The sequence below is a fragment of the Lemur catta genome, chromosome 1 (genome assembly GCF_020740605.2).
Source record: "Lemur catta isolate mLemCat1 chromosome 1, mLemCat1.pri, whole genome shotgun sequence".
NCBI classification, from domain to species: domain Eukaryota; kingdom Metazoa; phylum Chordata; class Mammalia; order Primates; family Lemuridae; genus Lemur; species Lemur catta.
This window is the reverse complement of record NC_059128.1, coordinates 144,778,229-145,335,929: the sequence shown is the minus strand read 5'-3', so window position 1 is coordinate 145,335,929 and position 557,701 is coordinate 144,778,229. Positions and strand designations below refer to the sequence as shown.

Here is a 557,701-nt window from a genome sequence, read left to right as displayed (position 1 = left end):
TAAATATATTGGAGGACGGAAGTTGAGTGAACAGGAGAGAAGGAAAGGTCTAGATTTCCCACTAATCTAGGCAGCTAGAGCTTGAGTTGACAAGCCAGAGACATCCCTATGGTAAGACAATGTGTGTTCTTCAGCTGGTGAAGCAGAATTTACTCTTTACCCAGTTCTTGAATTACATGATTGTATTGTTATATTTTATGGAAACAACTCTTGACTATGATTCAGAGGTGTGACCAGAGTATTCCTCCCACTCCCTTGTCCCTTGTGTAATCTTGAGCAGGTTGATCTTCTTTAAATTAGTATAATAATACCATACCTGTCTACCTCCAGGGTTGTTGTGAGGATTTTAAGAGATAATATATAAAACTATAATTTTTGTGAACTATCAAATGCTATACAAATGTAAGGCATCATTATTACTATAAGTGACTAAGTGATTTACATCATAAAGCCTCTTATTTTCCTTGATTCTATGTTAACAATAAATGTTTAATTAGTATATTACAAAGTTAGATAGTGAAGAAACAACTACAGGTTGGTCTGAGTGGTGTTTACAACTCATTGATCACAACCTGTTACAGATTCCTTTGTTCCTTCTCCACTCCCACTGCTTCACTTGACCAGCCTTAAAAAAAATTATTAAAAAAGAATAAACAACTATAAAGAAGTTTAATATTTAGTATGATTTTTCTGCATTCTCCTATGTTACATAGGAATTCCTGGGAATAAGAAATTTCTGGGAATAAGAAAATCTTATCCAGTTAATATATTATAGTTATATCCTCAAATACATTCTCATCAATTTAGCTGAAAAATAAGTTGCTATGTATTCCATACATAATGCCTATTATTTTATTTTATTTTATTTATTTATTTATTTTTGAGACAGAGTCTCACTCTGTTGCCCGGGCTAGAGTGCTGTGGCGTCAGCCTAGCTCACAGCAACCTCAAACTCCTGGGCTCAAGTGATCCACCTGCCTCAGCCTCCCGAGTAGCTGGGACTACAGGCATGTGCCACCATGCCTGGCTAGTTTTTCTATATATATTCTTAGCTGCCCATGTAATTTCTTCCTATTTTTAGTAGAGATGGGGTCTCGCTCTTGCTCAGGCTGATCTCGAACTCCTGAGCTCAAACAATCCACCCGCCTTGGCCTCCCAGAGAGCTAGGATTACAGACGTGAGCCACTGCGCCCGGCCCCATAATGCCTATTATTTTAGAATCTCAATTTCATAAATCAATATTTCTTCTGTTCAATAATATATCATCAATTGAGGGGTTAGAGCAGGGGTTGGCAAACTGTGGCCCACAGGACAAATCTGGGCACCACCTATTTTGTGTGGCCTACAAACTGAGAATCATTTTGCCATTTTTAAATGTTTTTTGAAAAAAATCAAAAGAATATTTTATGATACGTGAAAATCATGTGAAATTCCAATTTCAATGTCCATTCACTGGAACAACACCCATTCATTTATGTACTGTCTACGGCTACAACAGCAGTTTAGTAGTTGTGAGAGAGACCATGTGGTCCACAAAGACTAAAATATTTACTATCTGGCCCTTTACAGAAAAGTTTGCCTCTCCCTAGATGAGAAGATTCAAAGGGACAGAAATAAAAAAATCTTTCTAAGTTGCTAGCTGCCTGTTAATATAAATAAACCTGGGATATATGGACTCAAACGATGTACATGCAAAGAGAAAAACTCAGTGTTATGATTTTAACATGCAATGACTATTTTTAAGCCAATTAAGAGAAAGAGCCTGGCTCAGTGGAACACACCTGTAGCCCCAGCTACTAGGGAGACTGCGGCAGAAGGTATATTGCTTGAGCATAAGAGTTGAAGTCCAGTCCATTTTGTTCAATGATAGTGGCAGAAAAAAGAAAATTGGGAGTGTATTAATTCTCTGATTAATATACAACAGAGGAACCTGGTACAGTGGTGCAGGCCTATAGTTCCAGCTACTTGGGAGGCTGAGGCAGAAGGATCACTTGAGCCCAGGAGTTTGAGGCTGTAGTGTGCTATGATCATGCCTGTGAATAGCCATTGCACTCCAGCCTGGACAACATAGTGAGATCCTGTCTCTAAAAACAAACAAACCATACAATAGAAACCAACTCTGGCTAAGGGGAAAAGGGAGTTTATTGGAAAGAAGATCCTTAGGTAGTTCCAGAATTGAGGGAAGAGCTAGAGATCATGACCTTTAGAAGGACAGGAAACTCCAGGTCCTTAGCAGCGGGAAATCCTGAAGTCTATGAGACTTCAGGAGCCTTCTGTCCAGGTTTCAAATTTTGAGGAAAAACAAATTGATGGGCCCAGTTTATGGCCCTGTAGCCAAGGACCCTCCAAGGGGATGGAGTAATGTGATTTGCAGCCTCGCTGGAATCCCATGGTTGAAATAGAGAAGGAAAAAAGAAGAAATAAGAAGGGATATGGGATGCCAGGTAGATGAAAACCAACGGATGTGCTCACAGGGAGTTTGTCAGGAAACAGGAGGCTGTAATCCCAACTTCAGCACCAGATAGGTGAATGTGAAATCAGTCATTTCACTGGGCTTCAGTTAGAGGTACTTCCATTATATATTAGTGTAAAAGGAGGCACACAATTAGACCCATCTGTCATAAAATTATTCATTGGCCACAGAGAATAAAATTCTTATCCTTAGGATTTTTTTAAGTTAAAGAACAATATCTTCCAAGGATTAAACTGAAAGGTAATTGTGTGATCCTTACCACCACTTCCATTCAACATTGTACCAGAGGTTTCAGTCAGTGCAATAAGATAAGAAAGAGCCGGGCATGCTGGCTCAGGCCTACAATTTCAGCACTTTGGGAGGCTAAAGCAGGAGGATCCCTTGAGCCCAGGAGTTCAAGACCAGCCTGGGCAACATAGTGAGACCCTGTCTCCACAAAAAATAAAAAAAATAGCTAGACATAGTGGCGTGTGCCTGTAGTCTCAGCTTACTCAGAAGATTGAGGTGGGAGGATCACTGGAGCCCAGGAGCTCGAGGCTGCAGTGAGCTATGATGACGCCACTGCACTCTAGCCTGGGTGACAGAGTGAGACCCTGTCTCTAAAATTTTATTTTTTTAAATCGTGATAGACAATAGGGAGTGTCAAGGACTGTGGTAAAGTGAAGAGCTATCCTCACTCCCTATAGTCTATCACAAGCAACATAACCTGCCTGGCCTCTTTTTGTTTGTATTTGAATTTGTGATCCCAGGCCTAAACCCATTAAGGAAGATTGTGTTAAGCGTCTGGGAAGTAAACATTCTTCTCACTGAGGAAGAAACACCTGGCCAGCTGTACACGATGGCCAGAAGCGTGTTTTCGGTAGAAGCGATTTAAGTGGGTACTCTGGACACCATTTGACATAGCTGCCCATCACTCTTTTGTTTACTTTGTTCTGGAAATAGCCCCTGCTGCCATGTCTAGACCTCAAGGTTTTGCCTCTCTCAACGGCTGATTGCTCTTGGGTGGACTCCTTACCCCAGCCCACTTGTAGTGGATGCAGCTGGTGCTCTACCTGGAGCTCTTTGACTGGGCAGTACACCCTTTCCCAGCTGCTGTAATGCTGACTGCTAACAGCTCACAGCTGTCCCCTTCTATTGAATTGCCTTGCCCACAAATGCTTGAGAAATCATCCCCTCCCCCTGGAGGCAGCCTACAGCCAATGACCAATGGATATGGGGTTGCACCATTGCTCCAAAGTGAGATAACTGTAGTGCCATTCACTCTATGGATCCCACCATGGGATCAGACTGAGCCTAGCCTCGCTTAGCTCTGTCTTCTGCCCCATCCTGCTTCCCTCACTCCTGTGTAGGTTTCTCCTGAGAACACTTCCCTAACAAATCCTACTGGAATCCCTCTACTTCTAAGGAAACTGAGCTAAGTCATGGGGCTCATAAGATGCTCTTATCCCAAAGAGCCAGAGAGCCTAGGCACACTGAAAGAGAATCACAGCAATGGCAACACAATCATAAACTCCTGGTGCTCAGTTTCTTACCCAGCTGAGCTGTGGTTATTAGGCTTTCCTTTTAATTTCATTATTGCCTCCAGGAGCTTCCCAATAATCCCTCTTTTTAAGTCAGCCAAAGCCCATTTCTCTTCCCTGAAACCAACATAACCTTAACTAATGCGATGGCTAATCCAGGTCTGACCTAACATGGCTTTGGAAATATGACCCAATGCTTTATGGGATAACATCAGTTGGAATCTTGAGGGAAAAATTAATTGATTGGCTTTCCTATTCCCTTGGCATTTGTAACTAGAAGTGTTGCTGGAAACACTCCGCGTCTTTAATCCTCCAATGAATTTGCCTTGCTGGAAGCTAATTTGTTACCGTGGCTTTGTTTCCCTGAGACCTTGTGATTCCCTGGAGGCTGGGAGAGCTAAATTCCTTCCACTGGCCATCATCCTCTCACATCTTGCTTTGTTTCCAGTCCTGTCCAGGAAGGCTTTAGCATCTCTCTGAGCCATCTTGTCCCTAAAATGTGCTTTTCTTTACTCTCATATTTCTATATGTGTGCATGCACATGCAGTATATCCGCAAGCATGTTAGGAAAGTGGGAGGAGGCAGTGGGGAGAAGTCAGAGGAGGAGTGGTCAGATTTCAAACCACTGAACTATGGGTCGTAAAGAAAGGGTGACACAACACAAGCCTGATTAGTTCCACTCAGAATTGTTCACTGATTCATCAGAAAATTGATCCTTCTGATCCAGACTCTCCCTTCTTAGTAGTCAAAGGCAACTTTTGTTTGAGACAGTAATTGTGCCTCTATAGCACTTTTATATAGTTAGGCTCATGACAAGTTTCTACCCAAGCCAAATGTGGATTATGGTAGGATACTGTTAAAGATATTAACCTACATTCTCTTTTCGAGTGAGCATGTCCATTTCTTCCTTCCCTCCATTCAAGCAGCCATGTGGTCTCAGGGAAGACATGCTACAGGATGAGTGAGAAAGTGACCAGTCTTTCTGGCTTGTTTCTAATGACAGATGCCATAAACCACAGATGAGGTTTGTTTGGCCTACATAGTACTTTTTTAAAGCATGATTTGGGTCACATAAGGCTCAACTCTCTAGTTCACCACAGGCCCCAGTACTCCCTATTGTCTGTCACAATTAACATTACCTGCCTGGCTTCTTTCTGTGTGAACTTGAATCGGTGACCCTGGGCTTAAACCCATGAAAGAAGATTATGTTAGGTGCCTAGGAAGCAAACATTCTCCTGTTAGGAGGGAACAGGAAGGTTTACCTCAGAAGAGGGGAAACCCCAGGGTTACAGTCAATAATGATCCGGGGCCTCTTAGCACCATGGAGAGTGGGAGGAAGCAGATTCCATACTTCAATTCTGGACTCTCGGGGCCTGGACACTGCTTGGGTCCAAATGCCTGAGGAGATGGAGGAGTTCCAGAAGGAGCAGTATTCCCAAGACAGGAGCAAGGAAAAGAGGCACATGTGAGGGCCTAGAGTCATGGTGAGGAAATTCTTCCCTCCAAACATCCATTATGTCCCCTTCCCCTTTCCCACACAATTCATTCACTGAACAGATATTTAATAAGTGTTTGTTACATGTCAGGCATTGTTCTAGGGCTGGGGATACAGCAATGAAAAAACTCATGTGGACCCTTAATTATATAGTCTCTCTCTCTCCCTCTCTCTCTCCCTGCCTCCCCATCCTTTCCAGATTCTGAAATTTTTCCAAACAAGCACTGTGCTCTACCTCCTGTGGTACCCTGAATACTCTTTGCCTTGAATGAGATGTGGAAAATTGTTTTCCCTTCATTCGTATAACTTTAGAATGGTAGCTCTGAGAAAGCCATGAGAGCTGATGAAGGCCTCCTGCCTCCAAGAAAGAGAGTGGGAATGGAGACTCAGAGGGTTGGGCAACCTGCTCCCTGCCTCATACTCTGCTTCCCGTCTGATTCCCCACTAAAATGGAAGCTCCAGCAGGGCAGGGACTTGGTCTCTTTGGTTCACCACCATATCCCCAGTAGTGCCTTAAACAGTGCCTGGAACACAGTAGGTTCTCAGTATCTATCTGTTGATTGAATGACCAGCTAAGCAGTTAAGGACAGAGTTGGTCCCAGATGGCACATGTCCTGAATCTCTAACCAGCTTCTTTCCCAAAGTGGTTAGCAGAGGGAATGTCAGTGTTCTCCCTAATGGCTCTTAAAAAGAAACTAAGAGGGAGAAAAAAGCATAAGAGGAAATTCAATAATAGGGATAGTTTTCAGAAGCACATATGACCATGATGGAAGTCTAGAACAGCCTGACCTAGTGGAGCCAACCGTTAGCTACGAGATTCTTTGATCAAATTCTCCCAGAACCTCTTGAGCTAGTTGTTCTCACCTGTGAATAGGTGTATTCTGGAGCTAAGAGGTTCTCCAGGGAAAGCTTCCCACTTACCTAGAGCACTTCACCCTCTTGGTATCCTATTCCTCCACTCACTATGCAGCTGGTCACTCAGCCAATCACTAAGACCTATTACCTGGCCCATAGTGGGGCTCTGAGCAAATCTAAGGAATTAGGAGCCTCAGCTCTTGGCTCCCAGGAGTTTACTGACTGTGAGGGAAGGTAATATATGTGCTCTGAAACAAGCACAGTGATAGCTATGACAGTGATTTTGCCACACAAATTTTAAATAGCAACCCCAGACAAAGGAGGTAGGTGAGAGGCTGTCAATAGGAAAAACAGCAATGCAGGTCTAAGGCTTGAGAGAAGGAAGAGAAGTCTGTGGCCCTTATGTCTGGCCTGCTCAGGATCCCCTCTCCCTTCTTCTGTTTGCAGCATCCGATTATCCCTTGAGAAACTGCCCCCAACCAGTTGCATGCAGTCTTGGTGGGACTATCAGTTAAAGGGCTGTAGCCAATTGATATGTGTGGCCCAGTGACCTAAACTGGGCCATTCACACTCTCTCTTCTAGGTGTTTAAATTGGAGTACAGGAACATAGGATGGAAAATCTACCCTGGATCGAAGCTCCCTGAAGGGACCTCCCATGAATTCCTGCTACTTGGATTCCTCAGGTACCCTAACTGCTCTTCTTCCTGAGGCCTGTCAGTTTAGATTCTGTAAATTCTGTGAGTTTTCCCATATCATTTCCAACAAGGTGTTTTAAAGGTCAGCTTCTGTTGTTGGCAACCTGAGAATCCTGCTTGGTAAAAAAGGGTTCCTGGAAAATGCAGGACGTGAACCTATGTGAATGGCTGGCAAGGATGCAGAGCTTATTCCAGGTGACAACACGTCATCAGCAAGGCCTCTCCAGAGCTCTGCTTGACCTGGCTCAAGGGGAGACGTCCAGGGAGGAAGTGCAAGAAATCAGGTGGGAGAAGCGGAGTGGGGCCAGAGTGGAAAAGTCCTTTTCTACCTGCCTAGACTGTATGGACTTTCTCCCAGAGCAGAGGTTCTCACAATGTTGTTGGATACACGGCCAGGCCATAGTCAGTGAGAGCTGCAGACAGAGTTAGCGCTACCCAACAGAGAATTGGGCAGGACACTTTAAAAAGTGGGGATGGGACAAGCAAGTGTATTGTGCTGGCTAAATAGCATCTGTCTAGTGTGTTAAGGCAGCAAAGAGTTGGGAACCATTACTAAAAAAACAAGGGCTATGGAGAAGAGGAGTATATGAAGATGCAGTGATTATCAGAATGGACTCTTCAGTTGTTCTGCCTGGATTTCAATCCTGGCTGTATCACTGATTTTGTATGATTGATTTCCTTATCCTTAAATGGTCCCTACCTCAATTTAATATAGTGGCTGGCAAATAATAAGCACTCAATAAATTATGGCTATCATTATTTTCATCAATAAAATTTTATTATGTTAATCCAAATTGTTAAGTATTAGTTATTATCATTATTATAATTATTTCCAGTTAAACTTCAGATTCAAAGCCACAGACTATCCCTGCATATGCACCCACCCACACAGAAAACACACAATTATATTTCAGAAATACTCCTGGGGCCCAGCCTGAAATTACAGACTAATAAACCTGAGACAAAGCCAGTAAGTATAAAATCAAAGATCCAACAGACTTAAATTTCTACCATTATGTTAAACGGGAAATGCTGGTCTAAGACACAGAGCTATGGAGTCGACAGGGCCCCAAGTGATTGGCAGAGTTGGGACAGTAACCTGGGATTACTCCTGTTCTGCTAAGATCCTTGGAAACTGGATGCCATTGCAGCCCATGCTGCTTGAACAGGAGTGTGGTGGTCCATGAAGTGCTGGGCAGTGAGCCTAAGGAACTGGACCTGAAAACATAAGTGCATGATGAAAATAATTTCATTTATCACTCTTTGGGGAAGATGGAGTAATGGGGAAAATGTTGACCTAGGAGTTAGAAGTCCTGGAGCCCACAGAGGGGTTATTAGGAATTCTGGGACGTGGTTGATCTTCTCAAAGCTTGGGTTTCCCACATTAGTATCCCCTGACCATGGCATGCCATCCCTCCTCCACCTGTGTGAACATGACCCACTCTGTCTGGAAGACCCTAATTTCACTTCTTCCCCACCTCATCCAGATGGTCTCAGAATCTCTGAATGTTAAACACAAATGTGTCCTCCCCAGATCTGACATTTTACCACAAAGGCTGATTGGTAAACATGGACATAGCCTTTGTGTCATCATAAGCTAACAAGTGGTCTTTCCTTTGGGTCATTGAAGTATAAGGATTTAAGCTAAAAGGCCACACTTTCATCACACTCCTGCAAGACAGGAGAAACCAATATTAACCTCATTGTACAGGCAAGGAAACTGAATCTCAGGGAGGTGAGGTGACTTGCCAAGATCACTGGGTTGGCAAATGTTCAGTCAACTCCACATCCATCTTGTCTGCCTCAAATTCAGGGTGCTCTCCTTCATATTCAGCTACATGCTGGGCAGTCTTGTCATCTCCAGGTCGTATGGGCTCTGAGGGATCTTCTGGGCTAAGAGTCTGGGAAACAATCTCCTCCAAGTAGAGGAGAACCGTTGGAGAAAACCTCAGGATATGTCTGGAATTATCCCAAGAGATGTTTGGATTATATCAGTGAATAAGACACAAAGATCCCCATCTCTGTGAAATTTACATTCTCATGGGGGAGAGAGTCAATAAAAAATAAACATAAGAAATAGATAGACTATATAAGATGTTAAAAGTTTACAGGGGCTACAAAAAAAGAAAAAAAATGGAGTGGGAAATAGATATCAGAAGTGTCTGGATGGGAGGAAATGTTACAAAATAAAATTTTATTTTATTTTATTTTCTGAGACAGAGTCTCACTCTGTTGCCTGGGCTGGAGTGCCATGGCATCAGCCTACCTCACAGCAACCTCAAACTCCTGGGCTTAAGCGATCCTCCTGCCTCAGACTCCCGAATAGCGGGGACTACAGGTGCTCACCACAACGCCCAGCTAATTTTTGTTTTTAGTGGAGACAGAGTCTTGCTCTTGCTCAGGGTGGTCTTGAACTCCTGAGCTCAAGAAATCCTCCCACCTTGGCCTCCCAGAGTGCTAGGATTAACAGGTGTGAGCCACCACACCTGGCCAAATATTACAATTTTAAATGGGGCAGTCAGGGAAAGTCTCACTGAGATCATATTTGAGCAAAGACTTGAAGAATGTCAGGGACTAAACCATGGGATATCTGGACAAAGAAGATTCCAGGCAGACAGAAGAGCCAGTGCAAAGGCCCAGAGGCAGAAGCATCCCTCGTGTGTGCAGGAGACAGCAAGCAAGACAGGGTGGCTGCAGCACAGTGAACTAGCGAGTGGAGAGATAAAGGAAGCATATTGTGTAGGGTCCTGTGGACTGCTGTAAGAATGGTGGCTTTTACTGTGAATGAAATCGCAAGACATTGGAGGGTCCTGAGCAGAGAAGTGACATTAACTGACTCATGTTTTAAAAGAATAACTATGGCTGCTGTATTGGGAGTAGATTGTAGGGAGCAAGGGCAGAAACCCCTGGGCCCACCAACATAAACAAGTCAGGGAGAAGACAAGACACCAGCAAAGGAATGGACAGAGAGGTCAGAGAAAAACCAGAGTCCCTTTTCCTAGAAGCCAAGTGAAGAAAGTCTCTGAAAGAAGAGAGTGGGTCTATTTAGCCCCCTTCCAAGACTGCAACTGCAGTGAATGTTCCAAAAAAGCATATCAAGTCATACCATTAGGCTTAAAACCCTTAAAGGACTTCCTGCTGCTGTCAGAAAAAGTCCAAGGCAATTATCAGGAATTATCAAGCCTTTCATAAGTTGACTTCCCTGGTCTCATGCCAAGCCCATCCCTATCTGAAGCTTTTGCAGCTCTCCAAATGTGGGGGTGCTCTCTCCTAACACTGAACCTTTCCACAGTTCTTCCTTTGCATGGAAACTTCCTATTAATCCTTCATGTCTTGGCTGAGATGAAAACAGTTCCTTTCAGGTTTTCTCCTGCTTTGTGCTCACTGGGCATCTTGTGCTTATTCTTGTTGAAGCATTTGCCATGCTATTGAGATTGCCTATTTTTACCTTTCTGCCTCCTCTAATAGAGCATAAGTACATTGAAGGCAGAGAATATTTTTCCTTCACACATAACTTGAAAAAACTGTAGGCTGGGCATGGTGGCTCGCACCTGTAATCCTAGCACTCTGGGAGACCGAGGCAGGAGGACTGCTTGAGGCCAGGAGTTGGAGACCAGCCTGAGCAAGAGTGAGATCCTGTCTCTACTAAAAATAGAAAAATGAGCCAAGTTTGATGGTGTGCCTGCAGTCCTAGCTACGTGGGAGGCTGAAGTAGGGGGATCACTTGAGCCCAAGAGTTTGAGGTTGCAGTGAGCTATGATGACACCACTGTACTAGCTTGGGCAACAGAGTAAGACCGTGTCTCAAAACAATGACAACAACAACAACAATAAAACCTGTAACAAATATTTTTGAATGAATGAATGAAAAAGTACAGTTCAGTTAGGGACACAGAAGGCAGAAACATCTGGTAGAGCAGTGCTGTGCTGATAAAAGTTTATCAGCTAGCTTTCTTGAAGGGAAAGCCCTGATTTGTAGCATTTATTGAATTCCGTGGTGCAAACACTCCTACCTCAGCCAACTCCAAACTACCAAAGTGGCATTGCTAAATATAGAATTGGGAAGAGATGTGTACAATAGGCTCTGGCAAGCCAGTGTGAGCAGATTCCAGCACATCGCTGCCTGAGGCAGGTGGATTTAAGGGTACAAAGCTTAGGAGTGCGATATGGGCTGGAGAGATGGATTTGGTGGTCATCTGCAGAGTGATGGTCACTGGAAGCAGGGGAGCAGCCAGACAACTTTGGTTCAGGGTCAAAAGAAGGGAACAAAGATAAAATCTGAAGCAACACCAACATTTCATGTGGCATCTGGAAAAGCAGCCTCTTTGAAGGAGAAAGAGGCAGGAAGACCTGAATGAGGAAATCAGGAGAACCAGGTCAATACAGTGTCCAGGAAGCCAGGGAGTAGGAATTCTCAAGAAGAGTCCCATTGTTAAATAAAGCAGAGAGATTCAGTAACGTGAGGCCTGGAAAAGGCCTGTTGTGTTTCAAAGGAAACAGGTTATTGTTACTTACCCAGAGTGGTAAGGACAGTAGGCAGAGTACAGAGAAGAAAGTGAGGAGAGAATATATATGGCCAGGGAGGTTAACATTTTGGGTGTTGCATTAGTTACCTATTGCTGCAAAACAAATTACCCCAAAACTTAATGGCTAAAAACAACACTAAACATTATCTCATAGCTTCTGTGAGTCAGGAATTCAGGAGCAGCATAACTGAGGCTGCAGTTAAGATGTTGCCTGGGCCTGTGGTCGTCTGAAGGCTTGGATGGGGCTTAGAGGGCCTGTTTCCAAGATGACTCACTCACGTGGCTGGCAAGTCACTACTGGCAGTTGGCAGGAGTCCTCAGTTCTTCCCCGTATGGACCTCTCCATAGGACTGCTCGAGTGTCTTCACAATGTGGCAGGTGGTTTTCTCCAGATGGAATAATCCAAGAGAAAGCATAGCAGAAGCTGCCAGTGTCTTTTATGGCCTAGCCTCAGAAGACATACACCATCACTGTTATATATCCTATCAGTCACACAGGCTAGCTAGGATTCAGATTGGATAGGGACGATACACGAGCATAGATACCAGGAGGAAAGGATCACTGGGGGTCATCTTGGAGGCTGGCTATCACAGAAGGGGACCAGGCACGGTAGGGTTGTGGGCCTGGTAGAATGAACTGGCCTCGGGGTTGCAAATATAACTCTGATACTCATCTGCTTCACAGAATCACAGGTATACTTGGGTTCCCCAGTAGAGTTGTCAGTCAGGCTCTCAGTGCTGGGACATATTTCTGTAGACTTTGAGGCTGGTGAAAGAAGAGGCCTAGCAATGTGGATAATTTTTTCTGTGAAAACTATAAGCCAGCATAGGCTGAGGCCTAACATGCAGCCTCATTACTGAGGCTATTTCAAACACAGACTCCCTCTCTTGGAAGGCACACAATGGTTGGACCTGTGAAACCATATGGTCAGAAGGTAAGAAATGTATTTTCTCTAACTCAGGGTAAACCTCACTGATCAGAGTTTACCTCTTTCTACCTCTGAGATTCCATGTTTTCCAATAGTAAAGTATACAATTTGAGGGAAATGTTTTTGCTTTCTAAATTTTTCATGTTATTAATCTATAAAGACTTATAATGGTAGGCACAACACCTGTTATAATGCCTATCGATCTGAATCAAATTTATGGAAACAACTAGAATTTTCTGTTTAATCAACCATTAAAGAATTCTCTGCTGCTGCCATCTTGTGGCCACTTGGAGTAATAACAGTGAGAATATTGCCTTTGGCCTACAGAAAGATGTCGCAGTGAATCACCAGACAACGTAGGTGTTCCCTCTGGATTCTGGGTAAATACTTCCAATGGCAGGTTGCCAATTGCTTTGCAAGGCAGTCCCATTATTAGAAAGTTCTGGCCAGGCATGGTGGCTCACACCTGTAATGCTAGCACTCTGGGAGGCCAAGGTGGGAGTAGCATTTGAGGTCAGGGAGTTCAAGACCAGCCTGAGCAAGAGCGAGACCCTGTCTCTACTAAAAAGAGAAAAAATTAGCCAGGCGTGGTGGCACATGCCTGTAGTCCCAGCTACTTGGGAGGCTGAGGCAGGAGGATCGTTTAAGCCCAGGAGTTTGAGGTTGCAGTGAACTATGATGACACCCACTGCACTCTAGCCAGGGCAACAGAGTGAGACTCTGAAAAGAGAAAAGAGAGAAAGTTCTTTCTGATACTGAGCCAAATTCTACCTAGATTTAATTTTTATCCAATATGTCCTTTTTCTACTTTCTGATTTTTTCATATTTGAAGGCAGCTGTTTATCATATTTTCCCCAACTTTTTTTTCCTACACTAAACATTTCAGCTCTTTGATCTTTCTTTAAATGATATGACTTCCTCTTTATTCAGAGTCTGAGACAGTGATTCTGGTGCAAGTGATTGACAGGCGAAACCTGCGGGGAGTAAGAGAAGAGAGAGCAGCAGGCTAGAGAAGAGGGTAGAGCTAAGCAAAGATGTAGTCTCAGCAGGGAGCTCTGGAGCAGGAGCGGCACCACAGAGTTAGTCCCACCTTGAGGCAAGGAGTTAAGTCTTTTTTATTCTATGTCACTCAGTCATTGGCTCTGGAGGTGAGGGGAGTTAGAGGGAACCATCCTGAGTGAAGCCGTTCCCGTCTGGGCAAGGGAATTCTCAAGAACGAGTTAGCAGCCAACACTCACAGCATGTGGGCAGTGAGTGCCCAGGAAAGGGGATCTGTATGCCTTCTGCTAATATCCCACCTCGGTCATTATACTCAGACCAGGACCCAAATACCCCAGATGTGGTCTTAAGTGTAGAATTCAAGGGGACTATTAAATCTCATTCTCCTTAGCCTACAATTAATAATCTAGGCTTACATTCCAGTTGTGCTAGTCTGAACCCCAAGATATTTTTCACATAAAAATGCCCCCAAGCCAAGTGTCTTCCATTAGTGTTTATTGCATGATGATACCAAAAGCAAAAAAACTTTTATTCCTTTAAAATTTAATGTGGTCATTTTGATTTTACATTTGAGCCAGCTGAGTTCTCTTTGAATCTGAGCTCTGTTGTCTAATTCAGCACCTTCCACTTTGTCTTCAGAAGACTTGATGAGTAGATCTCTTTGGTAACTTTCAACTTCCTCATCTGTACTTTATGCCTGATGGCTAGTCATCTTTTAATATCTGGCTCTTACTGCCCTGCCTAATAATTTCCATTGTGCTGCTGCCTCTCTTTCAGCACCACAGAGAGAACTTTGGTTGAAAATGGCCAGGAGCAGGCCTGAGGCCAGGGCTCGAGCGAGTCAGCCAAGGTTTAACAGAAACATGATTCTGAGATAAGCAGACAGACTAGAACCCAGGCAGTTACACAGGCAATGTCAGGTGACCAACATAGAAAATTTGAGAATATCAGCATAGTAGCCCTAAGCTTTCTAGTAGTTTGATAGGAGATGAGGAGGTATCTGTAAATAATTTAGGGAATGTATTTAACCAATATTCAACTCATTTAAATAAGTCACAGTGTGGTATATGATTACCTTGAACTTTAGGATTTATAGAGAATTATCCATCCTCTAGGATAACATTTTCCCTATATCGAACTGCAGCATCACTTGCAGCATCATACCCAGAGGAGGCAGGCAGCATGGTGCTTTCCCCCTCCTCCCATCAGCGCCAGTGCTCTACAAATCATCCCTGGGGCAGGGAAAGTTACCTCTCCTCTGACCGTGATTGAGGTGTTGGGTACAGCCTTCTCTACCCAGGCTTCCATCAGCAGAAGGAGCCATCACTGTGAGCAGTCCTGCAAGCATGTTTCTCCCTGCCTGCCTTGTCCAGAACTGGCATACCCTTACCCCCAAAGGGCAATGGATGAAAAGGGTCACCACGAAAGGCAGATTATACTTAGGACAGACCAAGGACCACCTAAAATCACCTTATGCACTCCCCAAAATATGTGTCCCACCAACCTTTGGGAAACACCATTTGCAGCATATATTCTGGAGTAGAGAATCATCTAATTATTCTGTGGTAATTCCATTCCCCCACCCTCCCAGACCAAAGACCTAAAAACCTTGAGAGCAGTGAGACTGTACAGTGGAAACCACAGTAGATACCACCTCTGAACCAAGAGGTAGGCTTTTTCTTTCCTAATTAGAGCCATGAAGCTTTACATACGATATATACTCTCATTTGTTACCCTGTCCACCAAGTTCAATAGGTCTTTACATGATTGGGCTCTCCTTACAAATCAACTTAAACAAATTGCAGTTGTGACATCAAGCAGAGATTCCAGAGAAGAGGAACAACCTGGCATTGAATTTACTCCCTCAAATGCAGGCACAAGACAAATTCCATTGAGGGATGGTTCAACCTGGGTACTTGATTTTAGAGTCACTATGTCTGTCTGTATTTAAAGTAGGTAATTATCTTTTAACCAGGCCAAAGCACTCAAGTTATAAAAGGTCACAGTGAAAGTAAGTTTCCTTTTCACCTTTTCCTCTAGTTCCAATTCCTTTCCTCAGAGTTAAATGGTATTGCCAGTTTCTTATGCATCCTTAATCATGGGCATCCTTCAAAGTAGATGTCAGTTGTGCCATAATTATAATTATGAATACTATGTTCATAATTTCTTTGCAATAATGTTCTAGTGATATTTTAAGAAATCTTTTTTCCTTTTATGTCACCTGTCTTAGTTTGGGTTTCCTCAAAAGCAGAGCCTGAAGCAAGGACTTGGGTGCAAGCAGTTTATTAGGGAGCTGATCCAGGGAAAAGAAGTGAAAGAGTGAACAAGGAAGAGAGAAAAACTAAGATAAATAAGACAAGGAAGATAGAAAACTAAGACAAGAACATCAGCAATGAATGTATAATTAAGAATTCTATTTTGGGCTGGGCACAGTGGCTCATACCTATAATCCTAGTACTTCGGGAGGCCAAGGCAGGAGGATCACATCACGCCAGGAGTTCAAGACCAGCCTGGGCAACATAGTGAGACCCTGTCTCTACCAAAAAAAAAAAAAAAAAAGACAGAAAAGTTAACCAGACATAATGGTGCACACCTGTAGTCCCAGCTACCCTGGAGGCAGGGTTGGGAGGATCCCTTGAGCCCAGGAGTTTGAGGTTGCTGTGAACTATGATTGCACCACTGCACTCTAGCCTGGGAAACAGAACAAGACCCTGTCTCTAAAACAAAACAAATTAATTAATAGTTAAAAATAAATAAAGACTTCTATTTTGAATATATTAAGTTAGCAATTCCTTTTAAATATCTGATGAAGAAGTTAAGCAAGCAGTTGACAAAAAAGAGTCAAATTATTCACAATCAATAAAATGTAAATGATCACTGTTTGGTTTCACAGTAACAAGTTTCTCCTCTGGCCTAATATCTGCCCCTGCCCAGGCTTTCTTTCCCCTGATGACTGATGTTAGTTAACTGGAGAGTGAGCATTCTATCAAACTCCATTTAGAGTCCAGAAGATAAACAGCTAGCCTTTCCTGCTGGTGGCAGCTGTTTTCCAGATGCCAAAATCACCCGAGATCTTTTATTGCACTAAAAAAAAGGTACCAGATGCTGCTTTCCACAAACTTCATAGATGGTTTTTCAATATATTACTCCACAGAGTGGAAGCCATTATCACATTTATTTTTCATGAAGTGCTGTAATAGGAATCCTGGCTTCAGCAAGTGAAGCTGAAAGCCTTATTAATAATGTATGTTAAGTACAACTGATAGGCGCTCTTGTCATCTTAGCATCACTGAGAGTGTTAGAGCAAAGAGGCGTACATGTGGCAACATGATCACATACGGCGTCCCTTCTGCTGGGAAATTGGCAATGAAGGGACTGGAGGTGAATCTTCACTTTTCAGCTTAAATTAGTGGTTCTCCAGCATTAGTGAGCAGAAAAAGTATCTGAGGCCAATTCTGATTCAAAAGGTCTCCCTCCCTTCCTTTCGCCCAGTAAATATCTCTTAAGTTCCTGCCATGTATCAGACAATGCCTTAGGTCTCGGAATCGGCATATCAACAAACCCTCTAAATTAGAGGCACCAAGCAAAGAGACCATACGGCTAACTCTTAAGACCTGAACTCCCAGATGGCTTATAAGCAAGGATTTTTTTTTTCCTCCTACTTTTATTTTTATTTAGGTTCTCCTAGAACAAAATAAGCAAGGCTTTTTAAAGGTAGGGATACATTCCAAGAAAGCAGAATTTGTAGGCAAAATTATAAAGCGACACATGGAAGTTAAGCATCGGTTTGGCACCTGGATATGGCTCTCTCCAGGCCCCTCAGGAAGAAATTTAGAACAAAGAATGGTGGTCAGAGTTCAGTTTCCAGTTGCCCCTTACCTGAGGTCTGTGGCAAGTTTAATCCGGTGGGAGTTTCTGACAAATAACTCAAGAACATATGTTAAGTTGTTATCTTTTAGTTTCTATAGGGAATCAAAACACCTTGTGACTATGGCTTGCTTGGGAGACTATTATTACTATCTTCTTGTTTATCAGGTTGCTAGTTTACTTTTTAATGCCAGCTAGGTGCCTAAAACTTCCCTTGAAGGGACTCAAGATTTTTCCTGTATTTCCATGCTGTGCCCCAACCCTGACAGGACCCTAACAGGGATCTCCTGCTCTGTCTCAGTTCTGGAGCTACACTGTCAATATGATGGCCTCAGCCATATGTAGCTATTTAAATTTAAATTAATTAAAATTTTAAAGTTCAGTTCTTTCGTCACATGCCAAGGGCTCAGTGGCCACAGGGTAAATTCACAGGTAAATTCTTTAGCCATAGCACTCATACTAGCTCCAAACTCACCATCAGCTAAAAGTATTATATCTGGGGAGAAAACCAGTTGTGACTATTACCCATGGTATCTAAGCAGATATAAGCTGGGATGCAATGCTATCGGCAGAGTGGTTGGGCAATACTCCTTCCTTGCTGATCCACATTGGGAATTCAGAATCCCCTGTATTGCTCCTGAGAAGCACTTTTAATCCCTAACAATCCCCCTAGGGTTCAGACACATACTAACTATATAAGCATATCTGATGAGTGGGTTACTCCAGTGATGCCCAGATTGCAGGGGAGACAATGGAGGCTCAGAGAGTAGACTCTAAGAGAGAAAGGGACCTGGCACAAAGAGTAAGACCTAGAAAAAAACGTGCCTGGATATCAAAGAGGGCTGGTGACTCTGGACAGAACTTGGAGCTGCCTCTGGAACTATCTCATCCAGCCACTATATCTTATAAGAAAGAAGATGAAGGTATAAATTTTTATTAAGTGCTCCTCATGCTTCAATTAATATAATATATCTGTCTAATCATTGGTTACCTTTTCAAATGCACCAATTTTTTAAAAAGAAAAATTTTCTTAGAAACAGGTTCTCACTATGTTGCTCAGGCTGGTGTCAAACTCCTGGCTCAAGCGACCCTCATGTCTCAGCCTCCTGAGTAGCTGGGACTATGGCACCTGCCACTGTGCACAGCTTGACACCAGTTTTGTAATGCCATCTTCTATAAAAAGAATAGAAGATAATTCAGTCTCTCCTCTTGTTTTTTTTTTTTGTTTGTTTGTTTTTGTTTGTTTGTTTTGCAGAGCTCTCTCCTCTTGCATGGTTGATCAAAATTTGTTTATTATTATTGCTACTTTAGAAACATTTCTTTTTACTTCACAACTTGTTATGGGAAATGCCACATCTCTCTCTTCTTCCTCAGTTCCTTGATCAGAGGTTACTTCTTGTCAGGTGGAAAGTCCTCAGATAAAACAGCCTCATGATTTCAATCTCCAAGGCCTCTAAATAGCTGCTACCAGAGCAGCTGGTCCAGCGCAGGTCAAATCTTCACTGCCCTGTCCCATCACTGGTTGGGTTTAGAGGTGGCAGGAGGAGGGAGGAGTCATAGTTGCCCCTGAACAGGAAGCAGAGGAGCTTCTCATTCAGATTCTTCTCCTTGAGGTCAAAGATGGAATTCAGGGAGTGACTGACTTTCCCCCTCAGTGCACATCAGCCCAGTGTCCACTGCTGGCACCTGCAGTGTTGCCTGGGGGCTGTTCTCTGGTCACCGAAGCCCACTTTCCTCACCTGTGTGGCAAGCTGCAGATGTCCAGGAATTACTGCCCCTTTCCCTCAGTGGCTTTCAGCCAACGATTAGTGGAACTTAGTGTATAAATACTGAGAAAGGAAATAACTATCTGAGCTATGTGAGGTATGCCGAATTTATCAGGCCCGGAGAGACCTGAGTGTGGGACTTCCATTATGGCCCCCCCATTCCTAAAGACATTTTGTCCTGACTAGCTGCCTTAACCATTATCTTCATGTTCCTGGAATTTGTGCTACAAAGACAGTATATAGCCAATCTATAGCTCATGTTATTTTAATGTAAATTCTTGGTAAATAACTTAGAAACTGCCTCTTCCATTTTTCTCTAAAAACCCACTTGTGCAAAGATGTGGAATCAACCTAATTGCCCATTAATTCATGAGTGGATTAATAAAATGTGGTATATGTATACCATGGAGTACTACTCAGCCATAAGAATAAATGAATTAATGTCTTTTGCAGCAATTTGGATGGAAGTGGAGACTATTACCCTAAGCGAAGTATCTCGAGAATGGAAAAACAAACATGACATGCACTCTCTAATAGTTTGGAACTAATCGATGGGCACATATGTGCATAGAGAGAAATAAAAGTCATTGGAAATCAAGGGGAGGGGTAACAAGCTATCTAACAGGTACAATGAACACTATCTGGGTGATGGGCTCACTAATAGCCCTGACTTAAGCATTATGAAAGCTATCCATGTAACAAAAACATTTGGAACCCCTTAATATTTTGAAATAAGAAAACACAAAACAAGAAACAACAACAACAAAAAACCCCACTTATGGCACGGTAGCTCATGCCTGTAATCCCAACACTTTGGAAGGCCAAGGTGGGAGGATTGCTTGAGGCCACATGTTCAAGACCAGCCTGAGCAATATAGCAAGACTTCTACTCTATAAAAAATATAAAAATTAGCCGGGGTGGTGGCACATGCCTATAGTCCCAGCTACTTGGGAGGCTGAGACATCACTTGAGCCCAGGAGTTTGAGGGTTCATTGAGTTATGATGATGCCACTGCACTCTAGCCTAGGCAACAGAGTGAGACCACTGCCCCTTCGCCCGCACAAAAACCCACTTGTAGCTGCTGCTAATTAGAGTGTATATCCAAGGTAACTTGAATCTATACTTCTCGTGACCATCCTCAACCTTTGCCTTTGAATATACTCTTTTTAAACTAGATTCTGGCCAGGCCTGTATTCCAGGGCCTGTAATCCCAGCACTTTTGGAGGTTGAGGCAGGAGGATTGCTTGAGGTGAGGAGTCTGAGACCAGCCTGGACCACATAGTAAGACCTTATTTCTATCAAAAAAAAAAAAAAATTAGCCAGGCGTGGTGCCACATGCCTGTAGTCTCAGTTACTCAGGAGGCTGAGGCAGGAGGATCACTGATGCCCAGGAGTTCAAGGCTGCTGTGAGCTATAATCATGCCACTACACTCCAGCCTGGGCCACAGAGCAAGAACTTGTATCTTTTTTTTTTTTTTTTTTGAGACAGAGTGTTGCTTTGTTGCCCTGGCTAGAGTGAGTGCCGTGGCATCATCCTAGCTCACAGCAACCTCAAACTCCTGGGGTTAAGCGATCCTACTCCCTCAGCCTCCCGAGTAGCTGGGACTACAGGCACGCGCCACCATGCCTGGCTAATTTTTTCTATATATATTTTAGTTGTCCAGATAATTTCTTTCTATTTTTAGTAGAGATGGGATCTCGCTCTTGCTCAGACTGGTCTCGAACTCCTGACCTCGAGCGATCCACCCGCCTCGGCCTCCCAGAGTGCTAGGATTACAGGCGTGAGCCACCGTGCCCAGCCAAGAACTTGTATCTTAAAACAGAACAAAACAAACAGAAAACAAAAACTAGATTCTGACCTTCTGATTATTTTAGGTTGGCAATACCAAAGCTCTTCATGTTTTGGGTAGGATACCTGAGCACGTGAGTCTACACTGGCTCAAAGAGTTCTCATCGTGATTGAGCTACAGTTGTCCTCATGGTAATTGGCTTGATAATATCCATGCCTCCTTTATTTTGCTACCTTCTCCTCCTATGGTGTTTCTTCTCCTCCCAAATGAACTACTACTTGCACTTGATTCATGTCTCAGCATCAGCTTCTGGGGGTACCCAACTAAGGCACTGTATAAAGTCCACCAGAGGCAGTTGTCACTGGGGACTGGGTGATGTGGACATCATGCTGCCAGCCTGCTGCCTAGCCTAAGCCCTAGGACCATCACCAGGGCACAGAGACCAGGGTGGAATGCTGTACCTCCATGTCCTCTGAATGGTTAATTTAAGTCTGGATTGAAGATTGTTAACAAGGGTAGATTAACATACAAGTCATTCCCATATCATTCTTTCTTTTTAAAGTATTGATTGATTGATTGATTGATTGAGACAGAGTCTCACTCTGTTGCCAGGGTGAGTGCTGTGGCATCAGCCTAGCTCACAGCAACTTCAGACTCCTGGGCTCATGCAATCCTCCTGCCTCAGCCTCCTGAGTAGCTGGGATTACAGGCATGCACCACGATGCCTGGCTAATTTTTTCTATTTTATGTAGAGATGGGGTCTTGCTCTTGCTCAGGCTGGTCTTGAACTCCTGAATTCAAGCTATCCTCCCACCTCAGCCTCCCAGAGTGCTAGGACATTCTTATAAGTTATAAAGTTGACACTTTGTTCTCCTTTGTCTGACTCCTGTGTTTACCTCTCAATTGGTTCACAACTTGAAAGGAGAGTGGGAAGTCATTAGTTGAGCCTCCTAAAAGGCTCAACTTAATGTTAATATTAATATTAATAAGAAGCATGGTAGAAAGATAGGAATTCAGGATGAGCAAAATCCAGGGAGATGGGGCAGAAGGTGGCCAGATGCTGGCCACTGGCCTAATCTACAGTCTGTAAAGGAGGAGGCAGAACGAGGTAGTAGGCAGCATAGCAGCATAAGAATTTAAAAATAAAGAGACAAGGTTGAAGCCAAATATTCAGAACACATGGTGATGTTTTGTAATCCTGTTGATGAGATTAGAGCTCAATTATTAGAACTGGGTCACTGCAGCCAGAATGGAGTAACATCATCCATGCTGATGCATAGCTTGTGGGGCAAGAGCTAGTCAAATGCCTCCTTATCAGGCCATGATTGGGTCTGGGGGCAGGAGGATGGACTGCAGCTGGGGACTTAGTAAACCCAGCTGTGGAGAGAAACTGAGAAAACAGGCTGGTACTGATAGATTCTGCAATCAAATATTTGAAAGACTGGCACAATTCTATCCTTCTTGTTTGTAGAGGGGCAACAATGTGCTTTGTCAAGCTACAGAGAGGAAAATATCATTCATTAGTCCCTTTTCTCAGATTTTTCAGACATTAGCCTTAAAAGCCTAACTTGTCTCCTTCATCTTCTGTGTTAAGGTTCATGAATCAAAAAGGAACACAAGCTGCTTTAAATGACTTAAAATTTGTCCTGATCCAGACAAGTTGCATACCAGGTATACATGCCAGGACTCTGTCAGTTACAAGTGAGAAAAACCCAAGTAAAACCAGCTTAAGCAGAAAGAGAATTTTTGATTCAGATTACTGGGAAGGGTCTTGGGCTAGTTTAGAGGATGGGAAGAAGAGTCGAAGAATCTAAGGTCTCAGGGACTAGAACGGTGGACTCACTGCCAAGACTCTCTCTCCATCCAGTTCTCAACACAGTTTGTCACTACTTTTCTTTGCATATTAATTTTATTCTCTCCTATGGCAGACAGGCCTTTACAACAACTTTAATTCCCCCAGCAGCCCAAAAGTCACAAATTCCCTACCTTAACAATACCAGCAGGCCAGAGATCTATGTCACTTCCCTGGAAGGACATTGATACTGCTGCCTGAGTCTCATGCCTATTTCATGGCTCAGCACATAATAGACAATCAATAAACACTGCTGAATGAATGATAATAGCAGCCTGTGTGACAGATACAGCTCTCATTGTTGTAAATTAATAAATTTTGGTGTGTGTCTCTATCTGGAGATGCCGGTTCATGTGCACTTGCTTCTGAGAGATGTCTGTTTTCAGTGTTTTGAGGAAACAGTTTCTGAGCCTGTAAAACTCAGAGCTTTGGTAAATTCAGCAAGGTAATTAAATGCCACTTTTGGGGGTTTCCTGGATAATAGTCTACTTCCTCAGATGACCACCTAGCCTGTGTTGATGGAATATGCCTTTCCCTAGTTGAATCTCTACACTGAGAACTTATCTATGAAACATATATTTTTCAAACTTATCTTCACAATATCATTACAAAGTAATTATAGTGAGATAAGATCTTATTGTCTCCATTTAATAACTAGGGAGGTCCAGGCATAGGTTGGGTTAAGTCCGTGTTTTCCAAGGTATGTTTTCCAGAGCACCAGCCCCCTAGGTGACCCATAGAAAGGAGTTTTGTGGCTCAATTATGACTGGGAAGCCACTTAATGATTCAAAATACACTTTAGTATATTAAAGGTTCGGAAAGAAAGAGCAGTTAAGGAACCTATATGAACTGAAATCTGTTTAATATCAATCAAAAGGATTTTGCAAAATTATTGGACCCTAAGTCTCTTGCTTGAGTATATATCTTCTCGTGTTCCCTCCTGTTTTCATAGAGGACCTGTCTCTTTCCACCTAAGGCAATCCCTCCAACTATGCCTGGGACCCTATCCTCCCCTCCATTCTCAGGAATCTTCTATTTCTCAAATGTTCTCTCTACCTCCTTTTCCTAGGGGTGGTATCAACTCCCTGCTCTTGCTAATCTTTAAGTTGCCTCATCATTCCCTGTTTGGTTTTTTGGCTGTTCCAACACCTATATAACTAGTTTCCCATACCTGGTATGGGTTATGTTTTCCTGATTTGACCCTGTCTGATGATGATACATGAAGGTACTAGAAAACAGGGGATGGTGGGAAGAAGAATATTTGAGAAATAAGCAAATTCTATTTGACTTGATAGAATACCTTGAAGTCAAGGCACCTCAGGGAAAGGAGTGGAGACCAGGAGGCAATGGTAGTATATCCATGTCTATGAGTTCTTACCTTGCCATCACTGTAACAGCAGTTTCCTTTGAAAGCAAATGTTCTCTACACTATGGGGAATGGTAAAGTTTTATGAATGAAGAAAAGGGAAGGTTACAAAGGACAACTCATCTCCCTGCACATGAGTGATTTTCTCTGATTGCTGTCAGGAAGCCACAAATAAGTCAGTCCTGCCATCCAGTTGCACATGGTGGGGATTAGATGAATTGACCCTCAATAGAAACCTCTTCACCTGGGAACAGGTTGGACACAACTTCCTTTGGCTACATCCATAACCTGTCCTGGGTTGGGACAGCTGCTAGTTGTCACACTTGGTGGCTGGGGCCTATTGTTAAATGTCAATATTTTCACAGTCATCCTACACTGCTATGCTATGGCATTTGTCCCTTGGCCCTGGGACAAATTTTCATACATAACAGCATGTCTTTTTCTTTCAAAGAGTGTTCAAGCTAGTAGTAGGTCAGTGCACTCTGAACAATGCCCTTTCAAATGGAGAAAGAACAGAATTCTGGAACCACACACTTCAGGGACAATTAGAGATGCCAGTTTACTGAGCACGATTTTTGCAAGATGATTCTGTAAAGAAATGTAAGCCTCAAAGTCTCAAATTAGTAAAATGTATTTATTCAGAATATTGCATGAATATTTGTATATGTGTGTAAAATCTGTTACCCTTAAAGTATCCCATGATGAAGATAGGAGATGAGAATTATACCGTGCTTGAAGTATAGACAATACTGAGGCTGAGAGTGCTGGGCAGATGGGAAGTTTCATAAATAAGGACACCCATCAATTAGGGTGTCTCTTGATTTCTCTGGAGGTTGATCTGGAACTGCCAGTCTTTGGGTGTGCCCCACTTGGTAGCTAACTGGTATAAGAGCCATCTGAGTTAAGAACATTCTCCAGGAGAAGGAATGCCTCTCCTCCACCTTTCACAGGATGAAGAGGCAGCTTGGCTTGGGGCTGGGGTAGGTGGAGCTTTAGGCTGAGGCTAGAGGCCCGACCATCTGCTGAGTGTGAGGAGAGGGTGACCCAACCCTCTTCTGGCTGACAATAGGCAGCTATTGGGTAATTACCCCTGATAGAAGGAAGGTGTACATACTCATTCTCCTCTGAAGGCCTGTAAAGTGCAGCCATAAACATTCCAGACCCTTCCAAAGTAGAACAGTACTTGTCCTTTTGCACCTGGGTTGAAAAGTCAAGCTTGGTTAGGCACAGTGGCTGACGTCTATAATCCCAGCACTTTGGCAGGCCAAGGTGGGGGGATTGCTTGAGGCCAGGAGTTTGAGACCAGCCTGAGCAAGAGCAAAACCCCATCTCTACAAAAAATAAAAAGAAAAAAAGGGGGTGGGGGTGGGGAAAGAAAAAGAAAAATCAGCCAGGTGTGGTGGAGTGCACCTGTAGTTCCAGCTATCCGAAAGGCTGAGGCAGGAGGATTCCCTGAGCCCAGGAGTTTGATATTGCAGTGAGCTATGATAATACCACTGCACTCTAGCCCAGGAAATAGAGTCTCTGTTTCAAAAAAAAAGTCAAGCTTGATTTTTTTAATAATACCTCAATGCCTTGAACTTTCTCCATTTATTCCTATAGGAGCCTAGCACCCAGAAACCCTGATTAAGATAAAAATCCTTGGCTTATATGCTGCAAATAAATTTTCACAGTTAGGAAAATGTAACAAAAAGTCTTCATTTTTTTGGATTTAATTTTCTTAAATTATGACTGCAACACTGTAAAAATTATTGATGACAGAAAAAAAAAATATATTGTCTACAATTTCCACCCTTTCTCCTAAGGAGACAGCTCCTAGTAACCAGAGGATCTTTTGTTTGCTAAGTGCAGAATCTTCCCGGTAAGTTCCTTGTAACAATTGCCTCTCCTGCACAGGAGGACAGAGTTAAGTAATACACGTAGGAATGCACGATTGGAGAGGTGGGGCAGAGAAAGCTCTGCTTCAGGAAAGGAGAGACAGAGATAGCCAAAATCCCTGGGTTGGGTAGAGAAGGCTGAGCCAAATGGCCAAAGTGTGTATGGGGAGGATTAAGACAGCAACCCAGAGGGCAGTGGGCAGAATTATTTGGGGAGAAAAGATATCTTTAATAAGATTATTTGAAGTGAAATACTGTGCACTATACAATGCAAACTATGTCCTTTGTTCCCCATAGAAAATCTAGACTCTAGAAATTCTAGATTAAAGAGTAAAATATCGCCCTTTTGTTACTACAGCGGGGTCTGCTCATTGTCTGTGGCAAACATACTTTGCTCTTGTTCTGTAAATCTATCTTGTCCTTCCTCAATGAACTTCATTTTATGCTTGCCTTGCTTTTGGTGTGTCTGGTCATTCTTTGGCCAAGAGTGCACCAAGAATAAAGAACAAAACAGACAACTACTACCCTATTTAAAATTTTATTTTTAAAAAAGAGTAAAATATCCATTTTTCAATATTGTGTGGAAGAGTGCTTTCTTTTGGAGATTTGGTTAAAGTAGTATGTTGTTCTAAGATTGAGGCAGGAAGGCTACAGCTTTTATTTACCCTTGGGGGTCAGCTACATGCTGGCCATATAAAAGTATTATATTCTCATTCTAAAATTTCAAAACATACAGAAATACACAAAGTAAAAAGTGAAATTTTCATTCCTTCTGTTTTGATTGATTACACTGTTCAGATTTAACCTATCTGCAACTAATAGTTTGGTGTCTGTACATCAACATTTTCCCAAAGCATTTATAGACACATACACAATTGACCGATTATTTGACTCAAAAAAACATTCAAGGTTGAAAATAATTTTCCTTTAAAATATTGAAGAGGGCCAGGTGCAGTGACTCACACTGGCAATCCCAGCACTTTGGGAGGCTGAGGCAGGAGGAACACTGGAGGACAGGAGTTCAAGACTAGTTTTGGTCACATAGTGAGACCCTGTTTTATAAAGAAAAAAAATTAGCTGGGTGTGGTGGTGCATGCCTGTAGTCCCAGCTACTCAGAGGGGTGAGAGAGGAGGATTGCTTGAGTCCAGGAGTTTGAGGCTTAGTATGATTGTGCCACTGCACTTCAGCCTGGGTGACAGAGTGAGACCCTATCTCTAAAATACACACACACACATACACACACACACACACACACACACATATATAAAAGTTATTGGTCTATTTAACATGTTAAAATTAATGTTTGAATAGTTAATACACACTTGGAGAATGAATTCAAAAGGTAAGAAGGATATAAAAGTAAGTCTCTTCCCCACTGATCCTTCTAGCTATCTAGGTTCCTTCATTGGTGGTAACTACTGTTAATGGTTTACATTTCTTTCTTTCTTTCTTTTTTTTTTATTAGAAACAGGATCTCATTCTGTTACTCAGGCTAAAGTGGAATCATAGTTCCCTGCAGCCTCAAACTCCTGGGCTCAAGTGATGCTCCCACCATAGGTGGGCACCACCACACCTAGCTAATTTTTAAAGTTTGTTTGCAGAGACAGGGTCTTGCTATGTTGCCCAGGCTGGTCTCAAACTCCTGGCCTCAAGCAATCCTCCTATCTCTGCCTCTCAAAGTGTGGGATTATAGGCATGAGCCACCTTGTCCAGTCTACTGGGTTCTCATGTGTCTTTCTAGATACATTCTGTAATATTTATGTGTTTACCAATATACATGTATGTTGACCCACATGAAATTGTCATTTTCAAAGTTAATAAAACCAGAAATTTCATGAGATTCAACTCAACATATATATAAATATGTATATTTATGCATATAATTTTTAGTCATACTAACGGTAGCATACTATTTAATACATATACAATAGTGCCCTTTTGGACTTCTCACTTAACAATAAATCTTGAGATCTTCCCATATCCATATGCATAGAGGTGCCTCATTCTTTTTTTGTTTTTGGTGCCTATTTATTAATTTTCTTGGCAAACTATTATTACTTTAAAATTTACAGAGATTAAAAAAAATTTTTTTTTGAAACAGAGTCTCCCTCTGTTGCCCTGGCTACAGTGCATTGGTGTCATTATAGTTCACTGCAACCTCAAACTCCTGGGCTAAAGTGGTCCTCCTTCCTCAGCCTCCCAAGGATTTTGTGTTATACTTAGAAAGTCCTTTAGCACTCCAAGATTATAATATCCTCTTACATTTTCTTCAAGTACTTCAATAACTTCATTTTTTAGGAATGAAGAATGAACCCACTTAATTTTTTTCCCAAGATATCAACCTATTATCCAAACACTCATTTAATCCTTACAGGAGCTTTATGTTGGATATAATTACATGTCTTCATCTTAGAGATGAAGAAACAGAAACAGAGAGAAGTTAAGTAATTTTCCTCCATTGCAGGTAACATATGGAAAAGTCAGCAGGATCCAAACATAGTCGGTTGACTTTAATGTCAATGTGCTTTTTTTTTTTTTTTTGAGACAGAGTCTCACTCTGTTGCCTGGGCTAGAGTGAGTGCCGTAGCGTCAGCCTAGCTCACAGCAACCTCAAACTCCTGGGCTCAAGCGATCCTCCTGCCTCAGCCTCCCGAGTAGCTGGGACTACAGGCATGCGCCACCATGCCCGGCTAATTTTTCTCTCTCTCTATTTTTTAGCTCTCCACGTAATTTCTTTCTATTTTTAGTAGAGACGGGGTCTCGCTCTTGCTCAGGCTGGTCTTGAACTCCTGAGCTCAAATGATCCGTCCGCCTCGGCCTCCCAGAGTGCTAGGATTACAGGCGTGAGCCACCACGCCCGGCCTCAGTGCACTTTTTCATTACTCTGTTGGGCCTTTCTTTTCCTTTTCTTTCTTTTTCTCTCTTTTTTTTTTTGAGACAGAGTCTTGCTCCGTCACCTGGGCTAGAGTGCAATGGTGTCATCCTAGCTCACTGCAACCTTAAACTACGGACCTCAAGCGATCCTTCTGCCTCACATTCCCTAGTAGCTGGGACTACAGGCACACACCACCATGTATGTATAATTTTTCTAGTTTTTGTAGAGATGGGGTCTTGGTCAGGCTGGTGTCGAACTCTTGGCCTCAAGTGATCCTCCTACCTCAGACTTTCAGAGTGGTGGGATTACAGGGATGATCCACTGTGCCCACCATGTTCGGCCTTTCTACAGGAACCCACCACCCAATATCAATATGAGGCAAATGTTCTTTTTTTTCCTCCCTCTCCCTCCCTCCATCTCTCCCTGGCCTAGGCTGGGAGCTCCACACTCTGGGCTTTGTTTTAGTCACAAGTCAAACACAGTATCCAAATGTTTGCAAGAGCAAATTTGTTTACTTAGGAGTCTGATGAGCAAGTTGTTACTTAGTAAGAAGTAGGGAATTTGACACTTTCTCACCTCTATTTCATTAACAGTTCTCTTTGTTACCAAGAGACTTCATTCTTGAAATAAGATTTATTTCTCAGCCCAGTGTTGGGTTTTCCCTGCAACTGTTCTCATTAAATTAATTTCCCTGCAATTGTTCTCATTAAATTTTTGAATCATCAGCTGTATAAATATCTCTAGAACATGTCATGTAAACAAATACAAAACTGTTAAGAATTAAGTTGAACAGCTTTAAAAAATTAGAGTGTGATTCAGTGAAGAGAAGGAAGTGTTATATATATTATAGTTGGAGACTAGGATAAAGGGCAAGAAGGCCTGAGATCATTTTCCAGTTCTATGACTGACATCATATGACTTGACTCTGGGCAAGTCATTTTTTTTTTTTTTTCTCTTCTTTGTGCCTATTTTCAAACAGGGCCAATAACAATAGTAAAACAGTCCCTCACTTTCCCCTAGTTTACTTATTTTATACCTACAATGGAAATTAAATTAAACACAACACACACACACACACACACAAACAAAACACTAAACTTATACCAGGCTGAAAAGTTGGCTAAATTCCAGAGTCTGTTTAGATTCTGATGTGTAGACCTTTCTTCCATGGGAGATTTTCCAATTGTTTTATAACTATAATTTACATAGCCTTACAATGTTCTCTTGCAAAAGTAAATATTGAAAACATATTTTGAAGTGTTCTGATAAAATACATTAAAACACTGTAGTAATAAAGTATTTCAATCTCCAGGTCTTTGTTACTTATTACAATCAAATTATCTTTCTCCCCCCCCCTCCCTTTTTCTTTCTCTCCCCTCATGATTTCTATATACATATATCTTCCCTGATACAAGTGTTGGGAAATATGGTACATGAATAACAACACAATTGGGGTGCTCTCACACTTGAGAATAGTGTTCTGAGTGTACAACACACATTATATATATATATATATATATATATAGCAACCAAGAAAAAGTTTACAATGACAAGGAAACGAGTATAAATCAGTAAATCATTTTGGAGCAAAGAATTGGAGAACGCAGAGAAATCAATGTCAGTCAGAGTCTACGCCTCCACAGTAAAAGATCCAGAGGTGGTGCGGGTGGTGGCATGGCCATGGGCTTTAGAGCCATGAAAATTCTGTGTTCAAATGCTGCCTCTACCATGTCCAGGCTGTGTTACTTTAGTGAGATTCTTAACCTCTCTGAGCCTTCGGTCTTTAACTTTTATTTTAAAATTTTCACATAGCAAAATTCAGTGTTTGTGGCATATAGGTTTTGAGTTTTGACAAATACATAGTTGTGTATCTACCACTATAGCTATGGTATGAACTGTTTCATTACCCCAAAGATTTCTTCATGCTATTCTTTAGTAGTTAACCACACCCTCTTCCCACTCAACTCCTAGCCACCTGTTCTCCCTCCCTATAGTTTTGCCTTTTCAGAATGTCATATAAACGGAATCATACATGTATGGCTTCTTTTGGGTCTGATTTCTTTCGCTTAGCAAAACCTACTTGAGATCCATTCAGGTTGTTGCATGTATCAATAGTCCATTCTTTATACTGCAGAGTAGCATTCCATGGTATGGACACACAGGTTGAGAGAATGTTAATTTGCAGAGACCTGAGGCAGCATGAGGCCGTGGGGAGACTTAATGTTTCCACAACATTGTGTTGAACGTGATGAAGAGTTTCAAACCTGTCCTCCCTCTTCCTCTTTTTTGTCCTAGTAAGGTTATCCTTTTAATTTTTTTGGTAATATAATTAGCCCTCTTCTGATTTTTGTCTTTCTCTAGGTGATATCTTGGAACTCTACTTACTCATTTATTATTTATTATCGTTTGTTTTAGGGTCCACATATACATATATATACACACAAATATATACACATGTATAAATATAAAACTGGCAATCTTTGATGTGTAATTGTGAATGTTGGGGTGAGGATGCGTATTAGTCATCCAGAGCTGGGAGCAGCTGAAGGCCTATTGACCTTTAGTCTGTTGAGAGATAAGTATTACTGGGGAAAAAACCTCTTTTGGTAATTATTTAAGGTGTTCATTATGAGATACAAGAGAACTTAACAAGGTGGTAAGGCAGTGTTCCAAGCCCTCCTCTGGCTCTAATACATTTAGGGATCATAACATGGAATCTTTGCTCCTATTATCCCCAGTAAACAAAATTTGCTACAATGAGATCAGCATAAACTGTCAGGTTTTGATTCCTCAAGCAATGTAAGTAGTTTCAGATGATAAAAAGTATAGCATGCAGAAGTAGGTTGCTGAGGGGCCGGGCGTGGTAATCCTAGCACTTTGGGAGGCCGAGGCCGTTGGATCCCTTGTGGTCAGGAGTTCCAGACAGGCCTGAGCAAGAGGGAGATTCCCTCTCTACAAAAAAAAAAATAGAAAAAAGTTAGCCGGGTGTGGTGGTGGGCACCTGTAGTCCCAGCTACTCCGGAGGCTCAGGCAGGAGAATCGCTTGAACTCAGCCCAGCTGTTTGAGGTTGCAGTGAACTATGATGAGGCCACTGAACTCTAGCCAGGGCGACAGAGGCTCTGTCTCAAAAAAAAAAAGGACATTGCTGAGATGGAGTTGAGAATTCACAGGTGGTCAAAGTCCTCTAGGCTGATTGCAGGTGTTAGGAGTAAATCTGGACTCCAGGAGTCTGTGTCTTCCACAGGCTGTGATCTCTTATCATCTCCAGGGCTCCCGCACTTAGAATGATAAGGAAAGATTTTTGAACGAATACGTGAAAATACACGATTTCGGTGAAGTAAAGAATAAAAGCAGGTGTCCAACCGGTTAAGGTCTTACAATATCGTCCTGAAACATTTGGACCCTGGGCGCCTGGTATCAGGGACTTCCTGACCCCTGGAGGAGTCCAGGGAAGGGAAGAGGGCCCCCCTAGGGAGCAGTCAGGAATAGTAGGCACTAAAGATACAGAATCCTCACCACAGCTACTGAACAAAAGTCCACCATCCTTCCGGGCCCACGTCACGTTCCCTGGATCCTTCTTTCCCCCATCCTGGACGCTGAGCCCCGTTCCTAGCCGCGGGCCCGCCCTCACTGCCGCCCTCAGTAGGAGCAGCATTCTCCCCGCCTAACGTCGCAGCGCCAAAGACCAGGCGACAGTCAGCGCAGTGCGCAGACCAGCCCTCGCTACGGCTCTGAGCCGCCAGGGACACCTCCGCACGCAGCAAGTTTAGCCAATCCTGCGCCTTCCTCCAATGGCCCTGCGCCGGGGAGACGGCCCCAGAGCGCATGTGCCGGCGCCGAGGCGGCGCTGTTCCCTGCGGCGCTCCGTAGCGCTCTCTCCGTGAGCTCCACGTAGGCCGCGCAGGCGCCCTTGGCGCGCCGTTCACCTGCTGCCGTTGTCGCCGCCGCCGCCGCCGCCGCTGCCGGGGCTGGATGGGGGGCCGAGGGCAGCCAGGGGCACCCGGAAGAAAGAGACGCGGCGGCGGCGACGCCGACACCCGCAGGACGAGTGTCCACACTCGCCCGCAAGCGCAAGGAGGAGGCGGCGAGGCTGGGCCCCAGCTGTCCCTGGTGTAGAGAAGCCGCTGTCGCCGCCGCGGCCGGGACACCCCGGGCTCTTGCCCCTCAGGTCTCATTGATACTCAGGACCCCGCGCTGCGCCATGTTCAAGAAACTGAAGCAAAAGATCAGCGAGGAGCAGCAGCAGCTCCAGCAGGCGCTGGTGCCTACTCAGGTACGATGGCCGCCGCTCTCCTCCCCGAGTTCCCCACACCCCCGAAACCGGCCCGGGGGCTGGAGGAGCGCAGTTCTTCCGTGACCTTTGACCTCTAACTTGAGGACTCTTCCCAAACTCCAGACCAGGAATGAGCTCTGGGCGGCCAAGGTCCTCTGCGACTCCTGACCCAGATTCTCCTATTCCCTAACTCCATCCAGAAACGAGTTGATGGGGGTGGCTGAATCCATCGTGACATCTGATCTCTGTTAAGAGTTTTTCCCGGGTGTCCGCCCCGGACCTGAGTTTGGATGAACGTGAGGCTCCAAACTTGGGTGATTTCTGACCCATATAGGAGGTTCCCCCCACCCATCAGAGACTTCAAACGAGAGTGAGGGCGAGGTGGGAAAACCCAGGTCCCTTGTGATAGTTGACCTGTAATCGAGGTGTCCCTTCTCCCATGCCCAACCTGAAATTGAGTATGGAATGGCCAGGATCCGGCAGGACTGACTCCGGACGGAAGTCTCCTCAGTCCAAACCCTGGTTTAGGGGTGAGTGCTGGGGTCGAGCCATTCTGGGCCAGGCTACTTGCAGGCGCGGTGGGACTTGGAAGAGGTGGCTGCGTGGCTAGAGTCCAGCGCTCCGCGCCCAGCGCCCGAGGCTGTCACGAGTTGGGCACTTCGCATAACTTGGTTGATCCCGGACAGGCGGAGGGGCAGACACTGTGAAGCCCTACGAGCACTGTGCCTGTCCACATCCCTGCTTACGCGTTTTAAAAAGTCTTGCTGCTCTGAGAACACGGTTACGTTTGTTTTTCAGGAATGCTGTTGTTTCAGGAAAAGTTTCCAGGGAAAAAGGGGCGTGTTAATAGTGTTAAATTAAAGAAACAGTTTCCTGAGCGCTTACTGAATGTGTTCAAGTGCTGGCAGCACAAGGTCTAACTAAAACAGCGAAGGTGAGGGCTTCTGCAGAAATTCTTCCCAGCCTTTCCGACTCTCAACAGATTAAGCAAATAAATCTCTCTCTTAATTTTAGGGTTTCTGGTCTTTGCTTGTGGTTGCAAGAAAGGCTGAGTTTTGACTAATTATTATAGGAGGTGTTTCTAATTTTTTAATGTAACATTTATCTTGTAAATAACTATTGCATCGAGTTTATTCCAAAACTATAAATTGAAGCTATTATTTTTCAATTTAAAGCTCTTGTAGAGTAAAACATCGTGCTTGAGAAAAACATCAGAATGTGACACTGAAAGCTTGCCTGTTCCCTTGTGTAAAGTGTAAATGGTGATTGAAGTTTAAGTAGTAAAAATTGTACTTTTCATACCCTACTACAGTCTTTTTTACCTTTACAAAACACTCTTATTTAAGAAACAGAGAAACGTTAAAAGTGAGGCATAGGTGAGGAATGTGGGGAAATGGGCATGTTAGTGAATGTAAGGCACTTATGTTTGGGAATGTATAAAATATCATTGAGCCGAGATTCCACTTCTAGAAATTTATTCTAAGAAAATTTAGGATGTATTGAAGATTTAGCTACATGGATTTTCATTTCAGCATTGTTTTAATTGGTAAAAAATTAGCTAAAAGTTCAACAATAGAGAATTGGATAAATAAACTGTATCAGGCAGTTGGTTATTTTATGCAGCCATAAAAAAGGTTAACATCTTATATTAATTAGTTATTTTTGAGACAGGGTTTTGCTCTGTTGCCTGGGCTAGAGTGCAGTGGCATATCATAGCTCATTGCAACCTCCAACTTTTGGGTTCAAGTGATCCTCCTGCCTCAGCATCCCCAGTAGCTAGGACTATACCTGTGTGCCACTGCTCCCAGCCAAAAAGGTCACTATTTTTTGGGTCCTTACTATTTGCCAGGTATTTTGCTTAATACTTTACACAGATTATTTTATTTAATCCCATGTAAACCAGTGAGGTAGATACTACTGTGATTCTTCTCTTATAGATGAAGGAATGAATCTCAGAGAGGTTAAGAAACTTGCCTAATGTTACACAGCTAGTGTTAGAGCCCATAGAAAAGTATTATCACAGAAAGATATTTGTGTTAAAAGACAGATTAAAAGCAGCATGTAAAATGTGATCCCACTCTGGGAGGCCGAGATGGGTGGATCGTTTGAGCTCAGGAGCTCGAGACCAGCCTGAGCAAGAGCAAGACCCCATCTCTACTAAAAGTAAAAAGAAATTATATGGACAACTAAAAAATATATATAGAAAAAATTAGCTGGGCATGGTGGCACATGCCTGTAGTCCCAGCTACTCGGGAGGCTGAGGCAGGAGGATTGCTTGAGCCCAGGAGTTTGAGGTTGCTGTGAGCTAGGCTGATACCACGGCACTCTAGCCTGGGCAACAGAGCGAGACTCTGTCTCAAAAAAAAAAAATAAATAAAAAAATAAAAAAAAATGTGATACCAGTTTTGTGGGCAAGAATATGTATAAAGTATATTTATGCACACATATAGTGAAAATAGTTTAAGAAGGATGTACTCTAAGGTGCTGGTAAGTTATTGCGTGTGCTTTTTCTTATTTGTAATGTTTAGTTTATCTTGATGAAAATGAATTACTTTTGTGCATTAACAAAGAGGTTGTTGTTTTTAGTAATAATAAAGCTAGTTACAAACTAAGATATAAGAGCTTTCAGTTTCTATAGCTTAATGCTTCTGGTGAGACAGTGCATCTGGATCAAATAAAGTCACTTTGTGTACAAAAATTTAAAATAATCCTTTTGGGTAATATGTATATTTATCCAGAACTCAAAAGTAAGTTGTTAGTGATTACTGATAGAAACCTAATTCTCTTCTGGTTCCAGATCTTTAGCTATTCATAACCTTTTAGGAATGAAACGTTCTAGATTATTGTTTTCAGAGAATTAAGGATTTTTTTTATGCATGAATTAAAAAAATAAGAAAAGCTTTTTGATGACATTCCTTTTGCAACAAATTATACATATCCTTGTTTTCCTAAGGAAAAGATCTTAAATTTGTAATAATATCTTGATGACTCAGGATTATCACTTTTGAGTATAATTTTGTGAAGGCGGCATGCCCTCAAGGATTTAATGAGGTGTGAAAGGCAGTTAGCTTTTACCCACTTAAGAAAATTTGTTCATTTGTTCTTGGTCTACTTTTTGTAGTTGTTTCATAACCCTTCTTGCTATCTGCCGTATATCTTTCTTTTTCTTGCTTTTGAACAGTTGTGGGCTTAGAAACAAGATAGGTAAACTTCTAAAATTTTGTATAATGTAAGGGCAAGTACCTGAGGGATTCTTTAGTGCATTTTAGTGTATTAACACAAATTTTGAGACATTTATTTTGAGTTTTCAGAGGCCTTTGTGTGCACATTTCCTGGTTCTTAGCTTGCTTTCCATAAGTGAGATTGCCTGACAGGTTTGTTTCAACTAGAGTGAGTTGTCACATATAGATACTTATCAGATAAATCAAACATTTGTATCACAATATTTGCAAAACTTTCCAGCAATAGTAATAGTGATATTGTATAGAGTCCTTTAAGGTTTTAAAAGCATTTAACAAAAACAAGACAGCCTTCTAATAATCCCCCAATCATATCTTTTCTTTCTTTCTTTTTTTAGAGATGGGGTCTTTCTTGGTCACAGGGCTGGGGAGCAGTGGCACAGTCATGGCTCACTGCAGCCTTGAACCTCCTGGCCTCAAGTGATCCTTTACTCAGTCTCCTGAGTGGCTAGGATTTCACAATCACTTCTGTTTGGTTGATGCTAATATTCTTCCTTGATGGATATTATTATTACTTTAAATGTAATTAATTAATTAATTTTTTGAGACAGGGTCTTGTCGTGTTGCCCAGGCTAGATAGAGTGTAGTGGCATCATCATAGCTCACTGCAGCCTCAAATTCCTGAGCTGGGTTCAAACGTTCTTCCTGCCTTAGCCTCCCAAGTAGCTGGGACTAGAGGTGCATGCCACCCTGCCTGGCTGATTTTTCTATTTTTCATAGAGACAAGTTCTCACTATGTCACTCAGGCTGGTCTCAAATTCATGGCCTCAAGTGATCCTCTTGCCTCAGCCTCTCAAAGTGCTGAGATTACAGGTGTGAGCTACCATGCCTGGCCTAGGTGGATATTATTTTAAGTAATCATTTGCCCAACTTCAGTGATAAAGTAAAGCCTAGTAACTAATTAAAAATAGTTTAAAAAGTTTCAAATTAAGTTTCACTTAATATTATTTTTTAAGCAACAAATATCTGTTTTGGATTTTTAAACTTCTTACAGCACTAACTTGATAAAAGAAACATTAAGAAGTAATATAAGCATTGTAATTTCTTGGGATATCTGTAGTACATGAATAAAATATTTTAAAACAATTTTAGCCTTTTTCAAATATTTGTAAAACTTAAACTTTAAAACAGATACAAAAGGACATATATTATATGATTCCACTTAAATGAGGTACCTAGAGTATTCACATTCATAGAAACAGAAAATGGAATAGTGGTTGCCAAGGGCTGAAGGGAGAGAAGAATGGGGAGTTGTTTAGTCTGTACAGAGTTTCAGTTTGGGAAGATGAAAAACTTCAGGAGGCAGATGGTGGTGGTGGTTGTACAATAGTGTAAATGTACTTCATGCCACTCAACTATACACCTAAAAATATTTAAAATGGTAAAATGTATGTTATGTGTATTTTACCACAATGAGAAAAATTAAAGCAACATGTGGGCCCCATTTTAAGCCTGCAGAATCATCACTCTTGCAGAGTGGGGCTCCAAAATAATAGATTATGTGGTAGAAATTTACAAAACATAAGCAAACAGCAAAGAATTCCACAGATAGCAGAGTCCCTTTCTGAAGGGACATAGCCTTATTGTAAATTTATGTTTACTAAATAGTTAGTCTCAATCTTCTCCCTGGGATGGGGGCATTAGGAAGGGAGGGGAAAGGGGCAACAGAATGGAAAACAAAAAAGGGGCAAAGAAGCCAGTCACAGTCTTGAAACTGGGGAAAGCATAACTCCCAGAGAGAACATTTAAATCAGAAGGTACTTTATTAAAGACATGATGAAAAGTTCTAATAATTTTGATACCTAAAATATAAAGGTTTATGTAAAGAATTAACCCCAAGTTACTTTGACCATTCTTTCAGAGCTGGGATGTCAAATTGATTTGACAGTGACTTTCAGCAGTGCTGTGATGAGGATTCAATGGCTGTATCCCTGCCATCACTGATTATTCATAGGTGTGGGAGAGAAAAAGAGTGAATTGAACCAGATTATTTGTTATGCTTGTGCAAGAGTAACATCTTACTTATTTGGGACATAACTGAAAAACCAGGAAATATGTCAAAAGGCCTGTAAGCAGCCCAAAATGTTAATATCACCAACTTCACATTCTGTAGCTAATGTAAGTTATAAGAAAACTAAAAAATCTTTCATTTAGAGCTTTCTCATGCTTACTTTATCTGTGATTCTAATAATATAGTTATCTAGTTTCTAAACTAGTAATAGGCCAGAATGGAGCAGAAGACTTGCTATAAGTAGCATATGGACAGGAGTGACAACTGACCTAGAAAACATTAAATTATATTCAGTTTCCTTTTATCTTAGAAAACTGGAATTAGTTAATTGGTTTCAGAAAATTGTACATTTAAAATGGTTAAGCCTCATGATGGCTGAAGAACTTTGTAGATATATATCTATATATCTCTAGCAATTCCACTATTTTGAATGATTCTTTCCATGAAATTCCCAGATAATACATCTCCTAATGGAAGCAAATTAGAGTAACATAGTTTTGACTTTAATATGGAACTTCCCAGTATTATGAATATCCAAAATTGTGTTATCTTTAGATTGTAGTGTTCAACCTGGGATTTATGTTTTTTAATTTCTGTTTTTGTATAATTAAAATTCATTAAATATATTTGATGTATTCTAGATTTAAGAGTTACTAGACATGTTTATCAACATTGTTCTTTCAGATGTAACGTGGTATAGTGAAAGTAGTTCAAGTGGGTTGTAAAATCAGTGGATTGAGCAGCTTTTTTTTTAAGTGAAAAAATAAATTAGGTCAGGAAATACAGTATTTCATGTCATAAAAGTTGTTCTGTAAGACTTGTTTTAGAGGTGTCCCTAGGTAAATTGGGTGGTATTAATTATTTTTACTTTGAGTCAGGGAAAAAAGTTTGAGAAACAGTGATCTGAAGAATACTGGCGAATACTACTTTCAGGAATCATTTCTGTAGTTTATGACTGGTGAATTTTCTCTGAACTTGTAGGAACAAAAAAAAAAAAAAGAATAATGGAGAAATGGGTGAGGGCATCAGAAGACCTGTGTGCTAACCTGGATCCTGTAGTATGCAACTTGGGCAAGCCATGTGAGCATACTGAGCATCTTATATTCTCATCAGGAAATTGGGAATGATAATATCTGTCCTGCTTACCTTTCAGGTTGGTTGAGAGGATCAAAGGCGATAATGTATTTGAAAGCATTTGTAATTGTAGAGCATTTATTTATTTAACAGTGCCTCCAAGGTGCTATGCTGGATGCGGCATTTGCTGCATTTGCCTTAAAGGTAGTTACAGTCCCTGGACCGTGGGGTTCAGAGACAGGTACTTTCAGTGTGATGGTGGTGTGTACAGGGTGTTCTGACTGCATAGAGGAAGGCATTTCTGGAGAGGGTCAGGGTCTGAGTAGAGTCTTCATGGATGTTGAAAAGTCATGGTATAGGGACAAGGCATTCAAGGCTTATTCCTAAAGGTGACTGTATTAGTTTTATAATGTTGCATAACCAGTTACCACAACCTTAGTGCTTAATAACTCAGTTATTATTTTACACTTCTGTACCTCAGAAGTATGGCATGGTGTGACTGGGTTCTCTGCTCAGTGTCCGGCAAGGCTAAAATCAAGCTGTTGTCCAGGCTGCATTCTCGTCTGGAGCTCAGGTCCTCTTCCATGCTCATGTGCTTGTGGTAGAATTCAGTCCTTTCTGGTTATAGGACTGAGGTCCTCATTTTTTGCTGACTTTCGGCTCCTAGAGGCTGCCAGCATTCCTTGCCAAGTACCCCCTTAGGCATTTTGGTTTCTTTCAGGACAGCAAGAATGCATCTCTCTGCCCTCTGTCCTCTAGACCCATATTTGAAGAGCTTATGTAATTAGGTTAGATTCATCAAGGTAATCTTTTGATTAACTCAAGGCCAACTGATGAGCAACCTTAAACACGCCTTCAAAATCCCTTTTGCTATATAATATAATCACAGGAATGATATATTTACAGGGTGAGGGTCATTTGGGTTCATCTTAGAATTCTGCCTACCACAATGACTAAAATGGTATTTCTTATACTGAAATTGAGACCTGTGGTCAGTTAATAATCAGTATGTGGGCAATAAAATATTAATCGTGAGTCTGAATCTAGCCATCAGGTTTCTTGGCTAATAGCTTGGAAATCTGACTTCAGATTTTTTATGGCTTTGAGACTTAATCAGCCCATGCTTGGTTTGAAGGAACATAAATCCCTTTATATCCTTTTTTTTTTTTTTTTTTTTGAGACAGAGTCTCGCTCTGTTGCCCAGGCTAGAGTGAGTGCCGTGGCATCAGCCTAGCTCACAGCAACCTCCAACTCCTGGGCTTAAGTAATCCTATTGCCTCAGCTTCCCGAGTAGCTGGGACTACAGGCATACGCCACCATGCCCAGCTAATTTTTTCTATATATATTTTTAGTTGTCCATATAATTTCTTTCTATTTTTAGTAGAGACAGGGGGGTCTCGCTCTTGCTCAGGCTGATCTTGAACGCCTGAGCTCAAATGATCCACCCGCCTCGACTTCTCAGAGGGCTAGGATTACAGGCATGAGCCACCTCGCCTGGCCTATATCCTTTTTTTATTGAGGCAAGCTCTCGCTCTTGCCTGGGGCTGGAGTGCAGTGGCAGGATCATAGCTTCCTACAGTGTCAGACTCCTGGGCTCAAGTGATCCTCCTGCCTCAGCCTCCCAAGTAGCTGGGACTACAGGTGTGGGCCACTATGCCTGGCTAATTTTTAATTTTTTTTTGTAGAGATGGGGTCTTGCTATGTTGCTCAGGCTGGTCTTGAACCCCAGACCTCAAGCGATCCTCCCACCTTGGCCTCCCAAAGTGCCAGGATTACAGGTGTGATCTTAATATCTCGAAGTGAGGATAGCTCATTAAAGATCCAGGCACTTGGGACAAATGTTCAAGTACAGTTAGTTCTTTATGCAGTTTATACTTTACAGTCTCATTCTCTCATGTGATCCTTGCTCTTACAACTCCAGGGGAAGACCAACAAGCCATCAGCCAAGTTTTGCCAGATAGTACTATTTTTCTTGGGACAATGTATTTTAGAACCTCTTCTTTAACTTTGTAAACCCCATCATTCGATTTTTGTTAGTTTATCCAGAGCTGAAGAGGCTCTCAGTTACTAATTAGACTCACGTGAATCCAAGGTATAAGACATAGGGCCAATTTTTAAAACTTGCAGTGGAGTACACTTTTCAAGCAATTGGAAGGTCACTGTCTGGGTAACCTTTTCCTGGCATCTGAACATTTGGAAAGCTGAATTAATAACCCACAGATTTCTTAGACACCATGGAATTACAACAGAGAGTTGGTTGGTCAAGAGATATTTCTACTAGTCTAATAGTACTTTTCTAATTACTTTCCTCTAACTTTTTATCCCTTAGTGACCCTTTTATTAAAGGCGATCTTACATATAATCATTTGTTAGTACATAGATAGAAATGGAACTCCCCCTCCCCAATAGTGGCAGCCTTTGAAGCATCTACAGCCTTCAAAGCTGGCATGGTTTAAAATTATCGCTCTAGGTGTGGGAAGGGTTTATGGAATTTCCCTCAGCTTTAATGAAAGCTATTTTTGATGTTCTTTCAACATTTGTGATTTATTCACAGTCCTGGAATAAACACTGTCCAGTGACTGTGCTTTCTCTTCCCATTTTCTAAGCATAATGTCAACTTTTAGTCATATATTTTTCAGACATTTAAATCATTGATAAGACTTCAGCTTTATTTTATGTTCAACCATTTTCTTGTTTATATTTTTAAGTCCTTTACTCTTCCTGTTTTGTTGTTGTGGTGGTGGTTGTTTTGTTTTTTGAGACAGTCTCACTTTGTTATCCAGGATGGAGTACAGTGGCACAATCATAATGATCTGTAATCTCAAACTCCTGGGCTCAAGCAATCCTCCACCTCAGCCTCCCAAGTAGCTGGGACTACAGGCATGCACCACCATGCCCAGCTAATTTTTTAAAAAAAATTTTTGTAGAGATGGGGTCTCACCGTGTTACCCAGGCTGATTTCGGACTTCTGAGCTCAAGTGATCTTCCTACCTCAGCCTCTTAAAGTGCTGAGATTACAGGTATGAGCCACCACGTCTGTGAATTTCCTGTTTTGTCGTGGGTAGGAGAGGATGTCTTATCCCTTTAGGTGACTTCTCTGCATAGCCAATTTCATCTATCATGTGTTGATTTTTTTGGTTTATCTTTTAGAAGGAGTGTGTATATTGGATTTCTTAGTTGTAAGCAACAGAGCTTAGTGTAGCCAGGTAAGCAGAAAAGGAATTTATTAAAAAGATTCAGTGGCTTACAGAATTTCCTTGAGGGCCTAAAAGTCTGGGCAGATTGCTACATCCAGCTATACAGGGGAAACTACTCTAAAAATATTGGAGCTGCCTCAGCTTGGCACCAGCATTGCATCTTCCAGTGCACAGTTCATGTCTGCTTGGCTGCATGAAGTTACGTCTCCATGCTCGCCAAATGATGAACTTTAATTTTGCGTATTTTGTCACATTGCTCATTTATGACTGAAGTCTTATGTGGGTGTGTTTGATTGGTGGAGCTCAGTTTACCTGCCCCAGATAAAAAGAAGATTGACTGGGTTAGTAAGTTTTTTGAGTTTTAACTTATGGACTTAAAAGAGCTATTTATAGAAAAAAGGTTATTAAGCTTTTGTTGTATATTTAGGTGCTTTCCCTCTCCTCACAGTTAAACTGCTCCTTTTGATTTATGCTTTTTTTTTTTTTGAGACAGAGTCTCGCTCTGTTGCCCAGGCTAGAGTGCCGTGGCATCAGCCTAGCTCACAGCAACCTCAAACTCCTGGGCTCAAGCAATTCTTCTACCTCAGTCTCCCCAGTAGCTGGGACTACAAGCATGTGCCACCATGCCCAGCTAATTTTTTCTGTATATTTTTAGCTGTCCAGATAATTTCTTTCTATTTTTAGTAGAGACAAGATCTTGCTCTTGCTCAGGCTGGTCTCGAACTCCTGACCTTGAGCAATCCACCTGTCTTGGCCTCCCAGAGTGCTAGGATTACAGGCGTGAGCCACCGAGCCCAGCCTTTGATTTATGCTTTTGACATAAAAATCTTTCCTGTTCAGAGATTATTGAAATAGACTCTTTTATTTTCCTTTTGTATTTCAATTTAAAAAACCACTTAAATATTTAATATAGCTTAAATATGAAGTAAGGATCTGATTTGTGTCTCTCCTTCCATGTGAATGGCCGTTGTCCCAACACCATCTTTTGAACATCTGTCTTGATGTGAAATGTTATGTTTTTCGTAAACTAAATATGTATATATATGTGTGTGTATAGAGTGTGTATATATGTATATATATATACACTATTCCTCATGACCTGTCAGTTCTAGCCTAGCCACAGCAGTATGTGCACAGATTTGACAAACCGGAGTTCCATTTATTCATTCATTCACTCATTTATTTGACAAATATTTATTAAATGCCTTTTATGTAGAACTGTGTGACAACAAAAGGATAAGATACCAAGACTCATTCATTTCTATCTGTAGATGAGTTCAGATCTATTTTGCTATGGGTATAGGAGGGTCTTGAAGTTTAGGTTTTATACTTTTCAGGCTGTTTTTATAAAGTTCACTTAGAGTAGACCTCAGACTCGTAGTTTAAATCTGGGCTCTTTCTCCTGAGGGTTTTTGAACTGAGCATTACAGGAGTCAGACTATCCTTTACAGAGCTTAAAAGGACTAACATCTCAGTATCCAGCAATAGTGTTCAAGGTAGGCTCAAAGCAAGGCCCTTGATTAGAGAGGTAGGGAAGTCCTGGTTACCTGTGCACTTCATAGTAGTGAATGTTAGAGCTGGAAGGGAACTTAAAGGTTGCATTGACAGCTTTCCTTTTTAAAAAATGAACTTTTAATTTGGGAATAATTTTGATTTACAGAAAAGTTGCAAAGGTAGTACCAAGAGTTTTTATATACCCCTCACCTGGCTTCAGTTTCCCTTAATGTTATCATTGTAACATTACCATCACAGCCCTATTTTTATATATGAAGACACAGAGCCCTATAAAGTTAATTTAGCAAAGATCATAGTCCTACTTGGTGGCAGTCAGGCCAAGGACCCAGTAGGTAGGCTGGGTCTTCTAGTTGATTATATTTGTTATTCTTTTCTGCTTTTCGTGTGTTTGCTCTTTTCCTTTCTTTCACTGAATTCTTTGGGCATGGACTAAGAATGCCATAATTTTTTAAATCTAGGCTTCCTCCAATTCTTCAACACCAATAAGAACTAGGAGCAGGACATCTTCATTTACAGAGCAACTTGATGAAGGTACACCCAATAAAGAGGTAAGTTTGGAATTTCTTTTTCAATATACTCCTTATAAGAAACTAACTAAAATGTAATGCTGTTGATAACAAAGTAGGAAACTATTTTGACAGGTCCATTATTTAAGTTCTAGGTTTTGTTTTTATTATTAACATAATTGGTCTTTGTTTTTTTTGCAAATAGTAGTTATGGTTTTATAAAGTGTGTTTTTGTTGAGAACCTTAATTTGAGAGGATATATTCTATTTAATATTTGAAGTTTTCAAAATAACTTGATAACAATTTAAACTGTAACACAGCATCATTTTTTTCAAGCTAGTGAGTGGAAACTGAGAAGTAACTTAACTGATTCCATGTAACTAGCAGCTGGCACCACAACTCATTTTTTCCAACACTTTTTTTCCTGTGAAATGTAACACAAGTACAGAGAAGAGGGTAAAGCATAAATGTACAATTCAGTGAATTATCATGATGTGAGTCCCACCAGGTCAAGAAAAGGAACACTGCTAGCATTTTAGTGCTTCCTACCTGCCCCTGAAAGATTACCACTACTCTGAATTTTTGGTATTTGCTTCCTTCTTTTTCCTTATAGTTTTATCACTTAAGTATGCTTTCTAAATTAAACATTATAGTTAAACATTTGAGTTGTCTCTAATTTTTGGTTGTTGTGAATTATGCTGCAATGAACATTATTGTACGTTTCTTTTTGTACACCTGTACTTGCATTTCTGTTGGTATGTACTTTGGAGTAGAATTGCTGACTCAAAGTACATACCTAGTTTTAACACTTTAGAAGATAATGATGCTTGTTTTCCGGAGTGGTTTTAGAAATTTTCATTCCCTCCAGGAGTTTATGAAAGTTACAATTGCTCTACATCCTTGATAATCTTTTTAATTTCAGCCATTCTGGTTGGCGTGTAGTGGCCGTTTGTTAGGATTTTAATTTGTATTTGATGACTAAGATTGAGGATTTTTCTTTCATCGGTTTATTGGTCATTTGATATCTTCTTTTGTTGTTTTTTTTTTTTTTTTTGGAGACAGAGTGTCGCTTTGTTGCCCTGGCTAGAGTGAGTGCCGTGGCCTCAGCCTAGCTCACAGCAACCTCAAACTCCTGGGCTTCAGCGATCCTACTGCCTCAGCCTCCCGAGTAGCTGGGACTACAGGCATGCGCCACCATGCCCAGCTAATTTTTTCTATATATATTTTAGTTGGCCAGATAATTTCTATTTTTTTTAGTAGAGACGGGGTCTCGCTCTTGCTCAGGCTGGTCTCGAACTCCTGACCTCGAGCGATCCACCCGCCTCGGCCTCGCAGAGTGCTAGGATTACAGGCGTGAGCCACTGCGCCCGGCCTGATATCTTCTTTTGTGAAGTGTTTTGTTTAAATTTCTTGCCCATTTTTCTATTGGATTATCTTTTTCTTATTGATTTGCAGACTTTATATATTTATTTATTTATTTATCTATTTATGAATTTATGAATGACAGGGTCTTGCTCTATCTCCCTGGCTAGAGTGCTGTGGCATCATCATAGCTCACTCCAACCTCAAACTCCTGGACTTGAGCGATCCTCCTGCCTTAGTTTCTCAAGCAGTTGGGACTACAGGTACACACCACTATGTCCAGCTAATTTTTCTATTTTTTTAGAGATGAGGACTTGGTCTTGCTCAGTCTGGTATTGAACTCCTGGCCTTAAGTGATCCTCCCACCTCAGCCTCCCAAAGTGCTAGGGTTACAGGCGTGAGCCACTGTGCCTGGCCAGGAGTTATTTTTTTATATAAAATGGATAGGAGTTCTTTATTGGATATATATTTTTCTTTTTCCTTGCACTGGCAAGTATGTAGAGCAATGGATATATATCTTCTAAATATATTCTTCCACCCTGTGGCTTGCCTTTCATTCTTTTGTGTCCTTTGATGAACAGAAATTCTTAGTTTTAACATACTTTCTAATTTATTTATATTTTATTTTATGGCTATTGTTCTTTGTTTCTTGTTAAAGAATTCTTTTCTTACCCTGAGAGTATTTTCCTATGTTATCTTGTTTTGCTTTTCACATTTAGATTTATAGCCTATTCGAAAAGGATTTTTCAATATGATGTGAGATACAGATCAATTTTCATCCCTCACAGTGTGTCTATCCAGTTGTCTTATCTTTTCTACACTGTTTCACTATACTACCTCTTTTCAGACACTGTGTCCATATTTAAGTGGCTTTTTTCCTGAGCTCTCTATTCTTTTCCCTTGTTTTCTTTGATTTGATACTGCACTGTCTTAATGACTATAGTTTTATATTAATTCTTGCTCTCAGCAGAGCAAGTCCTCCCACCAGGTTCTTTTTGAATGTTTTGATTATTATTATTCCTTTCCGTATATTCCCTACAAATTTTAGAATTAGATATTTAAGTTCCACAAAAACAAACTCAAAACAAAATAAAGCACAAACAATGACAACAAAACAAACTTATAAGGATTGGGATTGTATTGAGTTTATAGGTTAATTTGGAGAAAGTCTCAATATTACAAATCAAATTTTATGATTTTTTTTTTTTTTTTTTCTTGAGACAGAGATTCTGTTGTTTGGGCCCATGCTGTGATGTCAGCCTAGCTCAGAGCAACCTCAAACTCCCGGGCTCAAGTGATCCTCCTATCTTAGCCTCCCAAGTAGCTGGGACTACAGGAATGCACCACCACACCTGGCCAATTTTTCTATTTTTTTAGTAGAGACGGGGGTCTTGCTCTTGCTCAAGGCTGGTCTCAACTCCTGAGCTCAAGTAGTCCTCCTGCTTTGGCCTCCCAGAATTTTAGGATTGCAGGCGTGAGCCACCATGCTGGGCCAGAAAGATACTTTCAAATTGCCCTGATGAGGTTTTTTTAAAACAAATACTTTACTTTAAAAAGACCTTTATTTAGATGTTGATAGCAAAATAAACAAAAATTTCGTAGTATAATTTTTGCATTCAAAGTTAATGGCATATATGCTCTATCCTTGGTGTGTATATTTAAATTAGCTGATAAAGTATGGAAGTATAGAATATATAAATACTTTCCTTGAGATCTTATATTTTTTGGGAGGTTTGTGAAGAATTGGTATTCTTTAAATGTTTGATAAAATTTACTAATGAAACCACATGTCCTGGGCTTTTCTTTGTGGGAGGTGTTTTGATTACTAATTCAGTCTCTACTTTTTATAGCTCTATTCAGAGTTTCTAACTTTTTGTAATTTGTGTCTTTCTAGGAATTTGTCCATTTTATCTAAGTTATCTAATTTGTTGGCATACCTATGTTAAATTAAACGAAATTTGGCCTGAGGCTGCCTCTGTACTTTGAGTCCCTACATAAGGAACTGCAGCCTAATTTAGTACATTAACAAACTGAAAGCCTAAATTAGGAATGTATTTTTTCGTAACAACTCCTGAGTCTTAGCCAATCACAACCATCAAGCTTTAGGTAATTTCGGGCTACAAACTGATCAGCCCATACCCAAATAGGCAAACACCTTTTCTTTTAACACATAGGATAGGCTGGGTGAGGTGGCTCACCTGAAATCCTAGCACTCTCAGAGGCCGAGGTGGGAGGATCCGTTGAGGTCAGGAGTTCAGACCAGCCTGAACAAGAGCGAGACCCCACCTCTACTTAAAAAAAAAAAAAGAAAAAAATAGGATGGCTTTATAATCCTTTTTATTTCTGCAAATTTGATAGTAATCTCTCATTCTTGATTTCAGTAATGACTCTTCTTTTTTTTTCTTCCATCAATCTAGCTAAAGTTTTGTCAATTTTGTTAATTTTTTTTGGAGAACCAACTTTTGGTTCCACTTTCATGTTGAGTATGCTGAGTATTCCCAGAATTGGAGTGGCAAGCTGATTTTTGCCGACTTATTTTGCCCAAGTCTAAAGTGTCATGGACTTAGCAAAACTTTCTTGAATCTGTATTACATCTTTTTTCCTGGTTTCCTGGGCTGATACATGCTTTTTCCCATCTTTATATACCATTGATCTTTTCAGTGATGATTAGGGCTAGGGAAAGTTAGATACTTTGTCCTTTTTTGCTATCTTTTTTTGTTTAAAGGCTTTATGTGTAGTAGGAATAGCTATATAGGCAAAATAGAGCCCTGACTTGTGGTCTTGAATTTGATCAAACTGACTTATCACAGTCTGTACTGCATATTTTCTCATTTGCTGCTGCAGTAGACCATTTTATTATCCTGTCTTCTGTAGAGTATATTATCACAGATACTTTTTAAGGTATACAGTGTTGGAAATAAGAAGTAGTGAGTTTAATTTAATCAAAATAGTAAATGTTGCTGCTAACAGTTGTATTTAACACATTGTCTGCCACACTAGAAAAAAATTTTTCCTTGGGACCACGGTTTTTTATTATAAAAATGGAATAAAAATTTCAAAAACAAAATGATCCTTTCTAATTTAATGAAAAACATGTTATTTTTTATTGTTTTCTGTGTGTGAGTTATATGCAACTTGAAAAATAGTTCTTGTGGCTCCCAAGGTAAAGAGACATGTGAGTTACATATGCTTCATGAGGCCCCTGGCTCAAAACTAGCATGAGTTAAATATAACTCATATGGCAGTTAATGTGTTAACAGTGTCTGGGAAGATAGAAACAGGACCACCTATCTTGGAGGAAGAAGGTTTTATACCCTTGCTAAGGTATTAAACTTCTTAGGTCCTTCTCCTCAGCATTATATATGAGAGATGACAATCAAGCTTTTGTTGCCTATTAGTAAAAAGAAATCTAAAAATTACTGAAAATAAGTGATAATACTTTCTCAAGGAATTTCAAAGAAGCTCTTTCACTGGGGAAAGGACTGCTGGATATTAGAAATAATCAATCACAATGGCATGTGCTAAATCCTCACCTGGAGAACCCTTAAGGCATCTTTATTGTTTCAAAAACACACTAGTAAATAAAACTTAAAAAAAGAGAATTGAGAGTTGTATCTGGGTTCACAAATAAGGTTAACATCTCCAGGGCTGAGAGGGACTGAAACTCTGGTTCTGGAGGGCTCAGGATTGGGACAAAGGCAGCCCTTTTCAATTGGGATTCTGTGAGAGAATTAAGCCCCATGGGAAAGGATTTGAATAACTGTTTTCTTAATTCTTCCAAGGATAGTATGAAACTAGTACCAGGCTAGCTACATAGGAGATACATTAATTCATTATATATAGTGGATGCCTTAGGGCTGGAAGTATTCTATGTGGGGGAGTTAGATCTTGTGGTACAAGCTAAGGGCTAATGTGGGATTCCTAGTGCTGGTGAAAGGAGGTTGAGAAAAGCTGTTGCTAACTGCTGCCTAGAGCTCTCTGTGGCCCATTATGGGAAACTTGCTGTCCTTAGGGAGGCCTTATGACCAAGAACTGAATCAAACCTCACATTGGCTTAATGACTGAGTTTGTCATAACCCCTGTCTTGCCACAGGGTAGGAAACCCAAACTGGGGTTCTAGGAGTCAGATTGGTGGAAAGGAGGGATTGGCACAGGAGGAGGGAGAAAGATAATACTTTTCTCAAAATGAACCTGTAAATCGAAATTTGGAAACAAATGCTGAGAAGGCAGCCAGTAAAATAGGAATTAGGATATAAATTTATTACAGATGAAATTAAAATAAGAGAGCAGTCTGGAACAGATTTTTTTTAGAGACGGGGTCACACTCTGTTGCCTATGCTAGAGTACTGTAGCACAGTCATAGCTTACTGTAGCCTTGAACTTCTGGACTCAAGTGATCCGCCTGCCTTAGTCTCCCAAGTAGCTGAGACTACAGGTGTGCACTGCCATGCCCAGCTAAGTTTTCTTATTTCTCACTATATTGTCCAGGCTGGTCTCGAACTCCTGGACTCAAGCGATTCTCCTGCCTCAGCCTCCTAAAATGCTGAGATTACAGGTGTGAGCTACTGTCTTGGAAAAGACTTTAAAACAACTTTCTTCAGTAAGACAAATGAAGTAATAATTCTTTCAAAACAGCAGAAAATTATGGGGGAAAAAGAAGCTAAAACAAAACTAGAATAGGTAGATATGAAAAAGAACTAATTAGAAATCCTAGAAATCTTGCGTGAGTCTGCTTAAGAAAAAAAAAAAAATCCTGGAAATGAAAACAAAAATACTGATATAAACATGTAAATTACAATAAAACTCTTTCTGGTTCCAGTTAAAGGGAAAACTAGGGAATTGAAAAAGAATACTAAGTAATCCCACCAAAAGCACAGACCCAGAGATTAAGGAAAACATAGGCCAGACACAGTGGTTTATGCCTGTAATCCTAGCACTTTGGGAAGCTGAGCGGGGAGGATCGCTTGAGGCCAGGAGTTTGAGACCAGCATGAGCAAGGGCAAGACTTGTCTCTACAAAAGAAAAATTAGCCAGGTGTGGTGGCGCATACCTGTAGTCTCAACACTTGGGAGGCAGAGGCCGGAGGATTACTTGAGCCCAGGAGTTTGAGGTTGCAGCAAGCTATGATGAGCCACTACACTCCAGCCTGGGTGACAGAATGAGACCCTGTCTCAAAAAAATATGTCTATTATACATATAAAATACATGTAGAGTCATGGGCTGCGTATTGAAGTTTTGGTCAACAGTTAACTGCATACATAACAGTGGTCCCATAAAATTATAATGGAGCTGAAAAATTCCTATTGCTTTGTAATGTAGCACAATGCATTACTTATGTGTTTGTGGTGATGCTGGTATAAACAAACCTACTGCTTGCTGCTACTGGTATAAAAGGATACACTAATGTCCTAGGCCTTCACATTCCCTCACCACTCACTCATCCAGAGCAACTTCCAGTCCTCGAAGTGTCCTGTACAGGTATACCATTTTTTATCTTTTATACTGTATTTTTACTGTATCTTTTTTGTGTTTAGATATATTTAGATAAATATTTATCATTGTGTTACAATTGCCTACAATATTCAGTACAGTAACATGCTATATAGGTTTGTAGTGTAGGAGCAATAGGCCATACCATATAGCCTAGGTAGTAGTGTATCCAGATTTGTGTAAGTACACTCTGTGATGTTCACAGAACAATGAAATCATTTATTAGAATGTATCCCCATTGTTAAGTGATGCATGACCGTATACATAAATATTAATATATATATGTGTATGTATATATATGAGAGTAAGAGACATGGAGGATAGATTGAAAGCCTTCAACACACAACTGATAGGAGTTGCCAACAGTCTTCATGAATGTTCAGACACATATAACTTCAGTCAGTGTTAGTTCAAATGATGGCTTCAGTGGGGGACCGCACAGAAGAGGTGAGTTAAGTCCTTAGAAGATTTGGATTAGAAATTGAACAGAGTTTGAGAGAGATTGATTTGAGATAAAATCTTAGTGACAATATTTGAGACCCAGTGCTTGTGAGACTTCTACAGGCATAAGAAGCAAATAACAAGGATAACAGTGGGAACAAAGACTTCTTAGGCTTTGAGGTGACTATCAAGAGACAGTAATTTTGATACACTTTGCTTTTGCTGGGGCTGGGGCCATAGTGTAGATTTTGGTTTGACAGCACCTTTTGAAATGGTGGTCATTTTTCTATACTGGACATCAGCTTTTGTGGTTTTCTTTTAAAATTTCAAATATGCTCCTGTGTGACAGGGGCATGGTAGCTCACATCTGTTAATCCTAGCACTTTGCGAGGCTGAGGTGGGAGGATCCCTTGAGGCCAGGAGTTTAAGACCAAATACACTCCTATGAAATTTTGAATTGTTTACAAGTTTGGACAAGAGTGACTTTATTTCAAAAATTAACTTTGGAAGCCTAGGAAGAATGAATTTTTATAGGATTTTACTTAAAATTAACATCCATTCTAAGGATGATCTTTCTGAGTTCCAGGAGAGTAAGATTTTCAGCAAGAGTAGAAACTTGGATGGCATGATTCCCTAGAGCCAAACAGGCATTTAGCATATTTTATGTTAGGCAGGAATCAAATCTGCCGTGGCAGATACAGGCCAGAAGGGCAGTTTCTAGGGGTGGAGAAGCTGGGGACCAATCAGGGGAAGGGCTGCAGGAAAACACAGAACACCCGATAGTCATGTATATCAACCATCTGGCAACATCCCACACTTCCCATAAGCCCTCCCCTGGACCAGGCCAATAAAAGGAAACGCCCTGGGAGTCCTTAACATCTTTCTCCACTCATGGAGACTGACCCGTTCCTCTCTCTGGAATGTATTTTCACTTTGTATAGCTTTCTTCTTTTTTCTTTCTTTTCTGCAATGAAAGCTGTGGTGTGGAATTGCTTCCTGTCTGTGTTCACTCCATCACACCAGCCCCTCTTGCAATTCTTCCAAACAAGGAGCCAAAGAACCAGGACCACATTTCTCTTTCAAAAACCCAACCCTGACATTTTAGTATACTGCTAAATTTAGAATTTAATATAAAGTCAATTCTTGAATCCTATCCAAGAAGTACCAGTTATTAATATAAGACAAAAGACTGAAAAGTATTTTTCCTATCCACAGTTATTAATGGTCTCTAAACTAGGACCAGAAAAAAAGTTAGTGAAGGCTCTAGTTAGTATCCATAACTCTACAGTACTGAGATGAAAGTGTGTGTTCTTAAGCTTTTGCAGACATTTTCAGATATTAGTTCTTTGTTATATATTACACAATATATATTATTTGTTTGTTTTTTGAAATGGAGTCTCGCTATGTTGCCCAGGCTCATCTTGAAACCTGGGCTCAAGTAATCCTCCTGTCTCAGCCTCTTCACATAGTATATTATGTAACTCTATATTACATAATGTATTAACTGCTAAGTTAATGTTGCAAAGATTCACTTTTACAAGTTTTTATTTTGAAATAATTATAGATTCATAGGAAGTTCTAAAAATTTTTGAGGAAGAGGTGTACCCTGTATACCCTCACCCATTTCCCCCGGTAGTAACATCTTGTATAATTATAGTACACTATCCAAACGAGGAAATTGACATTGGTAAACTGTGACATCCACAGAGCTTGTACACACTGTAGCAGTTTTACATGCAGTCATCCTGTTTGTATGTGTGTGTGTAGTTCTAAGCAGTTTTGTCACGTGTGGATTTATGTAACTTCTCCCATCAAAAAATTTATTTTAATTATAATTTCTTATACATCTAATTCATGATTATGTTAGTATTTTGGTCTTTAGTATACAGTTTCTGAAAGAAAACTAAAGCACAGAAGAGAATACATACCAAAAGGACTAGTGTAATAGAATTTATCTGTAAAACTTATAAATTTCTGTTTCAAAAGTTATTTCTGTATATATTTTGGAGAAAAATAATGTGTATAAGTACAAATAAATGATTATTTAAAGCTTTTTGTGTTTTATCATCGCTATACATTTTCATGCGATCTTTTTGAATATATAAAAATGAATGGCTCAATATTTATGATGCTATACTAAGGCTTTATGTTTTTTACCATGTATTTTTTTAACCCACTTTACTGAGGTGTGATTGACATGTAAAAAGCTGTACATATTTAAAGTATACAACTTCATGAGTTTGAGGAGAAGTATGTATCTGTGAAACCATCACCACCATCAAGGACCTGGGCATATCTGTTTCCTCCCATGCCCATTATTATTATTTTTTTCATCATTGTTATTATTGGTAAGAACACTTAGCATAAGGTCTACCCTCCTAGAAAATTTTAAGTATACAATACAGTATTGTTAGTTGTAGGCATTATGCTATATAGACGGTCTCTGGAATTTATTTATCTTGCATATCTGAAACTTTTACCCTCATATATTTTTTTTTATTGGTATGAATTTTTATGCCAAATTGCCAGACATGCTGTGTGCCATGGTTTCTGTTGCATATATCATTTGTATGCCAGTAAACAAGTTGTTTATAAGTTGGGCTTTGAAATCCCAAAGTTATCAACTCACTTCCATTCCTGACCTTTCTCTGCAGCTTATTATTTCTGTGGGTGGGATGGTGGTGGTGGTGGTGATGGTCATTATAGTGTTATGCATGCTGTGTGGTAAAAACACTTTACAACATGCCATTATGATTTGTTTTTCATCATTTGTTTTATTTTCATACCTCTGCTTATTACAATGAATGAGACAGCTACTAGCCGGGATGATAGCAGAGCCTGCTTTTCTCTCTGAGTATACTATCTTTGCTTTGGATTCCTCCATACAGCCTAAAACACAGAGTGACAGTGTGGTGAGTCCTTCCACCGCTTTTTGCATTCCCTTTGTGGGGAAGCAAAGTAATTTGACAATTGTAGAAGCAAATCTCGTGTTGCTCATCACTTACCATCTCTCAAAGCGTCTTCGGTGTCTTGTTGCTAACCTTGCTCTAAAATATCAGAGAGTAAATTGCTGAAATCTGATGGCTGGTGTGCTTCCTGGTGGCTTTTTAACAGCAACAAAATAACACTATTTTCACTAATGTGTACAGTGAAGGCAACCTTCACTTAGTCTAAACTCTTAAGTTTTCTCAGTAGGGAATGTTTGCTTGTTAACTAAAAAACGATATGCAATGCTAGAAATCTCTGTTCTACTGTTAGGAAGAGGCCAAGAATATTTTGAGATGTGCCTCACATTTTCTGGGGGAAAATTTATTGTTATGTAAATCCATACTTAAGCAACATTGAATAGGTAGGTGGATTCTACTGTAGCAAATAATAACATCTTATTTTGTAATTATCAGTTTTTTGTGTTAAACATCTGAAAAGAAATAATTGTCTCATTTGTTTTCAACTGATTGAATTCACAGTTTTGAATCTTATATGTAATTTCATTTGGGGAAAGTAGATATTTTTCTATTTAAAGTATCTGGTAAGTTCATAATTTAGCAAGTTAAAATTTAGAGATGTTTGCCCAGGAAGGCTAGCTTTTGATGTTAGATTGGACACTGACTGAACTGGGATTGAGGTTTTTCTAAATAATAAGAATTGATTTAACCTATTAGGTAGCTGGTGTTGAAAGAATATTTCTTAAACCATGTAGCCAGTAAAGACTTGGTATGTATATGGCCAGTAGCAATCTTTTTTCTTTTCACCCCACCTGTAGCAATCTTAAATTACATTCTAAACTTGGTTTTAGGAAAGTAAGCAACTAGGGTGAAAATGAGATTTCTAGTGATGCCTTAGCTTTATGCTTCATGTAGTAGTAATAGAAAATGTTTTTTTAAAAAAGAAAAACTTCTCCTAGGCCCACTTCTGTAAGTACATAAAAGTCATTTGTATTGAGTACCTATTTTGTTGTAGAAAATGCTATTACCATAAAAGCTGAGGTTTTAGAACTATTTAAAAATAATTTAAGAAGAGTAAAAAGTGTTCTTTAAATTTTGATTTTTTTTGTGATAAAAGCTATTTCTCCTCATCGAACAAAGGGAAACCCATATCAGAATAAAAAATTAGTGAGTGTTTCATTCCATTATGAGTTCACCAGGTGTTGACTTTTCCTTAATTCAGTTTTTTAAAAAATGCATCTCTTTACCCCAATTCTAAAAATTGCCTTTTCCTTAGTGCTCAGCAGGCAATAAAATTGTAGTTGAAAGATTGAAAAAAATGCAATTAAAGACAAATCTGGTAGGGAACTTGTGTGTGCTTTTAAGTTAAATATACTTTAAAAGGGTTTTCCTGTTTGTCTAAGAATTTCCTTCAATAGAAAATATTGGTGATGTTTGAGTATTAACATGTATTGAGCTAGTTCTTTAGGCTTGTCTCTGAGAGAAGGCCTTCAGAGGCTTATTCTGAGGGAAGTGACTGCACAAGGACTTTTGAAATGTTTGAAATGGCAGAGAACAGGAAGGTAAAAGTTAATTCATATAGGCAAAATGTTAGATTCTGGGGATCAAGATGAAAATGCAGGGTCCTGTCCTCTGAGAGTTTATCGTTTAATATACAGACAATGATGTCAACATACACTTACAGTACAAATGAATTAAGGTTTCGTAGAAGAAAATGCAGGCCTAGGGAATGTGCTAGCCCCCCAGGCAAGTCATATTTGAAAGTTGAAAGATGAACAAGAGTTTGATTGGCAGAAATGGAGAAGGCATTACAGATTGTGACAAAATCTCTAATTTTGCATCTAGAGATTCCTAATTTAAATTTACAGGGTAGATTGGGACAATACTTTCCTTAGTTGTCCAGCATTTATTTAGATACATGATGTAATACATAAACTGAAATATATATGTGGGGAGGGGAAGTTTTTAAATGTTGTTCTGTGTGTATTTCATAGGGTAATATTTCAAACACTGTAGAGTAGCTTTTTTGTATGGACTGCAGTCATGTGTCGAGTCATTTACTTATTAACAGAATATGGACTTTCTTGCCACTCTTCCTCTTTACCTAAATATTTTATGGAACTATTTTCTTTCTCCATAATTTAATTGTCTATTACTTTTCAATATACTGACTGGCCAAGAGAAGTGTTGATTTCTGTAAAGTATATTTTGTATTTTATAGTGTGAAGTGTAGTATATTTATGGAGCTAGAAAGCATTCATTGTGATGTTACACAGATATATGCCATGTGTATAATTTGAAATGGCAGAGAACAGGAAGGTAAAAGTTAATTCCTGTGTTCTTGCAATCTTTCTTCCCTATATAACTTTAAGGAAATAGACTGATAAAATTTGATAACTTTATTTTAGAGGGAAGAAAAGGCACTTAAATTTTATTTATTTATTTATTTATCGATTGATTGTAGAGTGGAGTCTCGCTCTTGCTCAGGCTGCTCTTGAACTCCTGACCTAAAACGATCCTCCAACCTTGGCCTTCCAGAGTGCTAGGATTACAGATGTGAGCCATTGTATGCAGCCAAAATTTATTTTTATTAGAGAAAAGTTCAAACATATTACCAAAGTGGAAATAGTTGTAGTAGTGGTATAAGAATCCCCTCCCCACCAATATCCATTACCCAATATCCATGATTAATAACTCATGGTTGTCTTGTTTTATTACCACCCTTCCCCCACATTTCCCTAACCACACCACTACTCTCCTCCCTATACACACAGCTCCTCCTGCCCTCCCCCATTAGGTATTTGAAGCAATTTCAGAAATCCTATTCCATCTGTAAACATTTTGGTATATGTCTCTAAAAGATAAAGACTAAAAATGTATAACCACAGTACAATTATCACACCTAAAAATTAGTAATCTCTTACTGTCAAATACCTAATCAGTGTTCAGAAATTTGAGAACACATTTGCAAAGCTGAGCTCCTCCACTTTATTTAAGAATTAGTGGCTCAAGCCGGGTGCAGCGCGGTGGCTCACGCCTATAATCCTAGCACTCTGGGAGGCCGAGGCGGGAGGATCGCTCAAAGTCAGGAGTTCGAGACCACCCTAAGCAAGAGCGAGACCCTGTCTCTACTAAAAATAGAAAGAAATTAGCTGGACAACTAAAAATATATAGAAAAAAATTAGCTGGGCCTGGTGGCGCATGCCTATAGTCCCAGCTACTCGGGAGGCTGAGGCAGAAGGATTGCTTGAACCCAGGAGTTTGAGGCTGCTGTGAGCTAGGCTGGTGCCACGGCACTCTAGCCAGGGTGACTGAGCGGGACTCTGCCTCAAAAAAACAAAAATAAATAAATAATTAAAATAAAAATACAAATAAAAATAAATTAGTGGCTCAGCCGAGGGCGGTGGCTCACAGCTGTGATCCTAGCACTCTAGGAGGCTGAGGCAGGTGGATCACTTGGGGTCAGGAGATTGAGACCAGTCTGAGCAGGAGCAATGCCCATCTCTACTAAAAATAGAAAAAAATAGCTGGCCGTGGTGGCGTGTGCCTGTAGTCCCAGCTACTTGGGAGGATGAGGCAGGAGGATCACTTGAGTCCAGGAATTTGAGTCTACAAGTGAGCTATGATGGTGCCACTGCACTCTAGCCAGGGTGATAGGGTGAAACTCTGTCTCAAAACAAAACAAAACAAAACAAAACAAAACAAAAAACAGAGTTAGTGGAGCATGCTGGTGGTGATCGAAGCACTTTGGGAGGCCAAGGTGGAAGGATCACTTCAGGCCAGGAGTTTGAGACCAGTCTGAGCAATATAGTGAGACCCTGTCTCTACAAAAAAAAGAAAAAATTAGCCAGTTGTGGTGATGGGTCCCTGTAGTCCCAGCTACTCAGGAGGCTGAGGTAAGAGGAGTGCTGGAGCCCAGGAGTTTGAGGTTGCAGTGAGCTATGATCACACTACTGTACTGTAGCCAGGGCAACAGAGCAAAACTCTGTCTCAAAAAAAAAGAGTTAGGTCAGATATTTGACCTTTTCTTGGTCAGCTCTATAGAGGTAGGGAGAAATGCATTATTTAACTACCAAGTTACTAAAACATAGTGGCTAGTATTTGGTAGAATGCTTTTGTTTAAAACATGGAGGTTATTTTATCATGAGCTATTTCTATAGCTCTAATTTTAGTTAGACATTTAGTATATCATAAATACAATATAGAATTCTAAATCTCAAAGAGTCTCATTCATTATCATGAAATCTATGCCAGTATGATGTAATCAGTAGAATGTTGCTTAACTTGGAGCTTTTGCCCTACCAACAGAACAAAACAAAAATCTTTCCCATGTGGAAGAAGAGATTTTTAATTATAAGTTTTTCTGAAAATTATCACAATTTCATTTAGATTGCTGGCTTCAAACGAATGAGGCATTTCCATTTCTTGTTATCAAGATAGTTTTCAGAGCTTAGCCCAAATAATTTTAATTTGAATATTATTTTATTGTGGGCAAAAATTGACATTATTTATTTTTCTGGATAGTTTTCTATTTGAATAAGATTTGCTAATTGAATCCCTGATGTTGATTTTTATCGTGGGAGAAAAAATCTAGGAACATAACGGGAAGAGGTATGTGATTAGCTTGAAATAGATTGTGCTACATACTAATATCTGCTATTTAGTTCTATATATTACCACAAAATGAATTTTCTAAAATACTTACCATACTACAGCAGTTTTGCCTTGCATGAAAACATTCTAATAAATGAACAATTACTAATTGTGTTTAATAGATAAATATATGTAATAGGTCTTAGTACTTAGAGTTTGTTCTTAATAGTTTTAAAGTTTTAGTTTTTTGTTCCTTTTCTTTACGATATATTTTTCTTTTTCATAGAATGCATCTACCCAGGCTACAAAATCTCCCGATAGTGTTAATGGAAGTGAACCAGCTACTCCTCAGGTCTGTTACTAATATTTTAAAAATTAAGTCATTTCAGATTGTTGGTTAGTCTATATTATTAGCATTTGACTTTACATTGAAACAATGATGGCTAAACATTTGATACAACATGTATGATAAATACAGGTTTGTTCATGGTTTCTTGGAAAAAATTTTAAATGAAAGCAAAATTTTATTTTCATTTAATACATTTATCCAGTGAAGTGAAAATATTTTGAAAAAATGAAATCTGACTTTATAGTTATAAAAGATTATACAGGTAGCCATATTGAGAAACATGTTTGAGTTATGTAATCTTGGAAGGGTAATATGAGGGAATGGGATTTCTTTTAAAGTTTGCTCTAATGCAGAATATTCTGCTACTAGAGAATTCAGAATTTTTTTTTTTTTTGAGACAGGTTCTTGCTCTGTAGCCTGGGCTAGAGTACAGTGATGTGATCGTAGCTCACTACAACCTCAAACTCCTGGGCTCAAGCGATCCTCCTGATTCTGCCTCCTGAGTAGCTGGGACTAAAGGTGTGCACCCCCACACCCAGCTAATTTTTCTATTTTTTGTAGAAACGGTATCTCACTCTTGCTCAGCCTGGTCTCAAACTCCTGTTCTCAAGTGATCCTCCTGCATCGGCCTCCCAAAGTATTAGGATTAAAGGTGTGAGCCACTGGGCCTGGCCAGAAATATCTTTTTTTTTTTTTTTGAGACAGAGTCTTGCTCTGTTGCCCCGGCTAGAGTGCCGTGGCATCAGCCTAGCTCACAGCAGCCTCAAATTCCTGGGCTCAAGCGATCCTACTGCCTCAGCCTCCTGAGTAGCTGGGACTACAGGCATGTGCCACCATGCCCGGCTCATTTTTTCTATATATATTTTTAGCTGTCCAGATCATTTCTTTCTATTTTTAGTAGAGACGAGGTCTAGCTCTTGCTCAGGCTGGTCTCGAACTCCTGAGCTCAAACGATCCTCCTGCCTTGGCCTCCCAAGTGCTAGGATTATAGGCGTGAGCCACCGCACCTGGCCTCAGAAATATCTTTGATTTAAAAAAGTTATTTGGAGGCTGGAGCTTGAGTGACATTCTTTTGAACACTTCCAAAAAAGAAAGAACAAAATCATAATGATATCAGTGTCTGAGAGGAACATCTCTTTGCTTTGCTTTTTGTAATGACTCTTATCATAATCATAGCAGTTCTCAGTAGTTTCCATTGTAGAACAGTAATGTTTCTAATTGTGTGAACCCAGGGCATGAATTTAGACAATTTGATTTGTAAGCTAAATGATTTGCAAACTAAATTACATAACATCCTGAAACATTGTCTAGCAAATGTATAAATTATAGCTTCTCAAACTCCGTGGATGAGTCACCTGCGAGCTTAGATCCTCATCTCTTTCAGTGGGGCCAGTTAGATTCTAGGGACAACCAGAGCCCCTGGGCTTGTTCTTTGGCCTTAGTAAATCCTATGACCTCTACAAATACATCATTTTCTATAAGTGCCTTGAGGTAGGGGTAAAATATTGAGAGGCACCAATCTAAACAGTACCATACTGCTGCAGTCCCCAACCCCTGGGCTGAGGACTGGTACTGGTCTGTGGCCTGTTAGGAACCAGGCTGCACAGCAGGAGGTGAGCAGTGGGCAAGCAAGCAAACGAAGCTTCTTTCCGTATTTACAGCTGCTCCCCATTGCTTGTATCACCACCTGAGCTCTGCCTCCTGTCAAATCAGTGGCAGTATTAGGTTCTGCATTATATAATGCAGAGTTATATAATTATGTCATTATATATTACAATGTAATAATAATAGAAATAAAGTGCACAATAAATGTAATGCCCCCAAATCATCCCCAAACCATCCCCACCCCCCCAATTCATGGAAACATTGTCTTCCTTGAAACTTGTCCCTGGTGCCAAAAAGGTTAGGGACTGTTGCTATACTGAATGTATTCAGTGATCTTTAAAGAGAATTATTGAAGAATATTATTTAAAATGCTTATTTTCTTCTCTTGTAGGATAGTATAAAAGTCTAAATATAGTTATGAATACAGAAACTAGAATGAATGATAATCAGCTTTATAACAAATTCAGGAGAGTTTTAATTAAGGTGAAGAATGAATGTGGGTGATATTCAGGAAGTAAGCTCACTAAGGCTTAAAAACAATTACAAATATTTTCTTAAAAAATAATAATGAGTAGCATTTAATGAGTGTTTACTGTGTGTTAGGCATTATGTTAAGTATTTTACATATATGATCTCAATTATTTTTATAACCAGGAGATACCTTTACTTAGAGTTTACTTTTATTTTAAACAACTTTCTGACAAGTTGTTTGTTGAGTTTAGCAAATTAGGAACCATGTATATACATGAAGTGGGTAGAATGCTTGCTGTGGTTGAGCATATTGATAGCAGCAGGAAATCATAGTTGATACCAAGGTAGAAGACATGGCAAAAAGCAAGCCCTAGACTTCATAAAACATAGCAGCTTGTGGACCCTCTTATTACTGGGGCAAAATACCCATACAGATGGAACATCCCTAATTTGAAAATCTGAAATTCTCCAAACTCTGAAACTTTTTGAGTGCTGACATGATGCCACAAGTAGAAAATTCCACATCTGACCTTATGTGATGTGTCTCAGTGCAAATGTACAGTTCATTCAGCATGTACAATGTACAGTTTAATTAGCATCCCCAAGGGAAAAAAGACTCTCCCAGGTCCCTTTGACTGCAGTATTACCTTTTTCATTAACACCCAGATTCCCCCACATAAGCATACCCACAAAGGGTAATAAAATTATAAAATTGAGTGTGTGCAGGCTGGCTGTGTCAATGGTAAGTTCCCCATGATGTCCCACATGGGGCTAAGACCTATGTGCATTACTCACTGTTTTTTTGCTTATTCTCTGCTCTGCGGTGTAATAATGTTGAAAATGTCGAAAGAGCCTGCAGGCACTCCTATGGGTAACAGTGATAAGAAAACAAGGAAGCATTTATGTTTTTCTATAGCACAGAAAATCAAACTGTTGGAGAAACTGGAAAAGCAGTGTCAGTATGAAACATCTTACTGAAGAGTATGGTGTTGGAGTGACCATCATGTATGACCTGAATAAACAGAAAGATAAACTGTTGAAGTTCTGTACTGAAAATGATAAACAGAAGTTAATTAGAATTGGAAAACACCACATAAATCTAAAAATGAGGATCTCAATCATGTATTGAAATTTGGATCTGTCAGTGTTGCAGTGAACACAGGCCACTTAAATATGGCATGAAATAAGCAAAGATCTGTCACAGTGAACTGAAAATTGAAGGGAACTGTGAATGTTCAACAGGCTGGTTGCAGAAATTCAAGAAAGACATGGCATTAAATTTTTAAAGATTTGTAGTGATAAAACATCTGCTGATCATGAAACAGTGGAGTTCATTGGCAAGTTTGCCAAGGTCATTGCTAGTCTGTAATGCTAATGAAACATCATTTTGGTGGCCTTATTGCTCTAGAGAAACACTGATTGAGGCTGATGAGACAGCCCCTCCAGGAATTTAGGATGCCAAGGACAGAATAACTATGCTGGAATGTGCTAATGCAGTAGTTACACATAAGTGAAAATTTGCTGTGATAGGCAAAAGCTTGCATTCTCACAGTTTTCAAGGAGTGAATTTCTTACCAATCCATTAGTATGCTAACAAAATGCATAAATCACCAGAGACATCTTTTCTGATTGGTTTCACAAACATTTTGTACCATTGGTTCATGCTTAATGCAGGGAAGCTGGACTGGATGACAACTGCAAGATTTTGTTATGCCTTGACAACTGTTCTGCTGTACCCCAGCTGAAATTCTCCTGAAAAATAATGTTTGTGCCGTGTATTTTCCTCCAAATGTGACTCCCTTAATTCAGCCATGCGACCCAAGGTATCCTTAGATCAATGTAGAGTAAATATAAAAACTTTCTTGAATACCATGCTAGTAGCAGTGAACAGAGGTGTAGGTGAAGAAGGCTTTCAAAGGGAATTTAGCATGAAGGATGCTGTTGTCAATATTTGGAACACAGTGACTAAAGACACAGTTGTGCATGTCTGGCACAACCTCTGACATGAGATTGTGTTTAGTGATGATAATGAACGAAGTAGTGACCAATGATTCCACATGTCAAGTGAGAAAAAAATGATGTCTGACCTTAACATTTGTTTAAAAAAAAAATACCTTCAGAGTCCCTCAGTAGGCTGGAAGAAGTAGATATTGAAGAAGTTTTTAACATCGATAATGAGGCTCCAGTTTTTCATTCACTGACCGACACTGAAGTAGCTGAAATGGTTCTGAATCAAGGTCATCATGATAATAGTGACAATGAAGATGACGTTGTTGTCACTGCAGAAAAAGTGCCTTTGGACGACATGGTGAAAATGTGTGATAGGCTTATTGAAGGACTAGATCAGTGTGCATTCATCATAGAACAAGAATTATGTCAGTTTATAAAATCGAGAGACTTCTAAGATAAAAACCATTGTTAGTGAGGCAGATGATTCTGGAGAAAACATTTAAAAAAGTCATTTAGCAGAATGCCTTCTCATCCCTAGAGAACCCATTTTCTGATCCCTTAGCTGCTTTTGATGCTTCTTCTCACCTACAAAAAGAAAATACAGTATACAATAACCTTTTAATCAAAACACAGCATTGTAGGTGGAGACTAAAACTTAGCATTGTTTGTTGTTGTTATTTAATAGCTGATACAGATATTCTGCTGATGCTACCGTGTTGTTTAGTTACCCTGAATACATTAGTTTTTCACTGTATTAATGGTATGCCATATCCTTTACTATTAAGTACTTATGTGTGAATTAGTGTAAGAAAATGATTGCTTATTGGTAGCATATTAGTTCAGAGTCAAACCAGAGATTGTCCACATGGGTAGCTGACATAGAGACACCTTTGCTTTCTGATGGTTCAGTGTATATAAACTTTGTTTCATGCACAAAATTATTACAAATATTATATAAAATTACCTTTAGGCTATCTGTATGAGCTGTATATGAAACACAAATGAATTTTGTGTTTATACTTAGGTCCCATCTCCAAGATATTATGTATGTGCAAATATTCCAAAATCTGAAAAAAAATCTGGAACCTGAAACATTTACGGTTCTAAGCTTTTCAGATAAGGGATATTTAACTTGTATAAATCAATTGATTTGGCACACAATATAGTAATTGCGGCAGTAGTGTCATTAGAAAAGTATTATTCATTGTCTTTTTTTTCTTTGTACCCCCAAGCTCCTATTATCTTTAAGAAGGCAAAAAGTGTATATGTATTTCAGAAAAATTAATGTTAAAAACAGTTAACTTTTAAAGTGTTGTTTACTGCAGTTCATAAAATTCAGCTGATCAAAATGATTCATTCATTTATTCATCTCCAAAGGAATGCTTTATTCCAAACAGACTTATAAAACCTCAGATATTTGAAAATAACTTGTATATGCACCTTATAATAGAGAAAAATACATTTTGCAAAACAGTTGATGTATTTGAGCATTCCTCTTTATCTGGTAATCTGTAAAATAATTTAATTGGATCATAGATTTAGTATTTAGGGGTTTAGGAGGAATCTAGGATTTCATAACACCCTTTTATTGTATAGATGAGAAATCAGGCATGAAATCTTAAATTATTTGGCCAAGTAGAAGTGACTAGTTATTGACAGTATTATGGAATTATCACAGGTAGACACAAAACACCACTCTATCCAGCTATAATTTTTTTGCCATATATTGCCTGCTTTGAGTTTATATGCTATTAAAATAAAATGAGAACTGAATTTTATTAAATAGAGTAAAATATAGGGATTTAAATGGTCTCTCATATGCTATTATATTTTTAATTATGGGGAAAATTCTTGTTTTGAATAATGTATGAGTTTTTTAATATAAGAAAGTATAGGAGTATTACAGTTGAATTTTTTGTTGCTATTTTCTGAATACTCCTTTTCTTTCTTTCTTCCTTTCCTTTTCGTTTTCCCTTTCCCTTTTCCTTCTCCTTTTTCCTTTCCTTTCCTTTTTTTCTTTTCTTTTCTTCCTTTTCCTTCCTTCCTTCCTTTTTTGTTTTTATTTTTGAGATAGGATCTCGCTCTGTCGCCTAGGTTGGAGTGCAGTGACCTCATTATAGCTCACTGCAACCTCCAACTCCTGGGCTCAAGTGACTCTCTTGCCTCAGCTTCCTGAGTAGCTGGGACTACAGGTGTGCTCCACCACACTGAGCTAATTTTTCTATTTTTTGTAGAGACCGAGTCTCACTCTTGCTCAGGCTGGTCTTGAACTCCTGGCCTCAAGTGATCCTTCTGCCTCTGCCTCCCAAAATGCTAGGATTATAAGCATTAACCACCATGCCCGGCCTCCTTTTTCTTTTGTTTTAAACAGTTTATTATGAAAAAATTTAAAAGTTACAGAAAAGTTAAAGAACTTTACAGTAGACATCTGTATACACACACCATCTATATTCTACCATTGATACTTTACTGTACTTCTTTATTAGAAATCTGTCCATCTAACCTTTCCTCTATCCATCCCTCTATCTGTCCCTCAATCCACCTTACTTTTCTGATGCATTTCTTTATAATGAAGGGGTAGGGGCTTGTGAGGAAGAGGGGTGTTCAGTTGCCTCAGTTTTTTGGTTGACACAGTCTCACTTTGTTGCTGTGGGTAGAGTGCAGTGGTGTCATTGTAGCTCACTGCAACCTCCAACTCCTGGGCTCTAAGCGGTCCTTCTGTCTCAGCCTCCCAGGTAGCTGGGGCTGCAGGTGTGGCTGCAACTCCGAGCTGGGTTTTTTTTTTCTTTCTTTTTGGTAGAGATGGGGGTCTCACTCTTACTCAGGCTAGTCTCAAACTCCTGAGCTCAAGCAATTCTCCTGCCTCTGCCTCCCAGAGTGCTAGGATTACAGGTGTGAGCCACCATGCCCAGTCTTTTTGATGCATTTCAAAGTGACTTGCACGCAACAGTGTACTTCCCCCTAATGTTTCAGCCTATATATCATTAACTGGAGGTCAGTATTTTATATTTTCTTTCTTGAGGTAAAATTTATATGCAATGAAACATACAAACCTTAAGTGTGCACTGACTGTGTTTTGACAAATGTATGTGCCAAACACATAAAGCAAACTCATGCAGAGATTATAGAATATTATCAGTATAGAATATTATCAGTACCCCAGGAAGTTCCTTCATGGTCCTCCGTCCCAAAGGCAACCACTGTTAATTTTTTCTGTCTTATCACAGATTAGTTTTGCTTATTGTAGAACTTTATATAAGTGACATCATAGAGCATGTACTCTTTTGTGGAGGATTTCTGTCATTCGGCATCATGTTTTTGAAATTTCATTCATGTTGTTGTAATTATCAGTAGTTTGTTCCTTTTTATTGCTTAGTAGTATTCCTTTGAATGACTGTTCTGCAGTTTGTTTACAACACTATTCACTTATTCATGGACACCTTGGCTGTTTTTGGCTATTATGAATCAAACTACCAGTTAAGCTGGACATGGTGGTGCACGCCTGTAGTCCCAGCTACTCAGGAGGCTGAGGCAGGAGGATCGCTTGAACACAGGAATTTGAGGCTACAGTGAGCTATGACTGTGCCACTGCACTCTAGCCTGGTTGACAGAGTGAGACCTCATCTCTAAAAAACAAAGCAAACCAAACCAAACTATTAGGTACGTTATTTTAGAAGTCGTCTTGTGGATGTAAGTTTTCATTTTTTCCCTTTTCAAGTGCTGTTGATATGTACTAATACTTTTTCATGATTTCTAGAATAACATGTGTTGTATATATACGATAATGTGTTTTGATACATATTTTGACCAAGTGTTGAGTCTTTCAATATCTCCCATTAGATCATTATTAACATATTGCCAGGTTAAGGTTCAACTGAACAAATGTGTACTAAGTATATAGTTTGTGGAAAGCACTGTTGCAAGGCTACAGAGATAAAGAGAATATGGATCCTGTTCTAAAAGAACATGAAGTCTAGTGAGTCAGAACATGAACTAAGGTGAGTCAGAGGGTGCATGTGTAGCAGATGTGATGATAGGACGACTTATTTAGTGCTTACACATAAAAGCACTATTCTAGGTATTTTAAATGTTTTCACTCATTTAATCCTCACAACAATCCTACTAGGGTAGTACAGTTTCTATTCCCAGTTTACAGATAAGGAAATTGAAACACAGAGGTCTTAAAGTTAGTTAAGTGGTAAAGCTGGGATTCAAATCAGGGAGTTTTGTCAGAGTGTGTTCTTAACCACTGTGCTTTATTATCTCTGTAATTATTCTAGGGTATAAAAAATTAAATTAGCTGTCACGCCAACATGTAAATAACTAATGGTGAGTCAGAATGCACTCAGTGCTATAGTAGTGGTCCTGGTAAAGTACTTAAGTCATAAAGAATGGTCATATCTGATGGAGGAGATCTCAAATTTCCTGAAAGAGCTGAAATTGGAGCTGAGTTATGAAAGATATCTGGATTTCCATATGCAGGGAAAATATGGGCCTAGGTACAGAGACGCACCACAATGCATTTGCTCAGGGAACTGGAAGTTGCCTGTTATGACTCAAGTTTTAGAGGGATAGATTTATAGGGAAATGAATCTTGGGAAGTAGAAACTTTGAATATAAGCTAAGGCTTTTGAACTTTATATTAAGTGGGAGTCCATGTGATATTTTTAAGAATTGGAATAAGACAACCTGAGTTATGTTTGAGGAAGACAGTCCTGGTGACAGTGTGGTGGGGCAGATTGATCGGTAAGACATTTGAGGCAAGGCAAGGGCACAGAAGGCTGCTGTGGATATCTATCTGGTAAAGATCAGAATCAGAGCAGTGTTGGGGAAATAAAAAGCAGGGGTTGAAAACAAGGTAGAATGGAGACACAGGAAGAAGTTAAAAATAACTTTGTGTTCATTTATTTTTATTTATACATTTCCCCTTCTCTAACCTCCCATCAGTTTTTAACAAAATGAATTCTAAATCAATCAGAGAATGTGTTTGGTACCAGAAACTTGACAATAGTGGGCACCAATGGGAGTTTAGTTGTTTTGCGTATCAGAAGGCCTGAAGATAATCGGGTAAACAGAGGGACGCTTTCCCTCTTAGCTTCTTGTCCCCTCACTCCCTTTACCTTCCCTATCCTTGTCCCTTGTCTTTCACCATCACAAATACAAGTTGTCCTCCAGGAATTGCATCTCCATTCTAGGCAGGAGGAAAGTATTTGACTAGTGCTGTGAACTTTCTATTTTATATTTTTTATTGATACATTTACATATTTCTATTGATACACACTTAGAAGTGAAAGTGCTGCTTCAGAGAGTGTGCCTGTGTTTAGCTTTAGTAAATACTGGCAAATAGTTCTTCAAAGTGGATTGCCTTACATGCAACACTTTGTATTTTCCATAGTTTTAAGTTTAGCCATGCTGGTGGATGTGAGGTGGTATCTTATTGTGGCTTTCATTTGTGTTTGGGGAGGTGAATGAATGTTTTTACCTGGGTGTATTGTTACCCTGAACAAGACTAGAGTGTGGTGGAAAGGAAGGAAGGAAGAAAGGCTGCTATACTGTGATAGCTGGTATTTTTTGAGTGTTTACCTCAAGCCAGGCATGCTTTTAAGTACTTCACATGTATTAATTTATTACTCCTCACAACCACCTCATGGAGGTGAGTGCTATTGTTATCCCCATTTTATTATACATAGAAAAAGGCACAGATAGGTTAAGCAACTTGCCCAAAGCCACATAGCTAGTATATATGGTAGAGCTAAGACTTGAGCCCATGAAGTTTGGCTTCCTAGCCTTTGCTCATAGCTCTTATAACCAGAAGAGCCTGCCACCTAAGCTTGTGATGATATTCTTATTTGTAAGTTTGTCTTTTGTTTGAGTCAGTGTCTTTTTTTAGTCCTGTCTCCAATAGTAATCATAATTGCTAATATTTATTGAGTGTTTACCACACTGTAAGTATTTTGTATTAGCTCCTTCAGTCCTTGAGGCAGCCATGCAAGGTAGGTGGTGTTAATATTTTTATCATCATGATTATTTTTATCATCCCCATTTTACAGAGGAGGAAACAGGACTAATGAGGTTAAGTAACTTGGTCAAGGTCATGTAGAACATAGTGGTGGTGCCAGTATTTGAACTTAGGCCGCCTGACTCAATAGCTCACAGGCTTAATCCCTGCACTCAGAAATGTTACTCTGATGTGGCAGTTAAATTTATCAGCATCTGCTAATATGTATCTTTGGCATTGTTCATTAACTTTTGGCTGACCCTAAAATACCAGCTATTTCTGGTGTTCTTCAAACTTGTATCACTTGTTTGTGCTAGGGCAGTTTACAAGAAGATTGTCTGCTGCGAACTAAAAAGCCTTTGCATATAGGTCAGAAGTGGCTGGTAATAGAGTACAAGTAATGTGGCTTTAAAAATTTTTGAGCATGAGGGTCTTTCCTCTCCCTTGAGGCCTTTTCCTGCCCACCCCCATCCCCATTTTGAAGGGAGAACTTGTACATTAGCAAAGACCCCAGAAAGTACAGAAAAATATAAAAATGAAAATAAGGCCAGGTATGGTGGCTCACACCTGTAATCCTAGCACTTTGGGAAGCTAAGGTGGGAGGATCATTTGAGGCCAGGAGTTCAAGAACAGCCTAGACAGCATAGCAAGACCCCATCTCTAAATAAAATAAGCTAGATGTGGTGGTATGCACCTGTAGTCCCAGCTATTTGGGAGGCTGAAGCAGGAGGATTGCTTGAACCCAGGGGTTTGAGGCTCCAATGAGCTATGATTGTGCCACTGCACTCCAGCCTGGGCAACAGAGGGAGACCCTGTCTCTTAAAACAAAAAGAAAGAAAGAAAAACCGCTCAAAATCCTACCACTCAGAGAGAACCACTGTTAATTTTTGGTGTCTGTCTTTCACAACTTGGTTCTAAGGGTGTACATATAAATATACATAAAAATTGAAAAGTATGTATAATTAAGTCAAAATGAGTTTACAATATACATATTGTTTTATAACTTGATTTTCCCCCCATTTAATAGTATGTCTTGAACTTCTTTTCATATACTATAATTTATATAATGTGTCCTCTAGTGGTGAACATTTGGGTTGTTTCCTGTTTTTACTATTATAAACAACCTGTGATAAATCTGTGTGTATAGAAGGGCATGGGGGATCTTATTCCCTCTTACTTGCTCCCACCTTGCCCAATACTATTATTAAATCTCTAAAATTCATGAATAAAACATCTCCATTGTGATTTTTTAAAACTGTGTAGTAAAGAGAATCTTTTTGTTTTCTTGTAAGTTTTGCCTACACATGACCTCAGTCTCCCCTGAGCATTTTACTCCTGGCATCTTTGAGACCTTGTAGGTGACCCTGTTGCACTAATGAGGATGAGTTTCTGGGAGACACCTGTTAAACACTGACTGCTGTTAACCTGAGCAAAATAATGGTACTTACAACAGTTGAATTATGTTGTGTTATTTTTCATTGTTATTATGCAAATTAATGTGGTGATATTCAAATTGATTAAGAGAACAGCTCTTGCTTATCACTATTTCTAGCATCTGTGCAGAGGGATTCTACCTCAGACATTTCAACTCTCCTCCAAGATGTGTTAATGCTTATTTTTATTCCCAGTAGACAGAATAGTAAGTAGAACAGAATTGGATGTCACTGGTCAACTCTGCCACACATTCCCTTATAAAACAAAGTGGGCTCATTATATATTACCTCCCTCCTGCCCCCATTCCTCTTTTTTGTTGAGAAGACGATCAAAAATCATCACCTACTTAAAGAGTCGCTAGATATAGGCCACTTGAGTTCAGTCATGCACTTCATGACTCTGAGTACAGACTGGTGGCACAGATGGTCACTGCCTTCAAGGATCTTACAGTTTAGTGGATGAATCCCCACAACACATCTGTGAGGTCAGCTGGGAAAATGTGGCTTCCTTCTTTTTTACAGATGTGCAAACTGAAGGCAAGTGACTTAGTGAAGGTTTTTTTGCCTCTAGCCGACAGACCTAGGACTTACACCCCAGTCCTCTGACTCTGGTGCTTTTTCAGAAATAACCAGGTGTCTTTTGTTTTTCAGGAAACAATATATTTTGTAAAATGTCAGGAATATAAATTGAATCTGTTAGAGCTTTTAATAGATTATTGCTGGTGAAAGGGGATAATGGAAATCTAAATGTGTGTTTTAACCCACGTACGCTGTTTGGTTTTGGTTGCAGTCAGGTGACACACAGTCTTTTGCACAGAAGATCCAGCTCCGGGTGCCCTCCATGGAGTCTTTGTTTCTAAGTCCGATAAAGGAGTCTCTATTCCGATCTTCTTCTAAAGAGTCTTTGGTACGAACGTCTTCCAGAGAGTCCCTGAATCGACTTGACCTAGACTTTTCTGCTGCCACCTTTGATCCACCCTCTGATATGGACAGCGAGGCCGAAGATTCCCAAGGGAACTCAGACGGTCTCAGTAAAGAACAGTTGATTCACCGGTTGCAAAGAATGGAACGAAGCTTAAGTAGCTACAGAAGGAAATATTCTGAGGTAGGAGCATGGTCTTTTTGCCCTTACAAAAATTTCTTCCCTTGTTCTCTCGTTCATATTACTGTATTACTTTTACTTCTGTGGTTGCCTAGTATTGATTCCCTAGATACCCTGGCTACTAATGGTAGGTAGTCTGTGAAAATATTTAGACTTTCAGTGGTACAGATGCCTTTGGCAAGACTCTTGGTACAATTTTGGAGGAGATTGTTGTCTGTAGTATTTTGGTTCTCACATTCTGGAGCTGTCTCCTCTCCTAGCCGCTCTCCAAGGTCACTTAGACACCCAGTGCAGAATTCATCCTCTTTGCTCCTCACATCCCTCCCTTATTCATCACTAAGTAATGTGCCTCTTCTGCCAACCAGATTCCTGTTATTACTGACTCCAGTTATGTTTCAGGTAGCCTGATTATCTGATAGATTTGGTTTATTCTCATTGTACCTACATTTAAACTTTTTGCCTCAAATGAATCTTTTAATTGCTAAACACCTTGAGAATGAACACTCCCTGTTTGGTCTAAGGGAGAAAGGAAGTAGTGCTGATGTATTGTTTATTTGTCTTAAACAATGTGTAATGTTTTATTACCTTAAGGTTTGTAAGTCACCGTTATAATTAATTAATGAATTATGAAGTTCAGAGTTGGTATATAAATTTAGCCATGACTTCTATTTCCAGTTATGACTATAGTAGGAATAGTTTTACCCTATGGCCAAAAACAAAACAAACAAAACCCTAGATGAAATATATAAAATATCTTCTTAAAACTATAAAGTGCTGACAAAATAAGAAGATATTATCAGGCTAAAATCTACAGGCTGGCTGGAACCCAGAGATGTAAACAGGGCATTAAAACCATTTATCTCATGAGGCACTTGTGGAATCTGGCAACTTTTTCTTTTTAAAATTTTTGCTTTTATTTTTTATTTCTACCAAAGTTAATAATGGTCTCGAATCTTATTGTTTGTTTATATTATTTCACTAATTTAGCCATGGCTTTTAAGTTTGAAACTGGGGCAGCAGTATAATTGATATTTAAGTATGCCAAACACAGTGCATTTTATATGTATAATGTCATTTAATTTTGTATCATCCTTGTGAGGTAGATATTAATTAGCCCTATTTTGTAGAAAAGGGATTGGAGACTCCTAGTAACTTGCTTAAGTTGCATGTTAACTTGCTTAAGGTCACACAGGCAGCAATTGGCAGAGTCTGGATTTGATTCTAGGTCCTTCTGGTGGTTTCTACTATTCTTTGCCACTTCAGATAGAGTCAAGAGGCTTATCTGGATGAAAAGAGCCCATAGTCTTGGACTCTACCTCTCCTCTGTGGGTACCTAGGATAAAATAGTGCTGTGACATCTGATTCTTCTGTTATGCTTCCACCCCACCATTTCGGGTACTATTTTCCTATTTGATCTTAAGGTAATAAGAAGGGGAGGATCCTGGTCTTAGGCAGAGATTTTTATTTGGTTGTTTTATTTTTTGAGACAGGTTTCTTTCACTCAGACTGGAGTGCAATGGCATGATGATAGCTCACTGCAGCCTTGACTTCCTGGGTTCAAGGGGTCTTCTCGCCTTAGCCTCCCCATTAGCTAGGACTGCAGGCATGTGCCACTATGCCTGGATAACTTTTCTTATTTTTTGTAGAGACAAGGTCTCACTGTGTTGCCCAGGCTGGTCTCAAACACTTGGCCTTAAATCATCCTCCTACCCCAGTCTCCCACGGTGCTGGGATTATAGGCGTAAGCCACTGTGCCTGGCCAGAATTTTGTTTTTTGTATTCTTATCTCTGTTGCTAGACTCACCTTCCGTTGCTGCCTGCCTCTTGACTCAAGACATCAGTAGTGGCATTTGGGGGCACACAGCAGCCTTCCAAGGTAAATGGCAATGCTCAGAATAGAGGGATGCTTCCTTTTAAAGCCGTGGTCTGTCTCTAGAGCAGCACTAGCACTTCTAAAGTAGGATCCAAATAATTCATTGAAGCCATGTGCTTAACCTTGAGATGAGTAATGTTATATATTAAGATAATTTATAGGTTTAAAAAGATTTGTTAATCCATTATTTCATCCAGTTTTGCTACAGTGTTTAGGTTCAATGGTTAAATATCTCTTTAGGACTTAAATTACCAGTTTTCATCTGTTAGTTATGAGTTTTTCCTCCGATTTTTGCAGAGCCATAATCACAGATCCTATGGCCAGAGGAACTTTCCAAGATCAATTACAAGGTCTATTATAGTCCAGAGCAAAAAAAATCACCTGCAGAGCTTGTTAAAATGCGGTCTCCCAACTCTCCACCCTCCCTCCCCCAAATCTAAGAATTCTTTCTTGTAGAAGGTGATGCTGTTGCTGGTTTAGTCTGTGACTACAGTCTGAGTAGCCTCTTATCTTTAGGCAAGGCTTTAATCCCCACCTATGAATTAAGTACTAACATTTAAAGAGGTATGTTTCATATAGAAACTTTGATATCTTCTAGTCAAGTTACATTTTATTTTTTAGACATATATATCCTATGTTATTTAGTATTGACTGTTACGCATCCAGGTAGGTTGAATTATCTATAAAGGACTCTTCTATTTTGTTTATTTTTTGACTTTCATAAAGAGATATTTTAGGAGAGGTTAGAATAATTAATTACATTTATTTAGGAATTACTGATGTTTTTTGTTTATTTGTTTGTTTGCCTGCTTCCTTTTCCTTCATAAGGAATGACTAATGTTGGTGACTTTATTTTAGCTTGTTACAGCTTATCAGACACTTCAGAGAGAGAAGAAAAAATTACAAGTAAGTGATTTATTGGCTGTACATAATTTTAAAATTAGAAAAGATCTTAATGTAAGATATTTCTAACCCACCCCTTTAAATAATTCTCCATATGATCAAAATATTTCACCTGTTTTACCTTTATTAGGGGTTTGGATAAAGAAAGAGTGAATTAGAGATCCTAGAAATTTTAGCTCTGTTAGGGATGAGCTTCCTTGAGTTATAGATTTCTGCAGTGTTTGAGAGGTTTGAATTTAAGGCATGTTTGCCTCTTTCAAGCATGTTTCCTAGTGTCTCAGTCTGTAGGATGTTTCCTTGTGTTACTAGTAAAGAGATGTTCAACCTTCTTTGCTTTCCTTCTACTTTTTAAATATATGCAGACATCTGTTTCTTATCATTATATCGGGGTCCAAATCCAAGCATCCTCTTCTAAAATAGCTATTTCCTGAGGCTGCTGCTTGTAAAGCTCTTGGTGAAGTATGTAGGGCTAAGAAGCTATGTATCTCTTCTCTGTGACCCACCTTGGCCCCACCATGTCATCCTGTCTGTGGCCAGAAATTTCCCTCCAGGTATCCTAGGTGATAATTCATACATCAGAGCTAAGGGGAAATATCTATTCCAGTTCAAATGGTGCCATCAATTTGCTGTTTTTTTCCATAAGATATAGTCTTATTTTTTAAAGTAAAAATTATTTCAAACCGTTTAGCATTTGTCCCATTTGAAGAAGCTAATTATATACATAACCAAAAATTTATTTATTTATTTATCTATCTATCTATTTATTTATTTATTATTTTTTTATTTTTTTGAGACAGAGTCTCGCTCTGTTGCCTGGGCTAGAGTGCCGTGGCATCAGCCTAGCTCACAGCAACCTCAAACTCCTGGGCTCAAGTGATCCTCCTGCCTCAGCCTCCCGAGTAGCTGGGACTATAGGCATGCGCCACCATGCCCGGCTAATTTTTCTCTATATATATTTTTAGTTGTCCAGATAATTTCTTTCTATTTTTAGTAGAGACGGGGTCTCGCTCTTGCTCAGGCTGGTCTTGAACTCCTGACCTCGAGCAATCCACCCGCCTTGGCCTCCCAGAGTGCTAGGATTACAGGCATGAGCTACCGTGCCCAGCCAAAAAGTTATTTTGTAAGTGAGTGTGATAAAATTAATTTCCTCATGTATATTATATTTAAATAATTAGTCTGCCATAAATATTAACTCCATTAAGTACAACATAAAGTTTCCTGGCTTTGGTCTGGAATATAATCAGTTCAGAGTTGTAACATCAGTTATTTATTGCTGAATAAGTGTTCTAACTGTTCATAATAAATAAAAAATTAGATGATTATAAATAGAATTTTTAGATTATTTGATAATATTTTCTGAAACATGAGATTCATTTAAGTGAGAAGTAGTTCTGATTTAACCCGTTGTCTTATTAGTATTCTGTAAGTTCATTCTCAAAAGGTTACCTTGTTCTTAAGTTCTGTGAGTACCTGGCTTGTCTTTCTTTGAATTGTCTGTGGATTTTCATTTCTAGATGTATGTTTATAATTCTAACATTAAGTGGCAGTAGAGAGTTATGGTTTCGTATTTTCAAATATCAAAGGTGTTAGAGATAAAATTCAATGATTTGTAGTCTTTTCTATGCATGCATACATGCCCATGTGTGCATGCCTAGAAACCTCTATTAAATAGACAAATATCCTTTCCATAGATCCAATGAAATTAGAATTATAAGTACTGCCGATACTATTACCAGTGCTATTTGTATTAGTTAACATTTATTGAGCCCTTACTAGTGTGCCAGGCATTTTGGTGTATTTAGTCTTTGCCCCTTTGTGGTGAAGAAACTGAGGGAGAGTGACTTGTTCATTGTTGCACAGCATATAAGAGGTAGGGAGGAGAGCTGAGATCCATTTCCTGGCAATTATACTCCAGAGCATGTGCTACAGTTTTTCATCATTCTCAGCATAGCATCTTCCTGTGTTTAAAAATTTGTATTTGAAACTGAACAAACAAAACCTGTGTTCATGCCTTTTGGGGGAAAAAAAGCCTTGGTTTGAGTTTCTTTTACTTACAAAGCTTCACAAATACAACCCATCTACACTCCTTGGTCATAAGCAGACCCTTTGCCTATCTGTGTCCCTATTTCATTGTTAACTCACACCAATCAGTGAAGCTCCAGATTAACCCATTTATCTACTTCTGTGTATTTATGTTGTATATGAATATATGGTTATTTTGTTTCCACAGACCATAACTTTCCAAGTTTAACTTCCTTTACTAGTGAAAAGAATCCCCATGTTTCCCTCCCCCACCCCCCAAGGGTGAGTCATTTCATCTTTTTTTTTTTTTGAGACAGAGTCTCACTCTTGCCCATGCTGGAGTGCAGTGGCCTCCTCATAGCTCACTGCCACCTCGAACTCCTGGGCTCAAGTGATCCTCCAACCTCAGCCTCCCAAGTAGCTGGGACTATAGGCGTGCGCCACCACACCTAGCTAATTTTTCTGTTTTTTGTGGAGATGAGGTCTTGCTCTTGCTCAGGCTGATCTCAAACTCTTGCCCTCAAGCGACCTTTCTGCTTTGGCCTCCCAATGTGCTAGGGTTGCAGTCATGAGCCACCGCACCCAGCCTCATTTCATCTTTCAATATGACTCTTTTAGCTTCTTGATTTTTTTTTTTTTTTTTTTGAGACAGAGTCTCGCTCTGTTGCCCGGGCTAGAATGCCATGGTATCAAGCTCACAGCAACCTCAAACTTCTAGGCTTAAGCAATCCTTCTCCCACAGCTTCCTGAGTAGCTAGGACTACAGGCACGCGCCACCATGCCTGGCTAATTTTTTTCTATATATATAATTTTAGCTGTCCATATAATTTCTTTCTATTTTTAGTAGAGATGGGGTCTCGCTCTTGCTCAGGCTGGTCTCGAACTCCTGACCTTGAGCGATCCTCCCGTCTCCGCCTTGATTTTTTTTTTTTTTTTAATGTATGGTTGCTAATTTAGCCATTTAATGTTCTCTTTGCAAGTTTCTCCTGGGCTTTTTTTTTTTTTTTTAAATATAGACAAGAGCTATTTTGTTTTTAAGTCATAAAAGCTTTTAGAACAGGCTGGTAATTGACATATCCCACACATTATAGGCTACAATGAAATAAGTTGCATTTGGAATTTGATTTAACTTTTACAGTTTTTTTATTTTTTAAATTAACCTACATTAAAGTGGACTTTTTGTTTGGTTTACATGTCTACGCATTTTAACAAATGTATAGAGTTATGTGACTACTACTATGGCCAGGATACAGAACAGTCCTATAGCATCATGATTGATTGATCTATATATATATAAATATATATATATAAAAATAGGGTCTCTGTCACCCATGTTTGGGTGCAGCGGCACAATCAGAGCTCACTATAACCCTGAACTCCTGGGCTCAAGCAATCCTCCTGCCTCAGCCTCTTGAGTAGCCAGGACTACCGGTGGGAGCCACAATACCTGGCTAGTTTTTTGGTTTTTTGTAAAGGCCATGTCTTGCAGTGTTGCCTAGGCTGGTCTTGAACTTCTGGCCTCAAGCGATCCTCCTGCCTCAGTCTTCCAAAATGCTGGGATTACAAGCATGAGCCACTGTGCCTTGCCTGATTTAACTTCTAAAAGATTTTCAACATGGTCACGTTGTTAACATTTTCAGTCTTGTCCTCCATCCTCAGGTTATTTTTGGATAAACAATTGTAATATTTTAAAAATAATTTTTTTTGCTTGCTTGCATTACTATGTCATGCTGTTGTTTAACTAGCTTTTTTTTAATTGAAGGGTATATTAAGTCAGAGTCAGGATAAAGCACTTCGGAGAATTGGAGAGTTAAGAGAGGTAAGATTTAATGATTAATGCTTTGAAAATAGTAATCAAATATCTTATTAAAACCATTGTATGTGCTCGGGTTGTTTCATATGCACTTCATTAGTTATTGTAATAACTAACCAACCTGTAAGACCAGGGATCAATTCTTACAGTTTTTATTTGTGTGGTCTTCCTAAGATACATGTTGTTGTTGGAATTAATGAAATAAGAATCTTACTGAGTAACACGGTATCATTTGCGTGAGTAGTCAGTAGCAACTTTAAAGGCTAAACCATTATCCTTCTGTTAAGTATTTTAGGCTTCTTTTTGTTTTTCCTAACCAATAATTTTTTTGGTGAAGTAAAGTAAAAATTATGTTTATTGTAATTTGGGGTGGTAGTTTTTCATAGGGTTCAGATTATTTGAGCTCCTTCATGTCTTACTGTGGGTCACGTATATCCATTTACTATCAGAGTAGGCAAGACCACTCACTCCTGGTTTGGCCCAGTGTTTTAAACTAGCTTGCTGCCTTTTACAGTGAGTATCTATTGACTTTTTGGGGTTCTTTTGTTCTCAGGTCCATCTGATACCTTGTTGTTTCCCTCTACTTTCTCCTATACAGATCCCAACAACATATGTGTTTCACTGCTATTGGTGCTTTCTCCCCACCCCTTTGTATTTTGGTGTTTGTAGGGGAATACTTTGTTTCCATTTGTTGTGAATGGGCTTCACGGGTTTTGGTTTGCTACTTTTTGTTACTTTATGACCAAAATGTTTGAAAGAGGTAGCTTTAGGGCAAAGTAAGTTTAATATTTTAGGTATTCTACCAGTGTGTGATTTATGGAATTTATCAGTTTAAGATGCATAGTATATTTTGAAAGTACAAATAGGTTTAAAAGGGATTAGATAAATTAATAATCTATAAATAGTTATTGAGAAAAACTAGTATAATTGTGGGAGGAGGCAAAGAAGAAGAAAAACAAAGGAGTAGAGATTCTCTCCCTTGGTTGGTTGATGTCATCAACACCAGCCATATTGTCCCATAGAATATTCTTTGTTATTGTTAATAACAGATGATTGCCCGAATTAACCATCAGAATTAATCATATAGGAATTTCTGATGTTACTAAAGTTTTATTCTTATTGATATCGTTTGATTTCTAGTTTCTTGCAACACTTTTTAAATTTATTATTTTTTTTATTTCAGCATATTATGGGGGTACAAATGTTTAGGTTATATATATTGCTCTTGCCTCGACCCCTGACCCCCCCCAACAGAGCTTCAAGCATGTCCATCCCCCAGATGGTGCGCGTTGCACTCATTATGTATGTATACACCCATCCCCTCCTCTCCGCTCCCATCTGCCCAACACCTGGTGAATGTTATTCCTTTATGTGCGCTTAGGTGTTGTTCAGGCAACGCTTTTTTTATATAGCCAAGTTCCTGATTTTTTGTGATGATACAAAAGAGAGATTATGTAATTTACCAGAATCCCCAAATAATGCTTTAAAATATTCCACACATGACTTTGAAAACCAGGGTAATTTATTTTTTTATGCTGACAAGACCAAGCATTGGCCTCAATGATGCAAATAATTACAGTTATCCTTCCTTAATGAAAATTGGTATAACTTCTTTTGGATTAACACCTTACAAGAATTTATAACCACTTTTGAAGTGATAGAGAAAAGGTAAAACCTTAACTCCTAGTCTGCCCAAACTCTACATTTCTGGTTTGTCTAAACTAAAAAATTACCTTCCAGTTCCTTCCGGGAGTGGAGGATGGGGAAATTGTCATAGGGCTGATAACTGTTATGTTTCTAAGTACAGATATCGAGAATAAGGATCCATATTCTTTTCTTGTCATTATTTCATGAAAGAGAAGTTATTTTGATACCAAAACATTAGGAAGGACATATTCCCAGGATTAAGTACAGTTGCTTCAATGAAAGAAATTTAAATGTAAGAAAATCTCTCTGTATTGGCTTTCTATTTCTCACTTTACTGTGGATTGGTAAAAACTTTCTTCTGGACATGAACAGCATTTGGAGAGTACTGCTATGGGATGTCAAGCCAGGAGAGGTTAGTGAGAGGAACTGTAAAGAATGTGCTAGAGATCTTGGGGCATTGTGGGTGTGGGGGAGAATAGAGAACATTTAGTTCCAGATAGTGTCTCAGTATTTTGAGAATTAATAAATTTGAAACAATGTAAGAAAAGGGAGTTGCTTATAAGTCCTGAAAATATTGTTTGAGGAAGATTATTCTAGCAAATGTGTGAGGGATGGATTAAATCAGAGGAAGACTTGAGGTAAGAAATCTCTCTAGAAGGCTGTTGAAGGAAATTAACCATCTAAAGTTTTAGAGTCCTGGGCTGTGGTTATAGTTGTGGGAAAGGGACATAAACATTATAGAGAATATAATAAAATAATTTGATCATATGCAGGGATCAACAAAGATAAGTAAAGTGGAACTTTGAATATTTCAAGTTTAGGTAATTGGTAAGGTAGGAATCCCAGAACAATTAAAGGGTTTTGATGGGCTAATATGTCTTAAATATTAATCTCTAGCATTCTAAGGGAGAAACACAGAGGACAGAAGACTAATCAATGAATGACAAAGAGGAAACAATAATTGACAGGAATATAGCCAGGAGCCCTGAAGCCATGGAAAGCAAGTACAGTCATGCATTGCTTAGCTGACAAGGCGAATTTGTCCTTGTGTGAGCATCATAAAGTGTATTTACACAAGCCTAGATGGTATAGCCTACTACACACCCAGGCTATACAGTGTAGTGTCTTGTTCCTCGGTTACAAGCCTGTACAGCACTGTACTGTACTAAATACTGTAGGCAGTTATAACACAATGGTAAGTATTTTGTATCTAAATCTATCTAAACATAGAAAAGGTACAGTAAATATACGGTATTATAATCTTATGGGACCACCATTGTATATGTGGTCCATTGTTGACCGGAATGTCTTTATGCAGTGCATGACTCTACCTCAGCTGGGATAGTAATTACTGGTGGCTGATATTGTAGAGAGATAAAGATCATTGGATTTAGTTAGGAAGGCTCATTAATGACCTAAAGAAAGCAGCATTTTAGATAATTTCAGGAACTAGAAATTTTATTGTTTGGTGATCAACTAGTTCATCCTCTTCATTTTACAGATGAGGAAAGCAATCAAACACTTTCATGTATTGGGAGGAGCAAGACTTTGCTGGCTATCTGTTTGGTATATAATAATTTAGTTTTAGATCAAGTGAATATAAGATAACACAAATAGTAGGATGTCTCAAAATAAAGTTTTACTTTTATCTTAATTTTTTATTTTCTCCATATTATTCTCAATTCAGCAGTAATTACAGCTCCAGAAAATTTACTTTTCTTCTTGGATCTTTATATTCATTAAGGAACAAAATTATTTGTTGGTGTGAATCTTTTAAATAATGTTAATATTTTAAATGGTGATTATTCTCTATTGTTGCTGATACCTTAAGAGAAATGCAAATCTGGGTTGATCATGTTTTTAAACTTGAAAACTTTGTTTTTTGTCTTACATTGAAAACTACCTATCAAATCCTTTTATGTTTTAGGAGCTCCAAATGGACCAGCAAGCAAAGAAACATCTCCAAGAGGAGTTTGATGCATCTTTAGAGGAGAAGGATCAGTATATCAGTGTTCTCCAAACTCAGGTAAAAGAGTAAAAGAAAAAGTGTGGAATTTTTGGATAAAGAAAAATAAAGGGGTTTTGATGGGATATCTAGACTGGGGGGGGAAGGCCTATTTTAAAAAGTCTTTGCCTTTCTTGAATTAATTTTAAGGATAATTTTTGATTTATTACATCTTTTGACTATGCATATTATTGATAATAACAAATATAAAAATCAGCTGCATTGGGAGTAAATTTTTATTTTGATTTTTTTTCCCACTCTATAGTAAAAAGAATGTCATTTAATCTATCCCCTCTCTGTTTCAAAGAAAGTACACTAAGCCATCCATATCCATGGGTTTTGCTTCTGTGAATTCAACCAACTGCAGATCAGAAATATTTATTTGGGGGAAAAAGTGCATCTGTACTGAATAAGTAACTTTTTTCCTTGTTATTACCTAAAAAATACAGTATAATAACTATTTACTTAGTATTTTCATTGTATGAGGTATTATATGTAATCTAGAGATGATTTAAAGTACATGGGGGATTTGTAGATTGTATGCAAATACTACGCCATGTTATATAAATGACTTGAACATCTATGGATTTGGTATCTGCAGGAAATCCTGTAACCAATCCCTCTCAGACACTGAGGGACAACTGTACTATTGCCATAGTTTCTCTTGATTTTTTTTCTAATGAAACGCATTTTTTTTTAGGTTTCTCTGCTGAAGCAACGATTACGAAATGGCCCTATGAATGTTGATATACCGAAACCACTTTCTCAGATGGAACCACAGGCTGAAAGCTTCACTAAAGAGGAGAATACAGAGAGTGATGTAGAGCCAGTAGGTAAGCTTTGTTTTGTCACAGGTTAATTTAAAAACTAGAGCGTGGTGGCTCACACCTGTAATCCTAGCACTTTGGGAGGTTGAGGTGGGGGGATTGCTTTAGGCCAGCCTGGGCAACATAGCGAGACTGCATCTCAACAAAAAATAAAAAATCAGCTGGGCATGGTGACATGTGCCTGTAGTCCAAGCTGCTCGGGAGGCTGAGGTGGGAGGATCACTTAAGCCTGGGAGGTTGAGGTTGCAGTGAATTTCATTAGTGCCATTGCACTGCAGCATGGACAACAGAAGGAGACCCCTCCTACCCTGTCTCTAAATAAATAAACAGAGGAGGATTTTGAGAGATTCGGGGTGTGAGCTGATATATCTGGATGGATGGATGGATAGATAAACAAACAAACAAACAAACTAGAGGGGGATTTTGAGAAATTCAGGGTGTGAGCTGATAGACCTGGGCTGAGAGAGAAGTATCTTTGATCCTAACATTTCCAGAAAGATGCAAGGGTTTTTGTTGTTTTTTGGTTCTTTCTTGTCATTTAGGAGAAAGTAATTATTTTAGAAGTGTCATAGTCTATGAGTAGTACCACTTGTTGTAATTGAAATTCATTGTTTTATTGATAGCAGTAGCTAGATTTCATATAAACAAATGAGTTTTGCTCAATGTTAATAAATATGCTATTTGTAATTGTTTGGATATTTTAGTTTTTAAATAATATTGCTTACATATTTCTGTATTCAAAGATACCTGTATTTACCCTATTCACTGCTTTTTAACTGAAAAAAGAAGATGTAGTTAAATTTTGTCTTAAAATTCAATTGCATCCCTCCCTATGCTTTGAGGTACATAATTATTAAAATTCTCATGTTTTATTTTCTGGCTTTTTGTCTCAAAGAGATTTATGATAAACTTGGAGTAAGTTGCTGAGCAGTTATCTATCTGAGCCAGCAACCTATAAATTGGGGGGGGGTGTCTCAAAATTCCCCTGGGATGTGAAAATTTCACCTATAAATGTAAAGAAATGGAGAAAGCTGTCCTTATCAGAACTCCACTCAGGAAAAGATTAGAATTTGGTTGGAAAGAATACTGTACTTTATTAATCTTTTGTGGATGGGTGCCTAAGACAGGAGGTAATTTTAAATAATAACAAAAGATGGTTATCAAACTGTCTTTTAAGGAGGGTGGATTCAGTTAATGTTAGCTAACTACTGCACCATGCCATTTGGGATGGGGTTGAATCACAAAATAGGTGAAAGCACTACTGAGTTTCTTCAGAAAAAGATCAAATAGTAACTAACTAAATGTTTGGAAGGGTGCCAAATTATTAGCTGACCAGGGTTATCTCTAAAAAACAATCTGGCTGCATCTGGCTCAGAGTATAGCAGAGTGTTGGTATAAGGATACACTCCTGTATACTAGCAGACTTTCTGTTCCGTATATTCCTTACTGCCTGTCCCTGCTTGTGCTGTTTTACTGTTAGTGGGAGATGGAGCTTCTGCTAAAACACTGGAAACGCTCCAGCAAAGAGTTAAGCGTCAAGAGAATCTACTTCAGCGTTGCAAGGAAACAATTCAGTCGCATAAGGAACAATGTACACTATTAATCAGCGAGAAAGAAGCTCTACAAGAACAACTAGATGAAAGACTTCAAGAACTAGAAAAGATGAAGGTAAAAGAGCGATGAGTTTTGTTCTAATTTAATCCTGTGAAGCTAGATCTGCAGGCTCCAGTGTGGCTTGTACCTCCTCTGGAAAGCCTTCCTCCATTGTCTTTAGAATGGATGGGGAGGGTGTCCTTGTCTGGGCACTTAAGTGCTGTGGGCTTCATAGTGCTTGCTGTGCCTTTGTGACTTCTTACGTACTTTTCTCCTACTAGATTGTAAGAAGTATCTAAATTAGATAATATGTTTAGATTTCTCATATGTAGAGAAGCTTTAGTAGAGATGGAAATGAATTTTTGAAATTGTTTTAGGACCTTCATATGGCTGAGAAGACTAAACTTATCACTCAGTTGCGTGATGCAAAGAACTTAATTGAACAGCTTGAACAAGATAAGGTAAAACAACAAAACTTATGATACTAACATTTGTCAGGGGACCCCAAACTTCACTTTTGACAGTAGTTGGAAGCAATTATACTTCTGCTTTCCAAAATTATTGCAGCTGCTCCCATGAAAAATCTTAAGTTCTAGATTTATATGACTATTAGCATTAGTTTTTTAATCATGTGATGCTGCAGATTCTCTGTAATTTCTTGATCCCAGTCAGCATTTTGATTTGTAGTTCAGAATAACTGTTGCAAAGGAAATGTGTTTATAGTACATAACTACTTCTCAAAGAAAAGTTAAATTATTTATAGTTAAGGCATTCTAAATGTGAATGATATCAGTATGTTCTTTCGAATATTATGAAAAGACATTAATCTCTTAGATAAGTTGCCTAAAAAGTAAAGAAGTGATTATGTATATATATTAGCATAAACAAAACTTTTCTACAAATGAATTTTAGAATGTGTAGGTGAGATTGGAGGACTGAGGAATGGATGTCTTACCCTTGGCAGTTTGGAGTTGGAACAGCAGCTATAGCTACGCAACAAAGACAACTGAAAAATTCATGGATAAACAGTTTTTACTTAAGACTTTCAACCCCAGGTTCTTGGGTCCCTTTTCTAAGTAGCTCCCAGTTTGTTCTATACCATCCACCATTTTCTTTAAATATGCTGGCTTATAGGTACAATGTTTTAAATGGCCATGTAATTAAGAACATGTCAGAGCTGTACTGCTATTGAAATGTATTAGCAATTTTTCATTCTTCCCATAATGTTTTGCTAGATTCTACTTTATAAACTTCATGAGGGCTAAGACTTTAAAAAAAATATTATGAAAAACTTAAAGCATTTACAAAAGAAGAAATATTAGTAAAAATTAATTTCTATGAACTCATCACCCAGCTTCAACAGTTGACATCTCCTGGCTAACCTTGTTTCATTTGTGCATTCCCAACCCCCATTGTCCTCCTCAACCCAGGATTGTTTTAGAGAAAATCCAAGAAATCTTATCATTTCTTCCATAAGTGTTTTAATATATCTTTTAAGTAAAAGACTTAGTTTTACAGAAATATAACCACATTATCACATCTAAAAATTTAATAATTCCTGAATATGATCTGCTATCTAGTTAGTTTCAGATTTTCCCTATTATCTCATACATTTTTTTCCTTTTTTATGAATAAGGATCCAAATAAAGTTCTTTCATCTCAATTGATTGATACGATTCTTAAGACATCTTTTATTATTTATTTATTTATTTATTTATTTTAGCAGACAAAGCTCATTTTATTCAAATGACCCAGGCCACTATGTACAGACAAGAGGGGGGAGTTTTACTTCTTGGTCTCTTCCTCTTTGGACAGAGTCTTGATGATCTCCTCCTTCTTGGCCTGGAGGCTCTCTTCACGGCGCTTGCGTGCTTCCTTGGTCTTAGATCTGCGGGCCTCAGCCTGGTCAGCCAGGAGCTTCTTGCGGGCCTTGAGCTTGTGGATGTGTTCCATGAGAATCCGCTTGTTTTTGAACACATTCCCCTTCACCTTCAGGTACAGGCTGTGATACATGTGGCGGTTAATCTTAGACTCACGGTATCTTCTCAGTAGCCGCCGTAGAATCCTCATCCTCTTCATCCAGGTTACCTTCTCAGGCATTCAGGCATTGGCTGTACCCTTTCGCTTACCTATGCCCATATGCCTGCCCTTCCGGCGGGCCAAGGTGTTTTTCTGGCATCTAGCTCGAGAATGGACAGTCACAGGCTTGCGGATGATCAGCCCATCTTTGATCAGCTTCCGGATCTGCTGACGAGAGTTGGCGTTGGCAATTTCATTAGTCTCATTGGGGTCCAACCAGACCTTGTTTTTGCCACAGCGGAGGACACTAGAGGCAAGCCTCTTCTGAAGCCTGAGCATCCTCATGGCTCCGGCCACACTCTTAAGACATCTTTTAATCAGTAGATTCAATTGTCTTCTTTTTCTCTTTTTATTCTGTTGCAATTTGGTTTTTGGAGAAACTGAAGGTCTGTGATCTTGTTTTGAAATTTCATATAACAATCCTCCACTTACTTGGTTGTTATTGTCCATTAATATTAGCCATCTGGAAGAGTCATCCTGCAAAGCTCAGGGGTCAGCAAACCCTGCAAGTAAGGCATTGATTTTCTTAAGACCATAAAATAGCTGTCACAAAGTCTGAACTGTTTTTCAAGAGACAAATTAAACCACCCCATTTTTTGTTAGTCCCAAATGACTGATTTAATATATAATAGTTGGTTATCTTTTTCCCTCTGCTGATCTTCATTTCTAGTGTAGGTCATCTAGAGAGTGAAGAGAAACAACTAGAAAATTAGAGGAATGGGGTTGTTTTACTGACAGTGGTAAGGAGTGGTGATGGGACCAGAGACAGTCACAGGAGGAACCAGGTAGATCTGTTCTGAAGTCTTGCTCCATCCTGCGTGGTAGCTGGCACCTTACACTCTCAGTCTTTGGGGTTACCCCCATGGTATAGCACAGATTAATAACTGTAGTTCGTTATAGCCCTGAGTCAAGTTCAAAAGGCAATATTTTGTTCATTATAAATTGTTTACTAAGACAGGGAAAATTATAGCACATTTATAGATAGGTTAAAAACCTTTTAACTAAAAGCTTTAATGCTTAAAGGATTAAGCTTGCTATTAAAATAATGTTTTATAACAAAGACACCCTGATTATCATGCCAGTTAACAGAGGCATAGAACAGAATATAGACTTCAGTTTCTGAAATACTGAAGTTAAGCATCCCTAATCTGAAATCCAAAATGCTCCAAAATCCAAAACTTTTTGAGCACTGACATGATGCCACAAGTAGAAAATTCCACATTTGACCTCATGTGACAAGTTGCAGTGAAAACATAATCAAAACTTTGTTTCATGCACAAAATTATTAAAAATATTGTATAAAATTACCTTCAAGCTATGTATATAAGGTGCTTATGAAGCATAAATGAATTTTATGTTTAGCCTTGGGTCCCATCCCCAAGATATCTCATTGTGCATATGCAGATATTACAAAATCTGAAAAAATCTGAAACACTACTGGTCCCAAGCATTTTGAATAAGGGATACTCAACCTGTACTGAAATAATTCTTATGCTGAACTTATTAGTAGTAAGAAATGTTATTTTTTCTGCCTTTTAAGTTGCATTTGATCTGTGTTATTGATCATGCAGTTTTGTTCTGCAAATGCTTTAGAGTTTGTACTTTTTTTCAGGGAATGGTAATAGCAGAGACAAAACGTCAGATGCATGAAACCTTGGAAATGAAAGAAGAAGAAATCGCTCAACTTCGTAGTCGCATCAAACAGATGACTACCCAGGGAGAAGAATTACGGGAACAGAAAGAAAAGTCTGAAAGAGCTGGTAAGAACTCAGAGGCTACTTGTTTTATGTTGGAATTCAAAATTCATCTAAAGTGCTTTGCCGACAATTTAAGAAATTAGTTAAGTATTAATAAAAATGCGTAACTTTAGAGGCTCTTTATGAGACACCAAACTGCTCATGAGAGGAGGCAGGGGTTGGCAAACTATGGCCTGTGGGTCAAATCCATCCCATGGCCTGTTTATGTATGGCCCTCAAGCTAAGAATGATTTTTTAAAATTTTAAATAATTGAAAAAAAGAAGAATATGTAACAGAGACCACATGTGGCCTGTAAAACCTAAAATATTTACCATCTAGCCCTTTAAAAAAAAGATTTGTTGACCATTGGCTTGGAGTATCAAAATTCAGGTTTAAAATTTTAGAACTTTGTAGTAGGCACCACATGGTACTTATTAAATAACTGCTGCTTACAGATGCTCTAGGGTAAACTAAAAGCTTTTAAAGGGAATAATGAGCAATTCAGTATTTTACATAATAACATTATGTTTTGACATAATAAGTGCTAAGCTGTAAAGTACAGAGACCAGCATAGTATTTGAAGTACAATACTGAGTAATGCTAGGAAAGGAGAGATGTTAGAAAGAGGAGAGAGCAGGATAAACTGTGCCTTCATGACAGTGAAGATGTGAGTTTTGAGTTGGGCCCCAATGACTAGAATGGGCCTAAATGGAAAGGTGTGGGCAACATACATTTCAGATGCTACAAAACCATAAACAAGCACAGTGACCATAGTGGGTGTGTGCATCAACTGAAAACCATTCTTGCCAAAGTACAAAAATGAAGTTGGATTGTGAAGGAACTGACTATTGAAATATTAAAAGATGAGTAGCTGAGTTTAGACTTTGGTATACAAGGCAGCAGGAAACCAGTAATAGGAAAGCATAATGTGATGGAAGCTAGTGTTTTATATAGAAAAGAAATGAAGTGGGAAGTCAAATTTAAAAGCAAAGACAGAAATCCAGATTTGAGGGCCTGTGTGAGCTTTGGCTACCTTGACTAGGATGGTGGTCTGGGAAGGGGAGAGGAAAGGTAGGTAGAATCTATATACTTTGGTGTCTGATCAACTTGGAGGGGCAGAAGAAAAGTAGGAATCTAAGATGACTGACTCCAAAGTTTTGAGCTAAAAAGACTGAATGAATAGTAGTGTGGAGTTAGAATAGGAAATCTAAATGGGGAGTTGAGGATTGGAGTGAGATGATGAGTTTGTTTAGTTACTTTGAATTTGAACCAATGATAAGCTTTTCAAATGGAATTGACTTATAGGAATTTGCAAATAAGAAGCTGGACCATCTTTCAGGAGTCATTAGCCTAGAGTTGAAGCTTGTGGTTAAATCTGTAAGAGAGGCGGATTTCTCCAAAAGACTAAGTTTTATAGTAGTTGTAATAGTAATGGTAGCAGTAGCAGCTGTTACTACTGACTGTTAATACTACTGCTAGGTAACACTTGGTTATTTTCGCAAGGCTCTTATGTAAGTGCTTTACTTGTATTTTATCCATACAATTCTGTGGTATAGTACTGTTATTATCCTCATTTTCCAAATAAGAAAACCTAAGAATATAGAAATATTACCTAAGAATATACTCTCTGTGCCTGTGTTTATGCACAGAGAGTAAGTATATGGTCAAGATTTTAATCCAGGCAGTGTGACTCCAAAGTCTGTGCTCTTAACCATAGAGTTCTTGAGTCTGGCGATGAGAAATAAATGAGAAAAAAGAAGTTACCTCAGGAAATCAATAGGAATTTTGGATGGTTATCCTCTTAGGGGAATATAAGAGGTGTTTTAAGAAGCAGGGAAGCAGGATGAAGACTTTGAAAAGGATTGTTAAAGATTTGATTCCCAGATGCAGTTTTGAGAAATGATTTTGGAAACCAGATTGTAAGGTGTTAAGGAGGGGAATGAGTCTGGAAGACAGTGAAATAGTTGGTGGACAACACATGTGCTCATAAATATCTCCTCATCTCCTTGTAGTTGTTTTATGGATAAAGTGGTTGAGGAATTTAGTTAATGAATTTGTTCCCATTAAACCTAAGAAAATTTTCCTTTAGAGAGAGTTAATAGAAAATCATCTTTCAGAATATCATCTCTGACAACCTACTTGAAGCATTTTGAGAATTGTGAGACACTATTAAATAGGATTGCTTTCAGTGAACAGAAAACCTAATTCATAGTCTCAGCTTCTCATATCAGGCCCTTTCATTTTTAGCATGCTTTTTGTTGACTATTGTAGCCAGTAAAGAGAAAATATTGGTAAAGGGATTACATTTCCTTTTAAAATTGGAACTTTTTGAGGAGGTAGAAACCGATGAATAGATATCAAGTTGAAAAGGGTAAATGATGAAAAGGTAGACAAAATATACAGTTAATTCACATGCAGGATAAAATTTTTCCAGATAACTGTTCCAGTTAAATCTTTATTAGTATAGCTTTACTTCTCTTGCTTCTCCAAAACACAGTTGTATTTTGTCTTTAAATGTGATTTTTATAAAACTATATTGTAAATATTTGATAGCCTAATAGTTGAGAAACTTTTCTGTTATAGTACTGTCAAAATATTAAAAATTTATAATACTAACAGAATTGAGATTTAAATTTTTTAATAGATACATTCAGTTTGGAAAGGTTTTAGGTATTATAGTTACAAGTGCTTTTATAGATATTTTTAAAAATTACATTTGTATTCATAATTATTGAAGGCTATGATAGAAAGTTGTAACAAATGAGTTCCACATTGAAGATGTTGCCTTTTAAATCTATAATGAAAACTAGTGTTGTACACTAACTGTGTTTCATTTTGATGGTCTTAGTTGAGTCTGAACAGAACTGTTCAAATAGAAAATGGTTCTTAGTTCAAATATAAAGGTCATATGCCACTTGGAAAATTCTAGTTAGATACTAAAACATAAGAAAAGGTCAATGTAAAGGAAGCAGGGTTTTCATAAATAGTCTGTGAACATCATCTGGCTCCTGGTGAATTCTATTGCTCTGTTAAATATTTTTCTTCCTGTTTCTCAGATTTAAAATTCAAAGGCTAAACACAGAAGAGCTGGCCTTGTAAAGGAAACATTAACATCATTATAGCCTGCTGTTAGGATTTTAGAAGTAGATAAGTCTACAAAAAACTGTTATCAAACAAAATATACTCTCCTAATGTGTTTTCAACTGTAAAAAATTTAACTCTGATATGGTTAGTAATTCTTGTCATGTGGATATTAGTGGAGAAATAACTAATTCCTTTGGCTTACTTATTCTGGATGTCAAAATCAGCTCAAGAACATTCCTCACTACTTTTCCTGGAAAACAATCTATTGCACTGCTCCTCATATTTTTTCTAGACAAACAGTGATGCCTCCCATGCGTTGGAGGACAGTGGAAATCTGAATGTCTATGATTTTAAAAATCACAGTATCACAGTATCACAAAATACTGAGACAGTGAATGTGGTGAGGTACCAACTTCAGGATGGTATATCCACCTGTAGTACTTAAATAGTCTCCTCTCTAGTGGAAATGTTAGGTCTATTTTTTAAGTATGATAGTATAGCATTCTTGTTATGTTAAAATTATTTCTTTTAGTGAATAAAGAGAACCAACAATGAATATATTTATTGCAGGCACTTACCTACTATTGATAGTATTCCTTTCTAGGTGTTACCTAAGAACAGATGGTCATATCTTCCAGTAACTAGATTTTAAACTTGGAAAAGTCTGGTGGTTCAGCTTAAGTGCATAATGCTGTATGTTAAGTCTTAGGTAATATTTCTAATTGTCTAGAAAATTATAGCCTCAGTGCAACACCAAAGTAGAATGTTCATGTTACTAAAGTTCACAGTAGTTCTTGGCTATTCTGTGTGTATATGTGTGTTGTGTTTGTGTGTTAACCAGGGTAGGAGGTAGGAGTATCTGGCTAATTATTAATGAACTATATCACCAAAAAATTGGAAAGTAGAGAAAATCAAGAAAATCACATCACTGTTGTTTCAGTACACTTCCATTTAGCCTTTTCTCTAATCTTTATTTTTATATTATTGTAATACTATTGTACATACAATTTTGTATGTTCTTCCCCCCCATTTAGCACTATATTGATACTTTGACGTGTTGCTAAAGTACTAACGTATTTTAATGGCTGTGTCAAAGTGCATGTTACATCATTTACTTGGTAACCATTTCTTTATTGATCAACACTTACATTATTTTGTATTTTTGCTATTAAGAATAATGTAACAGTTTTGTGATTAGCTTATTCCATATCTTTGAATTTTTTCTCAGAATGTATTCTTACCCATAAACTTTTAGTCTTTTTTGTTAGTTACCTTTAAGTGGTTTAAATATGTATTAGCCATTACAAAAAAAAACCCACTCCACAATTTTAATCCACCCTCCCATTAAAATGTCTTACCTATAATTATGCAAAATGAATGAAATATTTTCTTGAATTAGGAAAGTTTCCAGAGTACACTAATTTTTGTAAACCTCTTTTCCCTTTCATGTACCCTGTCTTTGCTGAAGTTGTGTGTTTTATATGATTGGGTGCACTTAAAAACTTGGATTGACAATAACATTCTTTGTTATTTTATTGTCATGTTGTGTTTATGCAGGAAATAAGTTTTTTATTCATTTGTATAGTATAGGCCTGATATGACAAAGACGTTAAGTAGGACTTATTTGATGTTTGAAGGACCCTTAAAATAGAGTTTATATATTTAAATAATATGTAAGATTTATGCATTTTTACATAACAAACCAAAATCACATTTGTACTTAAGTGCTTTGTTAGTTGCTGATAATTTATGTAATAAAATTTTCTTGGAGTCTTAAGTCTCACAAAACATCTTATTTTTGTGCATCCACACATGCCAATAAGTGAATCATGGTGCCTTTCCCAAGCCTTGTATGAACAGGACTGGGGTAAGGGCTATTTTTTTTCTTATCATGGGTACTTAGAATAAGCTTTACAAGGGAAATTCCATGTTTCTCAGGCAAAAAAAAAAAAAAAAAAGTATGAATTAAAATAGATTTTAAGTATGCCATGTTAGATAAGTAATATGTACATATATTGGCACTAAATGAATATCTGATGGAAAAATTTATTATTTTAAATGGATTTAAAAATGCATTTATTTATGTCTCCAGCAATGTCACTGTTACTGGAAAGCATCAGCAACTAGAAGAACGTATTTATTTCCTTGGTGCAGGATCATATTTCCAATTTAATTAAATTTACTTATTTTTAGCTTAATATTTTTCAAGATTGCCTGATGTTTTCAAGGTATTTGACAGATGAATTTGTATGTGAAGAGTACATGAAAATTTGGATAGATTTGTAAATTTTTTGAAGATTAAAGCATAGTCAATTTGTAGAATTAATCTTGTTATGTATTTTGGAGAGTGGCTTAAAAAGTAGATTTCCATTGCAAAGATCATATTAAATTTCTGAAGGCCTCAATTTCTATATAAGCATTTTATTATTTAATATATGCCACTAGGTGGTAGTATTTTATTTTCATATATGTAAGTGCTAGAAGAGTAGCTTTCAAACTTTTTGATTTCAGGGACCTCTTTACACTCTTAAAACTTTGTGGGGATTCCAGAGAGCTTTGTTTATGTGGGTTATATGTATTGATATTTATTGTATTAGTAATTACAAGTAAAAATTTAAAAAATATTTGATTCATTTAAAAATAACAATTATAAACCCATAGCATATTAGCATAAATATTTTTATGAAATATACCTGTATTTTCCAAAATAAAATTTAGTGTGAAGAATGGCCTTACTTTACATTTTTGTTTATTTCATAGTTTGGCTTAATAGAATGTAGCTGGATTTTTATGCCTGTTTCTGCATTCAGTCTGTTGTGATTTTGGTTGAAATATATGAAGAAAATCTACTGTCATACAGACATGTATTTGGAAAAGGGGGACCTCACATCTCTGAAAGGGTCTCGGGACCCCAAGATCTTTGGACTATACATTGAGAATTGCTGCTCTAGACTTTTGATTTTATTTACAAAAGAGGCATTGGGTGGGAATTCTAATAAACAAAATTCTTTTTGTTGCTTTTTCTGTTAATTTGCATTGCATTCATTTTGTAGTACTACCTTTTTTTTTTTTTTTTTTTAGCTTAATGCCACTTGCATTTTAGCAGCTTTTTTGCTGGGATAAAGACAGACAATGGGCTTATTTATTCTTTCCTGATGTCATTAACCAGCTTCTTAGGATCAACAGTTAATCTAGAGGTTGGCAGCCTTTCCACACTTCTGCATCTTTGTTTATTCCCTGCAGTGGGAATAGAAGTGGGTCTTGTTAACCTTATTGTAAAGTGTTCTCTGAAACAGTGCAAGAAAACAGTAATGCTATGTAGAACCTCAGAATTCTGGCATTTGTTATAATGATTGATTGGGATGGTCAGGATGAGGTGGGGAAAAGTAGTTTAGAAGCAAAAAACAATGCCACATTCTTCCTAGCTTTATCTAAGAATTAGTTCTTTTATTATCCTCCTCTCCCTACTACTTCAACTATCTTTTTGTAAAATATTTTCTTTGTCACTCAATACCTGGCATATGCTCTGCAGGTGGTAAACAGCCGATAAGTATTTGATGAATGAATGGGTGGATTATTGAGCTGTAGATTGCCAACCTCTCTCATTTAACTCTTATAGTATTTGTCCATTTGTATAATTCCCATGGATGTAAGTGAACTTCGTCTGAAGTGGAAAGTGAGGCACTAGCAATAGAAGGCCTGCCCTGCATTTTACTTAACTGACAGAGGATTATACTTAATGTCATTAAATTTCTGCCTAGAAGTATTTTCAAAGTGTTTTATTTTTTTTAAATAAAAATTGCCTGAGATACATTGAATTTTGCTTTGGAAGAACACATTGTGTTCTTGCAACATTTTGCAGCAGTTTGTGCTTCGCCTCCCTGTTGATGTGTGCTGTGACTGTGGTTTCCCCGCGCACTCTTGCATGTTGGCAGAAGACTTGTCAGCTGTGGCTGATGCACGCTTTATTTCTCCCTCCTCCCTTATCCTTTGTTGATAATTGAAAGATAAATTACTTAGATATTCAAAACATACTTCTTCAATACTTACATTAAAATCCTAATTTCACTTTGGAAAGAGTAGGGAATTTACTTTTAGAGTATTACGGGCTATTGCTATGGATGCCTATGTACTGTGTCTGCTGGTTGTGAGGTCGAAAGGTGAGATGTTTCTGGGTACTAAGTAAACTCTCAGTTTATCTTCCTTAAACACTGAAATGGGACTCAGTGTTGGAGGCAGACTTCCTGTGAGAAAGTAGCTTCATTTGTGTTATAGTGTAGACTTCATCATGGGCTAGAAATAGTTTTCTATATGTGGATATATATAATGTGTTTTATGCCTTTTTTGGTTTTTCTTTTTGGGTACTTAACACTTCTTGAAGCAGGGTGGAGGTGGAAAGCAGTGAGTTTTTGTATCTGTCAGGAGTATAACATGTTGGCTGATCCAAAGGTAGTGAGTTATCTCACTTGATTGTTCACAGTCAGTTACAGATTGAACTCTTGTTCTGCTACTTTTCCCCGTTATCACTACTGCGCTTGACTAGTCTTTAAATAAATAATATATAAATGAAGTATAACATGTTGCATTTTGTTGAGAGAAGCCATTAGTGATTGATTGGTTCAGAAATTCTGGTTTAGTAGCAATTATTGCTCAGCTAAGCTCGATCAATGTCAATCAATGTCAATATTATTAGTTTTTAAAAATATTGCAAGGTAAGGATTGTTTCTTTTTCTTTTTTCTTTTATTTTTATTTTTTATAGAGACGGGGTCTTGAGCTCCTGGCCCCAAGTGATCCTCCCGCCTGAGGGAGTGCAGAGATTACAGGCATGGGCCACCCAGGATCATTTCCTAAATCCAGTTTTAAAGTTCTACCATGAAGCCTATATATTCAAGTTGACTTATCACCTGAGAGAAAATCTGGATGCCTCAGTTACTGCATTTCAATGGGGATGTTGAATTAAAAGATTTCAAAGTTTTCTTTCTAGGTGTGAATTTATTTGGTTCTCTGGTACGGTGGTGGAAAGTAGGAGAGAAGAGTAAAATTAGGTGAAAAAAACTATGGAACCAAATCCATCCTGCTTTAATCATTATGTGGTAGATAATCAGGTGACTTAGGAAAACTATTTTAGTAGGAGAAACTCTAAAATTAGACTATATATAGGAGAATATTCTAAAATTTACTGAGTGTGGCTAGAAAACTTAATTATTAATAGTAGAAAATTATATTTAACTAGGAACTTGAGGGCATAGATTTTTTTATTTGGAAAGGTGAGAGCACTACATTTATTTTTATACTGTGCTGGATTCTGGAATTTTAAAAATGAAAACAAAATTCACTTGGTATTTATTATATAAAGTTTTGTTTTATTTTGCTTAATTGACAAAAGTTTTTTATTTAAACTCTGTTTTGCTGGAAGAGTGTCAAAACTATCTTCAGTTGCTCCAGAACCTGATTTAAGATATTTCTGTGTAGTACCTAAAAATGCTAAGATATAATTTTATATGCTGAATAGTAATAATAATGGTAAAGTATTGATGACATCCAAGCATTAAAAGATGTTGTCATTCCTGTTTTCATTTTTTTCTTTCCCAGATTTAAACTTTCAACGCAAACTAAGCAGTGAGCACTTTGTCCCAGAATCTCTTTCCCATAATTAGTGACTTTACTTGACTGATTTTTAAGTGAAGAAACTAATTTCGTGTTAGTAGCAAGAGTTTATTATTTCTCTGTGCTTGACACTAGAACTTGTAGTAAAAGACAATCTAAATAAAACAAAGATAACATTTTCCTTTAAATACTCTGTTTTCTCACACACTTATATTTAAGGATTATTATCTTGGTGCTTGCAGGCAAATACCAGTAAAGTTAGAATAGGAATCTTTATAAATGATTTCAGGTAATTCATATTCCTTTTAAGTTTAGACCTTATTTGAGCATCAGTTTTATACTTTGGACATATAAAATGAATAAATTGGATAGATATGTTTTTCATACCAAAGGTACTATGGTTGCCAGAGAAGTTGTTTTTTAAACTGTTGAGCAAAGTAAGTTGTGTTTATCAGTTGTTACCACATTCAACCTTCTCTTGCCTTTTTCTGTACCTAATGCAGTTCGCCATTAAGAAAGTGCTTTAGAATAGATGTTTGTCCAGGTATACAATTCCTGTGCCCAGACCACTGTGTTGAGCCAAGTTGTGGTTAATAAAAGGCCTTTCTTCTGTGATGCCAGAAGTTGAAGACCTGCATTTCTTATACCGCTGGAAGTGAAAAATACTATATATGTCAGTGAACTGTCTCCTTGGACATATGTTTCTTGATAGGATTAAAAACCATCTTGAAAACTGAATTTTGTTTATAGTCTATTTCTGTGATAAAGGGAAGTTTGGGGATTTCTATTCTGTGAAGACAAAAGGAAATAATCTAGGATGGCAATAGAAGTAGGATTATCAGTTTATCATTATGCTAAATGTATATGTGTATGCACGCATACATATACACGTAAACATAATACATACACATGCATATATAGATGCTCCTTGACTTACAATGGGGTTACATCCTGATAACTCCATTGTAAATTGAAAATATCGTAAGTTGAAACTTAACGATATTTTCAACTTGCAATGGGTTTATCCAGATGTAACCCCATTGGAAGTTGAGGACTGTACTGAATGCGTATTGCTTTTGCACCATTGTAAAGTTGAAGAATCTATGTCAAAAATTTTTAAGTTGTGGACTGTTTGTATTTACAACTATACGTAAACACACATATGTATTTTTGGTGCCCAGTTACCGAGCTGTTGCACATCAATCTGATTTTATTTGGTGATTAGTAAGCTGTTTGGCCTCCTTAAAGACCTTACTGCTCTAGCCAAGATGATTATTTTTGCAGGCCCTGAATTCTTCCTTATCTCACCCAAGAACTTTCTGCTCGTAGTGCCTTTCTATATATTGTTGAATCAGGTAAAGATTTCTTCCTAAGTCAACTGAAAACAGTCCTGGTTTGAAACTTATACAAGTAGTAGGTTTCATTCAAAATACATTGTTTAAATTTGTGATTCAGCCAACAAATGTTTTAAAAAAAGAAATAAAAGCTCCACTCTTTTGTCTTATGGTTAAAAAGTTTTTAAAAAATAAGATATGCCAAAGAATTTACATTTTTAAAAATGTCCTAGTTCTGAGTATACAATAGTATTACATAATTATTGATGATAGATAAGAACTATATATAGCAAACAGACAAGCAATTGAAATTATACAGTACAGAAGTAGGGACATGTCTTCATTTCTTTGAATTTGCTATCCATAAGGGCACTGGTAGGAGAATGGAGAACCTTTAGTAATTTAATTTTTTTTTTCAAACGTCTGAGCTCAGATTCATATAAACAGTCTTAATATCCTAATCCGGAACTCAACAACAAATTGGTGTTAGTGTAGTGACTGAATATTTCTTGTGGCTTTGTTAAAACTCAGAAATACCTCTTGGCTTAGAACAATGATGAGTTTTTTAACCTGTCCTGCTACTGCTGCTCTTAGTTCTCATAAATTGAATGTAAAACATTTTAGCTCATTAATAGTATTTCTTGAGATACTTGTTTTCTACTGTTTTCATTATAGCTTTTGAGGAACTTGAAAAAGCCTTGAGTACAGCCCAAAAAACAGAAGAAGCACGGAGAAAAATGAAGGCAGAGATGGATGAACAAATAAAAGCTATGGAAAAAACAAGTGAGGAGGAACGCATCAGTCTTCAACAGGAATTAACTCGGGTGAAACAGGAGGTTGTTGATATAATGAAAGTAAGAATAATTCTGGAATGAAATGAGTTACAGCATTTTTGAAATATAAGTCTATTTTTCCTATAATCTTTGGCAAAGAAAAGTTAATTTGTATTTTATTTTATTTTTTGAGACAGAGTCTCACTCTGTTGCCTTGGGTAGAGTGCAGTGGCGTCATCACCGCTTACTGTAACACCTCAAACTCCTGGGCTCAAGCGATCCACCTGCCTTAGCCCCCCAGGTCACTGGGACTACAGGCACAAGCTACCACATGCAGCTAAATTTTTCTATTTTTGGTGGAGATGGGAGTCTTGTTTCTACTCAGGTTGGTCTCTAACTCCTGACCTCAAGTGATCCTCCTGCCTTGGCCTCCCAGAGTGCTAGGATTACACGCCTGTGCCACTGTGCTTGTCCTAATTTGTATTTTAGATCTTGACCATTTCATGATGTTCAGAATATAGTAGAAAAGCACTTTGATAGAGAAATGAATTTAATACTTGGATAATTCTTTGGAACCTTTTAAGCTTTGCTTTCTCTCCAGTGGGCCCCATTGTAAACTGAGATGTGCCTGAACTATTTTATGGCTTTCTGACCTTAGGCTCCTTGAAGGTAGGTTGCTTAGCTGCTCTAGTAGCATCTCTTCCACAGAACTTGGCCAAGAAGGTACTTGCCTAGTATGTGTTTGAGGGAGGAAGTGACTGAGGGGCTAGAGATTGTTTAAATATTTTGGGTTTTTTTTCCCTTTTTTTTCTTTTTTGTGGAGACAGAGCCTCACTCTGTTGCCCTGGCAAGAGTGTAGTGGTGTCCTCAGAGCTCACTGCAACCTCCAGCTTCTGGGCTCAAGTGATCCTCCTGCCTCAGCCTCCCAAGTAACTGGGACTACAGGTGTGCACCACCATGGCTGGCTAATTTTTTTCTATTTTTAGTAGAGATGGGATCTCACTCTTGCTCAGGTTGGTCTTGAACTCTGGAGCATATGCGATCTTCCCGCCTCAGCCCCCCAGAATGTAAGGATTACAGACCTGAGCCACTGCCCCAGCCTTGTTTAAGTGTTTTAAAGGATCAGTATTACTTGCTATTCTGCTTACTTTTAACAATTATAGATAGACCTCATTTTTAAAATTTAATAGCTTTTTGAAATGATCTCTTTTAGAAATTAAAATTTTAAATCCTATAGATTTCCAGTTTTTCAGAAATGTGAACATATCATCATCATGACCTCTCCATGCCCCCAGCTCCTTTCCTCCCCTTTTTTCCTCTGCTTTGGTTTTTGCGTATTTTTCCTCGTGTCATATTTGCCTTTGTTGACTCTATGTTCATTTTTTTCCCCTATTCCTTTACTGGCTCATTTGTATTCTTGATTATGTCTACTAAAATTAAATGGCTCAAGATAAATTATAGATCTGAATAGGTGAGACTTGGATTTTAGTTGCAGTGTTTATTTTTACAATTCCTGGTAAGGTTTCTATGCTTTTACTTATTAGTGCATAACAGGTATTGAGGGGGGCAAATTATATTCTTTTCATGTATTTTCTTTCTCCTGCTGGACTATAGATAATTTGCGAAGTAGAAATTATTTGTGATCAATTATTGGATACACAAGGCCTTAACTGTAACTACCTGAGTATATTTTAATTTTTTAAATAATTAGTCATATGATGTGGTAAGTACTGTTACTGTGGAATCTAACAACCTGAAAATAATTAAGGAATTATTTTGAAAAGTAATAATATGGACATAATGGTATAAAAATTAAAAGATAAAATGTAGGCCGGGCAAGGTGGCTCACTTGTGTAATCCGAGCACTTTGGGAGGCAGAGGCAGGAAGATTGTTTGAGGCCAGGGATTTAAGACAAGTCTGGGCAACATAATGAGACCCTGTCTCTACCAAAAAAATAATATTAGCTGGCGTGGTAGTCTGCACCTGTAGTCCCAGCTACTCAGGAAGCTGAGGTGGGAGGATTGCTTGAGCCCAGGAGTTCAAGGCTGCAGTGAGCTGTTATTGTGCCACTGTACTCCAACCTGGGTGACAGAGTGAGACCCTGTTTCAAGAAAAACAAAACAGTTAAAAAGTATACAGTGAAAGGGTTCTCCTCCATTTTAGCCTCTTAGTTTTCCAAAGAAATCTATTTTCTTTTATTGAATATACTTCCCCCGAGATAGTCTCTGCATATGATTTCTCTTTTATGTTTTATAATCTCCTCTTTAATTTTTTTTTAACACAAAAGCGTGTTATGTATGTTTTTCTATATTTTGATTTTCCACTTAATCTGTCTGGGAGATTGTTATTTATCTATTGATAATATATAATTCATAGTGATGCCCCATTTGTTTTAAAGGGTGCTCAAGGCTTCATTGTATGAATGTCTCATAATTTAATCAGTCTCCTACTGGTGGATATTTAGATCGTTTTTACCTTTTGCTATTGCAAATTGTAGATATCCTAATACATACTTGCTCATGTACATATTTCTTTAGGATAGATTCCTAGAAGTAGAATATTACTCAGGGAAAAATCATATGTATTTTTAATTCTTACCTGATTGCTTTAAGCTCTATAGAGGATAATTTACATTCCCACAAGCAATGTATTTAATATTCGCATATGTTTTCCTTCCTCACAAAGATGTATCTAACTTTTTAATCTTTTCAAGGTTATAAGTAAAAAAGAAAAAATCATTTGTTGTTCTGATGTGCATAATTCTTACCAGTGTGATACACATATATTTATAAAGGAATTTGTAATTTTTCTCTTTGAGTTACCCAACCAAATCTTTGACCCATTTTTCTATTGGGCTGTTTGGTCTTTTATTGATTTGTGGAAGCTCTTTACTTATAGTGGGAATTAACTCTCTGAATATAAGGTACTTTTATTCAGACAGTTTTTTCAGTTTGTTATTTGTTGACTTTTGTTTTGTTTTGTTTTGTTTTGGGAACAGAGTCTCACTTTGTTGCCTGGGCTAGAGTGCTGTGGCATCAGCCTTGCTCACAGCAACCTCAAACTCCTGGGCTCAAGCAATCCTTCTGCCTCAGCCTCCCGAGTAGCTGGGACTATAGGCATGCACCACCGTGCCCGGCTAATTTTTTATATATATTTTTAGTTGTCCAGCTAATTTCTTTCTATTTTTTTTTTCAGTAGAGACGGGGTCTCACTCTTGCTCAGACTGGTCTCGAACTCCTGAGCTCAAATGATCCACCTGCCTCGGCCTCCCAGAGTGCTAGGATTACAGGCATGAGTCACCACTCTTGGCCTGTTGACTTTATTTATGAGTTGTTTTTGTTTCTTGGCTGTCTTTTTTTTTTTTTTTAGTCATGCAGAAATTTTTTTTTTCCTGGTAGTTGAATTTATTAGCCTTTTCCTTAAGTGCTCTCTGGATTTTTGTTCTACTTAAAAACACATGTTCAATTCTGAGATCATTAAAAGAAATCTACTTTTTCTTCTAGCACTTTTATGCTTTCATTTTTCTGTGATTGCATCTTTGATCCAACTGAAATTTATTTGGTACAAGGAGTGAGGTAGGGATCCAACTTAAATTTTTTCCAGGTGACTACCAAATAGTCTCCAAATCATTTATTTAATAATACACATTTTCCCCTTTGATATGCCATATTATCTTTATTACATACTAAAATTATGAAAGTATTAAATGTGGGTCTTTTTTCTGGATTCTCTTGCTTTGAGCATGTGCTGTTAATACACTATTGATTTACTCTAATTTTATAATATGTTATATTTCGTAGCCTCCCCTTATTACTCTTATTGTTTTGGAAGAGTATTGGCCATTCTTGCTTTTTTTTTGGTCCATTCTGTTTTTAGTTTATTTGATTATATTAACTTTTTAGATTTATATAGGAAGATTTGACATTTTTATGAGATTGAGTTTTCCTTTCCTAAAAAGAACAGGGCCAAGACCTCTTAATAAATAGTACATGCCTATAAAGCTAGACATAGTTAGATTGGTGCAGCCAGGACAGCTTGACCACAGCATAATGCCCTCTCTAAGAGCATCCTTATTCCCCCTGCTCTGCTTCCCTATCCTGACCGGTGGAGAATATCCCTGCAAGATATGGAGATGGAACTTCAGCCTCATCAGACTCTACCATAGCAGCAACACTTCTTGTCTTAAACTAAGAGAAAAACATTACTAGTTTTTCTTTTAACTATTGTGGCTTTGGTGACTTTCGATCTATGTAGGAAATTGTGTTCTGATTTTTCCTCTTAATAAGTTTTTAGTGGCTGGTTGCTGTGGCTCATGCTTGTAATCCTAGCACGTTGGGAGGCTGAGGAGGGAGGATTGCTTCAGTCCAGGAGTTAGAGACCAGCCTAGGCAATAGCGAGACCCTGTCTCTACAAAAAAATTTAAAAATTAGCCGGGTGTCATGGTGTGTACCTGTAGTCCCAGCTACTCAGAGACTGAAGCAGAAGGATCTCTTTAGCACAGGAGTTGGAGGTTGCAATGAGCTATGATGATGCACTCTAGCCCAGGCAACAGAGTGATATGCTGTCTCAAAAAAAAAAAGTTATTAGCTTGATTAAACTGTAGTAAAGTAGTATTTAGTTGTGGAGTTACGTGTTTTATTCTGGCTGTTTTAACTTTATTTGGCTGATTTTCAGAAATCCTCAGAAGAAAAAATTGCTAAACTACAGAAGCTTCATGAAAAGGAGCTGGCCAGCAAGGAGCAGGAACTGACCAAGAAGTTACAGACCCAAGAAAGGGAATTTCAGGAGCAAATGAAAATAGCTCTTGTAAGTACTTGTTTTGTTTCTGCTATAGGTAAACTTAGCAGAGTTATAAAGTTGTCATCCTCTCACCTCTGCATCCCAGCTCAAGGTCAGACTACTGGCAGCCTTGAACTTTGGTATGCAAAGAGGATAGAAAGTAGACAAGAAAGACTGTCAGAGCTTGTTAGCTTGGTATTGTGTGAAAATTAAATTTACTGATCTAACAAGCTTTCATCAATCAGTTAATTTGTTTATCTATCCCTCCTACCCTGGCAATAGGCTATAATTAGGGAAAAGAAAAGAAGATAGGTTAATTGAAGCAGTGGTAACTCAGGAAGAATGTCTAAAAAATTCACCAGACTGAATTTACCAAGAACTCAAGCCTCAGGAAATTTTGGCTGAATTGCATTTTAAAGAAGACAAAATAAAAATGACCAAGTAGTTTTCATTTTAAGTAGAATAATTTCAGTACTAATTTTTAGTCCCCATGATGTTTAAAAAAAAAAAGAGTTAAATTAAAAAACTGACAGAACTAACAAGATCAATAACCAGAAAAGCAGATTCAGATTTTTGGTGGAAGATTTGTTGAAATAGCATAATTGAAAGTTTAAAACAAAAAATATTTTTCTTAAATTGTGAAAGCCTTTTGTATAAGTTGTCATAAAAAGTGTTAGTGTCAAAAATGTAGTTTGTTTTTATATGAGGTTATATGAGGTTATTATCCACAATATAATAATGTGTAATTTGAAAATTCTTTCAGTGTAGAAGGTTGAGAAATAGTGTTTTAAGTTTTAATCTTCTTGTTTTCATACTTTTTTTTTTTTTTTTTTTTTTTTTTACTCTTGGTTGTATCTGGGGCTCTCAGATTTTCCAGTAGCAGTGATTCTTGAACTGAGTTAATAAACTCTAATCTGCTCTGTGGGGCAAATAGGCACATGGATTTATGGTGCAGTTGGCTGTCTGCTCGTAAAATTTACACATGTATGGGCACATATTTGTATTCTTTGTGGTACAGAAAAGAATTAAGGCAGTTTACAAGAATATTTAAACTATAACAGCATAATTTTTTTTTAAATTTCAGAATATTACAGGGGTACAAACATTTTGGTTACATGAGTTGCTTTTATTCAGTTTGAGTCAAAGTTATAAGTGTGTTCATCACCCAAATACTGTGCATTGTACCCATTTGGTGTGGATTTACCCATCTCCTCCTCCCCCCTCCCACCTGCCTGATTTCTGTTGAATTTTAGTACCATATGTGCACATGAGTGTTGAACTATAAGTTTCAACTTAGTAGGGAGTACATGTGGTTTTTGTTCTTCGATTCTTGTGATACTTCACTTAAAAGAATGGTCTCCAGTTCCATCCAGGTTGTTGCAAAAGGTATTAGTTCACCAATTTTTTTTATGGTTGAGTAATACTCCATGGTATACGTATACCACATTTTATTGATCCACTCATGTATTGATGGGCACTTGGGTTGCTTCCACATCTTTGTGAATTGTGCTGCTATAAACATTTGAATGCAAATGTCTTTTTTATAAATTGTCTTTTTTTCCTTTGGGTAAATACCCAGTAGTGGGATTACTGGATCAAATGGTAGGTCTGCTTCTCTCTGCATCCACGCCAGCATCTGTTGTTTTGCCATTCTCACTGGAGTTAGGTGATATCGCATTGTGGTTTTGATTTGCATTTCCCTGATGATTGGAGACGTTGAGCATTTTTTTATATGCTTATTGACCATTAGTCTATCTTCTTTTGAAAAGCTTCTGTTCATGTCTTATGTTCACTTTTTAATTGGGTTGTTTGGTGTTTTCTTGCTGATTTGCTTGAGTTCTTTGTACATTGTGGTTATTAGCCCTTTATCAGATATGTAGCATGCAAATATTTTCTCCCATTCTGTAGGTTGTCTATTTGCTCTATTGATTGTTTCCTTGGTTGTGGAAAAACTGTTTAATTTAATCAGGTCCCATTTATTTAGTTTTGTTGTTGCTGTCATTGCCTTTGGGGTCTTCTTCATAAATTCTTTGCCTAGGCTGATCTCTATAAGAGTTTTTCCAACCTCTTCTAGAGTTCTTATAGTATAGTGCCTTAGGTTTAAGTCTGTTATCCATCGTGAATTAATTCTTGTGAATGGTGAGAGGTGTGTATCCTGTTTTCAGTCTTCTACATGTGGCTATCTAATTTTCCCAGCACCATTTATTGAATAAGGATTCTTTTCCCCAGTGGTTTTTTTTGTCTGCTTTGTCAAAGATCAGACGGCAATATGATGATGGTTTTATATCTGGGTTCTCGATAACAACATAAGTTAAAATTAGGGGCTTGGTAATTATGGAACAAAGTAAGACATAAAGAAACCAGGAATAGCACTAAAAATGCCTGGCATAAAGACCTACTGTGGGTTTTCATTATGGGATCATTGCCTTTTGGGACACTGAGCCTTGAACATTGACCTTGTTAATACTGTGTTCTGGGATCTGATATATTCAGATACATTCCAAGTAGAAAGAGTAAGATACACGTGCATGTACCTGTGCTTGCCCTTTTCTTAATTCAACAGACTATTAAAATTTTGTCTTTCATTTTTATATACATATAGAGGTGCATTTATAATGTAGTTTACATTAAACAGTACAGTATATTTATTTATTTTAGAGATGGTCTCCTTCTGTCACCCAGGCTGGAATGCAGTGGCAACAATCATAGCTCACTGCAGCCTTGAACTCTTGGGCTCAAACGATCTGCCTACTTCAGCCTCCTGAGTAGCTGGGACTTCAGGCATGTACGACCACGTCCAGCTAATTAAAAAAAATTGTTTTGATGGGCACTTGGGTTGTTTCCACATCTTTGCGATTGTGAATTGTGGTGCTATAAACATTCGGGTACAGGTGTCTTTGTTATAGAATGACTTTTGTTCTTCTGGGTATATGCCCAATAATGGGATTGCTGGATTGAATGGTAGGTCTACTTGAATCTGTTTAAGATATCAATCCACGAATGGATTAGTAAACTGTGGTATATGTATACCATGGAGTATTACTCAGCTATAAGAAATAACGATGATACGACATCTCTTTGGTTCTCCTGGAGAGAGTTGGAACCCATTATATTAAGTGAAGTATCCAAAGAATGGAAAAACAAGCATCACATGTACTCACCAGAAAACTGGTTTCCCTGATCATCACCTAAATGCACATCGGGGAAGGATACCAATTGGATATCAGACTGGGATGGGGGGAGGAGGGGGATGGATGTATGCCTACATGATGAGTGTGTTGCTCACCGTCTGGGGAATGGGCATGCTTGAGGGTGCTGACTCGGGGAGGTGGGAGGGGAGGGGATGGAGGTATGACTACATGATGAGTGCCAGGCGCACTGTCTGGAGAGTGGACACGCCTGAGGCTCTGACTCGAGGGGATGGGCGGGACACGGACAGTGTATATAACCTGAGCCTTTGTACCCCCATGAAGAGCTGAAATAAAAAAAAAAAAAAAATTTTTTTTTTTTTTTTGTAGAGACAGAATCTTACCATGTTGCCCAGGCTGATCTCAAACTCCTAGGCTCAAGTGATCTTCCTGCCTTGGCCTAGCAAAGTGCTGGGAATATATAGTATCTTTAAAATAACATTTAAAAATTGATGTTATGGAAAGATTTTCTTATCAGTCTGCTCATAGTATCTTCTCTTAAAGCAGTGTGCTTCACCAGAGTATAGTGAACTGAAAATAATTCCCGTTGGCAGTATCTACCCTAAGCAATAGGTATAGTTAAGTACACTTTTCTTAATTGGAGTTTAATTAAGAAATTAACACTTAGTGTGTTAATTTACTGTTAAAAGTACTCTCTAGAGCTTTTCTTCTCAAAACAGTAAACACCTTTAATATGAATATTGGTATGCAATAAGGACATTCAGAGAAGCTTTTCAGGATTAATGGGGTGGTAGGGCCCAGATCATCTAAAAATAGTTATATAGGCTTTATTTTATAGATATTTCCTTGATCTTATCCATATATTCATAAGCAATCTGATTTTGATTTGGTTTTCCATATGGGTTCCCCTATTACAATGAAGTGTTTCTTGAAAATTGCATAAACTTAAAATCTAGTTTCTAGACCTAGAGTGGAAATACCAAAATCTGTTATAGAGAAGAGGTAGCAGCAATTGTGTGATCCTTCGCATTCAGCAGTGTTTTGGAAAACATTTTAAGTAGTGGGAAAATAGCAGACATAGTGGGAGGGTTACTGCAACAAAATTTTTCGTATTAATAGTAATTGGGCAGACCCCATTGGAAAAGCCACAGTGCCTTATTTCTGCAGACTAAAGCATGGGAGGAGACAGATGATGATAAGACTGAGAGCAGATCAAATGAAATGAATGATTCCTGTGGAAGTTCTTTGGGAATGCTGAAGATGTATGTGGGTCTAAGCGAGTATTGATTGTTTTGGCATAGGAAAAGAGTCAATCAGAATATTTGAAGATCGCCCAAGAAAAAGAACAGCAAGAATCTTTGGCCCTGGAAGAGTTAGAGTTGCAGAAAAAAGCAATCCTTACAGAGAGTGAAAATAAATTTCGGGACCTTCAGCAAGAAGCGGAGAGTTATAGAACTGTAAGTTTAAATAATATTCAGGTTCTAGAACTGTGAAATTATTTGCATATGAAAACTATTGTTATCCCTCTAGTCAATAAAGTTTCAAAGAAACTTTTGTTTTACTGGGTTAGAGTTAGGTATACATGTGCTTCATTTTTAGATAGTGAGAGGTATTCATGGGAGTGGATTTGGCTTTGGGCTCTGTGTTTGGTACATGGTACTCCTGCTTCTGTCTTTCGCTGGCTGTATTTCTGTCAGCCCCACTCACTCTGCTTCTTTTTACTCAGGCTCTGCAGCATCTCCACTCCCCTGCTTACTCACCCTTGATCTCTAGGAAGTAGCTTCACTTTGTAGGCAGCACTTGCCCTGACACCTTCCTATTTGTCCAGCTTTATCTTATGCCATGTACTGAACATAATCCATTCTCTGCTTATATGACCGTTAAGTTACATCAGTGCCCTTTTGCATTTTTTCCTGAATTTTTCCTTATTAAACATAGTCCTGTAATGAACATATTTGTATATATGTCTAAGTGTGTACATCTTTAAGGCTCTCTGGTCCGTCCCTTAGCAGTATTTGAAACGTATGACCTGGTTTGAAAACCAGCTGATGTTATTTAGACTTTTTTAGCCTTTTTGCTCTGATTTAAACAGTGAAATAGTCATACTTCTTACCCACAGTTCTAAACTGTGCTTTATTTTTTCATTACTTATACTTATAAAAGGTAATGACATGGTGGAGTGAAATGGGCACCTAGAGACCTAGGTTTTCTACTTGTTAGCTTTGTAAATTATTTATTTATTTTTGAGACAGAGTCTCTGTTGTCCCGGCTAGTGTGCTATGGTGTCAGCCTAGCTCACAGCAACCTCAAACTCCTGGGCTCAAGCGATCCTACAGCCTCAGCCTCCCGAGTAGCCGGGACTACAGGCATGTCCCACCATGCCCGGCTAATTTTTTCTCTATATATTTTTAGTTGTCCAGCTAGTTTCTTTCTTTTGTTCTGCTTTTTTTTTTTTTTTTTTTTTTTAGTAAAGACGGGGTCTTGCTCATGCTCAGGCTGATCTCAGTCTCCTGAGCTCAAATGATCTGCCTGCCTCGGCCTCCCAGAGTGCTAGGACTACAGGTGTGAGCCACCGCACCTGGCCAGCTTTGTAAATTAATTGTACCTTAATTTTCTCACTTGTCATATGAAGAGATTGGATCTAGTAATTCCTTAGGACCTTTCCAGCTCTGACATTCTATGGCTCTGCTTTTCTTAACTTTTTCCTTCAGAGTCAAGATTACATTTTCATGAGATAATAATTTTCTTTGGTAAAATTGGTATAGATTCCTTCTTTTTGAAAAAAAAAACCCTTTAAATAATTTAGGGGTAGAAAAATCAGATACATTCTTTTTCTTTCATAAGTAATAAAATACTATTGTAGTCCTTAAGTAAAAACAGGGAAAAATCCATCGTGTTACCAAAGTTACTATTGTCTATTTTATGATTTAATTTTTTTGATTCTCCAGTTACAATATTGTTGAAAATGTAGGTAGTTGAAAAGATTACGCAAATAAGTAAAAAGAATCTGGAATTATGAGCTGTATTAAAAATTAATCTTTTCATCTTTGTTACATGATCCCTTTAGTAATTGAGCACAAATTCTTTGTCCTTTCTAGCGTTTGGTATGATATATAAAGCTATTTATCTAAATTTTAATCTGTAGGTCAGTGGTAGACATCATGTCTGTATATCACTGCTAATAAATAAGTATGTACTTTAATAAAAATACATCCATTTTCATTAACAGAGAATTCTTGAACTGGAAAGTTCTTTGGAAAAAAGCGTAGAAGAAAGCAAAAATCAATCAAAAGATCTAGCTGTTCATTTGGAAGCTGAAAAAAATAAGCACAATGAAGAAATTACAATCATGGTTGAAAAACACAAGACAGAATTGGAAAGCCTGCAGCATCAGCAGGATAACCTTTGGACTGAAAAACTCCAAGTCTTAAAGCAACAGCATCAGACTGAAATGGAAAAACTTAGAGAAAAGTGTGAGCAAGAAAAAGAAACATTGTTGAAAGACAAAGAAATTCTCTTCCAGGCCCACATAGAAGAGATGAATGAAAAGACTTTAGAAAAGCTTGATGTGAAGCAAACAGAACTGGAATCATTATCTTCTGAACTGTCAGAGGTATTAAAGGCCCGTCAAAAGCTAGAAGAGGAACTTTCTGTTCTAAAGGATCAAGCAGATAAAATGAAACAGGAATTAGAGGCTAAGCTGGATGAACAGAAAAATCATCACCAGCAAGAAGTTGAAAGTATCATTAAAGAACATGAGATATCTATCCAGAGAACTGAGAAGGCATTGAAAGATCAAATTAATCAACTCGAGCTTCTCTTGAAGGAAAAGGACAACCATTTGGAACAGCGTCAGGCTCACGTAGAAAATTTAGAGGCAGATATTAAAAGGTCTGAAGGGGAACTCCAGAAGGCATCTGCTAAGCTAGATCTGTTTCAGTCATACCAGAGTACCACAGATGAGCAAACCAAAGCATATGAGAAACAGTTGGCCCAATTACAGCAGAAATTGTTGGATTTGGAAACAGAAAGAATTCTTCTTACCAAGCAGGTAGCTGAAATTGAAACACAAAAGAAAGACATTTATATTGAGTTAGATACTCACAAAATCCAGGTGCGGGACTTAATGCAGCAACTTGAAAACCAGAATAGTGAAATGGAGCAAAAAATAAAATCTTTAACCCAACTATATGAGTCCCAACTTAAAGATAATAACGAAGAGCAGGAACAGATAAAGCAAATATTGATGGAAAAGGAAAATATAATTTTACAAATGAGAGAAGGACAGAGCAAAGAAATTGAGATAATCACACAGAAATTGTCAGCCAAGGAGGACAGTATTCGTATTTTGCATGAGGAATATGAAAGCAAATTTAAAAATCAAGAAAAAAAGATGGAAAAAATTAAGCAGAAATCAAAGGAGATACAAGAAACCTTAAAGAAGAAATTATTGGATCAGGAAGCCAAACTTAAAAAAGAGCTTGAAAATACTGTTCTAGAGCTTAGTCAGAAAGAAAAACAGTTCAATGCCAAAGTGCTGGAGATGGCACAGGCTAACTCAGCTGGAATTAATGATGCGGTGTCAAGACTGGAAACAAACCAAAAGGAGCAAATAGAAAGTCTTACCGAGGTTCATCGGCGAGAACTCAATGATGTCATATCAGTTTGGGAAAAGAAACTTAATCAGCAAACTGAAGAACTTCAGGAAAAACATGAAATGCAATTACAGGAGAAAGAACAAGAAGTAGCAGAATTGAAGCAAAAGATCCTCATATTTGGGTGTGAAAAAGAAGAGATGAACAAGGAAATAACGTGGCTGAAGGAAGAGGGTGTTAAGCAGGATACAACATTAAATGAATTACAGGAACAATTAAAGCAGAAGTCTGTTCATATCGATACTCTCTCACAAAATGAAACTAAACTGAAAGCACAACTTGAAAAGCTGGAGGTTGACTTGAATCATTCTCTGAAGGAAAACGCTTTTCTTCAAGAGCAGTTAGTTGAGCTGAAGGTGCTGGCAGAAAAAGATAAGCTTAAGATTTCTGAGTTGACTGATAAGTTGAAAATCACAGATGAAGAACTCCAGAGTTTGAAATCATCACATGAAAGAAGTAACAAAAGCCTAGAGGACAAAAGCTTGGAATTCAAAAAACTGTCTGAGGAACTAGCAATTCAGCTAGATACTTGCTGTAAGAAAACTGAAGCCTTATTGGAAGCTAAAACAAATGAGCTAATCAACATTAGTAGTAGTAAAACAAATGCCATTCTCTCTAGGATTTCCCATTGTCAACACCACACAAGTAAAGTTAAAGAGGCACTATTAATGAAAACTTACAAAGTTTCTGAATTAGAAGCACAACTTAGACAATTAACAGAGGAGCAGAATATGCTAAATACTTCTTTTCAACAGGCCACCCATCAGTTGGAAGAAAAAGAAAATCAAATTAAGAGCATGAAGGCTGATATTGATGGTCTTGTAACAGAAAAAGAAGCCTTACAGAAGGAAGGAGGCAATCAGCAACAGGCTGCTTCTGAAAAGGAGTCTTGTATCACACAGTTGAAGAAAGAGTTATCTGAAAACATCAATGCTGTCACACTGATGAAAGAAGAGCTTAAAGAAAAAAAATCTGAGATTAGCAATCTTAATAAACAACTAACTGATTTGAACATTCAACTTCAAAATAGTATCAGCCTAACTGAAAAAGAAGCAGCCATTTCATCACTAAGTAAGCAGTATGATGAAGAAAAACGTGAATTGCTAGATCAGGTGCAGGATTTATCTTTGAAAGTTGATACACTGTGTAAAGAGAAAATTTCTGCTCTTGAACAGGTAGATCACTCGTCCAACAAATTCTCAGAATGGAAGAAGAAAGCGCAGTCAAAATTTACACAATATCAAAACACTATTAAAGAATTACAGATGCTACTTGAGTTAAAAACAAAGGAAGCACGTGAAAAGGATGAGCAGATAAATTCACTGAAGGAAGAGCTTGATCAGCAAAATAAAAGATTTGAATGTTTAAAGGGTGAAATGGAAGATAAGAAAAGCAAGATGGAGAAAAAGGAGTGTAATTTAGAGACCGAGTTAAAGACTCAAACAGCAAGAATTGTGGAATTAGAGGACCATATTACCCAGAAAACAAATGAAATTGAGTCCTTAAATGAAGTTCTTAAAAATTACAATCAACAAAAGGATATTGAGCACAAAGAATTGCTTCAGAAACTTCAGCGTTTTCAAGAGTTAGGAGAAGAAAAGGACAACAGAGTTAGAGAAGCTGAGGAAAAAGTTTTAAGCCTTGAAAAACAAGTGTCTTCCATGAAAGCTGAGCTTGAAACTAAGAAGAAAGAATTGGAACATGTGAATTCGAGTGTTAAAAGCAAAGATGAGGAGTTACAGGCACTGGAAAATAGACTTGAGTTAGAGAGTGCAGCAAAATTAGCAGAACTGAAGAAAAAAGCTGAACAAAAAATTGCTGCCATTAAGAAGCAGTTGTTATCTCAAATGGAAGAGAAAGAACAGCAATATAAAAAAGGTACAGAAAGCCATTTGAATGAGCTAAATACAAAATTGCAGGAAAGAGAGAGGGAAGTTCACATCTTGGAAGAAAAACTTAAATCGGTGGAAAGTTCACCACAATCAGAAGCATCAGTTGTACCCAGATCAGCAAAAAATGTGGAAGCATGTACTGAGCAAGAAGAAGCAGATTCCCAAGGCTGTGTGCAGAAGGCATATGAAGAAAAAATCAGTATTTTACAAAGAAATTTAACTGAAAAAGAACAGCTATTGCAGAGGCTAGAGCAGGAAAAAGAAGAGACAGTTTCTTCTCATTCTGAAATGCAATGCAAATACCAGGAGCTCTTGATAAAGTTGGAACATGCTGAAGCAAAGCAACATGAGGATCAAGTTATAATAGATCATCTTCAGGAAGAACTTGAGGAAAAAACCAAGAAATATTCCTTGATGGTATCCCAGCATGTAGAAGAAGAGGGAGGTAAAAATAACATAGGGGCAAAGCAAAATTTGGAAAATGTCCAGAAAACCCTCCAGGAGAAGGAACTAACCTGTCAGGTCCTGGAGCAAAAGATAAAAGAACTAGATGCCTGCTTAGTAAGAGAGAAGGAAGTACATAGAGTTGAAATGGAAGAGTTGACCTCAAAATATGAAAAATTACAGGCTTTACAACAACAGATGGAGGGAAAAAATAATCCCACCGAAGTTTTGGAAGAAAGTACTGAAGAAAAGTCCAAATCACATGTGGTCCAACCCGAATTGCTTAGTAACACAGAAGCCCAGCACAATGACCTGGAGTTTAAATTAGCAGATGCAGAGCGGGAGAAACAGAAACTGAGCAAGGAAATTGTGAGATTGCAAAAAGATCTCCGAATGTTAAGAAAGGAGCATCAGCAAGAATTGGATATACTAAAGAAAGAATGTGTACAAGAAATGGAAGAGAAAATCAAGTAAGTTTTATTTCAGCATGAATATTTTTGAAGCAGTCCTCCTTAATTAAGCCTCCTTTTTAGTGCCTAATGTAGTTATTTTACATATTTGGATAAGTTTCACCTACTCAAAATATTAAACATAAATCTGATAAGCTAAATATAATGAGAAATAAAAACAATTTGGGCAAGAGGCATTGTTATTCCATGTCCATTTAGGGAGGAAAAACCTTTTCTTGTATGTAGGATTGTGATTATTAAGGTATACATCCAAGTAATTATTTTCTTTTTGTTTTACTATTTTAATATTAGCATTATTATTATTATTATATAACATAGATGGTGTATGGTGAAAATTTAAAGTGAAAAGTAAAAATTATCCAGTCCCCAGGACAGCTCCCTAGAGGTAATCATAGATTACATATTCCTGCAGAAGTTTTCTGTCCTGGAATGCACAAGTGTGCATGTATGTGCTCTCTCTGTCTCTTAAAAATGTTTTTATGCCTGTGAGAGCATGCTGTATGTACTGTTTTGAAGATCAGGGAACTCTTTGCAGCTTGTTCTTTGTGTGGCAGCAGTTAACTCTACATTTTTGTTACTCAGACAGGAGCAGGAAGATCTTGAATTGAAGCACAATTCCACATTAAAACAGCTGATGAGAGAGTTTAATACACAGCTGGCACAAAAGGAACAGGAGCTGGAAATGACCATAAAAGAAACTATCAGTAAGTAAAACTTTAAATTCAGTAAGGAATGAATGAGCAGAGAGTATAATTTAAGCCCATTCTTTTTGCACTTGTAAGTGCTTTAAGTTATTAAACTGGAGAATAAATGATCCTTGCCCAAGAATGTTCTCTAACGGGAACTTTTGCTCAGGAAGAGGGTACATTTGATCACTTGTGGGCTGGATGTCTCATTAAGCATCTTGAAATGCTTATATAAAATTATATTTTATCAAAATTATTTTGGAGTGAGGGTTCTTACTGAAATTGGACTATAAATGTTAACTCTTGACTAATGTGTGTTCTTGTGTATATGTGTTCATTTTTATTTATTAGATAAGGCCCAGGAGGTGGAGGCTGAACTTTTGGAAAGCCATCAAGAAGAGACAAATCAGTTACATAAAAAAATTGCAGAGAAAGATGACGATCTAAAAAGAACAGCCAGAAGATATGAAGAAATCCTTGATGTACCTTATTTTCTCTCTCTCTTTCACTTTTGAAATTTAGCCATAATAGATTTCATGATAGTGCTGAAGATTTCCTATTTTTCTAATCTAAAGGGTTTCCTGGGGGCTCAATATTATATGATAATATATTAGTACTTTTATAGTATATGCAGATTTGTAAAGTCTGATTGATTTCTGCCAGGATTGTAGTTTCCTGATCAGATTCTGCTAACCAGGCACTACAGTGCACTTGCTGGTATTAAAGCAACAGTGAGTTACTAAGGGGAAGAATAGATTCTCTCTCCCATCTTCCTCATAGATTCATACTGAACTGTGAGAGAACCAGACAAGAATTGAGAGCTTGTGTTTGTGTGAAGTCTAGGTAATATGATAGTTAGTGTGTGTCTGAGTGTGGCTGCTTAACTTAGCTGGTATCTTTCTGGTTGGGCCAGTTAACTTTACTCCATCCTGCCGAATTTGTTGGGTTTTTATTGGTTTCAAGGGAGAAAAGAAATGGGGAACAAAATGGAATGCATCAACCAAATCTTTTATATTTAGTAGAAGATTAGTTCAAAGTACTTATTCTACTAATGCCACATTGTCCTTAGTATGATATGCTACTACCACATTGCCATTAGTAGAGTAGGATAAGCTATAAAAATATGCTGTGAAGATAAACGATGAATGCTAGTGCGTAGTTTGGATTCTAAGAACATTTTCAAAAGTAAAACAATGTAAATTATTCTTGGATTACAGATTCTTTAGTTACTCCAAGCCTTATTTCACTGTATGCCAAGAAACATTTGACGATCAAGAATGCATGAATCAGAGAATCATGCCTCAGTTGACTATGTTAGCAGTAGAAGTCTGAGCCAGGAACAGATTCTAATAAAAATTATTTTAAATGTAATTGAAATGGCTAAAAATTCCAAGATATGACACATACCTATAAATGCTACCTTTTGTAATTTTTGAGCTTTAAATCTCATTATGAAAAGATTTAAATAATTTTGGATTTTCTTATACTTCCACAGAGTATACGTGTGCTAAGTTTTAAAAATGCTATTACTTCTTGAATGCCTAGAGAATGTTGGAACTGACAGATACACGAAAGTCAGTTTAGTTCTATCTTCTGTTTTTTTTTTTTTTTTTTGACAGAATGAAAAGCAAGTTCAGCATAGTGAAGTGATGTCTCTAAAACTATATAGTGAGTGGTAGAGCAGTGATTCTTCATTATCTTCATATACTTTATTTAAAAAAAGACTTCTCCCTAAGAAAGGAACTTGGAGAAGGCAAGTTATTTATCATGGATAAGCAAGTCAGGGAGTTTCATTTTCAGGGCTGTGCCAGAGCTCTAGAGTTCTTTTTGGTAACCTACTTCTCTGTCTCTGGATGTGTAGGGCAGCAGCTAGTAGACTTTTCAAGGGTCATGACAAACTTCTGTAGGTGGAGGGGTGAGGGAAGACAGGTAACTGTAGGCCCTCTGGCATGGTTCTTCCTTCATAATCTACTGTGTATTAGGGAAACTAAGGATGTTGTCCACCAAGCTTCAGGCCTGGAGCAGTAGAGGAAGTGGAGGGTAAGCAAGGGAATGGCATGGACTCTTCACCAAGCCCCTTCTTATGCCTTGGACCAGCACTGTCTGTTAGAAATATTTTTTTTTCTTTTTGCTTATTTTACTTACCGGTTCATGGCCTGTTATGTCTGTTAGAAGTAGAATGCAAGCCACACATGTGAGCCACATTGTAATTTAAAGTTTTCTAGTAGCGCCATTGAAAATAAAAAGGAAACAGGTGAACTTTATTAGTAATAGATGTTAACTAACCCAATAAAACCAAGAGTATCATTTCTACATGTAGTCAATATAAAAATTTATGTATGTATATTCTTTGAAATTCGCTGTTTTTTTAAATATTTCATCTCAATTTGGACTAGCCACATTTCAAGTGCTCACTAGCCACAGTTTTATGGTGGCTAGTGGCTACTGTACTGGATAGTGTAGCCTTAGACTTTTAACTGCCAGGACTAGGGCTGATTTTGTACTTAAACAGGCAGTCCCCCTGTAAACACTCCAAATACATACTCTATCTTGAAAAACATTTTTTGAAAATACAAGTACTACTAAAAAGCATTATTAGCAATTCTCAGCAAATACCATATTGCTTTGATTCTGAGACTTATTTTCTACCATTCTTCCATTTAAAAATTTCTGGAATTAGAGTCTTATATGGGATTTTTATGTATTATGTAGTGGTGTTTTTTTTCCCCTTCTGAAAAGCTCTTATCAAGTTGATGATCTGTCTCAATGATGACATTGTAGAATGCTGTATGTTTGTCATCTATTAAGATAATTCTGTGATTCGTTAGTAGCAAATTTGAGCACAGAGACATTTCATTTTCCTGCATTTCCTATCTTAGATAATATTCTTACCATTCCTCTATTTGAAGAAGCTATAAACTATTGTCATCCTTGATTTTCATCTCCTATTTCCCTAAGCATCTCACACATATGTATCCACCTTCCTATTTGGACATGAAAGCTGCTTGTATACTCAGCACAATATCCAAGATATAGTGGGCTCTTACTGTGTGGTTTTTCATTTAATCCTATTGCCTATTCCTCTCCTTGCAAATCCACTGCTACTACCACAGTCTGGGCTGCCATCTGTCATCTTTCATCTGGTTGTATTAATGTCTCACCTGGTCCCTTTGCTGCAGTCTCTTCTGTAATATATTCGTCTGTCAGAGTTACTTTCTTTCTTGAAAAAAAAAGGGTGATATTTTACTTCTACTCTTAACTATGTGCAATGGCTTCCCATTGTCCCAGTGATACCTCCTCCAGTTCAGTCTGTGTTCCAGCCAAACTCAGCCTCAGCTTGTTCTTCACCATATTTTACCTTTGCCCATGCTTCTCTGTGTGCCTAAAATCACTTTCCCAAGCTTCATGAATTAATGTAGGCATTATTGTCTCTCTTTTGGCTTTTTTTTAAAAAAAAGTTTTATATTCAGGAAAAAAAATTATTTCTTATTTATGAATACTTAGTGTCTTGCTCTGTTGCCTGGGCTAGAGTGCAGTGGCATCATAATAGCTCACTATGGGCTCAAGCAGTCCTCCTACCTCAGCCTCCCAAGTAGCTAGGACTACAGGTACATGCCACCATGCCCAGCTAATTTTTAAAATTTTATAGAGACAGGGTCTTGTTATGTTGCTCAGGCTGGTCTTGAACTCCTGCAATCTTCCTGCTTTGGTCTCCCAAAGTGCTGGGATTACAGGCATGAGCCACCACGCCTGGTCTATATTTAGAGAAAAATTTTGAATCAAGTGTATTCACATGGCTTAAACATCAAAATAATATTTAAAAGTATACTTTGAGAATGGTATGCATGTATAATGAAAGTTATACCTATTTTGTGTTCTGCCTCCTCTCCCCCTAGTCCCTCCTCAGGAAACCATTAGTTTCTTGTGTAATATTCCAGTGTTTCCTTATGCAAGCAGAATAAAAAATGAAACATATTCTTATTTTTTCCCTTTCCTACTGAAAAGGTAGCTTTTTGAATATACTTTTCTACAGCATAGATTTTTCACCTATTTTTTTTTAAACTCCTTAAATGTAATTAATTACATCTATGTTCCTCATTTATGTTCCTTACTCATCTATATTTATTACTTGTAATATGTAATTTTTGTCATATAAACATAAGTGTGTAGGCATGTATTAATGAATCTGTAAGCATTTTGTGGGCAGAGATTTTGTTGTTCATCTCTAGTCTTGGGAACCTAGCCCCAGTACCTGGCACATACTAGACATTTGGTAAATTTGAAGATGACACATGGTAGCCAGGGAAGAATTCATTTGGGAAGAGAGCATGGTGACATCTCAAAAGGGGAGTTGGGCACTCATAAGGGAGCTTACCTAATAGCCTAGTGCCAGCCTCAGAGTAGTCTCATTGGAAGAGTAGCTCCTAAACTACATTAGATACAAAACTGGTTTATTTTTAACATTGACTGTATTTTAGTGATTTGGCTTTGGCATAATAACTGTCTTTAAAACATAATCTCCATGTGTGTGCATAAAGATTCAATTTAACTGGTTTTACTTCAAAGCAGCAATACTTTTTTAGAAAGAAGACTAGAAAGCTTTTACAAAGGATATTACAGAATTATTTCTTAAATTAGAAATAACACATCAGGGATTTTCTAATTCTTAGAGGACTTGATTTAGGTTGTTATATCCCATTGCTGTTACAGGAAATGTCAGATATAGCTAATTGTCATATTAAAATCTGGGCCTAACTAAATAAGTAGCCACAGAGGTGATCCCTTTGAACAAGGCTAAACCACATTGACACAGACAGCTACACAAGCAGTGCTATAATAGAATAAAAACAGACTGAGGGAGGGAATGTTTTTACAACAATTTCTGGTTGATGGTGTTTTAGGGGTAGAGGTCAGGTTAATGTATTCCTCAGTGGAGGGACATCTAAGGAGGCTAGTTACTGAGATCTCTGCTTATGTTGAGAGAAGGTTTTTTTTTTTATTTTTCAATTAGCCTTAAGAAAGTTTCATTACACGTAGTATTTAAAATTAGATTTTCCAAGTGTCCTCTGGTTCATTGCTTTATTTTGTGCTATGGGGCTTAATAGTCTGGTTTTATTTGTTTTTGAGAATGATGTTTCTTGTTTTTGGCAACTCAGTATCTGTTAAAATCAGATAGCTGTTTGATTGTTTTTCCTGTTAAGTATCTTACTCAGCAAACACTTGTCCTCATTACTCAAATCAGATCAATATTCCAAATGTTCTTTTAGCACAGAGGTTATTGCAAGATTTATAAGAAAGATGTCTGGATTGCTCTGTACAATAAATTGTAGTAATTACCAAGAGAAATGAAGGGATGTAAGAATGGACAACAGCCTTTTCCCAGAGTGGTCAAAACAGAAGAGAGGACAAAGTAGCATCATTGGACCAATAAGTTACATATTGCTTTTTCTAGTTCAGCCTTGTCTATTTTTTGCAAAGTTTGGGGCAAAGGGAGATTACATTGGTTACCAGCACATTGGACAGTAACTATTTTTTTCAAAAATAGATTTTAGTTGGACATATTACCCCAAAGAACTGCTGATGTGTTTGGGGGCAGATATACAGATGTACAGGTTTGCAGAACTAGGACAAAAGACTATCAGTTTATTTATGCAACCTATCCAAAGGGGTCAAAAAACCAAACTCCACAACATCTTGTGAAGAGTACGTTGCCAGAAAATATTAATGAATATTTTCTAGAAATCAAATTCCAATATAGAAAAGAAAAGGCTGAAGTCTTAAAACACAGGATTTGTATTGTAGTTTTGTCCTAGTTCTGTTATACACCTAATTGTTGCTTAAAGCTGGGAACCCTAGTTTAAGGGGAAAGAAACAGCTTGATGAACTTTTCGGGGTGAGGACAAAGGGAGTCAGGGTGGAAAAGAGGATATCCTAGGAATAATGCGCAGCATTGAAAAGGGCTTGGAGTTAAAAGTGGAGCATGAAGGAAAGTGTTTTGAGCTGAGTAATGAATTAAAATAAAAACAGTAGGGTGTGTCTCAAAAACTTAGTGTTTGTTTCTCCTACAGAGGTGGTTTTCTCTATGCCATGTTGCCTCTACAATGTTCTTTTGATATGTTTATTAACGTGTTATTATTTTATTCCAAAGGCTCGTGAAGAAGAAATGACTGCAAAAGTAATGGACCTGCAGACTGAACTTGAGGAGCTGCAGAAGAAATATCAGCAAAAGCTACAGCAGGAGGAGATTCCTGGCAATGATCATGTGAGAGGAATTTCAGTTTGCTACGTTTCTTAAAAACATTGTCGTTTCCATGATTTGACATGTTTGCTAACACACATATGTATTTATCTCATTTAATCCTAGCAAAAACCTTTTGAGAGAGATTCTTGCCTCCATTTTTTAGACAGTGAAACTAAGGTTCAAAGAGGTTAAATAAAATGTTCAGGCTAACAGAATAAATGTTACACTGGGAATATAAACCCAATCTACCAGACTTCAAAGCCTAGTGCTTCTTGGTCTTTTCCATACAAAGAAAAGCAGAGAAAATTGAAAAATACAGACCTGGGGCATAGCCAGAAATGGTGCATAGCAAGTATGATATTTTTAGATGTAAAAAATTTTGTGCTACAAAGTCATATAAATTTTGTATTTTACTCTGTAATGTATCCTTAATTGTAGTCACATAAAAATGATATTTTTAGTTATATACTTTTAAGAAAAACAATTTCCATCTTTCTCCTTGGTTAGTGGATCAGATGCAAATACAATGGGATGATTTTGGAAAATTGGGCTGAATTCAAACAGAATGGGCCCTGCATATCTTAGGCATTTTTAAAAAATAATTTCAATCTTTAAATAAATTAACACTGTGAAAGATAGACCGTGTTTACCGTGTGGCTTCTTGTCCCACTGTGCACCCTAACAAGTGCACACCCACAGGACACACGGGCCCCAGTTTGAGAAGGCTGATAGTGTACTGTTCCATTTCCTAAAACGTTCTCACCCATCCAGGATGGTCTTTTCATAGCGCAGTCATGAGGTAATGGGAAAGTGAATAGACACTGTTCATGACCTTATCCTTGAGAGGCTTCCTTACAGAATGTCAGTTACCAGATAACAATGTTTTAGACAACCAATTACAGGGATCACCTTGCCAAAGTGCAGAGAAGCAGCCTTTATAAAGAGGTTTGCTATGCTGTGCCATGTGGTAGGTATATCTCAGTTACAAGCACTGAGCAAGCTTAGCAGACCATTTCTCTGTTTCTTTAATAGCTCTTTTTTTCTTTTTTAAGAGACAGGGTCTCACTCCGTTGCCCAGACTGGAATACAGTGGGGTGATCATAGCTCACTGTAACCTCGAACTCCTGGGCTCAAGCGATCCTCCCACCTCAGCTTTCCAAAGTGCTGGGTTACAGGCATGAGCCACCATGCTCAGCCTTTAATAGCTATTAAGTTAGTTCTGTATGTAGGTATGTATTTATTTATTTACACTATTTGGTCATGACTTGAATATACTAGGTGCTATTAAATACTACTTGGTATGAGAAAATACACATATTTCACTGTCTGACATGAACTTTTCCTTAGTATCAAAGTAAGTATTAATGTTGCATACAGTGGCATTTTGAACAGTGTTGGGATGACATAGAGTACTGACACATTGTGAAATTAATATTCAGAAGGACTTCTGAGCCCTTTCCCTTGTGTCATAAGAAAGAGAAAATATCTTTAATTACTTCAACTCTAAAAAATATTTTTCCGTTGTATTTTTCATGAGTTTTTATCCTTTTCCTCTTGAGCATCTTTTGGTGCTTCTAGATATCGTAATTTACTTACCAGTGTGAGTTTCATGAAAAATAAGTTGTGATTACAGCTTAGAGTGGATTCCCAGAAATAGTGCTTTAGAAATTTCCTAAAGGGTTTATGTGCTTTAAATAGATGTTAATCTTTAATTATTTAAAATTATACCAATAATAGAACATATTCTTGTTGTAAAAGAAGTAATACAGAAGTATACAGAATAAAACCCTCCTTGGTGAGCACCTCCCTTCCAAAGTGGTAATTAATAATCATTGTTAGTTGTTTGGTGAGTGACCTTTAGTTTTTTTTTTTTCTGTGTTTACCTATGTTTGTGTGTATTTGTACTATAATATTTTGAATAACAAAATAGAACATTTGTTTAAAAGCAAATATTTAAAGTTGCCTTATCTCAAATCTGACCACTCCCTTTTATTTTCTTTTATTTTTATATTACTCTATTTTATTGTTTCTTTACTTAGAGATTTTATTGTATATACTCATTTTTTTTTCTTTTCCAATTTCAGATAACAATTATGGAGCTACAGGTAAGACTAATTCTTCTTTGAATTTCACTGAAGGTTGTGCATTTTAGGAGCATTCTGTTTTTTGGTTTTTTTTTAATTTCAGCATATTATAGGGGTACAAAAGTTTAGGTTACGTATATTGCCCTTGCCACCCCCCCACCCCTGAGGCAGAGCTTCAAGCGTGTCCATCCCCTAGACAGTGCACATTGCACTCATTATGTAAGGAGCATTCTGTTTTATAAGTTAAAACATAAAAGAGGCTGTTTTAACAAGGAAAAATTTCCAAGCAGTACAGAAATGTGTCCATGCAATAATGAAACCCATATACACTTCAGATCTTACTTTTTGTTTTTTCAGACACAATTAGCACAGAAGACGACTCTAATCAGTGATTCAAAATTGAAAGAGCAAGAGTTCAGAGAACAGGTACAGCCTAATTGGTGCCTTTTATTTTGAACTAAATTTATGTTATTATGTACTTGGATATTCTTGTGTCTTACATGAGAAATTTTATTTCTAAATCCAAAGGTGCTAGAGCCTATCTCCATAAATTCACGATCACATATATTTAAACAAGAATATTTTAATCACTTTATTTCCAGTGCTTAACATTTTGGATAACAATTTGTGTTTGTATAATTTGTAATAATTTAAATTCCAAAAAGAAGTTATTTTTATGAGGGGAAAAAATACATTGACATCAATCTTTGATAAGATTTTTCCAAGTGGTTAAATTGACCTAATTTAATATGATTTGTCCAGTTTTTGTCCATGGACAGTATATGTCCACAATTTAAATGGGACCATGTATGTACTTCTTCAAGGATGCACAAGTATGCACACACCAGTATATGTGGTACGTGATCTTTAGTAATGTCTTTTTCTAAACTCTGAAGACATAATGGCTCAAGTCAGCAGGCTAAGTTTGAAGGCTTCATCTCCAGGGATTTTCCAGTTCTTTTAAAATTCATACAGACAAAAATCTTGATATTGTTGAAACTGGGTGATAGGTGGGTATATAGGCATTAATTGTACTATACTTTCTTTGAATATGTTTGAAAATTTTCATAATATTTTTAAAAATTTATAAAAACAGGTACTAAGTCCCAATTTAACTTTTTTTCTATTTCCCCAGTGGTTCAGCTTTTTAAATCTATTCTCAAGATTACTGCTTTAAAATTCTTCTTTTAACATCCTCAAATCTTAAAAACTATCTTAGTGTAACAATTTTTGTATTAGTTATTTTTATTGTGGAGAAATACACATAAAAGTTACCATTTTAATCATTTTAATGTACACGGTCATTGACATTTAATTTAGTTCATTGACATTTAATTCATTTACAATGTTGGGAACCATTATCTAGTTCCAGAATGTTTCATCACCCCAAAAGGAAGCCCACATCCAGTGAGCAGTCACTTCCCAGTACCTCTTCCCCCGAACCCTTAGCAACCACTGATTTGCTTTCTCTCTCTGTGGATTTACCTGTTCTGGGTATTTCATATAAATGGAATCATACAACACATGACCATTTTATGTCTGGCTTTTTTCACTTAATGTTTTCAAGATTCATTTATGTTGTAGCATTTATCAATATTGACTTTATTGTTTTTTATGGCTGAATAAGATCTCATTTTATGGATATGCTACATTTTGTCCATTCATCAATTAATGGACATTTGGGTTGTTTCCACCTTTTAACTATAACAAACAGTGCTGCTAGGAAAATTTGTTTACAAGTTTTTGTTTGAACACCTGTTTCCAATAGTTTTGGGTGTATACCCAGGAGTGAAATTGCTGGATCATATGGTAATTCTTTCTATGTTTAGCCTTTTGAAGAACTGCCAAACTGTTTTCTATAGTAGCTGTACCATTTTACATTACCATCAGCAAAGTGTAAGGACCCCAGTGACTCCCCATCCTCACCAACAAGTTTTTTGATTATTGCCATCCTAGTCAGTATGTAGTATCTCATTGTGGTTTTAATTTGCAATTCTCTAACAACCAATGATGTTGAACATCTTTTATCTGCTTGTTGGCTGTTTGGAACAATGTCTGTTCAAGTCCTCTGCCCATTTTTTAGTTGAATTGTCTTTTTGCTGCTGAGATGTAAGTGCTGTTTATATATTCTAGATACAAATCCCTTATCAATATTTGATTGGCAAATATTTTCTCCCATTCTGTAGGTTGTCTTCACTTTCTTGATAATGTCATTTGATGCACAAAGGTTTCTAATTTTAGTAAATACAGTTTATGTATTTTTCCTTTTGTTTGTGTTTTTGGTGTTAATTTGTTTTAATTTTATTTGCCTATATTCTATCTTTTTTTAATTTTATTTATATATACATATTTTTTAGGCTAATCAAGTGAAGCAGTAGGAATGGAGAAGGAACAAAGGAATCTGTAACTGGTTGTGATCAATTAGTTGTATATATTCTGTCTTAACCATCAAAAAATCTAGTGGCTACAGCAATCCTTTTTTCTTACATATGGTTTCCATATGAATCTTATGGTTTGAATATTTGGTATTTTTAGATTCACAATTTAGAAGACCGTTTGAAGAAATACGAAAAGAATGTGTATGCGACAACTGTGGGGACACCTTACAAAGGTAAGAATGATTTCTCATATCATGTTATCTGTGGTTGTCTTTTATTGGTAGATTTATGGATGATTTTTATTTTGTCTTCGATGACCACATTTCAGATTACAATGGGTTTTAAAGATGAGCTTTAGTCTTTACGTAATGGTTCTCTTGAGATAATCATGATCTTTGAGTGATCTTATAACAATTATCCATTCTCTAAAGTTCACTTTCACTGCCTTACTGTATTAAGAATAGTTTTATTTTGCTAGATGTTTTGTAAACCTTTCTGTTTGCTCATGGGAATCACAAGGGTATCAATCAAAGCCATTTAGCAGTCTTTTGTGTTTTTGAAAGCTCTTACTCATTGCTATGAAATAACATAAGATACTATATAATTTTTAACTAAATTCAAGGGCTTGCTTTGGATTCTTTCCAAACTGGTGCTCCTCCAAGAGAAGTAAAAACGAAACTGGAAGTTTCCTACACTTACTACAGAGGAAATTCTTCCTGCAAAGATTATTTACCACAGCTAAGTCACTGTATGTGATTCTCAGCATAGAACTATAGGCTGGATCAGTGCTCAGCAGTGCTTAGAGAATTGTATTGATTCTTTGTGTTAATTTCAACTTAATTTCATACATAATTTTCTTTTTTTCTCAATTTTATGAATACACATATGAACAGTTTATTTAATATCTAATACATATGTAATACTAAGTGCTAGGCATAGGCATTATTATAAACAAATTTTGTGTATCAATTCATTTAAACCCAAGCAGTCTGGTGGAATATGCACATTAATCTCTTTACCATGCTGCCTCTTTAAAAAGTAAAAGTAGAATGAGCACCTACTGTGCAGGAAGAAATAAAAGATTAACCTTTTTTAGCAGCTCCTGTGTATGCCTCTATAATAATATCTTTGTCCCTCTTGTCATTCTAACTTGTTTTCTCTGACTTTATGTTAATTATTCTCTTGTTCTTCTCTATTGTTTACCACCATGTATATATTTTTGAGCAATATTTTGTTAAGATTTTGCTTGTTTTGTAACTGGATGTAGTGCAACACACTATAAGCATTTTTGTATGACCTATTTAGTTTTATTGCTTAATATAAGGTTTGATAGTCATCTGTGTTGTGTGTAGCTGTGGTTCACTCATTTCCATTATATTAATTTTTTTGTACATTCTTGTTCATGTTTCTTAGTATACACATATGAAAGACTTTTTTTAGAATATACAACTAGGAATAGACATGCTGGGTCATAGGATATGATCATTTTTGTGCATATCCTGTACTAGGTTAAGCCAAACTGTTTTCTTTATTTTTTTGTACTAATCTCCACTTCCATCAGTAAGGGGTGAGATATCTGTCTCACCACTCCACCTCCTCATCAGTGCTGGATATATTAAGGCTCTTCAATGTTTTGCTGATCTAAATTTGGTGTAATATCTCAATGATTTTCATTGCATTCCTCTTATTAGTAATAGATTCAGGATCTTTTTTGTTTGGTCATTTGTTCATTCATTCATTTTAGATATATGTATTTCTTCTTTTATGAAGTGCCTATCGATATCTACCATGTCTTAAAATTAGGTTGTTTGTCATTTTTTAATTGATTTATCTTATGTATGTTGCCAAGGTCTTGTACTAGCAGGTATCTTCTTTATCTGTTAATGTCGCTCTTTTAGATTGTTTATTACAGAATTTTTTAGATATATTGCAAGTAGTGAGTATAATATATAATGCACACTCATGTACACTTCACCCAACTTCAATAATTATCAAGACATAGCCAATCTTGTTTCATTTGTACTGTAAACTTTCCTATCTTTGGTCTATTGGATTATTTTAAAGGAAGTCCTAGATATCATAGCTTATCATTTTATATGTAAATATTTCAGTATGTATCTCTACAAAAGATTCTTTAAAAATAAACACAATACCATTATCGAACCTTAATTCCTTAATATTATCAAATAACCAGTCAGTATTCAAACTTACCTGTAGTCTCATAAATGTTTCCTTTTTTTTTTGTTTTTTTTTTTTTTTTTGAGACAAAGTCTTGCTCTGTCACTCATGCTAGAGTGCCATGGGCAGTCAGCAACCTCAAACTCCTGGGCTCAAGTGATCCTTCTGCCTCAGCCTCCTGAATAGCTGGGATTATAGGCACAAACCACTGCACCTGTCTCGTGTGTTTCATTGATCAATGTGTCTATGCCTGCTCTAATACCTCACTATCTTAATTACTATGACTTAATAATATGTCTTGATGTTTGGTTAGGGAATCCCTCCCATTTTTTCTTTAAGAATAGCTTAGGGCCGGGTGTGGTGGCTCACGCCTGTAATCCTAGTGCTCTGGGAGGCCGAGGCGGGTGGATCGCTCGAGGTCAGGAGTTCGAGACCAGCCTGAGCAACAGCGAGACCCTGTCTCTACTAAAAATAGAAAGAAATTATCTGGTCAACTAAAATATATATAGAAAAAATTAGCCGGGCATGGTGGCGCATGCCTGTAGTCCCAGCTACTCGGGAGGCTGAGGCAGTAGGATCGCTTAAGCCCAGGAGTTTGAGGTTGCTGTGAGCTAGGCTGACGCCACAGCACTCACTCTAGCCAGGGCAACAAAGCGACACTCTGTCTCAAAAAAAAAAATAAATAAATAAAATAAGAATAGCTTAGCTATTCTTAGCTCTTTGAATGTCCATATAAGTTTTAAAGTCAGCTTGTCATGTTATACATACACATACATACTTACCTACATCCCTAGGAAGATTGTGGTTGGACTTGCAAAGAATTTATAGAAAAATTAAAGAGAACTGGCATTTATGTGGTATTAAGTCTCTAACCCATAATCACAATGTATCTCAACATTTACCTAGGTCATCTTTAATTTTTGTCAGTAATGTTTATTGTTCTGAGTAGTAGTCTTGTACCTCTTCTGTTACATTTATTCTTAGGTGTGATTGTCAGTGTAAAATTTATTTTATTTTCTAACTAAATGCATTTTTAAAAGGCATTGTTAAGCATTTTTGAGGAAAATCTGAGTAAACCTACTTTCACTATACAGTTGTCTGTAACATCACTTAGTTGATTAAGATTATATTAAATGTAAGTGAATATTGCAGTTATACATTTTGGAATTGGACCCAGGTGAAATATGGTATTAAAAATGCTGAATAGTACCTAGATGAAGTTATAAGAGGTAATGAGTAGGCAATTTGGAAAACATCTTCATTTGAACGAAAACTAATTTCCACTCTTAATTGCTTAAAACACAAAGTAAGAGCTATAAGAAGAAGAAAGTCTTTTATTAATATATGACACCATTTGAGAGAAGGCAAGAAGAGGCACATGTATTGAAAAATAGTATTAGTAATTGCTTCTCCAGGAAAATAGCTATAAGTAATCTGCATGTTTAAAATAATAAAACGATTTATTTTCTGAAAAGTGAAAAACATTCTAAATTTTTGTATTTTGTATAGATCTAGAAGAATAAAACTCTTAAGTATGATGTATAGATGGATATATTCTGAAAAGGAAATAAATATTGTATTGTTAGTCTTGGAACTCTGCACATATATGATTTGAATGATCTGTGTCTTCTAAGAGTATACACTTTTAAAAATGGAATATTGCAAACATGCAAATACATGTAATGTAAATATAATGTATAAAGACTGTTAACACCTAAGAATCCACCATCCAGAACATTGCCATTACTTTTGAGGCTTCTTGTGCTGCTCTGTAATCCTTATATCTCTCTGTTCTTTTTCAAGGGTAACCACTGTTATTATGTTACAATTTAAGTAGTTCCCTTAAAAATTTTTGATTTTAATGTTTTATGGGTTTGGCTGTTTAGAATTGACATCATACTTCACATATCCTACATAGCTTACTGTTTTTTGGATTTTTTTTTTGTAAACAACATTCGATTTTGAGATTCTATCCAATGTGCGAAGTTACAATTTGACCATTTTCAATGCTGAGTTTAATGTTACATCTTTATACCACACTTTATTTATTCTCCTATTGGGGGACATTGAGTTGTTGCAATTTTGCTTTTATAAACAGTGTGACTGTAAACATTGATTCATAGTGTGTAGCATTTCTCTAGGTTATAGTGCTAGGAATTGAATTTCTGTCATGAAACAAGCTTGTCTACTACTTCACAAAGTTTTACAAACTAAGGCCAAATTGTCATCTGTTGTGCTTATATCAATTTCCTCTTCTGCCAGTAGTGCACAAAAGATTCCATTGTTTTATTAGATTGGTGCAAAAGTAATTGTGGTTTCAGACCCTGAATTTTAAATCATTATAACTAGGCTCAAACTCATTTTTATTAATCAAAATAGGAACCATTACAATCAATACATTGTTGCCAATGAGAAATAAGTTTGTTTATTCCTGTAGCATAAAAATCCATGTTTTGGGGTTCGACAAACTCTTTGAAAGCAGTTTCTGAATTCTGCTGCTTGTGGAAGTGTTTTCCCTGCAAAAAGTTGTCGAGATGCTTGAAAAAAAGTGGCAGTCAGTTAGTGAGAGGTCAGGTGAATATGGAGGATGAGGCAAAACTTCATAGCCCAATTTGTTCAACTTTTGATGTGTTGGTTGTGCAACGTGCAATTGGGCGTTGTGAAGAGGAGTTGGGCCCTTTCTATTAACCAGTGCTGGCTGCAGGTGTTGGAGTTTTCAGTTCATCTCGTCAATTTGCTGAGCATACTTCTTGGATGTAATGGTTTCACTGGGACTCAGAATGCTGTAGTGGATCAGACCGGCAGCAGACCACCAAACAGTGACCATGACCTTTTTTTGGTGCAAGGGCAGTGCTTTGAATCTTCTCAGTCCAGCCATTGAGCTGATCATCACTGGTTATATAAAATCTGCAAATCACAATCCAATGAAGAAATGGTTCATTGTTGTTGCATACAAGAAGAGAAGATGATACTTGAAAATGACAATTTTTTTTTGATTTTCAGTCAGCTCATGAGGCACCCACTTATCAAGCTTTTTCACCTTTCCAATTTCCTTCAGTTGCCAAATGACCGTAGAACGGTCGACCTTGAGTTCTTTGGCAACTTCTCGTGGTAGTTGTGAGAGGATCAGCTTTGATGATTGCTCTCAGTTGGTCATTGTCAACTTCCGCTGGCCAGCCACTGCGCTCCTCATCTTCAAGGTTCTCGTCTCCTTTGCAAAATTTCTTGAACCATCACTGCACTGTATGTTCAAGCAGTTCCTGGGCCAGTTGTGTTGTTGATGTTGCCAGTGGTCTCTGCTGCTTTATGTCCTATTTTGAACTCAAATAAGAAAATCGCTCAAATTTGCTTTTTGTCTAACATCATTTCCATAGTCTAAAATAAATATAAAATAAACAGCAAGTAATAAGTCATTAGCAAAAAAATATAAAGCAAGAAATGTGCATTAAAATGATGTATAACATAACCACATTTTTAAAGAATGTATTCATTATCAAATAGCAAATTTCAACAATGCTAAAACCGCAATTACTTTTGCACCAACCGAATGCATCCTCACCAATACTTGTTGTTATTTGACTTTTTAAAGATTTTTGCCAATTACGTGTATGTAAATGATACCTTATGCAGTTTTATTTGTTTTCACTGAACAAAAGGTGATTTAAATTCTATACCCAGCAGTGCATGGTGGCTCATACCTCTAATTGTAGCACTTTGGGAGGCCAAGGCTGGAGGATCACTTGAGCTCAGGAGTTTGAAGTTACAGTGAGCTTTGATTGCACCACTGCACTCCAGCCTGGGTGACAGAGCAAGACTCCATCTCTAAATAAATAAATTGAATGAATGAATGAATGAATTCTAAATCTAAAGTAATATAAAGCTACAATAAAAGGCCAGGAGGACGAGAACAAGATGTGAGATATAAAATTGTTATAATAATTTGTGTTTTCTCTTTCAAGAGTAAGATACCAATTGGAAAGTTTAGTGTGTATGTGTATAGAGTACAATATAATTAATATAAAAGCAATGTTTCTCTTTATTCCATTGATTTTTAGTTTGTCTGTTTTTCTAAGTAATAAGTATCTGGTTTTGTCTTTACAGTTTGATCTGTTTTTTGTTTGACAGGTGGCAGTTTGTACCATACTGATGTCTCACTCTTTGGAGAACCTACCGAGTTTGAGTATTTGCGAAAAGTGCTTTTTGAGTATATGATGGGTCGTGAGACTAAGGTATAAATCATGTCCGGTGATTTGGTATGTGGCTTAGTTTAAAAGGAAATATGTTCTGCTTCTAATACACATATTGATAGCATATGTTTACTATTAGCAGATCATGCATGCTAATAGTAGGCAATAGGTAATTATGTTATTGCTCTTAGTTTACAAAAGTGAATTGGCAGATCTTCTATTTGTTACATTTATAAAATATTAATTTTTAAAATGCTGTCAGATGACACTGAATACTAAAAAATTAAAACTTCATTAACTTAAGAATAATTTGTGAAGCATGTGGGCATTTTTCTTCTTGACTTCAGATCTCAAAGTTAGAATAGATTTCATTTTCAAGGAGACTTTAGGATATTGTGGATAGTATTGGAAATGGTCGTAATTAAGAATGGCTACTTAGGAGGATTTAGATGTATTTATTTCACTTTAGTCACTGTAAGAAAATCACTTCCTGCACATGTGGAATATCGATCATTTTAAAATTACCACACCATGTAAGTAATAGTGCTTGGCTAATGTGTTTTCTAGAATGACACATTTATTGTAAGGTCTTTGAGTGTAGAGACTTGTTTTATTCTGATTTGTATCCCTTGCAGTGTTTTTAAAGAGGCTTATATTAGAAATTTGGTAAATATGTCTTGAATTGAATTAAATGCTTTTAGGGAAATTCATGAGCTTTTCCTAAAACAAAATTTTTTATTTAAAGCAGTTTCTGTTTTTGACATTGTTGCAACTTTTTACTTTATGGAATTTTACATTTTGTATGTACCTTGGCTAAGAATATATTTGAATAATGAATTTCCTCTCCTTTGAAGCAATCAGTGTTTTAATGTATGGATGTGTAGAAGTTGCTGAGTCATAGCAGGCACTGATTTGGCAAATGTTTTTAAAACCTAAAAAGCATGCATAAGAAAATATCTTAAAAGAATATTATAAATTTATAGATTGGAGATTCAGCTAAACACCAGGAGTGGGCTAGAAGTCATTTTAATTCTTAATATCTATAGAAATCACATTTCATTGCATCAAATAGTTTTCAAATTAAATTAATACTTAGTATGTTTGTGAACATGTATCACAGAGGGGATATATTAATTCATAGTAATTGTGTCTTTTTTTCTTAAGGACTTTAAAGAAAAAAACCCTCAAGGATAGCTAAACCAAATTTTCTCCTTTTCTTTTTAAAACAAAGCTACTGAATTGTAGTTTTCATTATTATGTCCTTATTGTCCACCTCACATAGCAACTTATATTTGAGGTGGAGTAGATAGTTTAAAGTTACCTTGTTACTTCTTTGGGTGTGGGAAAAGAGACATATCTTTGAAAAATAAAAATCCTCTGAGAACTTTAGCTACCGTGGTTCATTAGTGAATCTGAAGCTTTGATGCAAGTGTTGCTAAATAAATTATTTAACCTTTTCTTGATCTGTAAAATGAAGAGACTAATGCCTCAGCCTGTTTCTTCTGGAGATGAGATTTACAGAGCTTGAGTCTTCCCAAAGAAAGACCTAGCATAAGCATAAGAAGTGTTGTGGGGCAATACCAGTTCAGCCAACTCTAAGCTTGTGCTTTCAGGCTCTGCAGTTAATCTTAGGGTGTGGCTTGGGAGATAGCTGAAAGGGATGTTGCACGGCACAAGCAGCCCCATTTAATGCCTGGCTGGGAATCCACGTTGTGGAAGAATACGCTCTCTCTTATATTCAGCATTCATTCTACTTTTCTAGCTACTAAAAATGAAGAATAGTCTACCATTATGCCATCACATTTTATAGGTAAATATTGAAAATTTGGTAGAAGGTATTCAGCTTAATTTACCACACATTTATTGAGTATTTAACCACAGTGACCCTTTATCACCATGATGGACAGATGAAATTTGACACCATCCCTAAATTTAAAGATTTCACCATATAGTAAGAAAGTGGAGCTGCACTCACTTAACCATAATGTGATGCAGAATGTAGTAAGTGCTATAGGAGAGGTACAGAGTCCTCATGTTTTCTTGTGGAAAGGCAAGGATGGGCATTGGGGAGAAGGTGGTATGCATACAGGGGTTTAAGGGCATATGTTAGATTTTGATAGATGAGCTCAGATGGGAGGGGTAGCCCAGATGGAAGACCCAAAGCAGGAAACTGAGTGTGGGTGTTTGGAATGATAAGTAGTCTCTTCCCCCTAAGACACTGGATCTATGAAGAAGAAATGATTCTACTTAAGGCTACAATAGAGGACAGAGAGCCTTGAATGTTAACAGCTTACCTGTAGGTATTGGGTAGTCCTGAAAAATTGTGATCAGCCATTGACAAGATCACAGCTATTTTCAGATACATCTTCTGCTGATTTGCCCAGTTTCTATACATTGACAAAGAATTTGAAATGGAGACCAGGTTGTGGTTTTAGAATAAGCCAGAGTATGTTGTAGCCTTTTTAATTTGATTACCATCTGCAGTTGTTTCTTGTCTAGCAGGATCTGTATGTCATCTCACCTGTGTTTCTTCATCTGCTTTTGCACAGTGTTCTTTATTTTATGAGGCAGATGACTTTTTAAAGAAGATCATATTATAGTATACACATCCTTGTAGTGTGGAGTTAAGTAAGCTCCGCTCTTTTCTTCTGTCCTTGCACTTTTTCTTGGGTTTTGATCCTCCATGCTATTATTGAATCTGAAATTCAGCCTGTTCTCCTTTTCAATGTAAAGTATTTCTCATCCTAAGATTTATTGAAAAAAACCTCTCCCTAAGGAAAACCTGGCAGGAGAGGCCACTTCTAAATCAGGTGGCTCATTTGAACTTTTCCTTACTTCCCAGGGCCTGAGGAGATTGTATATAGAGTAGACAGTCTGATTTCTTTCCCAAGGTGTGGCAGAGAGCCTGGGCTTCTTCATTAAAGTGTTTTCTGGCAAGCCAGGGACGAGCTTTAAGTCTTTACTGGGTAATAAGCTGCACATTCTGGATCGCTGATGAATTTAGAGGTGGGTTTACCATTTAATGTCATCTAGAAATGTGAAGAGACAACTAGCCACAGTTCATTTTTTTTTGTTTGTTTGTTTTTTTTTACAAACATGCTTGTGCATGCATGTATATGTGGTTTCATAGTGAATATAAATGGACTTTTTGGTATTCTGAACTTCATACAGTATTGAAATTATAGAAATGCTTTCTATGATTGTGAATCCCTAAATTTTAGATTTCTGATGCTTCGTAAAAATGATCTTCATAGGTAGTATACCAGAAGTTGCTTCTGGGTGTTATTAAAAAGAAAATACTGAAATATTTACTACTTCATATTTCTCTTGCTATTTCATGCCACATATATGTAGGCATACCTTGAAGATACTGTGGTTTCAGTTCCAGACCACTGCAATAAAATGAGTATCACAATAAAGCAAATCACACCAATTTTTTTGTTTCTCAGTGCATATAAAGGTTATGTTTACACTATACTGTAGTCTGTTAGATATGCAATAGCATTATATCTAAAAAACCAATCTATATACATTAATTTAAAAAATACATTATTGCTAAAAATGCTAATGATCATCTGAACCTTCAGTGAGTCATAATCTTTTTGCTGCTTAGAGGGTCTTGCCTCAGTGTTGATGGTTGCTGAGTGATCAGGGTAGTAGCTGCTGAAGGATGGGGTGGCTGTGGCAATTTCTTAAAAATGACAACAATGAAGTTGGCTGCATCAATTGACTCTTCCTTTTACAAAAGATTTCTCTGTAGCATGTGATGCTGTTTGACAGCATTTTACCCACAATAGAGTTTCTCTCAAAATTGGAGTCAATCTTCTCAAACCCTGCTACTGTCTTACCAATGGAGTTTATGGAATATTCTAAATCCTTTCTTGTCATTTCAACAAGGTTCACAGTATCTTGACCAGGAGTAGATTCCATCTTAAGAAACCACTTTCTTCGTTCATTCGTAAGAAATGACTACTCATCAGGTAAAGTTTTAGCATGAGATTGCAGCAATGCAGTCACATCTTCAGGCTCCACTTCTAATTGTAGTTCTCTTGCTATTTCTACCACATCTGCAGGTGCTTCTTCCACTGAGGTCTTGACCCCCCACAAAGGCATCTGTTGGGGTTGCAACAACTTATTCCAAATTCTGGTTAATGTCGATGTTTTGATCTTCTCCCTTGAATCATGAATGTTCTTCATGTCATCTAGAATGGAGAATCCTTTCCAGAAGGTTTTTAATTTACTTTGCCCAGATCCTTCAAAGGAATCACTGTCTGTGGCTGCTATAACCTTAAAAATGTATTCCTTAAATAATAAGGCTTGATAGTTGAAATTACTCCTTGATCTGCGGAATGGTTGTTGTGTTAGCAGACATGAAAACAACATTCATATCCTTGTACATATCCATCAGAGCTCTTGGGTGACCAGTGCATTGTTAATAAGCAGTAATATTTAGAAAGGAATCTTTTTTTCTGAGCAGTAGGTCTCAGTGGTAGGCTTACAATATTCAGTAAACCATGCTGTAAATAGATATACTGTCACCCAGGCTTTATTGTCCATTTCTAGAGCATAGGCAGAGTAGAGTTAGCATAATTCCAAAGGGCACTAGGATTTTTGGAGTGGTAAATGAGCATTGGCTTCAACTTAAAAAGGTCACCAGCTACATTAGTCCCTAACAAGAGAGTCAGCCTGTCTTTTGAAGCTTTGAAACCAGTTGTTAACTTCTCATCTCTAGCTTTGAAAATCCTAGGTGAAATCTTCCAATAAAAGGCTGTTTTGTTTACGTTGAACAGTCTAATGTGTTGTGTAGTGTAGACACCTTGATCAGTCATCTTAGCTAGATCTGGATAACTTGCTGCAGCTTTTCCATCAGCACTTGCCGCTTCACCTTGCCACTTGTATGTTTTGGAGATGGTTTCTTTCATTAAGCCTCATGAACCAATCTCTGCTAGCTTCACAGTTTTCTTTTGCAGTTACCTCACCTCTCTTAGCCTTCATATAATTGAAGTTAGGGCCTTGCTATGAATTATGTTTTGGCTTAAGGGAATGTTGTGGCTGATTTGATCTTCTATCCAGACCACTAAAATTATTTCCATTTCACCAATAAGGCTGTTTCATTTTCTTATCTTTCATGTGTTCACTGGAGTAGCACTTTTAATTTCCTTGAAGTAATTTTCCCCTGTATTTGTGAGTTGGCTAACTGTTTGGCATAAGAGGCCTAGCTTTCTGCCTATCTCAGCTTTCAACATGACTTCTTCACTAAGCTTAATCATTTGTAGCTCTTGATTTAAAGTGAGAGACATATGACTCTTCATTTGAACACTTAGAGGACTTGTTTCCATATTGTTGTGTCTGAGGGAATAGAGAGGCCCAAGGAAAGGAAGAGAGCTGGGAAAACAGTCAGTCAGTGGAGCAGTCAGAACACACACAACATTTATCAATTACGTTTGCCATTTTATATGGGTGTGGTTCTTGGTACCTCAAAACGATTACCATAGTAACATTAAAGATTACTAACCACAAATCATGGTAACAGATTCAATAATAATGAAAATGTTTGAAATATTGCAAATATTACCAAAATATGGCAGAGACACGAAGAGATCATGTACTTGAAAAATGATGCTGATAGACTTCCTAGACACAGAGTTGGTACAAAATTTCAATTTGTGAAAGAAACACAATTATCTGTGAAGCTCAGTAAAGTGCACTAAAATGAGGTACACCTGTACTTGTTTTCTAGCCTTCAGTTTAGTACACAAAATTCTGTGCTATCTAGGCAATACAATTTAAATGATGAGAGTTTTTGTAAAATGCCTTTGGAATTCCCCAAGAAGTAAGTTGTTTTAGGTGGCATTGTTTTTTGATCACCAAAATGGCAGAGGCAAAGATAAAAGGAAGAAGAGATCTGAAACTAAAATATTGCCATGTGTGGAGTTTGTGGTCGAGGAACAGTAGTAATTGATCTGTTAGTTGAAGTAAGTATTAGGAATATGTAAAGTGTCTTGCCTAGGCTTTAGTATATAATAGGATTTTTAAAAAATTAGTTCCTTTCCTTCCTGGAAATAATTATGATACTTTTTTTCACACTAATGATGTGTGTTTCCAAAATTTTTGGTTAACTATATTATCTTTTCCTTAGTGACCTTCCCCAGATCATCCCCCCCACCCCACTGGTCTGTGTAACTGAGAACGAAGAATATTAAGGGTCAGTTTCTTGGGCTACCTTCCTATCCACCATAGGAATCTTTAGGAGGGTACTACCTCCTGATTTTGTATGTAAATACTGAACTTGTTATCCTACTTATTTCATAAGTGGTATCTTCTTTCCTCTCTGTCTCCCTCAAAACATCTCATCTTGATACAAAATAGTGAGTTTCATCCTTTGAGGAGAATTTTCCAGGAGTGACTTACGGTATATTTATTCAGATCTGCACAATCTATGATCTTGTTTTGCAAGCCGCCATGTGTAATGTTTTGATTCATCATGTTTTCTATCAAATGAAACATCTTGTGTTTATTTAAAACGTAATTTGTATTTCTATTAGGCTGATGTGCTGCATGTCTTGAAAAATACCTACTAAGCATGTTCATGTTCATGCAGTAGCCGTGTTTATGAGATATATGATGTGATTTAGTTAAAGTTGAACATGGGGAACATTTAATTCTGATTATTTAGAGCATATATTTTGGCAATATATCATTTACTAGACAGACTTCTGCAAATAAAAAGCCTTTTAAAATGAATGAGTAATAAAATTTCAACTTAATAAACAAAGGGCCATGAGCGTTAGAACTTTATATAGCTTCATGCTATTGTAAATGCATCTTCTTAAAATAATTATAAACCCAGACATTGTGAGGAGTCCATTTAAATTGAAATTCTAGTGTTGGCTGTTATTTCCTTGACTAATACCTTCACATCATACTTCTTTGTTCGTGGCTTCCATTGAGAGCACTAAAGAATTCCACCAGCAGAACATGTCAGAATGGATTGGAACTTTATGTGTTTCACTCTCTATTAATGATCATCTCTCATTTTTCTTGTAGACCATGGCAAAAGTTATAACCACTGTACTGAAGTTCCCTGATGATCAGACTCAGAAAATTTTGGAAAGAGAAGATGCTCGGCTAATGGTAAGCTCTAGAAATAGGCTATAGATAGAAAATGACTTTATCTCATCTGTTTATATTCTGTCTCATTGATAAAGACTTTAAGTTGATAACAGAAACTTAAAAATTTTAAATCTTTATTGTACTGTAACCTGAAAAGTGAAAGTGAATTTACATTAAGAAAGTTTAACCAAGGGCAAATGTGAATGGATGCCCACAAGGAAAGAACAGTCTTATTTAATAGCATATAAGAGGTTGACACTAATATCCACTATATGGGATTTCCAGAACTTGGGCTGTTTATGGAAAGGATGAGAAAGGCATATGTTCTGGTATATCCAGTAATAAAGTTTTAAACCAAATTATATTATGGTGTTAGATGTTTTATAGATTATAGTTCTTTATTCGGTTTCAGTTGATTTCCAAATACATTAATTCTGGGTAAAAGAATGTAAGCGTTTTTTGAGCATTTGGCACCTTGCAAGGTTTAATGTAGAGAGACAACTGAATTATTAAAAAAATTTTTGTGAAGTTAGCTGTGATTGAAAAATGAGACAAACACACACTTCATCACTTCATAAATTATGCAAAATTTCTCATGCCTAACTTCTTTTGCCCTGGGCCAGTAATTCATTAAGAAGATCCTGTCTAGGCAGATTGTAAAACTTGAGAAGTTTGTGTCCTGCCCTTAGCTTTCTCTTTCTGCTCCTTTTCCTATCTTGATAGTAGCCTGCAAAGCCCTTGGTTACCCTCCCCCTAATCTCTTTACCTACTTCACAACCCAGTGCTGCTTTTCTCTTCTCTCTTCTCACTAAAGCAAACATCTCCTCCACAGTGGTGGGTTAGCATGTCTTGGAGCATTCTCAGTAAGTAGCACCAAGTCAGTAAGTTCCAAAGCATCTCATCATATCTTAATGGACTGTGTTTCTTACAAAAGTTCTTGCTGCTCCTCTTTTATAGCGCTCACCTATTTGTCCTAGTGTAAAAACCTTTTAAAGCACACAAAAAAGTTTCTTTAAAAAAAAAAAATGTAACTAAAACGAAATCTTTGAAAAACATTAGGCTCTTTCTTCCTGAGTACAGTGGTATTCATTCTAGACAGGGATGAAATGGTGACTGGCCTATTCTTTCTGAAATAATCCTCTTCTATCCTAGATGCTGACCTGTCCAGAAAGAATGTCCTACTTTTCTACCATTCTTTTAAGCAAAATCTCATCCATCATTATCTCTTGCTTAATGGATAAGTTCAGTCAACAATCATCTACTCTTCTAGTTGTTATAGGTAATATAGGAAAATTGAAGGTATGGAAGACATGGTTATTGACCTGTGGAACCTTTAATTTAGGGAGAGAAGAGGTAACATCCATCCATTCATACATGAATAAAAGATATACCTAAGTAATATAATTCAGATGATAAAAATAGATGCTTAGAGGCCAGTGTGGTGACTCATGACTTCAGTAATCTTAGCACTTCAGGAGGCTAAGGCGGGAGGATCACTTGAGTCCAGGAATTTGAGACTAGCCTGTGCAAAAGACCCCATCTATAGAAAAAATAGAAAAATCAGCTGGGCATGATGGTGCACGCCTGTAGTTGCAGCTACTCAGGAGGCCGAGGCAGGAGGATTGCTTCAGCCCAGGAGTTTGAGGTTGCAATAAGGTGTGATGACACCACTGCACTCTAGGCCAGGCAACAGAGCGAGACCCTGCCTCAAAAAAAATAAAAATAAAAAGACGTTTAGGAAATATGAAATAAGTTATGATGAGTATGAAGTGAAGAAGACCCCAAACTGTGAGATAACTTATAAATTAATCAATCTGAGTCACCTTTTGTCAGTCTAAGGAGATTCTTGATACTTAACAGAGTGACTAGTGATTGTTTCATGTATCTGATGGAAAGTTAAAATTACTGTTGATTGAGAAAGTTGAAGGAAGAATCACATTTGCCTTAAGATTGCTCTCATTAATAAGATGAGCAATAAGAATCACTGTCTTTGAACAAGTTTCTTGAAGAAATTTCAACTAAATTTATACCCCTGTCCAACATAGCTCACTGGAACAAAACACAGATATGAACAGGGACTTGTCTTTTTCTAGTAGAAAGTGGGCACAGTGAAATGTATAGAAAACAAAGCTTTAGGAATTTGTTAAATAATCCTTTAAAAATAGGCTGGGTGCTATGGCTCATGCCTGTAATCCTAGCACTCTAGGAGGCCAAGGTGGGAGGATCATTTGAGGCCAGGAGTTTGAGACCAGCCTGAACAACATAGTGAGACCACCTACAAAAAATAGAAAAATTAGCTAGGCATGATGGCGTGCACCTGTAGTCCTAGCTACTCAGGAGGCTGAGGCAGGAGGATTGCTTGAGCCTAGGAGTTGGAGGTTGCAATGAGCTATGATGATGCCACTGTACTCTACCCTGGGTGACAGAGGGAGACCCTGCCTCAAAAAAAAAAAAAAAAAAAGATTTGCTCGCATTAGCTTTAAGTGTTATGCTCCAAATGGATCTTTTCTATAATTTGTTGTAAATGTGCATCTATAGTTTCCCTTCTATTAAAATCAGCAAGCTTGAGTCTTTTATTATTTTAGCTTTGAGGGCTGAAAAGCTGGTATAAGAAAATCAAAATAAACCCAAACACATTCTGTAGCTGCCTCCCCTGTCAAATTTATATTTGAGATACTTGAAAGAGTGTGGATTGCACTTTGTGTTGACAATGTGCAGCTCATATTAGTGTTTGCATTATTTATCAGGTATTATAGGAGGAATACATTCTTAACACTTTGCTTTTTGACCCTGATGATTATACTTTTACTTTATGGCATTGATCAAAAGCTTTCCATGACTGCTGGTAAGATATTTTTCACCCTGTCCTGTCTTTACTGTACCTCCCTTCTCTTCAGTGAGTTTTATGCTCTTTATTTGAAAATGCAAGTGTTTTCAGAGTTTAACCTAATCTCAAGAGTATATTTTGTAGATAAGAAGCCATCGTCTGTCAAATAGGATTAAATTAAAGAGCATCATTAGAGCCTGGTTTATTTTACCTAGTCCTTCATTGACTTGTCTCAGAGCCTCTGTTTCTTCACAGTACTATCATGATCTTGTTAGGATTGTTGGAGAAGCAGAGCATAGTACCTGCACTGCGTTTCTCTGATAATGTGGAGGTGATGGTGATGATTATTTAGTGATGTGTAGAACTAGTCTTTCCTGGAAAATGAGACTGCAAAGATGAACTAATAATTAACATGTGTAAGATAAACCATTAAAGACCTCCCTAGGAGAGTCAAGTCATCGGAATGACACCAGTTCACCAAATGCCTCCATCCCAGTTTCAGCACCTTGGAGTGTCAGCCACATGCAGTATTGCTGTGGTGAAAGCCTAGATCTCAACAGCTGGACCTGCTATGTGACTTTGGGCAAACCTGTTTTATATTTCTAGCCCTTATTGGTAAAGTGAGGGTGTTGGATTATACTGTCTCTAAGGTTTCTTTCCCTGTAAAGTATAAAATTCACAGTTTTAGATTTGTTTTAAGTAGGGAAAAAATTGCCTTATAAACAGCAGGCAGAGGTTAAAACAAAAATAAATCTACCAGATGCACATATCTTTGTTTTCCCTAGAGCAGCCTTTTTCCTTCTCCCAATTTTTACTTTATTTTGTCTGCTGTTTCATTTTGTGATGGCTTAGGTAGCTTAGATGGCCAGAGTAGACAGAGTAGCATAGTAGGAACAAGAGTGAATAGAAATGTCCTTGGTTTATCTAATTATTTGTTTTTTACTAAATAAAACTGCCCTAGAAGTATACCCTCTGATTTTTTTAAAGGAAAATATTGCTTATTCTTTAAGATAATTTCATTACGAAAGTTTATTGTAATTGGGTGACAGATAATCTCTTGAAATTGAGAGATTCCATTGTTATATAGAAACCTACTCTTAAAAGTTTCCCTAGAAATACATTTTTCTCTTCTAAAGTACTAGCAAAACTTAATGACATAAACTTGTATCACTGTTTTCTTGATGACTCCATTAAGGAAAATTTCTCTTGTTTAATGAAAAAGGTTTGGCTTGTTTTCATTTTCCATCCATTCTAGTTGCTTTTTACAGTTGCCGTTCTGTTGACTTGGTTTCAGCTTCGCTTTCACACTGGTCCTTCATGTTGTGTCTAGTTCTTGATGAGTCATTGCCCTAGACCAGTCTGTATTATATTAAAGTGTCTCACTTTTCTCCCTTTGGTTGGAATTTTTTAAATCTTCCCTGAATTAATAAAAATCATAAGAACTTTTCAGCATTGTTAGGTACAAAAGTTTTCCATTTCAGTGTGAGGTTTACCCTTTCTCTTTGCACAGCCTCAGAAGATGCATGTAAGCTGGATTCAGGAGACAAATGCAAATAAAACTGACACATAGAAATGCTGCACATGTAAAACACATATTTCTTATCTTGAATGTGATTTTGTCTCTGATATTGTTAGAATACGTAATATGCGATCATTGCAAAACCCATTGCAGACTATTCAGAAACATGTATAGAAAGGGAGTTAATCCTTCATCATCTTCAACCTCTCAACTATTTCTACCATGCCAAGACTATCTCTGTTAATAGTGTGGTGAATATCCCCACATTCTCTAAGCCTTAATATACATTTATAATTATTACCTTATCACCTAATTATTTTATTGTATTAAAATGAGGGTATGCAACAGCTTGCTTTTTTCACTTAATATATTTTACATTATTCCACCTTATTACAAACTGCTCTACCTCATTCTTTTTAATGACTGACTGCATGATTCTATGGATGTCCTGTAATTTAGTTCATCAGTTTCCTATTCATTCTATTTGCTTAGGTTGTTTTCAGTTTTTCAGTATTTATAAGCACAGACACAGGGAATATCCGTATACATATATTTTGCATACTTATGCAAGTTTTCCAATAGGGTATTAACCTCATTGTGTTATGTTTGTTGAAAACATTTTCTAGTTTGTCTTGGATTTTGCTGCTTTTTACTAACTTCGTGTTAAATATAAAATATATATAAAATGATACATCTAAGTTGGTCATACTATCCAGGAATAGACTCAGATTTTATAAACAACATTTGTATTTGATGCTGCCATTTTAAAGCAGGCCATGAAGCTAATTAATGATTTTGGATTATGGCCATCTTAAAATGGGGCATAGAATGTATATAAGGTTTGCCAAAGTAAAAGCTATATTTAATTCTTTTGAATTGAAATTTCAGTTTGGATCACCATTCCTGATATATTGTTGAATGGCAATAGAGTTATTCAGTGTTAAAATTGATACATTTTAGGAGTGAAAATTCAACATATAGGCATATTACCTTTCAAATTAATCAACATTTTCTCAAAAACTTTTTAGGGTAAATTGAGATTATATAAATCAAATTTTAATGTGTACTTTATTGGAATTATGAAAGAAATCATTTTATAAAGCATATAATAACCGCCTCATTTATCTAGTGGATAAATATATACTTAAAATGTGAAGTATACCTTTCATTATGTTGCTTAAGTTTTTTAATGAAAGTTGCAAGTAAAACCTCAGCTCTATAATATTATATTTACTTAGGATGGAGAGGTGTTACAAATTCCTTATATTTTACTTTTCCCTTGATTTGGGAAGATTTGAGAAAAATTTAAGTACAATCTGTTTAATCCTATGAACTTCATATGCACATATAATCTATGTGTTACATTAAGTCTTAAAACTAACGCAATAAGCTTTTTTTCTTCCTGGCTTTGTAGTTTACTTCACCTCGCAGTGGTATCTTCTGAGTAAACCATCAATCTGTGCTTAGTTAGCATGTGGTGAGTGAAGAATAATATGTCTTGTGTCTTTTGTGCAAAAATCAAATGTATTGCATGATACTAACCATTTTGCTGGAATTCTTTTGCTCTTGTTTAATGTACATGATTGTACTAATGGTTAATATAAATATTTTCTGTTAATTCTGTTATATAGATTAATAATATATAATAATCACCACCACAAGAGTTATATAATTTCAAGAAATTTTATTTCTTTAAATGGTAGCTGAAAGTTGCTCCTTGAAATTTTGTTAAAGAATCCAAAAAAGTGCCTAAGTTTATATATCTTATGTTCCTTTTTGTTTTTAATTTTCCAAGAATGGTCTTTGAAATTAATAATTATTGTGACAAATGAAAAAATCATTTTCTAGATAAAAGTAATGTGATATATTTCACAAATCCAGAATTAAAAATACTATGAAGCCTAAGTAGAGTTAAGGCTAGTCTGAAATAATGAAAACTAGTTAGTAAGGTTCATTTAAAAATACACTTTTATTACTTCTTGGGATCATATAGTTTAACATAAAATAACACATTTGTCCTGAGAAGACCTTAGGTAGCCTGCTTTCATTGAATGTGGCTCTTTCTGATTAACATGCTATTACAGTGAAATGAAGGCATCCAAAATATTTCTGCACAGTTGATTGTCTTTACCTTTTTTTTTTTTTTTTTTGAGACAGAGTCTCACTCTGTTGCCCAGGCTAGAGTGAGTGCCGTGGCATCATCCTAGCTCACAGCAACCTCAAACTCCTGGACTCAAGCAATCCTCCTGCCTCAGCCTCCCAAGTAGCTGGGACTACAGGCATGTGCCACCATGCCCGGCTAATTTTTTCTTTTTTCTTTTTTCTTTTTTTCTTTTTTTTTTTATTTCAGCTCATCATGGGGGTACAAATATATTTTTAGCTGTCCATGTAATTTTTTTCTGTTTTTAGTAGATACGGGGTCTCGCTCTTGCTCAGGCTGGTCTCGAACTCCTGAGCTCAAACAATCCGCCCACCTCAGCCTCCCAGAGTGCTAGGATTACGGGCGTGAGCCACCGTGCCCAGCCGATTGTTTTTACCTTTTAAACCCTGTCCCCTCACCTCTACATGTTATTCATGCTATTAGGTTGATTTAGCACCACCTAAAAATTTAGGGTCTATCTTTACCTCAGACTTGTCAGAATTTTCACAAATAAGGTGGATCACAATTAATAGGGCTTAATTATAACTAAAATAAAGATTCTCTGTGATTGTTAATTCAGCCAGTATTCAGCTAATAGTATCAAGGTTTAAAATGCCAACATATATTTCTTTTATTAAGCTTTTAGCTTTAAAAATCCTTTGTGCATACAAGTTTCCTTTTGATTTTCATATATATCCTTTAATTTGTCTTAGTAATTATCTAGAACTATCTTGTTATTGTTCCTGTTTATACTACAATGGCTGGCAATGCAGTGTTTTTATATTAAATGTGAAAATTTTTTAAAATGCAAATTTCATATCTAACCCAGTAAGTCTTTTTTTTTTTTTTTTTTTTTTTGAGACAGAGTCTCTCTCTTTTACCTTGGCTAGAGTGTTATGGCATCAGCCTAGCTCACAGCAACCTCAAACTCCTGGGCTTAAGCAATCCTTCTGCCTCAGCCTCCCGGGTAGCTGGGACTACAGGCATGCGCCACCATGCCTGGCTAATTTTTTCTATATATTTTTAGTTGTCCAGATAATTTCTTTCTATTTTTTAGCAGAGATGGAGTCTCACTCTTGCTCAGGCTGGTCTCGAACTCCTGACCTCGAGCGATCCACCCGCCTCGGCCTCCCAGAGTGCTAGGATTACAGGCGTGAGCCATCTCGCCCGGCCCCAATAAGTCTTAATATTGGGTCATTAAATATGAAATGTCCAATTTCAAATAAAAAATGTAGTTGATTATATCTCAAACAAGAAGCAGGACAATTAATCAAAGTATGCGCCTAAACTATCCACACAGTTTTGCCATCTTAATGGTAGCTTGTTTATACCAGCCAGAAAAAGCCTGGAGAGCAAATGGTGATGAAATCGCCAAAGGTGTTTTCCACAGCTTGTTGAGAATTGAGTATTTTTCCTTTCAAGAAGTGGTCTAAAGGCTGAAAGAAGTGGTAGTCGGTTGGTGTAAGGTCTGGTGAATATGGTGGATGACAGAAAGTTTCCAAGTCCAGCCTCTGTAGTTTTAGCAGCATTGTTTGTGCGACATGTGGTCAAGCATTGTCTTGCAAGAGGATTGGCCTGTCTCTAGTGACCAACCTTGGCTGCTTAATCGCGAGCATCTTCATCATTTTGTCCAATAGGGTGCAGTAGATATCTGCTATAATGGACTGACCAGTTTTCATGAAGCTGTAGTGGAGAATACCAGCGCTGGACCACCAGACACCCTTAGCTTTTTTGAGCAAATATTCAGGTTTTGGACTGTGTTTCAGCACTTCATCTTCATCCAACCATTGTGCTGAATGCTTGCGACTGTCAAAAAGAATCCATTTTTCATCACACATCACAATGTGGTATCATGACAGCAAAGAAACGCAAGCTTTGAGCGGATATCTCTTCTGACACTTGTTTAACTCATGCGAAACCCATCTATCCAGTTTCTTTATCTTGCCCATTTGTTTCAAATGGTCCAATATTGTTGGAATAGTAAACATCAAACCTTGCTGCTAATTCACACATAGGTTGAGATGGATTCACTTCCACTACAGCTTTCAGCTCATCATTATCCACTGTGGTGTCAGGTCGCCCACGTGGCTCATTTTCAAAATGAAAATCACGGGAACGTAACTTCTCAAACCATTAATGTACTATGTGTTCATTAGCCACATCCTTCCCAAACACTTCGTTGATATTTCGAGCTATCTGTGCTGCATTGGTTCCACGATGGAACTCATATTCAAAAATAACATAAATGTTTGACTTATTTATGGTTTCATAAAAATTGCTCTTAAAAATTTGAAAGATAATCAAATGTGTGTTTGAAAGACTTGAGGATGTACCTTCACAATAAACATAAAACAAGAAGTGTCAGGCCGGGCGCGGTGGCTCACACCTGTAATCCTAGCACTCTGGGAGGCCGAGGTGGGTGGATCACTCGAGGTCAGGAGTTCGAGACCAGCCTCAGCAAGAGTGAGACCCCGTCTCTACTAAAAAAAAAATAGAAAGAAATTATCTGGGCAACTAAAATATATATATATAGAAAAAATTAGCCGGGCATGGTGGCACATGTATGTAGTCCCAGCTACTCGGGAGGCTGAGGCAGTAGGATTGCTTGAGCCCAGGAGTTTGAGGTTGCTATGAGCTGGGCTGACGCCACGGCACTCAATCTAGCCCGGGCAACAGAGCAAGACTCTGTCTCAAAAAAAAAAAGTGTCAAAGTGACATGTCAGAGATGATCAACTGTCAAATTTAGTACTTAAGGAAATCGGGCATTTCCTACTTAATAACCTAATAGTTTCCTTTTTAAAACAATATTATAAATACATCATTGCACTTGTTATTATATTACTACAGCTAAATACTATCATTTATCACTAGAAATGTATACTGTATAGCCTTTCTATTGATTGATTAATTGATTGTCTACTCAACTTTCAGTTTGAAACATTTCAGACATAAGATTTGCAAAAATAGTGCAGTGAACACCCAGACTTCCTTCACCTAGATTTACCAGTTATTGACGTTTTGCCAAATTCCCTCTCTCTCTCTCTCTCTCCATATATCTTTTCCCTTTTGTAACATTTAACAGTTACCTGCAAACATTGTGCTTGCAAGTATTTGACAGTTGTAGACATAAACTAAATACTTTAGCGTATATCTTTAAGAACACTGTATAATTGTTGTGTGTAGGAAAATGCCATACATACAATGTAGTTATCTCAGAAAGTTTAATGTTAACAATACTATTATCTAATATATAATAAATATTCAATTTTTTTCCAGTTTTCCAAATGTCTTCCATAATTTTTTAAAATCCAGAATTCATTTAAAGATTGCATATTACATGTAGCAGTCATGTTTTTCTAGTCTCTTTTAAACTGGAAAAATTCTCCCATTCTTTTTTGTCTTTTATGACATTGTCATTCTGCAGCATTGTTAAATCATTCTGGAATTTTGTTTCCCACAACAGCTCAAGCTAAGGTTTCAAAATAGTAACTTACAAATAAATTTAAATATAACCAAAGATCTTTTTTATATTTTCTTTAGATTCCTAGGACCAACATGATTGTTGAATTGGTTTTATAAATAATATACTATTAGGAGTACATCATGAGCAGTGGGCCATATTGTTCATTTACAAATTGAGAAGACATTAAAACTTCCCCTTTCCAGTGAATATGTATGGAAAGTTTATCTCTTTTACTTAATATTATTTGGTAATTTATTTTTATGGCATTTTAAACTCATACTTGATCTGACTACTGGCTTTTAGCATTTTAAGAAACATTATTAAGATTTTGGCCTTGTTTCTCATAGCATTTTTAATTTTTTAAGTTAAGTTTGTTGTCTTTTGCTGTTATACATATCATGCTCGGAGAATTGCAATATGTAGAACAATCAAAACATTGGGAAAGAGGGAGGAGCTCTTTCTCCTCATTAAATCTAAAATAAAGAGCTACATCTTTGTGAGATTCAGCTAAGTCAGCATGTTTACTCTCAGGTTTCTTTATGACCTGGTAGCATTCAATACATGATGAAAGGTTGCAGTTCCAAATTTCACTTACAAAAGCTATTTTCCAGAATTGCTGACTATAGGTTGGTTTGAATCATTCCAAGAACATTAATTTTTTTTAAGATTTAATATTTAGATTATTTCTACTTCTTTACTGTAATTCCCAGATCATAGAGTATAATTTTGGCTGGAAAAAACAAATCTCCCCAAAAGCTGACCTTAAAAGGTTTTTTTCTTGCTGTATCCTCTTTTCCTTTTTCTTTTCCAGTCATGGCTCAGATCTTCATCTTGAAGAAATGGGGAGAGTGACGATGGGTGACTGCTGCTTGGAAAACTGTCCACATTGCTACTCTTTGAGAATGAAGCCGTTGTTCAGGGTCGCTCACGTAGCAAAAAGACCAAGAAAAATCTGGCCCATAGATTTATCGCAGGCTGCCTTTAAAATAGATTTTATCAGTGGAGAAATGGTGATAGTTTTTTCTTTTTTCTTCAATTTTCTGTTGGAAAGAGTTTTATGTTTAAAAGATATTTTGAATAACTTAACCTGATTTATGGGCTTACTTAATGTTCCTTTATTCTTTTTATCCCTCTTTTTAAAGAACTGCTTGCCTTCCTATTTATTTTTAGAGTGATTTTTTTTTTAAAGACTTGTGCAATACATTTTGAGGTGAAACTTAGTGGATTTTTCTGATAAATTAGAGCATTTAATTGACTATTTTATTCAGATTGATTTGTTGACTATTTGCTAAAGACTATTTGCTAGTTCTTTAAGCTATGACATATGATTAAATCCCAAATGGCAGTACCTCATTGTTTACTTAGCTTTTGTACTTATATTTTTCAGAGAAAAAAATACTACTGTAAATTGTAAATAGTCAATACATAACTATTGTATGCAAATCTGTGACTGTTGGCAATGTCATCTCGGAGGAACAGATAAATAAAGTTTATTTACTATATAATATTTGCTTATTGTGTTTCTTCCTAAGTTGAAATCTATTTCAAAATGGTTAAGAATCCTTGCTCTATTTGGATGAATATAGTGAAGAACTATTTGTCAAGATAGCTAAATGCTGAGCATTTAGAAAGATTTTTTTGTGTGTTCAAAATTAATATTACCAAGTTAGAAAAGAGTATGGAAATAAGAAATACTTTATGGTATCTATTTTAGGATTCTGCCAACTTGGAAATGCTTCTTCTCCCTGGAGTAGACCATACTTTGATTGTTTTTAAACTTAGAAATTTCTGGACACTGAGAGATGGGAACTGTTCAGAGGGTTTCACGTACACTTCATATTCTAGGAAACACTGTCCTGAACATCTAGGTATTATCTCACCCCTGCCTCAAGGTAGAATCTCAGTTATTCAGCCAGCCTGGACCTTAGCTCTGCTGCTGTATCCTCCATTGTGATAGAGCAGGGAGCCCTGAGGGGTAGAAGACCAAGGGGGTCTGCCCACAACCCGCAGCTGACTCATTTACTATTCCAGTAAGGTAAGAGGGTTTTCCTGCCATTTTTATTTTGAAAAAAAAAAGAGCATAGTTTATTTAAATTGGCAAAATTTTGTCCCACTGAAGGATTTCTGGCAAGGATGATTTCTTATCCTTTTTATATCTTTTTCTAGGGTAGAAGTTCTGGACCTTCAGTGAAATCCATGTGTAACTTCCTATGGTTTCTCCTTTTATGAAGACAAGCATGTCAAAAACAGCAGAGGTTTGCAAACTTTTCTACAAAGGCCTAGATAGTAAATATTTTTGGCTTTATAGGCTATATAGTTTCTGTTGCAACCTCTCAATTCTTTAATTGTAGTGCAGAAGCAGCCATAGATACTACGTAAATGAGCACAGCTATGTTCCAATAAAACTTTATAAAAGCAGATAGTAGGCTGGATTAGGCTTGCAGGCTATAGTTTGCCAATCCCTGAGAAAGCAAACAAGCTGGATTTTAAACTTGGGGGGGTGACAATCAGTTAACATATGCAGGAGGTGCCCTGTTTTCCTCAGTGCAGGTATGCAGCCCCTCTTTCAGTAAAATGTGCAGCAAACTCACTTCACCTAGATTTAGTGGAACTGGAGGCCATTATTCTAAGTGAAGTAATCCAGGAACAAAAAACTACTGCATGTTCTCACTTATAAGTGGGAGCTAAGCAATGGGTACGCGTGGTCACACAGGATGATTGAATGGACATTGGACACTCAGAAGGGGGATAGTGGGGGGAGGTGCAGGATGAAAAATGACCCATTGGGTACAATGTACACTGTTCAGGTGGCAGGTACACTAAAAGCCTAGACTTCTCCACTATGCAATTCATCCATCTAACAAAAAACCACTTGTACCCCTAAATCTATTTAAATAAAAAAAACTGGTGAAAAAAACAGGGAATACAGAATTTCCTTTAAATTAGAAGTTCCATTAAAAAGATAAAAAAGTAAAGATTTTTTAATGCAATGTTCTGCAGTGTGTAAATAAAATTTAATTTGCAAAACAAAAAAAAAAAGGTGACATTCTCTCAGTGTTATTTGTTCCAGTGAGGAGGGTAAAGCATTACATTGTGTTCAGTGTCAGGGTGTTAGGCTCATCTGGGAATTTTTCTCAAAGATCCCCTGTAACTGTGATTGTGATTGATGCCTGGGAAAGGCTAGAGTTTTTCTAACAACAGTTAGAGGACATGTGTGCATTGTAGATTATGGTGTGCTGAGTACATTGTCTTACACTCTCTGATTGATACTTGGAGACAAAAAAACTAAGGCTACCACAGCCAAGGGTTGACCCAAGGGAGAGAAAGCTGTGATCCCAACACTTAAATCTCTGGGTCTCTGAACCCAAGGCTCTCTCCAAAAAGGTTGATGCAGTAAATACATGGCCAAGAAACAAGTGTTTCACTTTGAAAGGTGTTAGATGCTGTTAAGGTATTACTTTAGCAAACATTTTGGCAAAAATTTTACTTGTAGTTACTGGAATTTATAGCTTCTTTGTTCAGGTAAGGTGCCATGTGAATTTTGATAGGGAATGACCTTGTTGACTACTGTTGAAAATTGTTGAATTAGGCATTACTAAATTAAAGGACTGGAACATTATTTCTGATTTTCTAACACATAAGTGTTAACTTTTTTCTTTCAGAAATTTATTGACTGCAAAAACTCTGCCTGTAGAATAAGTAGCACACACAGGATGCAAGGATGCCTATGCTTTTTCCCTGCCGCAGGGCCCAAAAGATGGATGTGGCTCAGTCGTAGCTTCCTCATCCTCTGCAGCAAACTGGGGCCAGAAGGCTGTGGGCTGAAATACCGTGTTCAGATGGAATGTTTTCTTTATCCCTGAAAAAGGAAACAAGAAAGATCTTTCATTTTTGTTTTCTTTCTGATTCTGAAAGAAATTTAGGCTCATTTTAGATAACATTTCAACATTTGGAAATTTAGAAAATTTGGAAAATACATTTAAAAAAGAAAATCCTCCAGAATACCCTGCCAAGAAATCACTGTTACTACTTTGGTACATTCAATCATGGAGTATTTTTTTTAACATGTGAATGGATGGAAGAATAGGCTGTGTGTGTATATAGATCCATACATTTATATGTCTATTTTGAGAGTCATAAAAATTTCTTTGAAACTCTCCTTGACTGTGTAGTATTTTATCTTATGGATATACCATTGTTTAACTCATTTCTCTACTGTTGGACATTCAGGTTATATGTAGTCACTTTCATTAAGTCCTTCATCACGATCTTACTGTCCATAGTGTGAAAACACTTGAAAAAACAAGCAGGACCAACCTGCCTTTCCCTCAGCAGCCGTTGGTGCCGAACAAGTGGACACATTTGAGATTACTGTGTGCTAAGTTTGTCTGGCACCATTTCCCCTAACATTCCAAAGATGTGATGCACGGGTGAATGTTCTGAGTCTGTATACTCTGTGAACATCACTTTTCAAAACTGGACTTCACCCGAATTTGAAGTGTCAAAGGTGACTTGAAGTAGCAATGCCTAAAGCAAACTTTCCACGGCAGGGGCAGGTGAGGGTGCGTGCAAGGCAGCAGTGGCATACCTTCTATCTTCGAGCCATTTGTTTCTATAATAATAACAATTTCCTCTCACCTTAATTTGGGATCCTCCGATAGATTTGTGTTGTTATGTTCTTTAGAAGTGTTCAAACTATTAATAGAAACGTGAACATTGCCTCAATAACACTTAGTAAACAATACAGCCATTTAAAAATTTAAAGATTTTTCTCTAAATCATCCTAAAATGCAGCTGTGGTTTCATCTCTTACAATTTTCCACCTGCTCACTCCCCTGTTGCGGGAAGACTTCTTGGTTGCCCCACACCCAGATTAGGCAGCCTTTCCTATTAAACAGGAGTGTTTAGTATATTTTCCTGTCTCTGTCCCTGTATGTTGGGAGTGGGTAGGACAGATAATTTGTCTTTTTAATTCATAGGTCTCTAAGAAAAGTTGAATCAAGATCTGATGTAGATCATGAGATCCTGGATATAATGTCTGATGCAATCATTGGATGAGACTTTTGGGATGTCTTGGGGAAGAAGATGAGTGTATTTTTTGGGCAGCCAGGAAGGAAATGAATATTTATGATCCAGTGTGCAGATTGTGGTAGATTGGAATACTGTTTCTAATTCTTCATTCCCTCCCTGTATTTGGATTTTGCAGCCATGCAAAGCTTTTGCAAAGCCATATATGACTTCGCAGTGTCTCCTGTTAGAGTGGATAGAGTCCATTTCCCTCTTGGCTTTGGGTTTAACTGTGTGACTTTGTTACCTCCCAAGTGGAGGGGCTCATTTGCTTGGCGGGTATCAGGACAATAGACGCAGCCAAGTCGGTTATAGCAAGGGGGTCTTGTTATTTGGCATAACTAAGGATCACATAAGGAATAATTCCCAAAGCAGTGTGTTCCCAAACAAGGGGGTTGGGCTGGTTTTATAGTCAGAGGGTAATGAGGTGTGATCTGATTGGACCTTGCAAATGAGGTGATACCAGGAAGTGTGCTCTGACTGGATCCTGCCACGGGGTGATGCCAGGGCTCGATCTGATTGGATTCTGGATCGTGCCCTGTGGTGTCTGCCTAATTCAGTCCCTGCTCCCCAGTCCGGTCAGAGCACTGAGGTTCCACCTATGGTTGCACGCTTGCTTCATCTGGGCATGCTCAGGTTGCGAGACTTTCAACCTGGGGATCTCTGGCTACTGAAAAACAACTTACAACTTTGTTACATAAAAGTTGAGCCAGATTGGTCTGATGCAGTTACAACTTTAGTCAATGAGTTTTGAGTGGACAAGACACATCTAAGCAGAAGTTTTGAGAGCCCTAGCATATTTCAGCCATTGTTCTTTTATCTCTGCCATGCCATTGAGATACAGGTTGCTCCTTCAGCTTGTGCCCTGGAAGAATGAAGACACATGGAGCAGACATGTAAGGTGAGTGAGAAATAAACGCTTACATAAACACTGTTGTAAGCCACTGAGATTTGGGCATCATTTGTTACTGTAGCATAACCTGGTGAAAGCCAACTAATACATTGTACATATAAAACACCAAAAAACAAAACAAAACAAAACAAAAAAACAAGTTGCAGGACAGTGTGTTGTCTTGAGTTTTTAGAAGTGTGACTATGATATGTCTTGGTATGGATTTCTTTAGGTTTATCCTGTTTAGGGTTTGCTCAACTTTTTGAATCTGCAGGTTTATATCTTTTGCCAAATTAGGGAGGTTTTTAGCCATTACTTCTTTGGGTATTTTTTCAGCCCTACCCTCTTTCTCCTCTCCTTCTGGGATTCCAGTGACATAATGGAATATTTTTTTTATAGTCCAACAATTCCCTGGGGCTCGGTTCATTTATTTTTTCAGCCTGTTTTCTCTGTGTTGTCTAGATTGGGTAATTTCTATTCTGTCTTCAAGTTCACAGATTGTTTCCTTTCTCCCCTCCATTCTGCTATTGTGTTTTTCATTCCAGGTTTTGTATTCTTTAGTTAAGTTCCCAATTGACTCTTTATATCTTCTGTTTCTTTGCTGAGGCTTTGTTTTTTTGTTTGTCTCAAGCACGTTTGTAATTGCTTATTGAAGCATTTGTATGATGGCTGCTTTAAAACCTCTGTGGCGGGGCGCCTCCAAGATGGCTGACTAGAGACACTGGTTGCCAGGTTGTCCTGGAGGGAAGGAAGGGTTTCAGATAAAGAAGAGGGGGGAATGGGCACAGCTCAGGTGTCGTTCAGACAGAAAGGCACCCAGAGCCTGCTGGAAACTTCACGGAAAGAAATTGCATAGCAAAACAGGAAGAAAAAAGAAGATACTGGCAAAGATCAACCCTGGGGAAGTTTGAAGCCCAGTGAAGGGGTAGGTGGAGGTTTTGTTCCCACACACCTCCGGTAATCAGCGGGCTGCTGACTTGCTTGGAAGCTTTTCTGCCTTCATGAGCCCAAGCACTGCTGCAACCACTGAACTGGGACCTTCTTGAAAATAAGGCATCGGGCTTCCAGCCCGTTCACAGTCCTTCCCGCTTCCTCCCAACCTCCCGCTGTGACCATGGCCCCCAGCGAAGGTGGTCGCCATACTGCTTCTATGCCCATAGTGTTCCTTGGACCACTCCCGGGAGCTCCAAGCCTTTCAGTTTTCACATCACCTGTTCCCACTCAGGCAGTTCCCTACGTGCCCAGACCGGGGCGGGGGTGGGGGTGTCCCTGGCTAACTTGAGTGATTCCAGAGCTTGGAAATTCTCTGTGGGCTTCCTTCCAGGGAGAGGGACCAGAGGAGCCCGAGTGCTGGCTCTCTTCCATTCAGACTCTTTTCTTCCCCTGCCCCATCCGCCCGCTGCAGCCAAGAGGGCTGATTGAACCGAGACTTTCAAAAGCGGCCGCCTCCCCTCTGCTGGTGCACCCTCCGGTCTGAGGTTTCCGCAGAGACTGGCGCCCACTCCTTTCCCCTTGAGGCCCTGCAGTGGACCCAGGGGTGCTCGATCTGGGAGTTCCTTGCCTGTTGCACTCCCGAGAGACACCTGCCTGCGGGACAGATATGCAGGCTGGATCCCGTACCCCCAGGACTGGATTGGGTTGCTAGGGGGCCCAGGGGAGATGTGAGAGCCGACTGCGCAGGTGAGGGAGTCCACGTGGGCAGAACCGACGGGAGAGTGCAGTGTGGGTCCAAGCTGCCGCCATCTGGTGAAGCACCCATCCCCCACAGGAAAGCTGCCTTTTCGCACTCGGTCGGGTCCTCAGGTGGGGAAGTTCCCAGCCCGAGGCACCGTTGCTACCTTGCTTGGCAAATTCGGGCACCTGGAGGGAGACTCTCAGTGCAGGAGTAGAGCCAGAGGGGCAGAGCTCACTCCCCCAATAGCTAGTGGGTGAATTGCAGATGACCCCTTCCCCACAAGCAGACTTTCTGGTTTGGTGAGGCCACTTCCCCCTTCCCACCAGCTTTCCCCAGTGGCCTGGGAGCTGACCTTTAATCTCTGCCAAGAAAGTTCTAGGACTTACCTCTCAGGCAGGCTTGCCCAGCTTCACTCTTCCACTCACCTTTGCTGTGGTGGAGATCAAGCAATTCCCTGGGAGCTACAGGGCCCCTCCCGCTGCCTGGGGCATTCAAGTGCTTCTGAGAGGCTGGAGCACAAGAGAACATCACTACAAATGGCTGTTGCCTGCAAGCACCAACTACTGACAGGCAGAACAACTGTACAGCCCATTATAACCCCTGACTCAATCAAACAGGGCGTGGCCGATTCTTGCAAGCACCGCCCACCATCTCAGAGGTTAAGCAGGGGGTCCCACTGCAATTCACACTGCTGAGGGGAGGGGAAGAGAACAGAATAGAAGCAGCCCAAAGGGCACTGCTTTTTAGGAGAGGAATAAATGTTGCAGGCAGCTCGAGCTATGAGGGGTCTCCCTCCTCCACTGCAGACCTCTGGGCGCATTGGGGAGCTGCTCAGAGTCTGGGCAGAGACACTGCACTGGACAGCAGGCATAGCAGAGATCTGGTGGCTGCCAATCCTGGGTTTCTGCAACTGATGCCATCCTGATTGCCCTGGTGCACAGCACCAGGTCTGCTTGGGACTCAGCTTTCCAGCAGTAACCTTTGCCTCACTCCCGCCGGGCCAGGGAGGGAGCAGACAGAACAGTCACTCCCCCATGTTGTGCCCCGTGACTGGGGTCAAGTGCACCTCCCACCCTGAGTGGGCTCTAAGCAGAGGAGGAGCCTCAGATGCCACAGGCACCACCTGGGAAGCCTTGGGCAACTGCCTCAGTGGGTCCTGTTGGGGGGAACCTTGGCTGACCAGCAGCTCCAGCCCACCTATGCGTCCTCACCAGCCCTTGTTTCCCCGCCACGTGCCATCTTGCCTGGAGAGCAAAGTTTCCCTCCCTTTACCTCTCTGGTCCTCAGAGGCAGCCACCTCTCAGTAGATCTATTCCCACTCTCTGTGCCCTCATCCTGCAGGGATCCTCGAGGAGCGGTGTCAGGCTGAATCCTGGTGTTTGCTACTGGTTACTTGGAGTGACCAGGACTTGTCTGGGGCAGGCCTGGAGGGAAGCTCAGGAGGGAGCCCCTCCATAGTTCTATGTCTGTTGGAGAAGACTCAGGATCTTCCCAGCCTACAACCCAGTATTGCCATCGGTGCTCTTTGTGTCCTGGAAGTGACCACATTGCTGCATTACCCTGGGGCAGTCTGGGCTCGTACAGCTCTGCCCGATGTCTGTGAGGTGACCAGCTGCCCAGGAATCCTACTGCCAGTATTCAGTGAGAAGGGACATGCTCACCTGAAGCCAGATCTACAGCCCTAGCCACCCGGTCTAACCTTCTTGGCCCTTTCCTTTTAACTCGACTCTGCTCAGTCTCGCACTTGCCCTTCTGTTCTGACCCTTGATTATATTCTCTCAGAGTTAATAACCCTAATTCTGGTCTCTAGGGCTCCTTGACTATCCTTCACACCCCTTCACGGGCAAAGCCTGATCCCAGCTGTCCTGGGCAATCGTCCTGAGGGGTCTGGACCTGCCCCCGATCCTGCCCCATCATAGGCTCATGCAGCTTGTGAGGAGGGGATGGAACTTGTTCTCAGGGTCTGGCCTGTGTGCTCGAGGTCTGAAATGAACCTAAGTCATGTAGAACTGTCCACTCCAGCCGTGGCTGAGTCAGAGGTGAGGCTAAGGGGATGCGAGTGGAGCATCAGATGTGTCTGCCACAAGCTTTCAGACCCCTGTGAGCTGAGGAATTAGACCTGAACTTCTTCCATAAACCTGGAACCACTGCAGACTGTCCATCCACTAGAAATAGAAAAACTCCCTTCTCTGGCCTGGGAAAGCAGAAGCTGGACTTTGCCCAGGTCAGTGGATAGAAGATGAGCTGCCTGTGAGTGACTCGAGGCTGAACTTGTGCTGTGTGAGTGTGCGAAGTTCAGGTTCACACCATTTGAGTGAGGCAGGAACACAAAGTCATGGAGGAACCCCGAGCAAGGAACCCGCAGAATCCCAGCATAAGCAAACGAGAGGCTGTCCTATAAAGATGTCTGCATTTCCCTGGGTGTTGAAATTCCCAAGGAGAATCACTTGCTAAAGATGAGCTAGCAGGAAAGATTCCAGGCCATGAAAGGAAACAAATCTGTGAGACACACAAATAGAATTGCACCTCCAAGAAAGAGAGATGATAAAATAATCTGGAAGAAGCTTTAATCAGGTGCACAGAGGAAAGCACAGGTGTTATGGGAGCCAAGAGGAGGTACCTGGAGAGGATGACACCTGATCTGAGTCCTAGGAGGAGTACGAGGGAGTACTGAAGTCGGGGAAGGCGCCCAAGGCAGAAGGACCAGCAGAAGCACAGAGGTAAGAAATGGCCGTGTTTGTGTGTGGACGTGACCCCACAGCAAGTGAGAGCTGCTGGCATAGAAAGTGTGAGGCAGGTGTGGGATGTGAGGCTAGAGGCAGAGAGGGGCCAGATGATAAAGGCCACATATTCCTTGCAATTTTTTATTTTAGACACTGTATGTTGCTATGTTGCTCAAACTCCTGAGCTCAAGCGGTCCTCCTGCCTCAGCCTCCCAAGTAGCTGGGACTATAGGTGTGTGCCACCATACCCCAGGTTGATTTCTTAGACTTCATCCTAGACTGTAGTAAAAGACAACATCAAGATAGTCTGGGATGTTTTTCAATGCCAGTTATCTCCTTCCTTGAAAGTTCAAGGCCAGTTTTGCAGCTAGAATCTTGTAGCTTTTGCCAGTGTGGACTTTGAAAAATGAAATGCATGTGGGGTGTTCGTTGCTCAGGCTGAATGTACTGCATGAAGGAACCTGGGCCTCTCAGAGGAAGAGCAAAGGAGCTGTCTGAAGTCAGGTTTGTTTATTGGAGCTGTGAGCACCCCATTGCTCACTATCTGGGCCTAGGAGTAGGGGGTTACGCCAGCTGTCCTTTGCCACCAAGACCCATAGTATAAACAGCTTCACAGGCAAGGATTTGGATGGAGACCCCAGACTGCTTAGCCCCCTGCTCAGATCTTACTGAACTGATCCACAAACAGATCCCACTCACGGGATGGGAAGTCTGTTCCATGTCCAGCTAAAGGTGTGAATGACTGCAGTCGAGCCAACCAAATGATTGGACAATGATCTAAAGGGAGGGAGAGTATTGTCTGTGCCTCTCAAAAATGTATCAGCTCCCCCTGTCTCCCTCTGCCCAGTTTTGGATTGTGGAATAACTGCCAAGAAGCAGCTGTCAAACCCAGCCTCACTTCCACCTGCTGATTCCCCAGCATCTCACAGAGGGTTGGTTCAGGAGTGGACCCCCCCCGCGGGCTCAGCACAGGGCAGGTGAATCTCTGAAATGGGGCTTTTGCTGGTGGTGTGTGCTGTGTACAAAGGCCAGGCACGGCAGCATACAGAGAGTGGTTTGAGGCCTATGCAGTCCATCGAGTCTCCCAGAATGCCTGACAGGGGGACAGCAGGCCCCGTCCTGTACCTGTAGCAGATGTAACCATCAGCCTTATCTCTGTTATCTGTTGCCACAATCGGCTCTGCAGAACAAACCACCCAGAGTTCAGTGGCTTAACACAAGCACCTACTTAACTCAAGAGAGTCTTTGGGTCAGTGATTTGGGCTGGACAATTCTGGTTTGGGCCATGCTCCCTCACGTGATCTGGGGGGTGTCGGGCTGTCGGCTCACCTGTCAGGGGCTCAGCTGATTGAGGACAGTCTGTGCTGGTGCACCTCAGCTATCTTCCCTTCAGAGGTCAGCCAGCCACATTCTCACGGCAAAGCTGGAGGTGCAAGAGCAGAAATGGCAACCTGCAAGCACTTTTTGAAGCCTCTGCTATGTCACAACCTTGGCCAAACTCATAATTAACGAGTGGAGAAGTTCACACCATCCCTTGAAGGGAGAAGTCCAAAAGTCGCATTATAAGAGGTGTGAATACAGTGAGGGGACACTTCTCAACTCAGCTCTCCACAGCTGCTACCAATCGATGAAGTTAGGACATGACATGAAAGCTGTTTACCATCACAACTACAAATGTGCAATTTTCAAGCTAGATTTTGTGGAGCCCTTCGGTTCCAAGGGGGTGCTTCAGGGAACTAAGGGAGGGGTGGGGAGCGGTAAGGAGAGGAGGGGGAGGGCAAAACAGCAGGGCTCTGGACCTTCCTCACTTAGGGCTGCTCCACTTTTATTGGTTTTATATATTAGAATTCTACATAAGATTTCATTTGAAAAAAGATACTGTCATAAAAAAAAAAAACCTTAAAAAACTTTTTCTCCTTGGATGTATTCAGATCAATAGGAAGAGGCATGCGTAGCATAGATATCCCCAGTCCTTACGGAAGAGCTCCCACTCAGCTGTGTTTCAGGCGGTGCCTTAGGCTTTTCTTAAAGGCCACAATAAGAAAGAACTTCAGGGAACAAGTGATTTTATGTTCTTTACAACTGTTTTATGAGTGTGACCCATATATAAGAAATTTATTTTACAGTCAAGTGCCAGAGAAAGTCTCAGTAAGTTTTCTCCTCTTGGACAATGACAACTATTTTATGTAACATGTAACTTGTTTATCTTTTCACCTTGGCCACCTGGAACCCTGCCTGTCATGGCAGGTGCATGTGCTTGGCCCTGAGGGACCTGAGCACAAGCCTCCCTGGTCCAGGTCCAACTCCACCTGGCTTCACCCCTTCCCCCAAGACAGAGTGCATGGTCTGGGGTCCTGGGGTTTGTACAACCCAATCCACCACCTGGGGTACCCAAGCATTCCTACTGGGGGCTGAGGTTGGGCCTAAACACCCTACTGCTACCACCTCAGCTGGCTTCTACTTGTAAGTGCCACCTGCTGGCCTGAAGGCTGGCCCACACCACCCCTATCAACCACTGCCAAAGCCAGCACACAGTGCTTTGCACCCAGAAGAGACTCTTACCACTGGTACCACCATCACCCACACCACACCAGCTTTCCAGGGGCTTGGAAGCCTGATCACTTGCCTGGTCCACTGGTACAAAAACCAGCATCCAATAAAGCTACCCAGAGGCTCGAGAATCAGCTGTCTGAAACTGCCAACATAGGTGCCAGTGTATGCCACCCCAGGGCACAAGGATAGACATGCTTAGTCCACCACTGCTAACACTGAAGCCTGAAGATGGGCCCACCTGGCATTCCAGTTGCCAGCACAACTTCACCACAGCCTCCCACTAATAACCATACCCTAATACACCAAGGTAACTACAGATACCACTAATGCTGTTTACAGCCAAAGAAATAATACAGAGATTTCACTATGCATGCACTTAGAAGCAAAGCCAAAGGGCACTACCCAACCAACACCATAGATACATCTTCAGGAAAAAGTAGCATCACTCAATGAAAGTAAATTCAAAAATGGGAAGAAGAGTGACTGTTACATCAGATGTGTAGATATCAACATAAAGACACATGAAACATGAAAAAGCAAGGAAATTTGACATTCCCAAAGGAACACAATACTTCTCCAGCAATAGATCTTAACCAAAAAGAAATTCTCTCTGTGTAGAATGCATAAAAAGAAAAAACGAAAAGAAAAGGAAATTCTCAAAATCCCAGATAAAGAATTCAAAATATTGATTTTAAAGAAGCTCAATGAGATGCAAGAGAAATCTTAAAACCAATCAAAAGAACTCAGGGGAAAAAAAAGAACTCAGGGGAAAAAATCAGGATGTGAATGAGAAATTTACCACAAAGGTAAATTAAAAAAACAAAACAAAACAGAATTTCTGGAACTAAAGAATTCATTGAAGAAAATACAAAATATATTTCAAAGCTTCAACAGTAGACTTGACCAAACAGAGGAATTTCAGAATTTGAAGACAGGTGTTCTGAAATAATCCAGCCAGAAAAAAATAAAGGAAAAAGAAAAAAAAAATAAAAAAAAGAAGAAGAAGAAACAAAGACTTTGAGACATCTGGAACAACATAAAGTAACCAAATATTAGAATTATTGGCATCCCTGAGGGCAAAGAGAGATCAAACAGTTTAGAAAACCTATTTAACAAAAAAAGATAAAAAATTCCCAAGTGTAGCGAAAGATTAAGACATCCAGACACAGCAGGCTCAGCAATCCCCAAATAAATACATCAAAAAAGTTCTTTGCCAGAGCACATGAAAATCAGACTGTCTAAAGTCAAAGTGAAAGAGTGAATTCTAAGAACAAGAGAAAGGTGTCCAGTCACCTATAAAGGAAATCCCATAAGACTAACAGTGGATTTCTCAGCAGAAACCTTACAGGCTATAAGAGAATGGGATGATATATTCAAAGTGCTGAAAGCAAAAAACTGCCAGCAAGCAATTCTATATTCAGCAAGATTAACCTTCATAAATGAAGGAAAAACAAAGTCTTTCCCAGACAAACAAATGGTGAGGGAATTCATTACTACTAGACCATCCCTACAAGAATTGTTCAAAGGAAGCAAAAGGACAACATTTACAATCATGAAAACACAGGAAAGTATAAAAATCATTGGTAAAGCAATCACATAAGGAAGAGAAAGAAATCAAATGGCACCACTACAGAATTCCACCAAACCACAATGAAAGAAAGAAAGAAAGAAAAAAGAAAGAAAAAGAAAGAAAGAAAAGAAATAAGAAAGAATTTAGAGAGCAACTAGAAAAAAATTAACAATATGACAAGAAAAAAACCTCACATATCGATAATAACCTTAAATATAAATGGATTAGATGCACCACTTAAAAGGTACAGATTGATTGAATGGATAAAAAAAGAAACATGATTCAATTATATGCTGCTTATGAGAAACTCACCCTATAGGTACAGACATATAAACTGAAAGTAAAGGGGTGGAAAAGATATTCCATGCAAATAGAAACCAAAAGCAAGCGGAAATAGCTATACTTATATCAGATAAAGCAGATTTTGAGTCAAAAGCAGTACAGAAAGACAAGGAATGTTATTATACAATGATAAAGGAATCAATTCAGCAAGAGAATATAACAATTCTAAACATATATGCACCCTACACTGGAGCACCCAGATTCATAAAACAAATATTACTAGACCTAAAGAGAGAGAGAGAGAAAGAGACAGCAATATAACAATAGTGGGGGACTTCAGGACCCCACTTACAGCATTAGACAGATCATCTAGACAGAAAATCAACAAAGAAACATTGGCCTTAAAGTGGACTTTAACCAAATGGACCAACCAGACATATAAAGAACATTCTGCCCAACAGATACAGAATATACATTCTTTCCATCAGCACACAGAACATTCTCCAAGATAGACCATATGTTAGGCCAGAAAACAAATGAAAAGGGAAACACAATATACCAAACTCTGTGGAAAATAGCAAAAGCACAGCTAAGAGGGAAATTTATAGCATTAAATGCTTACATTAAGAAGTAGAAATATTACAAATTAACAATCTAATTATTTACCTCAAGGAACTAGAAAAACACGAGCAAACCAAACACAAAATTAGCAGAAGAAAAGAAGTAACAAAGAGACCAGAGCAGAATTAAAAATAAAATGGAGACTCAAAACAAAACAAAACAAAACAAAGAATCAATGGAATAAAAAGTTGGGTTTTTAAAAAAGATTTAAAAAAATTGATAAATTGCTAGTTAGACTAACCAATAAAGAAGAGAGAAGACCCCGGTAAACAAAATCAGAAATGAAAAAGAAGATATTACTAATGATACCACAATACAGAAGATCATTAAAAACTATTATAAACAACTATATGCTCACAAACCAGAAAATCTAGAGGAAATAGATAAATTCCTGGAAAAATATAACCTACCAAGATTGAACCAGGAAGAAATAGAAAACCTGAAGAGACCAATAATGAGTACTGAGATTGAATCAGTAATAAAAATCTGCCAAAAAAGAAAAGCCCAGGACCAAATGGATTCACAGCTGAATTCTACTAAATGTGCAAAGAAGAACTAATACCAGTTCTCCTGAAATCCTTCCAAAAAATTGAGAAGGAGAGAATTCTCCCTTATTCATTCTACAAGGCCCATCACCCTGATACCAAAAACCAGATGAGGACACAACAAAAAGAGAAAACAACAGACCAATAACCCTGATGAACACAGATGGTAAAATCATCAACAAATACTTGTAAATGAAGTCCAGCAGCTCATCAAAAAGATAATACACCATGATCAAGTGGGTTTTATACCAGGGATGCAAGGATACTTCAACATACACAAATCTGTAATGTGATACATCACATAAGCAGAATTAAGGCCAAAGACCATATAATTGTCTCAAAGACACAGAAAACACGTTTGATAAACTTTTAAAATCATCTTTTTATGATAAAAACTCTCAACAAATTAAGTATAGAGGCAACATACCTCAACCTAATAAAGGCCATATATAACAAACCCACAGCTAACATCATACTATTAATAAATAGGGAAAAACTGAAAGTCTTTCCCCTAAGAGTTAGAGCAAGAGAAGGATGCACACTTTCACCACTGTCATTCAACATAGCACTGGAAGTCCTAACCAGAGCAATTAGGCAAGAGAGAGAAATAAAGGGCATTCAAATTGGAAAGGAGGAAGTCAAATTGTCCCTCTTTACATACGACATGACCTTATATATAGAAAAACCTAAAGCCTTCACCAGAAAACTCTTTCTTAGATTTGATAAACAAATTCAACAAAGTTGCAGGATACAAAATCAATGTACAAAAATCAGTAGCATTTCTATACACTTTTAACTGTCTAGCTGAGGAAAAATCAAGAAGGCAATCCCATTCACAATAGCTACAAAAAATAAACAAATAAAATACCTAGGAATAAATCTAATCAAGGGCATGAAAGACCTCTACAAGGAAAGCTATAAAACATTGATGAAAGAAATTGTAGATAATACAAAACAAATGGAAAAACATCCCAAGCGCTTGGATTGGAAGAATTAATATAATTAAAATGATGATACTTTCCAAAGCAATCTACAGATTCAACACAATCCCTATCTAAATACCAACATCATTTTTCACAGAATTAGAAAAAACAATCCTAAAATTCATATGGAACCAAAAAAGAGCCCAAAGAACGAAAGCAATCCTGAGCAAAAAATAAAACTGGAGACATCACATTACCTGACTTCAAATTATATTACAAAGCCTACAGTAACCCAAACAACATGGTACTGGCTTAAAAATGAACACATAGATCAATGGGGCAGAATAGAGAATGCAGATATACTTCCAGCCAAATGATCTTTGACAAAGCCAACAAAAATGTACATTGGGGAAAGGATACCATCTTCAATAGGTGCTGGGGAAATTGGATACACATATGCAGAAGAATGAAAGTAGACCCTTATCTTTTACCATACACAAAAATCAACTCAAGATGGATTAAAGACTTAAAGATAAGATATGACACTATAAAAATACTAGAAGCCTGGGCACAGTGGCTCATGCCTGTAATCCCAGCACTCTGGGAAGCTGAAGTGGGAGGATCGCTTGAGGTCAGGAGTTCAAGACCCACCTGGGCAACATAGTGAGACCCCATCTCTACAAAAAATAGAAAACTTAGCCAGATGTGGGGGCACATGCCTGTAGTCCCAGCTACTCAGGAGGCCAAGGCAGGAGTACTGCTTGAGCCCAGGAGTTTGAGGTTGCAGTGAACTATGATGATGCCACTGCACTCTAGCCAGGGTGACAGAGCAAGTCTCCATCTCAAAAAAAAAAAAAAAAAATACTAGAAGAAGAAAATGCAGGAAAAAATCTTCTGGACATTGATCTAGGCAAAAAATTTATGACTAAGACCTCAAAAGCACAGACAACAAAAGCAAAAATAGACAAATGGGACTTAATTAAACTAAAAAGCTTCTGCACAGCAAAAGAAATAATAAATAGAGCAAAGAGACAACCTGTTGAATGGAGAAAATATTTGCAAACTATTCATCTGACAGGGGACTAATATCCAGAATATATAAGGAACTCAAACAGCTCAACAAAAACCCTCAAATAATCCCATTAAAAAGTAGATAAAGGACATCAACAGAAATTTTCAAAAAGAAGAAATACAAGTGACCAACTCATATGTGAAAATCAAATCACTAATCATCAGAAAAATGCAAATCAAGACCACAATGAGACATCATCTTACCCTAGTCAGAATGGCTATTACTAAAAAGACAAAAAATAACAGATGTTGGTGAGGATGTGTAGAAAAGGGAACTCTTATACACTGTAGGTGGGAATGTAAATTAGCACATCTATGGAAAACAGTATGGAGATTACTCAATGAACTAAAAATAGAATTACCATTCCATCTAGCAATCCCACTACTAGGTATCTACTCAAAGGAAAAGAAATCAACATATAAAGATACCTGCACTCATATGTTTATTGCAGCACTATTCACAATAGCAAGTATATGGAATCAACCTAAGTGTCCATCAGTAATGAATGGATAAAGAAAATGTGGTATATATCCACAATGGAATACTATTCAGCCACAAAATAGAATGAAATTATGTCTGTTGCAGCAACGTAGATGGAACTGGAGGTCATTATCTGAAGTGAAACAAGCCAGGTACAGAAAGACAAATCTTGCATGTTCTCACTCATAAGTGGGTGCTAAAAAATGTGTTCACATGGAAGTAGACAGTGAAATGATAGACAATGGAGACTTAATGGTGAGGGGATAGGAAGAAGATGGATGATGAGAAATTGGTTAATGGGTACAATGTATGTTATTCGGGTGGTAGATACTGCTGACGTCTGGTCTCCTCAGGCTCTGCTTTGCCTCTCTTCTGCTCCCCATGGGCCTTTCTCCCCACATGAGGATCCAGACTCTGTTAAGAAATTCTCAGGTCTCCAGCTGGAGGTCAAGGCTGGGTGGAATTGGGGAGGAGGTGGCTCAGCTTTTCCAGTCTGCCTTCAGCTAACGCCCCCTGTCCAACTTCTGCCTTCCCTCCTCCAGCCTGTTGAGCTCATCTTGGGGTCCTCCTGGCACCCTCAGGAAAAACAGCTCCACCTCCACTTCATTTTCTTCTTTCATGCAAGTGGCTTGTGGATTTCTCTTCATTATTATTTAATATGACTCCATTTGATCTTTGTCTTCCAGAAATTCATAAAAATTCTTTGCTGTCTTCCTTGTTTTCAGCACTGTCATGGATTCATTCCTTTTATTTTAAAAATAGCCTATCATAGTTAATAACAATGTATTACATTCTTGAAAATTGCTATGAGAGTATATTTTAAGTGCTCTTGTGACAAAAAAGAAAAATAAGTGTGTGAGGTATTGCGTGTTAATTAGCTCAATCTTGCCAAAGATCACATAGTTGGTAAATGGGGCCAGGATTTGAGCCCAGGTTTAAATCTGAACTCATTTAGGCTGACGATACTTCTTAGCCTTTTCTACACACTAATGCACAAAGATTTACACATGTGACACACTTGCTTACACAAGTCTTGGTTACTGGCTATTACTCCACTCCTTTTTTCTGCTTCTGAAGAAAGCATCAGAATGTAAATCAATGAGACTAATGTTTTTATAAGAATAATCTTGAATCATCTTTATTAAAAATAAAAAGCCACTAACTTTGAAACTCTAAGTCTTATTAATAACAAAGTAGATAAATTCTAATACACTTATCCCAGAGTTTTTCAGCTTAAAGCATTATTCTAATCCATGATCCTACCAGTTTATCACTATCAACAATCTTTCCTCCATCCCCTGCTCCATATCTTCTTTTTCTTTACTTTTTTCTTTTCTTTCTTTCTTTCCTTCCTTCCTTCCTTCCTTCCTTCCTTCCTTCCTTCCTTCCTTCCTTCCTTCCTTCCTTCCTTCCTTCCTTCCTTCCTTCCTTTTCTTTCTTTCTTTCCTTTTTGACATAAGATCTTGCTCTGTTGCCCAGGCTGGAAAGCAGTGGCATGATTAGAGCCTTGAACTCCTTGGCTCAAGTGAGCCTCCTGCCTCAGCTTCCTGAGTAGCTGGGACTACAGGCACAGGCCACCACACCTGGCTAATTTTTCCTTATTTTTTATACAGACAGGGACTCGCTATGTTGCCCAGGCTGGTCTCAAAGTTTTTCCTCAAGTGATCTTCTCACCTTGAACTTCCAAAGTGCTAGGATTACAGGCGTGAGCCACTATGCACGGATCCTGTGTCTCTGTGTCCCTCCTTCCTCCGTTCATGAATATAATGCCCTCTAAGTCCCCTTTCCCACTCTCCTTTCATTATACTCACCTGTGAAAGCCTGGAAAAACCTAACTACCCACTTACTCTGTGTGTGCACCTAAGTAGAGGAGTATTGTTCTATACAAGCACGCAATCATTCTGATTGGTCTCAATTTAAATCCAAGACAAGTGTATTACAAGTTCAGATTCCTCTGAGAAGAAATACTGCAATGGAATGAGGAGTGCATAAAGCAATACATATGATAAAAAAAGGAGGAAGCAGGATAGGGTAGGGAGAGCCTCCCCATCCCTCCTCCAGCCCAAGGAAACCACTAATCTACTTTCTACCTCTATGGATTTACCCATTTTGGATGTTTTATATAAATGGAATCAATCACACATGGCCTTTTGTGACTGGCTTTTAAAATTTAGTACCATATTTTCAAGGTTAATCCATGCTGTAGCAGGTATAAAAACTTCATTCCTTTTTACTGCCAGTAATATCCCAGTGTGTGGATAGACCATATTTTATTCACCCATTCATTGATTGATGCACATTTGGGTGACTTCCACTTTTTGGCTATTGTGAATAATGCTGCTATGAACATTTGTGTACAAGTGTTTGTGTGAACACATGTTTTCAATTTTCTTGGGCGTATGCCTAGGCTGGCAACTTCTTATAACTCATATTTCAGCTTAAATTTCACCCCTTCAGAAAACACCCAACCCAAAGTTGTCACCCTGTCACTCCCCACGGTGGCACCTCATTTAATCTCTGTGTAGCACTGGTAATTTATTTGGTTTCTAAAATTTTTTTAATTTTTTATTTCCTTGTTTTAATTTGTTTTTTAAAATTTTTTTTTAATTTTTTTAGCACTTGTAATTTAATACTCTTCTTGACTATTTCAGTTTTTACGGATGTCTTGTCCTATATTTCCTGACACATGGTGAATGCTCAATAAACATTTGTCAAATAAATGAATGAAATTACTTGTGATTCACCCCTTGACTGAGCCTCACATGCCTGAGAATCACAGCTCCGTGGTTGAGAATAGCTGATGTGAAGCCCTGCGTCTCTTACGTACCAAATTTCCACATGGGAGTGCATTTGATCATTGGTCTATTCATCTCTCTCCTAATTATTAATTATCTTAGTGGTCTTAATTTTCTCCACTTAATTATTCTAGCTTTATTCATGGAAATAAAAGTGCTGATTGATGGGATTAAACTCTAGATTGGGACTTAGGTGAAGATGGAATTAGGGAATTGGTAGATAGACTGAGGAATCAACCCACAACTCAGTACAGAAAAGCAAAAAATGTTGGAAGGGTAGTTAAGAGACATGGAGGACAGATTGAGAAACAAACGTGTAATAGGAGTTCTGGAAGAGAACCAAGGGAATGGTTTACCGAGAGATATGAGTTGAAAATGTTCCAGATCCTAAAATTCATATGGAAAAGTAAAAGGTCAGGATATGCAAAATGGGTTGGGCGTGGTGGCTGTAATCCCAGCACTTTGGGAGGCTGAGGCAGGAGGATCATTTGAGGCTAGGAGTTCGAGACCAGCCTGAGCACCATAGCAAGACCCCACTTCTAAAAACAAATTAGCTGGGTGTGGTGGTGTGCACCTGTAGTCCTAGCTTCTTGGGAGGCTGAGGGAGGAGGATTGCTCAAATCCAGGAGTTTGAGGCTGCAGTGAGTTATGATTGCACTGCTGCACTCCAGCCTGGGTGACAGAGCAAGACACCTGTCTCTTAAAAAAAAACAGTGGGGGGGTGGGGGGCGGGAAAGGGTAGGCAACATTTTGAAAAAGAAGAAGAGAGATTTGCTCTATCAGCCTGTCAACTAGAAGTTCGACCCCTGAGGCGGTTCCAAGATCAAGGCTTGGATGGTGAGGTCACCAACAAGGGGTCGGTAATGGGTAGAAAGCCAGGGAGCAAAAACATCAGACGAAATTGGTGAAATTGCCTCTTCTTAGCTCATGTTATGGGGCAACCTGAAACACTTCAGATACACAGCCTCCTGTGTACCAGCTCCACTGGTCTGGGAGCCTCGAGGGTGGTATGGCCCAGTGCCCAGTCTTCATGCCAGAGGAGTGGGGAGAAGAGGTCAACCTCTACATCTATCCAGAAGTCAGGGAATTTTGACTTAGGATATACAGCATCTCTCTCTCCTCCTTCTCCTCCCATCCCTTCTTCTCTCCCTTAACTTCCTCCCTCCCTTCCTCTTCTCTTTCTGTTCTACCAAGAGTGTTTGTCTTCTCTTTTCTGGTTGCTAACATTAGGTTTGCCTCAGGGCACTTCACTCCCTCTAGGAGGAAGGAGAAGAAGGAGAGAAAGATCATTTATGGAGCATCTTCTCCTGGGCTTGAAGGACCCTTCACACATTGGCTCATTTATCCTCCCAGGGATGTAAACACTGTTGTCTCTGTTTTACTGATTAAGAGTTACCTTTAACCATATATAATAGCTATTTAAAAGTTGAAGCTGAGTTTTGTTGAGCTGTAATAAGTATAGAAGATTCAACATGAAAATGCCCAAGGGGCTGGGCGCGGTGGCTCACACCTGTAATCCTAGCACTCTGGGAGGCCGAGGCGGCAGGATCGCTCGAGGTCAGGAGTTCAAGATCAGCCTGAGCAAGAGAGAGACCCTGTCTCTACTAAAAATAGAAAGAATTAGCTGGACAGTTAAAAATATATAGAAAAAACTAGCCAAGGCCGGGCCTGGTGGCTCACGCCTGTAATCCTAGCACTCTGGGAGGCCGAGGCAGGTGGATCATTTGAGCTCAGGAGTTCGAGACCAGCCTGAGCAAGAGCCAGACCCTGTCTCTACTAAAAATAGAAAGAAATGATCTGGACAGCTAAAAATATATAGAAAAAAATTAGCCGGGCATGGTGGTGCATGCCTATAGTCCCAGCTACTCGGGAGGCTGAGGCAGGAGGTTTACTTGAGCCCAGGAGTTTGAAGTTGCTGTGAGCTAGGCCGACGCTAAGGCACTCACTCTAGCCTGGGCAACAAAGCGAGACTCTGTCTCAAAAAAAAAAAAAAAGAAAGAAAGAAAGAAAGAAAATGCCCAAGGATCAAAAAATGTCAGGTGCCTTGTGGTCTTGTGATAATGTATAATACAATTGCATTCTTTCCTTGGGAGTAATGCAATATGTTAGAATTGCTTAACTATAGGCAGGGTGGAGAGAGGGAGAGGGGAGGGTGGGAAGAGAGAGAGAGAGAGAGCGAGTTCTTGCTTTGAAAACAGTAGATAAGATGATCATTGAAACATGTTGGATCATCAGGAGTGTGGCCCTGGCTCACTGTCACTTTACGCTGGGCACTTTGCATGCTTTATTTTCTTTAACTTTCACAACAGCCATAGGCAAGGAACCTGGGTCATCATAGAGGTCAATAAGTGCCAAAGGCCACAAGGCCAACAACTGGAAATGCAGGATTCGAATCCTGGACGTAGTGATTCCAGAATCTTCCACTGGGTCCTCTGAAATCCATGATAAATTATGAGCAGAATTCCTCAAATCCTCCATCTCTGTTTTGAATTTTCCTTTTGCCTCTCTTGATTTAAGTGAAAACATTACTAGCCCCTGGGACTCTGATTCCCTTGCAGCTTTCTCAAGGATGGGTAGGGGGGTGGGAGGGTTTGTGTGGCAGAAGGGGTTTGTGTGTTTTTCCCCCCATGCCTCCTGAATCAATGAGACTGCAGGTGGAGTCAATATCCACCTTGAAGTTTCCAGATTGCTGTCTCCTCTTGCCCTAAAATCTTTGAGCTCTGTCGCTCTTGCCATCTGCATCCCTCCTTAACGTACAGGCATATCTCATTTTTTTCACTTTGCTTTATTGCACTTTGCAGATATTACATTTTTTTTTTTACAAATTTAGGGTTTGTGGCAACCCTGCACAGAGCAGGTCTATTGGTATCCTTTTCCAACAGCGTGTGCTCACTTTTGTGTCTCTGTGTCATATTTTGGTAATTACTGCAACATTTTGAACTCTTCATTATTATTATATCTGTTATGGTGATCTGTTATCATTGATCTCTGATATTACTATTATATTTGTTTTGGAGTGCTATGAACCACACTTACGTAAGACAGTGAACTTAATCCATAAATGTGTGTGTTCTGTCTGCTCCACCAACCAGCCATGCCCCCATCTCTCTCCCTTTCCTCAGGCCTCTCTGTTCCCTCAGACACAACAATATTGAAACTAAGCTAATTAATAACCCTACAAGGACCTGTAAGTGTTCAAGTAAAGGAAGAGTTGCATGTCTCTCATTTTCAGTCAAAAGCTAAAGATGATTAAGCTTAGTGAGGAAGGCATGCTGCAAGCTAAGATAGGCTGAACACTGGGCTGAAATCTTGCACCAGTTAGCCAAGTTGTGAATGCAAAGGAAAAGTTATTGAAGGAAATTTAAAGTGCTACTCCAGTGAACACACAAATGATAATAAAGTGAAATAGCCTTATTGCTCATATGGAGAAAGTTTTAGTGGTCTGGATAGAAGATTAAACCAACCACAACATTCCCTTAATCCAAAGCCTGCTCCAAAGCAAGGCCATAACACTCTTCAATTCTTTGAAAGCTGAGAGAGGTAAGGAAGCTGCAGAGAAATGTTGGAAGCTAGCAGAAGTTGCTTCATGAGGTATAATGAAAAAGTTGTTTCCATAACATAAAAGTGCAAGGTGAAGCAGAAAATACTGATGTAGAAGCAGCTGCAAAGTTATCCAGAAGATCTAGCTGAGATCATTGATAAAGGTGGCTGCACTGCACACCTGATTAGACTGTTCGATGTAGATAAAACTGCCTTGTGTTGGAAGACGATGTCATCTAGGACTTTCATAGCGAGAGATGAGAAGTTAACACATGGTTCAAAGCTTCAAAGGACAGGCTGACTCTCTTGATGGGGGCAAAGGCAGCTGGTCACTTTAAGTTGAAGCCAGTGCTCATGTACCATTCCAAAAATCCTAGGGCCCCTCAGAATTATGCTTATCCTAACTCTACTCTGCCTGTGCTCTAGAAACGGGACAAAAAAGCCTGAGTGACAGCCCATCTATTTACAGCAAGTTTACTGAATATTTTAAGCCCACCATTGAGACCCACTTCTCGGAAAAAAAGATTCCTTTCAAAATATTACTGCTCATTGACAATGCATCTGACCACTCGAGCTCTGACAGAGATGTACAAGGAGATTAATATTGTTTTCATGTCTGCTAAGACAACATCCATTCTGCAGCCCATAGATCAAGGAGTAATTTTGACTTTCAAGTCTTATTATTTAAGGAATACATCTTGTAAGGCTATACCTGCTATACATTGTGATTCCTCTGATGGATCTGGGCAAAGTAAATTAAAAACCTTCTGGAAAAGGTTCTCCATTCTAGAGGCCATAAAGAACATTCATGGGAGGAGATAAAAATACTGACATTAACAGGATTATAGAACAAGTTGATTCCAACCTTCATGGATGACTGTGAGAGGCTCGACTTCCGTGGAGGAAGTACCTGCAGCTGTGGTAGGAAGAGCACGAGAGCTAGAATCAGAAGTGGAGCCTGAAGATCTGACTGCTTTGCTGCAATCCCATGATAAAACTTTAATGAGAGAGGAGTCACTTCTTATGCCTGAGCCAAGAAAGTGGTTTCCTGAGATGGGATCTACTCCTGGTGAAGACGCTGTGAACATCATTGAAATGACAGCAAAAGACTGAGAATATTCCATAAACTTAGTTGGTAAGGCAGTGGCAGGGTTTGAGAAGATGGACTCCAATTTTGGAAGAAGCTCTACTGTGGGTAAAATGCTATCAAACAGCATCACATGCTACAGAGAAATCTTTTGTGAAAGGAAGAGTCAATTGATGTGGCAAACTTCACAATTTTAAGAAACTGCCACAGCTACCCCAACCTTCAGCAACCTCTAGCCTGATCAGTCAGCAGCCATCCACAGTGAGGCAAGACCCTCCAACCAGCAAAAAGATTATGATTCCCTGAAGGTTCGGATGATTGTTATCATTTTCTAGGAATAAAGTATTTTTAAATTAAGGTATGCATATTTTTTTAGATGCACACTTAATAGACTACAGTATCATGTAAACATAACTTTTATGTGCACTGAGAAACTAAAAAATTCATGTGACTCATTTATTGCAATATTCACTTTATTGCAGTGGTCTGGAACTAAACCTGCAATATCTCAGAGGTTGAAAATTACGTGCCTATAATTTGCATGCCTCCCATTCTCCAACCAGCTGCTTTCCTCTTTGGGCACAACTCCAAAATTCTTCAACACTAAAGGACAGACCTAAGATACATGAATCCTACTACTAACCTTTTACTAACCTTGTCCCTGTCATTTATTTCCTCAGTCTTCTAGTTGGCCAGCCTGTGCTCAGACATCTTCAACTCCTGAGCCTGTCTCCCTTTATTGAACTCATCTGCCAAAACCCCTACTTGGTTCCATCCAACCTCCATCCACTCATCACCTGCACCCTGGCAGCTGGAGGAGGCTGAAGAAACCCACCGAACTCAACTTGCTCACTTGACATTCATCACTACTACCTTCAAATGGGCCCTCTGTGTTGCCCAAATCTTACCGTGTTCCCATGTCACCGAACCCTCACTGCCCTTACGTGGTACATCCTGTCCTCATACCTCCAACACCTCTCCTCTCTCCTCACTTTGCTGAGGCCTGAGCTTTCTATTTCACTGAGAAGAGAAAGGCAATTGGAGAACTGCCTCACTTCCCCACCACTTCTACAAACTCACTTTCATCCATCCCATAACCGCTTTCGGCACTCCTGTTCCTGTGGTCAAACCCAAACCCCTTATCGAAAGCTGGTGCCCCACGTTTCCATGAAGCCTGCATCCTCTCACCTGTAAACAGGTGGTAGGTCCTACTGCAGAACAAAACAAAGTGAACAATAACAAATGTCTGTCTTGTTCCCAGGTCCCTTTTTCAACATCCAGTCTGTTTACCTACTCCTAGAAACAGTTGCCTGTCCCACTGTGTCCAGACTCCTTCTTACCTTCTCTCTTTTTGACTCTCTTACATCAGGAATTCACCCCATGGTTTCACTGAGGTGATTCTTTTCAAGGTCACCTGTGACCTCTATCTTGCTAAATCCAGTGGTTGGTTCTCAGTGATCATCTTACCCAAACTCTCACCAGCATGTGACAGTCAGCCACTCCCTCCTCATGGCTTCTGGGACATTCCTATCTTATTTCCCATCTCACCCCACTGGCCACTCCTTTCTCAGTCTCTTTTGCTGCTAACACCCATTTCCCAGCCTCTTTAAGTGCCTCAAAGATTATTGCTGAAACCTCTTTTCTTCTGCATTCTACCTAGATGAACTCATTCAATCTCATGGCTTCAAGGATGACCTAAGTGTTGGCAGCTCCCAAATGTACATCTCCAGCCCAGAGCTCACCACCAAACTCCGGATGTGTGTATCTAACTGCTGACTCAACATCTCCACTTGGATGTTGTATTAGTCAGCTCAGGCTGCCATAACAAAACACCACAGACTGGGTGGCTTGAACAACAGAAATTTGTTTTCTGACAGTTCTGGAGGCTGGACGTCTGAGATCAGGGTGTAGGCAGGGTTGGTGTCTCCTGAGGCCTTGCTCCCTGACTTGCAGATGGCCACCTTTATGTGTGTGTGCCCGTGGTATCTCTTTCTCTCGCTTGTAAGGACACTAGTTCTATTGGATTAGGGCCCCACCCTAATGACCTAATTTAATCTTAATTACCTTCATAAGGCCCTGTCTACAAATACAGCCACATTGGGAGTTAGGACTTCAGCATATAAATTTCAGGGGGGACACAATTCAGTCCACAGCAGATGTCTAGTGGGCATCTCAAACTTACCATGTCTTCTTGGTGAATGGCAGCTCCATCCTTCCAGTTGCTCAGGTGGAAACGTGGCCATCACCCTCGACTCTTCTCCTTCTCTAACGATGCACATTTCAATCCATCAGCAAATGCTGCTGTCTCTACTTTCCAAATATGTCTGGATTCTAACTACTGCTTTCTTCCTCTACTGCAATCATCCTGATCCAAACCATTGTCATTTTTAAACTATTATGTATTATGAACATGGACTCCTAAACTGTCCCTTGTTTCTGCCTTTGGTCTCTAAAGTCTTTTTTCAACATGGCAGTCAGAGTAGTCCTTCTAAAAGCTATGAATGAGAAAGGGGAGAGATGCTTCTTCATCTGTGAGCCATCACATTTTCTGTTTTTGATAGGTCCTTTGTCTACTGCTCTGGTTTCCAGCAGTGGTGGGTTCTGTGGCCCTCCGCCCTCTGTCCTTGGGCTAGACGGAGTGTCTGTGAGCTGTGTGACCCTCTTTCAGATATGCTTCATGAAAGCTCTCAGAAGCATGTTTTTGCTTAAGAGCCTCCTGCTTTTCCCAGTCGGCTGTCAGGGCTGGAGCTTGTTGGCAGGGCTTCAGCCATTCATATCTAATCCTGTGCACTGATTAATGGAGGCGGTTTCACTTTTATTGTCCCTCTGTGGCAGCCTGTCTCCCCAGCGGCTGGGGCAGAAGCCGCTCACAGGTCTGTGGCCATTTATGGGCAGAGCCAGAGATCTGCTGTGCTCATTTCAGGACACGGTGGGGCTGCAGGCGTGGGTCACATCCTGCTTTGTGACCTTGGTTAACACTGTTCTAACCTCTACTAACTGCCTCCCAAAGTGTCATTTCTCTCATCTTTATAGATTATATAATAAGACTCTCTCTTGCCATCAGCAGTTTGTCCCTCTCTACTAACTAGGTCATTACCATCAGTACACAAGCATGCTGTCACTGCTCCTATCTTAAAACACTGATCTTCTTTTGACTCCATGCCCCCCCTCTACCTGTTATTCCATTTCTCTACTTTTCTTTACAGATGAACTCTTAAAAAAGACATAAGTATATTCACGATCCCAATATGTAGGCTTCCATTCCCCCTTAAAACCTCTCTTGTCAGGACTCCTCTGCTCCTCTGAAACTGCTCTTGGCAGTGTCAGTTGCTAAGGCCAATGGTCATTCTCTGTCCCTATCTGATTCCCCACAGGTGGTCGCTTTCTCCTGAAGACACCCCCCCCTTCACCTGGCCTTCCCCTCCCTCCCTGCTGGCTGATTCGTCCTCATTTCCCTGACCACAGAGTATGGACTGGAGAACTCTAAGGTTCAGGCTCTAGGCCTTTTGTCTTTCTTATATATGTCCCCTTGGTGATCTCCTGTCTGATGGCTTTAAACCCTGGCATGTGCCACCGACTCCCATACTTACGTCTCGAACTCGGACCTCTTCCTTGGGTCCCAGAATCGCAGATCTGACTGCCTGTCCAGCATCTCCAATTGGATGGATGTGTAACCGGCATCTGGAGTTTAGTATTTCCAAGACCGAATCCTGATTGTACCCCCAAACCTTCTCCTCTCGCTGTTGCCCCCGTATCAGTGAAAGGCAAGGCCGTCTTTCCAGTTTCTTGTCTGCACTGCTCTCTTTCTTGCATGCTGCTTCTAATGGTCACAAATCCTTGTAGCTCTACCCTCAGTTTTAGGGTTTGCATTTTTTCCTTTCTGACTTAATTTTATTTTTGAATATGTAAAACATGTCCATTGTTCAAAGTGAAAACAATGTTGACAGGTACCCTTGGAAAAGTCTCACTTCTCATCCTGTATTATACCCCATTTTCAGTGTTTCTTGACCAACCCCCTCTCCTCCGTGTGTGTATACATATGTGTCTTTTTCTTACACAAAAGTTGGCATACTATAGGCATGGTTCTGCATCTTGCCTCTCTCACTTAACAATGTATTCTGGAGATCACTCCAGTAACACAGAGATCTTCCTTGTTCTTTTTATAGCTACAGCAGTATTTCATGGTATGGATGTACCATAATTTATTCAACGAACCAGAATAATATTTGATGAATATTTGAGTTTCTAGTCTTTTGCTATTACAAATAAGGCTGTAATTAATGTCCTCGTATATATGTTGTTTTGTACTTTGGAAGGATGTCTTTAGGGTAGATTGCTGGAATTGTTGAAGAAAGCTGTTGAGAGATTCTGAGCAGTTGCACATGGTTTGCGTCCCAGTGTAGCTCCAAGGGAGGGCATATTCTCCAATGCCCAATGCAGAAATTTGGGTTTAGATATTCGAAATACCAACCTGAGTCAAGCTGGCACGTGGAACTGCCCCCATGGTGAATGACCCCACTCACCACACACCACCAGCAGCAGGACAGGCAGCAACGTGGCCATGAACACGAGTGGGGTCAGCCCGACATTGTGCCACACCCAGGGGGCAGGAGGTGGTCAGCTCAGGGCAGTGGGTGTGGACTGTGGTGGGCGCGGGTGAGCAGGCAGGCAGTGCCTGGGCTTCAGTGGCAGGTGCCCAGGGTCGCCGGGAACCATCCTATCCTTTACTTCTTTTTTAAATGTTATTTTTTTATTGATACATAATAGATGTACATATTTTGGGGGTACATGTGATAATTTAATAGATTCATATAATTTGTAAAGATCAAATCAGTGTAATTGGGATATCTATCACCTCGATGTTTGTATTTTCTTTGTGTTAGAAATATTTGAATTGTTCTTTTCTAGCTTTTGAAATATACAACAGATTATTGTAAACTATAGTCAACCTATGGATCTATTGAACAATAGGTCTTATTTCTCCTATAAAATTGTATATTTGTACCCATGAATCAACTTGTCTTCATCCCCGTCTCCCTGTTTCCCTTCCCAGCCTTTGATAACCACCAATCTAGTCTCTATCTTCACTTTTTTGTCTCCTACATCTGTGTGAGAACATGTGGTATTTGTCTTTCTGTGCTTGGCTTATTTCACCTAACATAATGACCTTCAGTTCCATCATGTTGCTGCAAATGACAGGATTTCATACTTTTTTATAGCTGCATAGTATTCTGTTGTGTATATATACCACATTTTCTTTATCCATTCATCCACTGGTGGGCATTTAGGCTGCTTCTATATTTTGGTTTTCGTGGATAGTGCTGCAGTAAACATGAGAGTGTAGATGTTGCTTCAATATAATGATCTTTCTTTTGGATATATACCCAGTAGTGGAATCGCTGGGTCATATGGTAATTCTATTTTCAGTTTGTTGAGGAGCTCCATACTCTTCTCCTAATGTAGGCTGTACTAATTTACAGTCTCACTAACAGTGTATGAGGGTTCCCCTTTGTCCACATCCTTGCCAGCATCCATTATTGCCCATCTAATTGATAAAAGCCATTTTAATTGGGGTGAGATGATATCTCATTGTGGTTTTGATTTGCATTTCTCTGGCGATTAGTGATGTTGAGTATTTTTTCATATACCTGTTCACCATTTGTATGTCTTCTTTTGGGAAATGTCTATTCAGATCCTTTGCGCATTTTTTTAATCAAATTATCATTATTATTATTATTGCTATTAGGTTGTTGAGCTCCTCATATATTCCAGTTGTTAATCTCTCATCAGATGGGTAGTTTGCAAATATTTTCTCCCGTTCTGTGGCTTGGCTCTTCACTTTATTGATTGTTTCCTTTACTGTGCAACTTTTTGGCTTGATGTAATTCCATTTTTCTATTTTTGCTTTTGTTGTCTGTACTTTTGAGGTCTTAATGCAAAACATCTTTGCCCAGACCAATGTCCTGAAGCACTTCCCCAATGTTTTCATCTAGTCGTTTCATAGTTTCAGGTCTTAGATTTAAGTCTTTAATCCATTTTGTTTTAGTTTTTGTGTATGGTGAGAGATAGGGGTATAGTTTTATTCTTGTGCAAATAATTATTCAGTTTTCCCAGCACCACTTACTGAAGAGATTGTCCTTTCCCCCTTATATGTTCCTAAGGGATATAAGAAAGAGAGTTGGGGAAGAGAGATCAGGGAAGGAAGTAAAATCAATGAAGGATGCATTAATAAGGTCATTACTGCTGTGGACAATCCTTTGGAGAGCCTCTGAGAAGCTTTGCTGAATTGGTCTCAGAAATTTCCTATTTAGGGATAGGAAAACTGGAGTACTGTCCTCAACTCCTGTGCACTGTATGCGTCTCTGGGGGCTGTATGCGTCTCTGGGCTGTATGCGTCTCTGGGGGCATTAAACCTCTGGCATATCCATGCTGCCTTGTGCATGGGCTGAGCAAGCCTCCTCAGTGCCAGAGAAAGCCTTCTGGTGGAGAAGCAGAGAGGTACACACAGTCCCTGTGCATGGGAACTGTCCAACACAGTTGCAGGTGGGTCAAGGGAGCATGCAGTGGCATGTATCAACAGTATCTGCCATAGGGATTTTCATTTTTTATTCCCTGATATATCTGATATCTCTCCAGCCCCTAAACAGTGTCCAACACCTTTTTATAATAAATGAATGAATACTACAGGCATTTGTTGGATGTGTCCCCAGCATCCATTTTCCCTTTTGTGATCAACCTTATCCCTTTTTTCCCCTAGGAAACCATCTCTCCCCATGTCTCAGCCTGGGGCTTTGGTTGGGATTGGCTGCCATCCCTAGTTCCTGGATGTGGGCTACCCCCAGAATCCCCACCCTAAACACTTAATCCAATCAACCCTTCTTACTCACTTCCTTCTCCCCCAAAATGATCTGTTCAGAGATGGACACGTGACCCATTTTGAACCAATGAGAGTGAATTCCAGGCTTGTTCTCTCTTTTCCTGTAAGGATGTGGGGTATGGCACAGCTGCAATTTTGCCACCATGTGAAATCCTGGAACTTCTGGGCTGACTGCAGGACACCCAAAGAGAAAGGCAGTAGGAAGGCAGAGAGGAGAGAGAGAGAGTTTTGGTGTTTGGAGACATATTTTGGAGCTCCTGGATCGAGTTTCCTTTGAAACCAGAACTAAATCTGGACTTTTAATTGCCATATCCAGTAAAAATTCCTTTGTGTTATAAGCCAATTTGAGGTGGATTTTCTGTCACTTAAAGCTGAAAGAGTCTTCACTTATTCTATGCCTAACTCACAGGTTTGTTGTGAGGCTTAAATAAAATAGCATTTGGTGAAGCAAATAATACTCAGTGAATGGTAACCAATATTATGATGATGATGTATTTATTTTTACAGAGTTATGTGACCTTTTTATTATACTCACTAATATTGGCATGTTTCTGTTATTCTTTTGAATAATATTCAATTTCTACCTCTAAAGGAGAGAGGCTGAGGATCCAGGCCAGCCCCAGGCTCCCAGTCACCAGCCGGAGCCTAGGATCCTCCTTGCACAGCCACAGCTGGTGAATGACACAGGGCCCACCTGGTGCGGTTCTAATTCCTCTGACATCTCATTTTCATTTTTTGGCAATATTTGTGTGCATCAAGCCTACACATAAACGTTTTCAGCAAATGCCCTTTGCAGAAATCTGAACCCACATGCAAACAATGGCAACAAGAAAAAGGTGTAAACTTCCCAGAGCAGGCCCAGATTTTAAAAATGTGATAAAGAGGTTATTGTGTGCCTGAACTTTTCGCACAAGAATTGGAGGAGATTTAACACAAGGAATAATAAACAGAGGAAGGCTGGCTAATGCGGAGCAGATGGGCCTGCCGGGCAGCGCTAAGTATTTCAACATCTTTCCCCTTGGACCTTTGGACTCCAGATGACTGAAAGCTGGTGTCTTTAGCTAAAAATAAAGTGAATGCCATTGGGGAAATCACAAATATGACTTGTTTGATTTTGGGGGTGATTGGTGGACTAAAGTTTTTAAGAACTTACCATGTGGCAGGGATTTGGCATTCACTAATTTAATCCTGACCACAACTCCATTTTAAAGACAAGAAAATCAAGGCTCTGAAAGTGTTAATCACTTACTGAAGGGCACACACAGCCAGTATGAGAGTGGAGCCAGGGTCAGTCCTAGGTCTGTCTCATTGCATATGCCATGGTTCTGCAAACCAGTAATAGGTGAGCAGGGAAAAAGAGTCATGGCCAAATAAATTTGAAAAACAAGGACATTATATACACACACACACACATAGATGTATACACACACGTGTGTATATATGTATGTATACACATATATACTTCCTAGTAATAGGCTTACTAAGGTATGATGGATGTACCACAGACTGTACATATTTAAAGAATACAACTTGGTAAGTTTTGACATGTCTATACCTGGGAAACCATCACCACATTCAAGATGGTGAGCATATCCAACACTCCCAAAAGTTTCCTCCGGCCTTTTTGTAATTCCTGCCTTCAATCCCTCCTGTTCCTCCCACTTCTGATCTCAGACAACCACTGATCTGCATCCTGTCACTACAGATTAGTTGCATTTTCTAGAGTTTTACATAAATGGAATCATATAGTATGTACTATTTTTTGTCTGTCTTCCTTCACTCTGCATAATTACTTTGAGATCCATTCATGTTATTGCATCTTTATCTTTTCATATTGCTGAGTGGTATTCCATAGTATGAATATGCCACTATTTATCTATTCATATATAGATGGATATTTGAGTTGCTTCTAGTTTCGGGCTATTACAAACAAAGTTGCTGTGAACATTTGTGGACAAGTCTTTGTATGACGTATATTTTCTTTCCCTTTGGAAAAATATCTAAGAATGGAATGAATAAATCATATAGTAGGTCTATGTTTAACTTTTTAAAATTTTTTTTTAAAATTTTATATGTTTAACTTTTAAAGAAACTGTTGGCTGGGCATAGTGGCTCATGCTTGTAATCCTAGCACTCTGGGAGGACAAGGCAGAGGATTGCTTGAGGTCAGGAGTTCGAGATCAGCCTGAGCAAGAGTGAGACCCTGTCTCTACTAAAAATAAAAAACTTAGCCAGCCGTGGCGGCATGCACCTGTAGTTCTAGCTCCTTGGGAGGCTGGGGTGAGGCAGGAGAATCATCTGAGCCCAGGAGTTTGAGGTTGCTGTGAGCTAGGCCAATGCCACGGCACTCTAGTCCATGTGACAGAGTGAGACTCTGTCTCAAAAAAAAAAAAAAGAGACACTGATAAACTGTTTTCCAAAGTGGTGGTAGTGTTCAAGAGTTCCAGTTCCCCATATCTTCACCAGTACTTGGTATGGTCAGTCTTTTAAATTTTTGCCATACTAATAGGTGCATAGTGGCATCAAATCTCTTATGGTTTTATTTGTTTTTTCCTAGTAACTAACAATATTGAGTATGTTTTCATGTGCTTGTTTATCATCTATACATCTTCTCTAGTTCAGTGTTTGTTAAATTTTTAATTGTGTTGTTTCTTTTGCTATAATTGACTTTTGAGAGTTCTTTACACATTCTGGATACAAGTCTTTTAATAGATATATGTTTTGCAAAGATTCTCCAAGTCTGGGCTTGTATTTTCATTCTCCTAATAGTATCTTTTAAAGAGCAGATGTTTTCAATTCTGGTGAAGTTCAATTTATATTCTACATCTCTTAATGTCTGTTTCATATTTTAAAAAATTTTACTTACATTCTGGAAGATTTCCTTGGCTTGATTTTACAATTCATAAATTTACTCTTTGGCAGTTCATTCTTCTACTCAGCTTATATGTTAAATTTTTTCAATTATCAAATTTTAAACTAACTTGCAAAATAAATGTTATTCATAACGTTTGCAATTTGGTAATCTTACATCTTCTTGAGAGTATTAATTATTCAGATCAGCTCAGCTATCAGCTCTATTTCCTCAGGTGTAAGTTCTGCACTTGGTAAAAGAGTGTCTCTTGCACAGAGCTAGATTTCCACAGTTGCTTGGAGATTCTTAACTGAGAAATCATCTTGTGTTTGGGGATCCCTGTTAGCCTGTCTTTGACTGTTTATTGCAGTCCATCTCCAGGATGGAGGGTGGGAGGCAGACATAGAGCCACGAGGGGAAGGTTTCTTGGTATGGGAGGTCCTCATTCCTCCCTGGTGTCACCAGCCCCCTGGGATGTTATCCTGGTTCCTGTCATAAAGGCTCATGCTCCTTGCTCCTAGATGGAGACAGACACCCCTGTTGCTGCTGCCTAGCCCAAGGGTCGGTGGGGACAGAGCCTGTTGACCTGACAGATCCTGCTCAGGTCATCCTGCTCATTTCCCATTAGGTGCTCAGAGCCACTCCAGCTCCCAGGCTCTGGTGCCTCCCATCTTCCACTTTTATGCAAGAGTCCTCCCCGATGTGTGCTTCAGTACAGGGATCCTTTTACAGTCTGATTTGACTGCCTTCCATATTTCAGGGAATTCTCAAGATTTCTTATTCATAAGAAGCCCTTTCTAGTTTTCTAACATTATTATGGCTCAAAACCAAATTTTGTCTCATTTTTAGAGATCAGCATTGAGATGGGAGCCTGTAACTAACGTTCAGTCTTCCAACCAATCTGTAGGCAATATTTGCATCTGTAGAAGAGTATCTTGGTATTTGAAGGCCCATATGTGCAGGCCACATATGCCATATGTTGTCATGAAAGTTGGGTTTGCAACTCTGATGCTCACACTTCCTTTGGAAAAGTTTGCTGGGGCCCACCTGCTGAGGGGAAAAAATAGCCATTTTTAGAAATGAAAATCTGAACATTTCTCTCCCCTATTAAAAACCTTTCAGCGGCTCCCATTGTGCTTCAGGTGAAGCCTCCACTGGCTTTACAGGCCCTCCACACTCCATTCCTCACTCTCTCCCCCCTTCTCTCTTGCTCTCTCTATTCCAGGCTCAGGTGATTTTTTTCTCACTTCTATGAGAAGGCCCTGCTCTCCTGCCCTTGAACACCTATTCTTTCTGAACAGAATAGGTTCTCTGCCTTCTCTTTGCTTCCTTTCCTCTGATCTTGACTCATTCTTCTGGTCTCAGATTAGAGGTTCGTTTCTCAGCATGCTCAGACACCTCTGGGGTCCTGACCACATCCAGCAGTCACACCTTTGATTCCAGTTGTGGCTGTGGGTGCAGCCCTGAAGTGGACAACTCTGAGTCATTCTATACATTCTGCATGAGGTTCTGATGGGATCAGGTCCCTAGGCCCACATTTGTGACCTCGATAATCTGTCCTTGTATCGCCTTTTCCTCACTCTCAAGTCTCCTACTTCCTGGGATCAACTCCCAAATAAACTGCCCATGGTTGAGTCTTTGTCTTAGGCTCTGCTTTCAGAGGGTGGGAGGGACCCAAACTAAGCCACTTCCAGTCTGCCTTAGAGCCCTGTGACCAGCTCTGGTGGTGCTCACTATGCTACTGTAACTGCTTGCTTCATTCTGTCTTCCATGCTAGACTGAGAGCTCTGCGAGGGCAGACCCCTCTCTGCCTTTTTCATCAATGTATCCCCAGTGCCTAGAACTGCATTAGCACAAAATAGTTCAGGGAACATCTGAATGGATAAATGGAGTTTGTCCTCCTCCTTGCTCTGTTATCTTAGAGGCTTTCCCGGGGTGAAAAATGCTCATGTTAGATCTGGAAAGAGGATCTCAGTGAACCCTGTACTGGGTAGCAACTGTCTAACAGGAGATGCACAATTTCATCTGGAAACTATTATTAGGAAAAATCCAAGCTCTCATCCTCATTTCTGGGCATTGTAGAGCCTCTTCCAATCTCTGTTACATAGTAGACAGTCCAGAGTGGTGGGAAGAACATGCGATTTGGGATGAGGCCATCCTGGTTTCAGATTCCAGCTCAGTCATGTGTCAGCTGTGTAGTCCCGCAGAAGTCATTTAAATTTTCTGAGCCCATTTCTTCATTTTCCAAAAGGACATAAAGTAGCACATGGCTTCCTAACTTGAAGGATCACCACCAGTGCGGGGTGCCACACAGAAGAGTGGTGACTTAGATATCCCAGGCATTCATTTCTTCATCGTGCAAATGAAAGGCTAACATTGTAGAGACAGCTCTTCCTTTCAGACTCGATGGTAGGATACAGTCAGTGTCTGTCTTGCTTCCTATGGAATCCTGGTACGTGACGTGTCCGGGAGTCAGACTGCTGGAGTTGAACTCAAGTCTTACATTACAGGCATGTGACCTTAGCCACGTTTCTTAACTAAATTGTATCTTTTTTTTTTTTTTTTTTTGCTTTTCCTTGTTCAGGAAAAGAGGCCTCATTGTGTCCTAATTTCCTTGTGTCTTAAATGGGTGTGATAAGAGCACTGATGCCGTAGGGTTGTTGGGAGGACTAAGCAAGGTCACTCATGCAAAGCACTTATTCCATGTCGTGGATTAAAGATGGCTACAATTTTTTTGCTACTCCTTCCCTTGAGAGGTGGAGTCTAATTCCTCTCCTCTTAAGCTTAGGCTGGCCTAGGCGACTTGCTTGGCCAATAGAGTAAGGCGGAAATGACATTCTTGGCCTTCTGAGGCTGGGTCATAAGAAATTTGCAGTTTTCACTCAGGCCTCTTGGCACAATGTCTCTGGGAGCCCAATGCCACCATGCCAGAAGTCCGACTACCCTGAGAGTATCATGCGGCAGAGGCCACATGTGTGTGCCATGATCGGCTGTTCCAGCTGAGCCCAGCTGTTCAGCCATTCCCAAGGTACCAGACATGTGTGTGAGGCCGTCTTGGACCCTCCAGCCACTAGCTGACTACCTCTGAGTACCTCAGGAGATGCCATATGAAACGGAACCGAATTGCCCAGCCAAGCCCTGCCCAAATTCCTGTCCACAAAAGTATAAAATTTAATAAAGTGGTTGTTTTAAGCCACTAAGTTCTGGGTCAGTTTGTTATGCAGCAATAAATAACCAAAACACTTGGCACATAATAAGTGTTCAACAAATAAAAGCCTGAGTATTTTGATGTCAGATTCCCATGATAAAGATGTAAGAGTAGCCAGGTTTGGGAGATTACTATCCTGATCCTACCTTCCATGATCACTGTCTTCCCTCCCTATGGGTTCTCCTAGCGATGCTGGGATGTATTTCTCAATCTGGTGCATGCTGGGCCTGTATCCACTGAAAACCTCATGAGTCTATGTTCATTGCCCACCCTCTGCATAAAGTTCACTACACCAAACAGCCCCAAAATGACTTCTAATTCAACCTCTGCCACCATCTCCAGGGGTAATCTTGGACCCGTCTTCTGGGCCCCATTTCCCCATTTTTAAATGAAGGTTAAATTGGATACTTTCCAAGGGCACATCCTGTTTCTGATGTTCTGAGGTACACAGCGTGTCCCCCGCCCCCCACCCCACTTCACCCTCTGCTCCTTTACAACCTTCATTTTTTTTGTATCTCTTTTCTTTCTTCATCCTTTGTTTTTTTCTCTTCCCCTACCCCATTCATTGTTTAGGCTGGCTTGCCCAAATCTCATCTGTTTATTTTCTTAAATTTTTTTTTAATTTATTTTTTATTTTCATGTAGAAATTAATTGTTTTTTATTTCAGAGTAGCAAAAGGTTTTTAAAATTTATGTATTTATTTTTATTTCAATAGATTTAGGGGACACAAGTAGAGTTTTGTTACATGGATATATTATATAGTCTCACCTACAATTAAAAAACACTTTCTTGAGCTCATACAATCCTCCCATGACCAGCTCATTTATCCTTATTTCTCACCTGCACCCTGCTGCTCTTTAACTGGTCAACGCTTAACTCTTCAGGGCTCAGCTGAGTTGCTGTTACTTCAGGGAAGTCTTTGGAGACACCTGCCCCCGCCCCCACCCCCGTGCCCACCACCCCAACCCCATACAGGTACCCTTCCTCTGTACTCCTAGAGCACTCTTTATCCAACCCCTCCCTCATTTCAGCCCCTTTCATACTATAAGCAACTGTTTAACCATCAGTTTCCCTTGCTAGACTGCTCTGTGCAAAGGCATGTCATGTGCATTGCTACAGCTCGAGCACTTAGCAGTCTTGGGTACTAGGACATAGATCTCTGCAACTCTCCTTTCACACTGGCAAACAACAACAACAAACACTTCTTCTACTACAACCGCAACCATTGGTTGAGGCTTTCTATATGCCAGGAATTGTCCTAATCACATTACATGAATCTTGCCAGTAACTCTATGGGTAGGTTCTACAGATGGGGAATCTGAATCTCAGAGAGGTTCGGTAACTTATTTTATTTTGTTTTCCTACTAGTAAATGTTGGAGCTGAGGTTCAAACCCAGGAAGCTGACCCTGGGTTTGTGAAGCCCTTTTGGTAAAGACTTTACTTCTGATATTATTGGCTTTGGGCTTTCATGTACATTGTCCTTTATTTATTTTTTTTTTTAAATGTATCTTGTGTATGCAATTTGCCCTCCTTCCCTAAGCCCTCTCTCTCCTAAATGTGACTGTCAGTGTCTTGGTGACCTAGAAGTGCCTCTGCCTCCCTACATGGATGTCCTGGGTTCCAAGTGCATCTTCTTTGCTACACCAAACACACCCCGTCTCTCTAACACCTTTCTTCACCAAAGATGCCCACAGCACCCTACGATGAGAAATCAGCACTGTGATGGGAGAGGCGCATTCTGAGCAATAGTTATGGCATGTAGCAGATTGTGCATTCCTGCAGTTTTGGTGCTCATGGCTTCATGGAGGGAGAGATGAGGCTTCTGATGGGATTTGGCCTGTCTGAACCAGAGAGATGTAATGGAAACATTCCATTAGAAAAACAAAAACAGAAAGCCACAAAGTCTAACCAAGTTAAACAACCACAACCAAAGGGAAGAAAAAGCAAGAAAGTAAAGACAAGACAAAAACCAATTACACACAGAAGAAGGATGCAAGTTCCTGGAGGACAAACAGCCTACGCACATCTTAAAATTCCGTAACAAAGATGTGGCCAAGTTTCTTCAATCTTTCATAAGACCTTTAGACAAGTATTTCTCAATAGTTCAGCATCCACAGGCAACTGTCTGTTAGACAAGCAAACAGACCACCAATTTTAGGTACATGTTTTAAAAGACTCATCAAATTTTCAGAAATAAAAATAAAACATAACATCTTAAACTTATTAATAATTATTTCATATCAGTAATGGGGAAATATTATTCAAAGCTAATCATTTACACATTCTATGTCTGGGTCTATAGCAAATATTTGTTTCATAAATCATTTTTTGAAGTTCTTTCCATACTTTTTATTTCTGTAGATCCTAACTCATAATTACAGGTAATGAGAAAGTGTTTGGTGGCTATCTAAGATTAGTCTGAGTATTTAGATTAAAGATGACCCCAACATTTTGTTGTTGTTTCATACAAAACACTAATTTAAGTGTTTGCCAGATGCCAAGTTGACCAGTATATTTTATTCAGAATATTCGAGGGTTCAACTTGGAGATAGTGGTAAATAGATTCTGTTGTTGTTTGCTCTACGTCAACTTGCTTAAGTTGGAGTTATGTTTCCCAGGAGCCCCTTCCCTATGTGTCTCAAGTCAGAGCTGGTCAAAGAGGAATTTGCACAAGCTTTAGAAGGCAGAAGTGAAGCAGCAACCATTACTCCCTGAAGTTTGTCATGATTGGATGTGGTGACAGACAGAGGTAGAGGTGCTGGACGGTTCCAGTTATCCTCATTGTCCTCCACTCTGTGGCCTGGTATTCTTCCCGACTGATGGCCTTGTTGACCTGCAGTGGCCCCTGGCCCACCACTCGATGCATGGGGACTATAATTTATTTATCATTGCATCTCCAGTGCATGCAGATCCTTTCTCAGAGGTGTTCAGTATCTTGAGGGTTTGTTGAATAAATGCATGTGCATGGTTTTATGTGCATTGATTTTGGCTACTCAGCATTGGGTAATAGTGATACAATTTTCTTCTGGAGAATCACCCCTTGTCCCACCTTTAGTCACTGTGTGTTGGGTATGGCTGATTCCACCCTTAGTTCCACTGGCCAAATGAGTTCAGCCCGGCCAATCAGGTTATCACATTCCCCTGGCTACAGTGATTGGTTCAGAGATGGAATTTGACTCAGCCTGAAACAATAAGATATGATGGTTTTTTTCTGTGACTGTTGAGACAGAGGCACATGATCTTTTCTGCAGTACTCAAACCTGGGAGGATATAGGCCTAATGGTATTGGCAGCCATTTTGGAGCCATATAGAACCTAAGAATGAAGCCAACATTGTGAATAGCCAAGCAATGAGAAGAAACAAGACTGTGTTTTGATGATATTTGAGCCCCTGGATCTCTGTGACTTGGAACATAAAAGTCCTCGCACTGAATAGTTTTCAATTTTCCTTTAGGAGCAGAACCCCTTTTTCAAATGAAAGTTTACACAAACCCCCATTACACAACAAGGTTAACAGCAGAGCTCATGAGGATCAGGCCCTGCCCTCCTGCCCTCTTAATTCCGTAAGTTCTGAAGCAGTTCCCAAGCTACCTCTGTGGGACACCAGTCTTGGCAGAACACAGTTAGAAAACCACAATTTAGCCCATGTCTCTTATTTTAAAGATAAGAAAACTGAAGTTCAGAGGCGAGACGTGACTGACTCAATCCCAGTTACGGGCAGATCCGGGGCTGCAAACCAGGCCTCCAGATGCTCCCTCAGGGGTCTTTCTCACATGGAATCACAGCGTCTGACACGCTGGAAAGAAGGAGAGGCATGCGATGGGTGGCTCGCCTAAGAAACTGGTGCCGAAGGGATGCCTGAAAAACAAAATTAGGAGAGCCCAGGGTCAGCACTGCCCTGGCTCCGGCTGGGCTGAGGACAGTTCTGAATCTGGAACTGTCTCATTTCCTGGGAAGAAATGTCCCTGGAATGGAAAAGTTCAGTTCAATCCAACACCTTTATATTGAATGGTTACTGGTTGTCTTATCCCCATTGCCTGGCAGTGAGCTGGCAATGGGATAAAGACCATGGTCCTTGCAGCCTGTGTGACCTAGCTGCCCATCACTAGGAACCTGTTCCCACAAAAATGACAGCATGAGTGTGAAAAAAACCCACGTGCGTGCGCTGGCATGCTTTTCTAGTGTGGTTTGTTATGTTAATAGTAAGATATCGGCACTAGCTTATATATCCATCAACAGAGGACTAGTTAAGTGATGGTACTTCACCCTGTGGAATATTATGCTGCAGTTAAAAAGAACAAGTTAAATTTATATGTATGGACATGGAAAAGTGTCCATGATATATACTGAGTGGAAAAATTAAGTTGCAGAGCAATATTTATGATATTATTTCATTCTTGCCAAAACCATTTTCCAAGACTGTGTGTACATGCACGTGCACATATGCATAAAAGGGCTGGAAGGATACATGCAAAGTGTTAATAGTGGTTACATCTGGGGAGGAGGGGTGGGGTAGACTTTGGTCATTCGGTTTGAATAAGAGCCAGAGACCACATCCCCCTCTCAGATCTGAAAGTGCTATACTTACTTTCCCAGCCTTCCTTGCAGCACAGACACATGATAAAGCCTCTATTAAGTCACCTAGAGTGGGAGGGGACAGGGCTTTTACTCCTCCGGCAGAGGGGGCTGCAAGGTCAAGTTCCTGACACAGAAGTGGCGCCATTTCCTGCCGTAGCAAGCAGTGGCTATGTACTATAGTGCGTAGTGGTGGCAGAGACAGTTTCTAACACACCAGCACCATGGCGAGCTTTGGGCCCTTGTTCTGGAAGCTTGGCCTGGAGCTTTCTTCCCCCATTCTGTGAGCCACCCAGTATCCTAGTAAACTCTTCTGTTTCATCATTCAGGGTCAGCTGAGTTGGAGGGACCTCTGATTATTTTATAAGTGTTTTTCAGTCAGTATACAAATACGTGTATAAATTTTGTAACCAAAAAATATTTAAAAGATTACAGACGATCTCACCCTAAAAGAGCATGCAACATATTAGAGGTGTGGGCTCCTACCTTGTTTTGAGCCAGGTTTTTCATAGACGAGGCAAAGGTGCTAACCATTAAACAGTAAGTACAGCAGCCAGGGCTTGGCTTGCAACGAGAGGTTCACGCAGAAGTGTTCTTTTCTTTTTATTAATAAATAAACAACTTCCTGACCAAGTGAGTCTCAGGCATGGATCTCCCTCTGGGAAAGATGTGTCCTGTGCAGGCTGTACCTCCCACTGTCCCTGTGCATCTATCTGCTGCATCTTCCTCCTGGTTCCTGGGCAGATTGAGCTTGTCTGCTGAAAGCCTGGTCCCCTGAGGAGGCTGAAGTTTCCATGTCACACAGAGCTGGGATATCTGGCCCTGGATGAAACCAGAGGGCAGCTCCCAACTGCGGCTTGACTAATGTGTTCCTTTCACACTTTGACTTGGGCAAGCTGGGCTAATTAATAAATGAACTTGGGAATGACACACCCTCATGGCCAAAGTTCAAAATGTTATGTTGGTGGAAGACGGCAAAAGTCTGGTGAAAGAGATGTCAGAAGTGAAAGGACTTGGTACCAGGAAAGGTAGAATCACGACAGCAATGTCCACAATTACTGGAGGTCCTTGCTGATTTGTTTTTTTGCCTTTTCAATGACTTTTTGATATTTGAATTCCATACGTCCCTGTCTTAGTTTGCATTCCCCAGAAGCAGTACCTGAGACAAGGATTCAAGTGCAAGTGGTTTAATTGAAAAGTGATCATTCTAGGATCACCATTCAGGGAACAGGGAAGGATTCTGATAGAGTGTGTTGTAGAGCGAATTTCCACTATGGGCAACCAGAGCTCAATCCCACTGGGAGACCCTGAAAGTCAGTGTGGAATATGCAGCTCAGAGTTTCCCACTGGTGGGGAAGGGAGTGAAGGAGTTTATTCATTGGTTGAGGGCTGTTCCAGGAAGGTGTTCATTCTCTAGCATTTCTGGCCTGCCATGTGCTTAGGCCGATTGGGAGGCCTTTGGGCAGAGAGTCACAGATGCTGGCTGTTGGAAGTCAGGCCACATGCACAGAAATGTCACATGCTGAGGCCATCAACAGCTTTGGGGCATCAACAGCTTCTGCTACATGTTCCTTTCCTTGTTTGTACAATTCAAGAAATTTGCCCGCCTTCCAATCAGAGACTGCAAAGTAAACAAAGAGTTTCATTTGGTCTTAGGTGATCAGAGATGATTAATCTGATTTATATTTCATTTAAGTATCAGTATTTGTAGTAAAAATATATTACATTGCTTAATATCAATGTCATACACAGAATAAAATAACATACATGTTATTTTTTAAAGAAAATAACTCAGAGGCAAAATACATACTATCTTCAGAGCATCAGAGTTTGTGAGAGGCAGGAATATATTTGCCTTCATGTAGTGAGATGGATGGAAGCCAGGGCAGAAAACCCTGAGCCCTTGGGCTTGCCCATAGTAACATATTGAAGGCCTACCATGCACGTGGGGAATGGCTACTTGGTGTTGTCTGTGGTCATTTACTACCTTTTGTGATGAGCCTCCAACGGGGGCGCCTGGTTATTCAGAAAGTCAACTTCTTAGTCACTAAATTCATTGTGCTGTAGTTCTCCTCAGGAAAAATAAGTGCTGGTGCATGATTTATTGCAGTTACTTGAGAATATGCATCACTATTATCACTATTTCACATCTTCTGTGTCTTAGTCCATTTCGGCTGTTATAACAAGTTGCCACAGACTCTGTGGCTTCTAAATCACGGGTATTTATTTCTCACCCTAGTCTCATTATATATTAACATTATTTATTCCCCCTTCATGTTTTTGAATAAAATTGATACACCTGAGGTTATATATAACATGCATATCTTGCAGCTTCAAGCACAAGAGGTCCTAGGCTTAAACTTGAAAACTTTCTAGGGAAAGGCATGAGAAGGCTCTTCTTGTGTGGGTGTCAAATAGCAGAAAGGGCCCAAAACTTGCACTCTGAAGACGGGACTAGAATCCTTGTTCAACAACTTACCCTTCCCTGAAGATATCTGCATCTCCTTAGAGTCTGGGGTACACTAGGGCTACCTAAAAGAAGACGTGAAAGAAGCTAGAACTGCCCTTCCATTTCTCCAGAAGCTTCATCTCTGCCCCCCTTCCCGACCCCCAACTCTCCACAACTCTCCATTCCAAGTTTTTAGACTCACTCCACTATGGCAGCCAATTTCTGATATGTTCAATTCCAGGTACTTATTTTTTGTGACTGTTCCATTGCTTCTGAATGATATTGAAGTGAATCTCTCTTACCTGCATGTGCACGCACATATGCACACACACAACAAGGCAATACCTTAAAATCCCACTACATTTAAACCATGAAAACAGTGGGTGGGACCTTGAGGAAATTACCAAAGATGACGTTTCTGGAGTCTCCATCTGATGGCTCACATATGGGAAGCTGATGAGACATGGGCTTGACAATTTACTGAAACTATTGCAGAGAGCCCTGAGAAAGGAGCTGAATGGCTTGGGCCGCCGGTGTGAGACTGAGGTCATGGCTGTTTGGGTCGTGACTCACCTCTCTTGCCCTCCACAAGAGGCACCTGAAATACCAGGGAGCTTGTAGTCTTAAACTTTTAAACCAGGGAAGGCTCTAAAATGGCCCACTTAAACATGAAGCCACCTTAACAACAGTGTTTAGAGTTTTTTTCTTTTATAAGCGTGGAATAAATAGCACAATAACAATGGTATTAAATTGCTAACATTTATCAATTGCTTCCCATGTGCTGGACACTCTGCGATGTGGAGAGTGGCTTATCACATTTAAGCGTCACAACAACCCTCTGGGTATAATCCCCTGTTAACAAATGGGGAAACTGAGGATGAGAGAGGTTAAATAACTTCTCAAGGTCACATATCTTATTCTATGCACTGAATGTATGTGTCCTCCCAAATTCTTATGTTGAAGCCCTAACCCCCAGTGTGGCTGTACTTGGAGTAAGATTTATTAAGATTGTAAGGGTGGGGCCCTGGTCTGATAGGATTAGTATCTTTATAAGAGACACCAGAGTGTTCTCTCTCTCTCTCTCTCTCTCTCTCTCTCTCTCTCTCTCTGCAAGCACAAAGAAGAGTTCTTGTAAGTACACAGTGAGAAGGTGGCTGTCTGCAATCCAAAGGGAGAGTCCTAACTAGACACCAATCCTGATAGCACCTTGATCTTGGACTTCCAGTGTCCAGAACTGTAAGAAAATAAATTTCTGTTTTTTAAGCCACCCAGTCTGTGGCATTTTGTTCTGGCAACCAGAGCTGACTGAGACACCTGACAAGCCACTACACTGGGATCATGAGCACCAGAGCCCTCACTCTTACTCATCAACCTAAACTGCCTCCTAGAAATATCATCATGTTTATGTTTTGACTAGCAGTAGGCTACTTTTTAATATTTAAACTGAGGTGAGAAATGTTTTTAAAACTTGGCATTATGGTATACAGATCTATTATAACATTGATGGTTGTTACTTAAGCAGTTTCACTAAATTTAGATCTCTGGAAATAAAAACTTGTTTGAGCATGGAAACAGGTTGGAAATATTGCACCCAATAATAACAGTTGGACTTACGAAATACTTCAGTGGGAAAGTATTTGCTTAAATCTCTGCCTGCTATTATAATTGAAGGTTTGGCGATAGCATTTGCCCTTCCCTTGAACTTTCTGGATTTCAGAACCATGTGAAAGTATAGTTTGTCTGATGTATAAAAAAGTAAGGCCAGGCAACTTTTGAAGAATTGACAGCAAGAAGTGCATTTAGATAAGTGCCAATCATTTAGAGAACAATTATCTGGTGTGTGAATGATCATTCTACACCCTTTTCATTTTTTTCTCCCTTCTTTGAAAATACTGTGAGGAGCCATCTGGCTACTGACCGATTTTTTACTTCTGTCTGTTGGCTGGTCTCCCCTTACCTCTGCTGGCAAAGTCCCTTCGCGGGAGGTGGGTGTCAGCCCCTCCGCAGAGGCCAGGGCATTAAAGCAGGGCTTGTCAATAGATGGGAATGTGGCTGTCCTTGGCTCCACTTTCTTTCCCTATTGGGCAAAGGTCAAGTTTCCTTCTCATTTGGAGGCAAGATAGCTTTGCATGCGCTGCTCCTGATCTGCTTCCTTTTTACCAACCTTGACTAGTGACTTCAGCTTTCTGGAGGTAGTGTCTTCTACATCCACTGCTGGCTCTCTGTGGACAATTCAAACAGGACTAAAGGTTAGATAGATAGATAGGCAAGAACCCCATAATCTTAGATATAGCCATCATTAACATTTGCAGTCAACTTCCAAATCTCTTTTTATGCATGTATACACATAGATGCATAAACATTTACATATAAACAGATCATACTGGGAATGTTATTAAGGAACCTGAGTTTTTGCCCTTCATATGCTGCAGGTATCTTTCCTTGTCAGTGTATAAAGCTGTATGTCATCCTTTTGTAACAGGCTCATGTAAGGTGCTGATTCAACCAAATAGTGGAGATACATATTTTGTATTATTAGGAACCCTGTTGTTAAGTTTTTAAGGGTTAATTGCAAAGAAAACCTGACTGTTGGCATTAGATGCCATGTGCCCCAAGAACAAGAGAGGATGAACAGACTTTGTGGGCCTTACTTTTGGAAAGACTGGAACTACAAAGAGGTCACTTTTGGGAGCGGGTGCAGTGTTCATGAAGATAGTCTATCTTCTTTTTTTACTGCCCCTGGGGGAGGACAGAGGGAGAGATACTCATTGGATTTTTCTCCCTTGAGGCTATGGAAGAAGCCCTCGATATAATTGGTCATAAAATTTCTAGGTGGCTATAAAAAGGGAAAGCTGATATATTGTTCTTTGTTTGTGCCCAGCTATCGGCTTGCTGATCTTTCCTGATGTCACCAGAGCTGAGGGTGGTGGTAGGGAAGGAATAGGGATGAAATGGAATAGGGGTATACCTTTTGGAGAAGGGTAATAATTGGCCTTTTGAGGCTCAATTCCCTAAGAGTTACAGGTGTCTCTTCCATATTGCTGGACCCAAGGTGGGGTAGCAAAGGATAGATAGAATGTGGGCTGGGGAGTCATGGGAGACCATTGCATCATGAGGCCAGATGGTGCTCGCATCAGAGAAACGTGATGGACGTAGGCAAGTCTCACATCGAATTACCAGTGCCTGTAGGCCTGCTCAGGATTGAGTCTTACAGCAGCAAGGTCTACTGGGGCGTCCACCCACCTGCATCTAGTCTGCAGCAATCTGTAGGCAAGCAGTATGAGCAGTGATGACCAATGCAACATGAGCAGCAAAACAAATCCCTCCAGGTGGCCAAGGAAGGAGCCATCTTTTAATGGTCCTTTATCTCCTCCCTAACACCAGAGGGGGAGGCCCAGGGAAGGGCATGTGTGTGAGAAAGTAGATGCCTGCAACATAGACATACACATGCACACACATATACACACGTGCATGGTCTCCAAGTCTTTACAGCCACTGAGTTGGGATTACGAAGATGGCTTTGGGCCCGGCATGGTGGCTCACACCTGTAATCCTAGCACTCTGGGAGGCCGAGGCGGGAGGATGGCTTGAGGTCAGGAGTTCCAGACCAGCCTGAGTAAGAGTGAGACCCCACCTCTACTAAAAAATAGAAGGAAATTATCTGGACAACTAAAAACATATAGAAAATATTAGCTGGGCATGGTGGTGCATGCCTGTAGTCCCAGCTCCTCAGGAGGCTGAGGCAGTAGGATTGCTTGAGCCCAGGAGTTTGAGGTTGCTGTGAGCTAGGCTGACGCCACAGCACTCACTTTAGCCCGGGCAACAGAGCAAGACTCTGTCTCCAAAAACAAAACAAAACAAAACAGAACGAAAAATGGCTTTGTGATGAATGAATTTGAGGTTTTAAATTAACATGACAAAGTCTTACCGACAAAATAATACTGTTGAGAAACTGATGGAAAAGCTATGGAATTGTACTGGGATATGATTCAGGGAGACTGCTTCTTAGCAGACTATGCAGTAGCAATTACTAGGAAAATAAAGACATTTCATCTGTACACACATCCTGAGATCAGTCCAGCAGACTCTTTCACTTTTTGGCTGTATGGTTTTCTATTCTATGGCTGTCCATAATTATAAGCCAATATCTTTCCTATAGACATTTGGAGTTTTAGTAATTTCCAGTTTTTCGCTTTTACAAAACTGCTGTAAAAATATTTATGTAAACATTTTAAAATCTCATATCCAATTTTTTTAATGATAAATTCCTGAGAGATAACAGCTGGGGAGCTCAGGGATTTAAACTATAATCACATTGTTAATACTTTGAGGCTCAGGTTATGGTGTAGAGAAGAGGTACAGTGGGGAAGAGGAGGAAGTATATAAACTTAGATTTAAGGCCTAAGGATCCATTTCCAATTGACTATCACCCAGTGAGGTAGTGAGGGCATCTTCAAAATCAAAAAGTATCTTAGAAATAAAACATTATTAATTTTACATACAATTTAAACGTAATTTTCTAGCTACACATCTGTAAAGAGATATTCCTATATGCAGTAATAGCCCTAATGTATAACGCATAATGTATTTGGAGAATAATTTCTTCCTCTAGTGGCTTTCTAGTTGAATTCAATCAGCTGGACAAACTGTTAACTTATTAAGAAAGCAAGTGAGGACATACGGGTTGAAGTAGATTAAGGCAGGGCCCTCAGAAGCAGGCATTCGCGTGTACTGCTGATAGATTGTAAATTGTCTCAAGAAGGCAATTTAGGGATAGTCATAACAGTTAAAATGTACATTCCTCTTGACTAAGGAATTCTACTTTTAAGGATTTATTCTACAGAAATATTTACACATTGTCATAAGATATAGGTACTAAAATGTTTACAACAGCATAGTTTATAACAGTCAATGATACCACCAACTCTGTGTGTGTGTGTGTATTGAGTGTATAAATCACTTATGGTCTATCCATAAAATAGAAAGTCACGCAGTCATTAAGAAAAATGAGTCGTATCAATATGGTACATTTCTAACATATGGCTAAGTTCAAAAAAGCAAGGCACAGCACAGGTATGAGGTGTGCTAATGTGCATATAAAAAAGTCCTCTATCTGAGTATTTCCAGAAGGATGCTAAGAAACTACTGCAGTGAGACTGGAGGAAAGAAGTGGAAGGGAGACTTGTGTTTCATTATTTGTATTGTTTGGAAAAGTTTAATGAATAAATAACTCCAACACATGTGAACAAATGGGTAATAAGTAAATAAACAAATAAATAAAAGCTTTCACCTGTCACAATCTCTTCTGTCCTGTAAATTTTCTTGCTGTAGCTGATCCTGGGGCAAGGAAGAGTGAGGATGCCAAGTAAGTCTTTTCATCTGGGTCCTTTCCATCCAAAAACTCTTGCCTAGATGGCAAAGGCCTTTTTCTTACACCAAACTACCCTTCAAATTCCAGAGCTTCACATTTACTCTAGCTCTTCTTCAAGGATCTAAAACAACAGGAAACTTCATGGTAGAATAAGAGGTTAAAAAACATGATTAGGATATTCAGTGAATTAATATTAGTGAGGTTTCCTTTCTGACAGTAAAGCAGAATAAATGCCCAGATTTCTGGAACTCTTTCCTGGTACAAAACACCTACAATTGCTGAAGTAAATATTAGTATCAAAATGAATAATGGATGGCTTGGCTGGCAAGAAATAAAGTAAATATTCAGAGGCCAGAAATAATGAAAAAAATTCTAATTAAGATGGAAAAGTCAGTGCTACAGTCAGCATTCACCTCAGGTATGTCTGGATTTAAGTGGATCTCACACATCCAGGGGACAGCAGATGAGGCCTGGGACCCAGCAGACAAGGCATGGGGTATAGTCAGATTGGAAACTCCAAATCAAGCTGAACCTTTTAGTGGGTGAACTAGGATAACCTGCCCCACAGAGAGAGATTGTTAAGAATCTTTTCCTGTTTTGGCTTTGGCTTTTGGTGGAATGAAAAAAATAAAAGGAAAAAGTATGCCCTGAGAATACTAAAGCATAAGCCTATGCTATGATATGCACATAGCAAAATAAATAAATAAGTAAAATTAAAAAGTAAAAAATCCAAGCCAGACACTTTGAAGTAGTGGCAAATCAGCAGTGGCCCCAGGCAACTGGCAGAGGCAAACACAAATCACTTGTGGAGGAACATATTCTAAACAAAGATAAATTCCCAAGGAACTCATGACCAAAGATTACAAAACACACAAGGAAACAAGCGACCATGAGAGAGAATAAGCAGAAACTTCAAGCTGGAGAAGCAAATTCACGGACTGGATATTGGAATGAAAAAAAAAACAGAATGAGTGTAATTAAATAAAGTAAGGAAGATGCTGAAAGTAGGATTAATGAGTAAGAGACTATAAAAATTGACAAGCAAGTTTTTAAAAGAAGGACTACATAGATTTTTTAGATTAAAAAAATGAAAATTATAAATTCCAAGGACTGCTTAAACAACAAATTACATATATCTGAAGAGAGAATTAGTGAATCTGAAAATAAAACTGAAGAAATTACTCAGAATGCAGACTAAAGAATAAAAACAATGGAGAATATGAAAGGTTTAAAAATGTGGAAGATAGACCAAGGGAGCCTAAAATATATATCAAATTACAGTTCCAGAAGGAGAGAGTAGAGAGAATTAAGAGAGGCAGTATTCAAAGGGGTAATAGCTGAGAACTTCCCAGAATTGAGGAAAGATGCCAATCTTTCAAGTCAGGAAGCTCAGTGAATTCTAAGTAAGATAAAAGAATTGGTGAGAAATGTATGCTATTCTTCCTTGACATGCATTTATAATAAGAACTAAAATATTCATATTAACTGTCACCTTCTCAGTGGCCTCTTCCTGACCATTCTATTTAAAATTGCTACTCCTACCTCCGCTCCCTCTTCCCACTTTAAATTTTTCACTAACACTGAGCACCATCTGACAACCTTTCTGTGATTACTTATGTACCTTATTTATTGTTTATCATCCTCCAATGATGGAAAGTAAGCTTGATGAGGGAAAATATTTTTTAGTATTATGCTCATTCCTAAATCCCCAGAGTCTTGATCAGTGTCTGACACACAGTAAGCACTCAGTAAATATTTGAAAAGAATGAATGAGGAATAGCTGATATTTGCACAGTATTCCTACGTGCCACACATTGTACTGTGCTATATATGCATTCTCTCTCTCTCTCTTTTTTTTGAGATAGGGTCTGTCACCCAGGCTGGAGTACAGTGGCATGGTCACAGCTCAATGCAGCTTCCAACTCCTGGCCTCAAGTGATCCTCCTGCCTCAGTCTCTCAAAGTGCTTGGATTAAAGGTATGAGGCACCACACCCTGCTCATTCTCTTATTTAATCATTATGGAGAACTTATGAGATTGTTACTGTTCATCTTTATGTTTTGCTTTAACCTTTCTGTGCCATATTGTCCCCATGTATAAAGTGGGGACAGGGATGGGAGGGGGTAATTCACAATTCTAAAAATCAAAAAGCTTTTAGAGATGAAAGTTTTTCAAAAATAATCTGCTGGCAAAACCTTATCCAAACTGATATATACAAGAGTGTTGTATTAATTACCCGTTACTGCTATCACAAATTACCACAAACCTAGTGGCTTAACATGACACATTTACTACCTTATAGTTTTGGAGGTCAGAAGTTCCTGGAGACTGCATTCCTTCTGGAGGCTGTAGGCGGGGGAATCTATTTCCTTGCCTTTTCCAGTTTCTAGAGGCTTCCGACTCTCTTTGGTTGATGGCCACATCATTCTGAACACTGCTCTTGTTGTCACATCTTCTTCTTGGACACTGGCTCTTCTTTCTCTTACAAGGACCCTTCTGATTACATTAGGCCCACCTGGATAATCCAGGACAAATTCTTCACTGCAAGATCCTGAGCTTAATCACATCTGCAAAGTCTCTTTTGCCATGTAAGGTAAGATATTCACAGGTTTTGGGGACTAGGACATGAACATCTTGGGAGGGGACTGTTCCTTTTATCACAAATGTGAATATTCACACATTTTGATATCTATTTCTGTGTTTCATGGGCTTGGTATACACCATATGGTATATTGTCTTGTAATATATGGTGTTTTATGCTGTATTATCTTCTAAATGGAAAATGTCTGATTTCAGAAACACATCTGGTCCGAAAAGTTTCAGACAAGGATTGTGAACCTATAATATAGACAGTCCTCACTTCAGCTGGTTCCTTTGTAACTGAGATCAAATCTCAGCCTGTGTCTTCCTAAGTGGATCCCTGTGAAGTTTAAATGAGATAACACAATGTATATAATGCCCAGTGCAGAGTTAGACACACAGTGAATGTGCCTGCCTTGCTGCTGGCAGCTGGTCATCTTACAACAGCATCTGCCCTGCTCAAGTGTCTGTACCCCTCAGGGTTCTACAAACCAGGCCCCCATAGTCACTGGGAAGTGTCTAAACCTCCCCGTAGGGCACCGCTGGGGTACGCTCACACAGAGCCCAGAGTGCATGGGGGAACCAAGGAAGAAATTAGAAAGTCACTATGAGCTGTTAGACATTAGAAAGTCATGTTTGGGGTGCTCTGCCGGGGAACCTGCAGCCTCAAGGCCACCTGTGGCCCTCCAGATGGCCAAGTTCGGACCCTTGACTGAATCCAAACTTTATAAACCAAATCCCTTTATTAAAAGGATTTGTTCTGAAAAATTTGGATCCAGTCAAAAGGCCGCTCTCAAAGATCCAGAAGACCACATGTGACCCCAAGGCTGCAGGTTCCCCACCCTGGCAAGGCAGGGCCCACAGATACTCACCTGGAAGAACTAACTGTGTGTATCTTATGTTATAATTTCAGGTATTTGCAATGAAAAATTACATCCTAAACCTAAAGACTACTGAATCAATCAGCCTGTATTGCAAGCCTTAGAAATGTACCTAGCTTTTAACGTAATAGTTAAGTATTGAGAAAATAATGAGAAACAGATAAAAATCTACAAATTTACCAGCAAGAAAAAAGTTGTTAGATAAAGGAAGGAAAACTGGACCAATTAATCTTAAGACTTTTTTCAAGGCTTATGAAAAACCAGCACTGTTTCACCTGGACAGTTAATTATTTCAATATTCCTCTCTGCAGTGGAGCAGGGAGCAAGGCGGCAAAACCATCACTTCTTTGGCATCACAGTCTTATAGTAACAATGCTGTCAACAGCTTTCATCACAACAGGAAGTCAAGGTTGCCTTAGGGAAACTGATGACAGATTCTAGAAAAGGCGAACGATAGGAGAGCTGATAGTGCATGTTGTTTAGTTTGCAGCCACTGTGGTTAACAGAAAACCTTCAGATTAGCCCTTGAAGTGAGAGAATAAAGGAAGGGAGATCATTTGGTTGCAATTTCAGTTAGAAAATTGGACAAGAAGTTCAGTTTTTCAAAAGGCACAGTCCCATGAAGCAAATCTGCATTCTGCATGGCCAGGCTTGAAATCATACACCTCTTCCCCCTCCAGCTAGTCATCCTGGAGACATGCACTGCAGGTCAAGTCTCCGTAGAAAAGCTTATTCTGGAAATGAGGAAACTGAGCTCACTCTTGATGTCAGATTATATGAATAAATAATAAATGGTTAGAGTTTTACAGGTAGGAAATGCTGTCCCGAGAACCTCATCAATAGGTTCATTAGTTTATCAGTATCCTGTTTGATTGAATTACCCAGATTACATAGCTGTTCAGACCTGGGATTTAAATCCTCTTCATCTGATGCCAAATCCTATGTTTTTCTTCCCACATGATGGTGCCACATATTTAGGAACACAATGCAGAGTTCTGAATCTCTCTCCTGTAGGACAGTGCTTCTCAAACCTGGCTCCTTAAATCTCCTGAGATGTGCCTCAGCCCTAGAAACTCTGACCCAGAGTGGTGTTTGTGAATTTGTATTTTTAAATGGTGCCTGGAAGATCTAATGTACAGCCAGGTTTGGGGGCCACTGTTTTGTTAAAGATTAATGCTGCAACTTTACCTGATATCACTTTTAGAGTTTCATTTATAAGATGGAAATCAATATGTTTTAGATCAGTGGTTCCTAACCTTCTAAAAACTACCTTACCTTTTAAGAATCTGTTGAAATCTATGGATCTTTCCCTAAGAAACACACAGATACACAAATTCACCCTTTTACATACACTTTTAGTGGGTTGTATTGGTTGTCTATTGTCAACTTAAAAATCATGGGATCCATAAATTTGTAGAGGAGAGCTTTATTTCTTAGAAAAGGGTTACAGCCTGCAGGCTGGGTAGGCTCTGGCAGAGACCAAAAGCAGGCACTTCAGAGACAAAAGGGAGAGGCTGATCTTTATGCTGACTGGGCTGGCTAAGTATACATACTCAACAGGTTACAGGGCAGCCTCATGTGTCATAAGCAAACATGTGTGTTACATGCAACCCATGATCACTTTGGGGTGGAGATTTAACATTTAAATGTATTACAATTAGGCCCTACATGTAAAAAGGTGAAGCAGGGACATGAAGACAGTGCACAGCCAGAACTACTCCATGGTTGGTGGTGGTCTCTTATCAGGAGAAAGTTGCTAAAATCAGTCTCTTGCCCAGTCAAAGCTGTAGTTATGACTTCTGGGAGGGGGGGTTCAGTTAGTCAACGTCTGGTAATCAATGAGCTGCAATAGTTTCAATATTGCTTATCGCCAGGCTGGTGCTTGTTTAGCTGTTAGAGAAAAAGAAAAACTTTGTGGTAGTTAGAACATAGTTTATTCTTTAAGTATAGGGATTCATGATTTAACTCTTGCCTGGCATGGCTTTCAGTTTTGTTTATAATTTGGTATCTTATTGCCACAAAGTGTCAGTTCCATTAGTCTTAAGATCTCTAGTTTAACCCTGTTGCTGCTAGCACAAATTGTTACAAATATAGTGGCTTATAACAACAAAATTTATTATCTTACAGTTCTGGAGGTCAGAAATTAGACAAGAATCTCACTGGAATAAACTCAAGGTGTCGCCTTTCTGGAGGCTCTAGGGGATAATCCATTTTATTGCCTCTTCTGTCTTCCAGAAGCTGCCTGTATTCTTTGGCTCGTGGGTCCCTTCCTCCATCTTCAAAGCCAGCAATGTAGCATCTGCCTGACCCTGCTTCCACTGTCACGTCTCTTCCTCCGAATTCAGCCAGAGTTTTATTTATTTATTTTTAATGCTAGGCACATTAAGGCTTCAACAATTCTGGGCTTTGTTAGTAAGGAAATTGGGAAGTATAAATATCGGGAGGACAACAGTGATCTCTACCACACATGGAAACTTGGGTTTTGTGTCCTAAAATGAGAATAGATAATTTTTCACTTTCACACAACCAAAACACAGAAAAAGTTAAAAGTCTCCTTCAGAATCTCCCCCCAAATGCCTCCTCCTCTTACTAAGCTTGATTTTCTTCGAAAAGTTCATTCTTTCAGCAGTATTTAAGTATGTACCTGTGCCTGGCACTGAGCTGGGGCCTTGCAGATACAAAGCTAACTAAGATGCTCTTCTCTCCCTAGAGAGTCTTACTGTCTATGGGGAGGGACATCGGGCCAGAAAACAATTAAACTATCCTAAGTGTTGAGACAGAGGCATGTGAACACTATGGCAGCTCAGAAGAGAAAGGGGCAGAGGCAATGGCAGAGGACGGGCAGACAACCGGGTGGATGGGATTTTGCCGGTCGTAGAAGGGTGCTGACATTACTGGAAGAAAAATGCTGGAGAAGGCACAGATGTGTGTGAGAGCCCCTGCTGGACGTGTATGGGGAACAGCTAGAAGTTGTGTGTGGATACATTGCAGAGTCTGTGGGAAGTCCAGCCTGAGTGGGGCATGGGATGGGGCTGGAAACGGAGATGGAGCCTCCATTTGAAGTCATGCTGAGCAGCTCTGGCTCCAACCTGTGGAGCACAGGGGGAACAGGAGGTTTTAACCGTTTCCAAACTGATGTAGAACAAAAAAGTGGCAAGAAAAGAGAACAGACAGGGAAACCAAAATAGTGTGGTCAAATTCATAATGATGAGTCAATTCAGTAGGAATCTTAAATTTATTTATTTATTTATTTATTTATTTTTACTGGTCAAGTGGAGCAGTGGGAGGGAATCTTAAATTTGACTAGTCAAATTCTTAGAGACAGAAGATAGAAAGGTGGTTGCCTGGGGCTCAGGAAGGGAGATGAAGAGGAAGGGAAGAAAGAGGAGTTTTTGTTTAATGGGTACAAAGTTTATTTTGTAAGCTGAAAAGAGCTCCGGAGAGAGATGGTAGCGATGTTGCACAATATCCGTATACTTAATATCCACGAAATGTACAGGTAAACTGATTAGGATGGTAACTTTATGTTACACACACACACAGACACACACACACAGCTGGAGAGCTTCGGATTCAGCAGGTCTGGAGTGAGACCTGAGGATTTGCATTCCTGACGAGTTCCCAGGTAAGGTTGACGCTGCTGGCCCGGAGACCGCACTGAGGGAGTCACTGGTGTAGGAGACCGGTGAGCAGAATGGGGAGGGGCGCTCCGATCGCTTCCACGTGGCTATTATTGTTAGCGACACCACCAACAGCTGACGTTTATGGAGCACTTGTACCTTACAGTTTACAACTGGGTGAGGGAACAGCGGACGGCTGGGATAGAATCTCAACTGGTCCCTCACCGGTTGCTTTGGTTCTTGATGGTGTGTGACAGACGGAGAGAGAGACTCAGGCAGAGGGAATGACCAAAGCGCACAGCGGCGGAAGGGGTCGGGACCGAGCGCACAGGCACGCGGGGAGGAGGGGCAGCCCGGGGCGCCCGGGGCTCGCTCGCTGCCCGGGCGGTGCGCGGGGGGCTCGCGGCCCGCAGGGGGCGCTGCCGCGCCGCCCAGCCGCCGGCCGCCCGGGCCGCCCACCCCGCGGGCGCGCCTCTCCGCACTCCAGCGCCGCCCGGCCCGGGACGCTCGCACAGACTTCTCGGTCCGGCTGAAGACGCCGGCCGCTCGGGGCCGCCCCTGTGCTTGCCTTCGGCAGCCGCTCAGCCCACCGCCCCCTCCCCGGTGCCGGGCTCGCGGCATCCCGCCCGCGTCCGAGCGCAGAGCTCCCGCCCCGGGAGCTTCCCGGCCGTCGGCGGACCCCGCGGCCCGCGCGCTTGGCGCCCTGCTCGCGGGGCAGAGGGGAGGCGGCGACCGGCTGGGGATGGGCGACCCGGCTGCGCTGAGGGGCGCCGGGGGGGTCCGCGCGCTCCTCCTGGCGCTGGCGGCCGCGGGGATCCCCGCGGGCGCCTACAATCTCGACCCGCAGCGTCCCGTGCGCTTCCAGGGCCCCGCCGGCTCCTTCTTCGGCTACGCGGTGCTGGAGCATTTCCACGACAACACGCGCTGGTGAGTGCCCTGCCGGCTCCCCGACCCCGGCCCGGCCACCGCCCCGGCCCCGGGGCCAGCCGCCGCCGCCGCCTTTCCGGCCTCTTCCACGCCGCCGTCCCGAGGGGGAGATTTAAATGTCTCCGCGGCGCGCGGCTCGGCCGCCCGGGGAAGGCGGGAGGAGGGAGGACGTCCGTCCCGGGCCCCACTGAGGTCCCGGTCGGCGCCCGGAGGCGGAGGGGGCAGAGCCGGGCGCTTGTCCCGGGGTCCCAGCCGGGAGCGTGCGGAGAGACCCCCACGAGTTGCCTCCTCGGCCCCACAGCCAGACTCTAACTCTCGATCGCAAAGTAACTTGGCTCATCTGCATCGGAGAGGCTGCCGCAGGCTGGGCGACCATCCTGAACCTCTCAGGGCCTTGAGGAGACAGGGCACTGGGGATGCATCCCCTACTCCTAGTTCTGGGGAACTCTTGGGGACAAATTCAAGCCTCTCCAGCGCCGCTATGCAGGAGAGAGGCAGTCCCCAGGGGCAGGGTGTCTGGGATGCCCGGGAGTGCATTGGAGCGCAGAGGCCCCCTCTGATCCCACAAGACCTTCGGCTGGAGCGGTGCGGAGAGGCTGTGGGCTTAGGAATGGAGGGTAAGGGAAGACCCCCGAGTGACAAGGCTGGTGGGGCTGGTGGTGGGTGTTTCCCGCGGCAGCCTGAGCCTCATCTTGCATGGGCCATGCGACCTGGAGACAAGCATCGGAAGCCTTAGGAGAGGACGCGGTTCTGTAGAAGTCAAGGAGTCCGTCTGCCCTCGAGGTCCTAGGTGTGGACATGAAGAAAGACTGGCGTCTCTTCCCCATAAAGCACCATTAGCTAAGTGGTACAAACTTTGAGTGCCCAACCCCAGAGGAGAAGTGCTAAGGCGAGGTTGGTGCCCTTGGCCACTTCCCCTGGACCAGAGGGAATAAAACAGCCACACAATGGTCACTTCTTCATAGGAGAGAATTAGGCTGTGGGTAGTTGCTCTGTTCAAGGTCATGCCTCAGTGGGGGCCCAAGTTGACAGCTAGTTCGTGTTGATTTTATTGTGTAGTCACCAGCGTGAGCACCCTTAGGGGTGGCAGGCTGGGAGGTCGAGGTCAGTGATGCCCGTGTGCCAAGCACGTAGTTATGTGGGAGAGTCACTGCCCTGCATTTGACAGTGGCTGATGGAAGAGGGTGGTTTGTGGATCCGAGTACTCAAGCGTTCCTGGAAAAGGGAACTCCGTGACCTGCCAGCCCATTAACAATCATGCTTTAGGGAGAGCTGCCTCCAAGAGAAGCAGTTTTCAAGTCTGTGTGTCTCTTTTTCAGTTCCACATACTCTTAAACATTCACTCCAGTTGCTGAGTTCAAGGCCAGACTGTCTCTTCTTGTACTTGTCAAATCCCCCTCTTAAAACAAAGCAGGCTGAACACCTTTTCTATGTCCTCCAGACTCAGGGTCCACCATGGGCTCTGGATTTGGTACAGAACACAGCCTGAGCAGAAGCAGCTGGAGAATGCGTTCCAGAATCCCACACTGGGCTCCCAGACTGTGTGACCTTGGCACCAAGCATGTGGGAAGAGATGTCAAAAATAGAAGGGCTGCTCTGGGTAGGGGGCTGCTGAGGAAGGGCAGGCAGCTGAGCGAGCGGGAGCATTGTGTGCCATCTGCAGGCCGAGGCTGACGGGTGTGTCCTGGAGCTCTTTGACGGCGAGAGGGAAAGGTGCCAGGCCCATGTCACCTAGATATGGGTGGGCCACAGGTCCAAGCCACCCCAGCTGGGAAACAACTAGGTAGAGACAAGAGCAGATATGACAGAGGAAAGGTATTCAGCCTGCTTTGTTTTAAAAAGAGGATGAAGAAAAGCTGTGTGTTGTGAATAGATTTGGCAAGTGTAGGAAAAGATGGGCTGGCCTTAAAGTTGGCACCCAGGGTAAATGGGAAGGGGGTGTGGAACTGGACGGGAATGGCTGGTGCATGGCTTTGTTGCCAGTAGAGGTATGGGACACGTATTTCAGGGGTCCAGGGGAACCTGTACAGCTGGGCTGCTGGTCTCAATAGTGCCCTCACTTGTTCTGGTACAAGTCAGCTGCTCTTTGTGTTGGAGTTCTTGTTTCTGTAGTTTTTTAGGTACCAACTAAAAGCTGCTGAAATCTTTTTAAAGCAAATCCTCTTTTTCTTCCCCCTCCCAAGTTGACTTAATTTTTTTTTGGTAATTTTTGCTTCTCTTCTTGATTTCTATTCTCTTGCTGCTTTTTAAAAAGTATTTTCCTCCCCATCCTTATTCTCTTGTCCTACTTCCCCTCCACCTCCCCGAATACTCTTTGTCTTAGACCTGGAACGTATTCTCTGTTGATTCTGCTACCCAGTCTTGGTAAGCTGTGGCCTTGGAAGCAAGAGACTTCCAACATCTCCTCCTCTCTCCTCTTTTCCTTTCTCTAGAGGCCAGACTTACTGTGAGGCTGATGAGACTCAAGCCAAAGTCTCCTCGCTTGCACAGGCCCCTACCAAGGCTCTGTGCCTAATTTTATACTCTTAAGTTTGTATTAATTTTCTTAAAGGTGGTAGCCCTAAATTTATAAGATTTAGGTCTTGGGAAATGTGGGTCTATCCTAGGTCTCTACCTTAACTTTCAACTCTGGGGTTGGTTGGTTGACTTAGTGACTGATTGTTGGTCTCTTACTACTAGGCAGTACCTGAGCCCTGGATCTTCTAGCTGTGCTTGAGGGACATGTAAGTGGTTTCCAGTTATTCACAATTATAAACAACAACAGGGGTAGACAATCTTGTGACTAAATCCTTGTGCACATCCTTATTTCCTTTGAATAAATTCCTGGGCTTAGAATTGCTGGGTCAGAGAGGATGGAGGTTTTTTAGGTACTCTCTATGTATTACTGAAGTGCCAGTGAGGTGTGTACTTTAGAGAAATGCATTAATTTATTCAGGTACTGGAGTTTGGAAGTAGTTTTACAAAGGGCTGCTCTAGTGCAATGAAAGAGCATAGAACCTACATGGGGTAACTTAAAAAGATCACAAATACTAACCAAAATGGGTAAGGAAGGTAAGGGAGATAGACATGAACAGGAAAAATAGTATATTGAAACTTTGAGAAGAAAAAAAGACAGATGTCAATTAAGCCTTGTATCTTGTGTCTTTGTTCTTGACGAAATTATTCTTTAGCTTCTTACTTGGTTCAGTATTTTGTGGTTTAAGATATTTGCTTCATGCTAATTAACCACCTGCTTTGCAGGTGAAAGAATGTCACATATATAGGGCAAGAGAAGAATGTGCTGGAAATGAGGGAGGGCCCAGACACCAAGGTCAGTGTGGACTCTGGAGGTAGCAGAGCTGAGGGCTCCCCCAGGTGCACATCACAAAGCATGTGTGCGTGCTCTGTTGGTAGAACTAGCGCTTCTCTATTCCCATAACTGAGCATTTCTATCAATCCTTTTGTAAACCAAAATTTTCACTGATCAGAGGGTCCTAGATCTGTGTGTAAGGGATGGGGCAATCTTGCTTTTCTGAGCCCTGGTGACTGAGTCCAGCTCTGTAGCCCACTGAGAATAGAGCTCCAGACTCGGCTTCCCTCAAAGTGCTTACCTGCATGGTCCCTCTGTCACCGTGCTCCAGGCAGTGAGAATCGTCCCCAGGGCTAGGTGGACCAGGATATCCTGGGCAGTGTTTCAGATGACATTTGCATCAGTTTGGATGCAAACATGCAAGTGACTCAATTTTTTTTTTTCTAATAACACCAGTGTCTGGTTCCTCTCCTATACCTCCCACCCCCCAAGTCTTCTGGCATCTTTTGAACAACAGCAGTAGGTGCCAGGGAACATGGACAAAGCCGATTTCTGTCCCCTTCACTTAGACGTGGACCAGTTCCTCAGCTGCAAGGCTGACAACTGTAACACCCTGTGATATAAATAAATGTGGCCCGGCCGGCGTCCAGCCCCCAGAGTGGGCGTCTTCCACACCCCTCCCCTTCCCTCCTCCTCTGCCCCAGACGCCCTGGAGTCCAAAGTGGTTGGGTGCACTGGCTTCCTCTCTGGCGACGGGCTTCCTTCCCCCTCTCCTGGGACGCATCAAGACGGCTGTGCTTAGGCACGGAGCAAGTGCTCGGAAATGGAAGACTCGTTTGGCTTTTTGCTTTGTTAGAGGTTGTCAGAGCATCGTTTAGTGAGGAAAAGGAGGCAATTCAAAGCCACAGAGAGCATAACATCCTCAATTTGCTCTAAGGTTGAGAATTAAAAGAACAAGCTAGACAGTTCTGGTGAGCTGCCTAGTGCAGTCGCCACTGGCCAGATGTATTGCTATTTAAATTAAAATTAACTAAAACGAAATATAATTAAGAATTCATCGGACAGGCATGGGTTGTTTAGAGGGGCAGAGAAGAGACTCCTGTGAAGGGAAGAGGTTTAGAAGGGGAGCTCTGGGATGATGGGCCCTGCTGCCCCCAACCCTGCCAATCTTGGTGAGGAAACACTCAGAAATGGCGGTGACAGCCCTGCCTTCTCATACCCTCCATGGTGGACATGTTTGCTGGGCTCCCCTGTCCCATGCCAGGCTCTTAGGGGAAGATGGAGCTCCACTCCCTCATTTGGATTTTCTGGAAATGGCATTTTTAGATCTTGTTCCTGATCCTCACTCGCCCTACAGAGCCTGCTTTCTCAAGCTTTCAGGAAGGTACAACACATATATGAGGCCCAAGTTCTAAGGGGACCCAGAAAGCGTCTTTGTAGGGCTTCTGGGGAGTTTCCCTGAAGATCTTGAGAAGCTGGCAAGGGTGCTGTTTCCTCAGCTAGTGCTGAATGCTGGCTGGGGGCAGAGGCAACTGTCTTGCCCAGGGGAGAGCCTTCCAGGGCAGCAAGACAGACTGGTCTCAGCCAGTCATTAACAGCCCTGAGTGTGAGAGTGTGAAGGGCCAGGCCCCAGCCAGCTCTGATTCCCCGGTGACATGCTGCTGTTCAGGAAATGGTCTCCTTCTGATAACTTCTATTGTGGTTTGTCCAGGGAAAATGTTGTTTTCACATTTATTAAAAGCAGCCATGGTGCTCTCTGAAATAATTTGCTTTCAAGGGAGTTGCATGTAATTTTGAAAATCAAAATTCCATCAGATAGTATTTGCTGGGCATGTACAAGAGGGCAGATGCTTTCACAGGCACCATATGTAGTTGAATCTTTGTGACAACCTGGTGAATGGTTTCCAGTTTGCTGTTTGGGGAACTGAGGTTTACAGAGTTACATGCCTTGTTCAAGGCCCACCCCGCCCGAGAGATCAATGCTCATTTATTGGGGCTTGTGTCCATCCGTTTGCATCCTTCAGGAAGCAGATGCTAAGACAGAGATAGGAGTGTGAGAGAATTATTGGGGGTGGGGTAATGCCTGTAAGAGAGAAAGGGGGAAGAAGCTGGATGGGGTGGGGAATGCTTGAGACTGGATGAGATTTGATTGAAGCCTCAGTCAACTCAGCAGGGACCACTGGGCCGAAATGGCTGTCCTCTGCCTTGATCAGGCATTGGCTACAGCTGCCTGGGGAGAGTGTGGCCTCAGCTTGAGCATTGCAGCAGATCCTGAAGGGGCTGCTGACTGTCCCCTTTGCAGCTGAATGGCATGAGGTGACACACACCCCCATGGTGGCCCTGGAGCCCATCCTGCAGCAGTCGCCACATTGGGAGGGTATGAGTTGTGCTCCTTGGCCTGCAGCTGTGGCTGGGGGGTCATCTGTCCTTGTTCATCCCTCTATAATCAGCATGTGGAGCATTAGGATGGACAGTGGGGTCATTGGAACTGGCTCAGAAACAGAATTCAGAGCATTCTGGCTGCCAGCTGGCTCACAAGGTATGTTTCTGATGTCAGAGAAATCTCAGGTGAGGGATTTCAGAGCAAGGGAGCTCTACCTTATGTTGAGCTATCAAGCTCTCTGAATTGTAAATCCTTTTAGCCAAGTGGATTTGGCGACCAACCAAAGCAGAATAAAATGTTTTATTCCAACCTTCCTTTTTGCCAGAGGGAGCCTTAGGAAGTGAAAGCATGTCCAAGATTGGGAAAAATCTAGAGTTTTCGAAACCACAGGCTTACTTGGTCCCCAATGTCTGCTTTTTACATGGGCAAAAAGGACTTCTGTTAGGAGTTTAAATTAGCAACAGTAGCAACAGCAGCAACAATATACTTATTAGATACTTAGTATATGTCAACTGCTGTTCTACATACTTTATTTACATTAGTTCATTTAATGTTCCCTGTAATCATTTCAGCTGGTGTCTTAGTTCAGGCTTCTATAACAACTTATCATAGGCTGGATGGCTTATACACAAAGGAAATTTTTTTCTCACACACACGGAGGCTAGGAAGTTCAAGATCAAGGCCCTGGCAGGTTTGTTGTCTGGTGAGTGCCCGTTTTCTGGTTCATAGGTAGCCATCTTCTCACTCTAACCTCACATGGCAAAAGGGGTGAGGGAGCTCTCTGGGGCCACTTTTATAAGGGCACTATTCCCATTCATGAGGGCTCTACCTCCCAAAGGCGTCACCTCCAAGGACTATCATCTTGTGAATTGTGGGGGTGAGGGGACACAAAAATTCAGTCTGTATCAGCTGGCCATCATTTTATTCCCATCACAGAGGGGGAAACTGAGGCACAGAGGCATTATTGCCCAAGTCACATGACTACTGAGTAGTAGAACAGGGCCTGTGTGTTTGCCTACCCAGCCCAGATGCCTCTCAGGAAGTCAAGAATCTGCGTTTGGGGGCTTCAGGGCACCCAGGCATCAGTCTTGTGAAGTTCCATTCTGCCCTGCTTTGCTAGAGAAGTTATGGAATTACCATAGCAGTAGTTTCTCTACAGCACCCTTTGGGGATGGTTAATCACGACCCACTGGCTACCTTTGGGGGGATGCTAGGGTTCTGCTTTCTGGAGATGTTTGATCACTGAGTGAACAGGGACCCAGTGATTCTGCCAGGGTCGTTGGCAGAGCCTGCTCTCACACACCAAGTCCGTTTGGTCTGAAGACAGAAGTATCCTAGGAAAGATGGAGCATTCCAGGTTCTCCAATGTATCCACCTAACCTCCCCACACACTCTGAGTCCTCTTTATTTATCCACTCTGTCTCCCTGCCACTTATTTAGGAAGCTCTGTCTGGAGAGCTGATAGGGAAGGTAGCCATGGTGGCCAGTGTTTAGGATTCTCCCCTGGATTTGCAACTTCGTTAAAGAAACCCACACAGAGTCAAACTTTCTGTACCAGAACAATATGTGAGAGAGAATGATTTGTATCCCCAAAGATCTGAATATAAAAAAAGGCATGAAACTAATTTTCTCCACCTTAGCTGGTCCCTCGGTGTGTCAGGGCCACCTGGGAGGTGGCCTCTCCCAGCCCTTCCTGTCTAGTGTTACAGCTGTGATGTGTGCAGGGTGAACTTGGTGTTGTGTAGGACTGCAGAGGGTCTTGGCACCTCTTTTGCACCAGGATGAGTCCTAGAAAGTGATGTTCAGATTCAGCTGAGTGAGGTTCTTCCTTGGCTCTACCTTTGTTGTGGCCCCTGATTCCCCCAAAGCAACCAGATCTGTGGCTTCTTTGCCACAAAAGAGGGGCCACTAATATGCACAAGTGCCTGGTGGCCAAGGGTGGGCCCCAACATCAGCCCTGCTCTCAATCTGTCTTACTCAGCTCCCCACTTAGGAGCTGTGTGATCTTGGCCAGTTACTTCAGCTGTTTGAGCCTCGGTTCCTTATTCTTTAAAGGGGTAATAAGGGCCTCTCCCTTATCAGGTTTTGGGGGCATTAAATGAGATGTCTGCAAAGGCCAAGCACAACACATAGCATATAGTAAGCCCTTGATAGATATTAGTAGTTATTTCTATTGTTACTTGATCTGATTTCTGAAACTGATGGTTTTTTTCATCCTAACTTGAGATGCTAAAAGAGTTTGCTTTCAGTACACTTGCCAATTCTTTAATTTATTCATCAAACTTTGTTGATACCCAACACAGAAATGAATGAGATATTCTTACATAGACACACTTTTCATTATGTGTGATCTCTAAAAATTTGGTCAAGCTCTTCATAAATCTGCATTTTTGAGCATTCATATATACCCTATCTTCTTCCAAAAAGGATCTGAAATGGCACCTTTAATTGGCGACCTGTGGGATTATAAATCCTAGAGACTTGCATGCCTCTTCCTTCTCTGTGCTCTTGCAGAGCCAGGGAGCAGGTGGAAGGCCACCTGTGTTACGGGGAGCTCTAGCTCTCATCCCAGGCTCCAGATAAGTCAGAGAGTTAAGTCTGCAGTTCCAACATTGGGGGGTTGTAGCGAGAATTTTATTTTTTTTTTAAAAGTGAAAGGATTGCCTTATTTTTCTTGGAGAAGAAAATTATCACAAGAAAGCAACAGGAAGATGTTGAGGCTTTTACTTAGATCTTCCAGAAGTCTATAGCTTGCCCTACCAGTTGGATTTTAAGGGTCACTTGATGCTCCCAGGTGTGGAAGGAAACATCAGTCCTCTTGCCATGCCTCCTTCTCCAGCTGCCTCTCCTCAGCATGTCTGCCAGGGCAGCAGCCTCTGAGGGACCCTTCACTCCCTGACAGGACAGCCGGCAAATGCCACTGCAAGGTGGGACCGTGCCCATGCCTCTGCTCTTTCCCAGCTGGGCATGGAACTCCACCTGTTTCATTCTCTGACTTAGCCTCTTCTGGTATGGCTTGCACCCCTTTTCCTACATTTATTTACTCCAACCTAGGCTCCCAGGATAAAAATTATTATTGCCAGCCTTTTGTGAATACTTCCTGTGTGCCAGAGGCACTATGCTCATAGTCACCTTGATGCAGTGGGGACAACTACTGCTGTGGCACAGAGAAGCCAAGTCACTTGCCTACGGTTACCCACAGGTAAATTGTAGAGTTGTGATTTGAGCCTAGGTGGGCCTGATTTAATGCTAATCTGACTGTTCTCAGGCTCAACCATACTGCCCTCCCTACCTCCATCCTCATCAAGCCCCTGGCCCTGGTATCAGGTTCCTAAGGAGGAAGGAAAAGGGCCTTGAGGCATCTTTTGAGAGCATTTGAGTCTGTTTTTGGCCTTGCGGATAGTAGACCTCAATCCCTTCTTGCCAGTCAGGCCATCCTGGGCTGCATGGTCCCCCAGACACTTTGCCATCTGCCACTTCCTTTTGTGCCTCATCACTGCCCTGGGAGGAGACCTTGCATTTGTTATTATCTTTGTTGTATAGAAAAGGAAAGGAAGGGCTGGAGCAGCCAGGGGACATGTCCCCGGTCACATAGCTGTAGAGGAGCTGGGAAGTCCTGGGTATGACTCCAGGCATTCTCTTCAGGGCTGTTCCTACCACCCCACCCTGCCTGTCCTGTATCAGAGCCCTCAGAAAAAGTTTGTGGTCCTGGTTGGTGATGAGATTTTTTCTTGTGGGGAGGAAAGGAGACCAGGTAGCTAGAGGAGCTATAGCAATAGTTCTTAGCTACAGAGTTGGATAATTGGTTTGGACTCAGGAGCAATTAGTGGGCAATAGAGTTACCATGGTCCAGTTCCCTTCAAAGTGGCATGCCCAGCTTGATGGTATATCTGTTTTCTGTTACCTCAACATTGCTGCATAACAGACCACTAACAAACTTAGTGGCTTAAACCATAATTTGTTAGCTCACTTTATGGTTGGCAGCTTGGGATGGGTTCAGCTAGATGGTTCTTCTGTTCTCTACTGGGCTCATTCATACATCTGTGGTCAACTTCTGGGTTGGTTGGTTGGCTGGCTGGTATAGGATGGCTTCAGTTGGGATGACTCATCTCTGCCGGGGATATAGGAAGGGTGGAGAATTGTGGTCATTTTTGTGATCTGTTACTGGTGGTGAAAGCATTTGGTCATCTCTGGAGTTCTCTGACCTCAGCTGAGAGTCTGCATAAATTCCTGGCCAGCACACCAGAAAAGGGACCAAAGTTCTACTAACCTAAACAACAGAGTGAGGCTCTACTATAAGAGAAAATTATGTTTATTCAGGAATAGGACATTGCAATGTGAATACAAGTTCCATTGTAAACTATGTGCATATTCAGGGAGGTAGAAGAAGACAAAGGTTTTCAAAGGAAAAATGAGGAGGGTTACATAATTGTTTTGAGATAGTTATTCTTGGCTACAAGGATCAATAACCAGGGTGGTGCCAGTCCAAGATTGGACAGACAGTTGCTATGCAAATGTCCTTACAGAAGTATTTTTTGTTGTGTAAGGTTGTGATGGCCCTTGTGCAAGGTTGTGGTTTTTGCAGAGTGTCTCATGATAGTTCTTGTTATCAGTCATTTATGCATCAGAACCCTCCCTTCATGGCCTTCCTCAGCTCTATTTGTCAGGGTTTTTTGTTTTGTTTTGATTTTAAACACAAGTGACTCCATTTTGATCCTGATGACTTTTACAGTTCTAAGGATCTGTGAGCTCCTGGGTGTTGCCAGGAGTTGGAGCTGGGACCAATTGGGTGTCAAGGTGTTTGCCCACTACTGCCCAGCATTGTAGCAATTCTTTGAACACCTACTTTGTAGCAGGCATCATGCTGGGTGTTTTATAAACAGTCTTTTGCTTAAACCTTGTAAGAACTCTCCTTAGGTACATTTTTTATTGCTCCTATTTTACAGAGGAGGAAAACTGAGGCTCAGTGTGGTTAAGAAACTTGTCTGAAGTCACATAGCTTGTCAGTGGTAGAGGCAGGATTTGATTCCTGTGCTACTGCTTGTGCTTCTTATACTTCAGCATCCTGAGTAACTTGCCCTAAAGCTCAGAATCCAGGTGGAATTATTAGTTTAAACCCCCCAGAAAACAGTAAGTATTCACTGCTTGAATGCAGAAGCCTCAGTTTTCCCAAATGTAAGAAGAAGGGCTTCTGAAGACGTTCAGGTTCTGTGGCTTCAGTGGGCAAGCACTGGTTCCCAGCAAGTCCCCTCCCTCTGGGAATGAAGGGTTTGGTGTGGTCAGAGGTGGCTCTCCCAGCACCATCACTTCCTCCTCTCAAGCCTTGGCTGTTTTCTGCTGGGTAGGATGTGAACGATTCCTGGGGTTTCCCTGCGGTGGACACAAAGTGATTGAATTCAACTCATGTAACCAAAACATGGGTCCCTGGGGAAACCTTGGCTTTGGGATCAAATGCATGAAAGCAAGCCTAATGGCTTTAAAGTTTTTAATCCCCAGTTGCTGTCCTCGATCCGGCTATAATTTTGTCCCGAGAGATTGCTGCTGTGGCATTTGTGGGAAGGGAGGGAGCCTTTGAGGCACTGTCAGTTCCCTGCCTTCCCCAGGGAGGCAGCTGTGGCTCAGCCCTTTTCTGTCACCCGCCATCCAGGGAATTTACCCTAAAATGTGAGAGAGGTTCAGAGCAGGGTGGACGGCTGCAGTGGAGCCTTTGCAGCCAGTGTGATCACTGGGGAACCAAGGAACTGGCTTTGTGGGGAAAATGGAGGGCACTTAAACTGCCATGGAAAGTGGGAGTTTGAGAGGACTGGAAAGAGCATGTCTTTGGACATAGACATCCGGGGTTCAAATCCCAGCTCTGCTGCTTGCCGGTGGTGCAGCCCAACATCTCTGAGTGGAATACTCACAAGAGGCTGCCTCCCAGGATTGCCTTGAGCAAGAAAGCAGACTCTCATGAGCAGAACCAGTGTTGGCAGATGAACAGATGGGTCCACATTTCCAAAGAGATTTGTGAACTACTTATTAAGAGAGGCAAACCTCTGGCTTACACTGTGCCAGCAATACCAGTGCTCTGGAAAAGCAAGGTGATTGAAATTCACCTCTTGGGTCTCCTGAGCCTGATGGAAAGGAGAAAGGCTTCCTTCCTCTTCCAAACCCCAGTGTGTCTTTTGACATGACAGAGGTTCCAAATCAAAGTTCTGACTTGGTTTTCCTCAGGCAGGGGTCACACATGTGGACGGCTGGCAGCAGAGGGGCACTGGGTGCCTGTTGGTTTCCCTTTTCCTCCCTTCTGGCTGATGTGGGGCGGGTAGGATAGGGAATGGGTGATGCACGCGGCTGCCGGAGTGCATGCTGCAGCTTGGTCTCTTAATGTGATTTGTGGGTTGGGGCAAGTCCCGTGACCACTGCTGGACACCTGCTTCCCCACCTGTAAAATGGGGATGATAATAGTACCTCCTGCAGGGTTTCCTGCGAAGATTCAGTTTGATGCTGCCGGTAAATGAGCCTTGCCCAGCACCTGCACACTCTAAGTGCCTGCGATGTGCTGGTTGCCCTAATTAGAAATCTAGAGTCCTGGGTTAATGAGAGAACTCTAAGACGTCTTTGCAGTTTGTGGCATCTTTAACTGGGGATGCAATAGGCGGAGGTCCCTGCTTTCTCTAGGGCAATCTCTTCATGCTAGCTCCAAATGAACATGATTATTTATAATCCATGTAGGTGGTTATATAGTACTTCTTAGACTATAAATCACCTGGAGATCTTGTTAAAATGCATGTTCTGATTTAATGGGCTGGGGATGGGGCCTGAGATTTCTGCATTTCTGTCAAGCTCCAGGTGTCTTCCCTGCTGCTGGCCTGAGGACAAAGCAAAGGTGAGAATCAGCTTGATGATTCATTGATGGGAGCCTGTTTTTGGTGACACTCAGGCCCTTTTATATGGTAACCGTACAGAGGAAAGAAACATTGTGTTGTCAAGAGTACCAGGGAAGATTTTGGGGGATGTTTAGTGCTGCGATGTCTCTTTATAACTCAGAGGATAATGAGAGAAAAAGCAGATGGCATCTTTTCAGTGGCTTGTCCTGAACTCTGGGCCACTGTAATGCCTGTATCTTTTGGGATCAGCCTGGCAAACAGCCAGTTGAATTAACTTCAGAAAAGACTTGCTCATGGGCTGGCCTGCAGCACAGTCTTGCTGGATAGTGGCCCAGGTACAGAGCAGTGCTGGGCTGTGGAGGAAGCCACGATGTTCTGTAAACACAGAGATACAGGCACATTCTCCAGGGTGGCGCCCCGTGAGTGTCATGCATGTGTGCGCACACATGCCCCCTTATCTCTTGCTTCATTTTCCATTGCACAGGATTTGGGAAAACCCTTCTCATCTGAGCAGCTGATTAGAAGTTTGAACAGGAGGGTTGTTATCAGGGTTTGAATCAGCCATTGTTGTCAGAACCATTGAGTACCTTGGGTTTGGAAGGAAATAATAACTCAGCAGGTCCCTTTACTTTAGATTTTGGTGTAAATTTTGCCTCTCTCAGTCTTGGCTCCAGACTGGGGGAAGCAGTGCCTGGGAATTAAGCTCTCCAGGGTCCCGTCCTGCTTGGATAACCTAAGAATCTGTGTCTGTGAATTTGGGACAGTGGCACTATCTAGAATTTCCAGAGTTTCAGTGCCAGTTTGGAGGACACAATGGAGGAAGAGCCTGTTGTTTCTTGCAGCCATTTCCTTTCCCTATTACGAGATGAATTCTCATTCTTGTTTATTTTTTTGTGATTTTTACAAAATGAATTACAAGTGGCAGTTATTTACTGTGTCAAAGTAAATCTGAAGTTGGTGGGAATTTTTGGACCCAGCCCTGCAGCCCTGGGGTTTTCTGTGGAAGGAGGTATTTTATGCTCCCAGCTCTCAGAACCTGACCTGCAGAAAGGCTGAGGATGTTTGGGCAGTTTAGAGAGGCCAAGCTGCTAATTCTTTTCACCTGTGAAAACAGCTGGCATTACAGAGAGCAATCCTCGACCTGCCCCGGTGGCTCTAAAGCTCAGCCCCAGAAGCAAAGGGGGAAATTGATCCCTTAATGTGGCTTTCTTCTTGCTGGAGTTTTGTTGTGTATGTCATCATGCATTTGAGTTAGAGCAGCCAAGCGCCGGCCAGATTGCCCTTGTGTGGGTGAGGGAGGCCATGTGGTCTGTTTGGGAAAGTGCTTGCCCAGATTTCCAAAAGGCTATGGGTTCCAGCCCTGCTTCCGCTTGGGAATTCTGCAGCTGTGGCCCAGTAAGAACCCAGAGGGGAGCTTCTCAGGGCATTACTGAGGGGCCAGAGAGCAACTCGGCGCCCTCACTATTGGGGGGCTGGCTCCTCTCACACCCTAGCAGGGCATCTTCCTTGAGGAATCAAATACAGACCCTCCAAGACAGCCATGGAAGGAGATGCTCCAGTGAGGGGTGGATCTCCCTGGCTCTTTGTGTCCTCAAAGATCCTCTGGGCTCTGGCTGTGGAGGGGTTGAGCTCAGGAGCAGTGGATTTGGGATTTAAGATGGGTCCCATACACCTTCTGGTGAAGCCTGACACATTGTCTGTGAGCCAGGTCAGTGATGATGTCCCTTGTGATGTCTGCCAGCCTTTGCCGAAGTCCCCTTTGCAGGTCTCAGACTTCTGTTCTATGGTAGAGAGGCGTTGTTTGTCTACCCCTTTGCACAGCCAGAGTCTGGTGGGGAGCAGGGTCATTCTGAGGCCAGGAATGAACGACTGAGATCCCAAGATGAAGGCAGTTTTGGGACAGAGTGAGGGGAGCCTGGGTCAGCTTGCAGCATTCCCGGGAGGCTGTCTAGGGTCATGCTAACCTCTGCTAGACACTTTTTGCACAGATATAATACATAACGGATAATACATTCTATTCCAGGCCATGGAGGAGATGATAAATTTCATGATGTGCCTGATACCCTCGTGAAGTGAATTCCTTCTCCTTTCCAGCCTGCTGGAGATACGGAGCAGCTCATGTTCTCTTTGAGCAGTGGCTGGGAATTTTCTGCTCTTTGAACATCGGTGTGGATTTTGTTTAAAGTCTCCTTGTCCAAGACCTTTTCCAAATGGCTCACAGCTGAGCACAAACGATACCCAATTAGTGTTGTTTAGTATTCTTTGCTGTAGATCTTCAGTTGACTACTTTCCGGAAACAATACATAAAGCTGTAGGTCAAAATTGTTTTCGTGACATCTGGAGGGGAACTTACTGTTATTTCCCCCGTGTTCTGCACCCACACAGGCCCAAAGCTCTCTCTTCCATCTCCTTGGTGGGTCTTGCTCTTTCCCTCTAGCCAGGGGAGGCCCCCCGCTGGCCATGGCCCACCCCCAGGCAGCGTTTCAGTTCAAGATGGAGAATTCAGAGCTTCATTCTTGTCCCTGTTTACGTGCAAACTATTCTACTTCTGTATTGGGGGAGAGGATGCAGTTTATAATCCACACTACGGCTGCTTTTTCCTTATTTCCCCCTAAATGTCCATGTTGTACATGTGTGATGGGGGGTGAGAGGCACCGAGAAGTGGAGAGGACAGAAGAGAAATCTCTCAATTTCCTACTTCCTATTGAAATGTAACACAATCCAGAAAATTGTCCATATTGTATACAATTAAGTGAATTACCACAAATTTGTGTAAACACATTGAGGATGAAAAATAGAATGTTGTCAGCACCTGCAGAAGTACCCCCTTCCCTAATTACAGTCCCCCTTTCACCTCCCGAGAGGTAACCATTCTCCGGCCCTCTAACACCATAGCTAGATTGTACCTGCTTTTGAACTTCAGACAAATGAAATAAGACAGGATGCTGTTGTATCTGGCATCTTTTGCTCAGCGTTGTGTTGTGAGATTCATCTATGTGGTTGCAGTTGAATGTTGTTCATTGATTTTCGTTGCTGTGTAGAATTGTATTACTACTATACCATCATTTATCCACTCTAACATTAATGGGCTTTTTGATTTCTTTTTGTTTTTGCCTATTACATATTCAGCTGTGAACATTTTGTACGTCTCCTGGTAGACATGTATGTATTTGTATCGAGCATATTCGTAGAAATGGAATTACTGGGTCATAGGATAGGCACATGTTCAGCTTCATTAGAAACTGTTGAATAGTTTTCCGAAGTGGTTTTGACAGTTTACACTCCCACTAGCAGTGTATGAAGGTTCCAGTTGCTCTACATCCTTGCCAGCACTTGGCATTTCCAGTCTTTTTGGTTTTAGCCTGCTAGTTGGTGTGAAGTGGTATCTCATTTGGATTTCCCTGATAACTAATATAGTTGAGCACCTTTTCATGTGTTTATTGGCTAGTTGACTATCTTCTTTTGTGAAGTATCTATTCACATCTTTGGCCCATTATTCTATTGGTTTGTCTGTATTTTTGTTATTGATTTACGGGAGTTCTTTATAGATTCTGAATAGGAACCTTTTGTTGGTTATATGTGTTCCCAACCATCACATAAGCTTTTATTTTTATTTTTGAGAGACAGGATCTCATTGTGTTGCTGAGGCTGAACTTGAACTCCTGGGCTCAAGTGATCCTTCTGCCTTAGCCTCTTGAGTAGCTGGGACTATAGGCATGCACCACTATGCCCTGCTCTTTGAGCTTTTAATGTGCCTGGGGAAGCTCTAACAGGTTCAGTGTAGGACACCCCCCACCCCCAGCCTACACAGCACAGTCTAATATGGTTTCCCAGCAAGCATTCAGACAGCCCGCTGCCCATGGGTGGCTTGGCATTGAACCATCTGCTTTCTCTTTTCTGATACTGGGTTGTGACAGAAAGCCCTTTCCTCTTGATGTGCAGGGTCCTTGTGGGTGCACCAAAGGCAGATTCCAAATACAGCACTTCAGTGAAGTCCCCCGGGGCTGTGTTTAAATGCCGCGTTCATACGAACCCTGACCGGAGATGCACTGAACTAGACATGGCTCGAGGTGAGTGGACATCACTGCCAAGGTGGAAGTGGGTTCTACATCCTCACACTTTGCTCTTTTCCTTCCCAGGGTGGCCTGATCACTCACCCATCCATCCCTCCCTCTTTTCTCCCTCCCTCCAACACATATATATTGAATAACTATTAGTTATTAAGCACTAGATACACTGGTGACCAAAACAAATAAGGATGCAACCATCCTGAGCCTCATAAATTAGTGGGCAAAAGAGACATTAAAACAAATAATTGAGTGAGAGAAGACTATAAGGAAGGTATTTGATCTAATCTAGAGTGGAGGGTCAGGAAAGGCTTCTCTGGGGATCTTTACACATGATTGGAAGGATGCACCGTGGCTGCCCAGGCAGGTACCGGACACTGAAACTCCAAGCAGAGATTGTGCCGTTCTGAAGTACAGAGTGACGACAGTGCAGCCGGGGTGCCGAGCAGGGGAGAGTGGCAGCAGAGGAGGCCGGTGAGGTGACCTGGATCACGCAGGGTATTAGGATTTTATTCTCTGTGTGAGGGGGGAGGCCACTGAAATCAATTTTGGGTTTTACATTTTAAGTAGGGAAAGATGATCAGATGGATCTGCCTAGATTCAAAGCCCAGTTGGGACTTACTGGGAATGTCCTGTAGCCTCCTGGGCCTCAGTTCCGTCACCTGTAAATTCAAGACTGAGATACCTACCTCACAAGGATGGCCTTGAGGGTTAAGTGAGAGAACAGAGGTGGGAACACAGAACTGTGCTCGGCACGTACGAGGTGCTCAGTAAGCAGGAGCTCTCTCATTATAGTTAACACTTCAAGTCCTTTCTCCAAAGTCCTTTCCCATCAAGATCTTCTAATTATTATTTTAAAATAAAGATTTGTCTTGATTTTCTTTAGCAGAAAAGGAGAGGTGTCCATGGCGTTCTCTAGAGTTCCTCAAAATGACTGGCTGTGAGCTATGTGTTGCTGGTACAGAACAAATTAAGGAGCTTGCTTCAGAACATACATCAGTGTGCTGCTTCCTTCATTGAGAAAGTCTTGCTGTGCAAAATTAATTGGCTGCCTTCGACAGCGTACAGTGTATATTGATGGAGTTGATGCATGTTTTGTTGCAAGTTCCTTATTTCCTCACAGGTAACAGACATTTGGGCTGTGGGCCCGGCTTTGAAAAGCAGCCAGGAGAACATCATTCCTCAGTCCAAGTCTGCCTGTTCTCTTTTTCTTCCAGGGAAGAATCGGGGCACACCCTGTGGAAAGACCTGTCGGGAAGACCGGGATGACGAGTGGATGGGGGTGAGCCTGGCCCGGCAGCCCAAGCCCGATGGCCGAGTGTTGGTAAGGCCTCCCGCGGGTGTCCTGGGAAGGGGTGGCTCTCTGGGAATGACCGACTTTGATCCCTCAGGAAACTGGATGGCATGTGATAAGGGCATGGCTTCGAGGCTGCCTATTCTGGACTGCTGCTTAGACACATGGCTTATCTTTTTATAGAATATTTTATCTGTCAGATGTTAAGAATGCTTGTCCCAAAGTGCTGAGATGTGGCTATTGAAAAATGACAAATAAAATGTATGTGAAAAGTACTTTGTAAATCTCATTCATTACATAAATATTTTTTTGTGTGTGTCTTTTTAAGTCGAGGTACAATTTACACAAAATACACAAATCTTAAGATTACAGTCTGTGTTTTGACAGTTGTACACAACTGTGGAACTACTACCCCTACCAAGATATAGAATATTTCCATCATCCCCAAAACTTCCTACATCCCTTTCCAGTCGACTCCTCCCACCCCTGAGGCAACCACTGCTGTGATCTGTATCACCAGCTATTACTCTTGCTGCTTCTAGAACTTCATATTGACGGAATCCTACAGCGTGTGCTTTTGCGTAAGGTTTCTTTCACGCAAAATAATAATTTTTAGATTAATCCATGTTGTATATGTCAGTTCATTCCTGTTTATTCCTACATGACATCATATTTTATGAAATACATATTATTTTCAGTTATTTATTTGGCTTCTAAAGTGTGTATGGTGTATTCTGATCCACTTTGCTTTGAGGGAAATGCAAAGGAAAAGAAGCTTTGTCTTTGAGGCTCTTGACATCTTAGAGTTGCACTGCCCAATAAGGCAGTCGCCAGCCATGTGTAGTTATTTAAATTAAGTTTATCAAAATTAAATTAGAAATTCAGTTTTTAAGTCGCATTAGCCACGTTTCAGGTGCTCGATAACCACATATGGCTGCTGGCTGCTCCATTGGAAAGCACAGAGGAAGAACATTTCCGTCATTGCAGAAAGTTTTACTGGACTCAACACAAAAAAAGGAATTTCTGACTGCTACAGAGGTTTTGTTTTTGTCCATTTTTCCGTTTTTCTTTTACACTTCTCTGTGGAGGTATAACACTGAGGTACTTACCGTGCACGGCTGTACGTGAACAGCTTGGTGAATTTGCTCATACGCACACTCACACGTCCCCACTGCTAACAGCCCGGAAGGTTCCCTCGGGCCCTTTCCCGGTCATGCTCCTGCCCCCACCAAGATGATCCCTCTTCTGACTTCATAGGCGTTTTCCTGCCATTGGCTTTCATTGGAAGCTGTATGAAGATTTTTTTTTTTATTTTATAAAAGCGTAAGATCAAGAAGGGAAGTTAATACTAGCTACCACTTATGAGGGCTTCCTTTGGGCCACATGCTGTAAAGCTGAGGGTTCGTGAATATTTTGTCCCAGGGGAAACGGGTTTTCCTTAAGGGTCTGGGCAAAGCATTTCTGTTCCCTCTCTGAGGAGCCCACTTTTGTGTTAAACTTCTTTGTGGCAGGAGCTGTTAATCTGAATTCCACTGTCCTCAGCACAATTAAGGATCTCCCCCTTGCTGGGTCCTCAGGAGAGGGAGGAAGCAGATGGATGTTGTCACCAGTGTCACTGCAGGTTCTGTTGAGGCTCCCCAAGCCCACTCTTTGCCTTGATTTCCAGTCCTTTCGTCGCTGTTGTGGCCAGCCCTGGACCCTCTCCAGGCCCCCGGATTCCTCCAGGCACGGTGGCCTGGCGCTGACTGGATGACTTGGTCCCAGAGGGGCCAGAACTCTGGTCTGCCATTCCGGGGAAAGAAAGGGAAGGAGCTGACCCATCTGTAAATCAAAGGGTGGCCTGAGGTCCAGATCCAGAACAAACAGAGAGGAGGCGGTGGCCTGGTGGCAGCCCAGCACAAGATGCTCTTAAGGGTGTTGAGCCTAGAGCCAGAGTTTGCTCCTGTGAAAATACTTCCTCTCCCCATGGAAGGATAACCTCTGTGTTGATGAGAACTTGTTTCCAGAGGGGCAAGACAAAAGGTTCTGCATTACTGCAAAGCAGTATCAAGAAGAGGCCGTCCCTGGGAACGTGACTAGCAGGAGGGCCACAGGGAAGAGTTAGCAAAGGAAGCCAAGAAAGCAGAGCTGGAGCATTTGTGGATAATGGTGCTACGGATAATCCTGTCCAGCCAGTTGCACACAGGGCTGTTTCTTTTTGTTTTGTATAATTATTGCATCATCCAGTCAGTAAACTGTATGGGCGATGGACAGAGAAGGGCATCTGGTAGCATCTGCTTTTCTTGTATCTTTTTTTAGTTTTCCAATTGTGGCCCAAAACATGAAATTTACCATCTTAACCATTTTTAAGTGCACAGTAGTAACAATGTGCACATTGTTGTGCTACAAATCCCTAGAACTTTATCTTGCCAAACTGAAACTCTATATCCATTGAACAACAACTCCCTATTTCCCTCTCTTCCTGGTCCCTGGCCCCTACCATTCTCTTTCTGTTTCTAAGAGTTTGACTACTTTAGATCTCATGTAAGTGGAATCATACGGTGTTTGTCCTTTTGTGGTTGGCTTATTTCACTTAGCATCATGTCCTCAAGTTTTATCAATGTTGTAACATATGACAGGATTTCCTTTTTGAAAGGCTGAATATTTCATTGTATTTGTACCGCATTTTCTTTATTCATTGATGGACATTTAGGTTGCTTTTGTCTCTTGGCTGTTGTAAATAATGCTGCTATAAACATGTGTACAAATATCCCTTTGAGGTCCTGTTTTAATACTTTTGAGTATATACTCAGAAGTGAGATTACTGGATCATTTGGTAATTCTATTTTTAATTTTTTGACAAATCTCCATACTGTTTTCCCAAGTGGCTGTACCATTTTATATTCCCACCAGCAGTGCACAAGGGCTTCAGTTGCTTCATGTTTTGTAAATATTTGTTATTTTCCTTTTTCTTTTTTTATGGTGGCCATCCTAGTGGCTCAAGGTGGTAATCTCATTGTGGTTTTGATTTGCATTTCCCTGATGACTAGTGATTTGAGCATCTTTTCATCTGCTTGTTTGCCATTTGTATATATTCTTTGGAGAAATGTTTAAGCCCTTTGACCATTTTTAAATTGGATTGTTTGGTTTTTTTGTTGTTGATTATCCTTCATGGCTTTTTGCACACATGTGGTCTTGCTGGGAAAGGCTTATCCTAAGCCTCCTCTTCCCTGCCTGCTTCTGTCTGGGTCATTCTTTTTTCCCCAGTTTAGGCTCTGTATCCTCCACAAAGCCTGTTGTGTGCTGTATGGAACAAGCTTAGTGTCTTTTGTGTCATTAGGAATGCAACATCATATTGTTACCTTATACTGTGTGTATAAGTTATTTTGTATATATGTGTCCTCTTTTATGGAAGCCACTTGGGGACAGAGACCAAATCTGCCCACTTTCACTCCCAGTGCTCAGAGGACATCTCTCGAAGGAATGGTGTCTAAAAGTGCTTTTGAATAATATAGGGACTGAGTGTCAATTTAAAATAGTTAGAAACCAAATTGGTTGCCATCTTTTCTTGGTGGCTGATTCTAAGTGGCTGATGGAAGCACTGGGCACAATGCTGTAAAATGCCCTTGGAAATGACGAATGAAACAAGGTACGAGTGCCCACCTAGTCCGTATTTACAGTTTGGAGGCTTCATATCCATTTGGTTTTTCTTGAATGTCTGAGTTCTACCTGTCAAATCTTTCTGGAAGGCAAATGTTTGTTTTTGAATTAATGATAGGGAAGATGTGTGTTGTTCAGACACATTTTGAGAACTTGCGAGGTGCCTGGGGTGGATGTAGGCAAGAGACCTGTATCCCAAAGGAGCATCATATTGGATTCCAAGGTTGGGTTTGAAGAGGGAGAGGTAGGGTGGCTTTTTTGAAAGTGGCATCTGGTGCTGATTTCAAAGTAAAGAACAGATGGAGAATTTGAAAGCTGTGACAGAGAGTGAAGTGTCCTGATGACAAATGGCATCATCTGGGCCACAGACCCAGCAACCAGCTCTGGCAAGACCCAGGTTTTCAGGCGGGCCTGGCGGGCTGACCTTGGCTTAGTACCCACCCATCTTGGCTCCAAGGGCATTGTGGTACCTTCCAGCTTTTCCCCAGGAACAAATGATACCAGGTGTAAGCACAGCATCTGAATTAGAGGCAAATTCCTTCCCTTCTCACAGTCTCACCCTGAGCTCACAGTGTGCAGATATTTTAAGAAATAGAGGGAAAAATCACTTCTCAAAACAGCCACCGCACAAACCCAGCATAGGCGCTCTCAGACCTTGGAGGGCAACTCAAAACTTTCGAGTCTGATGTCTGTCCTTTTCATCAGAGTTGCCAAGGCTCAGACAACAAATAATTTAAGTTGCTAGATTCTTTTTGGGTGGAAGCAATGTTCTCTGGTTCTAGCTCTCTGCCGTTTCCGTTCTAAACATCAGGGCTGTCCCTATCTGTTCACCGCTTCCCATCTGTCCATTTTTTTCAAAGCCACAGGGTACATTTTTGCATTTACTTCTGTTGCTCTGTTTCCTGACTTTTTTTTTCAGTGAACTTTTTATTGAGCTATCTAACACACATGTAAAAAAGTGCACAAATCATTAGTGTACACCTCGATGAATTTTCACGAGGTGAGCATCCTCAGAACAACATTCTTGAAGCCCCTTCCCAGTGCCAGCCTGGCAGCTCCCTCCTCCCTTAGCTGGGGAGCTTCTTTGGCGGAGTCTTGTGGCATCACAGCATCACTCTGATCCTGTTCCCACCACCCGTCATTCTCAGGAGCCCTGACCTGGCGGTGGCTGTGAGCTCTGGACTTGGAAGTGTGATGGAGGCTTTGGCCATGTCTGTATGGCGGGTGCACGTGGAGGAGAGGTGGGGTGGGGCTGACCTGCCTCTGTGGCTGAGCAGCCCTGAGAGGCCCAGCTCAGCCCACCCATATGCTGAGGGACGAGCTGTTTCCATACAACAAAAGCCTTTCAAATAAAATGTTCATTTTCTTTCTCTTTTTTCTTCTTTTGAGAGGCAAAACAATCCTTATAACTTGAAATATATCAAATTCTAAGATTTGGAGTGGTGCTAGACCCTCCTCCCCTTTTCTTATGATTATTTAAGATCTGAGTTTGAGTAGGTCTTGCTGTTTCCAGAGAATGTTGTTCTTTTCTTAATCTTCCAAGCTCTCTTCATCCCTCCCTCACAACAGAACTCATTTGGAGAGATTGATGGTGTTGCTAATGCTTTGGAGACAGTTCTTAAGAATTTTATCTTTTTATGTAGGGGTCAGATTGAAATGCGTGTATATATAATGATAATCAGGGCTAAACAGAGTCTTTTCTTTCTGTAATTTATATTCAGACAGACTTTTCATTATTTTCCTTTGTGGATCCAGCGTTTGACACTTTGCTCTCTGACCTCCTAGAATTCTTTAAATTAGTTTACTGTGAAATGCAATATTTGAATCTTCTAGGAATTCTCCAAGATCACTTCTTAAGTAGCTTTTGGCACTTAAAAAAATGAGGAGACAATAACCTAGATGTGAGATGCAGCAAGTCCTGCCTCAAAGTGTCAGCGTGCAGCTGGCTGGCAGGCTCTTTTCACAGTCCCTTCAACTTAGAAACATGATAAAATGTGGTCAGCTCTCCAAGCCAAGGGCTTTGCTGAATCCGTAAACTAAAATAGAACTAATTTACCCACAAATTAGATGAAAATAAGCAATTCAAGTTGGCAAACCATCAGAATTGAGTCAGAACTTTAAAAAAAATCAATTACTTGGCAGTATGGAGTGATTATCTGCTTAGTGATGTTTTTGTAGTTCCTTGTCCCATATTGTTTTAGTCTATTCAGAAATGTACTATTTTAGCACAAAACAGTACCAAGTGGGAATGAAGATGGGTTGCAGTAGAAGGAATAACAATAGATTTTTTTCTGTAGTTTGATGTCACAGGGTGAGAGCTGGAGTGTGGGCAAGCTGAGGCTTCGAGAGTCGTTCCGAGTGTGTCCTCTTTGCCACTGGGCAGAGAGTGGCCTTGTCAGGGGCCCTGGTGACAGTTGGCTGGAAGGATGAAGAGCAGAGGGCTTAGAAGGCAGTGATCTTATCATGGAGTGACCTCAGGGAGGCCCCTTACCCACATGGTGACCTTGGGTATCCCATGGGACCCCAGCATGGTTATTTCAGGTGTCCTGGGGTGGGGTGGGGGGGTGTGGCGGAGCTGTAAGGACAATAAACAGCCACCAGACCTGCCTCAGGGGTGTGGGTGGATTTTGATGGCTTCTCAGGCAGGAATGAGAAGTTTTAAGATAGAAAATACTTTATAGTGAGACAAGGAAGACTCAGAATCCACGGGGTCCAGTCCTGTTTGCAGCATTTACTGACCTTTGCCACTTAGGCAGAGCAGTATCTGATACTCGGTGTTCCCGAACAGAAAACCGTAATTCTAAGTCACCTGTGCCCACCTTGCAGGCTTGCAGAAGAGGCCAAAGGGAGACCATAAGAACTCTGAATGTTATGACTTAGAGAAACACTGTGTTTGAAGGAAATAAACCAAGATGTTAAAAAAAACTCTGATTATTTAAAATGTGGCATTTTAAGAAAATGCATCCATTGGTCAGAGTGAAGTGAACCAATGACAGACGTGAGTGGTGAGTGCCCAGGAGAAGTGGCTGGGCAGGGTATGTGCCCCCAAGTGAGCAGGTCGGCCCCTCATCAGTGTGGTGGTGGCATCTGGATGTGTGAAGACACACACACAAACTGGGGCCACTGTCACGTCCAAACCAGAGGCCGGGGCACGTTCGGTGGAGCAGAAGGACGAGCCAGGTCTATGTTCTAGCTGCTGGCACTGGGTCCAGGTCTGTTGCAAGAACTGCCCTGCCTCACAGCACCTCGCATAGGTTTGACCCCAGCGCTGAGAGGCTGCTTGCAAAAGCCGGCCAAGGGATATGTCTGTCCCTGACGGCCTCATCTCCTCACGCGTGCCAGCTACTCACCCACCCTAAGACCCTCTGTCCTGAACCTTCCCTCAGGTCTCCCCCAGCTACTCCCTCACTTCCGCGGTCTCTCCTTAGAGAGCTTTCCCTGACCAGTCAAAGCCAGACACTCCCTGGCATAAGGGACCTGTCTGGTGAGATGGAAATGTTCTATGTCTTGCTAGGGGTTTGATGACATGAGCACGCACATTTGTTAAAGCTCATTAAATGATACATTTGAGATTTGTGCATTTTGCGATATGTAAATTTACATCAAAAAGAGAACCAACCACAAACATTTACTTCTAATTAATGAGATGCATGTTGTAGGTGCATTTTTGTAGGTAAAAACACAGTCAAATACCGGCAGTTCCTCCCTTTCCTGCTCTCTGGCATCTGGCTGTTCCGTGGGGCCCGCTAGCGCTACCTCTGGGTGCATCTTGAAGCCATGCCCTTGGCCCATCTCCAGTGCCCCATCCTGGTGCAGTCTAGCACCGTCTCTCACCTGGATATTCATTTCTACACCTGCAGTCTCCACAGGGCAGCCAAATTACCTTTCCAAACTGTAAATGGGTCGCACCACTTGTCTGTGCAAGCCTCGACACCAGCTTCCCACTGCATGTCCGCTGAAATCACAGTTGCTCCTATGGCCCTCTGGGGCCTGGCCCCCAGCCACCTCTCTGACCTTGTCTCCCTACCCACATGGTCACTTCAGACCAGCCCCACCGGCCTCTCTTTCCTTGAACCCCTGAGGCTTTCTCACTTTGTGTCTTTTGCACCTGCCATTCCATCCCGCTGGAGCTCTCTTCCTGTGTGCTCAGTGTGGGTAGTGCTTTCCGGTGCTTTAGGCCTTCCCTGACCTCTAGTGGAAACCATCCTTCCTGCTCCCAGACTTTCTATTCCATAACCATTTCTTCCCAGTACTAGCTATAGTTTTCATTTGTGGATATTTGTTTATTGTCTGTCTCCTCCTGGTTGCCTCCCAGGGGCCTGTTCTTGTTCATGCAGTTTTCAGAGGATGCCTGGTGTGAAGGTGTAGCTCCCTGGCCCCTCTGTTCCTCTGTCTCCCCACAGAGAGAACCACCTGGCACTGCCAGGGGTCTGCTCTGTGACCTTTTGGGGCCGACTGTCCTGCTCTCCACCCCTCTCTGTCCCTGTAGGCCTGTGCCCACCGCTGGAAGAACATCTACTATGAAACAGACCACATCCTGCCCCATGGCTTCTGCTATATCATCCCATCCAACCTCCAGGCCAAAGGCAGGACGCTGATCCCTTGCTATGAAGGTGAGCCTGGACTGACTCCCCTCAGCCCCTACCTACCTCTCGCCCTAAACGCCTTCCTTCTCCGTGCCACCACCTGCATGTTTCCCCCAGCTTTCCAAATGCTAATGAGAGGGCAGCACCATCTGTCCCCACGTGGTCTCTCAGTGCACCTGGGCCCTGCCCAGCCTTGCAGACCTTTGCCTCAGAGTCCATGGTGTTGACCGTGCTTTATGAAGTCCCAGAGACCGAAATTCTCCAAGCCTCAGCCAAGTGACCAAACAGATCCCTTGGTTTCCTGGCACTGCCAGATGCTGTGTGGGCTTGCGAAAGTTACTTTCTCCCTCTGGACCTCAGTTTCCTCGTCTGAATATTCAGGGGTTGTCCCAGATGATCTCCACAGCCCATGCAGCTCCCAGTCCATCATTAGCTCCGGTACAGCTCCTGGCTGCACCATGGACAGGTGTCCTGAGGCGGGGGAAGGGGTTACCTGGGATTCATAAAGCAGCAGCTAGACAGAAACTTCACACCCCCAGACAGTCATTTCATGACATCCGAAGACTGACTTCCCTTCTCATGTGGTCTGGGAACCCTGGCAGATACTGGAGAACTGGGTGCACCCTTAATGCAGTTTTAAGAGCTCCTCCCCAAGCGGCATGTGGGGTCTTGGAAGGCAACTGTACCTTCTCAGGTTTCCTGCTTAGAACCTTCCCATGCCTGGGCATCGAGGATGATTGGGTTGATCACTGTTTAGCCCAGTCAAATTTGAGTGCTAAGCCTTCAGAAAATACTTTAATTTTCTTTGGTTTGATAGCTCATGCTCTCAGGTTTTCTTAGTCTAACTTTGAGTGAGCTGGATCTGTTCCTTCTCTAGGTGCTGGACTATTTATTTCTTAATTCCCCCCCGCCCCGCCCCCGAATTGTTTGGACAGAAGTCTCACTAGCTCTTGTCCCTCTTACTTTTGGGCCTCCCTGGGTTTTCCCAGGTTTCAAATTTTATGGCCACCAAAGAGGGCTCTGAGAAAGGCTGTCTGGACACTGCATTTTTCTGCCTGATGGAGGACCCTCCATGGCCCTTCTGGGGACTCAGGTGGCCCCCACAGAAGAGCCAGCAGGCTCCCTGCAGGCGGTAGAAGCCCTCTCCTGTGAGGGTGAGCCTTTTTTGTTTTTTTCCTCCTCTGTATCGGCATTTGATCAGCTCTGGCTGGGTTATGTGGGAAAATCGGACTCTGGCTCTGTTTATATCTGACTTATCCCAGTCAGAGGAAAAGTAAACTTTATCTTAAAACCAGATGATAATATCAATCAAGAGAGGAGGGATAGTTTCACACATACAAATAATGTGTCAAAACTGTCTTCTGACTGCCCCAGCTTATTACTCCTTTCCCCCCCCCCCCCCCCCGGGAAGAAAAGGGAAAACCCCTGGAACGGCTGCTTGGGTAGCTCACAGCGCTGGAGGAAGTGAAGGACTCAGCAGGGGGGGTGGAGGTGGTGCTCATGGAACCCAAACCAGCTGTGCAGCAGGACGGCACTTCGGTCTTCCCAGGAGATGATGTGTTGTGAAACAGGGACCTGTTGCTGTCCCCAGTGATCCCTCTGCATAAGCAAAAGGACAGCTCTTGAAGAGGGAGATGGGGTCAAATGTCCATGTGTATGTGTATCCACCATGGCACGCACATCTAAGTTATTTTTTATTAAGCAGTTGAGGGATCATCAGTAGGCTGGTGTTGGTCTGGGCACTTTTCACATTGTCTCAATTAATCTTCACAAAACTCTTGAAAAATAGTTTTTTTCCACTTGGGTTTGATTGCAAGTAGTATATTTTGGAGGTTATTCTAGATGACACCAGTGGGGCAGTGGGGAAGTAAGAAAGGTGAGGGAAGGCGGCCCAGGAAGGTTGTGCTACCCAGTGCAGAATGCACACCTGGATCTGTCCTCCCTGAGGGTCAAGGGGCTTTTTTTTTTTTTTTAAATAAAGACAAGGTCTTGCTCTGCTGCCCAGGCTGGAGTGCAGTGGCACGATCATAACTCATTGCAACCTCGAACTCCTGGGGTCAAGTGATCTTCCTGCATCAGCCTCCTGAGTAGTTGGGACTCTAGGGGAACATCACCATGCCCAGCTTTTTTTTTTTTTTTTTTTTGGTACAGACAGAGTCTCATTTGTTGCCCAGGCTGGTCTCAAACTCCTGGACTCAAGCAGTCCTCTTGGCCACTCAAAATGCTGGGATGATAGGCATGAGCCACTGTGCCGTTTGGGCTAAGGTCCTTACCTGCCTGCATCCTGTCCTGCCGTGTGTGTCGGCTGGGAAACCTCCATACAGAGAGATCACAGAGACCCTGTCTCTACAAAAAAAAAGACCCCAGCTCTCGCCCCTCTTGCAGGACAACTCCAGGTATTCTGTGCTGGCCACATCACGGAAGTGGTAGGGGTTGAGAGCAGAGGGGTGGGGCACCCAAAGGCTTCTGTGTTGCCAGTCTCCTGTTCCAGAGGAGGGACCTGAGTCTCAGAGTGGAAGCAAATTGTCCAGAGTCACTCAAACAATAACTGGAAGAGCTGGGTTTTTAATTTGACATCTGTCTGACTCAGCAAACTATTTTGTGTCCCAGTAGTTAATGGTAGTTTCTGTTAGTTTGTGCTTTGGAGTTTCTAATTTAAATGAGAGTTAAATAAGGCAGTCAACGAACCTCACAAAACAAGAAAGGGTGACTGAACTATCCTAGAGATATCATCAGAGGTGAGGGGAATGTGACCATTTTGGATGCCAGGGCTCTCAAACCAGGCCCTGACTGTCTTCCCCTGCCTCTCTGCAGGCAGCTCTGATGTGATGCTTGGCAGGCACGGCACATGCAAGCCCATGAGAGCTGAGGGAGCAGTAGCAGGCTGGGTGGCAGCTTCTGTTCAAGTCTGCTCCACGTGCTCCTCATTCACCTGGGAGTGTGTGAGCTCCAGCCTGGGCCTCACCGGGGATCCTGTGTTCCCGCCACCCTTCTGGCAGCTCCTGACCATGCAGCATGACCCACGTAGCTCATCAGTCCCGGAGAAGAGACATGCGGACAAACCTGAACTGAACCTGCAGCCAGAGCCCAATTAGATCAGCAAAACCTCGCCAGTCTGAGGTGTATGAGCAATAGATAAATGCTCATTATTGTTTGCTGTGGAGATTTCATGGTTGTTATGCAGCAATGGCTGGCTGATACAGGGCCATCTCAGGAACCCAGATTCCTCCCCCAACGGTAGTTGTGGGATGGGCTCAGGCCTCCGAGATCATTCTTTGCTTTGTTGTTCCTTGACTCAATGACGGCCAAATGGAGCCAGTGAAGAAATTAGCAAAATGATGATACTCCTGGCCAATCCATCTTCTCTGTGGGCATACACATATCCATATCCTAACTCATTCATTGGCCCAGGGCAGAGTAAGGGGTGGGGTAGGGCTGGTATGGGGAGTATTGGGGTATAAGGGCAGCCCCTTAGAAAAGTGGAGAACAAAGCTGAAAGTTTCTGTAGTTCTTGGCCCTGTAAGAGGAGAGGAGTGTCCGATGCTCAGGTTTCTCTAGAAGACTGGGTGGGTGGGAATACAGGCCACAGGTAGAGAGCTCTTGCCTGTGCTCTAATGGCTTAAGGGATCTCTACCTTGGTGCTTTGCAGACTAAACGCAATGTACATGGGCTCTTACAACAACCATTATTTTCTCTTAATGTGTAAGAACTCAGGGATGCAAGCCCTCTGTCCCAGGTGGGGGATCACGTTATGGTGAAGCACAGTGGAAGGATGTTAGAGTTTGACAGGACCTTTCATATGTCACCTAGACCAGCCTCCTGTCTTTACTGAGGTCCAGAGAGGTGGTATGGCTTGCCTAAGCCCGAGTTTTCCTTTCCTATCTGTTCTTCACATGCCACACAACAGAGATGCAAAGTAGCATGGTCGCAAGAGCACAGACTCTGGACCCAGACTGCCAGATTTCACGTCCTGGTTCTGCCACTTCCACCTATTAACAGTGTCACCTCTGATGAGTTATTTAACTTCTCTGTGCCTAACCTACCTCAAGGGGCTGTGAAGAGGATTGAGTGAGTTACTGCTTCTCAGTTCTTAGAACAGTGTCTGGCATCTGTGTGCTAATATACTAGATGCTAAGCATATTTATGCTAGTATACCATGTGACACAACAATGTACACTATAGGGTGACTGACTTGTGCACTGGGCATAGAGTCTACTTAATCTTATCAAGTACTTGTTAGGCACCAGGTAGACAAAACCCAAATGACACAGTCCCAGCTATGAAGAAGCTCCCCATCTACAAGGGAAACAGATGGGGAACATGGTATGTTGAAATTGGGAGGGCTGTGTGGGGAGAAAGTTCCCTGCATGACTTCTGAGTCCCTCTCCCCAAGGGCTCGAGCTGCATGCATCCAAGTGCAAGGTGGCATTAGGCAGGATTATTTCCTTTCACAGCTGGAAAAACTGAAACCCTGCTCGAAGTCTGCCGCCTGTTGAGGCCTTGAGAAGAAGGGATGGTGGAAACCCACTGTTGGTCCCAGCAGCGGGCACAGGGCCGGGGAGGGGGAACTGCTGCCTCTGCATGCTCTTCCTCCGCAACAGTGGAACAACCGTGGTGGGGCTGTGGGTTGGAGCTCGCTTTTCCACACTCCCGCCTTTGTGGCCTCAGGCCTGTCGCTGGGCCCCTCAGTGGGAGTGGACATATGATGTAATGCCACAGCATTTACCTCTTTGGGTTATTGTGAGGAGCTCATGGGAAAAGTCAGGTGAAAGTGCTCAGAAAGACCACCCATTGTTCTGTAATTGTGGCCTCCTCGTGGGTCTCCGTGAGGGCCAGCTGTTCTCTCTTCAGAATGTTGGAAGGCTCATTTGGTTGAGGAAACCCTCTAAATGTGTGGGCATCTTTCCAAAAGGTCTCCAGCTTTTGCATTTTTTTAAAAAATTGGTCTTTGGTTTGGCACAAGGACATTTTTCTCATGGCTTCTCAGGTGCTTCCTGTTTCTGGTTGGGTGGGAAAGGCTACCAGCATATCCTGCTGGAACCAGGAAGTACAGAGGGAATGAGAAATAAAAATGAATTTCGGACAGAAAATAAACTCATGGAGCATATCCTTCAAACAGTTTGGTTTGTGTTTGTCTGTTACAAGAACAGCATCATTGCTGCCACATGTTGGGTGGTTTTATCAGACTGTGTGAGAAAATGAGCGCTTTGGTGGGATGACCTATGGGGAAAACTATTTGTAAATTAAAGTGCAAGCACTATAAAACCTTAGTTACTATTAAACAAGCCGTGATATTTTAGGACTCCCAAAAGTTGAGCCAGTGCATGTGATAAAATCAAGTACAGAGATTTCTTTCATCCTTTGTCCTTGAGCCCACCGAGGCAAGAAGCTGAAGCTTAGCAGAAGTGAGGCTGTAAACAAATCATCTTTTTATTGTGACAGAAAGACCTTATAAGTATGGAATAATTTGGGAGCAGCATGACAAATTAACAAAAAGTGTTCTAGATAAAAAGCTGATAAAGAAATGTAAGAGGCAATTATGATGCCATTGTATATTAGACCTAAATTTTCAGAATCTGGCTTTACTACTCACTCCTATGATCGAACCGATGTGCTCCTACTTTCTGACGTGGTGTCCTCACCTGTAAAATGGGGAGATTAGTACCTACTTAAGAGCTATTTGAGGTATATAAAGTGCTTAACATAATACCCAGCTCAGAGTGAATGTTCATACCTTTCGATTAGAAAATGTGAAGTTTCTAATTAATTTTCAAGTAATATAGTAACATTGTTAAATATTCTCAGAAGGTGTCTAACAGAGTCTGCTTTAGTGAAGAGACGATGGAGGGTAGAAAGCTGATTATTACTAAAATGATTTTAAGAGCCCTTGACAAGATTATAATTTCATGAATACCATTGAAGATTGTATTTTTACAATTTATTTGCTTGGTAAGCTCTCCTTCCCCCTTTTTGTAGATGATCTAAAGTTTAACGCATGCCATGTATAAATGTTCTTACATTTGGAATTCTTGGGGTCTGAATTTATCAAATTTTACTGTGCTCTAAAATGCCCCATTGAATCCAAAGATTTCTGTACCACTCTCTTTATTAGGGAATGACTGGGCTTTTATTCCTAATGTGTTTTTGAATTTCTCAGAACAGTGATTACTTCTAGGCAAGGAAATAGATCGCCCATTCAGATGTGAAGATTTTTTTTTCCCTGTCTCAGGTTGAAGACTGCGGCTCCACAGGGGATAAAAATCAATCAAGACCATTTACAAATGAATAGCAATTGGGGTTTTGTTGTGTTTTTGTTTTGTTTTGGAGAGAACCATAAAAGGCTATGTTGATCCACTTAAAAATTCAAGAACAAGCCTCATAAATTTTTATTAAATAAAGACCTCTACATTTACATAAAATTTTATGGTTTCCACAGAGCTTTCATAAACATTATCTCATTTAAGTAAATACAGCACATTTAACAAAAGAGGATGCAGTTGTGCATTATAGCCGGTTAAAATGGGGAGGGATCCTGATGGGGAGAAAGGGAGGGTAGCCCGGGCGGCTGAAAAGAGGAGGAGGTCAGAGGTCTCTGGGAGTGGCTCTCTGGGGCCTGAGCCCCGTCATACTTTCCCCTGGAGCCAAGAATTTTTATCTTGGGCAAGAATATATTCTATACTTCAAACATGTTTCCATGCATTGCATGGAATTACTGAATATTTAAGGTGCATCTTCTAATATTTTCCTTACAGATGTCCAGATTTTATGAGTCTCCTTCTAAAATTGCATATCTGTGTGATGAGTGACTTGGGTTTTGTTCCTCTCAGAGAAACTAACAGAGTCACCTAACATTCATTTATTGAGCACCTACTGGGTGCCAGGGTTTGTGCTGAGCGCTTAACATTTATTTATGATCTTACTGAGTAATCACATCATTCTGGGGTAAGTATTCTTATCTTTGTTACACAGATGAGAAAACTGTGGCTCAGGGAGGTTGATGAAGGTCACAGGCTTGTTAGGCAGAAGAGGGATTTCTGGCTTTGAAGTTTGTAGTACGTTTCTTTGTGGCTACTTGTTCTGTCGGGATGTTGGTTTTCTTTGTGATTGCTAGGGTGCTGTGGCCCACCTGCTTTTTTCAATGTCATGATTTTAGTTTTACAGATTTTTAGGATACCACACTATAGACTTTTGAAGTTCTATTGCAGTCTTGCAACTGTAGACACAACTATAGACAAGTCCCAGCAGGTACAGAGGCAGACGTGGCCCGTTAGCTGGATAAAATGTAGCCAGGAGGTGGATCTGCTCTATGTCCCAAGTCTTTCCTTACACAGAACATTTGGTTTTCGTATCTGAACAGCAGTTTGGCTGTCTGTGTGTTAGCACCAGTTAGTTACTTCATGAGTCTTTTAGCTTCAGTCACAAAATTGAGTTCTGCTTAGTTCTGAGCTGGGGTTCTAACTGAAATGTGACTGTTGCCATGTTCAAGGTCACTTTTTCTGGAGGGATGAAACGTGACACAATGTGCGTTAAGTTGCAGGTACGTGCGTTATGTGCCTGTAGGGTTGTTTGCTTCTGCAGTAGGGAGTCGGCAAAATGGGTTGCTAGGTTCTGGGTGGAAGGAATTATTTAAAGATAAACTTTGTTTTTGGTGATTTTTTTATTTTAAAAAAATACATACTGTAAGTTTACCATTTTAACAACTTTTAAGTGTAGAGTTTGTGGCATTAAGTACATTCACATTGTTGTGCAACCATCACCACCACCCACCTCCAGAACTTTATCTTCCCAAACTGAAACTCTGCACCCATTAAGCAGTAACTCCCCCTTCCCTGCCTTCCCCCGGCCTGTGGCAACCACCATTCTACTCTCTGTCTGTGAATTTGACTACTTTAAGTGCTTCATATAAGTGGGATCATACAGTGTGTGTCCTTTTGTGACTGGTTTATTTCACTTAGCATAACATATATCCAAATTGTATCATGTGTCCGAATTTCCTTTCTTTTTAAAGCTGAATAATATTTCAGTGTATGTATATACCACATTTTGTTTATCCGATTGTGTTAAACACTTTTTTTTGAAGGATAAGAATTTTATCATGGGAAATGTGCTTTCTGGAGCACGATGGCGTGGCAGAGGGACTGGAAGTCTGGAGCCCTGCTCTTCAGTCCTGACGCTGAGGCCAATGAGCTGTGTGGCTTTAAATAAACCACTTGCTGCCTGAGCATCTATAAAATGAATGGATAGGATTAAAATTTTAGGCATTCTCTAAAGGTCTTTTCTCCTTTTAAAACCTTTCTCTCACTTAATTCTGATTTTCTGGCTTTATGTAATTTGCTTTTAATGCTCACCATAACTTAACCATGAATTATTTTAATAAAATGTTCTCCCTTCCTCCCAACCTAGCTATTTAGTTCATTTACTTTTTCTTTTCCCATTTAGGCAGTGGTCTCTCATAACTGAGGGTAATTTTGTTCTCTTTTCATTTTTGTGTGTTTAAATAACCTTTTTATGTGTCTGCCCAAATGTATTGTTCCCTAAATTGTTGGATAATTATCAGTTTAGATTTGCCATTCCTTGGTGAAATTCATAAATGATTAATGACTGGGAAGCTTGTTTTTTTATCTGTGATTTTATTTCATAGCTAAGCTAAGGAACTATAAAAAATAATTTTAAAATTGATGTGTTAAAAAGACTAGCTTTGAAAGATGAAACTTTTTCCAATGGGTACTAGGAAGAGAGATTGTTAGGAAGAATATGTTATACTGTATATAAATTTTGATCTTTCCATGGGATTGTCTTATCCCAGTGTTTTGGGAAGAGTGCAGGAAGTGACCCCACCCAATCAGTGGGTTTCTTGAATGCATTAAAGTTCATTAGCGTAGGCTCCATGCATTGAGTTGTGGGTTGTGAACATTTGGAAACCAGTATTTTTTCCCTCTCTGAATTGCTTTCTGTTTAGACAGGGTTTAATAAACCCAGCAGCTAACCCAAGGAAAATACTACCATTTTTAGAATGGAGGAGCCATACAACTTAATAAATTACTTGTACGTAAAGCAGGCCAAGGAACTCAAACCCAGCCATGGCAGAGCGAGGGCTCCAACCTGGTCCCAGCTCCTCCAAGTGATTTCTAGGTCCCCTTGTGCAGTCCCATCTTTCGGATCCCAGGTTCAGCTTCCCCAAATTTAAGAGTTAGGTTTGTTGCAGTGTCTGTGAGCTGCTGTCAGACAAAGCCTGCTTGTCCCTTGCTTCTTTGAGGTGGACAAATGTTTTGTTTCCTAGCAGAGAAGGAACTAGCATATTGCAGTCCTCTCTGCCAGGCCACATCCTTGGGGGCGTTTGGAGACTGCGTGGATGTGCGGGAGCAGCCAGCTACTGGCCCCACAGCCTTTGTGTTTGTGCAGGAAAAGTTCTTCATGGGAACGCAGGGGACTAGAGGTCACCCCGCCCCTTCCAGGGTCCCTCCACCCTGCACTTCCTGGATTTGTCAATGGAGGGAGAGGGTGCAACCAGACATCTTGGGGATGCTGTGTGTGGGGGGCAGCCCCTGGTCTCTGTCTCCACCCTCCTCCCTTCCCATAGCTCTGTGGTACAGGCTGTGCTGGCGTCTCAGGTCTGGGCAAACGAAATCACATTTGTTTTTTTTAATCCAGGTTTTTAGATATGAGTATGTTAGCATAACCCTATGTATGTACATTTCGGGGAAGAAATGCCTGTGTACAGACATTTGGAAGGTAGATTACGGAGGAACCTCAACCTGCCTTCTTTATATTATTATTAATATTTTGAAGAAGGAATCAGGTTAAAGTAACAGTGGTGTCCCTAGCTCACAGAAATAGCACTCAACAGAGTGGAAACAATGGACGCGTGCCTGTGGCCCGGGGTCTGCTGTGTCTGGCAGCGACTCTTGGGAAGGCCCTGAGCCCAGGCCACATCACAGCAGTACCCTGAGGTGGCGGTTCACCTGCTGTGTCACCTGATTCACTTCCCACAGTGCTGTCTTAGATCCTTTCTCAGTCAGGATTAGCGAATATCCATTAGGCCAGCAGGATGTGTTTTTTTTTTTTTTTTTTTGCCAAACAGGAGTAGGCTGGCTGAGCACACAACCTGGGTCTCGGCTGGCTGCGGTGACTTTCATGTGACCCCGCATCTCAAGGTGTGGCTGATCAGCAATCGCACCGAAGTGTTTCTGGGAAAACTGCCCCATCAGTTCTTCAGAGGGATTTCGCTGTTAGAAGAACAGCACTGTGCCTAAGGAGGGCAGGACCTGAACGCAGGCACAGTGACTTCATGCTGCTGCAGCCTCGTGGGCCTGGGTCTCGGGGTGGGTCATCCTACCTGTGGCCGAGTGATTCCTTTCAGGTCTTCGAGGACAGGCAGTGAAGGTCACTCCAGGGGGTGAGCAGGGATTGCAGAACTGCCTCTGAATGTTCTGTCCAGCTCCTCCTGAGGCCCAAGAGGAGATGGAATTGCCCAAGGTAGAATCAGCCACACTTAGGTTTGGTAAGCCCAGAAAAATCCATCCTGTGGGTCCTTGCCCCACTCCCACCGTACCCACCATCATCCTTTGGCCTCTGGGGTTAGTGGTGGCACCGGGTCTAGAACCCAGGATTCTGGGTACCCCAGAACATGACTCCTCCTCAAGCAGGGCTGGGACAGAGTTCAGGGAGTCTGATGGGTCGGAAAAGAAAAGGGCAGGGCTGGAGGGTCGGCGGGGATAAAAGTCCGTGGGGGAGCAGGCTGGGGAGTTGAGGGACTTCGCAGCAGTTGGAGTGTGCCTGGTCCTCGGGTCTGTGCGTGGAGCTGCGTGCCCGCACACAGCCCGTGACGCACTGAGCACATACAGGTATATGGCACGGGCTGGTGTTGGGGACACTGAGATGAATGAACTCATCTTTGTGTTGTGTCAGCTTTGTGAGGAACACACCTACTTTGTGATGAGAAGAGAGTATCATTTACCTTTTCCTGCAAGGCCGCCTGGACAGAGAAGCTGACGGGGCTGGTCCGGAAGGCTGTGGAAGGCTTGGAATGCGAGACTGTCCAACCCAGTAACACCAGCTGAGCCCTCCTAGGTTAGAGTTGCCAGGCCCACAGCTGGGCCCTGAAAAGTGTGTGGTGGGGATGGGGCAGGAGGCGGGAGGATTAGGACTGGATCCCATTCCACATTGAGGGTGTTAAAGACAGAGTCACAGAAGTTTCTGGGAGGCTGGAATGGCCTGCTTTCTAACCAGGAGTTGTGGCTTCTGGGTCCCAGTCAGGGGCCCCACGTTGTTTGATTCCTTGCCCTAGAGCAAGTTAGAGAAGCAGGTTAGACCCTGGGGTTTCAGAAACATCAAAGCCAATGGAGGTGCCTGCATCCATGTGTGTCCCAGGCCCTCTGACCCCTGACGGGGCAGTCCCAGCTTTGGGAGTGGGGGCTGGCTGAGGCAGGGGGACTTCCCTTGCTGTCCTTCAGCCTTGGCCAAGAGCAGGGTGCTCCCAACTCCCAAAAAGGCTGTGGCCACCGCAGAAACCCTGGGTCCTGTTCCCAGCACAGAGCATGCCAGCAGGGTTTGGGAAGGAGGTTGAGAAAGGCACTGAAGTTCACACGTCTACTGTTTTTTGTTTGTTTTTTTTTGCATACTTGTCACCAAGAGACTTTGAGACTGCTTTAAAAGATGAAAGATTCCCACATAATTCCTATTCATGTCATAAATTTCTGAAGTTGAATTGGTGTGTCCTGCACTGGAGTTTCATTCAGCTCTTGGGGGTTTGAACGTCCTTTGTATGTTTCATTTTTCAAGCGTTACAATGGGGTGTTTAGCCCCTACAGTCAGTGTGGTGGATATGCTTTTGCCAGACTTTTCAGATTTAATATGTAACTGTTTAGGTTGGGACATTTGGATCCTTCTTGCCATCGTGCTACGATGCAGGATTTATTACTTTGCACAAGCCTGACTCCCAGCCCTGGTGCAAGATTTTGCCCGGAACAAGCAAGTTCCATTTGTCACTGAATTGCTTTCTAGCAGGCCTGAGGGTTCTCCTTATAGTAACAGGACAAGGCAGGAGGAACTGATTTCACCCTGCATGGAAGAGGAGTAGCTCAATTGACATTCTGTTGTAATTCAGCAGTCGCTTAATGGCCACTTACTGGAAAATGTTACTAGGCTCTGTGGTGAGTGTTGTTAGAAACTGAATTACTCTGTATATTTCCCCAGGGCCCTTTTCCCCTTCTCCTGGTGTAGACACTCTGAGCTGCAGGATGTGGGACTGTGTTGCAATCACAGTTTCATTGTTCCTTTGTGTTATTTATTTTCTGTTTCAAAAATAATTATATTGCTTTTAATGGTACCAGAGACTTGCCAAGAGCCCAGGGAGTGGGACAGGGGTCACTGGGTTATTCACTGGGTGGCCCTGGCCTGAGGGTGCCTAGGGCGGCCTGTAAGACCGTGGCCAGCAATGTCAGTTTCACATTTGATTAATCTGAGTCACTCTGATTCTCACTCCACCTCCTTGTCTTTACCCATTGAATAATTTCAAACAGCCTGTCACTTCCCTGGGTTTTGTGTAATCACTCACTTTGTAAAACCTTTGATAGGCCACAGAGGTGAAAGAAAGTGTTTCCAAGTCCAAGCTTCAGTAGAATCCTAGCTTTGCTATCTACTAGCTGTGTGACCTTGGATAATTCACTTAACCTCTCTGAGCCTCAGTATTCTTACTTGTTAACAAATGGGGATATAGGTTCCTGGAGATGAGGGATCAGTGAAATGGTGTGAGTGGAGGCAGCTGATGCAGTGTTTGGAACATGCTAAACAGTCAAGAGTTTTCTCCCTTTCTTCCTTGATAACTTAAGACTGCAGGAACAGAATGCCCTCATTTATCGGGTAGGAGTGTTGGAAACTGAGGGAGAAGAGCTCATCCATTAGTTTTCTTTTGACTTGGAGAGAACGTCCCCTTTTCCTTCCACACCAGGAAGACAGAGGTGTGAGTGCAGAGTGTAACTGGGTATCATCAGCAATAGTGTAACCGCCTGCTGTGGCAAGTCCTCTTCCTGCAGCCCTCGGGTAGACGGCTTGTTTCTGGCTGGCTAGTAGAAAGCATATTGCCTCCAGCTGTACTGAGTGTCTTTTGGGGAGAGCTGGTCTTCTTCCAGGGAACTCCACACCGGGAGGGCCACATCATTCCATTTCTGGGTCATGTTCTCAGCTCCTTGTGCCTACTAGCGATCTCCGTCCTTTCTGCAGTAAATGAAATAATTGTCGCCAGCCTCCCACGTAATGACAGTGGCTGCCGCCCTTCTTTCCCCACGTGAGTGGAAGGAGTCTGCTGGGGCACTTGGCAGCCTCGCTACCCGGTGGCACCGGAGCCGGGATTTTTGAGGTTGGGTGGATTCCTGAGACTTTCCTTCCTCGCCCCCGTCTGGACGGCGTCCCTGGGCCCAGCCCGCAGTGGCACTCGGGGGAAGTGGCCGGCTTGCTCTGCTGGCTCCACACACGACTGGCACACACTGATGCGGCTGTGGTTTGCTTCTCTTTCCTTCCTTCCCCTCCAGAGTATAAGAAGAAGTACGGAGAGGAACATGGCTCCTGCCAGGCTGGGATAGCAGGCTTCTTCACCGAGGTGGGTGTCGGCTGCCTGGGCATTTCTGTTCTCTTTTTGGTGTTCATTTTCTTGCTTACCATGATTTTGGCACTCCTTTGATGTGAGACTTCTCGTGCCCCAGATACTTGAGCTGTGAGTTAATAGATTATGGTCCTCACATCAGGGAAGGTTATTTAAATCTGGTGGGGGCCACCAGCTGGCCAGAGACCCCTGAGCAGAGGGAGGTGGGTGGGCTCATTTGGGGGATACACCCATTTGATGCTTTCTGTAGGAGTCAGCTTGACTCAGACACGTGGAAGGAGTCAATTCAGGGGGTGTGAGTGAGGCAGCATTCAGTCAAGTTGTGCCTCCTTGTTGGTGGTCGTGAAGACAAATGTGTGAGCATCACCTCATAGCGACCCTCTCTCTTTAGTGGAGAGCCCTTGTTTTATGCGTGCTCTGACCTTTCCCTTTCCCGGATCCTGAGGGACCGTACACTTGAAGCTTACAGGCCTGCATAGGAGTAGCAGGACCTTTGGCTGGTAGTACGTTTTAGGTACTGCTGTCTTGTGTGATTCTCACCTACCACAAGTTTGCCCTTCATATCAACTTCGTTTCTTAGACATTTTCATGACTACCCGCCATGCACAGAGTTCCACGAGAGGCTCTGCAAGTGGCACCATCATCCATGTGAGTTGCTCAGGCCAAAAAAGTACTTTTTACTTCACTTCAAATTCATCTGCAATCCTATTGTTTTAGACTCCAAAACATATCCCAAGTGTGACAGCTTTTATTACCATCACCTCTGTTATTTCTAGCATGCTTCTGGAAAAGCCACCATCATTGCCTGGAGATACACTAGCCTCAAATTGGTCTCCCTACATCCATTATTTGTTTTTTTATTGTGGTAAAATATACATAACACACAATTCATCATTTTAACCATCCTAAAGCGTCCAGTGCAGGGGCACTTTACACCCACATTCACAGTGTTGTGCAGCCATCGTCGCTGTCTCGTTTTAGGACATTCCCAGCCCCCCAGCCTGCGTCCATTCTTGACCCCACCGTGTGCTCCTGCTCACCAGCCTGAGGAGCCTTTCAAAATGAAACCCGTCATTCTGACTCCAAGGCTTCCCATTACGTGGAGGATTATAATCCAGACCCTGCGCCATGGCCCGAAGGCCAGATCCCCAGGGCCCACCCGGGTCAGCGGAGCCGGGGGAGGGGAGTGCGCGGGTCTGCGGAGCCTGCTCAAGAGCACTCCTCCCGGGGCAGGAGCCGAGCTGTCCCCCTCCATTTCAGGGGCTGCTGTTTACATTCAAAGAAATAACAGGCAGTTGGCAACATAGTGTCCAATCCAGAAAGCAAGAAAGGAAAGGTAGAAAGACAGAAGTTTTATTATCCTTCACTCTCAAACCGATAAATAGGAGATGCGTCCCTCCTAACCCCTATCCCTCACTGTCGTGATTCTCATTACGTCCCTTCACCGGAGAGTCACCTTAGGGCAGCCTGCTCTACCCAGAGTTCCATGCTAGGCCCTGTGAGGGGCACCCCCCATTGTCCTACTTGTTGAGGCCAAAATTAAGATTGTTTTCTTACCTCACTCCCCTACTTCCAAGCCACTAGCAAGTCCCACCTCCTGTGCCCTCAAAACCTCTAACAAAGATGTTCATTTCCTTCCACACCCTCTGCCACCCCAGAGACCTAAGCCACAGTTGCTGTGCCCCCAACCACTGCAGAACCCCGCCCCTTTTCCCGCTTTCACTCCTGCCTCCGGACAGACTAGTCCCCACACAGCAGCCAGAACTGTCTTTTCCAAATGAGAAAAATGTCATGGTACTCGTTTGTTCAGAACTTTCCGGTGCCTTCCCACCCATAATGAAATGCACATGCCTTCCCACGTCCTCCAGGCCTTCCTACCTTTCCATCCTCCTCTACCACGTGGCACTCTCAGCAGCTGCTGGAGCATGCCAGGCTCTTCCCGGCCGCACTGTGCCAGAGATCCATGCACCGCTCTTGGTGCACAAGTGCAGGCTTCTTTAGAAGAGACAGGTAGGAGAGGAATTGCTCGGTCAAAAGGTACTCAAAATTTGAATTTTGATACATGCTGGCAAACTGTACTTTAAAAATGTTTACTTGGGCTGGGTGCGGTGGCTCACGCCTGTAATCCTAGCACTTTGGGAGGCTGAGGCAGGAGGATCGCTCGAGGTCAGGAGTTCGAGACCAGCCTGAGCAAGAGCAAGACCCCGTCTCTACTAAAAATAGAAAGAAATTAGCTGGACAACTAAAAATATATAGAAAAAATTAGCCGGGCATGGTGGCGCATGCCTGTAGTCCCAGCTACTCAGGAGGCTGAGGCAGGAGGATGGCTTGAGCCCAGGAGTTTGAGGTTGCTGTGAGCTAGGCTGATGCCACTGCACTCTAGCCCGGGCAACACAGTGAGACTCTGTCTCAAAATAAAATAAAAAAAAAAAAATGTTTACTAATTGACACTCCCCTGGGTTGCATCTGCCCCTACATTCTGTCACCGACCTTTAAATTTTTGTCATTAGAAAACCCCCCTCATTTTATTTTAATGTCTCTTTCCCTGATTATTAGTGTAGTTTGGTATCCTTTTAAAATATTGACCATTTGTATTTAATTTTCTGGAAATTGCCTCTTTATGTTCTTAGTCCATTATTTTGTTTTTTCATTGTTGTTTTACTGGTTTTTAGGAACTTGTTGCATATTTTCAAAACTAATCTTTTATCTGTTATATGTGTTGCAATTTTTTTTCATCAGCCTTTTACTTGTTTTTTAAGTTTGCCTATGGTATCTTTATTGTACTGGCATTAAACATTCACATTTGGTAAAATCTAGCAGTATTTTTCTTTCTGGATTCTAGATCTCTCTCTTGGGAAGGTTATACCCTCTCTAAGAATATGAAAATATCCACCTATATTTTTTTCTAGTACTTTCATAGGTTTTTTTTAAAAAAGATTTCTATCTTTAATCCTTCTGAAATTTATTTTTATATACATTATATGGTAGAAACTAATTGCATTTTTCCCTAAATGCATAGTTGATTGTTCTGATTCTAGTTTGTAAACACTTTTCCTATTCCCATTGATCTGAAATGCCACCCTACCATAGGCTAACTTCATTCTCTTCCATGTCAGTTAGCATTTAGACTGTTTAATTGCCATAGCTGTTGTTCGTCCAGTAGGTCTGGTGATGTCTGACTTGAGCCAACAGGCAATGGGGAACCAATGTAAGTTCACAAGCAGGTGATGCACCTGGTGCATGGCAGTGTTGTAAGAATGGCTATTTGGGTTGGCCGTGCCCAGGACTTTGGAATTGGAAGGGCCTGGAGGGAGGCCATGTGGGAGGGTGGGATGTGGGTCAGCTTTGGAGCAGCAGGACAGACTAGGGGGATGCTTTAGGAGTAAAAATGATAGGGAGAGTCAGAGAACATGAAGGAAGTATCAAGGGGCCGGATGGTCAGAGCACTGTGGGGTAGAAGAAAGAGGTTTTGAGCCCGATATCTGAAGAATGGTGGTAACCCTGGTGAAAAGAGATTACTGAGAAAGAACCCACTGGGAGAGACAAACGCTGAGTCTGCTTTCAGACACGTGGAGTGTGCAGTGCTGGGACATGCTTAAAGATGTATATTGGAGATATTTGGACATAGGGACTGGAACCCAGCCTGAGTTAGGAACTTAGATTTGGCCCTTGCTAGTAACTCTCTGAGGAGGAGAGTGTGCTTAGAATGGGGCCTGGTGGAGATGCCTCCCTTTAGATGGGAGGAGAAGGTAGGTTCATTGCAGAAATCAGAGCTCACCAGAGATGATGGTGGAAAACTAAGGGAGTGAAAGAGTTCCTGGGAGGGGGCCGGGCGCGGTGGCTCACACCTGTAATCCTAGCACTCTGGGAGGCCGAGGCAAGTGGATCGCTCGAGGTCAGGAGTTCGAGACCAGCCTGAGCAAGATTGAGATCCCCGTCTCTACTAAAAATAGAAAGAAATTATCTGGCCAACTAAAATATATATAGAAAAAATTAGCTGGGCATGGTGGCACATGCCTGTAGTCCCAGCTACTCGGGAGGCTGAGGCAGTAGGATCACTTAAGCCCAGGAGTTTGAGGTTGCTGTGAGCTAGGCTGACGCCACGGCACTCACTCTAGCCAGGGCAACAAAGCGACACACTGTCTCAAAAAAAAGAGTTCCCGGGAGGGAGGCGTCATTATTGTCCCACCAGCTGGCTAGTCATGGAAGACAAAGGCAGTGGGGCAGGGTGGAAGGAGGGGAGGTAGGAGGCAGGGCAGGGCAGGGGTATGGGCGGGGGTGTGTCCAGGTGGCCTTGCAAACTCAGGGTGACGAGGAACCAGAGAATCTGTTGAAATTCCAGGCTCTGGGATGCAGAGCCCAAGGGAACCATAGCACCTCTGCGTGTGCTGGCTGGGCTCTGAGCGCAGAGAAGTGGGGACACGGTGGGTGTACAGACTGGCGGGGGAGGGGTGAGTGGCCACCGGGGGAAGGCAGCCCTGCTGGCCACCACTCAGTCCTTGACCCCAGCCTACTATCTCCTGACCAGTTTGGGCTTTGGCGTCAGATTTGGTTCCCAGGCTTTTGGCCTCCTTAAACCCGAGGTCTTTGAACTCACTGTCTCCCTTGTTTCTGGAATTTCAGCTGTTTGTGGCTGAGCAGGAAATGTGCTTGAAGGGGTCAAGCAGGCACTGCTCCGCTCCTCTGCCCTCCTGCTGACCTTGTCACTTGGGCTTGCCTTTGCTGTGAGCTGGTCTGTCCCCTCACAGGGCACACAGCTGCTTCCTAAGCTGGACGTGCTTCTGTGGCCTTCTGGACATGGCCATGTTGCCCTGAAATGTTCTGTCCCAAGGTGCTTGCTTGACCTACAGGTCAGTGACCCTGAGCTTATCAAAGCTCTCTGAGTTATGGATGCCATCTGAGTTTTAGCCTGTCATTATGGATAAGAGAGAATTTCCTGGGAACTTTATTTATTTTTGTAGACTAGGCTAACAGAGATGGGAGGTACTTCTAAGCAGCAAGAGAGGACTTGGACCCACCCGGCCAGCTTTCGAGCACTGCCGTGGAAGGCTGGAGACGTGAGGATGAAAGTTTGTTCAGCACAGACTTCTATCATAGGTCCCGAGCACTCCGCCCTCCTGGTCGTGCCCCCTTGCAGTATGCAGAGGAAGCCTGTGGCATCTCTTAGGCACACCCAGGTGCCCTCAAACCTCTGGAGAGTCTGCTAATAAATGCATCTTGGGAAAAGGCCCGCACTGCTGTTAACTGATGGGATTCCAGGATTGTGGTTTAGGTAGTGGTAGCCTTTGCTTGCAGGGAACCTTTCGTTCATATGTGTGACATTTGCATTTGCTGTTCCTGGGTGTGGGGAGCTAAGCATTGGTCATGTTTTTCTGGCACTTGTGAACAGTACTAAAAAGGGCACAGATATCATCCGTAGTGAACAGAAAAAGCCAAATACAAGGGATTTCCAGGAAGACACTGTCCCCACTTCCCACCCCAGCCCAGAGAGCTGCAGGCTTGACCCCGTGATGTTTAGTTTGGACTGAAGGGGGAGGGGGTGAGCACTAGGAGGAGAGGGGAAAATACTGGCTTTTAACAGCTATCAGCTTTAAAGGTTTTTGAGGAGAGGGATTACTTTGTCCTATCCTCTTGGTAATGTTTGAGAGGGGATACAGCAGTGTGTTAGCAGTGGGTTAATCTAAATCATCAGAAAGCAATGTGTTCACTGCCTGGTGTCCTAAAGAGCCTTTACAGGCCTATATTGATGCTTAGAGCTCTGAATTATAAAAAGCTGCAGATGGAGAAAGCTCTACGCTGTGTAAACAACATCGACTGAGGAGAGCACTCATTATGTTCTCCGGTGCCCTTTGTATTTGGACTCTGACTACAAATTCTTTTCTAAGCTCAAGGCCAGGAAAAAGTCTCTCTCCTTTGATGAACTGATCACTTGTGTTTCTTACACCCTTTCTAGAGCTAGCACAGTCCCATAAGCAGAACAGATGAGTATAAAGAGAATGAATGAGTGAATGTACCACTGTGTTTTCCCAGTGGTGAGTCCTGAGTGCAGCAAGTGATCTATTTTTATAGAACAGTGAGATACCTATGAGGGCATCTGGCTTATCTTCAGCAGTTTCCTTCGAGGGGAATAGGCTCTCAGAACCTTAAAATGAAGAGTTCGTCAACCGTCATTTGTAGTTGGAATCTTCCTGAATTTCCAAAAGGAAACCATTTAGACCAGAATCTAGTGGCTTTTCTTCCATCTGTGCTCATAACTCTTCTTTGTTAAGCTTCTTCCCCAAATTGGCCATAGAATGCATGTTATTCAAAGCATTACCCTCTTGCCTGCAGGCTCTGTCCTCCTCTAATTTTCTCTTTAGATGTTTCTGGCTTTTGCAGACACTTGTGCCCTAAGAATTCAGCAGTGACTTTATGAATTGTCACCAGAAACTCAGAATATTTGTAGCAGGATCTACCCTCCAGGGACTTGTCAGAAACTAGCAGCTTGTGACCAAGTGTGGGGCAAGCTCTGCAGAGAGTCCAGCCTGGGAAGATCCGCTTCTGAAATACATGGTGGTGCTGGGGACTCCGAAGGCCCAGGGGAAGGTTTTGTGTGTTTCAGCCGCAAGAGGCATGACCTGTCCAGTGTCCATTATTTCTATGAGTTTGCATGGCCTGTGTCTTTGGGGTTTTGTCTATAGCTGAAGGGTTTCCTCTAGAAATTGTATTGATTTTAACCCTTTTATATAGAATTTTTAAAAAAGACCTTACACATTTCATTGTCTTCCCCCAAAAATGTTGTACAAAGGGACTTTATCTTTGTATCCAGCATGAACTCTGATATATAATAGTAGGTGCTTAGTAAATATTGTTGAGTGAAAAATTAATGCTTTTATTAGAAAAATAATTTTGATTATTTCTTACTGCGGTGTAGATACTTAAGAAAATATAGGTAATCAAAAAGAAGGGCTTCCCTGCTGGGGAAGGAAGGACAGAAAGCCCGGGGCTATCTGAGGGATGCGAGGACTGCCCGCCTGCCCCTCACACGGGCGCGGCACCTGCACAGTGGTGCTTCATTTTAATGCTTGCAGAATGTCCTCTCACAAGCACATTTTGTGTTTTTGTGAGATGACTTCCTTGTCAGTGTTTAATCACTGTTATAGAATTTTAAAAATGAAAGTTTATTACATTCAATAAATACAACAAAATGCACTATTTTCAATGCAGAGTTCAGTGAGTTTTGACAAATGTGTACACCATGTCATCCCCACCTTGACGAAGATTAGAACATTCCCATCACTCCAGAAAGTCCCTCATACCCCTTTGCAGACAGAGCCCCCTTCTTCACTCCAGGTAAACCCTGATTGGACTTCTGTCATAATAGGTTGGTTTCATTGATTCTAGAACTTCATATGAGTGGACTCACAGTGTGTACTCTTTTTTTGTTTGTTTGTTTTCTCATCAATGTTTTGTCTAAGATTTACCTATATTTCAACAAGGTCTTGAAGAATTGAGAAAGGTTGCCCAAGCAGAGGAGGTGTGGGCCATTGCAGGGATGGAGACAAAAAGAGCAGAATTGCTTAGAAAACCTGAATTAGTTTAGAGGGTCCCAGCCATGCGGTCTGAGGCCCAGTGCTCTTGGAAAACAGTCTATTCTAGAATTTTGAAAAATACAAAGAAAATACGCTTTGGAGATGAGAAGGAGGGAGAAAGATTGATTCCCACGATCTTATCACCTAGTGGAAAAAACCATAAATGTTTTGGGGCTTATCCTCTTGGTCCTGTCTGTTGCTTGTCTGTCTGTACATGTGTGTGTTTTTGGTTTTGTTTTTTTTTTTTTAACACAAAACATGATCATAGCATACATATTGTTTGGTATATCCTTTTTAACTCCCCAGCACTTTGTGACTATCTCTCTGTGCCATTAGATCTGCCACAGTTTTTAATGCTGCGTAGAATTCTATTGAATGAATGCACCATAATTTAGAGTCCCTATTGTTAGGTGTTCAGGTTGTTTCCAACTTCTCTTAGTATAGTTATGATACATATTCTTGTGGGTAAAATCCTGCAGATATCCGTGCTGACTTCCTTTGGTAACCGAATCATTTTGGGGCACTTAGGATTATCATCGGCAATGGTCATTTGATGGTTTTGTGGCACAAGCATGCTCTCAGGCCTGTCGACTGTTTCCCCCTAATCTAATGCTGAAGACAGCTGTGCCTTTTGTGTTCTTGAGTCTGTGTTTAATAGTAGTACTGTCTCTTTCTGCCTGTGGTCTCTTCTCCTTGCAGTTTATGTCCTTCCTTGGTTGGGGTCTCTGATCTCTTGGTTTCATTCCTTCACATCTGCATCGGGCTGGAGTGGCTGGAAAACCGTGCTGTAGAACCACTCCTGAGAAGAGGGTCTTGCGTGAGCACTGGAAGGAATTTGGCTGGAATATTAGTGCACAGGTTTGCCAAGCTGATCTTGATCACTGTTTTCCTCTTGCTGTGTATCAGGTGGAGGAGTTGCTGGAGAGTGGGGCTGGAGTCCAGGCTAGGTGAGGTATTGCTGCCTTTCCATGAGAGTTGTTCCCTGGAACCTGTGGTTTAGGACAATGTCAGGAGTTTGCTGTTTCCTTGTTTGTTTGATCCTGGTATAAGTTGAGGAAATGATTGCAGCCTCATTGTGGATAGGATAGGGGACTGGTCTGTCTCACATTCTGTTCCCCTGCTTGGTCATCTTTGTGTCTTTAGTCCTGATAATCCCATCCATATAATAGAGTCCTTAATGCTAGGAAATCTGGTGAAATATGTTTTTATTGCTTAGCTGAAAAGAGCGCTTGGTGTGAGGTATTTTAAATTTAATTCTGAGTTTTCTGTTGTTGTGACTGTGGTTCTCAACACACCCTGCTTCCCCTCCTCAGCTTCCTTCCCTGTTTACCCTTGGATTTCTTTGCTGCAGGAGCTGGTGGTGATGGGCGCCCCAGGGTCATTTTATTGGGCTGGGACGGTCAAAGTGCTGAACCTTACGGACAACACCTATTTTAAACTGAATGATGACACGATCATGAGCAGGCGGTACACCTACCTGGGTGAGTAGCTCAGGGAGATGACAGGTAAGAAAGGGGAAATGGGTGTGATTCCCACCAAGCTCATAAATTATTGCTTTATTGGTGGAAAGAAGATGTCACTGTCTTTTACATCTGTTGTAATTCATATGTGTTTAGCCAGGGCACGTTAACGTCTAGCCCGTCATACAGAAGGTAGAGAGGGGAACAAAGGAGGGAACTGAGTTAAAACTGTGTGATTTAATTAAAAAGCTGACTGTTAAGCCTCCAGGGAAGCAAACGTTTTATTTTCTTGTTATAGCAATTACTGAAGTTCAGATGGCCAGATACAAAATGAGTGTAACAGAATCCTGGTTTTCCAGGGCTTCCCTCTGGCTGGAATCTCTGCTTCCTGCTCACAAAACTGGTTGCAAATAGAAATTATAAGGACCAGAAATTATCATGACAGATGACAACCTAATACTGAAGTTTAATTAAGGGCTCAGAACAATTTCTCTTCTTTTCTCAACCCTCTTAATCTTCTAGAAAGAAGATAGCCACAATCTATTTTAGCCGCCGTGAGGCAAGCATGACGCCAGGATAAGGCCAGGCCCATTTAGGATCAGAGGCTGTCTTTGCTTGTGCAGATGATAATTACAAGACTCTTTTCTTTAATCCATGCCCTAAGTGCTATAATTCTGGACAGAAAATGAAGCTAAATTTAGGCCTCATAATGACAAAACAATGCTCTTTCACACTCATTACACATAACTTAAATCAGGGGATGTCCCTGACCTCCTTTTTGCATAGAGAGTTACTGGGAATTTCTTGTCACGTGGGAGTAGGGAGTTGTTGACTTGCCTTTTCTCATCTAACTACGAGTTTTTTGCCCCATAGCATAGACCCAGTAATCCTTCTACTCTGGGTCTCTGGGGCTTTTGTTCCTGTACCCACCAGCTCCTTAATACTATCGTCTTTTAAGCATTTTTTACCCTGCCAGGCTCTGTGTATTATTTCTTTTAGTTTCTGAAACAACCTTATGAGGTAGCTATTATTATTATAATATTATCCACATTTTATAGATAATGAAACTGAGGTACAAAGGAGTTATCTAACTTGCCCAGGTCAAATGGCTCCTAAGTAGCAAAGTTGGGGTATAAACCCGTGGTTTCTGAGTATAGCCTAAATGCTGAGCTGCCTCCCTTGTGTGTGGTACTGAGACAGCACCTGTCACTGGTACTGTACCCCTCACTATGCTGGGAGCACCTTGAAGGTGGGGACATTGTCTCACATTTCTAGGACTTTGTATAGTCTCTGGTGTATAGTAGGAACTCAACACAGGTTCATTGAATCGGAGAACCAAGAGAAGATAGAAGAAAGCCTGGTTTGGATGGTGGCGTCAGGGTCTAGCACAGGCCCTTTGAACCTTAGGGGCTGTGGTTTCTCCCTGTATATGGAACAGAGGCCCTTATCTGCTGTGTGGATTAGCAAGGATCAGTTCAGGCTTTGGTATCACTCATAATATGCTTAAGTAATGTGAGCCCCCAGTCTGAAGAAATCAGCCACATGAGGAATAAGAATTGATCATGATATGGTGTCATCACAAAACTCAAACAGCTTATAATCACAGCGTTAGGGTTTGAGGGTGATGACAAGTTTTCAGAACATATGGCAGTCTGCACAGGGTTTGTGCTGGGCAGAGGGGAGTTTTCAGCCTTGCCAGCAAGGTTCCCAAAAAGCACGAGACATTTAGACTAAGCTCAGACACCCTTTTCTTTTGTTTCTTTTGTATCCAGATCTTTGACCAACCATCCAGGACAGCTTCTTTTACCTTCTCTTAGGAGGGAATATGGTATAATGGTAAATTGAGGGGCCTTTGCAGACAGATTGGATTTGAATCTTGCTGTGTAATCTTTAGCATGTAGTTTAACTATGTTTTGTCTATTTCCATATCTGTAAAATGGAATAAACAATTATACAGTTGTTAGATTAAAAGAGGTAATGGTACCTAAAGACATATAAGAATGTTCATGGCAACTTTATTCATAATTGCTCCAAACTGGAAACAACCTAAATGCCCAATATAACAGAGAATAAATAAAGATACAATATATTTATGCAATGGAACATTACCCAACAGCAAAAAGAAACTACTGCTACTATACTGAACAACATAGATGAATGTCACAGATGTGATGCTGAGTGAAGTTCTAGAAAAGGGAAACCTAATATGTAGTGACAGAAATCAGAATAGTGGCTACTTGCGTGGGGTTGTTGACTGGGAAGGAGCATGAGGGAACCTTCTGGGGTGATGGTGCTATGGTTATATTCACTTTCTCTATCTGGGTGTGGTTGAATGGTTATGCACATGTGCACACATTCATTAATTTCTGCACATCAGATATATGTACTTAACTGTATGAAAAGTATACCTTGAAAAGAAAAAACATTTATAGTATTTAGCACAGGACCTGTCCTAAGAGGACACTCATAAAGCACTCTCTCCTGCCCTGATGTCCTTGTGAACGTGCCTTTTTGTGAGATGAGCTATTCCAGCATGAGAAGACTGACAGCCGCCATTGTTCCCTGGTAGTTTATGGTCCCAGAATAACTGGAACATAGCTGTCCAGATAGGGGATGGGCTTGAGAAACTTTTTCCTCTGATGGATATTTTCCTTCCCTGCCCTTCTTTCTCAACCCTGTCCTTGTTTTCTGCCCATCCTGTTTAGGCTACGCAGTGACTGCTGGCCACTTCTCTCACCCGTCCACCACTGACGTGGTAGGAGGTGCCCCACAGGACGAAGGCATCGGAAAGGTGAGAGGAAAAGTCTGTGGAATAGCGTGGGTCAGGTAGAAGAGGGGAGCCTGCTGCCCCTGTTGTAGGGGTTTGTCAGCTGACTTTGACCTAAGCCTGCTCCTGGGTGGCTGGCGGGTAAGTGATGAAGTAGCGAGGAATCCTTGCAGTCCCTTTCCATTTGAGGGTTTCCCTTGAGAGCTCAGTCAGTGTGAATGTTATTCATGCTCTCCGTTTTCTGCACATTCTTATCTGAGATTCGTCACAGCTGACTCTGTGTGTGTGCTTTACAAGACTGACCCCTGGCATCATGGTGCCCTCCAAAGGAATGGCATCCAGTGCTGTCCACCTTCCAGTCCCCACCCTTGCAAACCCTTCCTAAGTTTGGCTTTGACTTAATGGAGCCAGGTCTAGTCCCTGATATCTTTGGGGCTTTATTTATGCCCTAAATTTTTCTCACATTTATTTCCCCAATGTTTTGGAAGGAACACTGGGTTCCCAAGACTGGTTTAGTCCAAGGCTGGACTGGGAATATGTGAGTCTAGCTTCCCTAAAAGACCCCATGGCTCTAGGGTTGTCTCAGTCCCTTTTGGAGTCATGGCCTCCAAGGGGTCTGAATTATGTAGAACTATGCTTGTTGGTTCTTTAGCTTCAAGGTATAGGCAATCCAGATTGAGTGGGTCCACACTGGTCAGGAATCTGCATTTTTAACAAGCTCCTTACATTGTCTGATGGAAAAGACTGAATGGAGGAATCAACTTTAGATTTGAGCCCCTGGGGTGGGCCTGTGATAGAGTCTGGCCATTATTTCCTGGGGCTTAGAGAATTGAGGTTGGGATTCTGTATTGGCCCAAATGGGCTAGACCACTGGTCATTGGAGCCTTCAGCCAGAATGTTAGGACGATCAGGAAGCAAACAAACCATGCAGCTGCCTAAGCTTGACTGAGATGTTTTCATGAGGGTTATTTCTGTGGATCCTCTCAGGCAGAGCTTAGGAACTGCTGCTCACATCCCTGGAGCATGCTCCTCCCTCCTCCTTAATACTGATGCTGCGGAGAAAGGTTCTTTGAAAATGAAACCAGATAAACCAGGACCCCAAGCAGGAGGAAGGAGAAGGCATGCAGATAACCTTTGGTAACCTCGAGAAAGAAGTGGGTCTTTCTGAGTCACATGAATTTCTCGACACGGTGGAGGGAAAACCACCAAGAGCTGTCTCCACACTGATGGAGTCGGGAGGAGCCGCAGGCTACCCAGCATCTCTGCAGGGTTGGTAAAAATGCTTACCCCCAGCTCACAGTGACGTGGATGGCTCTGTGCTGATAACAGCTTTCTTTTCTCACCAATTGCAGAAACACTTGGTCCAGTTTAATGTTTCCCTTCAAATGATTGTGATGACTGCATAGTCCCTGACAAGTTTTAAGACGAGAATGGTATTTATAACTGATAGAGTCAGACAGCAGGAATCCTGGATCCAGCAAACAAAGAAAGAACATAGAAATGCTTCTTTGGGTTGGACCACCTGAGAAGTGCTGGGAAAACTGGTTACAGCTGACAAAGTTGTGACTATTCCACATTCCCAAGGACTGGGGCTGGTACAGACTCGATTCCCAAGGACCCCAAAATGGACTTCTCACCTTTGGTGGTTATTCATTTCTGTTGTCAGGGGACAAAGGCGTTCACACTAAGATTGTAGTTATTATCCCATGGGAGGATCATCTGTCCTGTTCTTTTGAGACACTCTTCCCATAAGATGTTACTTGTAAAAAAAAAAAACTTCCATAGTTAAGTATATTTAGGGAGTTAAACGGCAATGATCATCTTTGCAGTGGTGATTCATAGTTTAAATGTGCGTGCCAAAGGCTCTGAGAAATTGCACAATAAAGGAACTTATGTGATGTTTAAATCTACATTTCTCAAACCAAACTTACGTTTACCCAAGCGGAGCCCATGGCTCTCATATTATGTGGAAGCACTTTCGGAAACTGCTTTGCCTACAATACTCACCTCCATCCTTTTGTCTTATGCTGTGATACCTGTTAAAAGTCTACCTAATAGGAGTAAAGGAAATATTTCAAGGAAGAAAATACTTACTTTTCTGAGAATTGGATTATTTACTAATAATTTGGAAGCTCCTTGGGTCTTATTACGCATGGTTTCTGTAAACCCTGTGGTTCAGGAGCAGTAGAGGTGATTTCTGCCTCCGGATTGAAGGACACTTTTTTTTTTGCAGGATTGGTAAGAAGAGAGCTATGCTGACCTCTTCATTATCATCAGTCAGCGTAAGCACACCTGCCGTGTGCCTGGCCTTTAAATAGGACTCCCAAGAGGGTCCTGATCGATATCTTTGGTTATTGCTTTCATTCTAACTAGATTTTTTTTCCTTCCATAGGTTTATATTTTTAGAGCGGACCGAAGATCAGGCACCTTAATTAAGATTTTTCAGGCATCAGGTAAAAAGGTGAGGTTCTTGATATAAGTGACTATTTTTTATTTGAGAGATGTGATCATATGGAGTCAGTTCTTAGACTTTTTAGAAAATTGGTATGAAGGCCTTGCCTGTGCCCTCCATTTATGTGGTGGTTCTGTCTGTATGTTAGTGTCTTTACCTTCTCAGCAGTGTGTGTAACCTGCAGATTCATGGGATTCATGCTCATTTTAGGAGACATCATGTAGCAAGGTGAGTTTATCCATGGCCAAGTTACAGCATAGAGTTTTAAGAGATTGTCCATAGTTCAGACACCGTCATCAAAACAACTGGCATGCCCTGTCTCTTTGCCTTTCTCTGCCTCCGTATCTGTCTCATACTCCTGCATCTCCACCCCTAGGGGGATCAGGAGCAGTTGAGTTCCAGTAGCAAGCCCGTTATGTCTATATAAGTGATTACTGTCAAAGGACGCAGGTAGGCAAATGCTTCTCACTGTCCCTGTCTGACCAGCCTGATGCTGTTCTCTTTCCCGCATCCTTAGCCCTCTACTGTCACTGCCACAGGGACTGTTGTCATACAGAGAACATCCAAACAAAAGTCACCCAGTTCCTCTTAGAACCTTGAAGCAGAAATAGCTCAGGAGGCTGCCCTGAAGTTAGTCCTGGACAAGGTTTATCTGCCTGTGTCATCCCCATCCTCCCCCTAATCCTCTCTCTGCTTCATGAAGGTTTCTGGTATACTGCACTGTAGCCTAAAATTAAGCAAGGTAGAGAGTCCTTCAATAAGTAAACATTTGTCATGGGCTTATCAGTTGCACACACCTTAGTGTGGCTTAGATCAGCAGGACCGTTTGGCTGAGCTTGGCTGTTCTGAGCGATGCAAGTTTAGGCTGGGAGGGGTGGGGAGTAATGTGGAAGCTGGTCTTGGTGGAGGCCCCAGCGGGCCCTGGGAAGAAGCACAGGATGCCTTAGACGTGGGAAGGAGACTCCAGAAGATAGGGGAATGCCAGAAGGTGATTTTATCTACGCCACCCTGAGACAAGGAGAAAAAAACGATTGCTTCCTCCTGAGCCACGTGCCCCCAAGCCCGGTTCTGCTCCTTCTGTGAGTTGGAACTGCAGTAGGCCAGGCTGAGATCCTTCCACATTGTTCCAGTGGTGAGCCATATTCTGAGTTCCAGAAGTCCCACTCGCCAAGAGACCTTTTTTGCAGTTTTAACAACCTAAATATATACTTACACTTAGTGTATAATTGTCATAACCTTTTGAATAAAAACTGTACCACCAAACTTGGTTTTTCATTTTCCCTCAGAACGGCTCTGTGTTCCCCTGAGAACTGTGCTGGCCTCTGTTATTTTAACATTTCTAAAACCCCAAAGCAACAACACTGGAAAATGACTGCGAGCAATTCTGCAAAAAAGGTTTTCCAAGCACCCCTAAAGTTAGGAAAGAAATAGCTGCATGCTATTCGTGATTAAAAAGAGCCCTAAAGAGCAAGCAGGGTGTGAACGGCACTAAGTCTAACCTTTTAGATCTTCAAAAAATAAGAAATGGGTGGTTGTGTCTTCCGTGGAAACAAACCCCCTCCTCCTTTCAAAGGTGCCTGGGTTTGAAAGCATGAAATTAAAACATTCTTTAAAGTGAATCGTGCAGCTTAGATGTGCCTGTCACCCTATTTTCTGTGAATTGTGCAGCTTAGATGTTTCTGTCACCCTATTTTCCAAGTGTCTTTATGCTCAGTGGCAGCTGTGCCTCCTGACGTGCTTCCTCCTTCCCTGCTCCACTGCATGCCGCCTGTGCCCCAGGTGGGCCCAGTGAGTGCCTGCGGTCCTTGTGTGGTCAGCAGTCTGCCATTGTGCCCTCTCTCCTCGAAAACCTCGTGGTTCAGGTGCTAACCTACATGGCCACCCACCTGTGCCCCTGTGGGTCGGGTTTGGGGGGTTGGATTTGAGAGTGGGTGGTGTGAGGAGGATTGGGCACACTTGAGAAAACCACTTGTCCAAACTTCCTGAGGATATTGTGCCATTGGGTTCCAGGACAGACTCGCTTGCGTGTCTACTTGAATGTCCTTATTATGACAAGATATGTCAGACTTCTTGGAGAAGGGACAGAGGGGCTCAGGTGTTTCACCTCCCAGCTCCATGGCCATGGGACTTTTTCGCTCCTTCAGGGCTCCTCTCACCCTGCCCTTTGCCCCATTCTCTAGCTGCCCCTCCATCCTGCCACTCACGGCCCTCTTGCCTTCACTTCCTTCCACAGTGTCTCCAGCTAACTTTACCTCATCATCATCACTCTCATTCTGAAATAGGCCATTCCCTCTCTTTATACCTTTTATTCTGCTTTTTGCCAGAGAAACGAGACATTCTGGTCTCTCTGACTTCTCCATTATCTCCTAGGGAGAGGACATGACCCTGGGTTTTCAAAGAATGCCGTTAGCTTTAGCCCCATGTCTAGAGCCACATAGAGAGGAGGGTTTTATAATACCTCAGCAAACCACCAGTTCACTTCTGCTTTCGTTTGGGTAGAATTTGGTCAGATAGTCTTATATCCCGACTTCCCATAAGAGGAAAAACCCTCAAAACCCCAAACCCCTCTGGTCTGTGTTGGTTGACATCCTTCAAATAGTACACATAAGAAATCACCAATATGTGTTCAATTCAGCTGTGAACACAGACTCGAGTCTCTGCGTTTCCAGGCTGGCGGGGTGCTCTGATAAGGGACGCTCACCCCAAAGCATGTCACTGCTTTGTACCGAAGTTTTATTGAATTAACTGAGTAGGTGAAGTGTTTGCATTTCAAAACTTAGATAGGAAACTTCATGTACGGGGATTTCTGATTTAACACCGATGAAGATGCCAAGTTAAATAGCCCCTTGGAATGAAACAAATAGTTCCCCTGGGGCTCAGCCAGAGAGAGCAGGCGGCGGCTTTGCTCTTTGGGGCCTTGCCTGTGCCTTACCAGTTCCTTTTACTAACGCTCAGATGGGGAGGTTGGCAGGGCCACTGAATTAGTGACTGGCAACTTGGTTTCTGTGCTCCCCACCTTCTGGGATTTCAGATCTTTCCTGTGCCCTTCTCCCTTGAGAATGGGTGGTGGCAGGAACTGGAGGTGGCCTTGGCATGTCACTGGGGAAGGATTTCTGAGCAGCCGCTACAGAGTCCTCCTGTGCCAGTGTTAGCTGCAGGAAGTAGATTGGAGTGCCCTCTGCCTCCCTCAAACTCCCCTGGGTCAGCTGCCAGCAAACTCCAATAGTAAAAGAAAATGCTTGGTCATGTCCATAAAACCAGAGCCCTTCTATTTGAAAACATTTATTTTAAAAGAGTAGCACTTTTTTTTTTCTTTGAAACGGAGGTTGCGAATGGAAGGCTTTTGGAAAAGATACAGCCTACAAAAACTTTTGTTTGGCCTGTGTATTATTTGTTTAATTTTTAATATGAATAAATTGCCAGCATTTAAAAAATAGGCACTTCAAATAAAATTTTCTCTTGAAAAATGGGAAGGTTGGCCCTGTCTGGGTCAGCCTTTCTCTTGATGGCAGTTAGCTACAGCCGGGTCGCAGCTGCTCCTTTTGCTCGGGCTGTGGGTTCCAGTTTGCTGCAGTCTCTACCACTCCCTGTTGCTACTCAGACACTGAAGACAAGCATCGCTTGCCACCTGTAAGCGTACTTGCACTGTTACGTTTTCCTTAAACCTATCGTATCACCTTCCTGGATCCCATTGGTATTTGGATTTGAGACCCCTGATTTCAAATAATAGGTACTAGATTAAATTATAATTAAAGAAGAGCCAGTACAACCAGCTCTGTTTCCTCATCAGTCAGCCAGTTTTATGAATTAGAACTTTTTCCATCACTTCAGTTCATGCCTTCCTAACCAATCCTTAGCTATGCACAGGACTGGGAGAGGGTAACCTCTTTCCCTGTGTAACGCTTATTTTCATACCTGCCTCGTGTTGTGAAATTTCATGTTCCTACTTGCTTGGCCTTGTCAAACGTCTGAATAAGGGGCACTTTTATTATGGTTGTAACCTATATTCACAACCTCGGCTTGCACCTTGTTCTCCAGGGATCAGTCTGTTTATCTTCCCTTTGATAGGGCTCTAGGAACAGGGACTCTGGGCCAGTTAGCTTTGGTCTCACATTGCCTGGGTTTTTTCGTGGCTGCTGGAAGTTGGGTATTTCACTGTTTGCCGAGGCATTGTGGCTTATGGGGCAGCATAGCTGTCACAGCCTCTGATGCGCTGGAGGAAAGCGAGGGCCTCCTTGTGTGAGGGCAGACACTGAACGCTTTGTTGCAACTCAACTTGGTTGCAGATGGGCTCTTACTTCGGCTCCTCCTTGTGCGCAGTTGACCTGAACGGGGACGGCCTCTCTGACCTGCTGGTGGGGGCCCCCATGTTTTCTGAGATCAGAGACGAGGGGCAGGTCACCGTCTACATCAACAGAGGAAATGTGAGTACAACACTGGGTAGCATGGGGACCGGTGTAGGGGAGGGACATTTGTCCAGCCAGTAGTGTCTGAGCACCCCTCTGGGCATGCACTGGGCCACATTACCCAGAGGAGGTGAAGACATGATTCCTGCCTTGAAGAAGCTCATTGATCCATGAATGGAAAGTTACATGCAATATTACAACTGCAAACAGACAGGGGCCAGGAAGAATCTTAATAGCTGTTATGTGAGTGCTTACTTATACCAGGGACTGTTCCTCCTGCTTTCTGTGAGTGATTTCAATGCAATATATACATGGTATCAAGGGTCCCTATTTTTCAGGTGAAAAAACTAAGGAGCAGAGAGATTAAGTAACACTTCCCAAGTCACACAGCTAAGAAGTGGTGGGGCTGGGATTTGAACCTAGGCAAACTGGCTTCAGAGCTGCCACACTTCGTCTTGAGGTTATGCTGCCTTTCTGGCAGCATATACACATCTGCCCAGGGAAGCAGAGGAAGACGATGCAGTAGCCGGGGAATCTTGAAGAAGGAGCAAGAGTTAGCAAACAGGCAGGGTGGGCTATGGTATAGCTCCCAGTGGGGAGCGGGGTGAGTGGGTTAGATGTGAGGCAGCAAGACCCCTCAGCTCAGCACAGAGGGGAAGGGTTTGGGTTGGGGGGACATAATCTTGATGGCCCTTATTCTGCAGAATGATGAAAAGGATATGACAGGGTCAGAAAGATGCCTCTGCCCCTCTGCAGCTGCTGGAGGGTGGACGGGCGGGAGGCTGGGGCTGGGGCAGGGGGGAGCAGTGCACTCATGGAGGCAGGAGACCAGTGAGAAAGCAGAGTCTTCAGGATCTGGAAGGTCGAGTGTTTAACAAGAGGGAAATGGTTCAGTGAATACGTTCTGGCACCTTTTGGCCAACGTGACGAAACACTTATGAGATAATCAGTGAAAAAGGATAAAAACTGTGTGTACAAACAGCCTTTACAAATATTCCAAATAACATAGAGATTGTGAGTCACAGAGCTCTCTGGGTGGTGGTGCTTGGGTAGATTTTTAGTTTTATTATTATCAAAATAGTGAAAATGTACAACTTTCGTAATAAAATATCAATAAAAGTATACTGTTATGTATATTATACATAACAAGATGCTATTATATATAGCACATATATATGCTACATATTGTACATAACAAGATGATATTAGAGTTATCCCAATTGGGAGAGGGCAGTGGTGTTTAACTAGGTCGGCAGATGCCAGAAAGAAAGAGCAGTCAGTGAAGGGAGAGCCAGGGAAGGTTAGAGCCTTGTGCTGCCTCTGATGTGTGCAGACCCGGGGAGGGTGCTTCTTGGTACCTGTTGTAGTAATTCTTGGTGCCTGTGTACCCACTGACAATCTAGGAAGGGGGACAGGGCAGGACATGGGGAGAAATCAGGTGGTCCTTAGATAGAGGAGAGCGATGGGAATTTCAGTGGCTTTCTGCTATTATATTTGCGGGGCCTGGAACACTTATGTGCGTGTTGGACCCAGCAGCCCGACTGTGTGTCTAAATCAGCGGGTGGGCTCTTGAAGCGTGATAATTCCCCCAGAACTCTTCTGGGCACGATGCACTCACACACCCCACCCTCCCAACCAATGTATCCTGATGCTGTGTGGTTATCCTAAGTACCAGGTATTCTTTTTCTGTTGAACCTTAGCCTATTTGATTAAAGATCAGAAGGCAGTATGGAAGAGTAGAAAAAATGATGGTTTTGAAGCAAGGGGACCTTAGTTTGAATCTTGGTTTTGCCACTTCCTAGCCTAGGTGACAGGGACAAACAATTTGACATTGGTGGCTCAGTTTCCTCATCTGTAATGTGGGAAGAATCATGAGGTCTTAAGTATTCTCCTGCCTTCTAGAGTCATTTCATGATTTAAACAAGGAGATGGGCACATAGTGCATGGTACATAGGAGAAGTTAGCTCCTGGCGTTTCTTCTCTCCACCACACTAAGGAGGAAACTAACACGTGTTTGTGTTTTGGGGTAGGGGTTTCATTGACTCAATTTCTTTTAATCATGTATGCATAATTATTAGAAAATGAGTATCCCTCTGATTTAAAATTAATAAACTCTTATTCATCCTTTGTATATTTGTTCCAAAAAAAAAAAAAAAAGAAAATTATCCTATCGTTTTTGTTTTCAAGTTGCAAATTGATTGTTTATAGTGAAAAAGAAGATTTGGTCATGACAAAAGCCAGACCCTCTTCCGATGGCTTCTGGGTGTGTGGTGGGTCACACACTGGGGAAAAGCTTAAATATTCTTATGCCTCAAAACATCAGGATGCGTTGTATCGCTCAGATATTCACATGTCAGTGATCTGGGAGGAGAGCTGGTGTGACTCTCCCCAAAGTCAGATGACTTTTCCCGTCTCCATACACCATGGACCCCCCTCCCTCTGTTGGTTAGCGTTGCTCAGGGAATTCAGACCCGAGCCATGTGTGATAACAGGTGCAGTGATGTGTGCCACCACCCTCACCCCGGCCAAGAGCTGCTGGGTGTGTTGATTTTCTGACTCCCTGGGTCAAGATTACTAATATGCACACCTTGCAGAACAGCTTTATAAACTTGCACCGAAAGGCATAGGAGAGAAAAAGGAGAAAAATGTATATACCCTTTTAAAACAACTCTGGAGAAAAAATGTTGTGCCATGAGGAAAGCTGAGCGCATACTATGGAGACAGGTAGGTAGGGAGGTAGGTTTGCTCGTTTAGAGTATTAGGACAAGGGGTAATCATTGGCCAACACGACATTCTCCTTCCCTCGAAAATGCATCTCAGGCTATCGGAGACCGTCCTGCTGCACAGGTGAAAGAAACTCATTGTGCCACCAGGAGAGAGAAGTTTGGGTTCCTGTGATTCTGCCCAGGTGTTTCCTCTCAATGGTCGTGCTCTAGGAGGGCAGCATCTGAGCTCTGGTTTTTATTGTGTGTGTGTGTTTTTTTTTTTTTGGTTCTGTTTTTTTTTTTTTTTTTTTTTTTACCTCCATCCTGTTTCCCAGGGAGCCCTCGAGGAGCAGCTGGCCCTGACTGGGGATAGCGCCTACAATGCACACTTTGGGGAGAGCATCGCCAGTCTAGGGGACCTTGACGACGATGGGTTCCCAGGTGAGCTCACTGGCTCCTGGCACACAGGGCCCCTCCAGGTGTGGCACACTGCCCTGCTTCAGAGCCTGTCCTCTGACTGTCCATCTCTAGTGGTGCGGGCCTGGGTCTACTGGCCCACTCTGAAGGCCCACTGATGTGCCGTGGGAAGAGACAACAACCTTTAGAGGTGTTCTCCATGTAGATGCTCAGGGCTGAGCATCGAACCCACTGCAGTTTTGCTTCTGCGTAATCCCTTCTCATCAGTTCAGTGTTCTCTGCTGTCAGCAGTGGAAGCAAACCTTGGGGCTGGTCCATCTGGGGCTTCTTACGGCAGAGAAGTTTGAATTAGCTTCCTCCTGCCACAAACTCTTTGTGTCTGAGCCTCTGATGCTTCATGGTGCTCTACCTTGTCATTGGGGAAATGAATGAGGAGAGAAGTGGACATTTTCTCCCGTGATGATGGCAGCTGGGTTGACTTTTGACTTTGTGTGTAGAGGGGATGGAGGTATATGTACTTAATGTCTTGTTCTGTTTTGATGGCAGTGTCATTCACAGCCTCTTGGCCTTTCTCCCTGGCCTGTTTGATACCTCTTTCCCTCACTGTATGTGTAGCAGATAGACACTGGGACTCAGAGGAGCCATGGCACCAGGGTGGGTGGCTGGGGGACATCTCCTGCCCAGCCAAGCATCAGGCTCCTTTGATGCCTCATGACACTGGCAGCAGAGGGCTTAATTCAGAGGGGCGACCTCCATCTCCAGGTCATGTGGGTACATGGTCCTTACCCTGGATCTCACTTCTGTAGACACATGACTTTTGTTAGAAGCAAAGCAGAAAAAGTAAGGAAGATGTAGGCTTTATTCCAGGAGATGTCAATTTGTGAAAGTAATGTTGATTTTTCTGGTGAAGTGAATGCCATTCTGTACATTTTCTTTATCCAGAAATAGAGTTAACTTTCTGAGTTATGCAGTAACCATTGTCTGTGGCAGTGATCCCCAACCTTCTTGGCACCAAGGTCCAGTTTTATGGAAGACAATTTTTCCACAGACGGGGGGTGAGGGGTGGGGAGAGATGGCTTCAGGATGATTTTGCAGCTGCTCCTTAGTGCTAGCATCACACCTCAGCTCCACCTCAGATCATCAAGCGTTAGATTCTCATGAGGAGCGCACAACCTAGATCCCTCGCATGTACAGTTTATAGTAAGATTTGTGCTCCTATGAGAATCTAATACTGCTGCTGATCTGATGGGAGGTGGAGCTCAGGTGGTGATGCAAGCAATGGGGAGAGGCTGTAAATACAGAGGAAGCTTCACTTGCTACCCGCTGCTCACCTCCTGCTGTGCGGCCCAGTTTCTAACAGGCCATGGACTGGTACAGGTCCGCGACCCCAGGGTTGGGGACCGCAGGTCTATGGAAGTCCCCTCTCTGATGGACAGAAATTAGGGTGGGTAGTTTATATATGTGTTTCTTTATTGGATGGGTCAATTGTTTTTCTTATGAGGATGAGGCAGAAACTTTTCTGGAACTAAACTCTTTTCAGCTTCTATAGTGTTCTTTCTAAATTTGTTTTTTCTGCTAAGAGATCATATGCCTAATTTAATGCTTGAGCAATCAATAGGCAAGGATTTCTGGTATCCAGGGCCTCAGATATGATAACTGGAATTAGGGAAGCTGAACTTACATTATTCTGTGTGGCTTTTCTAACCCATAGCTATCTTTCTCCCCTTAGATGTGGCTGTTGGCGCACCCAAGGAGGATGACTTCTCAGGGGCAGTCTACATCTATCATGGCGACGCCAGCGGAATAGTCCCCCAGTACTCAATGGTAATTGGTGTGGGAGTGGCGTGGTAACTGCTTGTTCACATGTTCATGCAACAAACATGTATGGAACCTTCACCACACACCAGGCCTTTGGGATACAAAGGAAGACACAACGTTGTTCTTGTCTTCAGCTTTCCTACCCTTTAGTGAAAGACACAAACAATTGATATTGCTTATTAAATACTAAAGAGTATTCTTAGAATCCTGAGTTTGCTTACATTTAGGGATGCATTCTGCTTAATATCCAAATCTCACCCAGAGTTAGGAGCTATTTATTTAAGAAGACAGAGGGAGATTTCTCTCTTTGGTTACTCCTTTGTCAACCATCTGTGCTAAGACAAAAGTATATGTTTTAAACTATAATCTAGAGAGAGAGTGGTTGACAGAGGAGGGGCCTGAAATTTATCATGGGCTGTTGTCGCAATTGGTATCAAAACCAGCAGCTGGTCAAAGCTTGGGCCTTATGCCCCAGACTTGGGAACGGGGAAGTGGGGAGTTCTGGCTTTTGCCGTATCAGCTTGGTGTTCAATCTTGCTGATGGTGTCAAGCCCAGCCCATGGGAAAAGAGGAAGTCGTGCTCTCGACAGAAGCATTGTCAGGATATTTGTGGATGTCTGTGCCGAGTAGTGCTGGCTTGCGTCTTTCTCCCAGCAGGTCAGTGACAGAAAGGGACTGAACACAGATTGAGGCATTTCCAATCAACAAATACTTATTTATTGAACACTTATTATGCACTAACCAGTTCCTACTCATGTTTATATGTATGTATTTATATTTCCATTCTAAGAGGTAGTGTGTAAATGTAAGTACAACATATATTAATATTTATAATTGTCCTTCTTACAGTAGATATGAGGCAGCTAATTAAGGGTCGAGGGTTGGTTTGTTGCCAGTCGCACGTCAGGCTCCCCCTCTGCTGGACTCCTGCCGAGCTCAGCGACTCACCTGTGGAAGGCGGGTGCTGGGGAGAGGAGGCCGGTTTCTTGAGTGTCCTGGTCTGCCGTTTTCTTATCTTTAATCTTCACAACAGCCATGAGAGATGGGTATGTTTATTATCCACCTTTTATCTATGAGGTGACTACAGCCTAAGGAAGTTACAATATTTAACTTGGCCAGTGTAGTAAGTGGCAGTATGGCCATGGAAACTTTGCCAGTCTGATGCCCAAACATTCACCATTGACCATCATCCTCAGCTCCACATTGGAAAAAGGAAGTTCTGTAGGAATATTTATGAATATGGAAACTTATTTTGCCATGAGGCACACATACTCTGAGCAGCATTTATCTACCTAGACTATCTTTAGACTAGTTATTTCTACTTTTCATTAGATTAATTAACAGTAGGGTTAATGTACCCTTAGGTGATTCAGCCAGCATGGCAGGAGGAAGAGGACTCTGGGCACAGTTTGGGGGTCACATCCGAGTCACGAGCTGCCCCAGGCTGGGTCAGGGACGCTGTTCCCAGTGTGACAAGCTGAAAGTCATCCAAGGAGCCCCGTGCTCGGGCAGTGGTCAGGGTCATTCTCCATGCATCCTCTGGGAAGCTTGTTTTCCTGGACCTCGGAAGCTAATCACATAGCGAGGCAACCTGTGAGAGACCCTGCTTCCCCCGCTCCCGGGGCCCTCCAGTGTTTTGTTCTGTTGCTGGGTGGAATCGCCGCCGAGCACCGCAGTGTGAGTTTTGTGGTTAGTGTGCAGTGCCTTCAGTAGGAAGCAGGACAGCAGCTGGACTGTCCTGCCTTTGTCAGCACACATGCTGGCTCATTAGCTTTGGCAAAGAGAAGTGGTTTTGGGCTCTTTAAAAAAAAAAAGAACTATGATTATACTTTTCTGAACTGCTAATATGTGTATGATAAGGTCAGTGATTTAAAAGGAAAAAAAATCCTTTAATGACAGATTCTTCCAGACCCAGGTCCTGGACAGAGCCGCATTGTGTGGGTGAACTAGAGGAAGAAACCAGAAACAACTCTGGGCAATGCGATCACTTTTCTTTGGCCCAGATTGGTATTATTTCTGCTGGGTAAATTGTGAGATCAGTGCCCAAACTTCTTCCACGTTACTCCTTAACTCATTCCTCTTTCTCGAGTTTACCATGGAAAGTGTTGATTTTAAGGTCCATGCGTGCCTTTCTCAATTTGAGAGCCCTCTGGGCATGCAACGGCGGCCCCTGTGATCCTTCTTCTGCCATAAAGGACACTGCATATAAACATGGTCAAGCAGAGGTTTTCCAAGCCTCCTGGTTTTCATTTAGGGTTATTAGCACCGAACAGACTTATCTTCATGGCTTTATAGCATAATGGCCTGCAGATGTCTGCGGGATAACTTAAGCCTACATCACCACCCCCAGATGGACCACCCCTTCTCTCTCCTCCTTGTCCCTGCCGCAGCAGGCCTTAGAAACGCAGACCCAGGGCAAGCTGCTGCTAGAGTTTCTTGGACTTCAGAGCTGAGATGGTCTGCTTTAAAACATGGCTTTTAAGAAATATGCAGACACGCGTGTATGCTTGTTTAGACAGAGCCATGTGGGAGGTGGTGCTTTGCCTGTTAGCAAGAAACATTTCTTCAGTGTTTCCTACAGTGTTCTGATTTGTACTTTGATGCTTTCACATTTCCTGTTGGATGGCTTAACTGAAGATGGCAGGCGGCCCTCTCTGATCATTTCGGGAAGGGTTATTTGCAGTTATCAGCTGCTGGGGGCAGGGACATCCTTGGCGTCTCCATGTGTAGATCCTGTGGAAACTCCCCCTCCCTGCCCTCGTGACTTCTCTGCAGGATGACTCAGTAAGGAAAAGGATAAGGAAAGTCAGAGTAAGCCCCTGGATATGTGTAAACCTCATTCTGATGTGGATTTTGCTACAAGACCATGAAAACAAAGCATTTCTCTTACCCTCCAATGCCCGCAATGAGGGTAAGCCTCCCAGCGGAGACTCTGCAGATAAAGGGAGAGGGAGCAGGTCAGATCCCAGAGGATGGGACTTCCTCAATTCAGAAAGTTCAGCATCTTTGTGAGAAACTACACAGGAACATCGATGCACAGCTTCAGTGTGATGGAGTCAGTTTGTATAACAGATATTCTTGAACCAATGCTGCCTGTGTTGACACGTGATCAACTTAATGATGAATAAGGAGTATACATGGCTGGGTGTGGTGGTGTGCACCTGTAGTCCCAGCGACTCGGGAGGCAGAGGAGAGAGGATCGCTTGCGCCCAGGAGTTCTAGTCCAGCCTGGATGACATAGCGAGACCCCATCTCTAAAGAAATTTGTTTTTAAGTATTTATATATATATATACATATATATATACAAAAAAAAGTAAGCACAGATGCTAGTGTGTCCCATGATAGTAGAGTTGTGTCCTCTTACTGGTTGGTTAAGGGGCTGCCTTTTAGGGAGGGGGGCAGCTTTCCTATGGTTTATAGAAGATTCAGAACCACAGAGTTCTAGATTTACTAGGTAAAACAGTTTAATCCTTTCTGTGAAGCTTGGGAGTCTATAGATCTTCTAGTTGGCTGGATGGTGAGGCAGTTTCCACGTGGCCATCTTTTCCATCTAGACATGGTAACTACCTGTCCGTCTAGAGAAAGACTCTTTAATGTGTGCCTCTTAGGAGAGGAGTGTTAAATATTTAGTATGTATTTTGGTAGAGAGATATAAGGTAAATATGTTCTTAGAATTTTAGCCAGCTATACCTGTATAAAAACAAAATAGAACCTCCATTAGGAATGGAACTTTGAATTTCAGCATGTCAAAACATTATCAAACTTAGTCTAGATGGATTTTTCATTCCCAGTGAACTTAGAAAATTTTTTGAATGATGACATTTGGCCAAGACAAGTAATAATAAAGGAGTGTGTGGTCTTAAACTGCCTGCTACAGACTCTCTGATCAAATTAGGATCAATCACTTTTTTTTTTTTTTTTTTACCTTCAACAACTTTAAGAACAAAATGTCCTAGGGAAGCTGGAATGAAATAGTCACAGCTCTTATTTGCAACTGTGGTCCTTTCTGGTAACTCCATTTCCCTATTTGTTTCAGAAATTGTTTGGGCGGAAGATAAATCCAGTTCTACGGATGTTTGGCCAGTCCATATCAGGAGGCATTGATATGGATGGAAATGGCTATCCTGGTAAGCTGTTTTTCTTTAAAGGCACATGAGATAAACGAAGATCAGTGCAGGAGGTAGGATAATTTCCAGTCTGGTTAGCCATCGTTACATCCATTTAAGATTAGGAAAATTCACACAATAGAGTGGGGCATTTTACCTGGCATTCAATTTTAAGGTGAAAATAGTGTGGAAGTTTATTTTGGAGTTTTAAAATGATCTACTCTGAGGGTTTAAGCACCAAGAGTGTGGATTTTATAGTGATTTCTGTGGCAGCAATTCTTTTTAATGAAGAAAAAAAAAGCACTGGCCATGTTTAAAGGATAAATAGTGAAACCTCATGTTTTCCTTGATGTATAACCATATTCAGAGGCTTTTTACTCTTGAGAGGGAAAAAGAATGGTACCTTCCCTACCCCCAGCCCCACTCCTGAAAGAAAATTATTGAGAAAGATTTGCAGCAAGAAGAAAACCATGTCTTCTTGCGCACGGACGAGACAGACCTTCACCACTCAAGGCTGACTGGCTTGTCTTCAGGGTTCTTAGTGCCTTGTGGTGGTCGAGGCTAATTGAATAAAAATACATGATTTCAAACCCCAACCCCAAGTGATACCAGGTTTAGGTCAAATTGACTTGGTGGAGAAATAGTGGTTCTTCAGGTGTTTGAAGGTGGAATAGAGTAAGGTGAGGAAACAAAGGTAAGAATCTGAAAGAATACAGAAGCATTATGGAATTTAGAAAATGTCCTGAATATATAGTTATCTTGCTTCTGAGAAAATATTTCTTTCCACTTAAAATCTGAAAAAACCAACACAGCCCTATTTGAGGGCACCAATTTTTGTAGTTTCAGACAGCTAAGAGTTTTGAACACTCCTCAAGACTTCATGGAGCTAGGAGTAGAAGTGGGAGGAGAGAGAGTCAGTGTTGAAGTTTTTGTCCCAAGGTTGCCCCTCACGGGTCTTTTTAAGTTTGAGAAAGCCGTTCTCCTTGTTCTGGATGGTGTTTGGCCATCCCCAGATAATACCTTATATGGGTTTAGCACGTTAATGTATGCAAAAGCTTCCACGTGCAATGTACATCTCACAGTGACCCCAGTAGGAGGTGGGTAGGGACGGGGATTTTTTCCCCACTTTGTAGGTAAGGATGCTGACCTTTAGAGAAGGTACGGGACTGGCCAGAGTCTGCTGTGTGGTTGGGGACCCAGGTTTCCCAGAGGTTCAGCTGCTTCTCTATAAACGCATGGTGAGCAGGGGGCTCACGCTTCACAACAAATCTGAATTTCTTACCTTGCATTTCCCTAAGGGAAACGACAAATTCATCAGGGTTTTAAAATTTCAAACATCCAGTTAATGAAAAAAGACTCTTGAAGAAGAACAAAATTAGTAAACACACCAAAGTGCAGAAATTTTAAGAACTCTGTAATTCATGGATTTGCTATTTGTTTTTCCTTAATGAGGGCATTGCACAGGAGCTCTATGCATTTAGTGACATGCCGATTCAGACTCTCTTGGACTCAGGGGCTTGGTTCTGTGAAGTAATAATGGGAACCCCAGGGCTAAGGAATTTATATAAGAGGAGAAGGAATGCTTATTGAATCAGTGAATACTTCCTAAATTAAAGTCATTTAGGAATAAACATTACCAGTTAAATAAGTGTCTTTGTTTATAGTTTACCAAGTATTTTCGTGAATTTTCTGATTTAAATATCTGATTTCATATATCTAATAAATATTTAATATTATATTTAGTAAGTACTTAACAGATAATAACTATTTTATGATTTAAATATCATGAAGTATTGGCAACTATTAAAGTACTGGGGATAATTGTCTCCAATTTACAGACAAGGACACTATGAGAGTCTCTGGGTCCAGAGAGTAAGGGCTGAAGGTGATGATTTCATGTTCTACAGGACCTAGAGCACTTTCCAAGAGTCATTTAATTCTAGGTATCCCTCTCTGTAATTCACTGATGTCAAAAGAGAGGTATTATGAGCCCCATATGTAATTTAAAATATTTTAGTAACCACGTAAAAAAGATAAGAAACAAAGTTAATTTTAATGCTGTCTTATTTAGCCCAATATAGCCAACATGTAGGCAATATAAAAATTATTAATGAGATAGTTAATTGTTTTCTGTACTAGGTCTTTGAAATCTGGTGTATATTTTACACTTACAGTGAGTCTCACTTCAGACCAGCCGCATTATCAAGGCCTCAGTAGCCAATAATGGTGACTGGCCGCTCTGTGGGACAGTGTGGCTCTAATTCTCACAAAACATCATACAGCCTAGACTGTGACTGTCAGAGGGTTTTCTGACCTCAAGGCCTGGCCTCCATCGCTGTAGAGCACCTTGCTGTAGCGGGTGGCTGGGCACGGTTTCAACAAGTTTCTGAACACTACAAACTTCTTGTTTTCAGATGTCACTGTTGGAGCCTTCATGTCGGACAGTGTGGTTCTTCTCAGGTGAGTTGCTTCGCTCTTGCTGCTTGGGTTGGTTCTTCATGGATGAGGGATGGAATTTGGTGGGGGAGGCGCTGGAGAGTTACTCACCTTTAGTCAGCTCTTCCATCTGTTTTGTCCCTTGTAGGCTGGAGGTGCTGAATAAAAGGGAATGCTACCTTTATTTTCTCATTCTTATCCTCTATTCCAGAATTTCTAGTTGGTGTGAGATGATACCATCCCTGGAGCTTCTAGGCAGTGTTTGGGGTGGCCTAGCTCCTAAGCCCTAGAGCTGTTTTCCTTTGGCCAAGAACAGCCCCTTCGTTAATGTGCTGTATAGTCATCATCCTTTCCTATAGGTACCATGGCACTCAAAGGGCCTGTCCATTCTCTCTCTCCATTCTTACACCCTGCTTCCTCACCTCTAGTTTGTCCTCAACCCCTGGGGACCGGGAGCCTCCTGCCCACTGGACACATGGCATTCTCTGTTGGCAGCAAAGGTGAGGGACATGTGCTCCAGCCCAGAGCTCGCTGAAGCCCGTGCAGTCTGGACCTCTCCTACACAGGCCAGTGGGCCGCCATCACCACCCATGAACCATTTCCAAGTATTTCTGGCTGGATGAGTCACAGGAGGCAGAATTACACTTTGGAGTGGGAGCCAACTCTTAGGTTTTGTTAATAACCCGATGGCAGAACTTTCTAAAATAGACTAGTAGGATCTTAGAGCTGGAAGGGATCCCAGAGGCCATGTAGTTCCACATCCAGATTCTTCTTATTCAGCAGAGCCGCCTTCTGCGTCTCCACTGCCGGATCACACAGCCTCTTTTTTGTTTTGTTTTCCTTGAGACAGGGTCTTGCTCTGTCACCCAGGCTAGAGTGCAGTGGCATCATCATAGCTCACTGCAACCTCAAACTCCTGGACTCAAGCAATCCTCTCACCTCAGCCTCCTAAGTAGCTGGGACTACAGGTGTGCACCATTACGTGTGGCTGATTTTTTATATTTTTGGTAGAGATGAGGTCTCGCTCTTGTGCAGGGTGGTCTTGAACCCCTGAGCTCAAGCAGTCCTCCTGCCTCAGCCTCCCAGAGTGCTAGGATTACAGGCGTGAGCCTCTGCCTGGCCACACAGCTTCTTTTTGAGTGAGGTGCCCCATGAGTGGGGGTTTAGTAACTTCTAAGGGAACCAGCTAACCCCTAGGTAATGCTAAATATTGAATTGTTAAAGAGGCAGAAGAGCCTTGAGGTTGAATGTGAACTCGGGGGCTAGGTGGCTTGGGTTCATACTCTGACTCTGCTCTTACAAGGTTAGGTGAGTTTCCTGGGCAAGTCCCATGACCTTTCTGTTTCAGGATTCTCCTCTGTTAACTGAGATAACAATACAGATGCTCCTCTACGTACCACGGCCGGCTTAGTTGCTTAACAGTGTCACCAAGTGTGCAGGCTGTGTATCTGTCCACCTGTCTTTGCCCTGCAAGCAGCACTAATCCTGCAAACGGCCAGGGCAACTTGAGCAACATTGTGTCAAAGGGGATCCCAACCGGTTTTCTTATTTACCTGGAAATTAAATATCAGGATTTGCACTGTCAGCCATCAGAAAGAAGGATTCCAGCTTCAAAAAAAAGTTTTGAGAGCACTTGCAGTGCTGCCCTTGGGTGCCCCTTTGCTTTTATCTCAGAGGCTGGCACATTTGCAGACACTGTGCCATGTAGTCTCCCTGGCCCCAGGGGAGGGGGGCAGCCCTGGCTCTGCCCTCGGGAAGTTTGCTTCTCCCAGATTAGCTCAGGGGCAGGTCCTGTGTTAGGGTGATAGGCGCCTGGTGCTCCGCCACTGGAGGTCACAGGAAGTGATCAGAGAGGGCTATGAAAGATTTCTGGGCTTTTCTTTATCCAAAAACAATACTCAGAGTTGAAACAAAAAGGTTAGAGGGAACTGATCTGACAGATGTTGGCAGGAGATGTACCCGTGAGGTCCCTGTCGGCTGTTTCAAAGGATTCTGTCTTCACAACCTCCGGGTCATTCCGCCGGGACTCTTCCCGCTTATTTCCTGCCTTCCTCACTGTCCTTTGCAGAGCTGTCCCATGAGAGGAGGACTCAGCCTTCTCCCTGATGAGGTGGCCCCTGGCTATGATGGGACAGGCTGGGCTTTCCCTCTGTGGGGTGACCAGGCAGGTCAGGGACTGGGCAGGGTGGACACTGGCTCTCCCTGTTGCCTCTGTCCATTTGTGAAACTTGAGGCACTCCTGTGGTTTTCAGTCCCCAGGGCTGGAGTAAATTTGCAAGAGTTTAACAAGGATTTTTGCACATCCCTTGTCCTGGGAACATGAGGATGAATTCGCCAGGATCCCAGCCCTTGGGGATGCTGCAGGCTGGCTGGGCAGGTTTGGAAATAGACAGTGACGATTCCCCTTAGTAAATGGTGGCCAGAGGCATGTGTACCAAGCTGGGACCACAGACAGGGAGGACGCCCAGCTACCAGGGTCACCAGGGAAGGAAGGCCTTTTGGGAGTGGGGCCCTCAAGCAGGGCTTTATAGAGTGTCCATTGACATCTATACAATCACGTCAATCTGGGTAGACTGTCTACTTTCTAAGTTACTTCTAGCATCTCCTGGGGATGAACCCAGAAGAAAATGGAAAGGTCAGCATATTGGATTTCTTTCGGGCAACACTGTTGTCTGACTTCTGTTTATACTACAGCTGGATTTGCTCTGCAAGTCCCACAATGCCATGGCACCTGTCACTACTGCCCCTCTGTTGACCCCATCTCCGGCAGTGGTAGCAGCAGTGGAGTCCCCTCACCCCATCTGTGTCCTCACTTCCTTTTGTCACCCAGGTTTTTCTTAATGCATTCTTCTCCGGTCCACCCTGTCACCCTGGGCTCTCTTGGAGGGAGCATCGCACACAAGCAAGGTCATTGTTCTCAAGCTGATAATGCCCCCTAATCTTGTTATGTCACCCCAGCAGCATGAAGGCCAGGGCTCCTTATGGGTAAAAGGGTCTCTTTGTGAGGCCTAGAAGGGGAAAAGGTTAAGCCACAGCTTAGGTACAGCAGATGTTTGCAGTGAGAGCAGAATGGTGTGATTGACTCTTAGCTTTTGTTGGATGCCCCAGGGGAGCCCACAGGTACTTTCCATCTTACAAGTGCTGGGGGATGGTCCATGTCAGGGAGGAGAGTGTGGATGTTCATCAGGTTTCACTTGGTCTGAGGTTGGGTATGTTGATTTCTTCTGCTCTGAAGTGCTTTGCTGTTACCAGTTGGGACTCCATTAATCAAATTATTTTACAAAAATACCAACGAACTGATGGGGGTAAGTGAAGGAGATTTGCCTGACTAGATGGGCCTGGAACTTTGCAGCTCATGCTTATAATGACAGTACATGCTTTGGGCAAATCCCTGAGTGTATATCCATTTCTTGAATCATGGAACTCCGCTTAGATATATTCCTATCTCCCTAATAAAATGGAAATTGGTACTTAATTGGTAAAATTTTAAATAATCATGCAGCATCTGGTGGTCTCTTTATGGCTTTAACCAGATGGATTTTATTAACAACTAACTTGCCTTTATTATTGGGAAGCTAACCATTAATTTATTAGGCAATGTGCCACTTCCAAAACCAGAAAAAGTACTTACAGAACACACTGGACCTTCTCTCTTGGGTTATTTCATACTTTAAATAAGGACTGAGTTGAAGGCCTAGAATTTATCCTGTCGATAGAGTTCTTGTTTGGTTCTGAGAGCTGTTCCTTACCACCACTAAGTCACTTTTTCCTCTTGTCCTGCAGAGCAAGACCCGTCATTACGGTGGATGTCTCCATCTTCCTTCCAGGCTCCATCAACATCACGGCACCTCAGTGTCATGATGGACAGCAGCCTGTGAACTGCCTGAATGTCACCGCCTGCTTCAGCTTCCACGGCAAACATGTTCCAGGAGAAATCGGTAATGAGCCACTGAGTCAGGGCTCAGGATAGCCATCTTAGCTGGAGTGGGCTTGCATGGGATGTTTCAGACATTCCCTGTTGCTGAACATGCTGGCTGGTTTTGCAGGCAGCAGGCCCACTGGCTGGACACCCTTTCCCTCTGAGGTTCCTCCCCTTCTCTTTCTTGCTTACCAACATGTTTCTAATTTCACACAACCTCCAGCTCTAGGACAAATAATGTTGGACCCCAAGCATTCTTTCCCCAAATGTATGTTGACCAGACTGAAACCTCACTGGACCATGAGTGGGACAGGCCTGGGACTGGTGGAAATACAGTGCCTGGAGCTTGGCCCTTATGGAACATTTCAAGCAGTTAGAAAACAGAAATGATGGCCCTTCAGAGGCTCCCCCTTGAGCTTGCAGCATCAGCCAGATGTTGGGGGATTACGCCATTTACTGTGGAATTCGAGAACAAAGATGGATGGTGGGATTGGGATGCTGGTTTTACAAAGGCTTAGGTTTCTAAAAGAACAGGGGCTGCTTTGAGAATTGAAAAGAGGCAGGTGTTGCCCTGACAGGTGGTAGCTGTCCCTGCCATTTCTCTGATTGGGGAAAGTCAACTTGCTAGCCCAACTCTAGCTACTGGACTCCCAGAACAAGATCGGGTCAGTGTTGACTAGAATTCAGAGGATGTGATCACCTGAAGGAAATGAATCTGGATCATTATACAGATTAATAGGTGCTTTGTTTTTACTTAAAAGGCTGGTTTAATAACATAAAGTAAAACTCCAGGCAAACAAAAACACCAATATGAGCCTGGACTCACGTTCTTAGATATTTTTAATGTCATCGGTGACACCCCTTGCTACTCATCAGCATCACTGGCAGCTTGGTCAAGATGCAGGCTCTTGAGCCCTCCTTTGGACCTCTGAGTCAGAGTCTGCATTTTAACAAGATCCCGACTGGATTCGTGTGCACATTGGAGGAGCACTGCTCTGGAGCACACATGTATGTACATACCCCTGAACATGCAGAAACACACTTCCACAAGCTAGTTCATTCCTTAACTGCACCTCGAATGTCCTACCCTATTCAAGAATATGTTCATCCTTCTCAGCTAACTGTTGCATAGGAGATTTATCTTGATCTTCAAGTGGATTGAATAAGCTCAACAGTTAAACTTTGTACTTATTTATATAGTTTTTTTTCCTTTTAAGAAAGCTTAGAAATTTCAAGATTGAATGTAACTATATGATAAAACTTGGGAATTGGTTCGTGAGGAGGATTAACACAATTTTTGTGTGTAGCCCAGTGGGAAAAAGAAATTCACTCAAGATCATACAGCTATTGGTGAAGCCAGGAGTTGGAACTGGATCTGATGGTGCTTAGTTCTGCTTTCTAACAACTAGTCCTCACCACCTCCCTAGTTGTTTAAGATGCCATAGTCTTAAGGAATAAAGCTTCTTGGTGGTCCTGGGACTCATGTGTCCTCCATCAAATACCACCTCATGATGTAGTCGGACTCCATTAAAAACATTTGTAAAGAATGATTGAAGATCAATTTTTTTTTTTTTATTTTATTTTATTTTTTTTTTTTTTTGAGTCAGAGTCTCACTTTGTTGCCCGGGCTAGAGTGAGTGCCGTGGCGTCAGCCTAGCTCACAGCAACCTCAAACTCCTGGGCTTAAGCGATCCTACTGCCTCAGCCTCCCGAGTAGCTGGGACTACAGGCATGTGCCACCATGCCCGGCTAATTTTTTCTATATATATTTTTAGTTGGCCAGATAATTTCTTTCTATTTTTGGTAGAGACGGGGTCTCGCTCAGGCTGGTCTCGAACTCCTGACCTTGAGCAATCCACCCGCCTCGGCCTCCCAGAGTGCTAGGATTACAGGCGTGAGCCACCGCGCCCGGCCGAAGATCAATTTTGATGCACATAAAAATAAGCAGAACTGTTGTAGAACTCTACCAGAAGCAAGCAATCTATAGTCCATGTGTGTGTTCATTTAACAGATATTTATTTTTTGTCCATATGTGCCAAGCACTGGAGATGACAGTCCTGTACACATGGAGCCTCTACAGGGAGGTACAGAGAGTTTCTACTATTTTGATCTTGAAGCAGTACACTGAAAGTGAGGCACATTGGTTATAGCAGGAACAGAGGAGAAGAAACCAAGGTGCAAGTCTAAGCAGGAGTGATTTCAGAACATGAGACAAGTGGTAGAGCACACTCTGGTTTGAAGGCCCCTGGCTGAGCGAGGACGGGATGTAGGAGCCTCCTCATGCTGTTCCCGACCAGCGGCCCTTTCTGGGGGCCGTCAGGCCTCAGCCCTTCTCTGACCACTAGGCAGGATTACAACGAAGGTCCAGGCTTAGCCATAATCCTAGAGGTGTTGGGTAAAATGGAAGAGACAGGCAATTGCACGACCTGTTGTGCTGTACCTTGTGGGCAGTATGAGGCAGCCTGGCTAATATCCAACTTCAGATGGGAACCATCCCGCACACGTGCACCCCACATTCAGGTCTCTTCCTTAGCCTCCATCTGCCACATGGGTTCACAGATGAAATCAAATATCCATTTACACTCTGAGGGGGTGTTTGCCCACATTTATTTAAGAATCAGGCTTAAAGGAGATGGTAACTGGAGAATTTTGGTATCAACAGGGCAATGCAGAAGATTATTCATCCCTGGCATTTTTCTGTCACTGTCGCTGGCATTCAGGGAAATGAACTATGTCTCAATCTTCTCAGTAGAGGGAGAAATGCAGAAATCTGTCCAAAAATGAACTGGCAGTGGAATGGAGAGTTTGGGGAGGGAACCATGAAACTGTGATGGGAAAAGAAGTGGAGGTGAAAGGTAGCTTGTCAGTAGCTGTTGGGGGTCCAGTTGGTGGGGTGTTCCTAGAATTGAGCATAGAAGGCAGCCCCTGGAGTCTGCGCAGTTGGGAAGATCAGGTCTCCAGGTGGAGGAAGGATGAGGCTCCTGCAGGGCACAGACATCCTCCACTCTCTGCTTCTCTCGGCTCAGCAGAGGGTGCTGGCTGCTCAGTCATCTTCCAGGCCTCTGCATCAGGAACCCACAGCTGGGACTCTGGGGTACGAGCCTTCCTCACCCCCTTGCTGGCAGCTGCAGAGGAACCATGTTGATGGTGGCTTTATCCACAGAATGCCTGGTGAATCAGTGTCAGCCCTGGGCAAGCCTTCTGGGTACCTCTCAATGTCTGCATATCCCAGGCTGAGTTTGTTAGAAGAATGGCCACATTTGGGCACTGCAGCCTGGGCCCATGATATGCTAGGTACTTCTCTACAGCTGTCAGAAGTGGTTCTATCTTCTGGCATCTTCAGCCACATGACTTGCTCTCTGAGGATGGTTTTGGGAGCCATAAACAGTTGATATTACATTCTTGTCCCCTTAGTTTCTTTTTCTCTGCCTAGAAGGGCTCGAGAACAGAAAAGGGACACCAGTTGCCTCTTTATTTCCTGCTTTAGGGAAACCATATCTCCTACTTGATCAGGGCAGTATTCAGGACCAGCTGATTAGCAAAGCCACTTGAAGGGGCTGATTACCTTCTGGAAATACTGTGGGAAATACAGACTTTCTCTGTAGGGGGTGAATCTGCCTTGGCCTCTGAAACAGGCAGAGCCCAGTTAGGAAAACAGAAACCACACCAGTTATTTTAACAGAGGGAATTTAACACTGGGAATTGGTTAAGCAGCTCATAAGGACCTGGTAGTAACTGCAGGAAGCAGCTGCCACTGCTAGGTCTACACCAGTGAATCTCAAAGTGTTGTATCAGCATCACCTGGGATCTTGTTAGAAATACAAATTGTAACTGAATTAGAAACCCTGAGGGTAGGGCCTGCAACTGTGTTTTAACAAGCCTCCTGCTGGCTTAGATGTGAGAACCACTGGTCAAGGTTATGGTTGGGGTTAACCACTTCCTTGGAGCTATCAGAACCTGTAAGCTTGGAGAAGGGACCTGTGGAGCTGAGACCTACACCTTTGAGGAAGGGGTGCTGGTTGGTGCTGCGAGTCTCTCTGAGAGGGTACGGTGAGCCTGGCTCTGGGGGCTTGGGAAAAACTGGAAACTAGAATCAGCTGCTGTTGAGACCAGATGCCATGAAAAACTTGCTGAGTTAGGCTGATAGGAATAGGAAGTGGGGAGGAAGGAGTCCCCTCTCCCTCTGCAGGCTGCCTCAAGCTCTCCATCTTGGCAAAGCCTCACAGCTACTGGAAAGACAGAAATGAGGTTTGCAGGGTCCCAGCCCCAGCATCATGGTGCAGAATAGGGAAGGGTAGGTTGGAAGGGAGAGAGAATAGCTTCATAAACCGGCACAGCAAGTATCCAGTGACATCGAGTTCCTGAAGCCCCCGTTGGTCATTCAATCAACAAATAATAAATTAAGGTCTTACAAAGTGCCAGGCACTCTGCTCAGCCAGCCCAGGGCACAGAGCAGAGACTAGGACAGACAAAGTCCTTGCCCTCGTGGCACTTGCACCTGGTGGGAGGGAGGCAGACACTCAGGGCAGAAACAGCCGATGCCCCCACACTTGCTCCTCTAGGTGTGCACTCAGCCCGTGTGTGCAGACAGTGTGCTCAGCGCTGGGATGCAGACACGGACTCTCACTCTGACACTGGGCTCCCCAGGAACTGGTTTATAACATATTTCATTAGGCATTTTAAAGCAGGAGTTCTGCCTGTCCCAAATAGTACTATTAATCTTTCATTCTAGGCCTGGGGAGCAGCCTGTGGCTCCATGCAGCCTCCTTGCTGGCTCAGGTAAAGGTGGTGAATGCTTTGCCCACTGCCCTGGACCCATGGGCTGTGCTTGGACCTACTCACTGGCCAGGCAGAAGCGTACACTTGCTTGTCAGTCTCTGGAGGCTGGGAGTCGAGCTGGCAACTCTGCATTCTCACCAGAGTGCCAAATGCCACCAGGAAGGGATGATCCCTAAGTGGCTGATCCAGTGCCCCTGTGTTTCCATGGCTCTCAGACAGCCTGACAAAGCTGTGAGCAAGCAGAGGTGCCTGCCCTGCCTCCAGACAAGCACCTCATGTCCCGAGAGGTGGCACCAACATCATCTCAATAGCAGAAACAGGGTTGAAACCAGGCAACTTGTTCCCAGACCCTTCCTCTGGTTTTAGGGTTGCATTTCTACTCTGGAGAGCGTTTGTGCACAGAGAACATTCTCTGAGCTCCTTCTGGTCTCTCAAGAAGCTTGGAGATGAATGGGATGATGAGGCAAGTCCATGTGCTGTGAGGAACGGGGTAACCTAGTCTAATAATTACTACCTAATTCCTTGGGTGGAGGGGTATTTAGGAAAGCTAGTGAAGTGAAAATATCCTTTTCCCCCACCTCTCCTGGGAAACTCTAAGGGCAGCTCAGAGTAACTCTGGAAGGGGAATTTATTAGTAGAATTTCACAGCTGAAATCCTGTTCTGATGGAGAATGAGAATGAATCGAAATTCGCTGGGAGGGACCAGAGCCAGAGTTGATGAGAGACAGCTGGCTCCCTCTTGGCCCAGGCCTGTGTGGGGGGCCCTCGGGAACCAGCGGTGGGGAGGCAGGGAAAGGGGGCGGCTGAAAGAATTACTTGGGGCTGATCAGCTTTTCCATCAACATGACATCATTCGACATGGCATGGACACAAGCTGCCAGAGGAAAAACTTGAAGACGTGAAATGTGCTGTTGGAGCAGGCCCTAATCAGAACCAGCACCCTCCCCGGGTCGGACGGGGCTGGCCTGGCTGGCTGGCTTGCATTAGGGGCGGCTGCGGGCAATGCAGCCCGCCTGACGCACCCACCCTCCCAGGGCCCAGACTGCTGAACCCTGCGAGCCAACTGGCTGCTCTGCTGACATGTCCTCCGCTTCGTAGGGCTCCCTTCCAGCACGCTTGGGTGGGTGCAGCTGAAAACTGCCCGTCGCGCTCAGGGCTTCAGAATGGTCTGCAATTCTTCTTGCCTCCTCGCTCAGGCGGGGTTTCTCATCACGAATCTTGCTTGCTTCTAGAAGAGAGAGTCTGATACAGAGCTGACCTCTTTGTGGGTAATTTAAAATGTCAAAATACATTTTAAATCAAGGAGTAGCACCAAGCAGGCAGTTCTAGAGATGAAATGTTTCCAAAATGATTGCGCTTGGTGAATTGGATAATTTGGTATGTCTGTGATTGTATAGTATAAGATTTTAGAAAAATCTGAAAGGTGAACGTGCTGGCATGAAGCTGAACAGTGGTTGCCTTGTCCTCAGCTGGGTTTCTATGAACTGTGGGCTATTTGTCCCCTCCCTGGAGCTGCAAGAGGGACATATATTGGGTCAGTGATTCTTCAGTGCGAAGGGACTTTGGAGGACCAAAGTTGGTGTTTGTAAAAGTACTTAGCACAGTGCCTGGCACATGTTGAAGGTTGAATTCATTCCCCTTTCCTGACTTGCCCTGTGTTAATTTGGGTTCTCCCCAAAACAGAGGCTGGACAAAGGATCTGAGCACGTTGTTTATTCACGGGGATCCCAGGAAGCACCAGTAGGGAAATGGGGTGGCGAGACAGGAAGGGAAGACAGCTGGGGGAGTCGAGGTTCTCCAGAGAGGCAGAACCGAGAGAGAGGTGGGGTTGAGCTAGAGGTTAGTTGATCGGTTTTCAGGAACTGGCTCACGACATTGGGGCTGGAAAGTCTGCATTCTGCAGGGCAGGCCCGTAGGCTGGAGACCAGTGGAGAGTTGATGCTGCAGCTCCAGCGTCAAGACAGTCGAAAAGCAGAATTCCTTCTTTTTGAGAGAACTTTACTCTTTTTCCCTTAAAGCCTTCAACTGATCGAATGAGGCGCACCCACATTATGGAGGGTAATCTGCTTTATTCAAAATCTACTGATTGAAATGTTTTCATCTAATACCTTCACAGTTACATCCATGTTGGTGCTTGACCACATATCTGGGTACTGTGGCCCAGCCAAGTCGACACATAAAATTAACCATCACAGCAGCCAAATGAAGGGTGTATTACTGAGCGGGTTACCAGTGTAGACGGCTAGAGCTTAGACCTGCTGGGGAACCCTGAGAGTTGGTGTAGAGTGTGCCTCAGAGTTACCCCACCCAAGGGGCAAGGGAGCTGGGGTCCTGCATTACTTGAGTCCCCCGGCATGTGGGCAGAGCCACTAGAGAAAGCCCTGGGGAAGAGGGATGCAGGTGTTGGCAGTTGAAGTTGGGCTGCACAGCAGAGAGATGGTAAAAGACAAGAGGATATGGGTGGGGGCCCAATCCCATCCGCTCTGTCTTCCTGTGTTCATTTCCACCCAGGTTTTCTCTGAGCGCAGCTAGCTCATCTCTGGCAAGATAGCTCAGTCCTACCATCCTCTCCACTGTCCCCCTTCCTGAGGGAAGCAGCCCTAGTTCTCTCACCTGGGAAGAAGGCTGGTCTGGGGTACACAGAGGACACACTGCCACCACCATCATGGTTCACCCAACCCAGGCCTCTGGCTTGTCTTCCAGCAGTATGTGTTTCTAGCTGTGGTCTGGCTAAACAGAATGTGGAAACCCACTTCATTTAAACTTAACCTTTCTTACTGTTGTACTTTCTCTGAGCGCAGCTAGCTCATCTCTGGCAAGATAGCTCAGTCCTACCATCCTCTCCACTGTCCCCCTTCCTGAGGGAAGCAGCCCTAGTTCTCTCACCTGGGAAGAAGGCTGGTCTGGGGTACACAGAGGACACACTGCCACCACCATCATGGTTCACCCAACCCAGGCCTCTGGCTTGTCTTCCAGCAGTATGTGTTTCTAGCTGTGGTCTGGCTAAACAGAATGTGGAAACCCACTTCATTTAAACTTAACCTTTCTTACTGTTGGGCTGTTTGTTGCTCAGGGAAGTTGTGAACAGCAGAAAGTAAATTGGCCAGAGTTTAGTTCTAGATCTTTGTACTTGTTTGGATCTGCTGTTTGTGCATTCAAAAAAATGTGAGTTTTTTGTCAAGTAATGAAAAAATGCACCAAGAATCAGTATGGTAGGACTAGCCCGGCACCAGAGATGAAGAGAGTTCTAGATTCGCCTCTGCAGTGATGGCTCGCTGGCCTGGAGCAAGTCTTGTTCCGTTTTGGGGCCTCAGTTCTCTTATCTTATAAAATGAAGGTTTCAAACTCTGGCTTCTAGGGTTGCCTCAAAGCTTTGACATCCCGTTTGCTGTTGCTGTCCCCACTGGAGTTGGCATGTCATACTTGTGTAGTCTCCAGTGTGTTTTATGTTGAACACTTTCCTATATGCGTTCTTTTCTTCTTAGTTATGGCATCTCCTGAGATTTTCCAGATCTCAGGTCCCTCCTGGTGACAGCCTTGCCTCATAAGTCAGCTGTTTGCTGGAATAAACAAGTTGGGGCAGACTTGCTCTTGCTGACCAGGAATCCGCCAGCTCGGCGTGGCAAGATCCCTGAGATGGCAGAGGCCCAGGGAAGCCATTAGAGGCATCAAAAATATGCCCATGGCAGCCACAGAATGTCCATTCGGGTCACCTTCCTCTCCCTCTCTTCATACCTCCCCGGCGGCTGATCCCTTTGATATTATTAAAAGCCAGAGCCATCCCCGCTGCCCGGCTTCACTTACGCAAACACCGGCAGGCACGGGGCTGCTTTTTACTGATGCAAAGGCCAGGTTTCCAGGAGCCAGGTGTGTGGAGCTGGGGCCAGGCTGGGTCATCTGCTTTAGGGACAGAGGTTCCTGTTCTCTCACTTTAAAAATGACATATTCCTCAAAACAGTTTAAAAAATAAAAAGAGTGTGGGGGTGGGGAGGGCTGACCTCTCTGGCACACAAAAGCAGTGAAATAAGTCTATTGATACTGAAGCCATATTTACCTAGTAAAACACATTGCCATACATTTTCTTATAGACTCTGCAATGATGGAGGTAAAACCTTTTGGGTTATCAAGTATGCATTTTTTTTTTTTTTTGAGACATAGTCTCGCTTTGTTGCCTGGGCTAGAGTGAGTGCTGTGGCATCAGCCTAGCTCACAGCAACCTCAAACTCCTGGGCTTCAGCAATCCTACTGCCTCAGCCTCCCGAGTAGCTGGGACTACAGGCATGTGCCACCATGCCCAGATAATTTTTTGTATATATATATTTTAGTTGGCCAGATAATTTCTTTCTATTTTTTAGTAGAGACGGGGTCTCGCTCTTGCTCAGGCTGGTCTCGAACTCCTGAGCTCAAACAATCCACCCGCCTCGACCTCCCAGAGTGCTAGGATTACAGGCGTGAGCCACCAGACCCAGCCTCAAGTATGCATTTGATATCGTGGCCATCTTTTGTTTCTCTAAGTCCCAGACTATGGCACAGCAGTTCTGCCATCTGGCATTACACGGTCAGGTGTAGGGGATGAGTTATTCTTTGCAGGAGAGGACCTCAGTACAGAGGTCATAGTTTTGTTGAAAGGATAGGCACTACAAAATGTTCGATCACCACACTCTGCTACCTGGGAATAAAGGCAATTCCAGCCTTCATCTGAATTTCTGTGTGTGTAAGCTCCATCAAGGCGAGAGTTTTTGCCTGTGTTGTTCATTGATGTATCCCCTGTGCCTACAGCAGGGCCTGGCGTATAGGCAGTGCTCAGTAAACCATGGAACGCACACAGTCCAATAGATGCAGTGGTACAGCGCATGATGACTGGGTGAGATGAGTTAGGATTATTGGACGTGATGGCTCCCTTATGTTGGGCATACATCACGGTGCTGGATAGGAGTCGGTATCACGTGAAGCCTCCATAATTTTAGCAGCTTCTAGCAACATTCTATAGGTCTGCCATGATGTTTGCTTGTCAGAACACTAACCTGTGTTGGATACAACTAACTGTTGATGTGCATATTAGTGGCTCAGTTGATACCACAGGCATGAAGTTTAAATCAGGGAGAGCCATGAACTGGGGCACACAGTGTCACTGGAAAGACAGAGGGCAGGAATCCTGGCTGCATGCCTCTCGCCAGGGTGGTCTAGACTGGAGGTTGCAGTCCTTCGTTCACTGGAAGGCAGGCTAGGTACATGGAACACGCATGTGATCCTGTGAGGGGGAGCAGAGGTGTCCTCATCACGATGTGTGTCTTTGCTGATGTTTTGACCCTCATTTCTTGGCAGGCCTGAATTACGTTCTGACGGCTGATGTGGCCAAAAAGGAGAAGGGCCAGCTGCCCAGGGTCTACTTTGTGTTGCTGGGAGAGACGGCGGGTCAGGTCACAGAGAAGCTGCAGCTGACCCACATGGAGGAGACGTGTCATCACTACACGGCCCATGTGAAGGTCAGTCCTGCCTCCTTTTTATCCTCAAACTTTGATCTCTACAGATGTTCATTTGGAGCTAGTGGAAACCACTTTTATTATGCATTATGTATGCTCTGAATTCCAAGATTTTATTTCACAAAGAGGAGAATATCCATTTCTTCTTCTTCTTTTAAAGTTGGCTTCTGACAGCCCTTTCGTTCATCTTACTGTGTGGTCTCAGCCTCTGAGGAGGGTTATGGGGGGGTCAAGAGACCTATGGTGGTCCCTGACTCTGACTTGTTCTTTTAGGAGGTTTTTCATCCTCTCCCCTCTGTGAGGCTCAGCAATATTCTCAGAGGACAGCCCCAGAAGCACATGCCTCTGGTTCTGCAGTGAGGCTGGATCACACCACACCTGATGCCTTTCTTAGTGGTTAATAACGCATCAGCTTAGAGTCATAGTTAAGGCATTTTAAAACTGGTTGGACTAGATTTTTCTCCTATGATTACTTCTATTTATTTTAGGAGTGCATTTTTTGACCCCTTTCCCTTCTCACTCTAAATAAACTTTCAAGTATTTTTCTCCTCTTGAGATTATTTGTTAAATACACTTTGCTGCTAATTTAGGAGGCCAGGCTTTGGTCAGCTAGAGCATGGCCCCTGTCCAGGCAGACACAGACTGGCAGGCTGGAGGTCCTGTGCTGCTTGATGCAGTGAAAATGGCCAGATGCTGACTGATGGGCAGGGTCAGAGAGCGAAGGAGGTAGAAGAACCCATCTAATCCAGGCCACGTGGTAGGTGGGGTGAATGTGTATCCAGCTGGATGAGTATTGTGACCTGTCTCAGCCTCTGCACCTCTGAAATGAACGCTGTAATGCTTACCTTGAAAGGTGGTCGTGAACTAAACATTACATGATGAATTTACTTAGACACTCGCATGGTGTCTGATAAATAGAAAGCATTCAGTATTATTATTATTTGGTTGGGCCATACATAATTGCCAATATTCTAACATTTTTGACTCACAAAAAATGGCAATTTCCTATAGTTCAACCTAATATTATTAGCCAGTGGATTTTTGACCAATAGTTAAAATAGTCTTTAGATGGGAGATGAAGTGTCATTCTATTATTGCATTATTAGTGCCAGAGCAGGAGAATAACAGCTGCTTCTAGATGCTTCTGATCTGTATATAGAGAAATGCCCCACACATCCATGGCTCTTGGTCTGGCCCAGAGCACACAAGTCCATGCCCCTGAGATGCTTTTCAGTGGGGATGGGCTGTGTCTTCTGCCAGAACTCGTGCTGGGGCCTGCCCAGACCAGCTGCCCTGGGGCTTGGGGGGCTGGCCATTTATAAAGCTGTCTGTGCTGCTGTTAAGCCAGCCAGCCCTGCCCTGCTCAGTCTTAGATTCCACTGGCTTGTGGGTGCCTTGGGGAGTGTGAGGCTGCTCAGGACAGGCTCCGTGCAAGCACCAGGCTGTTGAGTGCCTGTGCTTGGTGTTTTCACATTTGCTGGGGACAGGGCATCTTCTCTTGGGCTTCCTCATGCTCGGTCTGTTCCACAAATGCTTTCCTTTGGGGTTCTTTTTTAACTTCCTGCTTTGGCTGAGAAGTTGTCCTTCGTTCATAGTTACCAGGGTTCCTGGCTGTGAGGTAGGGCCACACATTGCGTGCAGGCCTTTGCAGAGTGCACTGAGGGAGTGGCATTAGTGAGGTACAGGCCAGAGGGAGGGTTGTTTCTATGGTGGCCTCTGGGCGTTACTGGGGAAGAGCAGGGCTGCTACCTCCTAATACCTAGGGTTCCCAGAGTCAGCAAATAAAAATATAGAACTTACACTAAATCTGAATTTCAGATCAAGAGTGAGGCCGGGCGCGGTGGCTCATGCCTGTAATCTTAGCACTCTGGGAGGCCGAGGCGGGTGGATTGTTTGAGCTCAGGAGTTCGAGACCAGCCTGAGCAAGAGCGAGACCCCGTCTCTACTAAAAATAGAAAGAAATTATATGGACAGCTAAAAATATATACAGAAAAAATTAGCCGGGCATGGTGGTGCATGCCTGTAGTCCCAGCTACTTGCGAGGCTGAGGCAGTAGGATCGCTTAAGCCCAGGAGTCTGATGTTGCTGTGAGCTAGGCTGACGCCATGGCACTCACTTTAGCCCGGGCAACAGAGTGAGACTCTGTCTCAAAAAAAAAAAAAAAAAAAAAAGAGTGAATGATTCTTTAGTGTAAGTATGTCCCCAGTATTGCACGGGCTATACTTATATTAAAAATGATTTGTTGTTTATCTGAAATTCAAATTTAACATGTCATCCTGTTGGCAAATTCAGCTCTGCTGATCTTCCTCCACTCCACAACTGGCACTTCTCCACTCAGGTGAAACCTCGCTGACGAGGGAGATTGAGATGGTGGTCAGAAGAGTCTGGAGGCTGAGAACAGGGCTCCTGATTGCGGAGCGAGCACAGACCTTTATGTGATTACTTAGGTTGTTTTAGGGAGAGCAAGAGAACAGGCCTGATTCAGCGAAGCGGGACCTGGAGCAATTCGGATATAGTTATCGCTTGGCCAGTTTCTTATGCAAGGAGACAGGGGCAGAGGATATACCAGGAAGTCACATACCTTTAGAGCTCTTATGGTTCGAGAGGCAACGTTGCTGTTAAGGAATGCTCAAGGTAGCTGGCACTTTACAGCCCCATGAGGAACATTTGTTTTTACCAGTTACCGTCTGGGCCACAGCAGAGGACTGGGCGAGTGGCGGAGTGCACGAGTGAGGACGAGCACTCGTGAGCAGGCCAGCTGTCTGCAGGGTGGCACAGCTGGCTGAGGAGGTGGGAGGCATGGCCTGTGCTTTACTGGCCAAGGCTCGTGTGTGGGCCAAGGCAGGCAGCAAGGATGGGGGAAGGAGAGTCGCAGCCGGGCTGCCTCCCGGAGCAGAGCCGCGAGCTGCTGGTCAGGACTGAAGAGCAAGATGCAGTCTTTACTGCAAGTGGAACTTTCTCAGTGGAGCTGGCTCTTGGCTTTACAGACAAGTCAACGAAGATAAATAAAAGCGTCTGGCTTATCACACACCATATGGCTAGCAGACAGTGAGGCAGGCATTAGGGGCTGGGTGTGTTTTGTTTAGGCTATCTTTAGGTATTTTTTTTTTCTTTTTTCTTTAAGCCTATTCCAATCTTTTTTTTCCCTTTTCCTTTTCCCTAGAAGTTTTCATTCCATATATGGTGATAACTATCTATCGTGGGAGACCGCTTGGGCTGACACCTGCCTCCCAGGCTGACTGCGCTGCCCCATGCTCTGCTCCACTCCCCATGCTGGTGGGGGCCTCTGTAGGATACAGAGCTTTGCGATGAGCCACATCCTTCTGGAGTGCCAGGTGCACTCTCAAGGTCGCAGTGTGGTCAGCAGAGCAGAGGCGGTTCTAGCTGCTTTCTTGGCCTCAGAGTCCAAACAACCCAACTTCTCTCTCTCCGTCTCCAAACCAGCCCAGCTTTGGGGGTAAGCCTGCTCGTCAAGTGGGCTGATAACCTCTAGTAGACCCTGCGGTCACAGGCGGAAGCCCAGATACTGCCCCTCAGCCTCAAGCTTCTCCACGACCTGGCCTCAGTTTACTTTTCTACCACATCCCTTGTGCCCTGGCTCTTGTCATGAGCTGTCCGCTTTCCTCCTGAAACCTGTGTCTTATACTTCTTGACCTTGGTTCTCAGGCTCACAGAAGTCAGAGGCCTGGTTCTTGCCATATCCATAACTACCATGTACCACCTGCATGATTTTTGCATTTTTTTGATCTTAAATATGCACCTTCTGCAGTATTTTATTTCATATTTTCTCTTTAAATTAGCTGACTTTTAGCTTCAAATAAAATAATTTAAAACAGAAACTTTGTACCCTTCTGTAAGCAGAAAACCAATTATCACATGCTCAACACAAAGTAATTGTAAAAATAAATATAGTGAAGACACAACAGTGTCATAGAATTCTAGCTGGGTTTCACTGTTTGCCAAAGTCTCTGAAGAAGTGCCCAGACTCCCTATGTGTTAGAAAGAGAAATGATCAAGCACCAGGGAAGGCTTAAAGACTTCCTGGTACCACGCTGGAACTTTCTCCCTGATGCAATCAGAAGGACTAAAGGGGAGTTGACCGGGAAATAACTTTTCAAACCTGAGGGGCCTGTTGTGGAGTTTTGCCTATGTGCTATTGAAAACCATCCCACGTGCCCCATCTGAGAAGCCCTGGCTACACTCTGATTTGATCGGATGTGCCTCGCGGCATTTTGCTTGCTGAAGGTTTGTCTGTTCTTCAAGGCTCAGTCAGTCCACAGGTCTTCTTTTTTTTTGAGACAGAGTCTCACTCTGTTACCCGGGCTAGAGTGCCGTGGCATCAGCCTAGCTCACAGCAACCTCAAACTCCTGGGCTCAAGGCATCCTCCTGCCTCAGCCTCCCGAGTAGCTGGGACTACAGGCATGTGCCACCATGCCCAGCTAACTTTTTCTGTGTATTTTTAGTTGTTTGGTTAATTTCTTTCTACTTTTTTTAGTAGAGATGGAGTCTCGCTCTTGCTCAGGCTAGTCTCCAACTCCTGACCTCGAGTGATCCTCCCACCTCGGCCTCCCAGAGTGCTGGGATTACAAGCATGAGCCACTGCGCCCGGCCAGTCCACAGGTTTTGAACATCCTTAGGGCCAGCTATTGTCCTAGGCCCTGGAGGTGCCACTGTCATCTTCCTGTGGTCTAGAGCTTGTTTCATACTGCCTGGCTCCTGCTTGGGGATGACAGACATAGAATACATACTTGTCCAGTGGAACCTTGTTGAAGGGACTCATTGGGTTAGCTGGAGTTCAGAGTCACAGGGAGCTTCTGATACGGGATGGGGCCTGCTCACCTCTGTGCGGACCAACTGCTGAGAATGGATGGCCTGAGATGATGGAGAGGAGAGTTCTGGATGCGTGGCCTATGCTGAAGAATAATTACGAGTGTCCAGTCATTGTGCCATCGTGTTCTAGTTTACGTGCTTTTACCTGGGTGGTAACTGTGCTCCACCCCCAGATCCTGCCCGATACCTTGAGAAAGCAAGCCTCTTGTCAGTGCAAGTGCTATCTATGGCAGGCAAATAAGCAGCCTCTCGGGAGCCAGGGAACCAGGGCGACAGTTCCAAGTCTCATGTGGGGACAGCGGAGAAGCCCAGGCAGAGCCCACGTGGGGTGGTTACGTCCTTCATGACTGTGAGGATAAGTGACACCTTCCAGAGGCCTTCAGGAAACCTTTGTTGAGTAGAACCTCATGTCAGACACCATCAAGAGAGCCAATAATAGGATTAATGTCAAAAAAATAAAACCACTCCGTGCTAGGTGGGGGAATATACAAGTGCACTGGCTTTTCTGAGAAGCTGCAAATGTTCATGAGATTGTTCTTTTATGTTCCTGAACAGTCAGGGGAGTTTAAATCTTGAATCCTAAGTTCCTGCAGCTCCTTCGTTGCTTGTGGGGGCTGATGCTCACCCTGGCCTGGAGAAGGGCAGGACGTCACACTGGCCACCAGGTCTCAGAGATCATGCCCTGGGCTCTGCCCAGGTGTTTTGCTTTGTTTCCATTTGTACATCTGACAAAATGCCTCAGGACTGTAGCTTCAAGCACCTGATGTGCTGTGAGTTTGCAGAGTGCTGAGATCCATTGCATGCTAGTTTTCAGAGGTGTTTGAAGCTTTTTTTTCTGGTTTAAGTTTAAGAAACAGTTAAGGAAGATTAAATTGGTGTTAATAAACTCTGCATGAGAAAGAGGAGAAGTGAAAACAGCAAAGTTTCCTTCTTTATCTGGAAAATATCATGCTAAATCTCTTGGTCATCTTGAGAAGTCAAAGAAATAGCTAAAGAAAAGAAGGTTGTGCAGGTTGGCAAAAAGGGATGCAGACCTCACATGTAGGAGGTCTTCTCAAAGCTTTTTTTCTTTTTTTTGAATTGGTGGTATATGCACATAGTTAAATTTGTTTTTAAACTATTCTAAAAGGTATACAAAGAAAGGATGTCTGTCAGCCACCTCATTTCTCTCCGAAAGGCAACCACGGTTCTGATTTCTTATGTGTCTTTCAAGAGCTCATCAATATATATGGAAACGTGTGTGTGTGCCTCCTTTTGTTTTACACAAGTGGTAGCATACTGTATGCACACTGTTGTAAAACTTACCTTTTCTTTTAAAATACCCAACAGCGGCATGGTTAAACAGATTTTGGTAATCTGTACAATGGAATACCACTCAGCAATAACAAAGATGTACATAACATGGACGACTTGCAACCGCATTATGCTGAGAGAAGCCAGACACATAAGGCTGCATGTTACATGATTCCATTTATATCATGTTCTGGAAAAGGCCAACTAAAGAGACACAGAGCAGATCAGTGGTTTCCCGGGGCGGGACTGCGGGGAGGAGTGGTGATGCTTGATTTCAAAGAGGGATGAGAGAACTTTCTGGGATTATGAACATAGTTTAGGATCACGATTGTAATGGTGGTGGTTTTATGACTGAATACATTTATTAAAGCTCATCAGAATGTACACATAAAATTAGTGAAGATTATTAATAGTGTGTGTAAATTCTATTTCAATCAAACTTATTTTTAAAAAACTATCATGGATATTGTTCCATATTGGTGCATATAGAGCTTCCCTGTTCTTTTTCATGTCTGCATGGTATTCCATTGAAAGACTGTCCCTTGATTTATTTATTAATAACCTGTCCTGGGATCTTCTCAATGTCAGTTCCAAACTGACTTCCAATTTGCTTCTCCAGAAATGGTTTAGGTTCCCTTTTTGGAAGATCTTCAGCTTGCTTTGGAAAGGGGGGTTAGCACCACTTGAGCAGGAGTAATTAAATATGAATGAAATGTCCCCTCCTGCTGCAGTCAGCTCCTCTTCCCTGCCCCCGGCCTGTAATGTTCTTGTCGAGGGTTTGTTAGGACACCTGAGAACAGCATGGAGGGGCCCTGGTAGTCCCTGAGGTAGCCTTAAACATGTGTCTTGCAAAAGACAAGCCTCTCAGCCATGGGTGCCCAAGGAAAACTGGGGAGATTTTTCTTTATTCCTTCAGTTACCTTTGTGCCTTTGGGAGGCTCTCCTGGTCTGTAGGTAGCATAGGTGGCCTGAATGTCTGGTAAGGAAGCTAGGGGGGTGAGTAGAACCGATGTGTGGGGAGCCACCATCATCGTCCAGCTCAAGTGCAAAGCTGCTCAAATGATACGCTCTAATCACACAGATGTCCCTGGGGACTGGGCATTGGAGACCATGCTGGAAGTCAGCCCACTGTGTGTGAGTTGCCTTGGTCACCTCCTCTGGGAGGCCATGTTATGCATAGCTGGAGGAGAGAAACTAGGGACAAATCAAGAATGCAGGGGTGTGGTTAATGTCCAAGGTGGGAGCTGAGATCTCCCATGAGCACTGTTTGGCCATTGCTTTCTTTCTTGGGTGGAATGAAGGGTTCTTAGTCTTCTGCATTTGAATTCATGCTTCAGAGGACAGAGGAAGCCACGGTAATTCTAATCCAATGGCTTTGCCCACCTTAAATCCTTTTTTGAAATAGAGCCCATGTAAAGTAATAAACACAGAGTTATGGTATTGACATTCTAATGGTTTTATCATAAGCTTATTTGTATTTTATATGAGACAAAGTTTTTAGCAAGTGTTGTAGGCATAATTTTCATTTTAAGAGGCAACTTCCTATGTGCAGTTATCTACTTACACTGGGTTTATCTCTATACTATTGATGCCCCTCTAGCACCAATGTGCTTTGAAGTCACGGATGGTAATGTGTTCTGTCTTATTGGTTTTGTCTTTATATTTGAGATGTGGTTATAAAGGATTATGAATATCCTCCCCCACCTCAAACCTTGAACTGATTTATAAGGGTGATTCTCTTCAAAATAATCACCTTCTAGTTATGTCTAGTTTGAATTTCCTGCATAGTTTATTTATGTATTTAATTTTAGTTATAGCAAATTTTTCTTTAGGAGTTGATTTGAATTTTGGAAGCAGCTAGATTTCTCTGTGATCCTCTCTAAGTAGATAATAGTGTGTTTGGGAAAAGTGAGGCATGATAATACAGAAATTAGTATTAAAGAATTGAGTAATTAAACTCCTTAAAAATGATTCCAAAAGAATGCCTGCAATATTCAGAGTGATAGTAATGGAAGCAGATAACATTAATTGAGCGTCCAGTATGTGCCTGTCATTGTCAGTTATTACATGTGAGGTAGTTACTGTTTTTATCCTTGTTTTACTGTTTAGAAAACAAGGCATAGAGGACTTAAGGAACTTGCCCACTACTTTATAGTTGACAAGTAGCAGAAGCAGGATTTGAACCCAGCAAGTCTGGTTTCCTAGGTTGGGCTTTTAACCACTGCACTATAACACTTCTCAAAAATACCAGCTAGAACTAATTAGTGTAAGTTTTTGCGGGGTACTCTTAAAAATGCTGTACACAAATAAAAGGTCAAGTAACTTGTCTAAGGTTATAAAATTTGAGTTTTATAATAAAGTCCAGGGAATATCTCTGAGCATGTGGCCTCCAGAGGTGGCGGCTTTTGGTGGTTTACGTTCTAGAGCAATGGTGTGCTGCCAATGCTTAACAACGGGCTCTTGGTGGGGAGACCTGACTTGTAGCATTTTGCCAATTCCTCTGGTATAAATAGTCTCATCACGGCTGATTTCAAGCTACCAACATGACATCACTGGATGCGGAGTTAGGAAAAGATGTGCAATAACACACTGTTGTATAGTATTTCCAAGAGCATAGATGATTAGTATAGTAAAATAGTTAGATATGATGAGTTTTGAGTATTTATTCCCTTTATCTTAATATAATTTATTTAATTGTAAGTTTATTCAATTTAACTTTTAATAAAGGATGTGTTTAACCCTGGCTTGTAAACTTTCTGAAAAGTTAACAGTTGGCTCTTGCAAACCAGCTGTAGCATGCTTCAGCACACGACTGTGTCTGTTGTATTTGGTAAGAAGTTGGTCATATCACTCAAGTCATGCCTCACAGATGTTTATCAGAGTCTTTCCCTCTTGTTTCCTGTGGCTTTTTCAATTGATGAGTAATAGGAAAGCAGATTTGTGGGGTCCATTTAACTACCAGACCACAGCTTTCATGTTTGTGCATTTGGTTCAGAAGCACTCTGTATTTTGACTGAATTCATTAGATGTTGTAATAGTTTCCATTTAAAACAATGAAAAAGATTTTATCTAAATTGAGATGTTATTTTTTCACCCTCGTCCCATGCACATTGAGATCTGTTCACAGCCCTCTGTACACTGAGGAGTAACGACTTGGTGACGGTTGTGTTTGCTTGGGTGGGGGCAGGGAGCTGGGAAGGGCTGGCACCACCTCCCAGAGGACTTTTTAAACTCTGGAAATGTCCTCACCTTTTAAGACTGAATTTGGCCCAGTCCAGATTAGTGCAGAGTGGACTGGCTTTTCTTTGAGTCATTTTTCAGCCCTCTGGTTTTCCTGCTTGGTGACTTGATCAAGTAAGACCTAAGGGCTGGTCCTGCCCCCCCCCTTTTTTAAACCAGTTGCTTTAATCAGAAATAGCATATAAAGGTGGCCCAAATTGTGCCATTTTTCTTTCCCTTGTTTTCTTCACCCCTTCCTGGAGCACCCATTCCCAAGGTCATTTGGTGAATTCTCTGGCCTAATAAGTGAGTCCCACATGGCTCAAGGAGCAGTAGGTCTTGGAATCACTCTTTGGGTAGTAGCTGGTACATTAGTCCAACCACAAGGCTGTCTCTCCCAGACCTCCCCACCTATCAGCCACACAGACTCTCGGTTTGGAAGGAGCCCTTGCTGTCTCTCTCCTCCCAAGTAAAGCCTTTGTGTCCAAGACACATCCAAGCTCCATGTGGAAGGGCCCAAGGTGGCCCCTGAATGAAGATGCATGGGCGGAGTGGACTCAGCCTCCATGGCTGGCTACAGAGGCTGGAGGGGGTGGCTTTCATAGCAAGACTGATAGTGAAAATGTCATGTGTTTGGCTGGGAATCCCAAGAAGGGGAAGCGGGGGAAGCTAGTTCCCTTTCGTGCTGTGTACCACATTAAGACAGCTCAGATGAAAAACCCGGTTAGAGGGCGACGACTGTATCTGAGTAAGAATGGCAGTAAGGGTCTGTGCAGAGAATTCCTCTTCTGAGGAAAGATTCAGAGCCAGCTAAGGTTTCCTGAGGGCCCCTCTCGTCTCACTTTCACTGCTATTCTTTCATCACCTGTGGTTAAGTCCTTTTTAGATGACCCATTGTAAAGAAACGAAGCCTGGCCCCTAGGCCTTATTGCCTGGGTTACGAGGACCGACATGTTCCAGGGTTATACCGTCAAATTATTTTTTATTTTGTAAAAATATAGATTTCTGCCTATATTATTAAAGAAAATGATTATTTTTGGTCAGTGTGTTAAGATCATGTCCTCTTTTCTTTTCATTTTTAGAAGGGGAGTACTTTTTAGGCCCTTTAATGAAAGAATCATTTTCTAATAAGCATTTGATTGGCCTGAAGTTATGTGGGTAAGAAATTATGAAAGCACTGGACTCGAGCAAACTTTTGACAAATAGCGTGTGAATGTGTGCTCTCTGTATGTGTATGTCTGTACATACATACTTTTTTAATGAAATATCTTTATTTTGAAATAACATCAAACTTACAAAAAAGTTACTGTACTAGCACAAAGAAATGCTCTAAATTCTTCACCCAGATTCCCTAAATGTTAATCTCTTATTGTGTTTGCTTTGTCATTTTCTATTTATGCTTTTTACCTGTTTGAGAATAAGTTGCAGACATGATCCCCCTTTTTTCCTAAATACATAGGTGTATTTCCTGAGAACAAGGATCTTCTTTTGCATAATCATAGCACAATTATTGAAATAAGGAAATTAAATGATACATTACTATGAGCTAATCTACAGAACTCACTCAGATTTCACCAGTTGTCTTCACACCCTGCGTAGCGAAAGAAAACCCTGGGCCACATGTTGCATTTGGTTGTCGTCTCTTTAGTCTGGAACAGTCACTCAACCTTGGTCCTTCAGGCCTTTGACATTTTTGAAGAGTGCAGGTCAGTTATTTTATAGAAGGTCCCTCTGTTTGAGTTCATCTGTTTCATCATGATTAGAGTCAGCATGTACATTTTCTGCAGGAATACCACCGAATAATTGTATCTCATATATTTAAAAACATATACACCACTGATGGGTACCTATTGATAGTTTTAACTCCTCCTTTAACATGGTTTTTCAAAGTCAGTTGCCATCCCCCAAAGGGGCTTTCAGTCACTGAAGGAGGTGATTATGATGGTAGGATAGCTTGTTCCTTACCTCTCTTCCTCTGCTTCCTGGAGTACAGGCAACATCCAGCTCTGGGGAAGGTGACAAATTGGGTCATTAGTAGGGCTTTGAGTAGTGTCTGCAAGGAGTTCCCAGTTCTTCTGCAGTCTGAGAATAAAACATAATACCTCTGGTCCTCACAGAGGTATCAGTTAGGAATTCCACTCAGCTGCTGGGAATAGAGACTGATGACAGGGGCTCAAGCATATCAAGATAATTTTTCTCTTTCCTAGAGGAAGAGAAGTTGCTGATGTTGGTTCAGCTGCTCAGGGATGCAATTCTCTTGACCTTTCGCTTATTCGGGACGTATGCATTGCATGGCCACTGCGTCCTAGGCTGGTGGCCCTCAGGTCCATCCATGAGCAGACAAGGATCCTGGCCCCCTAGGAGCTTATATCCCAGTAGAGGGAGACAGACAGTAGATACAATAAAGGAGTAAATTAAAAGGTGTTAGAAGGTGATGAGGGCTATGGAAAAAAGAAAATAGAGCAAGGTGAGGCAGGTTGGTAGTGCAGGCTTGGGGTCAGGGGGTCAGGCTGACTTCATTGAGAAGGTGAGATCTGAGTGAAGACTTGACAGACGAGGGGGAGTGAGCACGGTGGATTCCTAGAGGAAGTGCATAGACGGGGCCCTGAGTGTCTGGCGTGTTTGAGGAGGACCAGGGAGGCCAGTATGGGAGCAGAGTGGGAGAAGAGGAGGCTGGAGTGGCAGCGGTAGCTGTGGGCCAGATCATGTTGGACATCCTAGACTACAGGAAGGACTTTGCCCTTATTCTGAGTGAGGTGGGAGCCACGCAAGGGATCTGGGCAGAGCACCGACTTGGTCTGACTTCCATTTTTACAGGCTCCTCCTGGCTGCTGTGTTGAGATGGACTTAGGAGGTGGGAGAGAAGCAGGAACAGGTTAGGAGACTATCAGAGCTATCCAGGGAGGAGAGGATTGCTGGCTCTGCCAGGGGCGATAGCAGTCAAGGTGGTGAGAAGTGGTCAAATTCTGCATACATTTTGCAGTTGCATCCTGCAGGATTTCCTGTGGGATTGATTGTCACTTATGAGGGTGACTCCAAGGTTTTTAGCCTGAGTAGTAACTGGAAGGATTGAGTCATTGGTGATGTCCTCAACTGAGGCCACAGGTAGAGCAGGTTTTAAGGGGAAGATCTGGAGTTTGCTTTCGGACACACTGAGTTTGAGGGGCCTGGGAGACATTGAAGTGTAGGTGTATTTAATACATATATGAATCTTCAGTGTGAATAGTAGTCTGGGTTAGAAGTATAAATTTGGGAGTCATCAGCAGATAGATTCTATTTAAAGCCACGAGATTTAATGAGATCCCCAAGGGGGTGGGTTGATAGAGAAAAGAAAGGTACCAAGGACTGAGCTGTTGGCACTCCAACACTAGGAACACTTTTCCCTCATACTCCCAAAATGGCTGCTGGGTTTGAGCCACTGTATCTGCTTTCCATGCAGGAAGAAAGGAGAAGGGCAAAAGGGCTCTTACAGTCTGACTTGAGGCCCCTTTAAAGAGCCTCCAGTGACTTTTACTTACAACTCATTGACCATCCGTATCTTAAAGGAGGTTGGGAGATGTCTGAGTTTTAGCTGGACATCTTATAAGCCCTATCAGTGTAGAGTTTTGCTGTCCATCAGAACCTTCTATGATGATGGAAATGTTCTATATCAACACCGTCTAATATGGTGGCCACCAATCATATATGGCTAATGAACCCTTGAAATGTGGCCAGTGCACTAGGGAATTGACTTTTTACTTTTATTTACTTTTAATTAATTTAAATGTAAACTTAAATAATACTCGTGGCTAGTGGCTACCGTGTTGGACAGTGCAGATATTGAAATTTTGTTATTAAAGGAGGAGGAGAGGTGGATACTGGACAGACAACTCATAGTTTCTGCCACGGTAGAACATGGAGCCTTCAGGGGCACTGGTCACACAGATCAAGCCTCACAGCCAAATGGAAACAGGAATGACTGGCTTGTGGTCAAATTGACTGTTTAATTTTGCTCGTAGATATGTTGATTAAAGCCTGAATTTCAAGCATGCCATGGAACATAGTCTCTCCCTTTGGGTTCTTTTGGAATGTTCAAACATAAGTGTTTATAAATCCACATACATATGGGCCCCATATACAACAATGGGGAAAACAGAACAGAGAAAGTTGGATATTTCACCCCAAGTTGATCATTCAAAGAATGGCACAATCTTGCATCTAATGCTTTCTGTTCTCAGTGGCATAAAACTGTATAAAAGGCGGCAGCATCGAGGGCAGGGGTGGAATTGCTGAGTCAGGAGGGCATTTTAAGGTTAGAGACGTATTATGGAATTGCGTTTTAGTGCAGGCCTTCATTCCTGATGCTCTTGCTAGTACTCGGTGGAGAGATTTTCAGCTCAACATCTGTGAAGCACATGAATTGAAGTACCTTTCCTGCTTAGGATGGCATGGGCTGGGTTGGGTGGACAAGGTCTCACTCTGGCCAGCCGCATGGTTTTAGGCAAGTTGCTTCACTTCTAGTGCTGAGCTCCAGTTTCTTCTGCTGAGAACGGGAAGAATAATACTGACTTCTTCGTAGCGATCTGGTAAACGTTGGGCCCCCTTTCCCCTCTCCTGTACTCCACACATCTTTCCCTCTACTTAACTGCCTCTGCATTTGGAATGGGTCAGGACTTGTTTCATAGTTGTTTGGGGATTTTTTTTTTTTAATGATTAGAAGCAGATGGTGAAAAAAATAGAAAGTGTGGAGCAAATAAGAAATCTCTGTGGGAAGAGAGGAGGGCGAATGGTAACAGCTCTGCCAGCTGACATTTCTTCTCCGCCTGGAGCAGAGCAAATCCGAGCCTCTCAGTTATCTTCACAAGCCAGTTGACACGGGCTCCTCAAACTTCAGTGTGCACCTGGGGACGCTGTTAGATGCAGCTCCTGGTGCAGCAGGTCTGGGGTGAATTCCTAGCAGCTCCCTGTGGATGCTGACGCTGCCGGTCCACGCACCACCAAGCAAGGAGCTCGGAGAGGGAGGTACCAAAAGTTCCAGAGAAGTGTGAGAGACAGAGACCATGAGCTAGCAGTTGATGCAGGCATCAGAAGGGAGCGGGCCTCAAAGGGCTGGATGCCTCTCATCTCTCACTGGCTGGGAGAGAGTCCTCCTCAATGACATGGGCTGGATTTCCAGGCAGTAACGCGCTGACTTCATCATGATCTCGTGTAGCTTGTGGGCTCATGCTGATACGTGTTAATAGAGGGTGTGCCCCTTATAGGAGGGTGGTGTGGGCTTAATTGCTTCTACATTCACTGCCTGTTGCTTGGAAGGACAGTGTTGTCAGCAGTCAACTTACTGAGCATGACTTTTTTTTTTTTTTTTTTTAAGCAGTTGAGTGTTTTGGGCACAGCTATGTCAGAAATCTGTTTCCCTTCCCCAAAGACTAGGAAGCTCTTGAAGTACAGGCTCTTATTAAGCAGAAAATTTGAAAGTCGTTTTCCTTCTCCTTTCCTTGGGTCTGCTCTCTTGGGCCAAACAGAGTATGAGAAGCCAACCTAGAGGCTGTGTGGTTTCTTCCTGCGTTTGTGGGAAGATAGCCTCATGCAGCTTCTTCTCTGGCAGGTTACCTTGGGCCACCAGCCTCCTGGGTGACCTCTGTTTTCAAGGATGGAAAATTTGTTGGTTGGTGTGAGTGTACATTGGGTGGCAGAAAGGGTTCTGTCATCTATGGGGAGTTCCCACACTAAGGAAACCCACTCCTTCCAAGCAGCTGCTTGCAAGTGGCTTTGGGGTCTTCTCACAAGACAGACCCAGGCCCACGTCATTGGGGTTAGGATAATGGTGGGTCCAAGAAATAGTGTATCCACACACATCCTGGGAGATTTGCTTGAAAAGGGTGACAGAAAGTTGCTGCTTTTTAAAAATATATTAAGGGATGTGTAAATAAAAATAAATTAAGTTGTAACAATAATAATAGGTATCTTTTATTGAGCATTTATTATGTGCTAAGTTTTACAGGCACATTTAGTTCTTATAAAGAGCCCTATTACATATAATTAATATATTATTATATACATTTGTATGTATCAGAATACATACAAATATTAAAAAATAAAATCCCATTTATAGTTGAAGAATCCTGTAGTTGAGTGTCTAATTTACCTAAGATCTCATAGCTGGTAAGCAGCAAAGTCTTGGGTTTGAATTCCATACAGCAACTCACTCGTTCTGCAACTTTGAACACACTATATAACCTTAGCCTGATGATCACACAGGAGATGATGGCTGCCAGTCAGTCTGAGGAAGAGAAAACTGTCCTGGGTGGCCTTTTCCTAGGTGAATTGGCGCCATGTTTCCCATGTTAGTTGGAGAACTTGAGCTTGAAACTGCTCCTGTACAGATGTGTCCATATCTAATGTGCTCTGTAGCAGGAGAAAAAGCTCAATGTGGGCCAGTGAGCCCAGAGTACGTGGGAGTCCTGGGGATTGGAAGTTCTCTTTTCTCCTGTTTCATCTGCCCTGTCTTTGGCCTCAACAGATTGAAAAAATAACTGTTGTTTAAACCTCTTTTGAGAAACTTGAAGTCTGGTTCATGCATTCCACCCATCAGTGAGTGCTGAGTACCTGGGGGGGTGCCAGGCTGTGTGCTGGGTGCGGGGGAAACAAAGATGAAAGAGACCCAGCCCTGCCCTTGAGCAGCTCAGGTTATTTCACACCTGCCTTTGGGGCACTGTCTTCCTTGGCCTACTCCCAGAGAGTCCCCTGCCACCCCAGGCTTCTCTATTTTCAGTTTGCTTCTATGCACACCACTGACACAGTGACTTATGTCCAGGTGTGCTGGGACAGTCCAGTTAATGCCTTTTGTCTCAGCATAAGCATCCATAGTTCTCTCTTCCACTCTCAAGTGTTCCGATTTGGATGGTATCCCATTTCTTGAGCATTCATGTGTGCCAGACACTGGGCTGAGCTCTGGGGAGTTGGAGACCAGTAAGACACGGCCCCTGCCTCCAAGGAGCTCTTGGTCTGCCGGGGTATCTGTTCTGAATGCCGTGACTTGGCAAGTCGAACAGGCCCATGCCTTCCAAACTGCTTGCTTTGGCTCTACCTGTGCAAAACTTCCTTCTGTTTCCAGAGCCGGCTGCCAGGCCTTCTCCCCGGGATGATTGCCCATCACCCTGGTCCCCGATTCCTCTCTGCCCGCTCTCCTCTTCCCCTTCTCCCCAGGGTAGGCTGTGGGCCTTCTGGCCCCAAGCTCCCTCAGACCTTAGCTGTCTTAGCACCTTCTTCCTGCCGGTATTTGTGTTACTTGGATATTTGTGTTTTATCTTCTCTACTGGAGCATAGGTTCTTTTGGGACAGGGAGCTTATGACATTCAGCACTGTCACCCTAGGCCATTCCTAGGGATAGGACTCCCAACATTCTTGTCAAATAATTGAGTAGTTCCAGTGTTGTTTCTTCCTTACTGTTCATTTCTAAGGATGAGTAAAGACTTAATGGATTAAACTTCAGAGGAGAGATTTCAAGTAATGTCTTATAATAAAACAAACTTTTCTGAACCTGGAAAGGTGGTGGATGAGACTATATGTGCACACACATACACAATATAACCACTTTAGGGTCATTCAATAAGAATTGCTTTGTGGATAATTTCTCTCCTTAAGTCTAACTCTACTATCGTGAAAATACAGGGGTCAGATATTTGCCCCACAGAGTTGGTGTGAGGATAAAATGAGACATTGCTTACAAAGTGCTAAGCTCAGCAACTGGAAAATATGCAAACACATGCGATAAATCCACTGATCTGGAATTTCCAGGCAGGTGTCCATGCTGTCTCTTGTTAGCCCTTTGTGATTTAATTTTTTGTTTATTTAATAACAAAATAAAGACCTGCCAGATGGTGACTGTGCAGTCACAGATACACTCTGTTGCACGTGCCTACCCAGCTCACTCAACCTGCCTCAGAAAGAATGAGGGAGAGACTCCAACAATTTCAGGATGTGGTTCAAGGCTGTGTCACCTTTAAGAAAACCACACAGAGCAGTCACCTTATGTAGACCAGCAGCTCCCTGGAAGGCCTGGGGGCAAGTAGTGAGACCCTTGGTTTAGGTGAAGGGAAGCCATGCTTAGGCCCCAAGGCAGTGGGGCCTCCCTCCCTTCTACCTGGAATGAGGAGTTATCCCCACGGAGGAAACTCAAGAGCGGCACTGTCTGTTAGAGATACAACGTGAGCCACATAATGTAATTGTAAATTTTCTAGTGGCCACATTGAAAAAGGTAAACAGGTAAAGTTAATTTCAATAACATGTATCAGTTTGCTAGGGCTGCCATAACAAAGACCACAGACTGGTAGCCTAAAATAACAGCAATTTGTTTGCTCCCGGTTCTGGAGGCTGGAAGTCCGAGGTAAGGTGTTTGCAGGTTTGGTTTCTTGTGAGGCCTCTCTTCTAGACTTGCAGATGGCTGTCTTCTCGCTGTGTCCCTGCATGGTCTTTCCTCTGTGTGCACACATCCCTGGTGTCCCTTTGTGTGTGTTTCTCCTTTTATAAGAACACCAGTCAGATTGGTGGCACAGGTACCAGGGCATTGTGGTAGGGGTGGTACTCAGCCCACACCCTAATGGCCTCAATTTATCTTAATCACCCCTTTTAAAGGCCCAATCTCCAAATACAGTCACATTAAGTGGTACTGGGGGTTAGGACTTCAACCTATGAATTTTGGGGAAACACAATTCAGCCCATAACAACATGCATTATTTAGTCCAATATATCCAAAATATAATACTTTCAACATCTAATCAATAAAATATTAGTGGCATAGATATTTATATTCTTTCCTGTATGAGGACTTTGAAATCTGGTGTGTATTTTTGCCACATTTTACAAGCTCATTAGGCACACGTGGGTAGTGGCTACCATATTGGACAGTGCAGGTCTAGAGACCAACCTTCTAATCACTTTGGGCGACCTTGGGATTGTTGCAGAGTGGCCTGAGTGAATTCATATGCACATATGCAGTTCCTGAATCAACTAATAGTAAAAGTATACCTTCAGTCTCCTGAGCTTCTGGTAAGCATTTTGATGTTATAAAGGTTGCCTTCATACCTAGAAAGGTTAGGAAATGTGGTTCCGACTTTCCCGAACTGGGTTTTCTGGAGTTCCACGAGCGTGGTGATGAGGGTCTACACGATCTTTTCAGCATTTCAGAAAGCCTGTCTGGGATCATGCTGATTGCCGTCCAGCTGCTGGTAAGGTCAGCATTGCTTTCAGCTGGCGTTTTAGTCAGTACAGTTTGCCCGTGACCCTGTGCCAATCAAACTTTCTGCTGGGCTTTTGATGACATTGTAGGGGTTCCTGGGGGCATGCCTAGAGGGTGGCCCATGGTTCACCCACAGGCTCAAGTACAAGCCTTCCAGTGACTCATCTGTCAGCTCTGAAGTAAGCGAGCACTATTGCTGGGTAAGTGCTTCCTGTGTTGAAGTCAGGGCATAAGCATTTCCTGTGTGTCGCATATAATGCTCCCCACCTGTATGGAATGCCTGGGAAATGCAGCCCTGGCCTGCCTACAGCTGTTCTGCTGGTGGGATTCCTCCTATTCTCAGAGCAGAGAGCTACAGAGGGGGCACTGGGGGCCATGACAGGCAGCCCTTAGCTCTGGTCTCCCGGTTGTGGGAGGACTCCACTGTGTCTTGCAGGCCATCTGGCGTTGGGTGGTGTACAGATAACTCAAAAGCCCTTTCTTATGCCAAACCAGAGTCCACCTCTGTGTAATCCCACCCACCCCTCCTACCTCTGCCCCTGAGCAGCCACAGACGTGTGTCTGTCTATCCCCTGACCCCCGCCTGCTTCTCCCAGGCTAAGCATCCTGAGCTCCTTTGAGTCTCTAGCTTGTTATTCCATTGGAGTTATCCATATTCTTTGTTTTTATTCCTTTCTTCCTCTGTAGCTGACCTTTTAGGCATTTTTCTCACCTCCCACTGAGAAAGGTCAGTAAAATAAAGGAGAAGAAATTCCAACCAACTGGTTTCGCTTCTCATCAGCAACAGTGTTAGGGAAGATGCCTGTGGTAAGGAGGTTAAATGGTTGTTTTCATTCCTTCCTGTTACCTACTTCCCTCTAACTGGTTGGTATAATCCTATCCCTCGGAGCCACAGCTGGCTCCATTCTTCTGCCACATTGGCAGGTACGTATTGTTCTGGATTAAACAGTGATGTTTATTCGTGGGGCTCTCCTGAATCTGACATTTGTCCCCCTTTTATCCTATACCTCCCCCAGCTTGATACCCTTCTTTCCATCAGCTGTGTTAGAGAAATGTTAGCGTATAGCAGATGTATCCTTACCTGTTCAATTAATGAGCCAAAAATTCCATAATCTTACGTTACAACCAATGTAGTCTGGCAAGAAATATAAATGAATTCAGAGGTTTAGTATAATCTTATTGAGCATAAAGCCATAAAGTGCTCCAAAAATACTCTAAGATGCTTGGCATCAAGAACCGTCTTATTTGTCTCCATATCCCCAACACCAAGTAGAGTAATCGATATTGACTAAGTGCCCAGTAAATGTGCACTGAATGTTAGAAAAAGCTGGAGTATGTCTAAGATGAACATACACTTACTTAAGTTGTTCTACAAGACGTTTACAGTATTAGCTTTTGCATTTAGGTCAGTGATCAATTTTGAGTTAATTTTTGTGTATTGTCCAAGATATTCTTAGTGAAAAAAAAATGCTGATTGATTGTTGTCATGAGTAGACCAATACCTGTCAGATCATACAACCTAATAGCTTGAAACACTTGATCACTTGAAAGCACCAACATTTTGATATTGACTTCAGAGGAGGCAGCCAGTAACTTCCCTCCCCCCCCCCCCGCCGAATTTGGGGTTATCGTAATGATATCTTGGGTTGAAGCAGTGCATTTTTCACCATCCCTCCTCAGAGGATTGTGGTACAGGTTGTACCCAGCACACACTTTGCTTACCTGTGACCCAGGCCCTCTGCGGGGTAGAGAATCTCATCTCCCCATTCTGGATGCACCAGCACCTTCTCTACTCATCGCGTGTTGTGGAATATTGAGATTTTTCACATTTCCCCCTGTTACCGTCATGCTGCAGTGAGCATCTTTGGGCACCTGACCATCAATTCTGGAGGATAAATTCCTAGCCGTGGCTTTGCTGGGTCAATGTTATAGCCATTTACGTTCCCTCACATGTTGGCTGTGGTCACTGGTGCTGTCCTCAGGCTCCATCACACCCACCTGAAGTCCAGTCCAGCAGGCACTGGGTGTGGCTTGGTTTCTCACACCTTGTCAGTCGGTACCTGGTGCTCTGTCATCCTGTATGGAAGCAGCAGTTCTCTGGCTGATCATTTTTATGGAATGGTCCTTGATGAGACCCAGACCCCTGTTTAGATCACTCAATGACATAAAGAATGTTATTCTTTATACCAGCATTTCCCAAAGCATCTTTTCAAAGGATGATAACACATTTTATGTAAAAAAACAAAGTTGGTACTCAAATACATTTTGGAACATGCTGCATTTAACACAGTGTGTTTAACATTGGACAGGTTTCTTTATTGCAGGACTTCACTGAGCTTTTGAAGACAAGGCACACAGGGAGGATGTGCTCTTGGCATTTCCCAAATGTACTTGACCACGGAACACTTCTTTCTCCTGACGTTTAGGAGACATTGCTACAATATAGATTAGTTTTCTCTAAATAATTTGGCTTTATGCCTTTATATGCCTTTTCTACCTATTCACATAGAAACTCTTCTTTAGTCTCACATTTTAATAATAGAACTTAGTGATGCTTCATATCTAGATATTTTTCTCAAGGTCCTTCTCATCAATAAGATCTCTTTAAAGACATGGCAGGCCCTAGTACTAATCTCTAGGGTCCTCACCATTTATAGACTTCCATCAATCCCGTGGTCACTTAATTGTTTCATGATATTTTTAGTGGCCTCCTACACTATGGAAGACTTTATGAAAGCCCATATCTCATGCTAAATTTAGCTGAACTTTTAGCAGCCTTGATTGATTGCTGGCCTTAATGGAAGAAAATGTGATCCTCTCTCCTCCTCCCCTGTCATTAAATTATTACCGATTTATGACAAGAGGAAGCAGCCACTGGATAAGTGGGTGAATTTTTTAAAATGGTGACACATCATCAAGATGGATATACTTGCCCCTTTAATTCAACAGGCACCTGTTGAATGCCTGTGCGTGCAAACATCATGCTGGGCTGGGGCCCTGGGGCTTTCCCCCAAGAGCCTTGGAGCCCAGAGCAGAGCTCCCAGCCAGGCTCGCCCAATAATGCAGCCATAGCCATCCCCACCCAGACTTAGTGAGGAGAAAGGGGTAAAAGAAGCCTCATGGGGTTTACAGACATTCTGAAACACCAACCCTAATGAGAGGCATGGAAGGGGAGTTGGGATTTAAGGCATAAGTGAAGTTAAAGGGTTTGAACACAGTGGGCCTGATCTTGGGCCTCTGAAGACTTGCCTAGAGTAACTGCACTAAGGGTCTGTGGCTCTCCTGCCCTGGAGTGTGGCTTCTACCTCTGCAAGCCAGGGTGGTGGCTTGAGGCATGTTGCTTACCTCCTTGGATTCCCAGCTGCTGCTTTTGCAAAATGGAGATAATGTGGGATTGTGATGAGGATTAGCAGAGATAATTTATGCAGAATTCCCCAGAGGGTGGTTAACACATAGTGTTCCTCATGGGGCTATTCACTCTCCCTTCCCTGTGTCCTAGGGAGTCTGGGGTGTTGCCTTTGCTTCTGGTTAAAGACTAGGTTGGCAAATTCAAGCAGAGACGTGCCTCCTGTGGTGATAGCCCTAGGATGGGGTGGAGGTAGGGGGCTGGCAGACAAACTGATCAGTCTGTGTTCCCAAGACCTGTGTTAAGCAATGCACAAGAAGACAAGGCCATGGCTCAAAGATACAGAGAGATCATTGCCATGTATGTTATGGGGCCAATGAGCCTACATTGTGCAACTGTAGACAAGTGCTTCTTACCTGGAGTGTGCATAGTCATGTGAGGGCTTACTTAAACAGGTCGCTAGTAGTGAGTGCAGAGTTTCAGATGGGGAAGGTGAAACAGTTCTTGAGATGGATGTCTGAGTTGAAGCTTGAGAATCTGTATTTATAGCAAATTCCCAGGTGATGCTCATGCTGTTGGTCTGGGGACCACAGTGTGGAACCCCTGCTGATCGGGTTGGAAGTGACACTGGGAATCTTTTAGCTAGAAATACTTGGGCCCATTGAATGGTAACAGAATTGGCTATATCTTTTCAGTAGTTCTTCTAAATGATTAGGAACTCAGAAAATTTCATTGTGTCCATGCCCAAAGCATTCCATGATGGGCACATACCCAGAGGGCAGTGACCCTGGCTCCCATTTCTCTCTCTCTCTCTCTCTCTCCCCATATATATATATAATAACTTTTTATTTTGAAATAGTTTAAGACTCACAAGAAGTTGCAAAAATAGTACAGTAGTCTCCGCTTATCCATGGAGAAGGTAGTCCACCACCCCTAGTAGATGCTTAAAACTGTGGCTAGTACTGAACCCTATATATACTACATTTTTTTGGACTGATAACCGAGATAGCTGCTAAGTGACTAATGGGCAGGTAGGAAGCATCTACAGCGTGGATACACTGGACAAAGGGATGATTCATATCCCAGGCATGATGGTGCAAGATTTCATCACACTACTCGGAACAGTATGCAGCTTAAAACTTACAAGGATAAAGTGGACTACTCTCTACAAAGTTTTCATGTACCTTTACCCAACTTCTCCCAGTGGTAACATCTTATATATACATAGTACATTATCAAAACTAGAAAGTTGATGTTGGTTTAATATTATATATTCTTTTAAGAATGCTCAGCTCAAAACTAGGAATAAATTTTCTTTTCTTTTAGAGACAGGGTCTCACTCTGTTGTCCAGGCTAGAGTGCAGTGGCATGATCACAGCTCATTGAAGGCGTGAAATCCTGGGCTCAAGTGATCTTTCTGCCTCAGCCTCCCAAGTAGCAAGGAGTATAAGCACACGCCACCATGCCTGCCTAATTTTTAAAATGTTTTTTATAGAGACAGGATCTCGGTCTGTTGTCCAGGCTGGTCTTGAACTCCTGGCCTCAAGTGATCCTCCTGCCTTGATCTCCAAAAGTGCTAACTAGGATTACTGGTGAGCCACTCTGCCCAACCTAGGAATCTAATTTCAACTATTTTTAGCCCCGCTTTGCCAAGATCAGGTGGCATAAGTGCTAAGGATCCTCAGACAGATTTGTTTTAGTCTTCAGCAAAGCTTGGTTACAGAGGAGAAAGAGCTAGACTGGACCAATTTCATGTGGTCATCACCTGTGGCTTATGGCTAATCAGTTTTTTCTTTGGAATTGACTGTCTTGTGAGGTAGTGAGTTTCTCATCACTAGAGATATTTAAGCATGAGCCATAGGATCCTTATCCCCAGCATTGAGAGAGAGGTCAGACCAGATGTCCTCTGAGTGTCTCACTCCTTAAAAATCCTGTGGTTCTCTCAATTGCTTTGTCAGTTTTCAGCTAACATTGATTAGACTGTTAACTGTGTGACATTCCATGTTGATGTAGTTCCCCAAATGGTCACCTTCCTGGGCTGCAGTCTAATTAGTGTGAGAGAGGAGCTGGGATACAGAAGAGGGGTTGGTGTTTGCTGGGTTGATGAAGAGTTAAGGATAGAGTTTGAGGGAAGGGGAGACATTCCAGAGAGAGGAAACAGCTCATGCAAAGGTCCTGTGGCGTGGCCTTTATAGTATAGGGGATATTGAGAAACCTTGGTATGGTAGATTGTAGGTCTCTGGGGCAAAGTAGCAGCTGAGCATAAAGCTGGATTAGACTTGGCCACCAATTGACTTCTGCTGATGACAGAACGTTGGTACAGGTTGAATATCCCTAATCCAAAAATCCAAATCTTGAAATGCTGCAAAATCTGAAACTTTTTGAGTGGCTGACATGACACCACAAGTGGAAAATTTCACGTCTTAACTCAAGGTTAAGATGTGGTCAAAATGTGGTCAAAACTTTGTTTATGAACAAAATTATTAAAAATATTATATAAATTACCTTCAGGCTACATGTATAAGGTATATACAAAACATAAATGAATTTCATGTTTAGACTTGGGTCCTATCCCCAAGGTATCTCATTATGTATATGCAGATATTCTAAAATTAAAAAAAATCTGAAATCTCAAACACTTCTGGTCCTAAGTGTTTCAGATACAGAATATTCAAGCTATGATACTGAAGCCATGTTGAGAATGCATATCTTTGAGTAATGCCAGTGAGAAGTTTTAGCACATTAACTGCCATATGAATTGTATTTAACTCATGCTAGTTTTGAGCCCGGGGTCTCGTGAAGCATATGCAATTCACATGTCTCTTACCTTGAGAGCTGCATGAACTGTTTTTCAAGTTGCATGTAACTCACACACAGAAAACAATAAAAAATAATAAATGTTTCATTAAATTAGAAAGGATCATTTTTTTCAAAGTTTTCATTCTATTTTTGTAATAAAACACTGTGGCCCCAAGGAAAAAAAAAATTTTTCTAGTGTGCAATGTTAAACTATCTGAGGATCACACAGCTGTGGGGAAGCAGCTCCCCTGAAGCGGGGTTGGTCAGTGATTTTGCCATGCCCAACAGCAGCTGCCTTGATCCCTCCAGCATTTCTGCCCTGGGTTTGGCCACCCTGGCCTTGGCTGGACTCCTCCTCATGGCTGCAGCAAAGACCCAGTGGGATGCACCTCTCAAGTGCTGGACAGCCTGAGAGTCCTTGGGCTATTCTGGTCATCACTGTTCTTAAATGTTGAGTGTCCAAAAGATTCATGAACTGGATCTCAGCTGGGTGGAACCCTTTGGGACGGCAGTGGGGGAAGGAGGCAGCTATGAATTGCAAAGAGGACTTTGGGGACCAGGTTGTCTTACAGGTTTCTTTTGAACCACAGATAGGCTTAGTGTTCATGGAAGGTGGATAGAGTTGTGCTGATTCTCTCTAGCGGATGACTCCTTCCCCAGTCTGTCGCCCCTTGGTATCATCTGTCAGACTCACTTGGGGTATTTCATTTATAAGTGCAATTAAAGGAACACTTGTGAGGCTCCCAGAGGAGGAGGATGAGATCTACCTCTGTAGTTGACCTGGGTGAGGACTACTGGGAACATTTGCACCTTTTTTGCCAAGGGAAACTTTGGCATTTGGGAAATTTCCTTTCATTTCCAAAAATACAGAGGTTCTTATTTTAAGCCTTTTTCTTTTTAATTTCAGAACGGAAATAATAGTGGGATGGAATAACTCCAGGGAGTAGAGAGATGAGAAAATATTAGAAAAAATAATTCAGAAGTAGAGCTGGGTGAGAATCCAAGTTATGAGAACCTACTGATGAGGCTGTTTGTATTGCGTGCTAGGAATATATCCAGGAGCAGTGGGCCTTTTGTAAATTAGGCCTGTCGTTCTCCAATTGCTTAAGAAACTGAGGCCCACCCAGCCAGAAACATAGGACCCTCTTTTTCTGAGAATAAACTATAGACTTTACGAGTGGTAAGCTAAAACAGAAGAGGAAGCCCAGTGGTTAGTCCCTGGCAGTGGTGGTTGGATGGGAGGCATCTCATCAGACGCACTATTTCAAGGCAGGAGGGGACCCATAGCAATACTGAGTGCCCAGAGTTGCTGCTTCCTGGCCAGGGGTCAGCCCAGGGCAGGGAGCTCAGCTGGAGGCAGCGTGTCTCATGCTGGACTTGTCTGGGAGATTGAGAGAGTGCAAGATCTTAGCTGTGCTCATGGGGAGCTCGAGGTCTCACAAAACTACGTCTGGGCTGTACATGGTTTAGGTTCAGTGAATGAAATGATTAAGATCAAGACAATTGGACAAGAAGGCTGGGACCACCTAGCAGACTCAGAGGGGTCTAGGGTGGGAAGTGATTCAAGTGGCTAGATGTGCTGCCTCCTGGACGTTAGTCGGAAGTGGGCTGGACAAGATGAACTAGAGCCCTCTTGTGGTCCCATAATCCAGGGCAGTGGCTCTCATTTGACACCTGTGGTTCTTAAACTTTAGCGGGTGGCAGAGTCACCTGGAGGACTTGTTAAAACACAGATTGTTGGGCCCCACCCCAGAGTTTCTGATTCAGCAGGTCTGGGGAGGGGCTGGGAGTACATTTCTAACCACTTTCTGGAAGTGTTGGTGCTGCTGATCCTGGACCACACTCTGAGATCTGTTAATCAAGGCTGCAAAGGAGGTCTGGATCCTTGGGAGGGAGTCTACTTTCCACTTTCGTAGAAAGGCACTACGAAGCCAAGGGGCCACCTGGGGCCAGAAGATGGCAGGGGAATGTGGAAGGGAGAAGCCCCTGTCCTGGGCATGCCATCACCCTTTGAGGACCTGTCATTCTTTATTCATCCGGCCCTTCCACTTGCCCTTCAGTCTCTGAAATTCAAAAGGGCAGCTTATGATACTGCATTTTTTGGTTAAAGAAAGAAGGGAACCGAATTGCCTGCCATATGGGGTTTGGGCTGTTAAGAATCATGGTGTTTTGTAAATGATTTTCGTAGCCTGTTGAGTTCTGTCTCAGGATTTCAGCAGGATCCAAGGCGTGCGATGTGGACCATTAACATTCAGCTGCAACCTGCTGGAAGCTGCTCTGTGAACATGTCCAGGAGGCTCTGAGGATGTCAGCATGTCACTCCTGCACAAGTCAGAAAGGTTTTTTTATTATTCCCTTGTGTTTTTTCAGGGGAGCTTGAGTTGCAGGATTATTATTAAGAGCACTTTTTAAGTTCCCAATAATTAGACAGGAAATGAACTGAATGCGAGTTCGCATTTTACCCTGAAGAAAGGCCTTGCGGTAGGGTGGTTAAGGGCATGGCCTGGCTTCTGAATGCCTGGTTTGGAATCCTGGTTCTGCCACTTCATCACTGTGTGATCGAGGGCCGTGATGTGGCTTCCCTGTGCTTCAGTGTCGTCACCTATAAAACTGGGATAATGCCAGAACCTATTTGATAGGATTGCTGTAAAGACTAAATAAGGTGACACATCTCATGCAATTAGAATTACACCTGGCACTAACAGAAAAAGGGCAATGCATTTAGTTATTACCTCGAGACTTGAGGCACCCAAAGACCTATAAAGTGTGATGTTCGTGTATGTACTGTTAGGAATAGAATCCTTAGTTTTACTACCTATCAAAGATTATGTAGATGCCAACAATGTGCGGTCTAGAGAAAACCAGCTGGAGGGAGGGAAAATGGTACAGTTCTAGAATTCTTTAAGCCTCAGCTTGTTTTTTGCATCTTACTGCTTTCATCATTACCTCTCATTCTAATTTTCCAGCAAGCCTTAAAAAGCATTATGGAGTCATAATTCATGTATCTAAAATGAAGATGTATATGATTTTGTAAGACCTCACTTATGATGTTGATAATAATACCTTACATACCCAGCTTTACGCTTTCCTTCTTTCAAAGGGTCTTTGTGTGCTGTGTCCCATTTAATCTTTACTAGATGCTGTTAGGCCTGTTTTACACTCTGTAGAGTGAAGACTTCAGAGAAGTGATTGGCCCAGGAGCTACAGGTGCATTAATGCCAGTGCTGAGGTTTTAACCCATCTCCTGCTTCTGGGACCACCTTCTTCCCAGTGTGTGTGACTGGTTTGTCACTTTGGGTTCTCATTCAGATTTGTGATTCTGTTTATTGAAGGATCATGCCCCAGTAACTCTTGCTCTGTAACAAACCACCCCAAAACTTGGGGGGTGTGAAACAATTATTTTATTTTGCTCATGGATTCTGTGGGTTATTCAGACTGGGCACAGGGGATAGCTTATTGGTGTCCCATGATGTTTGGGGCCTCAGCTGGGAAGACTTAACCACTAGAGCTGGCGTCACCTGGGGCATCTTCACGCACATGTCTGGCAGGTGTCTGGCTGGGGCAGGGACCTTGGATGGGCTGTCGACGTGGTCTTTCTGCATGGGCTGATTTGGGTGTCCTGAGAGCACGGCAACAGATTGCTTGTGAGATTTTTGAGAGAGCAGGGTGGAAGGGGCAAGACACTTTTAGGATCTAGCAGGTGACCTCAAGGAAGGAAATGCATTTTTACATTTCAAGAACAGAATATGAGCCACATGTGCCAGGCACAGGGAGCCACAGTGAGGACCCGGAGTGGAGGATTAGGTCAGTTTGGACACTGGAGAGTGTGGACGAGGACAAGGGTGCCGGATCATTCATTCACCCCAGAAATATTCCATCTATCTCTGAGCCAGGCAGAGTGGGCAGGGCACATAATCCAGTGGTACTTCTGGACAGTTATTTCACACGGGAAGCCTAGGACTCACTCCACAGCATATTCTAATCCTGTTGACAATTTGACCTTACTGAAGACCATTTTAAGATTTATTTATATTTAGCGCAGGCCCTACAGAGTTCCATTTACTATCTAAAAAGTGATAAGTTCATCTCAGTCAATGTCCTATCTTGCTTATATTTAAGTCAAATGGGAAGAAAAAAAAACTGACACCAGGAGAAGATTGATTGTAAAAGTTTATTTTACATTTATGTGAAGTTTATTTTCAGTCCTGATGTTCTTTATAGGGTATTTCTTTTAAGACTGTTAATAGTGTATTTCCTTTTCATTTGCCACTCCCCACCAAAATAAGCTTTCTTTTATTTTTGAATCAGCTTCATGTCCTCTGAATGTCCAACTTTAAATAATGGTTGGAGAAGTTCCAGGTTAAGTAGAGAGTAAAATCCTATTGCTTTTTGACCTTTGGGTTAGGATCAAGCGTGGTGTAATAAAATATCAGTCCCAAGAGTCACCTTTGCTGATTTTTTTCCTATTATTCTTTCCTGTTATTCTGTATTCATGCAGGTTTTGCAGCCAAGGATTGTTACAATAAGATCCAATCTGAAATTAAAACTTAAGGTTTTAACCAATAAGCTATAAAGCTGTTGAACTCCCACTGGGATGTAGTTACCTTTTCCTAAACTTCCTGAGTTGTCTTCTCTTAGCCCCACAGTTGGTTTCTTATTGAGCCTTTGGAAAGTTCCCTGCCATTGCACTGTCATTTCCCATCTGAGTGGGGAACATTAACTGTGCAAACCTCTGCGGGTCACAGGCTTTGCAGCTGCACCCCTTCAGTGAAGGAGGAGGACTCTCTGGGTGGGGCTGTGCTTGGCCCTTCCGGGTGGCGCCGATCTGGGTCATGTTAGAAGAGTAGGTCCGTGTCGGCATTAGGGCCACAGCAGGATCAGAGCCACTTGGCCCAGACTTTCAGAGGTGGAGCCCATTCTCAGAATCTTCCAGAAGTCCTGCCCTGGAATTGCCTTCAAGAGTCTTTTTGATCTGTGTACAGAGTATATTTCCTTGGAGGCAGCTCCCCTGAAGGGTCTCTTGAGTCCAGGCCAATAGAGAGGGTGGGGGGCAGCTCCACACAGTTGCACTTCAATGGTTGGTGATAGAATGTCCATTGGTGAGAATTTTGGTGGTGAGGAAGTTTACACAACCACGGACTGCTTGTCACCCCAAGGTACCCATGCCCCAGGCAGCTGGTGACCTCACCCTTGTGCATTCCTGTTTTGCAGAAGCAGGTTCTAGATTGTCCCATTTGCTAGTGTAGAGGTGGCACAGAGCACTGTGAGGAGGTGGAGTCCCAGTCCACTGGTTGGCCTTCAGCAGGTGTATAACAACATATTCCACTAGACCCACACCTACTAGTGTTGTGTTCATGCTGCTATTTACTTTGCCTCACTCTGCTGTCTCCTATTTAAGGATAAATAAAGGTAGTGAGAGTCATAAAAATAACATTGATGAAGACTAGCATTTATTGAGTGCTTACTACACCCAGGCTCTATTCTGACCTCTTTAGAGTTGTCTCTCCTAGTCTTTGCCACAGCCCTGTGAAGTATGTACTGTCATATACCTGCAAGGAAACTGAGGCCCAGAGAGAAAAGAAAGTGGCTTTGCCTGAGGTCTTATAAGCAGAAAGCAGTGAGGCAGGACCCAAGCCCAATTTGTTTTACCCGGAGCGGTACTCCTGTCCTCAGGCTGTCTTGTGGAGTGTCCAGGCCATCCTGATAGGGGGCGCTGACGAAGGTGACAAAGGATGGCTGTAGAAGCATGGCTGCGTGGCTGCGGATAACCCACTCGCCAGAAATGGGGCTATCTGGAAAACGCTCTGGGCACTGTGGAAGCAAGTCATTAAAACTCAAAGCATTTATTACTCTGATAATAGGTCAAGGTTTTAATAATTGAGTTTTTTGGGGACTAATTTCAGACTCCCTGAAAATCGATCTTAAGAAAAAACCTGGGCCAGGCGCAGTGGCTCACACCTGTAATCCTAGCGCTTGGGAGGCCGAGCCGGGTGGATCATTTGAGCTCAGGAGTTCGAGACCAGCCTGAGCAAGAGCAAGACCCTGTCTCTAGTAAAAAATAGAAAGAAATTATCTGGACAACTAAAAATGTATAGAAAAAATTAGCCGGGCATGGTGGCGCATGCCTGTAGTCCCAGCTACTTGGGAGGCTGAGGCAGAAGGATTGCTTGAGCCTGGGAGTTTGAGGTTGCTGTGAGCTAGAGTGCAGGGGAGCCTCAAGGTGGCTTTAATTCTACCCTTGTTTGTGAAGTGCCTGCCCTGGGGACTGCTGGTCTCTAGGGACACAGAGGTAAACAAACCTCTGTCCTTGTCCTCAAGGACCTCATTCTCCAGGGAGGATGCAGCTGACTATGACAAGACATCCCAGGGCCCTCCTCACAGCTGGGCACACAGGGCTAGGGGAGCTGGGAGGAGGAAAAAATGAATTTGGCCTTTGCCTGGGTCAGCCTGTTAATGTTTCTTGGTAGAAACACTCATAACCTTCCTGCAGATGCACTTCCTGTGAATGGGGAGGCTTGATTTTCTTTTTCCTTTAATAAGAGAAAGCCAGCTTTATGATGAAGAAGTGATACCTAAGTGTTGAGATCTTCCTTTTGTTTTGAGCTATTTCAGTTGCAATAGCATGAGGGAGGTTGGGGGATGTTCCACCTGGAATCACTTTCCATTTGACAAGGTCTTGTTGGAGGTGGGAGGACAGTAAGGGGGGGAAGATGCCATGGAGCATGGCAGCAATGCCGTGCATGCCACAGCCAGGTGAGTAGGCCCCAACCACAAGTCTCATTTAAAAAAAAAATGAAGCAGAAATGGTAGAATCAAGTCAGCACGCTCATTCAGAGCTCAGGAACCGTGTGCTGCTGGAGTACTGTGTGGTCCAGTCTGACGCAGGCCAACCCCTGCCCTCAGGACCCATCCTGGGCAGTCCAGTCCTTGGGCTCTGTTCCTCTGATGTGGTGCAGGTCGCCAGTGGGGGTGGAGAGGGCCACATCCAGAGAGGTCATTTACTTCCTGTGGTGCAGCCATGACAGCGCCCCGTGGATGTGTGGACATTCCCATGTTCACCAGTTATACCCCACTCTCCATTTCTTCCTTGGGTGGGAATGCCTCGAGCCTCAGTTAATTGCTTTAGTTTTCTTCAGTATAAAAGGAATCCTGGCTGGACACTGAGTGACTATGCTCATGGCACCCAAATGATGCTTTTGGCCTCCTCTGAGCCAAAGGTGGTGTTGGCACCCTCATGGCTGATGGCTGTGAGAGCAGTGGTCTTTTTGTGTCCTTCAAAGGCAAAGGCAAACTTGGGCTCCCTGGAGACCCATCCAATGCGGCTGCTCAAAGCACAGGGACCAACAGTGGAACCAGCTATTTCTGCTGTGAGTGTACCATCCAAATGGGTTTTCCCAGCCGTCTTTCATTGCATTTCTAATGTATCCTTAAAAGGCAAAGGAAGTGGCAGGGATGATGGCTGGAGAGATTACATACTTTTTAGTGCTTCTTTAATTTTGGAATAAGCAGCCTTGCCTTCCAGCCCCCACATCCACTGAAAACTCTTGAACTATCTTTTTTGTTCTGTTTTTTAATTAGGATTTGGTACAAGATCAGCAATTAATAAAGCCTTCCATTTCCACATCTACTATAAAGCTTTGTAAGTTCTTCCTACGAAGTGATGGCTGAGTGCACAGAACATGTGAAATCCAAGTAGATTTGTGGAAACACAAACACATTTTTATTTAGTCATGAGAGTCACTTGGAGTATAAATAGGGCCCTGAATGATTAGCGTATTGGTCTTTCTTCCCGGAGGGCTTCAGTATTATCTTGTGCTGTCATCTTTATGTTGTATTGGAAAAATCTGGAATTCTTTTTCCCTTGGTCATTATTTACTTTTTAAAAATAATGTAGTTTTAAAGAATTCTTGCTATTTAATCTCAAGCCCTAACATGGTTTCTAGTGAGGAAAAGATACTTAATGAAGGTTGGTATTTTTAGTTCTAGAAAGAATTTTTGGGGGGAGGTGCTGCAGCTAAGAGGTAGAAGAAATGTTCACTTGGGGAAGATTCTCTGACTCTGGTTACTTTTGCTCTTTAAAAACTTGTATTTCCCATGGAAGAAAAAGCATTTGATTTTGGAACTTTTACATGTACTGCTTGATATTGCTAACTTTTAGTTCATTGCTGGGAATTTTGGATGAGCTCATTTCGTAAGGATTTACATGTCTTATGAGCTGACGTGAGTAAAGGTTAGGGAAGCTTACCTCCTTTAGAAGGGTCTCTGTCCTTACAGGGACATGGAATAACATGCTACTTTTTGGTGGGAAACATAAAGGCCAGTCCACTTTTAAATGACTTTCTAGGGAGAGAGCAGCTGTCGGTCTTCAGTCTTGGCTTGGCATTCCCTCAGGGAATTCTTCCTGCCCCCCACCCCATCCTTTGTTCCCCATGGCTTGGCCATGCCAAGGTGGTCCCTTAACCTCAGCGGTCTTAGAATTATGTCTGCTAACTCAGATAAGAGACATAGTTCTCTGTGCCTTGTCCCACTCTTCTGATTTGGATTTAGATGGGATCAGGAATTTTGCTTGGTATCCTTCTGTCCTTAAAATAGGGATGAGAGAAATCTGCCTCTCGTAATCCATAATCTCAGCAAGCTCCTGGCAGGTCTCCAGCAATTTCTGTGTCCAAGTCCCCAAGATATCTGCAGAGAAAAGCCTCATAGTGGTGGGAGAGAAGAAAGAAGGTATGAGAAAGTCCTGAGATGTTTGCTCCCTATTGCTCCTAAGGTTTAGTCCTGTTTAGTCATGTCCCCGTCACCTAGGGCTGAGAAAGGGGGGCAAACAGAGAAGGAGAGGAGGAAGAAGGCCAATTGGGCTGTTTGTAACTGATGAGTGGAAGTTAGATCATGTTAAGGACAGCAGACTTGTCCATGCCTCATTGTACCCTCCATCATTATTTAGCATCCCATCCTTCCCAAGGGAATTTCTGAGAACCTGTCTTCCAGTATCTGGGCAGTAGCCTCCTCAGTGGGCTCACAGCACCAGGGACACTCTCTCATCAGCCCACCATTTTCTTGACTCCTCTCCTAGTGGCTACGTGGTACCACTGCTTTTTCAGGCCAAGTCAAATGATATGTAGCAGAAAACCCAAATAAGTTTATAAGATAGTGGTTTATTGTTCTCACACAGAATTAGTAGTTCAGGACTGATATGCTGGCTTCAGGGATCTTGGATCTTTCTTTCTAGTCCCCCATCCTTAGAACATGGCTTCCAGCCTTAAAGCCACCTCATGGCCCAGCATGACTGTCAGAGCTCCAGCTCTCACATCCAAATTCCACATATGAAAAAGAAGGAAAAGAGAAGGATACAAAAGAGTACATCTCCCAGATAATTTGTCTGTCTTTATGGAGCTTCTCTGGAAGCCTCTCATGATGAGTTTGCTTGCATCTTATTGACCACCTCTTCTTCCAGGGGAGACAGGAAAGTGTTGCCTGTTAGCTAGACACATTGCAGACTGGAATAAAATTTAGTTCAGTTAAAAGAGAAAAGTAGAGAATGGATATTGGCTAGGCAAATAGTCTTTGCCATGGTCTAGCATATATTGAAGTACCTCATGTGTGAACCTTAACATATTGTATCAAATATTCTAGTCACTTATATGGTATCTAACCCTCCCATCAGACCCTAGGCTGTTTGGAAGTGCCAAGTTTATCCCTTCCTTCTTGTATGAACCCAGGGGCCCACGTGGTGGATTTGCAGCCCATCTTTGTTGAACTGAATCAGATTCAGCCCCTCTCCCCCATATGCCTCACCTGGATATGCAGTTATAAATGATTTCTTGCAGAGCATTTTTTAAAAATTAACTTCTTCCCAGAGGGCTTTTTCATAGTTATTATTTTAATGTTAATGATAAAGGTTCTAATGGCTATGAATAAAATTGGAAAATTCTAGGCATGCAAATTAGCAATATGGTACATATGAAGTACACAGCAGGTACTGCCTGATTCCAGATGTTACAAAAACAAGATAGGGAGGTTTCACCACTAGTCAGTATTAATAGGCTGTTAGGGAGGAATCTTTATGGAAAAAATGCCACTTTTTATTGTTTTGTTCGAGTTTGAATTGACGATGTGGAAAGATAGATGTCTGAGAAAACATGTGTCAGTACTTTATGTTTGTGAAAGGGCAGGGAATCCTTCTGAAAATCTAGTTGCATTACATGACTTTATGTTCTGCCACAAGAAAAATCAGAGGATGGAACAAATTAGGATGGCTGGAAGGAGGGGCTTTCCCTTCCGCAGAGGGAAGGAAACTCTGACTGTGCCGGACATCTCAGTAGGAAAGGGGCTTCGGTGAGCCTGTACCACGTGACGGCTGATTCACTTTGTCTGCTGTCTCGGGAGAGGTGATGTAACCAGGGACTGCAACTTCTAGGGAGAGGGAAAGTCACTATTGGCCCAACCCTCTGGCATTGGAAGCTTAACAGAGCTCTGGCCCAAAGCAGATGGAGGTTTACAGCTGCGTTTTGCAATTCTGTTTAAATGTTGACCATAGCATCCATTGTTTCCTTTCTGATTTTCCCTTCTCCTCTTCCCTTCCTTGTCTTTTTCTTTTTTAGATGTGCTCCTATGTGTAGCCATTCTGCTCTCCCCACATGAACTCAGGTCTGACCTTTGGGAATATGTACATTAGTGTGGAATCCTAGGGGCTACCTGCCATATCTCTGTTTTTAAATCTGGTTAACATGAGCCAGGAGGTTGAATACAAAGAGCATGGACTTTGGTGTCTGAAAGACACGGGCATAAATTTTAGCTCCATCATTACTGGCTGTGTGACTTTGGGCAAATTGCTTTACTTCTCTGAATCTCTGGAATCTTATCTGTAAACTGAGGTTAACTTCTACTTCAAAGTGTTGCTAGGAGATTGAAAAAATAATGTATGAAAAAAAACCAGAGGGATAGATGAAGACCAGATTGTGTTGGGCTATGTAGGCTATGCTAAGAAGTTTCAGTTTTATTTCTGTGCTCTGGGAAGCAGGGCAGTGATGTGATATGATAGATGTTTGCAAAAGCTCACTCTGGCTCTATGGACAGAGCAGATGTGGGGCGAGGCAGGAGAGGAAGCAGACAACCCAGCTAGGGGTGAGAATGGGCAAGGTGGCTGGAGGGGGGTGGTCACGGTGGGGGCAGGGGCAAGCAGTGGGTCTGGAGACCTTTGGAGGTAAAGACAGTAGGAATAGCTGAAGCAGTCTTAGATGTGAAAAAGGGAGGAAAGAGAACAGTCAAGCATGCGTCCTGAGCATAGGCGTGGGGCTTGAGCACATGAGGGGATGGTGGTGCCTGTTAGACAATGTACAGGACAGTGACACCCACAACATGTTGGCTGGCTGGCTGGATTCATGAGTATCTATAGGCGAGAAGGCATGTGTGTTATTGGGTCATGTTGGATGCTGAATGCAATGGGACAGGCCAAGTTCCACTTCTGCTCTTGCTTTGAAGCTGTTGTGCTCCAACTGTCCGCCCCATCTAGTTGCAAGCTTCTAGAATCAAGGTGGGCAGTGTTGAGCAAGGTCTGGAAAGCGAGACAATCTCCTGAAAGCTTTCAGGACCCCCGGTATTCACCTTGTTAACATCTTAGATGACACTGATGCCCTCTCTGCAGCTGTCTGCTTCAACAGAGAGTCCAAAGAAAGTGAAAGCTAACCTAGAGTTGGATTTGGAACGGGCTTTGGAGTCTGGGCAACATTCTCAAATCTGGGTGCTGTGGTGTGTGACAGTTATAGGTCAGGAGCCCACCCCCAGGGAATTCCACATGGATTCATCTGGGGCAGAGGGCATTTACCTGGACTTCTAGGTTTCCGGCCACTTTGAGAAACACTGTCCTGGAGGGTTTTCCAGGTAACCCTGCTCTGGGTCTTTTCCTTCCACGTTTTTTTTTTTTTTTAAAGAGGAAATCAGTTTGGCAAAATCTCCTCTTCCTGTTCCTTATTCAGACTCTGGCAGCCAATAGAGGCCGGCAGCCTCCACTGCAAGGAGGAAGAAGCCCTTCACGTGTTTTATGAGTATGTTCCTAAAATGATGACAATAGCAGCGAGCAGATGCCACAGTGACGATTCCATGCTCGAAATGATTGTCATGGAGTTAGAGCCTAGATAAAAGTATTTGGCAAATCTGTAAAGAATATTTCAGAGAGAAAAAGAGATGCAGAATTTATTGGGTCTAAAAATAGCAGTTGAAGTGCAGCTGTGTTTAGCTTGTCAGAGAACCTGTTGAGTCGAGACAGGCAGGGGATTTTATTTCTCTGGCCCTGAGGTCATCTGTCTTGTTTAAGAAGGGGCAGCAAACATTTCCAAATAGGGATTGATTTTTAAGGGAGGAAGATGGCTGCATGTATGTGGCATTTCTTGTTTTCTGCTCTCACTCTTCCCGCCTCTGGCCCCACTCCCCGCCTCCTCTTCAGAAAAGGAAGGAGAGTTTGGTTTTCTCAGTAGAGTGAGTGGAGGCTGCCTGGGCTCTTGGCTGGTGGTGGTGGCGTTGCTCACTGGTGGCACATTTGCTGACTGCTAGTACGGGGTGTTGGGGTGGTAGTGTCACTGTTTGGTCTTAGTGGATTCCACATAAACCTTGTTGAAGAAATAAACACGTAGTTGAAGTAACAGTGTGACTTTTCTGAGATTGATTGGCTGATTTTTGGGCCCTTTTTGTCCCATTTTTAGGCAGGGATAGTGTCTTCCTCTTGCTTCACAACCCACAAACGAAGGTTGTCTGTCCCACCCCTGGCCTAAGCAATCCTCAGGCCTCTATACTTAACAGCATTGGAATGTCAGCATCCTACACTTGTCCAGCAGTAGGACTTCAAACCTCCTGCCCTTCAGTATTTGTTGAAACCTGTTGAAATGAATTCTGTTTGTGGTGGTAGGCCTGAAGATCATGCCATTCATTCATTTCTAGGCCAGAGGTTGAAAACTGGTGGCCTGCAGGCCAAATCTTCTTCACTGTCCTATGTTGTTTTCCCTGCACAGTGTTGACCTCTACAGTTGCCAATATTGAAAAACTGGAATGTTTTATTTATAAATCTTGATTTCTGGATTCTCCTGGGGTTCTCTAGATATATCCTTGGTTTAGACTTCTTTCTCAGAGAGGTGTCCCCGGACTGCTGTGCTTAAGTCCTTGTCCTCCCAAAGGTAGCTTCCCTGTGGGTCAGGGTGAGAACAGATATTGTACTTTCTTTGAGGATCGTAAGAAAAGGGCTAAGTAAATTGTTGTATGTTGAGCACCTAGAAGACACCTGTGTGTGCTTGGTAAACAGTAAGTATTAGCTGCTGCTATCATCATCATCATCACTGACATCGTTATGGCATTCAGTGTGTTTTTGGTGAGGACATTGTTCCCAACATAACCCGGTATCTTATGAGGCCTCATGAAAGACCTGTCTATAAGATCTCAGTTCCAGGAAGTAGTTGTCCTCTGTCTGAATTACTGGCTCGCCTATACCTTACTCATGCTATGAATCTTATTTCTCTCCTTGTTCTAGCTGCTGGGAAGCTCAGAGGCACCTTTGTAGTTCGTACCTAGCAGGAGGACTTGCATTTGGTTTGTTGACCCCTCGGTTTCACATACCACCATTTTCTTGCTGCTCTGCTTTTCTCAGCTTATTTTATTGTCGGCATTTTTGTAAGCAGCCTTAAGTCCTGTTTGAACAAGAATGCTGGGTATAAATCAATAAACAAAGCATGTGTGCCTCTGAGGGGAGGTTTATATTGTCACTGAGAATAGGCTTCCGTATCAGGATAGGTTTCATGTCTAAGCCTTGGGACTTCACGTGGTCCCTCTCCCGGCTAGATACTTCTGACCTTTAGCCCCCACATTGGACTTGATTCTGTCGATTGTGCCCATCCTTTCCCTTTCATCTAGACACCTGCAGCTTCTGTTACTGAATTGGGATGGCTTATTTACCCAGGTAGGCCGATATATTAGTCAGCTATTACGACATAACATACCACCCCAAAACACCCTGGCACACAACAAGAAGCATTTATTATATTTTTATGGGTCTGTGGGATGGCTGAACAGTTCCGCTTTAAGCCACAGGTCAGCAGGTTGGCTGGGGAAGCTCTTTTCCACGTCTCTCATCTTTCTAGAACCAGCTGGCTGCTGGCGCAGGTTCTTCTCATGGTGATGGCAGAAGTACAAGGGGGCAAAGCAGAATCATGTGCGGCCTCTTAAGGGGTAGGCTCGGAACTGGCACTATCAATTCTTCCTCATCCCAGTGCCAGAGCAAGTCATGTGGCCCAATCCAACACCAGTGGGGTGGGGAAATAGGGTTTGCCTCCAGTGAGCGGACCCTCAGAGTCAATGGCAGAAGGGCAGGAGTACCCGGCGGAGGGTGGGGCGCAATTGAATGACAGTGCAATCTGTCACAGCAGTGTATTTATTTGAAGACTGTAAGCTTGGGCATGTGACATATACTATCTGGGTCCTAATGAATATGTTGGATGTTCTCTACTTACGCTCTCCAGATCCATTCTCCACCCTTGTGCCCCTGCTCTTTTAGTTGGGTTCAACCAGAGGGGAAAAAGAGGGCAGAAGAATGCCCAGCTCCAGGTTGCTGTGACCACAGCCGTCTGCAGAAAGCCCATAGCTTCTGCCAGGTGGCTAGTTCTGATAACTTTGGGATTCTAGTGACCACTCCCTTCCCTGCTCCTTTAGCCCTGAGGCAGTAATAGCTCCCTGCTGGTGACAGCCCTACAGTGCTTTACCATGGGGTCTCCTTTTAAACCTACTCCCTCTCTCTTGTAAATCAACCCTTCAGTGAACTCTCCTCATCTCCCTGTTTGCAAGAGACATCGACCCTCCTGCACGTAGTAGGTGCTCAATAAGTGCAAGGTTGACTATCAGGGCTCTTTGTTTTTCCTCCCCTGTGGCTTTTACACCATTAACTTGTCACTTCTAGTCTGAAAACCCCATGGCATGTCGGCTCAGGGACCGCTTCCTCTTTCCCCTTACTTGTGCAATCATCATCCCTCTCCCAAGAACCTGGCAGAGTAAATACATCTGAGGGGATCCAGGCAGGTAAGGTTTTACTTTTCTTCTCTGAGATGTTTTGGAGTGCCCTTTGGGACCATTAGGGAGGGATTCTTTCATATGCAACATTTTCTCCAGCAATCGTGGGAGTTTTATTTCCTGGATGTGATTTATGCCATATCACGTTCCAAGAAGAGAACATGGAGAATTTTTGTGGCTAAAGATGTCTTAATGTAAAGAAACTATATGTGAAACCTAACAGTGATCATGGCCTCACTTAATTTTGGAAGAGATGGTTAACACTGCTGTGTGTGACTCAATAGAGCAATGTATTTGCTTTTCTTAAGGAAGAAGAAAAGGGCCCCCAAATTTTAATTTCCTGAATGAGTTTGAGAAGCATTGGCGTATTTCCTAAGCTTCCCTGATGAAGATGGTGTGTTGTTAAAAATTCCCACTGATTCCGATTCAGTCAGGCCTGGGAATCTGTTTTTAGCATGCATCCTGGGCAGTTCATGTTAATCATGTATGGGCAACACTTGGCTAATGATTCTCACGCATTCTGGTTTGTTGACGAAGGAGAAATCCGATGATGAGCATGATGATGGTGACGACAGCAAACGAGTGCATGTAACATTTAGAAAGCACTGTGCAGGGTGCTGAGATTTTACATGTATTGTCCCATATAACCTCATTGGCCCCTTCAGGGCTTATTCTCGTCAAATACTGCCTGTACCAACAGTATTTTACCAGAATTGAATGGAAAGAAAGTTACCCGCAAGTTTCGTTAAATATCTTAATTGATACCAGAAACAAAGGTATAGAAATCATCATGTTATAAACATGAAAGCTCCAAGCAAACAGCCTTTGAGAACTATTGCATGACTTCTTGGTAAGATTATTATTATTATTTTTTTCTTTTGAGACAGAGTCTCGCTTTGTTGCCCAGGCTAGAGTGAGTGCCATGGCGTCAGCCTAGCTCACAGCAACCTCAAACTCTTGGGCTTAAGTGATCCTACTGCCTCAGCCTCCCGAGTAGCTGGGACAACAGGCATGCACCACCATGCCCAGCTAATTTTTTCTATATATATTTTAGTTGGCCAGATAATTTCTTTCTATTTTTAGTAGAGACGGGGATCTCGATCTTGCTCAGGCTGGTCTCGAACTCCTGACCTCAAGCGATCCACTTGCCTCGGCCTCCCAGAGTGCTAGGATTACAGGCGTGAGCCACCACACCTGGCCTTAGATTCTTTAAACTCTACCCTATGCCTGGATTGCACAAGAGGTGTTTCTAGAAAGCTCTGCAGAGGGTTTTCTATGACAGATATCTCTATGCCAGGGGAAGTCTGGACTACTCTCTGGAGAGGAGCATAGATGTTGCCTCCTAATGAGGACACACTGGGCTCTTTTTTCCTTACAGTGATGAAGTCTTCCTTTAAGAATGCCATCTCAAGTTTCTGTAAAGTTCTGCAGAAAGTCATGCCTAGAAAATTTATAATTACTCTGATACCTGATTGTGCTCTGAGATTTTTTTGGGGGGAAATTTCAAACTTTGTTAACTAATATATTGGGGGAACCACTATGTTACTGAATTTTAATCAGAGTCTGGGAAGCCTGGGCTGCCTGTTAAGTTACAGCTCCTCTGGTTATGGCCTGTATGACCCACTGAGGGAAGAAGAGTCTTGCTGGCAAAGCTGAGTTCTCTCAGAGTATTGACTGTTCTGCTTTTCCATTGCATGACAGGTACTGTTTGTGACATTTAGCTCCTTCACTTCCTTTCCATCCCCAATCTACACCCTTCTGCTTTTTGCAAAATCTCTGTTACAGTATTGAATAAATAATACAGCCCAAGCATTTGGAGGGAAGGGAGCTGTGATGCCCATGTCTTTAAATGTTGCCACCTTTCTCTCATTCATGGTGATACCTTGGCTTGAAGCTGACTTGTCAGCATCTTTGGTTTAGCATATATTGTATTATGTATCTGGGAAAATGCATGATGTCTATTTTCTCATTCTGCATTAAAATAATATTGACTGAAATTCGAGCCTCAATTAGTCAAACCAGTAATTGTTATATTAAAAATGATCTCGATGTCCCAGAGCAGAGATTAGGCCATGGTGGGTGTTTGAGACCCTTAGGGCCATGAACCCTGAAACATGCATCCTCCAGAAATGAGCATGCAACTGTTTTCTTATGACCTTACAGCACATGCTGTAGCAGAATGTATTTAAGTCCATTTCCTAATTCCAGTGATGAATTCCAAGATTTTTGTTATTGTTTTTCTTCCTGAAGGACAAAAGGAGTTTTATGCCTTGGTATTTGAGGTTCAGTTCAAGGGCAATGTTGGATGAATCGTTATTGGATGGGGAGATTTCTGAGTGCTGAGTAGTTTGTAATATCCTTTAAAGAACCGAACCAAGCACCCACCCACCTGTGTACCATTCACCCTCCCACCCATCTACCTGCCCATCCATTCATTCACCCAGGCATTTCAGTATTGTTGAATTATTACAAGGTAGCTGGCATTGTGTTTATATGCTAGGAGTGCAACGATAAAGCCTAGTAATAGTTACCATGATTTATTGAGAACCCACTATGTGCCAAGCAATTTCCAATCTTCAAAGCAGTTTTGTGAGGCAGGAATTGCATCTTCCATTTTATAAGAGAGGAGAAGCTAATGCACCTCACCTGGTTCACTGGGCCAGTCAAGGTAGAGCAGGCCTGGGGCATCCTTGTGACATTAGGACCAGAGCAGCATTTCATTCTTTTACGTTAAATGGAGCCTTCTGCCCGGACTGAGGGCCACACTGGGATGTAGAGTGTGCGTGCTGTGGCAGGGTCAGAGCCGACCAGTCCTCGCTGGTCACATTTCTCCTTGGGGAATCTTCCTGCTGTCGATGAAACAGAGGGAGGGATCAGCTCTCATTTCTCTGCTTTGACCTTTGCAGCCTCTTAGAAACTTGAGTCCTGTCTGGACTTACCCTGTCATTTGAGGGTACAAGAGTACAAATGGAGGCCCACTTAAAAATGTCTAAATATTTAAAAGTTACAAATCAAGATAACTGTTAAGTAAATTCTGTTCTATCCTCCCACCTTGACAAATAATAATACCTTTATAACAACCCGGAAGGCCAGGATTATATTTGATTTCTCAGTTCCTCAGAGTTTAGTGTAGAGATGGACAGCTTGGGGAGAGCCAGCCCCTAGCCCACCCCACTCACCACTTCCGTTTCCACCTGGCTCCATCCTGCATGGCGGTGGGCCCTCTGTGTGTGCAGCCCGGCCAGCACAGCGGTGCGTGTGCGTGGGTACCATCTAAGCTCCACCCACCCCCTCCCCAGTGAAGGCTGCCCTTGGGCCTTGGGGTACACTCACAAGTAAAATGTAGTTTACAGCTCAGGGGACAGACCCTGGAGAAGAGCCCAACATAGACCCTGAAAGTGGACTCAGGGCTATTTGGGCAGGGAATATTGGGGTCCTGGGCACCCAGAACATGTCTGAAAGAGGGAGTTATAGGCTCTGCCCTTGGCCTCACAAACTCTTTGACCCCAGGTAGAAATAACCAGGAGGGTCCCTTGAACATGGGGTTCAGGGCAAGGGCCCCTCTTGCCTGAGTCTCAGGTGACACCAGTTCTGCTGAGTCAGAGGATGGAAGGGGCTGCAGAGGTCATGTTACCCACCCTGTCATTTTGTAGAGGGTGAGCCCAGCTAGAGATGGGCTGGACCTGGTTCTCTGGTTCCCCAGCCACTGCCCCATTCTCCTCTTGCCTCTCTGAACGTCACCCTAGGGGCATTCTGGAGCATGAGGACCTGAAGCCAGGCCCGTGTGGGTGACCGTAGCTTAGTTACACAGGCTCTGCTGCAGAGATGGGATTTTAGAACACTTTTATACAAAGCTGTAGCTTTGGGGACAGACGTCAAGGGTGCATATCTCAGTAGCACCACTGACCAGCTTGGTGATTTTTTTTAAGCTCTTAGAGTCTTGGTTTTCTCATCAGGAAATTGGGAATAAAATGTTGTCCGCTAGTAAGTTGTGTGGGTGGAAAATGAGATGTTTGTAGAAATCTTCACATAGCAGCTGGCTTTCCCACGAGCATTCAGTGAACTGCAGCTACTGTGACCATGTCTATCATTGTTCTCCAGAAGTTCTGGGCCCTGCTGAGAAGGGCCTGCCATACATTAATTCATTCACTCAACACATATTCATAGAGCACCTACCATGTGCCAGGCACTGTTCTGGGAGCTTGGGATTCACCAGTAAACAAGAGAAGCAAAATTCCCTGCCATCCTGGCCTCCTAACAGAGGCAGAGATAGATCATAAGCATAATAAATATGAAAATATATTAATAGAACATATGGAATATAGAATATGGAAACATAGAAGCTGGAAGGTGCTATGAAAAAAGTTGATGGGGAAGGGAGTTTGGTCATGCCACAGTGAGCTGTAATTTTAAGTAGAGTGGTCAGGGTAGGCCTCATGAAAGAGGTTTTTGATGAAGAACTTGAAGGAGGTGAAGGGAGGGAGCCATGTGGGGAGATCTGGGAGAAGAGCAGTCCAGGCAGAGGGAACAGCCAGTGCAAAGGCCTGAGGCAGAAGTGCCTGTTGCTCCAGGGACAGTCAGGAGGCCAGTGTGGCTGGAGCAGAGTAAACATGGGGGTGTATATTAGGAGATAAAGTCAGAGACGTGACAGGGGTCTGACCACATAGGGCCTCGTAGACCATTAAAAGGACTTGGCTTTTACTCTGCATGAGACGGGGCCCTTGCAGGGTACCAAGGGGGGAAATGACATGGCCTTCTGCATCTCCTCCCCTCAGGCTGCCTCTGTATTGTCAAGCGTCTCTACTCTGAGCCCCCAGACCACCCTGCCTCCTGTTCCAGGCTCACTGCCCCCCCCATCCAGGTTGTACTACCTTCCCCGCTCCCAGCCGCCATGGCTTGGGTCCATTCCCTTGACTCCTAGGTACATCACTAGCCAAGGATCCCATGCATAGTATTCTGGAGCATGCGCTCTCTCTCTTTCTCTCCCCCACAACCTCTCTCCTTTTGAGACAGGGTCTTGCTCTGAGACAGGGTCTTACCCACACTGAGTGCAGTGGTGTCATCATAGCTCACTGCAGCCTCCAATTCCTGGGCTCAAGTGATCCTCTTGCCTTGGCCTCCCAAAGTGCTGGGATTACAGGTGTGAACCACTGCCTCTGACCAGAGCCCCTTTTTCAAAAGGAGTTACGTTGCTGGCAGGAATTCGAGAACCGGCAGGTTTTGGGTGCTTACTTCATTTCTGAGGAAGCTGTCTGTGGCCACCCTTTCATAAACCTTGGTTCAACTGGGCTCTCCCCACTCCGAGTAGAGGCTAGTGCCTGTCCTCAGGCCACCCCAGGCCGCTGTGTTCCTGGCTGGCTTTATCCTGGTGAGCAATGATAGAGGACAGGAAGACAGGAGGAAGATATTCCAGGGCTGGGTGGAGGGTCAGGGTGGAGTACAGCCGGCGAGCTCGGGCCTGTGTGTCAGAGCGCCAACAGGAAGCAGGGCTGGGTTCTTATGCTCCGACCCACTCCCAGTCATGGCTCTCCCATGGGGTTTCAGGGCTCGGTCTGAAGACACATTGTTCCTGTGCATGGTGTAGTCAAACCCAAATATTTAGCTACGGCCACACCAGCCCTTGTTCGGCTTAGAACTGTGGTATAGACAACAGTCCAGACGCCCTCCAAGGGATGTCTTCCCCTTGGCATTGGCCTGGATGGCTTTGCCTGGGGCTGGGGGGCTCTCCTGGGTCTTTTGCCCAAGTTCAGGTTTCCCCTATGCAACTCCATGGGTGGGCTCTAGGGGGCATGGGAGGGAAATAGGCAAGGCATGTGTCACCCCCTGTTCCTAGAGGCGGAGATGAGGGGGGACCCCCGGGGTCAGAGGACTTCCTGTTGAGTCACAGCCTCCAGCTGACATGTCCCCTCCCACCCTGACTCCAGGTACATGCAGAGCCACCATGGCTTTGTTTCAGGAAGCACTCTGCCAATGGAAACCCTGTCTCCTTTGTGCAGCCCTGGGGTTATCAGGGTGGCTCAGATGGAGGAAGTCCTCATCCCTGCTGCCCTGCTGTGCCCCGCCCTGTCCTGCAGAGGGGAGAGTCTGCCTCCCACCGGGCAGTGTTGGCCTGCAGGAACTCCCATGCTGCCCCTCATGCCCCTGGTCCAGGGCCCCGGGTTTTGGGGGTAAACAGAGGCCCTGGGCTCTGCTGAGGATAAGTTTTATGATTTGGGAAGGATCCATTTGTCTTCATCTTTTTCCCGGCCTCCTTTCATCATGTCTGTGTGAAAACGAAAGCCATTGTTTATTTAAAGGGCCATTTGCCTAATGCCCCTGGAATTTATTTGCTGGAGCATTTTCCATTTTCGTATTCAGTTCAGACCTTGGCTGCATCCAGGAGGTTATGTAACCTGGGATGGAATGAATCCCGTTGGCATCTGGGACCTCAGCTTACCCCACCCTTAGCCATTCTTGCGAGAAGGTGAGTGTCCCCCCGCCAATATGTTCACGTTGCCTCTCTGAGCTGCTGGAAGTGGGGAACTGGGGAGTTGAAGGAGTTGAGAGATGATGAGGTGGCAGCAGTTGGAATCGAGTTAGGAGGAAGATTTTTTGGGAGGGGCTGAGTTCACAGATCCGCTTTGGGGCAGCCTCCTCCTCCTTAGCTGTAGACCCTGGGGGTCCTGACCTTCCTCATGTACAGAACCTCGGCCCTTCCCATCAGCCTGTCTCTGGACCTTAGCCAAAGCCTGAGCATCATTGCTTGAGTCTTGGCAGGATTTGGGAAGTGTTTCTGGCACTTTCTTTCCTGGCTAGCCTGTGGAGTCTGTCTCCATACTCCTGTCCACCCTCAGCAGTATTGACCTGGAGGGCCATGCTTCTGCCCCTAGATTCCAGCCCGAGGTCCCTTGATTTCTACTCTGAAACCCCGTCTGGGTCTACATGGAGCTACTTTGACAAGGAACAAAGGAGGGGGGAGGTGTTTTCCCAGGTTATGAGGAGCTAGAAGTTCAACCTGCTTTGGGTTTTAAAAGGAGGCAAAGACATAGAGTGGGCTCTGGAGCCATGACCTTAGTCATGGGTGGATAGGGGCAGGGTGAGAAAGGGGTGCAACTCCTGCTTTCCCTCCCCATGCACCCATATTGGGAGGTGGTACAGACCCGTTCTTTCCTCCAGCCTTTCCCTCTCCTCCCTCTGTGGCCTGAGTTATCTCCCTTCCCACCATTTCTCTGCTTAAGCATGCTTGTTAACAACCCCCATTAAGAGAAAGGTAACCCCATCTATACCTGCATCGACGCAGTGCTGACTGCGGTGACAAACCTCAGTTTTCAGTGACTTGACCTAGTAGGAGTTTGCTCATTGCTCACGTGTCGGCTGAATAAGCTCTTCCTCAGTAGAGGTGGCTTCCTCTACGGGGCGATTCTGGGACTCCAGATTCCTTCTGCTGCTGGCCCTGCCATCCCTTAGGGCCTCAAAGGCTTCCACTTCTGGGGGTAGGAGGGGAAAGAGGCAGAGGAAAAGTCACACCCACTTCTTGCATACTGCAGCCCAGAACCAGCCTGTGTCCCTTCCACTTACTTTCCATTGGTGAGGACAAGTCACATGGCCACAGCTGGCTTCAGAGGAGGCTGGGAAGTGTGGTCCCCACTGGGCAGACGCCTCAGTGATTACTCCACATGAGATGGGGTGGAAATGGAGGGGTACCGGGGAGATGGTGAGCAGGTGAAATCAGCAGGACTTGGTAATCGAGTGTATGTGGGGTGATGAAGGGAAGTCAGCAGTCCAAGGACTCCTCAGCTTTCAAGTTTGGAGAACTGGGTGGATGGCAGTGCCCCTCAAGGCAGTTGAGTTTATAGGAGATGCTGGGAGGAAAGGTCCTGTCTGTCACCTCCCCAGCATGGGGTGAGTGCTGTAGGAGTGTTATGTGAGTGTGAGAATGAGTAGACACAAATGGTAGTGAATGAACTTGTGTCCCTTCTGCCAATCCCATGGAGATACAGTTGAGAGAAACTTTGGTAGCTGTAATCCATAGCTCGAAACCATAGCACCTGAGGAAATTGGACCAGTTTGCAAGTACAAAGCTAGTAATGAGAATAGTCAGCAGGGGGAAAGCATAATCAGTCATCTTAGCTCAGGCCATCCCTTGTATCGGGGGGATTGGTTCCAGGATCCCCCCGTGGAGACCAAACTCCACAGATGCCCAAGTCTGTGATATAATACGGTATAGTATTTGCATATAACCTGCATACATCCTCCTGTATACTTTTAAGTCATCTCTAGATTACTTACAATACCTAATATGATATAAATGCTGTGTAAAAAGTTGTTACCCTGTATTGTTTTTCTGTATTATTTTTATTGTTGTATTATTTTTTATCAGTTTTTTTCCTGAATATTTTTGATCTACAGTTGGTTGACTCCACAGATGTGGAACCCACAGATACAGAGAGCTATCTATACCATAAATTGGGTGGCTTATACAACTGAAATTTATTTCCTCCTGGTTATAGACACTGGAAGTCCAAGATCAAGGTGCCAGCATCATTGGTTCCTTGTAAGGGCCACCTTTTCTCTGTGTCCTCACGTGGCAGGGAGAGCAAGCAAACTGTCTGTTCTTATAAGGGCAGTAATCCCCCCATCATGCGGCCCCACCATCATGATCTCATCTAAACATAATTATCTCCTAAAAGGCCCATCTCCAAATACCATCACAATGGGGTTAGGGCTTCACCATAAGAATTTGTACGGGGCACAGTTCAGTCCCTAGCACTGAGGAATGGATGACTCCCGAGGCATTGAGCCCTCTTCAGTGTTGTGTTGTCATCTGTCTGAGCTGGAGAGAGAGGGAAGGCATGCAGACTGGGTCCTGGCCTATCTGCCACTAGTGAGGAGGATGCCTGCTGTCCTTGTGCCGGCACAATGTCCTCTGCTCTCCTTGGCCGCAGGCTTGTTGCTTTAGGATATGACGCCGAGAAGGGCTGGGAGCTGACATCACTCAGGCATCGGTCCAGAGGCAAGCAGGCTGCCTCCTGCCCTCCTCACCAGAAAGGGAGGGCCAGCTAAGGGCCATGTCTTGGGCTGCAACCACAGGTCACTTTGCCACTGGGCTCATCCAGGCTGCTTCTGCCACACGTGGGACCAAGGGTGACAAGAGTGCTAGAAGCCTGGGGTTGGAGCCCTAGGGGCCATCAGAGCTCTGGGTCAGCACCAGGTCACTGGAGCAGGGATCTGGGGGGCTTTGCACATGGGGGTTGAGAGAGGGGCCTGGCCCCATTGCTACTGAAATGTCAGGCTGGCAGCCTTCACAGATGTGCCTTTGCACCAGGGACAGGAGGTGCTGGGGAGGGGACGCACGTCCCTGCCTGAGGGGGGACCTGGGCAGAGTGAGGGACAGTCATGGCTCACTTCCTAGCTGACATCTCCCCTTGCTCTCAACAAACCCCGTTACCTCTTCTTCCTTCTGTTAAAGCATAAGGAGAAGATTCAACAGGGGGCACTGATATTCGACAGTGAGGAGCAGGTAGCATTTTTTAGACTAAGGGGGTCACTGTTAAAGAAATGTGTGTTTTGTTTTGTTTTCTAACTTCTGAATAAAGCACAAAGTGAAGTTTTGAGAGGCAGCATAGCAGAGGTAAAGGCACAGACTTGGGAGCCAGATGGCCAGGGTTTGAATCTAGACTCCCCCACTTACAACCTTGGACAGGCCACCGAGTGACTGCTCAGTGCCTCAGTTTTCCCACCTGGAAATGGTGATAACAGTACCCACTTCCTAAGGTCACTGCTGTGAGGACTAAGTGAGTTAATATTTATAGAGTGCTTAGAATAGGCCTGGCCCGTAACACATGCCATAAAGTGGGTGCTGAATTGTTTTTTTAGAGACTGGGTCTTGTTATGTTGCCCAAGCTGGAGTGCAGTGACTCTTCGTAGGCAAGATTATAGTGCACTGCAGCCTCTAAGCAATCCTTCCACCTCAGCCTCCTGAGTAGGTGGGACGACAGGCACGCACCACTGCACCCAGCTAAATTTTTAAAAATTAAGCCTTGTTAAAGAGTGTGTATAAACCCAAGTGATGCTAATTCCTAGTTCTCCCAGTGTTCTTCCTCAAGAATCTCCCAGTGGCTTCTCTGAGAAGATCTGCCACCTTGTCTGTGTACCTGCAGCAGCTGTGGAGTAAGAAGGGTCACCAGCTCTGGTACTGAGACCCTGTGCAAGGAGTGTGTTGCTGCTGGGGAAATGGGTAGGAATAAACGACAGCTTGCAGGCGCCATGCTTAAGTTAGAAATCAATTTCCTTTAATCCTAAGACAAAATAAAACCCTAAACCCTGAGGGTTGGTGGTGATGTGTCCATTTTACAGATAAGGAAACTGAGCCTCGGAGTAAGTTTAGTAAGTTGGTCCAGGACTCAAACTTGTCTGAGGCCCTGATCTTTCCAGAATGCCAGGCCTCTCCTCTCCCTGCAAATGCTGCTGTTTCAGTTGCCATTTGAGAGTGTGATCCTTATACTTTAACCTAAATGATCGATCCCAGTGTTTACTGAGGGAGCACCCACTGCCGTTGAGTGCTGTGGGAAAATGAGACAGCTAAGGAGCAGGCAGTGGGTGAGATATAAGAGGTGTGGAACAATGGAGGAAGTACCTGAAACACCATGTGATTCAGTGTGAAATCCCATGTCACTTCCTGGCAGTGCCTGGGGCTCCACTGGGGGAGATGACGCGGGGCCCTACAGGCACTGAGGAAAGTTTTCCAATAGAATATGTGGTGCAGGCTGTGCCTTGAAGGCCGAGCAAGGTTTTAGGAAGGTGAGAAGGAAGGACAGGCTCTTAGAGCCTAGGACGGAGGGTGAGGAACAGGTGGGAGGAACCAAGATTTATTTAGTCAAGGGGAAATAAATGCTGGAAAAAAATTGCAAAGTGAGATTTAAAACTGGTTAGTGTCCTGTAGGGCAATACAACTAAAACCTCTGGGGGATAGCTTTCCACCAGACAGAAACCATTTATGGCTTCTCAGTGTGCTACAAATTAGCATCTAACTTGCAATTGTTTGGACCCCTGTTTAAGAGTAAATAGTAAGAACAAAAATACTTTCCTCTAGAGACTCACATGGCCCTTAGGCTGTCTTGTCAAACAATGTTGTAGGATGACATTGAAAGGGCACCGATAATATTTTTATCTTATTTCAAATTTGGAAGATTTTTGATGTCAGAAGAGCAACAGCAGTATCACGGTTGAGAAAAAGCCAGGTTGGAATAGGGAGGAAACTCTGTCTCCAAATGTATCTGGGAGGAACTGGGAGCCTCCGAGGCTTGTGTTTTGGGTAGTGGAGGGACAGCAGACCCCAGAGGTCCCCGGGCTACACAGGAGGACAGGCTCGTCCAGCCCAGGGCAGCCAGCAGCCCTCCTGTGGCCAGCTCCTCCACCAGGCCGGGCAGTGCTCTTGGCAACCCAGTGGCCGGGCCAGGAGAGAAGAAAACACAGTGGGAAAAGGCCATACAAGTAAGAAGTGCAGATGGCAGGGAATTCTGATGGCCAGGGACCAGACTGGAATCTGAAAATTGCGTAGAAAAAACAACCAAAATGGAAAGCAAACAAGACTCTGAGTTGAGAAACTTGTTCTCCCTGTCCAAAGTGCACAATTCAGAAAATGCGAGAAAAGCATAAACACAGCAAAACAAATTCAGCTACTTAATCTCTTTATTTTAGTAATCTGAGTGGCGCTGGGATGCTGGTGACTGTGGAGGTTGACTCAGACCCGCTCAGCCTCACTTGGCTTCTCCTCTGTGTTCCACCAACTCTCGAAGTCTGCTTCTCCAGTCCATGCCTTTCCTGGCTTGGTGTGCGTGTGTCAGCACCATGGCCGTGTACACATGAAGAAAGATGTGGGGCGGTTTCCTGCCACCCAGTTTTAAGAGTGTTCTCCCCTGTGGGTGGCAGTGGAAGACAATTCAGCCCTCAGCCAGGACAGCCGGCCGTGTACGTTTGCCTGCCTCTGTGCCTGGGCCCGAGAGGCCATCAGAATTCCCACCCTGGCTGGAGATTCTGCTTCCTGGTTGCAGATGGTTTCTCTTTTCCGTTCATTCATTGATTCCTCAGGTCATTCAGCAGCATTTGTAGAGCACCCAGCATGGGCCAGCCTTGTGCAAGGTGATGAGGGAAAGGCAGCATGGTCCTTTCTCTTCTGAAAGTTCCACTAAAAATCAAGTTAACTCTGTGAATACATGTCCCCCTCCTGCTGTGATACCTGCCATGAAGAAACACATTGCTGTGAAGGTTAACTGGATATTCACGTAGGACATTCTCCTGTCTGTGTCCACTGAGCCCCAAGAGACAGCAAGTCTTTCCACCAACTGGGGTGAGATGCTTGACCACCTGTTAGGACTTGACAAGAGAAAGGCTGCAACTCTGGACCTTCAGTTTCCTGTTAACATCGAGCGCACAGAGGAACTGACATTGGAGAGGCTGAGGACGTGTGACGTTAGAGAGAGGAGTTTTTAGAGAAGGCTGATAGGGGTGTATGGTGTTTTTGGACCTTAGCTCCTCAGAGGAGAGAAAGGGCTGTGTCTCTTCAAGCCAAGAGAAAGGAGAAGACCACTCAGCTTGCCTGAGTCTCTTCCAGAATCTTGGGGCACAAAGGTTCATGTCCACATAAAGCTTAAAGGGGACTTAATGGAGCCTTGAGAATGTCCTACCCTCCAGGAGGAGGATGTGTGAGTGCATCCCAGGGAGAAAGCTGGCCAGAAGCCATTTAAGTGACATAGTAGCTTCGGGGACCCTGGAGAAGGACAATGGGACCATACCCAAAGCCCAAGGGCTCTGGACCCAGCCAGAAGAGAACTTATCCCCTCTGCAGGGGAGGATCCCAGTCCTAGGGAAGCTCTGAGGAGCCCTTGAATGTGCCTGGAAAAAAGTTGACCTAGAACACTTGCGAAAGGTCAGTGTGCAATGCCACCAACCCACGGAAGTATCCAGAGAGAGAGAGAGTCAGCTTCAACATCTGCCATGATCAGAGAAAACCAACACCTGCTGGTACTCGTTCCAGCCAGGTGTGGCTTCCCATCCCCTCTCTTCCCTCCGAAGCGTGTCCTAAGAAGCTGCTGGGGAAAGGGGGATAAGAGAGAAGGTGATTGCAGCTTTCCCATCCCCTGCTCCCTACCTCCTAGCAGCCTTCAAAGCCTTAGATAGGCCCAAACTGGAGAATGCAAGAAAGTTTAATTTTAAGTGGAATTTGAAGTTTTTCAGTATCACACAGGACTGGTCATTTTAGCACTGAGATTATTCTGGAGATTCAAGTGACTGGAAGATTTTTGTGATCTAAGAGTGATCCAGGAGACAATGGGAACTGCCCAGGGTTTTATCTGGGAGGTGAGGGAGAAAGGGCCAACGCAGTATCTAAGGGTTTAGGCGGTGCAGGAGGGTGTAGTCAGTATTGCGTTTCGGCAAGACCATTCTGGCTGCAGGATAGGAAACAGGTATGCAAGGGTAAGTGTGGATGCAGGGAGAGCAGGTAGGAAGGCTGCAGGAGTCCAGCGGTGGGGGTGAAGAGAAGAAGGCAGGGTACACCGAGGTGTGACTCCTACAGCCTCCTCTTCTCTATTGTGCACAGAAATCAGGGTCTGATTTAGGCCCCTCTCTCCCACCCAGGCCCTGCTAGGTGTAGGTACTCAATAAATGAGTGGTGAATCAACATTTCTTAAATAAGGCATATTGAGAAAAATGGGCATTGGAGTTTATTTCAGTTATCTGTTGCAACAAAAATGCTGCAGAACAAATAAGCTCAAACAATGGTGGCACATAATAATAAGCATATTGTTCATGCATCTGGGATTAGCAGCGGCTTGGCTAGACGGTGCTTCTGATTTTGGCAGGGCTTGTTCACATAGCTGGGGTCAGCTGGCCATTGGTTATCCAGACGGGCCTTGGCTGGGGTGACTGGGGCAACTCAGCTCTGCTCCACACGTAGCTCATCCTCCAACAGCCTAGCCTGGGCATGTTCTCGCAGAAGCACAAGAAAGCAGAATTGGGGCCACTGATGTAATTATTCTAACACAGAGGTAGACATAGATTTAAATGCCACCTGTAACACTTCCTAATCATATGACCTTCAGTGAGTTATTTTACACTTTGTGGCTTACTGTCTTTCTCTATAAAATGGAGCTAAGAAAATTTATCTTACTGGGCAGTGAGGATTAAATAACAGCAATATCATCTCCTTCCCACTCTACCATCCTGAGGAGGTAAATAATTCTTCCTGTGACAGAGGTATAGAAATAAAGGATATTATTAAAAGATGAAAAAGAGCTCAAATGGAGGGAAGGAGATTCTAGGCAGAAGAAATAGCAGGCACAGGGGCATGGAGGTAGGACAGCACAGAGGCTCTGTGAATGAAGATGTGGGAGAATGTGCAGAAAGGTGGGCTGAAGTCTCTCTGTGCTCTAGGAGGTGGTGCCAGGAAGCTGGCAGTGGGGAGCCATGGAAGATTCTACAGGAAGGGAGTAATTTATTTTATCCAACAAACATTTCTTTGGCACCTGCTATGCACAAGATATTCTTTAAGATGCTGGGGATACAATGGTGATTAATCACAGTTGAGTGGGAGAGTCAGACAGGGTGACCAGGAAGACCCTGGCACAGAACGAGATCAGAGGAGAGAGGTCGAGACGGGTTGGCCAGGAAGAGTTGCATCCCTGAAATCGGCTGCTGCTGCTCCGTGGCGTTGCCCTCAAGCAGAGGGCCTGCTCACAGGTCCCATGTGTGTGAAGCCCTCTCTGCTTACAGAACTTTATTTTTCGTGAACAAAGGAGGTGGGCTGAGGGAAAAGCAACTGCAGGGAGGGAAGCCTGGAAGTCTCTGAGGGTCCTTCACACCAGGAGCTCCTCCACTTGGACCCAAGGTCTGGACACCTTTTGGCTTGTGCGTTTGAAGGGAGCCCTGGGTTTGTGGGGAGGGCTGCACCAGTGATTAGTTAAGCCCACTGGGTGGTGCCTTTCCTTTGTTACTTTTTATGCAGACATCTGGAAAGAATTTGTTAAGAATTATAATAAAGAATAAAGCGAAGTGAAAGCAAATGTGGTGAGGAGACAGAGTTGAGTTGAGACTGAGAAGCCAGCAGGAATGGCTGCTGCCAAGAACCTCGTTCTGGTAGGAAGGATTTAGTTCTTTCTCTGAGCAGCAAAAGTACATATGTGCATGGCAGAGTGTGTTGGTTAGCGTTTGCCGTGTAACAAACCTCCCCCAAATTCAGTGGCATAATTTATTATTGTGCGTAAGTCTCTGGGTCAGCTAGGCAGTTCTGCTGATCTGGGTGGGGCGTGGCTGGTCTTGGCTGGACTCACTCCTGCGTGGGAGTTCAGCTCGCAGGCTGGCGAGAGGCTGGCACACTAAAGTGTCTTGGAATTAGCTGGGTGACAAGGATGACTGAGCCAGTGCCTGTCATCATCCAGCAGGCCAGCCTGGGCCTGTTCACATGGTTGGGGAAGGTTCTGCGAGTGAGAGTGGGAGCTAGCAAGGCCTTGTGAGGCCTGGGCTTCGGAAGTGGCATGCTGTCATTTCTTGTGCATTTTATTGGCCAACGTAAGTTCAAGGGATGGGGAAATAGACTCTGCCTGTTGATAGGAGAAGCTACCACATCCTATTTTCAGCACACACATGCAGGGAGGGGTGGAAAATTGTGGCCATGCCGTGGACAAATCCCGAGAGCTTTAGAGTCATGTGGAAGTGTCAAGCCAGGATTTGTCACTTAACCACAACCCTCATCCATAAGGTGAAAACACTAGTAGAATCTATCTCAAAAGACGATTTTAAATATTATATAATGCACATATACCCAATGAATAGTAAATGTTCAGTAAAAAATAACATTATGTATATTTTGCATTTTCCTCATAACTGATTCTGTATCCTCATTTTTTAGTTTAGAAAATGTAGACTCTGTAGGTTTGCTCTTCCCTGAGGCAGGGGGGGAGATCGTCACCGCTGTTGTGGTATAATAGGAACTCAGGAGTTGAGATTTGGAAAGCAGGAAGGAACACATGTTCATCCACACTGAAAATTTGGGAAAGGGAAATTGGACTAGGAGGGAAAGGTGGACTCTAATCCTTGCAGGAGACTCTATGAAATGGGCTTTCAGGTCTATGAAGAGCATTTCATTCTTTCTCATTACTCAGCCTTCCTCAAGATGTCCTTAACATCCGAACATTATAAGTAGAGTAAGTCTAAAAATTAATTTAGTCCATAAAAATAATCACTTGTTATATACTAGACTCTGTGCTAGGAGCCAGAGACACAAAGGAATAAGGCATTACATCATTGACTCTGTATTAAAGGATTTCAGCTTCATTACTTGCCCAGAAAACTCTGAGGACCACCCATTGCCTCGGAAGTTACAGATTCTCCAGGGGGATGTTGAAGGCCCTGCATAATATGGTCTCGGTTTTCTCTGACGTCCTAGTCTCCCTCTGTGTCCTGTTCCTGTGCCACACTCAAGCCAAAGGGGACTCTTCCCTGTGCCCCAAACATGCCCTGTGCTTTTTCATTCTTCCAAGCAGGCCCAGAGCAGGAATGGGCCCCGTGCTGTGGGCTTGGTGCAGGAGAGCAGCCAGGGGAGCAGGAGGCCTGGGCTGGGTGGGGGATCCTGAACCAGCATGTGGCCGGATCTGCAGGGGCTCAGAGTTGAGACATGATGCTGTCACCTCCATCTCAAGAGGCTTTTACCGATGCTCCCTTTTTCTTCACAACTCACTGTGGTCTGCCAGTCCTCAGAGCCTGCCTGAAAGTGGTCGTGGTTTGATACAAATTCAGGAGTTGAGATTTGGAAAGCCAGAAGGAACACATTGCTTCACTTTTGAAGCTCCATGGGCAGAAAGCTCTCTTCCTCTTCCACCTACACCCTCCTCCCCCAACTGACAGTGCACCCCTTCCTAGGAGTCCTACCCAAACCATATGTGCACATATACACACCCCATCTTTGTGGGGAATGAGAGGCTGCATGGCTTGTTCCATCCTCTTCTCCCTTAACCTACAATTAATGGGTGAGAAGAGTGGAATATAGAACAATGATAATGCTGGCTTGGTAAATGGCATAAAGAAGTTGAAGTTGTCCGTGGACACTAGTCGTGTGGCTGTGGAAGGGAGACTTAAGAGTGTGGCTTCCCCTGGGGCTCTCGGATCCTTTTCTTCCTCAACACCTGCCCTTCTGAGATGCACCAGCAACTTTGTGAAATTCTAGACTTCTCTCCCTCATACTTCCTAGCCTTATTAGAGGGAAAGGGGGGTTCTTTCTTTCTGTCATGCCTTTATCTTCCCTTGAAGACTCCTACTTCTCCCTCTGTGACATCTTTGCTAGCAGAACAGCTCTTAAACCAGACCCTATCTGCTCCATCGAGGTCTTGGGGTGGGGAGAAGGAAGGCTGCAATGTGAACGGAGACAGAGCAGCTCTCTGGAAAAGAAAGCCGCAAAGAACACAGAGGCCAGGAGGAATAAAGCTAATAGGACAGCAGGGGTTCCTTTGTCACCAGTCGAGTGTTGTTCCCAGAAAGCAGTAAGTGAAAATGGAGATGAGGCATAAACATCAGAATTCACTTTTTAACACTCCATGCGCACAGTCCACTGTTGGTAATTCCCCAGAAGCAACATATTCCTGTGGTACCTTCATATGATCTCCTGAAGCAACTTATATTTAAGAATTTTCCTAAGAATTCCAGGTAGAATATTGGTAACTTCCAGACACCGTGGCTTCTGCTAACCATCAACATGAGCAATATTAGGCTTTATTTCTCATATTAACCAAACTTGAACTCTATGAGCATAGGCTTTAACAAAATTCTCACATATCAACTTGTATTTCTTTAATCAGAATCTTAAAGTAAACATTGGCTTTATTTTTCTAAAAATGGAAAAATATCCTCCAAACACTGATCTAAAACAAAACAAAAACCTTTTTCCTTATTCAACCAACATTAATTGTAGATGTCTTATGAGCCAGTAACTGTTTTAGGAATTGGAGATATAAAACTGAATGAAACAGTGAGATCCCTGCCCACTGCATTGGAATGAAGTAAATTTCCTTAATTTAATGAAGTGTATCAACCAGAAACCCACAGGGAGCATCATACTTAATGATGAAATATGGAAATAATTTTGCAATATAGTAGGAACTGCAGGCAAGAACGCTTGCTATCATTGCTATTATCTGCTGAAACTTCTTGCCGATGTAATAAGACAAGAAATATAAATTAGGTATAAATAGTGGAAAGTGGAAGACAACCCAGTTAACATTCACAGATGATTCTGTCTACTTAGAAAATCAGAATTATTGGTGAGCTGTTAGATTAGTAGGAGATTGCAGCAAGTTAACTGGATCCAAATATAAAAGTATATAGCTTTCCTATTTACCAGTATTTAGTGAGAAAATTTAACCTAAAAAAATCACAATTCTCAATAGCAACAAATGTAAAATATCTAAGGTTCAAGAAATATGTAGGGCCCATGTAAGCAAAACTATATAATTTTATAAAGGACTTAAAAGATTTGACTGAATAAAGAGATGTACAACATAAGTATATCAGTTGTTCCTAAACACTATTACAGTAAGATTTTTTTCATGAAACTTGACAGGCTGATTCATAGATAAAAGAAAATGTATAAAAAGAATAAGACTTCTTTTTGAAAAAGAAAAAATAGTGTGGGGGGGTGCTTAGATATCAAACTGTATTATACATTAGTAATGAAAACCATATGGAATTGGCATAAAAGTAGACAAACAGATCAATGAAACAGAATAAAGAGTTCAAAAACAGACGTGTATATGAAGTTTTAGTAGATGATAGAGATTGTGTTTGAAATCTTGAGGAAAACGCTGACCTATTCATTAAATATTAGCATAAATGGCTATCCATTTGGAAAAACATAATTAAATCCCTACTTCATGCTGTTCACAAAAATAAAATCCACATAGATTTAAGAGTTAAGTGTAAAAAGCAGGACTGCAGAATTATAAGAAAGATTATTGATGGTTTTGGTATAGATAAGGTCATCTCAAACAAGATACAACATGTCAGTACTATTAATATAAATAATAGATTGACACATTTTATTAAATCCCTTTTTATAACAAGAAATGATATTAAAAAAGTAAAAATCACTAGTAGGTAAAAAATGACCACTAGAAATTATACGTAATAGGCAAAGGATTCCTAATCAGTATATATAAAGAATTTTTGAAAACAATAAAGAAAACCATATACCACCAGTAAGAAACAAATAACAGATATAAAGAGACAATTTATAGTCTAGGAAATACAACAGCCTAATAAACAAAAACTATTTATTCTCACCTGTAATTAAGAAAGCACAAAATGACAAAATAGCATCTTCACCCATCATATCAGGAAAAATCTTAAAAGATTAACAATATCAAATGTTGGTGAAAATAGAGAAATGGTTATTTGCATTTACTAGTGATGGGAGTATAATTTGACTTCCATCAAATGCTTTAATTGTTCATATCCTTCAACCCAGCAATTCCACTTTATGATATTTTCTCTACAGAAATATTTCCATGGTGTTATTTTATAGTGGTAGAAAAATTGAAACCACCTAAGTGTTCACAAATAGGGAGATTGTCAGAGGAACTATTATGGAGTAATATGTGGAATTTAACATGCAGCAGGTAAAAAGAATGAGGCAGACCTATTTGTACCAATGTAGCAAGCTCCTGAGACCCTACTTTGAGAATGAAAAATGCAACATGGTGGGTGTTACAAGTGTACAGCTCACAGCTGAGATCTTTCTCCAGGAATGAAGGATGCCTTCTTCCAACTAGGGCCTTCAGCTGTCACCTCCCTTTGTGCCTTGCCCTCAGCCAACCTTGTCTAAGGTCACACCCCCTACCTGGAGCAACCTGCATCCAGTGGCAGATCCTCACAGAGGAATAAAGACTTTTCCTAGTTTTTTGCTTCTCTTCTCTTTTTTTGAGAAAGGGTTTCACGTTCTCACCCAGGTTAGAGTACAGTGCCTTTGTCATAGCTCACTGCAACCTCAAACTCCTGGGCTCAGGTGATCCTCCTGTCTTGGCCTCCCAGAGGAGGGAGGATGACAGGCGTGAGGCACCATACTGGGCTCACTTTTCTTGACTTTCTTGAAGTGAGGTCAGTTACAGTTAATTAGTTCATGCTGTCATTGTCAATAACAGTTTTTGTTTTAACAGTGATGTTTTGTATTACGGAGACCGTGCTTGATGTTGGGTGTGTTGTGTGCATTGTCTCCCTTAATCAAAACCAACGCTGTGTGGCAAGTGCCACCATTACCACAATTTTGCCAATGAGGAAACTGAGGTTTAGAGAGGGTAATAAGTTGTCCAAAGCTGTACAGCTGTTATTTGGCTAGAGCTGGGGCAAAGGTCCATACTACTCCAAAGCTTGTGATGTCAGCTACTACTCTCTAATGTTTTCCCCTGAGGGTGAAACACCCACCCTAGAATTTCTTTGTGGATCACTCATCTCCCACCATGGTATGTCTCACTCTGAACCCATGATGTGATTATCTGGGTGCAGCCACAGTCGCTAAGCACTCTCCAGCTTAACCCAGCCTTCCATTTCCCTCAGTACTTCCTAGAGAATCATATGTTCCAGCTCCTCGAGTATCTTTAAGGTCTGGGCCTCATTAAATGGGGTTTATTTTGCTCAGTACAGTCATCCCTTCTTATTCTTGGGTTCTGTATCCAAAGAGTCAACCAACTGTGTTGAAAATATTCAGGAAGAATGGATCATTATGTATGTACTGAACATTTACAGACTTTTTTCCTTGTCAATATTCCTTAAACAATACAGTATAACAACTATTTGTATAGCATTTACATTCTATTAAGTTTATTAAATATGATATGTCCAATCATGAATCAAAAGTTTAGCTTATTATATCTCAAACAAGAAACAATACAATTAAATCAAAATATGCACCTAAACTATCGCACAGTTTTGCCATCTTAACGGTAACTTGCTTATGCCAGCAGTGAAGAAGCCTGGAGAGCGAGTGGCGATGGAATTGCCAAAGGCATTTTCTACAGCTTGTTGAGAATTGATTATTTTTCCTTGCAAAGAAGTGGTCCAAACCCTGGAAGAAGTGGTAGTCAGTTGGTGCAAGGTCTGGTGACAGAGAGTTTCCAAGTCCAACCTCTGTAGTTTGAGCAGCATTGTTTGTGCGACACGTGGTCCAGTGTTGTCTTGCACGAGGATTGGCCTGTCTCTAGTGACCAATCTTGGCTGCTTAATCGCAAGCATCTTCATCATTTCATCCAATTGGTTGCAGTAGACATCCACTGTAATCAACTGACCAGGTTTCGTGAAGCTGTAGTGGATAATACCAGTGCTGGACCACCACACAGACACTATTAGCCTTTTTGGATGAATATTTGGTTTTGGACTGTGTTTCAGCACTTCATCTTTATCTAGCCATTGTGCTGAATGCTTGTGATTGTCCAAAAGAATCCATTTTTCATCACATGTAACAATACAGTGTAGATATGGTTCACCTTTATGTAGGGACAGCAAAGAAAGGCAAGCTTTGAGATGATTTCTTTTCTGATGCTCACTTAATTCACGTGGAACCCATCTATCCAGCTTCTTTACCTTGCCAATTTGTTCAAATGGTCCAATATTGTTGGAATAGTAACATCAAACCTTGCTGCTAATTCACGTGTAGGTTGAGATGGATTCGCTTCTACTACAGCTTTCAGCTCATCATTATCCACGTTGGTCTCAGGTCACCCACGTGGCTCATTTTCAAGATTAAAATCACCAGAATGGAACTTTTCAAACCATCGATGTACTGTGTGTTCACTAGCCACATCCTTTGCAAACACTTCATTGATATTTCAAGTTGTCTGCACTGCACTGGTTCCATGACAGAATTCATATTCAAAAATAACACAAATTTTTGATTTACCCATGATTTCACAAAAATTGCTCTAAAAAAATTTGAAAGACAATCACTAGTCAAACCAGGTGTTTGAAAGGCTGAGGATGTACCTTCACAATAAAAATCAAACAAGTGTCAAAATGAGATGTCAGATATCAGCTGTCAAACTTACTATTTAAGGAAATCGGACATTTCCTACTTAATAACCTAATATTAGGTGTTATAAGTAATCTAGAGATGATTTCAAATATGCAGGAGGATGTGTGCAAGTTATATGCAAATACAATTCCATTTCATTAAAGGACTTGAGCATCTGCAGATTTTGGTATCCGAGGGGGTCCAGGAACCAATGCCCCATGCACACCAAGGCACGACTTTGCTTCCCGCAAGTGGTTTCCAGTCACGTCATAAGGGAGAAGTGACATGATTTTTCCTGAGAATTAAGGCATGCCGTTAAGCTTTAAAAGGAGCATCTCTGAGTTTCTTTACTGACAAGTAACAGACAAGGGGCCATGTGACAAGGGCTTTTGCTTCACCAAACACACTGACAGCCCCTGCCACCCAGTGTGCCAGACACTGTGAGATGCATATCCATTCACTTACCTCTTCCCTTGCCTGACACTAGGCTCAGAGAGGTTAAATCCCTGTCCCAAGTTACCACAGCCGAAAGGGCTCAAACCCAGGGCAGCTAACCCAGAGCCCTACTCTTCCCTTCGCACTCGCTGAGTCTTGTTGGGCTGGGGAAGGGCAGTGAGGGCGCCCCCTGCTGGATGAAAGGAGCAGCTGCATACCCCGTTCGAGGTGTGTGGAGTCCAGTCCTGGCTGCGTGACTTTTCCGTAGTTCTCATGCTGGAACCGAGAAGCAGCCTACCCACTTCAACCAGGAAACAGGTGAAGGATGCAGAGGTGCAAGCGTATTTATTGGAGGTTGGATCAGTTGTAAGACATTGTCAAGGTTCCTCTGCTGCCCCACGCGCTGTCGCCCCACCACCTCAGATCACATCCCCCCACAACCCATCCACGGACACGGAGAAGCAAGATTATTCCTTGAGACGTCTTCAGCTGTAAATTACCTGGGCTTTAAATTGGGAAGGGATGGGGAGAAACTGATGGCCGAGTGTAGGTAATAGGATAAGAGAGACACTAAGTAGCAAGGAGTCGAATCTCCCATTTAGTCAGGCAAATTTTTCTAGTTTTCTATGCTTCGCAACGCTTTGTGTTAAACTCAGCTACAGAGATAGATGGTTGCATTCACCAAGTGAACTCTAGAAGCAGATTGTTCAGAAGTGCAGCCGCACCTTTTGCCGTGTACCCTCTTGTGTATAGCTGGAGGGTAGCAGGAGACAGACACATGAGCTAGACATCTAGGATAACCTTACTGACAGAAGCAAATCTTCAGCCAGAGGGTTTCCACACTCTGTGTCGCCTTTGGGAATGGTGCAGAAATCACCTGCTCAGCCCTTAATGACGATTCACCTTTACTGGGTGTCCCCTCTCTTTTCTTTACTCCCCATCAGGCAAAAACCCAAAAGATGTAGTTTTGGGCATTTGTCCTTGGTAGGGTTCAGTATTTCTCACTCCCCCCTTTAAAGCCCCAAAAGGAGAGTTAGTTTCAGAAAGTTGAGGGAAATCACGTGGAGGTCCTCTTCCTCCCGTCCATGAAAGTGCTGAGGCCTTTCGGTGAAGCCTAGGAAAGGACATCCATCCAGTTCATTAATTCATTCAGCTCGTTTCTGAGTCTTTTGTTGGGCTAACTATTTAGATGTTGATGAAATAGGCATGATTACTCTTCACAGAGCTTACTACCTAATAGGAATGGTGGAATGTGAACATGTAAGGAATAAATAATTAGAGGTTGATTGTTGTAGGTGCTGTGAGGGAAGTGGCCAGGGCAACACGTTTGAGAAGGGCCCGTCATGCTGGGTGTTGGGGGTGGGGGAAGCACTGCAGGCAGAGGGAACAGCAAAGGTGGTGGCCTGGAGGCAGGAACAGGTGTTTGGGGGTGGCAGGGAGGCTGCTGGGGCTAGAGTCTGGTGGAGGAGGGGGAGTGTGGGCAGGGGAGAGGGGAGGTCTGTGGAGCCAGTTCTGAGGGCCCTGGTGGGCCATGATCCGGGGTAGTTTAATTAGACAAGCCAAGGAAGCTGTTAGAGGTTTCCAGCATGGGGTGTGTGGTTTTGCTTGTGTTTTAAGAAGGTTACCCTGGCTCTTATTTGGAGAGTGGACAGGAAAGGAGCAGGAGAGTGAGCAGGGAACCTGGGGGCCAAGAAACTCTGTCTTCTCCCTACTGACTGGAGCAGATTCTAATCCTGCCTCTGCTACCTCATTACCATGCAGCTTTGGGCAGGTTTCCTAATCTCTCTGGTGTTCAACTGTTCACCCCTCATAAAATAGGGACAAGTATTTTCTCATGTGGTTTCTAGAAGGAATAAGTATTCATAAAGTCCTCTATAAACTTGGACCATATGCTTATCTGAGCTATAATATGATTCATATTGAAAGGAGGTGGGCTCCTGCAATGCTGGAAAAATCGCTTAGCAGTCCCTATGTGAGCAACATTTTATTACAGTCCGAGGCTAAAAGATGCTTTTGTTTCTTTACTGCCATCAATGTCTCTCTAAGGGAGGGCGGCTGGTTAAAAAATCATGTGGTGTGGTCACTTATATGTAGTCATTTACTGGGGTAATAACTTGGAATGGTTGAGCCCTTTTTTTTAAGCTTCATGTCTCTGTTCACCATCTGTAGGTGACGCACGAGTGTGATACAGTGTGCATGTGTGACATGCTGCCGACGTGCAGAATATCTGGAGGGTGGGGGGGCATTAAACCGCCTGCAGGGAGAAGGCCACGTGCTTTCAGCACTCAGACAGTGCTGATGGACCATCACTGTTCCCTAGTCAAGCAGATTGCTGTATTCTTCTTGCCCCATGTACCTTAACATTCTTAGGGCAAAGTTCTATAATACTTATTTTGGTTTTGAACAAAGCAAGTCTATCTTTCATCATAGCGTGGGTAATTCGGAATCCTTATGTTATGAGGAAATATCCTGTTTCAAATGCAATTTTTCTGATGGGGCACCGAGCAGATGCTGAGATTTGCTGCCCTTCCATCCACGAGGGTCTCAGAGGTTCCCAGGGAGATCATCTGAAAAATGTTCCTGTTCAGTATAGTAGCCACTGCTCACGTGTGGCTACTGAGCCCTCGAAATGTGGCTAGTAGGACAGGAGAACTGAACTTTAAATTATACTAAATTTTAATTAATTTAAGTTTAAGTAACTGCATGTGGCTCATGGATCCTATCTTGGACACTGAAGCTCTAGAGGAATGTTTTTTCCTTGTGGGAAACCCCTCCTCTGAGCCCCAAGGTCGTGTTAAATCCACGGACTCACAGACTCCCCTGACACCCACCAAGACCATCATCAGTATCTTCCATGTTTTGGGGGAGATCTGTAGTGTTTACTTTCTGTTGGACGGTTGTGGGGGATCTCCCCTGCAGTCTCAACATTGAACCCCTGAAATACCGGTTCTCAGCATGAGAATAAAGGGGTGTTGAACAGGAGTCATGAGAAGGCTGTGCACAGAGGAGAGCAGACCTCCTCCCCAAGCACTGCTCCCAGGGCTGCTTTCTCTCGTTTGATCTCTGTGGGTCCTCAGCTGGGGCTGCGGAGGACAGCAAGTCCCTAGTGAGGGTATTTATCGTTTCCTACTCTTGGTGTTTAATATTGTCCCTCTGGCATAGACGCTTGAAAGTCAATTGTTCCTTGGCACACGCCTGCATCTTGGCCAGTGTGAGAGATTTCTGGGGGACTGTGAACATGTGCTGGAGCCATAACAATGGCAGGGCATTTGTGTGCAGCAGAGAACTCAGTGTTTGTCCATTGCCTTAGGAACACGAGTGTTTTCAAAAGGCCGTTGGTGAGTGGCAGCTGATAGGACTCTCCAAAGCCAGGAGACAGCTTGGATTCATGCTCAGAAATTGGGTGGCTCAGTTCCATGGGGGGAGAATTTGAAGATGACTGTTGCCCATGAGAAATGTTGTAAGGACAAATTTGGTTTTTTCCAACCTATAGGTGAGGAAAGGAAGATGGATGATATGCCCAAGCTTGATGGGAGGATGAGTGTTCATTGTGAATGGCATCTAAATTTTCTTCGTTTCTGGGATTGAATGTCTGGGCAAAGCCTGCCTCCCAGATTAAGGCATCAGCATATGAGGGATTAATTTACATTCTACACAGCAAAAGACACTTGAAAGATAACAGATGACTGTCCGTTGGCCAGCAGCTTAGTTTTTTGCATGGTCTAGATTTAGAATAGAAATTTTCCAGGAAAGAAAGGGGTTAAAATGTCTGATGCGGCCTATCATGGTAATGAGGTGTGCAAAGCCCATCGAATCCTGTAGAAACAGCATCACTGCCCAGAATCAGCCCAGGCCTGGGAGTGGTGTTGGGGGTGGGGGCTGAGGGCCCTGGCAGACGTGGTCCTGTGGAAGGACTGAAGGTTCTTTTTTAAAAAATTCAAGTTTAACAGGAACCATCTTTAATTTGGGGGTAGCCTGTTTTCACCATTAGTGGTCATTCTTCAAAGCTATTTTTATTCCTGCCAGGATGGCCTGATGTGGGAAAGCCAGGCAGGGATATTTAATTACAGGTGATTGTCTGAATTGCAGCCAGAGCTTTTTCTACATGGTACATCTTTGTTCACACCCAGGTTTGAGCAGATCTGTACATAAACAGGTGCTCTGGATATGTATAGAGGTGTCTGTGTGGTCTTTATGGCTGTATTTCCAGAATGTTCTTTTAAAGATTATGGTCAAATTTACCTTGGTTGGAGAAGGTAGTGACTTAGAGAAGCCTCAATCATTTATGTTTCCTTTTCCAATATAAAAAGTGTTATTAAATTACCCACTTTAAAAGGTTAAGATCGAAGAGATCATAAATGTAGTATGAATGCTCTTTCAGGAACATAAAATCCAGCTATTTCTACTAACAGAAAGTGCCTATATGGAATACCAGTGCAAACAGAGATTTAGTGGAGATGACTCAACTGACTAAGATTTACAAAACAAACAAACAAAAACTTTTTCATTGTCTTTGGTTCTAGATCTATCAAGAATGCTGGTTCATGGATTCCAGATAGTTCATCAGAACTGTGTGAATCATTTTAAACAATTTTGTCCTTGGGACCCCAGTAGTGCATCAGTATTTGTGAATCATTTTAGATGAGTTTGTCCTTGATACAAATCGTGCTGTGTTTAAAGTTCCTGGAGACACTTCTCTATTCCAATAAAAAGCTTTTACTGGACTTTTCAGTGACATAAAGTTGAAGATGTAAATAATGTTTTATATAGTAAGCAGGACCAACTCTTTTATAGTGTGTTTTATAAATCTAGAGGATTTTGTTTGTTTCTTTGAGGTTTTCTTGGAAACTTCAGATTAGGATAGTCCTTGAAGTGGAGGCTGTGAGTCCTGGTATTATCTGTTGGGGGGGGGGGTGGGTAGGTGCTGGCAGACAGATGGACCCCAGAACTCCAGGTTCCTGGCACCAGAGGCTGGTGTTTTGTTTTCAGAAAGGCTCCTGCTCTTCATGTCGTGCTGCACTAAGGTGGAAGTCAACACCCCAAAAACGTGTGGCTCCCCCAAAGTAAGTGGTGTCATGCTCTTTTCATCACGAGCCACAAGTTCTTCACGAGAATCATGTGGTTAGTCCTTTCCCTGCCCGTGCTGTGAGATGGGCTGTGCTCTGTGCTTGTTACCCTTGGTTCCACTGGGAATGCGCACACAGCCATCCTTCTTCACACGGTCCCTTCTCGTCCTCCACCCCGTCACACGTGTCCTCTTATACAGTCTCCACCGTCCTTTACTAGGGAAGAGATTCTTCTTATTATAAATTGTCACAGTATTTTGTATCTCTTTAGGCTTGTATCAGAACTATTTGCAAACAAGCCTTGTTTCATCTGAAGAAAAATTATAAGCTCCCCATGAGGCAAGATGAATCTTATTTACCTTTGAAGACCCTACAACACTCTGTTCTGCTCAGAGTATATTCTAAATAAGTATTTGTTAACTGAAAGAACGAGGGATGTTGAACACCTGTGTGCACATTCTTGTGCCAGGCATAGTATAAGGTTAATCAAAGAATGACATGGTCCCCATCCATGACACTCTTAAATAACCACACATCACAAAAGATGGATGTTTCAGTTATCGACTGTGAAACAAAGCACCCCAACCTTAATAATGTAAAACAACAGCCATTTATTATGCTCACAGATTCCATGGGCAAGGAATTTGGACAGGGCACATTGGGGATGGTTGGTCTCTGCTCCATGCTGCAGACAGCTGGGTGTGGGGAATCTGTATCTGGCACCTGGGCAGGGATGGCTTAGGAAGCTGGGCTTAGCCAGGCTGGGGACCTCCAGCATGGTCATCTCTCCAAGGGCAGGGGAGTTAGGCCTACCTCTTGATGTGAGAAGCAGCAATGTCACATTGCAGAAGAGCATATATTGTGGGAGATATTTTGCAACCATCTTTGGAAAATACAGTCTTCAACAACAAGTGAATGCCCAGTAAGTGGCACTGTCATTTGTTGTTACTAGGTGATAGAGGCACTTGGGGAAAATGTCTTAGACAAGGAGATACTGGGCTTCACCTTGACCTCTGGCTGGGGAAGAGGGAGGAGTGAGGGGTCCAAGGCAAGGTTCATAAGTAGGAAGGAGCAACCTTGTCTCGGGAACGAGGAGGGATGGACTCAGAATGGCCAGCTGGGTTCAAAGGCTTGTTGTGTCTCCTAAATTAGATTACACATTTTTGAGGGCAGGGCTGTTTACTATTCTATTTGCTCAAGAGGAAGGTGAAATTTTTTTTCATTCTCTAAGTTGTTTAGTTAAAACTCATAGTTCATCTTAAGTTTGTTCCACATTTCCATCTAATGGCAAGGTGGGAGAGGAGATGAGAAGGAGATGTGGTAAATGATTTCTGTTCTTTTTATTATCTACTTGCAGAGATTCTGGAAATACAATGATAGTTCGGAGTATTCTGCTATGATTCCTGACAGCTTGAACAATCTCTTCAGATCATATAGGCAGACTCTAAATGACACATGTATAGACTTAATTTGTCTGAGCCGGAGTTTCACTATTTGGAGAAAAATAATAGCTATGATGAGATTATACCAGCTAACGTATAAAAGCATGTAGCGCAGTCGTGTGCATTGGTGATCAGTCAATGTTAGTTGAATTCAAAGATGACAAGTGCAAATGCTGAAAGGAACAAAACGAAAGGAGACCTCACTCAGAGCATCCATTTGCCAGTGTTTCAACCCTTTCCCACAAAGTAGAGCCCAGTGCCTGTCTGCTTTGTTACTGCATCAGGATCTCATGTTATCCAGTAAACCCAAAAGCTCTAGTTAAGAGGCATCATAAGTGGCATTTATTAAGTGGTTTAATAAGGTTCTGTGGGTAGTTATGACATTGCTTCTTTTGATCTTAAAGATGTTTAAAATAGCCAAGGTTACAAAGGAGGGAAGATTTGAAAAGAAAAGCAGTAGAGATATGAGATATAAGTACAGAAAGGAAGTAAAGGTAGAACAAAGAAATAAAGCTTCAGGTAAATGTTTAATAAAATGTTTATACTATATGGTACATTGACCGTAGGTCTAGGGTCAGTTTATTGAATAAAGCTGCCTTTCGTAGGAAGGGTGGTCTCAAAATTCACAAACGCCTTCCTACTGGATGAAGGTCCATCTCAGTTCGTGTACATCTGAGCAGACGTTTGTCGAGTTGTCCTCTCTGTTCCATGCACTGTGCTAAAGGCGGCGCACACTGAGATGAGTGTGAGGTGGCCTCTGCTCCCGAAGAGTTCAGTCTAGTTGGGGGCTGGGCGGAGATGTTTTAGTCAATAAATGCCATTTATTGCTTTAGATGTCATCTCGGAAGGATGAGAGCAGTGGGGACAGAGGAGTGGGCCATCCCCTGGGGGAGTCAGGGAAAGATGAGCTTCAAGAAGAAGTGATTCGACTATGAGGAATGCCTGTAGGGGCCAGAGAGGCCGTCCATTGGATCTAGCACCATAGTGGCCATTGGTGACCTTGTGAAAGCCAGCAGGAATGGAGTGGCAAGAAGGAGAGTGGAACAGACCAGAAAATGAATAAGGTTTGATGAAATTATTGGAATTTTGATGACCTTGTTTTATTACAGGTTTGGGAGCAGCTACTTTCTTCACTGGTTAAGCTGCAAGTCATTCAGAGCAACTGTGCTGGTTCAGTTAGCCCCCGAGCTGAGCAAATAAGCCCACTGTGGTTTGAGTAACTTGGAAATCTGTGGGGTCGGTATTTTTGACTCTCTTCATTTCGGTCACGGTTCAGGATTTTCACACACCACCAAGGTCTAGGGTAAGCTTCTCAGTTTTCTTAGATACCCTCTCAGGGCTCATGAAGCCACAGGCCTGCCCTGGGAAGGTCAGGATTCTTTTTGTAAAAGCAGTGAACACTGCATGGAGCTCAGAGAGCCCTCTCTCTCTGCTCTCCCCCCTGTGGGCTCACACAGGGGAACAGATGCTGTCCTGTAACTCCCAGCATTGAAGCGGCTTTGCTCTACCCTGGCCTGAAACGTCTATCCAGGACCAAATTCTTAAAACCCCAGGGGCCCTGGGGTGATTTTGAGCCCAGGCCTAGAACTTGTCATAAAATGTAATGGACGGTATATTTTTAACTGCTGAGACCAAGGAGTTCATATAACCTATGAAGATTGAAACAACATAAGGTTTCTTTCTGCAGTTTTGAAGCATATTTTGAAGCAGTTCAGAAACCACAGGATGGTCTCTTTCATTACGTTTTACTATTGAGATGAAAGTTTTAACCGTTTCTGTGCATGGACCCCTTTGGCAGTTGGGAGATGCATACGGTTCCTTTCTCAGAATAATGTTTTTAAGTACATATAATAAAATATATAGAATTACAAAGAAATTCAATCGTATTGAAATTTAGTTATCACAATGTTTTTTAAAACTGCATTTATGAAATAATTTTATATCTGCTTTTGTTAATGTATTAAATAATGAGATCTGAAATTTGGAAGTACTGATGAGCATAAACAGTATTTTAGATATATAAACTGTATCTATAACTGTAATATGTGAAATATCTCAGATTCCTATTGTTGACAGAGTCACAGGTCTTTTTCATACTTCTGTGGTTTGCTGCCTACATTTATAATGGAAGGAAATGCTAAATTTCAGGTAGAGGTTAATAAAAATAAAGATGTTAAATTTTTTCTCCATCCAAATTCACAGACACTCTGAATTCTCTTGTACGTTAAGAACCTATGTGGTTTCAGATATAATTTTGGTTGACAGTAGTAAAACAAACCAAAGAAGTCTATGGTTTATGTGACATGCAGTAATAGATCAACTCTTCATGGTCGAGAAACTCATTGTTAATCCTGTGGATGGTCCAAGTCCCAGCCCTTTTCATTCTGAGCTTTGCCCTTTGTAAATCTCAGTGCCTCACACACGTTGGACAAAGGTGTTTCGTGAGCAGCTGTAAAAATGGAAAAAAAAAAAAAAAAAAAAAGAGGTTTGCTCTGAGGAGGCCTGGGGCTGATCTGTGTCTTTAATCCACCCCTCTGGGCCCTAAGACTTATTCTTGGAGACGTAGCTCTGTTCTTTTTGAGAATAAATAAAAGAAGGACAAAGACTCCAAGTTGAACACAATGGAGAGTGTGTCGGAACGATGGTCTGCGTGTAATCCCCACGCGTTCCCACTATCGATGCGGATCTACCTGGTCAGACGTGAGCTCTGGGCCACCCTAGCGCTTTATCCAGCTTTTCTCACCTCTTTAAGGATTTTCCGGTGGCTCACGCCTGTAATCCTAGCACTCTGGGAGGCCGAGGCGGGTGGATCGCTCGAGGTCAGGAGTTCGAGACCAGCCTGAGCAAGAGCAAGACCCCATCTCTACTAAAAAATAGAAAGAAATTATCTGGCCAACTAAAAATACACATACAAAAAATTAGCCGGGCATGGTGGCGCATGCCTGTAGTCCCAGCTACTCGGGAGGCTGAGGCAGGAGGATCGCTTAAGCCCAGGAGTTTGAGGTTGCTGTGAGCTAGGCTGATGCCACGGCACTCACTCTAGCCCGGGCAACAAAGCCGAGACTCTGTCTCAAAAAAAAAAAAAAAAAAAAAAAGGATTTCAAACCAATTCAGTATGGAATTTATTATATGGTATCTCGCATCCGGTTCCCAAAAGCAGAATCTGAGATGGGGGTTTTTGCCAGATTTACTGGGGGAGTGCCCTCAAAGTGAGGGAAACAGCAAGGGGCAGGGGGAAAAATGAGTAAGGCTGTGGTCTCAGGAGAAGTCTAGCCTCAGCCTAACCCCTGGAGAGCTCTGGAGCAGAGCTCACACTACCAGCAGCAACGGCACAGGCTGTTATCCCGCTGCTTCAGCCAGCCGGGAGAATGGGGCAGGTATTATTTTCTGATGCTATATCAAAAATTACAAACTTAGCAGCTTAAAACAATAAACATCTACTATCCCACAGTTTCTGTGGGTCAGGAGTCTGGGCGTGGCCCAGCCGGATCCCCTGCTCAGGGTTTCACAAGGCCGCAATCAAGGTGTCAGCCAGGTCTTTTCTGCGGCTTGAGGTCGTCTTCCAGGCTCAGGTGGTTGTTGGTGGAGCTCATTCCTTGCAGCTGTGGAGCCCATGGTGACGTGCTTTCTTAAGATCAGAAGGAGACTCTCTCTCCTGCTTCCCATCTCTTAGCAGTTTTTTTTGAAAGGGGTCACCTGAGTAGGCCCACCCAGATCAGCTCCCTTCTGATTAATTCTACGGATTCAGGACTTTAATTACATCTGCAAATTCCCTTCACCTTTGCTATACAATGTAACACTATCACAGGAGTGACACTCATCGTATGTCCAGTCCTTCCCACCCCCAAGAGAGGGGATTATACACAGGCATGGGTCACTGGGTCATCTTAGAATTCTGCCTGTCACGGGGTGTCGTCACTTCACAGGCTTCTCTGGAGCATGGGGCCCTGGCACCCAAGGGCGGTTCCCCTGAGAAGGTTGTAGGTGTGGCCGGGGCCTGTAGCAGCTAGGGCACTGACAGTGTCAGCTACATGTGGGAATCCTCTGACATCTGTAGCTTTAAAAATAGAGGTCTGAGCTGCTGTGGAATGAGCTGCCTTGGGAGTCTGCCTTCTGCCCCCATGCCACGCTGATCTCATGGGTTTGGCGGTAGAGACAGGCACGAGGACAAATCATTGCACAATACGTCAGGCACCCAGTGGTGGCCATGCAGGCCAGAGCCTGAACAAGGAGGCGTTTGTCCTCTACAGCCCAGTATCTCCTGGGGGCACTCAGGGCCTGTTTGGGTCACTTAGGAAACCATCTGCAGCTATCACAGCCCTGCCCTTTCTGCCGCATTTCCCTCCCAGGAAGAGGCTGGGATTCAGAGGGGCCCACAGGGCTGCAGGTTCAAAGACTCCCCTGGCCCCAGGATCCCTCTCTGACCTCTGCTGCATTCTTGCTCTCTCAGAGTCTGGGGGCAGAGTAGAGAGGGTTCTGGCTCTGTTGTCTTGATGAGTCTCTTTGCCTCTCAGTTTTGTTATCTCTACAGTGGATGGTTTCCAGGTGGTCGTAGGGGATTCCCCTTGGTATGCCACAGGGTGGAGGATAGGTGTTGAGCAAGCGGGGACTCTGTCTTTCCTGCGTCTAATAGTCCTTATTTTGTCTGCATATTGTGTGTGTATATATGTTTATACTTCTGCTGCCACAGTTTTTTGTAACAGTGGGTTACTGTGTGAGGTCAGGTTCCCAAGAGCAGAGCTTGAGAGAGGAATTCGAGTTCACACAATTTATTGAGAGGAGCTCTCAGGACAAGGGGAATGAGGGAAGCACGATGGGCGGGTGCTGTCCATTGGAGACAGCCTCCACCTGACCCGGCAGGAGCTCTGGAGCTTGAGTTGCCCTGCAGAGTTGTTGTCCCACTTGGAGGCAAGGGGTCGGCCTTTTGAACCCCGTTGCTAGGAGGCTGGCCCAGTGGGCAGAGGCTAGGGATGTAAAACCTAGGCAAGATGCTCCCATTTAACCAAGACAGGTCTCTGCAGAAGGGGCAGACGCATGTTGATGGCAGCCAATGTGGGGCGGGGGGTGGGAGCAGCTGGGGGCTGGGTGCCCCAGCCCTGAGAAGGCCTGTTCTCATCCTTCTGCACCCCCCTCAATCCTCTAGATCACCTCTGGGATTCTTGTCCTGAGGCTGACTTTAAAAATTCATAGCAGTCCTTATTGCCCCCAGAATGGTTACTGAGGCCCTGGGCCCAGGTTCCAGCCTGCTTTCCCTCGCTGCTCCCCACCTTGGGGTCTTGCCCCCCGGGCCCTTCCCAGGTGGTGTGGAGGTGACACTGATGATGCACTCACGGCTGACTTCTTACTGCGTGCCAGGAGCTCTCCAAGGTGCTCGATGGCTGTTGTCTCTCATCTTCACAATAGTTGTGCAGGGTTGATTCTGTCAACCTGTTGTACATCTGCGAAAACAGGTCCAGAGACAGTAAATGAAGTAACCAAGGTCACACGGTTTGTAAGAAATGGAGCTGGGGCTCCTTGGACCTAGGACTGTCTGATATCCTTGTTTTCCCCTCATTTTGCCACCTTTTTCCCTTGACATGAAGTTGTCCACTAGGCCTTCACATTATCTTTGCCAGCTGATAAGAGTGGCCTTCGTTCCCATCCCCCCACCAGCCTGCTGAACATCTAGTTTTGCTTTCAGGGTCACCTCCTCTCCAGGGATTCATGACACGCCCACTCCTGTCCCCTCTGGGTCAGAAGTGATCCCTCCCTCGTTGGGTTCCCATGGTTCTTGTACGGGCACCTTCTCCTCTGCATCACACCCCTGTTTGCCACCTCTCTGCAGCCCCATGCCTCACATGGTCCTGGGCACAGGGCACACAGAAGCCAAGTGTTGTCCGAAGGCAGCCCAACTGAGCTTCCTCTAGAGAGTCACCCGAAACATCCCTCCATCATCCCTCCACTCCTCCCCCACAGCCCCAGCCCCATCATCCCCAGCCCTGCCTGGGTGCGTTGTCCTGGCGGGGAGCTCAGGGCAGAGCTGAGATCCAGTTCCCACAGCCACGGTGACCACCCCACCCCGCACAGACTCTCAAACACAAAAGCAAACCACCTTCCAAATTTCCAGCTAGATGTTGTTTTACCTTTGAAGAGGAAAAGGCATCAATGAGGCTATGTGATTTTCATAAATAAATAGTGATTTATGCAAATATGTTAATTGGGTAATTGATGCTCTCTTGCCTTCCCTGCGAACTGATGCTTGCCAAAGGATTGTACATTTCAGACTAATAATGATATCTATTACTATAATATAATATTGCTTATAAAGCAATATATAGTCATATCAAAATCTCTAATCTCATTGAGAAATTTCTAGAAACAAGATGTACTGATTTGCTCACCACTTCCTGCTTGCATGAGAGGATTTCTGAAGTTCTTTGAATTCAGCTGTTTTCGGAGCTCTGACTGTCCAGTCAGTGTTTTTAACTGAACTCATTCAAAGATAAAGTTTTCTCTCTTCTTTTCCCAGTGTAAGTCCTGTCTTGTAAGGCTATTGCAGTCAATTGTGCTTTTCATAAAGTTTTGGTTAAAATTATTTCTAGACTTTTCTCCCTTGGTTTTAATTTAAATTTTTGTTTACTTTTTAACTTGTAGGACTGCAAATGAAACCACACTTGGCCTCAATTTATTCTCTTGTAAAATGGGAAATAGGTTCTTGCTGTATGCACAGTTCACAGTAAGGCTTTATTTCACAATAGCAAGGTTTTTGCAAATTTTCATATCATAGTTGCCATTTTAAAAATTATGGTAAAAATAACAACCACATTTATTGCTTATCTACAGTATGCTAGTCATTGTGCTAGTTGTACTTTATAAGTATTATTTATTTTATAATTATAAATGTGTTATGCATTTCACTGTGTCCTGTATGTCTCTTAGGTTTATTTCTGAATCTTCTATCCTTTTTCCTCTCCATGCTTTGATCCGGATATTTCCTATTAACTTCCTGGTCGCTGGTCCTCTCTTTTACTGTGTTCAATTTCCAGTAAAATATATTTTCTCAGTACTTCAGCTACAGCCTTCTGCCTGGCGTCTTAGTATCACAGCCCCAGGCTGCTGTGGAACTAGCAGATGCCTTGAGGATGAAGGTGGTGTACAATACTAAACTTGGCTCATCCTTCCATCCTTCTTTCCCTTTGGGATCTTGGCCCCTCAAGTCCTGACTGCCTTAGTAGCCCTGAGCTCTAAGTTTCTCTTCACAGACTCATAAGACTGCCAGAAATTCAGCTCCAAACTCAGCCTTTTAGCCCCCCCTTCACAACCAGTTTCAAACCTTCTTGTTCCGCATTGCTTACAAATCTGGAAACACCCAAAGGGAAAGGTGCCAATGAATGTTGGGATCACTCCTGCATTCTTACCTTCTCCTTGAGAGCCGAGACTCTGAAGTCCTGGCTGTCTTGATACTTCCCTGAAAACTTTGAACAGGTATGGGCGGAGGGGGTGTGCACACATGCATGTTCGTGTCCAGCTTTTCTAGTTGTCACGGGAGGATAGATCTTTGTTTGAGTTACTCTACCATTACTGGAAATGCAAAATCCTCAGTTTGCTTTTAAAAGGATCTTCAAGCTTATGAGAATTTTAAAGGAGCCTATATACCATTTCAACTGCCATTCTAATTATTATGAACATAGAAATAAAGGAAAAGGCGTCCCACTTTTGAAGACTTCTCATTTCTAGGAGTGTCTGCAAAGTAACCAGAGGCGGAAGTAGGGTTGGGTGCAGAGAAATAGTAAGAAAGGAGAGAGGATGGAGGGGACAAAAAGATCACATGTTTGGAAGAAGAAAAAATACTGAAGTCTTTTTAAAAACACTTAGAGGATTTTCCCCAACCCAATTATCTGGCTTAATGCTAACTGCTTATTTGCTGACCTTCAAATTTAAAGTGTGGCCAACCCTTCCTGTTTTCATTTAATTTACTCCTGTAGCTGCGGGGTAGCTAAGGAAGAGAAAAACCTTGCCTTGTTTGGTGGAGACAAGCAGCCGTGAGGTAGGTTTCTAGGTCACGTGGCTAGTCAGGAGGTACATTCAGGTCCAGCTTACTGAGGGTCATAGAGTGGGAGTTGGAACCGAGTCGCCAGGGTGCTTCTCCCAAACAGTAGTGTGCGTCCTCCTTTGACCAGGTAGATAGGGTCCCCTTTTCTCCATCTCCCCTGAACCCCTGTGGCAGCCTCCTCCCTAACCTGCTTCTCCCCAGTCCTACACCCAAAAATCCACTTCTATACTAGAGCTAGAGGAATCTTTCTAGATCACGGCTCACAGGGCCTCCATGTTGGCCTCCCTGCCCCCATCAATCCAAGTAGCAAGAGAGATTTTTTATAGCGTCATGTTACCCCACTTCCAGCTTGTTCTAGCTTTTAGGATGAAGTTCACACAACCTGTAAGCCCCCTGAGATCTGGTTTCTGCGTGAGCTCCCCTCCCCCCATTGCTGCCCACCAGGTCGAGTTCCCGCCTTGGGAATCCAGCGCAGTCCACCAGATGCCACGTGCGCTCTCCACATGGTGCAGCCGTGCCTCTTGCCTGCTCTCTGGCTGATGTCCCTCTGTCTTTCTACTCAGCCCAGGGACATCTCCTCTGGGAAGCCTATCAGCCCTCAGTCTGAATCAGGTGTCCTTGCTTTGTGTTCCCAAAGCCGCCTCTGTCCGGGTGCATGTTGCCCTGCACTGTCATTGCTTGCCTGTCTCCCCTGAGTCTAATTATTCCCTGAGGCTCTTTCATGTCTGTTTCCCTGGGGCCCAGCACATTGCCTGGCATAAAGTAAGCACCCAATAAATTTCAAATGGAGCATATGTTAAGTTCCCCATAAAACCTCAGCTGCTGCTAATTCTGCCCCCAGTCTGGATATTCTCTGCCCTGGGAGCTCCTTCAGTTTTCAAAGACAGGAGACTCTTGTAGATTTTTAGCAGGAAAAGGTAGATTCTTGCCTTTCACTCTGTCAGAATAAAAAGATTTATTAGAAACTTTAGAAGCTTCAGTTTTTAGTGGTGATTTTTTTTTTTTTAAGTAGTAAAATTTTAGCGACTGTGGTCTGTGCCAGAGGCCCTAAACCTCTTTCTCTGCCCTGAGGAGTTCCTCCACTTAATTGCAGTACTGAGCTCAGGGAAGCTGCACTTCCAAAAATGAAAGGAAACCACTAAATGGTGCTGCTACTTTTCCTTTGCAGCTCAGATAAAACAAGCACAGTGTGGGAAGGAGGGGTCATCCTTTTGGGGATGTTGCCTCGGTCTAATTGCTGCAACCGCCCTTACCTCCACCCACGTCTCAGTGTGGTTTGGGTCTCTCTGCCCAGAGCTACTGGAACATGTAATAAGAAGCTGCTTCTCAAACTTCTTAATTAAAACAGGCTCATGTAGTCATTGCCCGAGAGCAGCATTTGCATCCCTAGACGTCCAAATTCATCACTCATCCAAAATAAGGTATGCCGTGACTAAGGTTTCCCTCCGCGGCCACCATGGCTTACGTGGCTGCATTTAGAAATAGCCCTGCTTCAAGCCCCTATTTCTTAGTTGCCATTTATTCACATCAATCCAAGTGTGTAAACCATTTCTCTCCTCCCCTATGTGCTGTTATGTAAACAAGTAACGGTTGAGGATGCTGTCAGAACCTAAAGCAGTCGGGATGGCTTTTAAATAGTATTTCATGGACAACAAGGAAAGTAGATTTCCTTCTGGTTCCACTTACTGGCTTTGGGAAGGCAGGCGATTTATTTGAGCTCCCATGCCTGTGTTGCCTCGTCTAGAAATTGGGGGCAATATTTAACAAGCTTGGGTATTGTGAGGATTAAGTAAAACAGTGTCCGAGAAGAGCTCGCCCGGTCACTGGGGCACCTTTGGTAGCCAGGAAATGTGAGGTTACCTCTGGCTCCCCAGCTCATCTTCAGAAGGACAACATGATTACCGACTTGTTTCATCATGAAGGCTTTAAATGCAAAACCTGAATATCATTACCCTTAAAGACACACTGGAGAAGTTATTTGTAGATACGTTATGATTGCATTCATGCATTCCTCTCCACACCACCAGCAATTTGTCAGTTCTGGTTAGCAGAGTCAGTAGGCTGGGAAGATGTGGATCCCAGGCATGTGCTTTGCTCCCTGAAAGGACTTGGGTATCAAAAGTCTGTTCCTAAAATCTGGACTTCAAGAGGATTTTCTGGAAATGATTTGTCCAAAGCCTCCCTCGTCACTCTCCAGGAGAGATCCTGTGTTGCATTTATGCTGAATAATTGGCTTTATTCCCAGCTGAATGCTTTCCTGAACACACATGTAAGTCATCTGCCATTTGCTCAGCCTCCCACCCCTGGAGTCATCTGTGTCCCCTCTTACCCTGTCCCCCATGCCCCACAGCTCAGCAGCCAGTGGAGCAGCCACTTGCGTGGCCACATCTTCCTCCCCTTCCCATGACACCTCAGCTTGCCCCACCATCTCCTCTCCTGGGCTGCTGCGAGAAGTGTCTAATCTGCCCTCCAGTGTCTCTGAGCATGTCCTACTCACCACCCATGTCCTGAGGAATTCAGGAAACACAAGGTTCTGTGGCCCAATAAACTTGGGACCACAACCTTTTCAGAGGCAATGGCATAAAAACAGAAACAACAAACAAAACAGAATAAAATCCTCTTTAAATTTGTTTAACTTGGTGTCCCCCAGCTTATTTAATCACGTTCTCTTATCTACTCTGCCCCCAGGGAACTGAGGTTCCTAGGACCCATCTTGGAGAATGCCACTATGATTTGTGGATGGGCTGCCACCCACTCGCTTGTTAAAGTAGCTTTGAGCCCAGACATGGGTCAGTAAGGGCATCCAAATGACAATATGCTATATGTCATTAAAAAGGAGGTGGTACTGACAGGCTGTCTCCTGGATACATGCTAAGTGGAGAAAGCAAGGTGCATTGTGAGATGAGCTACCACTTGCTGCATATGCTGAGACTGGATGATACTTAAGTATCCCTGAACTGGCAGGCATGTGTGTCTCTAGGGAGGGACACTGGGTCTTGGGGGGTGGGGGTGGGGTAAACTCCCCCCTGCATGGCTCCTGAGACCTTCAGAACTTTCTACCGTTTTGAACACAGCACTACTCTGCTCCAAACTCCAAACACAGAATAAATAGCATGACATCCTTGGCTCTGTGCTCACGGCCCTGAGGTTGGCCTCTGCCTGCCTGCCCAGCTTCTTCTCACTCCCTGACAGGGCCACGCCCACTTCCCTGCTGCCCAACACCCCATCTCTCCCCAGGGACTTGGCTTTTTGTGTCATTTTCCTTTGCCACTTCTCAGATTTTCCCTGCTCCACTTGGAAGGCCTTGGAGCAGCCCACCCCCTGTAGAGCGTGCTGGGCCTGAATGCAGGACTCCCTACTAGCTTTACTCCTGCCTCTGATTCTGACTTGTGAGACTGGGGGGGGCCTAGAGTCCCCAGGAGGCACACAGGGAGGAGTTTGCATGGCATTCTGTACAGAAAGGCCAAAAACTCCAGGGCTGAACAGATGTCACTCAAAATCGTTACTAGCCATGGGCCCTGGGGAACATAGTCTTGCACCTTTTTTGTGTGTACAATGGAGGATAATAAGCCTTCGCTCACAGGGTTTGGGCATGTTGCTCATCTCCCTAGAACACCTAGCACAGGTGCTGGCATCTTGTAGGTGTTCAGGGCACATTCACTGTCTTCCCTTTCTTTCCCATTGCAAATGTCAATCCACCATTCCCCTGGGTCTGTAAGTTCTTGGATTTCAAAGGAAAGATCACAGGCCAGAAGTCGGACTTTCATCCCTGGCTCCACTGATGACTAACTCTGTGACCACACTGGGCCCTTCAGTGTCTTTGGGTCCCCTGCCCTAACACAAAATCCATATTTATCTCAATGCAAAAGAGCTTTGATCATCAAAACACTGTGAATGCAAAGGGTTTGCAGTGTGAGTGCAGATGCTCTCCTGCCTCCCAACTGGCTTCTAAGAATACTTGGAAGATGAGTAAAGTAATGTCTTCCATATGCTCAAGAGAAGATGATTTAGGAAAGGAAAGGCAAGGTACAGAAGAAAAGCCCCCACCCATCAGTGGAGTGGCTTGGACAAGACGCTAACGACGCCCTAGGCCCCAGTTACCTCATTTAAAATATGAAAGTAACAAATTCCTACTTCACAAGGGCGATTGTGAGGATCACATGAGGCAGCCCATGTGGAAGGTCTTTGTCAACTGTGAAATGCTCCCCAACTGTCAGCCAGGATTAGTAATTAATGCGTGTATTTGTTTATTGTTTCAGCGGAGGGTGCAGGACGTCATCAGCCCGATCGTGTTTGAAGCGGCCTACAGCCTCGGCGAGCATGTGACTGGAGAGGAGGAGAGGGAGCTGCCAGCCCTGACACCAGTTCTCCGCTGGAAAAAGGGACAGAAGATTGCCCAAAAGAATCAGGTCGGAACCTTAAAGCTTGCAACCAGGACCCGAGGTGGCAAGTGCACACCGGGAGTAATGGCTCGGAAGCTTAGAGAGCTGTGGGGCTGGCGGCCTGAGATGCCACAGCCAGGGCACCCCCCTCTCTGGGCCTCCTTTTCCTCATCTGCAAAATGATGAAATGCATGATTTGCAGGGTTGCTTCTAACCACTGTGGGATTTAAAACATACTGAGACAATTCTTAAGGTATTAGAAAGTTATAATCCCTTTAAGGTCTTCGCCCTGAACTTGTCCCCTGTTCCTAGACTGTTTCCAGTGCTTAGGTTGGTGCATAGTAGGTACAGAGAAGGGTTTGGGGCTTGAGATGTCCATCCAGGTATTTGAGTGAGATTTTTGCCAAGGTGTCCCATTTTCTCCCAGAGTCTCTCCCACCACATCTTGGGTCAGGTTTCCTAGAAGCAGAGTCTGAGATAGGGATTTGGGAGCACGTGGTCTACTGAGGCTGTGCTCTTGGAGGAAACCTGTAAAGAAAGTCAGGAGGCTGAACAAGGATGTGGTCTCAGCTGAAGTCTAGCTGGGGGACTCTAGAACATACATTATACCAGAGAGTTGTCCTCTCCTTGAGGCAAGAGAACTGGCCTTTTGTACCCGTATCAGTCAGCCATTGTGTGTGGGTGTGGGAGGGGAGTGCAGCCCCCCCTTGAAAGAGGATCCCTTCACCTGCGGACAGTTCTCTGGAGAAGAAAGCAGGTGTGAGCTGTTAGCTGCCAATACTGGCGTCAGCTGGGGGATGGCCTGCAGTTGACAGTGCCCACTCCACATAAACACACAACCTTTGAGAAATGCTGCCAAGAGGTTTTGATTTAAAACACGGACTTCTTTCAAAGCACAGGTGCCCCAGGAGGGTGGCCTGTAAGTGCTGCTGGTCATTGATACCTGGACCAGGCTCTGGAGAAGTGAGAGAAGAGATGGGGACACAGGGTGTCTAAGTGGGTGGGCAGAGAGGAGGGGCTGGCCTTAGGGTGAGGCATGAGGAAGGCAAGGAGAAGAGAAGAAGATGAGATGAAAAGGGAAGGAAGGGACAACTTCTGCCTAGATTGACAAGTAGAAATTGATTTCCCCTCTTGAAATGAAGTGGGGGAAGCAGCCAGCCTGGGAATTCAGTAAACCACAGTGTTATGATAACTCCTAGATAATTAGTCTCCAGTCCTATCATTGCTCTGCTTTCTAAGGTAAAATTTTGCTAGCCTGATACACTCACCCATGCTTCTATTATGAAAGGGATCCAAACTTGTGGTACCAGGAATCATTTCAAGGTCCTCTCTGCTTGTTATATCTCTAAACTGACCCAGTGAGGTAGTCGTCGACTCTGTTCAACATCTTGCTAGCCCTGGCCGTACTTTCTGCAATGAACCCAACTTGTGTTCCTGAAAAATCCATCAGTAGCACAGATGTGAGCCTTCTTTAGTGAAGAGCATCTTAGAACCATTACTGACACTTTTAGATTCAAGCAGTCCAATTAAAGTCAGAGATGCAGGGACAGATTAGTATCCAATGCTGTTCCTACCCACCTCTGGTTTAAGATGGCCCACCAAGCACAAACAGTTTATGTCTGCACCTTCTGAGACCCCATTGCAGTGATTATAAATGAGTTGATCAGAACAGGGAGGAGAATACTGCAGGAGGAGGGGCATCAGTAATTTTCTGTATTGACTGTATTTCTATTTAGTCCTATCCAGTAATTTCCTGGAATGAGTAAAGAAGATGGGAGAGTGTTGGTGGGTGAACTTTAGTCATAGAGGGACTGAGTGTCTCAGTACCAGAGAAGCTGCAGCCACAGCCACACCAGCAGTTAAAGACGGGGCAAGAGTGAGAAGGGGGGCTGAAAATGGGGATGGGATGGGAGGGATCATTGTTAAGTGAAGGTTAGTATGTGGAAGACTTATGAGTTGACTTTTCACCCTTGTGCTCATCCCTGCATGCTTCAGACATGTGGAATAGCAAGCAGCCAGGCATCTTCTCTAAGGAGTCGAGTAAACTGCTTGGGTAGTGTGGATGCACGGGTATCCCAGAGGAAAGCCTTACTTCTCTGGCATTTGAAGTCTGCCAGTGTAAGAGCTAGCTTTCCCTCCCACCATCCACCCAAACACATCACAGATTTTCTAATCAGCTCTTTCACCTTATTTTTAAATATGAATGGACAACCAAGGAAACCCAAGATTGGGGTTTGCATGAGAGATAGATGAAAATAAACCAACAGAATAACTGACTTAAGAGATTATAAAAAATTTTTGAAAACCCACAATACCTTAAAGTTTATACAATTAACACAAGGAGATTTAAGAATATATTCCATCCATTAGAAAATAGATGGAATTCTGTTTCTTCTTAAAGGGAAGAATCAGAGACAAGGAAAGGGTTTTTGCAAATTAAAAATATGGTTGCAGAGCCAAATATTCAGTGGAAGGATTAGAAGGTAATCATAAGAAATCTCCCAGTAAGAAGAGCTAAAAGGCTGGGCATGGTGGTTCACACCTGTAGTCCTAGCACTTTGGGAGGCCAGGATGGAAGGATTGCTTAAGATCAGGAATTCCAGACCAGACTGAGCAAGAGCAAGACCCCATCTCTACAAAAAAAAAAAAAAATGTAAAATTAGCCAGTCCTGGTAGCACGTGCCTGTAGCCCCAGCTACCTGGGAAACTGAGGCAGGAAAATTGCTTGAGCCCAGGAGTTGGAGGTTGCAGTGAGCTATGGTAATGCCACTGCACTCTAGCCTGGGCTACGGAGCAAGAATCTGTCTCAAAAAAAAAAAAAAAAAAAGCTGAAGGACAATATAGTAGTAAAGCTAAAGGATAAATCCACAAGGTCCTATATCCAAGTAATAAGGACATCAAAAATGAAAATAGAAAATGAAAAAGAAATTATAAGAGAAATAATAGAATAAAATTTCTCAGAGTTAAAGAGAGATGCTATTTTTTTAATTTAAAGGGCCCACCAATTTACAAGCAAGATGAACCAACATTATCCTAGACACATCATTTTGTCTAGCAGATCATTTTGTCACTGCTCCCAAGACAAAAGGAAAATTCTAAATGTGTCCAAGACAGGGAATGCAGGATGATGGTAGTGGGGGATATATGTCAGCTTACAACAGAGTAAGAATCAAACTGAGTAGTGGATTAGACTTTTGATTAACAAGATTAGAAGCTAGAATATAGTGAAATAGGGGCTTCAACATTCTAAGGGAAAGAGATTTTGAAATTATAATTTTACTTTTCGCCTAACAGTCAAATATAAAGTAAACATAAAGTCACTTTTCAGAGAAGCAAGGACCCAAAAAGTTTACCTCCCTAATAACACTTTAGGGAAATTATCTGAGATGCACTCCAACAAAACAAGGGTGACAACTACAAGGAGCAAGATGTGGGATAGAAGAAACTCTAGAACTAATTCCCAGAAGTCTAATGGCAGTAAATCCTAGGATGATAACTGCAGCAATCCTAAACAACAGTTGATCCAACCTAAAACAGAAGATCAATGAACTTCAAGAAAAATGAAGCCAAGCAATAAACAGAGTGATTAAAAAGTGGCAAATATTCAAGACAAAGTGTGGATTGAATGTATTACTTCTATGGATAAGAAAAAAAAATCAAAAACTCCTGGAAAAATAGAAATATAGTCAATATCTGTACATATGCTCTTTGACTTACTATGGGGTTATAGATGATACTAATTAACCTATCATAAGTTGACAATATTGTAAGTTTAAAATGAACTTAATACACCTAACCAACTGAACACCATAGATTAGCGTGGCCTACCTTAAACGTGCTCAGAACACTTACATTAGCCTACAGCTGGGAAATATCATCTAACACATAACCTGTTTTATAACAAAGTGTTGAATATCTCACATAATTTGTTGAACACTGTACTGAAAGCAAAAGACAGAATGGTTTTATGGTTAACATACACAGCTAAAAGCACACTGGTCCTAAAGAATGTTTGAAGCATTGAACTAAAATTAATATCTAGATGGTGAGGATACTAGAATGACAGGGTCATCAATTTCTCTCTCTTCTGAGGAGGCTTAAGAATAGTTGGTAGAAGGCACTGAGGTATTGACACTTCGCTGATGGTTTAGCTGGCATAGTGTTCTTCAGAAAGATGTCAAGTATCAGTTGTTTACTCTTGTGATTGCTGACTGGGAGCTGCAGCTCACTGCCACTGCCCAGCATTGTGGGAGAGTATTATCAGGAAAAGATCTAAATTCAAACTTTGAAGTATAGCTTATATTTGAATATGCATTGCCTTTGCACCATTGTAAAGTTGGAAAATCATAAGTTAATCCATTGAAATTATGGACCATCTGTATGTCATGGTTCAAATATAAAACAAATTAAAATGTGGCAAAATCACCTGTTATGACTATAAGATATTTTTTGTAAGTCTCATGGTAACCACAAGGCGTAAACCTATAGTAAGGTGCACAAAAAATAAAAAGCAAGGAATTAAAACATATCCCTAGAGAAAATCACTTAGCCACAAAGGAAGACAGCAATAGAGGAAGAAAGGACAGAGGATCTACAAAACAACTAGAAAACAATTAACAAAATGGCAGTAGTAAGATCTTGCCTATCAATCATTACCTTGAATATAAATGAATTAAATTCTTCTATCAAAAAATGTAGAGTGGCTGAATGGATTAAAAAAATAAGTCCCAACTATATGCTGCTTATAAGAGACTCACTTTACCTGTAAGAACACACATGAACTGAAAGCAAAGACATGAAAAAAGAAATTCCATGCAAATGGAACCCTAAAGAAAGCAGGAGTAGCTATGCTTAGATAAAATGGACTTTAAGTCAAAAACCGTAAAAACAGACAAAGAAGGTCATTTAATGATAAAAGGGTCAGTTCAGCAAGAGGTTATAACAATTATAAATAATATGCACCCAACATCAGAACACCTAAATATATAGAACAAATATTCATAGATCTGAAGGGAGAGATAGACTGCAATACAGTAACAGTAAGGGACTTCATTACCCTACTTCTAGCAATGGACTGATCATCCAGACAGAAAATCAGTAAGGAAACATCAGATGTAAACTACACTCTAGACCAAATTGACCTAACAGACATTTTCAGAACATTTCATCCAACAGCTACAGGATACACAGTCTTCTCAACTGCACATGGAACATCTTCCAAGATAGATTAGAGAGTAGGCCACAAAAAAGTCTTAATTTAAAAATATTGAAATCATTTCAAATACCTATTCTCTCCATGATGGTATAAAAACTAAAAATAACAAGAGGAACCTTTGGGAAATTCACAAATACATGGAAATTAAGTAACATGCTCTTGAACAACCAATAGGTCAATGAAGAAATTAAAAGGGAAATTAAAAAAAACTTTGAGACAGACAAAAATGGAAACACAACATACCAAAACTTAAAATGTGGTGAGATTTTTGAGCAAGCACAAGAGTATGTAGAAGAGAAGCCTCTTGATAGTAGAAATATTCTCTCTTAAGTAGAAGTTGGACATCCCTGAATTTTAACTTTGCAACTGTCGAGAGAAGGATACAGATATATAATCATGACACTTGTCTTGGCTTAACTGCAGGCAAGACTCATGTAGCCACAATAACATTAGCACTATTTATTGGCTTTTGATATTTACAATCAAGCCCAAATCAGAGCTGTGGTGATGGTATAAAATGGAAATGTCACCAGATTTGACTATATAAAGGTAAAAGTAGAACAGAATTTCTCTTAAAATCGTAATCTTTTAAATTTGGTGAGTCAAGAAGTATTGCAAAACTTGATAAAGCAAGAGATAGCTGTTTATTACTAAAAATTACAGAGGTCACCAGAGCAATGCTTCTTAGAGTGTGGTCCCTGAACCAGCAGCGTCAACCTCTTTTGGGATCTTGTGAGAAATGAAAATTCTTGGGCCCACCCCAGACCTACCGAATCAGAAACTCGAGGGTGGGCCCTAGCAATCCGTGAGAGCACCGCTGTAGTAGAGGAGCTAAAGTGATGATTTGCCTGAGAGAATTAGGAAGGTGGGGGGGGGGATACTCTGTGAGATAAATTCCTGTCTGTCATGGAAGGAATAAAGTAAAATTATGTGTAGATCTGATAAATCAAGGAGTAGTAGTATCGGCGTGTTTTCTAGAGAGATGGAAATAATTATCAAAAGAAACAGAGACAGACATGGATGACAGTGGTTGCCCCTGGAGAGCAGGACTCAGTGTGGCAGGGGCGTTATTATTTTTTTAACCATGTGATTCTTTAGTTGAAATTAAAAGAAAAGAAAAATATTGTTCTTAGATTGGGAAGATTGTCCTGGAGCCTGAGAAAAATTCTAGGAGAGCCATTCTCGCTTATTCTCCTTTTCCTGACTATGGGGGGAAAAAGATAATTTAATGATCTCCCTCCATGTGTCTTCCAGATGTTGGCTCAGTTTGAGGGGAGGACAGATTCTGAGAGCTAGGCCCACTCCAGGCCGCAGAGCTGATGTTTAACCTGTGTGTGTATATACAGCAGTTCCACACAGAGCGTCTCACCTCGTTCACAAGAAGGCCTGAACTCGTCAGAGCTCTTTAGGTCATGTTGCCAGATAACATTAGGGTTTACCGACTTTAGATGCCTTAATCTCTCCACCTGAAAAGCACTGAGCCCGTGCACAGGACTGTACAGAGAGGTGGATTACATCATGGTGATCCTCCAGAGCTGGGGTCTGCCCCCCCTGACGGCCAAGTTAAAGTGGAATAGCTGCACAGTGATTGTGACATGGAGACAGTGACTTATGCATGTTAAGGCTTACTGATGAACACGGGGTTTTTGCAGTGAGTCGAGAGTGTGTAGGGCAGGCAGGAGGCCACACCTTCCTCTGCCGTATGAAGAACGGTCTTGGGAAAAGAGGGGATCAGGGTCCTAGGCTGGTACTCGTCTCTGAGTGAATAGTGGGGTTGCCACTGATGCTGAGACAGGGCTGGGATTCTGGGCGCTCTGGGGGTCATGGTGCTCTCACGCTGCAAGCCTCCGTGGGACACACAGCCTGGTGAGCACGCACTTCACCTTAAACGTTTAAGGAAAGCGAACCCCTGCCTCTCTCCGCTCTGAAGGGGTTGGAGGGAGGTAGATATTTGATAGAAAAATTATTTCTTTTTTTCATTAACCATAAGAGTATTTAAAAGGACAATAAATCCAGAAGTAATTCAGTCAATTGTGTGCTTACTTTATATAAGACCTTGATGAAAAGATAAATAAAACGTTGCTGCCTTCAGTGGACTTACAGACAGTCCAGAAAGAACTTACAGGGTGAGATTCAGGTTAATGTGTATGAATTTCACTCCAGAGACCCTTCCAGCTGAGGAGAAGGAGACGTTCTATGGAGAAAGGGAGAATTGGCCAGAGCCTCAAGGGAGAAGCAGGAGTTGGACGCTCAGGGAAGGGGGGTTTGCAGCTGACGAGGAGGAGGGCTTTAGGGGTGCTAAAGGCCTCCCACGTGGCTGACTATCTAGCGAGGGGAAGGGCAGTGACCAGCAGGGCTGGAGAGTTGGTCACGCAATCTAAGGCTACTTGTTCACTGGCCAAGGAGCTGGACTTGATTCTGTAGGAGATAGCAGACCATTTCGTCGTTTTGAGTTCAAGGAGATCAGAGACGTGCTTCAGGGAGATTGGTCTGCCTGAGTCTGGGGAGGCCAGTTAGAAGCTTGTCACAATAGGCAGGGGTAGGCCTTGGAGCTGGGTCCTTGGAGGTTCTGCCTGCTGTGCCCAGAGAGTTGACTCATAATTAGTTCCTAGCTGGTCTCAGCTGCTGACACAGAGCGTGTGGCACTAAATGAAGCAATCATGGAAAGCCCTGTCTGGTCTGTGTGCTGGGAAAGAAGCGGTGCTGTCCTTGAGGGGTGGGGGTCACCTGATGGGCCCTTATCTTTCCCCCTCAGCGGAGGTTCCAGATATGACAGATGTCCTGTCTTCAAACCCTGTACAAAGAGTAGGCTTTGAAAATGATAATTGTTTTCATGCTTCCTCAGGAGTCCCCAGAGAGACCTGGCTAGGGCTGGACTTCCAGGTCACTCACTGTTGTAGGCAGAATGGCCCCCCAAAGATGTCCACACCCTAACTCCTGGAGCCTGTGATTATGACCCACTGCACGGCAGAAGGGACTTTGCATGTGTAATTCAGACTGTGGACTTTAAAACAGGGAGATTAGCCTGCATTATGTCAAGTGGGTCCAATCTAATCCCACGAGCCCTTAACAGCAGCCGACGTCCTTCAGCTGGAGGCAGGCGGCGGAATGAGGCGGAACAGGCAGGCAGAGAGACGTGAAGCACGGCGCCCTTGCCGGGTTTGAAGATGGAGTGAGTGTGCAGTGTGACAGGAATGCCGGCAACCCTCAGGGGCTGGGAGGGGCTCTGGGTGAATGTCAGCAAGGAAGCAGGGACCTCGGTCCTACAGCCACATGGAACTGGGTTCTGCCAACAAGCTGAACGAAGGGGGAAGTCGGTTCTCCTACCCGGCCTCCAGATAACAGCCCAGACCAGCCGATGCCTTGATTTCGGCTTGTAGAACCCAAAGCAGAGAAACAAACTGAACCCACCAAACTTTTGACTTAGGAATTGTGAAAGAGTAGATTTGTATTGTTTTGAGCTGCTTAATTCACGGTAATTTATTACTGCAGCAATAGAAACTAGCGTATGCATAGTACGGCCCGCACCTCAGGACCCCAGGCCCCTTCCTCCCTTGGTCTCTCTGGGCCAGGAGCACAGGCTTCAGAGCGAGGGCGCAGCCCAGCCCAGGGCACTCACCCCCTCAGGGTCCCCCTTTCCTCGCCTGCCGCAGGGGTGCGACATCTGCTCTGCGGGCCTCCGGGGGGTGGTGGGATCATATGGAATAATACGCGAGGAGCACAGAAACGAGGGGCAGCACTAGACTCTGCTCTTCCCTTCCCGGAAGCTGGCTTCATGGCAGCGCCATGCAGAGACAGTGAGGCCACCCGCGGGGGTGAGTCTGCCCTGGCTCCGGAGGGAGCAGATGCGCCACGGACGCTGGGTCCCTTGCTATGAGGGTGCGTTTGCTCTCAGCGGGCCGGGGGCAGGCTCCCTGGCAGCAGTGATGGCACCACCTAAGGGTTCCGGTTGGTTCCTCAGGTGGGTCTCTCTGGATCTTTAGGACTTTCTGGCCCTCGCTTGTCAGGCCCAGACATGCCTCTTTGTCCCTGAGGGGGAAGATATAGGGATGTCCCCTGTAACCAGTGCTAAGAGCCAGCCCTCCCACCACAAGCCCACATAGTACGTGAATCCCTCTTCTTTGCTTCATGTCTGCTGCCACCCTCTAGGCTAGGCTGCCATTATTTGTCACCTAGAACAGATCAATGCCCTGCGTAGCCCACCTCCCCCAGTAGCTTCCCTCACCGTTAGGAGAAAGTCCAGACTCTCTCTAAGGCCCACAAGAGCCTGCACAATGCCCCCCCCCCAGCACTGTCCAGTGCCACCTGCATACTGCACTCCAGCCACACTCAAACTCACCAACCCTTTCCTGCCTCAGGCCCTTTGCATATGCTGGTACCACCTCTGTAAAGCTGTTTGCCATGCTTTCCCGGAGGCCAGTTCTTCATTTTTTAGGTCTCAGCTTAAATGTTGCCTCCTCAGAGAACCATGTCCCTACTACTTTGTATTCCCTGACTTAGCTGCCTGTTGATTCCTTCATGACACCTATCAAGATTTGTTATTTTGTCTAATCATTATATTACCCTCTCTTGAATAGAAGCCCAATAAGGGCAGGGATCTATTTTATTTTATGTATTTATTTATTTTTTAAGAGACAGGGTTATTATGTCACCCTGGTTAGAGTGCAGTGGTGTCATCATAGCTCACTGCAGCCTTGAACTCCTGGGCTCAAGCCGTCCTCCCACCTCAGCCTCTCTGATAACTGGGACTACAGGTACATGCCAACACACCCAGCAATTTTTTTTTTTTAAATAGAAAAAGAGTCTCACTATGTTGCCTAAGCTAGTTTCAAACTCCTGGCCTCAAGTGATCCTCGTGCCTTGGCCTGCCAAAGTACAGGGATTACAGGCGTGAGCCACCATGCCTGGCCTATTTTATCTTACTTCTTGTTGATCCCAAACACCTAACACAGTACTTGGCCAGTAGTGGATGCTCAGCAAATCTCTCTCAGTTGAAAGAGCCCTTCTGAAAAACCACCAGGATAGGTCGTTCTGCAAAGGTTGGACATTGTGTTAACATCAGAACTGCTTCACTGGCAGATTCAGCAGAGCTGTGCAGTTAAAAGAAATGTGCTCCTTGGTCCTTCTGGGCATTCCTCACGGGCAGGAGAGCGTGGTGTGTGATTTACGGTGACTTACCTACACCATAGTACGTTTGTGCGTGTGAGTCTACTTTTCCAAGGAACGAGATGGAGGAAATAAGGCTGGTGAAAGAAAAGGCATTGGCTTTGTTGAGAATTGTCACTTTGTTATCTTTCAAGTGAAAAGAGCTATTTTACTGTACTATTAATTTTTAACTAAGTTGAAGCCATATACATTGGGTCTCCAATGTGCTGGAAATTGTTACCTTCTGTTCCTCCCATCTGAGACTCCTCAGTGCCTGTGTGTATAGGGATATAGCTCATGCTATGAAAACTCACTGTTTGCACAGCCTGGACATTAGGTAATACTTTCCAAGCTGAAGTGCCCAGCTGGCTTAGCATGCAGTTATTTATAGCTGCAAGGTTTATTTCCATTATCATTTTTTTAAGAGATAGGGTCTCACTCTGTCGCACAAGCTGGAGTGCAGTGGCCAGATCATAGCTCACTGCAACCTGGAACTGCTGGGGTCAAGCAATCTTCCCACCTGAGCCTCCAAGTAGCTGGGACTACAGGTGTGCACCACCATACCCAGTTTATTATCATATCTTAACTTCTCTGCAGAAGGAATGGAAGACTGAGAGGTTGAGAGAGTAGAAGAGGAGAGAGAAGAGTAACTCCAGACATCAGAACCAGAGAGGCTTCCGAGACACTCTAACTTGGGGGATTCCAGAGGGGCAGTGTGGCCAGCTGGAGGGAGAAGGGAGTTAGAAGAAAAGGTTCCTACTTTCCATCCTTGTTTCCACCAGGTCAGCACTACTATTGCAGGCATCAGCTTCTGGGTAAATACTCTTTTCAAAAAGGGCACCATGGGGGAACATGTGTGAAAACCATCTAATTTCAAGTATACACGAGAAAATACAAGTAGTTCAACCTTCTCACTGACCAGAGGAGAAGTCTGGCCATGTCCCCATCTCAGGCTTCCTCTCCAAGGTTAACCCCAAGAGCAAAGGAGAAGGGACTCCACCTATCAAAGGCTGGGCTGTAGCCTGAAGCAACTTATTGAATTTGCAAAATTTCTTCTTTAGTGTTATATTTTATTTTTCCAGTTTGTGGGGAAAAAATGTGTTCTAGTCTTCTAAATCTCTTTTCTCAGAAGAAAATGATGGTTTTTCCTAAAATGTTCAAGCTTGTTGGGTTGTCTTCTGTATTGTCTTGTCTTATTGAAAACCTTGCCTAAAAACATGTGGGTTTTTAGGGGTGTGCAAGCACTTCCAGTGGACAGACTCTGGGTGGGGAAGAAACACCAGCCCCTCTTTTCTTATCTTCTGAGATGATTTGGGAAATCACATGCAAGGCACTTGTTGTTCTCAGTTATACCTGGGGCCTTATTTGGGCGTGTTCTGCCGATAGATGGGAGAAGTCTCTGGGGCCATCTCCAGTTTCAGGGCCATCTTTCTCCCAGTTGCCTGCCCACATCTGGCTTAGCAGCTTTTAGAAACATAGCTAGCATGCTGTTGCCTTCTCTCTGACAGCACCAGCCCCTTTATTTGAGCTCACTGATTCTGTTTTATGCCTCTTCTTTTGACTAATTAATAGCAACTTAAAAAAAAATGAAACATAGAACATAAAAGATTCCAGGGTGAACACCAAGCAGGAGCATTTCCAGCCCTGGGAGGCGAAAGGTCCCTAGAAGAGAGTTTATAGCTGATATTAAAAGTTAGGGTTGTAGAGGGACATGAAATGTGGCCCATGAAGGGCCACCCAGTGCTGGGGGCATCTGGGAAGGGTAATGGGCTGGGATTCCAGGGGGGCCAGGGCCTCGCCGAGGAGTCAGCCCCACTCTGTGTTCACGAAGGTTCAACTGGATCACACAAACGATGCCTGTAGGCAGAGGGGACTATTCCACACACTGCAGGGCCATGGAGAAAACCAAAGGATGCCCAGCACAGAAGAACTTACCACTTCCAGTTTTTCCGCAGAGGCATAAAGCAAAATTGCTGCCGTGTTTGTGTTTAGAGGAAGACCAACAGGGCTGTTTTTCCTCCCATAATTTCAAAATCTGAAAGGGCAATTTATGCAGACCCTGAGACAGAAGGAATTTTTCAGCTTTAGTTTTATGAAGCATTTGTCTTTCATTATTCTTGATGTGACAGTCTTTGGAAAGCAACTATGTCTGTATGGCCTGATTTTAAATACCAGGCAATGAGCCTTTTCCTCCTTCACTGGGCCAAGGGTAGAATGGAGGTGAAATTCCTGGGACCACCCTGTGCTCTCCTAATGCGCCACATGAAGGACAGCTTTGCATTCTGGAAAAAGAGCCCATTGAAACAGAACTGGGAGGGAGAAACCTCTTATGCTCAGGTCATGGCATTTGTACAAAAATGTTTGAATACTGTGCTAGGTGCTGGGGGTTGCAGACATGAATCACATGACTGGGGGCCTCTGGGAAGTTATGCGGGACAGTGAGAAGGACACAGGTTCAGAAATGTCCCTCCTGTTGTCCAGGCAGAGGCTGCACCGTAAAGGCGGAGACCCTCGGTGAAGTCATATCGCACGTCAGGAAATGTATTGCTCATTTTAGCTTAAAAATAGCCTTCTTGTTTGGTCCCCTTGGGTGGGATTTGAAAAGCATATATTCCCACCCAATCCAATTGTCCTACTTTTCTCAAGCTTCAGCATGGGATTTGGTTACCATAGGAACCCTATAAACAGTGTCCAATCCATGTTAGTAACTGTACTTTTGTTAAAGCAAATATCACCAAGTCCAAAAATCTAACCCTTGTCTGAACACAGCAGCTGGAATAGGCTAAGAATCCTACTTTCTGTTAGATCAGGAGGGAAGAGTTTCTGGCACAGATTGAGGTAGGAGAAATGGACCCGAGCGCCTAGATGACATGCTCTCTGAAGTCACCCTCAGCCAAGAGTAGTCTCTGAGCTGCCAGCCCCAAATCACACGTCCCCGAGGCTGCCCTGGCCGTGGTGGCCATGGCATTGTGAGAAAAGCAGGGGCAGCCCCAGACTTTGTGCTCTGGCTCAGAGGGAAATGCAACTTGAGCTGGATCCACTGTATTTTTTTTTCCTGGCCTGAAGAGAATGAAGAAACCAATAGCCAAATATTCTAGAACAGCATTCAGCAAACTGCAGCCCATGGGCCAAATCAGCCGCCGCCTGTTCTTGTAGATGAAGTTTTATTGGAGCACGTCCGTACCCACTCCTTCAGGTACGTCTGCGGCTGCGTTCACTCTGCAGCAGCAGAGGTGAGCAGTGTGGCTGAGGCCATAGAGCCCTCAAGCCCAGGGCGTATACTCTCTGACCCTTTTCAGAAAAAGTTTTCCAGTCTTGTTCTAAAGAAGTAGAGTAAGGACTTAGTGACAAGCTGGAGAAAAGGGTTTGTTTGTTTGTTTGTTTTTGTTGTTATTTGTTTGTTTTAAATCCTGCATTCTCCAGGGAAAGCTGAAGTGAAGACCAGGGTGAGGAAGGAGCCAGCAGGGAAATCGAGTCTGTGAGCTGAGGAGGCCACTGAGTGTCCATTCAGCTGTCTGAAGCCTAGGGTGGCAAAGAGTTGTCTCCTGAGAAAAAGGCTTTAACCTCCTTTAATCAGGCAGGCATAAGTGATGATGGCTTTTTAGGTCTGTTTGCATTTACTGGAAAGGCTTCTTCCAGGGAAATAAATAGATGGGACTTTTGCCAACTAGCAGGTGGAGCCTGGAGGGAGGTGGGAGAAACTGCTTCCAAGCTGAGTTTGGATTTGTCTGATCTGGGCAGCCAAGCTTGTGTTTGCCAGAGGACTTGGGGGGATGTGGGCAAAAGCGGGCAGAGGAGCTTTGTAGAGGCCCAAGTTAGAGCTGTTGGGATTGTTTCCAGAGAGGAAAATCAGAGGTTTGGCTCACTGGTTTCATGGGGAACCTGTACTCTTTGTACTTTGTACAAAGGAGAAATAGTTTTACTTGCCTCTGGACACTGTGTTGTCATCTTGTGCTCTGAGGCTCCAGTCTGCCCACCCTCCTGCCCCATAGAGATGCCTTTCAGCTCCTCAGGAGATGAGCTGGCCCCTTGCCCAGAGATACTAAGCCAGTCTTCCAGAGCACAGGCACTCTGAGTTTCAACCTCAGCTCCCCAGTGCATGACATGTGTTTCTTGGTTTCCTGGTGTCTTGCTTTTTCACCTATGAAACAACCGCGTTCTCAGCCTACAAAGGGTCATGCCTAAGCCAAGGCTTTGCCAAGACTTGGTTTGTAGAGCCCACTTTTGTTCATAATGTTGCCCAAGTTAGGGAAGGCCATTAGGTTGGCTGTGAAATTTAGTGCCTTAAAATAACAGTCATTTATTTGATCATGAATTTGATTTTTTCATTGTATATATTTCAGGTATACAACATGGTGTTTTGATATATATACATAGTGAAATGATTACTATAGTCAAGCAAATTAATGTATTCATCTCACATAGTTATTTTTTTTCTTTTTGGTGGTAAGAACACTTGAAATCTACTTTCTTGGCAAATTTCCAGTATATAGTACAATATTATTAATGATAGTCATTATGCTGTACATTAGGTCTCTAGACTTACTCATCCTATGTAACTGCAACTTTATACCTTTGGCCAAATCTCCCCATTCCCTGCCCACTGTTAACCACTAGGGTTCTACTTACTGTTTCTATGTATTTAGCTTTTTTAGATTCCACAATAAGTAAGATCATGCACTAATACTCTTTCCATGTCTTATTTCACTTAGCATAATGTCCTCCAGTTTCATCCATGTTGTCCAAATGGCACGATCTCCTTTTTAAAGGCTGAATAATATTCCATTATGTATATATACTGCAGTTTCTTTATGCATGAACCTGTCAACAAACAGGTTGTTTCCATATTTTGGCTATTGTGAATAAGGCTGCAGTGAACATGGGAGCGCAGATATCTCTGTGAGGTACTGATTTTATTTTCTTTGGTTATATACTCAAAAGAGAGATTGCTGGATCATATGGTAGTTCTTAATTTTTTGATGAACTTCCATAATGGCTGTACCAATTTACATTGCCACCAACAGTGTACAAGGGTTCCCTTTTCTTCACACCCTTGCCAACACTTGTTATCTCTTGTCTTTTTTATAATAGCCATCCTAACAGATATGAGATGATATCTCATTGTGGTTTTGATTTGCATTTCCCTGATGGTCAGTGATACCGATTTTTCAGCAGAAACCTTGCAGGTCAAAAAGGAGGGAGAAGATATATTCAAAGTGCTGAAATAAAAAAACTGTCAATCAAGAATACTATGCCCAGCAAACTTGTCCTTCAAAAATGAAGAGGAGTTAAAGACTTTATCAAATAAAGAAAAGCTGAGGAAGTTTATCACCATTAGACTTGCTTTATAAGAAATGCTAAAGGGAGTTCAAATTGAAATGAAAGGATTCTAAACAGCAACAAGAGAATATAATAAAATAGAAAACTTGTTGGTAAAAGTAAATATATGGACAAAAACAGAATATTATATTACTATAAAGGTGGTAGGTAACTTGTTTTTAGCCCTATAATAAAAGGTAAAAGTATTAAAAACAACTGTAACTAAATTATGTTAATTGATACATAATATATAAATAGATGTAAACTGGGACATCAATAGCATATAATGTGAGAGGAGGAGAGGGGAAAACCAGGGAGTTCTTTTATGCAAGTAAAGTTAAGTTGTTAGGAACTTACAATAGACCATTATAAGATATTTTATGTAAGCCCCTTGGCAACCACAAAGAAAATACCTATAGAAATTATACAAAAGAAAAAAAAGAAAGGAATTAAAATCTATCAAAAAAAAACAAAAAAAATGAAATACACACACACACACACACACACAAAAGAAAAACAGCAAAGGAGAAAAACAGGGACAAAAGGATTACAAGACAAATAGAAAACAGTTAACAAAATGGCAATAGTAAATCTTTCCCTACCAATACTTACATTAGGCCGGGTGTGGTGGCATGTATCTATAATCCCAGTGCTTTGGGAGGCTGAGGCAGGAGGATCATTTGAGACCAGGATTTTGGGGCTACAATGAGCTATGATCATACCACTGCACTGTAGCTTTGGTGACAAAGCGAGACCTTGTCTCAAAAGACAAAAAAAAAAAAACCACACCAAAACCAAAAGAACTTATTTTATATATAAATGTACTAAACTCCCCAGTAAAAATATATGGAGTGGCTGAATGGATAAAAAAACAAGATGAAACTGTATGCTGTCAACAAGGAGCTCACTTTAGATCCAAGGACACACATGGGATGGAAAAAGATATTTCATGCAAATGCCAACCAAAAGAAAGCAGGAGTAGATAATACTCATATCAGACAAAGTGGAATTCAAGTCAAAAACTGTCTCTAGAGACAAAGAAGGTCATTACTTACTGATTAAAGGGTCAATTCAACAGAAAGATATAACAATTATAAACATATATGCACCCAACATTGGAGAACCTAAGTATATAAAACAAATGTTGACATATCTGAAAAACAAAATTGACAGCAACACAGTAATAGGGGATTTCAGTACTCCACTTTCAATAATGGGTAGAACATCTAGACAGAAAATCAATGAAGAAGCAGCAGACTTGAACCATGCCATAGACCAAATGGACCTAGCAGACATAAACAGAACTTTCCATCCAATAGTGGAAGAATTCATATTTTTCTCAAGTGTACATGAAACATTCTCCAGGATAGATCACATGTTAGGTTACAAAACAAATCTTAACAAATATAAGAAAATCAAAATCGTACCAAGTATCTTTTCCGACCACAGTGGAATGAAACTAGACATCAATAACAACAGGAAAATGGGAAAATTGCTTATGAATTTGTTAGTTTGTAATTTGGCTGGGCTTGCTCAAGACAGCTCATCTCTGCTCCACATGGTGTCTATCAGCTGGGGCAGCTTAGTGAGACTGGAAGACCCCACTGAGGGTCCTTCTTTCATGATGACTCACTCACATGGTCTGCAAGTTGATGTGGCTGTCAGTTTCTCTCCACATGAGCATCTCCATGGAAAGTTTGGGTTTCCTTGCTGCAGAGTGGCTAAGTTCCCAGAACAAATGCCTCAAAAGAACTAGGAGGAGGCTCTATTGCTTTTTATGACCTAGCCTCAGAAGTCACATAGCATCACCTCCACTGTAGCCACAAATTCACCCTGATTCCAGGGAAGGAAGCATCAAACTCTGCCTCTCTCTATGGGAGGAATGTTATCAAAGTCACATTGTAAGGAATGTGATGGGAGATACTGTTGCACTGACTCTTGGAAAATACAGTCACCTACGGAGAAGTAAATTCACAGTGACTCTTTGTCTCCATTGTCTCCTTATTTCACCATCAACTTGGAAGCCTGTGGTGTTCACTCGTTCAAATTGTAGTTGGGGCTCACATTTAGCAGTGTAAAAAAACGGAAAGACTATGATAGCTGCAAACTCCCACTTCTGGCTAAATGCTAATCTGAACAGTCACTGATGCTATTATTTTCATTTTACAAATGATGAAACTGAGTCCTGGAGGGAGGAAACATCAATTTTCTTAATGTAACACAGTTAAACTAGGGTGTGACTTTTGATTTCGTAATTTCTTAGCTAATGTATTATCTTTTTTATCTATATAGATATACATATATATCGATTGATATAGGTGTGTATGTATATATATCTCGATTGATATATATATCTGTGTGTATATATGTGTGTGTGTGTGTATATATATATATATATCTCCTCATTTAGCTCTCACTTATAAGTGAGAACATGTGGTATTTATTTTTCCATTTCCGAGATACTTAACTTAGGATAATGACCTTCAGTTCCATACAAATTGCTGCAAAAGACATTATTTCATTCCTTTTTACGTCTGAGTAGTACTCCGTGGAGGCTGTGTGTGTATGTATACACACACACACACACACACACACACCACATTTTCTTTATCCACTCATCAGTTGATGGGTACTTAGATTGGTTCCGTATCTTTTTAATTGTAAACTGTGCTGTGATAAACATTCCGGTATAGGTGTCTTTTTGATATAATGACTTCTTTTCCTTTGGGTAGATACCCAGTAGTGGGATTGCTGGATTGAATGATAGGTCTAGGTCTACTTTTAGTTCTTTGGGGAATCTCCATACTACTTTCTATAGCAGTTGTACTAGTTTACATTCCCCAAAACAGTGTATAAGTGTTCCCTTTTTACTGCAGTCGTACCAACATCTGTTATTTCTTTGACTTTTTAATAATGGCCATTCTTACAGGGGTAAGGTGGTATCTCATTGTGGTTTTAATTTACATTTCCCTGATAATTAGTGATGTTGAGCATATTTTCATATATTTGTTGGCCATTTGTCTATATTCTTTTGAAAGAACTCTGCTCATGTCTTTCGCCCACTTTTTGATGGGGTTATTTGGTTTTTCCTTATTGATTTATTTGAGTTCTTTGTAGATTCTGAATATTAGTCCTTTGTCAGATGTATAGTTTGCAAGTATTTTCTCCCAATCTGTAGTTAGTATATTTTCTCTGTTGACTAATTGCTTTGCTGTGCAGAAACTTTTTAGTTTAAGTAAGTTCCATTTATTTATTTCTGTTTTTGCTATATTTGTTTTTGGGGTCTTACTCATAAAATCTTTGCCTAGGCCAATGTCTATAAGAGTTTTTCCTATGTTTTCTTCTAGAATTTTTATGGTTTCAGGTCTTACATTTAAGTCTTTAATCCATTTTGAATTAATTTTCATATATGGTGAGAGATAGGGATCCAGTTTCATTCTTCTGCATTTGGCTATCCAGTTTTCCCAGGACCATTTATTGAATAGGGCGTCCTTTCCCCAGGGTATGTTTTTGTCTGTTTTGTCGAAAATCATTTGGTTGTAGCTAACTGATTTTATTTCTGGGTTCTCTATTCTGTTCTATTGGTCTGTATGTCTACCTTTATACCAGTACCATGCTGTTTTGGTTACTATTGCCTTGTAGCATAATTTGAAGTCGGGTAATATGATACCTCCAGATTTGTTATTTTTGGTTAGGATTACTTTGGCTATTTGGGGTTTCTTTGGTTCCATATGAAGTTTAGAATTAATTTTTTAGATCAGTGAAAACTGATGTTGAAATTTTGATGGGAATTACATTATCTCTTCATGATAGTTTGTGCTTAATTTTAGTTGGTCAGTGTAAACACTCATATAACTTGTGTGTATATACACACACTGTATATATAAGGCAGACTCAGTGCTTACCTTTGTTGGATGGAAATTCAGCAGCATTAGAGGATTTAACAGCTTGAGAGGGCAGTTTCAGGGACAGGAAATAAATAGCAGAGTTCAAGAGAAAGTCAGAACAAGGAAAATGAGCATTTAAAAAGCAACCAGTTCCTCATTGGGAGGCTTTGTGTCTCATACGGCTGGGAGACAGTTGCTTTCATGGGGGTGGGGAGGCACAGCTTTGGCATTGATGAATAGTGTGCATTCCCCATTCAGGGGTCACCTCATCCCTCAGGGCACCACGTGGTCTTTCAGTGTTAACAGCAACTACATGCCAGGCCCTGAGGGCAGGCACAGAGGTGAACTAGATCAATACTGCCCCCATCCTCTTGGAGCATAATTTTAGCAGAGGAGACTAACATTAGACATGCAATGATAAAATTGATTAGTTATGATCGAGATGAACAGTAGAAGGAGAAAGTACACAGAACTGTAAGAACTGACCGAAGGGCCTGAGCTTTTGAGGCACTCAGGGATGCAGTCTTGATTTGCTTGTTGAAGGATGAGAGGACATGTAGTGGGTAAGGCAGGAGGAGGAATTCTGGGATCAGCTTGTGGGGATGCCCTGCTGTGAGAAGTTGTAAGGCCAGTCTGAGGGCTGGCTGGCATGAGAGAGCCAGTGCAGCAGAGGTGAGGAGGGCAGGGGCCAGATCTCATGGCCTGCGTATCGCAGGATGGATTTGTCACATCCTGTTCTTCAGTTCTCACTGCTTCCCACCCCCTCCCACGCTTGCATCCCGTGATGTCATGATGTCAGACTCTCTCCCTTGCCCGTGAGATGGGAAAAACACACGTGAGCAGGGGACTGCACCCCAGGGCCGATTTGGATTTTGTGGGGCCTGAAGCTTATACAATTTAAGGAAAGGGAGTCTTGAAGAAAAAAATGTGAAATTCTAAACACAAAGTTAGGTGCAAGGCCTCAGGAAGGGCTGTGTCAGTGAGGGACCTCCCAGCCCAAGTTTTGTTACCTTGGTGGGGAGCAATCTTTGGGGCTTTCCCTCTGTTCCTGAAGCTCGTGAAGCCCTCCTGTCATGTTGCCTGAGATGTTCGTGCAGGCCTGCCACCCACTTGCTCCTCGTTTCTCCTTGCTTGAGATAGCTAATAAAGAACAAATGTCTTATATTGAGATCTCCTGGAAATTTGGCTCTCTCCTTGACCCCAGTAGTGTCTGAAAGAATATGGGAATTTCCTCTTTTTGCCCAAGACTTCCATGATACTTTCCCCTGTAATCAAAGAAGGGAATGTTGGCCGGGACACTTTATTCTTTTGGAAATGTGGCACAGGAATATGAATTTCCACAGGCAAAATTACTCTGTCTGGTTGAGTCTAGACTGTCCATTGGCCAACAAGTTTTCTGGAGCCCACGCTGGTGCTCTGAGATGCCGCCTGAACTTATTCTGTGGGAGTGGAACAAATCACCTGGAACTATGTTTTGTGGGAGGAAGGAAACTCACAAACATGAGCAATGACAATGAAGAAGTTTAATAACAAATAAATTTTACAACTAAAAAATGGCAACAGGCTCTTCTCTCCAAATCCCTCCAAATCAAAACCATCTAATGTTAGTGAAAAGTACCCGTCCTCTGGAACTTAGTGGGGTGGCTGACATAGATCAGGAATGTGAGAGAGGTTGAGACCAGATTGAAGGAAAGACTAATAACCCCTCCATGTAGCACTGAGAGAAGGAAGCTCGAATCCCTCCCAAAATGCTGCTCCTGATATCCTGACCAACCTCAGGCACATCTGGAAAGGTCTCTGGAAATATGTCGGCTTTTGCACATCAAGTACCAGGCCCACCACTGGCTGGGGGTTTGACCTTTGAGCCCCTATCTTGGTTAGAGAAAAGGTACATGTCCCTGTTAACTATTGGCTGCCCCATCAAGAAACTGAAAGAATCCCTTCTGCTCTGTTGTGGTGCCCTCAGCCTAATGGCCTAATTGCCTTTGACTTTTTTTCCTTTGGGTCAAAAAATTCAGTACAGTTCCATTGCTGAGGTAGAAGCTATCTCAAATATAAATTTTCCACCTACCCAAGAGAGCACATAGTGGGAAATGATCAGACTAAAATCTGAGAATTCTTTACTCAGCTGGAATATTGTTCGTGTAAGAGCATCTAAAAGATATTCTCAGATAAGCAGACAGAAAGGACTCCTACCATGTACCCTTCTTGAAAAAACTACTTGAAAAAGCTCTTCAGTGGACCAGAAAGTGAATCCTGTAAGAAATGCACTCATGAAATCAAGACCACTGTTGATGTGGGCTTCCTTGGAGCCTTGAGAAGGCCCCTCACCATGCTGGGGGCTGGCTTCTTGGAGGTGGGAGTAGAGGGTTTGAAGGGCACAGGGGAAGAACGTAGGGAATTTGATTTTATTTACTCATTTGCCGTTAAATCCCGTTTGAACCTTCCTGTCGTGTCTCTCTCACAGACTGTTTTTGAAAGGAATTGCCGTTCAGACGATTGTGCCGCTGACCTGCAGCTTCGGGGTAAACTGTTGCTCTCCAGGTATGTCAATGTTCCTGTCATGACATTGTGCTGAGAAACTTGTTTTCTTTGACTCCAGGCCCAAAACCTGAATGTGCAGATTTCCCCACTGAAGAGGGTAGACAGAGTTGGTGGATTGCAATGATATTTTGTGCTTTTAAAAAATGTGCATTATAAAATAATTTTAACAACAGCTGTTATTTTGGAAGGATAGTTTGGGTTTGGTTTTGTTGGCAACTCCTCATATCTCACAGTTTAACTTAGATTTCTAATTTCTGTTGAGTATTTGTGTGGGGGGGGCTGTTTTATGTTTATTTATTGTATTAAGTTGAATCATATGAACTTGCCAATTTTTGACCTTTGGGACAATTTCATATGATTCAACCTATTATTATATAAAGGTTCTTCTTACCATACTAACCACCCCCCTCCGCCCTCACCACCACCACCACCACTTAGTAATGGTGTCTGCTTTAACAGCGAGTAGTGCTTCCGTGGCAGGACAGGGTGACGAAGAGCAGCAGGCTGTCCTGATTCAAGTGACAGACAGTCTCTTTATTGTTTCAGGGTTTCCTCCTGCACTGAACAAATCCCCCAAGGCTAAAGGTGAACTTTAGGGACCTTCTGCTTCCTCTTTGCCAACCTTTGATTTTAGGTTTCTTTTAGGTTGGAGATGCTGGTCCTGAATCATTTAGCCACATACCAGAGAATGGTTTCCTTTTGAAACAGTTTCTTCTGAAAGATTGTTTTAGCCTTGGGGCCAGAAACCCCTCTGTAAGATTTATTACCCCATCTTAAAAACGGTCATCAGTTTTGATGATTATTTTCCAAAATGCTAAAGTGTGTCCCTTACTTGTAAGTGTGAGAGTTAAGTTTGGATGGGATGAAAGAAATATCCCATCATGAACCAGTGACTACGCTAGGACATTTTTTATTTATGATGATAAATTATCTTTTATTCATCAAAGGAAAGTAATACTAAGATTCCTTTTCTTCTATTTGAGTTTATTGGGGAAAAGTGATGTAATAGCCACCCAGAGACACACACGCAGGCACACACAGACACAAATCCTCCTCCAAACCACTTAAATATTAATTAGCGTTACTTTTACTTGGGGCAAGAGTAGTAGATTAAAGTACCACATGTTTTGCCAAGCTTAGAAAATTACTTAAAACTCCTGGAGTGAATATTGGAATTGCTTAACATTAGTAAGAAGGGCCTCCTGGGATTGTTAGAGAAACCATTCTAAAAAAGGTTCATAAAATATCAGCTCATTAATTTTCATTTTAAAAAGATCTTCCAAAAAAGAATTTTAGGGACAAAGTAACAAGAAACAAAAATATATGGATTTGTTTTATCTTGAGGCAGACTGTAAATGCTGGAAATTTATTTTGGATAATAGAAAACTTCATGTGGTGGGAAAATGTTCACTTGCTCCAAGGTTAAATACTAAATTAGAAAGTTGCAATGCTCATGCTACTTAATAGATGGTCACATCCATCTCTATTGAGTTGTTCTTTTTGTATATTAAGATGGAAATTTCAGGGCTCAATAAAGCACCTTGTGGCTAAAGCTGCCTCTACTGCCCCCCTTGGCCTTTCAAGATTGTGGGCAGAACCCAGTTATGCTCTGTGGGCCCACTAGTCAGTAATGCTAGAACAACTAGTATGGTGGCCAGGGTCCAGACCCCATATGTGACAGCTACCTGTTGCCACAAAAAATACTACTCAAGAGATCACCCCCAAACTCAGTGGTGTAAACAGTAATCATTTATTCTCATGGATCTGCAGGTCAGTTGAGGGTTGGCTGGTCTAGGCTGGATTCAGCAGGCTCTTGGCGACTTGTACACGCATCTGGGTTCAGCAGAAGGTGGGTTCTAGGCTCGGTAATGTAGCTGAGCTCTACTCCATGTGTCTTTCATTGTTCCCCTGGAACCAGTGGGCTAGCCTAGGCACATTCTTCTCACGGCATGGCAAAGGTACGAGAGGGCAAGCAGAAATGTGCAGTGACCCTTAAAGCCTAGGCCCAGAACCGTCGCACTATTATTCAGCCTTGTTCTGTTGGCCACAACAAGTCACATGGCCAGACCCAAAGTCAAAGGAGAAAACATTCTCTGCCCCTGTAGTGAGAGGACCTACAGAGTCACCCAACAAAGGGCATGAGTATAGGGAGAGGCGAAGGACGGGGGCCCACGATGCAGCCTAGTACACCATGTAAAGACAGCGCTGCCCTGTCTCTTACCCTGATGCCTTGCAGCTGTCGGGCCTATTTCAGCCTTTCTTGCAAGTCCATCTTCCTAGAACTCAGACGTGAGAGCTGGACACTGGATGAGGAGATGTTCTGAACCTCAGAAACAATGTCCTTGGACCAAAGCTCTGAGCCTCTCCTTGGGATGAGTTATTTCCCAGGAGGACCTCTGGTCTCTCAAAACAACCTTTTGGCTGGCTCCTCTGTTAAAGAAACATTCATTATACTCCTGGGCGGGCCCATAGCTGTTCCCGCAGGAGCCATCAGAGAAGTGTTAATTGGTATTTGGAAAAGTAGAGATATAAAACCAAACCTGTGGTTTCGGTTGTATTGGATTCTCCAGATCTTCCAATGTGTGCTCCGCAGAGCCAGGCACAACATGGGGGAAGGCACAGTCAGTAACTGCCAGTGGAACCAGGTTCTGAATTTGGTTGACAGAGGCTTAGTGGCTTGAACGGGAGGTGAGCTGCTCTGGTTGTCATTTAACTCTCTTCATTCATTATGGCCTGGGATAGGGCGTACATTCCTTTGTTGTTCGGCTGCAGAAATGAGCGCCTTGTGGGCCCTGCTCCTGCTGTGCACAGTTAGGGGGAGAGGGGCAGGAGACTGGGTGACAGTGGCACCTCCTGGTGAGTGCCAGGAGAGCAGTGGGTGGGTTACCACGGGGCCATGGAACCGCTTCCAGGAGGTGGTATTGAGGGGAATGAAGGGGACTCGGGCATTCTGGACAGAGGGAAAATATGAGCAGAGGTGTGGATAGCAGGACTTCCATGAAGCACTGCAGGTGTCTGGAGTGAAAGAGGTGGTCAGGAGAACACAGTGAGAGAGAAACAGGGTTGTGACACACCTATGAGTTCTCACTTCATTTTGGAGCCAGTGGGAGTACAGCCAAGTTGTAGCATAAGTCATTCACCTCCTGAGACTGCAGCCAGGCACGCTCAAGGAGCCGGGGGTGGGGGCGAGAGGAGGGGAAGAGGAGAGAATGCTGAGATGGGGTGGGTCATGTGCTCCTCTTTTCCGCTCAGTGAAAGCGTGTTCCGGCTTGAGTTTTGAGCCTGCTTCTATCTCTGTCTGCCTCAGTTTCTTCTTCCCTGACACAGGTCTGTGGGGCAGCTGCTGCGGGTCTCCGTGAAGGAGCACCCCGCAGGGTTGGACTTACGAGAGAGGTTGTGTTGATCTCCACCTTGGTGCCTCCCCAGGGGCTTCACAGGGGCAATTTGGGCACACTTTTGGCCTTCGGTGCTGTCTTTAGAACCTAGCTGTCATGTTAGCTGTGACCTCATTGTAGGAAAAGTTGAAGCAAAGGCGTCACACAGAAAGATTCCTCTGATGATGTGTAGACAGTTGGTACAAGGTGTTGTGCCTGAGGCAGCTGAATACCTACCAGACTGAGAAGCTTTTGTCTTAAGAGAACAGAGAGAAAGACATCTGGGAGTGATTGGGTCACTCGGAGTGGCCAGGGATCAAGCCAGGAAATGCTATCTGTGCCCAAGACTCATGGATATTTTTAATTTTCTCTCCAGAGAGCATGAATTCTGGCAGGTCTGTGATCTCTTAAAACAATCAACTCTTCAATTAAAAGTCCATGATCTTTAATGGACTTAAGCCTACTTCCAAAACAGGCCTTTGCTAAACATCCACGAATAGGGATGAAGCTGGTTAGGAAGTTTCTGTTGAACAGGACTGAAAATCCTGTCCGTAAAATGATGCAACTATGTTTTGTCTTCCTGAGTACCCACAGAACCTATGAAAGCATCACATGTGATTAAGATAAAGAAAAAAAGAAATATACTATGGCAGTGGAGCTAAAGAAAAAAATTTTTTTTTTGACGCAGCCCCTCGGATATCAGTGGAACATTTCAGTGCCTCCCAGCTGGCCAACGCCAATAAAAGAAAGAACTTTTAAGGGAGATGAAAAGACAGCAGGATATTTGTGAAGTTAGAACCATCTAACAACCATATCCTATGGTTGTTGTCTTGGTGATATTGTTATCACAGGGATTTGGGGGTGGGGGTGGGTGTGAGGTGCATTTCCTAAAACTGCTGCTGGCTGAGAGGACAGGTAGCTCCATCCCTAAAGACCAGCCTTCTAGAGGACCACCTCACCCGGAGAGCTATTTAGAGTTTGAAACAAATTGTTTTCCTTCTCAAAAGTGGCAAAGTGGTTGGAATCATCAATTGCACAGCATAGGGTAGAAGTACTCAGTACTACAGAGTACTCAGTGTGCATAAAAGCACTGTAATATCTCACCAGCCACATAACCTTGGGCACATTGCTTAACATCTATGTGCCTCTGTTTCCTCCTTTATAAAATGGGGAAAATAACAGCAGCACCTTATAAGGTTATTTTGAATACTAAATGAATTAATATATATTTAAGTGCTTCTAAAAGTGCTTGACATAAGCAGGTGCTAAGGAGCTGAGAGCTAGCATTATTGCGTTTAATCCTCTCAACCACACTGAGAAGTAAATATTATTACACTCTTTTCCGTGTGGAGGGAACAGAGGCCTAGGGAGGCCAGGTTACTTGCTCAAGGGCTCAGGCGTGGGGGGTGGAATGAAGCTGGGAATGGCTGATCCTACATCCTGCTCTCCTCGTGACACTGGCTTCTCAGGTGCTGCTGGCTCTGGACCAGAAGTACGAAGGCTGGGGACCTTGGGGGAAAAGACCTCCTCTGTGTGAAAGCACCAATTCAGAGAGGAAGTGGGTGGGTAGAAAATCCGTTATCAAAGACGGCTTCCATCCCTCCCCACGTGCTGTCTGACCCAGAGGCCCTGTCCAACTGCTTCCCCCCTGGAGACGCAAGCCACCTGTCCTGCCGGCCAAGACTCCTGCATGGAGTCAGCACATTCTTTATCTGCGTAGGTTAGATGTGCTCTACGTAGAGAGCCTCGCATTTGACCATGAGCTCGTGGCTGGCATGTCAGCAGTTTCCTCAAATGTAACGTCATCACTATTATTATTATTTATTTTATGAGGGAAGGTGAGTGGGAACTGATCAGAAACCTAGAAAATTTTGCCCTTGCCCCAACATTAGCCATGTGATTTATTATTTTTTTTCTTCACTGTCTGTACCAGCTTTGAAAAAAAAAAAAAATACAAAAGAAATTTGTTGATTGGGAGGATCTGGCTTTTGTGGTTGCTGTTTCTAGAATCTCTGGACAGAAATGGTTTCCTCAATGGTTTATTCTTGAAAGTAAGGCAAAATGCTCCAGTGGGTGGAACTTTTTGAATGAGAGTTGATGGATTGCTCATCCTCATTCACCTCTCTCAGAACAGGTGGAGGTGGGTTCTGGAAGAGGGGGCAGCAGATGCCGAGTCTCACGTTTCAGGAATACGTCAAGGATGATGGGTGTGTAGAGGGGCCTTTTGTGGGAGTTACCTGGCAGAGGCTGGGATTTGGGCCCCAGGAAGGCGATCAGTGTAGGGCAAGCAGAGACATTGAAGGATGAAATACCCTTCCCGAGTCCCCAGCTTCTGCTCACCTGATAAGAAGTGACACAGGGCTACTGCATTATTTGACAAATATTGACGGAGCACTTGCTGTGGATGGACATCTACCAGGCCTGGTGGAAATAAATAGGGACACTGATACATCACGATGCACGTGGTCTAGACAGGGAGACACACGTGAAAACAGGCCTGGTGGAAATAAATAGGGACACTGATACATCACGATGCACGTGGTCTAGACAGGGAGACACACGTGAAAACAAGTAATTACATTCACTATGATCATTATAAGGAAGGGAATATCAAGGAGTTCCCTGGAAGCACTCCACGTGGTCTGAGGTTGAGTTCTCCTAAAAGCAGACCCTGAAACAAGGATTTTCATGCAAATAATTTATGTGAGAAGTGCAGGAAACAAAGAGTAAGGGAACCTTCAGGGAAGCCTACCAAAAAGGGTGCACTGTAACACCAACGTATCGGTTACTTGTTGCTGCGTTACAAATCATCCCAGAACTTCATGCCTCAAAACAACTGCCATGTGTTTGGCTCCTGATTCTGTGGGTTGGCTGTTGGGCTCGGCTCTGCTGTTTGGGTCTTCTGGTCACAGTTGGGCTCCCTTGTGTGTCTGCAGGCACCCTCAGGTGGGCTACGGGCCTCTGCTCCTGAAAGTTGGCTTGTTGTTAGCTGAGGTTCCTCCACTCTCCTCCGTGTGGGGCCTTGCCCTGTTGCAGGCTAGCCCAGGACCGTTCTTACAGTGTGGCAGGAAAGAGAGCAGCAGTGCACAAGGCCTCAGGAGGCCCAGTTTCAGAACCGGTATATTCTCACTTTTGCTGCATTCTTTTGGCCAAAGCAAAGTCACAGGATGAACCGAATACAAGCAATATGGAAATACACTTGCTTCCTGATGGGCAGAGCTGTGAAGTCACATGGGGAGGGTGAATGCAGAGAGAATACTAATCAGTACATCGCACCCAGCTACCCCTGGCGCTCCATCCTGTGGGAGATGCACCTCTCAGAATGACCGTATCTGAGCGGTGAAGGAGCTGGGATGTTTGTACACCAGTTCCAGAGATTCATTGGCTGAGGGCTACTCTGAGGTAGGGGTGAGGGCAGTTAATTCTCTTGTACTCTCAGCCTTGTCAAGTTGTGGGAAAATGCCCTCGGGTACAAAGATGCAGACACCAGCAAGAGCATTGGGAACAGTCTGAGGGGGGTGGCAGGAACATGGACCATGTCTCCTGTACCTGCTTTCTCAATAAATTTCTCAGTTGATGAATTTATTCTGAATTTCCAGTAGGAGTGTCTTATCACCTTTTGACATGGAAACTTCTTCCCATTAACTTCCTGGGAATGCTTTCATTCCATGTTTTGCCAAACACCCAGCATTCTCCATTACTGTGGCAACTATTTTCTATTGCATTTGCATATTATTTCCTTTCTCCTTCTCTATCAGGCATAACAATGTATTGCACACATGTAGAAGGGTGTTTAGCTTTAGAGCAAACCCAGGAACCAAGTATAGGGCCTGGAGCGTTGTTCCCGTTTTCCTGAGGACAGCAGCAAAGGTAGATAAGGGATGTGTTACCAGCACATCGCAGGCAGAGTATAAGATCCGAGCCCTGCACCATCTTTGCAGCGTGGGCCGAGCCCTGCCATACAGCTGGAATTCTGTTTCTTAGGAGCTCTGGCTCCAGCACAGCCCCGGGATAAGCACAGCCCATGACTCTGTGATGCCCCCTTAGTTGTCTTACAAAGTAACGCAGGCATGGGGCAGGGTAGAAACAAGCCCAGCACACAGATTCATCGAGGTTGGTGGTTTTTATGTATGTACTTGGAGCCAGAGCATTTCTGGTGCAGAAAAGGAAGCTGATAGGCGGGGATCCGAGACCCTTGTCTGAGGTCAAAAAGAAAGCTAAACAGCAGAGGCAGGAAAAGCACCTGGTGGGAGGCTCCGGAGTCCAGTGTTCCAGCAATTTGACCCGTGTGGCCTTTGTCTTTAAATAGCCTTGCAGCTTGGGGAACCTGGCCTATCCCTAGGTGGAAATGACCTTTGGAAATCCCTTCTCTTGCAGGGAGGATCTGATTTGTGGTTTCCTGAGTGCGAGGCTGGGGACTGAGGGACTGTCACCTAAGGAACTGACCCTTTTCCTTTGTTGGGCAGACTCTAAGTGCTGAGGGGAGCTTTTCAGGGCCCACCACACATGAGCAGCAGAAATCGATCCCAACAAAAGCGTGTTTCAGGGACAGCCCTCTCCCTGCTGAGCAGACACTGACAGAGATTTTCCAGCTTGGACTTTCTGGGTGGTGAGAGGATGGGGAGCCCCAGAGGGGCAGTGGAGGCAGGACTGAGGTAGTAACCATGGCAACTGCAGAAGGGTCAGGCCACACACTCAGGGGCCTCCCTCCTGAGACACCCGGGGAGCCTGGGCCTGCCTCACGGGTCTGCCTAATAAAATTGTATTGGATGGTATTTTCCTTGGCTTTCAAATACAGCCAGTCATTGGAGGTTTTATCTTTCCAGCAGGGTCATAATGATATGGCTATTTTCCTTCTGACTGGACCCAAGAAAAGGACCTGTCAAGAGAATGTAGCCACTAGAGCCCTCCCTTCTCTCAACTCCAGGGCAGATGGGGAGCCACGTGCTGTTTCTTTGCTAAGATTTCCGCAGTTTATTCTGTGTGGCTGTGTGTGTTGGTATCTTGCCACTAATACTAGACTCACCCATCCCGGAGCAGCCGTGTTACCTTGAGACAAGCCAAATTCCGGAGTGGTGCAGTTGTTTTGTTTTCTGAATCTTCCCTGGCTCATCCTTTTCTTGTTGTCTTGCACCTACCCTCTCATTAGCATCTCTCCCAAGTTTGTTCTGAGCCACCTGATAGAACCTCAGGCAAACAAGGCAGCTGCCCTGCGTCTCTCCGCAAATGAAAGCCAAAGGGAGTTGTGGCTTTTGCTTTGTCCCTAGTGATTCCTGTCCTCTCCTCCAAGAGCCAAGGGTGAGACTCAGGTTTAGCATGAACTGCACATAAATCACAGTTCACTGCAATTGCAGTGTGAGGAAGGAACCACACAGAGAACTTCTAGATTTTATGAGCCTGCTTCCCTGACTCCATTCCAGGTGATCTTGATCCAAAAATGACGAGGCTGGGTGGATGCTATTGGTGCCACACCCAGATCCCTCTCTGTGCAGGTGCAGCACGCCCAGCTGCTGTGCTGGCTGCTGACTGCTCACAGCTGCCCCTCCTCTGGTCTGGAGAGTCACCCTCACCCTGCCTGGGAGGCTACACCCACCCTGGGGGCAGCTCTCAGCCAGTGGATGACTGATTTGGGATGCAAATGGCCTGCCTTTATCTCAAGCATGCGTTAACTCCATGGGCCAGTTTACGCTCCAGAGCTCCCCGTGGTGTCTGGATGAGGCTGGAGCCCACCTGCGACCACAGCCTTGCTCAGCTCCTGCACTTGCCCCAGCCCACTTCCCTGGCTCCCCGAAAAACCATGGCGTCCCTGTCACACACTCTGGCTTCCAGGGCAGGGAGCCTGTCCTGAGATGCTGTGGAACTCACGTTTCATCTGGGTGTTCTTGGAACTCCTGGTCAGGATAGGACTCTGAGTTTCATAAGGAAATCAAATCCAATGTGTATTTATCACATACTAGTGGGAGAAAAAAAAAAACAGTTGCTGACGGGCTTTTTATTTGCCCTCTTGGAATTGCAGAGGTTTTGTTATTTTTATTTTTAAAAACCAGGCCTGTGGAGTGATGTGTGGGAAGCCCCTTCAGACTGGTCCAGGGGACTCTGTTTTTAAAGAGGACTTTCCAGTCTCAAGGGAAGGAAGTGGACAGAATGTTTTTATTATAATATCCAGAACTGGGACTTCATTATTAGGCCATTGTCATGTTTTTTTTAATGTAGTAGGACCAAACTTAGAGGCCACTGGGGGAGGTATTTCCCTGACTTTGTGGCTCCCAGCGTCTGTGATGACACTGATAGCGGAGTAAACATCCACTCCTTGTTCTCAGCACATTGAAGACTCAGACAACTGTCCGCCAGAGCTTTGCTGAGTTTAAGAAAAGCAGTGCCTCAGGCCCAGCGCAGAGGACGTTGCCCTTGTGGTTAACGTGGGCAGCCCAGCTGCGGACAAACGGGCACGTGTGTGAGGTTTTCAGGGCTGCATCCGGTTTGCGTGTTCTTGTTTCACCTTCAAGGACTCCCAGGGATCCAGAGAACCCAGGTGGGAAGAGCTGCTCTCCCCTCACCTCCCAGGAAAGAAGATTCAAAATCCAGGGATGCTTGTAATTCAATATATTTCATTGCCTGTGTCCACTTATGTCCCCCATTTGGTTGTTGAGCTAGAAGCAGAGAAAAGTGGCTGTGACGGAGTTCTTTGTCTAGGGACCACGATGGCCCTGCTGACGTGGGCTTTCTTGTATCGTCTGGCCTGCCAGCTTCAATGCAATGCAGATCAGCTTCCTGTATCTTTGGGTGTGTGGTGGCCGAGCTTAGAGGACAGCGTATGTGTGGCAGAGGGTGGCGGTGTGCCCTTGCTTGCTGGGTCAAGTTGTACATCACTGCACACCAGCCCTGTCTTAGGACATCAGACCTCTGAGCAGCCCGCAGATCTTGGGATTTCCTCTGTTCCCCAAAGTAGTCTTTGTCCTTAATCCAGTTGTTACGGTGAATGAACCTGATTTGTTCCAGATGTCCTAAGATTTAGTGATTCTGGAAACTACTCCTAACGTAAAGGCTGATGAGGATTTGAATTCCTCTGTTAGCTGGGAACCAGCAGTCCTTTTCACAGTTAAACAGATGGGGCAGGAAGAGGGAGCCCGAGCTGCCTGGAGGGACAGGGAGGGGCCCCTGGCTTGCTCCATTCGCCTTGTTACAAAGAGGATGGCCTTTGAAGCAAACACTGATTCCACCACCATGAGAGTTATTAAATAAGCCAGATCTGGGGCCAGAGTCGGCAGGGCAGAGACATAGGCATACTTTTTTTTTTTTTTAAAGTAACACATATTTACCTTAATTATCTGAATGTTGTTGCCAGGGAAACCACTATTTTGGCTCAGATCAACTTAGTAAATGCTTTTCTCTTTCTCTTTATGAGCATAAAACTGGCCCAGGTGGGTACATATGAGGGAAGTAGAGGTATTTCTGGCTTTCATATGACTGTGTTTTCAAACCAGAAATTCAGTCCCAGGAATCATTTCCCTGACCCACTGTAAATTTTAATTGAGGTGCCTTACAGAGGTGCTGCATGATCTCTATCTGGAGTTAATAACCATGTGGGTCTGTTTTGCGTGATTAGAAGGGATTTATAAAGCACAGTGAGATGTAAAACACTTCTCAAACTAAATAGCATAATAACCCACTGCTGGAGAAAGTTAGAACATGCATACATACATATAGCGTATTCTCTTTAGTGATAGTGTCATTGGTTTATGCAGTATTTGAGGATGTAAACAGTATGAATATTACAGCTATTTAAAATTATGGATTTAAAACAAAAGCAGAAATTAATTAATGTAGTCTATTGCTGTTTAGACTCTTTTCAAGTTAACTGAAAGCAGGCAGATATCCAGATAGATACTGGTGGGGGTCTGGGCTAAGCCACATGAGGCTGTTAACCCCGGGGATTCAGCCGAACTGGCCAGACTACAGGGCCGTGTGTCCATGGAAACCAGAGGTTGCAGGAGAAGCCGAGTGGTGCTGAGGCGGGGAGGATGGGCACACCTGAGAAGCAGGCTGGTGTCAGACGTGGCATGAAGCTATGGACAAAGGGAAATGTGTCATAGGTTGTGAAACAAGAGGATCTTGAGTTAGTTGGATGAGGAGCATCAAATGGGTTAGAGCAGGTGGTTCAGGGCTGAAGCTATAAACCTCAGGAGGTTGCCCGTGTTTATCTGCGGCCAGCTGCAGAGTAACCACAGGACAAGACTAATAATTGGGCAGAAATTACAATTTCTATCAGTCTAGAGTATATTAAAATATAAAATAAGATTAGACTTGATTTCTCTAATGTATTTAGAATTATACATTTTTGGTAGAATTTTTTTGATATTTCTTGGTAAATTTTTTTTAACAACAAAAAATAGAAGTGACACCTTTTTTCGTGTTCTTGGTTAGTAAAATAAATCCCTAAGTATTTGTTACAATAGCTAGAACCTTCTAAATCGGGAAACTTTAATGACTTTTACAACAGTAAAAATTGATATTTGGATTCTAAATAATTTGGCATTTGAATGATACCTGTAGAAGTCCAAAGTAGTAGGCAGTCACTAACCAAAATGGGACAGAGATACAAAAACAGTTTCCCATCCCTATAGGAAAGAGAAATTTCAGAGTTTACACTCGACCATTCATGGGAACTACTGACTGTCGTCTCTTGCTGTATTTCAAGCTTTCCTTGTCCAGAGTTCTCTCACATGAGGATGACTATAATAAGATGGAGAAGAACATGCTTTTTCCACTTATTACAAGCTGAGAGCAGTGGACTGAGAATCTGAAAACCTGGTGCATCAATCCCTTCCCCACCTTCCCCCTGCTGGGCTCACAGGGGGCTGACTGCAAAAAGCTACACTCCCAGCCGCCCTTGCCAGCAGGCTTCACATCAAGTTCAACCAGTGGGTGCACGGGTGTGAGATTAGTGGCAGGGGGAGGAGAAAAATCAGGAATTTTCTCCCTAACCGCACTCACTTCTGGCAGCATCTTTGGCAGTAGCTGCTTCTCCATGGCCTCGGCTCCCCCTTGGCAGCCCCTGCCCTTGTCGTGCCATGTCCCCGCTCTGCCCCTCCGGCTCTGTGGTGACAGTTGCTTCTGATCTCTGGTTTTCCTTGTCTCCCCTTGTTTGCTCTTTTGGATCTTCTTATACCATTGTATCTAATTCCCCTTTTAATCCCTTCTAGTGAACTACCTGGCATGGGTTTACTTTCCTATCTGGACCCTGACTGATGCACAGTGGGTTTGAAGCCTGGTACTGCCACTAGTTCCACTGGTACCATCACTAGTTCCACTGGTACCACCACTAGTTACACTGGTACTGCCACTGGTTACACTGTTATTACCACTAGTTACACTGGTACTATAGCTAGTTACCAAATAAGTTGACAGCTACTTAATTTGTTTAGTCCTCAATGTCTTTGTCTGCAAAATGGGGAGGAGGTTGGTCTATAATCAGTTCTGAGGATCCTTTTAGCTTTGAAAGTGCTTGAATCTCTAAACTTTGATCTCATAATACATGTTCATAAACATGGGTATATTTTTCTACCTCCATTTCAGAGACAGCTTTTATTATTACTTCCTAGGACATGACCTTAACTTTCTATAATACTCTGTGCATACGGACTTTGATGAGCGCATTTACCCTGGCACCTCACCACTAAATGCTGGTGTTGGCAGCTTTACTCTTTGGAGATATAGAAATGTTGTGGTTTGAGAATGCATTTTTACATTGTTTGGCATAGATCACTGATTTTCTATAAAGCAGAGTTGTCTGTGTCACAGAGGAGAGGCCCCTAGTCTGGCTCTTTGAATGGAAATGCTTCTGTAACCAATCCAGGTGGCTTTGGAACAACTCTCAGATGCATCCGTAGACTTGACTATAAAAACTCTCAACCCATAGAGGTGAACGGAGGCTGAGGAATACACTCATTCTGGGACAAAATAGCAAGAACACTATTGTGCCTTGGAGGAGTCTGCAGCTGCCTTCCCAGGTTGGGAAGCTGAAAACAGTCTCTTACATGAGTGCGTGCCCTGCAGAGGTGGACTCAGGAATTTGTGCTCACTGCCATCTATATCTTCCCGAACTTGTCCCACGTCAGTCTGTCCAAGGTGAATTGCACACTGGGGAATCTTGGAAATATATACCCCTCAGATTCAGCAAGGGAAGTATCTTGTGTCTTATCTTAAGGTATAGCAGTTTATGGCAGGGGATAGTCAAGGTCGTTAACCTGCGCAGCATGGGCATGCCTACCTTTAAGAACAGTTGCCTGCCATAGACAACTGGAACAGCTCCCCTGGTGCAACCCACTGATCAGGGGTGTGGTTGGTCACCTACATCTGTATTTGGTGGGACTGTGAGGCCTGAGTGGATTAGAACCATCAGTAGAACTTGAGACTACAGCACCTGGGATGTATCCTTGTGAGAGCTGCTCAAAAAGGAGTGTGAACAGCATGTGGATCGCAAGGGTAGGTTGAGGTTTCTACAGAGCCTTGGGCCCCTTCCAGGAGGAACCTGGGCCCTGTTATTCTGAGGTAACTGGATTAACTGATCTGGTTTCCTGCCCACGACAGACTTCACTTGCAGGACCATTTTCCCATTCAGAAAGCTGGCATAAGACCCAGTGGCAGGAGCGATCTGTGCTGTCTACATCCCTTTTATATTTATTTTAGGTGCTGACCTGGTACCCCAATACCAGTAACTGCATCTCATTGCCTACTCTGCTCACTGATAGCTTGCCAGAGGTGCTGAGAGTAGATGCCCCCTGCCGCCGCCCCCCCTGCTACAATAGCCCTCAACTGATAACTGACTAGAGTCAGCACAGAAATACTTTCTCACCCCACTGAGTGGGTAACTCTATTCTGCTCATGTTCTGCACAGTTTCCCAGAGGTCCCCAGCAAGATTAAGTTCCAGGTGTCCAGAGAGGTAACTGGCTTGATGTCACACCCTTTATTGGTTGCCTGTTCTTCTGTGTGTCACTCCACCCCTTTCCTGCTGGTGTTTTGTGGGACTACCTCCTGAATAAACGTCTCGGGGTCTGCCTCCGGGGCAGCCCACACCAACACACCCGGATTCCCTGGATCTGTATGGCTTGCTTGCTTTTTCCTGTCGCATCACGTGCAACAAACGAGGTTCATTTGCACAATGTACAACTTGGGACATCAGATTTTGGTGAAATTCAAAATTTCTTTGTGGGGAAGAAAAGCACACATGTGGTATGCCTTTTCTTTTGTGGTATTTTGTAATATTCACTAGAGCATTTTACAAGCAAGGGAGTTTTTAGGAGCTAAATATTATCAATTGGGTTTTTTTAAACTGCCTAATTCCATTTTGCCCTAAATTTACTTTATTTTCCCTGGACCTCTACGTCACAAGTAATATTAGTAACATAAGCAAATATGTAGCATTGAAGATTTATCACAAATCCACCATATTATATTGTTAAAAGCAAAATATATAGAATTTACTGAGAGTATAGGATAATTTTGCCCAATAAAAATGTATTGCAAGCCACATACGCGATTTTAAATTTTCTCATAGCCACATTGCATAAGTGAAACTGGCAAAACAAATTTAATTTAATCCAATATATCCAAAAAGTAATTATTGAAGCATATAAGCAGTATTAAAACAACTGTCAGACAGTTCAGGTCTAGAATATGGACTTCAAAGTTTGCCCCACCCGATAGGCAATGGATCTGGGGTGATTATACACCAGTTCCCATCAGTCCTTTGTTGAGGGCCTAATTCTTAGGCAATTTGGTGGCCTGTGGAGAAAAGCCCTCTGGCAAAGTGATAAGGATGCTGGCAGATGGAATGGCAGCCCTTGCAGGCTACTGTGACAAGGCCCTGGGACACAGGGTTGGAGCCACCTATATCCAACTACATTTTGTACCGCCTTCACTTTGATGCCTTATTATTAACAAATGACTCAAGATATACCTTGTGTTGGTGACTCCAGAAAACTTGGTTAAGCTCACTGGCCTGGAGGATCAGCCCAAAATCCTGACATTCAAATTGCAAGGGACTCTGGATGCACATACATATTCTGCTTGCCTCCCACTATTCTTTCCGCTAAGAATGTCCTTTTCTTGCTCCTTTTCCATATTATTTCTGACCACCTCCATCCTCTGATCATGTTTATTTTCTCTGCCTGGAATGTACTTCCTGTTTTCCTGCTCATTCTTTAAGATGTGGCTCAATCCCTACCGCTCTCAGGGAGCCTCTTATGATAATGTCAGTTTACAGTGATGTCCTTCCCCTGAATTTCCCTTGTACCTTGTTCTGTACCTGGCCCCTTGGCAAGTCTTATCAACTGCATGGTGTCTTTCCCAGGTAATTCCTTTACCAGCGTGCACTCGGGAGATGCCTGACAGTCCCCGGTCATTCCCTATGGCTTGATTAACACCATCCCTTCACTCTTTGTGTTATAATCAGTTTATTTGGTACTTTGTGTTCATATGCCTCATAGGGAGACATCAGATGAGCAATTGTGGTTTTATGGTTTACTTGTGTTTGTAATTTTAAGCTCTAAAAATTGAAAAGCTTTGATAGTTGCCAGCAAAGTACCAAGAAAGGAGATGGCCCATGAGAGCTGCTAAAGGCATATGAAATCATCCTGAATTTCTCCACAAATTCCCAGGAAAATTGTCAAGGGGAAAAATAAGCACCTCAGTCAGCTTCGGTAAAGAGATAACACCTCCCCAAATTCTTAAATATTCTAAATGATAAGGCAAACAAAATTTCATTTCTAATCTTCTTATAGCCAAGTAAGTTTTATGTAAATTGTACACTATCTGGTTGTCTTTTTATGTGCTTTAGGAGCGATGGGCATAGGGGAGGGAGCACTGGACCAGGAGTTAGGGCTGCCTGGCTCTGCTACCATCTACTGAGTGGCCTTAGGGAAGTCATTTAACTCCCTGCCTTTATCTGCAAAATAATGACCCAAATAAGCCCCTTTCTGGCTGTCAAATTCCATGTCTGACTTCATAGTGTCTACCCTTTTTAAGAATGAACAACATTGTTTATGATTTTAAATTGCAGGGGCTATTTACATACATAATTTGTATCCTTGATTTAATGATACATCGTTGAGGATACCTGTGGTTTGCTGGATGCTGGATCCTTGCTGAGGGCATGCCACCTCCAAATGTGACATTGCTTCTGGGGAAAAGTACCATCTGCTTCACAGTGTCCTTTTTGATATGATTTCCATGAATGGGAAAACTAGGGATACTGTGTGTGTAGCACATTTTGTTTATCCATTCATCTGTCTGTGGACACTTGGGTTGCTTCTGCCTTTGGTTGCTGTGAATAGTGCTGCTATGAAGATGGGTGTACAAATCTCTCTTTGAGTCTCTGCTTTCAATTCTTTGGGGTATATATCCAAAAGTGGAATGGTTGGATCAAAGGGTAATTCTGTGTTTAATTATTTTGAAGGACTTCCTTACAGTTTTCCAACTGGCTACTCCATTTTACATTCCCACCAGCAGTGTACAAGGGTTCCAATTTTTCCACATCCTTGACAACTGTTGTTATTTTCTCGTTTTTATTTTTTTTTATAGTTGCCATCCTATGAAGTGGGAAAAGGTGGTTTTTAAAAAGTAATGGATGGGCCGGGCGCGGTGGCGCACGCCTGTAATCCTAGCACTCTGGGAGGCCGAGGCGGGCGGATTGTTTGAGCTCAGGAGTTCGAGATCAGCCTGAGCAAGAGCAAGACCCCGTCTCTACTTAAAAAAAAAAAATAGAAAGAAATTATATGGACAGCTAAAAATATATATAGAAAAAATTAGCCGGGCATGGTGGCACATGCCTGTAGTCCCAGCTACTCAGGAGGCTGAGGCAGAAGGATCGCTTGAGTCCAGGAGTTTGAGGTTGCTGTGAGCTAGACTGATGCCACGGCACTCACTCTAGGCCGGGCAACAGAGTGAGACTCTGTCTCAAAAAAAAAAAAAAAAGTAATGGATGGATGGGTATATGACTAGAAAGAATGAGGGAAGAGGGAAGGAAGGCGTGAAGGAGGGTGTAAGGAAGAAAGGAAGGACTTTGCTGCCCTGTGCTATTATTCTAGTTATCATTATCAAATACAGTTGTGGTTGGTGAACATAATGTCAAGAGTAATGATGGTATAAAGAGAAGTTTTCTTATGCAAATGCAGTTGACAAAGATGCACTTGATTGACAATTATGTTAGAGGCTAGATTTATGCTAGTAGCAAAAGAAAATAAAAGTATTATATTTCATGGCAAGTAGATTATAACCACAAATTATTTAAATAAGGTCATGGTTTATATGTTTAAGACTTAAGGAAAATCTAAAATGATCTAGTGGAAAATTAATTATTAAGCATCATTCAGCTACTTTAGTTTCTTCCATTAGAATCTTCACAAAAAATTATCTGAACAAAAAGAGGGAAAATTTACTTTAATGAACCTGGTGATTCAGCATATGTAAGTGGTATAGAAATGTATTGAATTTACCCAATAAGGAACTTGAAGGACAATCATAATGTATGGTGATGAGTAAGGTCAGAGAACAAGTTCTACAGAGTTCACGCAACTACCGAGATGCCACCAGTAGCATCTGACGTTTGGAGTAGTGAATGAATTGGTGCCCAACTTATGTATAAATGTTCAAAAAAATAGCTGCTATAAGATTTGCTAGGATAGGATTTTTAATAACAAATGAGCAGTATGTTTCCAGCAGGCCATATACGTGCCGTAAGATAAGATTCGTAGAACCAGTACAGTTTGTATCTTGACTGCTAATAATGATTTTCATGTAAAAGTGCGCCAAAGTGATTCATGCACAAAGTAACATGGCCCACTTAAAGGACTGCACAAGCAAATTAGAATTAATGGGAAAATTTCTCAGGGAATAAAATCAGAAAGATTGTTCTTCAGTAAATAAGTGAGCACCCACCCATGGAATGTTTGGCACAAAAACCCTGTGCCTGGTTGTTTTGGTCTCTCAGCAGTACTGTCAGAGAGGTTGGTCTTTGTGGAGTCCTGTTCTTTTCAGATGTCTTTAAAAGACCTTTCTTGCCAAAGCCCTTCCTGACTGCGACGGGGTTTACGTAAGAGCCGTAGTCTGGACGGCTTCATGCCAAAGGAGGTTCGCTGCTAGTTCCGGCGCAGCTCCTGCGTGGCTAGGTGACCTCAGCTGAGTGCGTTCCCCTGCCTGGGGCTCAGCTTTTCTATCTGTAAAATGTGAAGGTGGAGCTGATGACCTGTTATGGGGGTTTCATGGACGTTCATTCATTTAACAAGGGTTCTTTGAACACCAACTTTTCTGACAGTCCTGCTGAAAGATTTAAACAATCAGGCACAGAGTTTTGGTGCCAAACATTCCACATGTGGTTACTTATTTATTGAAGAGCAATCTTTTTGATTTTCAGGGAATTTTATTCCCAGGCACACTTCTGTCACTGGGATTTCAGTGATGAGCAGCAGAACCAGACAAGGTCCCTGCCCTCTGGGGTTTAGATTGTGGTGGCGGTTGATGGAGCACATGGGGCCGGGGAGCTCATAATAGAAGGAGGATTTATTCTCCGAGGGCAGTGAGATCAGAAAGGGCCTCCTGAGGAAGTGACAGGCACAGAGCCAGTGAATGTGGGCTACGGTGGAGAGGAATGGGCGTTGGAGAAACAAGAGGCGCTAGGTTTTAATCCCAGCACAGCACTTACCTGTCTCTGTCTCGATTCCCTCCTCTCTTCAAATGGGCCTAACGTTGGGACCCTTTCCCATGTTGTGAGGTTTCAGAAGGATGACATGTTTGACAGTATCCAGTGTCATGCTGGCAAATCACATTTTCATTTCATTTCTAAGAATAACTTTGAAAGCAGAGATGTGCTGTTTTGGTCATAGATTTTTAGCTTTGGAGAAAGAATGAAAACAGCATTGAGGCTTCTTATAAAAAGTCTGAGTTCCTATTCTGCCCTGAGAGGTGCCTGGCTTCCCTCGGTCACAGAGTCATGTTTGAATCACTCGACTTTGAAATCCCAGGAATGACCTTGCTGCATGATTAAGTGACAGAGGCCCGAGTTTGGGGGACTAGCAGAAGTTTAGACGTCCCCAGCCTTATCTCTTCCCTTTACATGCAAAGAAAGGAGGCTGGCCAGGTGCGGTGGCTCACGCCTGTAATCCTAGCCCTCTGGGAGGCCGAGGCTGGTGGATCGCTCGAGGTCAGGAGTTCGAGACCAGCCTGAGTGAGACCCCGTCTCTACTAAAAATAGAAATAAAAAAAAATTATCTGGACAACTAAAAATACATATAGAAAAAATTAGCCGGGCATGGTGGCGCATGCCTGTAGTCCCAGCTACTCGGGAGGCTGAGGCAGTAGGATTGCTTAAGCCCAGGAGTTTGAGGTTGCTGTGAGCTAGGCTGATGCCACGGCACTCACTCTAGCCTGGGCAACAAAGTGAGACTCTGTCTCAAAAAAAAAAAAAAAAGAAAGAAAGAAAGGAGGCTGATCACAGGACCAACAAAACTGGACCGAGGAGGCAGCCTCTACCCCACAGTCCTATGCTCCTCTATCTTGTCTCTTTGCTTAGTATTCCTCAGAAACTATGGACACTCTCTGAGGTGACGGGGTACTTGTGAATGCCTATGTAATTCCTCCTTGAGATAAAGCTACGTTAGCTCTTTCTCATAACTCAAGGCCTGAAGTTTATTCCTTTAATCTTACAAAAGCAAACAGGAGGACAGAAATAACCCATCAATTGTTTAAAATTAAAATGACCAACACTAATAAATAATTGCCACACTAGCTCGAGGTCAGGGTCTTAATTTATTGGAGTCTGTTCAAGAATTTGCAACTCTTCTCTAAGTTAATTTTTCACATCTTGTTTGGATTCTCAGAGCTCTTGCTTCCAAAGCAAGGCCATCAGATTTCTCATTGCACATGTTATTCTTGTTGACGTGCCAGACATGCAGGAGAGTGCGGTCCTCTTTTCATGGGTGGGTAATGGTGATTCCTCCCTGCAGAAATTAGTATTTCAAAGTATTGTAGCCTATTGAGATTTTGAACAGTTCTCTTGTCTTGCATGCTATATTAGCCGTATTAATGTTTCTTAATAGTTCTCTTGCATGCTATATTAGCTGTATTTGTTGCAAATCACAAAAACATATGCTGATTAGTTTAAGCAGAAAAGGAATTTATTGGAAGGATATGGGCTAGTTCAGAGTGTAGTTGGCAGACAGCAGGCAAGGCTCAGCTCAGGATGCCACCTCTGGGCTCTCGACTCCTCCTCCCTTGTAGTCTCAGATGATCCCTAGTGTCTTGGTGCAACCCTCAAAATTGGTAGTCTGGGTGGGAGCATCTGTCACTACATTAAGCTCACCTGACAACCCTTATTCACTTGACTGCACTTAGTCGGGTGCCCACGCCCTAGTGACCAAGAGGAGGAGAGAGGGTCTCCCCCTTTTTGCTGATGTGCCCTCTCACCTATCTTGAGATTCCCCCCAGACAGGAAGATGTCAGGATGCTGAGTGGCCCAAAACACCAGGTGTTCATTATACAAACCCTCATATGCCTAATCACATCTTCTGTTAACTGGTTGTCTAATTAAACATTGGCCACTGATGTGGATTTATTTTGTCCAAAGCTCACATTGTGCAATAATTGTCATCAGATCTCATGTGCATCTTCATCATTGTCATCTTCAGCCTCATCACCATCCTCACCGTTGGCCAGTTCACTCATTCACTCTCCTGGGCTACCATTTCCCTCCATCTCCTCATCCCACAAACATTCACCCCCTTTCTCCTCCCCCTCCCAGTCTTTGCCCTGCTTCTATTTCACTGCAGGATGGAAGTAATCGCAGAGGAATTTCCAAATACTGGTCTGTACTCCCTATATCCATTTATCCTCCTCCTACATCTCTTAAAACCACTCCAGTCAGACTTTTGCCCCTATCATTCTGTTTCAGCAGTTCATATCAAGGTCACCAGTGACCTCCGGTTGGGATGGCTGATTCCAATGTCCAGTTGTAATTCCTCACGTTGTTTTAACCTATCTGCCACGTTGGACAAAATTGATTTTGCCTTCCTTGAAACGTGTCCTCTGTGACCATTGGGTACCATCCCTCTTAGCTTTCCTCCTACCTCCCTAGCCTCTCTTTTTCAGTCTTGTTTCTGGCCCCTTCTCATCTTCAACTCCTAAATGTGAGCCCTCTTCTCTCTCTACCCTCATTCCCTAGTGATCATGTCTAGTCCATCCCAAATATGTTTCTCTAGCCCAGACCCCTCATTCAACTCCAGACTCATGCATCCAACTGCCTCAATATCTCCTTTAAAATCCAATAGAAACTTGGATTTTCTCTGCTGAACCTTCCCTACCCAGTGTTTCCCATCTCAACAAATGGCAATTCTTCTCTTCCAGTTGTTGAATCCAGAAACCCTGGAGCCATCTTTGACTCCTCTCTTCCTAGCACCCTTCCTCCAATCCATGAGAAAAATCTCTTGGCACGACCTCTGAAGCATATCCAGGACATGATATCCTACCTCAGCTGCTACCACCCTGGTCTGAGCTTTCATCTTATGACACCTGGACTGTCGCAAGAACCTCCTACCCAGGGTCCCTGCTTCTCCCCTGGCCACTCCACAGACTGTACACTTCACAGCCAGTTGAGCCTCCTTTAAACATGACTGTCAAGTCAGGCTACTCCTCTGCTCAGGGCTCCACAGGTGCTCCTATCTCACCCAGAGTCAGACTGAGGTCCTTACAATGGCCTCCAAAGCCTTGCGAGATCTGCCCGCCCCCACTCCCTTTGCCTCTGTGAGTTCATTTCCTCCCACTCTCCTCCTTGCTCACTCCTCTCCAGCCACGTTGGAGCATGTCATTCCTTGAACATGCCAGGCATATGCCAACCTCAGGGACTTTTCCTTCACTAGTCCCCAGATATCTTCATTTTTTGCTCCCTTCTTCAGGTTTCTACTAAGAGGTCACCTTGTCAGTGAAGCTTTCTTAATCATCTTATTTAAAATTGCAACCCACTTCCACTCCAAATATGGCACTTTCTATCCTCTTTACCCTTGGTAAGTTTTCTCCATAGCTCTTACAACACTCTGCTTTTTTTTGAGACAGAGTCTTGCTGTTTCTTAGGCTAGAGTGCAGTGGCGTCATCATAGCTCACTGCAGCCTCCAACTCCTAGGCTCAAGTGATCCTCCTGCCTCAGCCTCCCAAACTGCTAAGGTTACAGGAATGAGCCACCATGCCTGGCCACAGTCTGCTGCTTTTGTGTCTGGGCTTTCTGTCTCCCTGAAGCTACAAGGACTCTGTGCTATTGCTGCTTCTTCCTTAGCATGCAGTGACTGGCATGTAGTAGGTGCTCAGAAATAACTGAATGAATTAATTAATATATGAATGGTTTCCAGCTATAGGTTATTACATGCCATGTAGTCTTCCAACTTTTGATGTAAAAGATTTCATCTGAGCCACGTAACAGTCTAATGAGTTAGGCAAGGCAGAGCCCGTGTTTTAGTTGAGGAAACTGAGGCCCACGGGAGCTAAGTGATTGCCTGGGGAACACGGTTGGTCAACGGGGCTCCTGGGATGTGTAGTTCAGATCTCAGTTTCTTCCCCCCACCCTCAACTACCCCCATGCCTCATGCTGTATTAACATAGGCCTCAGGGCATTAATTGCGGTTTATTTTTCATTGCAGTATTGATGAGAAAACCCCGTATCTAGCTTTGGGGGCTGTGAAGAATATCTCCTTAAACATCTCCATCTCCAACCTCGGGGATGATGCCTATGATGCCAACGTGTCCTTCAATGTTTCCCGGGAGCTCTTCTTCATCAACATGTGGCAGAAGGTAAGGGGAGCATCCCCAAAAGAGAGCCTCTGTTCCATCTGGTGTGCTTCCAATTTCTTCATGGCTTAGAATGTGCAGTGACTCTACAAAGACTATGCCTTTGTATGGAGTATCACGTAGAATTATTTTCTTCCTGGACATAGGAAGTTGTTACAGCCAAAGCGGCAGCCACGAATACCCACAGAGCGCTGGAGTGTCTGTGTCGTACACTGTCTCCTGCCCTGGCTCTCTTGCGGAACCTCTCCCTGTGCTTTTATGTCTGGCCCCTCCTCTGGGATGGTACAGTCGCTGCCTCCAGCACACTCATGTTCTAGAGAATTCCAGTTTTAGGTCAGTAGTTGTTGTGAAAAACAAGATAAGAACAGATCACTGCTTATCAGACTTGTTATCACCAATGACGCACTGGATGTTTTTTATTAGAGCCGAGGTCCCCGACCCCTGGGCTGTACCGGTCTGTGGCCTGTTAGGAAACAGGCCACGTATCACCGCCTGAACTCCACACCACCCTCCCCTGACCCATGACTCCCCACCCCTTGACCCTCGGTCTGTGGAAAGTTTGTCTTCCATTAAACCGGTCCCTGGTGCCAAGAAGGTTGGGGACCACTGTGTTAGAAGGTCAGCCTATACTTTGACATATTTATTTATTCCTGACATATTTGAGTGAATTGGGGTAACTATTTCCATGAATTGAGTATTTTTAGAGTGAATTAATTTATTTGAATGAACTGAAGCTTAGATAGCATGACTCAAAGAAAAAGAGCTGGAATTTTCTCCTGTCCCATAATCCCCCTCGAGACACTGCCTTTGGGAAGGAGGGACAGGCTCCTCAGCAGGCCGCAGGTAGGAAGGGGTGAACCCAAGGAGACGCCACTCTACCCAGTGGTTCCTCTAACCGCAGACAGCTGTTCACAGTGTTTACAGCATTGAACTGTGATGCCTTAGTCTCTGTGTTAAGATGGAACCAGAACCTTCTCCCTGCCTACCTGTGAGCACTGGGCACACATTTGAGCCAGTGGACGGCCTCTGTTCAGGCCCCCATCCTTCCAGACTCAACAGTTTTGGCAGGATTGTGCCAAGCCTGCCCAGCTCAGGGGCAACTGAAACATACAGAGCCACTCAGAGTAGCAGTGCTCCAGTAACTTTCTGAGAAGTCATCTGAAAGTCTCTGCTGCTTGGTAGCTTTCTAAAGCTCCGGCGTTGGAGGAGGCCACAGAAGCAGTCAAGCACTGCAGGAAGGGTATGCTTTCCACCTACCTTCTAGACCCTAAGACTTATCTCTGAGTTAAGCCCAGTCAAGAGAGAACCAAGAATCTATACGGTTCTAGTATCTCTGGCCAATCACAGGATCTCTCTTACAGAATTGCATGTGCCGGGAGGCCATCTCCCTGTGTGGAGTGGGAAGGTGGGTGGGGGGACAGGGGTTTACTTGGGCACCAGACCCGTGGAACTTGTCTCTGTGGTACTGAAAGGACATGGTTGGTGACTGGGTCATTACATGACACAGATTCCTCTCACTCAGGACCCATAGGCGAAATTGCTCTCTGGCCTCAGACTTAGAAATAGCTGCACTTTGCCCCAGCACTTTGGCTTGTTCTTACCTTGTGACCGACAAGGTGAGGTGACAAAGGTTCTCTTTATTGGCTGTTGGAAAGCTCAGAGCTGCCCCACTGTCAGTATATAGGCCTTGGCAGTATTGTTTTATAAACTAAGTAGCCTCATGTGTCTTGCTTTGCTTCCCTTCACCATGTTTTCCTTTTTAGCTTGGAGACTGCATCATATTCTACCATATGCATACACTATGGATTTCCTACAAATTCCTCTTATTATTTAGGTTATTTGCAGTTTTTTATTCTCTTTCAAATAATATTGTGATGAATATCTTTTACAGAGATTGGTCGTATCCTTAGCTCTACAACTATTCAGGGGATGGGAGGTAGCATTTCCAACCACCTACTACACACCAGGGACTTTGCACACGTGTCCCCGTCCCTTCCTCACTGCGTGAGGCCTGGTGCGTGTGATTTACTGGAGGAGAGCTCTCAGGAGAAGAGCCATGAGGGAGCAGAGTAGGACAGGGGAAGCTTGGGAGGGGTGTGCTGTCAGGTCGGAGCTAGCCTTGGTCTGATTTAGCAGGTGGGAAGAAGCGGGCAATGCCCTAGAGCATAGGTCACTCAGCAGAATTGTTCCCTCTTGAAGCTGCGGGGTACAGCATTATTTTCCACCCCTGTGTCATCGTTGGCCACTGGGGGACAAGAGGGTGGTGAGTAGCCTCTGGGAGCTCTGAACAAGGAGGCTCTAGTCAGTCAAGGAAAGTATGTCTGAAAAGGCCACGATGTAAGTCGTTAGCCTTCGGGAAAACGGGAGCACAACCCTTTGATCTCTTTGCTGTTGAATCCCAGAAACCTTTAAAACCTTTGGTGCAGGGAAGCTTAGGTTTCAATTTGGCAGAAAGTTGACAAGGTATCAGCATTAGTGTGAAAATGGTGATGGAGCACAGAGGTGTCATGTAACTGCTCTGGTGGCAGGGCCAGCCAGAAAAGCAGATGAGCAAGATGACCCTAAGCTTTGCAGGAAAAGGAACGGAAAAGAAGCAAAGACTCCCCTCCTATGACTATAAGTACACTGCAGGGCTGATCAACTGGGGATATAGATGGCATTGCCTGGCCCAGAGGAGGATTCTGACAGCACCTAGGTGGCTAGTGAGGGGGCACCAAGAAAGCCCATCCAACCTGTTTAACAATGCATAGACCTAACAGAACCAACATGGGCCCTACAGAGAGATTCTAACACATAAACTAAAGAAAGCATAACTCAAGATAGAGGGAAAGCATAACTTTTAAAAAGATTATTAATAGAAAACAAAAGCAAATTTTAAAGAGCATGTGCTTTTGTTCTTGATGAAATTCAACAAAACATGAACATAGTGAAGGATCAGATAGTGGAACAATAGACTGGATGAAAATGGAATGGACTGCGAGACAAGCGAAAATAAAGGTTTGTGAGTGGGATCAGGAGATGTTACAATGAAACCAAGAAAACAATGGCAAAGTTAAAATGTGTGTTCTAATCAGGAAAGAGCAGAAACAGCAGTACAGAAAATTGATTTATTGTTGTAGAGATGTTTTTGAGAAGATCTTTCAGAATTCATAGAAAACGAACAAAGCAATGAAAAAGGATGACAGTGAAGATAATAATATGGAAGGTGGAAACTGGAGAATCAGCAAAGATAAAATTTTTCCAGAATAATTGGAGTAGAAGACATGAATAGAAACCATTCATAGACAGCAAAGAAGGATCCCCATGTTCTAAAATGGGTGCTGTAGATACCAGGCAAAAATACTAAAGACATTTTCATGTCTACACGTAACTTCATGAAATTTTAAGGATATGAAAATGATACTATTAACACTTAACAGAAAACATTAGTTTTCTACAGACTTTTCTGTAATGTTGTCAAAAATTAGAACAGCGTATTCCATAGTGAATTTAAAATTCTATACCCAGCCAACTTGCCCTCCATTGGGAAGTTACAATACAGATATTCTCAGATATATGAGAAGTCATAGTCTGTTAACTCTTGTAGATTGGATTCCCCCTAAAGCAGACCCTGATACAATGATGTAGGTGTACGTAATTTATTTGGGGGATGATCTCAGGAGGCACCTTGTGGGAGTGATGAGTTTAGGCAGGGAAGGAAAGAAAGACAGAAAACTGCATGGATGAGCTGGTCACTGCTGTGGGCAGCTCGGGCTTAGTCTTCTGCAGATCCTCTGAGAGACTGTGAAACACACCTCAGAATCATTCCCCTGAGGGGTGAGGAAGCTTGCTGGAGGATTCTTCCACCTACTCCTGTCATTCGTTGTGGGGAACTACTCCAAGGGCTTCAATTCTCTGGCTTGCAGCCTTCTCTGGCTGTGGCCCATGCTCCCTGGGGCCAGGAAACGACTCAGCCAGAAGGATGTGGGAAGCCTTTGGCCTGGAGGGGACTGACTCCAGGTGTCCAATCCTCTGGCTGGTTCTTGGGAATATGAACAAGGTGCTGGCAGCTTCTGCTACAATAACCGTGAAAGCTTCCTGAAAAATAGTTACTTTCAGATGAACCCACTCAAGAATACAAAAGTTGTTGAATTGAAGAAGTGAGTTAAAGCCAAATAAACATAGAATGAAACAAAACAATTTTTACAAATATTTTAAATAGTAAGCAAATGTAAAAAAAAATTGTTGCCACAATAAATGCATAATTTGAAAGGTTAATAAAAATAATCCTATAATCTCAGTTATACTAGTAAAAATTTGAGAAGAAACTTGATTTTGTCACTCCTCCTGCTTCACATTCTTCAGGACAGAGTTCAGACTCCTCAGCTGCTCATGAGAGGCCATTCTGACCTGGTCCTTCCCACCTGGCTCCCTCCCTCCCTGACCCCTCCCCAGGCTCCTTGCTCACCGTGCCCCCACATCCACCTTTAATCAGTGCTCTTTTACTACTGAAGCTGCTTTAACCCAGAAATCTCCTCTACCCCCATTTTTTAATGAACTGTTCTGTGCTCAAATGTCAGCTCAGGTGTCACATATGCATGCAGGCTTCTCACCTCCTGCACAGGACCTGTCCCCTAAGGAGTAGATGGCCAGATGGGTGAGTGGGTGGGTGGCCAGATGGATGGATGGATGGGTGGGTATGTGGATGGATGGACGGCTTGGGGGAGGGAGGGATGGATGGATATCCCTCTTGTCCAAAGTCACAGAGAAACTCAGGGCCCACGCCTCTAAGGTTTTTAGTCTTTTCTGTCATCACAGAGTCAATTAGTTATATATTAGCTTCTAAGACTGAACACGAAACACTTCCTGAAAAGGATTTTTCTATCCTTTTCTAATGCAAGGCTACTTTCATAGATTTATTCTGGGTTATTTTTTTCCTTTGAGGAAAGGCTGCTTATAAAAATGCAGGGTGCGCATGAATGGCCATTTGCTGACTTTTCTGTTGCCTAAACAAAGCTAACTTGGAAACATAAAGCGGGGCTTAATTTGTGGGCGCCGCCCTGCTGGCTGACTGACACATGCTGTCTGACCCAGCTCAGCGTGTGAGGGCCAGCAGCTGGGTTTCCACGGGGGCAGGCCCAGTGCACCGTGGAAGCAAGGAACCAGGAAGTCCCTTGGCAAAGCCTCACTACCAAGTGTGACTATTCCTGGGGTCCCCTATTGAGAGTAGTGAGAGGGAGCTCCCAGGGTAGGGAGGGGTGTGTGGTTAAAACGGGGAATAGGGAAGAATAGATAACCACTGCATCACACAGCTCCAGCATGGGTTCACATGGGTTTCTTGTGAACGACACCCCACAGCTCAACTCCACAGAATATAGCGTGAGTGGTGCCCCTGGAGCTGTACTGCTATGTGGCCTTGGAGTCAGATAAAGCCTAGTTTTAATTTCTTGCTGTGGTGCTACTTGGCACAAAGGGCTTCAGTTCTTTTCGCCTTTGTCAAACAGCAATGGATTTGTTTGGACAGCAATTACTGAGAACCTGCTAAGTGCCAGGGACAGTACCGGCCACTAGGAGACCCAACGATGAGTAAGATCTAGTCCCTGCTTCCAGAGAACTCACAGCCTAATGGGGCCAAAGGCATGTCAGCAAGCAATTAAAGTACAAGGTGCCAACTGCTCTACAGAGGTGCTGAAAAGTTGCTTTGAAGCACAGATATGACAAGATGAACAAAGTCATTGCTGTAATAGCTAGTCCCATGTTGGACGGACTCCTTGGACAAATGCTTAGGGTGGACGGATGAGCCTCTAAAGAACCTGGTGTCAGCTGGTGCCTGCACTGCAGAGCTGAGGGGTGGGTCAATTTATTTGGCTGGTGAGGGAGGGAGCTGGGCTGAGGCAGGGGTGACAGGACGGAGGACAGCAAAGGAGGAGGGGCAGGAGAGAGGACCCAGCAGGATGGGAAGAGGCTGCCCATGTGGACCAAAGGGCCACCCGTGACATTCCTGTTGGCCAGGTGACACCTGGAGATTTTAGGAATGCTGGTGCCTGTTATAAGCTTGTCAGTTAGGACTTCCGTGCTTGTGAACACCTTATATGACCATGGTGGTGGGAGGTGGGGAGAGCAAAACTCAAAGAAGGGGCTGGGTTCACGTGTACATCTTCATGGTGTTGACCGTTATGCCATGCATGGACACAGACGTAGGCATGAAAGTATGAGCTTCAAGCCAGGGACAAGTGGGCTCCCAGCTGACTTTTGGGTACCAAGGGGACACAGCAGTTTCCTACAGAGTGATAGAGGAGGCCATGCTGGAAGAGAAGGGAGAACACAGACAGACACCCCGACCCTGACTCTTGTACACAGTGTGAGATGCTGTCATGGTTTGAATCTCCCAGACACTAACCTTGAGGTGAGGAATTGAGGGCAATTAGTTTATTTGGGCAATTCAGGAAACAATGGTAGGGAAGTGGAGAAGTGATGCAGACAGACAGAGGCAGTGAATGAAAAGTGAGCTGTTAAACCAGCTACCACAGTGGGCGATGGGCGTAATACTGCAAGGCAACTCTGGGAAACAGTGTGGAAAACATAGCTCAGAGGTGAGGGAGCCGGGGATTTATACACCCACCAGTAGTCAATGGTTGAGGCCTCCTGGGGGTGTTCATTCCCCAGAACTTCTCTGCCCTGATGCGTGCGTGGCCAGAGTGGTCTACACAGTTCCGGAAAGCACACCCTCAGGTGCAGGGATGCAGACCCAGGCAGCTGGGAGTGGGCCGGAGCACCCCGCGAGTGTGAGTCACTTGGGCGGGGCTCACCAGCCTCTGCCAGAGAGGCCCTCAGAGTTGGAAGCATCTCCAACCTGAGCATCTCACTTTCCAGGCTGCCAGAAGTTGTAAGCTGGCCAGATAGAACCCCGCTGGGGTGTTCTCATATAAGAACCAGTGGCACACACCTCACAGGCTACAGGGGTAGGGGCAAGGTGGGTGTCATAAGGGGGTGAAGAGGGCCGGGTGTGGGACAGGAGGAAGCAGTGGGGACTATGGGAAGATGGAGGGTTCCGGCCTCACCCACCGGGCAGCCGGCTCACAGCAGCCCTCAGTGGTTGCCAGGTGGGAGTGAGGGCCAGTGCTGCCAGACTCCCTATTTTTCGATAAAAACCAGAAATCTCATGACTTTGGCAGCTAATTAAAATGTTTTCTGAACATGGTATGAGCCAAACAAAACATGTCCACTGACCGCATCCAGCCTGTAGGTCACCAGACTGTGACCCCAGCCTGGCTGTCTTCCAGGTGCTAGTCCCATCTCTTGCCTGCCTGTTTGCTGCTTGGGTCTGCATTTCCAGCAGAACTTAGTCTGTCTGCAGCCTTATTGTGCTTCATGTCCCTCCCTTGGCAGCAGACAGGCTAGTCAAAGAGACTGGAGTTGGGGCTTCAAGTGTGCATGTGTGTTTGGGGAAGGAGGAGAATGGGTCAGCCCAGATGTAGTATGCATGGAATTTTCAAAGCTAATAATGTTTTGAAAACTATTTTCTGGCTGGAATATTTGTACTTTGCATTGATTTCAAGAAGGAGCTAACTGGCGTTTGATTTTAGAATTTTGTTAGAAGGGAATAATATGCAGCCAGTGTGGAATAGAGCTACCAGCACCTGCAGAGTTGAAATTCCAGCTCTGTTTCTTGCGATCAGCGTGACCTTGGCCCACAGGTCTTCTCTCTGCACCTCAGTTTCTTTCTCTGTGAAGTGGGATTGTATCGAGAATTAGACGAGGCCTACACCAAGCTACTTGTACGTGCCGGGTACCCACCATGGTAGCCCCTGACTCCCCGCCACATACGAGTTTATGCTTTGTAGATCATTCGTATACCCAGAAGGTATATATTGATCACCTGCTTCAGACCAAGATTAAATGCTGAGGGGCAAGAGGAAAATAAAGCAAGAATGTAGAACATAGGCTGTAAGTCTTCCTTTTAAACCAAAAATCACAAGTGATGATCTTAATAAAGGATTGAGTGTGTGTGTGTGTGTGTGTGTGTGTGTGTGTGTGTCTGTCTGTCTATGTTCTTACTATAACAAAATAGACAGTGTTAAACTAAACATTTCTATATTTAATGAATTACCTTTATTTAAAAAAATAAAATTACACAAAAAATAATGTAAAGCTAGTGAATGTATGTCCGTTAAATAGATGTCTGTATTGGCTTCTGTGGCTCCTCTTTATTTTTAATAATGCATGTTGCTTTTTTTCCCACTTATTTACCATTTGCTTAAACATTGGAGTTTTTGGTTTGTGGGGATATCAACTTTTCAAAATCCAAGATATATAATTGTTCAAATATGTGGTGCATGCAATAAATGATATCAGAGTTTAGAGAATAAGGAGAATAATGTACTCCAAAAACAAAGGCAGGGCTGGGTCCCAAGTCTTACAGACTGGGCAGGGATGCAGCCGGCCCAGAGGGCTGCAGGAGCACCCCGCAAAGCCTGCTGGTGATGCTGGCTTTCTTATCAGGTGGGCGGTGATGCGCCACTTGTGGGTTTTGACTGAGGGTCTGGATTGAAGCAGCAGAGACAGCAGCTAGTGACGTCTTGGAGGAAGAGCCAAGAAGCAGCATGAACAGGTCAGGTCAGGGTGAGATTCAGTGTTGGGAGCAGTTAGGAAGCAGACTGATCACGAATTCAGCAGGGAGAACCCAGAACTGCCACTTACAATGCATTTTTTAGCACTCTGAGTACTTTCAAGCTCATTAGAAATGTAGTTCCTCTCAGCATCCTTGGCCAAACAAGTTGTCGTGTCATATTTTGATCTCCTTGAGAGACTGAGATAGGCGGAGAGGCCTCATGTTCTTTTATTTCCTCCCGTGGCAGGGCCTACTGTGGGAGGGGCGATGATGTCAGAAGGGAAGCTCAGTTTTGCTCTCTCTGAGGGGTATGGTTTGAGTTCCAAGTTAAGCTGGGCCTCCAAGTTGGGCTTTGGAGGCAGCGAAGCACCAGGTCAGCTTTCCAGGCTTTCAATGGCTTGTTTTTATGACAAGAGGTGTCAAGGACTCATAAGCCTGTTTTTCTTGTAAAGTGATTCTTCCAGTTTATATCTGCCTTTACCACAGAAAGGGCCCTCCTTTCTCTCAGAAGTCTTTCTTCTTTCAAGGCAAATCGCTCAAGATGGCGCCAGGCGATAAAGCCGATCTGCTTTCTCATCTGGATAGAGCAGGAAGGACTTAAGGACTCCGTGTTTGTATACCTTTACATTTGAGGGAGGGCCCTGGCCAGGTCTCAGACGGAAGGTTCCACACAGAAACTGCATCTGTGCTTGTGAACAAAGCAAAATGTATTGGCAGAGCCGGGAAATCAAGCCTCAGCCTCAGAACGGTTTGTAGGCGATTTGTAGGCAGTGTGCCTCATCCTCCAGGGTAAACGGATTAGGAACAGCCTTCCTTCCCTTTGCAGGAACTGATTTTCATTGTATTCTCCTTTCTCTGGTGTCTCTTGTCAAGTTAATAGTAGCCCGGAGTAAAACGCAACCCTTAGATGTTTATAGTCATCTTGGCCTGGCCATTAAGATGATGAATGAACTTGCCACTTTACCGCCCTGGTAAGAGAGCCCTGAGGGTGGATATCAATACTTAGAAAATAATAAGTCTTTTCCGCTGCCCCTTTCCTGTCTTTAATCCAGTGCCCCAATCACCCTGGTGACTTCACCCTGAACTTCCTACATAATGCCAGGTAGAAAAACCTCCCCTGGCCCTAAGCCCAGTTGAGGCGCTAACACAGCAGCAAGCTCTTTATCTCACATCTTGATCCTCTTGTCAAAGGTAAACTCTGTGTCCCTAGAGACCCCTGGGCGGTTGAGTTGCTTCTGCAGGCCCTGACCTTCCTCCTTGAGAAGATGACAGGAGGTGGCAGGAGCAGGTACCCTGAAATGGGTTTGTAATGCCTCACCTGGATTACCTGTGCCCCTCGTGTTAGCGTTTTCTGGCCCAGCAGTCAGGGAGAGCCCAGTGCAGAGTGAAACTGTCCCTGAGAGAGAGGCTGGGCTTCCGGTGGCAGTCGGCAGTGAGGAAGTGGTGGAGAAACCCAGATGTCCGTTTCAAATCACAACGCGGCCTCAGTGTTCCTCGGCGGGGCTCAGTTTTCACATATATGAAAAGCTTCGTTTGTGTATTCACTGCGTTTGGAAGGAAGGCCACGTTTTGCTTTAGAAATGTCAACAGAGCTATAGCTACGACAAGGATCAATTAAGAAGGACGTTTCCCAGAGCTACAGGACTTGGACAAATCTGCGGGGGAGTTTAGAAAACATGTGTTAGACCGCTGGATTTTTTTTTTTCTAACTAACTGCAAAACAGCAACTTAATAATTTCCTCTTTTAAGGAGAAAGGGGGAGTCTTGGATTTTAAATTTTTTCATAAAGCAGCACAGCACCTCTTAAAAAGAAAGCTATGAAAGTAGACAACTAAGCTAAGGCAAATAAAACTAAAAAACAAAAAGCAGAATTTGAGTAGCGTAGGCTGGGTTTCCCTGAGCAGATCCTGAGATGAGGATTCACGTGCAAGTGGTTCACGAAGGATGTGTTTCCAGGGGAGACATGTGGGCGTGGGGAGAAAGGGACACAGGACAAGGCAAGATGCAGTCTCAGGCAGAGTCCCTGGGAGCGTGACCTCAGCCTTCTCCTGCAAGGGAGCTCTGCAGTGGGAGTTACGCCTCGGTCCTGTCCCATTTCCAGGTCAGGAAGTTGGGCTTTTGTTCTCCTGCAAACACCAGTCATTGGTTAAGGGCCACTTAGGGCGGAGTAAAAGTCCCAGGAACTTTCCACTCTCTAATGGTGAGGTGGACAGAGTGGCTGAGGGCAGGCCTCTGCAGAAGACCCAGTGCTGGCTCCTGGAAGCAAATGCAACCTGAAGCCAGAGGGTGGGCACGTAAAGGAGGCCTGAGGGGCTCTGGGTGGGGCCTGAAACTGTTTGCCACGGCAGGTTTACCTTCCACTGGCTTCCTTCAAGTTCTAAAGGGTGTATTACAAGCATATTGACAAAGGTCCTTCAGCTCTCAAGGTGTTTGTGTGATACTCTCAGTGCCAGTTGCACATAGGATATTTCTGCCAGCATCTTATTTAGAGAATTGCCATATGTAGATGCCTGTGGAATTAAACTGAGACTGTGAACATACAGCTACAATCCATTACGATCCAGCTTTCCTGAGCTGTCATTTCATCTTTTTGAGGCCACAGATCGTCCAAGGGTTCCATTGTCCCCATGTTCTGTGATGGCCACTGGCATTGTTCTTACTCAGGCATCTGAGTATAACTAGTGAGCCTGTCTTGCTCTCCCAGGCAAGTCAGTTTTTAAAATCAGTTAGGAATATATTTGGCTACATGTAACAGAAAAGAAAACTTTTTACCTGTTCCTAATGAAATTTTGATTTTTCTTTTGTAATAAAAAATCAAGAAGTGGGCACTTCAGGGCTGATGAGCAACTGCCTGGTGCCAGCGGGGGCCCCGTTCCTTCTGTCTTCCTGCTCAGCCTGACTTTGTCGGGCTTTCCTCTTTATACATGCTGCTTCTTGGTTTCCACTTCCAGCACTACAGCTGCATTCCAGGCAGGAAGAAGGGGAAACACAAAGGGCAGAAGGTCTGTCCCCTTTTAAAGAGCTTTTTTAAGGCTCCACTTGGCGTTTTCCACATATGTCTCATTGTCCAGAACCATGTCACACAGCTACCCCTGTCCACAAAGAGACACTGGCAGACGAAGGGTTCTGTTTATTGGGAGGAAGGGAAGAGTGACCACCAGGAAGCACCAGCAGAGTCAGCCACAGCAGGGACCTGGGGGTAGTTTGCAAGTCTGTATCTCTCGGATCCATAGCTGAGAAGGAATCATGGGCAGGCGGACAAATGACTGGCACAATTGTTGCCTTATTTTCATCTTGCCAAAGTGCTCTCAGGCTCTGCATTGCTGCATTTAGGCTTTTAAAAAAATTCTTCTTCACGAATACCTGTTGAGGAGGTCTGGCTTGACCACAATCAGGTGCAGCAGAGCACCTGGTGGGAACCAGCAGGTGATGTGACCCAGGCCTGTCTTATCACGCACTGCCCAAAGTGTCCACTCCCTTCAGTAGATGTCATCCTGATAAGTGATAAGATGATCTTTATCTGTATGCCATATCTATCTTCACTGACATGTTTTTATTTTCACAAGATGAAAGTTATTCTGATGATGAAGTCAAGGCATTTGGATTTTTCACCTCCACCAGAAGTGCCACAGCTCCATACCTAGGCCAGTCCCTACAAGAAAGGCCAATGTGTAGTACCCTGTCCTTCTGACTGGTGTCACTTCCAGCCCCTTCTTCAATGTCCAGTTTATCTGCCTCTGTGCTGACTCTAGTTTGGCGTCTTCGTGAAATGTGGAGCCCAGGCCTGAACTGCGGTCCAGCGAGCCCAGCGTAGAGTTGTTATTGCCCCAAGTCTGAACATGGTAGTACTGTTCATGCGGTAGCTGCAGCACAGTCATATTTATTCTTCATGCATTGCCTCTGTTTTATTCTTCTGGTCTCGTTATGTTATTTGGAAGTTTAATCATGTCATTTAGAGCCTAGCTACTCAACTATGGTCCGTGAACCTTCAGCACTGGCGTCACCTGGGAACTTATTAGAAATGCCCAGTCTTCGAGCCGCCCCAGACCTGCTGAATCAGGATGTGCGTTTTAACAAGATACTTGGGTATTTGTATGAAAAGCAGAAAGTTGAGGAAAAATCTCCAGGGCTCCAAAGGAAAGATTCAGGACCAGCTTAGAATGCGCAGGGAGGTCCCTTCCTAGGATGAGAAAGTCACTCGGAGCCTGCCATGGCCTACATTTGAGCTAAAGAGAATGTGTTTGTACAGAGCTAAAGAAAAGGAGAAAAGATTCCCTGGACCAGAGAGTGGCCAGAGAAGATTGCACTTGAGACTGTCTGTGCTGCTGACAGGTGACGTGTGGGACAAGCATGACCGCCACCTGGCCACATGCAGTGGTCGCTGCTTAGTCATCTTTCTGGACCCATCAGCAGCTGTTAGCAAACTTTGTGATGACCTCCTCCCCTTCCTCGTCCTCCTCTTTAATAGCGTTTTTAAAATTGAGGTATAATTCAGTATAATAAAATGTACACATTTTAAGTGTACAGATCAATAATTTTTACATATGTCTATACCCATGTAGCCACCACTCACATCAAGAAACAGAACATTTCTAACAGTACAGAAGGTTCCCTCATGCCATCTCCCAGGAAGTACCTGCTCCCCTGGGGTTGGGGGGGGAGTTATATATATATATCAGTGTTTGCTTTTATTGCTGTGTGGAATTTCATCGTAAGAGTATATGCTGCAATGTGTTTATCCCTTCTCCTGATAGTGGGCATCAGAGTTGTTTCTAGTTTCGTCTTTTATGAACAAAGATACTAAGAATATTCTTGTGCCAGTCTTTGTGCACATATTTTTTTCATGTTTCTTGAGTAAATATGAGCAAGTGTAGTTGCTAGGTCAAAGGGTAAGTGCATGCATGTTTAGCTTTATTAGAAACTGCCAATTAGTTTTCCAAAGTAGTACTATCATCGTACACCCTTGCCGGCAAAGTATGAGAGTTCTAGTTGCTCTACACCCTTGCTCACTCTTGGTATTGTCAGTCTTCTCTATTTTAGCTATTCTGGTGAGTGTGTAGTTGTATTTCTTTGTGGTTTAGATTTGCATCTCCCAGATGGTCAATACCTTTTCCTGTGCTTTTTGGCCATTTGGACACTTATTTTATAAAATCCCTTTTCAAGCCTTTTGTATTCCCTTCTTCTGGGGACACTCTCTTCTGCACTCTGGGAAACTACCCACCCCAGTTCTGTTTCTCCTACATCACTGGCCGTTCCTTCTCTGTTTCCTTTGTTGTGTCCTCCTTACCCTTCCAACATTTTAACATTGGAGAGCCCCAGGGTGCATTGGAGAGCCCCTTGGAATCCTTCCCCTCTATGTTCTACAGGTGAACTCATCAAGTCTCATGGCTTTATATCATGCATATGCTGGCAACTCCCAAATTTCCCTCTCCATCCCAGAGCTCTGAATTCCAGCCTTGGGCATCTCCACTTGATGTCCAACAGGTTTCTCACACTTAACACACTGTCACACAAAATGGGATCCTAATACTCCCTAACCCTGTTCCATTTGTAGGAAACCACAACTCCATCCTTCCTGGCTCCTCTCTTTCTCTCACACCCCACATCTATTTCACAAACAGCCTGTTGGCTGAATCTACAGAGTGGTCGCATAATCCATCCACTTCTCACAATCACCATTGCTTCCTTCCTGGTCCAAGTCACCATCTTCTTTTGCCTCATTATTGATTTGCAGTGGCTGCCTTCATAGTTGGTCTCCCTGCTTCCAACTTTGCCTCTTTTGCTCCTTTGTTCAGAACCCTCCAAAGGCTTCTCATCTCATTGTAAAACTTAGTTCTTTATGATATCTATAAGGTCCTACAAGATCTGACTCCATTGCTGCCTCTCTGAACACATCTCCTGTCACTCTTCCCCTTGCCCTCTATACTGTAGATGCGGTGGCCTCCTGCTGTTCCTTGTAACACACCAAGCTTGTCCCTGCCTTAGGGCATCTGCACTGGTTCTTCCCCCAAATATGCACATGGCCCACTCTCTCACTTCCTTGTTGTCTTTGCTCAAATGTCACCCGATTATAAATACCCCCATCCCATCCCCTTAATCCTGCTTTCCTCCATAGAACCTGTTACCATCTGGCATACTATTTGTTTGTTGCTGATTGTCTTAGTCCTCCTACTGGAATAGAAAGCTCTGTATAATATGGAAGGACTTGTTATTCACTGATTCTTACCTAGTAGCTACAGCAGCACTTGCAGCAGTAGAATCTCAATATTTGTTGTATAAATGAATGGATGGTTGGGTAGATACATGGATGGTTGACAGATATTTCTTTCTCTGTACTTTATAATTACTTTCTCAGTTATCGTTAAGTTTTATACTGCACTAGTAGTTTTTAAGGCCAATTGTTCTTTTTAAACAAAGTAGTGGTTTGAAGAAGTATGCTAATTCCTTATTTCTCTGGAAAGGGAGACTGCCAGGAATCAGAGATACGGAGAAATGCTTCCCCCACCTGGTGATAGTGTCTTGCTGTACAGGATCAGGCCTGAAGAAGAAGTTAAGTCCTTTGGTGATGAAACTCATCACTGAGAGGCGGCCCGTGTCTGTGCCTTCCAGGGGTGCAGGCGGTGGACCAGGGCCTTGCCTGCAGGTTTCCCTGCACCGCCTTTCCCCACCCCATTTGAATCCAGCCTCTTTTTCCTGCCAGAGCACTCCTTTGTCCTCTGTCCTTTGTCCTTTGGGTTTCTGTAGTAGCCCAGGTTTGCAGGCCCTTGCTAGGGCTGGAATGGGAACTACAGTCCCATGGCCTTGAAAATTGTCTATGCTAGGCCGGGCGTGGTGGCTCACGCCTGTAATCCTAGCACTCTGGGAGGCCGAGGCGGGTGGATCGTTTGAGCTCAGGAGTTCGAGACCAGCCTGAGCAACAGTGAGACCCCGTCTCTACTAAAAATAGAAAGAAATTAGCTGGACAACTAAAATATATAGAAAAACTTAGCCAGGCATGGTGGTGCATTGCCTGAGGCAGAAGGATCACTTGAGCCCGGGAGTTTGAGGTTGCTGTGAGCTAGGCTGATGCCATGGCACTCTAGCCTGGGGAACAGAGTGAGAGACTCTGTCTCAAAAAAAAAAAAAGAAAGAAAGAAAGAAAGAAAATTATCTATGCTATGGGTTCTTTAAAAGAACGCTAAGTAACACCCACGTCTTGGTTAGGTTTCTGTGGAAGTTAACCCTGAGGCAAGCATTGAAGTGCAAGTACCTCCTGTAGTTTAATTGGGAGGTGAAGGTAGGGGAATATATTAGGCAGTGAGAGGGAGAAAAGAAAGCAGCTGAAAAGGACAGGTTATCAAGCCAGGTACCACTGTATGCACCTGGGTTTACTCCCACTGGGCGCTTTGGGTCCACAGAACAAGCTCCTCAGATTTCTGCCTGAGTGGTGAGGGCCTGGGTCTTCACCCACCTGCTCCCTCCCAACAGTCAGTGGTTGAGGGCTGCTGCTGGGGGCATTAATATCCTGGCACTTCTGGGTTGCCATTCACAGGGGCCAGAGCAGTTTTGTCACTAGAACAAGCCTTCAGGTAAACAAACCCTGGTGCTGGCAGCTGGAGGGAGAGGGGCAGGGATCTGGATAGAGGGGTCTGCCACAGCCTCTGACTCGTCAGTGACTGGGCCATGTCTCTCTTCACTCACTCTTCCTTCTGGTCCTCACTAAGACAGAGTGAAGAATACAGAGCTGTAGGATTTCAGTAGATTATATTAAATGCAGGCCTCAAAACAAATGGCCATCAAGAAGCTTTGGCCTCATGTTGGGGGACACAGCGAGGTCATCTGTGCTTTCAGGGAGCGCCCAGATTCTAAGGAAGAGGTAATGTGGCCTCACACGTACGTGACTCACTAGAGTATGGTTCAGGGCCCAGGTGGGTATTTTGGGGAAAAGTGAGTTATTTAGTGCTGGAGGGTTCTGTTTTTAGCGAAGGCCACCAATGTACATGAGCCAGTTAGAAGGGCTTAGGTGGAGATGGTGCAGGCCTACCTGTGACTCTCGGTGATGGTAACGGTAATTATAATCACCTACTATCACCTCCCAATGACCCATTTTAAAAATGAGGGAACTGGGACTCCAGAAGGATTCCTCAGCTCCAGGATGGTCAGCCAGGAAGTAGCACAGCTGGGGTTTGAGCTCAGTCTGTCTGGAGGCCAAGCCTGTGTCTTGTCCGCTACACATGCTCTTCTCCCAAATGAAGGTTTGCCTTCGCCCAGGGGAACATCTGTGCGAGACAGCAGCAGTGCCTGATGGGTTCCTGCGGGTTGGCAAGGTGGTCAGAGCTGTGCTTTGAGACGTCTTCTCTAAGGTTTCAATTTTCCTCTGGGAGAGTTAAAGAAGGACCCTGTAGAGCCCAGGGCCTTTGAATAGAGAGCTCTGTTCTGTTTGCAGTGACTCCCCTAAACAGGGAAAATGCCATTCTCTAAAGCTTTACTGGAGGGGGAAGGAAAAAACTGGGACTGCTGATGTCGGGCAGGAGAGGTGGGGCTGTATTTGAGAGGACGGGAGCCGCTGCAGGAGATCTCACCGTGCAGTTAGCTGCAGGAGAGGAGCTGCTAACCCTTCTCCTAACGCTGCCATCCTCTTGAAGGTCACTGTTGCGAAATATGTCATGGGGGGGGGGTGCCTCCTTGACCAAGTGTGCTCATTATGAAAGCTCAGCCTTTATTGTAAATGCAGCCCAGCCCTCCTCTGAGCAGTGACATGGGAATTCCATGGGCATCTGCTGAGGACCTAGGTTGTATGATGAGAGGCCCAGGGACCCAAAGAAGGATCGTCTGTTGGCCCTGTCCCTGGGGAGCACACAGCAGAGGAGCCCTGCCTCCCAGAAGGTTCCAGGTGTGGGGATAAGAGGAGGTCCCACTGCTTCCTCTACTCCCTTACCCGCCTCCCTGGGGACACATTTTTTGTACATCTTTTACTCACTAATCCTCATGTCAGGGTCTGCTTCTGGGTACCCAGACCTAAAACAGCCTGTTTATAAATAGGCTTGGTTTATTACAGCAGAAACTTTCCAAATTACTGATCTGACCAATTATTAATAGGTATGTTGACTTTTTTGTGACCACAATCTTTTCCTTCGCACGGCTCTGTTTGGAGTATCTTATCTTTATAATACAACCTAATATAAATCTACTTTGTAAGTATTTGTTCTGAGAGATTGTTTATTCTGAATGAGGCCCAACCCAATTCAGTTAAATCTAAAGTTTTTTTTTTTTTTTTTTTTTTTTTTTTTTATATATATATTTTTTTTTTATTTCAGCTCATCATGGGGGTACATAAGTTTAGGTTATATACATTTTCCATGTCCCACCCATCCCCCCGAGTCAGAGTCCCAAGCGCGTCCGTTCTCATTCTCCCGACAGTGCACCTGGCACTCATCATGTAGTCATACCTCCATCCCCTCCCCCCCCCACCTCCCCGGGTCTGCACCTTCAAGCATGACCATTCCCCAGAGGGTGTGCAAAGTTTTTGATCAATTGGTTGCTAAAGTGACAGCTTTCTTTTTTGTTAACTATTAAGACTTAAAATATTAACATGTTAAGTTGTTGATATTGGTTCTCTTTTTTGACCTTTTAAAAAGATCAATTATATTTTAAAAGCCCCCCCCCACTTGGTCATTGTGTATCATTCTTCAAACATGTTACTGGATTCAACTTGTTAATATTTAGTATATTTGTATCTATAGTCATAAACAAGATTTGTCTGTAGTTTTCTTTCTCGTGTGATCTTTATCAGGTTTTGGTGTCAGACTTTTACCAGTGTTTGCAAAAACAAGCACATTCTTTCCCTGTGCTCTGAAAATATATGAGCAGCGTAGTTGCAGCAGCAGGCAACAGGAGCTAACTCTCACTGAACACTTGTTTATATGCCAGACACTGTGCTCAGCACTTAACTTTTATTAACGTGTTTAATCCTCACAAGAACCCAGTGAGGTATATCCAGTTATGATCTCAGTTTTCCTGATGAGGAAACTATGGCTTAGCAAGGTTAAGGAAGCAACGCAGCTGGCAGTTGGCAGAGCTGGGCTTCAGGCTCAGACAGGCTGACTCCAGCCTGCTCTAATGCATCTTCTTTGCATAAAGAGGCTTATTTACATGTCTGAGGGTGGTTGCTGGGTGCCCACGTGGCTTTGTTGATATTACCCTCTGGAGTGCCAGGTGCTTCATGAATGAGATCTTTCTCATTACATCATCGCCAGTTTTTTGTGCAGGGGGCATTGGGCAAGGAAGCCTTGGTGAATTTTCTGAGACAGCTGCAATTTGTCTGAACAAGGCTTTCTCTTCAGTACCCCAAGAATATTGGCACAAAGACCTAGCTCCCAGCCAGCCTTCCCTGGAGCAAGCCCTCCTGTCGTGCCTGCATGTCTCCACTCTGGGTCCTGGAAAGCTGGTAGCAGACTCACCGTTGGGTTTTCCTCTCTGGAATTAATTTGTCCCCAAGTGAACTCAAATAAAAGGAAGAGCGCACAAGAGAGCTTTGCCCTTGAGTGGGGCTGGGAAGGTAGAAATAGCACAGTCTGTCCTGTTTTCTCATTTGCCTATTGAGCACTGGGTGGATAGAGGCAGAGTACGACATGGAGTCACACATCTTCTGTGGGGCAGATGGCTTGGACTGTCTTCATGTTCTGTCTCTAACTCAACCACTGTCATTCCAACTCACGTCCAATATCATAGGGAAAAAAACCCAAATCCCCTACGTAAATACAATGTGAGTGACTTGCTAGATGCTGGTGGCTTTGTGCTGTTGGCACAGTGGGTCTGAAGCTCTTGTAGACCCCAAGGAAATTGGTAGGTTATGGAATGACTGATGATATCACATATCAGTGGAATCCTTTCCACTGTTGTGATGTGGAACGTTCTAATTTCCTGGTGTGCAGTGTACAGTGGGGGCCATGCTGGGTCGGAGAGACATCTGTGGTCTTCATGGGATAAAAGCCCTTGTTTTATTTTGTTTTACTCTAAGTCAAAAGCAATTTTTATCAACAAGGGACTGGAGACCATGGAGCCCTAGTTTGCATGGTTCAGATGTAGGCATCAAGAAGATAACCATTTACCTATATCCTAGACATCTAAAGGAATTAATCCTCCTCCTACAAGTGCTGAACTTACAATTGGGAAAGTGGAGCTTAGAATGGTGTGACTGTCAGCTGCTTTGATCATGAGTGGGATCACAGTGCCATTCACTCATTCATTCCAAGAAGGTAAATCTTGTGTTTAACCGGTATTAGGCACAGGAGGTGCATGAGCAGAACAGACTTAGCCCCTTGCCCTAAATCTGCTGATAGTCCATCAGGGAGATGGGTATCTGAAGAACTCCTCAAGAAATTAACCATAACTGTGGTAAGGGAAGCACACTTGAGTGCCATACAGGGTTTCCATGTGCCCTGTAGGAGCTTTTCAGGAGGAGTGACGATTCTGGGACTGGAAGGACACAGGGTGCCACAGGCAAGGACAGTGAGGCTAAACTGGAGTGAGTGTGCAAGAGGCGAGGCTGAGACAAGGTTGCAGAACTAGGCAGGTTGGGTAACACAGGCCTTGTCAAGTCCATGGTAGATGTCTGCACTCAAATATCAAGGCAGGGCATTGTATTTGTGTTACAACTTCTATTTTGCCTTAATGTTTGAGCCTCCAATATGTTTATATTAATAAAATGCCATAAAAATGTTTATAGACTTATTTATCTTAAAGTTCTAATCTTAACAATTAACTCTGGAGAGCAAAGGGCATACATTTATCATTTTTCCTTCCTTTAGAAGATAAGGAAAAAAGATTGTCCTTAATGAAAATAGAGGATTTTTTATTGAGAACAGAATTTTCATTACATTAATAAAAGAACCACCATTTGCTCACTGCAGATGGCCATTAACCAGTTGATGGATCCAAGCTTTAAATCTGCACCTTGTCATAGGAAGATAGAAGCTCAAGTTGTAAAATGCCTAAAAGGTTACATTTTACAGATGGAACAAGCCCCTGGAAGAGGAAATGGTCTGTTGAAAGTCACAAAGACAAATGGCATATCAATTTTTTGGTCCTTGTTTAAGAAAACCAAACCTGGGTTCAGAATAGTTTCTTCTTTCTTCGGCCTCTCTGGAAGTGTGGCTTGGTGCAGGAGAATGCAGACAGTCCCTGCCCACCCTGATTCCCCAGCTCAGGGTTACCATGTGGATTCCGTGAAACGCATTACCTGCTTTCTGTATCAGCTTTCTAGCCAGTTGCAGCGTGCAGTATTAGTTTTGGCTTTGGGAAATGAGGTTTCTTTTACTTGGCTGGAAGTATACTGCAACCATTTTATTTCACTTGTGCCTCATGGATTAATTGGGCTAGGAAATGCATATTGAGCATTTGGGCTTTTTTAAAAGCCATGATTCACCCAACTTTCTAGTATAAAAGACTTCCTCTGGCCCAGCCTCAGGGAGCTGTCACTCGCTAGGCTGTCCTCCCATTTGTTCAAGTGGAAGGAAGGAATGTTCTGGTGGGGCCAGGCCCCATGTGGTATCTTCCTTTTCTGAAGTCATCTGTTCATTCTCTTCCTAGTGAAGGCAGCAAAAAAATGGAAAGGCTGATTGATGGTCCAGAGGTTTCCATGGGATGGGCGTCCCATGTGGGGTAAAGTGCAAACGTAGGAGGGAAGTGAGGCTGGTGGAAGCTTGGCCTTGCAGAGCGAGGAGCTTGGCAAGTTCATTTCTTCCACTCTGCCTGTCTCCGTTACACATACTGGTCTGCTCCAGGAGGGCCCTTTGTCCTTGAGAGTCTTCCCTGCTGGCCCTTCAAGCTGTCAGAGTGCCCCTTCCCCATCCACACCCTCTGGAACCTCCCTCTCAGTCTCAGTTGGACTGTCTGGGCTTTTTGGTTCAGCTTCTTCCCAAAGTGCTGTTTTTCAGACCATTCTTTTTCCCAAGATTTACTGACCCAAGGACATATAGTGCTGCCATTTGCAAAGCCCAAAACAAAGGCACAGGTATAGGTGGTTTATTTGAATAGCAGTCCCAGGAAGCAGGAAGGAGGGAAGAAAAGCCAGCATGAGGGTATGTCTTTGAGGTCACTGCTGTTGGTGCTGAGACCTTTTGAGAAATGCAAAGAAAGTCACCCAGCAATGGTAGCCTGAAGGACAGGAATCTGGAGCACTCACTCCCCAGCTCCCGTTCCCAGTCGGCTGGGGCTACCTCCAAAGGACTGGATTGTCCTGCCCTGGCCAGGGGGCCCACAGGACTGTCTGCTGAAGACTGTATAGAGCTGAAATCAGAGTTGGGCCGGCAGGAAATGGCACAGAACAGCCAAGGCATAGGCTAAACCTGTTCTGGCCCCTGATCCCAGCCCCAGCTCCCAGAACAGGAGTTTGACCTGTAATTGCACTTGAGCAAAAGCATCAATCAGCTCTTCTCTCAGCCATAATCAGTTTATTGGGATTTCCCATAGGCCCAAAGGAAAAACAGTCTACATTCTGAGCAGAGATGAGCAGGTGAGAGTTTGTGCTCTGGAGGGGGTTGGAGGTGGGAGCTTGTATCTGGACCCTGCTCCTTCCTGATCACTGTTCCTGACACCAGATATAAATTAAGAAAAAGGTTAAATGTGAAAATGTCTGAAAAGTTAGAGCATTTAACCTATATTGTACAAGAAATTTTGAGCTAAGCAAATAAAATACAGACTTCAAAACAGGTAAATAAGGGCCTGGCATGGTGGCTCACACCTGTGATCCGAGCACTTTGGGAGGCAGAGGTGGGAGGATCACTCGAGGTTGGGAGTTCAAGACCAGCCTGTGCAACATAGCAAGATCTCATCTCCACAAAAATAAATAAATTAAATAAATAAGTAAAAAGGTAAATAAGGAATTGATTTCCCTTAATCACAAGTTCCTTCTGCTTACGAATATGATTCATATTGAAATTTTAAAAAATTTCTTAATAGTTCAGTGCAATTCAAATAAAAAGTTAAATGTGCTTCAATAATTTACAAATATTTACTTAAGGAACAGTTTAACCAACGAGCTCTTTTCTGCCTAAGTGGGTTCTCAGGAGCAGCTGCATCTTCGGCAGAAGAGGAAAAAAATTCTTTGAAGGAGTTTATGAAACACCTCCTTTGTTTTTATTGTTTGTGTTCCTCTTAGGCTTCTTTTTATTTGTAGTACCCTCAAGTACTTTGAAGGTTTGGGGACAGTAAATAAAATTGATGGCCATTTTTTGTCATCCATCTTGAGTTGGTATGTTTTTCTGTGTTCAGAAGTTCATTCCTCAGCCCCCAGGAGACACAAGTACAAAGAGAAATGAGGTGATGTCAGGGTTTCTTGTGCACATTCCACCCCTCCCCAGACCAGACCCTGTCTTCCCTTCTGTCCAGTAGGTGGGCTCAATCATACGGTCTCGCCACTGGGAGCCTAATAAAATCCATGCTACTGTTACTGTTTTCCTCTCTACTAATGTTTTCATTGGTAGATATCAGTGCTACTTCTCCTTGGGGCCTTAACTCAGAAAGAAGAGTGGATCTTAGCTTCTTAGAAAGTGGAGTGTTGTCAGGCTGGGCCTCCCTACCCTTGGCTGGCTCTGCAAGGGTCGGGGGTGACTACGTCATCACAGCCAAGGGCTTCCCATGGGCTAGGCAGAGCCTAGACAGCTCAGAGGTGCTCTCATTTACCCCTCACAGCAACCCTGTACTCATCAGCATAACAAACCACCCCAAAACTTAGTGGCTTAATACAACAACCATTTATTATTGCTTAGAACTCTAGGAGTTAGCTGGGCAGTTTTCCGGCTCTGGGCCAGCTCAGCTGCTCCTGGCCACCCTTGCTTGTGTGTCTGTGGTTAGCTGGCAGATCAGCTGGAACCCAGCTGTTGTCTGGGCTGGGGGAGTGACTGAGCTAATCCCTGTCATCCCCCAGCGGGCTAGCCCAGGCTCCTGGCGCTTCAGCAGGTTCCAAAAGAGTGAGTAGAAGTTCCAAGGCCTCCCAAGCCCTGGGTCTAGAACAGACACAACATCGCTTCTGCTGCATCCTATTGGTGAGGGCAAGTCATGATTCTAGCCCAAATTGAAGGTGAAAGAATAAAAAATATATATATATATCCACCCTTTGATTAAATTAGCTGCAAAGTCAAACTGCAGAGAGACATAGATAAAGGGAGCAGTGGAGAATGGTGGTCATTTTTGCAACTATCTACCCCACTTGCTGAGAAGTAGTATGATTATCCCAGTGGTTCTCAACTAGAGGTGATTTTTGTCCCCTAGGGGACAGTTGGCAATTTTTGGAGGAATTTCGATTGCCACAACTAGGGTGGTGCTACTAGCATCTAGAGGGTATGCAGGGATGCTGCTAAATAACCCAGAATGCGCAGGACAGCTCTCGAGGCAGCAGAATTATCCAGCCCCAGATGCCAATAGCATAGAGGCTGAGAAACCCTGGATCATCCCCTTTTCACACCCGAGAGGCTGAGGGTCTTAGAGGTTCCGAAAGTGGTGGAGCCCGAGTTTAGTCCCATTTCCATATTCTTTGCCACTAACTATACTAACATCCCTCTCAGGCGTATGGATACAGCAGACCACTTCAGCATGATGCCATTTAAGAGTCAACTTGTCTACAAACCTGCATAGTGTAGTGGTTAAAAGTAGGGCTTTGCCACCTGGCTTAAATCTGTCCCCATCCCCACCATCGCTTAATATATGTTGGACCTTGGGAAAGTGCAATGACATCTCTGCCCTGGTCTTACTTTTATTATCCATAAAACTGAGCTAATAATAGTGTCGACTTCATAGGTTTGTTGTGAGGCTTAAATTAGAGGCACTTATTGTCCTGGTCTGAGTCTCCTCGCCCTGACACATGCCCACCGTCAGCCTTCGGCCATGGTGCTGGCCTGGCGTGTGGATCTAGCTGTGAGGAAAGAGATTTGCTCCCAGCAAAGTAATAAACGGGCCTTCTAGAAACCTATCTTTCCCCAGAAGTCTGGGGAGCTTGGTACATGAGACAGATTTTTTTCTCTTGCCCGAGGCAGACCCTGAACCATGGACACTATCTTTGAGCATCAGTTTTTTCTTTCAAAACCTCTGTCAGGACACAAAGACAAGAGACTAAATGGGAACCAAATAAGCAAGTCCGTGCTTGGGAACTGAGGACGTGCAAGTGTGAGTTTGGGGAGAGCCTGGAGCCGAGTGGCAGTGTCAGGGCAGGTCTCCGCCCCCCGTTAGCTGGCAGGAGGGCGGGTGTGGCTGGGCTGGGCTGGGCTGGCGGGTGCCTGCCCTTGCCCACAGATCCTGCCCTCAGGAGGAGGCATCAGGCCGCCTTGTACTGGGGGCATCATCATCACTGCCACGGTCACTCTTCTTCCTTAATTTGAGACCCTTACTTGGGAGGAAGTAGAGCACATCTTTGTGAGAAGATAGGTTTTGGAAAGTCTGGGGTACAGAGCACGAATCCAGTGTTTCTAAGGAATATCCTCTGGGTGAAACTTCCCTTCTGACACTAGGAAGAGGGAAAGATTCTAGCTGACTCTGGTGATAGACAAAACCAAGTACAGTGTTGCATGTACTGTTCTGTATTTATTTCCACGAACATTTGGTGCAGAACTGTGTTCAGGAGGGGAGGAACACACCTCCTAAGTGGCAGGAACTGAACTGGGCACTGTCACATGTGTCATCCCAGGGGACAGGTTAACCCTGTGGAGTAGGAATTATTATCTCCATTTTACAAAGTGATAACTTAGCTCAAAAAGACTGGGATTTGCTCCAAGTCACACAGCTAGTAGGTAGCAGAGCCAAGATTGGAACCCCCTCTGTCCAGTGGCAAAGCCGCCCTTTTTTGCATCCTGCCTCTTGATTAACAGATAGGACCTATCTCTGACATCATGGAACTGACCATCTTGTTGAAATATAAATATAATGCACCTGGCCCCCCCAAAAGAGAACAGGAACAGATAACATTGGAGGATGAACACACAGTGTGGTACATGTGGGCGGGGGTCTCGATCCTGGGCTAGCAGGGCTCTTATCCAGACACAGCAGAATCATTCTGACTTCAGAGTCACCTCTTAGACGGCCTCTGAGGCCTGAACATTACAGAGAGATTCTTTCTTTCAGGAGTGAGCACATAATTTATCAAACCGCCAGGACACTTTAGGGACTGAAAGGGACATTATTAATAATTAGCCCTAAGACAATAGGTGTAAACTGGGACTGTCCCAGGAAAATGGGATGCATGGTCACCCACTTATGGCGAAAATACAAGGGTGGCTTGACGACTCTGCAGGCTTCCTGAAGACAGCACAAGGGGCGAGACTCTGGCCCTGGAGCCAGCTGAGGGGGAGCCCTCTCTACCCACTGTCTGACTCTGGTCCCTGCCTCCTTGTCTGGCTAGCAGCCCTAACAGTGCCTGCGTAACAAATTACACCTCAAAACCGAGTAGCTTGAAACAACCACAGATGCAGATTATCCTCCTAGTGGGCCAGGAATTCCGAGATGTTTCTGGCTTGCAGTCTCTCACGAGAACGCAGTCAGGATGTTGGCTGGGAGGCAGCATGTGTAGGCTTGAGGAGGGCTAGAGGATCTGCCTCCAAGGCAGCTCCTCACGTGGCTGGCAAGTTGGTGCTGGCTGTTGGCAGGGAGGCCTCGGTTCATCTCCACAGGGTCCCTCCCAACAGGTAGCTTGAGTGTCCCACGACACAGTGACTGACTCCCCCAGATCAAACCATCCAGGAGACGAGAACTAGGCAGAAGCTTGCCTCTTCGTGACCTGCTCTCAGAAGTCACACAGCTTCACTTCTGCCACATTCTGTTCTTCAGAAGGGAGTCACCACGTCTGGCCCACTTTCAAGCAGAGGGGAATTAGGCCCTACCTTCTGAAATGAAGAGTGTCAGATAATTTGTGGTCATATTTTAAAACCACTGTGCTCAGGGTCAATGTTCCAGCCTTATAAACGCCTGCAACAGTACCTGGCGCTCATTAAAAACAGAATGCTGGCCCTCCAGGGCCCTGCAGCGGCGTGCCTGAATGCTGATGGGCAAGGACAGGGTGTGACGTCTGGTAATTCCAAGCACCCTGGCCGCATAAGGACGAGCCCACGTCACCCTTGCAGTGCAAGGCCTGGGGAAGTCAGGCCAGCTCCGAGGCTTCCTCAGGTGGAGGACGCTTCTCAGTGGGGTCCAAACATGCCTCGGTTTGGACTGTGACATGTGCCCTCCTGACACTCTCCAGTGAGCATCCGCACCTGCCCTGTGGCACCTGGAGCCATTGGGGCCGGTTCTCCTTCCCCACTGGGGGGGTCTGGCCCTCAGAACTGTGGCACAGAGGCCTACTCTGTGGGCTGTTCTTTCGAGGGCCTTAAGTTATTTCTCAAAACACTGTGAGTTAAGTGTTTGTACCTCTTTTAACTCTTCTAGTGGCAAGCAATAGAAAACTCAACCCAAATTGGCTTTTGGGTTTGTTGTTTTGCAAACTGAAAATACCTAGGGTTGGCTTCAGCCACAACTTCTCACTGGAGCTCAGAAAGCTGTCCCAGTGTCTCTCTCTCCACCTGTCAGCTTCTCTTTCTTGTTTTGGCTTCATGCTCAGACAGGCTGTCCCCTTAGATGGCGAAATGCTTGCCTGGCCACAATGAATGAGTAATCTCATTTCACAAAAGGCCTAGCAAGAATTTCACTGAGTCTCATTCGTCCAGTTGGCTGAAGCGTGAATCTCGTGCCCCACCCCTAGGGAGGCGGGGGTGAGGCGGAGTGCCACCCAAAACTCATGGGTGGAGAGTGGAGAGGGCCTGGCTCCCCAGGAGGGGTGGGTGGATGTGGGCAGCAAGAGACAGATGTCTGCTGTGGCTTTGTTATCCTCATTTGCCAGTGAACACACCGGCACTCAGAGCAGCAGGTGGCGTGGCCGCAGTCTCACAGCTGGTAGCAGGTGCGGGATCCTGACTCCCCTGCCCTGCTCATGCTGACGAAGGAAGAGGTTCTCTCCACCCAGCCCTTACTCCTAAGTGCTCTGTGGCCATCTTAAGTGTCCACTTAAAACTCCAGGATGTAACCAATGGCTCTGGAAGTGACTGGGTTAAAACACCACAGCTAGAGGCAGTGGTGTGGGATGACGACTTGCTGATGGGAGACAGAATTTCCATCTCTCCTCTCAGAAACCCTTTGAAGAACTCGGCCCCCTGGACAACAGCAGCGGGAGCTTTTGTCGTCTGGAAGTTCATGTGACCTCGCCTTCCACCTTTTAGTGCTGCCTAAAGTGTGAGCTTTAAAGACAGCATTCTTTTACCACGTGTCACTTTTCAGCAGTTACAAATTCATCTGCTGGGGAGAAGCAGAGCTGGCACCCCCTCCTCTACGGCCCCTCGGCGAGAAGCTTCCAGCTGAAGGGGCTGCCTCAGTCTGCACATGCAGAGGAGGGAAGTGGATTGAGCCGAGGAGGAAGGAGAGAGGAGGGTCTGAAGAAGACAAGAAACAAGCTCTCTCTCTCTCTGAAAAAGCAGAAAGTCTGAGCCGTGAAACTGAGACGGCTGGGGAGGGGTACCGAGGTGCTTTCAGCTCTCCCTCATGAGATCACGGAACAGGGAAGGAAATCTGAACCTTGTGCCAAAGAAAACTCTCTTGCTTCTTATAAAAAGCCCGTTGAGCTTTCTTCACAAGGGAGCTGCTGGTTGGGACTCACGAAGGGGCACCCTGGCTGCCAGCTCCGAAGGCCTGGGGCCGCTCAGCTGCCGTCACGGCGCTGCTTCTGTCCGGGCGGAGGGTGATCCCCCAGGTGGAGAGACACCATCCGACCTGTTTATTTCTGGTTGGGAAACCCCACACAGACCAGAGTCTGTTTCATGGTTCAAGACGCTGCGTGTGAAACATTTCCTTCCCTGGCAGAAATACCGCATTGGGCCCCAGGCCTCCCCTTGCAGCCTGTGCAGGGCCGTGGGGAAAGTGGCTGCACAGGGATGTCCAGGCAGGATGTCCACCATTGGGACAGTCGTAGGGAGGCAGCCTGGGCTAGAGCCAGACTGACCTGGGTTGGAATCTGGATTTCAGCCACCCGATAGCTGTGTGCGTGTTGGCAAGTCGCCCAGCTTCTCAGAGCCTCATTTTCCTTACGTGTAAGGCGGGGATTGTAAGACCCACCGCACAGTGTCAGGATTAAATAAGATGGCCAGACAGGAAGAAGGTACTCTGTGAATGTCCATTCCTTCCTCCTCCTCCACATTCCTCTTTAGCATTTCCTCCCCGCAGCACTATGATGAAGTTAGTTTTTTAGCCCTATTTTTTAGAAGGGGGGCTGGGATCAACCTGGAGGAAGGTGCACCTGGGTGTTGCAGGGACAGCTGGTGGCCTGTGAAGGATTCCCACAGGTTGGGGCAGGGAGCCCTGCAGACTTCCTGGCACCCCTTGGCCTGGGCCACATGGGTACTCAGGTGTCCCCTGGCTCAGCAGGCTGGTTTCTGCCCTCTGCCATGAGACTGTCCTCCACGGGGGTCCTGCCTGGGGAGCTGCTGCCCTCCCTGAGGAAGGAAGCCACCAGTGCTTCTAGATCCTAGACCAGTGCCACTCCAGGCATGGCCTTCTGACCACCAGTGTCCACATCAGCTGGGACCTGGTTAGAAAAGCACAGTCGTGGGCTCCTCCCCAGACCTGCTGAATCAGAAAATCTCGTTTTAACAAGCCTGTGGGTGACTCTGATGCTTACCAAAGTTGGAGAGCCACTGTGCTGCAGGTAGGTTGCCCCAGAGTGAAGGGAGGAAAGCCGCCTCTGCACCAGGCGTTCTGAAGGCCCCGCTGCACGCCGGCACCTGTGAGGTCGGGTGGGCTCTGAGCCCAGGCTCCAAACTCGAGTTCAAGGCTCCAAACTCGAGTTCAAGCTCTACCCTGCACTTGCTCTGGGACCTTGGACAAGTTCCTTCACCCTCCCTGGGCCTCTGTATCCTCATCTGCGAAATAGGATGATTATACTACTTACCTCCTAGGGCTGTGGAGAAGCATAAGTTGGTTCATCCTAGCAAAATGCTCAGAGCAGTGCCTACCACATGGCCAGGGTTCAGTATGCGTTAGTTCCATCGCCTCAGTGTTTAGGCAGCCCCCTCAGGTTCAGGGTCTTATTCTGCAGGTGGCTTTGAACAGCCTAAGTATCTATAGCAACTGTAGGTGGCAGAGAAAAGAAAACTGTTTAAAAGTCCCTCTGTAGAGCCTAAAAGCAACAATGACAGCAATACTATGGCAGCCACTATAGTAACTTGTTCAATCTTACGGCAAGATTGTGGGGTACGAATTACTATCTGTATTTTTACAGGGAAGTACTTAAGGTACCACTTGGTAAATGAGAAAGCTAAGTCTTGAACGCACGTCGATTTAAGTAAAAATCATTGTGCAATCACAAATTGAGAAGTTTCCAGGGTCCCAGCTCTGTCCTCTGGGAAACTGTAAAGAGGAGAGTGAGTTTAACCTACCGTTCAGGGCCCTGCCCTCATTCCCTGGAGGCTGGTATGGACAGTGTAGGAGACATCCTTCCCTAAGTGGGCAAAGAGAAAACACATAGGAATGATAATTAAATGAGTCTGTGTTTAAGAAGCACTTAAGTGGATTAAAATCAATCTGTAGTCTGTGAAGCCATCTTAGCTGCCATTCTTAATGTTTAGTGGGTAGGTTTCTTTGTTTTTAAAAAAATCCTAACTTGCTTGTAACTGACAGTCCCAGAGAAGCAGCTCTGCCCTGTAACGGGCAGGAGAGAGAAGGAGAGGTTCCCAAGACCTGGGAGGCCACTTGCTCAGAGTCTGAAATGCTCACACTGCCTCTGGATTGGTGTCCCCTACACAAGGCACAGAGAGGAGGGAAGCTGGATGTTTTTGTGATGGTCTTTTTGCCACTCTCTTAGGCTGAGTTCCCTTAAACAAAATCCTGGGATAAGACATCGTATCAAAAGTGATTTACTAGGAAGTGTTCCCAGGGGAATGGGAAAGTAGGACTTCGAAGGGAAGGCCAAGCAAGGGTATGACACCAAGAAAAATCTTCGGGAAGGAGAAAGAGAGTCACTTTGGCACAATCCAAAATACAGGTCACACCTCAGAGTTATCCCAATCAGGCTCCCCCCAGGGGATGTGAATCCCCAAGCGCTTCCGTCTGTCTGTGTTCACAGGCAAAGAGGGTTCCGGCAGCCCAAGGCCCATCCTCCAGCAAAAGCCATGCAGGTGCTGGCCTTTGAGGAGTCCACGTGCACGGCCACGCGCAGTAAAGAGCCCGCAGGGCTGTGGATGGAGCTCAGCTGGCATTGCGTCCCCATCCTGCCTGCACCCTGTCATGAGAGAGGTGATCAGTCCGGCCGTGGGAAGCAGAACTAAAAACCCATGTGGAGAGCAAGACACATGAAAACATTTTCAAAAGGATAAAAAAGAGTGAGCAAAACTGTCCTATGAAGGAGATACACATAGAAAATGACATACGGACACACAGAAACTGTTGATCAATCATTTAGCTCTGCAGGGTAAAACCATGGGAAGTAATCAATAAACCAGTCCTTTCATCCCTCCCTCACAACCAAGCCAGCTCCTAACGTAATAGGAAGTTTAATATATTCGAAGAAGTTCAGAACAAACATGCTGGGTCTTAGGCAATCTCATGACCCTGAAGTTCATCCTTTCTTTAAAGAACAAGGAAAAATCATTAATTTTCCAAAAACAACTCTAGTGAGACTAAATTTAAAACCTAGCCATTACAATAACCAAAAGCAACCCTTACTATTTGTATGTGCAAGTTATTTTAAACAACCGGCTCATTAACTGAAAATGTTGAAATCAAATATAGGAGAAAACCAAGATAATTCTGGAAAACAGAGCCCATCTCCCTATATTCTTAAAAATATAAAAGTGATGTAAAACTTTAGCATTTAATTATAGTAGCAGGTCCTTCTTAATTCAGTGCTCTTATAAAATGTCTTACAGTTAGTTCCAATTGTATATTGATCACCAAGGTTCTTGGCATTAGGCTTTTCCTTGATGTGTGCACAATCAGACCACCCTAAGATACAACTTGTGCTCCCTTCTCTGTCCTCATGGGCATTTCCTAAAGCTTAGCCCTCAGCTGGTGTATGTTGCTCTGTTCTGTCAGCTGCCAAGGCAGTTTCTTTCTATCTGGTATTTAACAGAAAAGCTTGCCGAGGACAGGGATATGTTATACTTGTGTACCTCTATACCTGGCACATGAAATGAGCTCAATAATATCTGTTAAATCAATTTGTGACAGAGCACAAGTCCCACAGTAGCCACAGGGGCCTGTTCACAGTTCTTACCCTCAGCTACATCATGTGGTTTAGGAATGGTGTTTTTTGTTGTTGTCATTTGTGATGGCTTTTGACCCATGTCTTCATCTGATGAGCTAATTTTCCCACTAAAGTAAGTAAGCACTGATATGACTGTGGTAGTCCACTGTGTCCAGTGTTGGGTTCCATAATTTAAAGAACTGGTCAACTTTTTAGTTAAAAGGAAAGGTAAAGCAATGGAGATAGTAATGGGTGGTAAGACAGGGCCTGTGGGGGTGGGACTGGGGAAGCCCACGCTTCTCCGGTAAGGGGAGAGCAGCGTCAGCCCTCGGCGCGTGGTTCACCCTCACACTCACCACACAGGATGATCCATGTCTTTCCTTGAACTCGTTGGTCCTTCCCCTTCCTCCCAGGCTGGGAACTCCCCCTTGGAGACAGCAGGGGCTGTATTACAAAGGGCCAAGGAAGGACACCAAGGCTACTCAATAAATAATTGTTAAACTAGAGGATGAACAAAGGAATGTAAGAAGTAACAGAAAACATACGTGTCTCACATATGAGAATTATCCTGTAGAAGCTGTTTTCCATTTGAGGCAAAATAAGAAACACTTGTTCAATGAATGGATGGGCTTCCTCTGAGGGCAGCAGCAGGTGGGCACCCATGTTGGAGCCAGCCAGGGCACGTGTCACGTGAGGCTCCAGTGTGACAACTCACAGAGAGGACTGTAGTGCCAAGGGTACTCAGTCCTTACCAGCTTTAGACTCCCAGCGACGGCACTTTTTTCCCCCTCATAGACTCTGGGTCTCAATCCCTTATCCTCTAAAATGGCAGTGGCTGCACTAGCCCCTGGGACCAGTGTGCAGAACACTTGCCTCAGATGATTCAAAATCCAGATTTTCTGGCCCTGCTTCTGCTCTAAAGGATCCCACTCAGGGGTGGGACTTGCTATCTGCATCTCTAACAAGCCCACCAGAGGATTTTAAAGCAGTCTCACTTTTGAGTGTTCTCAACTTTGGGTGCACATCAGACCCACCCAGGGAGCTTTCAGCAAATGCATGCCCAGGCCGTGTGCTTTGATTTGGTGGGTCCACAGTGGGGCCTGCATCTGGGTCTTTTTGACAAGGCTTTCTGTGGGGTCATCATAACCATGTTTCCAGCAGGTATGCAGATTGGACAGGGGCCCCTTCTGGTGGCCCACAGCCTCATGCCAGGGCTTAGGGCTTGGTGAAAGCGGCATGGGCTGGGGTTCAGCCCCACTCCTCTTCAGCCAGGTCTTATGTGCAGTGAACAGCCTGAACCACTGTACATGGCATCTCTGGCTTCCAGGTGGTTCCAGTGCATACCCCCAGTTAGGAATCAGTGAAGAGTGTTGGTTGTTAACAACCTTTGAAGGCTTTTGAGAAAAAATAGTGTGTTAAGATTCATCTGGAGCAGCTTGCAGAACAGATTGGAGGACAGCTGAGAGCAGGGCATCTAAGAGGATGGTCTAAGTGAGAAGAGATTGGAGCTGACCTGTTGTGGCAGCAAAGAAAAAGGAGAGAGGGATTATCCTAAAGGAAGATGCCAGTTCTTTAAGGAGAGTACTGAGATGTGCCTAGAAGCAGCAAAGTGGGTGTGGCACCCAAAGGGAAGAAATTGGTAAGCTGCTGCCTCTGAGACAGGGCTGCATGAGCCCACAGGTAGTCAGTGGAGACACGCTCCAAGGGTGCTAGACTGGGAAGAGGTCCTCTCTCAGCCCTGTCCCTTCATCTGTGGCCAAAGGAAGTTCAGCAGCACCTGCCTCTGTTCCCTGTCCACAGCTCCATCAGCCCAAGTGCTCGTGGAGAGACCCTTCATGCCCTGCACGGCCCCTCCACCCGCCCTGGAGGCCACCTGTGACGGTTCCTCTGCAGGCTGAGGCCTGCCCGTGTCTCTCTGGTGGGGGACTTTCTGTGGCTACAGGAGTGTGCTGCACCCAAGTGTTGGGAGGCCTGGAAGTGCAGTATACTCAGTGTCACCAGAACAACTCTCAACCGAGGAGAGACGGGTGTTGGTGGATAGATGCGGCAGCTTCCTCACCTGTGACAGTGTGTTTCACTACTTCCTCGGAGTGCCCCGAGATCACCTCCCAAGCAAACTACTTGCACCCCAGTCCTTGTCCCAGGGTCTGCTTGGGGGGGAGCCCAGATAAGGAGTGTGTGAACGGGAAGAACTTCAGGTCCTCAGACAATATCTCTCAAATAGCATGGGCAGTATACATATTATTCTTCTGGAGGGCAGAGAGCCTGAGGAAGGTGGTCTTCATGGGTTAACATCATGTTTCCTGGGGAGAGGGCTCAGTGACATAGATCAGTGCTTCTTGATGTTCACGTTCACAAAGGTTAGCCGGAGATCTTATTGAAAGACAGATTCTAAGTCAGCAGGTCTGGGGAGGGTCTGCACCTCTAACAAGCTCCGGGGTGGAGCTGATGCTGCTGGCCCAGGGCCCCCGCCTGGAGCAGCAAGGCCCTGCACACCCTCAGGTTGCAAAACAGCTTTGAAGGAGCAAGAGTAGACGTGGGTCTGTAGACAGGAAGGAACTCTTCACCCTGAGTACATTTCTAATATCAAGATTCCTGGCCAGGATTTTAATAAGTACCTGAGCCCCTCCAAATGTTTGACTCCTACATAACCTTTTCATCGAAACACCACTCATGAATTGTTTTTATGCCATGATGTTAAATTCTTTCCTATCACTCCAGGACAGGTCCCCACCTTGTTTTCTGTCAGCCTAAAAGGCAAAGGGAAAGAGTGACAAAAAAAAAAAAAACTCAAAATAATTTGATTCATGAGATGGAATTCAACTTTGAATTCTTAGTTTGTTGACCAAGAATCTGCAGGCTCTGGGAAATATTTTTTATTGAAGAATAGAATGGATGCTATTTAAAAAATCTAAGAATAGTTCATTTGCCACTATTTAACAGAAGGAAAAACTTCCTGAAGGAAAGTCAAACAATTTGTTTCTTAAGCGAAGGATGGCATGCTGGCCTTTTCACTTGGGTCTTGTAGTTAGGGCTGGTTGACTTCAATTTGTTGTTCAGATTCTCAATTTCCTATACGTGTGGTCCTGAAGAGGACAATCACCAGGATTCAGGAAAGTTTTGGGGTTTTTTGTTTTGTTTTGTTTTTGGTCTCCATTTGGGCAAACACAAAGATTAGCTCTAAACAGGGTTGATTTAATGCACCAAGGAGGAGGAACACATTACAGGAATGAGACAGCTTATTTAAGTCATTTTGAATTTGTATTGGTTTTTAAAAATGTAATATTACATTATTTTTACTCATTTTAAAGCTTTTAAAGCACTTTTTTTCTTCAGGTGTCAGAGGACTGTTTGGGAGGAGACTCCACTGTCTCCACTCTGGTCCGATGATTGTTCTGATCTCCGACCGCCAGTGGTTGGTCCAGGGTGGTTTCAGGTACACTCCACATTTCACTGCTTCGCTTGGGTGGGGAATTTCGCATCAACAGTTAGGTGGCTCATCTGTCTCAGACATTTATTCTGACTATAGCTTGCGCTGGCTCCACTTTTTTAAGCTTGGAAAAAACAAACCCAGAATAGTCCAAGCCTTGGCTTCCAAGTGGGGATTTTGACAAAATTTCAAGGAAGCAACTTGCTTCGTAGTGCTTTCTTTGCCCTGCTCTTCCAAAACCCCACCTCTGGTTCCCTCGGACTGTTGGTTGCCAGCTCCTGCCCAGAAGAGGGTCTGGACCCGCTGCCCCAGCCTCGCCGGGCCAGCACCCAGACTTGGCATCTGTGCTGGAGTCACTGTGTGCTCTGCTTCCTTAAGAGTGCTTTTAAGTCCTGAGATCTATGCTGCCCGCTGTTCAGGCTCCATTTCCACGGATCCTTTGAGGGAGGCAGAGAGGGAACTTTTTCTGCTCATTGTTTCACGTTCCACTTCACCGGCCCCCTCTGATCCATTCTTATATCACAGCTAAAGATAATCTCAAAAATGTGAATCAGATGGCGTGACTCCCCTGCGTAGAACCTTCCAGTGCTTTCACTCTGTACTTAGAATTTAGTTTAAACTCCTTCTTCTGAGCAGCAGAGCTAGGCATGGCTTGGCCTTTCATCCACCCCAAACACGTGGCCTTTGGTTGGTTGCTTGAACTCAAGGTGCCCTTCCCACCCATGCTGTCTCCTTCCAGACACACACTCCACTCCCCCTTCACAGCTTAGCCCCTTCTTGGCCTGCAGGTCTCAGCTACATGGTACCTCTTCAAAGAGGCCTTCCCACCACTTGAACCAGGTGCAATGCTGTTTGCTTCCTCCAGAATGTATCTCGAATTCTGTAATTATTTTTAATAGCTTCCTTGAGATACAGTTCAGATGCCATACAAGTCACCCTTTTACAGTATACAAGTCAGCGGTTTTTAGTATGGATACAGAGTTGTGCATCTATTGCCACAATCAATTTTAGAACATTTCACTACTCAAAAACAATCCTCACACCTCTTAGCTGTCACCCCCATCCTCCTATACTCCCCCAGCCCGAGGCAGCCACGAATCTACTCTCTGTCTCTCTATTGTGGGCATTTTGTATGAGTGGATCGTTTATGTGAAATGGAGCCTGTCCTTTGTGATGAGCTGCTTTCACTTAGCATGAGGTTTTCAAGGCTCATTCCTGTTGTGGCTGTACCAGTACTTCATTCCTTTGCATGGCTGAATAGTATTCCATTGTGTGGCTATACCACATTGTGTTTATTCATCAGTTGATGAACATTAGATTTTTTTCACTTTTTGGCCATTATGAATTATGCTGCTATGAACATTTATGTGCAGATTTTTGTTTGGGCATATGCTTTCATTTCCCTTGGCTGTGTACCTAACAGTGGGATTGCTGGGTCATATGGTAACTTTATGTTTAACTGAGGAACTGCCGGGCTGCTTTTCAAAGCAGCTATGTCATCTTACATTCCCACCAGCAGCGTATAAGGGTTTCAATCTGTTGCATCCTTGCCAACATTTGTTATTTGTCTTTTTGATTATTGCCATCCTAATGAGTGTGAAGTGGTGTCTCATTGTGGTTTTGATTTACATTTTCCCGGAAGGCTAATGATGTTGAGTATCATTTCCTGTGGTTATGGGCCATTTGTATGTATTTTTTGGGAGAACTATTCTGACCCTTCACCCAGTTGTTAGTTGGGTTATCTTTTTATGATTGAGTTGCAAGAATTTTTAAAATATATTGTAGATACAAGTCCCTTATTAGACATATGATTTACAACATTTTTCTCCCATTCTATAGGTTGTGTTTTCACTTTCTTGATGGTGTCTTTAAAATGCAAACGTTTTTAAATTTGATGAGATCCAGATTATCCCTTTTTTCTCTTGCTGCTTTTGTAATTATTCCTAATTTCCTTTCTAATCGTTTTTTATTTTTGCTATCTTCCCCTGTGGACCGTGTGCTGTGAAGGCAGAGCAGTGTTTGTCATTATAGCTCCGTCACCTACAACACAACCTGATATGGGGCAGTAGTCAGTAAATATCTCCTCAGTGGGTTAATGAACAAAAGGGTTCATGAAGTGTAAAATTCTTCCTTGACACCACGCAATCTTCTGATTGCAATTGCCTTCCTTTGTTGGCCTCTAGGGCAGGAATTCTCAGGCCCTGCTGATGGGAGCCCCATGTTGCACAGAGCGGCTGTATCACTGATTGCAAATGAACACATCGGCCTTCTGACTCCCATGTTCTCCCATGAGCAGAGGATGGACATTCTTCACAGCTCGATCTGCTGCTCATACTGTATCATTCGAAAGCTGGCCTCAGAGCCCGTGTAGCCGGAAGCCACGGGCTCACATCAAGACAGGGGATGCCTGGCAGCCTCTGAGCATACAGCCGCCACTTGCCCTGCTGCCTTCCCTCTCGATGCTACCCTGTGCTAAGCCTTGTCCTGAAATGCCTACTCCCTCCATTTCACCCCTTCTCCTACCATGTCCCCTGTCACTGCCTCTCCCAGCACAGTGCTCTACCCAAATGAGAAACATTCTTATTCTTTAAAGACCAACCCTGGAGTTACCTTTTTGGTTTATTTACTTTTTTATTTACAAAGAAAGCAAAGAAGGTGGTGCCCGACTATGAGTTCTTGGAGCATATTGTAGCCTGGCTCATATTAAACCCATGGTCTTTCCCTGTGTATTAAAATGCATTAATTTAGAGTATTTATTTCTCACTAAATGCTGTCTCCTCAAAGATAGAAATCTTTCTTATCTTTCATTCGGATTCTGCTTCCCTGTTCTGTGTCTGACATTTCATAGTTGCTTGTTAGATGATTGATAAGTCAGTGAAGGTATAGATGGATGACGTGTAAGTCCTCTCCAAGGGAACCTTTGAGTATCTTAAGACCCTAGGAAGGTTTATACTTGATCTTCAGGTTGTCAACATTTTGGATACAGAGAAAAGCATCCTCACTATGACTTCTTGGATCCCATCTGCCTCCAATGCTCCATGATTGTTGACGGATTGACTACATTTGTCCTGGGGGGTCTCTTTGAAAAGTTTGACCATGGGATCAATAAAACAGTTGGCCCTCTGCATCTCTGCTCAGGGACTCTTTGCATCACTGTGTTCAATGAGCACCCACCTGCCCCTAGAGTGGCTGTCAGCAGGAGTGCTTGCCCATGTGGCATCATTCCAATGGGAGATCCATGTTGTTGTAGTTATGCACCATGTACTGCTCTTGACTCAAGAGTACAATGACTTGTGTTTGTTCTGATTTGTGGACTAACCATGTTAAGCCCTCAGCAAACAATGTATACTCAGGGCCTGAGCAATCGGAGACAAGATAGTGTGCGGATCTGGCACAATGGAAGAGCATGTCTTGACATCTGAAGTCTATAATTTATAAAGTGTTCAAATGACAAGTCTTTTCCCCACACGTATACGTACACAAATTTGGAGCACCATGTAGTGTTCCATAGCGAGATATGCTGGGGAGTTGGGTCAGGAGAAGGAAGTTAACATTTAGGCAGAACATGCAGAGGAACAGTTATAAGCATAGTTTGGGGGAAGGGATATGCCTAGCTCAAATCCTGGCTGCATCACTTGCCAGCTGGGAAACCCTGCACAAGCAATATAACTTCTTTTGTGTTCCTCCTTGTAAAATGGTAATAAAAAGAGAAGCTACTGCACAGAGTCCTGAGATAATGGATTTAAAGCACTGCCTGGCCCACAGTAAGCTATTGCTGAGTGGGCGCCATCTGTGTACTCCATCCTATGCCCATCTGCACTGGCAGTCCAGCAACAGTCCTGTGAGGCAGGTGTTATGACTTCATTTTACAGGTGAGAAACAGGAGGCTTGTAGAAAGGATGGTTAATTTGTCTGACAGCACATAGCTGGTACATATGTGAGCCAGTAATCAAAACTGAGACACCAGCGCCAAAGTCTGTATACTTTGTATGCTGCAAGCCCACGTGCTTTTCTTCGTGGGTAGGAATTTCATGGGCCCTGTCCCCAAAGAAGTCTCTCTGGGAATAGGACTCCACTGGTGAGGCCCGGGCTGACTCGTCGTGGAGTAGAGCCAGTAAGTCTTTCTGGGAATAAATTCTCTCTCTGTTAATTCACTCGACCGGGTTATTGAGAACCCCTGCTCACCTCTGACTCTGCAGTTGATTACGGAGTTTGGGATGAAGCACTTCCAAAATTTACCTGAATTCTAAATTAAGTGAGTTAAAGTAAAGGCCTCATTTACCAGCTCCCAGGGGTCACACTTGCTGTGCCTGCAAGTAGGAAAAGCTCTGAGAGGAACATGAAACTACCAGACTGACAGCCAGACATGCACACATGAGGGTCGTCTTCAGTTTGACAAACACACATGGGAGCTAGAAAATGGGAAGTCAGACATCAAACTTTACCCGGCACTGAGCATAGACCTGTCCCTGACCTCACAGATTTTCTGTTCCCAAAGAGCGCTGCATTGGTGGGCAAGTAAGGCCCTACTCCAGACTGAAATCATAATGCTTGCATGGTTGGGCGGAAGGAGCCCAAAGGCCAAAGAGGCTTGCTAACTTCATTGTCCAATTCTAACCACCGCATGTTACAAACACAGCTGGAGCCTGGCTCTACTGGCCAAGCTCCCGGGGCTGGGACAGCCGAGGTATGTCTGGAAAAGAGAAGGTCTTTGCCAAGGCAAGCATCTCTCATGCCAGGCAGACCAGCAAAAGAGCTTCCTCTTGCAGTGCCTTCATCTGAATCCCCCAAAGCCAAGGCCTGTTCATTTAATAAATGCAAATTCAGGAGCTACTAAGTGCCAGGCTCGGAGCCAGGCACTGAGAATATAGAAATGAGTATGTACAAACCAAGTGTGCTTTTCATTATGGGGTTTCTTAAATGTTAACTGATGATTTCCTGATCCTGAGACTAATGTACAGATGTTCCTCGACTGACAACGGGGTTACATCCTAATAAACCCACCATAAGTTCAAAATATGTCGAAAATGCATTTAATACACCTAACCTACTGAGCATCATAGCTTAGCCTAGCCTGCCTTAAATGTGCTCAGAACATTTACATTAGCCTACAGTTGGGCAAATTCATCTAGCAACATAGTACACTTCAGGGCACCCGTTGTTTGCCCTGGTGATCGTGTGGCTGGCTGGGAGCTGCGGCTCACTGCCCCTGCCCAGCATCGCAAGAGTATCCTACCACTTTCTACCGCTTTCCGTTGAATGCCTATCATTTTTGCACCATTGGAAAGTCGAAAAATCTTAAGTAGAACCATCATAAGTCGGGGACCATCTGTATGTTGGTATAAAATTTAAATTGAATGCCCTGTAATCTCCTAGGAGAAGCTCTGATAGTGTTTTGCTTGCCAGCCAAGGAAAAGCAGGACTGGAGAAAAGGCCAGTTATGTGAATCCTCTTGAAATAGAGTCCAAATTTCTTCATAAAAATGATTTTTAAAGTTTTGATTGAGACTTTGCTTGAAAAATGAAATTAAAAATTATGAAAATAGGTTTATTTTATCCCACATTTAACAGCACTTATACCATTGTAAATGTATTGTCAAAGATATCTTAGACTCAAGGCAAAAGCTTATTTGCTTTATTATTTTCTGTAAAATAATAGGGTCCTAATTTCTGAAACAAAAGAAGGGATGGAGTGCTGGATAGGCAGCTTTTGGATGTGAATTTGCCTCCTGTATCAATGGAGAACATCCTATGTTTCATATTTTGCCTTTTTTAAATACAGTCACAAAAGTATCATTTTTATGACAATCTGTTTTTCCCAAGGGCTTCTCTAGATCTTTCTTGTTTAAATCTTTGTGTTCTGAAACATCTTAAAGTGTTATCAAGGATAATTTTGACTTCTAGACCGTTAACTGATCTAACTCTGCCAACCCAGATTTATCAGTGGCTTTGCAGTGCTTTGACCAGTTTTTCAACATCACTTTCGTTGACTTCATGAAAGCCTGTGCCTTTTGCAGGAACATTTCAGCCTTACTCTGTAGTAGATTTGCATTGTGTTTGAATCCAATAATCAGATGTCTTCACTGTCTGGCAATCAAGGACATTGGACAGACAGTCAGTTTGTTCGCTGGTCCATATCCCCAGACAGCTGAGAGTCTTGTAAAAAATGCTCAAGTTAAGTTCTCTAAGTTAAAGTCACTGCAAATGATGATTGGAACATGGAAGGAACTAGAGCAGAGGAGAAGCCTGATCCCTGGAATCTCTCCGCATACCTCCTAGTGGGTACCAAATGCCTGGCAAAGGTAATAAACAACCCCTCACCAAAGCACCATCCGCTGACATGTTGCCTGTAGACAGCTGACAGCTTAGTTTAGCCACCTCTCCCCTAAATTGATTTTTTAATTGAATTTGATTTTTTTTTAATTTAAAAGTGTTTTAAAATTCTGGGTCTTTCTGTGAATAGGGTGTCCGTCTGGCTGCCAGGCAGGTACATGGCTCCATAATGACCCTGTTTCTTAAAGTTACGCCCTGGGCATGACCTGAAACCAGAGGATAAAGGGGCTACTGGTGTTGCCTTGAGGTGAAGTGCTCCCCTGACAGCAGGGAGCCTTGCAGATTTTATGAACTGCAGTTAGGACAGTTTTCTCTTCCTCAGCATGGATTTAAACAAGATTTATAAACGTGTGGGTATTCTCCTTCCATTGCTTCTCCCCACTTAGGAGCAATGCCCAGCACGCCCCAGTGGCTTTCAGTGCCAGGAGCCTCATTGGTGAAGGGTATCACCTGAGGTCAGGCTCGCCAGAAGCAGCACCTGAGAATGGAGAGTGATTTATTGGGGCATGTTCTTGAGGGAAGAGGAGTGAAGGGAGCCAACTGGGCTGTGGTCTTGTTGGGGTGAAAAGGCTAGTAGGTGCTCACGGTGCGAGTGGAGAAAGATTTCTCATGCAGAAATTAAGATATGAAAGTAAAAAAGTTTATTTTATCTTCTTAGGGGAGAGAGAGAGAAAAGAGAGGGGAAGGAAAGAGAGCAGAGAGATGGCGTGGCATCCCAAAGAAAGAGAAGGGAGACGCCAGCAGTGAGGCCAAGTGCCTCGCTGACTTTAAGGGAGATGAAGAGAAAAAAATAGATGGTTGTTGGTTGACAACAAAAACTACAAGGATGTCAATGTCCAAGACTTGGTTTCCTGTCCTTCCTTGTGGAAGGGATTATCACAGGAGATGTGACCCTGCCTTCGAGATATGGTTGACGCTGTAGCTTGTTCTTCTGCTGTTTACTCAGGAACTCTGTAAAAGCAGATTCTCAAAAAAAAACAACTTTGAAAGAGAGAGATTTACATCTCTTTTCCGTCCACTCAGCTTTCTTCAGAAATTGTGCAAAGCAGAACTCCTGCAGGGTACCTGTTAGTGAGAGAACTCATAGGATCGATCTTCAGCTGTTCCTGGGGAAATTGTAGGATTAGGTATTTTGCTGTTATTTTTGTAAGGCTGCCCCTTTCAGTCTCAGCTGCAGTCGCTTCAGCCCAATCCCACGGGGAGCTCTGGGACATGAATTGTGCAACAAAGTTGATCCCACCTTGAGGCAAAGGCGGCATCCTTTGGTACCCGTGTCAATCAGAAACTGCAGAATGCTTGTTGGGGAGGGCATTATAAGGTCCCAGGGAAAGCGACTGTGGTACCCATCCCCTAAAGGAGTTATGGGTGGTGCACTAGCACCATCCACACAGGGAGTCACCATGTTTGCTCTGACACGCCTCTGTGCCTCCTTGGAAATCACAGCTGTGCTAGGAGAGGGGTACAGAACTGAAGACTTTTGGCCAGGGCCAAAAGAGTTTAAATGGCCGTGTTGGTGCTGACACTCGGCAGAAGGGTAATCCATGACATCCCTTCGTGTAGAGCCGTTCTGGGAGCACGAGTTGTGAAGCTCATGCTCCACTCTCTTCTTCCTAGAAATGATGTCTTTGGTTTTCACTCTTTTTGCTTGTCCTCACCAAGATCCAGCCAGAATTTTACAATTTTTATTTGACGGAGTAGGGTGGAAGAGAGACTTGGAATAATGAAATAAATGCTGGTTTAAACGTTATTTTCTAGCACTTTGGAATTAACAAAAAGAAGTTAATTAGGAAGCTCTTGAATGATAACAAATGCAGTTGTCTTGGGTCAAAGCTAAGTAAACTGAGGTCCCCTCAATTTCCAAAGTAAATTTTTGAAGCCATAGTCATTCTTTCACCTACGTGCAAAAACTGAAGAAGTCTTCAGGACAAATAAGTCTTTACTTCAGGAACAGCTAAGCCTTTAACTTAAAGGTAGAACCGCTCTCCTGGTTTGAAAGGGATTCCAGTGAGGTACTGAACATTACAAGAGGCATTGAGAACTGGGTTGGGTAATTGTGTGAGATATATATATGTATGTGTGTGTATGCACATGCATGCGTGTGCACACACACAGGCATGTGCTGGGACACTCTTGAGAGTAATTACACCGGGATGACAGACATGCACCAGGACTGTCCCAGGGAAACCAAGAGAGCTAAGCTCACCCTAGACCTGGGCTCACTGTGTCTACTTGGGCCCAATGTGGGCTTTGTTTTTGGCAGGAGGAATATGGGGAAGAGAATGAAGGCAAGAGGCCACCCATGGTGAATCATTAGTGCCAGTCTTTGGGACATGTAGGTGTTGAGACAGCATTTGAAGAATTAATCTCTGCTTTCCTTATTGAAATTGCCAGTGCCTATTCTCTAAGTTGCAAGAGCAGCCCTCACACTGCATCACACTGCCATGTCAATGTCTGTTTCTCCGCTGGGAGGTCTCCCCTTCTAAGCTCTGAGCTCTACAAGAACAGGGACTATCCTCAGTGCTGAATTCAGTATGTGACGTGACAACAGCTCCCCAGTGGCACTCAGGGTCCTCTCTGAATCCTATGCTGTTTCATATCGCACATGTGAACGTATGTCCCGTGAGTGTTTGGAGGCAAGATGGAGGAGGCAAACCTGGGGGGAAGGGCTGAGGCAAGGTGTTCCTGGCAGCACTGCTTAAACAGAGGTGCAGAAATGATGGCAGGCAGAGAGCGTTTGTAGAATAGTAACGTGCATATGCCGTGGGGCAGGGGGTAGAGGAATAATAACAGAAAAGTGTGGGCTGAAATGGAAGCCAGAATTAGGATTTGGAACTATATTCTGTTGGTGGTAGAGACACATGTGTTAAGAAGGTTCCTCTGGCAGCCTGTAGAAGGGACTGAAGAAAGGAAATCTCATCGCAGTGGCTCCTAGACGTTATTGCACAGTGGGATCACTTATGTTATCACTTCCGTTTATTGAAAGTGCTCACCCCAGACCCTGCAACCCCTGAGTCTGCTCAGTCAACTGGGTGTAGCCCAGGAATCTGCATTTTTTGAGACAGAGTCTTGTGTCAAAAGAGTGCACTGACATCGTCATAACTAACTGTAATCTCAAACTCCTGGGCTCAAGTGATCCTCCTGCCTCAGCCTCCCAAAGTGCTAGGATCACAGACGTGGGCCACCGCTCCTGGCCAGGAATCTGCATTTTTAAAGAGGCTCCCAAGGTGATACCAGTGCAGGTGATCCTGGGTCTCCGCATGACGATGCTGGCTAAGAGTCTGGAGAGTTGTTAGAAAACTTGTAATCGCTGAGAACAGTTATCTCCAGGATTGCATGCTGAAAAGATATACTAGAGTTTGGTTTATATTTATGTATTGCCAATCTTCTGGTTCGTTGTATTTTGGGATTTTTTTATTTTTTGTTGCTATTTTCTAAATAAAGTTGTATTGATGTTTAATAGACTGACTAAAGTACACAAGTCATTGAGTCCTTAGCTCAATGAACTTTCACAAAAAGGTCACACCTGTATGACCACCACCCAAATCAAGAAAGAGAACATTCCAGCACTCCAGGAAATCCCTTCCACTTACTATCTCCCCAATTACTGTCTTGACTTCTAACCCCATAGATTAGCTATTATCTTTTGTCATTTCCATTTTTTGTGTTTGATAATGTTCATGATATATCAGAATAGAATATGTATATAATTTAGATAGACATAATGTGGTAAATGCTCACATACTTTTACTGACTGGATGCACAATAAAAAAATTTCATTCTGCCTATCTAAAGGACTAGAATTGTTGGCCTGAGCTGAGATATGGGTCTTGGAAATTGGGGAACCTCTGTGCCTTCTCCAACATCTGTAAACATACCATTTCTCCTTGGAAGTCTTGGTCTGGCTCTAGTGACTCAGAGGCCCTGTGGGTTGTGAAGAGCCTCCTGGCTCTCCTTTGACCTTAATTGGAAGCCACATGCCTGGGTGGAAGGCAGCAGCTCTCTGCAGCCCCTCTCTCCTGGTTCTCCAAAGCAGCTCATTGTGTGCAGAGTTCAGCCTGGCCCAGCTATACTTGGAAACCTCTGCTCACCCACACCCCACCCTGGGAAGACTTGCAGGGGGGCAACTCAGCCCTCCTTGCTTCAGGATTTAGAAAGAAGCCCTCTCTTTTCTTGGTGTGATTTTCTTAGTTTGTCTTTCCTAAACTACCAGAATTTTGAAATGCAGGATTAGAATGTGGGCTTAGGGGAAAGGGACCAGAAAGAAGACTTCATTGCCTTTTAATGCAAATCTTAGGAGGCCTGCAGCTCACCAGTGCCTAGCCCAGTTCACCAGGACAGCCCCAGGGTTTGGATACAAAGCATTAGTTAAGAATAAAGAGTGGTTTTATCCTCTGCACCTGCCTTCCCAGGGAGCCAGGGGAAAGGCCAGCAGGCAGGGTAGGACGGGGACTTGGTCTGGTCAGGCGGCTCCTTGTCCCACCGCGACTGCTGTCTGAGGCAGCTCTAAAGGACTCGCCTACCTCACTGGGGCCACTCCCGCACATCTGCTTCGCGTTCAGCTGGCCCATCTGTTGGTGCTTTTTCTCTTTCAGGAGGAGATGGGAATTTCCTGTGAGCTGCTGGAATTGGACTTCCTCAAATGCAGCGTGGGATTTCCTTTCATGAGGTCAAAGTCGAAGGTAAGGGACAGAGGCGGCAGGCCCCCACCCCTTCCCACCAGCCACCGACTCCACAGCTGCCTCCCCTGAGGAGGTTTCCTCCCACACCCCTGCCTCCTGCAGCAGCTGGGGTGGCCACCAAAGCCCTGCCACACTCCTGTCCCTGGTGGTATACACCAAGGTGTATACCAGAGGGGCCACGGTCACATGGTATTCATCTTTGACCCACATGACATACCCCAAATGTGAAGACACACCATGGCCTGTGCACTTTGGCAAGCAACATTTGGTTGGCATTCCTAAAATGCTTTTCCTGAGACACTCTATGCCTCTTTGAGTCCCCGAGACAGCTCTGGAAGAGATGAGGTCTGGGCTGGTGACTTACAGTCCTGACCTCATCACTCCCCTGGGCACTGATAGTTTTCTGAAGAGACCTCGCAAGATTCTCAAAAGGTAAATAACTGTATTCTACTGCATTTTTTAAAAGAAATAAAAGAGATTACGGTCACTTTGGCATTTAAAAGGAGACAAATTTTCTAAGCTCAGACAATAGTGTGGTACAACATATTCTATAGTATAAACCATGGTCTAATGTAGTGGTCTGCTATCCATTGCTTTTGCTTTCAGGAAGCATTCAGTTCAGTAGAACCCAGTGTTGCAAAAGTCAGACCATTGCCTAGGATTCACCATAATGGAACCCAAATATTTAGATATCAAAGAAGTCATAGGCTCTCAGAGCTTGATGGAATTTAAGAACCATTTTGTCCCACCATCTGTTTTTATTGAAATGCAAAGGGATTAACTGTCTTGACCAAGATCACATAGTCAGTTTATGATAGAGCCTGGTTCTACAACCCCTACCCAAGCATTCCTCTCACATTCCCACACATGCCTGACACGTACGTGGTGAAAACCATTTGCTTAGGGAAGTGTTCCCCAAATCACAGGACGCTCACCACTGGGGTGGTGCACTAAGATGATTTTAGGTGGTTCATGAGATTATCTTGGGCAATACACAGACACAGCACTAAACAACATTGACTCTAGAGATGAGAAAGTTACTACCTTTTGGCCTTAGTCAGCTCAGGCTTCCATAACAGATTACCACAGGCTGGGTGGCTTAAACAACAGACGTTTATTTCTATCAGTTCTGAAGGCTGGGAAGTCCAAGATCAAGGTCCTGGCAGAGGCGGTTCCTGGTGAGGGCTCTCTCTTCCTGGTTTGTAGACAGCCCCTTCTCTATTTGTGCTCACATGGCCTTTCCCTGGTGAGTGCACATGGAGAGAGAGAGAGATCTTTGTCTTCTCTTCTAACAAGGCCATTAATCCCATCATGAGGGCCCCCACCTCCAAATACCATCACAGTGGGGGCTAAGGCTTCAACACATGAATTTGGGGGAAACACAAACATTCAGCCCATAGTATGTTTCAACACTGTCAGTCCTAACCACATGCAGGAGAAAGTCCCCAAGTTTGCAATGGTGCTAACACATCTTTAACACCTCCCTATCACTAGCCAATCTCCATTTTTAGCAAAGATAGAGCAAATCTTAGGCTCAGAGGCTTTAGCAGGCAACAGAATTCATGATTGCTCTGTTTTCATTGTATTTATGACTACTTTCTCTTTTGGGCAAGTGATCCTGGATTCCCATCTACGCTGGTAATATAAATTGTCCTTTTAAAATAATCTTTAAACTAGAAGAGGGAGGCAACACAAATATGAAGCAAATATCGCAGGTGTTATGATTTGCAGATGTGGCAAAAATTGAGATGATGGTGTGCAAGTGAAATTTAGCAAGTTCTGGTTAAGAGCGCAAATGCATCACTTCTAAAGAGAACCTCAGTGGCTGAACAGGAGCAGCAGCGGGGCTCTGGCCACAGTGTGCTTCAGGCGTGGTGTCACCATTAAAGCTGTGCCTCTGGGCTGACAGAAAGATACACATGAAAAATAAAGCTTGTCATGCAAATGAGCTTCCAGAGGTCATAAGCTACAGAGGATGGCAGCAAATGCCCTGTAAGTTTGGAATGCCTTCTGATACCAAATATCGTTTCCTTTTTCCCCAAGTATGAATTCAGCATGATCTTTGATACAAGCCACCTGTCTGGGGAAGAGGACGTTCTCAGTTTCATTGTTACTGCTCAGAGGTAAGGAGGATTTAAACACTTTTTTCGAAGACAAAAGGTTTATGGGACCGGAAAAGGACATGAGCTGGTCATGCTTTGACCAGGCTGCTGAGGTGGGAAAAATGGTTACTCAGTGATAAAGCCCCACGTGCAAAGTGGAGTCGGATCTCCCAGGGACGGTGGCTGCCTGGTTCTGCTTGCACGGCCACCACTTCAGACTGAGCTGGGAGGACTGAGTGCCAGTCAGCCAGAGGTAATGATTCTACAGATGAGAAGAGACAGGTCCTGGTCCAGGCTCGCATGGTTGGTCAGTTCCCACGTGGCCAGTTGTTCCCCAGAGCAGACATGTCCTCTGTGCATTGTCAGGCTGGGTCTGCTGCTGCTTGTAGACATGCCACTGCATCTCTTAATGGGGAGGAAGGACACCTGCACATGAGGGCCTGGCCAAGCCTGTTGGCAGAGGCCCCAAGAGACACCCCTCAAGAGAGGGCTTGTCCTAGAAGCCAAGTGGGTGGATGGGGAAGGGGACAGTGGGTTGGCAACTTCTCCCCTTAGGAGTATACACCTGCCCCTCTCCAGTGTAGCCACGAGTACCTGTGAGGGCCCTTGAGGAGTTGCAAGATGCCTTCTCAAGCCAGAGTCCATATGTGCCTTGAAGGGACATCTAGGTAGCACTTGGTTGACAGCTTGGATGCAGGCAGAGGTATTTAGATGGGTGACTAGGGAGACACAGCTTTGATTGGGGTGGTGGTTGGATACCCAAGTCAACCTTTTCATTTAAATTTTTATTTGGAAATGACTTTAAACTTAACAGAAATGTTGCAAAACTAGTGCAAGGAACTCCTATGTACCCTCTACCTAGATTCACCCAATGTTAATATTTTGCCTTATCTAGTTTGTTATTCTCTTTCTATGTATAATTTCTGTTCTTAATACCATCTGAAAGTAAGTTGCAGAAATCAGGCCCCTTGATCCATAAATACTTCAGTGTGCATTCTCGAGAATGAAGCTATTCTCTTAAATAACTATAGTATAGTTGATAGAATTCAGGAAATTTAACATCAACACGATACTATTATCTCATCTGTGGTTCATGTTCCAGTTATGCCAATTGTCCCAATAACATCTCTTTAGCCACTTTTTTACTCGTCCACAAGATTTGATTCTTTTCTTTTTTTGGTTTTTTTTTTATGATTTGGTTATTTTCTATTCACACTATTTTCAAGATCACATAATTTATGTTCACATAAAACATGACTATGATCTGGTAGGTACGCAAAGCATAGGAAGAGTAGATTCCATTCTCATTGCTCAAATCCAGAAGGGCTTCCCTGGGGAGGTGGCATTGAAAGAGAGGAGTCTGTTTTCAGGCTGAAGCCACACATGCACAGCAGTGAGAGTGTCCATGGTGCAACATGCCGTGTCACACCATGTAGGGGGTGGGCACTGGCATAGGGGATTCACGAGCCTTCTGAGGAGGAGGATGGGGAGAACGCTAGGCAGTGGACAATGGGGCTGGAGGAGGAATCTGGGCCAGACCAGGGGGACAGAGTAGCCTCAGAAAGTCTGAACTACATTCTGAAGGCAGTGGGAGCTGCTGAAAGTTTTGAGGAGGGGAGTGACGCAGTGCAATACCTTGGCCACAGAGTATGAGACTGTTGAATTTAATGAGGTGGAGGGGGGGGATGTCCATCCAAACAGGAAAATTCTCATTCTCCTGCCACTTCCTGGACCTACAGAAAACTCACCATTGCCCAGCAGATCCATCAACGTGCTCTCCTCGTCCTCCCACACCTGGGGCAGCTAATGTTCCTGGGAAGGAACATGGCATGGAAGAGATTGCCCTTGTCAAAAGGAAGAAACTTCCTGCCTCTCAGCCTCATTCGGGGCTAATCAGAGGGGTCAGAGAGAGCGGGGAGCAAATAGCACAGTCCTGAAAGATTCATCTGCTGGAGTAACACCACGGAGCAGTGGTGCTATGGTTTGGGATGCCCACTGCCATCGCCTGGGGAGCTTTGAGCACTACCCCTGCCTCCTCTGCCCCAGAGATTCTGACCTCATGGATGTGGGCTAAGACAAGGGCATTGGGATCTTTGAAAGGGCTCGTCAAGTGCTTCCAATGAGTAACCAAGGCTGGGGGCCACCATTTCTAATCCCTTACTCTGTGCTGGGCTCGTTTTCACTCAGTAAACATCTATTATGCACCTACTATTTACCAATTGCAGTGCTAAGTGCTAGGCGCACAAGAAAATGCCAGTAACCTAACTGAATTCAAGAACATCCCCTTGTGTACAGGACACTGCTGCCTAGCATCAGGAGAGGTGCAGTTTTTATAACTTCAGTAAATGAGGATTTCTAATTTTTTGAATCACAAATGTTAAGGAGACCATATTATCTTTTAAGCACACAACAGAACACGTCAGGCACTCGTTTCTTTTCAGGCTTTGGCAAAAATATGGTCTTACTGCCCCAGAGGGCACCCATGCCACTTGACTCTCCGCCATGACGGAAGGATCCTTAAAGCTCCTTATCTTGAGAGCTGCAGTTAAAATATCAATCGTTCCTTTCTTCCGTCACCACCCTTTGAAGGTCTCTTGCCTGCTTGTAGATTTAGGAGGACATAAAATTGAGACACAACAGTTTCTCGAGACCTCTCCTCTCAGCAGCCACCAGCCTGACTTTGCAGACCCCTGGAAAGCATCCAGCTCACGAGCTTGCGGAATGACTGGGAGCCTTTTGATGTTTGGCCTCTTTATCTCAACTTTTCAAATTAGCTCATTCTGGAACAGTTACCCGATGACAGATGAGACTGTCGGGCCTGAGCCACCAGCGGCCGCAGCAGCCGAACAAATGGCAGGGCAAGACCTGGCAGGAAGCTGGGGTCAGGGAGGGAATGGGCCAGGGTGGTGCCATCCCATCCACAGGGGGGTCGCCTCTGGTCTGCCCACAGCTGTGACCTTGAAGCTTTATTACCCCCTGGGAAAGGAAGGGCAAGGGAGCGAGGCTATGGGGGCACCTGATCCTGCTGCTTCTGCAAATCGCAGCGAGGGACTGATGTCACCCCACATACGGAAGACAGATGAGGAGCCAGGGGCAGCACCATTGTTCCAGAACAATAGGAGAGAGAAGGAGAGGGGATGTGAGAGCTATTTAAGCTGTTGCCATTCAGTACTTGCTGGATGGGAGAGGAAGGCAGCGGGGCAGGGCTTGGAAGGGGCAGCGGCAGGGCACAGAGCAGACAGGAACTCTGCAGATGTTCAGGGAATGGTGTGGTGGGGAGAGGTCAGGACCAGCTGCACCCAGACCGCAGCAGGTCTGGGGGACTCTTATGTTCCACCACTGGGGGTGAACTCGGCTTTCAGCTGGGATCCCCCGGTTACTTCGTGTAACCAGCTGTGACTGCAGGGTTCGGCAACCTGCACCCAATCGCCATGCCCTTTCCCAAGGCAGTCACTTCCCTGGAATAGTAATCACAGTTCATATTTGAAATTTAATAAAATAATAGAAGAAAGCTAGGTATTCTCTTTCTTCATTATGTCCCTTTTCCTCTCTTCTTTTATTTCTCCTCCTGCCCACCCTCACCCCCCAACCCGGTATCAAGGGCAGAATGACAGTGGAAAGAGCCTGGATTAGAGTCTGACCAGGCTGGTTGGAATCTCAGCTTTGTCTGGTTTGCAGCGGGACCTTGTGCAAGTTCGCTAACCTATCTGGGCTGCTCCTCACCCCAAGGGAGGGTGGTCCCTCTCCCTCAGGAGCTACTCTGAGCTCCCAGGGACATCATGCTGAGAAATGCCAGTGTGTGCCTGGCACACAGCAGCCACTCAACAGCATCAGCTCCCTTGTGGTCGCCTTTCCAGAATGGCCTCACAGGAGTCCCCATTCTGAATTTTCTCCCCTGAGGGAGATGCCTTACGTGGACATGCTGCAGCCAGCGTCTGTAGCGAGAGTGTGCCTGATGTGTGCAGTGGCAGGATTGGCCAGGGCCTCTCTCCTGGGCTCGGCTGTCCGTGGGTGATTGGTGATCCCTCCAGGTGGGAGATAGCTGCTAAGGCCCAGCAACCCCACTCTTGGCTGCAGTGCTCTAACTTCACTGGTCCAATTTACATGGAATAAGCACTTATAAAAGTAGCACATGCAGCAGGTGCCCCACCCATAACCCCTCAGCGTTCACTTTCCCACACACCTACCGGACAGCTTCTAGCTCCCAGCGCCTGCTCAGGCTTCCTCTGGCCAGAGCCCATTCACCTGCATGGCAGGGCAGGTGCCAGGGAACTCATGGCCCCTCCCAGCAGCAGCAGCTGCAGCTCTGGGAGCCAGTGGATAAAGGCCTGGCTCCCACGCCCTCAGCTGGGAAGACGGACACTGCGTCCCAGAGTCCCCAGTGAGACTGAGCCCCGAGGCCTACAGCATGACCCTCCTGGGTCACATACCTTTTATTTTCTATCCCCTCCTTGTCTCCCTTCTCCACTCTCTACTGGTATTTCTTGGGGTTGCCTCCCAAATAAACTCCTTGCTCTCACATCTTTGTGAGTGGATCACAGCTAAGACAATAGAGTGCGCTCTGTGACTCTGTACAGGGACCAAAAACAGAACTGAGGACAATAAGGTGCCGACTGCCCTTGGAGATTCAACTCTAAGGTGGAGCAAAGAAAGCCCACTGCAGATAACTGGCGTTGGCCGGTGTTCATTCATTCTCCTCTCCCCACACAGTGGCAACGTGGAGCGCTCTGAATCTCTGCATGACAACATGCTCATTCTGACAGTGCCGTTGATGCACGAAGTGGACACATCCATCACCGGGTGAGTAGCCCAGTCCTGAGTTGCCAAAACGCAGGGGTGCCCTCCAGTGGAACACTGGGCTTCTCTTGCGTGTGTAGGGGCCAGGAGCCAGGGGCTCTGCCCCTCCCCACCTTCCTCCCAGCCTGGAAAAGCAGAATGAAGCTTTAACTGCAGTGACTTGTGCCCTCCTCACTCCTTTTCTCCTCTGTCCCAGCTACCCACCCACCTGGTAGACAACAGAGAAGTTTGATGACAAGTTTAAGCCCCATCGTTTCTTTGAATGTTCTGTACACCTTTATATGCATATACCCCCCCGACCCCCACCTAGAATGCCATATGGTAGCAGGCAGTGTGGTTCCTGGGATTAAAATCTCAGCCAAAAGCTTCTGGGCCAGAGGTTACAGCCAGATGTGTCCCGAGCCCCGGCTCACAGGAGGGCTGCCTGTCTGATTAGCTTCACAGCACTGGCTTTGCTCGTTCCTGTTAACTCCTTCTGTAGAGCCAGAGGCTGCTCCGCCTGATGCTGTGATGGTCTGGAACAGGCAGGTAACCATCGTGACAGCCACACCATCTGTCCGGGTGACGTCCAGGGCCACTCAGTGCTGCTGGCATTGTTGGAAAGCAGGGCTGTGGCTGCGGCCTGTGGGGACCTGAAACAACCCGGGTTGGTTTTCAGCCAAAGCCCCGGCCTGGAAAAATGAGAACTCAATTCCTGTTTCCAGCTTCAGAAAACAGAGCACATACCTCTTTGATAGTGGAAAAAAGATTTGCAAAATTAGTTTAGATCCAATGAGGACCCATTGAACCCTGGACTCAGATGCAAGCTGAACTTTCTGGAGGTTCACAGTTTCTCATTTTTCAGTTTTCAAGTGCTTCTGGGTCCTGGCCTTGGCTAGAGTTGGAAAGTCGATCCTTGCGGGAGGAGCCATCCCTGCACTCACTCATGGTGCGCTGGGAGCCAGCGGGACGAATCTCTGGGCTTTCCTGCTCCTGGGCTCTTGGCATTTTTGATCGTGTTTCTTAGACACGAGGCACTGGTGGAATATGTTTGCAAAACAGCATATTTTTGCCTCTGTTCACAGCTCTATTTTTAACTGTATAGTTTATTTACTTGTCTCATCAGAGGCGCAGTGAGATTACGCCGGGAACCAAGCCCTATCCTTGGGGACAAAGAGAAAATACTCCCCCACACACAGGCTTGATCATGTTGTTGAGCCTTAGGAGGCCTCTTTGTGAGGTGTTAACAGCCCCTGATGAAGCCATCAGTTAAACAAACAAGTCCACCTCTGATCTTGTCAGGAATCCAAAACAGTTCTTGCCATCTGATAACGCTGGGAACTGGCTACATTACAAAAATAATGCACTTAAATTGAAAATAGATGAGTTGCTGTCCATTCAGACTTAGTCCCCCAAATCATACATTGTTGTGTTTAGGTAAGTGGGTGGCTTCTAGCATCTAGAATTTGTTATTTGTCTGGGAGTGTCAGTCTGAGCTGTGTTTCTTCTCAGGGATGTTCATATACAAGCAGTGTTGAAAGCGGTGCTACAAACTGCGCTTGAATTCTTATTACCTCTATGTAGCCTCTGTTTGAAATCTGAGGGAAAATGCTGTCATTGAACAGACTCAGCTTTCAAATACCTAATTTCTGGTAATCTTGGTAGTCTGGCAAAATTTGAGTTTTTTTTAATGAATTTGTCACAGAATGGGGTTTGATATGCCAACTATATAATTCATTTATAATTATTTTTAAAAGCTTATCATCCTCTTCTTTGATCCATAAAACGGTTTTCAAATGGCAAAACAGAAAATGTGTACTTTTATAATCCAGTTTTTTAAAAAAATCAAAGCCATCGTAGTCTTCCTTCTCATTGTATGAATGTAATCTCACTACATATTTCTCTATGTGGCTTACTGATGTGACCAAGAAGTGAGAAGACACTGCTAGAGACGTCTGTTCAGAAAGCATAGTCTGGCTGTGTCCTTTCACAGGAAAGGAGAGTGGCATTTGCAGAAGGAAACCCTTTGCTGGGAGACACGGGATTCCACAGAGACCGATGTTTGGGTTTCGGGGACGGCAGTGACTGTGGATGCTCGACTGTGGGTTGGGATGACAGATCTCGTGCTTTCCTCTTTCAGAATCACGTCTCCAACCTCCTTCGTGTACGGCGAGTCTGTGGATGCATCCAACTTCATTCAGCTGGATGACTTGGAGTGTCATTTTCAGCCCATCAATGTCACCCTTCAGGTACCTGCCCCTGGAGACCACCTCTGTCGCTGGGGGATGACAGAAAGGCCCAATGGGATGGATCTCCTACTGAAAGACAGCTAAAGGGCTAGGCTTTTTTCAGGAGAAACCCTTCCCAGCCTGGTTGGCTGGTGTGTGTGTGTGTGAGATCCATAACCACACAGAGAAGGAATCCCTCCCCTGTCTGGTACTCTGCTGTGCAGACCCCTCTGCTTTTCAAGACTTGGGAGGAGAACTGCACACGATGAACGTCAGTTTATCAGTCTTCCCCAGGAGGGCCTCCAGATGGTTGAGGCCTAGGCCCAGCCCAAATGGTCCCATAAGGACCCCTTTTCTGTTCTTCATTGTTCTGCACCTTCTGGGCAAAGGTGTCTCAGAGGATTTGCTGTGTCCTCTTCCTCCTGGGGTTGTCATGCTGACTCAGCCAGGAACCCACACCTCCCGCAGGGGACTGGCCTTTCAGAGGTGCATTTTCTGACAGCAGAGCAGCGTGAGCGCGTGTAAACCCCGTGAGAGGAAGCGTGCTGCTCCTCCCTGAGCCCTGGCTGGCTCACCCCAGTCGCACAGGTATCGTTTCCCGCATGTCCACTCGGGACGGACTGTGGGCCTCTTGGAGGACACTGTTTCTTCTCTTAATTGAGGGCTGGCAGACTTCATGGGGTGAGTATAATATTTTAGGCTTTGTGGGCCGTACGTCTCTGGGGCGACTATTCAACTATGCTACTGTGGTGCAAAGGCAGCCATAGATAACACAGAAATAAAACTTTAGTTATGAACGCTGAAATTTGAATTTCATATAATTTTCACATGTCATGAAATGTTATTCTTCTTTTGATTTTCTTTGCCAGTCGTTTGAAGACATAAAACCATTCTTAGCTCCTGGGCTGTGGGACAGCAGGCATCGGGCCAGATTTGGCCTGCAGGCCATAGTTTGCTGACCGCTGTTTTAGATGCGAATTCTCCGGCCAGTGCTATTCAACCTGAGAATGTTTGAGTGTAAAGGCAGGGGGATCTCAGCGTCATCCAGTGCGTCCGCCTCAGTCGAAAAATACAGGGAAATGTGGGCCCAACAAGAAAGGATATGCTGAAGGTCCCAGCACTGGGAGAGGCGGGGCTGGGGCCAGGACCTATCGGGCACTGACTGGGCCCCGTGCGGCCCAGAACCCGGCCACGCGGATGAAGTGAAGGGAGAGGTGGGCCCGCCTCGCCCGCAATGCACCAAAACCCGGAAATCACATCTCATAGCACCCAGTTCTAGCGCCCGGAGCTCTGCCCTGCCTCTTCCTTCCTTCCCCATGGAGAGGGTGGCTTCCCACTCTGGCACTCACTGCTGTGGCCAAATAATTATTATTTTCTTTCCCTGTGGCTTCTCCTAGGTAGACTTAGGGGATGACAAATAATGACAGGGTGAGGGTCCAGAGAAAGAGGCAGTAAAACATTTGTGGGCTCTGGCAAACAATGGTCTTCCTCTCTCCAGAGCGTTCTCCCAGCAGCAGCCCTCAGAAACCATGATAGATAACACATGTCCCCAGCCCGGGGAGGATGCGCCTCCGACCAGCTAAGCCCCAGCTGTCACGCCCTGCCCTGGATTTACAGCGGAGAGAGGGAAAGTTGGGGTTAGAGCTTGCTCTCGAGGCTGTGGCGTGGCTGCTGTGAGCAGCACCTCTGTGTTCCTGAATTGCTTCTGAGAGTTAGTTTGGTTTTTTTTTCCTTTGCTTTTTGTAATTGGATAGAAAACAGATAAAGACTGGGTGGATTTATTTGATTTTAGTTGTTTATACTCTTTCCTACTCTTATAGTTTTTGAGGTATTTTAAAATAAAAGATACAGGCAAGAAAATTATTTAGAAGGGTTTGAATTACACGGACCTGGTAATGAAGATGGTAAGGGTGCTGAAAGAAGAGGGCAGAAAGAATAGCAGTTATATGAAAGATACTGGATGTTATCACCCTCTGAACAAAAAGAAAGAAAGAAACCCCAGGGTATGCAATTTATCCTTCTAATTGTTTCTCTGAGTGTATTTTTACAGGGAGCTTAAAGTTTGGTATTCAAGCAAATAGCTTTCCTCACGTCTGACCTGAAATAGGACCCAGGCTAGAGAATCTGGCCCTGGGGAGTGAGTGAGTGGCATGCCCCTTAGATAAACTCTTCCTCGATCCCTCTCCTGAGGAAGTGCGCAGCATTCAATCCAGAGTTGACACAATCAGCCAGGTCTGAACGATTGATGGTGTTTGCCATTGATTAGGAGATCCCTCTGTATTAGCAAAGCGTACCTTTCCCCTGAGAATTCTCTGACGACTCAGTTATTGGTATAATTGTTGTTATTATGGTCATCCTGCAGGAAGGTCACTGCCTAGGTTGGTGCTGATAACAACCAGGAGGTGGAAACAGTGGGAGAAAAGAAGGCCGGAAATATGGAGAAAGCCCTTCTGTATTTCCTTATTCTAGCAATACCGTTCCTGAAGAAGTCTGCAAGACTTTCCATAAGAACAGATTTTTTTATATCTTTTAGAGTCTGTTATTCAGCAAGCTACCTAATTGTTTAAAAGTTCCACTACAATTGCAGATGGAAGAAAGGCAGAAATACTAGTCTCAGCCTGCTCTCTACATTTCATCACAGCTTTTTTAAGCGGAGATATGAAATTTGTCGGCCCTTGATGGGTTTCTTTGGCATCAGGAGTCAAAGCATTTCCCCGCCTGAAAAACAATGGTGAAAAATAACGTAGATGTTGCACATGAACGTTTGCAGAGAATCCAACATTAAGACATTTGTTAAAAATACAGCAATACCAGCTCTGCCATCCTCCTGGCTCTGAAGAACGAAATAGTGTAAACCAGCGTACTTTCTCCTTTCCCCACCCTATTCATGCTTGAATGGGGAGTTTCTGGACATGTCAGATTCCTTCTCAATTCTGTGCTCTCATGTTTCATTTCAAATTAGTTATTTCAATTGTGGTTCAATACTCTTTCCTTTTCTTATGTCTTAGGGGTGTTGTTTTTGGTGAATTTTTTTAAAATCAAGAGTTGGCAACAACCACTCATCTGCTCTATCTTATTGTTTTAATTTATTTATTCTTTGAAGCCAAACCAACTATTACAAATAAAGACACAGTTTTCTAGGGAAGAGTTGGCTGCAGCTAGATCCCTATACATGCTACCATGTGTGAAGAGGCCTGGTTAGGTTTCCACCGCTTTTTTGTGGCTTTGCCCTTCTGACCTCAACTTCAGAGATGCCTGAAGTTCAGAGCGTCTGAATTTTCTCTCTAGTCCCCAGGCTACCAAGCAGCACCTCACTTCTTCCTCTCTCCTACTCACTTCCTACTCAACTTTCTTTTTAATTTATTTTTTAACTGACAAATAGAATTATATATATTTTACTCATCTTTTTAAAAATAACATCTTTATTGAGGTACTACTACATTCCTTAAACTTCACATTTAACGTACACATTCAGTTATTTTAGTATGCTTATAGAGTTGAACAGCCATCATCATAATCTAATTTTAGAACATTTATATCACCCCAAAAAGAAACTCTGTACACATTAGCAGTCACTCCCTATATTAATTTTCTATTACTGCTGTAACAAATTCCCACAAAATTAGTGGCATAAAACAACACAAATTTATTATCTGACAGTTCTAGAGGACAGAAGTCCAAAACGGGTCTCACTGGACTAAAATCAAAGTCTCTGCAGGGCTGCGTTCCTTGCTGGAGGCTCCAGGGGAGGATCCATTTCTTGCCTTTTCCAGCTTCTAGAGGCAGCTGTGTTCTTTGGCTCATGGCCGCCGTCCGTCTGCAAAGCCAGCAATCGCTGGTCACATCTTTGCTATGATGCTGTCTCTCTCGTTCTGACTCTTCTACTTCCTTCTTCCCTATGTAAATGCCCTTGTGATTATTGCAATGTGGAATATCCTTGGATAATCCAAGATAACCTCTTTTATTTTTTATTTATTTTTTATTTTTTTGAGACAGTTTCGCTCTGTCAGCTAGGCTAGAGTGCCATGGCCTCAGCCCAGCTCACAGCAACCTCAAACTCCTGGGCTCAAGTGATCCCCCTGCCTCAGCCACCTGAGTAGCTGGGACTACAGGTGCACACCAGCACAGCCGGCTAATTTTTTCTATTTTTAGTAGAGTCAGGGTCTCGCTCTTGCCTCAGACTGGTCTCGGACTCCTAACTTCAAGCTATCCTTCCTCCCCAGCCTCCCAGAATGCTAAGATTATAGGCGTGAGCCACCACACCCAGCCCAGTAACCTCTTTATTTTAAGGTCACTTGATTAGCGACCTTAATTCCCCCTTGCCATGTAACATTCACAGTTGCCACAGATGAGGACACGGACATCTTTGGGAGCCTGTCATGCTGCCTGTCACACTGCCTGTTCTCCCTAGCCCCCAGCCCTGAGCAACCATAATCCACTTTCTGGCTGTATAGACCTACCCATCTATTTTATTCCCCTTCATGTTTCATTTCTTCCTTGAGTTTCATGTTCATCCTTTCCTTTATCTCCTTGCTCTTATTAGTCTCTCTGTGGCCACCAGCTTTTCCCTCATTTCTCAGGAAATGACTGGCTGCTGGAGACAGAATATGGAGAGATGCTAGGGAAGATAAGAGGTGTAAGATTTTCTAGAACCAAATGCTAGGACAGAAAAGAGGTGCACAGATATCATCAAACAATATTAGCAAGTGAGGAGCTGCAAATTGCCTAGAAACCAAATCAGCTGACTGGTGCAGTAAAAACAGCTCTTCCTGTAAGAATGACCTACTTTGTCTTTGTTACCTCAAACTGTCAAAGGAAAGAGGTTGGACCAGCTCAGGGGTTCTCGTGGGGTGGTTCCTGGGACAGCAGCAGCAACATCTCCTGGGAACTTGTTAGAAATGCAAATCCTCCAGCTCATCCTCGTCCTACTGCGACAGAAACCCTGGGCACGGCCCCCACCACATGCCCCCACTCTGTGTTTTAGCAAGTCCCTCAGATGATCCTGATGTTATGTTAGAATTTGAGAACCATTAGACTAGATTATGATGTCTGAGTTCTCACCAAATGTAATGGTGTGTGAGTAAATTTCTAGGTATGTGAAAAGAAATATAATTTTTAGTAGGAAGAAAGAAAACAAGAAAATGCTAAAAGGGAATAAGGTAATTTGACAGTTTGGGGTTTTTAAGTAGATATTAGAAGGATTTCAATTGTGTTGAAATTTCCCATCATCCAGTATTTCACTTCAAGTCCTGACCTTCTAGATCCAAACCCTAGAGTTTCTGTATATGATTTCAAAGAATCTTAGAGTATATATTGCATGATGTGACATGAAGATCTGTTATTTTCCATTAAAACTTGCTGTGTGTGTTCCACACCCACAGGTGTACAACACTGGCCCGAGCACCCTTCCTGGGTCATCTGTCAGCATCTCCTTCCCCAATCGACTCTCGTCTGGTGGCGCAGAGATGTTTCATGTCCAGGAAATGATGGTGAGTTCCCCGTTGCTTTCAGACTTGAGCCAGCACATTTGAATTTTGTATTCCACCTCACCCTGACGTCCACCCTGGGGGCCCAGAAAAGCTAACTCATTCTACCCTATGGAAATATATCTGGGAAAGCCAGGGGACCTGTGATACCTGAATCTCTGCATTGAGACAGTTTGGTTAATGCCACAGGAAATCCTCTTTGGGGATGGGGAAGGGTTGGTTGTGAACCCACCTCCTGAGATTCACTTTTCTGGATCTGGGAACATCTAGCAGCTGTCTGCAGTCTTGTGTGTGTCTGAATGCATTTTGCTGAGAGCTGCACCATTCATAAAGATTGTCAAAGGGCTACTGATGCCTGAAGATAAAGGACATAGTATAGGTTGAAACTCCAGTTTATGTGCAGCATATGCAACTCTACCTGATCCTGAGTCAACTGTAGATGATGTTTATCTCAAGGGAAGCTTGATAACTGGTATATGATCACTGCTGCCCATCTCCTTGAAACACTCTCCTTGGCTTCCAGGACATCACATTCTCTTGGTTTCACCTTTCTCACTGGCTTTTCTCCTTACCTCCCCAACTTCTAGAGGGCCCAGCTCCTATTCTACACCAGTCTCCAAGATCTCACCTAGACTCTGGCTTTAAATCCAACCTGTGCTGATGCCACCAAATTTTTCTCTGCAGCCCAGACCTTTGCTGTGAATTCCAGGCCTTGGTAGCCAACTATCTTTAGGCCATCTCTACCTGGATGCCTCACAGGCATCGCAGTATTATCCAGAACTGAACTCTTGACAGTGCCCTTCCACACCTGCTTCTCCCTCAACCTTCCCTGTCCCTGCAGAGGGCTGTTCCATCCTTTAGTTGCTCAGTTCAAAAATCTGGGGTCATCCTTGATGCCTCTCTTTTTCCCCACACTTCACATCCAACCCATGAGCAAACCTCATATCGCCACCATCACAGCAAATCCGGAATGTTACCACTTTCCACATCCAGCACCCTGGATACCTGTAAGGTATCATCATCTGTCACCCGGGTTATTGCAGCAGTCCCCTCACTGGGGTCCCTGCTTCTACCCCGGTTCCTTGTAGTTCATTCTTGACCTAGCAGCAGAGCGATCCTTCCAAAATATAAATCAAGTCTTGTCATGCCTCTGCTTAAACCCGCCAGTGGCTTTTTCTCTTCCCACATCCCTCCAGAAGCTCTGCTGGCCTCATAGTCTATGGCCCATTGCTCTCTGACCTCATCTCCCCCTCCTCTTCCCCACTCTCCTCCAGCCACACTGCCTCCTTGCTGGTCCTAGGGTACACCGGACACCCTTCCACCTCCAGGATTTTGCACTCCATCTTCCCTCCACCTGGGATGCCCTTCCCACAGCTATCCACATGACCTCCCACCTCACCTCCTTCAGGTGCTTGCTCGGTTGTCACCTTTTCAGTGAGACCTCCCTGACCACCCTGTGTCCCAGCACACCTCCTCCCCCTCTCCGGCTCACATTGCACCGTAACCCTTGTCACCGGTTGACGTCCCATCTATTTTCTTACTAGAACAATTTATCTGCCTCCTCCCGACCCTCTATAAAGATAAGGACAGGGATTTCTGTCTGCCTGCTTACTGCTGTATCTCCAGGACTAAATGCAGTGTTTCATGTGTTAGTCTGTTTGTGTTGCTATAAAGGAATACCTGAGGCTGGGTAATTTATAAAGAAAAGAGGTTTATTTGGCTCACAGTTCTGCAGGCTGTACATGAAGCTTGGTGTCAATATCTGCTTCAGGTGAGGGCCTGAGGGATCTTCCAGTCTAGGTGGAAGGGGAAGTAGGTGTGTGACATGGTGAGAGAGGGAGCAAGGGACAGAGGATAGGTGCCAGGCTCTTTTGAACAACCAGCTCTCTCATGAACTAGTAGAACCAGAACTCACTCATTATGGTGGGAGGGCACTAAGCCATTCATGAGGGATCCACCCCCATGACCCAAACACCTCCCACCAGGCCCCACCTCCAACAGTGGGGATCAAATTTCAGCATGAGATTTGGAGGGGCAACATATCCAAACAATATCACTTGGCACATGATATATGCTCAGTAAATATTTGTGGACTGAAAGAATAAATCCACAATATAAAATACAGTTGATTACTCTTTCTAAGTGAATTCAGGAAAGTCTCATATTGATATAAATCCTGACAGAATCCTTTTGCTCAGCAATTTGGATTTTGGGTGGTACCTTTTTGCTTTGTTTTACCTCTTGTGCTATTTTATATGAGCTCTGAGCTTTAGCTTTTGGGTGGTTTTACACCGATGGGTGTCTATTGTGCTCATCCATGTATAATGCAGTTCTGAGTATTTCCTGCAGGGCAGATCTGGTCTTGACCTGAGTATTTCCTGCGGGGCAGATCTGGTCTTGACAAATTCCCTCAGTGCTTCGCTGGACAAGTCTTTATTTCTCCTTCATATAAGAAACTTAGTTTTGCAGGATACAAAATTTTAGGCTGGCAGTTGTTCTGTTTAAGAAGACTGAAGATGGGACCCCAATCCCTTCTGGCTTGTAAGGTTTCAGTTGAAAAGTCTGCAGTTAGCCTTGTAGGTTTTCCTTTGTAAGTTACTTGATGTTTTTGTCTCACAGTTTGCAGAAGTTCTTCCTTTGTGTTGACTTTGGACAGTCTGTGACTGTATGTCTTGGTGATTGCCTCTTTGCAATGAATCTTCCAGGTGTTCATCGAACTTCTTGTACCTGGATATCTAAATCTCTAGCAAGACCAGGGATGTTTTCCTCAATTATTCCCTCAAATAGGTTTTTCAGTACTTGTGCATTTTCTTCTTCACCCTCAGGGCTGCCTATGATTCTTATATTTGGCCATTTTACATAATCCCATATTTCTTGTAGGCTTTGTTCATTCCTCTTGTTTCTCTGTTCTTTATTTCTGACTGAGTTAATTTGAAAGAGTTGTCTTCAAGCTCTGAGATTCTTTATTCTGCCTGGTCTAGTCTATTCTTAAAACTTTCTACTGTGTTTTGTATTTCCTTAAATGAATTTTTCATTTCTAGAAGTTCCACTTTTTTTTAATATGTTGATCTCATTAGTAAATTTTTCATTCATTTCCTGAATTGTTTTTCTGATTTCTTTGAGTTGGTTTTCCCTTTTCTCTTGGATTTCATTGAGCTTCCTTATAATCCATATTTGGAATTTATCTGACATTTCAATATTTTCATTTTTGTTGGTATCCATTACTAGAGAGCTGGTGTTCCCTTTCAGGGTTATCCTTTTGCTCTAATTTTTCATACTTCCAGAGTTCTTTGACTGATTATTATCTGGGGCAGCTGTCACTTCTTATTTTTGGATTTGCTTTTGTTTAGATGGAGCTTTTCCCCCCCTCACTCATAGAGCTGTGTCTGTAGCATATATTAGTTACGAACTTTTGGCTTTGCTTGTAGGTGCTTTGATGGCGCTCTAGGTTCTGGATGGATGCCTTGGTTATAGATGTCCTTAGTGTGGTGGTTTTCTCGTTTGCTAGTTGTTTATAGGCTGTAGCAGTGATGAGCTACATGTGTGGGCAGATTCCCTGTCTCTGTTTGATGAGGGACAATAGAGATCTTTGAAATCCTTTCTCTTTCCCCAGCCCTGTGGTCCTCCTAACAGTGTGAATTGTATTGGCACACACAGTTTACTCTCTGAGACAGTAGTTGGTGCTTGTGGGTAAGGATTAACCACACCCTATATGACTGAGTCAGTAAATGCTATAAAGGGTGTGCAAATTGACCTCCCTGTCAGTAGGTGCTGCTTGTCAGAAGGAACAAGCTACCGTGTTGTTTTGGGGACCTGTGACTGGCTCTGGTCCCTTAGGAGAAACACTTGAATGCCCCAGATGGTGGGTTGAGCCCTGAGACTTGCAGATGAGTCCATATTCTCCATCACAGAGGCAGATGGAGAGTGCAGCTGCACTGGGCTGGGTTAGGTGAGCCTGCCCTCAGGCTCCACAAAAGCTGGTAAGGTACCTATTGTGGCAGGGGTCAAAGGTCTGCTCCAAGCTTCTGGGGAAAGCTGCCAGGGAGGTACTGAAGTAGCTCCACCAGCCATAAAGTCTGCTTGTGGGGGAGGGGCCGTCTGAGAGTCACAATCTGGCTGTCAGGAGCAGGTTTTGCTGCTTTCCCCCTTCCATGCTCCGTGGTCTCCCTCTAGCATCCACCAGAAGGCAAGAGCTCAAACTATTCATAGCTGAGCTCACCCATAAGTATGCTGTGGCTGGGACCCATGCTGCACTCTCTTTTCAGTTCTGCCCACGCAGGCTCCCTCACCTCCCGAGGTTAGTTCACAAATCTCCCCTTTGTGCCCCCAAGCAACACGATTGAGTCCTGGGGTACAGGATCTGGCCTGTATGCCTGTCTCCAGGTTCCTGAGGATTGATCCCTGACTGTGCCAGGGAGAAGCATGCTGGTCCTGAGTTGCCTATGGGGTGCTCAAGTCGGTTTGATGTCCCTCTGCTTTGGGGTGTGCCCTGCTCTGTTGGACCACCTGGGCAGACAGCACATGGGAGGGTCAGTGAGGAGGGAGCTCACAGTCCAAGCACCCCTTATTCTACTGTAGGTCTTTAAGAGGAAAGGTTTGAGCCCCATACTCTGTGGAAGTCCCAGTGTGGTGGACACACCAATAGAGGGAGAGAGCAGTTCCTGTGAGCTCCAGCTCAATTGTCTCTCTTGGCAGCCTCGGGCAAGAGACAGGAAAGGGAGGAAAAGAGTCTCAATGGAAGAAAGCTAGCACTCTGGTTGTCTCTGTCCCCAGGATCCCCTGGCCCCCTGTGTCTCTCACATTCGGAGTTGTGAAATGTTTGTGTGGAAACAAGCAAGATGAAAACTGAGGGGCTAAAGCCCTCTGGGGAGGACAAAGGTACATGGTGGGTGGAGAAGCAATATGGCACCTGCTGTCTCAGCTTGGGTATGCAGTGATGGGAAGTGGTCCCAAGGGTGCTGGTAGCCTGGTGCTTTGTCCTTAAGAAGCTCGCAGTTCACTGGTGGCAGCAGCATTTGGGCTTATGAGGGTAGAAGGGCTCTCCAGTAGCTTGGGACCCCACTGACTCCCAGAGACATGAGGGACGGAGAAACAAGCTACTCCACCTACCCTTTCTGCTGGGCTCGAAGCTTCTCAGGTTGATCTCTGCCAATATCTTGCTCCTTCTTGTTCTGCTCCACAACTTCTTTCCATGGAATCTCTGGTAGGTTCTGGAACATTTCCCTCAGAATTACACCCTGTCTATGTTTGTTTGTGTCTTTCTTTCTTTCTTTCTTTTTTATCTAAAACTTTTCCTTCTTTCTGTGATCTGGCAGCTGGTGTCTCTGGTCTGGCATCTTGGCTCTCTCTCAAGGAATGTCCTTTTCATAGAACATGTTCTCTAAAAGTTGTTCACAGGGACATCTGTAGTGTTGTAGGGAGACTTTTTTCCTTCATGGGCAAAATTATTTATTGACTAAAACAGGAAATTTAACTTAATCTGATATCTCAAAACCAGTATACCCCTTTTCTTCTTTAATGATCATTGGGCCAAGGAAGAGCCACTGGAACAGACTTTGGGGTACATTTATAAATAGCTGGCTTGCATGGAAGGCATTAGAAGTCATTTTCCTGAAGATTTGTAGAGCTGCCTGACTGTCAGTCTAGCTGAGTAAACCCTCAAACTCCCAAGTGATATGAGCTGGCTGCATTCTCTTCTTAGAGTTCTTAGAAGCAAACTCTGGATTTTCAAAACTATATTTAGAATTTTCACAAAGTAACAGAATTCTCAAGGGTGTCCAAGCCTCCAGTTGGATAGACCAGCCCAGGGGTGGGGAACCTTTTCATGTTGGAAGGCTGCATTAATTTAGTCATAATCAAATAAGGCCACATTCAAGAAACTTCAATTAGATGTACTTAAAAATGTACATTATTTTGTAAAAAAATCTAACTACTATGTACTTAATAATTTCAAAAAATGAAAGCTATTCATGAATTTTAAAGTTAACTAATCTTTTGATGACTTTGTTGTGTCTGCTTTTGTCAAAAGCATTTGAATATTAGGTTGCAGCATGGAGGTCCTCAGTTTAAGTTGATTCTCTAGATCAGTATCAGTCATTTATGACGTGAAGGGCATCTTGGTTGGGGTTAGGTGGGAGAGTGTAGATTCACAGTAATAAATGGTTGTAAAGTAAGAAAGCATTTTTTGGGGCATGTTGCCAAAGGCGTGGGTATTGTACTACATTTTTCCATATTTCAACTGGATCTTTTTTAGCATCAAACAATGACTTTAAAATGTCATCTACTGAGAGTTCAGTCAATTCCATCGTGGTTCTTTAAGTGCTTTGGTGATATCAACTAGGTGAGGCTGAAATGCTAATTTGAGTGTGATGTCATGATTCTCAAAGTCAGTGAACCTTTCATAGTATTCTCCAGGTAATAGGTCCATAATAGCTGTGTATTCATCAAATGATTTGCATACATCATGCTGCTCATCAATGACCTTTGCTAAAGTGGGGAAAATGTTCATCCAAAATTTCTTTTGAAGAAGTGTTTTGAAAAAATAGCTTTTATTGAAATGCTTGGATTTTTTTGCCATGTATCATATATAGACTTAGTTTTACCTTGCAAAGAAATATTTAAGTTGTTTCGATTTGACATATCATATGTCAAATAAAATATCACATATCACAATCACATGCTTCATTCCTATAGAAATCTTCTACCAATAATTCACATTGTTGATTCTCATAAAATTTAACTATCTCTTGCAGAGATAAATTTTGGCTAACACCTGTCGTTGTGATAGCCAATGCACTTTAGTGTGATACAGAAAATCCACACTGAATACCTCATCAGTTCAACTGTAGCATGACAGGAAACTGATGAAACTGAGGATGCCATGTTACGTTTGCAGGAATATAGTTAACAATACTTATAACTTATTGCAAAGTGTCACTTAAAATAGTAGCTTTAGCACAGAGATTTTGCTGATGAATGATACAGTGAACAGAAACGAGAATATCTGGATCTGTTAATACTATTTTAAATCTGTGCAATAAACCCTTCATGTTTTCCTGCCATGGAAGGTGCACTGTCTATACGTACACTCACTAAATTTACTAAATTCAGTCCAACTTTACAGCATTAATTTTGGAAATTGTTGAAGATATCTATTCCCTGTGTTCTGTTTGCAAGAGTGCCCAAAGCAAGTAACTCTTTGTAGCAAGAAAAATTTTCTGTTATGTTCTGAATGAAGTATAAAACCTGTGCCGAGTCAGTAGTATCAGTTGATTCATCCAAAGTGATTGAATAATATATATTTTCCTTTTGAAGTATTTCATGAAGTTGTTCTGTTAAGTTGAAGTCTAATTTATGCTGCTGATCAGTTGTGGTTCTCCTTGAAAGAGGTGATTGTTTTGTACTTTGAAACATTATCAGGGTATAACCATCCTATTGCTTCAACAATGCATTCTTTCACAATTTCTTGATTACTGAATGGCTTTCCTATTTCCCCCAAGTAGGTAAGCTACTTTATAAGTTACTTCAGTGATATTATTTCCACATCTTATTGCTGCTTGAAAGAATTGTCTTTGCATTTGCTTTTCATCTTTTAATTTCTGCAATACAACCTTTTGCACCTCTCCAATTTAAAATATGTGTGTTCCTTATGAGTGTTATGATGCTGATGAGCATTGAATTTCTTTAATGTTGATATTGCAGTATCACAAAGCAAGCAAATCATCTTATCATTAGTAGAAACAAGATAATATTGCAATTCCCAATCCTCATTAAAGATCTATTTTCTTCCTTCAGCGTTCTCTTGGTCTTCTTTGACATGATGGGCTGTTAAGCAGTCAGAATTAAAAAATACTGTTGAGCTGTGCAGCTATTCACAAATTCCACTTGAAACAAAGAAACACAGTGCACCATTGTCAAAAGCTGACTCAACCCCCATAAACTCTCTCCAACCAGCCTTGTGTGGTAGAGGCACCAGTCAGGCAGGGGAAGTTAGAACCAAATCATGAGCGTGGCAGCTGTCAATTTAGCCCTTATGGCTCACTAATGTTCCAATTGTGCCAGTCAATCCAGGAGGATTATTTCATTGAAACTTATTTTATTCTTTGGTATCTTAAATACATTCATTTTAAAAATAAAATAGAAGTATAAAAGATGAACAAAAATGTATTAATGAAAATGAAAGGATTTGTTCTGTAAAATGTGGATTCAGGCAAAAGGCCACACTTAAGGACCCAGAAAGCCACATGAGGCCTTAAGGCCGCCGAGTCCCCACCCCTGGACCAGCCTGTGGTGAAAAGCCTAGGGAATTTTCATGGGATGGAAAAGTAAATTCACTGGCAAGTCTCACTAAGCAAACAGTAGAGCTTTCTAGGTTCTTGTGAGCAGTCGTTAGTGGAGACCAGAATGGTGATGAGACTGGAAACTGAAATACAGATGTGATGTGCTGCAGCGATGAGGCAGGAGTTCCCAGATACTAGTTTCAAAGGCCTGCAGCTAGCACACCCTCTGCCTTAAAGCCCAGGTTCTGAAGGCAGCATCCTGTGGCTCAGCCCCTCCCTTGCTCACAGAGCCTGAGAATGCCCACTGCGTCAGGCTTGACTCAAAGCTTACGTTATTGTATCCAAAAAAATTCCAGGAGAGTCACTGAGTGGCTGTGAGGCTTTGTGAGTGCAGAACATAAAAGCTGAGGATAACTTATAAACTGCCTGGCCTTTAGATGCAATCCCCAGGAACACACAGACCCACCAGCAGCGGGTGGAAGCTCTACCTTACAGGATCAAGATGCTTACGTACAGCCTCTGAACAATCATTTAAGCTATACTGATCCAGGACAACCCCTTTGAAACCAGGCTTAAAAATAAAACAAGTGTAAAACTGAGCAGGCTACACACCCCAGGGAGACAAACTTCACTGTTAGTTCAGGAATGTCACTGAACAGACAAACAAAATGAAAAAAAGTAATGGCTACCCTCAAGGGAAGTGGTGAGAATCCAGAATTGCTGCAATATATAATCTAAAATGTTCAGTTTAAATATATATATCCACTTGTATGTAGACACAGATTTCACACAAAGAAACAGGTAAGTATAACCTCTGCACAGGAAGAGAAAAAGTCAGTAGAAACTGTCACCGAAGAACCCAGATGTTGGACTTAACAAAGACTTAAAAGTAGCTATTATATGTTGAAAGAACTAAAATAAATCATGTTTAAATAAAGCATGATAGAAAAAACTCACCAAATAGAGAATATTAATAATATTATAGATAAAATAAATGGAAATTAAATAAATGAATAGTATATGCAAATTATAAAAAGAACCAAGTGGAAATTCTGAAATTAAAATACCTGAAATGGAAAATGCATTCGAGGGGCTCAATAGCAGATTTGCACTGACAAAGAATCAGCAATGGAAGATGGATCAGTACAGACTATCCAATCTGAAGAGCAGAAAGAAAAAAGTATAAACAAACAAAAAAAAAGCAAGATGTACGAAAATGAGCAAAGCCTCAGAGACCTTTGATATGCATTATGGCACACCACAAAGCATACCCAAATACACACAGTTGGAGTTGCAGAAAAAGAAAGAAAAGGGAGCAGAAAAAACATTTGATGAAATAATGGTCCAAAACAGTGGAGATGTGTACACTGTTCAGTAATAGTCTAGAAGACAATTGGCTATCCATTTGGGAAGACATTGCAGAAAACCTGTACCTCACAGGAAGAAAAAAAGATGATTTAAAGTCATATGTTAAAAAAAAGTCATTCACAGAAAGTACTAAATATTTTTATAATCTTTGAATGGGAAGCCCTTCTTCCTAAGCAAAGTCATAAAATCCAAATCGTAGAGGAAAGATTGACAGATTTAAACCTAGAAAAACATTAAACATTTATGTGACCAAAATACATCATAAACAAATATAAAAGATATTTGAGAGAATATATTTGCAACATGGTTAACAGATAAATAATATATACATTGTTTCTACAAAACAATAAGGAAAATTCTAAAAATGGGCAAAATGATATGAACAAGAAACTTACAAAAGGAGAAATTTTAATGTCAAATAAACTTACAGAAAGATGAACCTAGTCTCACCAGTAATCAGAGCAATAAAAACTGACAATGAGGTTTTTCTCCTCAGTAAACTGTCAAAAATCTAAAAGATTGTTAATATCCATTGCTAGTTAAGATGAGGAGAAATGAGCACTCTGGAATATTGCTGGTATGAAAAGCAATTCAGTACTAACTATCAAAATTTAAAATATGAAAACCAATAATTCCACTTTGGGAATCTGTCTCAAAATACATAATGTATCTAGCAGAAATTTCTTTTTCATAATATATGTGGATACCATGGTTCTCAGCGTAAATGTAGACTTTTCCTATTTTAGTTAAGTAGAAAATTAGTTAATACTCCATTAGGATTCTGAGAAGGAGCTATTAGATTCAGGGTAAAAAGTAATAATACGTTTTTATTAAGAACTTATTACAGATAAGTATAATACAAGGTTACTGTATCAAGTTCTTTACCAGAACAAATTCACCTAATCTTCCTAATAATTTGGTGAGAAAATGGCAGGGGGGAGGGCACAGAAGGGTTAAGGGACAGCCAAAGTAGGTGGCTAAGTTGGTGTTTACTCTTAACCACTGGACTGTGCGGCCATCCGCAAGGCCTCATGCCAACATTTTGTCTGGACATGTAGCTCTCCAAAAGCACTAGCATCACCTAGAAGTAAGAATTGTGGACATGCAGAATCTGAAGCTCCACCCAGACCTGCTGAATCCCTGGGTGATTCCTTTGCACATTAATACTTGAGAAGCCCTCATCTGTAATGTGAATCTCTCTGCGCTCCCATTTCCTCATCTGTGAAATGGGGGTGATAGTCTTGCCACACAGAGCTATTGAGGGGATTTTTTTATCCACATGTTCATTCATCCAACAAGTACTTTGCACCCAGCATATGCCAATCACTGGGTTACTACAGAGACAAAAAGACTAAAAATGATAATTTCCAATCCCTCATGTAACCTACATTCTGGTGGGGAAAGACAAATGGTGTATAAGTAAAACATGGAGTATATGACATGATGATAGATGCTATGGAAAAAAATTAAGGAAGCAGGGGGATAGGGAACAGGAAAGGTTGTAATTTTAAACAGAATGGTCAGGAAAGGTCTCATGGAGACCTTCATTCAGGTTGAGGGGACCGAAGCTCTCTTACGGGAGTTTGTAATAAGATCTTCTTTGCTCATGAAGGCCTTGCCAAGACCGTCTTCCCTGAAAATTATCTCCCCCTTGATTTTAGCCCTATTGGATTTCTGTCCTTTGAAGTGCCATCCCCCATGGTGCCCCTGTGTGGTGTCCAGCCTGGACATCCGGAAGTCTCTGTGTGTGTGCTCTGGTGCGGTTCTCCCACAATGTGAATCACTTATTTCACTGGCAACAGCAGTTGACAGTGACACTGATTTTTAAAGCCAGTACATTTCACATCAGAAAAGTCTGAGTGTTATGACCTAGCTATGCTTGGAGGATAATTGCAGCAAGAAGTCTCCCCTGCAACAGGCTTGCTGGACACTGAGACTAGAGTTATACGCAAGCCAGGCCTGGCACTTTAAAACAACCCAGCAAATAATCCAGAGCAAAGTTGGACAACACACATTTATTTTTCAATCTCTGTTACTCTCCCCCATCATAAACACATGCTTCTTTTTTCTCCCTCCTTCACCCTCAGTTTTTTCTGCAGAAATTTGAGGGCTAACTCTGTACCAAACCAGCCCTCTGGGTGAGAGGTTCCTTCTAACAAGGATTCAAGGCTTAGAAACCCCTCTTCTGCAGGGGGAGATGGATTTACAGCCCTATGGTGGGTTTAGGGGATTACATGATCCGACCCTCTGCCTTTGGAAAGAATATAATCGAGACGTCTCCCCAGCAAAACAGAACTGTGTTTCCAGCAAGTTCTTTTCGTTAAGCCATTCTAGTATCCCTCAAATCCCTTGTTATGACTATCCACAATTTCTCATGCTCTGATTTCCCCCTAACCTTTTCTTAGCTAAAATGAAAAACAATTGCCTAGTTCGCTTTTATAGAGAAGTTGAGCTATTACCTAATCATTCTTCCTTCTTCTCTTCCAAAAAAAGATTGCATTTCCTTTAATTTTCATTTTCCCATCCTAGGGCATCCTCATTGCTCTCTCCATGGTCTTTACATAAATAAAAATCCACCATCAAATCCTGTGTCTCTTTAGTCTGTCCTCATCACAAACCATCATCATTCAGGCAGTGAGGACCTGGTTTACCATCTGAGAACTTTAGTCCTAATAATTTCTGTGCCATCTTCCAGCCCTAATGCTTTCTCTGTGTAACACTCAGAGACACCCCTGAGATTCTTAGAAAAAGATCAACAAGGAGATCTTAATCACCAAAACCATGAGGTCCAAAACCCCATGTGACCTCCCCCCACCACCTGTCCAGTCCATTTTTCTACAATATCCCTACTTCCAGCCTCCCCCTGACCATGAAGACTGCAGAACATGCTCACCACACACCTCCCTGGGCCTCCAAACCTTGCTCATGGCTTCTCCCGGTCCTCTGGCTATGGAGAGCCCAGTCATTTGTCAAGACCCCTTTCACACCTCCTCTCTTCCCTCAAACCTTCTCAGACGCCTTCCCAGAAGCTCCTGCCTCAGAGCCTCTGCACTTGCATCTGCAGAGAACTCTGCCCCTCAAATCTTTGCATAGCTGGTTCCTTCTCATAATGCAGGTCAGCGCCCACCTTCCCGGTGAGTCTTCCCTGACCACCTTACCTAAAGTTGCAACCCCCTGTTACTCTCTCTTCCACTTCTCTGTGTGTAATTTTCTTCATAGCACTCGTCACTATCTGAAATTACTATTTTGATTGTCTATCTTCTTCCACAAGATTAAAAACACCATAAGAGTAAGGTCCATGGCCGTGTTTGCTGTGTATCCCCAGCATTTGGAGCCTGGACCATGGTATGTGCTAAGGTAAAGGAAAGAATGGCTACTCCCACTCTGTTAGTATCACCGTCAGACATACAGTCCTCGTGTACTCTGGGGATGGGTTCCAGGACACCCTCCATCTCTGCTGGAAACCCCCAGGTAGAGGTGTTTTAACAAATTCCCTTAACCCACAGCAGAGGTTACCTTAATTTCAATGTGAGAATAAGACAGTGAAACTTTGAAGTAAGAGGTTCAATCACTCATCAGAAACAAAGGCTTCTAAGAGCAAACTTAACCTCCACAAACATTGGTGAGAGATATTATGAAAACATATTCGCTTCCCCTCCTTCCCCTCCCTCCTCCCTCCCCTCTCCCTCCTCCCTCCCCTCTCCCTCCTTCCCCCTCCTGCCCCCTGTCTCCCTCCCTCTCTCTCTCCCTCCCTCCCTCTCTCTCTCCCCCCTCACATCTATCTGCTGATCTCAGCAATGGTCCCAAACTATTTTTTTTCTTTTTCTTCTTTCTGCACATATATGACCGTGCGCTGAATAGTCAAGTTCCTGAAATGGGTCAGGATTAGGTTTGCCTTAAATTTTTTTTCTCAACAGAAGCCAAACACTTAAAAGAAGGGAGATGGATGATTGAATTCTGGAACAAGAGTTACGTTCCTGGGCTCTTGGTCAATTTGAGCTTGGCCAGAGGGAGAAAGCGTGTGTTTCTATACACAAATTACACTCGACACACGCCCTCTGGAAGGTGGGGATAAGCTTCAGGCCTGGCTATCTGTGCACGGCATGGTCCAGAGGCTGCCCTTTAACCCTGTGGACAGAGAGAATAAATCAAGCCCGCGGAGCTGTCTCCCTGCTGGCCGAGGGCGCCCAGCCTTACCGAGGAGCCCCAGCCGCTGTGACATCTGGAAGCGTTAAGGCTTCATTGCCAGCGTGCGGGCCAGTTGGAATGCCCGAGCTTAGGTGCCTGGTGTTTTCTGGCCTCCGACAAGAACAGGCCTTAAAAGTTGGTGATTATGCAGTTTACTTTCTTTCATTCCTTAAAAGCAACATGACGCCAGCCCTGCCATGGCAGGGGTAATGGGTTGTTACTGAAGTCGATAACAGGAAATCTCACTGAGGATAAACAGAGCTCATCGGCCATTGCCGAGAAACACATGGTTCTAATTTAACCTGCCGGGGACTAATTGTGTACGCTTCGGAAGCACAAAAACAGGAAACCGCTTTTCTGACATACACCTCAAGTTTCTTTGGACCAAAAGGAACTACTTCAACTTTGTTAGACATTGAGAAGTAATTATTACTATATCCCCAGCTGTCGGAGAGCCAACTTCGCTTACCTCTCTTTAATTATCTAAATGTGTGACGTAAAGCACACTTCAAGCCTCCCATGACGTTCTTGAAATTTTAGACTTAGAGAATGACATCTAGGTTTCACTTTTCACTGCTTTGGTGTCTGTACCCTCAGAAATGTAGCAGAAGAGGTTAGATAGATGGTGATGCAGGAAACACAGCATCCAGAAAATGATTGTTAGTTACCTTTTCATAAAAATAAAGCTACATATCCAGTAAATGCTGAGACACCAGTGGATCGATAGGTGTGCTACTTCATCTTTTAACGTGGATGGATCTGAGCTTCAGTCTTTGCTGTAAGATGGGTCCAAGAGCTAGACCCAGAATTTAAACAAACTGATATAATCCCAAGGACTGTGTTATTTCCTGTATAGGGGCTACTGGCTCATTTATTACCCAAATCAACAGACCGTTCTGCTGCCAAAATATTTCATTATCTGTGGAAGGAAAACATTTTTGGTATGCACGCCAAGTGCTCAGATAACATACTTATGTCTTGCTTTTTGGCTAAAGAGAATCTGACCGCATCTGGAAATTCTTTTGTGTCACTGCCTCTCTGAAACTACTTCCCGTCTGCATCACTTGAACCCAGTAAAAGGCCATGCCCATGCTTGTGAAGTGGGCCCCATCTGGGGGACTTCTCCTTCTCTGATTATGTGTAAATTAATTTAAGGGCATCCTCTGTTTTACAGAGCAGCCTAGTGGTGTCCTGCACTCTTGACTTTCCAGCATGTTGGCCTGAAACACGCAGAGGAAGTGGTGGGGGAAGGGGGGTTGTTTTAGCCATACCCTAAAGCTGATAGAAACAAAATTCATTGGCTCTTATCACAAGAAGTGAAAGTGCTCCTGAAATAATGGCAGATTCATATAGATGTCAAAATTGTTCAATGGATCATGCTCTCCCTTTCCTCTGGAACATTGGTTTTGGGGTTTTGCCTCTTTATTTTCTGTGTCAGTTTTGGTTTCAGTAACACCCTGACCTTTTCAGACTTGGTACAACTTTTCACAGTGATGATTGCCTTAAAGGATGGGGAAGGGATTGGAGAAAGCAAGTACTTTACTTAGAAGACAGTTTTCAGTTAGAAAGAGAGAAGACATCTGGAGTTAAAGTCATGCTCTTTTACTTTCTGTTATTAAACGACGCTGGGTCATTCTTTGACTTCTTGCTCCTCCTGCCCCATCCCCAGCTCTGCAGGTCTGGCTTGGGCTGTTATTGTTGGTGGCTGTTAGGTGCTTTTGTTTACCTTTTTCAGTTCAAAAGCAGAACTCTTTATTTGAGCTCTTCATTTGAGCATTGAAGCTAGGAGGGACCATCCAAAGTTAGAGCCTCAAATTAACTTAGCTCAGGTTGTTGTGATCATCACAGCATTTTTCCTCTTTGGATTTTTGTGTATTTATATAAATACCTTGGAACCTCTAATTATGCGTAAAGGTGAAAATCAGAACTTGCCAAACTGCTAAGCAAGGGGTCCCTTTTCACAAAGCAAAGGAATCCATCACTCTTCAGAAGGACTACCACAGGATGCCTTTGAGAACTTCTCATTACCTTCAAATGGTGTGATCCACACACACACACAAAATCGTGTTCTCGACATTTCAGATACATTTGTAACTTATAGTTAGACATATTCGTAATAAGGAACTAGCTAAAATGGTTATCACTGTTTCTCTGCGCTGAAACAGTGTCATCAGTAAATGGATGGAGAAGCACCCACCCCTTATAGGTTTTTCTGGGTCTGTATTGTTACAAGACTTGAAATGAGTGGTGATACATGAAAATATTTGCTTTAGGATTTATTATTAAAATATTATCATCTTTTACTGTTCTTTGGTCAATACCAAGAAACAACAATAAATCACAGCAACGTGATTTAACATCAGATGAGATTTGAAGGGGTCTGTAAAACTGTAAGCAACAGGGAATCACAGTTTGCACGTTGCTGAATGGATAACATGAAGCTATCTTATTTATCTTGCTAATACTAGACATCTTAAGTCGGCCTCATTAACTAGCTGGTATCATTTCTCAGTTACTGCTAAGTACTGTTTTTATTGAAAACCTTCAAGTCCTAAAATTAGTATCACCACAGCCATCGTGGTAAATGTTTAGCCTCCTGTGGCAGAATAGGGACTTACTGTCTTCTTATACCTTGGTTCCCAGAGTAGGTGGCAGGTAATTGAATTAGCAGAGTAGGCATGCAAAACATTCTCTGGGTTTTCAAACTCCAGTGTGTGCCTTCAGAGAAGCAGGCGGTCAGTCGGGGGCCGGTCGTGTTTACCCAGTTGCCATCAGCTGTGATTGGTGTAACATGATAGGGAAAAGTGGCCCAGGGATGTAACAGAGAACTTAAAGTCAACGATTAACACAGAAATGTGAGTTAACATGAAACACATGTTATTCAGAAATGAACCGATGCCCTCTTTAATCCAAGTCAATTCAACAAACACAGCTTTTAGATCATAGCTTTTGGTTTTTTCTACCCCAAAACCACATCGGTGATGACTCCATGCATGGCTCGTGGGGAGTACAGCTGTCATTGAGTTTGTTCCTCTGCTAATTAATCTTCCATCTCCCTTTTATTGGCTGTGCACTGCTTCAAGGGGCATCAAGCCAAGGATACTTTGGTGACCCTCTCCATCCCTGGAACCCCAGCCAGCTGGAGCATGGTCAAGAGATGGGGCTGATATTGGTAGAAAGGAGACATCTATGCCTCAGCCTGTTAAAAATATGCTAAGAATACCACATGATAATCCACATGGCCCAGATCACACATTCTCCTGCTTCAGAGCCTTCCCTGGCTCCCACAACCTTCTGGTTAACCACCTCGACCCTTACAAGGCCCTCTTCCATGTCCAGGCCCACTTCTCCTGCCTCATTTCTGACCACTACTATGCAACATTCATCCAAGGTTCAACCCACGTAGAACTCCTGGTCTCTAGTAGAGTCACCTCTACCGTTTGCACCGCCATGCTTTTACACATGCAGTTCCCTTCTGCCTGGAATTCCCTTCCCCCTCCTCCATTAACTCTAGAAGTTTTCTTTATCCTTCAAGATCCACCTGAAGTGTCACCTCCACTCAGTCAGATCATGATGGAGGGGACTTCCTACTAGAGGGAGAAATTTGTTGACAAGATTTATAATCATAACAGAGATATGCTCTGAGGAGATATGAATGGATAAATAATGGATGGTGGTCAGGGTGAGTCTGGGCCTCAGTATGTGGAACACCAACTGTGTAGCCTGGGTGCGAGGAAGACGGAATGGGACAGGGAGCATCCTGGTGGCGACTTTGGAGATGTGTTTCTCACACATTCAGAGTTTACAGGTACATGATAGCTTACTTAAGCTCTCTGGGCCTCAGTTTTCTCATCTGTAAAATGGGGGTGAAAATTAAGGAGACCAGATGCCCCAGTTTACCTGGTACATCCCTGATAAATGTCTCTGTCTGGGTGACTCCCCAACTTCACTCAAAAGTGTCCCAGTTTGGACAATAAGTCATATGGTCACCCTACGGGTAATAGAGCCCATCACACATAGGTGTAAGGATTCAAGGTATGCCATGGCTCTTGGAAAGGCACCTAATTAATATTCTCACTTATATCTGAACTCAGTCTAGAGATAGGACCACAAGCAACGAGAACTGGTTCCTAGGGTGATGTGCTTCGGACATGAGACTTAGGAAAAAGATCAGAGGGCTTTTTCTGTCTCTCCTGTTTTCAGGCCCAGGGACAAGGGACTCTATTAGGGCTGCTCTGTTCTGTGACCCTGGGGGAGACCTGTGTCCTTGCTCTTGCTCTAGGTCAGCAAACAACTCTTAGATGTGCCTGATGGAGTTCCCTCCCCTGAGCCTGCAACGTGGAAATGCCTGTTTCCTCCACTCCACTTTATCAGACCACCTCAGCCTGGAGAGTCTTTAGAAAAAGATACCTTTTTTACACCTGATGGCAGATGACAATAACATTTACAGCAAAGGGTAGACTCTCGTTTTCAGTATCATAACCATGGAGTCAGCCCTGATCCATGCCTCAAACCCAGTATTTCATGAAGTGAGGTCTTGCCAGACCTCCCAGAGTGAGCTGGGGACATTTCATCCTCTGACAGGCCTGGAACTGTGGCAGCTTCTGACCATTCTGACCACAAAGACTCCCTTGGCCGAGGCTGACCCAGGCTCTGCCACCAAGTTATGCCCACTCCTTGGGCTCCCACAACTAGGGCTCCTGACAGTTCCCCAAATCGCCACCACCTCTTGGTTTCAACTTGCACAATATTTTCTTTGGGGTAGGAGTAGTGGGGAGGACAGATGCCAACAGGAAACCGTCAGTAGCTGTCTTGGCAAAGCTCAGCCTCGATACCATGTCCCGCATCCTCTTGTCCTCGTTTGCCTGGTAAAGTCCTTTTGTTCCAATCACCACAGCCATGGACTTTGTCCAGCTCCCAGAGGTCCAGGGAGATGAGCAGCTGTGATACAAGAAGCATTTAGGCTCAGACAGCCTGGTGGCACGTGAGGAGTGAGCAGGCCAAGATGAGCAGGGGGCAATGGCCAGAGTCCTTGGCCAGCCAAGGAAACAGCGCTACTGCACATGGGCTGGGTAGTGCTTGGGTTGTCTGCAACACATGAAGAAAGCATTACTCCCCTTGACTTTGAGCAAAGAGGGCATTTAAAACCAAGTTGTGAGGGGTGGGTAGTCCGTAATTGCTTATCTGCCTAATGAGATTAGGAGACCCCATGCTCGCATGAAAACTCGCAGTAGCCCATGAGGTATGGAATTAGCAACTGAGGACAACCTTAGCGACCACTTAGGCCAACATCCTAATTTTATAAATGAGAAAACTGAGGCCCCAGAGACCCGAACTGGCACAACTATTAGGGGGCAGAGCTAGGGCTGAAGGCAGGGACCCTTGAGTGTTCATCAAGAGCACCTCTGCGTGGAATTCCTTCGCGGGATGCCGGCACTGCCAACAACCAGCCACATGACCTTGGACAAGTCTCTGAACTCAGTTCCTTATCTGTCATCTGAGGCCCCGGGACCGCGTGATCTCGGAGCTGTCTTCCAGAAACAACACTGTTTCCTTCCAGCCCAAGAGATAGCACAGGACAGCCTGGCCTCCCAGCCAGCAGGCACTTTTATCTTCTGTAGGCTGGGCAGGAGTCATTTTTTTGCCACAGTGGCAGAAATGGGTCAGGCTGGAGGACTCTGGGATTTGCAGGCTTCCAAGCTAGTGTTTCCTATCCTTCGATGAGGGTCGGAAGAGGAAGGGATGCTTTCCCTCCACCTCCTCTCCCCTGTGACTCCTGCTCCAGCCCCGTCCTCAGCCTCCGCCTGAGAGGCAGCGTGGGGAAGTGGTTGTAAGCAGATCTCTGGATCTGTAAGCAGATCTCTGGAGCTGGAGGCTGTGCCCTAACCCTGCTCTGCAGCCTGCTAGCTGGGGGACCTCTGGTGGTCATCTGACCTCCCCTTGCCTCTCACTTTCTCCATCTATAAAATGGGGATAGTAAGAGCACCTGCCTCAGGGGCTTGCTGTGAGGACTGAATGATAATACGTGAAATGCACTGAGAGCCTGTCCAAGCGTCAAGTGTTACTATTGTGGCTGTCATGTTCACATCTATGCAGCACACACAGAAGAGGCCCCCCATCTTCGATGACCCTGGCCAGGCACTGAGATGCTGAGTTTTAGCCAAGGGAGACTCTACATTAGGACTGTGCATCTGAATCTGACTCCTGCAGCACCAGCAGCCTTCCGTCTCCCTTTGAAAGGGGACCACCCTGAACCTCCCAGAAAAACGTTGCTTTCCCTGATTGAAGTGATTCCCATGTAACCACAGTCGGGAGCACAACTGGCCAAGATTTTCATTCACCGCCGACTCAGTCTCCACTTCCCTTCTCCACATTCCACTGGGGGCAGATTAAGTGTCACATCGCATCACATCACATCACATCATCGTCATTACCCTGTTCACGGACCACCCCAGAAGCTCCCAGTGGAAGAGGAAAACTAAGTTCGGAGCCATGACTCTGGCCCTTGTCACTGACACTGAGGCCCTGGCCCTGCCATTCCCAGCCCCCTACCCATCTCTGCAGGCGTCTTGTGGCCAGAGGACGGCACCAGCTCCTCACACTCGAAGCACACTTGTGAGGCTGGCTGGGTTGGGGCTCTGTTTCCGAGCTTCCTCTCCCTGCCTGGAAACCTAAAGCCCCAATTTGCAGAGCAAAGAAGAACTCTGCCCCCACCCCTGATTTTAATTAGGGATGAATGTGTCCCGCAAGACTCAGGTTCTGTTTCTCTAAACCCAGACCAAATGTGTTTGGGTGGCCAGGCCTGATAATCATAACAGGGTGTGCATGCCACAGGGCTGAGGAAGATCATTTTCCAGTGGCCTATCAGCAAATGTCCACTCCAGAAGACAAGCGGGGGATGTGGAGACCCCCAGGCTTCAGAGTGAAAAAATGATGGGGATTAAGAGCATGAGTATGCATGTTCATGTTCTCAAATGCCCAGTGAACACAGATGTCTTCCATCCGCAATACTCTGCATATGCCTAAGCGTAGAGTAAGCCCCAAACAGCACACGTCCTGCTCTCCTAATGAGGCAAATTTAACAATTTTTTTTTTTGCCAACTTATTAGGAATCAGAACTGTGGTTGGGTTTGAGGTGGGGAGTGGGAATTGACTGGAAAGGAGCTGGAGGAGCTTTCTGGAGTGATGGACATGTGCTGTCCTTTCATGGGGGGGGGTTGCTGGATGATTTCATTTATCAAAATTCATCAGTCAAATCCTTAAACTCTGTACATTTGAGTGAATGTGAATTTTACCTCAATAAAAAAGTTAGGAAAATGAATTAAATAGTCAACTATCTACGTATAATATTGAACTTAATCATGTAGTTGCATACTTAAAATCATGTAAGAATATATTTATCATATTACTCTCTCTTCATTCTCACGTTTCATGAAATAACTTGATTCAAATGTGCATCTTTTGAGATCAATGTGTATCATTACTAAGCCACTTTTCTAGTCAGTAATTTTCCAGAATATATCATCTTCAATTTGTCTGGTTTATAGGAGATGCAGAACTCTGTGAATCCATGTTTGATGCTATTTGATGCTGAAATTTTATTGCAATACACAAATATCCATTTGCATAACATTATAGCAGTTGTTTTTCTCATTTTTCTTACAATTGAATATTCATGCTCCTCACCACATAATCAGCTTACGTATTGCTTTCCAAAATGAGCTTTCAAATATTTATGACAACTTTCAACAATTGCACCCAGGGAATAATCACCAAATATTCATTAAAGCTCATTGCCTCATTTCCATAACTTCCCTTTAGTGACCTTTAAAATCATCCAAAACCAATGTTGATTGAGACCATTGCAGGCTAGAGTGTTTTTTCCCCAAATTTTGTAGTTCAAATAAAGTAATTGAGAGAATCTCAAATTATGAGAGACATTTAAAGGACAATAAGTCCCAAAATATGAGAAACTTTTAAAAGCAGTATTCTCTTTTCTATTAGTTAATTTGAGGAAATAAACCTTCATCTCCTTATTTTCAGACATATATAGTAAATACTGGAATGTGTTCAGATCAAAGACAAAATAGAGGTTAATTGAGCACATTTCAGTGGTCTTGTTTCATAGTTCTTTATTAAAAGATTAGTAGTATTAGCTTAAGTTAGAACTTTCATGTAAAAATTTTAAACCTTGCTCTCTACCGCAAATGAAAAGTTGAAACATTCTTGAATAAATTCAAACACACTATATTTCACTCAAGGGCATTAAAGAAACAGATGATTCTGATTAGCAATGGGATTATAAACACACTACATTATGAATTACAAATTATTAATTTTCTGGTCTTACCTCACATTCTGTCCAGTCTTCAGCTACAACCAATATGATATGATGATACAGAAAGATTCAGTTTTTTCAACAGTTCCTTAGTTTAGGCATCAAAAAGAGTGCTGTTCTTAAGAAAATCAACTTGAAAGGCTACACACTATTTTGTTTTGTTGTTAATGTTGATGTTGTTCAACACCATTGTCATTGCTGTCAGAAGCAAAATCAGATAAGTCACCAAGAGCTCACTGGGCATGGAAGATCCTGTCTGGCTCAGCGTAGTGGTGGTTCAGCTATTTCTTGGTAGTAGAACCCTGGTTTTATATGCCATCATATGTGGTTGAAGCTCTGCCTGAACCCAGAGCTGTCCTGCTTACTCTCAGTTCTCTCTCTCTGGGAGGACTCCTAAGGGGTTTTACTGCACCCTGGGGGCTCCATGGAACAGTTTGAAAACCTCTGGTAGTAGATCACCCATAAGGCTTGGTCTCAGAAGACCTGAGTTCAGGACCTGGGTTCTTGACTCTATGATTGTTGACAAGTGACTGGAGTCTCATTTTCCTCATCCAGACAAGAATTGCCATAAGCATGTGTGTAAATGTGCTTTGGAAACCATGGAGTGTAAGGTTTGTTTTGTTCCTTAAGCCTTACTATTTCCTAGTCGCATTTCATTTCTGTGTTGTGTGCCATCTCATCTTAATTATTTAGGGTCTTAAGATCCACATTTTCTATTGTTTAGCCCTGTTGATGCTATAACTTCTGCCTTTCAGCCTTTGAGCCATCGTTGTCCACTGGAGAATGGACAAGGGGAAAATGTGACTTCGGGCTCTACTGCTACTGCCTTGACAGTAGGGACTCTGGGATCATGGTCCATCCTTGGGACTGACCACTCTGACAGGCCTCTCTTCATTTTCAGGTGGGCCAAGAGAAGGGAAACTGCTCTTTCCAGAAAAACCCAACCCCCTGCATCATCCCTCAAGAACAAGAAAATATCTTCCACACAATATTTGCTTTCTTCACAAAGTCTGGAAGAAAAGTCTTGGTAAGGATTTCCTTAGTGGCTGGGGTAACACGGGTGGTCCTCACTAGGAAGACAAGAGATTAGAAGCCAGTTTTCTATTTGATATTTAATATTCCCCAAATCTGGTTTTAATCAATTGACTTATTATAAAGGCACAAAAACTGTGGTCAACTTATAGTTTGCAGTCTGAGGTTTCAATCAAAGTGCTAAAATTTTTTTTTTGAGACAGAGTCTCACTCTTTCACCCTGGGTAGAGTACAATGGCATCATCATAGCTCACTGCCACCTCAAACTCCTGGGCTCAAACCATCCTCCTGCCTCAGCCTCCTGAGTAGCTGGGACTATAGGCATGTGCCACTGTGCCTGGCTAATTTTTTCTATTTTTGTTAGAGATGGGGTCCTTGCTCATGCTGGTCTTGAACTCCTGACCTCAAGAAATCCTCCTGCCTTGGATTACAGGAGTGAACCACTGCACCCAGACTCAAAGTGCTAAATTTACATTCCAAATTCTATTGCCTGGCAAAAGGAAAATCTTTGCAACCCACCAAGTGCAAAGTCGAATGTTTCTCCTACTAGTATGAGTCTAAATTAGAATGATGATTCTTATATAATAGCGCTTTGGAGAACTGTTTTGCAGTATCTACTAAAACAAAACATATATGTATCCTGTGACCCAGCCATTCCACTCCTGGGTATATCCCCAAGAAAAATGAGTGCTCATGTCTCCCAAAAACATGGGCAAGAATGTTCACAGCAATCTTATAACAGCTAAAACCTGGTAACAATCCAAATATCCATCAACAAGAGAATGAGTAAACAATTGTGGTATATACACACACTGGAATATTACGTAGCAATGAAAAATAACAAACTACTGCTAACACAACAACATGAATGAATCTCACAGACATAATATTTAGTGAAAGAAGCTAGAGAAAAAAAGGTCACATATTATAATATTTCACTTATAAGAAGCTTAGACATAGCAAAAACTGATCAGTGGTGATGGAGGTCAGGATAGTGGTAACTTCTGGAGGAATGCTGAAAGGATGGGGCACGAGGGAACCTGCCTAGGTGCTGGAAATGTTCTACATCTTAGGGTGGTTGTTCTCCAGGTATAAACATGTAAAAATTTATAAAGATGTACACTTCAGATTTGTTCTATTTACTGTATTTTTTAAAAAGTGAAAGTATTGAAGATGGAATCCTAACACTTTTCCGAAGCCTCCTTTCTTTGTATCTTTGGTTATATTTCTTTAGCTCCTCATTTCAGCCCAGGCACATCTCATGTGTGTCATTTCCTTCCTCACACTCTTCCCCCGTGGAGAAGTGTGACTGCTTGCCACTTGAAACAGTGGGATTTTTTCACATACATAGTAAGGATAACACATCTATTTTTAAAAGCCCTTAGAATTGTTAGATATGGTGATATCTAGTTGTTTGATAATTATGACTCTGTGTCTGGCTGAAAATTTTACTCTACACATGAAACAGCACAAAGATATGTGTATACATTTTGGATCCTACATGACAAAAGAAAAACATTCCCTGTTTTGTAACTTAAATTGGAATTTACATTCCTATTGTAACTTATGTGTTTTCTTGAACAAGCGTCACATGACTTCTTACTGCTGTGATTTACCTGACCTAAAAATGGGCATGAAAGTGTATTTGCCACTGCACAGGCAGAAATTGCATAACGTAGAAGATATGTCTTATGTTCAAACTTGTAAGAATGCTTTCGGAATACAGAATGTAAATGTGTTTCTTTTTAAAAACAATTATTTCTCCTTGTGAAATCCGATTTTTTGGTGGGAAAAAACAGGGTACCTTCTCCCAGTGTTGTTTGACTTGAGGGCAGGCTCTGGTGCCCGCCAGGTGGGAAATCCCTCCAATGCCCTCTGGTGGTGAGAGAGAGTGATTGCATCTTCCTGTGGCTTTCATCAGCCTGGAATTGCCTTAGTCACCAGAATAGATAGAAGCTCATGGAGCCCTGCTGCTCTATAAATTGCTATGGATTTGTCTTTCTTCTTAATACCACTCTGCTTTTTCTTCTAAGGACTGTGAAAAACCAGGAATTTCTTGCCTGACGATGCACTGTAACCTTAGTGCTCTTGCTAAAGAAGAAAGTCGTACTATAGACATTTACATGCTGCTGAACACAGAAATACTGAAGAAGGTAAGTCCTAAGGAACTGTATCCTCAGCATAGATTTAAAAGCATTTGAATTGGTTTCCTTATGACACTCTGGCTGCCCCTTTTAAAACTTTTCTGGCAAGTGCCATTGGTAATTCTGCTGCTAGACGATGCTGGAGGAAAATACCAGACCCTTGCTATTCAAAGCGTGGTCCGAGGACCACCAGCAGTAGCAGCAGGGGAGTTTGTTAGAAGTACAGAATCTTGGGCTCCACCCCAGACTTACTGAATCAACATCTTTATTCTAGCAAGTTCCTCAGGTGTTTGCACATTTAAGTTTCTTATACTTTAGCTTGCATCAGAAGTATGGAGTTGTTAAAAAAAAAACATAGATTCGTTGGAGGTATAGTCTGAGATTCTGCAGTTCTGACAAGCTCCCAGGTGATGCCAATACTGCTGGTCTGAGGACCATGCTTTAGATTAAGGGTTGGCAAACCTTTTCTGTAAAAATCCAGTAGAAAATATTTTAGGCTTTACAGGTCTTGCAACGACACAACTCTGCCATTGTACTGTGGAAGCAGCCATAGTCAATACTCAAATGAATGGGCATGGCTTTATTGGATAAAGTTTTATTGGATAATAACAGGCAGAGGGCCAGATTTGACCCATGATTCCTAGTTTAGATGACACCTTGTTTCAAAAAAGCCCAACTTTTCACCCTCAGGTCACTTTGTTATTATGAGCTTATCAAAAGTGGTTCATAAAAAACACCCCAATCAGTGAATTGGCGGCCCTTGAAGAATCATACAAATTTACTATGATTTATTTTAAGATAAGAGCTACTGAGTATGAGAAGCCACTTCCAACAAGTTGCTATAAAAATAATTGCAGTGAAGATAAAACAAAATATGTATGCTAGCCACAGGGATTCTATTTATTTTTCTTTGGAAAGACTGAATGTGTTAATCTACATAAACCCATCAATGTGTGAATAAATATCCTTAGAAAAGTCACTCCATGGTTATGTTTAAACAGGCACAGCAGTGACATGCTGACCTGAGAAGATGCAGGCATTGGGGATGTTTTTCCGTTGTCTATCTGTAGCTGTCACAGCCCCCACACACCCGAGGAGGGCTGTGCACAGTCCTGGTTTCCCTGGCTTGCTCTGGAAGGAAACTGGTTTAGGGCAAGTTGGGCTCACACAGCAGCGCTTCCCTGTTGCAGCTCTCCCGTCATAAAGGACAGTGTTAGAGGGGGACCTGGCATGAATTAGAGCGCCACTGGCTATCCTCTGATTCCAGGAGGGAGCCTAGAAGCCCTGTGTCACAGGATGTACCTTCCTGGCATGGGTTCCCAGGTCAGGTTGGAAGGACTGTGATTGTGCATACCTACCTGTCCTTTCCATCTTCTTGACAAATGGCACTGTAGATGGTTTCATTGCCTGTGCCACATTTGCCACTATTGACAGAGCCCTGATGTTGGCACCCGATGGCCCAAAGCCACTCTGACGTCTCCTTTGCCCTCAATGCAGAGAGCTGCTGCTTGCACTTCAGTCATTTGCACTTAATTTGATTGCGTGCAGCTCTGCAGCTGGTTCTTCCACATTTCTCTTCTGGCAACCTTTCGCCAAGGAATATGTCCCAGTGACTGCTGTCCCCATGGGCCAGCCAGACCAGTAGAGCCCCAGGCAAGAGAGCGGAAAGCTGTAGGGTGTCGTAGGAGGCCCTGGAGGATCATTCTCCGAGAGCGCTTTCAGCAGAAACGAGCAGAAACTCCAGGTGCAGAGGAAAGCGTAGAACGAAGCCGGCCTGGAAGCCAGATGGGGCCCCAGCTGCTCCTGGAGCTTGACATGCAGAGCACTGGTCCCCCTGAAGCCAGCCACAGCCTCCCTCGGGGAGTCAAGCCCGCGTGGCTCCAGGCCTCCCTAGGGACGTGGAGCAGCGCCAGCCTTGTGGCTTGCCCGGGCCTGCTGTTGTGTTTATTTTCCTTTTGACCTCAAGATCTGGCCCCAGACAAGGGAATTTGAGGTTTTATTGTTTTGACCTTAACAAGTTTTCATTTGAAATGTAGGATCTGATTTTTAAAATCATCAGAGGATTCAGATGTCTTTGAAAATGTTCTTCTTCTAGTCCATACGCCTTTCTTTACTGATTCTGTCACCACAGGGGGCCTGTCCCGTAACAGGCTCCTGGTTTGCTCGGCCTTTAACTTTGACAGTTATCGTCATCATTATTGTTACTATTATCATTACTAATATCCAAGATTATTAGTATTCAAGGCTGAAAATACAGTGTTCCCTGATACATAAAACCACAAATTTATAAAACCATTAAATTGGTAAAAGATTATTTGCATACAAAATTATCTACTGCTTTAGGTAAGCTAACTGGAGCAATTCCTTTGAATGACAAGCTTCCCAGAAGCATTTAAAGTATGTTTTATGGTTGTTTAAAAAAAGAACAATAATTTGTGCATGACTCCCAGGTAAAGTACACAAACTGGCATCCTTGTGTGCCATCCCGGGGAGGTCTTTGTGGTTTCTTTGGCGGAGATGAGCAAAGGGCCTCATTGGAACTGTTTTCTATAGGGTCAAAGTCTTCCACTTTCCTGTTTTTTTGTAGGTTTAGCCAGAAGTGTGTCAAAGCTGGCATCTGAGTGTGAGCCTCCTTGTATGGCAGACAAGCTGAGCAGATGGGGGGGGTCCCACAAGGCACCAGGCTGGCAGTGCCCGGCCACCCCCATGGGTGGAGGCCAAATGTGCCAGCTCTCTGCCTCCTTTTCCCGAGGCGGGAGCCAGGCTGCCCCTCCGCTCCGTGATCAACGCAGCACCACCTGTACCGCTGGCTCCTCCCTAGGCCACAGTTTTGCCAGTCCCTGTCTTCTTCCAAAGTGCTTCTCCATCCCTGCTTTGGAGCCATTTTCTCATTATTTGGATTGGTGGCTCTGAATCAGAGCCTACAGCAAAGTTTCTGACTACCTCTGGGTGGTGGGCAATTCCTGAATCTTAGATGTATCCCCCCAGTCCCCTTTCTCCTTAGGCTTAATTTATAAATAAGATGTTCCCCCTTCCTCATCTTTCCATCAGGTACCCTCTTTCAGTGTTAGCTGGCTTTGATCCCAAAACAACTTCATTTAAGAGCAAAGAAGGAGTTAAAATAACTCACGTGAAGGGTTGGAGGGTTGTGGTCAGGGCAGGAAGATGCCTGTAAAATTCAGATCAGATGCCTTCTGTAGAATGCCAGGCCTGGATTTGTTGTGTACAATTAAACAGCTTTATTTATCCTCAACTCTTTGTGAACATGTCAGTATCAATATCCAAATATCTGGCTCTTACCACTTGTAAATCACAGCACAAAAGCTTGCATGTTTTGATTACTGGAAAATTCCATAGTTTCTCAGCATCCACTACGATCTGAAAGAATTCTCAAAAGAGACCCTAGAAGTCTATGTTTATGTGGGTGCCTGGGATGCAGAGGTATCTAGTTCAGTGATAAAATTTTTGTCTGGGCTGTATGGAGTCTTGGAATTTCGGTTCTACCCAGTCCCTCTCAAGACCCAGCCATTATCATTGAAAAATCTTACAGCAAGTTGTGTTATTTCCTCCGTAGGACAGTTCGTCTGTTATCCAGTTCATGGCCCGAGCCAAGGTGAAGGTGGATCCCACCCTTAGGGTGGTGGAAATAGCCAACGGGAACCCAGAAGAGATGATGGTGAGTCAGCCTCCCCGGGACAGCCCTCCCCAGAGGGCGAGGGAAGCTGGGCGACTTGGAGACTTGAAGCTGGGATTTGAGGATAAAGACAGTCCCTGAGCCAAGATGTTGGGTTTGTGGTAGACCCAAGACTATGCCTGCCTTGGCTTCCAGGCCCCCATGGAGAACTTCTATGGTTTTTCTTATTATAATAGCATTGTTCTTCAGGATGCCATCATTATGTGAAAGTTTCCTGCTATGATTGGCCAAAGGAAAAATAATCTGGAAGGACCCTTGATAGAGCTTGGATTTCCACTCTGAAGCCGGGACTATTTTTATCTTTCTTAGACCTTTCCCTGAAACCTCACCTGCCTTCCCAATCACATTGCTCCATGGATAAACACTGGGTTTTTAAAAACAAGTTGAACAAATTGGAGAGGTCACATCCAAACTGCCAAGACCTAGAAACTTCTCTTTCACCCTCTACCTACCCCCGTCTCATCCATCAAATGCAGTTGGCGTGCAGGCCTCAGAGATAGGGGAGGGTGCAGTGAACCACGAGGCTCAGATGTGGGGGTGTGGGAGAGGCTGGAGGGAAAATGTGGCCTTAGAATTTTACTGCCTTTTATTGTTGTTCCTGGGGGAGTGGAGAGGGCTCGTCTTTTGCTTGACACCCACACTCAGACCCTAGGGGAATAGAAGGGGAGACAGCAGCCTAGGAACTGCTTTTGCCAATGAGCCGTGCAACAGTGCTGCCTTTCTGCACCCCCTTCCACGGATTTGGGCTTCTCTCAAGGGAGACTTACCCTCTTTTGGAAGAGTCAGTGTTGCTGTGAGAAATTTGCAAACAGATAAATTCATAAAGATGATGTACTTAGAAAAGATTGTTCCCTTATGCTCCGAAAGCAATGGAGACACCACATGTCAAAATGTCAGAGTGGGGATCAGACCACAGCCCACTCTTAATAAGGGTTGGGAAGGGTTCCTATAGAAAATAAATCCTTCCCAACCCTTCCATAAAAATCTCAGTCCTGCTTCTGTTTCTGGTGAGCAAGAGACAAGAACATCAGCAAGTTCGGGATGAATGTGAACCCCTGAATGGGACCATTCAGGGGTGTTGGCACTGCAAGAGGGGCTGGGCCTTCCATGCTCAGTGCCGGGAAGGAGAGTCACATGTAGCCCTTACTGCACTATTCACATGGAGAGGTTGTCCAAGAACTGATTCTGATAGTAGAAACTGAAGGGAATCATGCTGGGTGGTTCACTACTTAGGGTCAGTTTTTCTGGCAGATCAAATATTTGGAGTTGGCTTTTACCTTTTCCTCCCTGCCTGCTGGCCATTTAACTGCTAATTCAGTCCTTCACCCAGGAAATGAAAGAGAGAGGGGGGCCCCCTGCTCATTGTCATAGTTCTGGTCAAAAAGTTTTATAGAATTATGTAATACATGGCCCACACGAGAGGGTTAGAAGGTTCTGGTAGACCACAGTGTTACCAAGTAAGAGCTGATGGAAGTAATTGACAGGTTTTCTACACGTGGAATCCCTTGTGTAGATGAAAAAATATCTCTGGGCACGTTGCCTTCGATTAGAGGACGAAGCTGTGGGATCCAGGAAGACATTGCTTAACATCCCGTAGTTGGCTTCTGAATCATCTGTACTCCCCCAAAATGCCACTTCCATTAATTACTGTTTCATTTTGAGCACTGTGGTGATATTTTCATTATCAAGAGTTGTTGGGAAGAGGCTGGCTTTTATTTTATTTTTTTTAGTGCTCCCAAGAAAAATTTAACATACACAGGAATCCCACAGTGTCCCTTCTTTTCTTTCCATGACTTTGTCTTTTCAATCCGTGAGTTAAGATGAAGTTCTACAATCTGTTGTTCTCAATTTTCCTGGCAGAAAAAAAAAAGAAAATCTTTTCTGAGTAGGAAGGTTTGCCTTTTTAGAACAAACATGTTCTTTCCTGTGTAATTCTTCTGAACGCCTGGCTCTCTGACAACCCTCCGTCTGAAGGGGAATTTCCATAGAGGCCAGCCACCGAATTTAAGTCAGGCAAAATTTCACAAGATTTTGGATTAAGCACCAAATTATTATGCCCTTGAAAGGAACAAGAAATGTACTTGTGTCTGGTATGAAGCAGGGGTGGGTGAGAAGAGGAAAACAATCTGATTTTTAGCCATATAATGTGTACACAATGGTAAATTTAACTGATAGGTAAATCAAATAATTTTCCTGTGATTCGTTGTCTTTTATGCCATGGTCCAAGCAGTGCTTTACAGAGCATTTGGGTGGATAGAAATATATTGTAGATTCTTGAGGCATTTGCCTTGTTTATTAATGGCTGGCTCCAAAGTACTTCCCAGGTAGCACATTAGCACGTGTCCAAGACCAATCACAACAACCTTTCCTGGCTTCCGACAGACCCAAACCTGAGAATTCCAGGTGAGATTTGTGCGACTGCAGAATGAGAGTGCTGGCTGCGAGGTGCCAATGTTATGTTGAATTTCATATTCAACCCAATTCTACTTATTAATACTTTTCAGGGAGTAAGTAGCGGACAAGGGGGGAAAGGTCAGAAAGTGCTGGTTGGGGCCCACAAAAATAATAAAAATGAAGAGCAAGAGGAACATAGCTAATCGTGCCCTGGAAAGCTGGCCCTTATAAAGAGAAGGAATTCATCTCAGAGAGCTACTTGAGAAGGAAAATTTGAGTAGGCTCCAGAGACGTTTATACCTACTCATGCAGCCGTAGAAAGGTTTCAGATGATATTGAGGGGTTTGGGGGGGGCGTGCCTGACCCTTGAATTGGCCACTGAAGCCCACAAATGAGGAAAAAGACTCAAGTACCCCATATTTTAAGAATCATTGCCAACAATGGAGGCCAGAAACTCCCCCCAGGCAAACCAAGACTTTATAGAATTGGCTCTGTTACTGTGAGATACTGCCCCAGCCTCCCTTCTCAGTCTGTATAAGAAGCTGGCATGAATTCTTGGTATTTTATTGATATTTCAAATAGCAGAATATATGATAAATGAGTAAGTCCACAAATGAGTAGGTAAGCTGCTGCCATGTGAAGTGTGCACCAGACTGAGATCTTAGGTGCAAACAGGAAAGACTGTATCTATTTTGCTTCAGCAAAATCAGAATGGGTCAGTAGCTCTCAGAGCTGCCAGGAAGGCTGCAGAAGCAGCCTGAAGATATGAGAGTGGTCCAGCAACCTGGGGGATCCAGGCTGGGTCCAGCTATAGGACGTCTGGCCTGGTACCCTGGGTACTGGGCACAGCTGTCCCTGGCTTCCCTCCACCTCCTGTCCGGGAGTCAGGCAGGACGCTGCTGAGGTTAGGCTCCTGTCCCTGGGGACCAGGACCCCCAGGGAGAGCAGGTCACTGTAGTGGGGAGGAGGAGCCCTGCCTTACCTGAGAATCCCCCCCAACTCCATGTGGTGGGATCCCCAGCAATGGAAGTGGGGTCTCCTCCTATAGTGAGGGTCAGCATGGGGCCAGCCAACCTCTGGCTCTTCTTGAACTCCCATCTGAGCCAGAGTCTTAGTTGAATCACGTAGACACATTTTTGGTGGCAATTTTCTGGGCAAGCTGCAGTCTTAAGGAGAGAACATGAAAAGCTTTGTCCAAAGGTGGTTGAGGAGTGTTTGTGCTTTTTGCTTTGTTTTGTTTTAAGAAATAATACACATGAACGAGTGATGGTTCCTTGCTGGTGTGACAGGGCACATGTTTGGGGCCCTTAATCCTCTGCCACAGGAGAGGAATTCACCTCCCTCAGGAAACCCAAAATGCCATGTGCATCCCTTACCCTACACATGGGGAGAGAAGTCCCCAGGGATCCCACTGTGCCCTTCCTGGGTTAGGACCGCTGAGTCCTTTCTTCTAGTGGATGAAGGGCTCTGACACCTGGGTAGAAGAAATCACTTGCCCAAGAGCTCACAGTGGCCAAGACAAGGGTTGGATCCAAAATTTTTGGCTCCCAGCCTGGTGGTTTTCCCTACCTCCCTGCATCCACTTGGTCACATGGGAAGGCACTGAGCCCTTTTGGATGAAGGGGCCCAGGCAAATGCAGAGCTATCCAGGATGGAAAGAAAATAATTGACTTGTTTTAAAGCATCTCTGTTAAAGCCGCACAGGTGCCCGTGGAGCCAGCCAGCTCCTTCAGACCGAACCCGGCTCTCCTCGTTCCAGCCGGGACTCTCCCTTCTCAGTCTAGCCAGACCCCAGAATGGAGCCTCGTGACTGCAAGCCGAGCTTTCGCTTCTGAACAAACCTCCCCAGTCAAGCACTCATTGATCAGAGCAGCAAGGTCCAACTTCATGTTCTCTGAAGCCATCTAGGCTCAATTCTGTGTTGGCTCTTTCAGGAAGTCAAAGAAAATCCTGGATTCAAATTCCATCTCCCCTGCATCTTGTGTGATTTTGGGTGTCCAGTAAGCTCTGGGAACCTCAGTTTCTTTGTCCATAACATGGGAAAGCTGCTTCCTGCTTCCTGGAGTTGTTGAGAGGGTTCCGCGATGCCAGTAGGAAGCTCCTACAGAAAGAGCAGGCGCCGGCCCCTGCCCAGCACACCCGAGCGTCTCCTCAGCCCTCCCAGCAGGTGAACTGCCCCTTCGTACCCGTGCCTGATGCTGCCCTCCCCCTGCCCCAGCCAAAGACCAGAGGGAGCATTTTCTTTCTTTTTTTTTTTTTTTTTTTTTGAGACAGAATCTTGCTTTGTTGCCCGGGCTAGAGTGAGTGCCGTGGCGTCAGCCTAGCTCACAGCAACCTCAACCTCCTGGGCTTAAGCGATCCTACTGCCTCAGCCTCCCCAGTAGCTGGGACTACAGGCATGCGCCACTATGCCCGGCTAATTTTTTTTTCTATATATATATGTTTTTTAGTTGGCCAGATAATTTCTTTCTATTTTTAGTAAAGACGGGGTCTCACTCTTGCTCAGAGCTGGTCTCGAACTCCTGACCTCTAGCGATCCACCCGCCTTGGCCTCCCAGAGTGCTAGGATTACAGGCGTGAGCCACCGCGCCCGGCCCAGAGGGGGTATTTTCTAACATGGCAAACAAAGGTTACTCCAAAAGATGCCACTTATTGTTCCTTTGTTGTACTGCTTCTAGATGCAAAGTTTACAGTTTTTACTGTCAGGAAATAGACTATGACTTGTTCTTTACCATTTATGTGGCCAATTACATTTAAAATCATGTTCCATATGACAATAGAATTTTCCCCCTTGAACCTCAGGTTCCGTTGAGGTGTAGGGTTGAGAGGAGGGTTGGGAGGCCATCGCCACCCCCACCTTGCACATCAGCAGAAGGTGCAGGCAGTTCTTTCTCCCCCACCACCCCCACATGTAAGAATTAAGCTTTGAACATCAGGAATTGAGAAAAATCTCAAACACATGAGTCCTATATTGTAATGGTCATTATTTGCTTATTCATTTGAGGGATATAAATTGAGGGTGTGCTAAGGGCCAGACACGGTCCTGCCCTCCCGGAGCTGAGGGGCAGCGGGCAGTCAGCAAGGATGCACATAGGGTTTTATTTACAGTAGAGGCTAGTCCTGAGGGTGTAACCTGCTTTAGATCGGGGGTCAAAGGAATGTTTCTCCAAGGAAGCTGAGACCTGATAGGTGAGAAGGAATTAGATTGCCAAGCAAGGGGAACAGTGTCTAAGTTGGGGGGAAAGATATATGAAGACGCAGATGGCTTGGCATGTTTGAGGCACTGAAAGACCAGGGCAGCAGGAACCTGGTGAGCGGTGCAGGGAACCGTGATGGAAGACATAGGCAGCGTCCACGCCAGGTAACACCACTGGGCAGTTACAAAGGAAGGCCACAGATAGCTTCTGTTTTGAGCAGGGAATGGCATTATCCAATGAATATTCTGTAAAACTCACAGGCTACTGTGTGGACAGTGGATTGTAGACGGAATGGGTAGAAATAAGGAACTTGTTAGAAGGCTGTGACTGTCACCTGGCAGGAGTAATGGTGGCGGAGGAGACAGAAGTGGACAGTAGATCTGCAACAGTGAAGCTGTGGTGACCAGTGCTAGCGGCATGTGGGGAATACCTGTCCTGAAGGGTAGGGAGGGATCAGACGACACCTTGGCGTAAAGCTCCGTGCATGGCACTTCCAGTCGGGTGCTTGGTTAATCGTGGCTATCACTGCAAAAAGGGATGAGGAGAGGATGAACCAAATGAAAAATGAGTCTCCCCCCAACCATCAAGTCATGACCAGCTTACCCTAAATCAAAGGTTTCCAGGTATCATTATGATTATCATTATTATTTTTAAATAATAGAACCCATTTCTAAATTGAAATAATGCTTTGGTTGAATCAGGGGTGGGGTTCCTGGGACTCCCCAGTTTATATCTTCATTTTCCCTTGGTGGCCTCGGCACCCCTGCACTGGACCTGCACTCCTGGCGTCCAAGGAGAGCACCGCTCTGGAAGGTTGTATTTCAAAACAAGGTTGCCCAGCCTGTCAAATTCTTTCTCTAGACACTAATTGTATCCCCAGTAAGTATGAACAAGATGAAACTTTTACCCTCCAGACTTCCACAGCCCCAAACTGGTTAACACACACACGTGCGCATGCATCCACACGCACACCCCCGAGGTGCAGTATGCATGTGTGCTCAGCGTGCCTGGCTGAAGAGGTCAAAACAGGCTTCATGGAAGGAGTGACCCCTGAATGAGTCCTGAAGGAATGTTCTAGGTGTACCAGGGAAGGTGGGGCATTCCAGATGAAGTCAGGTGGCGCCTTGGGCTGGGTTCGCAAGAAACAAGCCCTGAGATGAGGGTGTGTAAGTCGTTCATTAAGGAGCTGCCTCTGGCAAGACCTAGAAGGAAGTGAAGGGAAGCAAGGGCGAGAATTTCAGGGGACATCCCAGCCTCCACCTGATCCTGTGGGGACTCTGGAGCACCAGTAACACTTTGGAGTTTGTCACACCTTGAAGCGAGGGAGCTGGACTTTCCCGATGCTGTGTGGTCGCTGGCTGGGGGCCTCCCCAGAGGGAGTAAACTCCAAGCTGCTTTACCTGTTTCCGTGCACCCTGGCATGAGTGGCTTCTAAAAAAGATGCAAACCGCTAGAAATGAAAGGATGCAAACTCTGAGGGTGGGGCAGGCCAAACCAATAGAGGGGACCCTGGGGATCCGGTCAGAGGACCAAGAGTGTCGGCCACACGTGGAAATGTTCTCCGCTCAAACCTTGGGCGCTTTGCTCCGTGTGCGCGTCTGTGTTTCATTGCACTGAATGATCTCACTGTCATAGGGGTGCTCACATCTGCTCAGTGCCTGTGATGTGCTGTGACTGTCTCCTGTCATTCTAACATCGCCCTGTGCACTAGGTGCTGCTACTTCCACTTCCTGTAGAAGTAGCTGAGGCACCTGCCTGCCGTCCCACAGCTTGTCGGTGGAGGAGCCCAGACTGGCCGCAGGCTCACCCTAAGTCTAACCCCTTGCTCCTCTGGCCCGTGCTGCGCCATGGCCCGGCACCCACACACAGTGGGAGCGCCATTCGGAGCAGGTGGGAGCAATCAGTCCTGGGTAGTAAACAGCTGACCCTCTGTCTTGGGAGTGACCCTGGGCTCTAAAGGCCTCAGAAGCACATCATGTTCAGACTTTGTGGTCGGTTGATTCTGGGACTCTTCCCAGTGTGTCCTGGTCCTCAACCAGTTGCACAGATATGCAGTCATGAGGAGAACCAACACTCCTTGTTGATTCTTAACAGCTGGAGGTAAGCGAGCTTCCCTTGTCTTCCCTCTCTGAAGGGCAGTCGTGAGGATTATCAGACTAGTAGATAGAAACCCTTGCAGCATAGCGCCCAGCACCTACTAAGTACTCTACAAATGTGGCCCCATTTTTAATAACAAAGGAATTAGCACCAGCCCACCTCATTCCTCTGCAAATTCTAACAGAGCAAGGACTTTCTGGAACATGGCACCTGGCAGACATGGGGCGTGTTTGACATCTCTGTTTATCACAGCACAGACTGAACAGTATTGATCTTGCCAAGTGCACAGTTTATTTTCTGTTGATTTACACCGTCACTGTAAGTCTCCCTGTGCCCCTGACCTGAAAGGCTTTCTGAAGGCTGTGTTCTTACGGCAGCTTGAGACCTGGGTCTGCTGAGGACATTTCTTCCACCTCCCATCAGCCTTTGTCCCTCCTCCCTCCCCCACATCCCTACTGGCTATTAGGTGTAATCAGAAGCAGGTGGAAATGTCATTTCATTGTCCCAGATGTTCTTCTCTTTCCACTTTTTACTTTACGTAACTTTGTTCCTTCTGTTGAGACAAGCGTGTGATGTTGACTGCAGAGAGCATCTTGCTGTTGTAATTGACCTTTAGCCGGCCCGGATCTGGGGTTGAATCTCCTCTTGGGTGGTGTTGACCGGGCTGTCCTCCCTCCATCACTGGAAGCCCTCTGTCCAGCAGAGGCCTGGGCCAGCTGTACCCCCATTGTGGTCATATTCTCAGGCCTGGGCATTTCCAGCTGTTACATTAGGCATATTTGCTGTGGTCTGAACATAAAAGTTTCCAGAAACACAGAAGTGAATCAAGTGCTGTGGTCAGGTTCACCAGCTGCCTCAGACTGTTGTTCCCTGACACCAGCTTGCCAATCTCAGTGCGTTAAACTTTACAGCAGCAGGCAGGGTGCCCAGCATCTGGGCCTGCATCACCCCAGCCTGATGTCTGCCCGCCTCAAAGGCTCCCCTGAGACAAACCCGCGTGTTCCTCATTTTCTTCTGTTTTGTTAATTAGCATCCAGTGTGTGAGCCCTCCAGCCAAGGTCCGTGCCATGCCGTCGTCCGTTCCTTCGCTGGACAGAACTCTTGCCTTTCCTATCTCTCAGCCTCTCACCACCCCTACAACCACTCCCCTGAAACCAGCAGACTCCCCTGCATCCTCAGTCGGGTTTCTATTTCCACACCACCTCCTTTCTTATTAGCAGCCTGGATCTACCTGGGGAAAGCACTTCCGCTGCAACCCTCTTACTGGGGCTGTTTGTTCCTCGTACCTCCACAGGCAGTTCTCCCTGCTAATCTATATTCATTCTGCAGCTAGAGTGCTCTTTGCAAAAGGCAAATCATATCACTCTGCTGCTCAGCACCCGCCACTGGCTTCCCATTCCTCTTACGGTAAAGCATATAATTCTCTCTCCAGCCTCATTGTGAACACCTTCTTGTGGCTTCTTGTTCATTCTGTTTGCTCCAGCCCGCTGGCTGATGGCAGCATCTCACCCTTGCCAAGCTCGCTGCTGCCAACAGGGCTCTGCACATGCTGTTCCCTCTCCTTGGAATGATCTTCCCTCCCTTTTTTGGCTAGTTAACTTCTGCATGTCCTTTAGCTCTTAGCTCAAGCAGTTCCTCAGGGAACTCTTTGCTGACCCCCAGGCCTCTCTAAGAATCTTTTATAACCATGAATCTCTCCCTTATGGCATTTTCCATGGTTATAATTTTGCATTTATTTGTCTACCTTGGCCAGGATTCTATAGAAAGAAGCTGGAAGTTCTATGAGGACAAAGACAGCCTGTTTTATTCATCAATGAGTCTCCACAGTTGTCTAGCACATAGTTGGAGCTACATACACACTTGTTGGATGGATGGGTAAAAGGATAGATGGACAGACAGAATGGATGGACAGATGGACAGACAGATGGGTGGGTGGCTGGGCAGATGGGTGGATAGATGGCCAGGACTCCCCCAAAATCAGTAACATTTGCCAATATATTTTTGAAGTAGAGAGAAAATAATCACACTTGGAGACTCCAGCTCCAAATCCCATCATCTCTTTTGTTACAGACTGAACCATATCCATGTTTCATCTGATGTAATGGCAGAAAGGATGTTGAATTTATTAATTTGTGCATTCATGAATCATGTAGTGAATCCCTGCTTTGGTTCAGGTGATAGGAAGACGTGCATTCAAGCCCTTGTTCTATAAGAATTCACAGTTTGCTGGTGTCCATAGACAAGAAGATTCATCATCACCTAAGAGAGAGAGAAGGACCTAGGACAGGGACTATAAAGTATTCCGCTGCAGTGTTAAAAACACGTTCTGTGGAGCCGTGGGTTTCCTTGAGTTGGTTCAGGAGCTGCTGAGGCCAGGGTGGGGAGGGGCGGGGTGTGGGGGGCGGCTGGGCAGGCTGGGCTCTAGCTGCCCACCTTCCTTACAACCAGAGAGGCCCCGTCTTTTCTGTTTTATACATGGGGCTGCTACAGTAGGTTTTCTCTGCTAACAGATTGAAAATTGCTATGTTTTCAGGAACTCAGAAAATGATTAATTCTGCCGAAAATATGAGAACAGGGCAGACTTCTGGAAGAGTCATTTTTAAAAAATTGTTTTGCTTTGCTTTAAAATACTTATTTTTTAAAAACTTTAGTAAAAAGTAGAAAAGAGAGAGAAATAACCTAAAAAACACCTATTTGCTTTTTAAGTTTCCTACCATTTTTCTGCAAATCTGAAGTTTTCTATATAATGATATTAAATGATATTCTGATATTTTTAACTTTTTTCCCCCATGTTATTACTGCATTTTCAAAAGTATCTAAAATTTGGAAATCAGGCAAAAAGATGATTATGTGTCCTTTCAGCGTTACACTGGAGCATTCCCTAGCCCCTCTCTACTCAAAGCGTGGTCCAGGGACCAGCAGTGTTGCGTCAATGGAAGCGTAGACTCTCAGGCCTGGCTCCAGGCTCGCTCATTCAATCTGCATTTCCCTAATAACAAAGTTCCTCATGTGATTCTTATACATGATAAAATTTGAGAAGCACTGATCAAACAGGCCTGCTTTTATAACTCTGCAGAGCCCAAATTGTGTGAAGGTACATATTAACTTGTAGAAGACTGATAAATTATAAATGACTCTTGCCAGTAAAGATAAAAATGATTTTGTGTTTGAAAATATAATCCCAAAGGTTATAGTTTATCACTTTTCAGGATGTTAGCCAACTGTGTATTTGATTTAGTAATCTGATTTCAGCACTTTTTTTCCCATGACTACATACTTTTTTCAGATCTTTCTTTAAACTAATCACCATCTCTGACTCCCTCAATAATGGATTAAATAAATCTTTAACACATATTCACTATATATTTGCATGAGAATCATATGTTTAACTTTTTGAAAATTATGCCTTGACACGATGACAGCCAGCTTTATTGTCATCATTTCTAATAGCTCTATGATACTCTATTTTGTGATTGACCATAATTTGCTTATCTGTTGCCCTGTTATTAGATTTTGAGGATATTTCTAATTCTGCGCCAGTATAAATAATTCTGCACTGAACATCTTTGAGTATAAAACTTTTTCTGTGTTTTATATTTCTTCCCTTTGACTAAGTTTTCAAGTACAGAATTAATGAGTCAAAGGGTGCGAATGTTTTTAAGATGAGCAGTAGTGGAGCTTGTCAAACAGGCAAGGAGGGAAGGGCATTCTGGGAGGCAGATGCAGCCCGCAGGGAGGCTGGGGACCCTGATGGGGGAGAGGATGCAGACGGGCTAGAATGTGAATATGTGCCTGGAGAGGGGCTGGAAAGGCAGGAAGGAGACCAGATTGCAAAGAGCCTGGCGTCCTGAATGAGATGCTCAGTCTAAAGAGAAGCCATTGGTAGTGTAACTTGAGAAGTATGATTAGACCTGTGTTTTAGAAAGACAACTCTAACAGCAAGAGGTCTTCTCCAACCAAGCCTCCTGAAATAGTGCTGGTGAGAGGAGACTGAGGCCTGAGCTGGGATAGTAACTGGGGGTGGAAACAGAGGATAGCAAGAAAAGATGTTTAGAGAAGTGCAGAGGTTTAGCCAGGATCTCCCAGCTCATGAGTGGTGGATTCGAGACTCAATCGTCAGTGTTTCTCAACTCTCCATGTAGTCCTTGTAGTTCCCTCCTTTGGGTTTTGTTTTTTAATCTAAGATCTGACTTCTTAGAACTGGAGGATGCTCAGATCATCACCCGTGGATGAGGTTATTGGAGTCATGATGTGAGAGACCGGGCTCTGCCAAAGCGTGCAGCACCCGTCCAAGAGGAAGAACAGCATCTCTAAAAATAATAAGAGACGAAGCCCACATTCCAGGGAAGTGACAGGCATTCTTGCGGAATTTGCCAGACTAAACTGAAGCAGCTACTCTAACCTTCTCTGCATCCACAAAGCCAGACCTCCAACGTGGCTTTGTCGGGATACAGATTTCAGTGTCCCTGAGAAGCCATCTGGGTTAGCACAGGGGCTTGGCTTTACAGCTAACCCCCACTGAGCTCCCAGCCTGGCTCAGCAATTCATTGTCAGCAAGAAGGTTTAGCAGACTTTCATTACACGATCAGGTAGCAGGCACTTTCAGAGAACTGTCGCATTTTCCATTTCAGAACCCGTTTCACAGAGAAGGAAACTGGGAGTTGTATCTCGGTTGCCTGAGGTGGCAGCAGGACCAGGATTAAAGCTGCCCCCCCTCCCACTCCGTCTTTCCTCGTAGTTCCTCACAGTTCAGCTGCACGAGAAACTGTGAGAAGTTGTGGATGTGGGAGGTGACTTGATCCACAGCTTTTTAGGGGCAAGAACTCAAAGACGTGAATCTGCCTGTCTTTGATCGCTAATTTGAACCCATAGTGGATTTAGGATGACCGACCTCAGAGCCTGTTCCTGTGCCGCCACCTCCCACCCCCCAACCCAAATGTCCTACCCTCAGGATTGCCTATTGTCTGAAAGTCGCTCCTTGTAACAGCCCTGGACTGGAAACCACCTCCATGCCCACCAATGGCAACAGGGATAAATAAACAACGGTGCGTCCACACAGTGGGATGCTATGCAGCAGGGAGAGAGGGCGTGCTACAACCTGGACGAACCTCCCCAACATAACGTCGAGAGAAAGTAACCAGACACAGTAGTAGTTCACGCAGTGTCATTCCATTTAGTGTGAGGACAAAAGCAGGTGATGCTAATCTAGGCTGTTAGAGGTCAGGGTAGTGGCTACCCTCGGGGGTGTGATTGGGAGGGTGAAGGGAGCTTCTGGGGGGCAGGTCACAGTCAGTTTCCTGATCTGGGTGCTGGCTACACACATGCATTTAGCATTCTGTGTGTGAAAACTCAGCTGTACGCTTAGAATACGTACACTTTTCTCTGTGTATATTAGACTTCAATAAATAATTTTTTGAAACTAAAAAGTAGCCAGCCATGCCCAACCTCAAAATAATCTGCCTGCAGCAATGATGCTAACAGGTACACCCTCCATTTGCCATGGGTGGGCTCTGTGCCAGGTGCTGTGCTGGGGTCTCTGTGCGCATCATCCTCTTTAATTCTCTGGGGAGGTGCTATTCCGCTCTTGTTTTACAGATGAGAAAACTGAGGCACAGAGAAGTAAAATACCTTGCCCAAGGTCACACAGCTAGTGAGTATGTGCTAAAATGAGGCCTCATTTATATTCCCAGAAATGCCTAATGTGCTTTGTAGGCATTTGTCTTCCATTTGTTCCCACAAAGGAAGGAATGGTTTCTGCTCTGCCTGATTTCCCTTAAGATAATGCTCTGCAGGTGTAACCGTGGCAGCCTCTCTGTCTCACGGATGACTGTTTACCCCTAACCCTGGTTCACACACACACTCTCCTACCCCAGCTGGGGGAACGGGAGCAGTGAGATAGAGATGGTTGCATTTTCTTATCACCGGGAAAGAGACAGTAAATAATCCACTTAATCGATGTATATAAAGAACGTCACCATCACTTGGTGGTGGCAAGCTTAGATTTGAGGGTTTGAAGTTGGCTAAGAGCTGGGTTCAAATCCTGACTCTACACTTGAGCTGCACAGCCCAGAGAAAATCACTTATCTTCTCTGGACTTCCATGTTCCCCTCTGTAAAATGGGTATTGGAAACCTCATGGGGCGGTTGTATGAATTAAACAAGTGATTGCCAGAAAAGCACAGAACCTGACACAGAGGAGAGTCAATAAATGTTACAGAGAGATGGGAGCCAGGTGCTCAAAAGGTTAAATAAGCAGTGCTGGGTGGAAACAAGTCAGTGTTATGCCCAGTCACTGCTTGGGCTTGAGCAAGGGGCTGGACCCCTGGGCTTCGGTGATGAGTGAGGCTTCCTGGCAGAGGTAGATCATCAGCTGACCTCAGGATTGAGCTAGTTTTAGATCGGCCTTTCCCAAGGCAGCAATGGGCATTCCAAGGAGACGGCGCAGCTTGAGCGAAGACCTGTGGTTGGGCCAGCCTGTCTGTAGCCAGAGGAGATGATGACTGCCCAGAGCTGGGATTTTTGTCTTTTCGGCAGTGAGGAGCTTAACGGGACAGTGGTGTATTAGAGAGGGTTTATTAGGCAGCAGAGGACATAGAAGATGCTTTGAATTTAGCAAACCAAACTCCACTGTGACCAGGAGAGCTAAAGCAAAGCTGAAGGGGACGGTCAGTGGTGAGCTGACACGTGTTTAATAATCAGTTCTCTGGCAGGAGGGTAGGGGAGCCCTGATTTGTTTGCCAGTTTCTGTGGTGTAAATACTCACACCATAGCCCGTTTCAAAGTAGCATCACCACGTCACCAGATGCAGAATTGGGAAGAGATGCACAGTGGGCTCTCATGAGCTGATGGGAGCCAGCTCCAGCGCACCACTGAGCTCCAGTGAGTTTTGGGAAGACTTGCCTCACTTCACTGAGACATGGGCTCTGAGGGCATGTGGCTCCCATGGGAAACCACAGCGCAGCTTCTTCAGTGACTTCCTTCAATGTGCCAGGCACTGCCAGGAGGCCCAAGGCACACTGGGTCCCAGCCCCCTTGGAATCCACAGTCTAATGAGGAAACTGGTATTAATCAAATAATACCTCTAAGTTACACATTGAGCTGAACACTTGGAAAGCACGGTCTTATGTGGAGAGCACCCTCATGTCCTTTGTTTCAAAACAAAAATAAAAGGTAAACTGTTGTTGTCTGTTCTTAATTTGGAACATAGTGTGTCCTCTAAGTTTTTCACTACACTTTTGTTCACTTCCTGATGTTTGAATCAGAGTTGTTGTCATTACAAGGTTTTCAAGACCTGGGGCTTGAATTTCAAGTGGCTTTTCCTGTGCTAGTGAAAAATCCATCAGTCTACAGTCAGAAAGATGCTCAGCGGAGTGTATGTTTTAGTAACACAGTCTGGACACTTGTCTCTAGTTCTCTCCAAACGTCAAGCCCAGCCCGGGCTCCATCATGCTGCGGGTGCTTCCTTCGGGAAACATTTTCACTTTTGCGTTGCCTCCTAGGTGGTCTTCGAGGCCTTGCACAATCTGGAGCCCCGAGGCTACGTCGTGGGGTGGATCATCGCCATAAGTTTGCTGGTGGGAATCCTCATCTTCCTGCTGCTGGCTGTGCTGCTCTGGAAGGTGAGTCACAGGGCCCCATGGAGTCCCCACCCATGACACCCCGCCCTCCTGCCTCTCCAAGATTGGAGCACCTTGGAAGGGTTTCCTGTTCTCCCGCCTTGGCACAGGTACCATGGAGGGCAGTGTCCCCTTCAGGCAGGGAATGGAACCTTGGCTTGCGTTGAGGCCATTCATAACTGAGGGTTTGGACCACTTTAGAGAAAGAACGAAAGTCTCAGCCCCCTCTTCTCTTACTTCCCTACGAGAGTTACGCCAGTGCCAACACAGGATGGTGGGAACCTCACTCCAGAACAGAAGCCCCGGCAGTAACAGCTGGGAGGGGCATGGGGTACCATTCGCTTGAAGAAAGAATAAGAAAGGGAACTCTAGGGCAAGTCTTTCTTCTTTTCCCTAATGGAATATGAGAAAGATTTCTGCCCAGAAGACTCAGTTGTAATCCTAATTAATTTCTTTGGGATTACAACTGAGATGGGCTACAAATCTAGAGCACTGCCTGGGTAGCTTCATCAGTTCTCCCAACCCCACGGTGGTTCATTTATAGGTGACCCAGGGTGTAGACCTGCCCTGCCTCCCTCATCTGCTCTTTCATGCCTTGCCTCGAGTGTCACTCTGCCAAGGAGAAAGGGGTGTGCTCCCCACCAAGCCCCGGAGGATTTCTTTGCTTTACGCGCTCAGAGATCTAGAGTCCTTTTACTTCAGAAGCCTCCATATTCATCAGTAATGGTACCAGAGTCAGTATCTGATGAAGGCAGTGATGTTCCAGTGAATGGGGCCCACGTCTGTCCTTGTTCCCACTGTGTCCCCAGCTCCAAAACAGCCCAGGGCCATAGCCGGGACTTCCTGACACCAGAGCCCTTGCTGCTTTGTATTCTACATTTCAGATGCAGGTGGAAACAGCCTCTTAGATTATTACAGATGGATATTTTAAAATCAAATAATTTCTTTGGGATTATAAAATGTGTATTTATTGACCAAACATGATAACATATCAATAAGGAGAAAAGGTTGTCAAACATCCAGGAGTTCACATCCCAAAAGTAGCCACAATAACCACTGTGCTGTCTCTTTTTGACCTTTTTCCCTGCATGTATAGATACAGCCCAGGCATTCTCATAGGGTCAGCTTATTTTTGATTAGTGTATTTGTTACATTTTCCAGTAATATACACAATATAGTTTCAGGCAAAGTGCCTGTAAATTTAAAGCAAGGGGTTCAATTATTACTCTGGAAAAAAATATGACAAGTACACCTCAGACTTCTTAAGAAATCTAGAAACACAGGAAAAATAATGTGTTTATTGTACATTTTTCAGATTAACAATTGGATCCATTGCTTTAAATTTAGAGATACTTCACCTAAAAAGTTGTCTGGAGGTTGAAGAAAATATATTGAACATATTACTTGAAAATAAGTTTATCTCATGTTCCATGCTTTTCGGACATCCCGTGTGTTATTTTGCATCCTATTTTCCCCTCCTGAAGACGATACTGTGAACATCTTTCCATGTTGCTCAAAGCCCGTTTCCAGCACTGTCGTAAGGCTCTGGAGTGTTTGCAGTTTACCCATCCAGTCCCTAATGTTGGAATTTAGGTTACTCCTGGTGTCACACTTCTTTAACAATGCCACAGTAAATATCCTTGGAGCCAAATATTTGCACAAAACCCTCATTATGTCCTTAGGACAAAACCCTAGAAATGGAATTACAGAGCCAAAAGGAATGCATGTTTTAAGCCCTTTTTTATTGCAAATTGCCCTCTAGAAAGGTTATACCGATTCACCCTCCCACAAGCAGTATATCAGAAGTGTCTGTTTTCCTGTATAGTGGAAATTACCTTTTTTAAAAGAAATCTGCCAATTTGTTGTTTATTTAATGTGAATTGCCAGAAAGATTCTTAATTCTCCCTTGTCTCCAACTCCAACTCCTTCCTGCTGAGACAGCCTCTGGTCTGTGGGTGGAGAACAAAGCCTGCTCAGTGTACGGGTCTGAAAAGACAGGCTTCTCGCTGAGTAGCAGGGGTGTGTGTGTGTGTGTGCACTTCCTTCTGCCTCTATGGGCTCTTGAAATGAGAGGAGATGCTCTTCCCCACGGGAGGGTGTGGCCATGCCCCTGTCCCCATGGCGGGCATGCCCACCCAGGGGTGTCCCGTCTCCTCCCACCTGCCATCTGCTTTGCTTCGCCTTGCAGCGTTTGTTTAAAGAAAGTGCGGTGACAGGAGTTGGCTGTCGTGGGTGGCCAGACCCCTGAGGTCACCCAGCTGTGTGAGATCCAAAGAGCCAGGATCCAAGGAGGCAGACTTCACCCTCTGCCAGGACTGGGAGGGCGACCGGGCGCGGCAGTGAAGGGGCACACCACGTGTCCTAACCCAGACGGGGTCCTGCCCTCACGCACAGGTGGCAGGGAAGCTCCGAGGCCACGTGGGTCGGAACGGCTTTGCGAGTCGTCCCCGAGCAGTATTTCATTTCTACTCACAATTAATGCACACTGTCCCAAGCACTGCGCCAGGCTCCGGGATGTGCTGATGACTGTGCCCCTCCCCTGCCCGTGCCAGCCTCACCACCCAGCATAGTGGAGGGTGGCCAGTGCCCTGCAGTCACTGCCCTGGAAGCTGAGAAGAAGCCACCGTGAATCCCCCTCCCTCGCCCCCGTGAGGGGAGTGGGGCTAAACCCGCGCACAGTCCAGTGAGCGGACGGGAGCGTGGTGTTGCGGGCTGACAGCTGTGCTCTGTGGGCCTGGCTCTCTCACTCGCCAGCTGTGAGGCCTTGGGGGAGTTGCCTGCCCTCTGTGACCTTCGGTTTCCTCCTCTGTGAAAAGGAGACGAGCACACCCAGCAGGGAAAGTGCTTAGCACTGTGCTTAGCACACAGGAACTCCCAGGAGAAGTCAGAGGACGTTTCACAAATGAGGTGTCGCTTTGAGTTTTCCAGGCAGGGAAGGGCAGGTGGATGTTCCATCCAGAGGGAAGAGGGGGTGAGAAAATAAGCAGGATTTGTGCGGAGCAGCCTGTGAGGTGTGTCACAGGAGGGCAGTGGGTGACCTGCAATGAGACCAGCTACCGCCATTGCAAAGGCCCGGCTGGCCAGGACAAAGGGAGAGTGCGGGGGGGCCTGTGAGCAGAGCTGTGGCCTGGCCAGATCTGCGTCAGGAGAGAGATCTGGGGGCAGAGTGGGGGTGAGGGCTGTCCCCATGGGTAGACAGGAGGAGACCAAGCTAGAACAGGTGGATTTGGTGACCAGATAGACTTGAGAGGTCGAGGAGATAAAAAGCGTAGCTGTCAGTCCTGTTACTGTTGAGACAAAGGATGGTTGCCCTTACCCAGGGTGGGGAAGGCAGGATTCGAAGTAGTCCTTCCTTCTAGAGTAGCTCTTGACATGGCTACCTATGATTGCTTGCCCCTGCCTTGAGCTCATGAGCCAAAGGCATTGCTCCCAAAACTATGTCGCACAAACATGAACTGCTCCACAGCGCTGCAGCTGAGCAAAGCCGCCGGCTGTGCTGATGCACTCACAGTACCGCACAGCCCTGCCATGTCTGCAGGGTGGCCGGCACCTTCATTCAGCGCGTGGCATCAGGTCCCTACTAGGTGGCAGGCCCTGGGCAAAGGTTCAGAGATAAAAACAACAGAGGTAAAACAGAGCCCTCCCTCAATCTTGAAGACCTCTGGGAAAAGCAGTTAGCAGAGCACAGGCCTGAGGGGTGAGCAGGAGGTGGCCTGTGCCACCAGCCCCTGGCCTCTCCTACTCATGCAGTGTGGTGCTGTTAACCATTTCTCTAACACAGAAAGCCCTTATAGGGTCAGCAAATGCCCTTCCCAGAGCTGAGCTGCAGCCTCCCAGCCGCCTCAGCTGCCTCTGACTCTGTGCAGCTCCCGGGGGCCTTCCAGAAGGCCCCTCCACTGGCATCCCAGGCATTCTCTCATGCTTGGCGGCAGCAGGCCCTGGCTCTGGCACAAAATCCACAACGAGGGCCCAAAGCTAACCAGACCCTTCTTCAAATTCTGAAATAGATCCTAATCAGCTTTCCCGAAGCCAAGATGTTAGCAGACGCTGGGAGCCATAATTTAAACTTTATGTGCGAGGATTACAGTAGCCTGCCAAACCACCATGCAGGAAGAAAACTTTGAAATATGAAACTCTTTTAAAGGAGGAAGAATCCAAATGAGTCCCTCTCCTTTCCCTCAGCTCCTGACTGGGTTGGAAGATGCCTGGGTCTGGCGCCTCTTCAAGACAATCATACAGGCCTGTTTATGAGCCAAAAGTTTAATTGTTCAGAGGTGCAGGAGGGATACCACCTTGGTATGTGACTCGCACCTTCAAGAAATGCCTTCGGCCCATTAGGCCAGTCTGGCTCGTGTGGAAGGACAGCAGAGATGCCTCGGTGTTTTTCCTCTGGAAGAAAGACACCCCGCTTCCCTCATTTAGGGCTCCAAGCTCCCCTCTCCCCCTCAACCTCTCTCATGCCCTCCTCATGTCCCCGCTTCTGTCTGTCTATCTGTCTGCAGTTTGCCAAAACACACAGGCTCAGTGACAGGGAAGGCTCTGCATCCTCCTCCACTGCATTCAGCCAGGGACCCCCCACCTCCTCTCCTCTCTCTCCTTTTGCAAACTGAGGTGGCTAGGAGCAAAGGGCAGTGCCACCGCTTCGCCAGCCCTGTGGCTGGTCTCCTCCCAGAAGGCCTAGGACCTGACTGCCCAAGTGGCGAAGAGGCAGCCTGCAGGATGTGTTCCTGCCTCTCGGGAAAGGGCTGCTCACACTCTGTCAGCTGGGGCTGTTCCAAGAGCCTGCTGCTTTCTGCTGGCTTTGGGTTCATGGTTTTTATTTGAGAGCATTACTTCTGACCTCAAGCAGAAATGCTTAGAAAAATAAATCTGTGAAATGGTTCAGAGAATGTGTAAGGTTTGGCAGCGCCTCCGGAGGTCACTGGGTGATCACCTTGCCTCCAAACCGGGCTGTGAGAACCCGTCCTTGCTTCTCCAAAGAAAACGAAAATGCACAGACACATGTGCATGCACTCACCACCCCGCTTCACGCTGCCTCAATTAAAACTGTGTGCCAGAGACATTCGGGGGGGCTTGTTTATGCTTGGAAGTAAATATTGGGCTGATGTTGCACTGTTGACATCTCGAGACAGAGACATGCTATGTAAATAGTCAAGTAACTGAAGAGACCCATAAACATGAAGCCCCGAGTCACTCCAAAGAAGGAGCGTGTCCAAGGTTCTTGGAATCCCTGCCCAGGAAGCAACCCAGTGGTGGGGGAGTTAGAGTGAGCCCCCAAGATACCAGACGCCATGGAGTTGTCCGGCCAGTCCCTCTCACCCCAACATGGGCTGGGCAGGACGAGGCTGGTGCTGCAGGGCTGGGTACCCCAGAACTCGGGCAGGCCTGGCCCCCTAGGCCTCGGGCCTCACGCGGCACCCGCCTAATTAGGGCTAATCAGGGGGAAACTGCTCTTTCCCTAGGAGTTTTCTGGCAGTTTTTTGAGACAGGGTGATATCATAGCATTGTGTAAGTCTGTCGAGAGGGTTCAGGGAGCTGGTCTCATCGAGACTAGCGCAGACACGAAACCAGAAAACACACTGCTCCCTTGGCCTCCAGCCGAGCAAAGCGTGGCTTGAGCCTCCTCTAGGATTTCTGTGAATGTTTCTTCTGCTACAGATGGAACAGTTAACACAGCCCCTTGCCCCTCAAGTGGCAAAGCAAACCCCGGAAAGTTCCAGAAAAAGTGCAGGAAAACATTGACTCCATTGGATTGGAAGTGAGTGTGGGGCAGCTGAGGGTCCCGCTTAGCTCATCACTGGTCATTTCCCAGCACCCTCAGGGTGGGCTCGGCTGGCAGCAAAAGGAGGGATTTGTCCAGCACGTCCCAGTCTTCCCCGAGGCACCCGTGAGCACTAACAGGAGCGGGCGTGTGTGTCTGAGGGAGGCCTGCTTAACTGGGGGGTGTGCTAACGGCCCCAGTAGGGGGGACTTAGGTCTCGGCAGTAATGGAGTAGGTAGAACTGGCTGTGAAGTGATGTGTGTGGCAGGGTGAAGTGCCTCCTGGGTCTCCTCTGGCACATGTCCTAACAATTAGTGATGTAGCCGCCGTCTCTCAGGTAAGGGGACTACAGATGCTCCTTGACTTACGATATCGTAAGTCACAAATGTATCTAACACCCTGATAAACCCATCATGACGTCAAAAAATCCTAAGTCGAACCATCATTAGTCAGGGATCATCTGTACTTGTTAGATGATCAAATTCAGAGTCATTCTCTTTAGTTTAGTGTTACTCGGGGGGATGGCAAAACCTTGCTGAATTTAGTTTTTCACTTCCCCATTCCTAATGGAAATTCTATTTAAAAAATGTTAGCTAGGAAGATCTGTTCTTCATTTGTTGATCTGTAGTTATTGACACCTATTGAGAACAATATCATGCCTACTGCAGGACTTAGAGGACAGCATGCTCTTTCCAATTCTTGCAGAGATTACTGTAGGTGACTTGTTCTTGAGGGTTTTTTGTTTTGACTTTTTAAAAAAGGGATTGATATTTTTCCCATTCCTGATGAGATTATCAGTCACTATGTTACAGGAGTTAAGAGTTCTAGACTTACATGCGAAGGCCCTAACTCTGACGCTTGTGAGACATCTGACAGAGAGCTACTTGTTCCACTCCTCCAAGGCTTGCCTCCTTCCCACACTGCTAAAATTGACATTGAAATCCCATAATTCGAAAGACTGTAAAAGTTAAATAAGTGAACATAACTGCATGTGTTTTATGAATTCAAAGACCTCATAATCATTTAAAATATTGTTAAACTGTTTTACTTGTTTCACTCAAAACTTGAAAAAAAAATTTGAAAATTGAATTTTCAAAAAATTTCCCAAAAATCTTTGAGAAAAGTTGACACTGGACAAGGGTTCAGTACCTTGTTCCCTGAGTCCTGTGTACACAGCTATGTGGCCCACAACCTACAGGCTTGAATTCACTTTGGGGACAACAGAAAAAGCTGTCATCACATTTTAGGGATGGAAGAGGTCTGAGAATGCCATTGATCTCTCAGGCAGAGACAAAGACACTGGGGCTCAGAGCCAGAAATGACCTTCCTCATTGGCCCGGAGGGTGGCTAGTCGGAGCGTGAGTAGTAATCAGGATTCTGGGCTCCTTGCGCCACATCTCTTCCACAGACCTCTTCTGAACAGGCCCTTGTGTCACTGGACAAGCCTGTGTGACAGTTGTTTGCAGGGGGACATGCTGTCTGTCAATGGGTTCTGTACCGAAAGACAAAACCAAGCTCTAAACAAAGCACAAGGGAGACATCCTCCTTTTCTGAAATAGAAGTAGTTTGATCATATAAGAAACAATATGAGTTTGATAGGGTCACCAGTAGCCCATATGGCACCTTGTGCACACTAGTAAAACAGCACCCCATCCTCAAGACCCTTTACTTCTATCTGTCAGAAAATCCAGAAAATCTACTGATGTTATTAGACTGAGACACTCTACTGCCATCTGTTGGAAAATAGTTGTAATAAATTTATATATCTGTGATATCTGTGATGTGAGTGGCACACCCCTACCCTCTTATATGCAGTGCACAGCCTGCACTACTGTACCCACCACTTCCTAGCCATGAAAGTGCATTATGTTTTAAGGATTGTTCTTTGGGCTCCAAATAAGAAAGAAACACATAAGTGGCAGCTCCAGCCTCTCATCCAAGAGATTACATACCCAGCTTGTGTTGGGAACAGGAATCAAGATTGGTGCCACAGTAGGGATATGTTACGACTCTGGAATTGAAACCGAGTAGCCTGGGATTGTTGGAACATGACACCATCAGCAGCCAAAGCTGCTGCTAAAGAAGAACCTTATTCCCTGTCATGTCCAGCCACACTTTCATGGTTACGTTCTCCTCAACACAGAAGATGCACGTGACCCCCCACACATTATTATCTCTAAAGAATGATATTTCAAGCAGTAGCTTCTTAGACATTTCCAGTAAGTCTTGATCTGATTTTCTGGCCTGCTGTGGGGGTGACAACAGTGACTCTTCCTGATTATCCAGGACATTCAGGCCAAGCCCCCTTTCCACGTCCCTTGCAGCGGGGAGAAGTGATAGAGGTTTGAGGACAGAAAAGTGTATGCGTGGGGGTGTCAGAACATGGGGTTCTGACAAATGTGGCCCTATGCTGGGAAGAAACCTCCAAGTCCAAAAACACCAGGAACTCAATGTCTATTTATAAAACTGGCCTTGAGGATTGAAGCTCAGAACACAAGGCTGTTGCCAGTTGTTCTAAGAAATCTTCTGTTCCTTCTCAGTTGTTCCAACTGGACCACCTTGTTGACTCCACTCAGGGTGCATGCTTAGCGTGTCCTTGGCAACATGGGTGGAGCTGCCTGGGAGCTCTCTGGACAGTTCTCATCTTTGGCTAGGCCAGTGGCCCATACTGGGTAGGAAGTGGGTAGGAAGATGGTGCAGCAGGATGATTCCTGATCTCCACCTGCTTTCCCCTCTGTTGAGGAGCTCATGGCCATCGGGGTGACTGTGGTGCCTCCCTGGATGGATACTTGGCTCATTGTGAAGAAGCCCAAGTACAAATACACAGACAACAAAGATGTTGGATATGCCCACGAGAGCTGGGTTTCGTGATTTGTGGGCATGTCTTATATGTGCTCTCACTGGTGGCAACAGACTGCAGAGATTGCAAGTCTTAAGAGTTTTCCTATATGACTCTGGGAATTACAAGCTAATGATAATGTGGTTCCACGCACCTGCAGTGCAGCGGGCTTGTCAGCAGCAGATCCAGTGTGTGTCTACGTTTGAATTCCCATACTCAAGGGGTTTGAAACTAAGAGTTAAGTGTAAGTAGTTTATTTGGGAGATGATCTCAGGAAACGATGTTGGAGGGCAGGGAAGTAAGATGGGGAAGGGAAGGAAGCCAATAAGGATGTGCTGTCAGTCTGGTTCCCTCTGCGGGCAAGTTCCACTGGGAAGCTCTGGCAGAACATGCACCTCAGGGTTATCCCCTCCAAGGAGCGAGGGAGCTGGGTGTTCAGACACCCTCTACAGTTGGCATGCTTAAGGGCAGCTGCGGGGAGGGATGTCTGACCTCAGAAACAGAGGCCACTAATGCTGCTGAGCAAAGGATGAGAGATGCCAACTCTCCCTGAGCTGGGAAGAAAAGGTAAGCTTTGGACTACAAAAAGTCGCTTCAATGTTTGGTGGTAGTGCCTGTGATGACGGTGGAAGAAAAACTAGCAGATCGTCTCAGCATATGTGAGAAGTCATAAAACCGAATGCAATATCAGAGGGAGAGTCTTTTCAGAACTGGGATGGGGGAAACTGCCATCCTGGGTGAGGTTGAAACCCCAATTCCTGATGCGTACATGCTGCTCACTGTGCTGCACCCAGCATGGATTCCAAGGTTTGAGAGAAAGATCTAGATGACAGCAAGGAAGAACATGGACCTGCAGACACTTAAAAAAGCTTGCCATGTGAGAACAGTATTTATCAAATTATTCCACAGACGGCTAATATCTGTCAGGGCGGTAATAGTTTTATCAAAAGCCAAATAAGCGTGGGAAATGTCAGGTCCCCGGGTTTCCTCCCCACCGGAGTTATTAGATCCCTTACTGTTCTGCTATACGTTACAAATCTCTAAGAGAAAGAACGAAAGAATGCAGCATTTCCCACACTTATTTGGCCGTGAAACATTTTTTCACTCCCGAACACCTTTGAACTGCTCTCATTAACTAGTGTTCCCCAGCACGCAGTTTGGGAAACACTACACCAGAAGCATTTTGCAAGGAACAAACAAGTTACCGTTAAGATAGCCCGCAGGAAGTGCACGCATTTTGTGCCTTGCAGCCCCCATGACCCCTACTCACTGCCAGGCTATCTTGGAAGCGAAGTGGCAGATTCGCTCGCATTCCTAACCCAGCCTGTCCTCTTTCTGCCTTACAGATGGGATTCTTTCGCCGAAGGTACAAAGAAATTATCGAAGCTGAAAAGAACCGGAAAGAGAACGAAGACAGTTGGGACTTGGTCCAGAAAAACCAGTGAGCTGCCACACCGATCACATGACCCGATCACTAGCCTGTCATCCTTGATCTTTGTATCTTCCATATTTGGAAGAAAAAAAATCTTCTCCAGATTTTTCGGAGGCCCCACTGATGCTGTTCTCTTCCTCATTCTGTCGAGCCCAGGTGCCAGCCTGCGGCAGCCACTGAGGCCAGGTCACATGACCAGAGCCACCACCACTTTCTTTGAAAGATGAACTCTGAACTTTGGAAAGCAAGCTACAGAGCCGAGCAATATTTATGGATGCAACATGCGTGGTCAACCCTCAGGGGAAAACTGTTACCTAAAAGTATTTTTATAAATATAAGCCTTTTATACTGATTATGTCTTTATATTTGTATCAATGTTTTATTATTTCTATTAAATAGTTATATAATTCATTCAAGCACTGATATCTGGCCGAAAATCTTGGAAGTACACGTACGTGACTTTACAAATTTTAAAGGATAAAAATCTTATTGTATTTTGGAACTCGCTATTAAAAAGACTTGCAGATAAAATAAGCTGAAGAAACCTCATGTAATGAATCCACCAAGCTGGCAGTGGTGCATATAAACTGTGGATTGTGGCAAGACCCCTAAGACATTTCACATCTTTATTGCCCGGAGTCAAGTTTGGAGTCATGCACTAAAGTGCGCTAAAGCACTGTAAGTGTTTTTGCATATGGACCTTTCATTGGAAGATTCCCAACAAGAACTTGGATGGAATGCATGATTGCTAGCAGCGAGTCTGCTCTGCGTCACCTTTATACAGCAGACACCTCACCTCCTCCTGCTTGGGTTGACGGATGAAAGCTTGGAACAGCGCCAGTCGGTCATCTGCTAAACCTCAGAATGACATCTCATCCTGGACCTCATGCGTAGGAGTTCACACACCACAAGGACTAAATCCGTGCCTCTCAGGCAGAGACTTGGGTCTGAATGCTGGGAGGCATTGCCTTCTCATGGCGATTTTAGTTCACAGGTTTCCATTTTCCCCGCCACTCTGCTGTCCCAGCGCGTGGTAATTGCAGATTCTTCCCCAGAGATGACCATTCAACCTTCTTTTCAAAAAAGTATCTTAGGTGGGGTTCCCAAGAAGCAGACCCTGAAAGAAGGATTTGTGTGCAAGTAACTTATGAAGGAAGTGCCCCTGGGGGATACCAGTAAAGGACCAGGGAAGCAGGATGGGGAAGGGGAGGAAGCCAGGCAAAGGTGCCATGTCAGGGAAGGTTCCACGGAGCAGCTTCAGCCTGATCAGGGGAGCTCTGGAGGGTAAGCTGGGCCTCAGAGTAGTCCCACCCTGAGGCAAGGGAGCCGGGCTTTCATATTCCTGCACCTGGGGGAGATGTAAACATTCTGCTCTCAGTTCCTGCTGGCAGAATGGCCCCAGGAGCTCAGAGGTAGTCCTCTAAAGGAAAGCCACAGGTGCACCCCCAACCTGGGAGACACACAGAAATGATATAAAGGGATCTGAGCAGAGCGCTGATGTCCTGCCACGTCCTGCATGTGTGAATGCTGACTTGCAGCCTTCCATCCCCAAGCTCTCTGTTTGACAGTAGACATGTTATCAGATGCACTGTGCTGCCCGGTTTTGAGTGCGGTGTGATTTTCTAAAAGGGCAGTGAGATGATGGATGTAGCATGCTCAGCACTGCACCTGGCCCATAGTGATCACTCAGTAACTGTTCGCAGCCATGGCTGCTGTGCCCACTGCTGCGTAACCATCTAATAAGCAGAAAACATGGGGCTAAGAGCAGCATCTAATGAAGAGTCTGAACGGCTTATCACATGCAGCCTGCCAAAGCCGAGCTACATACAGATGGCATCCAGTGGGAATAAAACACTATATAAGACCAAGGATCTATCTTATGGATCTTTCTTATGTGTACTGGAAGCTAACATGTTGACAGTCTGTGAATGTTGTTAAAGGACACAGAGCTCAGCTTTAGGGGAGACAGGTTTTCTGTACACATACTTGGCTAATACAAATATATCTAAAGCTTTGGCAAGATTATGAGGGTGCTGCGCAGGTGCAAGCCTGGCATGGAGTGTGTGTGTGTGTGTCTTTGGGTTTCTTATTATTATGCAGCTGATCCTGCTGCAGAAAGATAGTAAGTCAGGCTTCCTTCCTGGGGAATGTGGGAACAGACAGAAAAGCCAGAGGGCCATGGGCATGAACTGAGCTGGTCCTAGAAGTTGGGGTCGTTGCTTCTCACAGTGAACAGAGGCACAGGGGTACCTACAGGGCAGGATCAGGCAAAGAAACCAGCTCTCACTCAGAGTCTGTTTATGAGGTTTATCGAAAGCAATAAGAAAAGCAGCCTTGGGTGGGTTTCAGTCACTCATTTACAGCCGTTTATAGGATGCCTGCCGTGTGTCGGGCAGTGTGCTAGGTGCTAGAGGTTCTCCGGAGAATACCACAGGCACATTTTGCCTTAGGCTGGCAAAGCCTCCTACAATGGCATGTACAATGTGGATTTTTAAAAATGGAACCCCATTTGCCACTTTCCTTTGATGGACTCCTGTTAATCGTGTCATGTTTTCTTTTAACAAATCATTTAGGATTCTTAAGGGGTAGATCCGGGACAGCTCCAGCAGCAGCTTTGGCCAAACACATTTATAGCCACTAACCTGCCTCCTGCAAGGGGTACAGGTGCCTCTTGTGACAGTGTAGAAGGGTGACTCACAGGTCCACAGTTCTGCCAGCCAGAGGGCAAAGCCCCACTTCAGAGAGGGTGGACTCCTGTGGGCTGTCTCAGAGCCGGGATCCATTTGATTCTGCATGGGAAACCCACACGAGTAGTTGTGCATCCAGGTCACGAAGACTTCATAAGGCAGTTTTTAAGGAAACCGTACTTGGCAACACCAGAAGTAAATGCTGGCAGCCAGCCCAGGAACCTGTCTGGGTAAGGACGGTGCTCTGCTTGTCTGATCGTGCTGAGTCGCAGGTGGGGCTTCAGGGACCGTGGAGTTAACATTTAGCACAATGATAAAGAAAGAAGCCAAGGATATTGTTAGAGCTCTTTCAACCTGGGCAGTTCACCTGCACCATCCCAGTTCAGAAGCCCTCAGTACGCTCTCGCTCTCGGGGAAGCAGGCAGGTGGGCTGGCATGTCTGTGTTCCCTCCCCAGGATAGTCTTTTAAGATTGCACAGTGTGTTCTACTTTCTACCCTTCCGCTTCTATGGGTCCACTGCGGAATCCTACAAGATGTTCTCTCGGGCAGCATTATTTCAGTTTGCTTCAGCTTTTAATGATGTATTCATATGGTTTTAACCAACTGTCAGAGGATTGAGAAGCTTTTTAAATAGGAAAAAGGACCTTTGTAAAAATTAAGTAAAATAATGCCCCTTTTTCAAAGCCAGATTTGCTTATGCTCAATTTACATAGGACTATGAGAATTTGGAGCATCCCCAAAGTTCTGGACCTGTCACAAAGAAGAGGCCAGAACTTTAGAAACAAGGGGACAGCAGCAGGAGGGGGCAGGGGCCACCGGCTTGATGGGACTGACAGGCACACATCCCCTGGCAGGTCTTCAGAAATCTTCTGTAAGCATCACCAGTACTCAGAGATTTGGTAAACTTTGTAGAAAGCCCAGTAGACAGTCCTCCTTCACCAAATCATGTATAGCCTACAGTCCTTGAGCCAAAAGCACAGAGGTTAAAAACAAAAACCCAGCAGCACTGCCGGGAACTCCTGGGACCTGTTTTCCATGTGGAAGTGTAGCAGATCCTCCAAACGCCCCATGTGCTGTATGCTACCTGTTGAACCCCAGCGTGGCGATTTTTTGAAAGGTTATTTACGACTTTTATTTTTGGGTAAGGCATTATGTCCAGGTGAATGCAGTTATGCCTGGGTTACACATGAAATGTACACCTGGTGAAACATATACTTGGTTCAAATTTCAAGCTTAGCGGTGCTGCAAAGGATTGTCATTGTGGCCTTCAGCAAACAAAAGGCAGAAAGTGAGTTGTCATTTCAGAAATGCTTCAAGTATGCACAGTTTTAGTTGATGTTTTGCTTTGATATGTAGAGTAATAATATACACAGTGGAGAATATTTTCTGAAACAAAGAATGGCTGAAGGGAGGATACAGAGCCAGTAGGGCCAAAATGAACCTTCTAGATTGTCTTCTGATTTTTCAGCACATGGGAAGGATAATGAACAAATTTCCCAACATGGTGCAATGCTTTATAGCACAATGATCTAGATTTCAGACTTTGTTAAGTTTTTTAATTCTAACTTGCACGATGTGATTGACAGAGTGAGCTTAAAAGCTTTAAGAGTGATTAGTTGCATGGCAGGCGCCCACGCTATCTGCACTTCTAGAACGTTACTGATGCATCCATGTACATTTCCATTGAGGAACTGGGGGGGAGGGGGTGTTCCACCTCACGATGTCACGTGTATTAGTCTATGCAGTCACTTCTAATTCACTTGCACTGTTTGGGAAATGCCAGGTTTACAAAGATACATGTTTGGAATAAAAAATGGCTGCAAATGATTCAGAAGTTTGGTCTGTAATTTCTTTGTTAATAACAACTTTTTAAGGTGTTGAAAGTAGGATTTCAGTGTAATACAACATGCATATTAAGGAGCATGTCAAGTCCATCTCATTCCACATGAACAGCCCACCCGATGCAGGTGAACTGCCCGCAACCCTTGGCTCCATACCAGTGGCCACCCTGCTCTTCGTGCATTACCTGCCTGCCCAGGGCTATTCCTGGGATCTTGATCTTGAGATAAACGTGCCCAAATTAAATGGGGTGGATTCCTCATTATTAGTAGCTTTCTTCCACATGTGTCTACCAGTCACTAAGCATTTTTTCAGAAGCTCTTTGGTAGCATTCTTACACATTTACAAATATTGTATTCTCTTAGATTTTTACTCTCCTTCGTCTGTCTAGTTATGTCCTTGGTCTTATCACAAATGTTGTTCATTTGTGTTTTTCTTTTATCCCTAGATGAAATCAACAAAGTTCTACTTATTCTATTGGTCTTTTTCAAGAATAAGCCTTTGGTTGTACCAATCAAGTCTGCTGGCTTTTGCTTTGTATTTCATTAATGACTGCCTTTATATTTACTAAAACTTCATATTCTGCCTTTGTGGTTAAAAGTCATACACATACACACCATACAGTATAGAAGAGAGAGGTATGAAAAGATAACACACCGAGGTGTTAAGATTGGTTGTCTTTAGGGAGGTGGCATTGTCCATGTTTTTGCTTTGTTTTCTGTGTTGTTTTGTTTTTATTTGTCTGAATATTAGTTTTCTACAGTGAGCATGTATTTCTTTTGTAACAATGAAACATGAAAATTATTTTTAAATATTTAATAAAATTACATCTGGAAGATTGTGAATTGCTAAGCCAAAAGAGATCTCAAATTGTAGGTCTGGAAAGGAAGATTTCTTTCAGCAAAGAGCATTGATGAGACTGACACTTACGACAATGGTCCAGTGAGTAATTTCAAGCATTTTAATTCTGGATGCTTCCTGGCTTAACAAACCTGCCACCATCACTAATGCTAATTAAACACACTTCTCTAAGGTTGCCTAACCTGTTTTCCTAAGCCAGGAAAGGGCCTTGACAAACTCAAAGGGATCAAAAGATACAAAATTAAGTGGAAGGAGAATCACTAATTAGTGAAGTCTGCTTCCTGTTCAAGTCAGGAGTTTGCCAGCCCACCAAATTACCTCTCATCTTTAAAGTCTGTCTAGTCATCAGGTTACTGTGGTTAGTAATAGAATTAATGTAAGTGCTTACTTAGAGCTCTGTCTGCACCATCAGACGGATTGGCAGCTATCCATCAGCAAAGCCACCTGTCCCTAAGATCATGTCCGTTCGTTCTATGTGCACATCCAACTAAAGTGTGTATAACAGGATAGCGCCAGCTCTGTGCTGCAGTCTGAGGCTGCGCCATCAGGGCCTGCTGCCAAACCTCTGCTTTGCTGCAAAGTCCACTCCAAATTATTTTAGACTTTATTTGATACTGTTCTTCAATATATTTTTTTAAATCCTAAGAATTAAAACAAATCTCAATAAAGGTATAACTACTACCCTTTTTTAAAAAAACCAAATTGGTTTCTTCTAAGAGATGGTAGATTAGGAAGAAATGAAATTATCTCCAATTCCGTATCTATTCAGAACTCAGCAGGTAGGAGAATATTTGGCTCCATATGATAGAAAACTCCAAAATAATGATTGAAACATGATAGAAGTGTACTCCTCTCTCACATAAAAGAAGGCCACGTGTGGGTCCTCAAGGTCCGGTATAGCAGCTTCATGGATCATCAGGATACCAGCTCCTATTTTTCTCAGTATGTGGCTTCCATCCTCAACGTTGCTTCATGGTCCCAAATGGCTACCAGGGCACCAGCCATCAAGTCCACATTGCAAGCCAACAGTAGAAGAGGATAAAATGCCACATGCCCCCTCCCTTTTAACTAGTCTTCCCAGAAGTCCTATTCAACACTGGCCAGACATTAATCATATAGATGCACCTGCCCAGTAGTGTATTATTAAAGAATTAAGAGGAGAGTACATGTTGGAGACAACTAACAGTTGCCAAACCCACCATGTGTAACATATTCAGAATCTATAGCTGCCTTAAGCCCTAATACATACCCTTCAAATCCTTAAGTCTGGCTGGATTTAAGCAAGAGGCAAAGCTTTATTTGAGGTGGAGTGGCAGGGGGGTAGTGCATGGGGAGAGGGATGGGAACTCTCAGGTGCATGGAGTTGGTTAATCACATTCATGTCCAAAGTCCTCTCTTGTTTTATGTTATTTTTCTCCTCTATACCCCCATCCCCACTCACAGTCCTCTCCCTCCCAGAGGCACCAAGTCTAATGAATTGAATACATGTCCTTAAAAATGGATGTACACCATATTATTGTTTGTTGCCCTTAAACAGTACTGGGCCTGAGAGTTCACCCTGTTTTATTTTTTCAAGTTGTATTTATGTTGCTGTGTTTACATCCAGTTCATTGTTTCTAGGTGCAGCATTGAATTCTACATTATGTTTCCATTGCATTTTTCCTCTCCAGCCCTGCTGAAGACTTCACAGTTTCCACCTGCCTGCTGCAGTGAACACTCCCATGGCCCCTTATAGACCTGAGCTAGAATCTCTTGGAACATATTACATATACGTACCATATGTGACATCTTAAGGTGGTTACATTCTCATTTTGCTGCCAGATTCTCTCTAAGGAACAGTGGACACTCCTAGCAGTAGTGCGTATTCCCACATCCTTGCCCAACATGGAATTGGCTGACCTAAAAGTTTAGAATTAATTATTATCTTTTCCAGATGAAATTGAACATTCTGTCACTATGCAGTGATCCTTTTTTTATCTGTAGTAATACTTTCTTGTCTTAATGTCTATTTCGATTAGTATTTGTACAACACATCTTTTTCCATGCTCTTACTTATAAACCTTTCTATATCCTTATGCTTTGAATGTGTCACATGTAAACATCAGACAGCTGAATTTTTAAAATCCATTCTAACGATCCTTGTCATTTTACTGGAACATTTAGTTTATATTTATTGTAATTATTGAAATAATTTGATTTATTTCCATCATCTTATTTTGTGTTTTATTTTCCTTATCTTTTTATGTTTCTTTTCTTCATTTTCACATTCCATTCTTCCCCTCCATTATTCCCTTTTCTTTTATTCTTACACAGATACCACATTCTCTAAAACTTTAAGACTTATCATAGCTTACTTGTGTAACATACCACAATCTAAAGTTAATCACTATTTTTTGATGTATTTTAATCTTATATTTTAACCATATAAATCATTTTTTTTACTATTTTCTGTAGTAAATGTTTGTCTAGGTTTTCCCATATATTTGCCACTTCTTTGCTCTCTCTCTTTTTTTGTTCCTTTTCCACATGGTCACCCAGACTAGAGTACAGTGGTACAATCATAGCTCACTGCACCCTTGAACTCCTGGCCTCAAGCAACCATCCCACCTCAGCCTCCTGAGTAGCTGGGACCACGAGTGCCAGCTGCCCACCTAGCCTTTGCTCTGAATTGCATCTTGCACCTCAGATATTTTCTCCTGGGATCATTTTCCTTGTGCCTAGTACATCCTTTAGACTTTCCTTTAGTGAGAATCTGCTGATGGCAAATGTTTCAGATTTGTTTTATCTGAAGCTGTCTTTGACTTATTCTTTACTGTTTGCTGATACATAATTCTAGATCAGCAGTTATTTTTTCTCATTGGATGAATATATCATTTCTTTTCTTTTTTCTTTTTTCATTTAACGTTACAATACACACAGCAAGTCCGGACTAGATCGTAGGATCTGAACACAGACATTTAACCTTTTCCATGCGGTGTATGTTTACAATGCACAGAAGTCCTGTAACCAAACCGTGTAGTAAAGCACACAAAATGGACTGTAACATAACACAGTGTGCAGAAGCATTGGATTTTATGATTTTCCTTATGTAAATATTGGTTAAAAAAACTGCTTTAGTTTTTTGGTTTTTAGTTTTTTGCTTGCTAAGATGTGGCAACCAGCAAATCATTTCATTTTATTCTGGTTCTTGTTATTAAGAAGTCAGTGGTCAGCCATTTGTTATTGTTTTAAGAGGGGTTTGTCTTTTCTTTTAAGATATTCTCTGTTTTGTGCACTGTAGTTTCACTCTGATGTGTTACATGGAATTTATTTTTACTTCTTCTGCTTGGAATTTACTGGACTCCTGTGGTTCAATATCTTTCATCACTTCCCTTCATCTCTTTAAATATTGTCTCTGCTCCATTCTCTTTCCTGTGCTTCTAAAACTGATTAAATGTTAGACCATCTCCCTCTGTCTTTCTTGCTCTTTGTCTGCTATTCCTGTTTCATCTCATTGTCCCTCTGTGCAACATTCTGGAATATCTTTTCTAGCCTATTTTTGCATTCACTTTCGTTGCAGCTGTACCAAATCTGCTTTAAGACTTTTTTATTGAGTTTTAATTTTAATTGTGATATTCTTTTATCTAAAATTTTCATTTAGTTCTCCTTTAAATATAATTGGTAATTTTTTGTATTTTCTTGTTCACTGCATGTAATTTCAAGTTTCTTTTATTTCTTTAAACATAATCATAGTTTCAGTTTTGTGTCTGATAAATGCAATGAAGTTTCTATGGGCCTATTTCTGCTTTCTGGGCTTATTTTCCACTGATGAATGTCAATCATGGTGCTGTGCTTCCTTGTGCAACTAGAGGTTTGTGAGTTTGTTTACTGTTAGCTGCTTATTTTCCTTGGAAAATTATTGGTGGTAATTCCTTGAGGCCTAGGATGAAATGTGTTCCTATAGAGAGCATTTGCTTTCACCTCTGCGAGGCACCAGTCTAGGACCATACGTTGAGGTTTCATGGACCACCCAAATAATACCAGTTTGAATAACACACCCATGTTAAGGCCAGCTGTGGCTATTACTTCTCAGGGATGGTATTTCATCACCACCGTGGCCTACGCTGTGTGCTCTGCTCAGCACCACAGCACTAGGAATGGTATTTCTATTTCTGATGGACTCTTACATCAATGTTGCAGTCCTCTGAGTTCCCACTCTATGGGCTACTGGACCTTACAAGGCCATGAAAAGCAAACCTCAGTTTTGTTAGCCTTGACATATGCTCAGGGCGAAAATGACTCAAGACTTTGGCTTGATAATTTCATACTTTTGCTATCTCTTCAAAGCTTTTAAGAATACATTGTTTAAAATATTTTTTTCTTCATCTTTTTTTATTTTTTTTTCAAAGCTTTTAAGAATACATTGTTTAAAATATTTTTTTCTTCATCTTTTTTTATTTTTATTTTTTGAGACAGAGTCTCGCTGTGTTGCCCGGGCTAGAGTGAGTGCCGTGGCGTCAGCCTAGCTCACAGCAACCTCAAACTCCTGGGTTTAAGCGATCCTACTGCCTCAGCCTCCCGAGTAGCTGGGACTACAGGCATGCGCCACTATGCCCGGCTAATTTTTTCTATATATATATTTTAGTTGGCCAGCTAATTTCTTTCTATTTTTAGTAGAGACGGGGTCTCGCTCTTGCTCAGGCTGGTCTCGAACTCCTGACCTCGAGCAATTCACCCACCTTGGCCTCCCAGAGTGCTAGGATTACAGCCGTGAGCCACCGCGCCCGGCCTTCATCTTTAATGTTTTGTTGTTGTTCTTATTATTGGGGGGATTGGTCTACCCTTCTTCCTGGATCAGAAATCTAAATATCTACTTTCCAGGTATCTGGTTTCTTCATCAGTGTGTGTGTGTGTGTGTGTGTGTGTGTGTGTGTGTGTGTGTGTGTGTGTTGTGCATGCAACATTTTTATTATAAAAATTTTCAAGCACACAGAAAAGTTGAAAGAGTTTTACAACGAACACTTACATATTCGCCATCTAGATTCTACCATTAAAATTTTACCGTAGGCCCTTTTGTTATGATGGTGGGGGGGCATTCATCATCTGGGGTAAACAGATCTTGCTCCGTAAACCTGTATCTTGCTCTTGCTCTGTAAACCTAAAATATCTTGCCCTTCCTCAATAAACTCCATCTCATGCTTGGATAAAAAAAATTTTTTTACTATATTTGATTTATCACATATCTATCCCTCGCTCCATCCATTTCTATGTCTTATTTTTATGCATGTTGAGGTAAGTCTCAGATATTAGTACATTTTCCCCTGAATATCAGTTATTTTTGTATATTTGTTTGAGTCATTAATTCAATTATATTTTTCATTTTTGTAAGTTCTATTTGATTCTTTTTTAATCTATTTGGGCATTTTTCAAATTATTTCTCATCCCTGCACATATGTTTAAGCTTTTCTCTTATTTCTTTAAGCATATGAAACTTAATTTTTGTGACATGTATGTTATTTCCAAGAGCTGATGTCTTTTTATTGTCGTTGCTGTCTGCTTGTTTCTGCTGATTCTCAGTCATGGTTCCTTGTTTCTTTTCTGTTTTATAATTTTTTACTAGACGTTGTTGTTTTCCTTAGAACATATACATGGCAATTTGAGGCAGTTTCCTCCACAGGAGATTTTTATTTGCTTCTCCAAAGGGCCTGAGAGAATTAATAATCTGGGGCTGTTTTAAACTAAACTCTTGCCTGAGGTTTTTCAGACCACCCTGGTTGTGTGTAGTCAGCCTGCAAATTGATGTCAGAGCCGGCTTGAGGTTATGAATTCTTGGGGGAGATATTTTTTCTCCTCTATTCAATACCAAGATTCTACTTGGGCAATTTCCTTAGTGTACTTTGGGAGTGGGTGGTAGTGAGGTTATTTCTGACCCCCCCACCACTTACACTGATGATACAGCGCTTTGGTGTCCTGGATTTGTGGGAAGGAGAGACTCTTTTTCAGAATCCCCTTCTTGAGTGACTCTATGGCTACGTCTCTAGTCCCTTTTTCCCCATGAGGCTATGAAACTGATGCTCAAGCTTGCCCCATGTGCAAATGCCTCCAGAGAGACGTCAGCCCCGGCACTCGGCTCCCCACTCACCCGCACGCACACCTGGCTTCACACTTTACCTTAGTGCTTGGCCTGGATCTGCCTTATTTTCTTGCCATCCCATTGATAATTTAAGAAAAGAAAATATAACATTTCATCTCTCACTTTTAGATGATTTCAGAAGAAAGGTCAGAACTGGAAGTCTGTATTTCTCCAAAATACTTGAAATATGTCGTAATTTTAAAATAATCTGATAAAAGAAAAAAACTAGTAACCTTAGTCTCAAGCAATTCTCATGTACTCTATTAAGAATTTATTCAGCTAAATTCTGACTTATATATGTAAAATATGATTATACAAGATTCGGAAAGCAATAAAATGAGAAGCACTGTACAACACTTATAACAATTATTTACTCCCTCTGGGTTTTTTATTTAAGTGGATTTGCCTTTTAGATGAAGGTTTTATTAACGATACTGCTGCTGATGTAGCTATTGGCAGTAGCTGTAGGTAGTAAAACTTATTTTATACTGCACTTGTGACTAATTGTGTGCCGAAACTTGTATGAACATATGAGCTAAGAGAAATAAGGTATAAACTAGAATCCTACTTGTCAAAGTTTAATATCAGCAGCAATAATTATTAGGATAGATTTTTACGGTACTAATGTAGCCATAGCAAATATTACAAACCCAGACTTACTAGAAATGTCTAAGAAGGGTGGGATCTGAAAAGATACATAACTTCAGACAAATGTATGGTCTTTCTCTATGCCATGCTAAGAAATTACACTCTAACAGAAGCCAGATAATTTCTTAAGTGCTCCTTGAAGCCTCTTGAGACAATATAACAATATTTATATAGGACGTCTAAGGCCTACGTTGCTCTGAGCTTCTGAGAATGGTTCTTTAGAATACTAGTATCCTGGTGATGTGTGAGTTTTATTTCTGTATAGAATTGTTCTCCAACTAGTGGTTGGGGGTCAGATTTACACGAGGGTGTGCAGGGTTAGGTAAAGGTGATTTGCATCGTTATGTTTTTATGCTTAGACCTTCTCTCTGTCCCTCCTTTGGTTCCTGCTAGGTTAGCTACTTTGAGTAGGGGCTTGAAACATGGCAATCACACATATACCATATAACCCAAGTATAGTGAGTAGTATAGTTTCCTAAAGGGACCCTGTATTCCAGGACAGGAGGTAACTCTGAGATGCTATACATTAATCATTGAAATATGTAGTAGCTCCTTCCACAACAGAAATACAGACTGTTGACCAAGCTCTTCTTAGAAATGATGACCATCCATGGATTCTCTGTCTAAGATCTTCCCCAGCTATTTCTGATATCAAATATTCTACAATGTGTGCATGCTGTGTCTAAACCAGTTAACAGAGGACGTGTGAGGTACAGTATGGGGGTGTGGCTGAGAGGACAAGCTCTTGATTTAGGCTGAGCATGGGGAGAATGCCCAGCAGGAGAGAAGTGCCCAGCGACAGCAGCAGGCCACACCCACCAGGGGCCTGAGGGACAGGCAGGGAGGAGCCCTGGTCCGTAGTGAGACAATCCTCGCTTCTGGCACATTCCACCGTGTCCCAGACCCTCACCTAAGCTCACCTAGGACTTACAGGCCAGCTGGACACGGAGAACAATGCAGCTGCACACAGTCATGATTGTGGCCAGCAGGGGCTCTCAGGAACATTTGGTTGAATGATTCTGGCTGGAGTATAGACACTTGGGTACCGTGTGATCGAGGCTTGTCTAAGCTTTCGTATCAGCAAGGTCTGGCACATATCTAGAATCTGAATCTTGAAATTGTCACCTACTCTGGAGATACTCACTATGGGGATATTTTTCTTCAGTCCCCCTGAAATTGCATTCCTCCAGCCTCTGCTCAAATATCTGCATTGATGGAGCATTAGCCATACCTCCACACCCCACTGGTCAGCTACCTGAACTTGGAGCCCCCTGGGTCTCTCAACCCTCCCACCCATCTGTCCCAAGTCTTGCTTTTCTGGGAGGAGGAAAATGAACGTCTATTTCATCTCCATGATGGCTTTCAAAGAATATAAAAAGAGTGCCTATAAAATCTACAAGATTTATCTTCTCTGAATAAAGACATTTCCAGTTCTTGAAATTACTCTTCACGACAATTTCCACATCCTCCACCATCTCTGACATAAAGAAGAAAATAGCTGTCAGCCTGTAATGAAGCTACCTCTTGAATTTCCCTCCTTGCTTTAAGCTGCCAGTATAGAACTAAATTCAGTAACTAGTATCTTTATCCATGTTTTCTTGGAGGCCTTGATGTCCTATTAATTCATATTAAGTTTGTGGGCAACACCTAGGTATTTTTTAATCTGCTGCTATAAAAAAAGATTTTTTCATGCCATTTATTTTAATTCTGAGAAATGTTTCAGGAAAGTATAGACAATATTATAAAAATTTCTAGGAACCTGTCAACATTTTGTCACATTTGCTTCAAGTATCTTGTTGGGTTTTTAAAAACTTTTAAAAAAGTTAATTATAGACTCATAGGTAGTTAAAAAATAATACAGAGAAGTCACTTGTACCCTTCACCCAGCTTCCCCCATTGGTAGCATCTAGCATAACTATAATACAATATCAAAAAGGGAAATTAATATTGGTACAATCTACAGATCTTATTCATATTTCACCAGTTTTTATGTACATGCATTCATTTGTGTGTATGTACTCACATGTGGTCTATAGTTGTATGCAATTCCATCACATGTATAGATTCCCAGGACCACTAACACAATCAAGATTCATCAGCACAATGCACTTCCTCATGCGACCCCTCCCCACCATCCCTAACACTTGGCAACCATTAATCTATTCTCCATCTCTATAATTTTGTCTTTTAGAGAATATTATATAAATAGAATCTTACAGTATATAGCCTTTTTTCCATTTGCAGATTCTAGTCAGATTTATTATCTATTAACAGACAATATCCATCTATTAGCAGTTCTTGGCATCTCAAGTTGAAATTTTGCATTAATTTTCTTAAAGAAAATATATTTGGCAAATAGTTTCCTTAGTGGTAGCACTAGTATTCTAGTACTATACTATAGATACATTATGGGTCCAATAGGCTTTTTTTAATTTTAAATTTTATTTATTTATTTGTTTGTTTAGAGACAGTGTCTTACTCTTTCAACCTGGCTAGAATGCAGTGGCATCATCATAGCTCACTGCAACCTCAAATTCCTGGGCTCAAGTGATCCTCCTGCCTCAGCCTCCCAAGTAGCTGGGACTACAGGCACTTGCCACCACACCTAGATAATTCCCAGAAAATTTTTTCAATTTTTTTGTAGAGATAAGGTCTTGCTCTTGCTCAGGCTGGTTTGGAACTCCTGGCCCCAAGCAATCCTCCTGCCTTGGCCTCTCAAAATGTTAGGATTACAGGTGTGAGCCACCGTGCCTGGCCAATAGGCTTTTTAAACTGGACCAAGTACTATTCATTACATTTTTCTTTGAGAAAATATATTCCAAAGCCTCAATTGGAAAACATCCTGTTGGTGTTTGTGAATACTCTGTTAGAACTGCGTGACCAAATTTTGCTTTGCTGAACATTATTTGAACTGGGAGTAACTTATCTAACCAGGATCAGAGAAACAAGAATATTTGAATTTTTTAACTGAGGTAAAAATAGTATAAAACCTTTGAGATTGGCTTTTTTCATTCAGTATAATTCCCTTGTGATCCATCCAAGTTCCAATTGTTGCGTATATCAGTAGTTTGTTCCTTTTTATTTCTATAATATTCCATGGTAGGGCTGTACCACAGTTTGACAATTCAGCTGCCGAAGGACATGTGGGTTGTTTCCAGTTTTTGTCTACTATGTGTAACAATGCTACATAAATAGCATTCATATTCAGGTTTTTGTGGCACACAAGTTTTCATTTCTCAGTGATAAATGCCTAAAAGTGTGATTGCTGAGTTATAGGATAAATGTATATTTTGCTTGACAAGAAACAGTCAAATTATTTTCCAGGGCTTTAACATTTTACATCTCCACCAGCAATGTATGAAAGCTCCAGTTTCTCTACATTCTCCTCAGTACTTGGTATCATCACTACTTTTTATTTTAGCTGTCCAATAGGTGTAATATCTTGTCGTTGGTTTTAATTTGCATTTCCCTAATACTAATGATGTCAAACATCTTTTCATGTGCTTATTTTCCATCCATATATCCTCTTTAGTTAAATGTCTCCGAATGTCCTTTGCCCATTTTCTAATTGCATTGTTTGATATTTTTCTGGAGCATTTTGAGAGCTCTTTATATATTCTAGATACTAGTCCTTGGTTGGCTACGCGGTTTGGAAGTATTTTCTCCTGGTCTGTAACTTGTTTTTACACCTATCAATGTGCCAGTTATTTCTTTTATGAATCACATTTTTGTTGTCACTCCTCACCTAACCAAAGGTCATGAAGATTTTCTCCTACATTTTTTTCTAAAAGTTTTATAGTTTTACGTTTTATAATTAAGTCAATGATCCATTTTGAGTTAACTTCTGTATTAAGGTGTGGGGTTTATGGCAAGTTTTTTGTTTGCTTGCTTTTTAAATAGACTTCATTTTTAGAGCAGTTTTTATAGCACTGCAAAGCTGAATGGAAAGTAGAGTTCTCATACACCCCCTTTCCCTAACACATACGCGCACACTCAGCCACTATCAATATCCCCCAGTGGAGTGGCTCACTTGTGACAACTGATAAACCTACATTGATGCATCATTATCACCCAAAGTTTACATTAAGGGTCACTCTTGGGGTTGTACATTCCATGAGTTGAGTTTGGACAAATGTAGAATGACATGTATCCAGTATTATAGTATCACGCAGAGTATTTCACTGCCCTAAAAGTCCTCTGTGCTCTGCCTATTCATCCTCCCTCCCCCAACCCCTGGCAACCACTGATCTTTTTATTGCCTCTATAGTTTTGCCTTTTCCAAAATGTCATGTAGTCAGATCATACAGTGTGAAGGATTTTCAGATTGGCTTCTTTCACTTAGTAATATGCATTTAAGTTTCCTCCATGTCTTTTCATGGCTCCATAGCTCATTTATTTTTAGTGCTGAATAATATTTCATTGGATATACCACCATTTATTTATTCACCTACTGTAGAACATCTCAGTTGGTTCCAAGTTTTAGCAATTATTAACAAAACTGCTATAAATATTTGTGAGCCGGCTTTTGTGGAGACATAGGTTTTCAAGGCATTTGAGTAAACACCAATGAGTGAAACTGCTGATTCGTATGGCAAGAATGTGTTAAGTTTTGTAAGAAACTGCCCAACCGTGTTCCATTCTGCATTCCCCCCAGCAGTGAAGGAAGCTTCCTGTTGCTCCACATCCTTGTTAGCATCTCGTGCTGTCAGTGTTCTGGATTTTGATCATTCTGGTAGACGTTTAGTGATATCTCATTTTTTTCACCAATGTGCATTTTTTTTTTGCCTATGAAATTCTGACTGCTCTAGCACTCCAACTATTTTTAATATAAAAATAAGATTCTTGATGAAGTTGAAGCCCCTTTGTCCCTAATCTCTAGTCCTATTCTCCCCTTCCCTTCTGAGGGAAACTGTACCATGAATTCAGAGTGTGTCTTTCTAGTCCTTTTTTACACTTTCACAGATATATAGATAAGTATCTATGAACAATATAGAGTGTTGTTTTATACATTTTTAATTTACATAAATGCTATCATGGTGTATGCATCATTCTTGCTGGTTTTACCAAACTTTCTTTCATTAAGCACTCTAGGGTAGTTAGAAGCAATTATCTTACCCCACTGGTGATATGTATGTAAGATTAGTTCATTCATTTTAGAAGCAATTATGTAGTATTTCATTATAGGATTTTGCCAGATTTTATTTATTCATTCCACGCAGTGCATATTTAAGTAGTTTCTAATCCCTATGTTATAGTTATATAATTGATTTTTGGAACCTACATTATGCCTAAACATTTATACTTTATAAGGAAGATTTGTTATTATTTTCAGCCACTCTGCAACTTGCAATTACTCTTGATACACTTTGTGAATTTCCCATCATTTAATGTTGCCTCTAAAAAGTAGAAGCCAGAGACTCACTTTTTTCAGCCTCCTTTGCAGCTGTAGGAATGAGGCACTGCCAGTGACATACAACTGTGCGAGGCCTTGATTCAGAAGTGAGTGACAGAGGAGGGGCCGAGGTGGAGAAATATCGAGACTTCAGAGTCAGCCATGGCAGAGGCCCTTGAGGTCCACCATGTACCCAGCATTGACACCGTGAGCCACTGGTTCTGTGCCCTGTGGCATAAACAGCCCTCCCCACCCCCGGAGTTCTTCAGCAGCAGGGCTTTGTTCTGGGCTGTGGAACATCAAGCCTCATTCCCTAGGCGTCTACCTTCATCTTGTGCTTAAACTAGCCAAAGTGTCCTGGCTTGTTGCAACTAAGAATCCTGTCTGATCTAGATATTAGTACCAAGAATGACTGCAAATGACAGACCTCAAGGAGATGACGATGTGGACTTGTTATCCCATCTGGTTGAACCTGAGGGCAGTGAGGATCCATGAAGTGTTAAAGGTTGATGCTCTAGCAGCCCAAGGCAAATTGTCAAAACAGGGCCCCCTGGAATGAAGGCAAGACTTGGGGAGGGATGGAATAGCCGCTGCCCTGAACTCTAGGGAGGGCTCGAGGAACTGAAGGACTGTGGGGTAAGCTGGTTATTTCCAACTGCCCTGGAGAACTTAATGAAAAAGAACAAACAACTCAAATTCTACCTTCTTCGTTCAAGGCAAGTTCGGGGAACAAGACACTTTCTATGACAGGATTGTTCTAAAACAATCTTCATCTCATGCAGCCATAAGTTTGCCAAAAGTCAGACTCTGAATCCTGCGAGTTGTTAAATTATAAAATCCATTCACTCTACAGATCATCAGATCCCTTATGTGAATTACAGAGCGTTGATAAGGAAATGAGTGGGACCCAAGAATTGGAATGGGGACATGTGGAAGGATTCCATGAGCCGCCTTTGCCCCTATCTAATGAGGCTGCCCCTGCCTTACTTGAAGACCTGGAAATAACAACACAATTGCCTTGAGGGAAATGCCTGTTCTCTGTATGCCCACTCCCCTCAAGCCTTCTATGCCTTCGGATCTGCAGGAAAAGACCCCCCAGGAGGCCAATCACATCATCAAACCATAGAAGATGGTTCAGGAAAGGCTGGCATGCTGAGGAAGGACTGGCAGGCGGCTCCGCAGTGCAGCAGACACTGAGGTGAGCCCAGCCCTCCTAAGCAGGTGCGAGAGCTCTGGGAGGTGCTGCCTCGTCGTGCCTAAAACAGAAGGATAGGGACATAGCAACATTTGTTATTTAGAAAGATAAACGTAAATACCCAAACAATCAGTTAAACATGGTAGCCTCCCGAGAATGGGCAATGGAAGTGGGTGGCAGGGGATGTGCGCTCCTGCACTAAGACTTATAGAATCACTTGACTCTTTAAACTTAACAATTTTGATAAGAGTAAAAACTAAATTTTCAAATCATCTGTAAAGGATAATATCAGCTGCCTGAAAAAATGAGAAAACTTAAGGAATTATGTGGAACAAGATAATGTAGGCCTTAGGTTCAAGCCAATCAATGAATGTCATTGTGCTCTGTGTAGAGAAAGCAAGCCTGGCTGGAGGGGGTGCGGTGCAGTGGTAAGACCCTGGATGCCAGTCATGGGGGAGCTCTGGGAGGGAACATGGGCAGTGTGTGTCCAGGACTGGCAGGAGGGAAGGGCCCATCCTAGCCCAGGCTCCCCAGAAAACAGAGCTTAAGGAAAAGGTTTAGGTATCAATGTTTTATTGGAAGTACAATCCCAGGGAAGTGAAAGTGAGGGGTAAAGGGGTGCAGTGCAAGGAAGGGGAAGAGCTACTGAGCTGGCCACTGCTCAACTAATCAATCAGGGACCTTACAGGCTGAACTTCTGCATCCTCTGGTCCCTCTGAGCAAGTGACAAAAATGTCATTCATCTGCTAACTTTCCTCTGTCTCCAGGACTCCAGCGATCAAAATTTGCCTCCATGGAAGTTAACTCTTCCATACTTGCCATGTACAAAGGATAACAGGGGCTCCCTCACCAGCTGCTGGAGAGTCAGATGCCATGCCCTGCGTCACGGGACTGTGAGTCCAGAAGTGGTGGGAGGCAGCAGCAGCAGTGCAAAGCCCTCACAACATCATTGCAGGGTACAGCGGGGCCCACAGAGAGGAGCTAGCTGCAACACTGAACCAAGGGCCCGAAGATGAGTGTGGGAGGACCTCACAGGAGGTGTCTGACACAGGGCCCGGCTCATCACCCACAGCATCTGAGCCCTGTAGGTGCTGCCCTATAGTGGCAACGGATGCATCTGCCCTCAAGCCCTACCTCCAACATTCACGGTCACCAAAGAAGCCACTGATAGTTATGGTTCTCACTATAAAACATCCTACATCAGCCCATACGTTTCTTGTGAGTTTGGCTCAGGGCCTCCCAGGGTAACACCCCACCCCTTCAGCAAACTGCAGCAAAGATGGGTACACAGGGTTTGCATTTTACTGACCTCTGGGAATGAATAAAATTCATCAAAATTAATGCATCCATTCATTCAACAAATAACTACCAAAAACCCACTAAGTACCAGATAATGTAGTGGTAAGCAAAAATCGAAAGGGTTTTACCTTTAGAGCATACAGTTTAAAAAGGAAGACAGTCACGAACAACGATCAAACAACAAAAAAAAATGGTGTTATAAGGGCATGAAATGAAAGGGTCTGCCTATTCTGGGACATCAGGGAAGGCTTCCCTAAGTAAGAGACAACTGAGAAGGAGGAATAACTAGGTGAAGAAGCAGAAAGCATTCAAGGCAAAGGGAACAGCATGTGCAAAGACCTACTGGCAGGTGGGAGCCCGGATTGTTCACGGAACTGAGAAAAGCCCAGAAGCCAGAGAGCAGGTGCCAAGAAGCACAGGTGAGGTGAGCCAGGAGGGCAGAGCCAAGTACTCTGCCGGGAGGTGTCTGCAAGGATCGTGCCCCTCTGTGCGTTCCAAAGCTGAAAGGGAGGCCCAAGGTGAAGGCAGCACTGTGCCAATAAGAGTCTGAATTAATTGGAAGAAAATCAAATAATCAGGCTACCAGCTGTCCTCTGGTGGTCAGGACACATCAGTGCAGCTTTTCTAACAACTGCTTAACAGGTATGTGAATATTTTTTGAGTTTTATGAGAATGGAACATTTAACTTCATAAAACTTCAGTGAGCTGGGCATAGTGACTCATGCCTGTAATCTCAGCATCTTGGGGGGCCATGTGGGAAGACTGCTTGAGGCCAGGTGTTTGAGATCAGTCTGGGCAACATAGTGAGACCCCTTCTTTACAAATAAAAAAAAATTAGCTGGGCCTGGTGGCATGCACCTGTAGTTCTAGCTACTCAAGAGGCTGAGGCAGGAGAATCACTTGAACCTAGGAGTTTGAGCTGTGATCGCATCACTGCACAGGGTAACAGGGCAGGACCCTGTCTCTACAAAAACAAAACAAAACAAAAAACTTCAATTAAGTAGTGCTAAAGGGCAACAATGATCAAGAAATTAAGTTATACAATTGGTGGGAACAATGAGAAAAGAGAAAACAAAATACTTTAATCATAAACTTATAAAAGCAATTTTTAAATGAGCTATTGTAGTCCACCCTTATCTATAGTTTTGCTTTCTGCAGTTTCAGTTATTCACTGTCAACCACACTCCAAAAATATTAAATGGAAAAGTCCTGAAATAAACAATTTATAAGTCTTAAATTGCATGCCATTCTGAGTAGTGTGATGAAATCTTGCACCATCCTGTTCCGTCCCACCTTGGATGTGAATCATCCTTTTATCCAGTGTATCCACTCTGTCTACACTACCTGCCTATTAGTAACTGAGTCTCAATTACCAGATTGACTGTTGCAATATCTCAGTGCTTAGGTTCAAGTAACCCTTATGTTACTTAATAATGGTCCCAAAGCACAAGAGTAGAGGCTAGCTTATTTCTATAATTGTTCTATTTTATTAGTAGTTATTGTTGTTAATCTCTTACAGTGCCTAACTTATAAATTAAACTTTATCATAGGTGCGTGTATATAGGAAAAACATAGTATATATAGGGTTTGGTACTATTCATGGTTTCAGGCATTTACTGGGGGTCTTGAAACATATCCCCCACAGACAAGGGGGGATTACTGTATTCATGTCAAGTTGCAGAACTCTTGAGAAATTGAGAGTTATGAAGTATAGAAGATATGCAGAAGAAGTATAGAAAGAAGCTGATCCTTACTGAAATGGGGCCATTCTTTATGCACTGTTTTGTAACCTATTTTCCCCATTCCTCCTCCAAAATAATATCATTGTCAAGGAGATCACTCTTAATATCCTTGCAACAATGGATGAAATGCCCTTAAATCAATGGGTACCTCTTGGCATCATTTTCTCTATAATTTCATTGCAGCTGCTAAAAAAATGTTAAACACATCTTACCAAGGCAACAGAGGAGCACTTTGATTCTAAGCTGTTTACATTCTTCTTGTAATGTTTAATATAGATTCCTTTACATGTCTATGTTCATGTAAGTGTGTATGAATGCTTAACTGTATGCTCTGAGCCTATCAGTTTAAAACACTTTTCACTGTACATACTTATCTTTAGTCTCAGGTATTTATGGTAAAGTTTTTTGAAAATTAATTATTCTATTTTGACAATATGATCCTGAACTGTGGCATACTGAATTAAAACATTAATATTTAGCCTAGCAAAAATATTGAAATTTGTTTTTATCAGATACCTGTAAGGGTGTTAACAGAATGGCTTGCCATTTGAGAATATTTTTAAAAAGGAAGCTAATAACTCCAAAGACACAGTGGCAATCCCAGAAAAAAAATTAAACTATATACCAAAAAAGGACAAATGACAAATTATTGAAACATACATATTCAAAACTGTTATCTGCCACAGTATTAGTTCTAATTATTCTCTCCCCAATTTAAATATTTTTATATATGTTATGACAGATACAGATCATCCATTTAATTTATCTGAGTAACAGCACTCTGCTTAATGAATTTTCTTTTTTATAATTCATTTTACATTGATCATATGCCACGTGCCAGATTCTATATAGGATCTGAGCTATTGTCCAAAGACTTCCTGAATTTGCATTTCAGTAGTTTAGGAGACCTTGCTTTCTATCATTCTAGAACTATAGTTACTTGATAAATTCTTTCTTTGCTAAATTTCCAGTGAAGATTTCACTAGCTCAGCTATTTCACTATTTTACCATGCAGCATTTGGTGGGCCATCCCCTGTGGCATGGTTATCACCATTCCATCTTGGAATTTGCTCTATTTCTCCACTGGGTGAAG

General features: G+C 43.2%; 2 protein-coding genes and 1 pseudogene across 9 annotated transcripts; 2 read left to right on the top strand and 1 right to left on the bottom strand.

The window, feature by feature from the left end:
* The first annotated feature begins 32,711 nt into the window (after positions 1-32,711).
* GOLGA4 (golgin A4) lies at positions 32,712-151,449 on the top strand. 4 transcript variants are annotated; one of them, XM_045536762.1, is made up of 26 exons: positions 32,712-33,159; positions 44,654-44,743; positions 54,808-54,906; positions 59,819-59,884; positions 72,129-72,443; positions 75,172-75,219; positions 79,001-79,057; positions 82,626-82,724; positions 83,404-83,536; positions 85,011-85,198; positions 85,501-85,584; positions 88,815-88,962; positions 99,641-99,819; positions 104,414-104,545; positions 108,969-109,124; positions 110,897-115,128; positions 115,711-115,832; positions 116,166-116,296; positions 121,963-122,076; positions 124,140-124,160; positions 124,497-124,565; positions 126,675-126,750; positions 132,821-132,924; positions 139,930-140,016; positions 145,756-145,818; positions 150,756-151,449. In XM_045536762.1, the coding sequence occupies exons 1-25, from the start codon at positions 33,088-33,090 to the stop codon at positions 145,783-145,785; spliced, it is 6,852 nt and encodes a 2,283-aa protein (XP_045392718.1). In that variant the 5' UTR covers positions 32,712-33,087; the 3' UTR covers positions 145,786-145,818; positions 150,756-151,449. The 4 variants fall into 4 exon arrangements, with proteins under 4 accessions (XP_045392718.1, XP_045392739.1, XP_045392746.1 ...); XM_045536783.1 differs by lacking the exon at positions 85,501-85,584 and having other exon boundaries at positions 32,782-33,159; XM_045536790.1 differs by lacking the exon at positions 54,808-54,906 and having other exon boundaries at positions 32,792-33,159.
* LOC123627311 lies at positions 86,874-87,494 on the bottom strand (annotated as a pseudogene). The gene has a single exon (XR_006731239.1). The product of XR_006731239.1 is annotated as a 60S ribosomal protein L19-like (transcript).
* A 57,226-nt stretch (positions 151,450-208,675) lies between the features above and the next one.
* ITGA9 (integrin subunit alpha 9) lies at positions 208,676-537,352 on the top strand. 4 transcript variants are annotated; one of them, XM_045536741.1, is made up of 29 exons: positions 209,911-209,954; positions 211,787-211,830; positions 225,591-225,718; positions 226,933-227,039; positions 235,138-235,261; positions 248,764-248,831; positions 257,757-257,886; positions 260,571-260,656; positions 263,025-263,093; positions 267,371-267,508; positions 270,531-270,636; positions 272,342-272,436; positions 276,468-276,558; positions 278,952-278,997; positions 282,757-282,911; positions 292,997-293,157; positions 374,163-374,312; positions 396,319-396,395; positions 419,451-419,601; positions 465,776-465,862; positions 467,906-467,985; positions 472,675-472,764; positions 474,881-474,989; positions 480,350-480,457; positions 503,529-503,654; positions 505,693-505,812; positions 509,378-509,479; positions 524,684-524,803; positions 534,747-537,352. In XM_045536741.1, coding segments are annotated over exons 2-29 (2,925 nt in total). In that variant the 5' UTR covers positions 209,911-209,954; positions 211,787-211,828; the 3' UTR covers positions 534,846-537,352. The 4 variants fall into 4 exon arrangements, with proteins under 4 accessions (XP_045392694.1, XP_045392697.1, XP_045392701.1 ...); XM_045536738.1 differs by lacking the exons at positions 209,911-209,954; positions 211,787-211,830 and adding an exon at positions 208,676-209,107; XM_045536745.1 differs by lacking the exons at positions 209,911-209,954; positions 211,787-211,830 and having other exon boundaries at positions 225,699-225,718; positions 226,079-227,039.
* Positions 537,353-557,701: the final 20,349 nt, after the last annotated feature.

Excerpts from the sequence above, each read along its gene's own strand:
- ITGA9 (XM_045536738.1), top strand. The coding sequence starts at position 208,923 with ATGGGCGACCCGGCTGCGCTGAGGGGCGCCGGGGGGGTCCGCGCGCTC. Across the intron at positions 263,094-267,370 it reads TTCAGGCATCAGGTAAAAAG|ATGGGCTCTTACTTCGGCTC; the intron begins GTGAGGTTCTTG and ends ACTTGGTTGCAG. Across the intron at positions 293,158-374,162 it reads ACTACACGGCCCATGTGAAG|CGGAGGGTGCAGGACGTCAT; the intron begins GTCAGTCCTGCC and ends TTATTGTTTCAG.
- GOLGA4 (XM_045536762.1), top strand. The coding sequence starts at position 33,088 with ATGTTCAAGAAACTGAAGCAAAAGATCAGCGAGGAGCAGCAGCAGCTC. Across the intron at positions 59,885-72,128 it reads GTGAACCAGCTACTCCTCAG|TCAGGTGACACACAGTCTTT; the intron begins GTCTGTTACTAA and ends TTTTGGTTGCAG. Across the intron at positions 115,833-116,165 it reads GACCATAAAAGAAACTATCA|ATAAGGCCCAGGAGGTGGAG; the intron begins GTAAGTAAAACT and ends TTTATTTATTAG.